Raw genomic sequence first — 576,716 nt, 5'->3', positions numbered from 1 at the left:
CTGCACCAAACAAGGACAAGCAAACAGGGCTGGGGGCATGACACAAGTGCTAGAGCACCTACCTAGCAAGCATGAGGCCCTGAGTTCAAATCCCAGTACCGAATATCAAGAACAAAACTCTCCATATGAGGCTAAGCAGACAGGAGCAGAAACAAGTGTGACTCCGGGAGGGTTAGGCCAGGGTGTGAACACTGGGAGCCGACCAGCATGAAACAGGAGTGTGAGAGGAGGGAGCAGATGTAATGACGTTCAGCATGGTAAAACACTTTCTTCCTACACCGAAGTTAAACAGGGGTGTCGTCGTGACATTTCCATATGTACACATATTGTACCCGTTTGGTTCGTCCCCTCCATTATTCTCCCTCTCCCCCCACTCTCCTTCTTGAAATGACTTCTACAGGTTTCAATGTTCTGTATTCATACAAGTATAAAAAGTACCCTCCTTTACCCTCTTCATTTACCCTCCCCCTTCCACTAGTGCCCCCCACGTGACCTGTTTTACATTCCTGTCCTTCATTAAGTGCCTGATCATTGTTCAGTGGGGTTCGCCTTGGTATTTTGTAAACATGTAGTACTCTGATTAGTCAGATCCCCTCCATAACTCTTTTTCTCCCCCTGCTGTGCCGTTCAGCAGTTTTCAATGTGTTTCATCGCATCCAGTTCCTAACAGATGTGACGTACTTCAACATTATTCACTCCCTACCGTTCTTCCCTCCTCTCTTACTGACTCTAACCATACCACTTTCGAAAACATGATTTGATATGTATCTAATAATGCTTGTATCTGTCTCCCACGTACAAGAGAAACCATGTGACCTTTGTCTTTCTAAACCCGGACTTCTTCACTTAACATGATGTTTTCCAGCTCCATCCATTTACCTGGGAATGACAAAATTTCATTCTTCCTTATGGCTGAATAATATATATATATATCACATTTTCTTAATCCATTCGTCAGTTGTGGGCATCTGGGATGTTTCCATTGCTTGACTATTGCAAATAGAATGCTGCAATAAACATGGGTGTGCAAGTGTATTGTATCTTGACTTACATTCCCTTGGGTATGTCCCTAAGAGTGACATTGCTGGGTCCTCTGGCAGTTCTATTTTTGGTTTCTGAGGTGCCTCCATACTGGTTCCATAGTGCTAATTTACATTCCCAATGATGTTCATCATTGGACGGGATTTTAATCTTTCCACTTCTTTCTGCTGTTTTGTTTTTTTTGGTGGTTCTGGGGTTTGAACTCAGGGCCTTGTGCTTGCTAGTGGCACTCTACCACTTGAGCTGCACCCCCCTCAGCCCTTTTTGCTTTAGTTATTTTGGAGGCAGGGTCTCACTTTCATCCCTAGGCCAACCTGGACTATGATCCTCCCGTTTACACTCCTGCCAGCTAGGATGGCAGGTGCACACCACCACACCCAGTTTTTTTTATTGGTTGAGATGAGGTCTTGCTAACTTTTTTCCAGGGCTACCCTTGAACCATGATCCTTCTGATCTTTACCTCCCAAGCATCTAGTGTTACAGGCATGAGTCACTGAGCTTGGCCTCCTCCCACTTCTTAGTCTCTTCTGCCTTCTCAGAGTACACTGTTCACCATCTCCTGGGCTGCACATATAGCTGGCATTTGACACAACCCAGAGAAGGCTCACCTTTGGCCTTTCCAAGGAGATGTCATGTGCCTATGTCTTTCTCCTATTTGTCAGCTCAGTTTTTTCCAGTTCTTTTTTTTTTCTTTCTGTTTTGGTGGGATGGGAGTTTGAACTCAGGACTTTGCATCTGCTAAGCAGGTGCTCTACTGCTGAGCCACACTTCCAGTCCTCCTTTCTAGTTCTTAAAAAGCACATGTATTCAATGAAACCTCACCATGAAAATGTTCCAAGTGGACCACAAAATAGCATATATCCTGAATATCCTGACCATTGAATAGCAAATTGCCTTTGTGGAAATCTTAGTCCTTCCCAGTTCTTTTGCAGTTAAATACTCTTATTTGTTGTCTACATTTCTATTAGTCAGATTTCTATTCCTATAACAAAATAACTGAGATAATTAATTTATAAAGAGAAAAGGTTTGGCTCACAGTTTTGGAGGCTCCAGTCTAAGGTCAGGTGGACTCATCACTGATGGGCAGGCCAGATTGCAATGGCGGGAGCAGATGGTGGAGCAAATTCTTCACCTTATGGCCAAATCAGAAGGAAGAAAGTGGGGCCCCACAATAGCCTAAGGACCTTCCACTTGTCCCTAAAGTTTCCACCACCTCCCAGTAGCACCACCCTGGTGACCAAGCCTTTGACACATGAGGCTTTAGAGGACTTTCAAGATCCAAATACCCAAGAGGTGGAGATTGGGAGGACTTTGGTTGGAAACCAGCCGCCGCAAAAAGCGAGACCACATCTCGACCCATGATGGGGTGCGGTGGCCTAAGCCTTGTCATCCTAGCTACACGGGGAAGCACAAATGGAAGGATCGTGGTCCAGGCCGGTTTGGGCATGAGGCAGACCTCATCTCAAAAATAACCAACACAAAAGGGGCGGGGACATGACTTCATTGGTGGATTTCCTGCCTAGCAAACACAAGGCCCTGAATTCAAACCCTAGTACCTGGGGCTCGAGGAGTGGCTCAAGTGCTAGAGCCCTTGCCTACCAGGCATGAGGCCCTGAGTTTAAGCTCTAGTACCACCAAAATTGAAAAAATGGAGGACTGTTAGCCTGGTTCAGGTGGTAGACTACCTATCTAGCAAGTATGAGGCCCTGAGTTCAAACCCCAGTAGTATCCCCTTAAAAAAAATTTAATAAATCAAATTAAGCCTGTCTTGATATAAACACCTTATTGTTTGTTGTGTCTGGCTTGTCATTTCTGTCCTGTACTGTGCATTTGGCCAAAGAAGTGATTTGTGGGCCTTGACCTGGTGCTTACCCTGAAGAAATCACAGGCTCTCTCTGGTAGGGACATTCTGAATTTTCTAGCACAGTTCTGTAGAAAGTATTCACCCTAATGTCAGGTGATAATGTCACACTATGCATTTGGCTCAGTCCATTTTGCTCTGGTCATTTTGGAAGTGGGTGTCTCACACACTACTTGCCTGGGCTGTTCTTGAACCACGATCTTCCTGATCTCATCCAACTAGCTAAGATTACAGGAGTGATCTTTGTACCCAGTCACAAAGTTTTTATAAGTAATAACAATAAAGACTTGGGCTTCTAAAATTTGAACTTTGTCTAAAGCCACCAGGCCTTGTTTAGCTAGGAAGGTCAATGTCTAAAGTCTCTAGCCTAGTATGGGGGCTGGGTGTATACAGTATTAGTGCACTTGCCTTGCACACACAAAGCTCTGAGTTTGATCCCCAGCACTGAAAAATAAATAAAGTCAACATTATAAATAGCTCATAGTTATAGTCTGTGTGCCAATGTAGTAACTTTTCAGTGATGGATCAGTTAAGAATAAATTTCTCTATAAACAATGAGGAGGTCATTCAATGGCGACTTTCTAGCCTCACAAGTTGAGAGACAGGCTGTCCCTGACTATCATCACAGCTGCTCAGTGTCCTCATCAAGGAGGACACTGCCTGTCCTCTGCCATACTTAGTTACATTGCCTTTGTACTCACACTTGTCATCTTAGGGTCAACGATGGCTGTACCACCTCCAAATTTCATGCTTCCAGGAAGATAAGACAAGGGGTAAAAGAAGGGAGACATGGAAGAAAAGAAATTGCTTCTTTAAAAAAATTTTCCCTCTTGAAATTTCTTGTGCTAAGGCTTTGTCATTTTACCCAGGAAGGGAAGCCTCCCAGTGATTTTCACCTGCTTCTCATTGGTCATCCCCTCCTACAAGCAGACAGGGAGATGGCATTTGCATCCCCCAAAAAAGACAGATGATAGAAAGATAGCTGGGTAGATAGATTAGATGATAGATGGATAGATGATAGATAGAAAGATAGGTGATGATCGATAGATGATAATGATAGATGATAGGCAGATATGAGAATTGGGAGAAATGAGGGTCATTGCCAACCAAGAGCGAACAAATCTACCCCACATTTACATCTGCATATTTCCTGAAATACCATGAGCAACCTATATTACACTAATTCACTTCTGCAGATGTTGAATGATATTTACATAATTCTCGGGGTGAGCCCGTTTCAAAACTTTCCATTATGTGAGATATGAATAGTATCGTCCTCCTTTTATTTGCACGGGTTTTCGTTTGCTCATTTTGGTGCTGGAGATGGAAGTCAAGGCCTCGCACATGCCAAGTACCACCAAGCTGCAATCCCACTTACTTCCAATTTTAGTATCAGTTTATAATCTATTTTAATCAGAGGGAACTAGGAAAATGATTGAAAATATTTCTAATACAAATTCAGGTAATTGGGTGAATAAGGTATATTTTTAGCTACATATTATTTTTTAAGTTAGTTTCTGAAATTTTCTACAGTGGTGGCAAGAATTTCTGTGGCTGGCAAACAGTACCAAAGATAATTTTATTTACATTCCCTCTTTTTTTTTCTTTTTCACTATATCCCAGGCTGGCCTCAAATTGACAATCCCCCTGCCTCAGCCTCCTGAGTGCGGGGATTTTAAGTGTGCGCCATTATGCCTGGCTTGTGTCCTCCATTTTTGGGTGTTTTACATGGATTGGAGTTGGTGCAGTCAAGGATGGGTTTTGTTTGTGTGAGCCTTTTTCACTGAGCGCAGCTTTGTCCCCATCTGGTGGACAGCGCTGACTTTGCAGTGTCAGCAGTCCTCCCGCCTGGCTGTGCATGGGGGTGCACAGGCCTGTGTCTCCCAGGACAAGTCAATCAGAAGAGCTGGAGTAGGAACAGGGTCAGATTTTTGTTGTTACTTTTAAAAAAAGATTTGTGGTCAGTTTTAATGTGCACTTACAGTTAAGAATCAGTAAGAATGGGGATGTAGGTCAGTGGGAGAGCACTTGCCTAGTATTTGAGACGTTGGGTTTCATCCCCAGCACCAGAAAAAAAAAAAAAAAAGCCTAGAGTGCTGGCATGTGCCTGTAATTCCAGCACTCAGGATGCTGAGACAAGAAGCCAGCCTGGGCTACAGAGTGAGTTCAAGACCAGTCTGGGCTATACAGCAAGATCCTGTCTCAAAAACAGTAACAGAAGAAATTCTGAATCAGTTATGAATACTGAACAACCATCCCTGCTAGGAGACTGCCACAAAGTGAAAAGTGATCTATGTTGGTCAATCACACTCTCTTCCAAAGGCCCTAACACACACTTACACACTCACACATGCACAAACACACAGTGCATATACACACTCTCACACACGACTCACACACACGTGCATATACACACTCACACACTCACACACGCACAAACACACAGTGCATATACACACTCTCACACATGCACTCACACACACATGCACACACACACTCACACACATGCATACACACACATGCACACACACGTGCATATACACACTCTCACACATGCACACACACTCACACACATGCATACACACACACTCATGCACAAACACACACGTGCATATACACACTCTCTCACACATGCACTCACACACACATGCACACACACACTCACACACATGCATACACACACTCATGCACAAACACACACGTGCATATACACACTCTCTCACACATGCACTCACACACACATGCACACACACACTCACACACATGCACACACACACACACATGCATACACACACTCACACACTCATGCACAAACACACACGTGCATATACACACTCTCTCACACATGCACTCACACACACGTGCACACACACACTCACACACATGCATACACACACTCATGCACAAACACACACGTGCATATACACACTCTCTCACACATGCACTCACACACACATGCACACACACACTCACACACATGCATACACACACTCACACACTCATGCACAAACACACACGTGCATATACACACTCTCTCACACATGCACTCACACACACGTGCACACACACTCGCACACAGGCACTCACACATGCATACACACATGCACACACCCATACACTCACACATAAGCATACACACATACAGTCACACACATGCATACACACATGCACAAACACACACCCACACACACATGCACTCACACACATACACATACACACACACACACACTCACACACACTCGCTAGGGACTCATCTCTGGCAAAACTGTCAAGCAGGTCCAATCTGATCTTGCTGCCCCTGTGTTTACAGACACCTTTGTACTTCCTCATCAATTCTCTCAGGAACTGATGGAGGCCTGTACTCAGCTAAGAGCACAGAGCCTTCCTCGGAACTGCTTCCCCCCACCTCCCCCCCCTTTCTCCTATTCTTTACACCTTATTTTCTGGGATCTGCCTCCTTCTCAGCTTGTTATATCTTTTTTTACAAAAATTATTAGTGTAAGTTAATTGTACAAAGGGTTTCCATGTGGTATTTCCATACACGCACCTAATGTACTTTGATCAAATTTGCTTCCCTATCTCTCTCTTGCCTCTTTCTTCCCTGGAAGTTTTAGCAAGGATTTATTTTAGCATAACAGTATAAAGTAGGGAGAGGTGGTGGGGACAGAAAATGGGAGTAAAGACTCTACTACTTTCTTAATTCCCCATTCTCCCCCCTACAGTTTTTAGTGGGTTTTATTGTGCTGTTTCCATACACATGTAATGTACTTTGACCATATTCACTCCCGTCACCCTAGCCTTTTCCTCTTCCCTCTCCCACAGTTCCCCAAACAGTCTCCCTTTTGTAATTATGACATATCATTACATTTTTAAGGTCTAGATTCTGCTCAGATTGTTGTCTTTTTAAAAGCTTTTCAAACTAATTTATATTGATAAGGACTCGGTCTTCATCATGATGCATCCATTTTTGGAAGAAAATTTAGAGCTGGTGGAATAGCTCAAGTTGTAGAGTGCCTGCCTAGCAAGCGTGAGGCCCTGAGTTCAAACCCCAGTGCCATTGAAAAAAATACATAAATAAATAAAGAAATAAATAAAATTTAGTTATGACAACTGGAGACCAAGCTGGGCACACTGGCACCACCTATGGTCCCAGGGAGACTGCAGGGGGATGACTCGAGCCTAGTATTTCAAAGCAAGCCAGACAACGAAGTGAGAATTTACCTAAAAGAGAAAGACACCATCTTCTGCTTCTGGCACTGCTCTGCTAGATGGCTCTGAACCCTCTCACTGAAAACAACTAGAAAAGTTGTACAATGATTATCATTAAAAGACTGAAAGGCAATCCCAGATTCTTGGGAGGTAGGCATTGGGAGGATCTCAGCTTGATGTCAGCCTGGGCAAAAAAGTTATCAAGATTCCATCTCAACCAATAAGCCAGGCACAGTAGTGCATAACTATAATCCCAGCTACCTGGGAAAAATAGGTAGGAGGATCATGGTCCAGTGCTGGTCCCAGGGGAAAACTGAGGGACTCTATCAAAAAAATAACTGAAGGAAAAAGGGCTGGGGATGTGGCTCGAGTGCCTGCCTAGAAAGCTCAAGGCTAGTTCCACCAAAAATAGAAAATGAAAAACAAATGCAAATCAACACAACAACTGAATACATGTATTATATTCACCAGAATGGCCAAAATTAAAAAGACTAAGGAGCTAGGAGGGAGGCTGTAGAGAAGGGACTTAGAGACAAGGTCACTGGGGGATGGCCTTGGCTTCTGTTCCTGTGTAACAGGTAAGTTGAGCAGCTGCTCACCATCAGTTACGGCGGCTCAGGGGAGCCAACAGTAACTCCACCCAGTCAACGAGGAGGCTTGTCCATCCACATGCCCCTTGCTCTCCGTGCTCCCATGGGTCTTTGCTCCTTCCTCCTCATCACCATCCTCTCCCCCTCAGCCCCCATGCTGCCCTAGGTCGGCCTCTTGGCACTTCCCCAGGGACTCTTGCTCTCTTAGCAAAGCTCAGCCCCTTCGTTCACCTTGACCATGCAGGGAGTAAGAGGTAGTTGATTCTGAGTCAAATCTGAGTGCACATGGCTGGGGACATGATTCAGATTACCCTGAAGGACATGTTCCACGGCGGAAGGGACAACATGCACGTTTATAGTCACAGAACAAGAGAGTAAGAAGTCAAGGCCTGTACCCCAATCCACTGAGGGCAGCAGGCAGCAACTGGAGCAGGGCCGCAGGTTTCAGATGTTAAATTGTCCTTAGCTTGAGGGTGGAGGAAGCTGGTGGTCACTTTAACAATGCATCCCAAAAGTCCCACCCATCAGTCACAGCGATGTCAGGTCAGATATAGAGGTTGGCAGTCAGCGGCTATCAAGGGAACTAAAGCTAGCCTGAGGTGACCTCCTTGGTAATGTCCCCCGTCCACACTGTTCCACGTGTCCACACCCATGAAGCTCTCACCGTCCATCAGGGCGGGCTCCTCAACACAGACGCACCTCAGTGCACAACCTCCACTGCCTATCATGCTCAGGAAGGTGTACAAAATTCGGAGCTAAAAATGACGGATCTTAGTACAGATCTTACTCCTGGAGAAAGTGGGACCTCCCGCTTCCTAGCAGAAACTTTCCTTGTGCTAACAGTGAAAGAACTAGTTAAAAATGGGTGATGTTTCAAAAGCCAGGTGGCTGAGGCTCATGCTTGTAATCCTATCTACTCAGGAGGCAGAGATCAGGAGGACTGTGGTTTGAAGCCAGCCCTATCTCTTTATTTTTTGGCAGTACCATGCACTGTGATACTGATCCACACATCCAGCTCTTTTTGCTTTATTTTTCAGATAGGGTCTCATGTTTTTGCCAAGGGCCAGCCTCTAATCTTGATCCTCCTACCTATCCCTCCCTGCGGCTGGGATTATAAATATGATCACCACACCCAGTTTATTTGTTTAACTAGGGTCTTGCTAACTTTTTGCCCAGGCTGGCCTTAAACCATGATCCTCCCAATCACTGCTTCCTAAATAACTGGAAACATCACACACCACACTTTATTTTGTGCTCAGGACCTATACCTTGAGCCACTCCACCAGCCCTTTTTTGGGAAGGGTTTTTCCAAGATAGAGTCTTGTGAACTATGATTACTCTTAATTAGTAAAGCTCAAACTTTTCACAAAACCCAGGGAAGACTGGTTTTGTATTTAGCTTTATAAGGCTGGTTATGCGACTGTCTAAAAACTGGGAAAATTCCTTCCCTGTCTTAGAACTGAGCCAGACTCAGCAGTGCTTGGATTTGTGAGGACTAGCCTGTGATAGGTGATTGCAGAGGGTGAGAAGCAACATCTGCTTTATATTTTTGGTCATAACTATTGCCAATTTAATCAGAATTCCCTGTATCTATAATGCTGCCTTTTACTTAGTGAAAGACATTTAGTGTGGTTTATGTACAATAGCAAATAAAGAAGATTTAACATTTCTTACACTTTAGTTAATCTATATGTTCAGATGCTTTTAACAGTCAGCATGATAGATATTACATCTTTTTTTTTGTGGTACTGGGGTTTGAACTCAAGGCCTACACCTTGAGCCACTCCACCAGCCCTTTTTTGTGATGGTTTTCTTCTAGATAGGGTCTTTCGGTCTAGTTGGCTGGGCTGGCTTCGAACCTCAGTCCTCCTGATCTGTGTGTCCTGAGTAGATAAGATTACAGGTGTGAGCCACCAGCTCCCCGCACATTTTACTATTTTTTTCCTGCAGTGCTAGGGATGAACCTAGGGCCTTGTACATGTTAGGCAAGCGCTCTGTCAACTCAGTTACATCCCTAGCCTTGGTTTTTTCTGAGTAGGTAGCTCAAGGTGGGCTTGAACTAGCAATTCTCCTGCTTTTGTCTTCTGAGCGCTAGGATTATAGGCATGTACCATCATCTCTGGTTTAGACTTTCTTTTTGAATTCTTTGCTTTCCAAGTCAGACTGTGTTATAATTCAGTATTGTTTCAGTATTGTTTTAACCAGCTAATTAGAAACACACAATACTGTGGAAGGACTGTATATGTGTGTGATTGGTTTAAAGTAAAAGAGCACAAACTTTAGATAATTAAAAACAAAAATCGCAGATCATGGAGAAAGAGAGAGAGAGAGGAGAGATAGGTATCTTGTAGCTTGAGAGAGAGAAACCAGAATATCCTAGTAGGAAAATGGCCAGGGCATGAAAAGACAACTTACAGCAGCAGCAGGAACACAAATGATCAATAAACATATAAAAATGTCCCAAATCAGAGGTAGTTCAAACACTGTCAGAGAACACAACAAAGAGGTTTGATTTCTATCTAGGTATTGGCAAAAAAGTAAAAAATATATACTATGGAGAAAGAGGGCTCTGTAGTGTTCTACAGATGAGCATGTAAAAGTGGCATAGTTTTCTAAGAAATAAAATTATTCTATTCCTCTCCTACTGAAATATCTGAAATGTGTACCAAGAAGGATCATGGTATATACATATTCATATACATAAATAATAATGAAAATACATAAAAATTAGGAACAGCCTCCATGTGCACAAATAGTCCATTCCTGTTCCTGTTGTCAGGGTATGAGGAAGAGGCAGCAGGCGCCATGACAAGTTGAAAGGGCCAAGAAGTCCCTGAAACAGCCCGAGAAGCTGGCTGTGGACAGGGGAGATGGAGAAGGAAGGCAAGGTTCCTTCCATAATTGACTAAAAAGTAAGGGAGTGTTCAGAAGGTAAAAATGTAAACTCCTAGGCTAAAAAAATTTATGTAAACCCAAATGTTTTTCAGAGTTTCTGTAATGTGGGAAATCTTCAGTAAACAGACATTTTAGCACTTCTTAGTACAGCACACCTGAGTCTGTGGCCAGTGAAAGACCCATCCATCACCTTTCGAGAGCTCTTGCTTAAAGACATGGCCTTAAACATGAGAGATGATGGCTACCTAGCTCTGGTTAGTGCCTCAGAACCTCCACAAACACTTGGGCAGCTGTTAACATTGGGTACATTTGTATCGGGAATTCTAGGCCACAGACTCAACTCCAGGGCTTCCACATGTCAGGTCCAGGAACCTGCTCCAGCACGCCAAGAGACATATGGTGTAAAGGGCAGAGAGAGAGTTACTGCCTGGCACAGGCATGCTGCAGGCAGAGGCACCTCGGCCATCTCTGGAGCACAGGCATGAGCGTTAGGTTTAAATATGGGAAGAATTGGGGCAGGGGGTGAAAGGTATGTGTAACTTGTGTGTGTGTGTGTGTGTGTGTGTGTGTGTGTGTGTGATGCTAGGGATCACACCCACACATAATTACTAAACAGTCCTGATCACAGGTGTGGTCCCGGTGATCGTCCTCTCAGGATGGTCAGGTGACACCTGGTCACCATAAGGAAAGCATTGTTGTCTGGGTGCAGTTCCCACTTTCGTCACAATATCTTATCAATGAGTCCCACTCTTCCCGGATGCCAAGGTGACCGCAGAGAGAAAGGTTCAGAGCAGAGACAGATACAAAATGGAGGCAGGAATGCCAATGTATTTAAAATACAAAAATGTCAGTTATTAGAAATTTGAAGTCTAGATAATTAAAAAGATTGGGCCTCAGACACCCAGGAAGTACATCTCTGAGAAAGTACATTCTACTTGGAAAAACCACATCTACTTTGTTTTTGAAACATTTTATTATTTTTATTTACGTATTTATTTGGCAGTACTGGGGGTTGAACTCAGGGCCCTGTGCTCTGCCACTTGAGCCACAGCCCAGCCCTTTTTGCTTTAGTTATTTTTCAAATAAGGTCTCCTGGGACAAGCTTGGACTGAAATCCTCCAATTTAAGCTTCCCACTTAGCTGGAATGACAGGCACATGCTACCATGACAGGCTTTTTATTGGTTGAGATGGCGGTCTCAGGATTTTTGCTAGGGCTCACCTCAAACTGCGGTCCTCTTGATCTCCACTTCCTGAGTAGCTGAAATTATAGGAGTGAGCCACCTCACCCACCCTTTAATTTTTAAATTTTAATTTTTTTCTTTGTGGTGCTGGAGATTGAACTCAGGGTCTCATGTTTACTAGACAAGTGTTCTATCTCTTGAGCTACTCCTCCATTCCGGTTTTCTTTATTTTTATTTTTCTCATGTGTCAGTACTTTTAATATTGTATACATCAGCTCACAACAAAAAGACAACTATGATAAGATGCAGCCCCTTGATTTTATTTATTTTTAAAGGACAAGAAGGAATGACAGAAAAAACAAAATTTGGAGGGGAGGAAGGAGAAAGGAGAAAGAAGAAGGGGTGAATCTAATTGAGATAAATTGTAAGCACTTATGTGAATGTCACAATGTACCCCTGTATGATATGATATGCTAACAATAAAAAATAAAACGAATGCAAGTTTAACCTGCAAAAAAAAAGCAAAATTAGACAGGAATTATATGTGTCATCGAATATTTTATAATTGGATAAAAGTAAACTTTTGTTGATAATTATATGTGGAGGGTTATGTTATTCTTTGTACTGGTGGGAATTTAAATGTGGTTTTGTAGTGGTAATAAGGAGACCCTACTAAATTTGAAAGTTGTCACTTTTTTTTTCACAGAGAAAGGAAATTAAGAGCTCTCTTAGCTTGTCTGTTTAATTGGTGCTTCAAATCTGGTGTTGACTGCGCCATACCCAGTACATAACATAAGGTTATTTCTGAAGCCTTCATGTGTTTCCTGAAAGCTGACACATTTTTCTCCCCACTTATGGGTATCTTCAAATAGTCTTAAGGGGCTAGAGTACAAACCCTAGTGCCACCAAAAAAAAAAAACAAAAAACCCAAAAAATGATATTGTGAAAGTTGTAAATGGATTTTGGAAAAACATAGAACTCATAAAAGATGTTATGTGTGATGGAGTTGAGGAAATTAATTTACAGGTTTCTGTGGAAACTGAACAGGTGTCAAAGGTACATTGGTGTTATTAAAAAATTACTTTTCTTGGTTCCAATCTACTATACAAAGTAAGTTTGTTTTGCTCTTGTTGGTTTTATTCTGCATTTTTCTTAGATAGCTCTATAACTGCTCTTGTTAGAAGTCTAACAAAATAATCTGGCCGGATGTTTTGCCCACTTGAGATCAGATAGGATTAATTAAATTTAACTATGGACTCCAGGTAGGCTAACCCTAAGAACCACTCCTTCTAAGGTCCTTTGTTGCTGAGATGTAGCTAAAGAGTTTTATTTGTTCGTTTTGTTCTTTTAAAATGGGATCTCCTTACATAGCCAATGCTGGCCCCATACCCACAATCCTGCCTCAGAGTGTTTTGGTACTGACTGATAGCCATCTGTCACTTCCTCTCTAATGTGGGACCTGATCAGACCAACAGGTTCATTCTGAGAAAGACAATCAAAGCCAAATCACGGGCTGTTTGATCAGTGATGTCTTCAGAGAAAATCATGCAAAAATAAGAGGGAAGGCTGTTAGAATCAAAGTGGAGTCACTTGTGTCAGCCCTACAAAAAAAAAAAAAAAAAAGGGCCAGAAGGACAGAATGAGGGTTCTGCTGCATGACTGCCCAACACTAGAGACAAAGGCTCTTCCACCAACCACCTGCACAAGCCAACAGAAGAAGGTGGAGCTATAGCTTTGACGAGGGCTTACTTAGCCTCTGGCCTAAGTGAGTTACTCCGTTTTTGCCTCTCTGGCTCTATTTTTTGCCTCTTCAACTCTCCATCTGAGTCTCTCCCTCCTGCAGTGACCTTAGATTCCTGGAATGACAGGAACATGATCTATGAACATCTTTATGATAAAGGACCAAAGCAATAGTGGTGAGAACTTCTTCAAAACCCCCTGCAGAACCAGAAAGGAGAGAATGACTGGCCGCGGTTACCAGCCTGATCAAGATCTGCTGTGTCTGCTATGTGTGCCTCACCTCCTTCCTTTTCTCCCTTTTCTGTAGCACCTTGAAGATAGACTTGGGGGTCACTGGACCTTTTATTCTGCCTTCTGGATGTGGCCATGTTCGATTAAATCTTTCTCTGCCCTTATCACTATTTGTCTGTAACTGACCTATTGTGATAGGTGGTTGAGCATAGTTGTTGGTCTGTCTCCAGGAGACAGGTAGCATTTCACTGATATCTTCTCCCTTTTGTTTAATTTTTGATGGTATGGGGGTTTGAACTTGGGGCTTCATGCTTGCTAATTGGGCCCTCTACCACTTGAGCCATGCCTTTAGACATTTTTGTACTGATTATTTTTTAGATAGGGTCTCACTTTTTGCCTGGGCTAACCTGGACTGAGATCCTCCTATTTTAAGCTTTCCACCATTGCTGGCACTACAGACAAGTACCATCACGCCCATCTATTGGTTAAGATGGGGTCTTGTGAACTTTTTGGCCAGGCTGGTCTGGAGTCATGATTACAGGTATGAGTCACCATGCCTGTTTCCTCCCTTTTGTGTTCTGCTTTCCAGTTTGTTACTTCTACTTTTAGGATTAAGCCTCTGGTTCCATTTACTTATTTGTTTCAGCTATCATATAAAAACCCAGCTTGTCTCCTTATGTCTAGTTTATACTACTAGGACAGGTGACCTGCAAATGTTTCCCAATAAGTGCTAAACAATTTCATTCCTCAAATCTAGATCTATGCCTGATGCAGCAAGAAGTAACCAGATCAATTCATCATTGCCCCAAATCCCAAAACAAGATGGGGGGCGGGTTGTAACAGGGGCTCCTTTCCCTCTTCCTTCTTCCCTTCTACATCTCTCTAATCCTTCTTGCTGAAGAGGAGCCCTGTCTTAGCTTTTAGATAACTAACCAGAGCCACGGGAGGTTCAAGTTCATTGCCATGATCCAGCTAGAGAAGACATAAGGAGACACACTGGATGATGAAGACGCCAACACATTGCCTTCCTGCTCAGTGCGTCTCCTTTCCCCTCCCCGTAAAAGCCCTTTGTGCTCCCGAGCCCCCAGGATAGACCTTTGAGGAGACACAGCCTGTGTCTTCTTCAGGGCTGGCTTTGAAGAACCTGATTCCTTCCCACCAACTCTTGTCTCCTGGATTTTGATCTCTACGAGCAGTCTGGACCATGGATTCCAGTAGCACAGGTTCTACCAGGAGCGCTTTTTCATGGGTGAGGCATGGACTTACCTCTCCGACTTTACCATACTTATGATGCACCAGGAGAGCTTGTTTGGGATAGTGCTCAGAAACCTGCATTTCCAGCAAATTCTAGGACTTTGATTTTTGTTTTTGGTGGGACTGGGATTTAACTCAAGCCTTTGAGCTTGCTAAGCAGTTCTCAACCACTTGAGCCATTCCACTGCCCCCAGCAAATTCTAAGTGATGCAATGCTGGTTCACCAACCACACTTTGTTTTTTTTTTTTCTTTTTTCTTTTTCATTTTTCTTTTATTATTCATATGTGCATACAAGGCTTGGTTCATTTCTCCCCCCTGCCCCCACCCCCTCCCTTACCACCCACTCCGCCCCCTCCCTCTCCCCCCCTCAATACCCAGCAGAAACTATTTTGCCCTTATTTCTAATTTTGTTGTAGAGAGAGTATAAGCAATAATAGGAAGGAATAAGGGTTTTTGCTGAACCAACCACACTTTGAGTAGCAAAGTTTGCCTGTGAGGCAAACCTTCCCAAACAGTAAGGTTCAGTTAATTGTCATCAATTATCAATAATATTATTAAATTATGAAAATACATCTAAACTTTGCTTTTAAAATATACTAATAAACACTTTCAGGTCATGCCTCTTATTTTGTGGTAATTTCTTTCTCTCTCTCTCCTCTCTCTCTCTCCAGTATCTTGCCATGTAGCTGGCTGACCTGAACTCACTATGTACCCTTGAACTTGAAATACTCCTGAGTGCTGGGATCATAGATGTGTGCCACCACACTTAACTGATAATTTGTTTTTAAAAAATAAGTGTCCTAGTCAGATATGGAGGTTCATACCTGTAATCCCAGCTACTCAAGAGGCAGAGGCAGGAGGATCACTAGTTCAAGGCCAGCAAAGTCAGCAGGACTCTATCTTAAAACCAAAATAAAAACAAAAGGCCTGGAGGCATAGCTTAAGTGGGGGAGTGCCTAAGTGAGGTCCTGGATCCAATCCACAACAGTGTAAAAAAAAAAAAAGTGACATATTGGATAATAATCAACTTAATAAACGTAGCTATGTGCCAGTCGCTATAACACTCCCTTATTTAATCCAGAAGTATCTGCTAGGAAGTGGCAAGACAGCTCGCCTGGCACCTTGGTGGAAAGAAGCCTGTAGCAGTTGGCATCTCCATGGTTTATTATTGCGGCTGGAGAACTTTTTCTATAAAATAAAAACCTGCATTTACTCTCTAGTAAATATGTGCTTTTTCAGGCCAGCAGGTCTCTGTCTCAACTATTCATCTGTGCCATTATAATATGTGTATGCTGGGTTTTTTTTTTTTTTTTAACAGTACTGGAGTTTGAACTCTGGGCCTCACACTTGGCAAGGCAGGTGCTTTACCACTTGAACCATTCCATCAGTCCAAGTCTTTTTTTGTGTGTGTGCTGGATGGGGGTACATTATGGCATTTACAAGAGTTCTTACAATATATCAAGTATCATACTTGAATTCTCCCCCTCCACCATTCTCCTTCATGCCCCTTCCCCTCATTTGAGAAATAGTTTCAACAGGTCTTTTTTTTTTTCCATTTACATTCATCTGTACACAGTATTTGTGCCACATTCACCCTCCTACACCCCTTCCCCTCCTCCTCCCCCCTCTCATTGGTATTAACTCCCCTGACCCAAGTCTGTTTTCTGTTGCTATTGTTATCAGAACCAGTGAGGCTCCAGGAGGGAGGATTCTGCCTGGCCCTTGGGTACTGAGTTCGCATTGTTATCACAAAAAAGAATTTTGGAACACATTAAGGTAAAGACCAAGAAAGTATATTAGCAAAGCAGATTGATGGGACACAGCCGAGACATAGGTGCGGGCGCATCTGATAACAGGCGTAAGGAGTGCCCTAATGTAAGGGGTACCAGTGGTGGAAAAGAAGGTTAGAGTTTGGCTCAAATTCACCTTAGAATGAGTGCTCCCCTCTGTCCTGGGCACTTGGTACATTTACTCACTCTTGTTACACTGTGTTATCAATTTGACGAGAGATTTCAAGGTTGGTCTGCTGATAAAATTTGGGTCATTATGACATAGATGTTTGAGCATCCCGTTAAACAAAGGATGAGTTTTGCCAAATGTTCCCTTTATTATTTATTTATTTATTGTGACACTAGGGTTTGAACTTGGGGCCTTGGGCTTGCTAGACAGGTGCTCTACCACTTGAGCCACACCTCCAGCCAGATGTTCCCTTTAAGACAGGTGTCCATCCTTGAGATAAATATATCCCTTTGCACTTTTTCTGTCAGGGGAGTCATGTTCCCAAGTATAAGTGGTTTGTTTGTTTGTTTATGCTTCTGGGGAGCAAACCCAGGGCCTTGTCCATGCTAGGCAAGTGGTTACCACTGACCCACATCCCAGCCCCATTTTAATTTTTTAATTTTTATTTTTTTATTGTTTTATTATTCATATGTGCATACAAGGCTTGGGTCATTTCTCCCCCCTGCCCCCACCCCCTCCCTTACCACCCACTCTGCCTCCTCCCTCTCCCCCGACCCCCTCAATACCCAGCAGAAACTATTTTGCCCTTATTTCTAATTTTGTTGTAGAGAGAGTATAAGCAACAATAGGAAGGAACAAGTGTTTTTGCTGGTTGAGATAAGGATAGCTATACAGGGAGTTGACTCACATTAATTTCCTGTGCGTGTGTGTTACCTTTTAGGTTAATTCTTTTTGATCTCACCTTTTCTCTAGTTCCTGGTCCCCTTTTCCTGTTGGCCTCAGTTGCTTTTAAGGTATCTGCTTTAGTTTCTCTGCGTTAAGGGCAACAAATGCTAGCTAGTTTTTTAGGTGTCTTACCTATCCTCACCCCTCCCTTGTGTGCTCTCACGTTTATCATGTGCTCATAGTCCAATCCCCTTGTTGTGTTTGCCCTTGATCTAGTGTCCACATATGAGGGAGAACATACGATTTTTGGTCTTTTGGGCCAGGCTAACCTCACTCAGAATGATGTTCTCCAATTCCATCCATTTACCAGCGAATGATAACATTTTGTTCTTCTTCATGGCTGTATAAAATTCCATTGTGTATAGATACCACATTTTCTTAATCCATTCGTCAGTGGTGGGGCATCTTGGCTGTTTCCATAACTTGGCTATTGTGAATGGTGCCGCAATAAACATGGGTGTGCAGGTGCCTCTGGAGTAACCTGTGTCACAGTCTTTTGGGTATATCCCCAAGAGTGGTGTTGCTAGATCAAATGGTAGATTAATGTTTAGATTTTTAAGTAGCCTCCAAATTTTTTTCCAGAGTGGTTGTACTAGTCTACATTCCCACCAGCAGTGTAAGAGGGTTCCTTTTTCCCCGCATCCTCGCCAACACCTGTTGTTCATGGTGTTGCTGATGATGACTATTCTAACAGGGTGAGGTAGAATCTTATCGGTTTTAATTTGCATTTCCTTTGTTGCTAGAGATGGTGAGGATTTTTTCATGTGTTTTTTTGCCATTTGAATTTCTTCTTTTGAGAAAGTTCTGTTTAGTTCACATGCCCATATCTTTATTGGTTCATTAGTTTTGGAAGAATTTAGTTTTTTAAGTTCCCTATATATTCTGGTTATCAGTCCTTTGTCTGATGAGTAGCTGGCAAATATTTTCTCCCACTCTGTGGGTGTTCTCTTCAGTTTAGAGACCATTTCTTTTGATGAACAGAAGCTTTTTAGTTTTATGAGGTCCCATTTATCTATCAGCCCCATTTTAAAAAAAGATATTCTTGCTCAGTTCCCAGAGTGCACTAATTATGTTGGCAAGCAGGCAAGGTCAGAGAGAAAGAGTTATTGTGGGTTTTGTTTTGTTTTTTCTGTTTACTAAATATTGCAGCTTATTGAGGGAATAAATAAGGGTTAAAGAAAAATAAAAAGTGTTCGAGAGCTCTTTATTTATTCATATAATGTTTGTGTCTAAATTCCTGGCTGCTGTTTCCTATGATCTACCTATCCTGCCCAGCTGTCACAGAATACCTGATGCTGGGTACTTTATAACGAAAAGACTTTTATTTAGCTCATACTTTTGGAGGCTGCAAGTTCAAGACTAGGCAGTCCCCTCTGTTCAGCCTCTGGTGGGGTCTTCCAGACCATCACAGCATAGTGGATGGCATCATGGTAGGAGAGTGTGTAAGAGAGAGACAGATGGAGCAAGGGACCAAGGAGGGCCAGGTTCTCTGTATTTATCCACTCCTGTCAGACAGACCTAACTTACTCCCATGGAACAGGCACTAATCTATTCATGAAGCTGGAGACCCAAGACCTAAATGCCCTCTGTTAGAGTGGACAGCCAGAGAGGAAATGCCCAGGACCAGGAGATTCCATCTTCTCTGAGGAGGTGGAATGGTAAAATCCCAGTGTGAGTACTGGACCAACACCGAAGATGATGGCCCTCTAGCCTCCTATGGAACACACGCCCCATATGAGGTCCTTGGCCTAACCGAGGTACAATTTCATGGGACGCAACCATCAATCATTCTGCTGATAAGTTGGTATACAAATTGCACATAAATTACATTTTTTTTTTCCTTTTTGGCAGCACTGGGGTTTGAACTCAGGGCCTCATGCTTGCTAGGCAGGTGCTCTTACTGCTTGAGTTACTCTGCCAGTCCATAAATTATGCTTCTGAATTTAGATCAAAGAGAACCTAATCATGCCAGCTCCATACCATAAAGCCATTAAAAAACAAAATTTCACCTGGGCATGGTGGCTCATCCTGTAAGTTCCAGCACTCAAGAGACTGAGGCAAGAATATGGACAGCTTGGGGCAGTCTGAGCTACACAGCAAGACCTGCCTCAAAAAGAACAAAAATTCAACAAATTTAGCTTCAAGATCTTATTGGCTCAAAAGAAAACCTACAGAATTGGAGAAAATCTTTTCCAGTTATTCATTGGATAAAGGACTAATCTCTAGAATATATAAAGAGCTTGAAAAATTAAACATCAAAAGAACAAGTACTCCAACTAATAAATGGGCAAATGAAGAGTTTTCAAAAGAAGTAGTACAAATGGCTAAAAAATACATGAATAAATGTTCAACAACCTTAGCCATAAAGGAAATGCAAATCAAAACAATACTGATATTCCATCTCACCTCAGTCAAAATGGTTACTAGAAAGAAAGCAAACAACCAAACAACAACAAATGCTGGTGAGGATGGGGTGGAGGGAGAGAGAGGGAGAAAGGGACCTCTATATACTATTGGTGGGAATGTAAATCAGTGAAGCCATTATGGAAATCAGGAAGAGGTTCCTTAAAAAAACCAAGAAGAACCATATGATCTTGCTATACCACCCCTGAGCATGTATCCTAAGGAGTGCAAGTCAACACACAGCCACGACACTTGCACACCCAAGTTCACTGCAGCACCATTCACAAAAGCTAAGCCATGGAATTGGCCTAGGTGCCTATCAACCAATGCATAGATAAAGAAAATATGGCATATATACACAATGGAATATAATTCAGCTGTAAAGAAGAATTATGTCGTTTGCAGGAAAACAGATGAAAGTGGAGATCATGGTCAGTGAACTAAGCCAGACTGGGAAAGACAGATACTGCAATGCTCTCTCATATGTGGAATCTAGGCCTTAAAAACGAGTGAAAGGAATGTAAGACAGGTTCTTTTGGGGCTGGGGACCAGCAGGAGGGGGAAAGGCCAAAAGAGAGGGTGAAGGGGGATGAATATGGTTGAAGTACTTTGTACACATGTAATGAAACCTGTTAAGATTATTTTAAAAGTGGCAAAGGGGAATAAAGAGGGGGTGCATTTGATCAAAGTACATTGTATGCATGTTCGGAAATATCACAACGAAGCCCTTTTGTACAGAGAATATATGCTAATAAAAACGTGAAAGAGGTGGGTGCTGGTGGCTCACGCCTATAATCCTAGCTACTCAGAAGGCAGAGATCAGGAGGATCACAGTTTGAAACCAGCCCAGTAAAATAGTTCACGAGACCCTAACTTGAAAAACCCTTCACAAAAATAGGGCTGGAGGAGTGGCTCAAGGTGAAGGCCCTGAGTTCAAACCCCAATACTGCAAAAAAAAAAAAAAAAAAAAAAAGAAAAAGAAAAAGAAAAAAGTGAGAGAAAGATTTTATTGGCTTTTAGTAGTGATTCAGATATCAGGCAGCATCTCAAAGAAAAGCGCTCCACTGGACGCAGCATAGCCACTGGTTTTTATAAAGTATGTAGAGCCAGGAGCAAGGACACAGAATAATGTAAAAACAGTATACTAATTAGCGTTAGGGTACTGTCCTCGTAAGGGTTAAAGCAGAGGGGTTCAAGCAGGTTGATTGGGCCCCTTTGCGCAAATCTCCTGTCTTTGGGAGAAACTGGTCTATTTGGGAATTTTCTGGCTTTCCTGAAGTTTATGTTATGGCACTTAGAATGAGTGTCTCCAGTGAGGTCTGTTGAATCCTAGTTCAGGAGCTCAGTCCAAAGCAATCATCTCCCATAGAGTTTACATAACAAGCTATTAAAGACAAACAAAGTTGGACATTAAAGTGGTGGCAACAGATTGTTTTCCCTCACTATTGATAATAGTAGGAAGAACTGAGCTTCATTCTAATTTGCAAGGAGGTGACTGGGCATTTTAGTATTCATTTATATTTTTGTTTCTTGAGTCAAGGTCTCATTTTGTTGCCCAGGCTGTCCTCAAACTTGTAATCCTCCCTAGTGCTGTGATTATAGGCCTGTGCCATCAGGTCTGGTGTGATTGAGCATTTCAAAGGAAGAATGAAACCGGGTGTGGTGGCATGCACCTGGAGTCCTAGCTACTTGAGGAGGCTGAGGAAGGAGGACTGCTTGAGCATAGGAGTTCAAGGCCATCCTGGGCAATGTAGTGAGACTTCATCTCTAAATAAATAAATCGATAGGAATTAGAAGCAAGCCAAGACTAAACTGAAACATTGCAAAGGGTTGGTCAGTTTAAATATGATTAACCCACCTGTGCCTGAAGGCCCTTCCTTTCTGATTGCATTTCAGAGGAATGGCTTCTGAGTCCTTGAGGGAGACTCTCCTAAGTTGTAGAAGATACATGAGCATCTTAAAGGGAGGGAAAGGATTCATGATTGTAAGTTCTTTCTAGTGAATGATCTAAGAAAGGGAGGTCAAGGGACTGTCATCAGGTGTTGGCTAGAAGGAGTTATATATATATATAATTTTTTTTTTTTTTACAGCCCTGAGCTTTTCTAGGCTGGAAGTAAAAAAAGGGGCTGAGTTGCCCCAGAAATGAAACCTTATGCTTCTGGAAGCCACATTAAAGTTCCATCAAGTCTCTTAGTGTGAGGATTTGAATAGTGTGGGTGCTGAAGAGTTGCTATAGTTCTCAAAGATCATTTTGTTATTGTTTGTAGTTTTATGTTCTTGGTATACATGAAAGGTATAGCCAGAGAAAATAAAAAGAACCGAAAGACCAAATTGATGGAACTTTTAACTGTGGTCAAAAAGAAATCATTTTTATGGTGTGTACTATTAATAAGACTAGGTATACTAGTTCCAGACGTAGGTTCGAAAAGTCTAGGCAGGCTCTCTACCACTTGAGCCACTCCACCAGCCTCGAAAAGTCTAAATGAAAACTTAGCCAACCTGACCATAAAACAGGTTTAAAAAATGCCTAAATTTCCTTAATGAGTCCATTTTGGGACACAAAGGAGTTTATTAAATTGTATGTGTGAACTTGTCTGAGTTCAGATATTGATTTAAAAAATTGTTGGTCACCAAAAATAAATGAAGGATGTTGAAGAACCAAATTAGGCAGGCTGGTAAATGGGATTTGGCCAAAGCAGTTATATTGCATCCTGTATGGCTTACAAAATATATGGAGGAAGAAAAATCCCATTTTGATTAAAGTGCAGTCAGTGCAATGATAGCTGTGGTGATGGCTGGATGCAGAGATCAAGTAAAGCCTAAAGAGCTTTCTATCTTACTCCAAAGTAGTGATGGCAGGGGTGGTGGGGTGTGGCGGGGAGGGAGTTCCACATTAGGGATCCAGACACTCTGGAGGTTAAGCACAATTTCGCATGGTAGATTAGGGTAACTAGGAAACTTCATTCATTGTTCTTTCTGGCTACAATTGAAGGAGACCCAGTTCAGAGAGCCCATTCAGTACATTGCACTGAGACTACAAAAACTGGCCCAAGTGTACTAAGTGATCAACAAACCTCTTGAAGTCACAGGGGCCAAGCAGAATAGGTCTGCTTAGCATGTACTCCAATAATATGTTCTTGAATTGCTTTGAAGTTGTTCCCTTGATTTAACATTCTTAATGTTTGAATGCTACTGGAAATCAAGAAAATTATAATCAAAAGGGAACCACCAGCCAGGTGCCGGTGGCTCACGCCTATAATCCTAGCTACTTAGGTGGCAGAGATCAGGAGGATTCGAAGCCAGTCCAGGCAAATAGTTCCTTGAAACCCTACTCAAAAACCTTTCACAAAAATAGGGATGGTGGAGTGGCTCAAGATGAAGGCCCTGAGTTCAAGCCCCAGTACTGCAAAAAAAAAAAAAAAAGGGGGGGGAGCAGATATCATGAGGACTTTGGTTTGAAGTCAATCCAGGCAAATAGTTCTTAAAACCCTAGCTTGAAATACCAAACATACACAAAAAAAGGCTGTTGGAGTGGCTCAAGTGGTAGAGTGCCTGCCTAGTAAGCATGAGGCTTTGAGTTCATTCCCCAGTACTACCAACAAAAAGGGAGGGGGGACTCAGAAGCTGGATGCAGTGACTCATGCCTATAATCCCAGCTTCTGAAGACACTCAGGAGGACTGCAGTTTGAGGCCAATCCAGGCAAAAAGTTTGAGAGACTTCATCTTAACTAACAGAAGCTGAGCATGGTCGGCGCCTGTCATTCCAGCTATGAGGGCAACCTGAGTCCAGGCCAGCCCAGGAATAAATGCAAAACCGTATCTCAAAAATAACCAAATCTGAAAAAGATTCTTCTAATTTCAAGGTAAATTTTAAAATTACCTTGTCAATGTCTGCCAATAAAGCCTCCTGGGATTTTGATGGACATTATTTAGAACCTATAAATCATGGGGGAGTGCTATGGTTTGGATATAAAGTGTCCCCCCAAAAGACCCATGTGCTGAAGGCTTGGTCTCCAGTGCACTGTTCAGAGGTTGGGCTTTTGGTAAGTGATTGGATCTCCTGACCTAATGAGTGGATTAATCCATTGATAGATTCATAATGTGATATTATTGGTAGGTGATGGAAGTGAGGAGGTGGGGTCTCATTGGAGGAAGTAGGTCACTGGGGATGTGCCTCTGAGAGATTCCTCCCTCTCTCTGCTTCCTAGACACCATGAGGTAAGCAACTTTGCTCTCCACATGCTACCCCCATGACGCTCTACCCACCACAGCCTAAAAGCAATGGAGGCAGCTGAGCATGGACTGAAACCATGATCCAAAGTAAACCTTTCCTTCCTTAGGTTGTTTATCTCAGGTATTTTGTTACAGCAATGAAAAGTGACTAATACAGGGAACATGGACAACTTAATGATACTGTTGATGAAGTTCAGAGCAGACTACCCCAAAATGGGCACCTTGGCATTTGAGAAAACAGCAGAAGCACAAAGGTCACTCTCACATTTCTCATTCTTCTTCCAAGCAGCAGGTCATAAAATCAGAAAGATTTTTTGACCTTCCCTGGAAGCAGGTCATGACTCACTCAAGAGGTACCCTCCTAGCCAGGTGCTCACACCTGTAATCCTAGCTACTCAGGAGGCAGAGATCAGGAAGATACTGGTTTAAAGCCAGCCCAGGCAAATAGTTCTGGAGACCCTATCTTGAAAAACCATTCACAAAAAACAGGCCTGGTGGAGGGGCTTAAGGTAAAGGCCCTGAGTTCAAACTCCAGTATTGCAAAAACAAACAAACAAACAAACAAAAACAAAAAAAGAGGTACCCTCCTGCTGGAGGTGTGGCTCAAGTGGGAGTGACTGCTTAGCAAGCACAAGGCCCTGAGTTCAAACCCCAATAGCACCCAGAAGTAACCTCCCTATGCCAGGAAGAAAAGAACATCCTTATCTATCTCTGAAGACACAAGGACATAGAAGAATCTAAACAAACAGGTTTTGCTATGTGTCTTTCAGCTTTTTACCATTACATCATACATTTTTATCTGATCATACTGTTCCATGACTACATACTTGTTCCTCAAACCCAGAATAACAAATACATACCTTCACCTGTTTCTTTGGGTCTTTTCTTTATGAGTACTCATGTCATATAAAACTTATGTCAAATAAGTTTGTATGCTTTGTTCTTATTAATCTTTGTTATAGGGGCCTCTGATAAGTTTTTTTCTTTCAAGTTAATAATTATCTATTATCTATCTATCTATCTATCCATCTATCTATCATCTAATTTATTGTACTGGGAATTGAACCCAAAACCTTGTGCATGCAACTCTACCACTGAGCTACATTCCCAGCCCCTCAACAAAGAACTTCTGACACCAGATGTGTGTGGGTTTTTCCACATGTGCCAAGCAGTTCTCCAGTAGACACCAACTGGGTGTCCTGTATTCAGTTCTGACACTTTTAAAGAACACACAGATTAAGGGCTCAGTCCTCCATAAGATGGTCTTCTACTTCAGATGCCAATTACCAACAGTAGGTTGCCAACTATACTTCTGACCAACTGTATCTTGGGGTTCCCACTATCCCCTTCTTGATTTGACAAACTTGCTAGAATGGCTTACTGAACTTGGAGAAGCACTTTTATACTAGCTTATTATAAAGGTATTACAAAGTATACAGACAAACAGCCACATGGAGGGAATCTATAGGGTAGACATGGGGGCATGGGTACAGTTTCCATTCTCTCTCTGGGTATGCCATCCTCCTATCCTATTCTTTTGGGCTTTTATGCAGGCTTCATCACATAAGCATGATTGATTACATCACTGGCCACTGATGGTCAACTCAACCCTCAGCCTCTCTCACCTGTCTGAAGATGAGGGGATTTGGCTCAGAGTTCTAACCCTGTAATCATGTGGCTGGTTCCCCCTACCAATGAGCCCCCATCCTAAGGTTATCTAGGAGCTCACCAAGGATTCCTTGTTAGGTCAAAAGATGCTCCTATCACCCAGGAAATTCCAAGGGATTTAGGAGTTCTGCCTGTGATACTTTTATCAGTCAGGAAATTACAAAGGTCTTAGAAGCTCTGTGTCAGGAACCAGGTCCAAGACCAAATACTAGAACAGATTTCTTAGTACCCCTATGTACAAGAGTTTTAGGAGGTTTACACAGGAACTGGGAGCGGAGATCAAATACATATTTCTTATATTACAATTTCACAGGGCCTCATCTATGCATATATTATCTACATATATACACACGTATATACATACATATACATTCACACACACACATATACAGTGCTGGGGATGAACCCCAGGGCCTTGTGTTTGCTAGGCATCTACCACTGAGCTATACCCCTCAATTCCATTTTGCAATCCATGAATATAATGCACATACACTGTTTCAGGTTCTCTCTTTTAAAAAAGCTTTTGATTTTGTTGTTGTTGTTTTTGTTTTAGGTAGGGTCTTGCTGTGAGGCTTAAGAAAATGGCTATTTGGACAAGAATTTCTCAACAGTGCCTGTGCCAGACTACTTTCATAAGATTAGTGGCAGAGTGGTGGTCCATACAAAGTCAAAGAAGGAACAGTCTACCTATTTTAGGGCCAAGGTCATTTGAGGGAAGAGAGAGCAACCTGTGTTGCTGGTCTCAAACTTATGGCTCAAGTGGTCCTCCTGCCTCAGCCTCCCAGACAGCTGGGGCTACAAGTGCATGTTACTGCACCCAGATAGGTTTCTAAATTTTTCTCAGCAAGTGTGAAGGTTTAAAAACTTGAAAACATGAAAAGTTTTTAAATCTTTTCTTACCCTTAAATACTTCACATTTTGATTTATTGAAACATTTTCATTTTGTTGCCAGTATATCGGCAAAAAATTGATTTGTTAATGTTGACTTGTCTCCTAAAACTTGTTAATTTAGTTATTAGTAGTAGCATTTTTTGTAGAGTCCTAAGGGTTTTCTATGTATGTGTTCATGTTGTTTATAAATAGTTTTATGTCATCCTTTCTACTATGCTTTGTTGCACTGGATAGGACCTCAAATATAAGTTAAAATAGAAGTGGTATTCTTGTATAGAGCTTAAGAGGAAAGTATTCAGTATTTCATCATTAAATGATAACTTGAGCTATGTCATAAATTCCCTTTAGTAGCTTGAGGAAGCTCTCTTCCTTGTTTCATAAACTTTTAAAAATCCTCTATTTATTGAAATAATTCTATGGTATTTTATCCTTCTGTTACTATGGTAAATAATAATAGTAATTGAGTTAGGATGAATTCCCTTCATTTCCTAAAATGTTATATAAAATTGGTATAAGTTGATAGATTTTACCAGTGAAGCCAGCTGGGCCTTGGATTAATTTTCTTCGTGGTATAAGTTTTTTTTATTGTTATTGTTGTTAGGGTGTTTGTTTTTTGAAATAGGGTCTTGCTATATTGTAGTTCAGGCTGGTCTTAAACTCAAGATTCTTTGGCTTCAGCCTCCTAAGTGCTAGGGATTATAGGCACATGCCACCACTCCTGGCTGAAAGACTTTTTTTTTTAAACTTTTTTTTTCTGGTGCTTGGGCTCAAACTCAGGTGCCAGGCATGTTAGGCAAGCTCTTTACCACTGAGCTACACCCAGAGCCCTGTGGGAAGGATTTTAATTATTAATTCAATTTCTTTAAGAGTTAATGTAAAAATCAAATCTTCTGTTTCTCTTCATGTCTGTTTTGATACTTTGTTTCTTTCAAGGAATGTATACATCTCATTTGTATTGTCAACTTTATAGGTATGTAGTTGTTTATAACAAAGATAAAGGAGCAAAAGACTACAAGAACCAGAGTAGCTATGTCTAAGTAGTATAATCATAGGGGAACTTTGACTCTCCTTCAAATTCTTACAAACTTCTTGAAGGATCCTGGATATTCTCTATTACTCTAGAGACAACAGGAAGGGGAGTTTACATGGATTTAAGGCCTTTGCAGGCTGGGAGGTATAAGTCTGGGTTAATCCGAACAGGGAAGGAGATCCTACAGAGTGCTGATAATTTAGCCTAACAAAGTAGAAACAACAGTGGACAGGAGGAGAGAACATAGACTATGGTCTGGTTTTACACTTTCCAAAATAGGCAAAGGTCAGGAGATCAAGTAAGATAGTGCACATGAGGAAAGGAAAATGACATGTAAATTGAAAAGCAACTGCTTCCTATTTGTTTCACAACTGTACTGATGGACTTGAAAGGTATTATTACAAGAGATCACAACGAGCAACGAGACCCAAAGTCTACAGAGCTGAGTGGAGGTTTGAATCTTAAAAAAGTAGAAACCATGATAGCAGCAATGATGGTTACCCACATGTCCTCCCCAAGCCATAAAACCCGGAGTTGGCTCTGGGGTCTCTGAGCGCAATGCTCAATGTATGGCTGGAAACTGAGGAATGGGCAGTTTTTTTTTTTTAAATGCTGGCTACTACATGAGTAGAAAGATTATATTGACAGGAGGTTAGAAGCTAGAGATTGGACAAGATATTTACCTAACCTGCAGCTGGAGATGTGGCAAGAAAATTTAAAGTCTAACTGTAAAGAAGAAAAATACTTTGTTATTTTCTGTACTGCCAAGGACAGCTCTTTCTGGGTTTCAGGTTACTGACAATATTCAGCAACGAGTTCAGTGTCAAATACTGAGGTTCTTGTTCATTTACAAATGTGATCTATTCATAGGAATATGAAATTGAGCCATTTCTATTCAGACATATTTATGTGTTTATGAATATATTTGTTAGAATTGAGCCATTTCTATTCAGACATATTTATGTGTTTATGAATATATTTGTTAGAATTCACTGCTTTCTGCATTAGGAATAATGAAAGCAGGAAATCTTGTCAAATTGGGATGTTGAGAATTAGGTTTAAGGATTTGACACTGTACTATTTCACAAAAACTGCAAAAATAACACAAATGCAAACTCCAGAGTTTAAATTCAGGCAATTTATTTGTAAACAGGACAACCCCTAGGGCTCCACCACACTGGCTGTGTCACATGCTCTCCCTTTCAACTAGTTGGAAAGAAGACTTAAAAAAAAAAAGTCCCCAGTAAGTACTAACTTAGTGTGTTTCACAAATCTCATCTGCTAAGCATCGAGTAACTAGCAGTATCTGGGTAGGCTGTTATTGCTGACGGACTGCAGCTGGGACCCATTTAGATGAATCCATTAGTATGCCTGAGTGACCTAACGGTAGCTCTAGATATAATCTGAAAACCAGAAAATGCTGGAGCACACTGAACAACAGTGCAGGTTCATGGAAGACTAAGTGATTGCTTTCAGATATCTTTAGTGCTTTTCTTCATAAAAATGACACTTTTAAATTTCACTCATTTTTTTATAAAGAGCTAAAAGTTACTTACTCAACAGCATATAATTTTCCATAGAAAATATAGGTGGATTTTTGTTTTTAGTGATGGATTTAAACACTCAGGACTAACTTTAGATTCATCTTGTATATATCTGCAATTTAATGAAAAGCTGCATAGTCTACAAATGCATAAAACCAGAAGGAAGTGAAGACTTCACATACCTTCTGATGGACAAAGACAGGCTTCTCACAATGAGGCTCTTAAAGGTGTGGATAAAAAGACAGTTTACAGCACCACGTTGACCTGATGGTAGAAACGGAGCCCACTGTTGAAAGCAGCCTCCATAGTTGTGACTATATCATTCTTGCCCCAAATTGAGATTATTTGGAAAATGGCAAATGTAAAAACTTAAGATGTGGAAAGACGTAACACTCCAGAAAGAAGTCCTGGCAAATTAAGTCACATGGGGAGGTAAAATGCCATTCTTTACTTTGCCTGAGACAGTGGACAAAAGGACCACTTACTGCTACTGGTGCCTGCATGTGGAAGCACAGCCACAGTTTCTCTTGAAGCAAGTTTTAATAATAAATATTTTAAAACAGCTGTTAAATCTATAGTAACAAGCTCACCTAAAATAGTATCTCATGGAAAAAATAGTTTTAAAAGTCCACTCCAGTCATCATCTGTGTTTGTATGTTTGTATTTATATATTAAAAAAAATAACACTTAAGGCAAGATTAGACTGGAAGCAACAAGGGATTTTAGAGTCTTATGGAGACTTGCTATTTAAGAATGCAAGGTTTTATTTTTTATATCACCAAAAAGTGGCTTTGTATTTGCTGCCTTTTAAATTTCTACAGGGGCAAAATAGTTTGGTTCATACTCTGATTGCAATTTCATCAGAGTAAAAAGTTATGGGTAGCTATAATAGCCGATGTTGGAAAAGCATGTCACACACTCAGTAGGATCTGAAGTTGACACTATTTGTACTTTTTAAGTAAATACAGCAACTTGTTCATGAGAAAAAGTAAAACTGTTGGAGCACTGCAAACCAACTATGAACAATAAAAAATGTCAATTGGGAAAAAAAAAATAAAACCCACAGTAATCCTGAGAAATTCAGTTTGGGACAAAATTGATTAAGGTAAATCTGTATTTCTAGCACTGTAAATAAGGGTATTCTAGGGTTTTCCAGCATTTTACTAGTTGGAATAAAAAATGTTCAAATTTTATAAAAAGATTAAAACCATACCTTATGTAATCAGCAATTCAACTAATAAAAGAAAATTACACTGCTCTGTGTATTATCTGCCAATGTAATGTTCTTCACTGATTTACTAAGACCACTAAGTAGAAAGGAAATTTGAGGATTGACTTTTAAAAAGGGAATACCTTTCTAAATGTTTTGAAGCCTTCTCTATCAACCCAGGAGGCTTTTATAGAAAAGCTAATATTTATTTTCTTTGGACAAGGGACAACTTTACAGAATAGGAAAGAAAGATTCTATCAGAATGTCATTCATCATTTTAAGCAGTTGTATAAGGGAACTTTTTCTTACGAATGAAAAGAAAAAATTTAAAATACTTAGGAGGCATGTATTTAAAAATATTCTATGTCTATAAGATTTTGAAATTTAATTCCTTTGGGTTTTAAATATTTCTACATAATGACATTTGACAACTTTTTTTTTGTTTGTCTCTCTATAGTGAACCAGAAGCTACGAAAGTGGCCAAGATTGTTTTCCCAGCCTGGAAGACTCAGGAATACATCCCCTTGCACTGTTCCATCCATGGGGATCTTCAGAGTTTTGCAGCCATGAAGTTTATATGTGGCTTCACTAGAGGAAATAGTGGCAAACCACGCTTGAACTCAGTCATGTTCTCAATCACTTCAGGCTGCAAAGAAAAGAAGTTTTCTTTTAAAGTTGTGTTTAACTTAAAAATTAGATTGAATCGAATATCAACCTTTTTGGGGGGAGAAGAGAGAAGGTACACCATATTCTGTGATCTGTTGACTTTTCTTCTGGATCAGTAGGGGCAAAGGGTCATGGACTGACTTGTAAACCTATGGTGAGTGGCACTTTGGGCCAGAAGGAAGACTTGGCTTTTATCTGGGCATGTGAGGGGCTGGCTCCCCAGGAGCTGAGCACCAAGGCTTTCAGGGCACCAGAGGCTGGTGAGCCCATGCAGCAAGGGCCTTGTTACAAGTGCCAGTTTCCTCTTCTTGCAGAAAATGCCAATCTTTCCAGATGATTAAAACACAGAGGCACCGTGGAAAGGACTAAGAGGTCTCACTCCAATATTCATTGTTGGCAACAGATGTGGTCAGAGGTGACTCATTGCTCAGTGATTCAGCTGTTCACACAAGAGGCAAGGGCAGACAGAGGCAGAGGCCAAGTGACCAGGCATTCAAGGAGGACCTAAAGTAGAAGCTCAAACACCTGGTGACTTAAAACTTCTAGGTCTCATGTGCCCTTATGAACAAGCTGCTGATACAAAGTCCTCTGGCAGTGCAATCCAACAAAATGTTTCTTACTTGTGGCAAGGCTGGTGCTTGTGATAAGTTTACATCATTTTGACACGGGAATTCTCCAACAACAGGACCTAGAGGAAAATGAAAGTTTTAATGTTTTGCACTTACTCATAACTTACACACAAGAACAACTTTCAAAAAAAAAAATAAGCTAGATTCCGTTAATTGAAAAGCTGCGTCAGGCCCAGGACTTGTACTCTGAGGTTCTCTCAGGCTTTCTGCTCCCAACACCTGATTGCTTCAACTTTCAAAAAAAAAAATAAGCTAGATTCCGTTAATTGAAAAGCTGCGTCAGGCCCAGGACTTGTACTCTGAGGTTCTCTCAGGCTTTCTGCTCCCAACACCTGATTGCTTGTTCTGCCTTTTTATCTGGAGCACCTTCAGTGAGGGTGATGACGTAACTGAGGGCATACAGCCTTGGCCACAGCAGCTTCAGTGCCCAGGTCTGATCTGCCTGGACTCTGAGGCTCCGGCCATCCAGAAGGATGCAGAAGAAACAGCCCAAAAGGCCAGACAAGTTAATGGCCATCGGGCAAACTCTGGTTGGTAAGAGAGGAGACTTAATCAGACTGAACAGATTAAATTGCTTATTCTTCCTCCCCATGTGCAGTGGCTGCATACTGCCTCTCTGCAGAAATCCCACAGTCACCCGTCATATTTTCCTGGGAAGCTACAGCTAGTCTAGCAGCCACCTGGTCTCTCTCCTATACTGCTCCATTTTCCCTCCCCCCATACTCTGGCTTCAAAGAACAGATCCTGTCTTCAGTTCCTTTTGTCTATCCCTTTATTTTCTGGTGCTCTCAAAGGTAAGTGGCTACGGCAAGAAAAAGTTGTCATAGGGCTCAATATGGAGCTAAAACCAGACTTAAAGTCAATATTCAATACTCACAAGAATCCATTTCTCTGGCAAGAACGTGGACAGATACCTTATGTCGCTTAGGTGCATCTACTGCCAACATTTCCTAGGGAGGAAGAGGAACAAGATCATCCTTTTGACCCACCAAGAAATTTAAAATGAGGTTCTCTCTGATGACTATGAAGGATCAGCCATTACATAATTAGATACAGAAAAGATGCTTCCTCCTTTTCTTTCCCTCACATTATTTTATTTCAATTCTACAAAAATTTAAGAAAGTAGGCAAAAATTCTTCTTCTTCTTTTCTTTACAGTGCTGGGAACTGAACCCAGGGCCTTGCACATTCCAGGCAAGTGCTCTACTACTGAGCTCCACTCCCCAGTCCTGGCAAGGGCTTAACCCTATTGTATAGATGAGGAAACCAAGCCTAAGGTGATTTTGCCCAAACTCTCATAGTTAATACATGCCTGTGCTTAAGCACTCAGTGTAGTGCTCACTGAGATGTGATTTGCAGAACTGCCACCTGAGGATCTTTTTAAGTGTTTTTTTTTTGTTTTATTTAAGCTGATGGCTTCATTTATATATTTATTTTTGTAGTACTGGAGTTTGAACTGAGGGCCTCACTCTTGCTAGGCAGGTGATCTACTACTTGAGCCACACCTTCAGACCCTTTATTAAGTTTTTTAAGACAGGGTCTTGCTATGTAGCTCGGGCTAGCCTCAAACTCATGATCCTCTTGCCTCAGCCTCCTGAGTGCTGGGATTAAGGTGTGTACCACCACTCCTGGCTCCTCTAGTGATCTTTAGTATCTCCAGAGATAATGGCCTGCGCTTACTCAGGAGACAATCATATTGCTTTACGAACTTGCTCAAATTCTGCACCAGGGCTCTGCTGGCAAGCTGTGGTTCCTAATCTACCAAATTAAAAAAAAAAAAAAAAAAAGGGAAAGAAAGAAAGGCAGCTAATATTTATTGAGTACTTCCCTGAATCAGGCATTCTCCCATATTAGCTCACTTAATCTGTAAGCTAAACATCACGATGATGCCTATTTTAGCAGCGTGTACTCTAAGACACAGAGAAATGCTAACTTGCATGAGTCATGCAGTTCATAAATGATGGTTGTTCTCTCCATTCCAGCCCGGTCCTGTGCAGCTACAAAGGAAGCTCTGCTGATGCTGCCTAGCGAGCTTGACCATGACTACCCCCATCCTGACAGAAGAGCTCACTCTCCCATGGACCTGCTCTGAGCTATCCAGCCTCCTTCAGGTGTTCAGCTCAGGCTCGCATCCAGTAACATATAATACTTCATCTAAGGACTTCTTATCCAAGTAAAAAGTTTGTTCCCAAAGAACTATCCTCCATCCTTTTTCATCCCCCCCTTCATAGTCCTCGTGTCAGCCTGTATCAGTAGACAGTATCTGTCTTAAGTTTCTAACTGCTCTCCATTTCCTCACTAATTTTCAATAATCCCCACTTTTTCTAAAAATAAACAAACAAACTGCGCCTTCTTGCAAACTGTGGTCTAACGATTATGAGAATCCCGGAGATATTCTGTGTAAAAAAGGGTCCACAGTGAAATCAGCTTAGGAAATGCTCTGTTAATCAATATTAAATAAATGAGGGCTAAAGTTAAAAATACTTTTATTTTTTAAGCCAAAAGAGTCAGTTTTAATTTCTATTTTTATAAAATCAATCAACTATTACTTATACTTTTAAATAAACAATGGAGTTTGTAGAAAAAAAAATTCCTTCATTCCTTCTGGTGACATTACAGTAAGTTACATTAGGATATCATCTTTTATGAACAACCCAAACTAGTAATAAATATCTTAAAATGAGCATCTCAATAAACAAAAAGAGACCATAAGCACCCTCTTTTGTAGGCAATTGAGAAAACCCATCCTCACAAGGCTTAAGTGGTAAATAAACAAACAAAATTTTATTTTGTAACATCAAGAAGGAAAACACATCCTGACTTAAAGCATCAAAATTCCAGGAAAAATAAATGCTACCAAGTGTCAATCACTTTACATGCCTCATTCCATTTATAATTAATCTCTGTTTTCTAGATAACGAAACTGAAACTTTGAAGCTGAAGTAAGTTGGCTGAGGTCACAGAGCTATCAGCTGGCGGTGGAGCTAGGTCTGTATTCGGAGGTTCCACACGTTCCTGTTACTGCCCACAGATAAAAGAACTCAGGAGAAGCTGAGATGTGGTTAGCAACCTGAAGAGAGGAAAGTACTTGAGACAAGTGGAGAGCCCAGAAGCAACATATGTCCTATATCTGATTCTTCGCTCCTTACAACCCTATTAAAGCTCTTTCTTCATGAACACAAAGGCTATTTGAGTTGTATTTCATATCAAAATTTTGCTTTAAAAAGGGCTGGGGGGCCAGGTGCTGATGGCTCATGCTTGTAATCCTAGCTACACAGGAGGCAGAGATCAGGAGGATCGAGGTTTGAAGCCAGCTTGGGCAAACAGTTCTCAAGACCCTATCTCGAAAAAAAAAAAAAAACCCATCATAAAAAAGGGCTGGTGGAGTGGCTCAAGGTGTAGGCCCTGAGTTCAAGCCCCAATACTGCAAACAAACAAACAAAAAGGGCTGGGGTGTGGCTCAAGTGGTAGAGTGCCTGCCTGCCAAGCATGAGGCCCAAGTTCAAACTTCAGCACCCCCCAAAAAAGAACTTTTTTTGGTTGTTTTATATATATTCTAAGGCTACCATTACAAAAAAGTAAGTTTAGATGAGTTGAGGGGAAGATGCCTTCCTCTACACAGGGCAAAAGGAGCCATGAAATAAAGAAAATAACTTGTCCAGCTGTCTGTTTCCACAGCCAAAATGGATCAACTCTCACTGCTTGAAAAGGCACATTCAGGGCTGGGATGTAGTCAGCAGGAGAGCCCTTTCCTAGCATGTGCCAGCCCTGGATTTAATCCCCAGCACCAAAAAAGAAACAAAAACATACATTCAAGAACTGGCTTTTGCTGTCAAAGTCTAAAAAACAGCATTATAGTCTGCCTTTTTTATGGTTAAGGTGTTGCAATTATTTGCATACTTTTCTGAATATACAGAGAACAGCATCCTTGTAGTTTTGCAGAAAATGGGTGGGAGGAAAAGGTAACTTGTGCACAGAGCAAAATAAGCATTTCCCCTATAAAACTGTCAGCACTTTCAGGGCAGGGACTGTTCTTTTCTTTTTACCCCCACCCCCATCTCTCACAACATCAGCATCAATGAATTAAATGAGCATTGAAAACCCTAACAGAGGAGAAAAATGTGATCATGCTTCACTGTGCAACTTATTTCACAAAACCATTCTAGTGAGAACTGCAAGCACTGATTCTTATTCAGGCAGCTGCAATAGTCCGTGGAACAATGACAGTGTGAAGTAGATGACCCCTCTCTAAAGGGGTGTGAGCATGAGGTGGGACTGAGTTCCTGGTCAAACATAGCTCCTAATCACAGGGACAGTCTGGGTGAAATGGCTAGTGCATTAAGGACAACTCTATAGGGCTGCAGTAATCACAGAGTATAATTCTTTCTTGTCTTAAAAACTAGGTGTGAAAGTATTTATACAAAATAGAGATCCAATAAATTACAAAGAATATATGTAACATTTTAAATATGTAAATGCCACTCTATCCCAGCATACATTTTGAATTTCTGAATTTGACATGCTTATTTTATATTATATAGCTACTTAATGCAAATTTTGCTATTCTTACAATGTCATATGGAAGGAAAGATTTAGATGGTGTGAATCTCTTAAAGCTGTGCTGGGAAATCTTTAACATTGGCCCCTCTCTTCTCTCTTGATAAACTGTCTCTGTGAGCACAGGCATTTGAAACTTGTATGATCTCTGAACACAGTTCAAAAGTGAATAATCACTTATTTAAAGCAGTAGCCACAGTGACACCAAAATGGGTGAAGAGAATTTATAGCTGTCAGGGCTGGGAAAATAATCTGAATCTTGACCTCCTTTTTTGATTGTACTAGAGTTTGAACTCAGAGCCTTAAAAGTACTCTACTACTTGAGGCATGTCTCCAGCCCTCTTTTGCTTTAGTTATTTTTCAGACAGAGTTTCACACTTTTTGCCTGGGCTGGACTTGGACTATGATCCTCCTACCTGTGTCTCTCATGTAGCTGGGATTAAAGACATGTTCCACCGTGCCTGACTTATTCTAGAGGTAGGGTCTTATTAACGTTTTTTTCTTTTGCTGGGGCTAGCATTGAATCACAATCCTTCTATCTCCTCAGTCCTCCTACCTTGCCTCCCAAGTAGCTAGGACTGTAGGCATAAGCTACCATGCCTGCCCCTTTCTTTGTTCTTCCTCCCCACCAAACAAGGTTTTTTGTACAATGTGGTGGAGACAGAGAAATAAAGCAAGAGTGAAGTACAGAAACATGGATTTAGAAGCTAGGAAGGGCTGTCACAGTCCTTGAGGTCCAGTGGGAAAGCAAAACAGTACTGGCTTCAACAAGAATTATCTATATATTTTTATATTTTTCCAGTAATAGGTTAAAATGTGTCAAAATATTAAACCCACAAAACACCTTCAGAAAACCAGCCAATATACAACACAGCACATATGTATCAGTCAAAACTAAATAAATAAATTCAACTTACCTTATAGAATTTGATGATATCTTCCTTGGTAAGTGTCTTTAAATATGCAACTTCTATATTATCTGAAAAGGAATTAAACAATAATTTATTAATATTTCTGTATTAAGCAGTCCAAAATACTCCACTAAATAATAACACACTTCACCCCAAGCCTCTCAAGTATCCATACATTTAAGTGGCCATCTGCTTCTATAAAGTAGGCAGGGAATAGGTTTCAAGTAAAAGTGGATGTGGTGTAATAGGCAGGAGCCTGGCTTGGGAATCAGGCCTGCATTCATATCCTGGCTCTCTCCTATGAGCTGATGGGAGCTTGGGTTAATCCAGATAAGACTGCTTCCTTATCTGGAAATTAGGGGAAATAAAAAGCTGCAGTGACAATTAGGAAAATGACATATGATGATGACATGGTGCTAGGCACATGGTAAATGCTCAACAAATGGGGTAGATACTATTATTGTCAATAGTGAATCCAACTAGAAAAATTAAAGGTATGGAAACTGAGGCTCATAAAAGGTGACTGGTCAAGATCTTCAGCTTGTGGTATCAAAATAAGAACACAACTCAGGTGTCCTGACCTCTAATGTTAATCCCTGCTCTAGAGGAAAGGTGAAAAGAAGCTGATAAGTCTGGAGATTTGAGCAAGCACAGCTCTTCCAAATCTGAAAGTGGTGATAAATTTCTAGAGGTTCTTAAAAGTAAAAGTTTGAATTTCTGGGCCTCTAGGCCAGCACTTGTCTCAATGTCTAAGTGCTTCATTTTAATAGTTATGGAAAATAGATACCCATGTACCTGTGCTTACTGTCTCAGGGGTACTTGGAGGGAACAAAAACTGTGAATTAGATCAATAATATCAGATAAAAGTAGATCCAGCTCTTGTTTAAAGGAAGAAAAGGTTTGTAGCAGAAAACTGCTGTTACATTAAATAACATTTCTTTGGAAGTGCCACCGCCACCCACTGCCAAATCAATACTGAAGCTGGAAGTGTGGCTCAGGCGGTAGAGCATCTGTCTACCAAATCAATACTGAAACATCACCTGCAAAATGAACAACATTTTTAAAAACAGCTTCAATGTTCTCAGGCTTTACACTTAAGTGCCATAAATGTTGAGGCTCTATTTTTACCTTACCTCTGTCAAAATTGTATTGCTGGCTGATGATTTCCCCCCAGTATTTAGCACACTCTGCAGACAGTTTCTTTGGTTTGTCTAGTCGACGAATTGCTAATGCTTGAATGTGTTTTTGGAAGGCCTCCTCTGTCATGTCCTCTATGGACTTTTCCATGGTAATTAAAAAAGCTTCCACTCTGCTTTCCAGGTAGTGAGGTGGCTTTTCTGATTGGATGATGAACCGCAAGCCCTGTATGCCATTGGCTCGACGAGGCCCACTGAAGACAATATAGCCTGAAACATAACACCAAACCAGTCAGGATCTTGGCATTTGAGACTAGGGTCACTTTAAATCTTTCATAGTAAATAAGATCTACTTTAGGATTTGATTATTTACTTCTAAAGAAATAAGAAAAATTAAGATAATCTCAGTTCCTAAGAACAGAAGGATTCCCTGAAGAATAGTTAGAAAGTTGGAGTGACTTTTCTTTTCAGAAAGAGTACAACCCTATTCATTATTTAAACTCACATTCATAATTCCTCATTCTGCTAATTTTTTTTTTTGGTGGTTCTGGGGTTTGAGCTCAGGGCCTCACGCTTGCTAGGCAGGTGCTCTTATGGCTAAGTTACTCTGCCAGCCCAGTGTATTAGGTATTTTTTGACATAGGATCTCATAGATTATTTGCCTAGGGTGGCCTTGAACTATGATCCTCCTGATCTCTACCTCCCGAGTAGCTAGGATTAGAAGTAAGCCACCAGCCCCCAACCTGCTAGCTAATCTTTAGTCTACGCTGAAGTTATTCCCATTCCTGTGAAATTCTGTACTCATTTTTATCCCCACCACTGTCCTAGCTCTGTCTGCTTTAACATCTAAGTTCCTTACATGATCCTGGCTCTACAAATGCATTTCTTATTAAGGCAATCCATTTCTGGACCAGCTATATTAAAATTGTGCTCTCATAAGGCTAACTAAAGGTCAACTCCTATTAGCATCTAGTGAGTTCATACCCTAGCCCCCTTCCACACACCTTCTTTCCTTCCTTCCTTCCTTCTTTCTCCCCTCCCATCTCAGACTCCTGTTATTTTATTTTGCTCTTTTCATTTCAAAGCTACTACCATGGTCATTTAGAACTATACAAATGAGGTTTACAAAACATAAAAGACAAAAACACTTACAGTGAGATACATGTGGTGGGGGATTGGCAGGGTGGAGAGTGAGACCCATCCCAGAATGTGCAGGGGGCAGGTATGGTGGCTGTCAGGTGGACCACTTTGAACAAGAGAGTTGGCTGTCTAGCCACAACCCAGAAAAACACACATGGGCAAGTCTCCGGTCATGTCTAGCCTCAGTCTCACCCCAGCTTCCTTTCTGATATAGGGGTACAGGATTGTACTCCAGGCTGGGGGCAAAAGCCTGGCTCCTAGGGGGTCATGGCAGGAGATTGCAGATACAGACTCAGAGGTTCTGGCAGCTTACCAGTCCCCCACTTCTCCTGGGTCACTCCCTGGGGAAATAAGCCTGGGAAGGGTCAGAAGAAAGAGGTACTAGCTTTGTCTCATGGCAGAGATGGAGGAAGAGAGACCTGAAGTCTTTCTAAGGTATAGGCTGTAGCCACTGACTACAGCCTATAGGAGAGGGTTAGTTCAGAGGGCAATAAGTGAGGGCACTGATCTCTCTGATGTTTCCAGTGTGAAAGGCAAGGGGCTCAGCACCTGTCACTGGGCCAACTGAGAAGAGGGTTAAGCAGGAGGGTCTGGAGGAGCCAACCATGTGGAGCAGGTGGCCCTAGTACTCCCAGAGTGAGGCAGGGCAGATGGTCTCAGCACAGGCCTTCAGTACAGGCCTTCAGGACCCAGGAATGACTATCCAAACATCTTGACGTATTTGGGGAGACACATCCAAATCTTTTTTCATTGGTTATCTGCCATTATGGAGGCTTTGAATTTCTTTCCTCATAGATTAAACATGCAAAGACCTCCAAGACTTTTAACAGTGCCAAAAATTCTTCAAATACTTACTGAATACCTTTTATATGTTCCAGGTTTAAGAACAAAGATAAACAAGAGATAATACCTGCCCTCAGGTAACTAACTCAAAGTCTGGTGACTAAGCTTCTCTGAAAGGCTTGCTTCCACCTTGCTACCCATAAGTCTGCCCTCAGCATTCTCTCTTTGGTACCTAAATTATACTTTTCACTGAATGTGTGCAATATTAATATAGTGTCATCTCATTAAGAATTGCTGTAATGTCTGTAAGTGACTGTTTATCTTTTAGATGTGGATTCTATGTATCAAAGTGTTCATAAGTCTCTCTGAATAAACATGCCAGATACACAGTGTCAAGTGGTTGCACATGTGGAAAATGTTTTCTAGGGCAATGGTTGTTAATTAAGGTTTATAGTATCCTGCTATCCCCCATTTCCTTCTCACCGAGCTGCTCCTTGGTGCGCAGGGTGTTGAAGCAAGGCTCAGAGATAATCTGACAGAAAAGCTCGAGAAACATATTCTCTGAGGTGCTTTGCATGTCTGTTTGGTAATATATCTCGATGCCACAGTTATTGTGAACTTCATTCCTCTTCTGATAAACAAACCATCCTCCTAAGAAAAAGAGAGCAACAGGTTAAAAAACACACTTAGTGTTTAATAAAGTCAATGCTAGCTTGCCCACTTTTTTTTTTTTGAGACAAGGTCTCACTCACTATGTAGCCCAGGCTACCCTTGAATTTGTGATCCTCCTGCCTCTGCCTCCCTAGGATTACAAGTGTGCACCACCACACTCAGCTTTATGCTTGTCCCTCAGATGTATAACTTATTGATTGTAAGCTGGCAGTACTAATGAGTTCCCTCTCATTAGTAGAGGGAGGGGAACATGGGCTTTCCACTTCCAGCCTTTTCATACATATTCCAAAATGTTTCCTTCCTCACAGTGCATTTTTTTCTTTTTACACTATAAATGGGGGCCAGGTGCTGGTGGTTCATGCCTGTAATCCCAGCTACTCAGAAGGCAGAGACTGGGAGGATCAAGGTTTGAAGCAAATAGTTCATGAGATCGTATCTCGAAAAAACCCATCACAAAAAAGGGCTAGTGAGTGGCTCAAGGAGTAAGGCCCTGAGTTCGAACCCCAGCAATGCAAAAAACAACAACAACAACAAAACAAAACAAAATTAAAATCCCAAAAAAACTGTAAATGGGATTGGTGGCATGGCTCAAGTGGCAGACTGCCTGCCTAGCAAGTGTGAGAACCCAAATTTAAGCCCTAGTACTGCAAAAACCAAATGAAACAATGACACCACCAACAAAAGCAAACTAAACTAAAATGGAGGATTATTTAAGGCAATCATACTTGTTCAGTTGGGAGGGCTGGTAGAGTGGTGTCAGTGGGAGAGTTCCTGACTGGCAAGTGTGAGGCTCTGTGTTCAAACCCCAGCATCTTCAAAAAACCCGAAAACATACAAAGCATCTGATCAGATGGCTAAATCATGATTTCCAAATACCTAGCATTTTGAGAAAAGGCTGCAAACTGGGGTACTTCTCTCTCTCTCTCTGAACTGGGGTTTGAACTCTGGGCTTTATGCTTGCTAGGCAGGCAGTCTAGCACTTGAGCTATACCCTCAGCCCTTTTTTGCTTTACTTATTTTTCAGAAATGGTCTTATGTTTTTGCTGAGGGCTGGTCTTAGATCATGATCCTCCTACCTATGCTTTCTGTATAGCTGGAATCTGTTACGATGTCTGGTTTATTGGTTGAAAAGGCAGTTACCTGGGCTGGCTTAGAATCTTAATCCTCTTGATCTCTGCCTCCAGAGTAGCTGGGATTACAGGTATGAGCTACCACACCCAGAAACTTTTTCTTTTTGCAATACTGGGGATTGAATTTAGGTCCTAAACTTGCTAAGCAGGTATTCTACCACTTGGGCTACACTCTCATAATCTTCTCCCCCATTTTGGTGTTGAGGACTGAACCCAGGACCTCCTGCATGGTAAGGATGTGATCTACAACTGAGCTAGTTACATCCCCTAGCAGAAGTATGTAATAAAATTACCTGTTTTGTGATGACTGACCATGCAGAGCAGCAGCTAGCTGTGCTCAAGGTATCTCTAAGGATTCAACAAAGATATCCTGAGGTAATAATATAATTGAGTTGTTTTAGTAGTTCCTCAAGTGAGGCAGACAAAGACCCTGGTATTAATGAATGTACATTTTAAGAAGATGGTGATACCTTTTAATCCAAATGCAAGAGTAGAAGTGATGAGTAGCTTTAAAAAGGTTCAGAAAAAGTATGCTGGGAGCTCAGAAGTAGAAGCAATTATTTCTAGCTGGCAGTTACAGAAGTTTAGTGGATGTTATAGTTTGGATCCCTACCTGAAGTACTGGGTATTTAACTCAGGGCCTTGCATATGCTAGGCAAGCAATCTACCACTGAGCTACATCCCTGCTCTACTGTTTGGGTCTTGAATGTCCCCCCATAGGCTTATGTGCTGAAGGCCTAGTCCCCAGTCTGTGGCACTATTTGGAGGTGGTGAAAGCCTTTTGAGGTGGGGGGCCTTGTAAAAGGAAGTTAGGTTACTGGGGGTATGCCCTTGAAGGGGAATACTGGCACCCCAGCTCTTACTCTTCCTCCAACATGTGCTTCCACTATGATGTACTGCTTTGTGATAAGCCTAAAAGTAATCGGCCAACTAACCAAGGATGGAAACCTCCAAGACTGTAAGCCAAAATAAATCTTTCTTCCTTATAGCTCATCTCAGGTATTCTGTCACAAAGATGTAAAGCTGACTAACATATGGAATACAATAGGTGAGGGAGGATGAGTAGGGTACAGATACAGGTCTGTGAGGAAGATGGACACACACACACACACACACACACACACACAGAGGGAATCCTATTTTAGGAGACTAGAACAGTTGTGTGTATGAGGGTGGTGGACACAGAGGATGCATGTATGGGGAACACCAATAGTGAAGTGTGCAAAAAATATCTATCTTATTCTAATATAATTTTTGGTCTAATATACCTCCCATTAAACAGTTGTGAAGGATAGTGAAGCACTGCTTAATGAGTTTTTGTATCAAAAGAAACCACTGTTAATGTAATAGTAACCTAACACTGCAAACCCAATACATAAGTAAAATTAATTCTTTGTTAATTCCTTATAAAAATATACACTTAACTGGGCACTGTTGGCTCACGCCTGCAATCCTAGCTACTTGGGAGGCTGAGATCAGTAGGATTGCAATAGAGACCAGCTTGGTCTCAAGTCTTCAATTTCTAAAACAACCAGAGCAAAATGAGACTGGAGGCATGGCACAAGCTTTAGTGTCTACTTTGCAAGCACAAAGCCTTGAGTTCACACCCCAGATACTCTCCCTCCCAAAATACACACACACACTCACACATACACATAACAAATAAAAGCTACTGTCTGTCTTAATACTATTTCTGTCAAAGATTTCAGTGGGTTTCTGGTGAAATGCTATGATTCTAGTTTCCATTTTTTATAAATAAATTTTATTTCACGCTTTACAATCAGTATCTCTTCAGCTTTGTGATGTTTTTACTTCCTAATTCTCCTATACCCAAGTCTCAGTCAATTCTAGTATCATTCTCTTCAAAATTGTTGCCTATTTCCAATTTCATCTTTTTGGCTCTCATACCAGAGAATTTTCTGGCAGAATTATCTACCTCTAGCCATATTTCTACAAATAACAGAGGCTCCCACAGATCTCTACCATGAAACTATACATTGTCATCCAAATGAATTCAACTCACCTGTAATCACCCACATTATTGTATAAAAAGTAGTCCATTTCCAAAGTTATAATATTCCAACTTACTGTCAGGAAGCTGGACTTCTCTATAACGAACCAGCTGACTTGGAAGGAGAGGTTTGGTATGAGCATATTCAATAAGGGTGTCTTCTACCATCTGCATAATTCCTAATGCAGCCTGCAGGGGGAAATATGTCATAGCCTATTACCAAAAACCACAAGTGCATCTTGTTTGTGAAAATAAAAACAGTATATTGGATAGTCATTACAATATGAAAATATGCTTGTAAAATAAAGTAGCTTAGCTTAATCATAAAAAGGAATTTTAAAATCTTACATTTATTCAATCCTATTTAAATAGATAAAAATTGAATTTGTCAAAGTGGTAGTAGTAAAGAGAAACAGAGACCCAGACAATCATCTACGTGATGGGAAAGAAGGTACTGCCAAAGCTGGATCAGAGGTACTGGTAATGCAAAGTTGGTCCCAAGTGAATGACCTTGACTGCAGACACCTAGGGTCACAGCAAAGGAAAGGAGATGGGCATAAGGCTTTATTATGAGTGAAATTAACCTTGGAAAGCATCTTGTCTCTGCCACTTATTAGCATCTGACCTTGGGTATATTATTTTGGAGGCAGTATAACAGAGTGACAGAGAGTGAGGGCTTTCAAGACAGACTGCCATAAAAATTCTGTAGTGCTCAGCAACTAAGAGATAGCATAGATAAATGGGACCTCATAAAACTAAAAAGTTTCTGTTCATCAAAAGAAATGGTCTCTAAACTGAAGAGAACACCCACAGAGTGGGAGAAAATATTTGCCAGCTACACACAGACAAAGGACTGATAACCAGAATATATAGGGAACTTAAAAAACTAAATTCTCCCAAAACTAATGAACCAATAAAGAAATGGGCAAGTGAACTAAACAGAACTTTCTCAAAAGAAGAAATTCAAATGGCCAAAAAACACATGAAAAAATGCTCACCATCTCTAGCAATAAAGGAAATGCAAATTAAAACCACGCTAAGATTCCACCTAACCCCTGTTAGAATAGCAATCATCAGCAACACCACCAACAACAGGTGTTGGCGAGGATGTGGGGAAAAAGGAACCCTCTTACACCGTTGGTGGGAATGTAGACTAGTACAACCACTCTGGAAAAAAATTTGGAGGCTACTTAAAAAGCTAGACATCGATCTACCATTTGATCCAGTAATACCACTCTTGGGGATATACCCAAAAGACTGTTACTCCAGAGGCACCTGCATACCCATGTTTATTGCAGCACTATTCACAATAGCCAAGTTATGGAAACAGCCAAGATGCCCCACCACTGACGAATGGATTAAGAAAATGTGGTATCTATACACAACGGAATTCTATGCAGCCATGAAGAAGAACGAAATGTTATCATTCGCTGGTAAATGGATGGAATTGGAGAACATCATTTTGAGTGAGGTTAGCCTGGCCCAAAAGACCAAAAATCGTATGTTCTCCCTCATATGTGGACATTAGATCAAGGGCAAACACAACAAGGGGATTGGACTACGAGCACATGACAAAAGCGAGAGCACACAAGGGAGGGGTGAGGATAGGTAAGACACCTAAAAAATTAGCTAGCATTTGTTGCCCTCAATGCAGAGAAACTAAAGCAGATACCTTAAAAGCAACTGAGGCCAATAGGAAAAGGGGAACAGGTACTAGAGAAAAGGTTAGTTAAAGAAAAATTAACCTAGAAGGTAACACCCATGCACAGGAAATCAATGTGAGTCAATGCCCTGTATAGCTATCCTTATCTAACCAGCAAAAACCCTTGTTCCTTCCTATTATTGCTTATACTCTCTCTACAACAAAATTAGAAATAAGGGCAAAATAGTTTCTGCTGGGTATTGAGGGGGGGGAGAGGGAGGGGTTGGAGTGGATGGTAAGGGAGGGGGTGGGGCAGGGCGGAGAAATGAACCAAGCCTTGTATGCACATATGAATAATAAAAGAAAAAGAAAAAAAAAAATTCTGTAGTGCTGCCAGCCAGGCACTGGTGGCTAATGCCTACAATCCTAGCTACTTGGAAGGCTGAGATCAGGAGGACTGAGGTTCAACGTCAGCCCAGGCAAATAGTTCAGGAGATCCCATCTCCAAGATAAGTAGTAGAGTGTCTATAAGTGGAAGTCTGAGTTCAAATCCCAGTCCCACCAAAAAGTATCTCTAGTGCTTTTCATGTGCTAAGTACTCCGCATGTACTATTTAATTCTCATAACTCATGATGTAGGTGCTACTGTAACTCTAATTTTACAGATAAGGAAACAGAGTTAAAATATTTTCATATTTAGCATAAGGAAGGTCAGGATTTGAATGTAGGCTAGCTAATACTGAATTATGTGACTCTGTACAGAGTAAGATAATCATTTTCATTTCTTCCTATCATTGCATGAGCTAGGCACCAGCAGAGGAGGTAGCTCTGACAGTAGGTCCTCAGTTAACCATCATCATCCTGTTCTCCTCTGCTCTCTCCTATCTCCTACAGAGTAGAGAAGGTTAAGTAAACTCTAAGGTGCTTATCACTGTGCTAGTTAACAGTCTTGAGACAGACCAGAGGAAAAAAATCTGATAGTGATACACAAAAGATTGCCAAAACTTTAACTGCTTACCTGCTTTGTAATGTTTCCATGGAGAAGGGCTTCAATGTGCAGCCGTGACAGTAGCTGAGGTATGAAGGCCTTAAGGCGAGGAAGAGTCACGTCTGTAAAGAAGTAAGAAACAGTGAGCTCTACATATAGCTAAAAAACAAAAAACAAAAGCTTTGAGATAATTTGAGACTTACAGAAGACTTACAAAAATACTAGAGTTCCTTTGAACATTAGTTTTCCCTAATGTTAACATCTTTAATGACCAAAATATGATGATCAAACCTAAGAAATTAACACTGACACTTTCTTTTTTCCACAGTGTTGAGGATCAAATCCAGGGCCTACTGCATGATAGACAAGTGCTCTACCACTGAGCTAGGGTTACTGTTGTGCGGACTTTTTTTTTTTTTGGTGGCACTGGGGTTTGAACTCAGGGCTTCACACTTGCTAGACAGGTACTCTACCACTTGAGCCACTCTGCTAGTCCCATTTAACAATTTTTAACTGAACTAAATAGATCTAAAAAGTACCACAGCATGGAAAAAAAAAAAAAAGCCTAAGTGCTGCTTCTGTGTTATAAGATGACTTTCAAGCTCAGCCCATTTTCCCTTTTCTGAAAAGTTCAATATTAAGAAGTTAAGAGCTTGGGTCAGAGCATTTGGTCAACTGCAGAGACCTATGAACAGTAATCATTAACTGTGTGGGTCCAGGTTGAAAACAGCAAATGTGGCTATGCTATCTAAATGCAAAAGCTACTTCAAAGGCCACCTTTGTTTTTATGAAAAAAGTGCGCAGCAGAACATTAAAAAAATTTTGGTTTTTTTGAGACAGGGTCTTGCTATGAGGCTGGGATGGCTTTGAACTCATGATCCTCCTGCCTCAGCTGTTCAAGTGCTGAAATTGGCCACCACTGCAAGTCACAGCTGACTTTCTTAGAACTGTAAGTTATTCAAAAATATGAACAGGAGATAGCAGGATAAATCAAAAGGATCTTGGAAAACATGAATACAGCAGCAGTCTGTATATAGAAAAAGTCTCACCATCTAGGGCTTCTTTCAACTCATCTTTAGTCCAGGCCACTTCAGTCATCAGCAAACGGAGGTAATACATGGCATGCTGGTGAGGCTGTTCAGCCCGGAAATTGTTAAGAGACCGCATATACTACAGTGAAGGGATACAGGGGTTCATCAGTTTTACAAATCTTTTAAAAATCATTCTAAAGATTAGAGTAAACTGCATTTTGTATAAATTATGTGTTACTGGGATGCAGGAGTATTTCTTTCTTTCTCCTCTTGAAACTATATAATTAAAGGGCATGCTTTTTTTATTATCCAGACTGCATCTTTACCCCTTTAAATTATGTGGCATGTTCTCTAAATGTCTTCGTTATGGGCAACTTTTAATCCTCAAAAATGTCCCAGTTTTCACATCTTTTGGCACCCTTAGACACTATACACGTGACCATTCCCAAAGTCTTCATAAGCAAGTAACGTGGATAGATATATATTAGATCTTCAACTGAAAACTGATGGTCGCTTCTTATGGTATATAATGAAGGTCACAATTTATAAAGATAAATATATTTTTATATAAATTTTTTATTGGGATATATTCATTATTCAGGGGGGATTCATAGTGACAATTCCAATCAGACTTATATTGTATATTATTTATACTACCCATACTGTCTCTCCCCCTCCGCCCCCTCCCCAACAATTTATCTTTGAAAGCAGCTATCCATCTCGTACTTCCAATTTTTGGGCCAAACATGGTATGACTTTAAGTCACAGTGTGACAAAGCTATGGCTACAGGGCAGGCCTTACTCTGCTTCAGCACATTTGCCTGAAATGGGAGGTTGAGTTGAAACCTACAAAAAGCCTGACGACCACTCTGTGCTTCTCTTTGAAAGTCAGCATTGCAACTGCATTAGCTCTTAAAGCCCACTGAGAAGGAGGCCAAGTGTCTACCTGAGTCTGCTAGACTTTCTTTTTGAGTAGAGAATAGGTTTCAGCAAAGATAAGATGAGATGACTACAAGATTACGAATGCTTCTTTTGATCCTTTGACCATTATCAAAAATTTTCATAATATGGCAATGTTACTTTATGAATAAAAATCATTATAAAAATGAGTTAGAAAACTTACTGCTTCTTTGATAATTTCGAATCTTTTTTTATCAATCTCAAAGGTAGCCATTTTTTCAGTAATTTTCTTTAGCAAGATTGGCTGCTTGTCATTGTAACCTTTAACTGACAGCTACAGAAAGAGATCAGGGTATTAAAAGTCTAAAAAATACAAAATAACTTCTATCTTAATTAAGCTTAATTTTTTTAATATCCCAAAGCCAGGTATATTAAAACAAAAATGAAATAAGAAATTCAATGAATTTAACTTCTCATAAATGGTTTAACATGGAGGAAGATAACATTAACCATCTTTACATTAACTAAAACCCAAAAGCGCAATTTCACTTTTCTTAAACAAAGTCAACTCACATGATGCCAAACCATGGCAACCCATATTACAACATAAAATTCATGTTCTCATTATATCAAACTTAATTACAGAATGTGTTTAAGTGTTATCTTTTTATTTCTGGTGCTGGGGATTGAACTCAGGGTCTCCAGCATGCTAAGTACATGTTCCACTACTGAGCTACCATTTTAAGCCCCTAAGTTTTATCTTAAAAAAGAACTTCTGATGATGGGTAGGCTTAAAGTTTTTATAGAAGTACTAAGAAGGTAAAAATCACAGGGGACTATTACCTAGCTAACTACTGGACATGTCCCCAAACTGCATATAAATATTTAAAAAATCATCGTTGGAGAAAGCAAGTGGCCCTGTTTTATACTGCATAGCATGTGCAACTCTCATCAGTGTTCCCCAATGAGGACTCAAATCTAACCACATGCTTATTTGATGAGTTCTGCTGATGTTCTAAAGCCACAGGTAAAACAAATGTGTAGGGAGGACATGCTACATATATCATCAGGATTTTGTCTTCAGACCATTTTCTCAAATTGTCTCTGAAAGTCTAATACTTTGAAAACCAGGGAATGGGGGAACAGCTGTTACTGTATTTGCTCATAGTGGCACCACAGGATGCACTGCTCCTAATATGTCTGAAAGTCTGCCCTGTCAAGAATGAAAGACGAGAACCTAAGCAAGTGAAGGTGCTTGGCCATGGAAGTCATGTTATGTATGAACCAGACTGACAACTAGCAGAAAGCCCATTTTATCAGAAATAAAAATGATCTGTTTTTAATGATAATATGCTGCTAAAAGTCAATAATAGCAAAGCCAGAAAATAGATTATTAGTTTTCTATTTAGAGTTAATTCTGGACTCTGAGTTTCAAACCTGTGAACTCTGAGAATAACTATATAGTAAACAAAATCTATCAGAAAACTTAATTTGGAAGGAAGAAAATCTACAGCAAAATAAATAAAATTTAAAAATCCTAAACAACTTGTGAGATTTTTTTTTTTAAAGGAGAAATGTTCTCATTTTAGTTTTTTTAAAATTCGTATTTCCAAGAAAAGTGAAAATGAATGTTTGCCATAAGAGATGTTAATTTGAAACAGATACAATCAAGGTTGGAAACACATCAGAAACACTTCTGAGGATCCAGTTGTAACACATGTAAAATAGTTAATGATGCATGGTACAAAATCAATTATCAGGTATATTTGAACAAAGGAACTTTCTACTACTCTTCACAGAAACAAAAGCTTATATATTAGTAAAATTTAAGCATTACAAGAATAACTATGGATATCTTTTAATTACAGATGGTATTATACTCAAATACATGGAAAGAAAAACATGCTTTTAGAATTAGTATGTTAAGCACCTCAAGTGGAATATGCAAACACGTGTAGCACACATATATGTTCACAAGATGCACTAAGTGTTACAAATCTCTATTAGTGGAACTAAAACTAATTTGAGTTCTTCAATCATTAAAAAGGTGCAAGGAAAAAACCATCAACGTTCTTGCTTAAAAATGCAGAAGTTAATAGTTTTCCCAAGCTCAACATAAAGCTTAAAGGGTGTGGTGCCTTTTCTTTGGTTTGCATTTTACTTACAAGTATTGCATTCATTCCTGATGCAATGCCATAGCTCAAACCTGAGAGGCGTGCTGCATATGTATACTCTTTTAAATCATCCTTCAATAACCTGATAAACAGGTATGTCATGTTGCAATGGAGAGGATCAGCATAAATGTAGCGACTAACAAAAAGAAAAACAAAAGAAATGCTTTGATACCTCAAGCAGTGGCATGATAATGAAGAAACATGACCGAAGAGTATGGATATGCAGCCTCATGATCTGGAATTCTAGGGAAATAGTGTAGGCCAAACTTAGGTTTTACAAAGAGAGAACATCATTCTGATATAGAATGAGTGGGATCTAGCTAAACCTAAATTGGGGTTCAATTTTGTTTGAGGAGAAAAATATGACAATCTGATGAAAGATGTTAAAAAAAAATCAAGGAAAATCTGCATAATATGAATAATATAAAGAACAAAAGTTAACTTAAAAAAATTAAATGAAGAGAAAATATGATTAGCCATAAAGATTTAAAAAAAAGAAATTAAACTCATACCCTCAATCAAAAATGCTTCCAACAAATCAATATAAAAAATGTTGATGAGTGGAAGGCTCTAAGACGTGGGTACTTACATACATCCCATAGATGGTATTTTGGAGGTCATAGCTCAAGTCTGCTAGCTCTGCTGCATATGCATACTCGTTGAGTGAGTCTTTGAGGAGCTCAAGGTATAAATAGGCCATGTTACAGTGCAAAGGGTCCACATAAGCAAATGGGCTGGAAGAAAATGTTGACAGTAAAATAGCTGATTTATTATTTCCCAATGTAATGTGGCCTTTTGAGATGGATCAAGAAATTGAATATTCGTTAATATAATTTCCTGAGGGCATGGTTGAATTCTTGAGTCTGTTTCTTCTTCTTGTGAGGAAAAAAGTCAGATGGCGAAAAAAGAAGTCTGAAGTATTCTATGTGTATGCTGGTGGAAATGAGAGGAAGACAGAGTCACTTATCCCAAATGGTGTGGCAGAACTGACAAGTTAGAAATGCAAGACAGGTAAGAGTAGGAAAGAGCTAACACACATGCCTGTCCTTAGATTAATATAGGTGGAAGCATGTCTGAGAGAGTTGGCAAAGCATTTAAATGCCTTCTCTCTCTCTCTCTCCAAGCAAGCCACATCTTTGGTGAACAGAAATATGGAGAAATTTGGTGCTGTAATTATATGAATTTAAAAGAGAAAAACTGTGAATATACTAGCTTATTCCTGAGCTTTCTCCCAAATCAATAAAGCGAGGGCACTGGGTCAGTAAAACAATCTATAAATTCCATCATAAAACTGCAGCTAGAATACAGAAAAAATATTAAAATATATGAAAAAGACTAACAAAGGAGAAGAAACAATATAGAGGGCAAGAGCTAAATAGGACCAGAGATCAATTAGTCTTCATTTCCCAGATAAGAAAATGAAGAAAACTTCCATTTCCTAGATAGGAAACATAATTTTCCTCAGATGCCCTGGGCTGGCATCAGCAGAGATGGGGTTCTTTTTTTTTTTTATTGTTTTATTATTCAGAGATGGGGTTCAAATGCAAGTCAACCTACTTATTTGACTCTGAGAGCGCTTATCTTTATCAGAATTAAGTAAAACATTGATTTATTCAACAAATATGTATTACATGCTTATTACAGTGCCAGGCTCTTCTCTAGGCACTGAGAAGAAGAAACAAAAAATCAGGCAAAGTCCCTGACCTCTCAGGACGTATAATCTAGGTAGAGGAGAAAAAACATTTAAATTTCATACATCAAGTGGTGATAGTGCAACAGGGAAAAATTAACCTAAGGGGAATAGGGAATTATGAGGCAGGAGAAGCAGGGAAGGAAGACTGGCAGTTTATGTAAGCTAGTTAATCAGGTCACTCCCAGGCTGGTAATGGTGACATCTGGGCCTAAGCCTGAGCTAAGAAAAGAGCAAGCATTGGGGATATCTGGGTTGTGGAGTAGAAAACAAACAGCTAGTGCTGTGGACAAAAGCGGTTGCCTGTTTGGCTTCTCTGGCAGCAAATTAAATTTTTCATTCTATTTGCAGCACAGTAAATACACTACAGTATATAATATAAAATACACTGATATTAAAGCCAACACTTCCATCAAAGCTAATAATAAAGCAAAAATAGTGTTAAATGCTTAGACATTTAGAGAATTAAAATCACAGAGAAAGTTCTACTGTTATCCAAAACAATCTCCAACTAGACTACCTAAATGAATACTCTGCCATTTAATTCTCTTAAAGTATTATATATGCCAAGCATGGTGGTACATACCTGTAATTCCAGCTACTTGGGAGGCTGAGGCTGGAGGATTACAGGTTTGAGGCCTGAATGGCGTATATAACAACTTCAAGGCCAGCCTGGGTAACTTAGTGAGAACCTGTCTCAAAAATAACATAGGGGTGGGGATATAGCTAAGTGACAGAGCCCTTGCCAAGAATACACAAAGCCCCAGGATCAATCCCTAGCACCACAAGTAGTAGTAATAATAATAGTAATAACAAAGTATTATAAATGATGATAGATTGTCTTTTTTAGGCAAGCATTAGATCAGAAACTTAAAAGACATGGTTCATATACACACACACATAAAAAAAGTCATTCAAACAAAAGAGAAGCTATGACAAAGCTCAGCCTCATGGGCAACTGAGTGGGAGTGAAAAGTTAGAAAAGACATGTCTGGGAGTTCAGTCATATGACTCAAACTTATAATGTAATTCCAGTAAGTGTCCTAAAATGCTGCATTCACAGCAGCTGTGCTAGTACACACTGGAGACAGCCTAAACTTAACTTTAAAAAGACAACATGATTGCAGCGGAATACATAAATTCTGGCTCATTCTGATTCAAATATATTATTTATAACCAGATACTATATGCTTAAATATAGTTCACAGGGTTTTAACAACTGTAACTAAGCACACGTAATTAATCCTATTTCTGAAAGATGAAAAGGACACACACACATACAAGCTCTAATAAACTGTATTAAGAAACCAACAGTATTTACCTCTAGGAAGACCAGACCGAGAGAGATTTGGGGGAAGCAAACATTTTCAGTTCTAGAACTGTGCTGGGCAGTTCAGAGAACACAAAAAAGTCAAATAGTCTTTTAAAAGGTAATCTAAAGAAATCCGTAATTATAACAGCAAAATGAAAAAGTGGTAACAAACTGCTCAGAGTATTAAAACTACCACTCAACTGTCAAAAAGTAAAAGCAGTCTTTATCCAATAATAAAGACATAACCTGACAGACCTGGTTTGTTGTTAAAAAAAAAAAAAAACCTAAAAATTTCAGCACAGTTCTAGAAAATATGTACATCTAATATATCAAGCAAAATATCTCAATATATTTGTTGATGGAATATTCTATTCACCTTCTATTTCGAGATTTTTCTTCCTCTTTTTGAAAACAGTTTAAAACACGCCTCACTTTAATATCATGTCTAGTCAACTGAATAACGTGAAACTAATGAAAAAGCTGGTCATTCTATTGAAAATTATTATACGATGATAGGTTTATTTCACAAATAAGACCACCAAATTTTAGAAATATGAATTTGTAAAGTGAACTGGGCATGATGGTACATGCCTGTAATTTCAGCATTCAGGAGGCTGAGGCAAGGGGACCTTGTCTCAAAACAAAAAAACAAAAAACAAAAAAACCAAGAAAAAGAAACAAAATTATAAAGTAAAAGCTCCAGACAACTAAAAGATTGAGAAGAACTTAAGATCATTTTGCAACTACTATCTCTTTTTCAGGGCAAGTTCCAGGAATAACAAACAAACAAACAAACAAAAACACCTCAAAGTATTTATTCTTTCCTTAATGAATCTTCTGGGTAAATCTATAGCCTTTCCAGATTCCAAAGTCCTGAAGGCTAGGAAGGTCTTCCTAATAACTGCTAACATTTTGGTTAAAATGTGTACTTAGGCTGGAGGCATGGCTCAAGTGGCAGAGCACTTGCCTAGCAAGTACAAAGCCCTGAGTTCAAACCCTAGTACCATCAAAACAAAACAAAAACCAACAAAACGAAACCATAAAGCATGTACTCATTAATGCAAAGAAAGACTTCATTCTTACAACACTTCTTTGCAGCAGCTTTTCCCTTGTATAGGAAAAATCTAATTCTTTTTATTTTTAGATAAAGATGGTCTAGGACAAAAAACTTAATAAAAATATAATTGTTGAGTTTTATAAACTTTACAGCTAGATTCACTTTACATACCTGAAAAATTCAAAGTTCAGACAAGCCTTCGGCAAAAAAAACTTATCATCTTGTTTGAACCATAGTTTGCTCATAGCTGTATCCTATGATGGAGAAACAATCTGGTTAGGGAAATACAGGCACATATTCAGAATGTCCAATCAAATCTATCTTCAAGAGGAGAGCAGAGGTAACAGTTGAAAGTTTTGTTCTGAGGCTGCTATCCCATGGCTTCAGAGGGTTATCAAGTAGGTAGCTGAGAGAAGACTGCTGACCCCTGTAGCAGAGAGAAATCAGCCTTCTATATCCCCTGGATTAGGGAGAGGAGGAAGAGACAGATTGGAGAAGCTAACACCAGTTGTCACGTCCTCTACTTTCTGGACACTGGGAGGAAAATAGATACAGGACTCCTTTGGGGGAAGGTATGGCAGCCAGTTTCTAAGGTGGCCTACAACGATCCCTACCTAGTGGGATTCACACTGTCATGTAGCTCTCCCCTCCCAAAATTGGACCAGACAGAGCTGATCTGCCTGACTAACAGAAAATGACAGAAGTTCTGGTATGATAGTTCCAAGATTACAATATAAGACTCTGTCACTTTCATCTTGCTCACTCACTTTTCCTTTTGGATATATCACTTTGGGAGAAGCTACACTGTAGAGAGATCCATGTGTTAAGAACTAAGGCCTGGTAACAACCACATAACTGAACTTGGAAGAGAATCTGCCAGCCCTAGTTGAGCTTTCAGATGGCCAAAGCCCCAGGCCTATAAGCTCGTTAGAGAACTTGAGCAACAACTACCAATTATGCCACTTCTGAATTTCTGACCCTCCGCCACAGGAACTACATGCATAACAAATGTTTGTAGTTTTATTTATTTTTTAATGTTTATGGTTTTCAACTGCTAAGTTTTAGAATAATTTGTTATGTAGCAATAGAAAATTAACACACAAGGATGAACAAATAAGCTACTACCTTGACTCTCACTTCACTCATGTTACACTAAAATTGGTCTTAGATGTTTACTTGAAAGTACCATGAAATTCTGTCAAGAGATATAAGTGGTCTACTGTTGTCCTTACTTTACTCTGAGAAGGCCTATTTAAAACAGACACCAAGGGGTACAGTAGAGTAGCAGAAAGTGTGCTTAGCATGTCCATAGCCCTGGGTTCAATCCCTAGCATTCCTCCTCCCAAAAAAAGGCAGCCAATAAAAAAAATAGGAGAGGTAAACAAACTTTCTCTTTGCATAATCTGATAACTCACTTAAATAATTTTAAAAGATAAATAGGTGTCTCATTAAAATCTAGTTGCTTGAGATAAATTAAATTTCATATTCCTAAACACTGATTCTCTTTTTTTGGCATTACTGGGGTTGAATACAGGAATTCAAGATTGCTAGGCAGGAGCTCTACCGCTTGAGCCACTCCGTCAGACCCTGATTCTTATCTCATTAACTTAATCTGAATGTTACGTCATTTGAAAAAGAGAAAAATGATGAAAGATACTCTTTATTTTGGAATAATTATAAAACGAGTTTTAGTTTATAAGTTTAGAAAAGAGAAAGTGCTGCAGTAATTTGATCCACTTTTCTATACTCTTTACCCACAGAATTAAATAATGACATAAAAAGAACATTCTGAAAAAGAGGGGAAAATGGTCCACTTCTCAATCCCCCCTCCCTTGGACTTATAAACTTCATATGGCCACTGTGTCATAATGAGAATTGTCTTCTTTTTCAGCCTGGGGTTTGAACTCAGGCCTGCATGCTTGTGAGGCAGGTGCTCTACTGCTGAGCCACACCTCCAGTCCCCGAGAATTGTTTTTAAAGGCAGCAATCCAACAGCTTCCCTTAGACAAGCTCTCTTCTACACTTCAGAGATTGTTTCTTATTGCTAACTTTCATGATGCAAGATACACCTACTTCCTTACTGAGTCATTAATGGATACGGAAAAGAGGTGGGGACTTTTTGACAGACTTGTGGTTACAGTGCCGACATTTTTTGTCTTGCGAATAAAACAATTTTCTAGATTCTGCATTGTTTAGTAGTTTTTTTTTTTTTTTTTTTTTGTGCTACTGAGGCTTGAACTCAGGACCTTCACCTTGAGCCACCTCCACCAGCCCAATTTTTTGTGAAGGGTTTTTTGAGATAGGGTCTCACGAACTATTTGCCCAGGCTGGTTTCGAACCGTGATCCTCCTGATCTCTGCTTCCTGAGTAGCTAGAATTACAGGTGTGAGCCATAGGCACCCAGCTTGCTGTAATATTTTTAACTTTCTAATAGTTCTTGTATTTTTTTCTGCATGATTTCTGTTATCTCTTGGATAAGGTTCCCAATCACCTAATAAAGAAATTATCCTGCTAGTTCTACATGTAATAAGTCTGTCACCAAAATTTAAAACCAGATTCTGCCAGGTGTGGTGACACATGCCTGCAGAACCAGCTATTTGGGAGGATGAGGCAGAAGGATTACCTGACTCCATGATTTTGGGTCCATACTAGGCAATATAGCAAGACTCTATCTGAAAACAATAAACAAACAAACAAACAAAAACCACATTACCTTAATAAGAACAGGATATGGTGTTGCATCTTTTTCTAATGATAAAATCTCAAAATTCGTAGGAATGAATTCATTTTTTGTTGGAAGTTTAAATTTCCCATTGAGGTCAGCATTTTGCCATTTCTGGATGAATAATAAAACATGCACACAAAAGCAATTAGAGTGTGATTCAAGAGTTAAAAACTGTGTTTGGTTTAGAGATACAACCCTGGGTTTGAGCCCTAATATACCACTGCAAAAAAAATAAAGAAAGAAAGAATTGTCTTTTTGCTCAATGTCTAAGCAAAAATATGGAGGAAACAAATGTCTGACAGCATCCTTTCCATCACATATAAAGGGGCTACAACCGCAATCTACTGATAGGTTTTCATAAAACTTGACTTTATCTTTCTGGTACAAATGAAGATTTTGAACTTATCTTTTCTTTGTACAGTTCCAAAGTGATCAGCTAAGGATAAGGAGTAATTTGAGAATGCAGAACATAGAGAAGCTGACTGCTACACATGAAGGTCATGTTTGCTCTAGATCTCTAAGAACAAAGAAATAATCTATACAGGGAATATACTACCCCAACTGTTAGGTCATTTACATTAACAGCCATCCTTTTGGTTATGTTACTTCCATGTATGGCCTAAAAATTAAGTTTAAGGAGCATTCTTTCACCTCAGTACTTCTTCTTAAGGACTGACCTGTAGCTCTCCCAGATGACCATAGCCATGTGAACTCTTAAATGAAACAGTAATTTAAGACAAGGTTAAGATTTAATAGGCTGATACAGCTGCAAGTTGGATCTATTCCCTAGGCTGGTTGTAAAAGCTAAGTGGGATAGACCACAAGCCATTAATTTATAAGATTTTTTTTTTTGTAGTGTAGGCAATTGAACCCAGGGCCTTGCACATGCTAGACAAGTGCTCTACCACTGAGCCATACCCTCAGGCCTATTATTATTATTAATATTTTAAGGCAAATGACTGCTTGGATTCAGAAATTTGGTCTCTAGTTGATGTGGTACAGCCTTGTAGATTTTGTAGTTCTATTTTGTCCATGCATTTGTATCTTTTGGCACTTGTAGGGTGGAGATGCTGGCCATAGTATTTAAGCTGAAGCTTAAGTCTGCAGAATGTGAATAAGAAACACTTAGCAAATAACTTCACTGCTGAACTTCCACATAATTTTTCATAAATTTTCCTTCAGGAAAAAGTTATTAAGGTTATTAAGGTCATATTTTGGTAAACAGGGAACTTCTCTTTTGTTACAGGCTTACTTCAGACCCAGATCTAATTCATGAGATGAATTATAGTTTATAAGATGAATTTGTTTACACCTTGCAGGGCTTCTGTGATCTCACTTTGTACTATGAACATGTCAGAGATCCCTAAAGTAGCAGTGATGATTTTCTTTCTTAAATTATTTCTTTTCCCCCCTCCCACTGTAATTACACAAGCACATTTCAAAAGCACTCACTACTTGAGGTTAACTAGAATTTATTAAGAGTAAGATTTTCTGGTATCTTCCCATGAGTAATGGATCCAATCTCAAGGGCACATAGGCAATGAGCACAAAAGCAAGAAAAAAAAAAAAAGTAATTAGTCAAGAGAAACAAGCTAAATTTTGATTGCTAATGAATGTGCTAAAATACTATCTAAATACCTGTTTTGAAACAAGTCTTAATTCTCCTATGTTGACATGCAATATTAGGCATAAAATATAACACTTCTAAAGTCAAGACAGTATGAATCCCAAAGACTACTCCCTGGCAAGGTTCATAGCAACACTGCAAGTAATCTGGAGCCCACCTTTCTTTCATGCAAGCAGGTTTCCTTACTTCTTGTTGCCTTTTGTGGTGACTCTCTTTCTCTGTGTACACTGTACTTTAATACTCTATCTGAAGATGTGAGTCTGTTTTGCAGCCTTGTTGGTCTGGCAGACACAGGAGAAGGTAGCCACAGCTACATTTCTACATGCAAAACCCTAAACTCCGGTTTCCTAGCTCTTTGTTCACTCTTCTCAGGACAGTACAGACAATAATGGGTCACCGCTTTCCACACACTGGGCCCTAAATTAGTGGATGTAGCAAGCTCATGGTCTCACGGTTCCTCAGACATCAGTCTTATTTCCAGATGATTTAATCTTACCTGAATGACTTCATCAGGTATTGCTTCTTGTTTGTACTGAGTTCCATACCACTCTTCTGTGCGATCAGTTTGTCCTTCAAAAGATTTGGAAACTATTGCAACCCTAGAGATAGATGGAAAAAACAAACACAAAAGCCTGTAAACTCTTGATGTATATATACATTTATAAAAAAGAAAAAAAGACAGTGGGTTTAGGTGTAGCTGAAGTGAGAGTGCCTGCCTAGCAAGCATGAGGCCCTGCATTCAAACCCTGGTTACCATCAGAAAAAAATAAACAAATTTATAGAACTGGACTTATGAAAATATAAATAATGTCCAAAAGTGCTGGGACTCATAACCAAGTAAGGGTTGGAGATGTGGCTCAAACGGTGCCTGCCTAGAAAGTGGGAAGCCCTGAGTTCAAACTCCAGGACTGCCAAAAAAAAAAAAAAAAAGAAAAAAAGTCCTAAAAAGAACAAATATCTTTCTTAGAGCCGGTGTAGTGGCTCAAGTTGTCAAAAGACAAGTAAACAAAGGACTTTAAGAGGGCTGGGATGTAGCTCAGCAGTATAGAGCCTGCCTACTGTGCATGAAGCCCTGGGTTTGAGTCTCAGCACCAAGAGGTATGTGTGTATGTGGGGGTGGGGGAAGGTGGGGGGGGGGAGTGGAGCAAAAGAAGCACTTTGTCAGAGGGAGTTTGTAAGCCTTCCCTGTGGAGCAACATCAAGGACACTTCTGTCTCTGCTGCTTTTGAATTATCTAAGTTGGAATCATATTCCCACCAGCAGACTTAACCAAGTCTATTTTGAATTGTGGACCAATTCTAGCCAGTTACCTTAGATGGCTCAGAGTAATGTCAGTACTGTTACTGGTTCTGCTTCCCCCTAATATCCCAATTCAAATAACTAGGTCCATGTCAGTAGTGCTTATTCTCACCTATCTCCCCAGAGGTTTGGTTCTAGCCTCTGAATGTTGCCCTCACAGCTGCTGCACTCAAAATGCCCCTCTGCTAAATACACATCCATTTTTAGAATCACAATCTTTGTTCCAAATCCCTGCCTCTAGTTGGACATCTCCAAACTGCAATGTCTGGCTTTCTGTACTATCTTCTATTTCTTATTCACTGAAGACAGAAATGTTCTAGAAAGTGGAAAGCCCTGAGTTCAAACTCCAGGACTGCCAAAGAAGACAAAAATGTTCTACTTGGCTGACTAGATTTGGTCTTATCACCTGCTTTTGGTAGATATCCTAAGCAATCTGACTTATCTGTTAATATGAGTGATTAATCTTTTAGCTGTAGATGTTCCTGGTTTGGACTACCTGCCACTGACCACTAACAGTTCTAGAAAATACATTAAAACAAGAAATAAGTTCCACAGAATATCAGAGAGAAGAATCAAAGGATTTGCCAGATGAAAGAGTTCTGTTATTATATCCAGAAGAAAGTGATACTTGTTGACAGAGAATCACTTTTTGTTGTGTTTGTTTTTTGAAAGAGGTCTCACTATATAGTCCATGCTAGCCTGGAACTCACTATCCTCCTGCCTCAGCCTCCCTAGTGCTGGGATTACAGGTATGCCTCACTGTACCTATTATCATGAATCCCTTTTGTGAGATATGTGAATAGTATGTGCAGAAATCATGTGTTCACAATAAGGGTGTATGTGTTTCATAAGGACACAGGCATTCAATACATGAAAGAGTCTATTAAGACCCAACTCTCAAAACTGCTTTTGCTCCTGTTTATTTCTCAAAGAATGAATGACATCTCAAGGAGACCTCTGAAAAACACAGTAGATAGTTGGGCGCCAATAGCTCCCACCACTAATCCTAGCTACACAGGAGGCAGAGATCAGGAGGGTCGCAGTTTAAAGCCAGTTTGGGATCTCTCAAGATGGCGGATAGAGGGAGGAAGCAGAAAGCGAGCCTCCTATAGTGAAATCTTGGAGAGACACTGGAGACACACTTTGCAGGCATAATCACTGAGAAAAGGCAAAACTTTGACTCCTCCACACCTCCAGCCTACGCAGAGAATCTCCACTCCACGTTAAACGGAGAAACGAGGAGGGCCCCGGGGCTGCCAGTGGCTGGCACCCACTGGGAAGACGCAGACCAGGTGAGCTTCGCGGTACTGTGGTACTCCCACAGACAAGCCTGGGCCAGAGCAGCATAGTCCCCTGGACAGACTGACCTCCACTGGGGGGGGGGGGGAAGAGAAACTGAGTAATAAGCAATAAGAACAATTAAGACAAGCTGGAAAGAGGGTGGGGCGCCCTGAGCGCTGAAGATTGGGGGAAGGGAATCCTTCCCGGGACTGTAAATAAACAAGCCGGGCTGGCCGGAGAGCCTCTGGCAGGAGCAGGGCTTGTGCTCAGCAACCAGGAGCGGGGAACCTTGTGAGAGTGGCGGAGGGAGAAAAACTCCACAGGAGAGGGGGGAAGACCCACTTCCCACGCGAACTGTAAACAAACATGGCGGCCGGCAGGAGTAGCAGCACCGCCCAGTAAGCAGGAGCAGGAAAGCTTGTGAAAGCGGAGGTGGGACTGCACAGGAGAGGGGGGAAGACCCACCTCCCACATGAACTGTAAATAAACACGCAGGCCTGACAACATGGGGCAGTGTCACCTTTCCCTGTGCTTGGAAAGGGGAAAGCCTGTAGCAGAGGCTCCCACACAGGAGAAATCTGAGTCAACAAAGCCTGTGCGACCAGGTGAGTGCTAAGGTAACCCCAGAGATCTGCATAAACAACGCCTCCAGCAACAGCAGGATGACAGCAGCGGGCAGGCAAGCCACAGCTGCAGATACCATTCTCAGAACTGTCTCCAGACTCTTTTTTTTCTTTTTCTCCCTACCTTTGATGAGAGAACAACGGAATTACACCTGCAAGCTGAAAAACTTACTGAAACTGTATTGCATTTGAACTTGGGACACTTGGTGGGGCTTTTTGTGTGTGTGTGTGTGTGTGTGTGTGTGTGTGTGTGTGTAGTTTTGTTCTACTTTATGCATCCCCTTTGATGAGACAACTACAGAACAACATCTGAGGCACCAACTCCAGGAATGGAGATTGAGATGGACACCCAAATTATTAAGACTGTAACTGCATTGCATATAAACTCGGAAGTTTTTTTTTTTAAATTTTCTATTTTCCATTTTATTTTAATTCATTTTTATATAGAGATATTTCTTTCATTTACTTATTTTTTATTTTTTTTATCTTTGATTTTCAATCCTCTCTCTGTCTCTCTATTGTCTGTTCAGCTTACTGTCGATTAGTACGCTAACACTCCCTGTTTATACCTTTGAAACTTTCTTGTCTGACACCTTGTTCTGCTTTCTCCCTCTTGTCTATATATTTGTTTTCCCCTTTTCTTTAACTTCTTGCTTTCCATCTCAGCTCACCCTTCCATTCTAAATATTACCATTGTTATTATTACAAGCTAGAAAATACTTAATTGCACACAGTACAGGGACAGTAACAACACCAAAGACAATGACGGGAAGACAGAAAAAACAGGGAAACCAGTTTCCCCACAGCAAAAAATTAGTACAGGAACCAGAGGGGAATGAAGAGAACAGAAACTCAGATCCAGACTCCAACAAAATGAAGATAAACTATGCCAAAGGACCCAATGAAGCCCACAAGAATAATTTAAAAGAAGATATACTACAAGTACTCAATGAGAATTTTATAGAGATGATACTGGATAGGGTCAACCAAAATGTACAGGAGACACTCAAGAAATTCCAAGACAACAAAAATAGAGAATTTGAAAAAGCAAAAGAAGAAATAAAGGAAACCATAGAAGCACTGTATAAACACCAAAGTGAAAGAGAGAACACAATGAATAAACGGATAAATGAACTCAAGACAAAAATAGACAACATTAAAGAGGAAAACTGCCAGGATATGGAAAACCTGAGAAAAAAGAACGAAACAGAATTGCAAAACAAAACGGAAGGCCAATCCAGCAGAATAGAACAAACAAAAGACAGAATCTCAGAACTTGAAGATGAAATGGTAATTAAACGAAAAACCGAAGAACTATTAATTAAACAACTCAAGACCTGTGAAAAGAAAATGCAAGAACTCACTGACTCCATCAAAAGACCAAACTTGAGAATCATGGGCATCGAAGAAGGAGAAGAGGTGCAAGCGAAGGGAATGCGTAATATATTCAACAAAATAATAACGGAAAATTTCCCAAATCTAGAGAAAGTATTCCCATACAGATGCAAGAGGCCTCCAGGACACCAAACAGACCAGATCAAAATATAACTACTCCACGACATATCATCATTAAAACAACAAGTTCAGAAACTAAGGAAAGAATATTGAAGGCTGTAAGAGAGAAGAAACAACATACAAAGGTAAACCCATCAAAATCACAGCAGACTTCTCAACAGAAACATTAAAAGCAAGAAGAGCGTGGGGTGAGATCTTCCGGACACTGAATGAAAATAACTTCAACCCCAGGATACTCTACCCAGCAAAGCTATCATTCAAAATAGATGGAGCAATAAAAGTCTTCCATGATAAGCAGAAACTAAAACAATATGTGACCACAAAGCCACCATTACAAAAGATTCTGCAAGGGATCCTGCACACAGAAAGTGACACCCAACTTAACCATGAAAAGGCAGGCAGCACCAAACCACAGGAAAAGAAAAAGCAAGACACTAGAGAGTAACATCAAGTTAGGTACACACAATCAAACCTTCAAACAACTAAGACAACTAAATGGCAGGAATCACCACATACCTATCAGTACTAACGCTTAATGTTAATGGACTTAATTCACCCATCAAAAGACACCGTTTGACAAAATGGATTAAAAAAGAAGATCCAACAATTTGTTGCTTACAGGAGACTCATCTCAATGACAGAAATAAGCATATGCTTAGGATGAAAGGCTGGAAGAAGATTTACCAAGACAATGGCCCCCGAAAACAGGCAGGAGTAGCAATACTTAACTCTGACAAAGTAGATTTCAAACCTACATTGATCAAACGAGATAAAGAAGGACATTCCATACTAATAAAAGGTGAAATAGACCAAAAGGAAATAATAATCATCAATCTGTATGCACCTAATGTCAATGCACCCAATTTCATCAAACATACCCTGAAAGACCTAAAAGCATATATAAACGCCAACACAGTGGTTGTGGGAGACTTTAACACCCCATTATCATCAATAGATAGGTCATCCAAACAAAAAATCAATAAAGAAATCCAAGATCTAAAATATGCAATAGATCAAATGGACCTAGTAGATGTCTACAGAACATTTCATCCAACCTCTACACAATATACATTCTTCTCAGCAGCTCATGGAACCTTCTCCAAAATAGGTCATATCCTAGGGCACAAAGCAAGCCTCAGCAAATATAAGAAAATAGAAATAATACCGTGCATACTATCTGATCACAATGCAGTAAAAGTAGAACTCAACAACAAAAGTAAAGACAAAAAACATGCAAACAGCTGGAAACTAAATAACTCATTACTTAATGAAGAATGGATCATCGATGAAATAAAAGAAGAAATTAAAAAGTTCCTGGAAGTCAATGAAAATGAAAACACAACCTACCGGAACCTATGGGACACAGCTAAGGCAGTCTTGAGAGGAAAGTTTATAGCCATGAGTGCATATATTAAAAAGATTGAAAGATCCCAAATCAATGACCTAATGATACATCTCAAACTCCTAGAAAAACAAGAACAAGCAAATCCCAAAACAAATAGAAGGAGAGAAATAATAAAAATAAGAGCTGAAATCAATGAAATAGAAACCAAAAAAACCATACAAAGAATTAATGAAACAATAAGTTGGTTCTTTGAAAAAATAAACAAGATCGATAGACCCCTGGCAAACCTGACTAAAATGAGGAGAGAAAAAACCCAAATTAGTAGAATTAGGAATGCAAAAGGGGAGATAACAACAAACACCATGGAAGTCCAGGAAATCATCAGAGACTACTTTGAGAACCTATATTCAAATAAATTTGAAAATCTAAAAGAAATGGACAGATTTCTAGATACATATGATCATCCAAAACTGAACCAAGAGGAAATTAATCACCTGAATAGACCTATAACACAAAATGAAATTGAAGCAGCAATCAAGAGTCTCCCCAAAAAGAAAAGTCCAGGACCTGATGGATTCTCTGCTGAATTCTATCAGACCTTTAAAGAAGAACTGATACCAACCCTCCTTAAACTGTTCCATGAAATAGAAAGGGAAGGAAAAATGCGAAACACATTTTATGAAGCCAGTATTACACTTATCCCAAAACCAGGCAAAGACACCTCCAAAAAGGAGAACTATAGGCCAATCTCCTTAATGAACATTGATGCAAAAATCCTCAACAAAATAATGGCAAACCGAATTCAGCAACACATCAAAAAGATTATTCACCACGACCAAGTAGGCTTCATCCCAGGGATGCAGGGGTGGTTCAACATACGAAAATCAATAAACGTAATAAACCACATTAACAGAAGCAAAGACAAAAACCACTTGATCATCTCAATAGATGCAGAAAAGCCTTTGATAAGATCCAACATCATTTCATGATCAAAGCTCTAAGAAAACTAGGAATAGAAGGAAAGTTCCTCAACATTATAAAAGCTATATATGACAAACCTACAGCCAGCATTATACTTAAAGGAGAAAAACTGAAACCATTCCCTCTAAAATCAGGAACCAGACAAGGATGCCCACTATCTCCACTCCTATTCAACATAGTACTGGAATTCCTAGCCAGAGCAATTAGGCAAGAAGGAGGAATAAAAGGAATACAAATAGGTAAAGAAACTGTCAAAATATCCCTATTTGCAGACGACATGATCCTATACCTTAAAGACCAAAAAAACTCTACTTAGAAGCTTCTAGACATCATCAATAGCTATAGCAAGGTAGCAGGATATAAAATCAACATAGAAAAATCATTAGCATTTCTATACACTAACAATGAGCAAACGGAAAAAGAATGTATGAAAACAATTCCATTTACAATAGCCTCAAAAAAAATCAAATACCTAGGTGTAAACCTAACAAAGGATGTGAAAGACCTCTACAAGGAGAACTATACACTTCTGAAGAAAGAGAATGAGGAAGACTATAGAAAGTGGAGAGATCTCCCATGCTCATGGATTGGTAGAATCAACATAGTAAAAATGTCGATACTCCCAAAAGTAATCTACATGTTTAATGCAATTCCCATCAAAATTCCAATGACATTCATTAAAGAGATTGAAAAATCTACTGTCAAATTTATATGGAAACACAAGAGGCCACGAATAGCCAAGGCAATACTCAGTCAAAAGAACAATGCTGGAGGTATCACAATACCTGACTTCAAACTATATTACAAAGCAATAACAATAAAAACAGCACGGTACTGGCACAAAAACAGACATGAAGACCAGTGGAACACAATAGAGGACCCACATATGAAGCCACACAACTATAACCAACTTATCTTTGACAAAGGAGCTAAAAATATACGATGGAGAAATAGCAGCCTCTTCAACAAAAACTGCTGGGAAAACTGGTTAGCAGTCTGCAAAAAACTGAAACTAGATCCATGTATATCACCCTATACCAAAATTAACTCAAAATGGATCAAGGATCTTAATATCAGACCCCAAACTCTTAAGTTGATACAGGAAAGAGTAGGAAATACTCTGGAGTTAGTAGGTATAGGTAAGAACATTCTCAATGAAACCCCAGCAGCACAGCAACTAAGAGATAGCATAGATAAATGGGACCTCATAAAACTAAAAAGCTTCTGTTCATCAAAAGAAATGGTCTCTAAAGTAAAGAGAACACCCACAGAGTGGGAGAAAATATTTGCCAACTATACATCAGACAAAGGACTGATAACCAGAATATATAGGGAACTTAAAAAACTAAATTCTCCCAAAACTAATGAACCAATAAAGAAATGGGCAAGTGAACTAAACAGAACTTTCTCAAAAGAAAAAATTCAAATGGCCAGAAAACACATGAAAAAATGCTCACCATCTCTAGCAATAAAGGAAATGCAAATTAAAACCACGCTAAGATTCCACCTCACCCCTGTTAGAATAGCCATCATCAGCAACAGCACGAACAACAGGTGTTGGCGAGGATGCGGGGAAAAAGGAACCCTCTTACACTGTTGGTGGGAATGTAGACTAGTACAACCACTCTGGAAAAAAATTTGGAGGCTACTTAAAAGCTAGACATCGATCTACCATTTGATCCAGTAATACCACTGCTGGGGATATACCCAAAAGACTGTGACACCTGTTACTCCAGAGGCACCTGTACACCCATGTTTATTGCGGCACTATTCACAATAGCCAAGTTATGGAAACAGCCAAGATGCCCCACCACTGACGAATGGATTAAGAGAATGTGGTATCTATACATAATGGAATTTTATGCAGCCATGAAGAAGAACGAAATGTTATCATTCGCTGGTAAATGGATGGAATTGGAGAACATCATTTTGAGTGAGGTTAGCCTGGCCCAAAAGACCAACAATCGTATGTTCTCCCTCATATGTGGACATTAGATCAAGGGCAAACACAACAATGGGATTAGACTATGAGCACATGATGAAAGCGAGAGCACACAAGGGAGGGGTGAGGATAGGTAAGACACCTAAAAACTAGCTAGCATTTGTTGCCCTTAACGCAGAGAAACTAAAGCAGATACCTTAAAAGCAACTGAGGCCAATAGGAAAAGGGGAACAGGTACTAGAGAAAAGGTTAGATCAAAAAGAATTAACCTAGAAGGTAACACCCACGCACAGGAAATCAATGTGAGTCAATGCCCTGTATAGCTATCCTTATCTCAACCAGCAAAAACCCTTGTCCCTTCCTGTTATTGCTTATACTCTCTCTCTACAACAAAATTAGAAATAAGGGCAAAATAGTTTCTGCTGGGTATTGAGGTAGGGGGGAAAGGGAGGGGGCGGAGTGGGTAGTAAGGGAGTGGGGGCAGGGGGGAGAAATGAACCAAGACTTGTATGCACATATGAATAATAAAAGAAAAAGGAAAAAAAATTAAGCGAGTTTGGGTGAATAGTTCACAAGACCCTATCTCGGAAAAAAAAAAAAAAAACATAACAAAAAAGGGCTGGTGGAGTGGTATAAGATGTAGGTCCTGAGTTCAAACCCCAGTACTGCAAAATAAATAAGTACAGTAGATAGTTAAACAATGGAGCAGAGAGATAGTATTCCTATCTTCTCTTCCATAAGATGACCAATTTTGAAAGAGTTCATTATACAGGTGGCTTTGGTGTTCCTGGATGACAGCCCAGATGTCAGAATAATGAGCAAGAGACTGATTATAATATAAAAGACTGAAACATTCATTTGGCAGTGAACTTTGCCCTCTGAAACAAGAAAACTTTAAACTCAATTCTGAGAGAAAGTAAAAAACCTCAGGGAGCCAAATACTCTGGAGAAGACTGTGTGACACAGAAAGAAACAGACACTGAAGGCTGCCCAGTAATGCTCAGGTTTTAAAAAAGGGATTTAGGTAGTTGTCTACCAAAGTAAGGTATATGGGTAACATTTGAAAGGAAGTAAATATGAAGTAGACAAAACAATTCCTCAGATTAGGCTAACAAAAAGAAATACCTTTGCAGACCAACAGTATTTGTATCATTAAGATATTGAAGGTCTACGGCATGGCTCAAGTGGTAGAGTTAATATTCTAGTTCCACAAAAAAAAAAAAAAAAAAAAAAAAAAAAGAAAGGGAGGAAGGAAGGAAGGAAGGAAAGAAGGAGCCATGTTTGGGCATTGCTCAAGTGATAGAGTACCTGTCTAGCAAGTGCAAGTCCCTGAGATGGAAGCCCCATATTAAAAATAAATAAAGAGAAAAGAAGGAACTCAAAGCTAGGCATGGTGGTTTACACCTGTAATACCAGCACTTGAAAGGGTGAGACAGGATGATTGAGAGTTTGGACTACACAGTACCTCAAAAAACAAAACAAAAATTCAAAACCAAAATATAATAAGCCAGGCACAGATGGCTCATACCTGTAATCCTAGCTACTTAGAAGGCTAAGATCAGGAGGATCGCAATTTACAGCCAGCCCAGGGAAATAGTTTGCAAGACCCCATCTTAACCAATAGCTGGGTGTGGTGGTGAGTGCCTGTCACCCCAGCAGGAAGCATAAAATAGAATCTTGGTCCAGGCAAGCCTGGGCAAAAAGAAGACTCCATCTCTAAAATAACCACAGCAGAAAAGGCTGCTGGTGTGGCTCAAGCATGAAGACCTGAGTTCAAATCCCAGTACTGCCAAAAATAAATAAAAATAAGTAAATAATTGCGGGGTAAAGGAATGACAGTAAAGACAAGTATATGCAATGCCAAAGCCATAGAGAAGTGTATGATGCAGTGTGTTGCTGCAACGAAGAATACTTGTATTACGAGAACAGGAAAACAGCAAGTTACAGCATCAACGTACATTACAGATAACTATAGTACGCAGTTTCGGAAAATTGACACAGCTGTTGTAGCATTTTACATTCTCTGCTACAAATCTAATTATACTAAAATTGTTTTTTATGATGGATTTTTATTAAACATGGGGGTGGGGAGAACTGACATGAGCGTTACAAAGGTGAGAGAAAATGACCTTTTGTTTTCACACTAAGACTTAAAACAGTAAGAAAAGGAAACGGTAAGCTAGAATGAATGCAGACTTCATGTTTGGATTGTAGTTGTACAGGCTGGTAGGACTTACTTGAAAACAATTGTCTCCTGCCTCCAGACATGAAAAGGCAGGATGGTTCCCAAGGAAAGACTTCTCATGAAGCTCGCAAATAATCCCTGAGAGGAAAGGAGGAAGACAGCCAAAGAAGGAGAAGAGGCCTCATAGGTAACTGAGATGAACTGAGAGAATTAGCAGAAAGGGCAAAGACCTGGCAATCAGGATTCGATTCTGGTAAATACCCTGCCTCACTTTATTTGAGATCTTGTCAAAATCACAGTTAAGAGCTAAATACAGCAAGGTCATTTAGCCTCTCTGGGCTTCAGTTTCATTACTTTCTAAATAGAGATTCAAATTAGATGAATACTATTCTTCTGCTAGAAAAATTCTACAATGTATCCAAGTAATTTTTTTTTTTTTTTGGGTGGTGAGGATTAAACCCAGAGTCTTGCACATGCTAAACATGAGCTCTACCACTGAGCTACACTCCCAACTCCTCAGATAAAAATTTTTAAAAATACACATGGAAGAAAAAGCTGTAAAAAGCAAAACAATACAACAACAAAAACTATTGTTGAGACTCAAACTAAAGAATTACAGAAATAACAGAATAGCAGCTGGATTCCAGTAGTTTATGCAGTCAGTAGGATCACGATTCCAGGCCAGTCTGGGCAAAAAAAGCTTGAGAAAACAAAACAAACAAAACAAAACACAACAAAACCAAACAAACAAAACAAAACCCCCTTTTTTTTCAGTGGGGAAAAAAAAAAGGCAGGCACGGTGGTGCATACCTGTCATCTCAGGGACAAAAGGAAGCTTAAAATAGGAGGATCTGGTCCAAGCTGGCCTGTGCAAAAAGTTAGACACTATCTCCAAAATAATCAGAGCAAGAAGGTTGAGATCAAGAGGACAGTGGTTCAAAGCCAGCCCAGGCAAATGGTTCCCAAGATCCCATCTCCAAAATAACCAGAGCAAAATGGACTGCAGATATGGCTTAAGTGGTAAAGTGCCTGCTTTGCAAGCAGTAAGCCCTGAGTTCAAACCCTAGGCTCACCAAAATAAAAAGATGAGGCTTGGGTGAAGTGACAGAATACCTGTATTGTAAGAGTATAAGACCTGAGTTCAAACCCCAGCACCACAAAATAAATAAATAGCAGGAAGGCTTAATTAAGCACTTAATCATTTTTAAAAAGTGTTTCTTGGTTTTAAATTTTTCTTTTTCAGAACTAGGGTTTGAACTCAGGGTTTTTCTTGAGCTTGCTAGCAAGAATTCTACTTGAGTCAAACCCCCCAATCTAAAAACTGTTCCTTAAAGTAAGAAGGAATCAAATAAAGAAAAAGCAAGAAAGATTAGGCTATGCCAGGTGCTATTGGCTCTCACCTGTAATCCTAGCTACTCAGGAGGCAGAGATCAGGAGGATCAAGGTTCAAAGCCAGCCTAGGCAAATAGTTTTGCAAGAACCTATCTCAAAAAACCATTCAAAATAGGACTGATGGAGTGGCTCAAGGTGAAGGCCCTGAGTTGAAGCTAAAAGCTTAGAAAATTCTATCTAGCTTTTTCAAACCCTTACTAGATGGAATTCTGGGAAAAGATAAAGTTCCTACTTGGAAGAAACTCATTATCAATAGAACACATGACTTAAAAAATGTGCTAAGTTGACCTCATGAATAGAGATTGCTCTTCTCTTATTTATGTTGTCTTTTAAATAAACATGAGGGGGTCTTTAAACAAAAAGGTAAACCAAACACAGAAAGAAGGAGTTGAAGCCCAGGATAAGTGAATGAACCAAGTGATTCAAATGAAATCACATCTGAAGCACAGAGAGTCACATTCCCTAATGCTTAGGCAGCTAACAAACAATCCCTGTCTATAATCTAGACATGCTGGAGGCAGAGTACTAGAGATAGGCAAATGCCTAATGGTCAAAAAGGGAAAGGATGGAGCCTGACCATCATAACCAGTGAGTTAAATTACATATCTGCCGTGAATAGTCAAGAATGTAGACTCACGCCTATAATCCTAGCTACTTGGGAGGCAGAGATCAGGAGAATTGGGTTTGACAAAAAGTTCGAGACCTACCTCAATTGCTGGGTGCGGTGGCATAGATTTACCCAGGGAAGTTCAAATAGAAGGATTGTAGTTCAGGCTGGCCTGAGCACGAGAGACCTTACCTCAAAAATAACCAATAAAAAAGGCCCAATGGAATGGCTCCAGCAGGAAAGTGCCTGCCTAGCAAGTTTGAGGCCTTGAGTTCAACCCCCAGTACTGCAACAACAACAACAAAAACTGTAGACTCTTAAGAACATTGGCCCATTCACCTATTCCGGGCTTCAACTCCTTTCTTCTATGTTGGGTCCACCTTTACTGTTTAAAGACCTATGTAATAAATAAGAAAGGAGTCTCATCCATTCTATAGGCAAGTGCCAAACTCAAATATTTAGATAAGAAGATAGGACTTAAGTGGGTTTATTAAAATTCTGTTCATTTGGAAGAAGATATTCTTGGTGACTTAAGCTAGGTTATATTTTTAGGTTTAACATGTTAAAATGGGCACCAAATAATAGCATGGAGGGAGGTGGGTGATGATGATGGAGTGGAACAGGTAACATCTTTGAAAAGAATTTTTCTCTAACAATTAGGAATGGCAAAAATAGAACTGAATAACTTGGTATTTAATGAGCTCCCTACAGTTGGAGGAATTTAAACTGAGGCTGGTAATCACTTAGTTGGGATACTGTATAGACTGGGTTTGGGTTAAGTAACTTCTCAGGGTCCTTTCATTCTGAGGATCTCCCTATCCGGTTGCAAAGTTAAGCTTGTCTCAGTAGGTATTTAAAAAGTAATTGTACCCTTAAGCAACACTAGTCTGGCCTGGCAGCTGGCAATATCATTGCAGGCTGTTCTGCATAATCTGACTTGCTGCAGTTACAATTATAACAATCACAGAATCCAATCCTATATAGGAAAAGCACTTTTTCTTTAAAAGTAAGGGTAAAGAGAAAAAGACAAACTTAACTCTAATTGCTTAAGATACCAAATTTAGAAACATGCAATTTAATCAAAAGCAAAGCATATGCACCAGCAATTTCACTCCTGCAAAGTGTTGCTGGGTCAAATTACTAGCTCTACAATAGTAATAATTACAGTTTAAATCATGCTTTTGCAGGGCAGGGTGGGGTGTAGCTTGGTGCTTAGCATGCAAGAAGCCCGGGATTCAATTCTCAGCATATCCCAAAATATTTTTTTCTTCAAAAATCCCACATGCATATTGGATTTTTTTTTTTTTTTTAAGGAACTGAGGTTTGAACTCAGGACCTACACCTTGAGCCGCTCCACCAGCCTTTTTTTTTGTGTGTGTATGTGAAGGACTTTTTCAGGGTAGAGTCTTGTGAGCTATTTGCCTGGGCTGGCTTTGAATCATGATCCTCCTGATCTCTGCCACCAGTGGTCAGCCTCCACATTGTAAGATATAATCTTTTTGTTTTTTATTTGGGGGAGGGGAACACAGTACTGGGGTTTGAACTCAGGGTCTTGGTGCTTGCTAGGCAGGCGTTCTACCACTCAAGCCATGCCCCCAGCCCTTTTTTGCTTTAGTTATTTTTCAGATAGGGTTCCATGCTTTTGCTCAGGGCCAGCCTTGTACCACAATCCTCTTCGCTCTACCTCTTAAGTAGCTGGGATTACAGAGTGCTCTACCACACACAGCTTAATTTTGAGATAGGGTATTGTTAATTTTTTGCCTGGGCTGGTGTCAAACTGTAGTCTCTGCCTCCTGGTTAGCTGGCATTACAGTTGTGTACCATCATGCCCAGACCTGTTTGTTTTGAACTTTGAGATTTGAGACAGGGTCTTGCTTAATGTAGCCCAGGCTGGCCTCGAACTCCAGATCCTTTTGCCATAGTCTCCCAAGTGCTGGGATTACAGGCACACACAAACATTCCTGAATGATGTAATCTTAAATAACATTAGCTTGTGTATGTAAAACAGCTTTCAACTTTGCTAAATCATTTTGCACAGACAGAAAGATAAAGTACTATCCTCATTTTGCAGATATGTAAGGTTCAAGAAAATTATATGAGAGCCAGTATTTACAACATAAAATAAAGTTAACTTTTCATAAGTCCCCTTTGCAGGACTGTGAACTCAGGTTTTACATTAGTAACTCAATAAACATTGGTTGAAGAAAACAATGATCTAGCCAAAATCTTATGACTAGTAAGCGACAAAACCATAAAACTAGTTACTGAAAAGAACTCTAGTGAATTCTAGTATTGAATTTAAAATTCTTCTTTCCTATGCAAGTGGTTTTGTTTTTAGAAAGGGATTTAGGTTAGTTTTTTCTTCAGAATATATAGCTACATGGAGGAATATACACATATTTAAACTGTTTTACCTGCACAAAATGAGTTACTGTGTATTTTGGGGCTCATGTAAGCAAATGCATACATATCATTTAATAAGCAGAAATTTAAAATCTTGATGAAGTCCAGTTTATCAATGTTTTGTCTTTAATAGTTACTGCTTTTTGGGGGTACTGAGAAATCTTTGCCTAATTCAAGGTTTTAAAGATATTTTCTCATATTTAGGTCTATGAGCTACCTCAAATTAAACTTAGTAGTATGACTGCCTAGTAAGCACAAAGCCCTGAGTTCAACCCCCAGTACCACCACCAAAAAAAATTAAAATTAAACTTCATGAATGGTGTGAGGTAAAGGGCATGTTTCATTTTCTTCATATGGATATGCAGCTGGTAGAAGAACACCACTGTTAAAAATGACTTTCTTACTTTGGCACTGTGACATTATGATATATATAGTTTTTGGTTTTCATCTGTGGTTCCTGGCTCATAACTCCCTCCCAAGGGCAGGCCACAACAACTAGAATTTCACTTCCCCAAGGTAGGTCATAGAAATTCTAATCTTTCCTTGCTTTCTGCATTGGAGCTGGTCATAAAGAAATTCTCTGATCCTCCCTTGTCTGGTATCAGGTCATAAGACCTTCCTCATTGTGGAAGGTCCTACCCCCTACCTTGGAAGTAGGAGTGCTACACTGACAGATCAAGAACAATGCTGAAGCAGACAGGCCTTGCTGGGTTGTCCTCCCTGGGGTACTAGCATTAGAGTCTAACCCTTGTTGTCCAATCACATTTCAACACAGTTATACATGCTTTAATCATGCATATGCAATGACATCTCCATAAATATCATAAATGACAGAACTCAGAGAGCTTCTACAGAGCTGAACACATGGATGTTCCAGGAAGGTGGTGTGCCTAGAAGCTGTGTTCCTTTCCTCAAACCTCACTCTATGCATCTCCTCATCTCATTCCATCAAATTAATTGAACCTGAGGAATGAGTTGTGGGAACACTGATTGATGACCAAAAAGCATAGGTAAAAAAAACTGGGGGGCAAGGGAGGCTTGTGCCTGGCATCAAAAGCAGGGAAACAGGAGGCAATTTTAAGGTCCAAGTTCTCAATCTACAGGAACTGATACTATCTTCAAATAGATTGTGTCAGAACTGAATTGGATCAGGTTAACACTCAGCTGGTATCTGCAACTGCTTGCTTGTTTGATTGTGGGTAGAAATTTCCACACCTTTTGAGATCACACAAGTTTTCTGTTTTGACTGTTGGTGTGTGGAAGGAGAGGAAAAATAAGTTTAATTTTCCCAACACATTTGGTGTCATAACTGGCTGTGGCTCAGGGAAATACGGTTTGGAAAGAGAAAGGATAAAGGGTGGGAGATGAGGAACTTTTGATTCCTAGGTGGCTGTGTGGTACCCATGGTATTCAGCAGTAACTGTCACTAAAGGTAAAAGTTACCAGTGGAGTTCAGAGATGGATCCAACTTCTAAAGAGATGGTCACTGGATGTATACAGAAATACAAAGTTAAAAAAAAAAACAAACCAAAACCAAAATATATAATGCCTTGGTTTTGTTATCTGTAATAGACAAAATCAAAGTAAAAATAGAGCTCTGGGTCAGAGCTTAATCCAAATCGAACTCAGATTTCTGTGATTCTTTGTTTGGTCCATTAACCTCAAAGCTGTTCAAGAGGGGATAGTGATGTGCCTCAACGGTAGAGTGCTCACCTAGCATGTGCAAAACTCTGGGTTTGATCCCCAGCACAAAAAAGAAAAGAAAAAAGAGCTGCTGAAGGGAAAAATAATTCAGAAATAATAAAGTACCTCTAAGACCTTTGGTTACCAAGAAGATAGTTAAGGATGGACAAAACCAAGAAATTATTGAAACCAGTGGGTATAATGTGAAAGAATGGCTTCATTTTGTAGATTGTATCAGCTTCCTGAGCAATCTATTAAAGTGGATTCTGAGAGCAACTAATTCAGGAGCAGCATCTTTGGTTTTCAGTGATACACAGTGGGAAAGCATGTTTGGGTTGATGCAGGACCCACAGCTCACTATGCTGTTTCTTATAGAGTTGCAAACAAGTTTTGTTGCGTTTATCTCAATGTGGAGGGATTTATTAAGTCCCAAAGCAGGTATTATGATGAGGAATCTGTTCTGAAATTACCTGGGGCAATGGTCAGGCAAGTTAATCAAAATAAAGATTAAGAAAAGAGCCAGGATCCCTTGGCTCAATGCCCCTGCTGGGGACCCAAATCCTCCTGCACAGAGTATAAAATGGTCTGGGGGGAAGGGAGAACAGAAGAGATTCCTAGGACTAGAACATAAATATGTAAGGACTAATAAGTTGGAATGCTTACACAGGTTTTATGTAAAGAAGCTGTGTCTCCTTTACTTAAATGTTTTATGAGAATGGATATTATGCATGACTGGGGAAACACTTCCCTTACCTGGTATTTCAGAACAGAAAGCAGGTAAATCCTCGCTTCAAGCAGTATTAATTGGACACACTAAGCTAGTAGGACTGCCTGAAGCTACATGGTATAAAGTAGAAACTGGAGTGCTGGTATGGTCAAATTCCTTGATAGTCATATATGGAGTACAGGCTGAGGCTTAAGGCAAAAGCTAATGAGTACCTCCCAGTGACAATTACTGGAACTTTGGACTGGAAAATTTTCACTTGAGGGGTATTTACTACTTTGCTATGGGACATTATTTCATTTGGACTAGCTCAATAAATAAGGACATAAGACAATCTTGAAACCTGAAATACAATGTATTGAGTGATGTAAGAGAAATAGTCTAATGGAAGTGATAGAGCTGAGAAGAGTTCCATAATAAAAGTGGAATCATGTTGTTTGAAGAATGCAAGGAGATACAAGTAGAGAGCCCTTTTCTTTGGGACTGACTCTGAAACTGACTCTCCTGACTCTTGGACAGTGCCCTATAAATAATTCTCAACTGACAAAGCTGTTTGGTGTTTGGATGACAGTTTCAAGGTGAATGAAGAACACTCTACTTGGAAGAATGCCACTCTGATTGAAAAAGGCAAAAACAGATCAGCTCAGTGGGTTGGATCGCATGCTAAAGAGTTAAACAGTGGTAAAATCCCATGTTTGGGTTTTTACTACTTATGAGCAATAGCTAAAGGTCTGGACATAAGGTCAGACAGAAAGGTAACAGAAGCCTTGCTTATTAAAAGGATGTCTGCATGGGATACAACCTGTGGAAATGTTATGGGTGAATTAAAGTAAGACATGGTAATGCCAAAAAATAAATTCATTTCCAAGTTCAGAAGACAATTGAATCAGCAAACAGATACTCCTGAGTGCTCACTTAGGGTGGCCAATGGGGTTCATGACACGAATGGACATTAGGGATACTGCAGCAATGCATAGATGGCATGTTCCTCTTGCACTCCTGAGGCACATAATGCCAAAAGGGCTGTTCTGCCACCAAAGGAGACCAGGACTGCCAATGCCTGTATGGCACATTCTCTGATAGGAAGGCCTTGAATATAACTAGTAAGTGAGAATGATGCTGGCAGGGGGCTACAAATGGGTCTTGACAGCAATAAACATGGACTCTGGACTAAGCTTTGATTATGCAGTGACAGATGAAAATACTCAGAGTGTTACAGAAGAACCAGAACAGGAAATACTGTAACAATTTAGAGGTCCAAATTTCATTTCTTCAGACTAAGAAACACACTGTACAGACCATAATGTCCAACTAAAACAGATATAACCTTCTCAAGAGTAGTAGTTTGATAGAAAATTGGAATGGGTAGTTGAAAGATTGGTTGTCTAAGATGGGAGGAACTACAGGCCTGAAAGGCTGGCTTTCATGCCTTCCCATGTGTGTACTCAGAAATGTCACCTGCTAATAGATACTCCTGCATTTTTCTAGTATATTTGAGGAACAGGGGGTGGGGAAAATGTTGGTATGATTACACATTTTTTGCCAAGAGAAGTACAAGTGGAGTACACTGGTGTAATGACTTTTTAAAAAATTTCTCCCATCACCTTAATCCCCCCATTTGGCTTGTGATACAGTGATCATGGGAGTAGGGCTACAACTGCAAATGCCAGAAGCAGGGATGATTCGTAAGCAAGAAACTGTTACTATACCTTTAAACTTTTACATCCTAATTCATGAAGGCCTGATGGGGTGGAATTATGCCTTTACCTTATTTAGGAAAGTTAGGGCTAACGGTAAATGCCATCAAGTTGTCAAGTGGTCTGGATGGCTCACTGCTTCTCTACCTATGTAACATTCTCTGTCTGATTGGGAATGGACTAAAGGAGAGGCACATGCTAGACTAGTATTGCTGCCAGCAATCTGGACCAGTCTCATGGCTAAACCTAATGTCCCTTCCAAAGGTGGAAAAAGTGAAGGTGTAAATGAAGTGGAGGAAAAGAAGTTGAGGATTACGGAATTAATAAATGGGTTGTGAACAGAGGGAAAAACAATATTACATTAACACCTCAAATAAGGCTCAGAGCAAGAGATGATTTTGCCTCATATACCAGATGTACTACATCTCTTATACCATATGACTGAAAGGGTGAATGAATATGTCTGCCAAGACCACTTTTGCTTTTGGAACCCAACAAGATAGAATGGAAGCCTGCAAACCTGAGTGACCTTGCCCTGGAGACATATCCATACAGTATGATGATGGAATAAATTTATTAATGATTGTGATGGGATTTCAACAATGTGGCAGTAACTTTTGATGTTTATATTAAAAGAATCTGTATGAAAACCAGAAGATGACAAAACACTTTTCTCCCCTAATTTAATTGTGTTGGTGCCTTTGCCAAAGATCAATGGATGAATGGATTAAAAAATTTGGTAAATTTATACAATGGATTATTATGCAGCCTTAGAAAGGAAAGGAATCCCACCACATGGTACAACAAAGATGGATTTGAGGACATTATTATGAATGAAATAAGCCAGGCACAAAAGGACAAATATTCTATGGATTCCGCTATGAAGTATCTAAAAGTAATGACATTTGGGCTTAAGGTGTGGCTCAAGGGATAGAGCCTGCCTAGCAAATTTGAGGCTCTAAAATCAAAGCCAGTACCACCAATACAAAACAAAAAGAAAAGAATGAAAAAGAAAGAGGGCTGGAGGTGTGGTTGAAGTGGTAGAACACTTGCCTAGTAAGCAGGAGGCCCTGAGTTCCCCCGTACTGAAAAAATAAATAAATAAAGTAGTTATAGTCATAGAAACAAAAGGTATAATAGTAATTACCATGGGAAGAGAAGAAAGAAGTTGTTATTTAATGAGTATAGAGTTTTAGTTCGGCAGGATGAAAACATTCTTGAGATCTGTTTGACAGCAATGTGATGTTAACACTATTGAACTGTGCACTTAAAAACAGTAAAGAGGTAAATTTTAGATTCTGTGTGGTTTTTTTTAAACCATAATCAAAAAAATCAATTAAGCCAGGCACAGGTGGCTCATGCCTGTAATCAGGAGGCTCACAGTTCAAACCCAACCAGGGCAAATAGTTCGTGAGACCCAATCTCAAAAAAAAAACTGATCACAGAAAAGGGCTGGTGGAGTGTGGCTCAAGGTGTAGGCCCCAAGTTCAAACCCCAGTCCACAAAAAATAAAGTAAAAATAAATCATATAGGTGTGGAACTATTTCTGGACTCTTCAGTTCCAATGACATAACTTGTTTGTCCATCCTCCTGCTGATACTGTATTGTCTTAATTAGCGTAGCTTTATATTAAGTCCTCAAATCGAGTAGTTTATGTCTTCCAACTTTTTTTTTTTCAGGGTTTTAGCTAATCTAAAACCTTTTATACCCATATAAATTTTGGGATCAGCTTAACCATTTCTTAAAAAAAAAAGTTTATCAGGATTCTGTTGTGATTACAGTCTATGAATCAGATTGGAGAGAACTGACATTTTAGCATCAAGTTTCCTAATCTATGAAAGTATGTTCTCCATTTAGTTAGGTCTTTAATTTCTTTGGCACTGTTTTGTAGGGCTTTTTGTTTTTGTTGTTGTTTTGAGACAAGGTCTCACTATGACCCCAGGCTGGCCTGGGACTCATAAATGTCCTGCCTCTGCCTTCTGAATGTTGGGACTACAGACATATGCCATCATGCCCAGTAATTTTTTAGCTTTTGTTCAGAGGTCTTGCTTAGCTTTGATTAATTCACTCCTAATTATTTTTATGCTTTTGTTGCTATCATAAACATTTATTTCAGCCAGCCACTGTGGCTCACATCTATAGTCCTAGCTATTCAGGAGGCAGATATGAGGAGGATCCCAGTTTGAAGCCAGACTAGGCAAATAATTCACAAGACCCTATCTTGAAAATACCCAACAGAAAATAGGGCTGGCAGAGTGGCTCAAGTGGTAAGAGAGCCTGTGCCTGCCTAGCAAGTGCGATGCTCTAAGTTCAAGCCCCAGTGCAGCCAAAAAAAAAAAAAAAAAAAAAAACCATACACACACACATATGTATGTTGCTTTTAATTTTCCCATTTTCTGTTGGTATATTCAGAAATGTACTTCATTTTGGTATATTGATTTCATAACCTATGATTGTGCTTATATCACTTTTTATTTTTCATTTTTTTTCTTCTGTGCTGTATCATTTAAAACCATTAAATTATATAGACTATATCTCCCATCCCCATTTATGTTACTTCAGATGTAACCAAGTTGGGTTATATAAGTATTTAATTTTCAACTTTCTTGGTAGTTCACTGACCAGAAAAAGAAAGAATTACTGATTTTTCTTTTCCTTCATATTTAAATAAATTATCTAGAGCTGAAAAAGAGCACTGCTGTTAAAGTAGAATGACTAGCTCACCAGTCTTTAGCTTTTGGTAACTCCTAGTTTCTGAATAGGATTTTTTCCATCTCATGATCAATTCTTGAGTAATTAGGAATTAGGCAACAAATACGGGCTTAAAATATTGGCAATAAGACTTTAAAGGGAGACATATTATAACCTATTAAGATACATGAAACCAGAGGTTTAATTTTCATACAATTTCATAAATTATTTTCATTGGGAAATATTTCTAAATTTTGACCCTTACCTTTTAAACTATAAAACCAAGGCATCTTATTACAACTAAGAAGTTCTAAAAGTTTGATAATTATCTGTATGCATGCAAACACTATCATTAAATGAAATACTTAATTAAATCCTAGCTCCAGGCAGACAGTGTCAGAGTTGCACTGAATTAGAGGAGTCCCAGCTAGTGTACATTGCTCCAGTGTTCCTTGCTTGGTGAGTGAGGGAAAAACTCCCACTCACCTGGTGCACAAAACATGTTGTTGAGTGGGAGTACAAGAGAGGCTGAATTTGAATAAATGATAGAGCTACTTTTTTTTTTAAGAACTGGGGTTGGAACTCAGAGCCTCACACTTGCTTGACATTATCATTATTTGAGCCATGCTCTCAGTCCCTGAATTTGAATTTGGCTGCTTTTCTTTTATGTCATCTCTCTCACTCGACTTTAGCTACAGGTAGGATGAATAAAGAGTGGTAGGTCTAGATAAAAAGACTGATCACAAAAAAAAAAAAGACTGATCATGTATTGACTGTTGAAGCTTGGTGTTAGTTCATTATACTATCTTCTACTCTTACAATCATATTTGATAAAAATAATTTGAAAGCATTTAGTCACAACTTCAAATTTTCAGATTCTAATCATGACTGAAAATTTAGAACATAACAGTAAAATCTGTAGGTGACTCACCGGACATTTTCTGGTCTGAGTTTATCGAGAACCATCTCGATTAAGTCACGTCTAAATTCTTCCAGTAAATACTCAGCTGCGAGTACTTCTTTTAGGGGATAATACTTTGAAAAAGGAAAATACAAATAAATAAGAGTTGCAAGGCTACTACAAGGCTTAATTTATTAAAGCAAACAGATCACTACTATATTACATCTATTATTTTATGTATCTCTTCCCTTTAATTACATTTTATTCCATTGGAAAACTCCCTCCTCCCATTGGAAAACCTTCCAAAGCCCCGAATATTCTTTCCTCTCCTACCACATCTTTTTTATTTTTATTTTTTGGCGGTACTTGGGTTCGAACTTAAGGCTTCATGCACATTAGGTAAATGTTCTTCCACTGATCCCCATCCCCATCCCTACCTACCACATCTTTAAGTAGCTCCATACCGTGTGATGATTCTGTCAAGTACACTGTTAATCTCCAAAGGACTTACATTATAGAGAGCAAAATCAGATTTCTTTCGAGGAAAAAAATATTTCTGGCTAAAAACTGAGCACTTGTTAATGAAGAAAATCTACAATGAAATGCTGACACCTACAGGATTTTTAGTATAAAGAACAAACTTTTTTTTTTTTTCATGTTCTTTGGAGTTTGAACGCAGGGCCACAAGCACTCTACAACTTGTGCCATACCCCCAGCCCTGGTTTTTTGAGTCAGGCTCTCACTATATAGCCCGGGCTAACCTTGAACTCACTATGTGGCCAAGGCTGGCATCAAACTTGCAATTGTCCTGCCTCAGCCTCCCAAGTGCTGGGATTACAGATGTGTAGCACCATGCCTAGAATCATATATTTAGGGGATGGGGCAATACTGGGGTTTGAACTTGGGCTTCACACTTGCTAGGCAGGCACTCTACCACCTGAGCCATGCCTATAGCCCAAATATTTAGGTTTTTTCATTCTTTTTATGTTGTTGTTTTTACTTTTTTTTTTGGCAATACTAGGATTTGAACTCAGGGCTTCACTTACTAGGCAAGGAGCTCTACCACTGGAGTCCCACCTCCAGCCCCATACATTTTTAAAGAAGAATTTCTATGAATGAAACCACAAAGTTGTGGGAAGAAATGGATTACATTTTTGGCTAATGTTGGAAAATGATGCAGAAGATACGTTTTAGTAAAAGCAACTTCTAAAATACTGAGACTGACTGATTCACTCAATAAAAATGTAATGAACTGTTCTACGTGCTGTGGATACAATGGCATATAACACAGAAACCCCTGTCCTCCAAGCAGCATATATTCTAATTTGAAAGGAGGCAGACAATAAACAAACAAATGCTATAATTTTACCTAGCAATAGATACTATGAAGAAAATAAGAAAGGAGCAGAGGGAAGAACATTATTTTAGACTAGGAGGCTGGGGAAGGTCTTTCTATGAAGACATACGAGTGATGATCCAAGTGGTAAGGAAAACGTAGCCATGGAAAAATCAAATGGAAGAATGTTCTACATACAGAAAACAGCAAATATAAAGGCCCTAAAAGGAAAGAGTACACTTAATGCTTGATAATGCAAGAGCCAGCACAGCTGGAGAGGAATGGGGATGGGAGAGATGGCCCGGGCAGTGCTATGGAATATGGTCACACATCTCAGAGTCTGGGCCATGCAGACCAAGGAAACATTTTGGGTTTTGTGCCAACTCTGATGGCAAACCATCAAAGGACTTTAAACCCAGGAGTAAAACAATCTGCTTTTTCAAACAGTCACTGAGGCTGAAACAAAATAAACTATACTGAGTAGCAAGGCGGGAAACAGGGATCTAGGTAAGGCATTTTGGTGTAGTCAAGTAAGATACGACAGCAACTCAGACTAGACCAGTAACAGGAAATGGAGAAACAGGTGACCAAAAGCTTTTAGAAGTAACACTTGACACATGGTATAAGTGAAAAATGTTTAAAGCCAGTAATAAAAATGCCTGTGTAATGCGAACATGTCATCAAAGTTTGCCCAGTTGCTATAAAGTTTTATATTATGCACTGTCAATTTTTATCATTTAAGAGGTGTTTATAGTAACATCTGCTGGATCTGAAATATTCTACATACCAATGCAGTATAAACAGTAACAGAGCAACTTACATGCAATATTCCTGCAATCTTAGATGTGTAGCCTCGTGGCCTCTCTTTATCTTTAAACCTAAAAGCAACAGCATTCAAGTCCTAAAATAGAAAGTTAACCCAATTAGACATAAGTCAACTATTACTTACTACATGTTTTTAATGTTTCATTTGAGCTATAAACTTTCTACTCCAAATTTAACTTCACCACACCTTCTGAAAAAAATGGCTATGCCTGATTTAGGGGAACATACAGTTCATGGAAAGAAAATTTTCTAAAGTGTGTAAAACTCAACTCATCAACCAAGGCTTAAAATCAAAGCAAAATAGGTAAATAATTTTTAATGAAAATATATAAAAATACAGAATATGATTCTATAGCCTAAATTATCAAAATAATTAGTCAAAGAATTAAGAAAAATTGTGTAAAAGAACCTTGTGAGATCCAACAATTCCAGAGATGATGATTTTGGTGACCTGTTCAAGAACTGCAGCCAGAAGTTACTGTCATAATTTCCACAGGCAGAGATTATACCTTTAAATTTTTGCCTAGTTAAAGAAGTTATTTCTCAACCTAAAATACATTTCAGAATCTTGTCAGGTCTTAAATACTTATGTATTTCTTTAAACCCTTTGAAAAGAAGTCTTTAAAAATTTGAAATACAAATACTTTATGTTTCATATGTTTTTCCATACATACATATAATAATAAAATCACTTTTAAGAATACAATTATAGCTGGGCATGGTGGCAACACCTGTCATCCCAGCACTTGGGAGGCTGAAGTAGGAGGATTGCAAGTTTAAGGCCAGCTACATAGGAAGTCTCAAAAAACCAAAAAAAAAAAAAAAAAAAAAAAAAAAGACCACAATAATACACAAAACAATTCACTGTTTCTTTGAGAGTTCACTATAGATTTTTATTACCAGATCTGTAAATGACAGACTTCATGCAACTTCAGGCAGGGAGTAAGATAAGCTCTAAAAAAATGTCAGCTTAACAAACTGTTGGTTTTCTTCTAAGAGATAGAAAAGCAATCCACTTTCTTCCTTTTCCCTCCTAAAAAAAGGCTACATGATACTTTGAACCTTTAATTGTGCCCCAAGTGGCAAGCAGACTAGTACAACTAAGCCTTGACTAATACTAGTATGCATTGCAAAATTTTAGACTTTAGGAAAAAAAAAAACAAAAAAACCAACCCTTTAAAAGTTTACCTGGGCCTTAATTAAATTAATTCACATATATTTGATTTTGAAAAATAGATTCCTTAAGAAAAATTTTGGTGAAACAAAAGTACCTTGCACTCTTGGAAAACCCATTCTTGAGGTCCTTCTGCACGTAACTTCTGAATGTATTGAAACATGTGCAAAATTATATCTTCAACATGTACTGGAAAAAAGGGGCACACTTAAAAACCATTCAGTCCTTGAATCCTTCGAAGCAGTGAACTCACTCCTAAGGCAAAGTCAGGTAAGTGGAAGACGGTCCCTCTTAGAAAATGGAGTCCTCATCTCCCTGAGTCTGGTTTTAGATGTCCCACACACGATCCTCTGGGCTCAGGGATATGTGACAGAGGAGTACTGGGCAGTAAATGAGCAAATGAAAAGCCAAGTACACATTTTACAAGTGCAACATAATGATCAGTTATTAAGGGGGAAATCATCCACAAAACAAAGGCCAAGTTACACATGAAAAATACAATGCATAAGGTATATGAATTAAGGTGTTCATAGCTTTTCAACACAAAACAGACCCACAGCATAAAGAAATTAAAAAAATCACATGAAGTCAATTTTTATTCAAAAGCAAAAAGTTCAATCAATACTTACACAATCCTTCCTCAGTTAAATCCACATTAATGATAAAAAACATAAAACCTCGGGCTCCTTCCTTCTGTCCACCAACCAGGGTATTTACCCAGCCTGTAACATTTGCAGAAGATCAACATGATTATATGTGTGGCTTCTTTTGTAAACTACTTGCCCAGTCTGGCCTTGAACCAAGATCCACACGATATTAGCCTCCCTAGTAGCAAGATTATGGGTGTGAACCACTGGTGCCCAGCAACAAGAGATTTTTAAAAATTCATACTATATGTCCTAAAAGACTAAAATGGTCCTCTTGTGGGGAAAAAAAAAAACAACCAAAAACTCCTCAGTTCAGGAAAGCAGTTTCAGACTAAATGATTTTATGGGGTTGAAGCTTTCCTAAAAACTCCTCAAATCATTTCTCAAGAAGGATAGAGTACTGTGCTTAAATGTTACCTAAAAGTAAAGACTAAGAGCTAGAGGCTTTGGAAATTATCTACTGTCTAGAACTCACACCTTTCCTATTTGATGGATCAGAGCAGGCAGATAAATAATAGACACTTAGTCAGGTGCTGGTGGCTCATGCCTGTAATCCCAGCTACTCAGGAGGCAGAGATCAGGAGGATCGCAGTTTGAAGCCAGCCCAGTCAAATAGTTCGTGAGACCATATGTTGAAAATACCCATCACAAGAAGTGCTGGCAGACTGGCTCAAGGTGAAGGCCCTGAGTTCAAGCCCTAGTACTACAAAAAAAAAAAAAAAAAAAGTATGTACTGACATTTCATAGAGATGGTAAAGAATATCCATGGTGGGCTTTTACTTTTTAACATCTTTCTCATTTAAAGTAGCAAGAAGAATTGCTCAATGGTAAAGTGCTTGCCTGGCTACCATGCACAAGACTTGGTTTCCATCCTGACGTGTGTGATGGCATCTTTTGAAATGCCTGAACTTCACAGCTCAATACTGAAGGGTAAAACTAATTGTGAAATTAAAACAAAACAAAACAAAACAAACAAACCTCAAAACAAAAACCAAAAGCACATTAATCATCACCACTTTACTCATAAACCCTAAACAATACCATCTAAAAATGTTCCTTCACAGGAAAATAGCAGAAACTGAAAGCCAGAGTGGGTTATCACACTCAGAAGGCCCTGTCCAAGACACTTACCCTTAGATTTAAGTTCTGATAACAGACTTCCAGGACCTTCATGGCCAATCAGATGACCGAGATAATGACCAGGATTTGATTTGTAGTATTTCTGAAGGTCGGGTATGGGAAATGTCACATAAAGATTCCTAATATCCTTAATGGGCACTACTTTATAAAGTTTCTGGGGAAAGACAAATTATAAAGATTTACTACATACAACTCTTATTGAATAAAATATTCATAAAATACAAAGAATACTGATTATAGTGAATTAGTTGCTAGACCACAGAGAACCGATCACAAAGAAATAAATGAATCAGGTTTTCTTGTAGTGGAATCTTATTATGGCGAGTAAGTGATCCATGTTTGGGCCCCTGGATACTGAAGCTAATTTTGGATGCTTGCTCCTGGCACTAACAACAGCTTCAATAGTCTGCCAAGGCTACAGCTACCAAATATTTCTCGCAGTCAAAGATCAGAACATATTGGGGTTTTTGTGTGTGTGTGATAAATGTTCCTAATACACCTGGAATTCACTTGATTTGATTATCCTAACAAATATGTCCACAAACAAAAGAAAAAAATACCATAAATATATGCACTTACTTTAAGATGTTCTTCTTGGAAAGGGTGTTCAGGAAATTCTGGCAATGGGACATTTTTATTCTCTACTTCAGAAAATAACTTTACTATCAGGTTAGTCAAGTCATCTAAGGATTCTACAAGAAAACAGAAAAGAGGTACTGAAAACAGTACATACCTAACCATAACACAAAGTAGGTAATACTTCAGTCTTTAGGATTGCCTCAAATGTCTCAGGGTTTTAAAGGAAAGCCTGCACCCGATAAAGATGAAACACTCATTTAAATCCTACAGTGTCTAGACAATTTCTAAAGCTACTAAGCAATAATGATAATGACTATCTCAACATAGCCACTTCTTGACAGTGTAAAAATTTTAAATTATCGAGCCTTATTCACAATATTGACATAGTTTCAAGAATATTAGCTTGTAAGAAATTTTAAACAAACATAAGAAACAATAACAGAACATTTAGTTGCATTTGGAAAAATGACAATAATTCTCAATAAGTGTATTTTACCAAAATATTAGCAGAGAGATTATAACATTCAACTTATACTTAGTCTAAAGCCATTTCTAAAATTCTACTTTTGGAAATACAACAACAAGTGGGCTGTTGTGGGCTGGCAGAGTGGCTCAAGAAGCCCTGAGTTCAACCCCCTGTAGTACCAAAAGACAGAGTGGTACAAAAGACACAGTGGTCATAGGATGAGATAAATAACCTTCTTTTCACTTTATACCTTTCTGTGTGGGATAAATTTTTCCCACGTGCACATGTTAATAATAATTAGTAGTACTGGTGAACTCAGGACTGTGCACATGCTAAGCAGGCACTCTACCACTGAATTATAACCCCAACCACCCCATGTATTACTAAAAGCAGAGCAAAAATACCTAAACTTCTTATAAACTAGACATTCACCTGACTCTCTCTTCAACAACAGGCTATTTATATACAGTCATTACTTGCTACTGTTTTTCCATGAATTCTCTAGAGAGCACTTTATTACCATTTGAGAACTACCTTCTGTATCTGACTTATGAATGTGCGTATTTGTACTTTATTAACAAAATGTATCTATTTCTACTTCATTTTTTGACATGTATAATATGCTCTAAAATGTCCCACAAAGTCAAATATAAGGCAAGATCAGAGATTGATTGTTTTATGACACATAAACTCAGGAATGGAGGGAATATGTCTGAAACAAGAGACGTCAAGAAACCAGGGATAGTGGCACACATCTGTAATCCCAGCAGTCAGGAGTCTGAGGCAGGAGGATTTCAAGTTCTAGGCCATCCTGGGCCTAGAAGCCACTCTGGGCTGGCTTTGAACCACAATCCTCTTGATCTCTGCCTCCTGATTAGCTAGGATTACAGGTGTGAGCCACTGGTGCATGGCCTGACTGGGTTTTAAATATTAAGTGATAGGTAACATTCTGGGTCTATCTACTTTTAGCTAGCACATAGTATTATAAAGGATGTTCCTCTACAGGCATGAGGTGCCACCTCCATTTTACAAATGTGAAAAATCAGCCATTGAGAGAACAGAAGTAACACTGTTAGTTCATAGCCACAGGGCTAATTGAGGTAGGTAGTACATTTGGAATTCAAAGCCAGGCTTTTGGGCTGTTTGAGTTCTTAACTGCTACACCTCATCATTAAACTTCTAGCATGTTTTTGTTTTTTTTTTTATGAGACTGGGGTCTGAAGTCAAGGCTTCAATTGCAAAGCAGGTGCCACACCTCTAGTCCATTTTGCTCTGGTTACTTTGGAAATAGGGTCTCACGAACTATTTGCCCAGGCTGGGCTCAAACTGCAATTCTGTTGATCTCAGCCTCCCAAGTAGCTAGGATTACAGGTGTGAGCCACTGTGCCCAGTAGTTCCATTTTGTCTTATACCTACACTGTGTATGACTGCTAGAATCTGCAATAAGCCCCCAAATGGGGTGCTGAGTGTTTTTGTAGAGTACACTTGTTTTCTATTAAAAATGTTGAGTATTTTATCATGTTATTCAAATACTGAAATAAAACTGTATGTATTTACCAAGTACTTATGGTGTGCCAAGTACCAACTTAGATTCTAGAGGTAAAGCAGGGAACAAAAATCAATCTCTGTTCTCAAGTAATTTATATTTTGATATGGTGGAAAACAAAAACAAATATCTCAGGTATAGTAAATGTTATAATGAAAAATAAGGCTAGAAGGATAGCTAGGAGGCAGCTAGGAGGAGAGAAAGCAAGAGACAGGATGTTATTTTTCCGTGAGATGCTCTATTTTACAGTTATAAAATCAATATTGAACCAATCTTCTCCTCATAAAACATTTAGATTATTTTTAGCCTCACCAATACATACTATACTGATAGAAGCATTCTTTTATATCATCTGTTTGAACTCAATTGTTTCCTTACACTCTGAAGTAAACATGTTTTGTTGGTTTTTTTGAGAGGGTCTTACTATGTAGCCCAGACTGACCTTGAGCTTAAAAGCCTCTTAACTCAGCCTCTTGAGTGCCAAGATCCTGGCTTTCATATACTTTTATTAAAGGGCGATTTTTTGGGCACTGTGGCTTACGTCTTTAATTTCAGCTACTTAGGAGGTGGAGATTGGAAGGATCACAGTTCAAGGCTAGCCTGGGCAAAAGTTTAGTGAGACTCCATCTCAACTAACAAGCCAGGCACGGTGGTGTATATCTATAATTCAAGACATGTGGGAAGCACAGGTAGGAGGATTGTGGTCTGAAGTCAGTGAGAGACCTTATCTGAAAAATAAAGCAAAAAGGGCTGGAGGCATGGCTCCAGTGGCAAAGTGCTTGTCTAGCAAGTACGTGACCCTGAGATCAAACTCGAATACTATGGAAAAATAATATATTTTCATGAGTTAGTTTACTTTTTTTTTTTTTTTTTTTTTGTGGCAGTACTGGGCCCTGAACTCATGGCCTGCACCTTGTGCCACTCTGCCAGCCCTTTTTTGTAATGAGCTTTTTCGAGATAGGGTCTTGAGAACTATTTGGCTGGGCTGGCTTCAAACTGAAATTCTGATCTCTGCCTTCTGAGTAGCTAGGATTATGGGCATGAATCACCTCTGTTGTTTACAAATAGTTTCTCCAGTTTATTATCATCTGCTTTTTGTTTGTAGTTTTCTGCAGTGTTATGTCAAATTTGTCAACCTTACTGCGGCTTTCTTTCCATCATTTAAATGCTTAGGACAGCTTCCATTTAAAAACATCTAAGCTTTTTATGGAACACAGTAAGTTAAAAATGAAATTCTCACCTACATACTCTTCAAGTAGGTCATGTGCAAAGCACTTAGAGCAGATAAATAGCTGTATCTTATATCCTTCTTCTAATACTTTGCAAAAAGTCAAAAATGGGAATAAAAACTTCTATCAGTCAATTGTATGAAAAATTTAGACTTCTTACCTCGACCTAGAACACAAATAGCCATTAAATTGGATGAATAATAAGTAGAATGGAATTTCAGTAGCTCCTGTCTTACATCAATGCCTTCTTGGTTGGGACGAGTCTCCAGAGTGTATTTGTTACCTAAAAGGAAAGAAAAAGCAGTTCTTAGAAAAAGCAAAATTTGTCAACTATTTGTTTTTCTTTGTTTTGTTTGAGACAGGGGCACACTATGCAACCCAGGCTAGCCTAGAACTCAGGATCCTCCCACCTCTGCCTGCCGAACTAAGGATTACAGGTGTGTGCCACCATCCCCAGCACCAAATTTTGTGGACTTTAAAGATTTGTTAATTATGACTTACACTGCTAAAAGGTGAACTTAAAGTTCAAACCAATATATACAATAATTAGTCAAATGTTTGAACCAAAGGTGGATAAGGAGATATACTAGTTTGTATAATACAAATTAGTAAAATTTTAAACTAGCATTTTCCATAAGGAACTAAAAATGTTTTATAAAAATTATGCTTGCACTGAGCATGGTGGTACACCCTATAATCCCAGCACTGAGGGAGGACAAAAGTTCAAGGTCAAGGCCAGCTTGGATTGCAAAGCAAGATCCTATCTCAAAAAAAAAAGGCAGGTGGGGGTGGCTTCTTAAAATCCCTATGAGAGCTTGGCACCAGTGACTCACATCTATAATCCTAGCTACTTGGGAGGCTGAAATCAGGGGGATCAAGGTTCAAGGCCAGCTTGGGCAAATACTTTGTGAGACACCCCTCTGCATCTACAAAAATAACCAGACCAAAATGGACTGGAGGTGTGACTCAAGCAGTAGAGTGCCTGCTTTGCAAGTACAAAGCCCTGAGTTCAAACCCCAGTCCCACCAAAACAAAACAAACCAAAAAAACCCAAGAATTAAAAAACCCCTAAATCCCTCTGAGATAAGTATCTCTACACTCCAGTCACACTTAGTTTAATTTTCAATTCCCTATGTGTTCCATAATGAATTGAACAGAGTCACTGAGGGACCTTTTCGGAATTTGCCAAGTTACATGGAAAGAAGAAATCTACTATTTTTAGCTGAAATATTAAATTTCTGATGTATACACTCATGGATTTGATCTAGATGGATAAAGTTAGGCTATCATACTATTTTTATAAGTCTCAAGTACCACTATAAGCACTCCTATACAATTTAATTAATTCAATTAGGATAAAATAATATATGTCAAAAACAAACAGTGAAACTCTCTAAATACTACTTTTTTAATAAAAAGCTTGCAAATTAGGGACTGGGAGATGAAATTCCCATTATGATTATTTTTCCAAAATGGTATCGTGACTGGAGATACCCTAAGATCCTGGTAGAATAACTTTACTGTTCTTACTATAAATTTTTTTGGTAGTACTGGGGTTTGAACTCAGGGCCTTGAGCTTGCAAGGCAGGTGCTGTATCACTTGAGCCACTCCACCAGCCCTGTAACTTTATTATTTGTTCTGCTTGCATGACTAAATGGGATTGTCATTCTTCTACAGAGAAAAAACTAGTAGAACATGTATTTTATGTGGATTATTTATTTTTTGTTTCTACAATGGCTGATGAACTGGCATTAGAATATCCCTCTTCAGCCGGGTGCTGGTGGCTCACACCTGTAATTCTAGCTACTCAGGAGACAGAGATCAGGAAGATTGATGTTCAAAGCCAGCCAAGGCAAATAATTCGAGAGATTCTATTTTGAAAAATCCCAATGCAAAAAAGGGCTGGTGGAATGGCTCAAGGTGTAGGCCCTGAGTTCAAACCCTAATACTGCAAAAACAAAAACAAAACTCTGGGAGCATGGGTGGTAGACAACTTCTAGAAGTTGTGAATGCGTATGATTGCATTCTGAGTAGAAAAAGGCAAGTGAGCCCTTTAGTGAAGATCTGTCTTCACTTGATCTTTTGATTCAGGCATTCTAGGACATAAATCTCCACTCAGTTTTATGTAACACTTCTGAGCTACTGGCTGGATCTAAGAATGCCATCTGGGGGCTTTCTGTAGATATCCAACTTAGTGAAAGAGGGATATTCTTTTTTTTTTTTTTTTTTTGCAGTACTAGGGTTTGAACTCAGGGGCTGCACTTTGAACAACTCTACTAGTCCTTTTTTGTGATGGGTTTTTTCGAGATAGGGTCTCTTGAACTATTTGCCTAGGGCTGGCTTCAAACCTCGATCCTCCTGATCTCTGCCTCCTAAGTAGGATTACAGGCATGAGCCACTGGTGCCTGGCTAGCTCCATGCTCTTAATTAGTCCTTCCCTTTCTTACTAAAGATCCAGTTCAATTCCAGATCTGCTCCACTCAAAGACCTGAGATATTAGCTCATTTTGCCTGAGGGATTCAGGTACTCTTAAAAATACCCAGAATGCCAATTCCTCAGGGGAGTAAAAAAAGGCAGGAAAGTTTTTGCTGGAGGAATGGTTTACCGTATTTTTTAAAACCTCAGTTACAAAGGGACTTATCTTTAGAGCTTCCTTAGTCCTTTACAGTGCCAAGCTCAGATTCCTACAAAAAGTAAACTAAGACTGACATATTGTGACACCAAAATTTGGAGAAATTAATTTTATTTCAAAAGTCTGTGTGAATATAAAATATGTGACACTGCTAGATCAAAATTAGGTTTAGTCTAAATGTGATCTGATTTGCCCATTCCTAATCTGATCAATGTCCCAATTTTAAAAATTCAAAGCTTATGAAACTCTCTACTTAGAACTTAAAATTCTTTCAAGTTGACCAGCTTCTGGCTTAACTTTAATGTTTCTGAATATCTTCGCTTTAGAATTTTTACTCTTTAGGTCACTTTTAAAACACAGAGATAAAACACACTAAGACATGGCTAGATTAAAATGAGCCTTGGCACTATTCACAATAGCCAAGTTATGGAAACAGCCAAGATGCCCCACCACTGACGAATGGATTAAGAAAATGTGGTATCTATACACAATGGAATTTTATGCAGCCATGAAGAAGAACGAAATGTGATCATTCGCTGGTAAATGGATGGAATTGGAGAACATCATTCTGAGTGAGGTTAGCCTGGCCCAAAAGACCAAAAATCGTATGTTCTCCCTCATATGTGGACATTAGATCAAGGGCAAACACAACAAGGGGATTGGACTATGAGCACATGATAAAAGCCAGAGCACACAAGGAAGGGGTGAGGATAGGTAAGACACCTAAAAAACTAGCTAGCATTTGTTGCTCTTAACGCAGAGAAACTAAAGCAGATACCTTAAAGCAACTGAGGCCAATAGGAAAAGGGGAACAGGTACTAGAGAAAAGGTAAGTTAAAGAAGAATTAACCTAGAAGGTAACACCCATGCACAGGAAATCAATGTGAGTCAATGCCCTGTATAGCTATCCTTATCTCAACCAGCAAAACCCCTTGTTCCTTCCTATTATTGCTTATACTCTCTCTACAACAAAATTAGAAATAAGGGCAAAATAGTTTCTGCTGGGTATTGAGTGGGGGAGGGGGAGGGGGAGGAGTGGATGGTAAGGGAGGGGGTGGGGGCAGGGGGGAGAAATGAACCAAGCCTTGTATGCACATATGAATAATAAAAGAAAAATGAAAAAATAAAATAAAATGAGCCTTGGGCTGGTGGAGTGGCTCAAATGGTAAAGTGCCTGCCTAGCAAGCATAAGACCCGGAGTGCAAATCCCAGTACCACCAAAAAATAAAACATAAAAATAAAATGAGCCAAATAGGGCTAGGTTTTTTGTTTTTGTTTTGGTAGTATTGGGATTTGAACTCAGGGCTTCATGGTTACAATGCAAGTGCTCTACCACTTCAACCACACCTATCCATTTTGTTCTGGTTATTTTTGGAGACTGGGGGGGGGTTGTGAACTATTTGCCCAGACTGGCCTCAAATTACCAACCTCTTAATCTCAGCCTCCGAAATAGCTAGTACCATAGGTGTAAGCCACCAGTGACCAGCATAGGGCTGGTTTTGTAGTTTAGTGTGAGCCTAGCATTTGTGAGACCCTGGGCTTGATTCTCAGCATAGCAATCTTAAAAAAAAAAAAAAAGAGCCAAAGGACCACAGTAGAATATTATACAGTAAAGATAATGAATAATCCGTTTCCTCTAAGTAGTGGTGTAGATAACCTCAAACCTTCAGGGTGAACAAGAGAAGCAGGACACATGAGCATACACTATATAATTTCATTTATATAAAGCATTAAAAATAGGACAATCTCATTGGGGTTATTATAAATCTGAACAGAGGCCAACCTTGGGTGGATGAATAGAGTACAAAGGATACAAAGAGTACTAGTGAGGTAATACTCCATTTTTGACTGGGATGGTTCTCAGATGTCCTCACTTTTTGAAAACTCAATGAGGCATACATAAAGAGTAGTAGTGTATTCATTCAATGGGTTCTTAAAATAGTAGCAAAAGTAAAAAATAACAATGTGTGGGTTGGGAGCATGGCTCAAGTGGTAGAGCATTTGCCTAGCAAGCATAAGGCCCTAAGATCAAAAACCAGTACCACCAAAAAAAAAGTCACAAATATTTTTCTGTATATTTATTATACTTCAACAACAACAAAAATGAAAAAAGAGAAAGCCATTGTCAACAGCAGCCTGACTTGCCTAAGTGCAAAAAAATCTAGTGAAAATTCTTGGTCCTTCCTATTATTGCTTATACTCTCTCTTCAACAAAACTAGAGATAAGGGCAAAATAGTTTCTGCCTGGTAGCAAGGGGATGAGAGGGGTATGGGAGGGGTTGGGGGGAAGGGGGGAGAAATGACCCAAACATTGTATGCACATATGAATATAATAAAAAAAGAAAAAAGAAAAAAAAATTTAAAAAATTAAAATTTAAGAAATCTAATGATACTAGATCCTTGGCCAAATTGCTAGAGAGAGGATGTACCACCTTCAGTCAGAAAAACAGTCTTAGGAATCATATATTCCTTTCCTTCGCTGCCAAGATGATATAGGGAAACTGGTTGATTTGGTAATACAGCCCAGAATGGCAGTTCTGTGTCCTGAAAAGCTCCTGAATTTAGAAAAAGAGGCATGCCTCAAGTGGCAGAGTGCGCTTGCCTAGAAAGAGGAACAGGTTCTCCACTACAGGGTAGTCAGCTTTCAGGACATGACAGAGAAAATGGATACTGGGTACACATAAGTCAGCGTCAGGCTTACTATTAAGATCATTAACCCTTTCGCAACAAATACTTTGGATGATTTTACTAAAACAGGAAGGCTGGCTGAGTTTTAGTTTCACAATTCTAAATTTTGGTAGAAATTCTAAAAAACAGATGAGGAAAAGAAAGAAAAGGCAAGAGACAATGCATAAAATTCCAAAACCAATCCTTAAATTACCAAGCAGATTGTGTGACCATCAGTGCCATGAACCCTGACAGAGAGACACACAGGAACCAGCACTAGCTTTGATGCTAATAGAGTATCATTTTATTCAGGGGCAGCCATTTTCTGGATGCATGACCTTGAACAAGATACTTTAATTCTCTTAGGCTTAATCTCCTAACTTGACATTAGTAGGCACACACCAAATAAGAAAAAAAAATACATGTAAAAACTGTGTTAAGACTAATATTTAACAATCAACAAATGACAAACAAATTTAGTCTGATAGTTCCAGTTGCTGTTTAAAATACAGGAAAATGAGAAGTCAGACACTGCTCAAGGGAAGGCATATTGAATCTGAATGAATGTCCCTACTACATAGCAATTTTACTTCTAGACACATGCACCCAGAGAACTGTGTAAAAGGGAACATGAGCAAGAATGCTCACGGCATTAATGGAACACGGTTCTACTAATAAGAAAGCAGATAAGCACTGGCACATTCACTCCATGAATTTTTCAAATAGCAATAAAACCATAATAATTAGCGAGGAGCTCAATAATGTGGACAACACATAGAATTGAATAAAAAGTACAAGTGTGAGAAATTATACGCGATGAAATGTAATTTAAGAAAAACCTAAAAACATAAAATTGTAAGCATTGGGATCATAATCACCAAACCTAAGACCACGGTTATTGCTCAGGAGCAGGAGGAAAACGCAACTGGAGAAGAACCGCAGATGCTCAAACTACTGACAATGCTACTTCTGTAAGCAGAGTGACAAGAATCACCTGGCAAATGCCCGCTTATCTCTCTCTCTGTATGACAACTATACCACTTAGTATTTGAAAAAAATACTGAAGTGTTTTATATAATACTTGATATATAGCAGGAAATAGGCAATGTACAGCAGCCACTGCTGTTAGAATTACAATTGTAGGAGGGACTTCTGACTTCTAAGTGTATCACTAGACAGTGTTTTTCCCAAGGGGGAAAAATAGACACTGTTGCTACAACGGTGGAGAAGAAAGCTGAGTAAATGGTCCAGATGACTGTCCCCCACCTACAAGTCCACATGTGGCAAACAATGTGAATACGGCTGGGATGACAAATACCAGTTTAGTCTCTAGATACATCCTGTTCTAAATTGGTGCTAATTCGGCTGGGTCATTTATCTCAAATTAAAATGCTGCCACTGAAATCTTGAATCCTATCTTTTGGCTCTGTTGCTATTAGAGCAAGCTCCAGCAATGGACTGAGAAAATCAGGTTGCTGACCCATGATAACCCCTCCTGGGAAAAAAGCACCGCCTTGGCATTTGGGACATTCAGAGATTCTTGTTCTGACTCCATCATGTACTAATTAAGTAACTTTGGAAAATTCTCCAAATATCTCAAGGGGCCATTTATTTTACCTGTAAAATAGGATACTGTGGATACATGCCCAGAGGTTAAGAGCAAGGGCTCAACCCATAACTCCTTCATTTCCTAGCTGTGAAACTCAGACAAATTCCTTAATCTTTCTAAGGCAGTTACTTATTCATAAACAGGAATAATAAAACAATTAACTCACAGGATTGCTGCTAAGGTTTGGCACAGAATTTGTTAGAAAGCTTGAGAAATGAGAGTTGGGGAGGTAGCTCATGGGTAGCGCTTTTGCCTATAATGTGCAAGGCCCTAGGTTTGATCCTTAGCACCAAAAAACAACACATAAAGAAATGTGACTATAAAGAGAATTTTGTAAACTGCAAATTCCAGTAAATGATAATATATATTTTCATTGCAAAATCTATTTTAAATTCTGTTTAAAACAAACAAACAAACAAAAAACCCTATAAGCTTAGCACTAATGTATACAAATGATGATTATCAAGAAAATAAAATTTACTTCACTGGAAAATTCTGAGGCTAGCAATATACTTCTTGTACTTTTGGAAGGAAATGAGTTTGATGTTCTGTCTTAGAAACTAGAAGAGTCTCCAAGTACATTTGTAGTAAGGTTCTCAGAGACAGGTCATCTTGACAGCAGCTATAACCACATAATCTAAAATGTTCTCCAAAAATCTGAAATTTTATTAAAAGTTAGGTTACTATCAGTTACAGTTAGTTGGAATTATTATAGCCTTTTAATTTTTAAAAGTCTTTTCTTCTTACTATGGCACTTAAATAGGATTACAGGTAGAAGCCACCAGCACCCAGCTCATATGTTCTTTCTTTTTTGGTGGGGAGGGGAGCAGTGCTGGGGTTTGACTCAGAGCCTTGTGCTTACTAGGCAAGTGTTCTACCACTTGAACTATCCTCCATCAGCCCTTTTTTTGCTTTAGTTATTTTTCAGGTAGGGTCTTGAGTTTTTGCCTAGGCCTGGCCTCGAAACGAGACCACCTATAAGGCCTCCCATTTAGCTGCGGTCATAGACACATGCCACCAGGCCTGGCTTACTAATTGATGTGGGATCTCAAAAACTTTTAGGCAGCCAAGTTCATATTTTCAAACATATCTGTAACCTGAGAAATGGAGAGGGCCTCTATTGCAAAAAATTGAATGTCAGTTTGTACTTCTAAACTCACAACGTATCTTCACATTTGTATTATTTATATCATCTACTCAGTTTGACTCAGACATCTCATAACTACTTAATATTACCTTGCTCTTTGCTGACTAACTGCCTTGTCTTGTCAGGTTATAAAAACAAAAATAGCCTCAAACTCCACTTGTGCACATATGGCCATGCAATGAATATCTCTTTACCTATCACTCCTGAAACAGTCCTTGAGGACATTTTAATATTGTTCCTTACTTGTGATATCCCTCACCTTCCTCACTAGATTTCTGAAAGATCTGTAGCTGTTTCCTGATTATTCTGATTATAATTTATCGCTGCTGGTGAAGTTATTTAAAAGAAATCAGTTCCCTCCTTAAACTGTTCCACGAAATAGAAAGGGAAGGAAAACAGCCAAACACATTTTATGAAGCCAGTATTACACTTATCCCAAAACCAGGCAAAGACACCTCCAAAAAGGAGAACTATAGGCCAATCTCCTTAATGAACATTGCTGCAAAAATTCTCAACAAAATAATGGCCAACCAAATTCAACAACACATCAAAAAGATTATTCACCACAACCAAGGAGGCTTCATCCTAGGAATACAGGAGTGGTTCAACATATGAAAATCAATAAACGTAATAAACCACATTAACAGAAGCAAAGACAAAAACCACTTGATCATCTCAATAGATGCAGAAAAAGCCTTTGATAAGATCCAACACCATTTCATGATAAAAGTGCTAAGAAAACTAGGAATAGAAGGAAAGTACCTCAACATTATAAAAGCTATATATGACAAACCTACAGCCAGCATTATACTTAAAGGAGAAAAACTGAAACCATTCCCTTTAAAATCAGGAACCAGACAAGGATGCCCACTATCCCCACTCCTATTCAACATAGTACTGGAATTCCTAGCCCGAGCAATTAGGCAAGAAGAAGGAATAAAAGGAATACGAATAGGTAAAGAAACTGTCAAAATATCCCCCATTTGCAGATGACATGATCCTATACCTTAAAGACCCAAAAAACTCTACTCAGAAGCTTCTAGACATCATCAATATCTACAGCAAGGTAGCAGGATATAAAATCAACATAGAAAAATCATTAGCATTTCTATACACTAACAATGAGCAAACGGAAAAAGAATGTATGAAAACAATTCCATTTACAATAGCCTCAAACAAAATCAAATACCTAGGTGTAAACCTAACAAAAGATGTGAATGACCTCTACAAAAAAAACTATAAACTTCTGAAGAAAGAGATTGAGGAAGACTATAGAAAGTAGAGCGATCTCCCATGCTCATGGATTGGTAGAATCAACATAGTAAAAATGTTTATACTCCCACAAGTAATCTACATGTTTAATGCAATTCCCATCAAAATTCCAATGACATTCATTAAAGAGACTGAAAAATCTACTGTCAAATTTATATGGAAACACAAGAGGCCACGAACAGCCAAGGCAATATTCAGTCAAAAGAACAATGCTGGAGGTATCACAAATACCTGACTTCAAACTATATTACAAAGCAATAATGATAAAAACAGCATGGTACTGGCACAAAAACAGACATGAAGACCAGTGGAACAGAACAGAGGACCCAGATATGAAGCCACACAACTATAACCAACTTGTCTTTGACAAAGAGCTAAAAATATACGATGGAGAAATAGCAGCCTCTTCATCAAAAACTGCTGGGAAAACTGGTTAGCGGTCTGCAAAAAACTGAAACTAGACTCATGTACATCACCCTATACCAATATTACCCAAAATGGATCAAGGATCTTAATATCGGACCCCAAACTCTAAAGTTGATACAGGAAAGAATAGGAAATACTCTGGAGTTAGTAGGTATAGGTAAGAACTTTCTCAACGAAACCCCAGCAGCACAGCAACTAAGAGATAGCATAGATAAATGGGACCTCATAAAGCTAAAAAGCTTCTGTTCATCAAAAGAAATGGTCTCTAAACTGAAGAGAACACCCACAGAGTGGGAGAAAATATTTGCCAACTATACATCAAAGGACTGATAACCAGAATATACAGGGGACTTAAAAAACTAAATTCTCCCAAAACTAATGAACCAATAAAGAAATGGGCAAGTGAACTAAATAGAAGTTTCTCAAAAGAAGAAATTCAAATGGCCAAAAAACACATGAAAAAATGCTCACCATCTCTAGCAATAGAGGAAATGCGAATTAAAACCACACTAAGATTCCACCTCACCCCTGTTAGAATAGCCATCATCAGCAACAGCACGAACAACAGGTGTTGGCGAGGATGCGGGGAAAAAGGAACCCTCTTACACTGTTGGTGGGAATGTAAACTAGTACAACCACTCTGGAAAAAAATTTGGAGGCTACTTAAAAAGCTAAACATTGATCTACCATTCGATCCAGGAATACCACTCTTGGGGATATACCCAAAAGACTGTGACACAGGTTACTCCAGAGGCACCTGCACACACCCATGTTTATTGCAGCACTATTCACAAGAGCCAAGTTATGGAAACAGCCAAGATGCCCCACCACTGACGAATGGATTAAGAAAATGTGGTACCTGTACACAATGGAATTTTATGCAGCCATGAAGAAGAACGAAATGTGATCATTCGCTGGTAAATGGATGGAATTGGAGAACATCATTCTGAGTGAGGTTAGCCTGGCTCAAAAAACCAAAAATCGTATGTTCTCCCTCATATGTGGACATTAGATCAAGGGCAAACACAACAAGGGGATTGGACTATGAGCACATGATAAAAGCGAGAGCACACAAGGGAGGGGTGAGGATAGGTAAGACGCCTAAAAAACTAGCTAGCATTTGTTGCCCTTAACGCAGAGAAACTAAAGCAGATACCTTAAAGCAACTGAGGCCAATAGGAAAAGGGGAACAGGTACTAGAGAAAAGGTTAGATCAAAAAGAATTAACCTAGAAGGTAACACCCACGCATAGGAAATCAATGTGAGTCAATGCCCTGTATAGCTATCCTTATCTCAACCAGCAAAAACCCTTGTTCCTTCCTATTATTGCTTATACTCTCTCTATAACAAAATTAGAAATAAGGGCAAAATAGTTTCTGCTGGGTATTGAGGGGGGGGAGAGGGAGGGGGCGGAGTGGGTGGTAAGGGAGGGGGTGGGGGCAGGGGGGAGAAATGAACCAAGCCTTGTATGCACATATGAATAATAAAAATAAAAAAATAAAATAAAAAAAAAAAGAAATCAGTTCCCACTACATGCAGTAGTACAGGCCTATAATCCCAGCTACTAGGGAGTTGGAGGCAGGAGGACTGCAAGTTCAAGGCCATTCTGGGCAAATGTAGTGAGACCGTGTCTCAAAAATAATATTAAAAAAACTAAAATAAAAAATAAAGTTAAAAGGGCTAGGGGTATAGCTCAAGTGGTAGAACACTTACCTGACATGTACGAGGCCTTGAGTTCAATCCTCAGCACAGCGAAAAATTAAAAATAAACAGATAAACTTCCAAAGAGGAGTTCCAACATTTTCTGCATAATAGCAGCATTGTTGGTATAAAGAATGAACCTACCGTATAGGTAAGAACTTTTTCAACGAAACCCCAGCAGCACAGCAACTAAGAGATAGCATAGATAAATGGGACCTCATAAAGCTAAAAAGCTTCTGTTCATCAAAAGAAATGGTCTCTAAACTGAAGAGAACACCCACAGAGTGGGAGAAAATATTTGCCAACTATACATCAAAGGACTGATAACCAGAATATACAGGGGACTTAAAAAACTAAATTCTCCCAAAACTAATGAACCAATAAAGAAATGGGCAAGTGAACTAAACAGAAGTTTCTCAAAAGAAGAAATTCAAGTGGCCAAAAAACACATGAAAAAATGCTCACCATCTCTAGCAATAGAGGAAATGCGAATTAAAACCACACTAAGATTCCACCTCACCCCTGTTAGAATAGCCATCATCAGCAACAGCACGAACAACAGGTGTTGGCGAGGATGCGGGGAAAAAGGAACCCTCTTACACTGTTGGTGGGAATGTAAACTAGTACAACCACTCTGGAAAAAAATTTGGAGGCTACTTAAAAAGCTAAACATTGATCTACCATTCGATCCAGGAATACCACTCTTGGGGATATACCCAAAAGACTGTGACACAGGTTACTCCAGAGGCACCTGCACACACCCATGTTTATTGCAGCACTATTCACAAGAGCCAAGTTATGGAAACAGCCAAGATGCCCCACCACTGACGAATGGATTAAGAAAATGTGGTACCTGTACACAATGGAATTTTATGCAGCCATGAAGAAGAACGAAATGTTATCATTTGCTGGTAAATGGATGGAATTGGAGAACATCATTCTGAGTGAGGTTAGCCTGGCCCAAAAGACCAAAAATCGTATGTTCTCCCTCATATGTGGACATTAGATCAAGGGCAAACACAACAAGGGGATTGGACTTTGAGCACATGATAAAAGCGAGAGCACACAAGGGAGGGGTGAGGATAGGTAAGATACCTAAAAAACTAGCTAGCATTTGTTGCCCTTAACGCAGAGAAACTAAAGCAGATACCTTAAAGCAACTGAGGCCAATAGGAAAAGGGGACCAGGAGCTAGAGAAAAGGTTAGATCAAAAAGAATTAACCTAGAAGGTAACACCCACGCATAGGAGGGGGTGGGGGCAGGGGGGAGAAATGACCCAAGCCTTGTATGCACATATGAATAATAAAAGAAAAAAAAAAAAATGAACCTACCAAAGGGACTACTTTTCAGGCTCGGCATGTACCACCCATAGATCTGTCCCATGGCGGATACTGTGCATTTAGGGGAGCAGAATCGGATGTGTTGGGGGCAGAAGGATTCAAGGTCTGAAATGAGCCTGAAAAAGGCACTTCCAGCTGGGTGTGATGGCACACACTTATAATCCCAGAATTCTGGAGGTTAAGGGAGGAGGATTTTAGAATTCTCAAAAACAAAAACAAAAGGGCTGGTGGTATGGCTCAAGGTGTAGGCAAAAAAAAAAAAAAAAGTAGACTTCAAAATTTAAAAACCCACTACCCTCTCCCTGGAAATGTTGGCTGATACCTCTCACAACTGTAACTGCTCTGCTCCTTAGACCCTATTTGAGTGGGATGCAAGCAAGAATGGGATATTACAAAACTTATTTCAAATTGCAAAATAAAATACTGTGCAAAGAGGCATGGGTTTAAATGAGGTCAAGAGAGCTGATGTGTGAAGCTGCTGTTGACAAACCTGTCCCAAATTTGCTGAAGGGGTGTTTGGGATTCCCTGTAGCTTTTTCCAACTGAAAGAGTCTCCAGGCATCGTTCATCACATTCTTTTCATGCTCTGAATCAACTGCATTCACTTCTCTGTCTTTACAACTTGGATCAAACAAGGGGCACAGGAAAAACTGTGCAAACCTAAGGATGTAAAACATAACAAACAACTTGAAAATTGTCATTTTAAAAGACTGGCCTTTGAAATACCTTTGAAACTTATTAGGAAATATGAACTGTGTATAATCAGAAAAAAGTATCATGGCTACTAGGAAAAAGGAATATAAAGTAAGTTCTAAGTAACAGAAGAAAACATAATATTGGACATATGTAAATTCAGAGGAGCTAATATAATGCAGTTAAATCATTAGTGGAAATACAAATAGACTAATATAAAAAAATCAAGGAGCCAGGAGCTGCAGAAAGACTCAAGTGGTACAGCACCTGCATAGCAAGAGTAGGTCCCTGAGTTCAAACTCCAGTACGCCAAAACCAAAAAAAAAAAAAAACAAACTTTAAGCCAGGCACCGATGGCTCACACTTGTAATCCTAGCTACTCAGGAGCAGAGATCAGGAGGATTGTAGTTTGAGGCCAGTCCAGGCAAATAGTTTGGAAAACCCTATCTGGAGAAAACCCTTCACAAAAAAGAACTAGTGGAGTATAAGCCCTGAGTTCAAGCCAATACCACACACACACACACACACACACACACACACACACACACACACACACACAAAATGTCAAGGAATCTTATGGAGACAGCAACAGTCTAAGATTTGCAATTTGGCATGTCTGGGAAAAAAAAAAAAAAGAAAGAGAAAAAAACCCAACAAATCTGTTTTACGTGGCTAATTCTCTAAACAAAAAAAGGGAAGAGGAAGGTAGTAGTTTTTAATTAAAAAAACGCATAAACTTAGTTTTTGGTGCAATTTCACTAATACTCAGGTACCTCAGGACAAACAAATTAAGTGACCTATTTTTAAAAGGCATGACTTGAATTATGTTTTTCCTTCTTATGGAGAAAAACAGACTTTAATCATTGAAAAAATGTATTGAAAATTCTGAGATATGACACATTAGTTTGACTAAGCCATGATTATGGACTTTTATGCAATAAAAAAGGTAAATGATCTATGAACTTTCAATAAGCAGTGTTTCAATAAATAACATGGTATAATGTAGCTAATGTTAGTAACCAATATGCCTTTTTTGAGGCTATTCTTTAATAACAGTACCAAAGTTTAACTAAAAAACCCTTAATCAATAGATTAACTCATCCATAGCCACAAACTTTTTTTTTTTTTTTTTTTAGTGGCACTGGGGTTTGAATTTAGGGCCTCACACTTGCTAGGCAGTGCTCTTACCACTTTGAGCCATTCCACCAGCCCTAGTAACAATTTAAGTCATAATTTCATGTAGTAATTCTCTCTCTCTCTGTTTGGTCTGTGTGTGGTATTAGAGATTGAACCAAGTGTTAGGCAAGTGTTCTATCACTTGAGCCACACCCCCAGTCCTTTTGTTTGTATTTTGTTTTTGAAATAAGTTCTCTCTCCCTAACTTTGACCAGGCTAGTCACAAACTCCTGATTCTCCTGCCTCTTACTCCTGAGTAGTTGGAATTATAGGTGTGTACCACCATGCCTGATTTAAGATCTTATCTTATAAGATCAAGACCCAGAATTGAGACAAAGTCAAGAGCAAAAGTGCTGAACAAGACTGCAATACAGTAGACTTAAGAGACTGCTGACTCTATTAACATCGCAGCCACTACGCTTCTGTCTCGCTGTCAAGGAGGCTGCTGTCATTACCTGATATTTATTTTAGGTACATAAATGAATATGATACTGTGCTAAGTACTTTACACATACCACTCCACAAGAAACCCCATCTATCTAGAGTCTATAATCAGAGATGTGTGAAACAGACATTTATAGACACATAACCGTGGGTGGCAGAGTGGCTTAAGTGGTCGAATGCTTGCCTAGCAAGTGTGAGGCCCTGAGTTCAAGTCCCAGTACCATCACCACCAAAAAAAAAAAAAAAAAAGAAACGAAATTGGCCTAATGGAGCTTGCTTCAGAAAATCCCCAAGACTGAAATATCAGGTCAAAACATTCTCTATCCACTAAGCATCCTTGAGAAGTGAGGAACTAAAGGAGAATAGAACATCAAAGGTCAAGCATTCTGGAATAGGAAGTGTGTTTGAAAAGAGATCCATGACACTGTCACATCATGTTCTTTATCATGTACTTTAGATGCACACAGTATGCAGTTAGAATGGGAAGGGCTGGAAAAGTTTGTAAGATAGTATGTTTAAAGTCATGCCAGTGTCTCCTTTACCACAAAGTAAGCAGGTGGCATCACTCATTATATTTTTATTTTTTATAAAACATAGGGGGTAAACTGGTTAAAGTATCCTTTTTTATCTTTTGGCACAGGATTTAAACTTAGGGTCCCAAGCATTACTCTTACTGCTTGAGGCACTCTATCAGTCCTTCTTGTGATTTTTTTTTTTTTTTCAGATAAGGTTTATTTGCCTAGGGCTAGCTTCAAACTGTGATCCTCCTGATCTCTGCTTCCTGAGGAGCTAAGATTACAGGGGTGAGCAACCGACACCTGACTAAGATATCTTTAGTCAAACTATAAAGTTATGATACACTCTATCACTAAGTTATAACTTATTACTAGTTATTATTTTTATTAATGTGATTAAGGGCACAAAGTTGGATAATACACAGGGCACTCAGCATTACCTGTCAAGGGCGCCTTCTAGATGTTCATGAGAAACATCAAAATAGTAATTGGTATGCTCCCCACTGGTAAAAGCATTTGAACTTCCTGCATGCTCACTTAGAAACTGGCTATATTCATTTTCTTTAGGATATTTCTTTGTTCCCAAAAAAAGCATATGTTCACAAAAATGACTCAAGCCAGCAATATTTGGAGGATCTGATAATGAACCTGAAAGAGAAAACACATATGTAAATAAGCATTACGTCAAAAGTTAGTAACTATAGATGAATTATGATAGTTTGGAATTCTTTTTAGCATGAAACTACCACCACACAATCAGAGAAAGCATATGCTGCTCTAACATGTTATTATTTAGAAGGTAAACAAGTAGTCAGAAGACCTGGATTGTAGCCCCTCCTCTTGACATTACTTAGTCTGTGTCACTAGGCAGATTACTTAACCTCTTTGGACATTAGTTTCCTCACACTAGAGCCAGAACTTTCTTACCACTGTTTATTGCAGGAGACCATAAGGCACAGCTGTGAAACTGTAAGCACAGCACTTTATTTTGTCTCACTCACTTCTTCTACATGTACCTATCTCAAAGGGTCCTGTCAATACAAATTAGACACTTGCCAAGCACTATGCATTAAAGCAGGCAAACATTATCTGTTCAATATTACTTTACTTCCTCAATTCTAAAATGCTATTAAGTTAACTAAAAGTTGGGTTTTGTTTTTTGTTTTTTTATGTGGTACTGGAGTTTGAATTCAGGGCCCGCTCACTCCTTGAGCCACTCCACCAGCCCTTTTTTGTGATTGTTGTTTTCAAGATGGGGTCTCTTGAACTGTTTTCGCAGACTGGCTTCGAACCTTGATCCTCCTGATCTCTGCCTCTTGAGTAGCTAGGATTACAGGCATAAGCCACTGGTGCCCGGCAACTAAAAGCTTTTATTAAAAAACAACAACAACAACAAGAAACCACCACCAACAAAAGACCTGTATGTATACATACATAAGAAGCAATCTGATAAAAGCAATATTAAATAGGGATGGAAGAATTTCCTTACTGCAGGGTCACCTTATGTAGGAACCTAACAAGATGTTCTTAGTAAATATAAGATTATTTTGACTTAGACAATTGTAGTTTACCAATATATGAATAAGGGGTCCAGTACAAAAGAAGCTATTAAAAAATAAATCAAATAGTGCACACTGAAGTGGTGTTTATTCACACTCATATGGAGAGCTCTACTGAATGTCAACATTAGATCAATGAACTGAGCAGAGATTAATTCACAGTTTTAAGTTGTACCTATGTGAACATCAAGTGCTGCTGACGACTTGTCCGTGGTAGGGTCACTGACGAGAAGCACTTTGATACCATTGGCCAGTTCTAGTCCACGATATTCTCGCTTATCTTCAGGAGATTTGATAATGTGGTTTTCTATTCTCTTAATAGCTGGATTATTCATTTTGCAATAAATCCCTTTTTGGAAACTGAAAAGAAAAAGATTAATTGCTGCATTGTGACTATTTTTTTTTTTAAAGGACAAGGAATAACATCAAGCAGGATGGTAGGGGTGAATCTAACCAATGTAAAATGTAAGGCTATTCAGAAATGTCACAATGAATCCCCCCTGTACAATTAATGTATGCTAATAAAAATGAAAAAAAAATTCTTGGCCAGGAGTGATGGTATCAATCTACAATCCCAGCACTTGACAGGCTAAGGCAGGAGTACTTCCACTTGATGAGAGCCTGGAATACACAGAGATTAAGAGCAGCCTGGGCTAAAACGTGAGACCTTGTCTCAATTAACACGAACAGGGACCAGGAGGGTGGTTCCAGCAGTAGCGGCCCTGAGTTTAATCCCCAGTGCTGCCAAAACAAGCAAACAGAAACAAAAACCAAATAAACCAGTGAGGACAGTTTTAGGGAAAAAAAAAGAACAAAAAACCTGGAGGAAACTTTTGCTGTTGCTGCTGATGGGGCAACACACTAAGCATGTGCTCTACCATTGAGCAGTACCTACAGCCCTGAAGGAAAGTTTTTTTGTCTTTTAAGAGGAAACTTTTTATAGTCTATTTACAGGGCATAGTCATTCATCTCCTTCCTCTTAGCCTCATTCTTTCAGATAAAGTTAATATTATTGTTTTTGTATCTAGAAGAGCACAGAGATGCAGATTTGACACAGGGTGGGCCGGGCCATGAGGTGGTCAGTGTGCTGACCAAGAATAAAGTTTTCAAATACCAATAACTATTTCATACACATTCCAAAGTATCTGCTAGAGTATGCAAGGTAAAAGGTTGTGTAAGAATTTTTTCTGGGTCAGCTAAAACACTGCTCAACCTGATATTCCAAGATAAGGCAGAGAGACTGGTGGAGTGGCTCAAGTGGAAGAGTGCCTGCCTAGCAAGCATGAGGCCCTGAGTTCAAATCCCAGTGCTGCCAACAAAACAAAAACAAAAACAAAGATAAGGCAGTTCTAGAGCTCATAGGTCTTATATGCACATGTTCAGAACATAAGGAATAACCCCCATAAGGAACAATCCTGTGCAATATAAAACCAGAGATATGGAAGTCTTATGAAAGCAGCAAAAGGACATAAAATAAACAAATTAAAAAGTTGGAAGGACATCAAGTAATTTTTATAATCTGTTGAACAGCCAGCCAAATGCCAGAGCAGGAGCAGTCTGCCAATCTTAACAGAGATGTTAGATAAATTTTCTCACAAAGGGCTTCCTCTAATGGTTATTGAACCACCCCCCAGACTTGTTTTTGAAATGTTTTTTTTTTTTCAAGATAGGGTCTTTTGAATTATTTGCCCAGGGCTGGCTTCAAATCTCATCCTCCTGATATCTGCCTCCTGAGTTGCTAGGATTACAGGTGTGAACCACTGTTGCCTGGCTGCTGCTTTCTTCCCTAGGAAGCCTACAAACACATCGATGGGAAAGGACTACCAATACATAGAATCCCCTAAAGGTGGCTGGCGTAAGTACAGGGAAGGAATCTTTCCAGTCTGGGGTATGTGTTTTTTGAGCGTAGGGTAGATGTTACTTTTGTCTATACTGTGGACAACATAAGACACAAAAAAAGTGAACTTATTAATCAGGTAATGCCAAGAACGTATCTGAAACTACAGAGGAAGAATGAACCTGTGTTAGTACATTGGCTTCTTACCTAGAAGACAAAAGAAGTGGATTTGACTGTCCTTAAAAGACTAATAACCAGGGCTGGGGATGTAGCTCAGTGGTGGAGCACTTGCCTAGTGTGCATGAGGCTCTTGGGGAAGAAGGGAAACTGACAGCCAGATTTAAAGGCAAATCAGAGAAAGCATAAATAGACATATGGATTGGGGGGGGGTGTTGCTTTTTTTTTTTAATTTTTTATTGTTGTGCTGGAGGTACATTGTGGCATTTACAAAATTTCTTATATCAAATATATCAGAGTTGAATTTATTCCCTCCATCATTCTCCTTTATCCCCTCTCCTCTGGTATATGATTATTTTGGACAAAATATTGTGTTAAAAATCTCAAGAGATTAAGAGAGAGAAAAATCTAGGTTGATTTTAATAGATACCTTCCTCTTGGAAATTATTTATAATTACTGTCTAATCTGAATAACATTTGGTAAACCAAACAGGTTTATTTCTCTTAAGATTGTCCCTTATATCTTCTTTTGAAAGATGACATTTGTAATTTTAAAGATCAGTACTGTAGGCCATACTGGTTTTTAAAGATCACATAATGCTAGCGCTAATCTTGTCCTATTTATAGTAAAAATAATTTCTTGAAAAACAAAGCATAAAATACAATACTGACATTTTTGGGATCACCACTGGAAATTCAAAAGCAATTTTGGAAGTGAAAAGCTTTTATTAACAACTATTTTACCACACATGATGGTGCATACCTATAATCCCAGCACTCCGGAGGCTAAAACAGGAAGATCATGAGTTCAAGGCCAGTCTGGGGTAGATAGTGGGCTCCAGGCCAGCAGCATAAGCCACATAATGAGACCGTCTCAAAGAACAACAACAAAATAAACAAACAAAAAAACCTCATAACTATTTTCTACTTTATTTAAGACACCTAGGCTCAGTGACATAGAGACAGGAAAACACCTGAGTGCAAAATCTAAAAAGCGGTGCCTTGTGGCTACAAAAATAAATAAATAAATTCTCAGAATGACAGAAAGTGATCTATTTAAGACTCCAAAGAAAGGCACAAGTTATGGCTAACTTACTTCTCCAAACACAATCTTTTTAGAATGCAGCAAATTCTTCAGTACATTGTTTCAAATACCTCGAGTTTAATATCAATTACTGATTTATTTATATTTACTAATTTTAGGTGGCACTGGGATTTGAACTCAGGGCCTCATGCTTTCTGGGCAGACGCTCTTACCACTTGAGCTATTCTACCAGCTAAACTACTATTTTAAAAAGTGAGTTCTAAGCCAGGCATTGTGGTGCTCACTGTAATCCTAACAACTAGGAGGAAGGCTGGAGGATCCCATCTGGGTACAAAGAAGTTCGAGGTCTGCCTGGGGCTACCTACCAAGACCCTGTATCCAAAAAAACAAAACAAACATAAGTTGAGTTCCAATGTGGAAGCAATATAATAGTAAATAAGCCATAAGGCATCTTCTATTAAAACCCCAGCCAGGCTGGGCACTAGTGGCTCACTTCTATAATCCTAGCTACTCGGGAGGGAGAGATCAGGAGGATTGCAGTTTGAAGCCAGTTTGAGCCCCTATCTCAAAAAAGCCCATCACTTAAAACAAACAAACAAACAAACAAACAAAAGAACATCACTAAAAGACCCATCACTAGCAGAGTGATCACCTGCCTAGTCAAGTGCAAGGCCCTGAGTTCAAACTCCAGTGCAAACAATCCCCAAAAAACAACAAGGAGAGCAGGAGATATGGTTCAAGCAGCAGACTGTCCGTCTAGCAAGCAGGAAGGAAGCCCTAAGTACAAATTTTAGTACTACAAAAAAAAAAAAATTAAGAGGACAGCATTAGAAGGTAGCAATAAGATACTCAGTGTACAGCCCTGAAAATGCGTGTATCTGCCCCCAGCAAGGCTCTCTAGAGAGAAAAGAGGGGCTGGGCTTCTAGGGAAGGGTTCCACTGGGTAGAAGCAAATAGGGAAACCAAAGGTTATAGATGATTAAAATGTGACGGTATGGTGATGATGATACTTGAAAACTTCTAAGTGTTAACTGTTGTAAGAAGATGAAATACAGTATAAACTGGTAGCATAAACTGTTTTATTCTGTGGGTGGTTAAAAACTCATTATATAAAGATAAGCCACCTTTTTTTTTTTTTTTTATTATTCATATGTGCATACAAGGCTTGGGTCATTTCTCCCCTCTGCCCCCACCCAAAGATAAGCCACCAGGCTACATGTACTTTTTACAGGAATTCAATTTTCCTTGATCATGTTTTATTTTTCTCATACAAAAAAATATTTAAATTGTAATTGTAAAACAGACAGTGAGACTCCTGTAGACAGACTAGCACAAGATTGAGAGCTCCTGCCCCAATAAGAACCATTTATAAATGATCACAGTTCATCAGTCACTGATTTAACTTATTTGGACATTAAAACTGTACCTGATTAATATCCCTGGTATGGCTAAGAGTAAAGAGATAAAATTTATTCTGAATGTTACATGTACAAATTAGTCTCACTACTTTTAGACAATTGTAGACAAGATTAAGAATGGCTACATTCTAAACTGACAATGCTCTCAAACCAAGTATCATGACTCCTTGAGGAAGTAAAAGCCAAAACAAACAGTAGTAACATTTTTTAGCAAGACCTCCTCCCAGTAATCTATATTCACTCTGGTCTAGTTTTACCTACAGCCTGTCTATCAACACCTCCTACAGATTTGATACTTACCTTCTGGAGAACTGAAGGAAATGACTGGGAACTCCTCTGATGATGAAGAACTTGCCTATCTGTGTACTTACATTTATACTCAGGAGATCACATGTCCATCTATCTCGACTTCCTCATTAGCATAAGCCTTCAGAGTAATTTATTGCAAATGTTCTCCAATAAGCAAGCATTCTGACAATTTAGATGACAACCAAGTGCTAAGTCAAATGCTTTCCCAAACATTTGATATTTTTAACTTGTCAAAGTCAAAATTTTAGGAGCAATAAATTATTTTCAGTTTTTAGGCATATTATCATACATTGGAAATTCCATAAGGTACAGAATAGTCAGTTTTTAGCATTCTGATAAACTGAAGAGATATTGAGTAATTACAACATATTTTGTTCAGAAGTTAAAACAATGACTACATGCACAGAAAGTAAAGGCTAGAAGAGCCATTATATATTATCTACTCGGACTCTACAGTTCAGGGACCAGCAGCCAGATACTGAATTTTAATGAGATCTCTAGGTGGGCTAGCCTCCTCATCTTACCTATAAGGAAATAAGCTCAAGGAGCTTAAATCACTTGCCCAAAATCATTCCACATAAGTTACAATAATAACTCAATGTCTCTCCTTTGTTCAGTTTCACCCCCCCCCCACTCCCCATATTAAACAAACATTTAAGAAGGCCTATTAAGGTCCAGGCCACTGCACCATGCACACTGTATAAAGCCGGGTATTCCAGGGATCTCTTCGGAAGGAACGCAGACTAGGAACAAGCAGAGAGGAAAACAACTTATCTTTTAAGTTGGTGACAAAGTTGTCCTGGGGGCACTATGGGAGTTATGAAAGCAAGGTACCTAACCCTGTCTAAACAGGGGAGAGAGGAAAAAGGAGGTGAGTAGAAGCATGTCAAATAAAAGGTAAGGGACAAAGTAGAAGTAGATACCTAAGCAAGGCCTGCTAATGAAAAAAAACGCAAGAAGAATACAGTGGAAAATTGAGAGGCTTGATATTAAAGGAACTATACCAAAACCTACACTAAGTCATGAACTAGTGCCAGGCGCTGGTGGCTCACACCTGTAATCCTAGCTACTCAGGAGGCAGAGATCAGGAGGCAAAACCCTTGGTCCTTCCTATTATTGCTTATACTCTCTCTTCAACAAAACTAGAGATAAGGGCAAAATAGTTTCTGCCTGGTAGCGAGGGGTTGGGGGGGTATGGGGGGGGTGGTGGTTAGGGAGGGGGCAGGGGGAAGGGGGGAGAAATGACCCAAACAATGTATGCACATATGAATAAAAAAGAAAAAAAGAAAGAAAGAAAGAAACCTTGGCCATGTGCCACTGGCTCACACCTGTAAACCTAGCTCTCAGGAGGCAGAGATCAGGAGGATCGTGGTTCAAAGCCAGCCTAGGCAAATAGTCCTTGATACCCTATTTTGAAAAACCCATCACAAAAAAAGGGCTAGTGGAGTGGCTCAAGGTGTAGGCCCTAGTTCAAGCCCCAGTACTGCAAAACAAAACAAAACACCTTAAATGAATTAGGGTGGTTGCAATTTAAATGAATCCTATAGAAATATCAAACTTTGGCAAATTTTTAGTTCTGGTGCATGCTTATGAATGGCTGTGACTTTTAAAAGTGACAGATTTAACATGAAATATTTAAAAAAATTTTTAAGTGTTCAGTATTTTAATTTTTTTTTACATATTCACTGAATTTTATAATCATCACCACTATATAATTTTAGAACATTTCCATCACTCCCCTAAAAAAAAAAAAAAGACACTTTCTTCTCCCTGAAGAATCTGAGACCCTGGACACAGCTATGTATCATCACAGACCACCTTCAGCACTGCCCTATAGACTTGAGCACACTCTTAAGAAGCAGCAAGGTGCTCTGCTTCATTTAAAGCTCCACCTGACTACATTGAGTCCTTTACTCTGCCCATGTGAAGGGTGAATATTTAATTATTTCCAGAGCTACAGGTGGTCTTCATTTTCTCACCTTGATTCCATCCCCCCTCCTTAGTTTTAGGGAAAAGCAGCCAAACAGGCACTGGTTCTTTCTGGGCCTGTGACCAGAGGCCTCTTATTATAGTGGTCCTTCTTCCCCTTATTCTCCTGCTGCCTTCAGCTGGCCCGTCCCATAGCTGAGTATCATCAGTATTGGGGATGAAGGAGCTATGGTTGCGAACCTCTGGTGTGCAAATCAAAAATAGAAATTAAAGAGAGTTTTTCAAGACTAACCTGGAGAGAGATGTTTGGTACTTAAAAATCGGGCTGTGTTTAATCAGTGGGGAAAACTATAAATTGCAGTCTGATCATGGTATTGTCTAAACAGCTCTTTGAATTTGTAAATGACATGTGGCAGAGTATTTTTCGCTCTATGTTTGGAGGCTGAGCTCATCCCTCATGTGATCAGCTGTGGCTCTGTAGCTTCATCTTCCACCCAGCTGTTAAAAGACACTTTATAAAGGTTTAAACAAATAGCTGAACACCCACTTTATATTACTTGCCATAGTTGTAACTTTTTCCATACTTAACAACAGAGGGTTTCTTACAGGTGTAGTGTGAAGACAAGGGTCTTTCACAAGTACCCTTCTGCATAGTCTTTATTACAAAATGTGAGATGGATGTCACTGTACAAAACCAATCCTAATGATCACTCTGGTTTAAAAGAGTGTACTATACTTTATAAACTGGTCATTTATTCTTCCTATTTTCCCTAAGTGGTGATTGGCAACAGCTATGATGGTCATCCTCATCAAGCACATGAGAAACAAAAGCTCAGTGATTAAGTGACTTGCCCGACTGCATTCAGTCACAGTTGATTTGTGGCCAAGCTGGAATTATAGAGAAAGAGGAAGCATGGGAAGTGGGAAAGGGAGGAGCACAAGGTGGTATTTAAGGCTTTCTTCTCTTGCTTCTAGGTGCCACCATCACAGTTCTTCCCTGACCCTATTCTCCTTCCTTACAATACTAAGTAACAAAAAGCAAAAATTAAAGTAGGTCCAAACAATGCTCCAAGGAAAGTGAAGGTTTTCATTCATTCCCCACATAAAACAAAGATAAGTAGTCAAAGAAGTCTGGAAGAACACTTCAAATCTACCACAGGAGTCCCTAAGCTGAACCTATCTCACTATACATTGCCCATAAAAAGGAATACGTATGATAGGATTAAATGTGTAATAGCTGGGGCTGGGAGGAGCAGGGGGAATATTGAGATTGCATAGAAATAGTTCGTGTGTGAAAGGGAACATGAAAATAGTTACTTCAGTAAACATGGTGGGTTTACTGATGACTTTATTTTCCAACATATACATTAAACCACATGATCAGAAAAAAGGAGAAAAATCATAATCACCATAGTAGATGCAGAAAAAGCACTTAATTACATTAAACGAATAGTGACTTTAAAAGAGAAAAATTCCTTCATCTGAAAGAGTATCTACAAAACAATGGAATTATGATACTTGATGGTGAAACAAGATAAAACCTCCAACCCCATGAGCAGGATGCCACTTCTATTCACCATTGTACTGGTAGTTCTAACCAAAGAGCAAGGAAAGAAACAAAACAAGTAAAGATGGGAAGGAGGGAGAAAAACATGACTCACAGGCAACATGCTTGTATATATGCAAAAATCTTAAGAATCTATGGACAACTTCCATTTCTGCACAGTATGATTATGGTAGGTCAGGACAAATTGATGTAGCTTTGACAACTAGAAAAGGCCACGATGAATAACAAACAAAATCCTGTTTTTATTGATGTTGGAAGGTGTGGAAGCACTGACTGATAAGCTGACTGACTGGATGAGCTGGAATGCTAGAGAAGAGAGCCCTCTGAGCTCAGGGATATCATTAAGGCTTTGATGTGACAGATTAAAGCTCCAAGAAGTCCCAAATTTCCAGCAAGTCTTCCCCAGAGACTTTCTAGGGTACTGTTGCAAATCTACCAGAATGACTAAAATGAAAAAGATGGCGCATATTAAGTGTTAGAGAAGTTATAAGGCAACTCAACCTCATACACTGCTACAGAAATGAAAATTGATAGTTTCAAAAATTGTACTATATAATAATGTAACTTATTCTAATATTAGATATATATACATAATAAATGCATTTATATGTTCAAAGAAACATTATTCATAATAGCCCAAGCTAGAAAAGATCAAATGTCTATCAACAGTAAAAAAGATAAATAAATTGTGGTATAATCTCATAATGGACTACATATAGCAATGAAGGTAAAACAAAGCACAACAATAAGGATGAATCGCACTAATATAAGGTTGAGTAAAAAGTAGACACAAAAGAGTAAATCCAATATCCTTGTATTTATATGAAGTACAAATATAAGAACAAGTAACAGAAACTATGCCTTTATGCCAGTATGGTCATTATGCTTGTGGTAGGAGCAATGATTAGAAGGTCATGTGCTAATAATCATGCAGGTGTATTCAGTTTGTGAAAATGCATTAAGCTGTATACCTAATTATATTTCAGTAAAAAGTTCTTTAAAACAGTTTTAAGATATTATAAAACAGTAAAATAAAAGGAAAGAGAGATAAATAAATTACTGAAATTACAAATCTCAATGACTGGAAGTTACTGTGGAGTTAATACCACTTGAAGAGTGGGAAGTAGTTGATTTGGCCAACAGGTTCTACTCCAAGAAGGTTAAGAAATATTAGTCCAATTAATGTGGTCATTATCTAGGCCTTATTGGGTGTGTCCTGAGATAATTATTTCTGTTTATCCTATCTTGCCACAAGAAATGAGGCCCAAATAAGAACAGCATAACTCAACTAAGTTAATAAAGTATGCTAAATATTTTAACTCAAATTCTTACTCATAATGGCTTGAAAATTAGTTTTTTTTAATTGCTTAAGATCCAGTTAAAATTATAAATAAAACATGATGCTCCCAGAAATCAACTGAAAATGGCAAGCATTAAATGTAATAGAAACAGAAGCAAAATGCTTAAACTTTGAATAAATTCTTTCCTTAATTATTTTCAACATTTATATTAAAAAAAATCCAGAATTTGAATTACATTTTTTTTTTTTTGTGGGACTGGGGTTTGAACTCAGGGCTTCACACTCACAAAGCAGGTGCTGTACCACTTAAGACACATCTCCAGACCATTTTGTCATTTTGCTCTGGTTATTTTGGAGACTGGGGGAGGGGGGGCGGGCGTCTCAAGAACTGTTTGCCTGGGCTGGCCTCGAACCAGGATACTCCCAATTTCAGCATCCCAAGTAGCTAGGATACAGGTGTGATGCATGACACCCAGCCATATTCATTACTTTTAAAAAACAAAACAAAAAGAATACCATGTAAAGTTAATATTTCTTCAAATTCAGATTTAATATTTACACATAGGCTGTCTTCCTTATAGATAGAACCCAGAGCAACAAAGGCAGTTTAAGGACCACTGTCATGATTTCTAAAGATTAATTTCGATCACTTTTGTAACTAATTCTCTCAAGAGAGCCCTCCAAGGAAAGCAAATCATTTATACTCATATTCCATACAGAGGGGTGTATTTCTACTTGAGGGCTCATTTGCACCCATCTGTATACTTCTGACAGAAGACAACCTGACCACTTCAAATAATGCTGGTCCAGAAAATCTGATCTGTACTCTGCTTTAGTGTGAGTCTTCAAGCCTACACTGATCCAATAGCCACTTTTAGTCTAAGGTTAGTAATTATATTTCATGCTTAACCTCTTTGTTTCTCAGATCCTGAATCCTACTGGACTAATCTGGACTTTTTAATCTCATCTCATTTTATTAATCAAATGTTAGGTAAGATTTTCACATAGGTCCATTATATTGATAGCACTTCTTCTGTAAAGTAGTCTAACTAAACTTTACCAAGGTATAGTGCTTGGGACATAGTAGTCACACACAAGTGGATGTCTCGCTGGTAGAATGGCCCTAGTGGTAGAGTGCCTACCTAGCAAGCATGAGAGGCCTGGTTCAAACCCCAGTACCACCAAAAAAAAAAAAAAAAAAAAATCACAAGTAGCAACCTTATCATCATCACCATCATCAGTGATGATGTCCTATGGGGGTGAGACAGAAATGGGCCATCTCAATAACCACCATGTTATTACTAGCATTTTTAACACACACTCATGCAAATTCCTGTTGGATGCTGTCATCTTTACAAGTCAAAAACATTCATTGGGCCAGCTGGTAATAATATGGTACTTTGTAAGACTATGAGAAAAACAGATAATTAATTATCCCTGTATAATTGCTATTGGTGAGGCAATGTTTATTGTCAATAGTTCTCAATAGGTGACAATTTTACTCCCTTTCCCAGGGGATATTAGGCAATGTCTGGAGACATTTTTGATTATCACAAATGAACAGTGCTACTGACATGTGGTAAGCACAGGCCAGAGATGCTCATAAGCATCCTATAACGTACATGGTAGTCCCTACAACAAAAATTATCTGGCCCAAAATATCAATAATATTAAAGATGAAAAACCCTAGTTTATAGTTCTGACTTTATCACCAAAAATAATGGATAAGAATCACTATAGCCAATTCTATTCACCTAAACTAAGAAGCCCAAGAAGCAGCCTCATCAAAATGTAGGAAGTTAGGCTGGAGAACTGGCTCAAGGGAGTGCCTGCCTAGCAAGCCTGGATTCAAACCCCAGCACTGCCAGAGAGAGAGAGGGAAAGATAGAAGAATCTATAATTTCCTAGTTATCTATCTGAATCAAAACCAGAAAAGACTTAAATGAAGAGAAGAGGGGAAACTGATAATTAAGGAAAGAGAGAGGAGAGGTTTGCAGGAATCTTGTCCTTTTTTTTTTTTTCCCCCCCCGCCGTCTGGGGTTTGAACCCAGGACCTACACCTTGAGCCACTCCACCAGCCCTTTGATATGATGAGTTTTTTTGAGATAGGGTCTTGCAAACTATTTGCCTGGGCTGGCTTCCAACCACAGTCCTCCTGATCTCTGCCTCCTGAGGAGCTAGGATTACAGGCGTGAGCCACCAGCACCCAGCAAGAAGCTTGTCCTCGAGTAAGCAATCTAGTGCACAAATAAAGGGGTCAACCTTAGAAAGAAGCATAGACATGACACTGACCCTTACAGAATGCTCAATCAGTATCTCCCACAGCATATACACTTTTTAAAGGATTATAGCTTTAATGAACATATTAGAAAGTTTCCACAAAAAACCTCACAAAAGTTATATGGTTAGAGCCATACAGGCATTAAACAGAACTAGGATTCATATCCAAGTCTTTACACACCAAAGCTCCATGCTCTTAACTGCCTCATTAAATTAAACATTTCTTATGTACAGAGACTAAAACTCTATGAAAGGATATTCACAAAAATGTTGAGGGTGGTTACCTATGTATAATATACTGCTGGGTGATCTTTATTCTCTGTATTTTTCTGTATAGCACAGAATTTTTGAAAAGATAAACTTGGTAGACTTAGTGTACCAGGTTCTGCTTACTAAATCTATAAGCCCAAAATGAACTTGCTTTTGTTAATTTGTGTTGTTTACATCACAACATAAAAGGGCTAATTAATAGAAAAAAATCTGGATTCCATTTGCATTCACTATTGCTACAAACAGCTTGATTACTTTAAGAAACTAGTTTTTTGGCTCATCCAAAAGATTTTTAAAAACGGTTTGTGAAGTGGACAAAAGCTTAAGCAGGCAATGGACAAAACCCACAACCTAATTCTAGAACTTACTTCTTTACACAATTGCTGATCTAATGTGGTTTGGCCCAATGTCGCTGTCAATTTTAGGCTCTAGTTTGTTTTCTTTGTACATACATGATAATAATCTCTGGTAATTTAGAAAGTAACAACCTAAATATATTCATTCATATTCTTTCTCTGTCTCAATAATAGCTAGGAAAACACTGACAAACTTAAGTAGGGGAGTTGCTTTACCTGACATTAAAGCATACTACAGCTAAGCATGCACAAGGCCTTGGGTTTGAGCTCCAGAAAAAGAAAACAACTACAAAGAAAGAAAACTCAAAATCTGAGAAGACCTGTAATGAAAACAGAACAGACCTAAAACATAAAAAAACAAAAAACATCAATAGAAAAAACCTAGAAAGTACAGAATTAGACCCAAATACATGTGGAAATTCAGTATTTAACAAAGATGGCATCTCAACTCACTGTAAAAGATGGACTTTTCACTTGAGTAGCCACGGAGGGGCAGGGGGAGAATGGAAACTAGATCTATATCTAATAACATTCACAAAAATAAATTCCTAGATAAGAGAACAAAATGTAAAAAAATAGCAAATGTAAAATGTGAACTATCCAAGTACTGAAAGAAAAGGTGCTTGGATACCTTTTTAACTTCGGTTTAGGGAAAGGTTAACCCTGACTCAAAGAATGCAGGTTATGGACCAAAGACCTAAACAAAAAGAACTAAGACTATAGAACTATAAGAAGAAAACATATGGCAAAAGCCATATTTGCTATTGCCATATTTGGCAATGATATCCTTGAGTATGACACTAAAAGCCCACATAAGAAAAGAAAAAATAAATCAGACTGGATCAAAATCAAAATGTTCTGTGCATCAAGGCCTGAGGGTATAGCTAAGTGGTAGAGCAGTTGTCTAGCATATATAAAGCCTTCAGTTCAATCCCCAGCAACACAAAAACAAAAAATTTTTTGTGCATCAAAGGACACAATCAATAAAGTAAAAAGGCAACCTGTGGAGTGGGAAAAAATCTTTGTAAATTATTTATCTGATAAGAAGAAAATGTCCAAAACTTCTATAATAAAAGAACAACAAGGAAACAAAGAATGGTTTATCAAAGGTTTTCCTCAGAATACTATTTTAATCCCTCCACCCCTTATCCCAGGACCATCAAGCAAAGAGTTCATAGTCCTGGGTGTTTGAAGCATTTGTTTTATTTTTGCTTCATTTTATAATTATCCATATTAAAGAAACAAAATTAATCTGTTAGTTGTGAAGTTTTTTTTTTTAAAGAGCCCAGGAAGGAAATACAAATTACCTAGATGCCAACATCCTGAGATAAACACATTCTTAATGTAACTCCTTCTAGAAATTGTATCTATACATAAATACTTTTCCTACATAAATGGTTACAAATTTAAGATAACAAATGATACACAAGGTGGAGTCCCCATTCATCATTTCACCTGTTTTGCAGTCACCAACCAGCATACCTTCAGGAAAAAGGCAAGATACTAATGTTTTAAGGATGCCCATCTCCTCCTTCATCACTATGGTTTGAACTCAGGGCTTTTATGCTTGGTAGGCATGTGCTGTACCACTTGAGCCACTCCTCCAGCCCATTTTTACTTTTCGTGATGGCTTTTTTTGAGACAGGGTCTCGAACTATTTGCCCAGGGCTTTGAACCATGATCCTCCTGATCTCTGCCTCCAGAGAAGCTAGGATTACAGGTATAAGCCATTGGTGCCTGGCCAGTGTTTTTTAAATGAAGGATACAAAGGCCCAGTATAGCAGTTCAAACCTGTAATCCTAGCTACTCAAGAGGCTGAGATCAGAAGGACGGAGGTTCAAGGCTAACCTGGGCTAAAAGTTCACAGAATTTCATCTTGACCAACAGCTGTGCATGGTGACACACGTCTCTTATCTCCAGCTATGAAGCACAATAGAAGGATCTTGATCCAGGCTGGCCCAGGTAAAGCAAGATTCCTTCTCAAAAATAACTAACACAAAAAAGGCTGGAGGCATAGCTCAAGTGGTAGAATGCCTGCCTAGCAAGTGTGAAGCCCTGAGTTCAACCCCTAGTACCACTAAGGGGAAAAAAATACAAGTTTTAAAATATCCACATTTCTTAGGGGATTCTTTTCCTTTGATGGCCCAACACAGTAGTTAAAGCCTGACTAGAGTAAGGAGGTGTAAAGAGAAACTTGCAAGAGAACAGCCCCGAGTGCCAAAGCTAAAACAGAACAAACAGAGCAATCATTCATCAGGAAGCCTGGCATAAGGTGGCAGAGCCTGAGGAGCAACTTTGAAGACAAGGGGTGGCAGCAATGGTGAGAATTAGTCACATTTAGAAGGGATATATTAAATAACTATTATGTATTAAGGATAATGAAAACCAGGATCCTCACTATCAGAGAAAAGAGTTATAAATAAGGAAAAAACAAAAGCTAAAATTAATCTTGCAGTTTTGGACTATCTATGTGAATCTGTGGTTCTCAGTATACAGGCAGATACAGAAATATAGATATAAATACATCTATGTGTATATATCCATATTCATATTCATATATACACAAATGTGTATACATCTGTACATGAATAAACATACACAGACATATATCCGTACATGCATATAAAATGCCTATTTATTTGCACATGTATTTCCTAACTCTGTCCATTGTCTACTCAGAGGGCTTGGCCGTGGTTCTCCATCTTCCCTAAGCAGCAATAAGTACACCTATTACCAAGAACTTGGTTTCTAAATTTTATTCTCCACTAAAAGCCAACCATGGCTCCTTGAGAAATAGTTGATTCCAGGACTAGGGCAGGGAAAGTACAAGCTGAGCCAAGAACATTTGTTAGGCCAAGAAACAACAAAGTGCTAAGAGAATGATAGCTGCTAGACAGATATAGGAGTCAGCATGAAAGGGCTCTCAATGCCTGTATTTGGAACAATTTGAGCACTAGATTAAATAATGATAGCAATGAATTAAATTCTAATGTCAAATAGGACATTCATAACTTTATACTGATAAATAAAATGAATAAATTAATCGTTTAATGGGAAAAATTACATTTAAATAGTCTTGGTCAGTCCCTGGTGGCTTACACCTATAAAACTAGCTACTTAGAAGGCAGAGATTGGGCGGATTGCGGTTGGAAGCCAGCCCAGGCAAATAGTTCCATGAGACCCTATCTTGAAAAAAAACCATCACAAAAAAGGGCTGGTGGAGTGGCTCAAGGTGCAGGCCCTGTACAAAACAGGGCTGACAGAGTAGCTCAAGTGACAGAGTGCCTACCTAGCAAGTGGGAGACCCTGAGTTCAAGCCCCAGTACCACCAAAAAAACCAACACTACTTTTAAAAGTACTTTCTCAGAAGACACTCTACCACTTGAACCATGCCCCCAGTCCTTTAGTTTTTAGTTTGTTTTTCAGATAGGGTCTTAACGCTAATCTATAAAAGCAATCCTCCTACCTCTGTCTCTGGAGTAGCTGGGATTACAGGTACGCACCACCATGCCCAGGTTTTTGAGACAGGGTCTCACTAACTTTTGCCCAGGTTGGCCTTGAACCATGATCCGCCCGTCTCTTCCTTCTAATGTCTTCTAATTTTAAAATTCAAAATAAAATTATATATTTTATGAGGTACAATGTGATATTTTGATATATGTATATTACTGTGGAAAGATTAAATCAAGCTAATTAATGTATCTCTCACCTCACATACTTACCATTTTTTGTGGTGAAAACATTTGAATTTTACTTTTTTTAGCAATTTCAAAATATATATGATTCATCATTCTGAGCAATAACCTCAAAAACTCATTTCTCAGTTAGGGATATAGTTCAGTAATAGAGTATTTGCCTAGCAGATATAAGACACTGGGTTTGATCCCAAGCACTAAAAAATAAATAAATAAATAAATAAAAATAAATAAGTCTTTAAAAGCCTTGGCCCCTTGCAAGTGCAAAGTCTTAAATTCAAACTTCAGTCCTACAAGGAATGAATGAATGAATGAATGAATGAATAAATGCCTAGACCTTTCTTACAACCTCTTGCTTTTCCTTCCTCTTCAACAAAACGAATGTGGATCCAGCTTCTCCCCAAAGCCTGCCAAGCCCTGAAGCATAAGATTCTAGGGACTCTTCACCAAGCCTGAAATTTATAGGCCTGAAGAAATTATGCATCCTTGTAAACGTCATGGCATCTGCTCAAGTGCCCCACTCAGACTGCCTCTCCTCATCTTTCCTCATTGATCTGCCTATTCAGAATAACCTTGATTCTTCTACTTGTCCCAAAGTAAAACCACTTGGTTCTGTATAGAGAGCACAGTGAAAAGATAATAAGCAGATCAAGAAATAAAATAAAAACCGTGATCTCTCAGTGATCTACAATTTCAGAGACAGAAATATCTCTGCCTCCTGCAAAATCATGAACTTTCCAAAATCCTGAACCTTAACTACAAATAAGTTAAGACTTGATTTTATATTATTTAGCCATAAAGAAGAATGAAATTACGTCATTTGCAGTTAAATGCATGGAAGTAGAGAACATCATCTTAACTAAAGTAAGCCAGGTTCAGAAAGACAAAGGCCTCATGTTTTCCCTCATGTATGGAATATAGGTTCAAAAGACAAATGTATGCACAAATAAAAACGTAATCATATATATGCATATGTATGTATAACGTGTTTATAATAGTGGAACTGTTTGAGGAAACTAGGGGGAGGAGGGAAAGGAAAAAAGAGTGACAGAGAGTGAATAATATTGAAATATATTGCATCTGTATAGAAAGAAGGCAAAACAAAATGCACTGAAAGCTGCTGAATAAAAGAGGGTGGGGGGAAGAGTAAGGAAGCGTAAGAGAGGGTGTTAGACTGATTAAACTATAGTATATTCACAGGTAAAATACTATAGCAAAACCCCTTTGAACAATGAATATACACTTAAATAATAAAAGACAGAATGTAAAAAACAGGTCCAGTTAGGGAGAGTATACTAGTGGAAAGGTAAATGGAGAGGGCAAAGGAGGGTAAATATTGTCCAAATACTTTATATACTTGTATGAAGACAGAACATCAAAAATGGTTGAAATCATTTTAAGTAGGGAGAAAGGGGAGGAGGGAGAATGATGGTGAGGATGAACCTAATCCAGGTACACTGTAAACATACATGGAAAATGTCACAAGGAAAGCCCCCCTATACAACAAATATATGTTAATAAAAATGTTACAGAAAAAAAAGAAAAAGACTTCATTCTACAACCAGAGAATTCAATGCAAGAGGTAGCAGAAAAACAACTGGCCAAAGAATAGCAACAATATGACTTGGGACTCAGCATCAACAGAATACCTGGGCCTGAACCCTTCCTATCACCACAGATACCTGGTGAACACTTCAGGAAGTCTAATACAGAGCACCCAGACCTGCAATAACCCAACTGGAGCAACCAGACCTGTTGTACTAAACCCCAGAACAGCCAGGCCTGGAACAATCCACTCTAGAACTGTCAAGAGGAATTTCTGTCACCCCAGGTCTAGCTGCAGCAAAATTCTGCCAATGATTTGAAGAACATCTTGGAAACTGCTGAGGAAAATTATAATGTAATAAAATAAACTACCAAGTATTTTAGTACCATGAATTTACTCTCAAATTATTCCATGAACATACAGCCTAAAGATGTATATCCAATTTCATCTAAGCATTGGGATTACATCCTTTCTTGCATGATTTTTCCTATTTTAGAGCTATGCATCTGCTTTGGTATCATGGTTTTCAATGTACCTATGGTGATGATTTGTGTGGAGAGAGGTTTTGCTTAAAGTCTAAAGAGGTTTCAAAAGCATTAGTTGGAGCTGGTATGGTGATGCATGTCTGTAATGCCAGCATTCACAAGGCTGGGCAGAAGTATCTCCAGTTGGAGGCCAGCATGGGCTATACAGAGAGTTTGAATTCATATTCATATTCATTCATATTTTCTATAATGGGGGCGCTTTACTTATTTTCATAAAAAACTCAATTGTTTAAGGTAAAGAGCTAAGCTACAAGCTTTACTAATTTCCTCTGCCCTTCTTCTGTCTTATTACAACTCATAATTTGTTTACGACTTAATATTTATAGAAAGACATCTACTGCTTTAACTATGTATCGAACTCTAGATAATCTTTTTATATTTATTTATTTATTTTTGTGGTACTGGGGTTTGAACTCAGGGTCTCATGCTTGCTAGGAAGGTATTCTACCACTTGAACCATCAGCCCTGGCTAGACAGTCTTATCTATTCAGTCTCTAGGAATGGCATCATCCTAGTATCAGTGTTACTTAACTGCCTTACTTATTTGACCTCACTGACCAAAGACCCTAATGTAATCATATGGCTCTGAACAGTTCTAAAAGGAATGTTGTTTTAACTGTATAGCTAACTGGCCAGTCTTGTCTATTCAGCCTCTAGGAATGGTATCAGCCTATTTCTTATCTGCTTTACTTATTTGACTCACTGACCCTAACTAGTCACTGACCACACATTAGATGACCACAATGTAGCCATCTTTTTCTGAATGGTTCCTTTGGTCCTCCCTACTTTGTTATATTGTACCTATCATCTTCTTGGCTTAGTGTACACTAATTTGTTCTTTTCCATGTTCTTCTTGTCGGGCATCTCTAGAGATGCTTCAAAGATTAAGTGACTTGTTACTCCTTTTATGCATGCTGACCTAGCTCAGGGTAACAGCTCTACCTACTTTCCTAGCAGCAAACCTAACATGCTCTTCCACACTCACCCACCCTCAACCCTTCCTCTTTACCTGGGTTCCAGCCCCCTGGGGAGTCTGGAGGCATGGTTCAAGTGGTAAAGAACCTGCCTAGCAAGCATGTGACTGAGTTCAAACCCCAGTACCAATCCCCCAAAAAAGGATGAACAAGAACAAAATGTAATTTAATTACATTTGGCTTAGCAGTTAACAATGTTTATAAAGTCATAAGATAAATACCAAATTCTGCTATATGCTATATCTGTGATTTTTGTAAGATGGAATAAGAGAGAAGGATAAGGATAAAAACAAATCAGATAATTCCTAAAATTAAGAAATCAAGAAATAATCATATAGCATATTATTTAGAAATGTATCTAAGCGCTGGGGGAATGACAGCACTTGCAAGCACAAGGTCCTGGGTTCAATCCCCAATACTGAAAAAAATCATTTTTATGACTAGGGCTCTTTACTTCTGAAAACCCATGTCCTTCAACAAATGCATTCAACAAATATTTAGTGGATTCCTACTATGTGTTAAGCACTAGTGTGCCAGGGATACCATTATAAGGGACCCTTGTTCCTTCAGAGGTCCTGGTTCAACTATAACTCCACATGTTCTAAAATATAGTACCTTATAAAGTTAGACAAAGAATAATTGTGTGAAATGAGCCAGGACCCAAACTCCCTATTGGACTCTGGTAGCATTCCTAAAAATCTAACACTTTGATTACTAGTAAAACAGCATAGAGAAAAATGGCAGAACTTAGAATTAGAAAGGTCCTTTCTCCAAATGAAGAAACTGAGGCCTAGAGTGGTAAACTTACCTTTTCTAATTCCTTATAAGTAATCATCTCTTCTAAATCAAGACCAATCTCGAACAAATTTTTTTTTTTCCTAATGCTACCTTCTTTATCTCTACCCTCACTACCTCTCCACTCTTTCCAAGCCTTCCCTTAGGCTTTGTTCTCTGCTACTAGCTTCTTCCTTTCAGCCACAGACACCACAGTTCCTATTTTCCTTGTGTTTTTGCTCAAGCCTGCTTTTCCCTGGCTAGCATTGAGTTTCTCCAAATTCAATGCCACATTTTTCCCCCCAAATTCACTTTGTTAGGGCCCTAAGAAATTTGGCTTCTATTCCCTACTGGTTGTTTGCTTATTACCATTGTAACTACCTATTGTCTTTTCTCAAAACCCTATCCTTAAAACCTCTTTGGCTGAACACATGACGATTCCACTTCTGATAAGACTTTATGCCTTTCTAACTCACAATCTCTCCCACCTTCTTTTCCTCCATGTCTCTAAATGTTAGCACTGATAAGGGTTGGGGGTACTCTCCAACTCCACATAAATATTTTCTGCACATCCATGCATATCCATGTCTTGAACTCTACACCCAGTCTAAGAAATGAGCTCACTCTTTCTTACTGAGGTATCATATTTCAAATGGCTCCTGCAAATCTTCCCTTAGCTATCCAGCAACTGCTTTGGACTCAATAGCACCAAGTCATCATTTACCATGTATATTCTTTCCAAAACTACCTTGCTATTCTGACTTCCCCATCTCTACAGAAATGTCAAGTTACCTCAAAGGAAGTGGATGCAATCTCCTGAGGTTCTTGAGTGAGCCCAAATGATTTTATATTTGGCTAAGTCTCTACTATGTATCTTTGAGCAAGTTAACCACTTTGAGCTTCAATTTCCTTATCTGAAAAGATTAACAACACAACTTTTGTAGACTTCTTGTGACAATTAAACAAAAACCTATGGAAAGCTCCTAATACATTATACATTCAATAAATATTAGCTTCTAAACTTTTTATGGTCAATATTATGAACAGCAGCAAGAACCTTACAGCTAAATCTACTTTGTCCTCATCAAAGGTCAGTCTTGTTCTAGGATCTGGATCCATTTCTTAGGATCTCTGCTTAGGAACACTTAACAGAAGAAATTTTAAAAACTCCAGTAGGGCTGGAGGTATGGCTCAAGCAGTATAACACCTGTCTATCAAGCACAGAGACTTCAGTTCAAACCCCAGTCCAGAAAAGCAAAAAAGAAAAGAAATCACAAAGAAACCCCAGTAGTAGCAGCTCAGGACCTGCCAACCTAATTCTGATCTTTTAACTGAATTCAACCCCTGAGCTACCAAGCTACCAATCTACGAATTAGACAGTGATTTTGGTTTCCTTTGTGAGTGGCTATGGACTGCTCAGTCTTATCTGTTGTTTTAGGAGCCTCATGTCATCCAACTTCTTGAAGGCTACAGCCAACTCTAAAGTGCCTACAAGACTGTGCCACTATGCACCACAGTTGCCTGATCAACATGTTCTTTTGTTGGCATGCCTTTGGAAAACCAGCCACATGGCTAGAATGGTATCTTACCTGGCTGGACTTCTCATAGTCTTCAGCTGAATCGCCCCATGTCTCCTCTACCGTGGTAGCCTCTCCTAGTCTAGGTTCCTATCAACACAAATCTCAAAGTCTCTCAATCTCAAAACCTTAGGTTCCATCCTCCCATGCCCAATCAGTCAATACAGCCAAGTGAATCTTCTTTCAAACTTACTGACACTCACCTTGTCATTTGCACTTATTGTTTTGTTGTTGTTGTTGTATTTTGAGATATGGTCTCACTATGCTGCCCACAATAGCCTAAAATTTCTGGGCTCAAGCAATCCTCCTGCTCAGTGTTCTGAGTTGCTGGGAATACAGGTATGTACCTCTGTACCTGGCTCAATTGTACTACTTCTTATCCTCCATCAATCTCTGCCTGCATTTCAAACTGTTTCTAAAAACTAGCCAGCTTAATCATTCAGAAACACAGCTTTCATATGTCACGCTATTTCGTAAAAAATATCTGAGGCTCTTTACTTCCTATAAAGACTCATTAATTATACTGTGATTTTTTCTAATACTGAGCCTTTTCTAATACCACTCCTATCTGTAATATTCTCAGCTCCTCCTTCCGCCCATTCATCCAATTTTCATAATTCCTTCAAAGACACCTGCTCAAATACTATGTTCTCAGTGAAACCTTACTGATCTCACAGGGAGAGGAGCATTCTGAGTAGAAGGTACATAGTGTGAATGATCTGAGACAAAAGTAAGTCAAGTATGGAGATCACTGTGACTGGGATGGAAAAAGAGATTATTTTGGAAACAAAACCAGAGAGGTAGGGACAGGTCAGATCTTATTAGATCTTCTGGATATTATAAAGACTTTGTTTTTAAAACTGAACAAAAGGTTCAACTCCAAGGTTTTAAGCTTTCCATAATAAATATATGAAATTATTTGGATTTCAAAATCAGACTTCAAGTGGTGACAAGAATATGCTTTATGTAGAGAGGAATGTGCAAAAGCAAGGAAACTGATTAAAAGGTTATTAATCTGGGTAAAAGAAAGTAATATAGACCAGGGTAGTGGCAGTGAGAAGGGGTCAGAATTGAGATGTACCTATTGACTGAATGAGGGCTACAAGAACAAGAAAGAAGTCAAGAATGACTCCAGCCGGGCATCAGTGGCTCACGCCTGTAATCCTAGCTACTGAGGAGGCAGAGATCAGGAGGATCTCAGTTCGAAGCCAGCCCTGGCAAATAGTTCACAAGATCCTATCTCGAAAATACCCATCACAAAAAAGTGCTGGTGGAGTGGCTCAAGATGTAGGCCCTGAGTTCAAAATCCAGTACGGAAAAAAAAAAAAAAAGAATGACTCCAAGTTATTAGCTTAAAGTTGAAGAATAATCAAAATGGGAGGGGGTAAGAACTGAAGGACCAGCTTTTAGAGGAGGGGCTGTGGTACAGCATTGCTTAGCATGTACCAGGCACTGAGTTCAATCTCCAGCAAAAAAAAAAAAAAAAAGATATGGAAACAGATTTTGGACATGATAACTTTACAACATATATTGAACATCCAAGAGAAAATGTTGAGGAGGAAGTTTTATACCTAAATGTGAAATGCATGAAGAAGTCTGGGTATAGCCACATATTTGGGAGTCATCAGGAGTATCAATCAGACCTACTTCACATAATTTCTAGGATGACGTCCATAAAGAACAAAATAACATCATCTGAAGGAAAATGGTTAGAACTGGAGATCATTATGTTAAAAAAAAATAAGTCAGACTGAAAAAGACAAACATTTCATGTTTTTCCTCATATGCAGAATCTAGATTTAAAAAAAGACATGAAAGTAGGAGAACTACTGGGTGGAGGAGGAGACAAGAAAGGGTAATGAAGGGGGTGAATATGATTAAAGTAGTAGTATGCATGTATGAAAATGTTGTAAATCTGTTATTTCACACAATTAATAAAAAATTAAATTAAAACAAAAGAATTTCTGTGGTGATGGATAGTTGTAGATGTGTCCTTAAATATGGCTAGGGTAACTGAAGAACTGAATTGTTAATTTTAGTTAATTTAAATGGATAACATGCTGTTATTGGGTACACATTGGAGAAAGCATAGACAGAATTTAAGGCAATATAATTGGATGGGAACCCTAAATGAGTGAGTGCAGGTAGAGAAGATGACTGAAGACTAAGTTTGGAGGCAGGTCAATAACATGGATTAATTGGGAAAGGAAACAAAATACAAAACTAATCTCCGTCAAAAGAATAGAAAATGATTAATGGTATATTAGAATATAACTGCCATTCAGCAATGAACGCATATCTATATGAATGGGTCTCAAAAAAATATTACATGAAAAAAAGCAACTCAGTGAAGAAAATTTCTATAAAAGTCAAAAGTAGACAAAACTAACCAAAATACTATCTAAGAATTCAGATGTAATTAAGCTATAAAGAAAACTAAAGAAATTATCCAACTCCCATACAACAATAATAATAATTATAAAGAAATTATTCAAAAGTAGGATAACATTACTTCTACAGTAGAGGGAACAGTTTGCAACTGGGAGGTCAGTACAGAGGGTTTCCAAATTACTGGCAGTGTTCTATTTCCTAAACTAGATGGTGGAAAATACAAGTGTTTATTTTGTTATTCTCCTTGTCCAACATATTAAATAATTAAAAGACTAAAAAAATGAGAGGCAGTATATGGCTAAATGTCAAATAGATACTTCAAAATCACCTTAAAATTACAATGTTCAGAAAAGGGAAAGATCTGTGTTACCTGTATAAAAAGAAGAAAGGACCTAGCTCCTCAGGAGGTAGAGATCAGGAAGATCTCGGTTCAAAGCCAGCCCAAACAGTTCATGAGATCCTATCTCAAAAAAACCCATCACAAAAAAGGGCAAAAAAAGAAGAAAGGATACAGTCTTATAAAGAGAAGGATGGCTGGTAGAGTGGCTCAAGCAGTAACAGTGCCTACCTTGCAAGCATTAGGCCCTGAGTTCAAACTCCAGTGCCACCATAAATAAATAAGTAAATAAATGAATAAATTTGTTGACATGAGATGTCAATGAAGACGATTATGGCCTGAATTAGGATAGTGACTGAGGATCAAAATTATTCCAAGAAACTTTAAAAGTCCTTAGAACCAAAGGCTCACGAGGGTTTGGTCTCGAGAATAAGTAGTAAAGGAAAAAGATTCAAAGACTAATCTTCAAGCCAATCTAAGAAAATGACACCATCTTGAGTGGAGCTAGGGGGGAATCAGAAGAGAAAAACTGACTTTAAAGGAAGACCATTATGTTATATGATAAATTTGTACTGAGTGTCAGGTAAAATGTGATACTTTCCTTTCAGAGAGGGCAACTTCTGAGTCCTAATTTCTGTTTTATATGATAGTTATACTTTTTTTTTTTTTTTGGTGGCACTGAGGTTTGAACTCAGGCACTCTACCACTTGAGCCACTCTGCCAGCCCTTTTCTTATGTTGTGTATTTTCGAGATAGGGTCTCACAAACTATTAGCCAGCCTGGCTTGAATCTTATTCCCATGATCTCTGCCTCCCAAGTAACTAGGATTACAGGTGTGAGCCACTGGCACCCAGCTTAGGTATACTTTTAATAGACAAAAAGAGAAATTATATAGTTCTTTGGGGAGAATAAAGCTTTTAACTCTATAAGAATATTTTGTTGGGTACAGGTAGCTCCCAACTGTAATCCTAGCTACCTGAGAGGCTAAAATCAAGAGGATCATTTTTCAAGATCAGTCTAGGCAAAAAAGTTTGGGGGAACTCCATCTCAACCAAAAAGTCTGGGTATGGTCTGTCATCTCAGCTACAATGGAAAGCATAACATAGGAGGATGGTCCAAGCTGTCCTGACAAAAAGCAAAATCCTATCTCCAAAATAACCAGAGAAACCAAACATCAGTGGCTTACACCTGCAATCCTAGCTACTTGGGAGGCTGAGATCAGGAGGATTGAGATTTTAGGCCAATCTGGGCAAACAGTTTGTGAGACCTCATCTCCAAAATAACAAAGCACAATGTACGATGGTGTGGCTTAAGTGGTAGAGTGTCTGCTTTGCAAGCACAAAGTCCTGAATTCAAACTCCAGTTTCACTAAAAAAAAAAAAAAAAAAAAAAAAGAATTTTTTGAGTCTTGCTTTTAAAAGAATAGTGCTATGACAAATATACTGAACTACCTTTCAAAATAAATTCAAAGAAGCAACAAAACACGGAAGTGGATATATTTAGTAAAATGTTAGAGGCAAAGGAATATGACTATTCACCATTTATGATTAAAAGCTCCTTGAGGGCTGGGCTCTGGTGGTTCACACCTGTAATCCTAGCTACTCAGGAGGCAGAGATCAAGAGGATTGCTGTTCAAAGTCAGCCCAGGCAAATAGTTCGAGAGACCCTACCTCAAAAAAAACCATCACAAAAAGGGTCTGGCAGAGTGGCTCAAGGTGTAGGCCCTGAGTTCAAATCTTACTATGGCAAAAAAAAAAAAGTTTCTTGAGGACAGAATTCATGACTGTCTCTGCCTCACAGTGCTGAACACAGTGGAGTATTACTACAAATAATGGCTAAATGAACAGAGAACTGTGAGGGCACACTCAAGGCCTGACTCAACGTTCCAAATCCAACAGACCTACTACAGGATATATCCCTATTGAAGGAGAGTGCTCTAGCCTTGTCACTCTGGCTGAAAGGGAGGCTGGTCCTCTGGGTACCTGTTCAGGAAACCTAAAATATTAATAGAAAAACAGAAAGGAAACCAATTTTTATAAAAACTGAATTTTTCCTTTCCCCACCAACTCTGATTTCCTAGGTAGGTACGCAAAATGTAACTTTTTCCTGTTTGAGCTAATGCTATTTACTGTGCGTTGACTGACATTTAACAAACAGCTGTCTGGCACAAGAGCCTATTATAACCTGTTATCATACCACTTCTGCTAGTTTTGAGCATTCATTTCCTGGTCTAATCTTTTTTGTTTTCTTCAAGACAAGGTCTTACTATGAAACCCAGGGTGGCCTTAAACTTTTAATTCTTCTGCCTCTGCCTCCAAAGTGCTAGGATTACAGATGTACTTGACCACACCTGGCCTGGTCTAACCTCTTGAGAAAGAGATGTATAAGATCAGTTAATTAAAAAAACAGCCCTTTGTTTAGCTCTGTTGGATAAATTGGGGCTTCGTGGAATTATCTATTAGGGGACCTGGAATTAATAGGCCAATCTCCAGCAACAACTTGGGATAGCTGGGTATCAGTCATCTCACTTTGCAGGTGGCCCTACTTTGCATTTCTGTATTCCATAGGCTTAGAAAACAGTAATATACTGAGACCAACCATTAAGATATTCAGGCTTTTAGCTGGGTGTTGGTGGCTTACGTCTGTAATCCTAGTTACTTGGGAGGCAGAGATCAGGAGAATCGCTGCTCGAAGCCAGCATGGGCGAATAGTTCTCCAGACCCTCCCTCAAAAAAAACCCATCACAAAAAAGGGCTGGTGGAGTGGCTGAAGGTATAGGCCCTGAGTTCAAACCCCAGGACAGCCAAAAAAAAACTTCTTACTATGTACTGTAGGATTAAGTTCCTTAATAATTTGAGTATGTGGAAGCTTCAAATGTTAGTATTTTCCTTTCTAAAACTATTCCCTATTCCTTTTGATTGAAACTGAATTCCTTAATAGCCTCGGTCCCTCATTTTTAAGGTTTAGCTTTCCACATTATGCTTGAATCTTCCTTATTTCCCTCTCTGAGAACCTTATCTTGAAGCTCTACTTGGTCAACCTATACTCTGCGGTGAGAGAAAACCAGAGAAAAATCTGTAAGTCCAGCACAGAAAGCACTTATACAAAACTTAAGAGATGCTACCTTTAAAAGTACAAATTCTGAGGGCTGGTGTAGTGGCTTAAGTGGTACAGCGCCTTCCTAAAACTACAAATTCTGTATGCTGAAACAAAGCCTCATCAATCAGCAATGAATTTAGAATAAAAGAAGGCATTCCGATGGGAAAGTGGAAAGAAGGCACCCCACCTGTGCTCACCACACCCACTTTCTCTAGGTTCCCAGGGATTTTTTTTTGCAAGGTGTACTGGGAAATAGAGGAAAAACAAGTTCCACGGATTGCTTACTTGCATTAGCCACTCTTAGTATCATTGCTGCCTTCATACTCCAAGCAGTAAAGACCAAGTCCCAACAGGTAGGTTTCTCTGCTTCTGATCTCTCTCTTCTCCCTTACATCCAGTACACAGTCATCAAATTTCCTAAACTGTCAGTTACATTAGATCACCCCAGCTCAAAACTTTTTTTCTTTCTTCTTTAAAAATTTTTTGGTCTAAGCGGAGTGGCTCAAGTGGTAAAAGCGCCTGCCTAGCAATCCTGAGGTCCTGAGTCCAAATCCCAGGGGCGCCAAAAAAAAACAAAAAACAAAAAACAAAACGTGTGCACGGCTGTAATCCTTGCTACTCTCCTGTAATCCTAGTTACTGTGAGGCAGAGATCAGGAGGATCAGGGTTTGAAGCCAGCCCAGGGAAAAAGACTCTACCTCAAAATACCCAACACAAGACAAGAGCTGGTGGAGTGGCTCAAGTGGTAGAGCACCTGCCTAGCAAGTGTGAGTACCTGAATTCAAACCCCGGTACCGCCAGAAAAAAAAAAACAAAACGTAAATTTTTAAATTTTTTGAGTTTTTTTTGAGACAGAAGCTCACTATGTATTTCAGGCTGGGCTGGAATTTGTGACACTTCCTGTCTCAGCCTCCCAAGTACTGGGATTACATATGTGCACCAGCAGGTTCAGCCGCCCCAGCTCAGAACTCTTAATGACACCCCATGTAATATCCACTGTTCAACTATTTAATTGAGGTAAACATAACAACAAAAATTCACGGCTCAGCCTAGCATTATCTTACTTTTATGATACAGGATTTGCGTTCTAATTCCCCCAAAGAAGGTCCCCGAAGTGTCAATTAAACTAATCTGTTAATGTCATCCCAACACAAACTACCTGCAACACCTAGGCTGGATTACATTCACACCTGCCCAGGCTCTACCACTTCAGCCATTCCTTCAAAGGCCAGCCTAGGCCCCCTAGGCTGTGTCTGCCTCTACTGTGCCCGTCCTGTCCATAATGAGACTCTTGTCAAACTCTTCCTTTTCAGCCGGCTATATGAAACGACTCCAAGTCGGAGTTCTTTGGAAGGCAGATCACCCACAGCGCCCATCAAAGAGCCCTGTACTTAGTAGGCCCGAAATATTACTGATTACAACCAGGAGAGGCTCAAATGATGATCTAAGTAGGGCAAGACAACACTGCCTACCTATTTTTATTCACAGTGAAGAGGGTATTAAGCGTTCACCACGAGATTGACAATTTCTAGTGTACACAGAGCAGCAGCGAAGCGGAGGGTGCACGCCACCGGAGGCAAAAAAACCCGCGTCCTAATCCTGCTTTACCCCAATCTCTGCACTTGTGGGGACACACACAACGTCTCTGGGCCTCGGTTGTTTCAGGTGATAAGGATCCCAGGGTGTCTTTGGTCCCCGGATTGTGCCCCGGCGGGAAGCCCTCAGTACCAAGGAGGAGGGCAAACTTTTCCAGTTCCCAGCGCCGGCACTTCCCGGAGGCTGGACACTTGGTCACCGCAGGAGGGGGCGGGCTGAGCAGCGGTCTCGGGACCGCCGGACCCCTTTATTCCCTGGTGGTGAAGGGCGTCCGCCCTAGCTGCCTGCCCTCAGGCAGTCCGACCGGGCGGCGCGGCGTGGCTCGGGGAGCGGGCCGGGGTGACTCGGCCCGACCCGCGCCCCTGCACTTGTGGCACACGCTCGCGTCCCCGGGCCACCGTCCCCATCCGCCTCACCGGCCCAAGGGACGCCCTCCGCGCCGGGCCGGGCCCCTCGTTCCTGCCCGCCGAGCCGCCCTTCCGGCCGGGCCCAGGCGCCCCAGGCCGGCGGGACTGGCAGCATGAGGGGCGGCGGCGGCTTCAAGTGCTGAATCACCACTTTGCAAACCGAGAGCCAAGCCTCCGTGACCCGCGGCCCACACTGGCCGGGCGCTCGGTGCGCTTACCCGCAGAGACACTCCGGGGGCGGCAGGCGGGCGCCGAGGGCAGAGCTGAAGGAGCTAGGCAGCGCGGGGTGCAGCAGCCACGCCAGCCGGTACCGCATACCCCAGCGCAGCTTCTGGGATCAGGCGAACGCTTCCTTCCAGCGCGGGGAGCCGGCCGGCACACTGCGCATGCTCAGTCCGCCGCGCCGCGCCGCGCCGCCTCCGGGCAGCGGCGGGAGGCTTCCTCGCCGGGTTTTACCAGGAGCCGGACCGGGCAGGGGTGACCGCGGCCCGGGCCTGAGCTGACTGGCAGGTGGGACGGGGTTCTGGGCCCGAGCTCCGAGGCCCGGCAGCCAGTGTTTCGCAGGCAGGGAGGTTGCCAGCCGGGTGACCCCGCATGCACTGGTGAGGGCGGCGGTGTATCTCCAATACGGTGAGGGCACCTGGGCCGTGTCCTGAAGCACCCCTTGGGCTGGGGCACCCGGCCTTGCAGGTGTTGTAACAAAATCCTCGGGAGCGGTGGCCTCCGAAAACCCAGCGGCGGCGGGCGCGGGGCCCGCGGGCTCCCCCTCGAGCGCGGAGGGAACCGCGCGGGGATGGGGCGTGGGGGGACTCAGACCACTGAAGACCCACGAGAGGGCGGGCCGGGAGCCGTCCTGGGGAACCTGGCAGTTCCTCAACAAGGAGATGGAGGTGGGTCAGGCCGACGGCACACCAAGCTTTTGTGGCATTCGTATCCCGAATAGGAAACCACTACTCGGTCAGTCTATTTCAGTCATTAAGATGTGACTTTGGCCGGCCTGGGTGACGCGCGCCTGTAATCCTAGCTACTCAGAAGGCAGGGATCAGGAGGATGGCGGTTGGAAACCAGTGTTCACAAGACCCTATCTAGGAAAAAACCCATCACAAAAAAAGGGCTGGTGGAGTGGCTCAAGGTGTAGGCCCTGAGTTCAAATTCCAGTACCACCAAAAAAACCCCCAAAACAACAACAAAAAACTCACATGACTTTTTTCCCTGGTGGTTGCGTGGTGCTTTGCATCTATTTTACAGGGGAGGGCATTGTTTTTTAGGAAGAGTGAGTGCAGTTAGGGGTAGTGATTCCCCATCTTAAGTACTTTTATGTGTCTGATGGGGTGTGTGGAAGACTGCAGCCAAACACAGGGCTCCGAATCCCAGTATTTGCTGCAAATGGGAATTCAGTAAGAAGATTCCTTAAGTTTGTGCTTCAACAGATACCCAGGGACCTTTTTTTTTTTTTTTTTAACAATGCACTCATATGACTAAAGGCTAACCTTTGGATGCAAAGAGGTAAAAACTATTGCACTTCGTAGTGGTGACTACACACACGCACATGGTTTAAGAACCTTTAAATTATTAGTAATCTCAATGCAAACTAGGCAATCATCTCGAAGCAGTTCCTTAGAGAGTGCTGGTTCAGACTCTGAATACATTCATGCTTACCTAATGGAATATGTAAATGGGTTAGGTTCTGAAACATGTACAGTATAGGGTACTTCTTTAAAAAGTAGCCAGGTGCCAGTGGCTCACACCTGTAATCCTAGCTACTCAGGAGGCAGAGATCAGGAGGATCTCAGTTCAAAGCCAGCCAAGCAAATAGTTCAAAACATTCTATCTCAAAAAACCCCTTCACAAAAATGGGGCTGGTGGAGTGATTCAAGGTGTAGGGCCTGAGTTTAAATATCAATAGGGCAAAAAAAAAAAAATTGCAACAAATAGCTCAAGAATTGGAGACTCAGGACTCTCTTCTGAGATGTCTAGGCTATTTGTTAGAAACGTTTATATAAAAATGCTTCCAAACAAAAATAAATATTTTTTAAAGTGCTTCCAAAAAGCTGGAGATGTAGCTCAGTGGTAGAGCACTAGCCTACTTAACTATGTGCAAGGTCCTGGGTTTGGTCCCCAGAGGAGAAACTGCCTTCCTCTCTTAAGACTCTTAGTCTGGGGTATGTCCAGGTGAGGGGCCCTGAAGTTTAAACTTAGTAAGTTTCATGCTAACTCTGCTTCTGGTGGGAATGGATGTACCGAATAAGAAAAGTTAATATTGTCTTAATAAACAGGACATGGATAGAAAGAAACCAACAATTTGGGGGACCTACTATATACTTGGCATTGAACATGTAGCCTTCATTAATTATCACTCCACCCCAGAAAAGGATATTCACCACTTACCAAAGATGGGGAAGCTGTAGCAAGAGAGGTTAAATAATTTGCCAACAATTGTCCACAAACAGTAGAGTTGTAATTTGAATCCAGTACTGATTCCAAAATCTGTGATTCTTTCATTTATGTGTTGACTAGATAAGTATTTATTGAGTACACTTAGAAGGTACTAAGTGTGAGACATTAAAAGTGGAAAGGAGGATGAAGCAATGGACTACAAAGACAAATTTCACGCTGGGCGCCGGTGGCTCACACCTGTAATCCTAGCTACTCAGGAGGCAGAGATCAGGAGGATCGAGGTTTGAAGCCAGCCTGGGCAAATAGTTTGCGACACCCTATCTCAAAAATGTTGGTCACAAAAAGGATTGGCAGAGTGGCTCAAGGTGAAGGCCCTGAGTTCAAACCCCAGTATCACAAATAAATAAATAAATAATCTTCCTGATTGACAGAAAGATAATTCAGGTACGGTCATCTACCCCTGCTGGAAGGTTATGCAGTATATTAGGTAGCGTGCAGTGTGTTATGTGATACTTAGTAACAGTAAAATGAAAAAGGAAAGAAAGTAGATTTCGCTATAGACCTGAGTCAGGAGTTCTAATGAATTGGTTAGAAGAAAAATAAAAAGGAAGCTCAGAGGCAACGACAGACTAGCATTTATTTACAAATAGGCAAAATTCGGAAAAAGGAATGTCTTTTGAACTATTCTATCCTATTGTCTTGTTATATATTAAAACTAAAACCTGAGCTGCCACCAGTGGCTCATGCCTGTAATCCCAGGTCCTTGCAAGGCTGAGATTGGGAGAATTGTACTTTGAGGCCAGCTGGGGCAAAAAGTTCATGAGATCCCATCTCAGCCAATAGCTAGCTGGGCATGGTGGTGCATGTTTGTCATTCCAGTTACACTAGGAAGCACAAATAGGAGGATGGTGGTCCAGGCCAGCCAGGGCAGAAAGTAAAATCCTCAGAAATAACCAGTGGAAAAAGGGTTTTCAGAGTGGCTCAAGTGGTAGAGCACCTGCCTAGCAAGCATGAAGCTTTGAGTTCAACTCCCAGTACTGGAGAAAAAAAAAAAAAAACGAACCTGAATTCTAAATCTACTAGTTCAAAATTCTGTACAATAGCTAAAGAGAAAGAATAACTGAGAAATCAATAATGACTGAAAAAAATTTTTGAGACAGGGTCTCACTGTATTGGAATTCACAATCGTGCTGAGTTCCAGAGTGCTGGGATTACAGTTGTATACTGCTACACACAGCTAAAGTTAGCTTTAATTATTCAATAAATATTTGCTGAGCAGAGGATGAATAACTCTAAGACAAAGAATTTGGAATAAAAAAGGCTCTGCCATATAGGTTTTACTGAAATGGAAGACAGTTCCCAAGGAAAGGGGGCAATCCCAGTTACCTTTCTAGCTTCCATCAAGTCTTCTGGATGCTTAAAATACGTAGTAAAGAAATGCATAGGACTGGAGGCGTGGCTCAAGTCCCGCTTTGCAGGCGCAAGGCCCTGAGTTCAAACCCCAGTACCACCAAAAAAGAAATGAGTGTAGCCAACATTGGCCTCAAACTCAGGACCCCACTGCCTCAACCTTCCAACCATGCCTGGCTCTGTTCCAAGACAGTCTTTTTTTTGGTACTGGAATTTGACGAGATCGGGTGAGTTCAGAGTGGTATGGTTGTAGACTTGGTACTGGAATTTGAACTCAGGGCCTCATGCTTGCAAGGCAGGCACTCTACCACTTGAATCACTCTGCCAGCCTTTTTGTGTTGGTTCTTAAGATCTGTTTTGGCGGGGGTGGGGGGAGGAGATGGCCCAAATAATGTATAACACATGTAGTAAGTGTAAAGCACCATAAAATAAAAAAAAAGGAAAAAAAAAGATCTATTTCTTTCTCTTCTTTTTTTAAACTTTTTTTTATTGTTTTATTATTCATATGTGCATACACTTGGTAACACTTCTTACTGTTGCACTGGGGATACATTGTGACATTTACAAAATTTCTTACAATATATCATAGTTGAATTCACCTCCTCCATCATTCTCCTTTACCCCACTCCCTGTGTTGTATTTTTGAGATAGGGTCTCAAGAACTATTTGCCCTGGGCTGGCTTCAAACTGTGATCCTCCTGATCTCTGCCTCCAGAGTAGCTAGGATTATAGGCGTGAGCCACGGGTGCCCAGCATGCAAGACAATCTTGAAGAATCTGAAACATTTATATTATGTTAGGGTAAGAATTTTTGTTATAGTTATTGAGACAATATGATATTGGAAGACAAATAATCCATAGAAAATGGTTTAGTAAACTGGATATGGTGGCTCACACTTGTAATGCTAGACATGTGAGGCAGAGACCAGGAGAATCATAGTTCAAGGCCAGCCTGGACAAAATGTTCACAAGACCTTATCTCCACCAATAAAGGCTGGGCATGGTGGTACATGCCTGTTATTCCAGTTACAAGGGAAGTATAAAATAGGAGGATCATGGTCCAGGCTAGCTTGGGCTAACTCAAGACTTTACCCCCAAAACAACTAAAGCTAAAAGGGCTGGGGACATAGCTCAAGGCCCTGAGTTCGAACCTCAGTACTGCCAAAAAAGAATACAGAAAATTGTTTAGTAGTATTCTTTAAAGCTGTACTTTAATATAGTTATGCATATGCTATTTTGCAATTCCACTTCTACCTATAAACTCAACAGAAGTATAAACATCTATACATGAAAATACATGTATTAGAATGTTTATAGCAACAAAATTACTAATAGTCTAAACCAGAAACAATCTAAATGTCTATTAACAGTAAAATACATAGGGAAAAAAACCTATGGAATATGCATGAAATACTGTACAATAATGAAAATAAAAAATTACCTGCAGCAATATGAACCTCTCAAAGATGGTCAATTAAATTGTGCCTGATGACTTGCTTACTTTTTTGTTTGCAATACTTCAATAAAATCTCCCAAACCAACTAGGCACCAGTGGCTCACTCCTGTAATCCTAGCTACTCAGAAGGCAGAAATCAGGAGGATTACAGTTTGAAGCTAGCTCTGGGCAAATAGACCTTATTTCGAAAAAACCTATCACAAAAAAGGGCTGGTGGGGAGTGGCTCAGGTGGTAGACTGCCTGCCTAGCAAGCATGAGGCCCTGAGTTCAAACATCAGCACTACCAAAAAAAAGAAAAAAAGAAATCCTCCCAAAGCAGCCAGGCACAGGGGCACATGGGTGCAATCCAGCACTCTACCTGGAGATTGGAGGCAAGAGTATCATGAATTCAAAGAAACCCTGAATTCATGGCAACATAATGAGACCCTCCCTCAAAACCAAAAGCTCAGGGCTTGGGGTGGGCCTCAAATGGAAGAGCACCTGCTTAGCAAGTGCGAGGCCTTGTGTTCAAGCCCCAGTACTGCAAAACACAAAAGACTCAAACCAGATAGTCTTCAAAAATATAAAACAGTAAAAAAGATATTAACCACATGAAATGTTTGGTTCTTATTGGGACAATCAGAAAAGTAGGTATATGGAGCAGATAATTGATATTAAATTATGTTAAATTTGTAGGTATGTTAGAGGTTGTGGCTTTTTTTTTAGAGAGTCCTTTGAGATATATCCTGAAATATTAAGAGATGAAATAATAGAATGTGTGATATTCATTTCAGAATAATCAGTGGAGGAAGAGAGGATAGGAGAAAATATGGACAAAACAACGTTGGCCAGGAACAATCATTATAAAAGCTGGAAAATGGATACTGTTCTCTCTGCTGTTGTATATGTTTGAATTTTCTATAACAAAAAGTTTGAAATGCATATTAGTTTTAAGTCTAAAGTAATATTTTAGTATATGTGCTACAAAAGGGAGCAAAAGTCTACAGTAATAAAATACCTAAAAGCAACATGAATTCTTAAAATGATTATAGACAAGTCATTTTTTGGAACACAGGGCCTTGCACATGCTATGCAAGCATAAGCTTGCCTATCAGTAAGCTGTATCCCAGTCAATGATTTATTAATTATAAATTAAGAGTTTTCCTAAATGATGCATACTTGCTTAAAGTTTCTATCGATACTACTTGAAATATTAATATAGAAATCAGTAATTCATATTTTCCACAGTTAAGACTACTTTTTTTTCGGTACTGCAGTTTGAGCCCTTTTTTGTGACAGGTTTTTTCGAGATAGGGTCTCATGAATTATTTTTCCTAGGCTGCTTTGGACCACAATCTTTCTGATTTCTACCTCCTGAGTAGCTAGGATTAAAAGTGTGAGCCACCGGTGCCTGGCAAGACTACTTTTTTTGAGACAGTTTCTTACCTATGTAGCACAGGCTGGCCCTGAACTTGTGATACTTTTGTCTCAGCCTCTTGAATACTCGGATTATAGGCATGAACCACCACACCTGGCTCTTTTTTTCTATTTGCTTATTCTGTTTTGTTTTTTTCACACTTGGCTCTATTTTTTAAGAATTGCAAGATTTTAGCTGGATGCCTGTAATACCACCTACTCAAGTGGTGGAGATCAGGAGGATGTCGGTTCGAACCCAGCCTGGGCAAATAGTTTGCAAGACCCTATTTCAAAAATACCTATCACAAAAAGGGCTAATGGGGTGGCTCAAAGTGTAGGCCCTGAATTCAAGCCCTGGTACCACACACAGACAAAAAAATTGCAAGATTTTATTTCTTTAAAAGTCTCTAAAGCAACACTGAGAATCACACTTGGCTCTTTTTTTTTGCAGTACCAGGGCTTGAACTCAGGGCCTATACCTTGAGCCACTCCACCAGACCTTTTCGTGTTAGGTATTTTCGAAATAGGGTCTTGTGAACTATTTGCCCAGGCTGGCTTTGAACCATGATCCTCTTGATCTCTGCCTCCTGAGTAGCTAGGATTACAGGCATGAGTCACCTGCTCCCGGCTCACACTTGGCTCTTAATACCACTCTTTCGGGGGTTTTTTGGTGGGACTGAGGTTTGAACTCAGGACTTCAAGCTTGCAAAGCAGATACTATGCACATACCTCCAGTCCATTTTGCTCTGGTTATTTTGGAGATAGGGTCTCATGAACCATTTGTCTGGGCTGGCCTTGAACCACAATGCTCCTGATCTCAGCCTCCCAAGTAGCTAGGATTATAGGTATTAAACACTGCACTCAGCTTAAGACCACTCTTATCTGTCCAACAAATATTATGGGTATAGGCCTTGTTTTCAATGTTGAGCATACACCAGAGAAAAGAGCAATCAGGTTTCTAGTCTTACAGATTTAAACTGAGAAAAACAAGTAAACTAACACATAGTTTCATAATGTGATTAAAATAATATTAAGGTAACTAGGGTGGGATTTCCGTTGTCCAGCTTCACCCAAGTTTCAGTTCTGGGACTTTCCATCCTTCTGCTCCTCAGGGTGGAAGGAGACCAGGCTCTCCTTAGCATGTTTCCATCTGGAAGGAAGTATATGCCACAGTCTATTTAGGTGAGAACTCAACAATGTTTCAGAGCACTGGACAGGCAGCTGTCAATGGAGAGCTGGCTTTTGTGGCCCTTCTCATGGACTGACTCTAACATCAGGGCCCTTTTCCAGAGCCTCTTCTCTTCCCCTTTTTTCTCTTCTCAGCTTCTGACCTCCATATACTTCTTCCCTTTATATTCCTTTCTTTCCATCCAAAGTCCCAGCCAGAAGTTTCTCACCGAATGGTTAAAAGTTGGGGAGAGGAGGTCATCTGCTTCTCCTTCTTCACTGTCCTGTTTGGGGCTCCTCTCCTGCTGTTCCCTTAAGAGCCTACTTTGAAAGTTACAAACACAGAATGCTGTTTGTTCTGTTTACAGTCCCGTAAGGACCTAATTCCCTTCTGGTCTCTAGGAAAAGATACTGAAGTTTGGCAAAGAATTAAAAGCATGAGAGTAAAATTTCAACATCTTCTTTTGCTGTGCTGAGAAAGAGTAAAAGGAGAGAGTGGCTGGGGAGTTGTCTCTGAAGAAGTCACATTTCCATTGTGGTCTGAAAGGTAAAAAGGTGATCATGAGAACAGTGGGGAAAACATTCATGGGAAATAGCAATCACAAGGGCTTGGGATAGGATACAGTCTGGCATGTTCCAGGGACTCACAGGAGGCAGGGAACTGAACTAGCTAGAATCCTTTGTCTTTCTTTCCCAGTTAACCTTTGCTGTTGAGATTCTATTAGAAAATTAAAAACAGTGACCAAAATCTGGATTTGGGGAAACTCTACATTTAAGCATCTTTACACTGTTCTTGTAAGTTTATGAAGTTTGTGAACTGTGCTTTTTCCTTAGTTTATAAGTACATGCAGACGGACTTGCTGTTGTTCTCTTCAGTATTCATACTCCCAGATACACAGTAACAGAACCTAACACAATTCTAGCCACTCATGGCTAAAGTCAAGTATGTTATCTTCAGCTAGTCACTAAGGAACTGCATAGGTCCTGCGCAAAAACCTTAAAGGATCATACAAATAGAAATGATGTTTATGAAGAATTTTTAAGGTCTTGGAAGAACGCTTAAGTTAATTCAGGATGCAAAACTATATAGTCAATTCTGATCTCACTTATTTTAAATATACATATAGACAGTTGGAAGAAATATATCAAAATATTGAATAGTGGTAATTGCTGGGAAGTGGAAATCGAGTATTTACACATAGGCATTCCAGAAAGAAAAGAAAAAATGAGTGAAATGTTCAATGAATAATTCAAAACCATTTCCCAGAATTGACAGAAATGAGGTACAGGCTGAAAGGATTCTCTAAATGCTTAGTACAATGTATGGAAGTAGATGCACACAAAGCATTTAATTAAAACTTCTAGTCCAGTCACTAAAGTTAAATGCTCAACTATGAATAGACATAACAGCCTAAATGCAGATTATCAATTTAATAAAAAAATTATAATTTGGGGTATATGACACAGAGAAAGTGGAGAGGATGGTAAACATTGGAACGAAATCTTCATCTACCATGTGAACAAATAAAGCTAACATTCATCAACCAAAGATAATAGCATTATACAAATTTCTTACAAAAACAGGAATGTATTACCACCCTGGAAAAAAATTTGGAGGCTACTTAAAAAGCTAAACATTGATCTACTATTTGATCCAGCAATACGACTCTTGGGGATATACCCAAAAGACTGTTACTCCAGAGGCACCTGCACATCCATGTTTATTGCAGCACTATTCACAATAGCCAAGTTATGGAAACAGCCAAGATGCCCCACTACTGACAAATGGATCAAGAAAATGTGGTATCTATACACAATGGAATTTTATGCAGCCATGAAGAACGAAATGTTATCATTCGCTGGTAAATGGATGGAATTGGAGAACATCATTCTGAGTGAGGTTAGCCTGGCCCAAAAGACCAAAAATCGTATGTTCTCCCTCATATGCGGACATTAGATCAAGGGCAAACACAACAAGGTGATTGGACTTTGCTCACATGATAAAAGCGAGAGCACACAAGTGATATATGAGGATAGGTAAGACACCTAAAAAACTAGATAGCATTTGTTGCCCTCAATGCAGAGAAACTAAAGCAGACACCTTAAAAGCAACGGAGGCCAATAGGAGAAGGGGACCAGGAACTAGAGAAAAGGTTAGATCAAAAAGAATTAAAATAGAAAGTAACATACATGCACAGGAAATTAATGTGAGTCAACTCCCTGTATAGCTATCCTTATCTCAACTAGCAAAAACTCTTGTTCCTTCCTATTATTGCTTATACTCGCTCTACAACAAAATTAGAGATAAGGGCAAAATAGTTTCTGCCGGGTATGGAGGGGGTGGGGGGGAGAGGGAAGGGGGGGTAAGGGAGGGAGTGGGGGCAGGGGGGAGAAATGACCCAAGCATTGTATGCACATATGAATAATAAAACAATAAAAAAATGTATTAATACTAGAATAAACAGCTAAAAGAATTAATCTGGACTTGAGCTCTTAAGGCATTTGGGGAGGATAAGACATAATTTTTTGTTGTTTTAACAAGCCTTTAGAACTATTCAACTTATTTTTAACTTGTCCATGTTTTAAGAAAAATAAAAATCTTGAGCCATTCATTGTGGCACATACGTGTAATCCCAGCACTTGAGAGGCAGAGGCAGGAGGATCAAAAGTTTAAGGCCAGCTTGAACTTTGTCTTGAAGAGTAGAGTGCCTGCTTTGCAAGTGTGAAGCCCTGTGTTCAAACCCCAGTCCCACCAAAAAAAAAAAAAAAAAACCACCAAAGAACAGGAAAAATTACAGTAAAGAACACAGGGTCTCTCATGAAACTTATATTCTATGGAGGGAAGGAAGACAACACAAAGACAATGTAACTATAGATTGTGATGTTATGAAGGAAATAAATGGTGCTGAGACAGAAAATTATAAAACCAGGGTTGGGGCATGGCTTAAGTGGTAGAGCACTGACATAGCAAACATGAGGCCCTGAGTTCAAACCCCAGCACTGTCCCTCCACCCAAATATATATACATCCATATATACACACATATATAAAAAATACATTAATAACAAAAAGAAAATTATAAAAACAAATATGTTTTAGATAAGGTGGTCAGAGGAAGGGTCCTTCCTTCCTTTCTTCCTTCTTCCCTTCTGCCTTCCCGCCCTCCCTTCGTACAGGGTCTCCCTATGAAGCTATATAGTACACCCCAGCCTCAAACTCACTGTGTATCCAAGGCTGAACCTGTTATCCTTCTGCCTCAGCCGTTTCAGTGCTAGGTTTACAGGTGTGCACCACCACCATAGCTAGAAAAATCCTTTTTAAAGAAAGTTGACATCTGAAGGATGAGAATGGGTAAGCCATGCAAAGAGCCTACCGAAGAGAGTTCAAGGCAAAGGTCTGGCCACATAAGGTAAAGTGTAAAAGCTCTGGAGTTGATGGTATACAGCAAGGCCAGATTGTGAGGGGCTGAAACAGTGTGGCCAGGAGTTTGGATCTAATTCAAGTACAATGTGAAACTAGTATAAGATTAAAAGGCAGATGAAGGGCACAATCTGATTTGTTTTTGAAAGGATTCTTACCTTGCAGGTGGGGAAGGAGAAAAGAGTACAAGGGAATCTTGTTAAGGAAGTTGATATCTTTATGAGATAAAAGCCTTGGGCCAGACTGCAGTAAACATGGAGGAGCCAAAGTTTCTGGGTGCTGTCCAGTTGAGAAAGATTAGGGTAGAGGTAAAGGAATGAAGATCTCTGGTTTGTATATATTCACTTTGTGATGCTAGTGAGCATCTGAAGTAATTCATTGGTGGACAGCTGGCTATGCATAGTGCAGGAGACCAGGGATGTGACCGGTAGATAGATGATGGGGTTTTTTGTTGTTTGTTTTTGGTGGGACCGGGGATTTCAACTCAAGAGCTTCAGCTTGCAAAGCAGGTGCCCTACCACTTGAGCCACACCTCCAGTCAATTTTGCTATGGTTATCTGGGACACTGGGGCTCGGGAACTAGGTGCCTGGGCTGGCCTCAAATCGCGATCCTCCCTATCTCAGCCTCCCAAGTAGGCAGGATTACAGGCGTGAGCCACCGGCTCCGGGATACATGTCGGTGATTCTAAAGTGGAGGAATACAGCAAGGACATGAGAGCTTTCCACTGCATCTGGTCATAATTTAAGAGGCTAAAACATTTATGTTCCTGTGGGATTAAGCGCGGCACAGAAGCCCACTCCAGGAACCAACTACAGCGTGGACGCTGATTCTGTAGGTCCCGGGCTCAGGCCCCACTCCCTAAGTGATGGAGTTGCCCTAGGCAGAGTCTGGACGACCGTGGAGCGTCCCCGAAGGGCCGGCGGAACGCGGCGAGTGCGGCACGCACGGCACGCTGGGATTTGTAGGCCGGGGGCGCGATGGCGTAAGCCCCTCTTAAAGCCGCAGGGTGCCGCACGCTGAGGACGCTGCTCCGCAAAGCCGCCTTCCTGAAAACGTAAATCCCACCTAACATTCGTGCTCAGAATCAGTAGCTCTGACTTTCCATCAAACGAAGGATAAATTCTGAATCCTTCACATAACATTCCATGTCTGCTTCACTAGATTTAATTCCTTACCTCTTAAACGCTTCCTATTCGATACTATTCAACACTATTCTGGACGCCGCCTCCGAGAAGGTGGCTTGCTTCGGATCTCTCCTGTGCGTCCATGCCACTCTTTTCTAACAAACGGTCGTTATTTCCATTTTGCAGACTGGGCAGGGGGGTGGTGTGAATAGCAACGTTGTGTAACTACAGCAAAACCACAGTAAAGGACCACACTCCACCGCCTCTCCCTCGCGGCGACCACCTACGCTCGGGCGTTTGCTTTTCCGCGAGCCACGCCCCGAGGGCGGAGCTCCGATGGCAACACCGCATCCCAAGATTCCTTGCGCGTCAGCGCTGCTATTGGCTTGGCAACTGCGCTCATTTTTCAAATTGAGGCGCTCGTCCGTCTTTGCTCGGTTTCCGGGCAGAGACCAGATTGGAGGTTCGGTGGCCCAGGCTGGTTCCGGACAGTAGCCACGGCCAGAGTCTCAGGTGGAGAGTAGGGACGCCGAGCTACACGCGTCGACGCTCCTGGCCGCGCAGGAGCGACTGCTTCTGCAGGCAGGCGCCCACAGAGCCCATATTTTTTTTGGCGGGGACAGTCATGGCGTCCCAACCAAACTCCTCAGCGAAGAAGAAAGAGGAGAAAGGGAAGAACATCCAGGTGGTGGTGAGATGCAGGTAGGGAGAGGATTCGCAGCGCCGGGCTCTGCCGCCGGGCTCCCTCTTTCGCGGCCCGGGAGGAGGGATTTGTTTGCTAAGGGGATCAACGCTGTCTGGGTCTCGGTTACCCGTGGAACCGTGGATAAGAATGGTAACAGTTGCCGTGAGAGGTAATTTAGGGTCTGTTAGTGAGGAGAAGGAAGGATGTTTGTATCAGAGGCTAGAGTTAAAGCTGCTGTTCACAAGGAGAATTTGGTCTTTTTATTTATTTATTTTTTGGTGGGATTGGGTTCGAACTCAGGACTTCATGCTTGCAAAGCAGAGGCTCTCTACCACTTGAGCCACACCTCCAGTGCTGATCATCATTCTTTACTGAAAATTGCTTTTTTTTTTTTTGCAGACTGGGGCTTGAACTTACGGCCTAAACCTTGAGCCATTCCACCAGCCCTTTTTTGTGATTTGGTTTTTTTTCCGAGATAGGGTCTCCGAACTATTTGCCCTGGTTGGCTTCGAACCGCGATCCTCCTGATCGCTGCCTCTTGGGTAGCTAGGGTTACAGTGAGCCACGGGCGCCCGGCTATGTTTTCTTCTTACTGGTTTTTTTTTTTTTTTTTTTTAAACTAATGTCGACAAAGATTGGGGTGTCACTTTTAGATGCTACTCCCTACAATTTGTCAATTTGGAAATAAGGCTGCATACTTTGCAGAAGATTTAGTGCTTGGGGTTTCATCTCCATCACCTCAAAGTAATCAATCCCTAGTTCTAGTTCTCTTTAACTCTTCTAGATGTGCTATCTTATTCACCTCTGCTAAACACATGAACATTCCTGAATTTTAACATAGGGCATTCATGAAGAACAAAACTAGTTATTGTAGGTATCTGCTGCAAGTTGATTTCTCTTCATCTGTCTTTGTTCATAGACCAAAGGACAGAATTTTCGGGAGGAATGTGTGTGTGAGGGGGGGGTGTTCAGCTCTTCTCTGATTTCCAAGTAACTTCTCAGATTTTTTTTTTTTTTTTTTATTGAACCCAGTACCTATAGGCAAGTGGCTCTCATTGGAGCCACACATCCAGGATCCCCACTAATATATTTATTTAAAGTTTTGGGTTCTCCCTATCTTGTCCAGCCTGGCTACCAGCTCGTGGGCTCCAGTGAGCTTTCTGCCTCTGTCTTCCCAGTAGCTAGGAATACTGGTGCTTGTTACCCCACACCCTACTTCTCAATTTAAAAATGAGCTAGTAGAGGAAGAACATATTTGTTGAAACTGCTGCTTAATTAGTGATTGATTTGTTCAACTTTTTAGGGGTTCTCCACAGTATATTAGTGTATTTGTACTTTGTGTGTCTGTTTTTGTTGCTGTTAAAAGTTGCAATAGCAACTGCAAATCCAAAGTATTCTAAAATTAAAAGGCTATTTTTAAAAAGCCTGCATCAACAAACTTTTTAGGTTTTATGACTTGAAGTATATATATCAAAGGTGATGACCAGGTTTTTAAACTAGGTGCCAGAGAGGAAATTTGGTGGTATATTCATCTAGCCAGCAACACCAGCTGCACTCTGGGGCTTTTGTTTTATTAATACTTTTTTTTTGTGGTACTGAAAGTTGAACTCAGGTCCTTGCTCTTGCTAAGCAGGCCCTCTGCCACTTGATTTTAGAGATAGGGTCCGCTTCATGCTAGATTGCCATCCTCCTAGGTGTAGCTGGGATGCAGATACACATCACTGTGACTGGCCATTGGTCGAGATGGGGGTCTCCTGTACTTTTTGCCCCTGCTGGCCTCCAGAGTAGCTAGGAATCAGTACAGTAGGTCAATAGTTACTTATTTTGAAGATTCCTTCCTCCCTTCCTCCCTTTCCTCCCTTCTTTTGTCCCCTCCCTTCCTCCTTCCTTTTTTCTTTTTCTTTTTTTTTTTTTTTGCAGTACTGGAGCTTGAACTCAGGGCCTTTACCTTGAGCCACTCCACCAGTCCTATTTTTGTGAAGGTTTTTTTTGAGATAGGGTCTTGTGAACTTTTTGCCTGGGCTGGCTTCGAGCCACTGTCCTCCTGATCTCTGCCTTCTGAGTAGCTAGGATTACAGAGCCACGTGTGCCCGGCTCTCTCTTTCTTTCTTTTTGTGGTACTGGGTTTTGAACTCTGGGCCTCACATTTGCTAGGCAGGCACTCTACCACTTGAGTGGAGCCTTCGCTTTTTAAAAAATTTTTGACAGTACTAGGGTTTGAATTTAGGGCCTCAGTGCTTGCTAGGCAGGCACTCTACCACTTGAGCCATGGCCTCAGTCCTTTTTTGTTTTGGTTATTTTTCAGATAGGGTCTCACGTTTTTGTCAGAGGCTGGCCTTGGACCAGGATCCTCCTGCCTGTGGCTTCCTGGGTAGCTGCAATGACTGGTGCAAGCCACTGTGGGCATATTGATTAAGATGGGAGTCTTGCTAACTTTTTACTCTTTCTGGCCTCCGACAGAGATCCTCCCCATCTCCACTCCCCCAGTAGCTGGGATCACAGGTGTGGTCCACATCTGGCCATGAAGGTTTCTTTTTAATCGACAGCACAGTCAACAAATTCAAGTTTTTAAGTTATTTTACTTGTTTAATAAAGCTAGGTAATATTACAATTTCTGTGTGCTTTTATTTCCTTTGATTTGTTTCATTTTGTTTCCTACAAAATATTCCAGGTTTATATGAAGTTATAAGTGATGCTGTAACAAACATTTGAGTATCCACACTCAGATTAAGAAAAAAACCCAATCACTATAGGTGGAGGGTCCTGTTTACCCCCTTCCCATCTCCCCAGTTCTTTCTCTACCCATAGTTAACCTGTATCTTGAACTTGGTGTTTATTGCACTCACACTTTAAGCCCTGCCTTAAATTGTAGGGTTCTTTTCATTATCACCAACGAAAAGTGCTTAGGTTGTATAGTTTTGTTTGTTTTTTCTGGTTAGAATATCAAATAGCCTTCCTGGTGTAAGTCTGTCATTAAGCTCTAGTAAACAACATAAGAGGCTCTCAGGACTTGGCAAACCTTGTCTGTAAAGGGCCTAAAGAAACACTTATTTAAATACTGTAGGCTTTGCAGGACACATGTAGCTTCTGTCCCATATTCTCTAGCTTGATTTTTGAACAACTTTTTTTCTTTTATTTTTTATTGTTGTGGTGGGGGTACATTGTGGCATTTACAGAAGTTCTTATAATAAATCATACTTGAATTTACCCCTTCCATCATTCTCCTTTATCCCCCATAACCATTCCTGGAATAGTTTCAACAGGTCTCATTTTTCCATTTGCATATATGTGTACACAATATTAACACCATATTCATCTTCCTACACCCTTTACCCACACTCTCTTTCCCCGCACTGGTACTCCTCCTCCCCAGACAGGACTTGTTCTCCGTTTTTTGTAAAAAAAAATAAAGATGACATTTTTTGTTTGTTTAAATAGCTATACAGGGAGTTTCCTTGTTGACATTTCCATGTGTATATGTATTATAACCTGAATTGGTTCAATTCCTCCATTTTTCTCCTTTCTACCTTAGTCCCCTTCTTATGGTAATTCAACAGGTTTAAAAATTCTATATCCATTCTTGTACTGAAGTACATCAACCATATTCACCTTCTTAACTTCCTTTTACCCTCCCCCTCTCACATGTGACCTCCCCTTAGCATGACCTGTTTTTCATAACATTGCTTTATTTGTATTAGGTCTATATTCCACATGTGAAAGAAAACATGCGGTCTTTGGTTTTCTGAACCTGGCTAACTTCACTTTAAGATGATGTTCTCCAGTTCCATCTATTCACCTGCAAATGACAAAATTTCACTCTTCTTTGTGGCTGAATAAAATTCCATTATGTATAAATATCACATTTACTTAATCCATTCATCAGTAGTGGGGCATCTTGGCTGCTTCCATAGCTTAGCTATTGTGAATAATGCTGCAATAACATGTTTGTGGAAGGGCCTTTATTGTAAGCTGACTTACATTCCTGTGGTTATATCCCTGGGAATGGTATTGCTGGATCAAATGGCAGTTCTATTTTTAGTTTTTTTAGGCTCTTCCATACTGCTTTCCATAGTGGTTATACTAATTTGCATTCCCCACCAACACTGTGTGAGGTTGAATGACTCTTTGGTTTGTTTGTAGTACTGGGGTTTGAACTCAGGGCCTACACCTTGAGCCACTCCACCAACCCTCTTTTGTGTTGGATTTTTTGCGAGATAGGTTCTAGCAAACTAGTTGCCTGGGCTGGCTTCAAACTTCAGTCTCTGATCTCTGACTAGGATTACAGCTGTGAGCCACCGGTGCCTGACTGAACAACTCTTTAAAACTGTAAAAATCTTAGATGTTTGGTAGGGCAAGGACCAGATTTGACCTACAGTTTGAAGTTTATAGATCCTTCCTTATGTGATCTAGCTACAGACTCTTTCTGATGGTCCTTCCAATAACACCCTTCCCTTATTTATTCCTGGTTTTAAAAATACTCATAATAAAGTACACACATTATAAAACTTACCATCTTTACTTTTTTTTTTTTTTTTTTTTTTTTTTGAGACAGGGTCTCACTATGTAGCCATGCAGTCCTCTTGCCTCAGTGTCTGGAGTGTTGGAATGACAGGCACCATCTTAAGCATTTATTTGATTTTGGTTTGGTTTTGTTTTGCAGTACTGGGGTTTGAACTCAGAGCTTACATCTCAAGTCGCTCCACCAGCCCTTTTTTGTGAAGGGTTTTTTTGAGATAGAGTCTCAAAATTATTTGCCTGGGCTGTCTTCAAACTGCAATCCTCCTGATCTCTGCCTCCTGAGTAGCCAGGATTATAGGCGTAAGCCACTGATGCCCAGCTATTTATTTTGTTTTTTTGAGACAAGTTGTCACTGTGTAAGCCAGGTTGGCCCCCAGCTCGAAGTCTTTCTACCTCCACCTCCTGGGATTACAGGTGTGTACCACCATGCTCACCTCATTTTAACTTTTTTTTTTTTAGTGGGACTGGGGTTTGAACTCAGGACTTTGTGCTTGCAAAGTGAATGCTCTCCAATTAAGCCACACAGTTTTGCTGTGGTTATTTTGGAGATGGGGGTCTTGTGAACTCTTTGCCTGGGTTGGCCTCAAGCCATAATTCTCCTGATCTTCACCTCCCCAAGTAGCTAGGATTATAGAAATGAGCCACCAGTGCCTGGCTCATCTTAACTATTTTTAAATGTTCAGTTGAATACATTCATAATATTTGCAGCTGTAACCACCATCCATCTCCATAACTTTTCATCTTGAAAAACTGAAACTCTATACCCACTGGACATTAATACCTCATTTCCCTCTTCCCTAGTCCCTAACAACCACCACTGTACTATTTTTCTCTGATTTTGACTGCTCTAAGTACCTCATATAAGTGGAATCACATTATAGTATTTATCTTTTCTTGACTGGCTTATCACTTAGTATAATGTAGCATATGTCACAGTTTTCATTTTTTAGGTTGCATGGTATTCCATTTTATGGGTGTAGTACATTTTGTTTATCCATTTATCTATTGATGGACACTTTGCTGTTTCTGTATTTTATCTGCTGTGAATAATACTTCTAGGAACATGATTTGAGATCCCGTTTTCAATTCTTTTGAGTATTTACCAGAGTTGAAATTACTAGATCATATGATAATTCTATTGTTAGCAATTTTGGGGAACTAACATACGATTTTCCACAGTGGTTATACCAACACTGTACAAGTGTTCCAATTTCTCCAGATCCTCACCAGCACTTGTTATTTTCTGGTTTTTGGATAGGAGACATCCTAATAAGTGTGAGGTGGTATTTCATTATAGTTTTCCCCCAGTTCTGGGATTGAACCCAGAGCCTCACATGCTAGGCAAGAGCTCTACCACTGAGCTGTATCTCCAGCCTGCCATTATAGTTTTGGTGTCTTTAATGATATTAAGCATGTAGAAATGTCTACTTATGTTCTTTGCTCCACAGGCCCCTCCCCAGGATTGAATCTCAGGATTCATGCATGCAAAATGCTCTACCCCTGAGCTACACTCCAGCCCTTGCCAATTTCTAAGTTGGATTTTGTTGCTATTTTGGTTCAGTTTTAGGCATTCTCTATATATTCTGAATGTTAATTTCTTTGAATGTGTGTGTAGTACTGGGGTTTGAACTCAGGGCCTATACCTTGAGTCACTCCTCCAGCCCTTTTTTATGAAGAATTTTTTTCCAGATAGGGTCTCATGAACGAACTATTTGCTTGGGCTGGCTTCAAACTGAGACCCTTCTGATCTCTGCATCCTGAGCAGGGATGAGCCACCAGCACCCGGCTGATAATGTCTTTTGATGCACACAAACTTTAAGCTTTTATAAAGTCCAATTTGTCTACTTTTTTGTTATTGTTTCCTGTACATTTGGTGTCACAGCCAAAAAATTATTTCTGAACTCAATGTTTTAAAACTTTTGCCCTCATTTGTTCAGTGTTTTAAAGGGTTTTGAATTTTGTCAAATACTTTTTTCTGCATCAATTGACAAAATCCCGTGGGTTGTTTCTTTCATCATGTCATATAGTACATTGGTCATTTTTTGTATGTTGAGTCATCTTTGCATTCTAGGAATAAATCCCACTTGTTCTATGTATAATTTTTTTTAAATATACTATTGAGTTTAGTTTGCTGGTATTTTATTGTGCATTTTCCAATCTACATTCATAAGGGAGAGTCATCTATAGTTTTCATGTGGTGCCTTTGGTTTTGATAATGGTAATACAAGCATCATAGAATGGGTTATGAAGTATTCTCTCTTCAATTTTTAAAGTTTGAGAATTAGTATTCTTTTTGAAATATTTGGTGGAATCCATCTTTGAAATCACAAGGTCAAGGTCCCTTTGTTGGCTTTCTTTTCCTTCTTCCCCTCCTTCCGTCTCCTTCTTCTCTCTGGGTTTTGGATTAAATTCAGAATCTTGAGCATTTTAGGCAGGCAAGAATGCCGAAAAGGAGCCAATCCCCAAACCCTGTCAGGAGTTTTGACTATTAAGTCAACCTTCCTGCCAGTTATAGTTCTATTCCCTTTTTCTATTTCCTTGTGATTTGGCCTTGGCAGGTTTTGTATTTCTAAGAATTTGTCTGACTATGTTATATATTATTGGTGTACAACACTCTTTTAATTGTTTCTATTTCTGTAAAGTCAGTTGTAATGTCCCTATTTTCATTTCTAATTTTAATAACTTGTCTTTTTTTTTTTCTTAGTACATTTAGCTAAAGGATTGTTAATTTTGTTGATCTTTTTAAAGAACCAACTTTTGGTTTTATTGATTTTTTTTTTTTTCCTCTTCTAGTTTATCTTTAATCTTTATTTTTTTCCTTCCTCTGGTTTTGGGATTAATTTGTTCTTTTTATGGTTTCTTAAGTTATAAAGTTCAAAGTGTTGATAAGATAAGAGAACTTTCTTGTTTTTAATACAGGATTTATATATACTGCTTAGCATTTAGCACTGGGTTCCCTCTACCCTACTGGTTTTGGATGCTGTGTTTTCATTTATCTCTTAAGTATTTTCTAATTTCCCCTTTGATTTCTCTTTTGAGTCCTGATCACTTAAGCACATACACATTTTAAAAATGCACCTACTGTGCTCTTTCTCAGGGCCCTGCAATATCACCTGCTGGCTTTAAAATATCACTCCTGTAATCCCAGCTACTCAAAGAGGCAGAGATCAGGAGGATTGCAGTTCAAGGCCAGTCTCTTTGTTGAGACCCTATCTCAACAAACAGGCCAGGTGTGGTGGTACACATCACACCCAGCTAGGCGGAGACCCTATCTGAAAAGTCAACTAACTGCATAAAGGGCTGGGAGTGTGGGCCAAGGGAGAATCACTTGCCTTATAAGCAGAGGCCCTTACTTCAATCTCCTGTACCAAAGAAAGAAAAGACAGGAAGGAAGGAAGGGAGGGAGGGAGGGAGCAAGGAAGGAAGAAAGAGAGGGAGGCAGGGAAGGATGGAAGAAAAAGATTAAAAAAAGAAAAAAGAATAGTAGAAATAGAATTCTGAAAAATAAGCTAGGCATTTTTTACATCTTAAATTATGTTAGCATCTATTCTAAAAAAACTGCTATAATTGTAATACATTACATATCTTTGAAAAGTTTTAAAAATTTTTTAGGAACTGAGACCCCTATAATTTTGCTGTCTGCTTTAGCAGTGTCATCTAGTCCTCATTTAATATACATCACCAACAGTGTGGTCACAGCTTCACATTTCACTCTTTTCTTGACCATTGTAGCTAATGAAAGTGTCACTGATAACCTGTTAACTAAAAGTTCTTGAATAACTTTTTGTATTTGTTTTTATAGACCATTTAACCTGGCAGAGCGGAAGACTAATTCCCATTCAGTAGTAGAATGTGATCATGCTCGGAAAGAAGTGAGTGTACGAACTGGAGGGCTGGCAGACAAGAGCTCCAGGAAAACGTACACTTTTGATATGGTATTTACGTTCTTCAATTATCCCCGATGTAAAATTATCCTTTCTGTGTATTTCTCTTGGAAAGTGATGTACACTTACAATTTCAGTTGTCTCTTTGAGTTCTCAGATGGTTTCCTAGTAGGCAAAATTATTAAAATAAGTAATTGTTTTTTTTGGTGGGATTGTGATTTAAATTGAGGGCTTCATGCTTGCAAAGCAGGTGCTGTACTGCTTGAGCCAAACCTCCAGTCCTAAAATGAGAAATTTTGAGTTTGCTTTCTTTAAGAAATCTTTTTTTTTTTAATAGGTTTTTGGAGCATCTACTAAACAAATTGATGTTTATCGAAGTGTTGTTTGTCCGATTCTGGATGAAGTTATTATGGGCTACAATTGCACTGTCTTTGCGTAAGCAAAACACTGTTTTCAAGTTGATGAAAAAGTTTAAGTGTATGTATTTGTTGTTGATTTTCTACTTTTGTTAATCTTGACAGATATGGCCAAACTGGCACTGGGAAAACCTTTACAATGGAAGGTGAAAGGTCACCTAATGAAGCGTATACCTGGGAGGAGGTATTTATTGTTTATAACATACTTTTTCTCTGATGTGGCAAAAATTTAGCTGACCAAAACTTGGTTACAGGTGACTGTCTTGAAATATAAAAGATTAGAGAACCCATGTCAAATAAGAATTTAGGGTAAACGCTAAAATTGTAAAACTGAAGTAAATGGTATGACTCCTGTTTAAGAAAAATACTCTCATTGGATGATACAAGATAACGTATAGCACCATTAAGTGATAAAAGAGAGGGCTACTGCAGACAGTACAGTTTGAGCATAATTCAGTGATTTCCCCCTCATCAGGGGGTATGTTCCAAGACCCAGAGCGGATACTTAAAAACAGTTGATAGTGCTAAGCCCTGTATATACTATGTGTTTTCCTAGGTATATCCCATGATGATGCCTAATTTATAAATTTGGCACAGTAAGAGATTGCCAACAATAATGAAATAAAATTATATAACAAAATACTGAAATAAAAGTTATGCGAACATGGGTTTTCCTCTGTGTGTCTCTCCAAATATTTTATCATGCTTTTACTTTGTCACTTGAAGGAAGCAATTTATAGCTTCTCTTTGGTATATCGGAATTGCCAGATCACTATTATTGTGCTTTAGGGCCATTATTGAGTAAAGTAAGAGTTACTTGAACTGCCATATGAAGACAGTTGATCTGATAACCAATAGGGCTATGGAGAGTGGCCAACAGGTGGGCAGCATATATTGTGTGAATACATGACAAAGGGATGATTCATGTCCCTGGCTGAATGGTGCAAGATTTCATCATGGTACTCAGGATGGCACATAATTTCCCATTTGATATTTTTAGACTGTTGATTTTAGTAACCCAGACTGTTTAATCGCTTGACTTTTCTAACATCAGGTTAAGGTTTTGTTGTTATTTTTTAATTTGCTTTGGCATATAGTTGTCCTACAATATCCACGGTGGTAGGGGAGGGAGGTTGGTTCTAGGACACACATACATGCACACCAAAATCTGGAGATGCTCAAGAGCCTTTTATCTAATGGCACAGTATATGCATATAACCTAGGTGCATCCTCCCATATACCTTAAATCTTCTCTAGATTACCTGTAATACCTAGTACAATGTAAATGCTATGTAAATAGTCGTTACACTTCATTATTTAGGGAATGGTGACAAGAGAAAAAGTCTGTACATATTGAATACAGATAAAATATTTTTAAAAATATTTTCTTTTTATAATTGGTAGAATGCAGAACCAGTGGACATAGAAAGCTAACTGTACTTAGGTTATATGCTGTAATTGGCTGTGTAGTACATAGATAGTGGTAATCCCAGCTACTTGGGTGGCTAAAGCAGGCAGATCACAAGTTCAAGGCCCATCTGGGCAATTTAGTGAGAACTTGTATCAAAATAAAAAATATAGAAAAAGGGCTGGGAGTCTAGCTCAGTGGGAGAATACTTACTTAGCATTCATGACATTTATTTATTTATTTTCAGCGTTTCATAATACTGAAAATAAATAAATGTACTATAAATGAGGCTCTATTATGTTTTAACTGCTGTAGTGAATAGCATTCTTTCTTTATTTTAATCTTTATTAATACTGTAATTTCAGGATCCTTTGGCTGGTATAATTCCACGTACTCTTCATCAGATTTTTGAGAAACTTACTGATAGTGGTACTGAATTTTCAGTCAAAGTATCTCTGTTGGAAATCTATAACGAAGAACTTTTTGATCTCCTTAATCCATCTTCTGATGTTTCTGAGAGACTACAGATGTTTGATGATCCTCGTAACAAGGTAACTGTCTTTGAGAATGATATGTTTCCAAATTTTAATGTGTGAGCCTTTTTAGACGTCACTGTACTTTAATAAAACAAAGCAATCTAATGGATGTTCTTTTAATATTTGGCCAGAGGGGAGTGATAATCAAAGGTTTAGAAGAAATTACAGTACACAATAAGGATGAAGTCTATCAAATTTTGGAGAAGGGAGCAGCAAAAAGGACAACTGCAGCAACTTTGATGAATGCGTACTCTAGGTAAAAAGCCACAATTTCTTCCCCAGCTCCATTTCGTTTTTTTTTTTTTTTTTTTGGCTGTACTGGGGTTTGAACTCTGGGACTCATGCTTCGTTGCCAGGTGCTCCTCCACTTGAGCTACCATGCTAGCCCTCCATTTTCTTTTTAATAAATATCAGGAACTTAGGGAAAGTCAAATTAGGGTTGGTGAAGGTGATTAGGTAATTTTTTTTTAAAAAATATACTTATGAAATTTTAAAATAATATGAAAAGTCCAAAGAAGAAATTAACCAATTCTCCACCATCAATGGCAATAATATAATGATATTCCCATTAATACAAAAAAGGGAAAATGTCAGCCAGGTGCTGGTGGCTCACGGCTGTAATCCTAGCTACTCAGGAGGCAGAGATCAGGAGGATCACGTTTTGAAGCCAGCCCAGGCAAATAGTTTGTGAGACCTATCTCAAAAAAAAAATCCATCACAAAAAAGGGCTGGTGGAGTGGCTCAAGGTGTAGGCTCTGAGTTCAAGCCCCAATACTGAAAAAAAAAAAAAAAAAGAAAAATGTCTTTGGTCATCTATATAATTTTTGTTTTCCTCAGATTAAAGCTGAAGTCAGTACTTAGCATAAGGCATACTTTTTCTCATGGCCAGCATGAGCAGGTCCCTTGACCTGACTGGGAGTGACTGGGGATTGAGAAAAAAGACACAAAGACAGACATAGAGAAAAGCTGGGGCCGGGTGCATCCAATACTCCTGATGAGAGATGCTGGCGACATCCTCTGCTTCGAAGCACATTTATTTATACAGCACATATGGAAAAGTGGGGTGAAATGCAGGTTGAGTTCTCATGGGTTCACTTGTGTAGGCTGCAGGAACAGCACAGCTGTGGTATGTTGTTATTTAGTACAGACTATCCTGACTAGGTCAGCAGGTCCTGTTTTTCTTGTAAGGCAGCCTTGCTGAACCTTGCCTCCCCTTACTAGGTCCCTGCCTATCAGCCAAGAGGCCCTTTGACAGAGCCATGCTCGTGTCAAGGCTACTTGCACTGCCTCAGTCTCCCCTCTTGCAAGGCAGCCTTGCTGAACCTTGCTCACTTTGGGGCTGTGCCTTCTCAGCACAAAGGGCCTTGACATGACCATGCTCATGTCAAAGTTTCTTCTCAGTCTATTTAGTTACTGGTCTCCCACACTTTTGAACACTTTCTAGTCTAATGGGCATATCTTGTACTGTTTTAGTAATCATTCTATTTACTGTTGCTGCTGTTCAAGAGGGGGAGTGACTTTTCAAAGCAGAGGAGCGTAGGTGACACCACACAGGGAGTGGGTAATCTGATAGCTTGCCTGGTGCTATTGAGTTTTTGGTAATAACCTGTTCCAAGTGGTTCTTATATAGAGAAGGATGGTTAGAGAGCCATCTGCTCTGACACACTGGGCAAATGTCCTGACCCCACTCCAAATCCACCTTTCAGAGGTGCCTGAAAATTCTTTTTGGGTATTTTTGGGTAGCTTCTTATTGTAGCTTTCCCTGCAGGCAGCAAATCCAAGAAATCAAAAACCTAAGCATTGTTCTATCTGCTGTCTGTCTTCCAAAATTTTGTTGATATTTCCTGACTGAAAATTTCTTTCTTTACCCTTGTAGATTTAGGTCTTTCCTGTTCTCAATATTTTACAGAAAGCAAGTAATGTTTTACATTGTAACGAAGGGACAATTTGATCTTGTTTTCTAGTCGTTCCCACTCAGTTTTTTCTGTTACAATACATATGAAAGAGACCACAATTGATGGAGAAGAGCTTGTTAAAATTGGAAAGTTGAACTTGGTAAGCATTCACCTCAATACCACTGTTTTATTCTTGACTACCTCATAGAGCACCTTGAAGTTTTGTACTTATACACAATGGTTTTGCAGTTACTTGGTTATTAGCTTTGTACTGAGAGAAGAAATTTGTTGTAGAAAATTTATTTTGCTGTCTACTTAACACACTACATACAATATAAGAGTGAAACTCTTTGAATCTACATCTAATGTATTGACTTTTTATTTTTAAAATTAAAGGTTGATCTTGCAGGAAGTGAAAACATTGGCCGTTCTGGAGCTGTTGATAAGAGGGCGCGGGAAGCTGGAAATATCAATCAATCCCTGTTGACTTTGGGAAGGGTCATTACTGCTCTTGTGGAAAGAACACCTCACGTTCCTTATCGAGAGTCTAAACTAACTAGAATCCTCCAAGATTCTCTTGGGGGTCGTACAAAAACATCTATAATTGCAACAATTTCTCCTGCATCTTCCAATCTTGAGGTAGGCTTTTTGAGAGGGAGCTGCAAGTGTAGGCATTATAATTCTTTTTTTAGCTCTCACATATTTTAAAAGTTGGTTTACTGGCTTCATGCACTTTGGATTATAGTATAAAACAATCTGGACATTGCTTATGGACATATCCTGGGGGATACCGGAATTTTTAACCTATGGAATGACTTTTCCACACATTTTCAAGAGATAATTGCTGTGGGTCGTTAGTGGTGGTTGGTGTATAGTTCATTGAGAACTTAGAATAGGTGAAGTGAGCGCCTGTGCTACAGAGGCTACTAAGAGAGTGTTGGACAATGGGATTGGACTATGAGCACATGATAAAAGCGAGAGCACACAAGGGAGGGGTGAGGATAGGTAAGACACCTAAAAAACTAGCTAGCATTTGTTGCCCTTAATGCAGAGAAACTAAAGCAGATACCTTAAAGCAACTGAGGCCAATAGGAAAAGGGGACCAGGTACTAGAGAAAAGGTTAGATCAAAAAGAATTAACCTAGAAGGTAACACCCACGCACAGGAAATCAATGTGAGTCAATGCCCTGTATAGCTATCTTTATCTCAACCAGCAAAACCCCTTGTTCCTTCCTATTATTGCTTATACTCTCTCTACAACAAAATTAGAGATAAGGGCAAAATAGTTTCTGCTGGGTATTGAGGGGGGGAGCGGGAGGGGGTGGAGTGGGTGGTAAGGGAGGGGGTGGGGGCAGGGGGGAGAAATAAACCAAGCCTTGTATGCACATATGAATAATAAAAGAAAAATGAAAAAAAAAAAAAAAAAGAGAGTGTTGGAGATGAGGTTCAATGTGTGGGAACAGGGAAAACCAAGAGAAGCAACAAAGATGGTAAAGTCTGCTCTCACCACTATCATCTGCTTTAAATGCTACTAGAAAAGTTCTTATAAGGTGTGCCAACTCCCCTTTCATTTAAAGAAGATACCATAAAATTCACCCATGTTAAATATACCAATTGAATAATTTCAGTGTATTCACACAATTGTGCAGCCTCATCAAAATCTTAACTTTAGAACATTTTTTTATCCCAGAATTGTTACCTGTTAATTATCATTTTCATCTACCCCACTTCCAGCCCTAGGCTACCACTAAGTATACCACTTTTGTATTTATATAAGTATACCACTTTTTATATTTATAGATTTGCCTTTCTGAGCATTTCATGTAAGTACACAATATGTGGTTTATGTGCTTTTTTATTTTTTGAGAAAGGGTCTTGCTAGGTAGCTCAGGCTGGCTCAGGCTTACACTCCTGCCTCAGCATCCTGAGTGCTAGGATGCCGTCCAGTCTTTTGTGACTAGCTTTTTTTGCTTAGCACAATGTTTTCAAGGTTCATCCTTGTTGTACCATGTATCAAGACTTTGAGTGAACAGTATTTAATTATGTGAACATAGGACATTTTGCTTACTCATCAGTATAAAACTAGTCTGCAGGCAAAAATTATTTAGGTCAAAATATCATAAGAGTAAAACCTTGAAATTGAAGAAGAGGGTAAAGATTTAGCCGGGGATGTAGCTTAGTGGTAGAGTGTTTGCCTAGCATGTGTGAGGCCTTGAGTTCCATCCCCCGCACTGGGAAAAAAAATTACTGAAAAAATATAAACTGAACAGAAGTTGTTAAAAAGGAAGCATAAAAAGGTTTGTATAATAATCTTAGTGAATAGATTTTTAAATTAAATATACCATAGATTATTACTTGTTAGTTATAATAGTACATTCTGGGTGACAAGTGCATTATCCTCATGTCTTCAGTAATTGACCTTTCCTTTTTGTGACAGGAAACTCTGAGTACACTGGAATATGCTCATAGAGCAAAGAACATATTGAATAAGCCCGAAGTTAATCAGAAACTCACTAAAAAAGCTCTTATTAAGGTAATTGTGAATTTTTGTGGAGTAATGTAATCTTGTTTGACACGTGAATTTAAGGAACAGAACTAAATCAGTATTAAAAAAGATTTGTTAAATTGACTATGATAGACTTTTTTTTTTTTTTTTGTAGTGGTGATGGTGCTGCTACTGGGGGTTGAACTCAGGGTCTTGTGTCTGCCAGGCAAGCACTCTACCACTGAGATTCATCCCTGTGCGACAGGCATTTTTTGTTACTGTTTTTGAGATGGGGTTTCATGGGCTCAGCAAAAGGTGTATTTTCCCTTCCAGTCATTATTCTTTGTGTGTGTTTTGCTGGGATCAAACCCAGGGCATTGAACATGCTAAGCAAACACTTCCACTGAGCTCTGCTCTCAACCCCTGTGGCCTTGTGGTAGGCATTTTGTCTAGTGATTTAAACTAAATGCTTGATATGTTAAGATGTTTTTTTCTAATGCTCATGTGTTTACCAGCTTTATAACTCGGTTGGTATCCTTGGCAAAATTTGCGTTTATTTAATTATAAATTCTGTTTATTTGCATCTTTGAGTTGTAATTTACATACCAAAACATTTGCTTATTGTAAGCATTTACTCATTTATGCAGTGATTTCTAGTACATTTACAGAGTTCTTCAACATACCACAATCTAGTTTTAGAAAAAAATTTTGTTTTTCTTTTTGTTGGGACTGGAGTTTGAACTCAGGACTTTAAGCTTGCAAAGCAGGCTCTCTATTAATTGAGCCACACCTCCAATCCATTTTTGCTTTGGTTATTTTGCAGGTGGGATCTCAAGAACTATTTGCAACGTTAGAGGTTGGCCTCTAACCGTGATCCTCCTGATTTTTGCTTCCCAAGTAGCTAGGATTGACCACTGGTGCCTAGCTTTAGTTTTAGAAACTTTTGATCATCATAGCTTCCCTTTGCTCCCTTTTAGTCAGGGGCCTTTTTTGCTTTTAGTTATTTTTCAGGTAGGGTCTTGAGTTTTTGCCTGGGCTGGCCTCAGTGTATAGTTGGGATCACGGGCTCAAGCCACCCTGCCCAGATTTTTGATGGAGATTGGGTTTCTCCCTTTTTGTTCTGACTGATCTTCAACCAGGATCCTCCTAACCTCTGCTTTCCCAGCCTCCCTAGTAGCTGGAATTAGAAGTATGAGCCATCAAACCCAACTCACTGATCTGCTTTCTGCTCATAGATTTGTGTTTCTTTTATATTTCCTATAAATAGAATAAATAGAACCATAATATTTGGCCTTTTGCACCTAGCTTTTTTTTTTGGTAATGGGATTTGAAGTCAGGGCTTACACCTTGAGCCACTCTACCAGCCCTTTTTTATGATGGGTTTTTTCCACATAAGGTCTCACAGAACTTTTGTTTGGGCTGGCTTCGAACCATGATCTTCCTGATATCTGCCTCCCATGTAGCTGGGATTACAGGAGTGAGCCACCTGACTGTACCTAACTTTTTTATTTAAACATTTGAGGTTTAATTTATGTTAACTTTTATCAATAGTTTGTTTCTTTTTGTTGCTGAATAATATTTACATTACATGAATAATATTATATTTTGTTTATACATTCACCAGTCAATGGACATTTGGATCATTTCTGCAAATGTCATAAGGATCCTTCTGATAACAATTTCCTCCTTGTCACCCCTTAACCTCCCCTCCCTAATCATTGTTAACCACTAATCTGTTCTCTATAGAACAGATATAGAGTCTTGTCATTTCAAAAGTGTTAAAGAAGGGAATTGTATAGCATGTAAACTTTTGGGACGGCATTCTTCTAGTTTACATAATTCTCTGGAGACTCACCTAATTTGTCATGTGTATCAATAGGCCTTTTTAGTACTGAGTAATAGTTTATGGTATATAAGTGATGTGTAACCATGCACCGGTTGAATTCAGTTTTTTGCTATTACAAATGATACTGTTATTAACATTAATTTATAGGCACTTATGTAAGCACAGATTTTCATTTCTTTGGGGTAATTGAGAGTCCATTTTCTGGGTTGTATGTAATTGAACATTTCATTTTTTAAGGAACTGCCAAATGCCGTTAGAGTGACTGTTCAGTTTTTCATTTCGACTAGCAACGTGTTTCTCTACATCCATACAGCATTTGGTGTTGTAACTACTTTTTATTTTAGCTATTCTGATATGTGTGATAGGTGTTAAGTATCTCACTGTGGGTGAGCTTACATTTCTCTACTTAGTGTTGTTAAGCATTTTTTCATGTGCTTATTTGATGTTTGTTTATACTGCTTGGTGAAATGTCTGTCTATGTCTTCAGACTCATTTTCTAATTGGATTTTTCTTTTATTCTTGTGATTTGAGACTTCTCAATATATTCTCTATACTACTACTTTGCTGCATACAAAGGTTTGCAAATATTTTCTCCCCACCTGTAGTATGTCTTCTCATCGTCTTCACACAGGCTTTTTCAGAGTGAACGTTTTTCATTTCATTTTCAAAGTGAACGTTGTCCACTTTGTCAATTTTCCACATATTTGTGTGGGTCAACTTCTGAGGTCTCTGTTTTGTTCTGTTGACTTATTCATCTGTCCCTCTGCCAGTATGCCCAGTTTTAATGACTAGCTATGTAATAACTCTTGTAACTGGAAAGACAGTTTAAGAGGAAGTTTATTTTGAGTATATTTAAAGGAGATTTGAAGACTATTCAAAGATGCTTCTGAACAAATTGATACTAAGAGTAGAACTGTAACTTTTTATCATACTTTTTTATGTTTGAAAAAATAAAAAGCTAACTTTGTTTTATTTGTTGCATATGCTCCCCAAGCTGAATGAAAAAAAAAAAAAAGTACTAAATTGACATCTGCAACATTCCTCTTTTGTAGGAGTATACAGAAGAGATAGAACGTCTGAAACGAGATCTTGCTGCAGCCCGGGAGAAAAATGGAGTGTATATTTCTGAGGAAAATTTTAGGTAAGCATTTGGTTATGGAGTTAATTTCCAAGAATAAAGCTTCTGATTTTATTTTTTTGAGGCAGGGTCTCATTATGTAGCCCAGGCTGGCCTGGAACTCATGAATTTCCTCCCTCAGCCTTCCAAGTGCTAGGTTTACAGACATGTGCCACCATGCCTGTAATAAGCATTTTCTCTTTGCAGATTGAAATAAAATTCACTTATATAGCAATTTGTAAAATATATTTAGTACTTATAAATGCTTCTTTTTTGTGTTGATCGGGTTTGAACTCAGGACTTACACCTTGAGCCAGTCAGTGAGCCCTTTTTGGTGATGGACTTTTTCAAGACTGTTTTGCCCAGGTTGGCTTCGAACCACAATCCTATTGATCTCTGCCTCCTGAGTAGCTAGGATTACAGCATGAGCCACCAGCGCTCCACCTCTCTTTTGGTTTTGACATTAAGAAGTTATCAAAGCTGGGCATGGTGAGGTGCATCTATAATCCCAGCACTCAGGAGGATAAAGTAATAGGACCCCAAGTTTGAGGCCAGCCTGGGCCAGGCCTGTCTGGACAGCAGGAAAACCTTACCCTGTCATTCCAGCTACTGGGAGGTAAAGATTGGGAGGGTTAAGATTTTAGGCCAGCCTGGGCAAAGAAGTTAGTAAAATCTCCACCTCAACAAATATGCTGAGTGCAGTGGTTTAAGTTTATAAACCAATCTAAGTGGGAGGTATACATAGGAGGACAGCAATCTAGGGCCAAACCCATGGGAAAAGTGAGACCTTACTCACATAAAATAAAGCAAACAGAATGCTCGGGGTGTGGCTCAGGGCTAAAAGGCCTGCTTAGCAAGTATAAACCCCAGCACCTAAAAATAAAAGTAGTTACCAAACACTTTTTAGAAAATCTTTCATGGAACTTTTGTATTTGTAATTATTGATTCATGTGAGATTGCAAGAAGAGACAGAGCTGTCTATGTACCGTTCACCCAGTTTTCTGCTTGGAGACTACTCTGGCTGCTGCTATTCAATTAGAGTGGGTGTAGAGTTGAGGATCCCACTGTTCACTATGTAGATTTTCACTCAAATGCCTGTTTGCAGATCCTAATTACTCCTGCTCAATTGAGTATGTGGTGAGAAGGAAACTTGAACTTCTCAGGTATTTACTGTGGACTAGCGACTCTCAAAAATGAGGGAAGGTTGCCCTCTAGTGGGAATTCAGCAATATGCTGACACTTTTTAGGGGCTGGTTATCACTGGCAGGAGTACTGCTGGCATCTAGTGGCCAGAGAGCAGCCATATTACTAAGCATTCTAAAATGCATAGGCTGTCCCCACAACAAAGAAGTGTCTGGTACAAAATGTCTGTTCTGCCCAGGCAATATGTGGTGCCATGACAGTGATTGTTATATTAGGAGGATGTCCTGTGCAGGTGTGTGTGTGTTGGGGGGTAGGAAGGAATGTGGATATTGCTCTATGTATATACCTTAATTCAGTCTTCCCAGTGTTTTTAGCACTTAACTCACCCCTTCCTCTTGTAATGCCTCATGAATGACTTCAAGTCTTAGCATTTAGCATTTAGAGGGAAGGGGACAACTTTATAATCTGATTACAGACACTTAGATTGTATCCCTTTATTCTACGTTAAGTGAGATGGAGTTCTCTGTAAGCTTTCTAGCTCAAAAAGCATATTTTTATTGTGCTAGAGATTGAATGCAGTCTCCTGCATGCAAGGCAAGCAGCTACCACTGCTGTCCTCCCTCCACCCTTACCTATTCAAATTCAATAGACACACCCTTTCCCCTCAGACAGAGATTCTCTCTTGCAGAATGGAGGGTTTTTTGGGTTTTTTTTTTATGCCCATTTAGAAACAAACTTGGAAAACATTGCTCTTTGCAATTTGCATTTATTGCTTATCAACATTTAGGTACTATTATGATGGTGATAAGGGTGGAGACTTGTTTGTGTAATGCCATATTTGTGTTATCTTGTAACATTTTGTAGGATTTAGAAAAAATATTAACTGTTAAATTCATATTAAACTTTATTTTAGAGCCATGAATGGAAAATTAACTGTTCAAGAAGAACAGATTGTTGAATTGGTTGAAAAAATTGGTGCTCTTGAGGAGGAGCTAAGTAGGGTAAGCATTCAAAACAGTATTCAATGTTGTTTGAAAAGCAAATATTAAAAGAAAATTGTAGAATGTGAAGGACCAGATATTTTTTCTCTTAAAAGGTATTTTTTCATATTAACTCTTATACAGAAAGTAAGTTATAATTTTATTGTCATCAATGATAATGAAAAAGCTTTGACGCTGTAATTTAATACATTACCAGAAAGTATACTTTCTGGTATACTGTATTTCAGGTGCTGCTTAATAACTGGATGTGCTCTGAGAAAGGTGTTAAGTGATGCCATCATTGTGCTAACATCATACAGTGTACTTACACAAACCTACAAAGTCTACCACATACTTTGGATATATGATACAGTTTTTAAAATTTTTTTTGTTTTATATTTTAAACTATTGTATTAAAAGCTAGGGCATAGACATACACATCAGCCTGGCCTACACAGAGTCAGATCATCAGCACCACTGCCTCACCTCCATGTCTAACTCACCGGTGCTGTCCTCTCCTTTGATAACATGCCTCTGCCTCCTATAGGGCCTGCCTACGGCTGTTTCACAGTTAACTTTTTGTGGTTTGTTTTGATGGGACTGGGGTTTGAACTCAGGGCTTCATGCTTGCAAAGCAGGTGCTCTACCACTTGAGCCACACCTCCTGTCCATTTTGCTGTGGTTATTTTGGAGATAGCGGTCTCACACATCTTTGCCTGAAGGATCATACCTTGATCCTTCTGATCTCAGCCTCCCTAGTAGCTAGGATTATAGGTGTGAGCCACCAATATCTGGCTTTTTTTTTTTTTAAAGTAGGGGTACACTCTAAGGATTAAAAAGTATAATATTGTAAATATATAAGCCAATGGCATAGTCTTTATTATCATTGTCAAGTATTGTAGTCTGTACGTAATTTCTGGGTTACATTTTTATACAGCTGGCATCACAGTGGGCGTGATCACGTCACATCAGCACAAGCACATGACAAACGCATTGTCCTACCACTTTATGACAGCGGTGCCATCCCTAGTAACTTGGTACAGTTCTAACATGGGAACAATTTTTGTTCTCCTAATATTAGTTCTAGCCAGGTGTCTTACCAACCACTTCAGCATTTTTTTTAATTCTTTAAAAAAAAATTTTATTGTATAGGTTACAGAGTTGTTTATGGATCATAAGAATGAACTTGACCAGTGTAAATCTGACCTGCAAAATAAGACACAAGAACTTGAAACCACTCAGAAACATCTGCAAGAAACTAAAATACAGCTTGTTAAAGAAGAGTATGTCTCTTCAGCTTTGGAAAGTACTGAGGAGAAACTTCATGATGTTGCCAGCAAGGTTTGTCTTTTGTTATGTTTTACAGTTAGATTAAAGAAATGAAGGATGGGTAGAAGTAACTTTATTTGCTTAAGCATTAATTGTCAGATTTTACTTACTCACCCCGAATGATATTTCTGTCTATTTAAATAACACTGTTTTACTATTCCATCCATGTTTTTCTTACTAGTCATGATGACCTGAGAAAAACTACTCTTGGAGTTTTGAAAATAGAGCATGATTTTATATTTTGTGGACATTTAGAATAATGGTGCTGTGATGCTTTTTCTTTATGGTAATGATTGAAAGTAAATAGTCATTGAGAATGTAGTACCTTCTAATGGTACTGAAAGCATTAAATTTTTTAGTAGGTATACTTTTGAGGAGATGGTAAAGCATAATAGGAAAAACTTTTGTGAGCAAGCATAATTACTGAAATGAACTTGCAAAATCTGTTTTCCTTGTATAGATGGCCAGGACAGAGGAATAAATATTCCTGGGCATCTGAGTAATTAATAAGATGGAGGAATTTTTTTTTTTTTTTTTTTTGATACATTGTCTAAAATTTACTGGTTCTCCTGAGGAGAACATATTTTTGTTAGTTTTTCGTTTATCTTATTAACCTTAATTATTTTTGTCTTTTTTTGTTTTAATTTTTTAAATTTTTATATAGCTGCTCAACACAGTTAAAGAAACTACAAAAGATGTATCTGGTCTCCATTCCAAACTGGACCGCAAGAAGGTAATTGACCAACACAATGCAGAAGCTCAGGATATTTTTGGCAAAAACCTGCATAGTCTGTTTAATAATATGGAAGAACTAATTAAGGATGGCAGCTCAAAACAGAAGGCTATACTAGAAGTTCACAAGACCTTATTTGGTAAGTTCAGGCATTTCTAGTTATTCTAATCTTTTTTTCTTTTGAGGGGTGGCATTAGGGGTTGAGACAGGGTCTTGCAGTAGCCAAGGCTGGCCTCAAATACACAATCCTGCCTCCTTCCAAATGCTGGGATTGCATTTATGAACCATGATGACTGGCTAATTATTTTAGTCTTTATATGCTTCTTGTTAAGCTAATTTCACAATTAAACTGATACTGTAAAAAAAAAAAACCTCAGGCTGGGTGTGGTGACACTTGCCTGCTATCCCACCTACTCAAAAGGCAGGAGGATCACAAGTTTGAAGCCAGGTTGGGCAACTTAGTGGAAATGCTTTCTCAAAATAAAAAAGTGCTGGAGATAAAGTTTAGTGGTAGAGTGCTTACTTAGGGAGCCCTGAGTTTAATCCCCAGTAATATTAAAAAAACCTCTCAGGTGACAGTGTCACTAATATCCTTCCAGTGCACATGCTATCTGTTAAGCTTAGAGATTAATGCTTTTATTTTATTGCCTTGGTACCAAAACAAATCTTAGCAGTCCTCCCCACATTTTCTATAAAATAGTTTTGTTTGTTTTGCGACACTGGGATTTGACCTCACATTTGCCAGGCAGGCACTCTTACTGCTTGAGCCACTCTACCAGCCCTTTGGGTTGCAGACTATTTGCCTGGGCTGGCTTTGAGCCACGATCTTCCTGATCTCTGCCTTCTGAGTAGGTGGGATTATAGGAGGTGATCCACCTGCACCTGGCTCTATAAAATAATTTGTTTATTAAGTAAGCATATATTCATTAGAAATAAAGGCCCCCTTTATCACTGACCCTGGGTCATTCGTTATAGGTATTGCTGTTAAATTTTTTGTTCTTGTTCTAGAATTCTATTCTGTAACTTTCTTTTCTTTCACCAGTGCATATGTTGAAGGTTTGCTATATTGTCAGAATATATGTGTTTATCATTGTTTTTAACCATTTTATTTTTACCTTCTTTTAGAAAGAAAACTTTTCTGTTTTGGTAGTACTGGCATGAGGAACTCAGCTCTTCAGGGTTTCTAGGCAGGCGCTCTACCACTTGAGCCCTTCCTCCAGCCCCCTCCCCCCCATACACACCTTTATTTTGTTGGGGGGGGGGGGGGCTTGAACTCTAGGCCTTTGTCCTGAGCCAGTCCACCAGCCCTGTTTTTGAGAAGGGTTTTTCGAGATAGGGTCTTGAGAACTGTTTGCCTGGACTGGCTTCAAACCATGATCCTCCTGATCTCTGCCTCCTGAGTAGCTAGGTTTACATGTGTGAGCCACTGGCACCCAGCTTTCCTTAGTCCTTTTTGCTTTGGTTGTTTTGGAGATGGGATCTCACTTTTTGCCCAGGCCAGCAACTACCATTATTCTCCTAGTTATTCCTGCCATAGGTAAGATGACAGTCACACAGTACCACACCACATTTTTTTTGCCTGGGCTGGCCTGGAACCTTGATCTTCACAATTTCAGCCTTTCAAATAGCTAGGATTACAGGTGTGAGTCACCAGTGCCCAGCTAGAAAGAAACTTCTTAAGTATTTACTTATTATAAAAATATCTTCTTATTTCACTCAGTTTTATCCAACCCCCCCAAAAAAAGTCCTCATCATAACTAAAATTTGGAAGATTCAGAAATGTAAAAATTAGACTAGATTCTAGTTACTCAACCAACCACTATAAATTTTGTTCTTGATTTCTAATTTTCTTCTATAAGCTCTTTACCTACTTGTAATATTCTGTATTATTTTCAGAGATTAATTTTCAAGTATTCTAATTCTTAGTTTATGTAAGTTGTACTTAAAAAGTCTAGTTACTTACAGATATGTCAAGGTTTTACAGAAAAGTATAGAATATGTACCAACTGTATTTTAAATCTTGTTTATGTAATGAGCCAATTCTTTTAAGCTTGTTTGTAGCAAATTGCATGAGGATATGATTCTGCCAATCTGTTTAAAATGGCTCTAACTATATTTAAATGCATATTCATGCCAAAGTTTTATCTTACTCTTTTTTCTTTTTGTTATAGGTAATCTGATGTCTTCCAGTGTCTCTGCTCTAGACACTGTTACTACAACAGCACTTGAATCTCTCGCATCTGTTCCAGAAAATGTGTTGGCTCGTGTTTCTCAGATTTCTAATATGATATTAGAAGAACAGTCATTAGCAGCACAAAGTAAAACTGTCCTGCAAAAACTGATTGTTAGTAACTCTCTTAAAATACTTTCAAAGGGTTACATTTGCTAAGTCATCAAAAACAGTGTTAATAACTGCTCTTAAGCTTTGCTAGACACAGTAACAGACATCACTATGAGAGAATATGTTTATATATATTTTAAAGACAAATCTCTCTACTATTTTGTTTTGCTTTGTTTTTTTCTCTCCCAGAAAGACTGGCCTCCAGATATATACAACTACTTTCAATCTTTTTTCACTTATAGTTGATATGGTTAAGAGTAGGAGTAAATAAACCTAATATCTAAAGAGTAGCTTTAGTGCCAAGGAATTCAGGGGACCCATGACTCATTTGTTGGTCTAGAAATTGTTAAGTCACCATTATTCCAATTGTCCTGGAATAGTCATGATACAGTAACCCAGCCAGAGGGGATAATGGGTAGTTAATTTTAAAACTACATAAATATGTGATAGTAATGCCATTGTGTGGTGATAATGGTAATATGTAATAGTAACGTAGGGAAAATAAGAAGTAGAATTCTAGGAGCATAAATGTAACAGTTCTTAGAGTTAGATCTGTGTGGACAAGCCCCACTGGGTCTTAACTCTAAAGCATTTCTCCACAGTTGTATAGAAGTCACTACTTATTTTACCTTCTTTGTGCAGGCTCTTTGCTTTCCTTTTGGAGGTTAATAGCATTTGTTTAACATGTTTTAATTAAATACTACAAATATTGGCTGACCCTCTTTCTAGATTCAGTACTTACATGATACTGCTTGATGTTTCTTCAGTCATCTCAATTTCACAAAATTAAAACATTCTGTCATTACTAACTTTTCAGAAATTGATTCACTTACTAAAACAATAGTCTTATTTATTCATGTCTTCCTACATAGCAAGTGAAAAACACTGCTTGGATCAAAAGAAAACATGACTGCTGCTCCCATAGAATTAGATGAAATTATTATGATAGTTCTTCGTTCCAAAAAAAATACCTACAGTCTTTTAAGTATTTGCTAATTTATTTCTGTTATAAATCCTGTATTATTTATTTCTGTTTTCTGTACCCTAGTGAAAAAGAGTTTAGGTCAGGAATTTTTTTTTAATTTTATAAGATTTACCAATCCACAGTCCATTTTCAATTTAGTATATAGCTGACTAGAATTGGCACATGTTCTGTACAATATACTGTAAGTCATGAGGTCTTCACAGTAATACCTCCAGCCAAAGCATACTCTTTTTGTTTGTTTTGAACTTGAGACTTCATTCTTGCAAAATAGGTGCTCTACCACTTGAGCCACACCTTCAGTCCATTTTGCTCTGGTTATCTTGAAGGTGAGGGTCTTGCTAACTATTTACCTGGGTTGGCCTCAAACCAAACAAAGATCCTTCTGAACTCAGCCTTATAAGTAGCTAGGATTCAGGTATGAGACACCAGCGCCCAGCACAAAACCTATTCTTTTTTTTCTTTTTGGCGGCACCAGGGCCTGAACCCAGGGCTTACACTTTGAGACACTCCATCAGCACTTTTTGTGTTAGGTATTTTCAAGATAGGGTTTCTCAAACGATTTTGCTGGGCTGGCTTTGAACCGCAATCCTCCTGTTCTCTGCCTCCTGAGTAGCTAGGATTATAGGCATGAGCCACTGGGGGTCCGGCAAAGCCTACTCTTGATGAGTGTTTGAACTCAACCTTTTTGGACAGTAACCTAAATTTGCTTGGAAGTTATTTTGTTAAAATGTACCTATGCTGAGGATCAAACCAGAGTGTTGAAATCTTAATTGATTGTCATTTCCTCTTGTTTTGAATTCTTCTGACTTTTGTTTCATTAGACTGCTAAGAATTTACTGTACACTAAACGAACATTGTCTTAATTACTGGAGGCAGGACTAAATGATTTATGCTGAATATAAACTCTAGATGTGCAACTATCTCTGTAGGTTATAAAGAACAGGGAAGGTTAATTTAGAATTTGAATGTGCTTCTTTCCTTGCTGAAGTCATTAATATAGTTTAACCAGCCAGGTTTATGGAAATTAAAATATTCTTTTTAAAGATCTGTTTGTTTATTTTGGAAACCAGAATGAACTTACATCTGGCCTTCTAAGTTCTCTGGAAACAATTTTATCCCCCACTGTGGTGTCCATACTGAAAGTCAATAGACAGCTGCAACATATTTTTAAGACTTCATGGATGATAGCTGAAAAGGTAACAAATGTTTTGTTCTTAATCTCTTAAAATTATTGTGTTGTTTAAGAAAGATACTAATTTTTTTTTCTTCAAAGATAGAAGATCAGAAAAAAGAAATAGATGACTTTCTGAGTATATTGTGCAACCATCTAAATGAACTACGAGAAAATACAGTGTCTTCCTTGGTTGAATCACAAAACCTTTGTGAAAGCTTAAGTGAAGACTTGAAGACAGTAAAGAAAACCCACTCACAGGTATCTTGTTTGGCTGACATGGGAGTATAAAAATTGTAAAATATGGCTTAGTAATCTATGTCACATATCCGAATGTTGTACAACTAATTTAGAGTCCTGAAAATACCACAACCACTGTTGCTGATAACAGTAATTAATATGATTAAGAATGCTTCTTTTGACCAGTTAGTATTTTAGAATTTGCTGAATGTAGAACCCTATCCTGAAGCACATTAGGACTAACAAACACTCTTCCTCATACCAAGGTAAGAGGTGAGTGAGAAACACACCTTTAGAGGAAAATGGTTATAACATTTAACATGACCCTCATGTTATTTTCTTCTAAGATGACATGGATACTTAGTGTCTTTGATAAACTAAATCCTATTTTTTCTTATTACTTCTGTATCATTGATAACAGACGCTTAAATTCTAGTGAGCTAGTATAATTATTAGCTTCTATCACTTGATTGTAAATGTAATCCATGACTTAATCTTCCTCTGTGCAAACCATTCCTCAGTATATAAGGCTTCAAACCAAAGCAAAGCTTTCAAACCATCATGCATAATAGCAGATAGATGGAAGACAGCATCTGTTATTCTAGACTAGAGTAATAATAAACACTTAAAATTTTACCAAATGACCTATTACAATAGGATGGCATTCTTTTGTCAATAAAACTGTAAGATTTTTGTGAGAGCCAGGTGCTGGTGGCTCAAACCTCTAATCCTACCTATTAGCTACTTAGGAGGTAGAGATCAGGAGGATGGCAATTCGAAGCCAGGCACAGGCACAGTTCACAAGCCCCTATCTCAAAAATACCCAACATAAAACAGGACTGGAGAAATGGTTCAAGTGGTAGAACACCTGCCTAACAAGTGTTCAAACCCCAGTACTGCCAAAAAAATAAAAATAAGATTTTGTGAGGAAAAAATTCTTTCTTTTTGGAAAGTGAGGGAGAAGGAATTCATATTCATGTCTGAGAAAGGAAAGAGAGAAACACATTCAAAGTTTTTAGGTATGAAGTAAAACAACTTTAAGAATATTAGTCTCCCTAATCGATAAGCATGAAATTTTTCAGAGAGGATTAACATCAGCAACTAGTAAAAATAACAGTTATCATTTATTGAGTAACTGGTGTGTTTTTTCTTCCCACCAGTGTAGGTACAGATTCTAGGACTTGCCCAGTTTTCTAATGAAGAAACTGAGACCCTCCGAGCTTTAACAGTATTTAGTTCATCTTACAGATAGTCATAGTGTACGGATTGTTTTAGCTGAAAGGCATCCATTTGTGAGTGCCTCTTCTATAAGTTTCTTGGCAATTTGAAATTGGAGCAATTTCTTATAACTCTGTGTAGAGTATTTGCCTTAAACCTGTCATATGTATGTATGCACATATGTAAATGCTGATCAGCTTTTCATAAATTAGCTGTTTTGAAATCCTTCAAATTGGTAGGCAGCACTTTAAAAAAATAAAATAAAAAACTTGATCCAAGTATCAAACATGAGTGGCTTGATTTCTCTGGCTTTAAGGAAGCAAATCAACTCAGCGAGCTATTTCTAGAATTTGAAGTGAGCAGTAATAAAACAATTGCATGAGTTTTGTACGCATATGTACATGCTGATAAATCTAATAGCAGCTACATATTACCACTACTTTGAGACTAGTAAAATACTGATACACATTTTTTCATAATCAGAATGTTAGGTATGTATTGTGAGCTGATGTGTTGTTCAGAGATGTTGGCAAAGCAACGGACTGAACAGTGAATAAAAGTCCTGGATACATTGGATACATTGGATACATTGAGCTCTTTTGCTCTTTAGTGTGGCCCCTTTATTTTGCCATGTAGCATGTTGTGTGCCTACAAGGACTTTTTCTTTTTTTATGGCATTACTGGTATTTGAACTCAGGGCTTAGTGCTTGCCAGACAGGTGTTCTACCACTTGAACCATGCCTCTAGCCCTTTTTGCTCTGATTATTTTAGAGATAGGGTCCTGCTTTCTGCCCAGGCCAGCCTGGCTATAATCCTATTTAGGCTTCCTTCTGTGGCTGTGATAGCAGGCACATACCACCATGCCCAGCTTTTTTCTGTTGAGATTGGATCTTTACAAACTTTTTGCCCAGGCTGACCTCAAACCTTGATCCTCCTGATCTCAGCCTGCTAAGATTACTAGCATGAACGGTGCCTGGCTAAGAACTTGTGTTTAAAGATATCAAGTATGAGCAAAAATAAGAATTTATGTTTTATTTATATGACCCAACTTGATTCTGTAAAATTTTTTAGCTCTAGTTATTGCTGTTTTTGGATTACTTGAACCATTAGCTTATCGGCATTAATTCCCCCCCAGCAGTATTATCAGTTAGAAAGAAACTGTGTCTATCTGTCAAAATGGTTCTCAGACAGAATGTACATTTGATTGGTTTGAAGTACAATGAAAGTAATTTGTTACTAATAATTCAAACAGTAAGTTTGCTAGTTATTTACTTTCTAAAAAAAATTCCTATAATAGTATCCTGTTAGTATCACTTTCATGTATGAAGGAGAAGTATAATTAAGGGTCTTTTGTCAAGAAGTTGTATAATTCTCTCCTGCGGGAGAATACCTCATGTCTTTGGTTACATACAGAAAAATGTTCAAGTGCTATCATTTCACATCTTTACCCCTTCCCACATTTTTCTTACAGGAACTTTCCCAGTTAATCAATCTTTGGGCAGACAGGTTCTGTGCTCTGGAGGAAAAGTGTGAAAACATCCAGAAACCACTTAGTTGTGCTCAAGAAGATACGAAGCAGTAAGTTACTCTTGAAGTTTTTAACCATTTCTGTAAGTCTAAAGTTATTTCAGAAGAAAAAGTTTCAAATTATATAAATCTTGTATGCATACAACCAAATTTCTTGTTTAACATTTTATTGTGTGTTTATATTTATATATGCATCTCTATATATTTGTGCACATAAATATTTTTCTTCTTTTTTTCTTTTGAGCTCGAGTCTCGCTGTGTAGACAAAGGTGGCCCTCAAACTGCCTCCTAAGTGCTAGGATTACAGTCTGACTTACGTATTTTTCTATATTATATTTGTCCTTCCTTTTCAGGTAGTGAGAAATCTAGCTCTCATCCACAATATAGTTTCTTATTTCTTAAATTTTAGAATGTACATAAAGACCTTGGAATCTACGTCACTGATGAGAAATACACTTACTAAGTAGAGCAGGGTTTGGCAAACTGTCTGGTGGGCTGGATACCTATAATTTAAGTAATTTTATTGAGGGATAAGAAAGAGCAACAGGGGGAGATTTTAATCAGAGTGTATTATATGCATGTCTGGAAATATCAAACGAAATTGCTTTGTGCAATTAATATACACTAATAATAATGAGTAAATAAGCAATTTTATTAGACACAGCCATCCCTTTTTGTGTACATGCTGCCTTTATCTTATTGACATAACTTTCTTATGCTTCCTTTTAGTTTTTCTAGGATTCACAACATATACTTTTTAATAATTTGAATACATCAAATAATCTGCTGTTTCATGTATAATAAAAGGACTGTTTAAGCTGGTGGGGAATGCCTATAATCCTGGCTGCTTGGGAGACTGAGATCGGGAGGCTCGATGTTTGAGGCCAGCAAATATTTCACGAGACCCCATCTCCAACATAGCTAGAGCAAATAGAGATTATCATTTCCTCTTCTCATGTCTCTATCATTGTTTTCCTTTTGTACTTTGCCACTTGAGCTATGCCTTTAGCCTTTTTTTTGCTGTAGTTATTTTTTGCGTAGGGTCTTGGATTTTTCCCACAATCCTACCTATTCCTTCCATGTGGCTGAAATTACAGTATGTACCATCACACTTGGCTTGTTGGTTGAAATGTCTCTCACTAACTTTTTGCTTGGGCTGGCCTCAAACTGCTATCCTCCTGATCTCCACGTTGCAAGGCTAGGATTACAGATATGTACCACAATGCCTGGCCTTCCTAGGTTCTTTTTAATATGACTACTTAGAAAATTTTAGATCACACATGGGGAATAGAGCTGCTCTAGAATTCTGTTGCTTATCCTTACACTTCATTTCTGTCATCTGTTCTCAACCCTGTTGGTGATACTGTTCAACATACTCTGTTCCATTTTGAACTCTTCGTAGATTTTGAATCTAAAAATTATTTCTTTACTTTTTATTCCTAGTGTCTTGACTGGTGTAGTTCTAGCCCCTGCAGTATAGCTTTTGAGGGGACAATAGAGTAGGATTGAAGTGGGAGGTCTATGGAAGTGTTTTCCCGCTTTCCTGCCATTTATTGTCTACTGCACTATTTGTCAGTATGTCCAGGGACTCTTATCAGAATCACCCAGCAATCTAGTGATGTATGTTCCCTGAAAATAACTGCCTTTGACATTTTTGTCATAGATTGTAGTCACTCTTCTTCCCAGTAGGTTGGGAGTTACTTGAGGCAATACATTTATATCGATAGTCTCCAGTTTAACACTTAATTTAGCTCCATTTTTTAGACATTTCCACTTAACTTTGTTTTCAACATCTTTGCTTTCTCTATTGGCTTACTCGTGTAGTATGTAGAGGATAACTTTCATTCCCAAGGGTCAGCTCTGTTCCTGTGAGATGTCTTTGAATGCTATTGTAGAGTAACTTACTGAGAAGAGTAATGTATCAGTGAATTTTAAGTGTATATTCTGATATTAGTTTCATATCAAGTTTACATTATATTATACAACATGTATAACTGTTTGCTGGTGCTGGGGATTGAATCCGGGGCCTTGCACATGCTAGGCAAACACTTTCCCACCAGGCTATATCTCCAGCCCGTTATAGTTGATTTTTAAAATAACATTTATAGCCAGGCTCTGTGGCTCATGCCTGTAATCCTAACTATTCAGGAGGCAGAGATCAGGAGAATCACGGTTTGAAGCCAGCCTTGGCAAATAGTTTGTGAGACCCTATCTTGAAAAAACCCATCACAAAAAGGGCTGGTGGAGTGGCTTAAGGTATAAATCCTGCATTCAAATCCCAGTATCGCAGAAAAAAAAAAAAAGATTAAAAAAAATTTATAATGTTAATAGTATATTTTATGTCACAGGTAAGGGAGAGTGCTTAGTAACAGTGATTGGCCAATTTAGAGACTAGAGCAGAAGCTATGAGAGGTTCCCTTGATGAACACAATCTAGTAAAAGGAACAAAAGTAGAGAATTTCATTTTAATGCCTGTATAGTTCTATAAAGAATATAGAGACGAACACCATATCTAAGAAGGCCGGGAAGGTAAGGTCACTCAAAGTCAGCTGGAAAATACAGGGATCAAAAATCCCCTCTTGGCTTAGAAGACTGGTTATGAGTGTGGCTCTGGAGCCGCACGGCCTGCACCAAGTCTGCCACTTGAGCACTGAGTGTCCTGGGAAGGTGTGCATCCTTTGAATTTTAGTTTCCCAGTTCAACAGTGTTATTCTCTTTTCCTACAGGAAATCTAAAGATATAATCGACAAAACAATTTTCCACAGTACAAAAATGTTTGCTGTTTCTGATGGCTTGGCACAAGAACTCAGAAATTTTAACCAAGAAGGCACCAAACTGGTTCAAGACTCTATGAAATACTGTAATACCCTCAACAGTAACCTGGAAACTGTATCTCAAGAGACGGAACAGAGATTTAAGTCTCTGAATTTGAGCACAGCTTGTTTTTCTGAACAGTGGACGTCTTGCTTAAATAAAAGGGAAGAGGAACTTCAGAACTTATTGGAGGTAATGACTTTGTACTTGGAACCTACTTTAGGGAAAGTAGCTATAATCAGGAAATTAGGTGTTCTTCACTTAGAATTGGTTTCAACACACATTTTTTAAGATATGGGTGAGTTAAACATTTAAGTACAGTACTTCATATGCTTACATGTGCTTTTTCATGCCTTGGATAGATATATGTTAATTACATATGATTTCTGATCTGCATCCTTGGTTTTGAGATGTTCATTTCTTTGGGGAGGGGCACTCTTCTCTTGACATATAATATATTCCATTTATATTACTTTTCTCCAGGTACTTTAAATTTTCTTTAAGTATTTAAGGTAATGTTCTGGTGGCTCAAAGGATATATAAGTTTGTGGGTTTGCTTAAACATAACATTTGGCATTTCATTTTTCCTTTCTGTACAAAAAAAGGAATTTTTACTACATTAGAAAGTAAGTACAAAGAATTGAAGTGTTTTTAAGCTATCTAAGCAGCCTGGAGAGAAATTAGGGAAGTAGCTAATTTCAGATTTGAGGCAAAAAAAAATGTGCAAGATTACAAAAGAGTGCTTGCTATACCAGAAAGTAAGGAAACAAAGATTCCTGAAGTTGGGTCAAAAGGACTCAGTAGCTTACCTGATATCACTGTTCCTGCTCACAGGGGCTATAATTTTAGCATCAAAAAGAACAGTGGTAGCTGGGTGAGACTGGGTATGCCTTTAATCCTAGCACGCAGGAGACTGAGGCAGGATTTTGAGTTCAAGGCCAGCCTAGGCCACATAGTAACATCCTGTCTTCCCAAAAAAGACAAATTGAATAGACAAAATAAAAAGAATAATGGCTACACATAGATTAAAACATACCAAATATATATGTATATATATATATATATTTATTATTATTTTTTTTAACCAGTTGTCTTTTTTCTTTATTCATATGTGCATACAATGTTTGGGTCATTTCTCCCCCCTTTCCCCACCCCCTCCCTTACACCCCCTCCCCCTCCCTCTCACCCCACCCCTTCGATACCCGGCAGAAACTATTTTGCCCTTATTTCTAATTTTGCTGTAGAGAGAGTATAAGCAATAATAGGAAGGACCAAGGGTTTTTGCTAGTTGAGCTAAGGATAGCTATACAGGGAGTTGACTCCCATTGATTTCCTGTGCATGTGTGTTACCTTCTAGGTTAATTCTTCTCGAACTAACCTTTTCTCTGGTTCCTGGTCCCCTTCTCCTATTGGCCTCCGTTGCTTTAAGGTATCTGCTTTAGTTTCTCTGTGTTGAGGGCAACAAATGCTAGCTAATTTTTTAGGTGTCTTACCTATCCTCACCCCTCCCTTGTGTGCTCTCGCTTTTATCATGTGCTCATAGTCCAATCCCATTGTTGTGTTTGCCCTTGATCTAATGTCCACATATGAGGGAGAACATACGATTTTTGGTCTTTTGGGCCAGGCTAACCTCACTCAGGATGATGTTCTCCAATTCCATCCATTTACCAGCGAATGATAGCATTTCATTCTTCTTCATGGTTGCATAAAATTCCATTGTGTATAAATACCACATTTTCTTGATCCATTCGTCAGTAGTGGGGCATCTTGGCTGTTTCTGTAAGTTGGCTATTGTGAATAGTGCTGCAATAAACATGGGTGTGCAAGTGCCTCTGGAGTAACCTGTGTCACAGTCTCTTGGGTATATCCCCAAGAGTGGTATTGCTGGATCAAATGGTAGATCGATGTCTAGCTTTTTAAGTAGCCTCCAATTTTTTTTCCAGAGTGGTTGTACTAGTTTACATTCCCACCAGCAGTGTAAGAGGGTTCCTTTTTCCTCGAATCCTCACCAACACCTGTTGTTAGTGGTGTTGCTATTCTAACAGGGGTGGCTGTTATTCTAACAGGGGTGAAGTGGAATCTTAGTGTGGTTTTAATTTGCATTTCCTTTATTGCTAGAGAAGGTATGCATTTTTTCATGTGTTTTTTGGCCATTTGAATTTCTTCTTTTGAGAAATTTCTGTTTAGTTCACTTGACCATTTCTTTATTGGTTCATTAATTTTGGGAGAATTTAGTTTTTTAAGTTCCCTATATATTCTGGTTATCAGTCCTTTGTCTGATATGTAGCTGGAAAATATTTTCTCCCACTCTGTGGGTGTTCTCTTCAGTTTAGAGACCATTTCTTTTGTTGAGAAGAAGCTTTTTAGTTTTATGAAGTCCCACTTGTCTATGCTATCTCTTAGTTGCTGTGCTGCTGGGGTTCCATTGAGAAAATTCTTACCTATACCTATTAATTCCAGAGTTTTTCCTACTCTTTCCTATATCAACTTTAGAGTTTGGGGTCTGAAATTAAGATCCTTGACCATTTTGAGTTAATATTGGTATAGGGTGATATACATGGATCTAGTTTTAGTTTTTTGCAGAGTGCTAACCAGTTTTCCCAGCAGTTTTTGTTGAAGAGGCTGTTTTTTGCCATCATATATTTCTAGCACTTTTGTCAAAGACAAGTTAGTTATAGTTGTGTGGCTTCATATCTGGGTCCTCTATTCTGTTCCACTGGTCTTCATGTCTGTTTTTGTGCCAGTACCATGCTGTTTTTATTGTTACTGCTTTGTAATATAGTTTGAAGTCGGGTATCGTGATACCTCCTGCATTGTTCTTTTGACTGAGTATTGCCTTGGCTATCCGTGGCCTCTTGTATTTTCATATAAATTTAATGGTAGATTTTTCAATGTCTTTAATGAATGTCATTGGAATTTTGATGAGAATTGCATTAAACATGTAGATTACTTTTGGGAGTATCGACATTTTTACTATGTTGATTCTACCAATCCATGAACATGGGAGATCTCTCCACTTTCTATAGTCTTCCTCATTCTCTTTCTTCAGAAGTGTATAGTTTTCCTTGTAGAGGTTGTTCACATCCTTTGGTAGGTTTACACGTAGGTATTTGATTTTTTTTGAGGCTAGTGTAAATGGAATTGTAAAACATACCAAATATATTAAAACTCATGGATTCATGAAAATTTCAGGGGTCTTTAGATAATGCTAGGGAAAAACAATCTACCATTCATGTGTCTTTGAACTGTATCGTGGGAATTAATGAAGAAGAGTATTTTATAGAATCTTAGCTAATACAATTAGAGAATCACTGTTTTACAATGCCTGATGAAATAACTCGTGGCCATTAATGATTGCTTGAACTATTTGCTTAGAACCTTAAGGGGACCTTTGTAATTAATAGGATAACCATACTTAAACCCACTAATTAAATTTTTTTGTGTGTGATACCAGGGCTTGAACTCAGGCCCTCTTGTTTACTAGGTAGATGCTCTGCCACTTGAGCCACTCTGCCAGGCCCAACTGATTAATCTTAGCCTGAGAGATACAGTCAGGTATTAGGTACTTTCAATGCTACCTGTAAGATATTCTTACCAAAAACATAAACCTGAATTTGATCGGATCAGTTTATAGGAAATACAGGGGAGAAAAGAACATATGAAAAATACAACATAGAGATGCAATTGACATTACCCAGAATTTGAGACATTTGTAAAGACCTATTTTCTAACCAATTAAAATTTTTCAAGGAAAAAAATGAGGAAGGATAACTTACAGATCAAAAGAAACTTAAGACTAGAGAATGTAAGTCCTAGTTGCCTGCGACAGTCCTTGCTCACATCTCTCATATTAATTATTAAGAATGGATTCTTTTGCTTCAGTTTGGATGATAAACTATGCAGTCACTAAAGATACAGCAACATCTAGTGATGAATTCTGGTTCAACAAACCAATTGTGGAAAGCACTTGAGCCATTTGGTGAAATTTAAACACTGACTATAGACATTTGATATGAAGAAATAAATGTCAATTTTTTTAGATGTGATAGTGGTCTTAAAATGCTCTAACTCTCAGATATGTATGCTGAAGTAAATGGATGAGATGATGTAGGATTTGCCTCAAAATCATCCTGAGTGTAGAAAGAGTAGGTAACATATTTTGCTTTATCTATACCCCATATGTGGTAAATGTTGAGGTGTGGTGATGAATACAAGGGACTTAATTATCCTGTTCTCTACTTTCATTTATTTGTTTATTTATTTATTTATTTATGGTACTGGGACTTGAACTCAGGACCTACATCTTGAGCCACTCTACCAGCCCTTTTTGTGATGGTTATTTTCGAGATAGGGTCTCAAGAACTGTTTGCCCAGGCTGGCTTCAAACCACCATCTTCCTGATCTCTTCCTCCTGAGTACCAAGGATTTCAGGTGTGAATCACCAGTGCCCAGCTTTGTTCTCTACTTTTGTATGTATTTTAAAACTTGTAGTATATAAGTTTAAAGATAAGAGAAAGCACTATATTGAATAAAGCAACTTTAGTTTTAGTAATGAAAGCTTATTTGCATCATTTACAGAGCATAAATCAATGTTGTAAGACTTCATGTTCTGAGATCACCGACAAGTTAAGTGAACATAAAGCAGCTGTCATGAACCAGCATAACACTTTCCTTGGTCAGATAGCTACTGACGAAGAAAAATTGATGGCACCAAGTCTAGAACTTGACGAAGCTGTAAAGCTTGGTTTGACTAAGCTTAATTGCTTTCTGCAACAGGATCTGAAACTGGACATCCCAACAGGTACTGTAAAATGGTAGCACAGCTGTCTAACAAACTTGAGGGTCTGGGTTCAAACCCCAGTATAGCCCAAAAGAAAAAGAAGCAATTATAAAAGGAGTTTGTGGTAAAGAATATTGTTTTTTTTCCCAAGAGATTTTTAAGATATTTTGTTCACCTATCATGAAATTAGGAATGTAAATATCAAGTGAAAGCTAAGTGCCTTTGTAAATTATGACATGAACTCATTAGAAAGAGGAGTAACTGTTTCGTATTTAACCAGCACACCAAACTTATAGTGAAATGATTACTCCTGCCAAAGTAATCATGTTGGTAAAACTGTACTTATTCCAATAATTCTGCCATTTCTCAGAATATCCAAAATTCCTTTTAGAGGCTAAGATATTTCTTTTGTCCATCCTCAGAAATGGACTCTTAAGAATGGTTAGGTGTAGTTAAGATCAGTTGTCAAATTAGAACATATTATTAGTTGTAAGCAGTATGTGCCTGGCGGGCTGTGAGACTGATTCTCACACGTGGCAATCATCATGTTTTTGAAGACAAGATTTAAAAAATCTTATTTATTTCTCAAACCTCAATTTTTCCCACTTACCTGATATCTGCTAAAGGTACTACACCACAGAGGAAAAGTTACTTATACCCAACAATACTTGTGAGAACTGAACCACGTGAACAGCTGCTTGAACAGTTGGAAAAGAAACAGCCTAACTTATTAATGATGCTAAGCTGTTCAGAAAACAACAAAGAGACCAACCAGGTAAAGCTGAAAGCATCATAATTTTAGAACTCTCCCATAGACTCTTGAAATGGTCAATTTTCACGTGTAGAATGTTATTCTTTACCCGTCAGTCCTACCCTGTCTGTTAAAATAGTTACCTGATCCTTAAGCCTCTTTTTTTTTAAAATCCTATTCATTTTTAAATTAGTAGATCAGTAGATAAGACTAGCCAGGATTTAAACTCATTTATTATATGTCAAACAGTTTAACTGTACATGTATGGTAACTTAGTTCTTTCAATAGCCCTACGAGATGAATGCTGGTACTCTGCCCACCTTAGAGATGAGGAAACTAGGAATTACTTTGTCCCAGATCACAAAGATGAAACTGCAATTAGAACATACGCAATCAAGTCTATAATTTGTGATCTTATAGTTAACAGAAATTTTAGAAAAGTTGGGAAATTAGAAGAAATAGAAAGTAAACTGTAATCCCATTATCCTGAGATTTTCATTTTTAACATTTTAGAATAGGAAATTCTACTCTACAAAAAACAAGAGCTATTTTTATTATTTTGTAGACTTTCTACTAATTTGTTGAGGTTTGACTTTTATATAATGCACATTGTATGGTGTTCAAAGAAGAAAACTGCCTTTACTTTTGTGGTGATATTTAAGTCTTGGATGTGATCACCCATCCAGCTTCTTATTTTAGGACACAGATGAAGAACAGGCAGTTCTGGGGCAGTACATTGAAGAACCTTTAAGTGAAGAGCCACCTGGAGATACCAGGGTGGAGTGCTCTTCAAGTGGCGGGGTTCCATTTTTCCAGGTACCTGCTTATGTCATTTCAGATAACCCGTCTTCATCTACCATAGTCAGACATTTACTGTTTGGCATAAAGACATTGCTCTTAGTTGATGATGAGGTACTTGCCTGTAATCCCAGACTCAGGAGGCTGAGGCAGGAGGATCAACAGTTTGAGGCCAGCCTGTGTTTCATAGTGTGATCCTTTCTCTCAAAAAAAAAAAAACCCTAAAGCATTGCTTTGGGTGTAGAACAACAGTTTTCATTCCTTTGGGACTTTTGGGGTGGCTTATTACTTTTATGATTTAATTTATTTACATAGTCTGATTGAAAAGAGAGGTTTTCTGTAGGATAAAGGTAAAGTTTTACTTGATCTATATCCTTGGCTGATAATCTTTGCTATTATTTTGGTCCCTTTCTGCTTCCTACATATTCAGAATGGTTAGAGCAGTCATTCCTGTCTCTCTCCTACCTTTGACCTCGAAGTCCTGGTGCCTGTCTTTGCCTATCAGACTTTGAAGGCCAAGGGGTTTAAAAGACTGAGGACTGGAAGCCTCTTACATTCTATTAGTGATTTATTCCACCTGAGACTCTTCTCTTTTTAACTGTTCCCATTTCCTAAGCTCCTTGCCTCTGTAATCCTAAGCAATTAAATTCTGTGACCTCTCTGTTTTAATACTTTTAGAAACACAGCACTACAAACTGCCTGACATCTTTCCCTCTTCTTAAGATACAAGAACAGACACAGTAGTGATTTCCTTAGGCAGGACGTTCATATCTTCATTTTACAGTTGAAGTGTTGCTTCTTTGTAATTTGAACTCAGGGCCTCACGCTTGCTAGGAAGGTGCTCTATCACTTGAGTTACTCTGACGCTGCAGTGCTCTTCTGATATGTATGCTTTTCTTGTATTTGACTTATCCTATCCCATCTATCCTTCCACACCCATCCTCTTTCCCCATACCTCACTCCATACTCTCCCCACCCCTTAACCTTTTTGCCCAGGCTGGCCTTGCACTCTTCCTGCCTCTGCCTCCCAAGTAGCTGGGATTGCTGGGATTATGGGTCCTCACCACCATGCTGTCTTACATCTCCTAAAGGTCGAAAGACTCTCCATTCCCTTTAAACCATTCAAAGTTTAATTCAGAGTCTTTGAAATTCCTGTCTGCCTCAGGACAGTTTCACCGCCAGATTCTTCTGACTTTTTGCTTTTTTAAATTTTTTTCGTGGTAGTTGGGGTTGAATTCAGGACCTCACACTTGGCTAGGCAGATGCCCCACCACTTAAGCCACTCTGCCAGCCCTTTTTGTGTTGGTTATTTTTGAGATAAGGCCTTGTTTTTATGCCCAGGCCAGTCTGGACCGCAGTCATCCTGTTTGTGCTTCCCCAGTAACTGTGTGCTTAGCCATTGGTTGAGATGGGGGTCTTTCAAACTTTTTACTTGAACCAAGATCCTCCTGATACCCGCCTCCCAGTAACTAGTATTATAGGTTTGAGCTACTCTGCTCTGCCACTTTTGTGTGTGTGTGTGTGTTTGGTGGGGTGGTACTGAGGGTCAAACCCAGGGGCTCACACATGCTAGCCAAGCACTCTGGCTTCTACCACATACACCCAGCCCTAGTCTTTATTGTTGAAAAACTGTAAATACCTTTCTTTCACTTATTCATCCCTCTCCTCTATCTTGTAAAGTTAGGAAATCAGGGAAAGATAGGAGAGTCCTAGTGACCACTTAATCAGAAATCTTTTTTTTTTTTAATAGTATTGAGGTTTGAACTCAGGGCCTTACACTTGCTAAGCAGGTGCTCTACCACTTGAGCCACTCTGCCAGCCCTTTTTGGTGTTGGGTATTTTTGATATAGGGTCTCTCCCCCTCCCCACCCCTGGGCTGGCCTTGAACTGTAAGCCTCCTGATCTCTGCCTCCTTAGTAGCTAAGATTATAATTGTGAGCAACTAGCACCTGGCATTTTAAAGGTAGGCTTCCTTTCAGCCATGCTGGGGAATTTGATGGATTTGGAACTTAGATGGTGTAGGGAGTTTCTCTGGCTCTAAATGTTTTTGCTTTTGTTTTTTTTCAAATACTGGGGTGGAACTCAGGGCCTTGTGCTTGCTAGGCCAGTGTTCTACCAGTGAGGTTCAGCATAAGTATATTGGGTTAACCTGCCCAGTAAGTAATTTATATCTTCTTCTGGTGAAAGTACTGTGTTTTCCTTTGAAAAACTTCTCTCTTGTCAACTTACATGGCTTGAATAGACTGACCTCATCCTTCAGTCAGGGAAGAATGGGGAAGTTAGTTGTGATCCAGACCTGGCCAATCAGTTTATTTCATTCCCCATAGCCACAGTGGCTGATAACTGAGAGCTAATACTGGAACTTTGGCTGCAACTATTGGAAAAGCAGCATTTTTTTTTCCCCCACCAGGGTTCCTAAGCTATAAAGATACAAATCTAGCAGAATCACTCCCTGTTGAAAACTAGTGCCCTTCAGTAAAATTTGTAATTATGTCTTAAAAAATAATGCAGAAAATTAAGACCTGCCCCACCCCTTCCCTTACTGGTAAAGTGAAGAAGGCATTCACATGTACTTGCCAAAAAAAGCTGTTGGCTCAAATTTGTGCCGAACATTTCTGACGTTTTTCCATGCTTAAACATTCTTGCCTATAACCAAGGGCACTTTGAAAATAAATATAGCTAAAGTATATTAAATGTTACATTATGTTGACTTGATTTCTTCCTTTAAATCCACAGCATAAAAAATCACATGGAAAAGACAAAGAAAACAGAGGCATTAACCCAGCAGAGCGGTCTAAGGTGGAGGATGCCGCAGAGCACTCTGCCACACGGAGCAGGTTGCCGCTGAGAGCCCAGATAAACCTTTAGTTAGCTTGAGTGGCAGGATGATTTCTAAGAACAATCAAAAATAAAACAAAACGGCAGAACTTAAGCTTTGTTGTACAGATTAAAGAGGAGTATATCAAGGCAGTATAGTAAATGTAGTTGAATTCAATTTCTGTCTATTTTCTGGTCATCCCTACAGTTCACTATGTATTAAGTTGGATTCCATTTGGAATTTGCATTGAGTAAATATGTTTCTAGCTTTTCATATAAAGTAGCCTTCTATAACAAATGAAAAATATTTTTCTTGTATATTACTACTAAACATTGAGTTATGGGAACTACATTATTCTAGGCTTGGGCTTACATAAGTAAATACCACAAAATACTTGGCCTTGGAAAGGATCACCTCATTTATTCTCTTGGTGTGACTTATGTATATTTTCTTGCCTCATCCCTAGATTTTTCTGTATGCCCTCTCCTCAACTCACTCTCTGCTTTTTGTTTGTCAACATACCATTTCTAGAGCTATAAAATGGTCTCCTTTCTTATTATGAGAGCCAGGATTTTACCCAGAAATCTTAAACACGGTTCAGCACTTACCTCTAAAAATCATTGTCAGTTATAAACATAACCCTGGAAGTAATCTTCCTTCAGTATTTTTAATTTGTTTTTGCCAATATGAAAGTATTTCATTACTTCACGAGGCCTAACACATTAGCCCACACAGTTCTCCAAAAGCCAACGTCCACAATATAAAGTGCTGTTATGGGAGACCTGCTAGATCTCTGATTCACGGCTTTGTGGCCACTCCAACGCCTTTGTCTTTTGGAGATGGTCACAACCATGTAAGGACTTTTTAAACTACCAATTATGACTATAGCTTATATTCTTTTGTTTGCCTGATGAACCTCCTGTTGTTCTTTGTATATAATAAAATACATATATGTACATTTTTCCTCGTTGAACTCTTAACCCTTAAAAGGACCCTGGCATTTTTGATCTGACAACTGTATTTCTGGATTTTGAGATGTTTCAACATGAAGAACCAGAGCACCTAAAAGGAATACATGCAAAGAATAAATATTATGCCTCATGAAGCTTAGTGTGTCAATTTTAGAGGGATTTGAGGGTTTTTTTAATTGTTGTTTTGTTGTTTTTGAGACAGGATCTTGCTATGAAACCCAGGATGGCTTCAAGCCATAATCCTCCTGCCTTATCCTCCCAAGTGCTGAGATTCCAGGTTTGTACCATCATACCGGGCAAAAATATGCTGCTTCGAGAAAGTTTACCTTGTAGAAGTATTAATTATTTTAATATAAATAATGGATATAATTTTCTATGCAAATAGATCTCAGCAAAAGCTGCAGATAATATAATATTGGTAACACTGGTTTCTTCACTAACTTGCTTGACTCATAATTTCTTATCTGGGAAATTATATTTTTAGAGTAGAACAAACTGCATCAAAACTCCTAAAATGAACTTTTACCCAGGTACTACCAAAGAAGAAAGGCCCTGCTAGACATGACAGCAGTTGCCGTCCAAGGAGCAACACCTTGGGTGTAAGATTGGTGAGAAACAGATACCCCACCTCGTAACCTGTTGTACATTTTCTCATTCCTTAACTGTTTAAAAGTTATCTGGGAGTGCTAATTAAATTCATTTAACTGCCTGACAGCACAAATGAACCTCAAAACATTTTCACATCCAGAACCATAAATGAGCTCTACAAACTTTAATGTATAATGTCAGGCACTTGAAACAACCAGGGCGGCATCCACAATAACAGCAGAGTGGCAGGTGTGGTAGCATACACCTGTAATCCCAGTGTAACCCCAGCATTCACTAGCACAAGGCAGGAGCGCCATGAAATCAAGCCAGCAGGGCTGCATAGTGAAACACTCTCCAAAAAAAAGGACAGAGTAGGTAACTTCAAAGGCACTTACTCCTTCACAGAAACATTGAGAAGTTGAGCAAAAACAACTGGAGGTAAAGGTTTACAGCCACTAAACACATGCTTGATCAAGAAAAACAGTAGGAAAGCTTGCGGTGGTCTTGGTCTCTCCCATTCTCCTCCCAGCTCAAAGGCTTTGTAGCAGTCCTGAAGATGGGCTCCACTTTCTCAGCCTGGGGTCCCGGTGGTCCTGGTTCCTAAGGAGCAGAGGCTTGGTTCTTAGAACAGTGTTTGTTCTAACCTGGGGATGATGCAAGCCATTGTTTTTGGGAAAATGGTGAGCATTTCTAGAAAAACTGAAGGCAGTGGAACCCATTGCCACCTGAGGTACTCTTTATGGTTAAGGTAAACAAAGCTTGAACCATGGCATACCTCTAGCCCTTTTTTGCTTTAGTTATTTTTCAGATAGGGACTTGGGCTTTTTGCCCAGGGTGGCCTCGGACCAGTATCCTCTTATTTCTGCCCCTCAAATAGCTGGCTGTACAGGCATGAACCACTGTGCCTGGTGTACCAGAGTTTGAACTATGGGCCTTGTGCTTGCTATACAGGTGTTCTGTGGCACTTGAGCCATGCCTTAGCCCTTTCTTGATTCAGTAGCTTTTTTAGGTAGGGGCTCATAGTTTTGCCCTGGGCAGGCCTCAGACCACTAGCTTCCTACCTATGGCCTCCCAAGTAGCTAGGGTTACAGATGTGCGCCACCTTGCCCAACTTGTTTGAGGAGATAGAGTCTCACCAACTTCTCCCTAGGCAGACTTCAAACTGTGATCCTCCGGATCTCCCACCTCCTGACTAGCTGGGATTACAGGTATGAGATACCATGTTCCATCTGGAAGATGTCTTTAATGCATAGTATATTCAGCAAACTCAATTTTAAAATTATAAGTCAGGCACTGGTGGCTCACGCCTGTAATCCCAGCTACTCAGGAGGTAGAGATCAGGAGGATCACGGTTCGAAGTCAGCCTGGGCAAATAGTTCCATGAGACCCTGTCTTACAAAACCCTTCACAAAAATAGCTGGTGGAGTGGCTCAAGGTTAAGGCCCTGAGTTCAAGCCCCAGTATTGTAAAAACAAAATTATTTAATAAAGCTAAGCAATTTCCCTCCTAGGTATCTACCCAGAAAATAAAACATGCATCCACACAAAAATTTGTACACAAATGCTCACAGAGGAGCTATTCACAACAGCCTACTGATATGAACAACCCAAATACCTGCTCAGCCAGCTGAGCCATGATCCAAAATAAATCTTTCCTCCCTTAAGTTATTATCTTGGGTATTTTGTTGCAGTGATGAAGGTGACTAATAGTCTAACATACATTTAATTGGAGTCTGGCTAGGAAAGAATGCAACTGAAGCGCCATATATTAGCTCAGGCTGCTGTAACCAAATACCCTGGGATGGGCGGCTTAAACAAATTACCTGTGGAGACTGTGAGTTAAAGTTAGGTGCCAGTGTGGTTAGGTTCTGGTGAGGACAGATGGCACCTTCTCACTGTGATCTTAAAATGACTTGGTAGAAAGTGGAGGGAAGCCAGAAGCCAGTGGCTCATGCCTGTAATCCTAGCTACTCAGGAGGAGGAGATCAGGAGGATCGCAGTTTGAAACTAGCCCGGGAAAATAGTTTGAAAAAACCATAACAAAAATGGGCTGGTGGAGTGGCATGAGTTCAAACCCTAGTATGGCAAAAAAAAAAAAAAAAAAAAAGCTCTGGTATCTCCTTATAAGGACACTTGGCCTCCAGCCCTTATGGCTTGTACAGCAGGCCTCCTTACAAGGCCATGGCAACAAATACATTGGTGTTTCAACATGTAAATTTGGGGGGTGGGGGAGAGCATACAATTCAGTGTACAGCACTGTATATAAACCCTAAGAAGGATAAATATAAAGCCACACCTCATAGACAAACTGCTAAAAACCAAAGATTTATTTTTAAGTATCAAAACCAACGATTACTTTCATAGAAATACCAATTAAGCTGACAGCTTACTTCGCAACAGAAAAAGAAAGTACAATGGAATGGATAGCTTCAAAGAACTAGGGAAAGGCTGGGGTCAGGCTCAAGTGGTAGAGCACTTGTCTAGCAAGAGCAAGGCCCTGAGTTCAAACCCCAATACCACCAAAAACCACAAACAGAAGAAAAACAAAACTGTAGGGTCAGGGATGTAGCTCAGTGGTACAGCGTGTGCTTAGCACATACGTGCGATGCCTTTGCCTATGCATCTGGGGTTCAGTCCCAGCACCAAAACGAATGAATTACAAACAAAAACCTACAGAACTGAGAGGTGTGAGTCAGTGGGGATGGTGGAATCAAGTCCTCTGAAAGCCACTCCTTAACAGCAATGAGCACTTTGAGATCCCTTGTCAGTATCAAGTATTTCAGCATTCTGGAAATTAACCGAGGGCTAAAACAATCCAGCACTTACTCTTCCTTTGTAAGGTTTTATCTCAGTAAGAATGATGAGCTTTGTGCAGGTTTTGGTTTGTTTGGGGTTTTGGCTATTTGGTTTGGTTGGTTGTTTTAGCAGTGCTGGGCTCTAGCTCAGGGCTTTGCACATGCTAGACAAGCACTCTATCACTGTGCTATAGTCCTAGCCCAGCTTGTGGTATTTTAACTTGCCCTCCTCCTAACTCCTCAATTGCCTTGAAAACCTGAAGTCCCACCAGTTGTAAGTGAAAGCCAGTAGCCTAGTGGACCCTGGCTAGAGCACACTGGATTAGGAGCTGTCCTAATACAGCTTAGAGAACTGTCATTATTTGGCCTGTCTGGCAATCTTCTGGAAACTTCCTTTCACCAGACTTGCCTTTATTTGATCTGACTCAGACCTTGCTCATTGAGAATGGCATTTTCCCTGGGGACATTTGTTAAAAATAATCGGGAGAAATGGTAATGTTGCAGCTGCCTGAGGCAGGGATAATGGGCAAACAGTCCGCTGACCAAAATAACATTAAAAGAAAAGCTGGGAAATGAGCTGTCCATGGAAGGCTTTCAAAACTGCTGGTATATTCACAGGAGTCTAGAAGGCCAGACACAAGCACAGGCCTATGTGCATGCCCACACCTGTGCCCAGGAAAGACCTGGGAAGGTCTGTGTTCTCACAGCTGGCTGACCGTGAGGAACTGAAAAAAACATGGTGAAGGCTAAGAATTTTTTTTTTTGTAGTACTGCAGTTTGAACTTGGGGCCTACACCTGGAGCCACTCCACTAGCCCTTTTTTGTGATGGGTTTTTTTTGAGATAGGGTCTCGCAAAGTATTTGCCCTGGCTGGCTTTGAACTGTGATCCTCCTGATCTCTGCCTCCTAAGTAGCTAGGATTACAGGTGTGAGCTACCGGTGCCCTGCTAAGCTAGAATCGTAAATTGCTCACCTCAGTGTTGAAAGTTGTTTTCTAACACACGTTCACTAAGCTACTCAATGGTGTCACTGGATTTGGGCTGTCTAATCCTTTGCTGACCCCTAAGCATCTGAGCAGAGCGCTTGGGTGGCCACATATGACAAACAGATTTAACAGATTATTCTTTTGTAAGTGACTAAATAAGCAACATTGACAGTAAGTCCTGGAGGGAGGAATTTGATTTCCAGAGTTGCCAAATTTTATGATTAGAAATGTCCACTTTTTTTTTAATAAAAAAATCAAGAAATAAGCAAAGAATGAAGCCTGACCCTGGTACAAGAATAAAGAAATTTACAGAAACTATCCTTGAGGAAACCAGTATGTTAGACTTACTAGACAAAGAATTTAAACTAGGGCTTGTGGTATAGTTCAGTGGTAAAATTACTTGCCTAGGATGTGTGAGGCCCTGAGTTCAATCCTTAGCACTGCCCCAGAAAAGACAAAGTTTATATCAACTATTTTATTTTTTTTTCAGCAGTGGTAGGGTTTGAACTCAAGGCTTCATGCTTGCTAGGTGTTCTACCACTTGAGTCACACGTCCAGTTCTATAAAATCAGCTATTTTAAATGCATTCGAAGAGCTAAAGGAAATCATGATTTTCTTTAATCAAGGAAAGTATCAGAGCAATGTGTCAACAAATAGAGAACATCAGTAAGGAAATAAAAATGATAAAGAACCAAAGAGAAATTCTGAATTTGAAAATTACACTAAGTAAAATGAAAAATTCACTAGACAGCTCAAGAGCAGATGTGACCAAGCAAAACAAGGATTCACCAAAAAAAAAAAAAGGATTCACCAAACTTGAAGACTGATCAATTGAGATGATCTAATTTGAGGAGCAAAAATAATGAAGACTGAAGAAAAATGTGCAGAGCATCAGAGACCTGCAGAACATCAACAAATGTGACCCACATTCACTGTGTGAATACACAGTGGGAGTCCTGGAAGAAGAGAAACGGACAGAGAGATTATTTGAAGAAACAATTGATGAAAACTTTATAAATTTGCTGAAAAAGCTGGGCGCCGGTGTCTCATGCCTATATTCCTAACTACTTGGGAGACTGATACCTGGAGGATTGCAGTTAGAGATCGCCACAGGCAAACAGTTCATGAGACCCCCATCTCAACCAGTAGCTGGGCACAGTGGCTGCACCTGTCCTCCCAAGCTATGCTGGAGTCTGAGACCTGGAGGATTGCAGTTCCAGGCCAGCCCAGTCAAAAAAGTTTGTGAGACCCCCATCTCAATGGAAAAAAGCTGTTTGTGGTGGTTCACACCTGTCATCTGAACTACAGCAGAAAGCATTAAATAGGAGGATCCTGGTTCAGGCCAGCCTGGGGAAAAAGCAAGACCCCTATTTCCTTTTTTTGTGTGTTTTTATTTTTTATTTATTTTATTTTATTTTATTATTCATATGTGCATACAAGACTTGGGTCATTTCTCCCCCCTGCCCCCACCCCCTTCCTTACCACCCACTCCGCCCCTTCTCTCTCCCCCCCACCCCCTCAGTACCCAGCATAAACTATTTTGCCCTTATTTCTAATTTTGCTGTAGAGAGAGTATAAGCAATAATAGGAAGGAACAAGGGTTTTGCTAGTTGAGATAAGGATAGCTATACAGGGAGTTGACTCACATTAATTTCCTGTGCGTGTGTGTTACCTTCTACGTTAATTCTTTTTGATCTACCCTTTTCTCTAATTCCTGGTCCCCTTTTCCTATTGGCCTCAGTTGCTTTTAAGGTATCTGCTTTAGTTTCTCTGCGTTAAGGGCAACAAATGCTAGCTAATTTTTTAGGTGTCTTACCTATCCTCACCCCTCCCTTGTGTGCTCTCGCTTTTATCATGTGCTCAAAGTCCAATACCATTGTTGTGTTTGCCCTTGATCTAGTGTCCACATATGAGGGAGAACATACGATTTTTGGTCTTTTGGGCCAGGCTAACCTCACTCGGAATGATGTTCTCCAATTCCATCCATTTACCAGCGAATGATAACATTTCGTTCTTCTTCATGGCTACATAAAATTCCATTGTGTATAGATACCACATTTTCTTGATCCATTCATCAGTAGTGGGGCATCTTGGCTGTTTCCATAACTTGGCTATTGTGACTAGTGCTGCAATAAACATGGGTGTGCAGGTGCCTCTGGAGTAACCTGTGTCACAGTCTTTTGGGTATATCCCCAAGAGTGGTATTGCTGGATCAAATGGTAGATCAATGCCTAGCTTTTTAAGTAGCCTCCAAATTTTTTTCCAGAGTGGTTGTACTAGTTTACACTCCCACCAGCAGTGTAAGAGGGTTCCTTTTTCCCCCGCATCCTCGCCAACACCTGTTGGTGGTGGTGGTGCTAATGATGGCTATTCTAACAGAGGTGAGGTGGAATCTTAGCGTGGTTTTAATTTTCATTTCCTTTATTGCTAGAGATGGTGAGCATTTTTTCATGTGTTTTTTGGCCATTTGAATTTCTTCTTTTGAGAAATTTCTGTTTAGTTCACTTGCCCATTTCTTTATTGGTTCATTAGTTTTGGGAGAATTTAGTTTTTTAAGTTCCCTATATATTCTGGTTATCAGTCCTTTGTCTGATGTATAGTTGGCAAATATTTTCTCCCACTCTGTGGGTGTTCTCTTCAGTTTAGAGACCATTTCTTTTGATGAACAGAAGCTTTTTAGCTTTATGAGGTCCCATTTATCTATGCTATCTCTTAGTTGCTGTGCTGCTGGGGTTTCGTTGAGAATGTTCTTACCTATACCTACTAACTCCAGAGTATTTCCTACTCTTTCCTGTATCATCTTTAGAGTTTGGGGTCCGATATTAAGATCCTTGACCATTTTGAGTTAATATTGGTATAGGGTGATATACATGGATCTAGTTTCAGTTTTTTGCAGACTGCTAACCAGTTTTCCCAGCAGTTTTTGTTGAAGAGGCTGCTATTTCTCCATCGTATATTTTTAGCTCCTTTGTCAAAGACAAGATGGTTATAGTTGTGTGGCTTCATATCTGGGTCCTCTATTCTGTTCCACTGGTCTTCATGTCTGTTTTTGTGCCAGTACCATGCTGTTTTTATTGTTACTGCTTTGTAATATAGTTTGAAGTCAGGTATTTGTGATACCTCCAGCATTGTTCTTTTGACTGAGTATTGCCTTGGCTATTCGTGGCCTCTTGTGTTTCCATATAAATTTCATGGTAGATTTTTCGATCTCTTTAATGAATGTCATTGGAATTTTGATGGGAATTGCATTAAACATGTAGATTACTTTTGGGAGTATCGACATTTTTACTATGTTGATTCTACCAATCCATGAGCATGGGAGATCTCTCCACTTTCTATAGTCTTCCTCAATCTCTTTCTTCAGAAGTGTATAGTTTTCCTTGTAGAGGTCTTTCACATCTTTTGTTAGGTTTACACCTAGGTATTTGATTTTTTTTTGAGGCTATTGTAAATGGAATTGTTTTCATACATTCTTTTTCAGTTTGCTCATTGTTAGTGTATAGAAATGCTAATGATTTTTCTATGTTGATTTTATATCCTGCTACCTTGCTATAGCTATTGATGATGTCCAGAAGCTTCTGAGTAGAGTTTTTTTGGTCTTTAAGGTATAGGATCATGTCATCTGCAAATAGGGATATTTTGACAGTTTCTTTACCTATTTGTGTTCCTTTTATTCCTTCTTCTTGCCTAATTGCTCTGGCTAGGAATTCCAGTACTATGTTGAATAGGAGTGGAGATAGCGGGCATCCTTGTCTGGTTCCTGATTTTAGAGGGAATGGTTTCAGTTTTTCTCCATTAAGTATAATGCTGGCTGTGGTTTGTCATATATAGCTTTTATAATGTTGAGGTACTTTCCTTCTATTCCTAGTTTTCTTAGAGCTTTTATCATGAAATGGTGTTGGATCTTATCAAAGGCTTTTTCTGCATCTATTGAGATGATCAAGTGGTTTTTGTCTTTGCTTCTGTTAATGTGGTTTATTACATTTATTGATTTTCATATGTTGAACCACCCCTGCATCCCTGGGATGAAGCCTACTTGGTTGTGGTGAATAATCTTTTTGATGTGTTGCTGAATTTGGTTTGCCATTATTTTGTTGAGGATTTTTGCATCAATGTTCATTAAGGAGATTGGCCTATAGTTCTCCTTTTTGGAGGTGTCTGCCTGGTTTTGGGATAAGTGTAATACTGGCTTCATAAAATGTGTTTGGCAGTTTTCCTTCCCTTTCTATTTCATGGAACAGTTTAAGGAGGGTTGGTATCAGTTCTTCTTTAAAGGTCTGATAGAATTCAGCAGAGAATCCATCAGGTCCTGGACTTTTCTTTTTGGGGAGACTCTTGATTGCTGCTTCAATTTCATTTTGTGTTGTACATCTATTCAGGTGATTAATTTCCTCTTGGTTCAGTTTTGGATGATCATATGTGTCTAGAAATCTGTCCATTTCTTTAAGATTTTCAAATTTATTTGAATATAGGTTCTCGAAGTAGTCTCTGATGATTTCCTGGATTTCCATGGTGTTTGTTGTTATCTCCCCTTTTGCATTCCTGATTCTACTAATTTGGGTTTTTTCTCTCCTCATTTTAGTCAGGTTTGCCAGGGGTCTATCGATCTTGTTTATTTTTTCAAAGAACCAACTTATTGTTTCATTAATTCTTTGTATGTTTTTTTTTGGTTTCTATTTCATTGACTTCAGCTCTTATTTTTATTATTTCTCTCCCTTCTATTTGTTTTGGGATTTGCTTGTTCTTGTTTTTCTAGGAGTTTGAGATGTATCCTTAGGTCATTGATTTGGATTCTTTCAGTCTTTTTAATATATGCACTCGTGGCTATAAACTTTCCTCTCAGGACTGCCTTAGCTGTGTCCCATAGGTTCCGGTAGGTTGTGTTTTCATTTTCATTGACTTCCAGGAACTTTTTAATTTCCTCTTTTATTTCATCGATGATCCATTCTTCATTAAGTAATAAGTTATTTAGTTTCCAGCTGTTTGCATGTTTTTTGTCTTATTTTTGTTGTTGAGTTCTAGTTTTACTGCATTGTGATCAGATAGTATGCAAGGAATAATTTCTATTTTCTTATATTTGCTGAGGCTTGCTTTGTGTCCTAGGATATGATCTATTTTGGAGAAGGTTCCATGAGCTGCTGAGAAGAATGTATATTGTGTAGAGGTTGGATGAAATGTTCTGTAGACATCAACTAGGTCCATTTGATCTATTGTATGTTTTAGATCTTGGATTTCTTTATTGATTTTTTGTTTGGATGACCTATCTATTGATGATAATGGGGTGTTAAAGTCTCCCACAACCACTGTGTTGGCGTTAATATATGCTTTTAGGTCTTTCAGGGTATGTTTGATGAAATTGGGTGCGTTGACATTGGGTGCATACAGGTTGATGATCATTATTTCCTTTTGGTCTATTTCCCCTTTTATTAGTATGGAATGTCCTTCTTTATCTCATTTGATCAATGTAGGTTTGAAGTCTACTTTGTCAGAGATAAGTATTGCTACTCCTGCCTGTTTTCGGGGGTCATTGAATTGGTAAATCTTCTTCCAGCCTTTCATCCTAAGCCTATGCTTATTTCTGTTGGTGAGATGGGTCTCCTGTAAGCAACAAATTGCTGGATCTTCCCTTTTAATCCATTTCATCAAGCGGTGCCTTTTGATGGGTGAATTAAGTCTGTTAACATTAAGTGTTAGTACCGATAGGTATGTGGTGATTCCTGTCATTTAGTTGTCTTAGTTGTTTGAAGGTTTGATTGTGTGTACCTAAGTTGGGGTTACTCGCTACTGTTTTGCTTTTTCTTCTCTTGTAGTTTGGTGCTGCCTGTCTTTTCATGGTTAAGTTGGGTTTCACTTTCTGTGTGCAGAATCCCTTGAAGAATCTTTTGTAGTGGTGGCTTTGTGGTCACATTGTTTTAGTTTCTGCTTATCATGGAAGACTTTTATTGCTCCATCTATTTTGAATGATAGTTTTGCTGGGTAGAGTATCCTGGGGTTGAAGTTATTTTCATTCAGTGCCCAGAAGATCTCTCCCCAAGCTCTTCTTGCTTTTAATGTTTCTGTTGAGAAGTCTGCTGTGATTTTGATGGGTTTACCTTTGTATGTTACTTGTTTTTTCACTCTTACAGCCTTCAATATTCCTTTCCCTAGTTTCTGAACTTGTTGTTTTAATGATGATATGTCGTGGGGTAGTTCTATTTTGATCTGGTCTGTTTGGTGTCCTGGAGGCCTCTTGCATCTGTATGGGAATATCTTTCTCTAGATTTGGGAAATTTTCCATTATTATTTTGTTGAATATATTACACATTCCCTTTGCTTGCACCTCTTCTCCTTCTTCAATGTCCATGATTCTCAAGTTTGGTCTTTTGATGGAGTTGGTGAGTTCTTGCATTTTCTTCTCACAGGTCTTGAGTTGTTTAATTAACAGTTCTTCGGTTTTTCCTTTAATTACCATTTCATCTTCAAGTTCTGAGATTCTGTCTTCTGTTTGTTCTATTCTGCTGGATTGGCCTTCCGTTTTGTTTTGCAGTTCTGTTTCGTTCTTTTTTCTGAGGTTTTCCATATCCTGAGTGGTTTCCTCTTTAATGTTGTCTATTTTTGTCCTGAGTTCATTTATCTGTTTATTCATCGTGTTCTCTCTTTCACTTTGGTATTTATACAGTGCTTCTATGGTTTCCTTTATTTCTTCTTTTGCTTTTTCAAATTCTCTATGTTTTCTTGGAATTTCTTAAGTGTCTCTTGTACATTTTGGTTGACCCTATCCAGTATCATCTCTATAAAATTCTCATTGAGTATCTGTAGTATGTCTTCTTTTAAATTATTCTTGTGGGCTTCATTGGGTCCTTTGGCATAATTTATCTTCATTTTGTTGGAGTCTGGATCTGAGTATCTGTTTTCTTCATTCCCCTCTGGTTCCTGTACTAATTTTTTGCTGTGGAAGACCCCTATTTCCAAAATAAAAGGAGCATAAAGGGCTAGAGGCATGGCTCAAGTGGTAGAGTGTCTGCCTAAAAAGCATGAGACCCTGAGTTCGAACCCAGTACTGCTAAAAGAAAATGCGAATTATAACCCTCTAAGCAAAAGGAAATGACTCTCTGGTATGCTGGAAAATATCTATTTAATACAAAAGTGAGTAGCAATGGAAGACAGAAGGTAGAAGAGACATTAAGGTATATATAAAACAGCAAATGGCACACATAAATCCTTCCTTAATAGAAATGACATAGAATAGGTTAAACCAGTCAAAAGTCAGAGATTGGCAGAATGACCCAACTATATGCTGCTTACATGCAATGCATTTTAAATTCAGACACACTGTGTCAAAAACAAACAAAAAAAGGATTAGAAAAGCTATACAGCACATACAGACACCAAGAGTCCTAGAGTGGATATTCTAAAATTCTCCAAAATGGATTTTAAGATGAAAATTGTTACTAGATTTGAAGAAGGCCTTTTTTTTTTTTTTTTTTTTTGTGAAACTGGGGTTTGAACTCAGAGCTTTATGCTTGCAAAGAAGGTGCTTGACTGCTTGAGGCACACCTGCAGTCCATTTTGCTTTGGTTATTTTGGAGATGAGGTCTTGTGAACTATTTGCCCTGGCTGTGCTTGAATCCATGACCCTCCTGATCTCAGCCTCCCAAGTAGCTGGGATTACAGACATGAGCCACTGGCTCCTTGCTTTTTTTTTTTTTTTTTTGGTGGCATTGGGGTTTGAATTCAGGGCCTCACTCTTGCTAGGCAGGCTCTCTTATTGCTATAGGCACTCCACAATCCCTTTTTATGTGATGGATTTTTTTGAGATAGGGTCTCATGAACTATTTGCCTGGGGTGCTTCGAACATTGATCCTCCTGGTCTCTGCCTCCTGAGTAGCTAGGATTACAGGCGTGAGCACTGGTGCCTGACAGCTTGTCACTTTGAATAATAGGACCAACTTGGCAGCAGAATAAGAAAGAAATAAAAGACACAAATAATACTGTAAGTTAATTGGACCTAGCAGATATTTATAGAACATTTCACCTAACAGCACAGTAAGCATTTTCTCAAGTGGTCATGGAACATTTCCAAGACAGACCATATGTTAGACCACAAAGAATGCCTCAGTAAATTTAAAGGGACTGAAATCATACAAAGCATGTTCTGAGCTATAGAGTGAGACACTATCTACAAAAACATCAGCAAACAAAACTCGAAAAAGAAGGGCAAACTAAACTCCAAACTCTAAACTCAAATTCAAAGATAATAAGGATCAGGGTGGCTCATGCCTGTAATTCGAGCCACTTGGGAGGTTGAGATTGGGAGATCATGGTTCAAGGCAAGCCCAGGCAAATAGTTCACGAGATACCATCCCCAAAATAACCAGGGCAGAATGGACTGGAGGAGTGGCTCACATGTTAGAGTCCCTGCTTTGCAAGTATGAGGCCATGAGTTCAAGGGCCCACCAAAAAAGAAAAAAAGATTAGAGTGGAGATAGATGTCACAGAGAATAAAAAACAATTCATAAATCCAAACTGCTGAAAACTGACATCATAGAACTCTATAGCTAATAAACATTTTTCCCAGAATGATAGGGAATGAGAGGGCAGTTTATGTGTCTTAAGAAAATTTATCTTGTCATCACCAAACTGGCATTAGAGGAAATACTGATGGGTGTTCTTCAAGCAAAAAGAAAATGATACTAAATTGTACCTCAAAGAGTGGGAAAGAATGAAGAGCAGTGAAAAGTGTAAATGCATTGGAAAAGACAAAGGAATCACTAGATTCATATATAGATTATATATAATAATCATAATTTTGTATTATAATTATAATAATTGTATATAATTTATATTATATAGATTCATATATTGTATTTTTTTCTATATAAATATAATTATATATAATCTATATTATATAGATTCATATATATTATATGTATACTTTGTATTTTCTCTAGGTCCTTGCACATGTTAGGCAAATACTCTACCACTGAGCTACATCCCAGCCCAGTAACAATATTTTGTACGGTCTAAAATTTGAACAAAAGTTAAAATCCTCAAGAATAACCCATAAGATGGACAGAGGGAAAGAGGACTTAAAGAGTTTTGAGATCGTTTGATTGTCGGTGGAGATGGTAAAGGATCTAATTTAGATTAGACTTTGGCAAGTAAAGAATAAAGAAAATATTAGACTTTGATAAGTTATTTTAATTATCTTGGGGCAACCATTAAGAGAATCCAAAACTAACAAATTATTGCAGAGAGGAAATGGAATTATATAAAGAATTCAAGGGGGTGGGGGGAGAGGGAGGGGGTGGGGGTAGGGGGGAGCAATGACCCAAACAATGTATGCACATGTGAATAAACAAATAAAAATAAATTTAAAAAAGAAAACAAAAACAGGAAAAAAGGAGGAAAAGGGAACACAGAAGAAGTAGGACAAGTACAAAGAAATTTTAAAAGGGTAGATTTGAAATAAAGTATGTCTAATTATGGTAAATGTAAGTGGTAAAATAATTCAAGTTAAAAAACCAAAGATTTCCACGAGCCTATAATCCTAGCTACTTGGGAGGCAGAGATCAGGAGGATTGTGATTTGAGGCCAGCTGGGCAAATAGTTCTCAAAACCCCAACTCCAAAATAACAAGAGAAAAACGGACTGGAGATGTGACTCAAGCGGTAGGGTGCCTGCTTTGCAAGCAAGAAGCCTGAGTTCAAACTCCAGTCCCACAAAAATAACAAACAAAACCCCCCAAAGATTATAAAAGTAGATAAAGTGAAACTCAACTAAATATTGCCTACACACTTCTGGGTGTCTGTGAGCCCAGAGAAGATGATACAAACTGAAGTAGGAAGGGCCTGGCCTGAATCTGTAAGGCACCATCCCATAGGCTGGGGGCCTGGCCTGAACAAAAGTGGAGAAGGAGGAAGTCCCCTCCTCCCCAGCACCTGTGAGCTCCACTCCTCTTCAACAGGGAGCATCGATGGCTACAGCTTCTACAAGCCTCTGTGCACACCGATTCCAGCTTCTTCAGCTTTTCAGTGTGGACTCCCACTAGCAACTCTCCTTAGAGCTTCCAGGCCTTCAGCCTCAGACCTGGGCTGCATCATTGGCCCTTCTTTTCCTGAGGCACCTGGCTTCTTGGACTGAGCAGCTACTGGTTTCCCTGGCTCTGTAGCCCACAAATGGCCACTGTGGGACTGTCCTGCCTCTGATCGTCTAAGCCAATCTAATAAATCCCTGTATATTCAGATATCGATAAGCTCTTTTCCTCTAGAGAACCCTCATGCAAAAAGCCATCTTCTACAAAGGTCCCGAAAGCTCTATCCAAGGTAGAGTTGAAAGTAAGAAGGAGGATATAACAAACCTGTATTTGCAAACAACCAATGACATCAAAACATCTAAAGCAAAACTTGAAAGGATTAAAAGGGGAAATAAAAATTCAGACTAAGAAAACTTGATACCCTTGTTTTACTAATGGCATCCCCAATGGTCCTTGTCTCTTTCAGCTGTCTATTTTATTTATTTGCTATGGCGGTGCTGTGTTCAAACTCAGGACCTGGCACTTGCTAGGCCAGCGCGCTACTATTTGAGCCACCCTCCCCCCCAGCCCTCAACTGTCTCCTTACCATACCATACCTCCTTACCCTTAGCAGCCAAAAGTCTTTCCTTGTCTTTATGGTTAACTTCTATGCCTTTCAAGTATGCTGTTCCATGGGTATTTGGAAATCCCTAAGAAAATAGGCATTTGATCCAACAGCCTGCGAAGTCTAACCTAACCTTCTCCCTATTCAAACAATTTTGTTTGGAAGGAAACAAAACCTTCATGCCATGCCTTGGTTTAGCAAATCAGCTGATGAGGTAAGTGGTTTTATTCAGCAGGAGCATCAGTGGCAAGTCTCACTTGGGACATTTTTCCCTAAGAGCTTATTGTTACTCTCTCACTGGATTATAGTCCACTTGGGTGGATAACTCAAAAGCAAGACAGTTCAAACAAAATCAATTCACTCTTCTATAATCACTCTGATGGTTTGTTTCTATTTTTGTTTTGTGTGAGACATAGTCTCACATGAGTTTCAGACTGCCCTGAAATTTATGATCCTCTGCCTCTGCCTCCTGAGTGCTGGCTGGGATTACAGGTGTGTATTACCCTGCCTAGCTTACTCTGCTGGTTCTTTTTATCAATGGGGTTACACTATGATTTCACAAACCTAATCCTTAAATGTTCTATTTAGTTTTTCTTCCTCCCTCCCTCCTTTCCTTCCTTCCCTCCTTCTCTTCTTTTCTTTCTCTTTTTTTTCCAGTACAGTGAGTGACACTCAAGGCCTGGGTTTGCTAGGCAGGCAGTCTACCACTTGAGTCACTCCACCAGCCTTTTTTGCATTGGTTATTTTTGAGATAGGGTCACACTTTATTCCTGGGCTGTCTTGGACAGCAATGCTCTTATTTGTGCTTCCCTGCTATAGCTGGGATGACAGGTATGTACCACCATGCCCAGTCATTGGTTGAGATGGGGTCTCTTGAACTTTTTCCTGGGATGGCCATGAAGGGTGATCCTCCTGATCTCAGCCTTCCAAATAGCTGGGATTACAGGCTTGAGCCACCACACTTGGCTTGAATTTTCTATAAAGACAAATAATGAGCTACTTCATATCCTTTGTATGAAAAAAATATGGCATTTAGAATGAACTATTAGGGCTGGTGGAATGACTCAAGTGGTAAGAGAGCCTGCTTATCAAGTATGAGGTCTTGAGTTTAAATCCCAGTTCCACAAATTAAAAAAGCAGTGAAATGAACTATTAGAGAGCTGAAGCGCTGTGCTTCATAACATGTGTGAAATAACTTGCGGTACAGTTACTATGCTTTTTCACATGAAAAGTGGTCAAGGCCCCTGTGCACATGAAGGATGTGCCCATGTTTACTGCAGCACTCTTCACTCTGCCAAGTTACGGAGTCAGCCCAGGTGCCCGCCAGCAGGCAAATGAATAAAGAAAATGTGGTATATTTACACAATGGAGTTTTATTCGGCCATAAAGAAGAATGAAATTTTGTCATTCGCAGGAAAATGGATGGACCTGAGATCATGATGTTAAGTGAGATAAATGAGACTCACAAAGACAAGTATTACCTGTTTGTCTTCTCATATGTGGACTCTAGATTTCAAAAAGACACGAAAACCTTTGTAAATGCCACAACGTACCCCCCCAGCACAATAACAATAAAAAATGACATGTAAGTGGAAGGAGGACTGTTTGGGAAAAAGACCGGTTGACGGGGACAAACGAGAGGGTAATGGGTACGAATGCGATCAAAGTATGTTACAGATGTGTGACCACGTCACGGCAAAACCCATTATTCTGTACAATTAATAAATGCTAATAAAGGAAAAAAGGTATAAATCAAATTTATTGGAATAATTTTGCATAAGCGACTGTATTTACATATGTATGTACTTACTGGCCTGACTATAATAGGCTACGTGTACTTGTAGGTACATTTAGCTTTGATAAAGGAACTTTGCTGTTTTGTTTTTCCTTTTTCTTTTGTGGAGACTTCATATTTTTCACTTTATTATCCAAGATGACCCAGAAATGGGTGCTCACACAGGGAGTAAGGTGTGGGCTTCATACGTGTACTTGTCTCTTGCACACGTTACCATTGCTAAGCCAACAGCCAAGGGTCTAGAACACGGGAAGCTTTGCCATGTATTAGCTAACCTCTCTGGACCACTTCCTCACCTGAAAAATGGAATTATTATCTATCTGCTGGGCTCTCAAAATATAGCAAAACATTCTGAGGCTTAAAATCTTGGAGTATACTAAGGTTGAAAATAATGAGCCTACTCACTTTTGGCTAGTCCCCTGTTGACCCAAGGCTGGAACTCCATCCTCCTCTTTACCGCACAGTCACATGAAAGAGAAGGACCTCACAAACCCTGTCCCCATAACTCGAGCCATTCACGTTTAGGAGAGGCTGCTTTTCCTCCTGACCCTGGTCATCTTCATTGCTCCTTTTGCTGCCACCACAGCAAGGTCACAGCAATTGCCACGGTTATTGTTGTTCCTGTCCATAAATCTTGTCCTCATTCCTTCTGAGAATCCCTCCTTATTCTGCTCCATGGATGTTCACCTGACCACCCAGAGAAACAGAATGGGCTCTTTCTCCCTAGAAACCCAGCAAGCCTCTTGGATTCAGGTTTGGGGTTTTAATCCATATACTCCTCCCCTTCCTCCTAGCAGCAGTGGGGTGATAGTGCCAATTTAATGCCAGGAATGGTGCTGAGTGCTGGGGAAGACGGGTGACTAACACACAGACCCCCAACTCTTCAGGACCCTTTAGTCCAACAGTGGCCCCTCCAGCCTTGGGGACTGTTGCCTATTTCTCTAAATTCAGTCCCCAAATCAACCTGGGCACTCACCTGCTTCTTTCCTCTTTTAAGCTACTTTCACTTCAACCATTCATCCCTTTCTTCCCTCTGCTTTCCTCCTTCGTCTCAAACCTGGCTCTTCCCTTTTTAGCCTGAGTGACTGGGTAATTGATTGTACCGACAATTGAGAAAGAACCCAGGTGGAATCTATTGGAACCATCTTTCTACACCACCAAAAACTTAGGGAAGTACACACCGGACCCTGTTGTCCATTTGTGTTTTCCCTTCAACATAAGTCATGCACTACAGTATTTTTGCATAATTTATGAAGTAAAAAATATCAATCAACCAAAAAATCTTTTCCCTTTCGACTTAGGAGAAGGAAAGATGGGCTGAACTAGGTTACTGCAGCTATTATTCTGTCACCAGGCAAAATTTATTCTACGACCCTCGAGAAAGAGGAAGTTGAGAACTTACTGGATCTGGCATAGTGCTAAAAAAACTTAAAAGGCAGTAGTACATTTATCAGTACTTTTTCTTTTTTCTTTTTCAGTGGTACTAAGATTTGAACTCAAGGACTCATGCTTCCTAGGCACTCTACTACTTGAGCCACACCCCCAGCCAAAAGGTGGTAGTATATTTTAATTCTATAAACATATGATACAGGATGATTAATAGTCTTCTTTTTAGGATAAGATGGGCCAAACAAAATGATTAAAAAAACTAAAAACAATAAACAACCCACAGGCTAAGAAAAAGTAAACGCCTTGCTCAAGGTCTAACTTTGGAGCAACATTACTTTCCATACCCATGAATATGTTTTATATATTCAAGAAGCCTAAATGTTTTGGGAGCCAGGAGCTCATGTCTGTAATCCTAGAAAATCAGGAGGATTGTGATTTGAAGCCAGCCCCAGGTGTCTTGAAAATACCCAACACAAAAAAGTGCTGGTGGAGTGGCTCAAGTGGTAGGGCTCCTGCCTACCAAGTGTGAGGCTCTGAGTTCAATCTCCAGTACTGCCCCCCCAAAAAAGAAAGAAGTGCAGATTAGAAGTAAAAGATTAGAATGCTGTCCATGGTATCTAGTTCATGGCTACACTAAACACAGAACCTTGAGTGTCAAGTTCATTGCATTTCCAGCTCTTGAATCTTCATGTGGTGTGTCCATTAGAACTAAATTCATTACCATAGCAACGCAAATAAGCAATCATGAGTGTGTGTTCGAGACACTACCAACACTATCATAACATATCATAACTATTATAGACTCCTTTTTTTTTTTGTTCTTTTTATTATATCATAGACTCCTTAAGGGCATGAACCTTGTCCTGGTGAATCTCTAACTGGAAAACCTCCCTGTGAGGAAAGATTTCCAGAATCCAGACGATGCACGATAATTTCAAGCACTATTTGCTCGAGCAATGCCCTATTACCATAAAAGAATTAGGAGAGCCCAGGGTCTGGTATGGTAGCTCATCCCTATAATCCTAGCTACTTGAGAGGTGGAGATTGGGAGGAACATGGTCCAACACTGGCTGGGCAAAAATGTGAGACCCTATCTCAACCAATGGCTGGGCCTGGTGGTGTGTGCCTATCATCCCAGCTATGGCAAAGGAAAACACAAATAGGAAGATTGCCATCCAGGCCAGCCCAAACATAAAATGTGACCCTACCTCAAAAATAACCATCACAAGGCTAGGCACCGGTAGCTCACACCTAAGAGTGGAATTACATATTCCACCGGTGTTATGGTAACTCCATGTTTGACCTTTATAGGAACCACCAGAATGTCTTCCAAAGCAGCTGTTTCAGCATCACTGACGAAATAGGAAGGCTCCAAATCACCACATCCCCACCAATACTTGTTTTTTTCTGTTTTAATTGTTGAACCTCTCTTAGTGTGAAGTGGCATCTCATTGTGGTTTTGATTTGCATTTCCCTGATGATTAATGATGGTGAGCACCTTTTCATGTCTTAATGGCCATTTATACATGTTCTTTGGAGAAATGTTTATTCAAATTTTGGGCCCACTTTAAAAATTAGGTGCTTTTATTATTGAAGTCTTTGTCGCTTTTTAAATTGGACAGATAAACACGATAAACTCTACCCGAAACTCCATGGTCAGTAAATTCACCCCACTGCAGCACTGTGCAATGTGCACTGTGGTATGAAAAGCGTGAAGAGAATGTGAGTGAAGAGATGTCACCAGGACTCAAGTCCTTATGTTTCAGGTTCTGATTCCACTCAGAACATGGACGAAACATTTCTCTTTGCTCAAATTGGCATCTTTTAAGCTACAAAAGCACTAAATTCTAATTAGATTTTGTCAAATATTAAATAAGGTATAAAATGATTTGATATGTGATTTAGTAAATTACTATCATTCTAACAGTTGAAGATAATAAAACTTATGTAAAAATGAATAGGATCAAGTTACCATAACAAAACCCATTGATGCTTTCAAGCTATAGCTAATTTGAAATTTTACTCTGTATTTAATTATTGAAAACAAGTTGCAAAAAGTTTACCTAAGAACCTACTTGATAAAGTAAAGGTGAGAACTACCTTTTTCTTCTTATAAAATTTGGTCTCTTGCACAATAGCAATGACTAAAATAAATGGTGCCAAATTTTTGGAGAGAGTCTTGTTTAATTCAGTATATAATTAAAATCTCATGTAGCTTTATTGGTTTTAGTATCCAGCAGAGCAAAAATATTGAAACTCCAAGAGATTTTGAATTAAATAGCTACAACAGTTTTGTTTTATTAGTTCTGACTGTGTGAAAAAAATCATAAGGACAACTTTGGAAAAATCTAGTTCTTTTAGAGCCCCAAATGACTTTTAAAACAATAAAACAAACTATAAAACCTACACAAGTGATATTAAAAATTATGTAGTTCAATAAATGTGACATTCACAAATGTGGTTGTAATTTTTTTAACTATAGCAAAGTGAACATGGATCTGATGATTGGATTTAAAAAAGGTAGTGTTATATAGCTTAACAAAATTAAGTGCTTCAATTTGCTGGTGAGGATTATGTAGCTAAATTGGAATGTTATACCAACGCCTTCTAAATTCTCCATCTATTTCCCAGGGTCTGTGGCTGCATCACAGAAAGGAATGATACTTTCTTTAGTAGTGATTATTTAATAATCCTGTATCAGTGATTACTTCCCTAGCACTTTAATTCTTATTTTTGGAAGGCTTGTAGATGTTGATCTTTTTGGGTAGTGGCTGCATCAAGCATAGAATAAACTAGTACATAAACCCATGCCATGATTGAAGACAGAGAAGGAAGGCTGGCTAGAGATTTCTGTGATCTGGAGTAATCATCCCACTTTCTAGTTAGGTGGAAGGGGCAAGACAAGGAGAAAAACAAAAGAAGGGAAAACATCTTGTGAGAAAAAATAATTAGTGATCGGCTTAATTCACTGAAGTTCCAATCTTTGAAGACTCAAATACAACTTCTGAACTTCAGATAATCCTGTCCTGTGTAGGTTCCAGAGCCTGATCTTTTAGAAATACAGAACACACCAAATTCTCTGTTAGACCATGTGATGAGGATGACAACTGGTGGGGTTGGCAAACACCAGAGGTGACCCAGACAGTGACCAACAATCCTGCAAAAACCCTCCACGGAAGGTTTCCAGGGGCCAGGCACTAGTGAAATTCTATGAAGACCTAATAAATAATTTTAAAAACCTGACCTTTGAAAAATGAGGTGGTGCTTTCATTTTTTAACATAAAAACTCCATATTGATTTTTCCAAGTTTTATATCAAAAACTTTCAAGCCTACAGAGAAGCTGAAATTATAGTATAACACACACCGGCATCCTCTTTACCTAAACTACAGATAATTTTCTATAGGTGGTTTAATTCTCTTTATTTACACATGTGCATATGTGTACATTCACATGGCTTATGTACATATCTATATATAAGCATGTGCACATGTGTATACTGAAGTCGTTGGAAGTTGAAGATATCAGGATCTAAATACTTCATGCACCTCCCAAGAATAAGGACATTTTCAAATATAATTCACAACACCAGTATCACACCTAATACAACACTAATTTGGCTGTCTGTTATCTACATGCAATTTATATTTATTGCCCCTGTTGTTCTCCAAAGTGTCTTTTGCAGTTTTTTTCGAAACCCAGAATCCAATCAATTGGGATGATCTATGAGACCTTGTGAAAATTCTCATTTTCTACCTGTCACCCAGTAGTAGTTGTGTTAATGAAGATTCTTTCTTGACTATTTTCTAACTTTATCAAAATTTCTACATTTGTTAGTTGGCATTCTTCCAGTTTTGTCATCCACCACCTCTCATCTGAATATCACAATGGACTCATGAGTTGTTATATTCAATGCATTATCACTTACAGTGTAGTTTTTGAAGCTTAAATCATTCCGACTTTGGCCAATGGAAGCCCTTAAAAAACACCGCGTTTTCTTACCATGGTTTCTGGCACAAGATATCTTTGAGCTCACCTTCTACCTTTCCTGCCCAGCTCTTCAAGGACCTATTTTTTTTTTTTTTGTGAACAAGCCACACGTGCAACATGCTTTGGTTCTGCAAATATTTTAAAGGTAGACATTCCTCCCTTCAACCTCATTCATCTTTTCATGGGTAGCCAATATTACTTCTTGTTATCCTTCCAGAGTTTGTTTATATGACAGAGGAAACAGATACATATTCTAACCAGTCCCTAAGGTTTAACTCGAATGGTACACATTATACTCGCTGGATCTGTCTGTGCTTGTAGCTCTGGTCTGTCATTAGATTTTGAAAGATGCCTTTGACTCCATCCGCAGTTAGGAAGCTTTAGGCCAAGTCCCAAGTGTTTCCGATGAGAAAAGCCCAGCGTGATGCATTGACCAAAGCTGCATTAGCTAACAACATTCACAGGCTGTTCTCTGGAACTGGAATGGTCTTCTCTGACAGCTTAGGCTTACTGTCACTCATTCATCTTTCACAGTCATCTCCTTGGGGAAACCTTACCCTTTCTCAATGTGTGTCTCTCCTCCCTCCCGCAACTAGGAGCCGTCCCCTTTTTATAATGTTTACGATTGTTTTCCACTTCTCCTCCTTAGCACATGTATGTTACGGTATTAAATTTGTTTCCTGTATTAGTGAGGACAGGGACTACATCTGTCTCGTTAACTGCTGGCACACAGTAGTTTATTCAACAAAAGCGTGAGAAGTGAAACTTGAACCTAGGCTCTACAGCTTCCAAGCTCTCCTCTTCCTATTTCGGTCCGGTTGCAGGTGGAGAAATAGTTCCAAGATTTAATTTTTTTTTTAAACCTCAATAGAAAAAGCCGGGAAGTTTTTCTATTAATAGAGGATCATAGCAGAAACTGCTCACCGCGAGGTGTGACGACCGCAGGAGGGCGTCAATCAAGAAAATGCCCCTTTGCCCCAGAGGCGAGTGGAGCTGCTCAGGGACGAGGCCACACCGAGCAGCCCCACAGTTTCGATAGAAAACACATGCACCACGGAGGAACCGAGTTGCGCGCAACTGCGACCCCGAGGGCCGAGTGTGTGTGGGGGGGTGGGGGGGACATGGAACAGCCCCGATTGCATCGAAGACCGCATGGCCTCCGCCCAGCGCCGCAAGACCTAGCATCCCAGGGAAGTGGCCGAGTCCGGGGCTCCCAAATGAAACGGGCTGCAGCAGCCCAGAGTCCCGAGCACCTAAAGTCTAGTCCTCCGTACCCCGTTGGGATGCAGCTGAAGTTCGGGGTACATTGTCCTTGGAGCAGCAGAAGACACCCCGCACTCTCTCCAGCTATGGGCTCGGGAGGCGCCCCGGGCAATGGCCAGTGTCACCGTTATTCCACGGCGAGCGCACCGATCGGACAAGGATCTCGGGCCTGCCAAGGTGCGGCCCTGCCAGCGGCTTCCTCACCCACCCGCCGGGTCCCGCTGCCCCTCGCGGGGGCCAGCAGTTGCCACCCTGGGCCGAGACGAGGGCTGGGGCTGCGGTCGCTTGGGTCCGCGCTCCTGGCAGCTGCTTTGGTCGCGCCTCTCCCGACGGACGCTGTCGGGCTTTCCTAGAGGGCGTCCCGAGCGAGGTGCTGGAGCCCGGAGTGGCGACAGCGGCGGCCGGGAACCCGACGCAGGGTCCCTGAAGGCTGGGAGCCAGCGCTTCTCGGGGGCGGAGAACTCGGCCGGCGGGGGCGGGCCAGGGGTAGGGGCGGGAGGTGACTTCAAGGGCCCCGCGCCATTGGCCGCAGGGCCCGGAGGCAGGAAGGGGCCAGCGAGCGCGGCCCCACCCCGCGGCCGGAGGAGCCTATCGCCGGGGGCGCAGAGCGCGGATAAATATAGCGCCGCGGCGCGGGCGGCCAGCTCTCCGAGGGGCCGGAGCGCAGCGCAGCCATGCAGTACCCGCACCCCGGGCCCGCTGCGGCGCCGCTGTACGCGCCCACGCCGCTGCTGCAGCCCGCGCACCCGACGCCCTTCTACATCGAGGACATCCTGGGCCGCGGGCCCGCCGCACCCACGCCCACCCCCACGCTGCCGTCTCCCAACTCCTCCTTCACTAGCCTCGTGTCCTCCTACCGGACCCCCGTGTACGAGCCCACGCCGATCCACCCCGCCTTCTCGCACCACTCGGCTGCCGCGCTGGCCGCCGCCTACGGCCCCGGTGGCTTCGGAGGCCCTCTGTACCCTTTCCCGCGGACAGTGAACGACTACACGCACGCCTTGCTCCGCCACGACCCCTTGGGTAAGGGGGCCGGGTCACTGTGGGGCCAAGCCGGGGCGACAGCGAGGAAGGCGCCACCCGGCAGGTGGCAGCGCCCGGGAGGCGGCGGGGGCGGAGGGGTGAGGCAATAGAAAGTTGTGGCAAAAGCTATTGAAAAGCGGCTCTCGGGCGCGCGCGGGCCCCGGGGGCGCGCAGCCGGCGCTGACCGCACTGTGACTCAGATTGGTTTTCCTGCACCTTGCGAGGCGTCGGGGCGCGCGGACCAGGGAGAGACCTCCGACGCCGCCGCTGGGGCTGGTGGCGGAGGGCAGCCCCAGCCACGCGTGTCGCCCCGGGGTGAGGGCCCCGTAGCGAGAGGGACGGGGAAGAGGGTGTCGCGGCGCCCCCCGCCGGCCCCGGCCCGGGCCCCAGCCGGGGTGGTTAGGGGCTGGATTTGGTTCAAGAAGCTCGGGCAGTGAAAGAGCCTGACCCTTTCCGTTCATACAGGAAATCTTGAGTTCTCGATAGGAGTAAATCTGGTTTCAGAAGCTGTTAAGTGTTTTCCTGGCTGCATGAAGCAGACCCTTCCCCCGGAGTAGTGCACGCTGCTGATTATTTTATCGACATCCTCAATACAGACAAATTCAGGAAACACTCGACTTCTGATAGCCGGGATCCGTTTTTCTGATATTGTTCATTTCCTCTGTGTGGGATGTGACTTTATGGCAGCTAAAATAACCAGTTGCTTCCTTTTTTTTTTTTTTTTTTGAGGCTGTTTTGCACCAGTCTGAAGCCTGACGCAAGCAAAATCTCGAGAGAGAGAAACACACACACACACACACACAAATGCCAGTTTTCAAAGTGTTTAGGCGCAGGCCTGCAGACGCACCGACGGACGGACGGACGGACTGACCGTCCCTTTTTGGAGAAGGAAGATTTAGACCCCGGGCGCCAGTTTGGAAGAGTAGTACCGACATACCGGACACATAGGATTTTCGGGGCTTGTCCCTTTAGTGTGCGACCTAAGAAATAACTCACCACTAGTTGGGTTCCTGGTGGCCCTTTGACGCCTTTGGGGTCAGAAGCCCTTAGGTTAGATAAGGAAATGGGCAGCTTCGCCCGGGTCCCCAGAGCTTTAAGTCAACTGTCTTATTGGCAGCTTCAGTAGAGACCGTGGAAACAATTAACATGTTAATTATTTTACATTAATTAATTATGGCTCAGCCTCTGGCTCAGTCCTCCTCCCTCCCTTGGGATACGCGTGTTATCGTTTTGTTTTTGGAAGGCTTATCCTTGCATTTTAAAATTCCAGCCTCCCGGGGCTGGTGCCACGGTCCCGACGTGGCCCTATTCCCCGGTGGGGCCAGATCGGGGACTGGATGGGGACCCTCAGCTGTGTTGGGGCGGACGTTTTTTGCCGAGCGCGCCCTGGCTTTCCTTGGGTTACTGCTGGGACCGCACAGGAGGAAGCACAGCGCTTTTTGAGATCGACCAACAGGAAACACATTGACGGAAATGTTGCCATAGCCCACGGGGTGGCTTTAACCGGCCGCCCCTGCGGGCCCGGTGTGAAATCAGAGGAGGCCGCGGCGTCCCGGGGCCGGGATTGGAAGCGCCACGCGGGGCGAACGCGGGCGCCAGCCCCAGCCCTCAGTGCAGTGAGGCCGTGGGTAGTGTGACAGCCCCGCTCCCCAAAACGCACGCTGGAAAGGGTGGCTCGCCACGTTGTTCATCAATTCGAGGGCAACTGGTGATCCGGGTCATGGTGTTTTAAGCCCCGCCTGCAGTGGGCATTCTTTTGAGGATTTGTACCTAGCTGTAGGTGTGATGGTTGGGTGTCCGTGGCAGAGTGTACCGGGTGCTTCGTGCATATGCATCTCAACTCTGTGATTTTTGTGTGTGTGTTTTGTGTGTGTGTATTGGTAAGAACGCGTTGAGCCCATGTGCCAGCCCCATTGTTGTCACCCCCCAGGCTAGGCAGGTCTGGGGGATGCCTAGGCTGCTCCAGGGCCATTGCTAACGACTGGCTGTTCTTGCCAGCAGGCAAACCCCTGCTCTGGAGCCCCTTCCTGCAGCGGCCTCTGCATAAAAGGAAAGGAGGCCAGGTGAGGTTCTCCAACGACCAGACCATCGAGCTGGAGAAGAAGTTCGAGACCCAGAAATACCTCTCCCCGCCTGAGCGGAAGCGTCTGGCCAAGATGTTGCAGCTCAGCGAGAGACAAGTAAGCTATCCCCGGCCGCCTCCCAGGGCTGGCTTCTGCCGCAGGGGTCCCCAGGCCCAAGAGAAATGGGAAGCCACCGTGAGCACTGGCACGTTCCAAAGCTGCCCAACCCCTGGAGGGCTGGTCTGTCCGCAGTCCCAATCTGCCTCTCTCCTCCTTCCCAGAACCCTCGGGATTTGGGGCTCTTCGAAAATATTCTTTCTTTCCTTGTAGGTGAAAACCTGGTTTCAGAATCGGAGGGCTAAATGGAGAAGACTAAAACAGGTATTGACATGGTTCTGTTGCTATGGAAATAAATATTTGTATCATGTTATCTCAATGCAAGGCCTGTTATGAGTTGTATGCAAAAGTCATTTGAGAGACTATTTAACCTCTTCACCTTGATTAAAAAGGCAAATAGTCCTGCTGAAATTCAGGATGAGTTGCTCAGGTGGCAATAATGCTAAAAGCACCTAATGCAGTTCCTATATCAATTATGCTTGGGTTTTCACACACTAGCTAGTAAAACTCCTGGCTAATTGTTTTATAAACCCCATATGTTGTTTATCTAATTAACGCAGGAAAGATAAAGTAATTGTCAGTAAATGACTTAAGCAGTTATCTTTGGGAGAAAATTGTTTCTTTTATTTACACAGCCACAATAAAACCAGGCAGAACTCAAGGGTAAATATAAAGACACAAACACCTTTAAGTCCTGTTTGCACTGTTTTTTAGAAGAATTAAATATCAAAGCGTTTAAAAATTATTTTCCATCTAATGCCAGCTCTTAAAGTGAATATTAAAACATTGAAGACGATATCCAAGCCCGTTTGAAAAGTAGCTTAAACTTCCTGACAGTCTGTCTTCCAATGACCTTGTTATGCAATAAAAAGTGATAAACAGTAAAGGCTAATTCAGTTTTTAAAGAAGCTCTATTGACTTAAAGCGAAAGATTTGTTTTTGCGGTCCTAATCTGGAGTTTCCACAGCCACCTGAGAAATGCTGAATTGTTCTTTTGCCAATGTATATATGAACTTTTCATAACAAATACAATATTTTGAAACAGTAATCCCAGTAAGGAAATTTAATGTGGATTTTTAAATTTACTGATCATTACTTTTTCATTAAAAACAAGATGATATCCCAAAGAATATTTTGAAGCATACAATTCCTGGAATTTAATTAACCTAACATGATTTTAAATATTCACAGATTTCCTCAGTCTCTGACTTTGTACATCTATTTGTACATAGTTTGCAAACCTGGTGAATATGTTAGTTTCCTTTCTTTTTTTTTAAGAACTTAGCAGTATATCATAAATATTTCTATGTAATGTTTATATCCATTTTAGAGACAGAATTAAAAATCCACTGATTTATTTAGTTCTTGTTCAAAGGTTTGACTCTAGTTTACCAGTGACTTTTAAAAATAGTGGTTTCTATGTAATACTGGAATTTTTTTCAGAAATTTGCCCTAGATTTTAAGCAAATCATATCCTCCCTTCTCAGTTCTGCAATTTTTATTTGCTATGATTTTGTAGCTTGCTATGTATTTATGTATGTAGATGTTCATTAATTTACTGCAGAAAATGAATGAAAAGGGTTCAATCTAATATTTTTGAAACTTTCTTCTTAAGTCACCATTTAATTTTTTTTTTGTTATTTTGGTGCTGTGGATGAATCGAGGGCCTGTGTATAACATTAACATTCTTAAAAAAATGTTTAGAAGACCCTGTTAATTAAAAAGGTTTAAACAAAGGATGAAGATAGTGTGCATTTGAGATGACCTGAGGTTTGTTTTTTCCCCTACACTTTTAAGAATCTTGAGACCATGGGTCTGGACTGGTGGTAAGTGATCAATTGCTATAATACATTTACACTTATAATCACAACTGGTTCTTATGTGGCAAGAGTATAATCTTTCTCTGATGTGACATAACTTTTTGCTTCTTTCAAACGGAGAATCGCAAGTGTGTATTTTTTGAATAAAAAGATTATAGCTGAAAACACTTCATAAACTAAAAACTAAAATGATAGTGGCAGGAGGAAAAGACATTTTAGTTTAGAACTGTTACTTCTCCCTATTTTCTGATCCTAGCAATCTCTATTTTCATTTCCTTCATTCAGGAGAACCCTCAAAGCAGCAATAAAAAGGATGAACTGGAAAATTTGGACAATCCCTGTGACCAGGGGCAAGACTTGCCCAGTGAACAGAATCAAGGTGCTTCCCTGGATAGTTCTCAGTGCTCACCATCCCCGGCCTCCCAGGAAGACCTTGACTCAGAGATTTCAGAGGATTCTGACCAGGAAGTGGACATTGAGGGTGATAAAGGCTATTTTAATGCTGGATGATGATCACTGGTGTGTTCAGAAAACTGGACATGGGAATAACATTTTGCCACAGAAGAACTGGAAAACTATGTGAAAAACGGAAATCAACTTTCTCATGTTCTAGAAACTCAAACTATTTTGGTGCACTGGCTAATTAACGAACCTTAATTTTGATTTAACAAATGGTGTATATAATGTTTGTGGGTTATTTTGATAAAGTGACTAAATTCACCCCCATTTTTTAGAAAAGTAAATTGTTTTTTATTTATAAAAGAAGTAATTTTGAACTTGTTAAAAATTTAAGTTATAACTTTAAAGGTTTTAAAGTCATTTTTGAATTAGTTTTTTTATAATTTGTCTTTACATTCTACATAATGGAAAACCAAAAGAGCACCCCAAATCCAGAGGTGCACTTTGGAAAAGGGACCTGTATTTCAGATGGCATTGGAATACTTTAAAAGGAGCATTTTTTACTTATATAGGCTTTTCTTACATTGCTGCCTTAAACCCCAAACCATTTCGGAATTCTTTTTGTGAGAAAGAGAGCTGATAAGATCCTTAAATGCTTGTTTTGCACTGTCACTTAGTACCTTTTTGACCAAGTCGTTAAGAGGGACAGGACAGTACAGTCCTGCAGGCATAGAAACTGACTGTGACTAAAATCATTCAAGATAAAGTCTAGGTAGGTTGTAGATAGTGTAGTGTGTAGTGTGTTTTATATCAGTGTCTATAACGTGTATATAGAATTGTTCACTGTAAAAAAAATGGCCAATTTTTTTTTTTTTAATGAATGGCTGTCTATAAAATAAATCCGTCCGGGGAACGACTGACCTCGTGGGACATCTCATTCTTTGGTTAAAAAACTTACACACACCTTTCCAACTTGCCCCTGGGGTGCGGCGCTGGGGCAATCTGGGGCGCTCAGCTGGCCGGGGGCCGGCCGGAGAGGGCCGCTGAAACGTGAGCTTGGGCCTTTCTTGGGGTGCTTTCTGGGGAGCTGGGTGTGCTGCGCGTCTGCCCCGGGCCCCTCTCCGGGCAGGTTGCGCCCAGGGCGCAGGCGGTGGCAAGACCCCGGCCGTGCCGCAAGCCCCATCGATTCGCGCGACTGCCGGGCTGGCCCCGGCTGTCCTTGACCGAGTGAGTCAACACTGCGTCATCCCCGGCCGAGGCTCAGGAGCCGGCTCTGCGGCGGGGCCCGCCCGAGGGGTAATCGGGGGACGGGGAGCGCTAAGGCGGCGGGTCTCACCTGCCCGCTGCGGAATCCCCCCCCCCACCCGCGGGGCTGGTTGAAGGTCATTGTCGGCCCCTCCCTTGAGCTCGGATTTGGCAGGTCAAGGTGGGAACCGTAATTTGCATTTCTCCAAGTACTCAGGTGATGCCAGAACTGCTGGAAAGAGAACCACGGTGCTCCAAGGGTGGAAGACGCAGGTGGGACGCCTCACCTGCTTCCCTCGGGGAACTCCTACCACCGTTGAGTTAGGGATGGGGGCTGGGAGAGGAAAAAAGAAAACAGAGGTACCAGGGTGGTGGGAGTGAGACCTGAGGCTGAGTAGAGGAGGGTGCAGAGTCCAGGAGGGGTCATTGTTGTATGGAAAGTCCTGAGGTGGAGGCGGCGGGCTGAGGTTTCTGATATCCCGGTATTGCTTGTCTGCATCCTGCTACCTGCCTAGCAGAGCCATCAGGTCCCTGCTATTCCAGGAATAGGTGAGGGGGAGGCCTCCAGGGAGTCCTCTAGCCCTCGCGTGGGTGAGGGCCTTTGGCAAAAATGATCCTATCCCTAGCCTGGCTGAGGAGGGCTGTGGCTCCCCACACATGGGCACACAGGTGGAGACAGTAAAAAAAGTCATTGGTCTTAGGTAGCTATCATATCCTGCCTCCTTAGGTTCCAAGAAGGCCACAGAATTGCAGGTGAATTAGGTTTCTGAGAAAAGACTGAGTACTTGATCCTTAAGCAGAGATGTGTGCAGAGGAGTGGAAATTTGAAGACATGTGTTGGAGTTTTAGTTCTTGGCCTCAGTTCTCTTACGTATAGAACAAAGATGGTGTGATTGTTGCACATGACCCCTTGCAAGCCCCCAGTTCTCAACTCAGTCCATGCTCGTTTCCCCCCACTCCTCAATGCTGGAGCCCAAGTAGCCATCCAGTGGGAGAGTTTTCCTTCCCATCGCTGCAAGCTCCAGACCCTGCCTAACAGGTTACATCAAGGTTTCAAAGGTCATGATCAGTCTCATCTGAAAATGGACTGTCTATCTGAGTCCTGGGGAATGGGAGGCCTGTGGACCTAATACTGAATTAAAGTAATCCTGAAATCTGTGTGTGTTTCACTTCTAGAGATAACCTCTGGTTAATGTTTATTCTCGGGAGTAACTGTATCATGACTATTAAGCCGAGAAATACCCAGCTTATGTATTGATTGGCACTAGAACACGTGGGGGTGCAGTCTTGGTTTGAAGTAGACAATTCCCTGAAACCAGGCTGATTTCTGACTTAAAGCTGCCTTACTTCCGTTCAGGTTGCTTGTGTTCTGGCCCAAACGCGTCCTTAAGAGCCCAGGGCATGTTAACTGGAGGAGGTAAGTAGTTTCAGGCCACAGGTTGGCGTTAAGGTTTGTAAAGTGCCCCATTCCAGGCTGCCAATGAATATTTACAAGTTCTTCCTACAATCCAGGCATTTTTTTTTCATTTGTTTATCTTTTGGCTATTTCATGTTGAAGCAGCATGTATGACCTTTACAGCACAACTCCTGTCTTGTTTTTAACTCTTTTTATCAGGAGATTCAACTTGAAAACTGTTATCATTTAGCAGAAAGACAAACAGAAAAGCACATTTTTGTAAGCAAAACGTTAATGATTGGAAGAATTGCCCTAATTTCACCATGACAGTGGTGATTAATCCCCTGGGTCGTGTACTTATACTTTAAGTTATTCAACTTGTTGCTCTTTGATTTTCAGAAACCTTTCTAACTTAATAGGATATTGATTTTGCCAGCTGATGTACTTTGACTCTTTAAACAACATCACTTTTAGGGATGACTAGCCTGTTGTGGACTATTTTATTTAGAGAACTGTTGCATAAGGTCTCTTTTTCTTACTTTTTATGGTTTTCTCAGGGTGAAAGCTGATAAGACATCTTGTGGGAAAAGAGGAAACCATCTCTGATAGTGAAAGTACCTATTCTCTTTCAACATTTCTGACAAGTTTTTTTGTTTGTGGTTTTACGACTGTGAATATTCCTCTAGTTACTGAGCGCATGGCAGGTATTCAAGAAAATGAATATTCGGACTTGGGGGGAAATGTACTTTGGTAGGGATAGAATGCACCAAAATTTCCATTCCAGTTATTTTGACTTGTGGAAGATGACATAAACACAAAAACTCGCCCTTTGATTTCTCTTTAAAATCTAATAACTATTCTGTAGATCTGTGATTGGAGGTGTTATTTATGTGACTACCCCATAACATGGGACAGACAACTAAACATCCCCCAGGATGCTTCTAAAAGGTTAGTTGCTTATCCTGTAGTCAAAATAATCACATATTGTCCAGACATTTACTTTTCATCCCACTGGGTTTTATGAAATCCCAGCTGGACTCTGTGATTAATTTTGCCCCTTGATGCATTTTTGGTATTGTTGTTAAATTCAAATGAGAAGCACTTTGCAGATTCCTCCCACCCACGAAAGTATCTGAGCTCCAAGTCTACAAAACAGCAGCTGCCCCTGCAGATGCTGCTGTAGGAAACTGTCCTTGGAATCATACCAGCATGGATGGAAGCAGGGAGGGCAGTAAGACGGAAGGAGTCCCCTGCACCTGTCTTACTGGTTGGGGAGTCTAAGGAAACACAAATTCTGGGCCTCTGTGCCTCCGTTCCTAAAGTGGTGAGCAGTGCACCTGAGAAGAGACATCACCCAGTGGGTGCCAACTGTTGGAAAAGCCAGAAAGCCCCAGTGAGTCTGTTCTTTTGAGACAGCTCTTTGATTCGCAGTGGCAGGCGGGGAAACCTCTTCTGAAGTCGGATGTACACAAATCTCTACAGACAATGGAGAGAGCTGTGGGAAGGAGACCTTGGAGCTGGCAAAGGCATTTCCTGTCTGCGGAGAATCTTGACTTTTGAAGCAAACGATCGCTTTCCTGTGAAGCTACTTTATAAAAAAGAAAAGAAAGTCATTGCCAATTCTGGGAGTTTTTTAAAAAATAGTCTTTACATTTATTCATATGTGTATACATTGTTTGGGCCACTTTTCTTCCCTCCTCTCTGCCCCCCTTCACTTCCAGGCAGAACCTGTTCCGCCCTCTTGTTCTCCAATTTTGTTGAAAAGAAAACACAAGAGACAATAAGAAAGGCATAGCATTTTTGCTAGTTTGAGATAAAGATAGCTATACAGAGAGATTCCTAGTGTTGCTTACATGCAGTTGTGTATTGCAACCCACATTGGTTCATCTCTACCAGACCTCTTCACTACTTCCTGGTCCCCTTCCCATAGTGGCCTCTGTGGGGCAGGTTTCTAGATGAAAGCCAATGGGGCTGCCTCCCACTTTAAACAGTTGGTTTAATGCGTATTTTCTAAGCGCTCATTAGAAACCTTTTTAATTCGAAAGGAGAGTTTGGTGTTACTGAAAAATTACATTTTTTGAAGACATCTCAGATGAACAAGTACAGGAAAGAGTTAACAGTAAAGGTTCCCTCTCCATACTCATAAACACTGCAGGAAGAGAGGCCTACTTTGTCTCAAACTTGTTTATATTTTTCTTTATAGTTTAATTATGCCCTTCCAGCCTTTCTCTCCTCTCCACTAGTCTTTCTTCTTTTTGTTCTTTCCTTTCCTCCTTTTGCCCTCTCGTCTCAGAATTCTTCATCCTCGTTCAGTTTATTTCTCCATTAATAATAGAAAATAATTAATCTCAATTCTTTAAATGTCAGCTTTCAGCTGAGATGACAATCTTGTTTGAAGGAGGTGTGACTGGAATTCTAATACACTAAGGCTCTTTAGCATTTGTGGGAACTAAGATAAGCAATATAAAGACATTACTAGAAGAGTAATGACACCAAGTTATCTTTAAGGTCCCTGCAGTAGGTGTTATTGGGGTATAACCCATAGACTAGGTGGTCTTTTTTTGTTTGTTTTTTTCATTGTTATATATCTCCAGTCTGACACATAATAGGCACTAAGTAATTATTAAATGAATGAATGACTATATATTAGGTACTTTCTTTGTATTAAAAGTTATGTAAGTTCCTTACATGCTTTATGTCATTTAATCCTCACAACAACCCTAGAGGTACATACTGTTATCCACTCCATTTTCTAGATAAGGAAACCGTCAAAGAGAAATTAAGCCAAAGACGTCAATTACTGAACTAGTCAATACTGTTATGGGAACATATTCATTTGATCTGTCACATCTTTGAAAAGGTATAAAGTCAGATCTTATTCTAACTATAAGAAGATTGTGGAGGTTTTTTGTTCATCTTGTTCAGTATTTTGCCTTAAATCTAGCATTAAATCTGGAAGGGATTACAATACAACGTGAGGGGTTGGAAATTCTTGTGCGTGTAGCAGATTATTCTGCCATGCTGGGATGCTACTTCCTGCTCCTTTTCTGGGGAAATAAGTGTTATAAAATACTTTGTATCTTTCAAAACATTTAAATATGTCTACCTGTGGTCTGTGTTGTTTGATATTCCCATGACATGAACTGTTTCATATCATATTTCTTTTCTCTGACCCACTGGTGACTGTATCACAGAGGACTCTGAACATACAGCCGTGCAGTGGCTCACAATGGTGTCGCCAGCCTCTAGCATCATGTTTGGCATGCAGTAAGCTTTTAGTAGCTATTATACAATAGAATGAAAGTGAAAGCTGCGTGAGAGGCATTGACCTCCCTCCCCAGCCTTGTTCTCTCATTGTATTTCCTAATCCTTGGCCACAAGAAAACATGGCTCCAGGAACATAGCACAAATGCTCGCTTGCCAGTTGTGGTTATTAGTGCTGAAGAGAGAGCGCCAGGCTTGGGCTGCCTCAACTAGCATCGAAAGGAGATGTTCCCTCCTCCTTTTCACCAGCATGCATTCTAAGAGGAAGTGCTTCTGTGGTTTTTATTGGCCATTGCTCCTTTCAGACTGGGCAATTGCATTCATTGTGCAACTCACACTTCTCAATTTTGATCAAAATTGATTTGGTTTATTAAAAAAAATAACAATTTACTGAAAAATGACCCCATTTGGGGTAGCCTGTTATTATTATTACTGTTCTTATCAGCATTGTCCACTTAGCAAGTGGCAGCAGGAAACCCAATGTTGGAAAGCAATTTCTCCAAGTGTTTCATAAGTTGGGAAGAACAGTGCTTCACATGTCATTTTCAGACTTGTTGCTGTCCTTAGCTGCTTATGGAATCTGCATTACGACAGACTTTCCATTAATTGTAAATTAGATTGGACTAATTCAGTAAATGTTTAAAAAATGTCCCCTGAGTGAAGGTTCAGCTGACCAGAGGAAGTGGTTTCTTAGACACCTGCCTCCCAAATATTGACCTGACGGTACGGAGGTGGAGGGAGTGAGGTAGTTAGGATGATATATGACGCTGTTGATTAGTTAATTGAAGGTAAAATTTTTAGCCTCACCAAGCAATTACCTGATCTCATTAAGGTCTTTAAAATCGCCTAAATACCATTTTTGCCTGAGGCACATGCTGCTTGTTTAGCTGTTATTTCAGGCATTAAGAAATTCACCATGCTAATCCTGACAAGGAAATTTCTGTCTGCAATCCCTGGTACATATGTTATTCAGTGTTATTTATCCTTCTCAATACCCAGCCTACAACATATTTACATTTGCATCACGTTTTACTTTTCCAGAAGTTTTTTAAACTACCATGTTTACAAAATGAAAACTTAAAAAAAATTGTTTATACATTTATTTATATGTGTATACATTGTTTGGGCCATCTCTCCTCCTTGCCCCCTGTCCCCTTTGCTTCCAGGTAGAACCTGTTCTGCCCTCTTCTCCAATTTTGTTGAAGAGAAAATATAAGAAATAATAAGAAAGACATAGCATTTTTGCTAGCTTGAGATAAAGATAGCTGTACAGAGAGATTCCTAGCTTTGCTTCCATGCACAAGTGTGTTACAACCCGAATTGGTTCATCTCTACCTGACCTCTTCACTACTTCCCGGTCACCTTCCCATATTGACCTCTGTCGTTTTAAGGTTACTGTATTAGCTCCTCTGCAGTGGGGACATCAAACACTTTCAAGTTTTGGGTTTCCTCCCTTTCCCTATTCTTCCTGTATGTGTTCTCCCCTTAGCGTGTGACCCAAGTCTAATAACATTACTGCATTTGTTTTAGGTTTAAAGACCACATATGAGGGAGAACATATGATTTTTGGCCTTCTGAGCCTGGCTAACTCCACTTAAGATGATGTTCTCCAGTTCTATCCATTTACTTGCGAATGATAATATTTTGTTCTTCTTCATGGCTGAGTAAAATTCCATTGTGTATAAATACCACATTTTCTTAATCCATTCATCAGTAGTGGGGCATCTTGGCTGTGTCCACAGCTTGGCTATTATGAATAGTGCTACAGTAAACATGGGTGTGCAGGTGCCTCTGGAGTAACCTGAGTTGCATTCCTTTGGGTATATCCCCAGGAGTGGGATTGCTGGATCATATGGCAGATCTATGTTTAGATTTTTAAGAAGCTTCCATATTGTTTCCCAAAGTGGTTGTACTAGCTTCCATTTCCACCAGCAGTGTATGAGGGGTTCCTTCCCGTTCTGCTCCACCCCCACCCCGCTCCCAGCCTTGCCAACAGTTGTTGTTGGTGTTGTTGGTGGTGTTTTTGATGATGGCTGTTCTAACAGGAGAGAGGTGGAATCTTAGTGTGGTTTTGATTTGCATTTTCTTGATGGCCTGGGATGGTGAGCATTTTTAAATTTTTTTTTTTTGCCATTTTCCTCCTTGAAAAAATCCTGTTTAGTTCAGTTGCCCACTTTATTGGTTCACTGAGTTTGGGGGAGTTTAGTTTTCTCAGCTCCCTGTATATTCTGGTTATCAGTCCTTTGTCTGATGGATAGCCAGCAAATATTTTATCCCACTCTGTGGGTGGTCTCTTCAGTTTAGAGACCATTTCTTTTGTTGTGCAGAAGCTTTTTAATTTCATGTAGTCCCATTTGTCAATCCTTTCCCTTAGTTGCTGGGCTGCTGGAGTTCTACTGAGGAATTCTTTACCTATACCTGTTGCTTCCAGAGTATTCTCTGCTCTTTCCTGTACTAACTTCAGAGTTTTGGATCTGATATTAAGGTCCTTATCCACTTTGAGTTGATACTAGAGCAGGGTGAAAGACATGGATCTAGTTTCAGTTTTCTGCAGGCGGATAACCACTTTTCCCAGCAACATTTGTTGAAAAAGCTGTCTTTTCTCCATTGTATGTTTTTGGCACCTTTGTCAAAAATCAGGTGGGCATAACTGTGGATTCATATCTGGGTTTTCTATTCTGTTGCACTGGTCTTCATGTCTGTTTTTGTGCCAGTACCATGCTGTTTTTATTGCTATTGCTTTGTAATATAGTTTGAAGTCCGGTATTGTGATACCTCCAGCATTGTTGTTTTTGCTGAATATTGCCTTGGCTATGTGTGGTCTCTTGAGTTTCCAAATGAAATTTAGGGTAGATTTTTCAATCTCTGTGATGAATGTCTTTGGGATTTTCATGGGAATTGCATTAAACATGTAGATTGCTTTTGGTAATATAGCCATTTTTACTATGTTGATTCTACCAATCCACGAGCACAGGAGATCTTTCCACCTTCTGTAGTCTTCCTCGATCTCTTTCTTCAGGGGTTTGTAGTTCTCTTTGTAGAGGTCATTCACACCCTTTGTTAAGTTTACTTGTAAGTGTTTGATTTTCTTGAGGCTATTGTAAATGGAATTGTTTTCCTATATTCTTTCTCAATTTGTTCATTGTTGGTGTATAGAAAGGCTACTGATTTTTGTAAGCTGATTTTGTATCCTGCTACATTGCTGTAGCTGTTTATGGTGTCTAGCAGTTTTTGGGTAGAGTTTTTTTGGGTCTTTAAGATATTGGATCATGTCCTTTCCAAATGGGAATATTTTGATAGTTTCTTTACCTATTTGTGTTCCTTTTATTTCTTCTTGCTTAATTGCCCTGGCTAAGAATTCTAGGACTATGTCGAATAGGAGTGAGGAGAGTGGGCATCCTTGTCTCGTTCCTGATTTTAGGGGAATGGTTTCAGTTTTTCTCCATTAAGTATAACGCTGGCTGTAGGTTTGTCATATATAGCCTTTATAATGTTGAGGTACTTTCCTTCTATTCCTAGTTTTCTTAGAGTTTTTATCATGAAATGGTGTTGAATCTTATCGAAGACTTTTTCTGCATCTATTGAGATATCAAGTGGTTTTTGTCTTTGCTTCTGTTAATGTGCTGTATTACATTTATAGATTTGCATATGTTTATCCCTGGGATGAAGCCGATTTGGTCATGGTGAATGATCTTTCTGATATGTTGTTGGATTTGGTTTGCCATTACAAAATGTGAACTTTTAACAAATGAAATTGTTTTTAAAATGTGAGTTTGTTGATTTTGTTTTAATTAACTTAAATTAACTAATTTGATCTTGAGACAAGGTCTGGCTGTGCAGACTAGGCTGGCTTCCAACTTGAGATCCTCTTGCCTTAGCCTCCCAAGTTATTTATTTATTTACTTTTGTCAGTATGGGGTTTGAACTCAGGGTTTCTCCATTGCTAGCTAGGCATGCTAAGTCATGCCTCCATTCATACAGTTCTTTTTATTTATTTATTTATTTTGCAGTACTGGTGTTTGAACTCAGGGCCTACACCTCGAGCCACTCTGCCAGCCCTTTTTTGTGTTGGGCTTTTTCGAGATAGGGTCTCATGAACTATTTGCCCTGGGCTGGCTTCAAACTGTGATCCTCCTGATCTCTGCCTCCTGAGTAGCTAGGATTATAGGCATGAGCCACTGGCGCCCGGCCCATAGTTCTTATTTTTAAGGAAGCTTTTTATTGGTGTAAAACACACCAAAAATTTCACAACTCATAGGTGTACAGCTCACAAACTGAATATACCATGTAGTTGAAATTCATGTCATAAAATAGATCAGTCTCATGTTCTTAGAAGCCCCTTTTGGCTCCCTCTAAGTCACTCCTCAGAGGACTGCTCAGGAGACTCCACTATTCTAATTCCAAATGGTGTAGATTCATTTGCTGAATTTTGAACTTTATTAAAATTGAATTACACAATATTTTCTCCTTTATCTCCTATTTCTTTAGTTTTTGTTGTTGATAAAATTCATCCATGTTATTGTGTGATGTTCATGCTTACTTCAGGCTTTTTTTGTGATAGTGGGTTTTGAACTCAGGGTCTACACCTTGAACCATTCTACTATCCCTTTTTTGTGATTTTTTTTTTTTTTCAATATAAGGTCTTGTGAACTATTTGCCCAGTGCTGGCTTAGAACCATGATCCTCCTGATTTTTGTCTCCTGAGTAGCTAGGATTACAGTGCTGGGGATCGAACTCAGGGCCTCAAGCATACCAGTCAGGTGCTCTACCATTGACTCCTGTCCCCATCCCACCCCAGTTCCCTCATGCTATTTTAAACACTTTAAGCATAAAAACTGTACCATTTACAAGTAGTCAACGCTGTTCAGATTTTCTAACCAGATGCTTAGTTTTCAAAAGGCCTGATCCACGCATTACTCACAACTTCTAGGTTCACAGAAAGGCAGAAAGACCAGGCCTAATCCAGGCTGTCAAGACTCAAATCATTGCAGCCCTGCTCTTACCAGGTTATCAGGAGGGCAGGAAATACCAGTAACTAAGCTGCTACTTGCTGTTTCTCATCCTGGTGGGTTAAATTGGAAAAAACAAACTTTTTTTCCAGTTTTCTTATAGTTCCTTTCTTTCTTTCTTTTTTTTTTTTTTTTAACATTTTTATTAGGATATATTCATTGTACAGAGGGATTCATTGTATCAATTCTGAATAGAGATGTCATTTTTCTGTTTTATATATGTGTATGAAGCCCATCAGCCATATTCCCTCATGTTCATCTCCTCCATTCACCACTTCCCCAAAAAAAGACACTTTATAAGACAACTTTTCTCATGGTTATTACCAATAATTGTTCATGATAAGAAAACTAAGTAAGCAGTCAACTGAGCAGAAAAAGAATTTTTTTTTTTTTTGCTGGTACTGGGGCTTGAACTCAGGGCCTCATACTTGCTAGGTGGGCATGCTACTACTTGAGCCACTCCTCCCGTCCTTTTTTGTTTGGATATTTTCAAGATAGGGTCTCATGAACTATTTGCCTTAGATGGCTTTGAACTGAGATCCTCCTGATCTCTGCCTCCTAAGTAGCCAGGGTTATATGCATGAGCCATGGGTGCCTGGCTCGAAATTACTTTGATTTTGGGGCTGGGAATGTGGCTCAGTGGTAGAATATGCTCACCCAGTGGGTGGGAGCCTCTGAATTCAATCCCTAGCACTGCCAAATAAAAACAGAAATAAGTAAAAGATTTAATTCCGGACACAGGTTTCTCTGTAGTTATAGTATTTTAACTTGGTAGTTTGAGGAATTTATTTTAGCATTTCATTCTACTTTTATTTTCTGGTCACTTTGCAATTTATAATTATAAAATAGCTGTAGGGAAGTGGGCTGGATTTTCTTCAGGGGCTCGATGTTAAGCAGTTTCGTGACTTTGGATATGTCACTTACCCTCTCTGAGTTTATTTTCTCACCCTAAAATAAGTGACTTAGACAAGGTCGACTTTTTTTTTTCAAATGTGAGCTAGATGTACTATTTGTCTATTTATATCTATCTGTCTAAAAATTATTTTAATGTTTTACTTTTCTTAAAAATTGTCTGGTTCTGAAAGCCATACAACCTCCACATGAAAGATTCGGGGAATGAGGGAAAGTGTGTAGAAGGAACAACAATCATCCTTAACCCCACCACATGACCTCTGTGGACATGTTTATACATAGGGTACTTTCACATTTTGACTATGTTTATCTTAAAATTATTTTTGAATAGATAAAAAATATTAAATGCAAGCAGTACAAAAAGCACTATAATAAGCCAGGCACCGGTGTATCCTAGCTACTCAGGAGCAGTGATCAGGAGGATAGAGGTTCGAAGCCAGCCTGAGCAAATAGTTCACAAGACCGTATCTCGAAAAACCCATCACAAAAGAGGGCTGGTGGAGTGGCTCAAGGTGCAGGCCCTGAGTTCAATCCCCAGTACCGCAAAAAAAAACCAAAAGTCTCTTTTTTTTTTCTCTCTGTCTCTCTTAGCTTGTTGGGTGTGAATCCTAACTGATTTCATGTACATTTAGGTTATTTGCAGCTGTTTCCTATTACAAGTAATGCTACAATAAATATCTTGTATATATCTCATTTCTGTTCTGACATATCTAGGGCAAATTCTTAGAAATAAAACTAAGGTACGTGCATTTTTATTTTGTTTTGTTTTGTTGAGACAGTGTCTCACTATGTAGCCCAAGCTGGGCCTCCTGCGTCAGCCTCCCTAGTGCTGGGATTATAGGTACGATCCACCACACCTGGCAGCTGTGTGCTTTCTTTCTCTAGGTAGATATTGTTGAAACACTTTCTAAATTTTATCATAATCAAAATAATACTGTGGCCATGCAATTTTGTCTCTTGTTTAAAATTTTTAAATATTTTATGTAAATATAAATATTTTCTTTTAAAGACGTTTGAATGGTTACATAAAGTATTCTTATACAGTGATGTCATAGTTTCTTAATTGTTTTGTTGGATTTTTAGACTTTTTTTTTTTTTTGCAGTGCTTGGGATCCAACTCAGGGCCTCCTTCACAGAAGGCAAGTGCTCTACCACTAAACTACATCCCAGCCCAAGATTGTATTGTTGTTACAGAATCTTCTAGAATGAGCATTACAGCCTCCATGTCAGTCGAAGTCCTTTAAGAGTACATTAATAGGAAATAATTCACTGAGCCAAAGAGATGAATACCTGATAAACGTTGTGAAGTTATTTATTGGGAAAGTCCTATTACTTTATCCCAATGGAGAGCAAGGCTTACTTTGCCTTGCCTTCACCAGTGGGAAATGCTACTTTTCTAATCTGTCATAGTTATAGGAAAAGAATGATATACTTGTTTTATATTCTACATCTTTTTATTATAGCCAGAGTTGAATTGTGTTACATACTTTTTCTTCTTTAGCACATTGGCTTTCATGTCTAAGTTCTTTTCTTATGAATTTATTTGTACTCCTTTTGTTAGTGATTATGATCTTTTTGTTATCAAATTTTTCCAGACTGTTTTATATCTATTAAAAATGTGTTTATACTTGTAATGTAGAAAAACTGAATATAACAATGTGCCCTTTGTGAGTTTTTTCCCATTTTCCTTAAGGTTAGAAAGACTCTAACCTTAAGAAGGCAAATAAATATCTGCATTTAAGAAACAAAACCAAAAATCTTCCCCTAACATACTCTCTTTTCCCTCCCCTCCCCACTTTCCATTTCCTGCTTGATGTACTTGGAGTTTATTTTGCTCCACAGTACAGTGAGGAGTTAATTTTTTTCCCCTAGAATATCTAACCAGTTGTTCCATTCCTTCCATAATCATTCCTTTTTTGGCCCTTTTCCTATGTTAAATGTCTGAAAACACCTTGGTTTCTGGATTAATTACAATGTTCTCCCATTGGTTTCTGTAATGCCTTTATCTCTGGCTGGGCTAGGACTAGAATTTACTTTCTGCAGCATAAGAATGGGAGCTTCTGTTTCCTCTCACACGTGAACAGCCTCCTCCTTCTTCTAAGGTGTGGATAGCTTTTAGACAATAGCTAAACATTCTCCCGTATCTAGATCTTCCTGGTCTGGACTCTTGCACTATAGCGGAAAGGACCATCGGATCAAGGAAAAGCGTCAAACTTCATAAGCTTTTCACATGTCAGGAACCAAGTCCTCTGACATACAGGAGCAGGTCTTGCCCTCCGGTCCATTTATATTTCAAATTAAGCTATTTCAGGGTTGTATTAGAAAAAGCCTTAGATTAAAAATATAGCTAACATTTACCGAAGGCTTAAATTTTTCCATTTTTTTTGAAATCTGTATTAATGTCTTAAGAGTTTATTTCTCCTATAATTAATACTTATTAGTTTTTAAAAAATTTATTGAGGTGCATTTACATGACATAACGCTAGCCATTTTAGAGTGAACAATTCCGCGGCACTTAGAACATTTCAAACGCTGAACAAACAAAACATCAAAACATTTCCATCACTCCAAAATAAAACCCATTGAGCAATCACTTTCCATTTTGTGTCACCTCTAACCCTTGGCCAACCACCACTCTCTTCTCTCTCTTTGAGACAGAGTCTCGTTATGTAGTTCAGGCTAGCCTTGAACTTGCTATCCGCTTGCCTCTACAGCTAGGCCTGACTGCTTTCTGTCTTTATGAATTTACCTATCCTGGCTGTTTTGCATAAACAGAATAATCCAGTATGTGATCTTTTGTGTCTTGTTCCTAATACATTTGCATAATGTTTCAAGGTTCATCCAAGTTGGATCATACACCAGCATTTGATTCCTTTTGAAAGCTGGATAATATTCTATCGTATGATTATATCGAAGTTTGTTTATCCATCCCTCAGTTGATAGACATTTTGGTTGTTTCTATCTTTTGGCTATTGTGAAGAGTGATGCTATGAACATGTGTGAACAAATATTGATCTTCAGTATCTTTTTTCAATTATGTTGGGTATAGATTGAGGAGTGGAATTTCGAGCTCATATGGTAATTCTCCATGCAATGTTTTGAGGAACTTCCAAATGGTTTTCCACTGTGGCTCCACTGTTTCACATTCCTACCCACAATGCACAGGAATTCTAATTTCTCCATCTTCATCAACATTTATTTTCCATTTGTCAGTGAATAGCTGTCCTCATGGGTGACATCTCATTGTGGTTTTGATTTTCATTTCCCTAATGACTAGTAATAATTGAAGTTAAAAATATTATTCTTTCTCCATTGAATGGTCTTGGCACCCTTTAGAGATCATTTGGTGATAGATATATGGATTTATTTCAGGACTTCAGTTCTAGTTCATTGGCCCATATGCCTATCCTTTTGCTAATGTCACACTTTCGGCTACCGTAGCTTTGTAATAAGCTTTGAAATTGGGAAACATGAGTCTTCTTTGTTCTTCATTTTCAAGATTCTTTTGGCTGAGGGCTTATCATATGCCAGACATCAATGTAAACCTTAGCAAGCATTACCTTATATAATTTGTGATTAATTACATATGTAATTGTGTAACTATAATTCTATAATTTGTTTGATGAGTTATATAACAGAATTATGCAATTTGGTCCTGAATTATATAATTCTGTAATGTAGATACTAACATCTGAACTTGTCAGGTTAAACAATTTGTCCAGGGTTACAGATTTGGTAGTAGGTCTTGCATTAAAGCCAAGGTTATCTAACTCCCAAGCCCACTTTGTTAAGAATTAGAGATACTGTCTCAGTCAAAGAGGAGGGACCACTGGAGCTTGATAATGTTGTTTACTTTAGGTTGCAAAAGGTCAGGTAAACAAAAAGATCGAAAATCTATTTGTTCTAGTGAACATTTCTTAATTGGTAATCCACCAGCAGATAAATACACCAAAAGTCATTTTGCTTTTCATACTGAAGACTTCATTTTGGGAGGTTTGTGACTGCTCAGACAGTTTTGCATCCTCCTCTGCCTTCCTCTTTTTTGTGATCTTATTTTTTCAGATGGATGTTTTGAGGTTATTATCTATTTTGAGAAAATTACATAAATCTGATTTATTATCACAACAACTCAAAAGTGGTTTCTGTGGAAGTCCTCCATGTTGTCGATGCTGTGGGTTCTTGTCAGTCTCCTTCAGTGGAGGGGAAATGACCGATTGTGGGGATTCTTAGTAGTGTGCTCTGAGTCAAACTGCTGTCAAAAGTCTCAGCCTCTTCAGTTGCATCAAAGCAAGTATACAAAGGAAGATTTTATCATCATAAGTATACATAACAGTAAAAGCAAATACACCATTTCTTGCCTTGCAAGTATGAAGCCCTAAATTCAAACTCCAGTACTGCTCCCCCACAGAAAAAAATCAAAAGAAAGTACACAATCCAGGTGTGGTGGCATCAACCTGTAATCCCAGCACTTGGAAAGTGGGAGCAAGAGGATTGTGAGTTTGAGGCCAGCTGGGCTACCTAATAAGACCCTGTCTCAAAAAAGAAAAAAAGCAAATACATGATGCATATTATTCCAGCCAGCTGTTTTTGTATCTTTGGTGTTCTTTCTAGTTGCTTACGCATAATTTGCATAGTAAAATTTACTCTTTGCTAAACTGTTCTGTGAGTTGTGAGAAGTACCCAGGATTGTGTAACCACCAGTGCACTCAGAATCCAGAATGGTTCCAGAGCCCAAGAAATTCCCTCCCCTTTTTTCTGCACATTTGTAGCCAGCCTCTCTCCTCAGCCCAATCCCTGGTCACCACTCATTTTTTCTCACTCCCTGTATTTTTACTTTTGTCAGAATAACTCTAACATATATAATATGTCTACATATAATAATAAAATATGAAGCATTTTGAGTATTTTTTTCACTTTGCACGATGCATTTGAGATTTACCTGTTTTTGAGGTATTGGGGTTTGAACTCAAGGCCTTGCTCTTGTTAGGCAGTTACTCTACCACTTGAGCCACCCCACCAGCCCTCATCTGTGTTCTTAAGATTCTTGGCAGTTACCTTTTTTGCTGAGTATATTTCACAGTATGAGTATACCATAGTTGTTTATCCATTACCACTTGAAGGACGCTTGGATCATTTCCAATTCTGATTACAAATAAAGCTGCTACAGATGGTTTATGTAAGGGTTTTTGTGTGAGCATATGCTTTCATGTCTCTTAGGAAGATATCTAGGAGTAGATTCTTGATGCAGGTTTAACAACATAAGAAACTGTCAAACATTTTCAGTTTCCTAGAGCTGCCACAAATTACCACAAACTTGGTGGTTTAAAACAACAGACTGTGTTACTTCACAGTTCTGCAGACTAGAAGTCAGAAACCAACGCACTGATATAGCCATTCTCCCTTGAAGGCTTTAGGGTAGAGTCCTTCCTCGCCTTTCTGAACTTTCTGATAGTTCCTGGAGATCCTTAGCCCTCCTTGGCTTGCTCCAATCTCTGCCTCAGCCTTCACACGGCCTCTCTCTTGTGTGCCTCTTTGTGTCCTCTGGTCTTCTCCTGCTCCTCTTTCTCTGCTTCTTCTCCTCTTTCTTCTGACAGGGCCTTGCTATGTAGCCCAGGCTGGCCTCAAACTCACAATCCTCTTGCCTTAGTTTCCTGAGAGCTGGAATTAACTGGTGTGTGCCACCATGCCCAGCTTCCTCTTTTTATTTATTTATTTTCTTTTAATGACACCAGTCATTGCTTTAGGACCCATCCTAATCTTGTATGACCTTATCTTAACTAATTATATCTCTAAAGAGTCTTCTTCCAAATAAGACCACATTTGGAGGTTTAGGGTGAGCATAATTTTGGGAGACACTATTCAACCCACTGCAGTGGCTGTACCATGTTCATCCCACCAGCTGTGTGGGAAACTTCCAGTTGCTCCCAGTCCTCACAAACACTTGTTATTGTTGGGTTTTTAATTTTGTTTTTAAAGCTATTTTAATAGGTGATTAGTCTCATCTCATTGTAGTTTGTGAATGCATTTCTGTAATAACTAATAGTATTACGCATCTTTCCATATACTTATTTTCCATTTGTGTATTTTTTGGTGAAGTATAGGTACAAATTTGCCCACTTTAAGAAAAATTTGTTTTCTTTTTATTGAGTTTTGAAAGTTCTTTATATATTCTGGGTATAAATCCTTTGTCAGATCGAAACATGATTTACAAATATTTTCTCCCAGCCCATGGCTAGTCTCTTCATTCTCTTAACACACTTTTTTTGTAGAACAGAAGTTTCTTTTTTTTTTGGCAGTACTAGGGCTTGAGCTCAGGGCCTCATGCTTGCTAGGCAGGTGCTACACCACTTGAGCCACTTCACCAGCCCTTTTTTGTGATGAACTTTTTTGGAGATAGGGTCTCGTGAACTATTTGCATGGGCTGGCTTTGAAACTCGATCCTCCTGATCTCTGCCTCTGAGTAGTTAGAATAACAGGTAGTTAGAATGACAGTACCCAGCTAGAACAGAGTTTTTTAATTTTGATGAAATTCAATTTATTAATTTTTTCTTTTATGGGCACGTTTTGGATGTTGTATCAGAATTCTTTGCCTAATCCAAGTCACAAATATTTTCTTTTGATGTGGTTTTGAAATAGTAAAGATTGAATTTGTTCAAATAACAAGTTGGTTTGGAAGAAAAATCTTGGGCTCATTCAATATTGGGAAGAGATTTCAGTTAAATTATTCATTGGTCCAGGGAGTCAATGTCTTCAGGGCTCCATCATCTCTCAGCTCTTCCTTCTTCCACACACAGAGGCTTCCATCTCAAGCAGGCTCTCCTGTCACGGCCAGCAACTTCAGGGACAGAGGTTTCATGAAAAGCGTCAGGACTTTCTGTCATTGGACTGCCTTGGTGTGTGTGCTCCTTCGTCCCTGAACTGACCACTGTTCCTCAGAGATGGAATATGATCGCTGGGGGGAGGGGCAGGAGCTGGTCACATTCCCAGTCCTAATGTTCGGTATGGAAAAGTGGTCCCACTACGGTCACATGCATTGGGACTGAATCAGTGGCTTCCTAGGAGAAAACTAGGGAGCTGTCAGCAGAAGAGAAAGTGAATGCTTATCAGGTAAAAACAACTGATTTCTACCCCAAACAGGAAAGTGCCTTTTATAACTGCTATTTTTATAGCTGCTATTTATCAGTTTCCACCAGCAGCAACCTTTTAGTATTAGCTTTCCATGGGTGAAATGCTCTGCCAAGTGTCTTCCATGACAATCAACTGGAGAAGATCTGTTAAGTCTCATCCTTCATTTACACGGGGAAGCTAAGACATGGGCCCTGGATCCCAGGCCGGATCTTCTGACCTCATTGCTCACCCCAGTAAGCATCTTGCTATCTGGTTATTTCTCCCCAGTGTCCCATCCAGCCACTCCACTATCCTCTTCTCCCTTCACTTGACTCTTTCATTGACATAGATAAGCTCATGATGGTGGTGGGGGGGTGGATTTCCAACACTCCATCCCTTCCCCTAATGTCTCCTATTAAGTTCTAGATCCAGAGCACTTGCCCTGCCCCCTCTCCCATTTCAAATGAGCACTGTTTTAATTGATAGAGGATCTTCAGTCCAACATGGTCTCCAGTCCCTCACCCAGAAGCATTTGATCATGGTTTACATCAGAGTTGAGCCATAGGCACATTGTGTTTTATGCTGTTCCCCCAAGAGCAGACAAGCACCCTTGTCCTCATACGGGGCTTGGAGCACGAATGGGCTTCTCCCAGTATGGCTGCCCCATCCTTAAGCCTCCGCGGTGGTGCAGGCTGTACCACACAGGAAGGGCTCTCAGCTCTACTGTCCAGCTTCCAATCTTCCTCATAGGCAGCCAGGAATGGCCAAGAGGAAAAGGAGAGCACCCAGACGGGGATTCCTCCTGGGTCTGGACACTGGGGATTCTAAACTGACTCACTAGTTCATTATCATCCTGTAGGACTTTATTTTTTTCTTGTCCAATTTTATGGTAGTTCGAGTCTTCCTACTTTCTTCCAAAAGAAAAACAGTTGATGTGCTGTGTCTCTCCTTTGAAGGGCTTGTCATTCTTTGGAATTCAGTTTTCTTGGTTGCTTTGCAGCTCAATTCTCTGATGGGCTAAAAAAAGGATGGTGGTTTTGTAGACTAACTCTTTCTTTCTTTCTTTCTTTCTTTCTCTTTCTCTCTTTCTTTCTTTCTTTCTTCCTTCCTTCCTTCCTTCCTTTCTTTTTTTTCTTTCCTTCCTTCCTTCCTTCCTTTCTGTGGTACTGGGGTTTGAACTCAGGGCCCTGCACCTCCAGCCACTCCACCAGCCCTTTTTTGTGAAGGGTTTTTTCTAGATAGGGTCTCACAAACTTTGTGCCCAGGCTGGCTTCAAACCATGATCTTCTGATTTCTGCCTCCTGAGTATCTAGGATTATAGGCATGAGCCACCAGCACCCGGCTCCATCGTTTCTTTGTTGTTAATATGGGAGCAACATTCCCTTGTGGCTTTCTACATCCTAAACAGAAGTAGAACCTCCTACTTTCAAAGCTATGGAAAATAGTAACTGCTAGAAATATGCTAGCCTAAGACAGGTATGGTAGTACATGCCTGTAGTCCCAGCTCTCCAGGGGGCTGAGGCAGAGGGATGGCTTGAGCCTAGGAGTTGAGCTAGTGCAGCAACATAACAAGACCCAGTCTCTTAATAAAAAGTGAAATAGACTAACCTCAGGGAGTGTGGGATGTGGGAAAGAAAGGCTTCTGGGGTTAAATAAGCTTGAGTAATCTTATTCTCTTTGGGACACTTATGTGGCACATTAACATAAGTTATGTTAAGCTATGCTGTGCTCTGAGAAGTGCTGCAGAATACAGAAATATATTTAACTTTGTTTGACAAAGTGTCTCTAAAATTTGTTTGATTATAGAATCCATTGTTTATTTCTTTTAGAATTACTTTGGTGAAAAGTCTTGGAAATTGAGGCTTACATGGTGACATTTTAGTCTCTGACACTGAAATAGAGAGCAAGGATGCCTCAGATAGTACTAGAGTCTTTGGGGGGAATTCTAGAACCAAAAGCCCATCCTGAAGATTGGGTACTGGGTGGTACAAGGCTACTCTCGCATTTGCCTTGGTCAGTAGTCAGCGTTCAGTCTTGTATGTCATGACTTCAGAAAGGATGCCCTGGATGAGTGAAATGGAAAGAAGATAAAACAGAAAGTCAAAAGAAAATGCCCATTGGTCCTCCCCTCTGACATGACTGTCCTCACTCTGTAGCAATAAGAAATCTCTCTGTGGCCTCTGTGTTTATGTGACTTGCTCTGATAGACAGAGTCACCAACTGTGCTGTTGGAGGCAGAGAGGCGCAAACCCTGAATATTCTATGCTGTGTAGTTGGGATGGATGGGAAGCTATTTTATGGACCTCATTGTAGGTAGAAATGATTCCTCAGTCTCTTACTAAAAATCTTTAACTTCTGGTCCCCAGTCTGTCCTATGGATTTAAGAGTGGTTTGTTGGTCCCTGACCTCCACTCCTCAGTCACATTGTCATCTCTTGAAGTAGCCTTGACATCTGCTATTTCCAGATCCTTGACTCCCTATCATTTTTCCTCTTGGGACCCACCTTCCTTCCTTCCTTTGAACAATTAACCTTCATTCTGAATTCAGGTGGATTTGCTAATTGGTAATCGTCAGTAAGCACCAGGGCTGGGATGGAACCCACTTCTAGAAAAATTACCTTAGCCTGCTTCCTGATACCAAACTGAATCTCTTTTCATTTACGCATCATTTAATTTTTATTACTTCTAAGTAGTGAAATATACTTCAGAATTTCTTCCCAGTCATTTGGATATAAAACAACATCTGAGTCAAGATTTAAGATTATAAAAAATAAATAAAAGTTCTCATCTTTTAATGGGGGAAAGTTTCATCTTATTAGTTTTGGTGGTGGCAAAAAATTATATTCTATTTTTAAAATGATTCCTTTTACTCTAAGGTCTTTAGTCCTTTTTTATTCCTTAGGTACTTCAGGCAAATTGTGACCATAAAAATGATGGTTATGGAAGCTAATAGCTTTTTCAGAAGGATACTAACCTAATTATCCTAGGAATATCAACTATGAATCAAGAAACATATCGGGACTTAATTGTTCATTACACAGAAATGATATAGTCCCCATTTCTACCGTGTCTTCTGTCTCTCTATCTGGAAGGGTATTTAACTAAGCAATCAGAGTTATTAACTATGCACTGCTAGGCAAGTATGGCCAAATGGGCCCTGTGCTAACACAGCAGCGCCCAGGAAAGGCGCCTAGCACTTAGCCCGCACCTTCTGATGTGTTTGCGGATACATTTGCAATTTCATCTACAGTTTTCAACGTTAAGCATTAATCTGAAACAGGCACTGAAGCATCAATAAAGTCTACATTTCGCCCCTTTTAATGAAAATGCTAGATATAGATTTAATACAAAACTAAACATTTGGCTCAATATGTTCTACTCCAGTAAATAGCCAGTGTTTGTCAGCTTTTTAAAAAACCGGGGTTTAATGCCTCATTTCACACAGTTGTCTTAGGGACAGATAGAAAGCTGATAAACAATCCATTTGTTCTCTTCCAGGAGCTCCTAAGCCACGCTCTGGAGTTGAGCCTCAGTGCTTATTTCCTTTACAAATCATCTTGTGAGTTTAAGTGGCTTGGTGGCTTGAATATTTGCTGGAGTGCCTCTGTGGGAGAGCCTTCTCAGAGGAATCCAGACTAAGCTTTGCAGTATGGTGGCCCCAGAGCAATAGGTTCTCAAATGACTCTAGGAACTCCAAAGGGCACAGAGCATCTGCAAGCCCCTCTAGTGTGCTATTAGAGATGCCCTATCCTTGCAATGGCATGAGAGTTCCCTGTAACTGCCCCTCCACCTGGCCCCCTTTAGAAATGGGGGCCCAGAGAGGAAGTTGCACAGCCAGTAAGTGATGGACCCTGGGTTTGAGCCCAGTTACTATTCCATACTGCCCTTCCCCTAGCTCTACCACTAGTGCATTATTTGTCATTCAAGGAGGTTGCAATGCCACCTCCTCCAGGAAGACATTGCTGATTGCCTGCCCACTAACCATCACCTGTCCCTCATGTGGGTTTTTTTGCACTTTATGCCTCAAATGTAGTCCTCCAGGTTCTGCCTTTTAATATAGAAGTCAAATACCCGTTGGACTCCTGACTCCCCCTAAAAGGAAGAGCTGTCTATTAAACCCTTCATATCTGCTGCAGGATTTTCCCTAGCAAAAACACTTAATAAGTGTTCATTGAAATCTTTGTAGAGTAAATAGTTTTCAATATCACAAATACTACTTCCAGAATTATGAAGCATACTACAGTCCAGGGGGCGGGCCTGGGTTTGAATCCTAGCTGTGTGGCCTTAGGAGAGTGATGGTGCCTCTCTGGGTTTCAGGTCCTTGTCGTCTACAGTGGGAATACTGACAGTAGCTACTTCAAACGTTGTTGCAAAAGTCCAACGGCAGAGGCAAGTATGGCGCTTCTAAGGATCCTGCTATGCGGAAATGTCCAATGAACATTGGCTCTCACTCTCCTGAAAACACTGGACGCTTTACAGCATGGGCAAGAAACCCTGTGGCACTTGCTGTCCTACCATACTAACAACCTTTTAAAAGGGATGTTTTAATTAATAGCTGAGCTGAGCTGACAAAACTCAAGGCCCATTTATAGTGACCGATCGCATAAGATCATGGGAAAAGAAATGATTTAGGAAAACCCAGGACCAGGTATTGGCAAATCCTGGGCCTACCACGCGCCTGGAGGCCACGGTCTACTCCTCAGTTCTAGTTCTGGGTACGGCAGATTTTTTTTTTTTTTTGGTGGGGAAGAGAAGTTTCTAGGTAATATGAATCCTGCTCTCTGAAAATAACTTTCCGAATACTTGTGTGCCCACTGACACAAGTGTCCTGTTTTCCAAACCTACCCCGTCCATATGTACTAGAGAGTTAATTTGGTAACACCAGTGGGCCATTCTTTCCCTTATTCTGGATAAGTAACCAACTAACTAATTAATCTACTTGCTAAGTTAACATTATTTGACTCAAGGTAACCCCCTCCACATTTCTTTGAGCCTGAATCTTCTCAGAGACACATAGGGTTTGAAATATGTATACTTCCTCTCCAAAGTAAGGGCATTAATTCTATTTTTGAGCCTCATTTTTTTCATCCATAAAATGAACAAGTGCCCTCTCGGTCCCTTCTCTGGCTAACCTTTCGTGACTCTGCCTCCCTGGGATGCTGTGAAGTTAGTTCAATAAGATTGACCAGCTGCTGTAGATTTCCTGACTCAGTGACGCTGGATGCTAGCTGAAGAGTTGATTTCCTCTCAGGGCTGGCTGGTGATGACTGTTTCTCCTCTGCCTCCTGGCTTTGTCTCTTATCCCTCTAGATAAGAAGCAGGAGGTAAGATGGTCCTGAAGTCTGAATTTTCTTAAACAGACAGCCATCTTCCAGTACCCTTTCCCTGACACAGCACTCTTGTTCTCATTGAAGGCTGTGACAGGTCGGTATAAGTGAAACTACTCAAGCAGCCCACTATGAAGGGAGGAGAAGGGCAGGAGGTCTCTAGGCCGAGACACTTTGGCTCCAGCCAGCTGGAAAAGTCAACAGCCTTGGACAGAGGCCCCTAAGCCTGGTGTGTCCCCTCAGCCCTTGGAGAAGTCGTGTTAGGTGTAGCTTGTGGGCTGGCACTAAGAACACTGACTCAAGTGACCATTTTACTGGTTTTCTTTTGTGCCAGTTGCAATCATATTCGGACTCAGAAATGGGGGTGATAACCACAAATTCTTTGTAGTAAAATGTAAAATTGAGAGGTGTTCTTCTGACTTGTGTTTTTCAACGTTGTTTTGACTGTTCTGGTCACTGCATTTCCATGTGAGATCGGCTTGTCTCTTGGGTCCTGGAGGTGTAAGGTTGAGGGGCCACTGGTGATGACTTTGCCAGTAGAGTCCCTGGGCAATGCGGGGCATCCCACAATAAGAGACAGAGAACTATGTGTCAGTATCTTATTTTTTTAACGAACTCCCAGGTGGCTCTTGGGTGCAGCTAGGCTTGGGGAATCCCCTTGTCGCATGTGATGGGATGACAGAAGAGACAGGAGGAGAGTAGTTGGTGAAGCACGTCTGTTCCACCCAAGCTAAGTGGGGTATAGCGCCTCAGCTCTTTTTAGCTGTGCCCACGGCTGAATTTTAACATCTCCAAGACTGTCATCTCACCTCTAAAATGGGAGTTACAGTTATGACCCCCAGTGTTGATGAAGAGGTCAGGACAGTGCCTGCAAAGCCCTCAGCAGAGGGTCTGCTGCAGAGTGAATACTGAGTGAATGTTACTTATTGCCATTGTCACTGTCATTAACATTGTTGTGACTTCTAACGAAGCATGGAGGCTCTGTGACTAATGAGTGGAGAAATAGCCCTATTCCAAAGAGTCTTGATGGGAGGAGGCCAGTCCATCTTATTCTGGCTTTAGAAAAGGAAAACATAAACAAAAGAAAAAAGAAAGAGTAATCACACTTTGGGCGGGGCCTGGGATTCTGAACAGGCAGAGGGAGGTGCAGACCCACAGCAGGAGAACTGTGCGCCCAGCACCGAGCTGGAGGCAGGACAGCTGGATGTGGGTGTGGCTCCATGTGGGTGCCACACTGTGGGTGAGTCACTTGACCACGTCCAGCCTTCGATATTTTCCTCACTTGCAGGGTGTCTTAGTCAGTTTGGGTTGCTCTGATACAGCATAGCCTGAGGTCCCTGTAATCCATACTTAAACATCAAACATGTCTTTCCCACAGTTCTAGAGACAAGAAAGTCCAAGATCAGGGTGCTGGCAGATCCAATGGGCGGTGAAGACCCACTTTCTGGTTCATAGATGGCTGTCTTGCATGTGGCAGAGAGGGAACAGAAGGAAAGCTCTCTCAGGTCTCTTTATAAGAGCATACGAGCATTAGTTCCACCCTTATGATCTAATCACCTCCCACAGGCCCCACGTCCTGATGTCATCACAGTGGGGGTTGGGATTTCAGCCTGTGAATGATGTTCAGTCCACAACAGTGGGGCATCCACGGACCATATCTAAGATGTTGTTCCTGAGACAATTTGACCCAAAGCCACTGTGGACCACACTTCTAACACCGTTCACAGACGACTCATGAAATTAGGCTTAAAAAGGTTACTAGTAGTCAACTGGTTGTTAGAATATTCCTTTAATTTCCTGTATGTTTGAAATATTTAAGAACAAAAACAAACTAAGCTATCATTTATAAGTAGCAGCTCATTGGTTCATGTTAATCCCTGTTGTCATGACCCTGATCAAAATGGGGAAGCAGGCCCGATGCCCTTCAGGCTCTGCGCTCTTCCCTTTGAGGTCTCCTCTCTCCATCCTCAATTCTTCAGTCCTCTAAAACCCCCTTCCTCACGGGGCTCATTTTCCAAGGCCCCCAATCTCACTGTGTTACTAGTATGACCCAAAATAGTAACAGCTCATGGTGGCTTAGTTTTAATTCTTAGTTCTCCACAAAACCCAGCTGGCATACATATCAGATGTGCACCTTGGAGTGTGGACTCCTTCGGGGGTGGGGGGAAGATTGTACACTGTACACTGCACCCAAACTCTACCAGGTATGAAGTAGCTCCCTTGTAGGGAAAAAGTCAGCCCTTCCTCCAGGTTAGGATTTTTTGCTTTTGTGTGGAACAGTTCTGAGTGGGGTCCAAACAACCGCTCAATTCAGGCATCTCTGTGTGTGTGTGTGTGTGTGTGTTCTGCCAATATGTTGCGTGGAAAAAAAAAAGTGATGGGATGGCTTTCCATAAGCAAAATAGCCAGTAAACTGACAGGAATTTTCATTTATTAACCTTAGACAAGGAGACCTTTTGCTAACTTGCTTTTTCACATCACATGTATAGACACAAGGGGGATTTTTCCTTTTGTGATATCTAACCTGCTATCTAATCTTTCTCTTCTATCACGGCCCTTCCAATGGACCTTGATTTCCTCCGTGAATGAGTTCTCTCCTAGCAGGCCTCTTTCTGAGACACCTGCAGAGCCACTCAAATTTCAGGCACTCCCGCCACTCTCCCTTCCTCAGGGAGATCCTTTCCAATTATCTCTGTCATTCTTCCTTTCATTTAATCAGTTTTCTTTATATCAAATAAATTCATCATTTTTTTTTTGTGGTACTGAGGTTTGAACTCAAGGCCTACACCTCTACACCTTGAACCACTCCACCAGTCCTTTTTGTGATGATTTTTTTTCAAGACATGGTGTCACAATCTATTTGCCTGGGCTGGTTTTGAACCACGATCCTCCTGATCTCTGCCTCCTGAGTAGCTAGGATTACAAGCATGAGCCACCAGTGCCAGGCAAATAAAATCATCTTTAAAGAGAACTTACATAATCACCATAAGTATAAAACCAGTATTACTCACCATACATAGGAAGTAGCCATAAAAAATACAATGAAAACAAAACAGTGTTCCTAGATTCTAGCTGGACTCCCTGTTAAGCAGAGTCTAGACTAGGCGTGGTGGTTATGTCTATAGTCTCAGCTGTTTGGGAGACTGAGGCAGGAGAATTATTTGTGTGTAGGAGTTTGAGAGCAACAAAGGGAGACTGAAGAGAGAAAGAGAGAGAGAGAGAGAGAGAGAGAGAGAATATCTCAAAGTAAGATCTGCTTCTCTTTATTCTAAAAAGTAGCAAGTGCTAAACTTTAAAACATATTAACACCAAACTCAAATTTCCTAATGCCTACCACAAGTAGTGCATGCCACTCCTTGACGCTCTGGACCCTTGTAGAGGGTTTTCCAATCAGACTTCCCAAATCTCTCCTGCCTTACCTCCAACACCCAAGCCACCTGCTCCCTTTTCATCTCTGGCTTCTTGCATTCTCTCCCAGGGGTCTTCCACAAGTCTGTGAGCTTCTGTACCTCACCTCACCTGCCATATCTCTGCATCAGTTTTCTTTCAGATCTCATTTCAGATGCAAATTTTGTGAGCATTCTTCCTAACCCCAGTCTCCAAAGTCTTTCTTCACCTACAATTCAGAGACTACAAGAATACTAGCTCCACAGGCCAGTATTAAAATAATCCAAAGGCGAGAAAGTGCCTTGTGCAATGGCCATCATAAGTGCTCAATAAGCAGTAACAACTGTTGTAAGCTATTAAGTCATCAAATATGACCCCAGTGCCAGCTCCTTCCAAACACACAGTTCTTAAACCACCCCAGCCTTTGGTACCCACTTTCATTGGCTCTTACAAATGCCAACAAACTCTATTTCTCTACTGAAATTCCTGGTCAGTGATGGTTGATTGTTTGGAATGTCATTTGTGTTTGCTTTGTACATCTCAGACCTGAATTAGCTATCAAATCAAGTAGTTCCAAAAGGGAGTGTGATTAGAGACCATATGCTAATATCCCCCACCTGAGACACCCTTGGCTTCATTATACCACCTTCGTTTTTCTCCCTTAGTGAACATGAGAAGGGCAGTTTCTAAGAAGGGATGTGGCCTTGTGCCCTCAAGGGCATGAAGCCTGAGGCGACACACTCATATGGTAAGCTCAGTTCCTTTAGGTCAGCCCTTCTTGCTTTACACACTCCTCCTCCTATGAAAGCAGGCCTGGTATAGTTGGACAGTAAAGGGAGGTAAATAGTCTTTTAATCTAATCTATAGGTTTAACACAGCGTAGTGTTGTTAGGTGACCAGGTTCAACTACCTGTAGTCACATTCCTCAGTGGCTCGATTGGTGAAATGCATTAACAAAAACTCTTTCTGCTTAATTGTGATGATAAGTTTTATTTATTTATTTGCAGTGTGCTACAAGCTTTTAAAATTTAATCTGCTTGGACAGCAGCCCATTGGGGTGAAGTGCCTTGAGTTATCTGAAGAAGCACTGGCAAGGCTGCTGGGCCTGGGGTTTCGTTGTGATATCATGTAATCATTAACACACGTGAACTACTGCTTTCCCTTCTCCCAGGGAGGGAAGTTTGTGCGGTGAGGCCATTGGGTAAGTGAGCGTGAGCCCTGGCAGTAGTGACAGGAAGACAGGATGGCACTACTAGTGGGCTCCCAGAACATTCTTTATTGCCAGATAAAAGTGTTTGAAAACATTAAAAAGAACTTCAGTGATTACTCATCTAAAGGCCAGGAAGGCAAGGATTCACTTCTTTCAAAAAATGGCCATGTTGAGCCAGGGATGTAGCTAGCTCAGTGGCAGAGCACAAGGCCCTGGACTCCTTCCTTAGCACCACACACAGACACAAAGAGGTGGGAATCTTTAGATCAGGGTTTCTCAGCACTGCTGGCCTTTGGGCTGGATAGTTCTTTGTTCTATCTAGGACATTTATCCTCTGCCTAGCAGATGCTAGTACCCCGTTTCCCCACCCACTTGTGATAACCAAGATCTTTAGCCATTGCCAGATGTGTCTTGGGGAACCTAACTGCTTCCAACTGAGAGCCACTATCCTAGATGGACAGTTCTAAATCTCAAATAACTCACATGGTCCTCTGCTCATCCCCTCCCTTCGCATGGCTTTGGACACAAGCATTGGGCTCTTCGAAGGACCCCTTCCTCACTGACTGCTCCTTCACCCACCCACCCTGTTCATGGAGAAGCCTGTGGTTTGTACTGTCCCCTCCTCTTCTCTCTCTTCCTCTTCTTCCCACTTTGCACACATGGAAACCACTTAATTACACTTTACCAATTAACCAGGAAATTCCTTCTCCCTTATGTTTGTGACACCTCAGAAAAAAATCCAGATCCAATTCCCCAAATCATCCACAAATAAAATGAACCTTTTTTTCTTAGCTGAGGTCTCACTATGATGTCCAAAGTTGGGCTTGAAATCCTGGGCTCAAGCCAGCCTCATCCCTCCTCCTCCAAGTAGCTGGGACTAAAGAGGTGTACCACTGTGCCCAGAAAAAAGAAACAAATATTCTTTAATTAAAAACAGACCTCTCTAAATGAGAGAAATGTACATTTGAGAGTGGAGAGGCAGCAGGAAGGAGTGGCAGACTTACTGCAATTAAAAATAGCTCGGATCCACGCAGGACCACACGCATTATCTCACTGACTTCACACTGTCCTCATTTTTCAGATGAGGACACAGAGGTTAAATGAAGTGGAGTAACTCGTTCAAATTCGCAGAGCTGAAGTAGCAGCGTGAGGATTAGAACCCAGGCAACTTGACCCTGGGGCAGATATTCAACGTCTGTTCCTATAGCTCCAGTGCTGAAGGGGTAGAGGACCACCGAATGACGTCGGGACCAAGAAAAGGAGTAACTTTTCAGGAGCTGTAAGAAGGCCTCAGCTGAACTCTAGAGGCCCGCTGTCAGTGCGTGGTCTATGCAAATCTTCAAGTAAATGCGGTCCCGTTTCTGTTTCCATCTGCTGTAGTGAAACTGCCTCTGCTTAGCGGTGTGGAGTATTGCTCTCCCAGTTTAGAAAGTGAGTCTCTAAAGGCAACTGAAGTGAAGAATATGGTTCAAGAGGGGCCCAGCGGGCAGGTGCTGGGGACTGCGGTGGAGGCAGGGAATGCAGAGCTGGCATTCAAGAAAAAAGTTGAACCTTTGATCCTTGAGGGACCGGGAGGAAAGTGCTCTGACACAGGTCCAACCACTTGGCAATACCTACCCCATAAAAATTTTCTAAACCCTGTTTTTGACTTATTTTGTATATCTCATGCAAAAGCACAAAACTATAGTTTCCTATTTCTTGGTGGCAAAATGGCAAGCAAATATTGAAAAGGATGAGTCCACACCCTTCTCAACAACAAAAATAAACATGTTTGCTGGAGAAAAATCAGAACAAGAACAAAATGTAACCCCCCCAGTCCCACCACATAGCGAAGTCCACTGTTCACGTTATGAATTACATTCCTGCAGGTCAGGAAGAAAACCTTCACACAAACTGTAAGCAAATGATAGGTTGAGCAAGACAAGGGAACGGCAAGGCCAAGGGGAAGGTCACCCAGTCAGCCCTTTTGTATCAGCTGCCCTCTGACTGCTTTAGGAAATCTTACATATTTTGATCACTTTCTGTTTGTTTGCAGTGAGTTTTTTGTTTGTTTCTTTGGTGGTGCTGGGGTTTGAACTCAGGGCCTCGCACCTCACACTAGCTAGGCACTCTTTCAGCCCTAGGAAGCCTTACATATTTTGCAGTAAGCAGGATGTCAGTTCCTAAAGAGGAGGTCGCTCCTTCACCATCGACCTTGGCATCTCTGCTTCTTTTTCTAACCCTTGCCTTGGAGTGGAGCGAACCTCTCCATGGCCTTCAAAGTCCTGCATCCACCCTAGAAAATCCCTCCAGGAACCAGCTGCCCTGGCAAGTCACGCACACTCTCCTGGCTTCTGTCACGGGTAGTGCTTCAAGTGTTGTGGCCTTAACTCCTTTCAAAACTCCACTGTTCTTTCTGGAAACCGCCCTTCTTGAGCCTTCTGAAAGCTGTGCCTGGGAAGGCCTAAGAGGAGGTGAAGTCAAAGATGACTGGGAAACTTTTGTTTGGGCTGAAATCTGTTATCAGCCCGTCTTCCCCTGTGCTGCTGTATATACAACCTAATGCTGTGTGTGTGTGTGTGTGTGTGTGTGAGGTGTGGCTTAGATATTTTTTCCTGTGAGAGAGAGGATTGTTTTTCTCTTACGATGATTTGCTTATTTGTTTTTAATAGAAAATTCATCATCAGTACAAAACAGCATGTAAGGGAAGAAGGAGGCCCTGGCTCTGTTGTCACAAACATCCTGTTTGAGAAAAGTCCTAAGAAATTTGGCATTTAGAAGGACCTCAGCCCAAAAGGGGCCTTACCTGCTCTCTCAAATAGCCTTGCTCCATCTGGCTGCACAGTGAAGGGCTCTCCTCAGCTGACAGTGACTCCTGTGATCTGGTTCCCTCAGGCCTTGGATCTACAGACAGCTACTCAACTGTGTAAGTGGGCCCAGAGCACAGACCAGAGTCAGAGCAAGAGAAGCAGAGGGCAGGGTGAGGTGGCTCTTACCTGTAATCCCAGCTACTCAGGAAGTTGAAATCAGGAGGACTGAGGTTCAGATAAGCCTGGACAGAAAGTTAGCGAGATTCCCTCTCATCTCAACAGGCAAACTGAATATGCTGCCACACACTTTTCCTGCTACTCAGGAGGCAGGCGCAGGAGGATCGTAGTCTGAGAACAGCCATAGTCAAAGAGTACAAAGCCCTGCCAAAAAAATCGAAAAGGGGTAGGGCCATGGCTAAAGTGGGACAGTGCCTACCCAGCAAGCACAAGGCCCTGAGTTCAAACCCCAGGACCACCACTACCACCAGGGAGAGGGAGCGGGAGGGAGAGAGAGAGAGAGAAAGAGAAAGAGAAAGAGAGAGAGAGGTGAGGTGGAGACTGTTGGTCCTGGCTGAGAAGAAGCTGTTGGCATGGCCTAAGGGACATCCCCACTAAGAGAACCCCTGCTGCCCTTCGGCAGGGGTTAATAATACCTCCACTTTGGCGGAGAACAAGAAAGCTCAGGTACTGGTGGCCACACATGGCCTGTCCCATCATGCTGCTTGTCTTCCTGCTTGCCCTGTGTTGTAAGATGGGGCTCCCTACTGTATCATCGAGATACACCTGCCCACAGGAAGACGTGCACCACCCTGCACAGGTTAGCTTGGAAGAGAAGATGCTCTGCCTAAGCTGGTGGAAGCTATGGAGACCCATGACTGTGACAGCTACAGTGAGATCTGCTGTACTAGGAAGGGTTAAAATCTGTGGCTCACATTGTCACACCAGAAAAGGTGAAGGCTAAAGAACTTGCCACTAGGCTGGGTGCTGGTGGCTCACGCCTGTAACGCTAGCTATTCAGGAGGCAGAGATCAGGAGGATTGCGGTTCAAAGCCAACCTGGGCAAATAGTTTGTGAGACCCTATCTCAATAAAAGCCTTCACAAAAAAGGGCTGGAAGAATGGCTACAGGTATAGACCTTGAGTTCAAGTAAGTCTGCCTTCAGCCTCTCTCTCTCCTGGTTCTAACCCTCAGAGGAGTCACTGCTACTCACATCTCGTGTATCCTTGTAGAGTTTCCACACAGATCCAAACATGCCCCCTTCAATCTGTTCTATGTGACCATGCAACAGTTTCTTAAAGTGGACTTCTGGGTTTGTTATTCCTTTTTTGAGGCTTCCTGACACATAAAGTTCTGAACTCTGACAAAGCCTCTGAAGCTCTGCCCAGCTCTCTGGCCTCCTCTTGAGTCATCTTTGTCTTTGTGCTGTGCTCCAGCCACATTGGTCTTCTCTCCATTCCTGCCTCAGAACCTTTGCACATCATGGCCAACCACATGGGTGCCCTCTCCCCCTTTCTGTATCCAGCTCAGCCTCTTAGGTGTTTGCTTTTGTGTCACTTCTCAGAGGGATCTTCCTGACTTTCTTCTCTAAGCAGTGTTCTTCACTGTCACTGTAGCCAGATCACTTCTGGAGCATTCTCTGTAACTTGCATTGTGTGATATGTATTTTGCATGATTACATGTCTAATGTCCGTCTTCCAACTGGACTACAAGCTCCTTGAGGGTAGGGACTTCAGCATCGCCCTGTGATAGCAAACAAAGTCCCGGCATACAGTGTTTAATAAATATTTGTTCAGAGACTGGATGAAGACTTGGTTGGATATTTGGTTGGTTTGGAGGGAATTGCGGATTTCAGCTTTATAACTTAAAAAGCTAGGGTCCAAGCATGGTGATTCATATCTGTAATGCCAGCTACTAGGGAGGCGAAGGTAGCGGGATTTCAGGCCAAGGCTGGTCCCAGAAAAAGCGTGAGACCCTATCTGAGAAACTAAAAAAACCCAAAAGGACTGGAGGTGTGGCTCAAATGGTAGAGCACTTGCCTAGCAAGGTAGAGGCCCTGAGTTCAATCCCCAGCACCACCAAAATAAATAAACAAATAAACTTATGAAAAGTTACAAATGTACATACAAGCAGAGAAAACAACGCAGTGAGCTTCTATAAGTTCACCCCTGGAATCATCAGTAGTTAAGGTTTTGCCACACTTGTGTGATGTTTTTATTTTATTTACAAGTTTGCTAGACTTTTGCGGGCACAGAAACATCACCTCCCATTTATTGAGTGTCTACTCTGGGCCAGAAACTGTGCTAAACGTTTCTTAGAAATATTGTCACTGCGTCCTACCTAGAGCCTGTAAGGAGGCCATCCTGAGCCCCATTGTAGACATGAGGACAAGGAGACAGTTAATTACTGTGCACCGTTTCAGCTTCGTGGGCGGAAATCTTGGACTTCAAAGTTCGTGCTCTTAACTCCCAAACGCTGCTCACTGTAGATTTTATCAAATGCAATTCTCTCCCACCGCTCTCTCTATTCCGTATCTATGTATTTTGTATTTTTTAAATAATTTTTAATGTTTTTCTTTCTTTCTTTGTTTTGAGACAGCATCTCACTATGTAGCCCAGGCTGATCTGGAACTTGTGATCCTCCTGCCTTGGCCTCCCGAGTGCTGGGATTATAGGTGTGTATCACCAAGCCTGGCCACGATTTTTTTGTTAAACACTTGAAGCATTTTTGTTGTGTGTAAGTTGTAAAGTAAAACAAACTGCTCTTGGACTATGAAAGGAGAGCAGCAATTAGCTTAATTATCCCCCTGTTTAAAAATCAACTCAGCAGTAAGTATTATATGTGTGGTGCTGGGGTTTGAACTCCAGGCTTCATGCTTGCTAGGTGCACTAGCATTTGAGCCACTCTGCCTGCCCTTTTTTGTGTTGGGTATTTTTGAGATAGGGTCTCTTGAACTGTTTGCCTGGGATGGCTTTGAACTGCCATCCTCCTGATCTCTGACTTCTGAGTGGCCAGGATTACAGGTGTGAGCCCCCGGCACCTGGCCAGCAGCAAGTATTTAGTGAAACTTTTGTGTGTGTGGTGCTGGGGCTTGAACCCAGGGCCTCACACATGCTAGGCAAGCTCTCCATTTCAGCCTCATTGAACACTTTTTAATTTATCAAGCACCATGTGAAGATCTGCGGGAAACAACCATGAACCAAGTAAGTACTGACCCACTGTTGAAGATGAAAGTCCAGTAAGGTCCTCCAGCATTAGCTGAGATCGTATGTGATTGAATCCATCCGATGTGAACACACTCTTGGCTTTGGGTGACCCTGTGGCTGTAGAAGGAGGGCAGTGAGGTGGAGCAGGGCTTGAAACAGTCAGCTCCACTCTTCAGAGCTTTCTCCTCTGGCCTTCTCCTCTCTGCCTGTTTCAGGATGCCTCTGGAGCAAAGCTGCTTTCATCTCTGATTGGACAGAGGGAAAAAAGTTCCGTAATTCAAAATTACTCTGACAGCCTAGCAGGGCTGCTGTGTTCACATGGGTGGCTATCACTGCACAGTAACAACTGGAGAGCTGGCCCAAGCTGAAATCCAGCCCAGGCTCCACGTGCACAGTTGGGCTCTGGAACCCTGAGGAAGGGGCTTCCCCCACGTGCCCTCCCACTGTGGCCATGGATCATGGGCTACAAAAGCATGGCACGAGCTGCAAGCGTCCTAAGGTTTTGATGGCAGTAAGAATGGAAGCATTGGCTCATGGCAGGTCAAAGCACAGACTTTCTAGGGTACATATTGTGACTCGAGAAGCATCCTGTCCGTGTGTACATGGAAAGCATGGGAATGGGTACCAATTTCTAGGTGGTTTATTTCTTAGACTTCATTTCTAGAGTTAACTTTCAATCACTTATCGCAGTGATGAAGGAGATACTAACACCTGCATAGCCCTCTAGGAACACACCAGAAGTTTTCCATGGGAAACACATCTGCTGCTTTCCTTTTTGTGTCTATGTCTGGTAGTATTGCTGAGCTTTCGTTTAGTGAGCCCAGATCTGTGGATGAGGGTTTTACTTAATCCTCTTCCTATACAGTAGGCATTACCAGCTCACTTTTACTCACTGGCAGTTAAGTATCCCAAGGTCATATAGCAAAGGAGTGCTGAAGTAGGGCTTGAACCCTTGCCTGTTTGACTCTGAAGCCCTCAAAGGTTACCTTGTACACATCTGTTTTGGGAGTTGAGATCTGTTCAGTTAGCTCTGTATCATGACCTGGGTACCCACAACACAGATGTCAGCCTACTATTCAAGTATTTCCAACCGGTTATGCTCCCAGCACCCAGGAGGCTGAGGCAGGAGGATTATGAGTTGAGGTCAGCCTGTCTCAAAAAAACAAAAGCAAAACAACAACAATAGCAAAACAAGGCCCAGGGATGTTGCTCAGTGGTAGAGCACTTGCTTAGCAGGCAAAGGGTCCCGAGTTTGCTCCCCAGCACTACAACAACAACAACAGCAAAAAGGAAGAAAGAAAGAAAAAAGAAAACAGAAAGAAGAAGGTATGTGCAGTCTCCTCCGAATTGGAATCATTCTCAGCTCTTCTCCCTTAAACACCCACAGCCTTCGTAGTACATACCTGATAGGCAGTAATTTTCCTTGGGCTGGGCACCTAAGGATGACTCCTTCCTGTTAGTAAGTCTCAATTCACACTTATGTCACAAGCCCCAGACCAGCCATGGCCTTTTATCTCTGACAACTTCACTGCTTAGCAGAAGCACTGACAGAAGATTATATATTTTAAAATCTCATAAGGGTCTTTTTCTTTGACAATCTCCTCACAGCTGTCACAGAGAGGGCAATAATCCATGCCCTAGTGACTTGGGGGGCAGAGTAGGAGGATTGCAGTTGGAGGCTGGCCCCCAGTTGGAGGCCGGCCCCTGGGGGCGGTGGGAGGCAGCATGAGACTGTAACTGAAAAATAACTAAAAAGAGATGGAGGCATGGTTCAAGTGGAAGTGCTTAGCAAGAGTGAGGCCCTCGGTTCAAATTCTCAGTACAGCCAAAAAAAAAAAAAAAATTAAAATTAAAAAAGAGGATAATCCAAAAAAGACTAAAATGAGAAAATTGTTTGTAATAGCATTTGGAGGGAGCCGGATGGCTGAAACTTCAGTTCAACATGAAGACTGTAATTTTGTGGAAATTGGGGAGAGGAGGTGGTGGCTTGGAGTCATGGTTTAGATTTAAAGGTCCCCCAAAGGCCCATATGCTGGTCTAGCCTGTGACACTATTGGGAAGTGCTGGAACCTTTAAGAGATGGGGCCTGAAGGAAGGAAGTTAGGTCATGAGGGTGACCACAATATACTGCTTTGCCACAGGCAGAATGACAACGGGGCTAAGTGACCTTGGACTGAAACTTCTGAAACTGTGAGTCAAAATAAAACTTTCTTCTGAATACTTTGTTTACCTCAAGTATTTTGTCACAGTGATGGAAAGCTAACATACTCTAAGAGATTGTTTTCATGGTTCTAAGATCACTAGTATAGCCAGGAGTTCACTAGTTCACTTCTATTATTATTATTATTATTATTATTATTTTGCTTTGGGTTTAAGTGAAACAATTGGTTTGCAACTGTTGACCAGTATGGTGTCTTACTTCACTTCCTTTTTTTTGTGGTAGTGGGGTTTGAACTCAGGACCTTGCACTTATTAGGCAGGTGCTCTACCACTTGAACCATTCCCCAGCTCAAAGAGCTTTAGTTCTTTTTTGAACAAGCTCTCAGGTTTTTACCTGGTCTAACCTGGACTACAGCCCTCCTGTTTATGCTTCACCCATAGCTGGGCTGTACGTGCACCTCTACACCCAGCTTTTTTTTTTTTTTTAATTGGCTGAGATGGGGATCTCTTGAAGTTTTTGACCAGGCTTTCCCTGACAAATCTCTGCCTCCTGAGTAGCTAGGATTACAGGTGGGAGCCACTGCACCTGGCTTTAGTTCACTTTGTAACCTAAGGAGGTTTTTGTAAGACAAAGCCCCTCACTTCATGATATTCGCATTTATGCTTTTCTAGTTTAAGCATTTTATAGACCTTCTTTCATTTCATCCTCACAAACATACTGTGTGTTTTACAGGTGACTGTAACTTACAAAGTTGCAGTTACATAGGATTACTAAGTCTAGTGATCTAATGTACAACAATACAATGTTGTATTGTGTACTGGTATTTGTCCAAAAGGTAGATTTTAGGTTTTCTCACCACACACACACACACACACACACACACACACACACACACACACACACACACGCTGGCCGGGTGGTAGAGCACAAACCCCAATACCACCACCACAGCAAAAAGCCAGGCAGCATGGCTCCAGGTTGGCTCTCTCTGCTGTTTGATGTCCCTCTGTGCTCTTTCAGGGCACTGAGCGTGCTCGTGCCATTCAGATCTCATCTCTAGGTTGCTAGGCAGCTAGGCTTCTTCCCCACTTTTGTTTCTAAGATGAGGGCTCTTCCCTAAATATCTCTGGCCTCCACCTCACCTTCACAGTTCCCCTGCGGAGATGAAGATGGAGTGGCCACCAGAGTGGGAGGGGAAGGGTACTAGTCGTTGTCCTCTCACTACACCTTTTGTTCTGTCTCTCCAGGGACTCGGCTTCCTGCTGGGTGGGGAGGGGGAGGCCTTCACTGCTCGGTGCTCCAGAGTCTGTAGGTCTGCCTAACTTGGGTTTGGGTTTGGTATGAGGAGGCTCTTGGTCCCATGTAAGCCACAGTCTTCAAATCAACTTAACAAAGGGGATATCTGCCTATGTGAACTAGGACTGAGGAGAGAGTTCTGTATCCACCACATGCTCCTCTAAGAGCTGTTAAAAGAAATAAGAAATACGATAAGAAACAAGATACCGTGTGAATTTAAGAGTCTTGATCTTTATTCCCAGGGTAACTAGTTCATCAATCAAACTGAGGAAGGGGGACATAGCTTGGTCCCATGATTGTTTAACTCCTGTAAAAATCAGGAGTTACTAACTCCTGTGAAAGAAGATTTATTATCCCTGTGTTCATTCATAAGGAAATTCTTCAGTCATAAGAAAACATAAAGCCCACAGCCAGGCTTTGTTCCCGGAGGCTCAGAGAAGTCATAGGAATTGCTCAAGGCTGTATAGGTCAGTGGATGAACTCAGGGATTTGCACCCAGGTCTGACCAATGACATGAGTGAGACTTTCTTCGGGGAAGACAGGAGAGCAGTGACAAACTGATAACAAGTCCATACTGAACCCTGACCTTGCTACTGTGAAATTTAATACCACTCAGTACTTTGTGATACATTATCTCATTAAATTCTTGTATCACCCTTATAAAGTAGATAGTTGTCCTTGCTACAGAGTCTGAGGCTCAATGATGTTAAGTCATTTTTCAAAGGACACACAGTAAGTGACAGTAATCCAGACCTTCTCATTCCAAACCTTTAGAGGTGACCAGGACTGCCTGTGTTTCCTGTGGCTTACAAAGGTAGCTGGGAGAGACAGCCTCTGAGATGACATCAGAGGTCTAGAATCGTACATTACCAAGTGCAGACAGGCCTGGGGGCTGTGTGTGCAGGTGCTGAGGAGTGGGGAGGGAGGCCAGGGGAGACATCTATGGGAGAAAGGGTTGTGGAGCAGAGTAAAGTGACCAACATGGAGGAGATTCATCCAGGCATCAAGGAGAGGAATTCAGCCAGGTTCCAGCTGACACATGCTTGATGATAACAAAGAAAAAGAACATGGCAAGTTTGAGAATCAGAAATAATTCTGATTGGAATGGTGTGACTTTGGATGTGGGAAGTCAGCTGTAACAAACAAACAAAACAACCCTAGCAGCAACAGCACCCATCCCTTGTGAAATGGGGGAACTGCCCTAGAGAGCAGATAGGCTCCATCCAGGTCAATGGTGTTTTTTGTTTCTTCCCAGTACTGTGGTTAAACACAGTGCTTCTTGGCGGGGTTGTTGCACTTGAGCCACCCTCCTGCCCTCTTTCCTCTGGTTATTTTGGAAATAGGATCTCACTTCTTGCCCAGGCCTCTCTGGACTGTGTCCTCCTATTTTATGCTTTGTGCTGTAGCTGGCATGAAAGGCGTGCACCACTGTGCCTAACTTTTTTTCATTGAGATAGGGTCTCACAAACTGTGCCTGGGCTGCCTTGGAACTGCGATCCTCCCAATCTTAGCTTCCTACATAGCTTGGGAAGACAGGCATATGCCACTGCACCCAGCTACTGTTGAGATGGGGATCTTGCAAAGTTTTTGCCCAGCTGGCCTTGAGCCATGATCCTTCCAATCTCAGCCTCCTAAGTAGCTAGGATTCCCTCTTTCCTTCCTTTCTTTCCTTCCTTTCTCCCTCCTTCCTTTCCTCCCTTCCTCCCTCCACCTTCCCTTTTTCAACAAATTTTGTTGAGCAGCTCTGTGCTACCTATGTGCTGGAGCAGCATAGTCCTTATTTGTACTCTCAAATAATTGCCTATTTAATATATAATTATGTAATAATCTACATAAAAGGAAGGAAATACAGGGAACACTGAGGACTTGAAGAGGAGTGACCAGACCTGGTCTGGGGAGGCTTTACCGATGAGCTGAGGTCTGAGACTAGAAAGGTGAACAGAAATGTATTAGGCAAAGGCAGTAGGTGTAGTGAAAAGAAGAAACAGCGTTTGTAAAGGCTTTTAAAATCTTTCTAAGAAACTGAAAGTAGTCCCCTGTGACTGAAACATTGAGAGTAAAGAAGTAGCATAAAGCTGGGTGCTGGTGGCTCATGCTTGTAATCCTAGCTGCTCAGAACGCAGAGATCATGAGGATTGTGGTGCGAAGCCAGCCCAGACAAGTAGTTCTTGAGACCCTATCTTGAAAATACCTAACATAAAAAGGGCTGATGGAGTGCCTCAAAGTGTGGGTCCTGAGTTCAAGCCCCAGTACCTCAAAAAAACAAAAAAGAGAAGTGGCACAAAATCAGGTGGAAGAGACAAATAGGGACCAGATGACACTGGGCCCTATGGTCAGTTTATAATCAAGTTTATGCCTTTATCCTAAAAACAATGGAAAGTTGCCTCTCAACTTGTAGAGGTGACCTGGCCAGATTTGAGTTTAAAAAGCCAAATGCTGTTCTAATTATATGGATGAGTGGATTATGGATATGAGGTTAGAGCTGATGTGAAGAGCCAAGTTGGGATACACAGCAGATGATAGCTTCTATTGAGAGCATGACTGTGGAGATCGAGGGAAGTCATGGGGTTTGAATGCTATTTAGAAGGTAAAATCTACAGGATCAGGTGATGGATTAGACGCAGAGCGTGATGGGTGGGTGGGACAGCTCAAGGAGGGCTGACTCCTAGATCCTGGTTTGCAGAGTTGGGTGGCTGTTTGGTGGTGGAGATGGCAATTACTGTGAAAGGAAAACTTTCCTACTGAACACAGTGAGTGTGGGAAGACTGGAGCCATCTCTGTGGTGAACCACATAGACAGGTGGGGAGAGTGGAGGTCTGGTGTTCAGAGGGGAGGCCTGGGCTTGAGGCATCAGTACACAGCAGTCGTAGGTCAGAGCTCATTTAGGCAGGGAAGATAATGGAAAAAGAAGTGACTTAGGAAGCTGATTCAAGATGAAAACCTTCAAGAAGTTTGTGGGCTTGGGAGAGATGAGGGGCTATGTACCTATGTGATTATTGTATAGTCACAAAAGGACTTATCTTCTACCAATACCATGATTAAGGCATTCAGAGGACAGAAACACTGTGCCAACTTAAGGGACTAGTAACAGTTTCATGAAACAAATTTAAGACCATCTTTGCTGTGTAGCAAGAATAAAAAGAGGTAGGCGAAGGGAAGGATGGGCTTCTAAGCTGAGAGAATGACTAGACAAAGGATTTGAAGGCTGAAAGGCAAGCCAATTAGCAGAACTTCAGGCTTTTCAGTTTGTCTAGAGATGGAGTGTAAGTAGGGGATTGATGAAAAGGTGAGTTGCAGCTAGATTGAGGAGAGCTATGAATGCTGGGCCTGTAGGAGTGGGGACCTCCCCAAGGTTTGTGGGAGAAGGTGGAGAGGAGTGGTGTGACTGAAGAAGACCTCTCAGGTTTTTCATGTGGAGTTCACTGAAGAGGACAGATAGTGGAGATGGAGAGACCAGGTAGGAGGCTGGAGTGGAGTAACTTAGAGATTGTTTGAATGCAATGACTGAATCCATTCAGCTAGCTAGCTTAAGTAAAAGGAGATTTATTTAACCTCATGGAATACAATCCAGAAGTCTGCTGGCCTACGGGAAATGGACAGTTAGTTGTCAGGCTATCTCTGTGCCTCTGTCTCCCAGGGGATACATGCATGATCTCTTGTCTTTGCTTCTCTTTGTTCTATGCTCTCTGTACACCAAACCAACTTTCCCCATAAGATTCTTGGCTTCTGCTTTCTATTCACTATGATTTATTTTTTTGGGGGGGGGTGTTGGGTTGTCATGGCACCCACTCTCACCTGAATCTACTTGGTCTTACATCTCCAGAGTCTACCAGCACTTGCCAGTCTCTCTGCTGATCACAGCATAAACACGTGCTGTAGCACTGGGTGGCAAAGTGACTCCAAACTGATACTCCAGTCACAACCAGTACAATAGTATGCCATGTTTCCTTCCTGCATTCTTTGTTGGTGGATTTGTGTGGATTTGCTGGGCACTGGGCATGATTTTACTCACATTATTTCTACATTTGTGCAATAACAGTTTATTGTCTGTTGCCAGATGAGTCTGTCTTGTCTATATCGTCTATTGCAGTATAACAAATTACTGCAAAACTTGGTGGCTTAAAACAACACTAAACACTTATTATCTCCATTTCTGTGGGTTGGGAATCTGGGAGTAGCTTGCCTGGGTGGCTGTGGCTTGGGGGTCCCTCATGAAGTTGAAATCAGAATGTTGGCTGGGGCTGTAGTTATCTGAAGGCTTGACCGAAGCTCGAGGACCCACTGGGCAGAGAATCATCACATGGGTCTGTCATAGAGCTGCTTGAATGTCCTTCCTACATGTTACTACATCAGTTACCATGTAGAAGTCATCCAACAGACACAGGTGGAAGACACTGTGTCTTTCATGACCTACTGTCAGAAGTCAAATGCCATCACTATTGTCACGTTCTGTTTGTTACAAGTGAGTTATTAAATCTAGCTCACACTCAAGGGAAGGGGAATTAGGGTCTATTGTGTTAAGAGAGGATTATAAAATAATTTATATATGTAATTTAAAACCACACAACCATTCTAACTTTAGTACCTGATACACTATTAGGTGCTTAACAGTTTATAAAAGGAATGATCATTCTTTCTCCTCAATTTGGATTTGCTAGCACAGAGACAGTGGCATAAGAGGCAAGGAGCCACATCAATGAGCTTCTTTCAGCTGTAGTGCCCTTCTGATATGTTGCTCCATCAGGAAATGGCTGGGCCATTTTGGGATGTTGCCATGCATACAAAGTATGAGCTGTTAGGCTTCCTTCAGGTGTTGGTGTAAAACTTGAGAGGCAGTGTCAGGTTCATAAGAGTTGATGTTTGCTAGAGAATTGGAATTCTACATGTATATTTACAATATGAACCTCTAACAATGATTATTTTGAGGAACAGCTACTTTATGTATCTCTGTAGACTTGGGATCACTTGATCAAGTAAATTTAGATCAGAGTAGGTGCCATAGCACATAACCCATAGTAAAGGGACAGAAGAATGGGTTCTTTCATATAGTTCTCTAAATTCCCAGCATTCCTAGAGAGAAGAAAGCAGGTGTTAGGAGCAGGAGCCATGGAGGTGTGTCACTCAGTTCTCCCTGCAAGAAAGAACTTAACAATCAACCGGGAAGGGTACAACTGGAATCCACCCTAGCTTTTCCATGAGGCTGTACTCTTTCTGGGCAGGCCCCAGCTAAAGACCTTGCACTGTGAACATAGGCCTGGCCATGTCTGCCTAATGTAGTACTCCTTGAACAAGCAATCTTTGCTTCAAAGTTCCTCGGTGAGAGGATCTCTGCAGTCTCAGAATTCAAGACCAGCCTGGGAACAGAGCAAGACTCTGTCCAAAAAAAAAAAAAAAAAAAAAGAGAGAGAGAGGGTTGGAGTTGTGGCTCAAGTGATATAGTGTCTGCTTTGCTTTACCAGAGTCATTTTTTCTGTTCCCTGCTTAACCACTTGAGAACATTCGATTTTGTTTGTCATAGTGATGTCACATCTGTCTTGTTTTCTAGGGCTGCAGTAACTGGAGGATGGGAGCTGGAGACTGATGTGACAGTCAGGTTGGTTTCTTGGCTTGTCCAAGCCTCACCTTGACCTCTGCCTTATCTCATGACATTCTCCTTGAGTACATGCCTGTCTCAATTTCTCCTTTTAATCAGGACACTAGTGATCTTGGATTGGCCACCCCTCCATATCTTCATCTTACATGGCGGACATCTTCATCAACCCAATTTCCACATAAGCTCCCATTTTGAGGTTAGAACCTCAGCATACAGATTTAAAGAAGACATAAATTCAACTAATAATATCTTCTAAACATTGCTTTCCTTGAACCCTGTCTCAGCCTCTCCAGAGAAATTTCACCCAAGCTATGTTAACTACCACCTTCAAAGACTTTTCTCTGGCCCAGTCCTGAGTTCTGGAGGGACAGATCCAGTTACCAGTGCTCATATTAGAATAGTCACAGGTCACTTTATATGTATAGTGTCCAAACTGAATAGCTGTCACTTCTCCAAAGTGTTGGTCTCAGACTGGTTCCTCCTGCCTGCCCTGGAAATTACCCTGGAAGTGCTAGCTTATTGGTCTCCACTCCGGACCCCACTCCCTTCTGGTCATGGAGTCCTGCTCATCCTACCTCTTCAATAGCTCACACATGTCTCTTTTTCTCTGCTGTCACTTCCTTATTTACATCCCTTTTAACCTGAGGGTTTTTGTTTGTTTGTTTGCTTTTGTTTTTAGACAGGGTCTCTCTATATAGCCCAAGTTGGTCTTGAACTCGAGCTTCTCCTGTCTTAGCATCTTGAGTCTTGGGATTGCAGGCACGCTCCCCTGCACCTGGCTATCTTGAATATTATGACTAATAATGACAATAAATAATAAGAATTTACTGGGTACTTAATGAGTGCCAGGCCCTTACATGAAGTGTTTTCTAGTCTTCAATACTCTTTGTAGGTCTAAATGTGTAGACCCTCCAAATTCAATTGATCAAGAAAAATATAAACTTTTCTTTTTTTTTCCATAATTCAACTTAATGATTGTTTCGAACTTTCCATCTGATGGCAGAAGACATAATCTCAGATAATAATGCAGAGTAAACAACTAATTCCTGAACTGATTTGTCATTTATTCTTTTTTTTCTTTTTGTAGTACTGGGGTTGGAATTCAGGACTTTGTAAATGATAGGTAAACACTCAACCACTGAGCTATATCCCTAGCCATTCATTTGCTATTTCTTCATAACAACGATACTAGTAGTAATAATATCGAGGCCAAAAATATTAGCATAGTACTGTAATATGTGAGTGTATAAAATATGGGAGCATTTGGGCCAAATAGCTACTTATGGACCTTTAGATCATTCACTATCACAAAATCTTCATGACACATCTCTGCATAAATGTGTCAGTATAATTGTATACCCCCAAATGAAAATCCTGGATCAAGGGGTAAGTGTGTTTTAAATTTTGATACCTATTGCCAAATTGTCTTCTGAAGAGCTTGTACCAATTTATATTCTCACAAATAGCATATGAAAATGTGTTTCCCCTCTGATACCCCAACTGTGGGTATCATCAAACTTCTCATTATTCCCCATATTTTTTCTCAATTTTATTTCTGTAATTATGAGTTAATAAATTTTTCATTCTACACTGTTTTTTAACCCACTCAATGTAATATAAGTATCTTTTCATTTTTCAATTTAAAATTTTTAAATATGTACCATGTCGGATATACTTTTAGGAATTTAGTTTCTAGTTACAGATCTAAAAGACCACGTTAGAGAGAATCTTTTTTTGTAATAAGAATAGGATGTTTGTGACTAAGAAATTGTAAGTGCACCCTCTATCTTAGAATAACTACATAACAGGCCAGTACTACCCCCCAAAGAAATATAATGTAGACCATAAATGGATGTCACATATGTAATTTTAGATTTTCCAGTAGCCAACCTCAGCATCATGGAAAAAATTTTTTCTAGTAGCCACATTAACAAGTGAGAAGAAACAGGTTAATTTAATTCAATGATGTATTTTAAACACAATATATGTAAAATAGCATCACTTTAATATAAAATTAGTAATGAGAGTTTTCCCCTTCTTTCTTCCTTCTTTTTCTTCCTTTTTGTTCTGTCCTCTAAATCCAGTGTATATTTTACACTTAGAGCACATCTCAATTTGCTAGCTGTACGTGGCTAGTGGCTACTGTGTTAGATGACTCAGGTAAGTGCTGGTAAAGAAAGCTATTGTGGACTAGTGGAGTGGTTCAAGTGGTAGAGCACCTGCCTAGCAAGTGTGAGGCACTGAGTTCAAAGCTCAGTACTGCCAAAAATGAAACAAAAATTGGCTATTGTGTAGAAGTCATAATTAATGCCTAGTAGCTTAAAATGGTACATGACAACTTGCCTAGTTTATTGAGGCAAAGTTCAGAGGAGGTACTCAGTCAAGGTTTGCTTTTCTAATTGAGTTATTTTTATTTTTTCAATTGAATGTTCATACTTGTTTTATATAGATATGGTCAAAATACCACATTGTAGCAATGAATCATTTTGTTAGCCATAAAACAAAAAACAATTCATATGTTTTACTTTATTTCTCAGAAATGAGAGATGTTTTAAGAATGTGTTTTCATAAGATTTGCCAATTTTTTTACATTGCACAATAGATTTTTTTTTTTCCCTCTTCCTTTTGGAGAATTGTTGGGTTGATAAAGCTTTTTAACCTCAGTAAGAACAGATGCGTTGACATAGTTTGGGAAGGCAAAAACAGTGTGACTTGAAGAAAAGCCCTCAGGGAAATGTCAGTCTCCCAAGGATGTTTGAAAGCTAGGTAGAGGAAGTTTCTAGTCTCCAACGGATGTTGTGAATTAAGAGCCAGCAAGAGCTTGAGGAAACCGACAGTCCTCCAATGTCACAAGGCAATACTAGAACCCGAGTCCCTACATTGTCATTTCTCAAGAGGATTTTCAGTTAAATTTGTTGCTCAAAATTTGTCCCCATGATTTGTTCTTTTTTGGGGGGGAGGGGTGTAAATGGAGTTTATTAAAAGTTAGGAAGGAAGGTATAAAAGGGAGCATGGTGGGGCCCAGTGGAATCTGGAGACCAAGAGAGTATGTTTCTCTTCCCCAGGTGCATTTAAAACTTACACTAGCCCATGGAAGGAGGAACCAGGTGACTCCCATCCAATAATCAATGTGTGGGGAGAGGCCTGGGTGATTCCTGGGCCAGGTGAGGGTGGCCCCTGAGCCAGAGCATGGTCAACCTGAAATGAAATATTTTTGTATGAGTCCCAAACATTCCCTAATTTTAGCCTACCTCATTTTCCCCAAGAGACAAGATTTCAAAAAAATATTTTTGAGTTGCTGAGGGGCTAGAGTTCTCTTCTCTTCTGAATTTGCTTTGAGCTGACAAGGAGCAGCAGAACCTACCTACAAGGGGAAGTTGTCTCTCCTGCTTCTTTCTCTTGGGACTCATTTGGACCAAAGTGTGTGAATTACTACCTAGCACAGTCAGGGTTCCTTGAGGAGGTCTAGGTTGTTTATGGAGATCTTGTTTGTCTGTAGAGATCAATAGCCCTGCTGCCTCATGAGTTGAGTCCTAAAGGCTCTTATTCTATCACTTGTGGTCAGTTTTTACCTCAGGCCACGGAGTTATAGTCAGCTTATAATCTTGAGAAGAATGGGGGAACAAGTACATTTTCCCTAGGGAGTAGCAAGATGGCGCTGGACACGTGGTGGCTTTATCATAATGGCAGCATTTTCTGTGAACACTTTGTCTCTCCAAAGGGTCTCCTCTCTCCTGGCTGGTTTTGCCACATATTGGCAGTTGCAGTGGAGTCTGTGGTTAGAAGACTTCCAAATTCTTTGTGTCCCATGTGGAAGAATCCATGACAGGACACGTGGCTGTAAATCCCACGATTTGTTCTTTAGGGAAATGTCAATCCCATTTAGTCCTATCTAGTTTAATGCTCCAGTACTCACTAACTTGGGGAAGGAAAGAGAAGCATTCTAGGAGTTATGTAAGTGATTTGTAATATGATGTGAGAAGCCCTGTTCATTAAGAAGCTATCTTCATTCAAATATGGAGACACAAATGCATCAGAAAGAGAAATGCAGAAGACAAGCTGGAAAAGCCCTGTGCCCATCTATTCAGTCCACTCCATCCACCTTACAAATTAGAAAACAGACCCAGACAGGTGAGAGAATTGTTTAATGTCAGATGGTCTAGAATTCAGACTTTCTGCTGCCTGCACCAAGAGTCCTTTTTAGAAAGCATTATGATCAACATTTACCAAGCACTTGCTAAGTGCTAGGCTCTAGGGCCAATACTTTTCATAAATGTCATCAATTCGCAAATCCTTGAAATTGAAAGTATTTTAAATTTAATAGAAAAAAGTCACTCTTCTTTAACAATTTTTCTCCTTTGCTTTCTTAAACAGAAGTTGCTGATGTACAAGTCTTTCTTCATGTCCAGATTCAAAATCTACAAAGGGCTCCTAGGTATCCACCACTGGGCTGCATTTTGAAAGCTAAAAAACACTAACTTATTCACAAGAAGAGCCTAATGCTCTCTCCACCTGCACCCATCATGCTCCTCTTTGTATTCCTCTTCCCTAACTTTTAATAAAGTTTCTTTACATCCATGTGTCCTACCATAGATTCTTCCATGCAGGACACCATACACCAACAACAGTGTGGTGAAGCCAGCCAGGAGAAATGACCCTGTGGAGAGACCATGTTGTCACAGAAAATGCTGCCACCATGATGGAGCCACCACGTGTCCAGCACCATCTTGCCACACCCTAGGGATAGGAAACATCTGGGTGATGCAAGCTTGCCATCCTCTAGGAAAATTATAATGAGCTTGTGATTAAATTTAATTGTAATTTAATTCTCTAAATTAACATGGTTTTACTACATTAATCTGTTAAGGATTGGACAAAGACTAGGATATTTGTTTTAAAAATCTGTTATAAGCAATTTAAGAATCTAGCTGACTAATCTTCTAAAAATGACAAGAAAATAATTTAAGAGTGCACTCTAAATTAATGTAATTGTTTTGTGTCATTGTGTTTTCTGTGTATGTGTTTGTTTCCTATTAATTGCAGCCACTGAATTTTTACTTTTTGAGATCACACATCTCAAATGCTTGTATTTGACATTTTTTGGCATATCTAGGTCAAAACATCTCTCTGTCTGTATGTAGACATCTTTAAGATGGTTCCTAAACTACTTTTATAAAGTAAATATGTAAAGCCATTGTTTAAAAGGTTATCTAAAGTTCTAATCCTGTCCAGGTCTAACTATCCTCTGCCTTAGGACTAAAGAAAATTTATGGACAATAATCTGTTTCGTTCTATCATGAGTATAATTTATATTTAACTCTTTTATAATTTGGTTTATTGACCCATGTGTTCTTATAGATTGCTATTATAAAAATGATAGTCTAATTAAAAAAAAAGACCCCAATGTTTCTATCAAGATTACAAAGTAGTTTGGAAAGTACAGCGTCCCACTCAGTTTGTTCTCTAATTGCTTCTTCCTTCTCTGCTTTCTTTCTTTCCTTCCTTTTCCCTCTTCTCCCTCTCTGTGTCTTCCTCCCTCCCTTCCTGTTTTAGAAAAATGAGGTATCAAGGGCAGATTCTGTTGAGACTCCATTTTTTTAAATTTGTCTTGGACATGCAGAATGTTAGAAATGCAAGGTCCCTGGGCATCATCGGAGGGGAAGAGGAGGCCCAGAGAGGTAAAGGATTTTGCCTGAAGTCCACTGAACGAGGTCAGAAAGCCACCAGAAGCAAGAGTCCACTCAGCACCAAGTGGAAAAATATCTGAGTGGCAAAGGCAAGGCCCTTTTGGGTTTGGAGCTGTCATCCTTCTTAAATCATTTTGTTCAATGTCAAACCAGCAAGTTCTTCAGCTGTACTTGAGGAAGCCTCAGAAGGAAAAGCAAATCTCTAGTCATCCTCAGCCCTTGAGAGACCATGGAGCTAACAGCCAGGTAGCCGGGGGGTTGCACAGAGCTGGTCCTCAGAGATGCGAGGTGTCTGGATTTGGAAAGACAGAAAGAAGAAACAAGATTTGTGTTAATCTGTTTCTTAAAACTCTTTAGGGCACTTGGTTGTAGAATTAAGACCCAACACATTAAGAAGACTCAAAGGGGCAAACTTGAACCTGGGTTTGCACTTTGAAGCTCAGATTTCTAGGCCCTTGGTCCTCATTGACAGGTTGGGGAGGTTCTCAAGACTGGGACATTTACTTTCTCATCACAATGATGTCAACAAAAAAATCCCAGAAGCAAAATATGGAAGCTCAATAAATAAGCAGAGAGCTAGCCTAGGAGGTAAGTTATGGACCACAGATCACTTGTACCTAGATGCAGGTTCTGAGCTCTGGGTCCTAACCTGAGAAGGGACCTTTCCTGTGCGTGTGTGTTACCTTCTAGGTTAATTCTTTTTGATCTAACCTTTTCTCTAGTTCCTGGTCCCCTTCTCCTATTGGCCTCAGTTGCTTTTAAGGTATCTGCTTTAGTTTCTCTGTGTTGAGGGCAACAAATGCTAGCTAATTTTTTAGGCGTCTTACCTATCCTCACCCCTCCCTTGTGGGCTCTCGCTTTTATCATGTGCTCAAAGTCCAATCCCCTTGTTGTGTTTGCCCTTGATCTAATGTCCGCATATGAGGGAGAACATACGATTGTTGGTCTTTTGGGCCAGGCTAACCTCACTCAGAATGATGTTCTGCAATTCCATCCATTTACCAGCGAATGATAACATTTCGTTCTTCTTCATGGCTGCATAAAATTCCATTGTGTATAGATACCACATTTTCTTAATCCATTTGTCAGTGGTGGGGCATCTTGGCTGTTTCCATAACTTGGCTATTGTGAATAGTGCCGCAATAAACATGGGTGTGCAGGTGCCTCTGGAGTAACCTGTGTCACAGTCTTTTGGGTATATCCCCAAGAGTGGTATTGCTGGATCAAATGGTAGATTAATGTTTAGATTTTTAAGTAGCCTCCAAATTTTTTTCCAGAGTGGTTGTACTAGTTTACATTCCCACCAACAGTGTAAGAGGGTTCCTTTTTCCCCACATCCTCGCCAACACCTGTTGTTGGTGGTGTTGCTGATGATGGCTATTCTAACAGAGGCGAGGTGAAATCTTAGCGTGGTTTTAATTTGCATTTCCTTTCCAATTGTTTATTTTTAATAAACAATTTTTTCTCATCCTACTTTGAAACTTATCTGAACTGACTTGGGCTTAATGGAATACCTTTGATGCCCCAAATTACTTATAAGAATTTTTCTTCCGTTTTCCCAAAGAATGTTAAGGCTGCTGCATTTTTCTTGTGATCCTTCCCTAGAGAACAATCTAGAAGCCAAACACCAGTAGAGGTCAGCAGTATTGGAATGTTCCCCATGCTCAGAACAAAGCCCACCTCCTACACAAGGCCCTACAACGGCCCTATAAGATCTGTTCCTTTGGTCTAGCCTGGTAACCACACCTATGCTCTCTTCATTTCACTGATTCTGGATACACAGGCTTCCCTGGTAGGCACAAACTCTTTCTCACTCAGAACCTTCCTACAGACAGTTCTCTCTTCCCTCACTCTTGCTCAACTCAATGATCCAGGCCTACACATCACATCATTGTGAGGGCCACCTCATCTAAATAAAAATTGAGCTCACTGTATTTTCTCGGCATACTGGATATAATTTGAGGTCATACATATATTTGTGAGTTTATTTTAATATTTGCCTACCTAAAAAATAATAATATTTGCCTCCCATAATTAGGCTAGAAAGTCCTTGAATTCAGGGAGTATCTCTTTTTTTGTTCACTACTGTATTTCTTTAGCACATAGTAGGCCCTCAACAAAGACTTCCTGAATTAGTGAATGAATGAATGAATGCATTCACAGAAAATTCTCAACACCCTCTGTTCTCACTGGTTGTTTTATATTATTATTATTATTATTATTTTGAGACAGGATCTTTCTGTGTAGTTCAGGCTGACCTGGAACTTGTGATCCTCCTGTTGCAGCCTCCTCAGTACTGGATTCAGTGTGAGTTACCATGTCTGGCTTTTATTGGTTATGTACATATGACACAACCTACACAAATGCTTAGTGACAGTGTCCCTTTGTCCCTATTTTGGCATTGTGGAAACAGCTAGCTATTGGTCCTTAAGTAAGTTGACACTTGTTCCCACGTGTTAGTTGTTGCACTGAATGGGGTCTCTCTAGTAGCCCAAAGAGAATACCACCAAGACAGCCAGTGTGGCCTCAATTCTTTCAATCTGAGCTCTTGTTAAATTTCAGGGAAGTTCTTGTGGTCAAAAAGATACCTGAGATTTAGTTTGAACCATGGTATTGTTAAGAGAGAAAAGCAAGTGAATCTTGAGTGAACTTGCCTATGAATAAAAGTCAGAAGCAAGTTGTGTGTGGAATTTCCACACAGTCACCGAATCATAAGCATTTTTGCTTAGAGGTTACTGGGACCACATGAAAAAGAGATCATTTATTAAGAACAGAATAGTTCCTTTTAAATTCTGTAGCAATCATGCCTCTCTTTTTTTTCTTCCAGTCCATGGAAAGTGTTATCTCAGGCGCTTTGTGCAGGAAGTTGAGTTTATCACTTCCTCACAGTTGTAGTTTGTCTAGGACTTAACTACATGCTATCAGATTACATCAAAATGTAGACCTTTGTGTGTTTAACTCATCAAAGGAGGGGACCCTCAGGACTTCATATCACTTCACTGCATATGTAGTCATGTAGCAAAACAAAGCCTATCTAAACAGGACAGAACTATTTCTGTTGTGTGGCAGCTCTGCTAGCTCGAGCTTGCAGAAATGGTCGGGTTTCAGGTGTCTGCACTGTTTCACTTCTTGTTTTTTATATTTATCTCCTTTTAGAATTGCAGTCATTTGCCTGGCTGTGTGCAAGGAAGGAAAACCCAAAATATTACCTACTACGGAGGAGGCAAGGCCACTGCAGTCCATAGCGTGGATTGAGGGAGTAAAACCTTTACCTCGTCTTTTCTGATTTTCACTTGAGACTTCCTGTCACCGCTGTCAGAGTGTGGGCCTTGGAACCCCAGAATTTGAATCCTTTGTGTCTTTGGCCAAGTTATTTCACCTCTCTGAGCCTTAGTTTTCCTATCTGAAAAGTGGAGGGGATAGTAGCACATGCCTCCTAGCCTTATGATACAGAATAAATGATACATATCAAAAACTGTGTAAAAGTGCTTATAGAAAGTGCTGTCCCTAGGAGGGATAACAATATTTTTTTTTTGGCAGTATGAAGTTTTGAACTCAGGGCCTCATGCTTGCTAGGCAGGTACTGTACAACTTGAGCCAGGCCCCAGTCCTTTTTTTAATGCCTTATTTATTTTTCAGACAGAATCTCATGCTTTTTCCCTCTGGGTATGGCTACTCCTTCTGTGTAGTGGGGATTACAGGTGTGTACCAACACACCTGGCCGATATCAGTATTTTAAAGCCTGACACCCCACAGAGTGGCAGGACCAGTTGGCAGAGTAGCCGAAGTTTCTCAGGCTACACTTCCACCTTTGGGGCCTCGTTGCTATTTTCTTCTCTGTGGAGTTCCCTCTTCTCTGCAGTGGGGCTCGCTGCCAGCCATTGCCTCTACTGGCAGTCACAGGAAGCCAGTGCAACTGTGAAGTAATACTTCTGCCCTGGGCTGGCTCCACCCTGTTGACCAAGTTTTTTTAGATCTGCCTAGCCAACTCCTTTTAATGCCTTGCCTAAAATGGACCTCTCGCGTGGCCCTGCTGTACTGGGAAATGGCTGACCACTCCAGAGGCTTGTGACAATTAGCTTTTTGTGGGATTGCATTGGTGGCCTGAGCTTCTTCTTCCCAGCTCCATATTGAGGGTTTCATCTTGCAGTTACTGTCCAATCCGATGCTCATTTCCTCAAAGCAGATGTCAAAGGAAGAGGGACCAAGCCTGGTTCTATAAAATCCCTTCAAGCCAGTGCAATATAATGAAGCATTCTTTTAAAAAAATTTGCATAGAGGAAGTATGCAAATTTTCACAGCCCTATGACCGGAAAGAAATTGAAGTTACACCTAAAAACCTATATGCTTTAAGAGGGTAATTTTCTTCCTTTTTGAAAATCTGAAACCATTTTAAATAGAAAATTGAAGCAAGCTTCATGCTTTATTGCGTCTTTAGACTGGTTACTCACCAGCTTGCTTTCTTCGCAGCCTCCTCCCATCGCCAGTCCCGTCCCAACTGTTGGAGGGTCACAGTCTGCTGGTACCAACCACATTCACTTAGTGCTGCCAGACCTTGGGTAACAGGGTTCGAAGCCACTGGATTTTCTCTTTGGCCTGGCCCCCAGGATGAGCTCTTTGACTGTCTTTTCAGCTTTTGCCCCTGGATGCCTGTTTCTCAGTCCCTTATTGGCCACAGGACCAATCTCATCACACCCTCAAACTCTGCAGGGGCAACATATTCCCAATGCCAGTCCAGTGTCCTGGACTTCCTCTTGTTTGACAAGAATTGGGACAGTTGCCTGCAAGCCTGTCAGGATAGTTGTGAGTGCTAAGCACAATGACCTGCACTTTCTGTGCACTGAAAAGATTAAAAACCTTTTTTTCCTTACTGTAAAAGCGATATAAATGTGTTTTATTCACACACGTGTGCACACACACACACACACACACACACCAGTCCCCTAAGCACAGAAATACATAAATTTTAAACTTTAAGGCTTTCATATCAACTCTGGGTAATAGTTACTAATTATATACTGTCCCAGATTTATTTTACTACATAGAAAAGTGTTTTACTGTTCTAAAACAACAAACATGAGAAATGGGTTACATGCATACTATTCTGAAGCTTGCATGTGTTTTTGACAGTGTATCTTGGATAGATTAAAATGTCAGTATTCACATCATTGGCCCCATCATTTTGTATAGCTGTAACTGTTCCACACTATAATGTACTGTAATTATAATTTATTTATTCAGTTCTCTACAGTTACCTTTAGACTATGTTAGATATTTTATTTTCCCCTAATTAACAGTGAAGCACTGAATATTCTGTGCAAACATGTTTGTGCTCATGTGTTTAGGTTAAAGGCATGTATATTTAATTATTTTTTTTGGTGGGACTGGGATTTGAACTCATGACTTTGCACTTGCAAAGCAGGTGCTCTACCACTTGAGCCACATTTCCAGTCCATATTTTAAATTTTAATAAGCATTGCTAAGCTGGGTGCTGGTGTACTGGTTTGCAATCCAAAGCCTGAGAGGTCCTGTTTCTTCAAACACTTACCAATTTCGGTATTAGCAAATTTTACATATTTTGTTTTCATTTGTGTTTCCTTTGTTATTACTAAAGTTGAATATTTTTTAAAATGTTTTTGGCTGCTGTATTTCCTCCTCAGTGAGTTTTCTGTTTGTATCCTTCATCCAATTTTTCTGTCAGGCTGTCTTTTTTTTTAGTGACCTGTGTAGCAGTTAGTATGTTTTTGGCTGGAAATACAGAATCCTTGCTAATAGATGGCTTATATTGACTGTTTACTGTGCTCCATAACTGAGTTATGGTGATAGGAAGTGGCTTATGGAACTGTACATGGTTTCCTTTCCTACTATGTTTTACTGGACTTGTCCTCTTATGGTCGAGGCTAGTTCTAGAGTCATCACAGTCCAAACACCTTTCTCCTGGAAAAAACACCCCTAACTCCCAAATTCTCAATCTTTTCTTTTGATCATGTAATAAAACCCTTTGTAGTAACTTCCTTGCTGACATCTCCTGTCCTGTCCTCCCAGGTCCCATTGGTTAGGATTGGGTCATGTGTTTCTTTTCAGGCTGAGATACTCCTGCATCTGCCATTTTCATAGAACTTTTCTCTATTAGTCACCATGCTGTATCCTGAATCAGTTAAAGCAGGCCAATGCAACTTGATTCTAACACAACAAAAAATTTAGGGGCTAAACCCAAAATATGTTGAATTATGTTTCTTTAAAGGGTGAATGCAAGATTTGATTGTAAGTCTCCAAACCTCATTATATTGGCTACTCTGGTCCTAATGCCACCATTTGAGCCCCCCAAGCGGGATAGCTCCATGCCTTTCTCCTCTGGGGAGCAGCTAGTCTGTGCAGCCACTGTTAAGCCAGCTAGGATGAGCTGGAAGAATTTCTAGACCTCCCCAGGTGAGGGAGATTGGTTTCTCAAGCGCCTACAGATGTCTGTAACAATACCTACCTTTTTTGTTTTTGTTTTGTGGTGCTGGGGATGAAACCCAGGGCCTTGTGTGTGCTAGATGAGGGCTTTATCACTGAGCTCCATTCCCCAGCCCAATACCTATTCCCCCCACCTTATTTTTGCTTGACCTCAGGGCCTATACCTTGAGCACTAGCCCTTTTTTGTTAGGTGTTCTTTCCAGAGAGGGTCTCGTGAACTATTTGCCTGGGGTTGACGTTGAACCATGATCCTCCTGATCTCTGCCTCCTGAGTAGCTAGGATTACAGGTGCCCGGCTATACCTACTCTTTTTTTTTTTTAATTTTTTTTTACTCATATGTGCATACAATGTTTGGGTCATGTCTCCCCCCTCCCCCTCCCCCCTCCCTTACCACCCACCCCACCCCCTTCCTCTCCCCCCACCCCCTCCCTTTCCCCCTCATCACCTTGCTACCCGGCAGAAACTATTTTGCCCTTATCTCTAATTTTGTTGAAGAGAGAGTATAAGCAATAATAGGAAGGAACAAGGGTTTTTGCTGGTTGAGATAAGGATAGCTATACAGGGAGTTGACTCACATTGATTTCCTGTGCGTGTGTGTTACCTTCTAGGTTAATTCTTCTTGATCTAACCTTTTTTCTAGTTCCTGGTCCCCTTCTCCTATTGGCCTCAGTTGCTTTTAAGGTATCTGCTTTAGTTTCTCTGCGTTGAGGGCAGCAAATGCTATCTAGTTTTTTAGGTGTCTTATCTATCCTCGTATCTCCCTTGTGTGCTCTCACCTTTATCATGTGAGCAAAGTCCAATCACTTTGTTGTGTTTGCCCTTGATCTAATGTCCACATATAAGGGAGAACATATGATTTTTGGTCTTTTGGGCTAGGCTAACCTCACTCAGAATGATGTTCTCCAATTCCATCCATTTACCAGCGAATGATAATGTTTCATTCTTCTTCATGGCTGCATAAAATTTCATTGTGTATAGATACCACATTTTCTTGATCCATTCGTCAGTAGTGGGGCATCTTGGCTGTTTCCATAACTTGGCTATTGTGAATAGTGCTGCAATAAACATGGGTGTGCAGGTGCCTCTGGAGTAACCTGTGTCACAGTCTTTTGGGTATATCCCCAAGAGTGTATACCTACTCTTTTTGATGGATGCTGAATTTTGGGGCAACGAGAAGCCATAACCCTTTTTATCCCTTTTGGGCTAGGGATGCCCCTTCTCCTTCACAATGGGTGTAGGGAGAATGGGAGATGGCAGCCACAGTGCATTTTTGCTTTACTTATTTCTTGTGAGTCAGTCTGAGGAAAGAGAAATCTGATCTTAGTTACACCTTTGTAACTAGCAAACCATCTTTTAATCAGCCTAAAACACTGCTCAGGTTCATCTTCCTTATTGCCAGAGCTTCAGTAGCATCTTCTGGGTACCAAGGCTCTAGATTTTTAGACAATGGAGGCACAGACATGAATATTTATTGTTCTCTTTTCATTTTTCTTTCTGTTTGGCCTTTGCATCCATTTTTTTTTTGCCTCCAGAGTTCATTTTCTCTGATTTTTTTTTAACAGCATGGGAAATGAAAGGAAGATAGACTGTAGAGTATCAATAACCCAGAGTCTCAACACCACTACTTTCAGTTACTAGTTGTGCGGCTTTGGCCAAGTTTCTTTCCCTTCCTGAGCGTTAACATTCTCCTTTAAGGACTGCCCTTGCAACTACACATCGTATCCACAAAGACAGTATTCATCCAGTGGAAGACACTTGGAAAGCTACTTGCGATTATTATTTCCTGTATGCCTCTGTCTCCCACCAACACTTTTTCTCTCATCACTTTCCATTCATTATTGGGCTTGCATAAGCCATGCATTTATAATCTTTGAAAATAGTGTTTTCCTCTTTTGCCTTCTTGATAGAAGATCATCATTGTGATATATATGCCACCCACCAAAAAATGAATAGCTTCTGCAAAATTTGCCTAAATGTAAATTCATTAGGGAATGACCAAGTCCAGCCACAGTAAGAGCCTGAAGGTATTTTAGAGACAGATGAACTGATCCAGTAAAGATAAGCAATTTGCCTAAACCCCACAGTGGAGGAGATATGAATCTTAAAATTTCTATGCTTTAAGAAAATATATATATATTTTTTTTGTTGTGCCAGGGTTTAAACTCAGGGGCTACACCTTGAGTCACTTCACCAGTTGTTTTTCATGATGGGATTTTTTTGAGATAGGGTCTTTTGAACTATTTGCCCAAGCTGGCTTCCAACCATGATCCTCCTGATCTCTGCCTCCTGAATAGCTAGAATTACAGAATTACAGGTGTGAGCACCAGCACACAGCTCTTCATTCTCTTTAATGACTGTAGAGTGGGTCATCATATGGTTGTAGGTCTATGTGGTTTACTAAACCTGAAGATGCATATCCTCTCTAATTGTCTGCTAAATAGAGTAGTTTGCATCCTGATCTGTGGAGCGTTAAATACTTTGGAATCCCAATATTGGAGAAATAGTAGGAAAGACTTCCATTTCTCTAGGAGCAGCTTGGATACGCTAGGAAATTCATGCATCAGTGAAAGCTAGATAAACTTGAGGCTGTTTCTAATTTTAGATTCTTTGGTTCTTGGGATTAAAACCAAAATCATGGTAATGCTAGGGACATACCAGGACTGATAATTATGAAGAATCCTGGATTTAGTCTTCCTTTTATTAAAGACTAGTTCTGGGTCTTTGGAAAATTACTAACTTCTGAACCTCAGTTTCCTCATTTTTGAAATAAGGTAATGAACTAAAGAGGTCACTGCTGTGATAGACTTCAACTGGGGTACTGCTCAGTTGACCATGATTCTTCCTTCTGCACAAAAAGCTCTGTGCCACGTGCATGGGACCTCAGTAGCCATATTGTGCTATGATATTCTCTCTCAGATCAGTCTACTAGGTTGATCTAGTAGAAACCATTTGCCACAAGCCAAGTGTATCAAAATCCTTCTCTAGATTTTTTGAGTTTGAACCACAGAATGTGTGAACAGTTTCTCTCTTGTGGTAGGAGCCTGTGAGAAGTGAAACTTGGTAGCTATTGGTAACCATGTTATCAGCACAGTGAGGTTCTAATGTGGAAAGGACAGGAATGGGACTGCCTTTCCTGTGGGTTAGTGGGGAAGTTTCACATAAAAAGGAGCAAACTTGCTGGGCACAAGTGGCTCACGTCTGTAATCTTGGTTATTTGGGAAGCTGAGATTGGGAGGATCAAGGTTTGAGACCCACTGGGATGATAGGATGAAACCCCCGTCTTCAAAATAACCAGAGCAAAATGGACTGGAGGTGTGGTTCAAGTGGTAAAGCACCTGCTTTGCAGCTTTACAAATGCCAAGCCCTGAGTTCAAACCCCAGTCCCACAAAAAAAAGGAGCAAACTCTAAAGGCACTATAATACCTTCGATTATAACCTGGAACAGAAAGAAGTGGTCCTGAAAGTATAATAGGCAATTTTATGTGTCAATTTGACTGGGCCAAGAGGTACCAAGATAATTGGCTAAACATTATTCTGGATGTGTCAGTGAGGCTATTTCTGGATGAGAGTAACAATTTGAATTGATAGATGAATAAAACAGTTTGTTCTCCCCCATATGTTGAAGGCTTGAACAGAACAAAAGGCAGAGTAGGGGAGAATTTGCTCTCTCTGTCAGTCTGTCCATCGGCGTGCCCATCTTAGAGCTACAGCATTGGTTTTCTCCTTCTTTCACTCTTGTTCTCAGACTAGAACTGACATCATTGCTGTCCTGGTCGCCAGCTTGCCAGCTGCAGAGCTTGAGGTCTCTCGAGCTCTGTAAACATAAGAACCAATTCTAGTAATAAATCTCTTTGTGCAACAGTGTGTTCTGGTTCTCTGGAGAACTCTGACTAATCCACCAAGGAAAGCCTGTGGTTTAGTTAACAATACTGCTCCCATATTAATTTTCTAGTTTCAACACGGGTGGCGTGGTTACGTGTGTAGGTTGATGGCGATGAGGGAACGCCTGATGAGAACTCTCAAAGCCACCTTTGCCGTAGCTACACCATGTGCCCCAACTTGATGTAGTGAGAAGGCATATCATCCCCACTGTGGCGTTCTTTTTTAAAAAGGCATACCTGAATTTAGTCACGAGGAAATAGCTTTGAAAGAGATTCTGCAAATGATAGATGGTACTTTCCAAAAATGTCAAGGTCCTGAAAGACAAAAGAAAGGCCAAAGACCCCCCAGACTAGGTAAACTTAGGAGATATGAAAACTAAAAGCAAGATATGATTCTGGATTCCATCTGGACTCCCCCAAATCATGAGTGAAGTAATTAGAAACATATGAATAGGTCTGTAGTTTCCTAATAGTATCAGACCTAAATTCCTGGTTTTGGTAAGTGTTCTGTGATCACAAAAGATGTTAAAATTTGTGAAGTTCAGCATATTCATCGTAGTGTTTTTCCCACTTTTAAAAAAAGGCTGAAATTATTTCCAAGTTCAAAAATTTAAAAGCTTACAAAAAGGTGACATCATCAAAACTGTGGCATAGGTAGCTCCAAACACCCTTCCCTCTAAGAAACACTTAAAAAAAATCATAAACAGTCAAGACCAGCTTTGTCAGAACTCTGAAAAATAGTGAGGAAATGAATAAAAAGGCAACTAACTATGGTAGGAAATCTCTGTAGCATGTTTGCTTGTCCCAGGGGTAAGGCAGTTTAGAAGCTAGTACCCTATGTTCCCAGTGCGAGACACTGGCCCTGGATCTGGAGGAAGCAGAGAAAACCTTATTCACAGATTACTGTGTGTCTATTCTAACTTGTTCAGAGGCTTCCTGAAGGACTGTGCAAGCTGCTTGTCTCTGTTTCACCTACCTCAGAACCTTACTCAGGGCAGAAAAGCAGTGAGCATCCATCTGCATACAGTAAAAAACCAAAACCAAAACTACAGTCACCTGGGATAAAAGACTACAGTTGAGATACACCATTGATGGCCTGAAGGAGGGCATGCTGAGGAGAGCTTTCTTCAGGAAATTAAGGTGCCCAAAAGAACTCCTGTGTCCTGGGGAATTTAGAAAGCTACATGCATGCCAAGAAAGACACATGCTCAGAGCCACCCTGAGAAGACCCCACACTTTCGCAAAAGCTATCTCTAAACTTGGTGCAGGCAGCATTTACTGGCTAAGGCAGAGTTGTAAGAATCCTGGCTAAGTGTTGAAAGAGTGGGGCTGGGAACCAGTGGCTCACACCTGTAATCCTAGCTACTTGGGAGGCTGAAATCGGGAGGACTAAGGTTGGAGGTCGGCCCAGAGAAATAGTTCATGAGACCCTATCTCCAAAATAACCAGAGCAAAATGGACTGGAGGTGTAGAGCACCTGCTTTGCAAGTACAAAGCCCTGAGTTCAAACCCCAATCTCACCAAAAAAAAAAAAAAAAAAAAAGAGTAATCCACCACAGCCAATTTGCAAAGATTGGAAAAGATGTTTATTTTTTATTTGATTTGATTTGTTTTAGCTATTGTCATTAAAGAAATCTTTTTCAAAACATTAACTGAACACATCCAATGGCACAGAGACTTCAGTGACCACACACCATCAAGAATGCGAACATAGTTTGGAAAACACTGAGCTTTGAAACCCTGTCTAAATCATAAGCTTACTATGGGAAGATTCTTTTGTGAGGAGATTTATATGATAATAAGGTGTCCTTGTGGAATTTTAGTCTACTGTAATTTGCATGTAATCTATTAAAAACTTAGCTATTTGTCCTTTCCAAAAATAATTTTGATTTAGATGAAATGCAATCTAGATTCAAGTTCTGTATGGGAGAGGGAAGCTGGGCAAGGGGACAGATGGGAGATGAGTGGTTATGAGTTGATAACTGAAGCTGGATGAATTGAAGTATGGGGGCTGATTGCATAGGCCTAATGACAACTGCTCAGTTAATGACTTTTCACCACATTGGCTCTTGGAAAGTTGCACTAATTTTGGACAGTGACTTTTTTGGGCAGCATAATGACTTCTCTCTCCAACACAGTCTAGATAAATTCACCACAAGTAAGTGTTATTTCAATATTATGGCTTCAAGCAAAAACATACTCATCAATTTAGTCAACAGCGATCTAGTTAAAGAATATCACATGGTACAAATTTGAATTGCTTGCCATGTCTGGATGAACCCAAACTGTTTTGCTTTGCACGAATATGTCAAGAAAGAGCTGGCAAGGCAGTGCCATTATTGACTTTTGAGTCTGTTTTTTGCATGTGCTCTATGTTTAACCTTTCTCTTCTTCTTTTCTTTTCCTCTCCAAAGTTTGTTTTCTATACTCTAACTTTATTTTTTTTAAGTGAAGTTTGAGTGCAAGATAACCCAAAGTCTAGAAAACAATGCGTAAAGAAGATCGGCTCTCCTAATAAACAGCCACCCCCACCCCCCTGTACACTTTTCTTATCAGGACTTTCCTTCCTCTTTGGGGTATGCAATGAACTTTCATTATATCATACCTTATGTATAAAAGATGTTTATTTACTTCCCAATTGTTGTTAATTACCTATATTATGGGCTGCATTCTGTCCCTCCCCAAAATTTATAAGTTAAAGGCCTAACTCACAGTACCTCAGAATATAACTAGATTTGGAGATGCAGTCTTTACAGAGGTAATTACATAAAAACAGGTCATTAGGTATAATGTGACTGGAATCCTTGTAAGAGAAAATTTGCACAAAAATATGCACAGAAGGAAAATCACATGAGGACACAGAAGATAGCCACCTATCAGCCTCAGGAGAGGCCTCAGGAGAAACCAACTTGATAACACCTTGATCTTGCACTTCCAGACTTCAGAAATGGAGTAAATATATTTTGTTGTTTAGGCCACTCAGTGTGTGGAACTTCTAAAGTCAGCTCTAGAAAGCTAATACAGTTACCTAAACATGTTGCCCTCATTCAGTTAGAGGAAGCAGTTTTAGGACTGGGCTAAACTCATACGGTGAGGGAGAGTGTGATTTTTCTCTCTCCTTTTGGATAGGCTTGAAATTTTCTATAATAAAAACGTTTTTAAAAGACATTAAAAATATTTGTGGCTAGCTTGCTTTTGAATAGAATATCATCTATCTCTAAGGACCTACTATGATCTGTGAATAGAAGCTATTCACAGAGGTGATATTTAAATAAGGAATAGCAGGTCAACGGGGAAAGTCTATTCCCTTTCTGGTTGGGGACACAATTCCAATGTTGGCTGCCTAGGATTGATAATTTGAGGGGTTTTTTATTGTGTATGTGTGGTACTAGGGCTTGAACTCAGGGCCTACACCTTGAGCCACTCCACCAGCCCTTTTTTGTGATGGGCTTTTTTGAAATAGGGTCTCACAAACTATTTGCCCAGGCTGGCTCTGAACTGTGATCCTCCTGATCTCTGCCTCCTGAGTAGTTAGGATTATAAGTGTGAGGCACTGGTGCCTGGCCAAATAATTTTTTCTTTTTGGCGGTATTGGGTTTGAATTCAGGGTCTCATGCTCGCTAGGCAGGCACTCTATCACCTGAGCCACTCCCCCAGCCCTAACTTGAGTTTTGATCAAAGTTCATCTATGATTAGAAGATTCAGTTGCTTTTGAACTTTGTAACCCACCTGTAAAGATTGATTTCCTACTTAGGGCTCTCAAAAAAGGTATTGTGAGCTGAGCCTAGAGGCACATATCTGCAATCCCAGCACTAAGAGAATTACTAGATTGAAGCAGGCCCTAGCTACATAGCAAGACCTTCTATCAAAAAACAGAAAACACAAGCTTGAAGTTCAAACTCCAGTACCACCAAAAAAAAGGAAAAGAAAATAAAATTAAGGGTTAGAGGTGTGGCTCGATCTGTAGAACACCTGCCCAGCAAATATGAAGTCCTGAGTTCAAACCCCAGTGCCACCTGAAACAAACAAAAAATGTAATGTGGCAAAGTGGTTCAGAGCATTTTTCTGAGAGTTGAACAGACCCGAGTTTGAACCCTATGTACTGTCTGGGTGATTCACTTTGGATGAATTATTTTCTCTAAATTTCCTTTTCTTTACTTGTAAAACAGAGGTAATAGCACCCGTCTTGAGATCTTATGTGTAACATGCCTGGTCGTTACTGTTGTGCTGTCTTAAAGAGACATGGGAATTCAGAATGGCTAAATCTCACTTATGTCCATTTGACACAATCTTGACTCCATATCAAATGTGTCACCTTCTGCGTGTTACCACTACTCTTAAGGAGACTACCTCAGTCAGCATCTTTCTCTTTATTTAATAATTTTAAGCCTCACATGAACCTCAAAAATGAACAGATTTCCACATGCTTAGGGACATAGGAAGAATGGAGGATGATGAAAGTCTACTTACTGTAGAGATTCAAGAGGTAAAAGGTTTATTGATTTATTCAACAATTATTTATTGAGTGTCTAACATATGCCAAATGCTCTTCTATATTCTGGGGATATAGTGGTGGGCAAAACCCAATCTAGGAATGAAAGTTCACTCCTGGGTGGGGGGGTGAGTGCTATGCATCTTGTACATATTACTTATGGAATGTGGGCGGGGTTGCTAAATACATTCAACCCTTCATATTCCTGGGGCCGATCAACTGTACATTGAAAGTATTTGACAAAAGTTGCACCTGTATTAACATAAACAGATCTTTTCTCTTGTTGTTCCCTAAACAATACAGTACAATAACTATTTACATGACACTAACATTGTATTAGGTGTCATAAGTAATCCAGAGATGATTTAAAGTCCAGTTGTCTCTTAGCATTTATGGAAGATGGGTTCCAGATCTGGCGGATACCAAAATCTGTTGATATTCAAATCCCTTGTAGAAAACAGCATAGTATTTACATACAACCTAACATAACCTCCTATATGCTTTATTTTTTATAGATAAATTATTTTTTAATTTATTATTATTGTTGCACTGCAGGTACATTGTGACATTTACCAAAGTTCTTACAATATACTATAGTTGAATTCATCCCCTTCCTGTGTGCTTTAAAACTGGCAGAAAAACATGCAGGCAAAGATAGAATTTAGCTTCTGATTTTTCTGCAGAGAGATGCATAAATGATAGATGATCGATATTTAGAATACTTGAACAACTCCTACGAATGAGTAAAAGACAATGGAAAATTAGAAAATAGACTAAGTATCTATATGAGGGTTTGAAAGAATCAAATCTGGTATCAGAAACAGAATATTAGGGGATAGCATTGGGATCTTGCAGAGGTGGTCCCAGATTTAAGATGGTTCAACTCATAATTTTTCAGTTTTATTGTGGTGCAAAAGCAATATGTATTAAGTAGAAATTGTACTTTGAATTTTGATATTTTTTCCCTAGGCTAGCAATACACTGCATGTCAGTCTCTGGAGCATTGGTCAGTGCAGTGAACTGCTGCCCCTGTTCAGTCAAATGATCCTGAGGAAAATAACCGACAACTCTGTGGTGCGCTGTGTTGCTAAACTAAGGTGTTCAGTAGATTCGATGTATTAAATGTATTTTTCCCCATGCAGTGATAGTGATCACACCTAGGGTCTTGTGTATGTTAGGCAAGCACTCTACCACTGAGCTACATTCCCAGCCCTTAAATGTATTTTTGACTTCTGAAATTTTTAATTTGTAATATGTGTATCAGGACCTAATCCCATTGTAAGCTGAGGTGCATCTCTGCATATTGTTTCATTTCTTTGATAGGGTGGGTGAGGAGTAACCCCATGCTTATTGTTTGGTTATCTATGCTTTTGGTATGCCTGAGAGAAGTCTGGGATGGAATCATGGGGTACATAATACATACTAATTCAGTTATGTGAGCCTATGAGTTCTCGCTCTGGGCCTAGTCTGGTTAACATGGATGTGGACTTGGCTACTGAAAGAATCATAGTAAGTAGTGTAGTCAGGTGGCCTTGTTGACTCACTGTGCTAGTCAGCTATTTGTTACTGTAACAAATACTGAAATAAACCAATTTATAAAGAAAAAAGTTTATTTTGGCTCAGATTTTGGCGGTTCCACTCCATGATCCATTGGACCCATTCTGTTGGGTTTATGGTGGCAGGCATGTCATGATGGGAGCATGGGGCAGAGCACAGCCATTCTCTTCCTGGCTGGGAGCAAAAGAGATTGCAAGAGGAAAAGACAATGGTCCCATAATTTATTCCCTTCAAGGGCATACCCCCAGTGACCTAAAACCTTCCACTAAGCGCCTCCCTGTTGCACCAAGCTGGGGACCAAACCTTTAAAACCTGGGCCTTTGGGGGCCATTCCACATTCAGCTATAGCACCCAGACTCTTCAGATATTGTCAGTTTCTCTCCAAAGGAGCAGATACTGGGGTCATCAATGATAGACCAACATATGGCCAATGTATTAAGTAACCTAGCAAACTATACAAAAGCAATGTAATTTCTTGCAGTTGCAATTGAGTACTAGTTTTTGATGAGATTGTAAATTTCATTGTCCTTTGTATGTTCTAAATCTTGTCCGTAACTGTGAAGTTTGCAGATTTACATAGCTTTTTTTCCATTTATTTTTCTTTTTTAAAAACGACTGTATCATCCAAATTGGATTTCAGCTAAACCCACAAGTGATATATAAGGGAAAATTCTACTGAAAAAGTGGAAATCGGGGTTTGGGGAGGCAGCTCAGTGTTAGAGCATTTGTGTAGCATGTGCAAGGGCTGGGTTCAATCCCAAGCACAGAAAGAAAGTAAGAGAGAAAGGGAGGAAGGAAGGGAGAGGGGCAGGGAGAGAGGGAGGAAGGAAGGAAGTTGGATTAGTTGGGTAAAAAGGAATATGACCAAGCAGCACCATCTTTTGGACACAGAATCAAGTCAAGCCAAGGAGAAGATGAATCTTTTAAGAAATATCAAAATGAGTAAGAATTCACTTTCCAGCTCTAGCAATTAAAAGAAAAAGAAGAAGAGAAGCCTGGGGTGGTAGCACACACCAGTAATTCCAGCACTCAGGAGGCTGAGTCAGGAGGATTGTAAATTCAAGCGCAGCCTGAACAGAAAGAGAAACCCTACCTCAAAAGACAAAGCAACAACCAAAAAGAAAAGAAAAAAAAGAAAGAGACAATGTTATCACAAATAGATAATGCCCTTAAATTTGGTAGGGACAGAGACCTTTAAATATTTTTGTTCATTTTTAAGACTTCTGTCATCTTCTATCATAGAAGAAATATTCTATGATCAGAACACAAGAATAATCTGAAATGGAAAAACAACCAAACAACAAAGACACAGAGAGACATTTGCTAAAGCATCAATTCTTAACTTTTGGTATCATGGTCTACTTACAGAATAGAATGAAAAGTAGCTACCTTTCCCCAGAAAAATGCACCTATATCCCCCCAAATTTTCACACTGTTTCAGGAGTTCACAAAACATCTTGAAAACCAAATTCATAAGCATGCCACCCCCAATGCAGGGATCCATGACCCTAGGTTAAAAATCTGTCTTTTAAGAAAGTAAGTTCAGTGACACTACCAAGGGAGGATGCAATGAAATGTCGCTTGTGGTGCTGTGCACACCCTCAAATAACATTGTGTTGAAAAAGCGAATGTGTGACAACCGTGTAGTTGAGGAGACAGTGCAGGCAGGAGACAATGGTGAGTTTTGTGTCAGATGGACATGGGTTTGAATCCCATCTTGGTGTGTGTGAAGTTATTTAATGTCTTTAAGTCAGCCTCAGTTCCCCCATCAGAACTATCTTGTCAACTTCACGGTGTTGTAAGAATTCAATGAGATTTTATATGTAAGACTTCTAATTCAATGAGATTTTATATGTAAGACTTCTAACTCCAGTGCCTTGTCATACTGTTTTATTAAAAGTGTAAAAAATGATGGCTGTTATTATTGATCAGAATGTTAGAAATTGGTTAGTTTAATTTTCTTGCCCCAAGGAATCTTTTAGTTTTCTTATTTATTAATTTTTATTTATTTATTTAGAGACAGGGGCTTGCATGTAGCCTGGGCTTTCCTGAAACTCTCAATCTCAAGTACTGGGATTATAGGCATGTGCTATGAGGTCCAGCATTTCTTGCTCCAAAGAATTTTTAATCAAAATTCACAAGCTTAAATGAGAACTTGTTTTCCATATGGCCTTGAAGAAAAAAGAAATTGCGCTATTCTAAAATAAGTAACTATGGTCATGTTCTAGGCATCATAACCATATTCCAAGTCTGTCATTCCTTCTCCCTCCACCTTCTCCTCCCTGATCTGGGCTCCTGTCATCTTTCCCTAAGATTCTTGCAGCAACCTCTTGACTGCTTCTCAATGACTTCCCAGTACACTAAGCTCCTTGCCTCATCTGAGTCTTGGCTCTTGCTGGTCCCTCTGCCTGCAATTGTCTTAGGACAGAAAATATTACCCCTTTCATTCAGGTCTCAGCTCAAAGTAGACCCTCTCAGAGTGTTCTTTAAATGTCTCTCAGATCCTGACATTTTATTATGTATTCACTTTATTGTCTGCCTGTCCCTCCATGAAAGCAAGGATGTTTTATTCACTGTTCCATCCCCAGCAGCAAGCACAGAAGCACTCTATCAATATATGCCAATGAAGGAAAAAGAATGACCGAATGAATGTTCAGGAAAGCAAAAAGGGAGAAGTACATATCTGTCTTTGTTTCTGCTTCACATGGCTTTTACTTTCAGGTTAGAACATTCCAGATGATTATTTCTCCAGCTGTGGAGGTAGGGGACTCTCCAAAGAATTTCTGAAGGAGATAGGATGAAACCTGTCAAGGTGGGGTACCTGTAGGCATGACATCTTCCCTTTGGCCTCTTCCTCTGGCCTCTCCACAGGCTTGGGAGCCCCACCTTCTTCCTGATTCCTCCCCAGGGGACCCTCTAAGTATCACTGAACCTAGGGCTGACCTCTCAAAGCTCTTCTCAGTTCCTTGATTTAATGAGAATCTTTAAATCAAGGAACTGAGCCAAGAACAATGTCACTGAACTCCTGTTTCCTGACCTTTTAGAAAACTCAAGGATGTGGGACAAAAAGTTTCACTAGAATTAGCCAGGTTGATTCTGAGCTGCAGCTGCTGTACAATCTGTGTTCTTAGCTGACCAAGTGCTTTTCCTAATAAAGTCAGTATTATGACTCACTATAAGAAGAGGACTAAGGTAGAAAGGAGTAAAATGGCAGGGATGAGCCAACTTCGGATACAATGCATATATATATATATATATATATATAGAGAGAGAGAGAGAGAGAGAGAGAGAGAGAGAGAGAGAGAGAGAGAGATGCCATAATGAAGTTCTCTGTATAGCTATCTTAAAGAAAAATGTACTTTTATTTTCATTTTTTTTCTTCTCAGAAACAGAGGACAGGAATGTAAATCAGGTCCTCTCTGGGGGGAGATACCAGAGAGAGAGAGTGGGAAGAAATAAGGAAAGGTTATAAGAGGGTAAAAATGGTAGAAATATTATGTACTCATGTATGAAAGTAGAAAAATAAGACCTGTTGAAACTATCCCATGAATAGGGGGGGGATACAGAATAAAGGAGAATGATGGAGGCAGTGAATTTAATTAAGATATAAGAATGCTGGTAAATGTCACAATGTATCTCTAGTGCAACAATAATATGATCATAAAAAATTAAAAAAAAAAAAGCAAAACAGGTATCATGTACTTCCTTCTTTCATGAGATTTAAAAATTGGTTGAATTAATCTTTTTTTCCCTGGTATTTTCTTGGGAACCAAAATTAAGCTTACTGGTCACTTCTTTTATTTCTGTTTTATAACATGGTCACCGTGTGGTTCTTTAAAAATCTTTAAATGAATTTGAAGGCAATTTGGAAGAATAAATATTGATAGTAAGTTTGCTATTTATTTGCATAAGGTTATTTAAAAATCTGCAGTAATGTTAATAACTACCATTTATTAAATACTGGCTCAGGTACTGTGCTAAGAGTATTGCATTGATTATGTCACTCAGTCCTATTAATAGTCCTATGATTTAGATTGTATTAAATAACACATATAACGACCCACTTAACCTGCTAAACACATCACATACATTATTATATATTATTTCATTTAATTTTCTTAATCACCCCATGGCAAAAGCAATGTTAGTGTCCCCATTTTACAGATGAATGATCTGAGGCTTAGAGAGGTGTGTGGTCTGCTGTGGCTGTCATAAGAAATAGCACAGACAGCAGAAAAGGATTTTCTCATAGTTCTGGAAGTTAAAAGTTCAGGGTAAAGACGCTGATTGGTTTCTGACAAGGCCTCGTTTACTGCCTTGTAGATGATGGCTTTTCTCATCTTTGGATGGCCTTTCCTCTGTGCCAGGATGGAGAGAGAGAACTCACTGATGTTTCTTCCACTTCTTATACGGGCATCAATACTATCCCACTGGGGCCTTACCTTCAGTGTCATTTAATCCTAATTACTTCCCTACAGGACCTATCTCCAAATACAGTCACATTGAGGGTAAGGAATTCAATGTATGAATTTTGGGGAATGAAATTCAGGGGACTGGGGCCTTGGACATGCTAGGCAAATATTCTACCACTTGTGCTCAGCCCCCAACCCCACAATTCAATCCCTAACAAGATGGCGTATGAGTTACCATCTGCAGTCCTGTCTTCCTGCTAATTTACCTCAATGAATGATAACAGACACATAGAGCTTTCTTTGAAGTTTTCTTATTGTTTCTTAGAGCATGAAGGTTTCTGCAGCTGCTGTACGTTCTGTGTGTCTATCTGGCTGCAGTAGTTGGAATGGAAGTTGAGGTATATATCTAAGAGCCTCTTTGCTGTTCCTCTTGTGTCTGCTCTTGTTGCCCATACTGCCTGGCAACTGGTACCAACCCCAGGTAGCAGGCCCCCCTCTGACCTCACTGTGCCTGTGCCTCTGTACTGCTGGCGTCCTCTCTGGCATGTGGGTCATTTGCTTCTCTTGCTTTCACTCTTCTTTTAATAGCTCTTTTTCTTTTGCCTGTTTCAGGACACTAGAAAGTTTTCTCTTGCCCACCTGCTCTTGTTAACTCAGCACAGGAGAAAGCAGAGCTGTCTCTGCAGCAAAAGTCACGTGCTATTTGGCTCTTGGTTTCCAACATGGTCACAGTCCCTGGGAAACTTGTTTACACACATGTTCTAAATGTCACTTTAGAGGATTTTGATTCATAGGAATCTATCTGTGTTTTATAAGCACCCCAGAGATCATACTTTATAGCCCAGGAACCAATCACCAGTCCATGTCCCTCTGGTCAAGGCAAGTGTGAGGGTAAAGAATAATAAAGGTACACGCTCCTCATGGTTGTCCTTGATTCTTTAGGAATTCTCTGCCCCAGTTCCATGAGTCTGCACAACTACCACTATGCTTGGTTCTGGGGTTCCCCCACCCTCTTGGCTTGGCTATGGACAGATACATGCTCCCTTTAGCATTAGTGCAGTGGTGATGTCTGTTGGTTGCTTTTCTAGACCTTGTTCTGCTGCTAAGAATTAGCTCAAACCAAGTTCTGATTCCACAGACTGAGAAGCCTCACAGAACCTGGCGGTTATGGTCTTGGCCATGGAAGTTGAATGAATGTGAGCTTAATTTCAATTTCTCTCATTAGCATGGCTGTGTGGTTTAGGTCGCACGCTGGATCTCTTTGAACCTCCACTTTTTTTGGGAGGGTAGGCACTGCTGGGAATTGATAGCAAGACCTGTGCGTGCTGGGCAATCACTCTACCAATGAAACACATCCTCAGACCCTGATTCCACTTTCTGACCTTAAAATAGGATGAGGATGTTTGCTGTATCTGCATCAAAGAGCTGGTGAGTGGGAAGGATAAGTTAACAGTTGCACACACATCTTGAAGTTAAGATTGTAACACTGCTGCCGTAGTGGGAATGATGCCTTAGAAATCACAAGATTCGAACACTCTTTTATGTTGAAAGAAGTCCCCCAGATATTTTTTTTCTTAAGTAGTTGGGGGCATGGAGAAGATTGCCTTTATCAGGAACTTAAAAAAAAAAAAGTGTTGAAAACTGCTGTGCTGACCACCTACTATGAAGTCAAGATCAAAGCTGCTCTCTTTCAAATGCAAAAGATGAAGTTAGCTTGTTGGGTTTGTCTCTTCTTCTGTAGGGTGTCTTCTAAGTACTTGCCATTTTGGAAGTGTAACCCTAGATAGTGTTTAAGGCGAGCCCATGTCTACTTAAGAAAGAGAAAGGACCATTGTGGGGTCCATTCTGGAGTGTATTCATTAGTTCCTATGTATAGACCCATTGCCAAGGAGAAAACTGCTCCAAGGAGCTGGTAGCCCTCACACTTGCCAGCTGAGCCTTTTGAGGCTGTGTTGTCTGCTGCTGAGAAGGCCTCAGTTCTCACACTTCAGCAACTGAGCATCTGGGCTCCTGGAGACCCAAGCACAGCACCTCCCCCAGCTAACTCAGACCTAGAATTCCCTCCTCCAGGTGGAACTGCTAAGGGTGCCCTCTGGAGGTTTATTCACTTCTGGTATCCCAGTGTTTGGCCTTTGCCTTTTAAAGGGTGACTAGCTGTACACAGTTGGAATCTACTGTATGTGGTGGGTACAAACCTGGGCCTACAATTAGTACTTTCATTATATACCAGGACTTTGACACAGGACTTTCCTGAGCTCGTGGTGTATAAGGGAAATACTGTGTAGATATCTCACAATAGGGATATCCTCTCTGTGATTGGGGAAGAAACACTCCGTAAAGGGCAGAGCTTTGAGGTATTTTAAAAGAGAGATTAACACTTATTGTAGAAGTGCTAATCACTGATTGAATTAATCAAGGGCCAAACTATAAGGTGTTAACAAGGAAGATTAGAGACCTTGGGTGTGAATATTTGAAACCAGGACTGGAACCTGAGGTTTTCCTAGGTGCACCACAGAAGAAATAACAAATCGACAAGGTGATGACTACTACTCTTCCCAGTAATTTCCTCTTAACAGGGCTCAGGAGTCATGGCAAAAAATATTAAACGTCAGACTAAGCGTGGCTCAAGTGGGAAAGCCCTGTTTCAATCCCTAATACAGGGCGGGGGGGGGGGGGGCGGGAAGAATAAGTGAATGTCAAGTCAAGTGCACATGAAGTGCTTGACTTTTAATATGCACTCAATAAGTGTTAGATATTGTTATCTCTTTGTCTGTTCTGGTCCCCTTGTTTGGAATAATAACTGAGGGTTAGAGAGAAACTTGTTTGTTTTCCTTAAAGAAAAAAACAGCCCTGGCTTGAATACTTTTTTTTAATTAAAGGATAACTTGCTTGCAGGAATGGATAGCTTTTAAATGATGAGTACAAGTTCCACTACTTTTATAATAAAGGACTGGGAGGATATTTCAATTTTACAACATATGCTAAAATTAGTTTTACTTTGTAATCAGAGAACCAAATAAGTCAGGATAGAGAACTTAAAAAATGAAATTAGAACATAGAAGGAAATGGTTGCTTCAAATAGCTATGTCCAAATCACTAAGGCCATATGAAATGGTTTTCTAGGAAATATGTATTTACAGAGAACACAGCAGGAGGGCAGAGGGGAGGAGAGGCAGAGAGGCTCCTGGGGGGATGTCTCTTAGAGAAAGAGGAACTTTGAGAATGAAGTGTTAATTTCAAAAGAATATAATGAAAAAGCCTGAGCAAATCCAGAAGAGGTTAAAAAAAACAAACAGACTCCCTACAATCCAGCAGAAATAGATATATTATATATATTAAGCGATGTTAATGATGAAAAATTATTTTAAAATACCATTGGAGCAAACAAGAGTTGAACGAGTGCCTTTTAATCCTGAATTGAGGGAAAGGAAGGCACTCACCTTTACTGGGCTTTACTAGGACCATTGAAGGTCAGGGAGGGGTAAAAGGATAATTTGCTTTAGGCTTCTAGCCCAAAGAAGATTTCATATTTAGATAATTCCAGACCCAAAGATCTCAGATAAATAATCCACTTTCATCTTCCCCATAACCCTTGAGGTAGGTTATATTATTATGGGGCAAATTGAAGCTCTGTTTGATATTAAAAAAAAAAAATCAGTACATATTTTAACTATAAACCAGTCAAAATGGGCCCAAAGTTATTGAAGCACACACTTAACATTTCTTAGATGGGAAAAATTTGTTTGCTATATAAGTTCAGTAATTTATACACTTATTCAGTTCATTGGTTATGTTTAAAATTTTTATCATCTGAGGCTGGGCATGGTGACACACAACTATAATCCCAACTACTCAGGAGGCAGAGGCAAGAGGATCACAGTCTGAAGTCACCCTGGGCAAAAGCATGAGATCTTACCTGAAAAATAAACTAAAGCAAAAGGGGCTGGGGGTGTTGCTTAGTACTGAAAAAAAAATATATATATCACCTAGACCAACATTGTCTAAGAGACATGTAATATGAACCATTCACCTGTTTAAACTCTCCTAGTAGCCATATTTTAAAAAGCAAAAGAAGCAAGTGAAATTAATTAAGATGTTTTTTCAACATATGATCAAATAATACAAAAACATGTGATACTAAATTATTGAGATTTTTACTTTTTAAATACTAAGTCTTTCAATTCTACTGAGTATTTTTAGACTCTGTCCATTGAAATGCAACGCATCTTAAGTGCTCAGCCCATGTGGATGGGCTCATGGACTCATCCACATTAGACTACAGAGACAGAGACACATCAGGCAACTGGGCTGCCTCATCCCCTGGTAGACAATGAACCAGTGAGGCCAGAGTATAAGAGAACTACCAGAAACAGAATGAGTGAATGATGAGAACCTCCTTTTCTGTTTTTCCAGAAGAAAAGCCATAATTTGATTTGTTGTTGCTCACAGCACCAATACAGATAAAGAAAAAGTCACCTTTGAAGCCTTTGATTTTAATTTCCTCCCCCAAAGTGGTCACTGTTATCAGTGTGGTGTTTCCAGATCTATTTGTATGATTTTATCATACATTGTATATGGATTTATGCATATATATCTCCAGAAATGCATTTTGATGTGTGTTTGTTTTAAAAAATTGGTGAAGTAGTGTATACGTCTTCTAATTAGTTTTTCTCCTTCAACATTATGACTCTGAGAATTCTTGGTGTTGGTAGGGGAAATGTAGCCAGTAGGCAACTGCTAATGTATTTATGAGCAAACAATGAATGAGAGCGCCTCTTTCCGGTGGTGAAAGTAGCATCCTTTCTAGAGACTTGAACGGCATGCCTGCCAGAGACTGGGAAGTTAAGTGAGTTGTTGAACGTGTACAGCTGAGGGCCATTGCTGATGCCTCTCCACTTCCCCTGAGCCAATGTTGAGCTATGTCATTTCCCTAAGCGATGCTCAAAGTCAGTCATCATGAGAATTTTTTGCCAGAAGACACATAGGCTGTTTTTCAAGGGCTTGAAACTGGGTGAAGGACAAATGGAAAGAAAGCAGTTTTCTTGTAGCTCAGGAGAGAGAGAGCCTCTAGAAAGAATAAAGTTGTGATGCCCAATTTGGAAAATTACCAAAGGGATTTTTCACACTCTCACTCCATCCTGATGTCTGCTTTTTTTTTCCCCTTGAGACAGCTTCTCACTATGTAGCCCAGGCTGTCTCAAACTCACAATCCTCCTGCCTCAGCCTCCTGAGTGCTAGGATTACAGGTGTGTGAAACCATTCGGGGCTCCCAGGCCTGCCTTCTTATCTCTTCTCTACTAGTGCCCCATGCTTCAGAGTTGTTTATTATTTTAATTCTTCCTAGGGGAAAGCAATCTGATAATATTAATTTGTATCTGTCCTGTAAGTCAGCTTTGAGTTGCTGTAACAAAATACCTGAGGTAATATATATAAAGAAAAAAGGTTGATTTTCATTCATGGTTCTGGAGATTCCAATTCAACATTGGGTAGCCCCTCTGGAAGGATATCATGGAAGGTTCACATGGTAGGACAAACCACTTACATCATGAGCCAGGAAGCGAAGAGGAAGAGAGGTAGTAAGGGTTCGACAACCCCCTTTGGGGGCATACCTGCAACAATCTAAGGAGCTTCCACTAGACCCCACCTCTAAAGGGAGCTAAACCTTTAACACCTGGGCTTTTGGGAGACACTGTTTGTATTCAAACGTAGCATCCATTAGTGATAGTAATCAGCACTCCTTTAGCCCTCATAAGGAAGGCCTCTACTTTTAAAAAGGTATTGAATTGATGGTTCTCCATCCATCTATAGGCATTCGACAAACATTTAATGAATACCTACCATAGGCCACACACTGGGCTAGGCTCTGGACGTGCAAAGATTCACAAGACCCCCCATGACATCATGAGCAGTACTCCAGGAAGGAAATCAGGACATTCCGGGGTGGCAGGAGAGGAATGTCATAAAATGGAGCCCTTTCAGGGTCTATTCAACAGAGTATTTGAAGATAGCTTTGGTAAAAACTTAGCAAAAAAGACAAAAGTTCATTTAAAGGTACTCTGAAGTAGAACTTACACTCCTTTCCACACTTCCTGCTTTTTGTTTGTTTGTTTGTTTAGTCTGGTTTGCCTTTTGAGACCAGGTCTTGCTGTGTAGCCCCGGCTGGCCTTGAACTCACTATCTTTCTGCCTCAGCTTCCAGGTTCATGCCACTGTGCCTGGCGTGGTCACTAGGGTTTTTTCTTTTCTCCTGCTGCTTGCCCTCTGTGACCCGTCCTGGCCATGGAGGGTTCTTTTGTCTCTTCTTACCCCACAGCACAGATAAGGGACAAATTCTGCCAGTGAGAGGCAGATGGTCCAGAGCCTGTAGCCTACAGCATCCTGTAATGAAATAGCAAGGCTCATTCGTGAGGCAGGGTTCCATGCAAAGCGGGATATGCTTGAGTACACGTCTGGCAACTTCACACCACACACTTAGTAAGACCATGTACAGAATATATTTAATAATGAGCCTCACAATGTGGAGTTATACTCACCTAAAACATTTTGAAATGCATTTTTGCTTCTTCCCCTCCCATGTTGACCAGACACGCCTGGCACCTACCCAAAAAGCATTTTAAATTAGTGAGTCATTAGGCTGTGTAAAAAGAGCTAACCTTGTGTAAAGGTGCCCCTTCCACAAAACAAAAGGCTTTGATGACCATAACTCATTCAAAGTGGAGCTTAAACATTTTAACCAGAACAGTCCCTAATTCAGCAGATTTTATTTATGTTCAGATGTAGTGCTATTGGCAACGACAGGCAATTGGAGAAGCCATAACCTACGACAGCTATTGTGGAGGGCCTTTAGAGTTCCCTATAAATTTCCTCTGGTGACCTCAGTGCCCATGCTGGACCACATGGCCAAATATTTGTATTAGGTGTTCCTGTGTTTAACACACTAATTAAAAAAGATGGAATTCTTTGATTCTATCTCAAATCATTTTACTTCTAATCTCACTCTGGAAAAGACTGCTGGATAAATGGAACTAAGAGTATGCTTTCTGAAAAGAGGCTTTGCTGTGTTGCAATAAATCTGGGGACAGGGGACATTAATGTACTTGGAGTGCTCTTAGCGTGTCTATGGTGAGGCTCATCCTTAGCGTCCTGTTTCAGAGGCCTTTACCTTGCAGGTTATAAATGCTTTCATAAATTACTATAATGGGAAAAGCCTTACCAAAGGAAACATTGAGTTCAAACATAGCTAAATGCACTGGCCAGAAAGGCAGGTTTAAGGACAGGTGGGGAAGCCAAGACACTTTGAGGCATTAACTCAAAAAAAAAACAAACAAAAAAAAAAAAAACTTGCCTTTGGTGAGGCCACACGACTGGCTCTGAAATCTACTCACAGGAAACTAAAATACCATTTGAAATCTCTCCACTGACCCTAAAATAATGCATTTCTCTTCCTTCTTTCTATTTATAATTTAGGGTTGGGTGAGACCTTAGCCCAAAGAGAGGACCACCGGGAAGATAATGACCTGGGGAAATACAAACACATTCCAACTAAGCCTGAGTCCTTAGTAGTGGTAATGGTGGGGATTTAGAATCAACATTTTCCTTCAAAAATACTATTTATAAATCTACTTTAAAATTGCGATAATAATAATAATTACATGTTAATCCATATAGCATAATTTATGAAAAAATAATTATATTTCCCCAAATAGCAAATAATTTACCAAGAATAGTGGTATTGCTTTACGTTTTTTGCAAATCTCTTTAATATCTTGCTTAATAGAGCACAGTTGGATTTAGCATTGAATCTGTTGTGACATCTGTGGTTGGAGTCTGTCCTCATACAGATATGTAGTTTAAAAAAAGAGGATTGTTTTAATAGCATTTTCAGGTACTTGTGATTTTTTTTTTTTTTTTTTTGTATTTTATCAAACCTGGTAAGTAGCAGTTTCTTAAAGAGTTAGTACAGTGTGGAATCTGAAATTATAACATTGACATTTTGGCACTATTACTTAAAATGCATTCTGGAATCTATGTATTTAAAACTTGCTAATTATTGTGATACTTAGTTTGAGATCATAGTTCTAGAACCCCAAATCCAATTCAGCCTTATTTTTACAAGAGGTAAACTGAGGCCCCATAATTGTGTTCTTTTCTTCACAGAGTGCAAAGGCCTTTTATGGCAGTCCTCAGTGACTAACATGGTACAAGAAACAGAATTTGGGGCCCTTACATTCCTCTAAATTCCTCTCTGAATTTCTTGGGTCCAATAGGCCTATTCTAGAGAAGAAAATGGGGAGAAAGACTCTTTATCAACATGGAAAAATTATTCAGGGGCCAAGATATTCAGGGATCTACATAGGAGTCAGAAACCAAACCAGAAAGTAAGCAGGTTCCTTACTAAAGCAGCAACCTTGGTTCTTCACAGAATTTGGGGCTATTTACATGACCACTAAATTAAAACTATGTTTGTCAGCATTTCTTGCAGCCAACATTACTTAGTCTGGCCAGTGGGATATGGGTGGAAGTTCTGTGTGGCAGTCTGGAAGGCTTCCTTCTGAGGCAACTGACGTGTGGCCTTTGCTGTTTCATATTGTCTTTCTCCTGTAGAGAGCTGGATGGAGTTCCATTGTGGGCCAGGATTATCAGGCCTAAGTGTAAGGACCTTAGAATAGCAAGCAGAAGCCTGAATGAATCTGGGACCTGAGGACTTCATGAGGCAGAACCACCATCTCAGTCTGGCCTTATTTCTGGACTGCTACTTGAGAAATAAGTATAATTCCAGCTTGTTCTGTGTTGTTACTGCTTGTGGCCAGTCTAATCTGATATACTTCCTCCTCCTTTTTTCGGTGGTGCTAAGGTTTGAACTCAGGGCCTTAGACTTGCTAGGCGGGGCACTCTACCACTTGAGCCACTCTACCAGCTCTGCTTTATTATTGGGTATTTTGGAGATAGAGCTCGTGAACTATTTGCCCCAGCTGGTTTCCAATCAAGATCCTCCTAATCTCTGCTTCCTGAGTAGTTGGATTTCCAGGTGTGAGCCCTGGCACCTGGCAGGCACTCCCTTTTATATATGAGAAGGCAAAAGCTAGCTGACTCCCTGTAAGTCCCTTGCCAGGCCGCCAGTTGTCCTATGATGTTACTACCTATCAGAACTTCTATAGGGTGGAGCAATGTTGAGGCAGTGGCTCTTCCTAGAGGGTCTTTGGGGAGCCTGCTTCTCCCAGCTGCCCATGAGACAGGGACAGACAGGCTTGCTAGGTGACCTGGGCATGCATTGTGTTCCCTACTAGATGGAGAACAGAAAGGCTGCTCTGCCATATCCTTTTGGCTCTGTCCTCCCTCACCTGGGTGACCTGGGTGGGGGCGGCTTCATTCAGCCTAGAGGATCATGTTAGGAATAAACAGTACTTGTCAATTTGTCTCTGTAGATATGTGTTGATTTCTTATTAGAAGTTTATTTTAACAGCTTGAAATTCATTATCAAATTATTTTATTTTTCAATGGTAATGCTTTAATATTAAATGAGTCACATTTTTCTCCTTTTAATTTTTGGGGTTTTATTTCTTAACTTCAATATTCATATTTCTATGATGCCTCTTTGTTATATTGTCATGATTTTTGAATTAACTTTTGTTAATGGTTCTTTATTCATTTTAATGGTAAGTAGGAAATATGGCTATAGATGTGAAGCCACAGTGTCTTGATCCTCATTCCCTAACTTACTTCATCAAGGGCTGTGTTGCCTGGAGGCTAGGGGATGCAGAAGGGGAGGAGTCTACAGTTTCTCTGGTGGGTCAAAGGTACTGGAACTATGGGACAGATAGTGCATCTTCCTTCTTTCCTTCCTTCCTTCTCTCCTTCCTTCCTTCCTTCCTTCTCTCCTTCCTTCCCTCCCTCCTTCTTTCCTTCCTTCCTTCCCTCCTTCCTTCCTTTCTTCCCTCCTTCCTTCCCTTCTTCCTTCCTTCCTTTCTTCCTTCCTTCCTTCCTTTCTTCCCTCCTTCCTTCTTTCCTTCCTTCCTTCCCTCCTTCCTTCCTTTCTTCCCTCCTTCCTTCCCTCCCTCCTTCTTTCCTTCCTTCCCTTCTTCCTTCCTTTTTCTTTCCTTCCTTTGTTTTTCTTTCTTTCCTTCCTTCCTTCCTTCCCTCCTTCTTTCCCTCCTTCCTTCCTTCCCTCCTTCCTTCTTTCCTTCCTTCCTTCCTTCTTTTTTCTTTCCTTCCTCCCCCCCTTTCTTTCTTTTGTTCTCAGTACACTTTCTTCCTCTTTCAGCCTGATTCCAAATGACTCCACAGTGTTGAACAACTCAGTCCCTTCAGAGGGGCACATATGGGATCGTTCTGGAATTATGAAAAACACATGAGCTTTGAAGCTAGGCAGTCTTGACTTTTAATCCCACATATGAGCTGTGTGATATGAAGTTGGTTAACTTCTTTGAGGCTCAGTTTCCTCTCCTATAACAGTGAAAATAATTCCTACCTGATAGAATTAAATAAGCTGATAATATGAAGTGCCTGACATAAAGTAGGTAATTACAATATGGTAGCTATTGTTATCACCATCATTACTGTTTGAAGTGATAGCAAAACCAGTAAAAGCATTCATACTCTCTCCTCTCTCTTCTCCTGTCTCTCTCCCTCCCCCAGTCCTCCCTCCCCCTCCCCCACCCCTATAGACAGGAGTCTAAAGAGGTTTTGGGTATGTGCTGGGTGGGAAATCCAGGCAGAAGTCTCCAGGGGTGGGCAGGCAGAGATAAGAGGCAGGAACTCAGGTGAGAGGTCAGGGCCAGCGATATAGATTTGGGGGTTATCAGTATGAGGTGGGGGTTGAACTGTGACAACTTTCCAGGTAGAACCAGGCAGAAAATAAAGAAATGAGTTCAATGCCCAAGGCTTGGGATACCCACAATTAAAGACAGGAGAAGGAATAGGAAGCAGTAGATGGCAGAGAAATAAGTATTTTGAGGGGCTGTGAATAGACCAGAATTTAATTTTGAATTTTAATTTAATTTTGAATTAGGGGAGAAAGTTGAAAAAGGTTAGATTGTAGAAAGGTTTGTAATAATAAGAACTGAGAGTAGGCCACTAAATTCGGCAGTCAGGAAGGTAACGGCAGCTTAAATGCTGAGTATCCATCCATCCATCCATCCGTTCATCCATTGGTTTTTCAGCATTCATTAAACAGCTACAGTGGCTCTGTGCTGGGCCTCTGAGAAACACACAGGTTAAAAAAAAGGTATTATCTTGCTACATTGAGCATGTAACAAAACAAAAGTTAAGTCCAATGTTCTGAGACACAGAACAAAGTGGGCACCTCAGGGGAAACCAGGCCTCCCTGGGACAATTATGATGAAGGAATAGAGAATTAGCAAATCAGGAAGAGATTGAAGACATGTCAAAGGCAGGCTGAATGAAGAGAAGGGCTTTTTAACTATAAAAGGGGTAGTGGGGTGGGGGGAAGAAAAGGCAGAGCATTTGGGTTTACTTATTTGACACAAATATCATCTCAAGCTTTTCCTTTTCTCAATGGCTTATAGATGAGAGGCTGTCATGGTAAGTTTATCAATTTTTGGAACTTGATGTGAATTTTTAAAGTTGACATGCATTTCAAGTACATATACTGTGGAAATTAATATCAGTACTACTTGTAGTGATACCAATAATGTTAATATCAGTAGTGTTCTTCATATTAATTTCTCTTTCCTTCTAGGATCCAGAATTTCTCTTAGAACTCTGAGTAAAATGGATCGTCAAGAAATGCACTATTTGGGGCTGGCAGAGTGGCTCAAGTGGTAGAGCGCCTGCCTAGCAAGCGAGTACCTGAGTTCAAATACCAGTACCTGTAAAACAAACAAACAAATAACTATATAAAACAAATCACAGGTGGTTCTTTAGTCAGGCAACGGTGACTCACGCCTGTAATCCTAGCTACTCAGAAGGCAGAGATCAGAAGGATCGTGGTTTGAAGCCTGCCCCAGCAAATAGATTTCAAGACCCTATCTTGATAAATTCCATCACAAAAAAGGGCTGGTGGATTGGCTCAAGGTGTAGGTCCTGAGTTCAAACTCCAGTACTGAAAAAAAAAAAAGAAAGGAAAAGAATCAACTCAAAGTACCCAAACATTAATGATGTAAATTGAACATGATACATCCATAAAGGGGAATGAATTCTGATGCATGCTACAACAGGGATGGACCTTGAAAACCCACTAAATGAAAAAAGCACAAAAAGCTATATATTCCATTTTTACACAGAACGTCCAGAATAGGAAAATCTGTGGGAAAAAAGAAAAGTTGGTGGACTAGGGTTAGAGGTAGGAGTAGAAGGGCACTGGGAGGGGGAAATTAAAAGTGGGTATGGGGTTTTTTTGGGTGGAGAGGTGATGAGAATATTTTAAAAACAATTGTGCTGTTGGCTGCACAACTCTTTGGATACACTAAAATCCACTGAATTGCATTCAAATGGCTGAATTATATGGTATGTGAATTACATCTCAATAAAACAGAAAACAGAATGTGTATCAAATGCTTACCTTGTTGTTGGAGCTGGTAAGTTCTCAAGGTCATGCTTGGTTTGCTCCAGTAATTGGTTGGACATTTGCTTCTTCTCACAGCACCCAGGATTTTCATTAGCTTAAGTGCAGGTTGTTTCACCCCTTGTTAAACACTTGGTGGCCTTGCTTTTCTCCTTTTGAGGTACTTGAGGATTTGGGGGTGGCCTACCTGCTGTTCCTTCTTGCTTGATCTCTGTTTTTGCCTGGTCAAAAACTGTGCCCCCTTTCTTCCCCCCATCACTAAGTCTGTCAAATAACCTTCCTGGTTTCCTTTTTAGCCAACCCCTAATCAATAAACACTTGGTAGGTAACAATCGCTAGGCATTATGGGTGATGCAATAGGTTAATGACTGCCCATAGCTAGCTACAAAGAGTTCTTTGATTGTTGTTGGAGAAACAGCACACTGACAGCAAAACACAACTAAGATGAGAATGCAAGGCTGGTAAATGTCAAGTGTACAATTCTTACCCGGGTGCTGTGAGAGTTTAGAGAAGTGAGACCACTGGTCAGGGAAGTCTTCAAATGAACTGTGGTTCTTAAGAATGGGTGAGCCTTCTATTGAAGAGAAGATAGGGTGGGTGAGTAAAGGCGTACCTGCTTTCTTCCTACTGTACCTTTATTAAGCATGTAAGCTAGAGCAAGATTGAGTCTTGCCCTCTAGGAGCTTATAGATGCGGCGAAGCTGGACACATGAAGAAATTACTAATATTTCATGGATATTGTGGAGCGAGTGAGTTACTTGTATGAGGGAGTTTGTGAAGGAAAGATCACAGAGGAGCTGGGATTTGGACTTGCAGGATGAAGAGGAGTTTTCTCTCAGGAGATGAGGAAACAGGGAACTGAAAATGCAAAAGCCCAGGGGCAGGAAGGTACCTGCTGTGGAGCAGGGGGCAGATGGTCCAGGGGTGATTATAGCTGAGTTGGGAGGTAAGGCTGTTGAGCTGTGTTAGGGCTTCTTGGTAGAGGTTTTGTTTTGTGTCAACCACTGTAGGTTTTATATGGAGACAAAAGCAGTGGAGATCGGGAAGCTTCTCTCAGGCAAAAACTGCCTGATTCTCTTCTGTTTTACTGCTGACTTGTGAACACCAGCCCTCTTCCAAAACTTCCTGCAACAAGGTTCCTTCTTGCATTGACTAAGCTCTGAATGCTGCAAGTTGTGTTCTGGAAACCTTGCCACATAGGTCCACAGCGAAGGCACACTTCCTTTACCTTCTCCCATCTGCCACACATCTTACTTAGGAGAGGGATGGAAGCTTAACCAGCGACTCCCTACAGAGATCACCAATTTCACTATCAAAATAACATTGGTACTATGGATTTTACCTGTGCTCAAACACAGCTATTGTATACTGTTGCACATTTCATTCTGCTTATAGTGTATTTTAAAATATATGTCCAAGTCAGGTATTACAATGCCTGTAATTCCAGTATTTGGGAAGCTGAAGCAGAAGAATCATGAGTTTGAGGCCAGCTTGGGCTACATGGTGAGACCCTCTCTCAAAAAACCAATGACTGGAGATGTAGCTCAGTGGTACAGCACTTACCTAGAGGGCATGCACAAAGTCCTGGGTTCAATCACCAGCACTGCAAAATAAATAAATCAATCAATCAAAAGTAGATCCCAAAACAAATCTTTATAATGTTCCCCAACTAAGTTAGTACACAATCCACAGAATTTTTCTGTGTTCTGCAAATTCAAAATAACTTTCCAAGAAAACGTAAATCCATTGTAGATCATTGCAGGATCAGTGGAAACGCAGGTAACATATTCAAGTGTACAAAGAAGCACTTCAAAACTGATGCTTTTAAAATAATTATGTCTACAACCCACAAGCAAAATGAGACTGTAGTTTCCAAACAGAAGGGCAAGTTTGTTGACTGAATTCATACTCATTTATCATAATCCTCTGTACTGTATTAATATCTTTAACTGACTAGTCAATCATAAAAAAATTAAACCCTCAGTAAATCTTATCAGTACCACAAAAATAAATGGGATTTCTGTTTACAAGGTGTGTTCAGAGTGTTTGATAATGACTGCAGACAGTCAATAAACATTGAGACATTTACATGAGCAGTAGGAGCCTAACTCAACTATCTAATCTTTCAAAAGACAGTCAACACAATGAACTGGAAGCCTAATCCTTTCAAATACTAGAGAGACAGGTTAGTGCTCTAAATAGGACTCGACCCCAAACCCCTCACTACAGAGAGCCATTAAAGCCTTTCTCTTTAACTCACAGAAGGGGGCAGTGGTGGGGGAGGCATTCTGATTTCAGTTCATTCTCTGTTGGCAAAGCTCTTCCTTAGAATCTAAGCTCAATGATTTATAGGCGCTGGGTTTGGGAGGGAAGACAAACATGAATATTGTAGAACTTAACTGCAAAGTAGAAGACGAGCAGCAGTTGACAAATAAAATTTTTAAATGATCCTCTTTTCCCTTTGATTTCAAGAAAGCAAAACACATTCCTTGTTGGATTTGCTCATTATCATCAAATAAGAAAATTCACATTTCTTCAGAACTCTTGTATAGTGAGTACTATCATTGCTGGGAGATTCTTAAAAAGAAACTGGAAAAAAAAAAGACTATTAATTGACCATTGACACCTAATGAAGAGAAAAGTTTAAAATTCTAAGATCCTGGCAAGACTTTTACATAAAGTAAGTTGAAAATACCTGACTTTGGAGTCATCCATTTAGATACTAAAAGAACTGGATATTCTGAGGCGAGAGAGACAGAGAAAGGAGAATTTCAGCACCATTTAGGCAAATGCCATTTGGGTTCTGGTATTTTTCAAGATGTTAGCCAGTAACAAAAAGATGCATGGGCCAGTAAGTGTTAGTTACTGGCTGGAAAAACTCGGCCCAGACAGCCCACTCACTGTGCTTTTCCTGGAGTGTCTAACTTGTGGCTACTTTGACTCTTCTTGTACATGTCTAAGTGCTAGGTTCTTTCTTGTTCCTGGCAGGAGACGTTTGGGGTTATGGCTCCATTGCACACCCAGGGTGAGAGTGGGAATCAGTGTTGTTGGTGGAGCAGCTTTAATGAGCTGCTTCAGTAACATGTGTGGCCTTGCTGTGCAAGTGGATTCACACAACAGACTGCCAGAGCTCTGGTGTTCAGTTCTCCTTAGGTCATAGGAATTAGGGTCTGGTTATCTGGTACTGCCATGTCAGGGAGCCCACTGGCACCCCCACTTTGCCATTGCAGAAAATGGCAAGAAGTGCATGAAAATCCATGATCCAAGAACAGGACTTAATCATGCCACATAGGAGGTCTCTCTCTGTATTGGGGAGAGGGTGGGAGGACCTGGAAGAAGCCCAATTTACTTATTTTGGGTCAGTACTAGGGATCCAACTCATGGCCTCACACTTGCTGGGCAAGCATTGTTTCACTTGAGCCACACCCCCAATGCTTTTGATTTTAGTTTGTTTTCTGATAGGGTCTCACATTTTTGCTTGGGCCAACCTTGGAGCATGATTCTCCTACTTCTGCCTCCCGAGTAGCTGGAATCACAAGTGTGTACCACCTTACCCAGACCTTCCCCCTCCCTCCCTCCTTTTCCTTCCTCCCTTCTTTCTTCCCTTCCTTTCTTTCCTTTTTTCTTTTTTTGCTGGGATTAAACCCAGTGTCTCCCACATCCTAAGCACATGCTTTACCACTGAGCTTGCCACACACCTTGCCCATGGTTCTTCCCTTTTCTTTGGTCAGTCTATGGTGGAGTGCTCCAAGGCTCAGTCTTTAGAGATCTTCTGTTTTCCATCTACACTTACTACTTTGATGATTTCATTCAATCTGAGGGCTTTAAATACTATCTCTATATTGATTACTTACTATATATTGATTACCATCTCTCCATGTTCCAAACTATATGTCCAACTTCCAATTCAAGATCTCCACTTGGATGTCTAATACACACCTGAGCTTCTGTGTTTCCATTCTGGTCCTGAACTTGCTCTTTCCACCGTATCCTCCAAGGAGCTAGGAGGGATGTAGCTCCGTGGGAGAGCACTTGCCTAGCATATGTGAGAATTGGGTTTCATCCCCAGCATCACACACACAACACATACAACACACACACACACACACACACACACACACACACAAAGTATAGGGAGTGGCAATTTCAGTTTTCTAGTTGCTTAAACAAATGAACAAATAAAAGAACTCTTGGTGTCGCCATGGACTCACTTTCCCTCGTATCTCACATTCTAATCCATTAGCACATCCCCTTGGGTCTACCTTGAACATACAGTCAGAATCTGACTGCCTTTCACCATCTCCATTACTACACCCTTGTCCAAACCACCCTGTGGTTGGTCTCTCTGCTTCTGCTATGTCTGTTAAATGGTAGACCTGAGATTTGAACCTAATTACTCTTCCATCTTGGAGGTTTTGGTTTTTGTCTGGGCTCTTCTATCCCTCTGCTTCTTCACCTTTTGTGACTGCAACTGTAGCTACCTCCTCTGTATCTATATTCTTTCCATTCTGCCTTAGATCAAATAAAGACTATCTTTCCCAGCCTTATGCACAGATAGGTGTGAACATATGACTACGTCCAAACCAATGAGATAAGCAGAAATTGCTGGGTGGATCTTCAAGAAAAACTCTTTTTTTTAAATTATATTTTTTATTTATTATTTTTTGTTTTTGTGGTACTGGGGCTTGAACTCAGGGCCTACACCCTGAGCCACTCCAATCCTTTTTCATGATGGATTTTTTTCAAGATAGGGTCTTGAGAACTAATTGCCCAAGCTGGCTTCAAACCATGATCCTTCTGATCTTTGCCCCCTGAGTAGCTAGGATTACAGGTGTTAAGCACTGGTATCTGGCTTAAATTATTTTTTATTTTGTGGGACTGGGATTTGAACTCAGGGCTTCATGTTTTCCAAAGCAGGTACTCTACTGCTTGAGTCACACCTCCTGTCCATTTATCTCTGGTTATTTTGGAGATGGGGTCTTGTGAAATATTTGTCCAAGTTGATTTTGAACCATGATCCTCCCAATCTCATCCTCCTAAGTAGCTAGGACTATAGGCATGAGCCACTGGCCTGGCTCTAGGAAAACTCTTAAAGGAGAGCATACAGCAGGTCTATATCCTTTCTGTACTCTCCCTCCCCCTTCCCACTTTCTGCATGGGCGGACTTTGTGGCTGGGGCTCCAGAAGTAGTTTTCCATCCTGAGACAAACTTGAGGATGGAAACCACTGCTAAAGATAGAAAGTGGAGTGATGGAAGCAGTCTGGGTGCCTGGTGATTTTGTGGAACTGCCACACCAGCCCTGGACTGCCTTTTACGTGAGAGACTTAAGTTAATAATGATTTGTATGAAATATAAAGTATGGCTTATAAAGTAATGAGATTGAGTCCATAAGTTTTAACTAAAGATAAGCTCCATCACTTTAAGGCTTTAACTAAGGTTAAAGCACTTTACCACTCTCAATTCTTCCTACTGAAACATCATCACAGACAGGCTCCTGTAAAACAGGAACACCGAATCTTTTCAAAGATCCATTATCAACTCCACTATAAGAAAAAGAGAAAATGGTTGTTCATGGTATCAGACTTTGACCAATGTGATGTTGATGCCTTATAAATGACTCAAAAGAAAACAACGTATGATTTTGATTTTTTTCTCAAACTTCCAAATTACAAGGACTTGTATTAATTGTGAGCCTTGTTAAGTAGAGAATCAGTTAAAGTGTGGAAAGTTGGTTGTGAGATGCTTTGTTCTGTGCTGGGTCCCTCTTGAGAAGCAGGCCAGGGCTTCTGGACATCATTCATCTCTAAGATGAATTCTGATTGGTGGAAAGACATGTTCCTTCAAGTACTATCCTCAGACTTACTAGTCTGTAAGCAAGTCATTTAAACCCTCAGAGTCTGGCTGGGGTGAGGCTTAAGAGGTGGTGTGCTTACCTAGTATGTATGATGCCTTGGCTCAGGTGCTGTACCGCTTGAGCCACTCCATCAGCTCTTTTTTGTGTTGGTTATTTTCAAGATAGGGTCTCACGAACTATTTGCTTAGATTGGCCTTGAACTGCTATCCTCCTGATCCCTGCCTCCTGAGTAGCTAAGATTGCAGGCATGAGTTACCAGCACCCAGCTTTAAAAAAAAAAAAGTATTTCTTTATCTATAGAATGGAAATAATATAGAAAATAGATATTCCATAGGGTTGTTGAGATGATAAAATTAGGGAACATATACAAAAGGACTTAGTCCATAGTAGTCACTCAATAAATATTTGTTCATTCATTGGCCTGGATAATGTATTACATTTTATAAATGCTTTAGAATTTTTGAAATGCTTTCACATACTGTACAAGTTGTTGTCGAAATACCAAGCACCCATCGACACTTCCTCTAAGAGCTTTTGGATGGTTGTGTTTTAATTGTTTTAGGATGTGGCCAGCTTTTGTGGAGTCGAGCTAGTTGGCTTCATTATTCCCCTGCAACATTTCCTTTGCACTCGTTGATTTCCATGGCTACATGATGATTACTTCCTGAGAAACAAAGGAACACATGTGTTTAGAAGTAAAAAGGAAGCATCCAGATCACCTATTGAACCATAATCCTGCAAAACCTGGTATAAATGGAAACTTTTCTTTTTATCACAGTGTGTTTGAAATGAAAGAATTCACATTAGTCATTCTCTCAGGTATTACTGTACAATACTTGTCTTTGTGAAGGGCCCAGATTATGTCAGGGTTGGTAAACCAAATTTACTCCCAGGAGTTAAAATAGGCTGTTAACAACATCAAAATTTCTGAGTAGGGATCAATCCATAACAGAGACAGTAGGTAATGGGAAATTTGAAGACAAAGAATGGGTGGAGGAAGAAATAATTTAGCAATATAAAACACACCAATTCTGTTTTACTTCATTAATTAATTGAGTACTCCAACAGACATTTATTGAAGGCTTCTAATCATGATGTCCTGTACTAGTGCTTTGAGATAAAACAGTGATTAATAACCAGAGGTAGAAGAATTCCTATTTTAACATTGTAGATAAAGTGTTTAAGTCCTATCTAAATTTTGTCTCATGCAATCTAGGACCTAGAGTGAATATGAGGAGGGGCTTTCTGTGTTGAATCTTGAATGCATAGAAATTTATTTACCATACACAGGTAGAGGACCATGGCAGAGAGAAGTAGTGGGATCCACAAGTGCCCAGAGGTGCCCAGTCCAGAGCTAACGGGTCAGAGTTGGGTGGAGATTGACGGGGAGAGCAAGAGCCGGCTGAGACTACCTGCATTTGGAGGATTTTCACTATTAGTGGGTAGGTGTTCAGTACATGGAGAATGGCTTAAAGAAGGAGGACAGGAAAGTTAACCAGTTCTCTTTTGGGTCTCTTTAATGAAATATGGTATTCTGATGGAGATGGTATATAGCTTGTGGAGAAAGAAATTTAAAGCTTAGGCGAGAAGTGCAATAGAGGATCTAGATTTGGAACTTGTCTGGAAGATGGACACACAGGAGACTAGAGGAAGAAGAAAAGAGAGTTGAGGACAGAATCTTAGGAAACAAATACATTTAAAGAACAAACTGACAAAAAGTAGCATGGGAAGGAAGCTGAGAAGGAGAAGCCAGAGAGATACAAAGGTAAACCATGGTGGGGGGTGGGGGGCAGGGAAGCAGCTTTCCTTTTTCTCCACAGTACGGTCTTTTAGTGGTTGTTGGGGAATGTCAAACCTGAACAGAAACCACCATAGGAACATTTAATCAGACCCTTTTTCTTTTGAGGTTCTGTCCTAGGATATGAGCTCTTTCTAATGTTCATTCTTCTCTTTGCTCCCTGAATAGACTCCAGGAGCCTGGGCAGAACAAATGGGTGGTTACCCGTAGGTTGTATGCAGAATGGAAACTTCTAGGAGTCAAAAGGAATGGAACTGGGCTGTGACCCTCCAGTGGGTCCGGGAGGCAATGTCTCATAGTGGTTATGAGCTCTGAAGGCAAGCAGACTGCATTCAGATCCTTACTCTGAGGTCCAGAAGTGGCTCTCCTAGCACACGTGTGTGCCATCCTCCGTGTAGGTGTCAACCTTTATTCAAGTTGGAATAAGGGAGAAATTCCTCCACTGGCTTCTGGGCTTCATAGAGTCTTAAGTACATAGTTTGTTTTTAAAAGATGCATGAGTAAATTAACAAAACGTACAGAACATTATGGGTCACTGATCTATTCAAGACTTTGACCATTGAGCATCAAAGAAACACCCACCTGTATCCATTTGGAAAAAAAATTCTATTTACTAGCCCAAAAATAAAAATCAGTTCATTTAAAAAGTTATCCTCAATGGTACATAATACTCCATTGTTAGACAATGACTTGATACTGACTAACAGTCCTATGGGGTGGTACTTTTCCTGGCACTGCTCCAAAGACCTTTTTTTCATTAGGACAAACTTACAGGGACAGGACCTTGTCTATCATGAGAAAGGGAAACTTCAGGCATAGAAAAGTACTTAAAGTCACATAGCTAACACATAGCAAAGGTAGCATTTGAACCCAGATACTCCAGCACCAGAGATTCTACTTAGGACTGCTACACTACACAGAAGACTACTTTGTTTGTTGTTGATGATTTTGTTTTGTTTTTTTGCAGCACTGGAGTTTGAACTCAGGGCCTACATTTGAGCCACTCCTCCAATCCTTTTTTTGTGGTGGAGTTTTTCAAGATAGGGTCTCTTGTACTATTTACCCAGGCTGGCTTCCAGCTATGATCCTTCTGTTCTCTGCCTCCTGAGTTGCCAAGATTATAGGCATGAGCCACTGGCACCCAGCTTGTTGATTTTTTTTGAGACAGAGTCTCACTGTGTAGCTCAGGCTGGCCTGGAACTCACTATCCTCCTGCCCTAGCAGGAGGGACTACAGGCATATGCCATCATGCTTGGCTAAGAAGCCTACTTTGATTCTGGTACCTGACTGCATAACTGGACACACTGTGTTCATCATCCAGGAGGAAAGCCATACTGTGCATGTGAAATGAGGCTCTCTCCCCAAGGTGTCTAAGGGATAGGTTCTGGGAGATGTATTTGTGTTGTCAGACAATAAGTATGATAATTATTTATATCAAGAAAAATCATAATCACACAATGATATGATTTCACAATTTACCTTCCCCAGTTTCATGGGCAGTTGACTTCAGTCCCTTGTCACAAACCCTCATTAAAAGTAAGAGAGGTTCAGTGGCTGTGGGTGGGGCCAGAACGTGAGCGAACCGGGATCTTCCAGGAACATGGGGACCCTGTCTATCTTCTGTGGTGCTGCTGAGGAGTTTTCTGAGGAGCTCTGGTGTACACAGCCTGTATCTTCAGTCGGTCTCCAGGGGGCCAAACTTTATCTGAGAAGGATCTAAGAGAAATTTCCAAGGCAGTTGAGCAGAAGAGACTCCGAACCATGAAATGGAAACATTGCTGCTGTCTTCAAACAAATTTGAACCCCAAATGATTACTCACAACCACTCTAAAGAACTCGTTCAATATCTGTTATAACACATATTTTTAAAAAAAAGTTGAGAGCTGGGGGAGTAGCTCAGTAAGAGAGCTTGCTTAGCAGGCACAAGGTTACCTCAGTGGGGAAAAAGGTCAGAAAAAAGATTTCCTGATATTATGTTCAGTGAATGAGGATGTTTTACAATTAGCCAACTCTTATTTAAATATATTTAATATCACTTACAGAAGAATCCCAAACACATAAAAATAAATCAGATTAGGCTTTGTCTTTTGATTAAATGCTTTTTTCACCAAACAGGAAAATACTTATTAACAAAAGTTTCGAGAACAATAAAGTAACTGGAGGTTATTAATATGAAAATATTGTCGATTGTTCCTCCTCTTAGAAATCTCCCTAGACAGCCCACTTCCTGAGAAATGACTCAGCAAAAGCTCCCAAGAAGAGTGCTCATGTTTAGTACAATTGTGTAGGCCAGGGCTTATCTCTTATCTATAAAGTCCCCTTGTGAGTGATGATTCATGTTGCTTTTCAATAATGGCCTTTGAATGCAAAGTATTTCTTAATGTAAACAAATGCCTTCAGTATTTAAAGCAAAACATTTCCGTTCGTTTAGTACAATTTCCTATTTCATGCCTGAACCTGTACTTGTGAGGGAATTGTTTGGTTTCAAAAGAGGGAAAAGAGAATGATTGTTTAAAAGAATGCGAGCTGAAGGAGGGGTGCCTTCACCAGGGGCAGCTGTGAGACCTGCCCGTCAGAGAGGGCAAAGCGTAGTCCATCCTCTCTGGCCCAAAGAAGCTGGTGTCCTGAATTGGGCCTGCAGGTAGATGTCCCTGAGCTCCCGTGGGAGAAAAGGGGACCTTCGGCAGCTTGGTGATAGATCCTGTCTCAAGCCTTTTCTATTCTCAGGTCTGATGAGATCCAAACTAGATAAACGGAGGATGAATGATACATGGAGAAGTTCCTAAAAATGCTGGAAAGCTCTTTAGTGGTTTCTAATGACATTTTACAATTGCCAATTTGAAAAATAAAATGAAAACCTAGAGAGCACCAGCCAGTTTCAGGTCTGTGGGGAAAGATGACCGCTAGGTGGCGCCATGCTCCAGCTCCGTGACAACCGCTGCTGCTCTGCCAGTGCCCTGTTGGCTAGGATGCAGAGGTTTAAGATGAGCACTTGGGAAAAGACCAAATTCACCTAAAAGTTTCCAATGAAAAAAACCCTAACATAGCAAGCAGAAGAGGTGTGGGGATCAAGGATCTTTTTTGGTGAGGCTATTTCTACTACAGTACTGATTTTTATTGAGAATTCAGATTAGCAGACATTGTAGGAGAAGAGTTTTTGAACCATTTCTTAAAGAATTCCCAAATTGTCTGACGGAGTGGCTCAAGTGATAGAGAGCCTGCCTAGCAAGCATAAGGCACTGAGCTCAAATCCCAGGACTGACAAAAAAGAAAGAATCCCCAAATTTGCATGAAGATAAAGAATAATTAGTTATTTAAGACAATTAGCCCCAATGTTCTTTCTTGTCAAGTTAGAGAAACAATTGAGCTGAGCGGTACACTACTCATATTTGCTTTGAGGCATATTGTTTCCACGCCCCTGCTCAAGCCTTCCCTTCCTTCAGCAGCCATTCCTTCAGGACCCACCACACCTCTAACTCAGCCTGGATGCTGTCATGTCATCTCAAGGTGACACTATTATTGTGCCCATGTTACAGACAAGAAAACTTGTTGGGGCTGGGCACCAGTGGCTCACACCTGTAATCCTAGCTACACAGGAGGCAGATACCAGGAGGATTGTGGTTCAAAGCCAGCCTGGGAATATACTTCAAGAGACCCTATCTTGAAAAAAAAAAAAAAAAGGGTTGGTGGAGTGGCTCAAGGTGTAGGCCTGAGTTCAAACCCCAGCAGCACAAAACAAAACAAAAAAAAATTGTTAGGGACAGTTTCTAGATAAAGGAAGCAAATATAAAGGCCATATATGCTATATGAAGGTAGAAAATCACAGTCCATTCCAAGAAGGAGGTGGGTTAGACTAGAATAACATTAAAATACTCACGGAAATGCAATATCCTCGTATGGTTTTATAAACAGAAAAATGTGGTAAGTTCTGTCAGAGATTTAGAATAAATTAAATTTTTTCTTATAACTTTTTTATGTATTTTAATTAACACATAGCATTATACATGTTTACGGGGTACTATGTGGCATTTTGAGAAATTTTATTCTTCTTTGTTATATTTGGGGGGGCAGTACTGGGGTTTGAACTCAGGGCTCAATGCTCTATCACTTCAGCCATATTCCAGCCTGAAAAATTTTATTCTTAAAAAACAGTAGAAATATATATTTAAAAAAAAAACCACAGACCCACTGAAATAACAGAACACTTTTTGGAATGAAATACTACATCCTAAATTTTTTGAAGATTATAGAAAAAAAATAAAATGGTCCTGTGGAATCACCATTTTGGATGGGACAGATTTTTCTTCAAAAAAACTAACTTCCAAATAAGAAATGACATAGCTGTGTCTCGAACATACCAATGTTGTAATTTTAACTCAACTGAACATCACGAAAGGTTTTCTAATGTTGAACTAATACCATAACCATAACAAAAACTTTAACTATCTTATTTTAGACAGCCTTTGTGATATCATGATTTAATATTTATTGGATGTCCATTACTTACAAAGCACCATGCTTCTGTGTCAAGATTATTTATTGAACAAATATTTACTGAGTACCTACTATGCCAGCCATCCTGCTGGCTGCCAGAGGAGCGAAGCAACAGGGGCCCAATTTCTGCTCGTGTCTCTGTCGCCACCCTCATCTCAGGCAAGCATCCCCTGGTTTGCCACCCCAGCCACACTCTCACTTCCCTGGCCATGTACTCTCTCCACACTATGTGTTCTTGTTTCACCAACTTTTTTGCATATGCTTTGGCTGTGAATATCTTCACCACCCTTAATATGCAAATGAAACCCATCCTCCAATTCTGGGGCTGATGACCTATCCTCTGTGGATACTTTCGTTATCTTGTGAGCCCTCTGGTATTAGACCAAAATCATCATCACCACTTCTAGGTATACAGTTCTGGGTGCTAAGTGTATTCACACTGCTTTGTAGCAGATCTCCAGAACTTTTTCACCTTGCAAAACTGAAACTCTATGCCCATTATCTCCGCATATCTTTCTTCCCCAGCCACTGGCAATCACCCTTCTACTGTCTGTTTCTGTGAATTTTACCACTTTAGACACCTCATATAATTAGGATGATGACACAGGATTTGTCTTTTTGTGCCTTCTCATTTTACTAATACAATATCCTCAGTTCTTCCATTATGGCATGTAAAAGGATTACCTACTTTTCAAGGCTGAATAATATTCCATTTAATGTTTCCATCTGTCAATGGGCCCTTGGGTTGCTCTTCAGGGTTTTGTTTTGTTTCATTTTTGATTTTTTGAAACAGGGTATCACTACGTAGTGTGGAATGGCCTCAAAGTGATGATCCTTCTGCCTTAGCCTACCAAGTGTTGGAATTACAGATGTGCTTCGCTACAAAAATGCTTTTTCCTGGCATTTTAATCCTTTCCTGTTTAGCTCTCATTTCTTGCCTTCATGTACTTGTATTTATTTTCTGTGTTTCATCTGTTTTTTCATTTGTTCATCCACCCATCCATCCAACAAATATTTATTTATTTATTAAGAAGCATCTTTATTTTAATTTTTCACAACCCACAGCAAATATCCTATTCAATATCATATGAGAAAGCATCATAATAGTGTCAGTAATTTTATTATTTTTTGGCAGTACTGGGGTTTAGGGCCTTGCGCTTGCTTGGCAGGCACTCTGCCACTTGAGTCACTCACTCCATCAGCTTCCAACAAATATTGATTGAATGTCCCTCTTTGACAGGAATAGGCCTAGGCAAAAAAAAAAAAAAATCACTGTCTTCATTTATCTAAGAGGGGAAACAGATAACAAACAAAACAATGATGTGAAGACAACAATAGGTTCCAAGGGACAAAAATAAGGCGGAGAGTGGGATGGGTGAGGGAGCATGGGATCCAAGTTGAAATGCTGGATTTTGTTTCCATCACAGGCATCACTGAGAAGGTGAGTTTTGAAGGAGGGAGCTAAGTGAATATCAAATGCAAAGCATTTGAGAAAGAGGGAGAGCAGGAGTGTAAGGCGTGGGCTGGAGCACGCCTGACAAAGGGTGAGGGGCAGTGAGGAGGCCAGGGAAACTGAAGTGCAACAAGTAAGGGGGTAGCAGGAGATGAAGTCAGAGAAGTAAAGGGTGGCAGAAGAGACAAGCACGAAGGTGTTGTTGATCGCTCTTTGTTGTTGTTTTGATTTGGTTTTGTTTGTTTTTTGAGACAGGGTCTATGTAGCCTAGACTGGCCTTGAACTTGCAGTCCTCCTGCCTCAGCCTCCCAAGTGCTGATACTACAAGAATGCTTTGCCACATCCAGCACTTTTTAGATCACTCTGAAAGGCAGAATGTGTGTCTGATTCCCAAACATATTGCAAAGGAACGTTCTTGGAAGAAATGATTAATAGTGCAGTGAACACACTCTACATTACTCGGGGGTGGTACTGAGAAAACACATGTTGAGCACAATGTGTTTGGCGCTGTACTATTACTAACGCAGCTAAGTTTGCAGTAGACTTTTAGTAACTGAATCACTCAAGTCACTTGTGGGAAGCTTACTGTCAACAAGCATTGCTCCGTGTCTTCATTCACGGCGTTCTCTGTTTGTAATACCCTTGCCTCTTTCCCTCATTCACTTAGCAAATGTGTACTTGTCTATTATTGTTGCCTGATGTCATACTTTTTTTTTTTTGATACCGGGGTTTGAACTCAGGGCCTTGTGCGTGCTAGGCAGGTGTTCTGCTATTTAAGCTACTCCCAGCCCTTTTTGCTTTAGTTATTTTTCAGATCAAGTCTCACGTTTTTGCTCTGGCTGGCCTCAGGTCGTGATCCTCCTCCTTATACCTCCCTTGTTGCTGGAATTACAGGCATTTGTCTGGCTTGTTTGTCTCCCTAACTTTCTGCCCTGGCTGGTCTTGAACCTTAATCCTCTTGATCTCTGCCTACTGAGTAGCTGGGATTACAGGCTTGAGCCATCACACTCTGCCTGAGCCTTCTTCTAGAGGCTTCCTACCCTTTCCCAAGGACAATTAGGTATCCCTTCTTTGTGCTCCCACAGAAGCAGCCTGTGAAAGTCTCTCATAGCACTTAAATATTCTTTATTAAAATGATCTGATTCCCATAATTGTCTGCCAGTTTCTAAAGAGAAGGAGGAATATTCACATATAACTGTCTCAGGGTAGGTATTTGATATTGAAATAATTAAAACCCTCAGGCTTTAATTCAGATGTGGAGCATCACACTTATTCCTTCCAAGTATTATTGGGTTAGAGTTTCTTTCTTTACACTCTGCATTATCTGCCTTACTCAGATGTCAGAGGTCACTTTCAGTAGTCGTTAAATTCAGAGTTTTGAGACTACTTCTGTTACTTACTAGCTGCTGGGGCTAGGGTGAGTTGTTCAGTTTCTCTCTGCTTCCGATTTTTTTAATGCTATGAAATGAAGCTAATAATAATATCTATCTCTTAAGGAGTTGCATGCTTTAAATAAATTCATATTTTTGAAGTGCTTAGGATAATACATGGCATACATTAACTGCTATGTAGGCACTTGTTAAAAATGTCTATTATGGGCCGGGCGCCCGTGGTTCATGGCTGTAATCCTAGGTACTCAGGAGGCAGAAATCAAGAGGATCATGGGTCAAGGCCAGCCAGGCAAATAGTTTTCAAGACCCTATCTCAAAAATACCTACCATAAACAGGGCTGGCAGAGTGGCTCAAGTGGTAGAGCAACTGCTTAACAAGCATGAGACCCCGTGTTCAAACCCTAGTACTGCCAAAAAAAAAAAAAAGAAAAAAAATTCTATTATCACTGATTAAAATACATTTCCAAAGATTCTAGTCTTCCAGCATCTAGGTGCCTAGAGAAAAAAAATGGTGGGGTGGCACAGTGGAAGACCACTGGGCTGAGTCAGGAGGTTTACATTTTAGTCTCTATTTTTGCTGTCAACAGGAAAACCTTAGGCAGTTAAAAAAATTAAGCAATTTTAGGCTGGGATGGTAACTCAGTGGGAGAGTGCTTGCCTAGCATGTGCACTGGGTTTGATCCCCACCAACAGGAAAAAAAACAAGACAATTGAAAAAAAAAAAAACCTCAACTCCCAATATGTCCTCACATTAAAAAAACTATGATTTTAGAGAATGTGTGTGATTGTGTGTGTATTTATGTTCATGTATGTGTAACAAAGTGACTACTTGGATTGGAGACAAAATAAAGGTAGCTAGGAATGATGAGCACCTGTTGTCTCTGAAGATTGAAACAAAAACAGAGAGGAAAGAAGGAGGAGGTGGAGACTTGTTGAGCCAGCTGGTTCTCTGGACAGTTTCCAGAGGAGATGCTGGCCCCAGAGAACTTGTTTGCTGGCCAGAGAAGATGCCAGGTAGGCAGGAGAGGGCCAGGTGGAACGAAGCTTACCATTTATGGGTATTACAACTTCAAACATTGAGGTTTATAGGGAGGAAGTTGAAAATACCTGTGCATATCTTAGGAGCATTCCTATATTTGAAATTACACTGTTAGTTATATGGTAAGGCAGCTTGTAAGATGTGAAAGGCAGATGACATTTTGTGACATATGGTAAGCTACCTGTAGCATTACCCCTGACCTTTAAAGCTAGAATATGCACCATATACCAAATGGGTCCAGAAAATTACTTGTAAGAGCTAAATATCATTCATGACTCAAGGACTCTCAGAGTTGCTCCTGATTCTTGGGTGTTATCACTTCTTTTTCATGCTTTTCTTTCTTTCTCTCCTTCTTTCTCCCTCCCTCCCTCCTTCCCTTCCTTCCTCTCTTTCTCTGTCTCTCTGTCTCTCAGTCTGTCTCTCTCTCTCTCTCTTTCTTTCTGGTACTGGGGTTTGAATTTTTAAATTCAGGAACTCGCACTTGCTAGGCAGACTCTCTACCACTTGAGCCACACCTCTAGTCCTGGACTTTGTCATTTCTTAATGTTTTATGACTCTGTTAGTGGTTTCAGTTATGACCCAATATATCCCCAAATCTTAATTAAGCAGCATATCATATTCCTAGATATCTGATATGTTAATGCTATTGTATATTGTGTTGCTTTCCTATTTCATTTCCTAATTGTCACTAATATATAGATATGTTTTTGAGTTTTATCTAGATATCTTGCTATATTTACTCATTGTTGGTCTATGTAGATTTTCTGTATAGAGAACCACATATTCTATAAATGTCAATTTTTCTCCTCTTCCTTCTTCTTCCTCTTCTTTTAACCAATCTTTACATCCTTTATTTCTTTATCTTGCCTTATTGCACTAGCCAGTACTTCCAAGACAATTTTGAATAGAGCTAGATTATTGTTTTCCTGAGCCAAGGGGCTAATGTTTGCATTTAGTCACCAAGCATACTAGCATGGGTCTTTTTCATAGACTCTTCTATTCCTAGGTTGCTGAGTTGTTGTTTATGAACCCATCAAAACATAAAGCTGAAGAATTTCTCCCACAGAAAGGTATGAGGTAGGAGAGGGAGGGCAGAAATCAGACTCCAGTAAGACTGAACAGAACTGAACACTGGATGACATTTGCCAGGCTTGGTCACCCCTTTTGGTACCTTCTTTTCCTTTCCAGACACTCCTACCTTGTTTCCAGCTTCTAGATGTTTCCTGTAAACTGTAGATGAGGCACCTGTGCTGGTTAAACCTATAACAGTGGCTGGGATTCTAGTCTTGGTGAGGAAGAAAAGCCAATGACAGATGGACTGTTACTTGAAGAATAAGCTTACTTTAAAAAGAAAAGACAATTTTTATTTCTAGAGGGACTGGGGGTCCTAGCAGACTAATAAGACAGAAGTTCAGTTACAGAGAAGGAAGAAAAAGGCCCAGAAAGAGGCCCCAGGAACTGGATCAGATCAATATTATTTATGGCCTGCTGGAATATCCTGGGTCACCTCAAGTTTTCCCGTCAGCCCTCAGGCTTGATCTTAGGAAGTGGTCAGTTTGAACTGCAGCTGGATGAGAGGCTAAGGGTCAAGTCTGGGAACATTCCAGTCCCACACACCATTCTTTTTTATGGGCATCTTGGAATATGGCTGTTTAAAACTTTTCCATTTCCTCCTTTTCTTTTCCTTATTTGGAGGGATTGCCGTCAGCACGGTGGGCCAGGGGACGTTGTTTTTCTGACTGACTTTTGGGAGCAGAGTCTCTCCTGTTCCTTCAATCTGTGTGGACTTCCGGCAGGAAATGCACTCAAGGAAAGTTCTGAATGAAAGGAAGATGCTGGGTGAGCCAGTGGAAACAGGAAGTTGTTGCCTGTGTCATCTAGAGTGGAGGAAAGTGAGGAGCAGAGAGAAAACTCACTTCACAGAAATGGGAAGAGCAGATGAGAGTGGAATGGGAGAAGAGGGTGTGTGGGGAGAACTCAGGAGCAGAAAGAGGCAACCAAGTCACCAGCTTAGACCTTGATTATTTTGGCTGTGGGTTGACTGGGCCAAAAGAGGATTGTGCAGTAGGCACAGGTCATGCAGTAGCAATAAATCAAAGCTATTTATGAACAGTTATCCTATTCTAAAAGAACTCTATGTAACAATCAGATGAAGGGTATGTGCTTGCTCATTGCATTCTTCTTGTAATTCTTTTGTAGGTTTGAACATTTTCAGAATAGAAATTTGAATTGTGTGGGGAAAAGAATCAATTTTAAGCTATATGCTATTTAGGGCAGGATGGGTTCTCACACACAGGTATATGTTTATGGATATATGAGGTGTTACCTATAGATTTGTTCTCTAGTGATGACCAATGCTTGTGTATAACGAGTATTTATGTATTCTCAAGTTCTGATAAATTCAATCTGAAATTCTCAGATTTTTGCATCATGTGGACCAACATTTCCTCACAAGACAAAAATAACTTTAAAAAGTTATTTTTTATTTATTAAAGGATTTATTAAAGGGACTGGTGCACGTGATTATGGAGATTGAAAAGTCTTATGATAAGCCATGTGTGAACTGGAGATCCAGGGATGCTGGCTATGATGCTCAGTCCAAGTTCAAAGGCCTCAGAAGCAGGGAAGCCTACAGACAGTCTGAGGCTGAAGGCCTGAGAACCTGGGAAGGGAAGAGGGCTGCTGATGCTAGTCTTGGAGTCCAAAGTCAGGGGAGCCTGGAGCTCTGATGTCCAAGACCAGGAGAAGACAGATGTCCCAGCTCCAGGAGAAAGAGTGAATTCATGCTTATGGATCTGAACCCTCAGCTAACTGGATGATGCTGCCCAGATTGGGTGAAGTGGATCTTCATTACTCAGCCCACTGTATTCACATGCTCTTCTCTTCCAGAAACATCATCACAGACCCACCCGGAAATGGTGCTCTCCCAGCTTTCTGGGTACCCCTTAATCTGGTCAAGTTGACACTTAGAACTAATCATCACAATGTCCTATAAATATTTTGTTATGTTTATACATATTATATTAAAAATAACTCTTAATTTGTAGTTTTCACTATCATTCATTCAATGAGCAACATACACACACAAAAATCCTTTACCTTATCTTCAAATATTAGTCAACAATTATTTATTGGCTGTCACCATCATGTAAAGAATTTATGTGTATAAAGTATACACTTTACTGCTCAGTTATGGAGAACACAAACATGGATTAGACAGATATTCTGCTCATAAATATCTTTATGATTTGGTGCAAGTTCAAAACCCTGCATATAAATGACTTTAACAAAGGAGAGAAAGTCATTTTTTGTTGAATCTTCAAGGAGAGCACTAATACTTCATGCTATGGGCCAAATGGTGTTAGACATATTCCTTGCATTTGCTTCACCTGCTGTGGAGGGAAATTAGGCTTAGAACTGAGCAACTGGTGGGGATGAAGTGAAATGCTGCATCAGTTTGCTATCGCTGTATAACCCATCATCCAGTGTGAAAACAGCGATCACTTGTTATAGTTCCTGTGTTTGGTGGTTGGTGGGGGTGTGTCTGATCTAGTCTGGGCCTGGATGGGAAGCTTCCTTTCAGGCTGCTGTGGCAGGATGAGGATGTAAGTGTTGGTGGAGTTGTCTCTACCATCTGACTCTCAGGGAATGTTGCTCTCAGCTGATGGTAAAGATGCAAGAAGACAACAGAAATACATAGGCCTTACAAAGCCTAGATCAGCAACACACATATTGTCACTTCAGCTCATACAGCACTGCCCAGCAGAAGTCACGTGGCTAAACCCAAAGTCATAGTGCAGAGACAAACACTAGGCCCCACAGCGAGGTCCTGGCAAGGGCAGAGATGCATTTGGAGTGACAAACTGATGCAATCGGTGACAAAAACCTTGTCACAAATAGCCTGCTCTGACTATCATATTTTTTATGAGAAAGAACTTCAGTTTTTTTTTTCAGTTATTAAAAATTATGATAAGAACTTAAAAATAATAGTTTCATATGGCAGAATGTCACTATCCATCTCGTTAAATACCACTTTCTTGTTCTAAACTAGGAAACATGAGGTTAAACTCACAGTTAGGGAAGAACGAGTGCAAATGCCCACTTAGTCTTTTAGGCCTACTTGGGACTGGCTGTAAGCCACATTTTCTGTTGATATTTTGGGCCTCTAGATTCTGCACTCTTCCTCTCAGTGGCAACCAGCCCCCGAAAGTCCTGACATCTTTGTACTCTTTCTTTCTCCTCATGAAAGCCTACTTTGCAGGAGCATCTGGCACAACAAATTCACAGTGAGACATGAGTGACTGATAAAGATTAAAATCTAAGTGACTCTAGGCACATTTGCTTTTGAACCTGAGGAAAAAGAATTTATGGCTCCAGAACTGAGAGAAGTCACACAGCAGAGAAATAATGTTCTATAGTGCATTGCATTTTTTTTTCTTACAAGGACAGAGTTTCAGGAATAACCAAGAACATATGTTAACATAATTAACACAGTGAATTATATACTTAGTATAAATGATATAATAGATGCCCACCAAATCAAATGCATATAATGAATTTTTATATTGCGGTAGTTCTAATCCTTAGTTATAGTTACTATCTTTGAGAAACAAGTGAATAAATATAGCAGGCATTAGGCAGGAACTTTCTGAACTGTGTCAAGGTTAATAATAAGTAAAATGTTACAAGGAGAGACTAGAGAGCAACAGCTGTGCAACATTCTTGGAAGCAAGGACCTTGATAGCATGAAGTCAGACAGTGAGCTTGGCTTTGTTGCTTCTTTGGTGAACAGAGAAGCCTTATAACAACCAGAAGGGAAACTCCATTGATTTTATAAATTACAACCATTTTGCATGTAAAATCTGATGTCTGCCGCTGAAAAATCAGGAGCACGTGGAACAATGTTGGAAGAGGACACAGATCAAAACTATGAGAATGTTCTGGCTGAGATTCAGTCATTTGAGCTGCCCATTGAAGCTACTTTAAGGTACGGCATCTTTATATTTTGTTGTTTCTTTAGTGACCATAAGATCACTTTCTCCTAACTTGTATACTTGTCTTTATAACAGAATACAAACTATTTTTGGAAAAGAGTTATAGTTCTGAGTTACTTAGTTTCAGTTTTCTTACCCTTAGAGAAATTACAATGAATAATTAATCCACTCTTTTTGCATTATACTTGTTTCTTAAACCCATTACCATAAGGTTAAAAATGGAAATAACTTTCAAGTTATCAAAAAGGACCCCATACCATCTCCAAATAGATATTCCATCTCCATTTATGTGAGGTTTCAATTGGTTCTCTAAAATATCTTAGTGAAAAACCTCCAGAAAAATTAGATGTTATCAATGAAACCACTTTATATTTGAGTAGAAATGAGTTGTAGGAAAAAATGTATAATGCTTCTATTATATTATTTCTGTTCTCTTGGGTATATTGTGACCTCTCAGACACATATTTTTTATTTCCATATAAGATTTTAAAATCGCTTTTATAGTAAGATGGATATTAATTTGTACAGTTCAAGAACAGGATTAAAACAAAAGACCATGTGTCTTTATCACATTTTTCATGTGTTAAAATTTAATTCTCTGTGGTTGCCTGCCTACATATGACACTTACCAGTGTGGGAAGAAGATGTCAATCATTGAATGCGATAGTGACAATCAATAAATATTTGTTGACTAATATTTGGAGATTAAGTGGAAAGTTTTTTTTTATGTTGCCTCTTCATTTTCAGAAAGGTCCTAGGGCCATGTGGCTTGAAATCCATTACAGCTTAAACCTGAAAATTTCTCCCATGTATTTGAACATTATTTTGCACTACACATAGTTTAAATCTCTTCAAAGGGCTTACGGTAGTGTTGGGGCCCCAGAGAGGTATTGAGTTTTATTGGATGATTTTATCAATATCTAGTTGTAGTTGCAAAATAACTTCAACTCTGTGTTAACTATTCTATATGTCTGCATTCCAATTGAGCATCGCAAATATTCTGTGAAGAAGGGCAGGTAATTTTTACCCCATTCAATAGATAGGAGAAACCAGTGCTTTTTCAAATGGGAAAACCAATGGTTTTGTCTGTATGGACCATATTTTGCACCATCCTAGCCACTATCCTCTATGACTTGTGCATTTGCCTGGTGGCTAGGTCAGAAGTCTGGAGGGAAATGAGGGGGAGTGAAGGGAGCCTACATGCGTTTTAGTTACTGTTCTGCAATTGCTGCTTCAGAGCCCTTGGCCTTCAACATCCATCACTTTCCACCTCTCCCCTGGTATCACAACCCTGACCCAAAGCTACAGATTTCATCCATCCCAGAACTAACCTCTCAGCTAGCCTTGCTCATGCTGGTCCTAACTTCATGTCTTGGTTGTTAGATCTTTTCTGCCCTCTATTCTTAGGACAAGTATCCCCAATACTAATCTTACACCTGGCCTTCCTAAAATCCGGCAACCATAGCATTCTTCCAGCATCACCTTCAAGAGCGGAGACAGCACAGATATGTCTTCCAGATGCTGTTCTGTCACCACTGCCAGTGGGCTCGGAATGTCCCCTCTTAGCTTCCCGACTAGGTTGCTAAACACGGGGCCAGAATCTTTTTTTCCAAGGGCTATTGCTACAACACGTTGATGTTATTTGGGGAATAGAGCGGAGTCACAGAGACCCTAGCAAGCCTTTACGTGGGACAAAAGTTAACAAGATTAGTTTCCTAAATGGTTGCTTTAATCTTTTGACTAGATGAAGACAGCTTAGACTGCCATTTGATGCCTTTGTCACACATGATTATGCATGTCATTGATTTTACAATGTAATTGCTCTGCTTGGAAAATAAAGACAACTGTTTGGTCAGACTAGACTGCTTACTATTTGACAGTATGCCCTGAGCAGTTTTTCCTCCTAGCATGCATGATTCCTTTCTTTGTTTATCTTGCTCAGTGCTATCTAATCTATCTTGCAAGGCCAGCTCAAATGCTTTCTGCTACGAAACCTCTCCTGATTTTCCCACTAGATGGGGAACACTTCATTCATTGGGGGGGGGTGTGTGTGTGTGTGTGTTTTGTTTTATAACCCAAATCTTCCAGGCTAAAGATTTCTGAGGGCACGACCTATGTCTTACTTATTCTTTAGTATCTGCAGAGCTTTCCACAGTGCCTGGTCCATAGTAGCTAGATAAATATTTGTTGAACTAATTCATATGAGCATATGAGTTAATGATGACCTTGGGAGGCATAAGAAAAAAGGCAGTCCAGAGAGAATGTCGTCATTTCAGCAAAGAGGTTCCACTAGGCATGGTGGTGCTCACCTAAAATTCAAACTTGGGATGCGGAGGCAGAAGATTCTGAGTTCAAGACCAGCCTGGGCTACATAACAAGGCTCTGTCTCAAACAAGACAAACCCCCAAGCCAACAAAACAACAAGCAAAGCAAAACAAAACAAAAGAGGTGGAAGTGAGATTACTTTAAAGTTACAAGTCCTAAGGGCAGAGAGGGTAGAAAAGAGGTTTGGCTGGGGTAGATCACCTAACAAGCCCAAAAGGCCCTACTGTCAAGCCCCAGAATGGACAGTGAGGGTAAGTTTAGGACACTGAATCCACTGGGCTGGGAAAACATGAAAGAAGCATTCCCAGGAAGCCCTTGTTCCTGGGAATCGAGGCAGAGAGGATATCTGTGAGTCTACTCATTTTCCCTCACAGGAGAAGGCATTGCTTTAATCAAACATGCTGTACTTTAAAATCCTAAATTTTATCCCTTTCCCTGCCCACCTTGTGTTTCAGGTAGGAATCTGAGGTGTCAGTTAAGGATGACTCAGTTGTTTCACAAAGCATGCAAACTTTTCTGCACACTAACTGCCTCCCTGCCTTCTCCATCATATGCAGGATCAGTCTTCTCGGTCTGGGGCTCTGTGAGTGGATTGCTGGGGTCAGGAGTCATGCTGGCAGGGATTGTCAGTGGCCTATAATCTCTTGCACCCTGTTCAGGCTGTATTCCTTCCACCTCCCAACTTCACACTTGGCTGCTCCCAGAGCAAACTCCCCCAAGATGATTCAGTCTGGCTCCTGCCTGGCTCCCCTAATGGGCCCTTGTGTCAGAACCTTTGGCCTCCTTTTTGGAAGAGTGGATGAGAATCAGATGATGCTGAGGTCCTGTGTTTGTTTTCATTCTATGTGAAATGTTGTATCATTGCCTGTAGTAATAAGTTTGAAGGAGAGAGAGTTTCAGGGGAGAGCTGAGACACTCTGCTTTCCGATGGTTTATCTGTATTGCCGGTGAATCATCCGTTAAAGCCATCTCTGACAGCTCTCCAACTTAATTGGTGAATAAAATTCCAGGGTAGAAAAGTGCAATTTGATGTTAGCAATGCAGCTGGTGATTGGATTTATGAGTAGAGAAAGAAATATAACTAAAGGCCTACTGCCACTCCGGTGTGGTCCTAGCATGGATTAGCATCGGGCATTCAAAATGGGAGGCTGGAACTCACCACCAGGTGAATTCTATTGTTTTTTTCTTTTCTAGTAATTTTGGCCTGGGCATCACTGTTTTCATCATTCTGCAAACACAGGCCAGTTTCCATCGGATGTTCTCATTCTGCTTAGGTTCCTTGATTTTTGCTCTGGACCCTCTGTCTGGCTTAGATACATCTGGTCCCTTGCCAGCCACTCCCTCTACAGGATGTGACTGTCCCTGGGAGGCCTAATACTGCTTAGAGCCATGCTAAAAGAAACTCAGTTGTACGTGTTTTACTAAACCTTACCAACTTCCTTGAATCAAGAAGGTTAATAGGTCTCAACTAGCATATCAATCCTGGTGCTTTGATAATGGTTGTCTGAGGATGATTTTAATAAATTAGTAATGGCAGCTATGGTCTTAGCATAGGACAATAGCAGTGTTTAAAACATTTATTCACTGTATTCACACTAGAACTTCCTGCTGCCAGGCTTCACCCACTAGACCTGGTCCCCATGGATACTGACTCAGAACCGGATGTAGCCTAGAGCTTATTCTGCCTCCTGGGGTCTTGCAGGTGTGCTGTTAGCCCCTTAGAACAGGTCCTGAAAATAGATCTGAATTGATTTGGTTCAGAAGTCACAGCATGTTTTGTTTCTGTAACTGAGCCTAACTGATAAGAAAATCATGGATACATTGCAGGGGACTGCAAAGTTAGTGGGAGGTGGGGGTTGTGCATTCAAAACAGAGCCTGCAGAGGGCTGGGAAAAAATAGGAGGAAAAGGGAATTGTACAGCATGACGTACCAGAAGAAATTTTTGTAATTGTTTTGTGATAACATAATTGTTTCACACTTGTACTCACAGACTCTCTTGGGCTCTTCTCCAAAAGCTGACCATGAAGTTTTACCAGGTTAAGAGCAAACAGGATATTGTATTTCTTTGACTTTAATGTTTTTAGGAATGAAGATAACATGCTTTTAGAAAAGGAAAGAAAACATTGAAAAAAAAACCTAACTGTATACATCATAAAATATTAGGATGACATACTTAAAAAAAAGTTTACTAGTTAAATTCACGTGTAGATATTCCTGAATGCTTTTGCTGTTTATATTTTCAGAAATGTAAGATTTCTACCATATCTTACTCTGTTAAGTAAATTGATAAAGATCAAAGGTGTAGGTTTTAATCTGGACCAGATACTCATTAGTTATTTGATTTTGACTTTTGTTTCTGAAACTGAAATAGAGAGTGTAGTAAAACCTAATTGAAGTGGCCAGTGTATATGAAGTGCTGATGCAATGCCTGTTTGGCATACAGTAAATGCTCAGTAAATACCTAGCTATTACCACTATTGTCTAACTTACATCTGGATTATATATTCCAGGATAATTTAATATGTGTATACTTTACTTTTAATGTGCACTTTAGAGTCTTGAGGTAAACAAGCACTCACAACATCTTGACATTCTGAGCATGTGGGAAATACTAAGTCATGGGACTTTTAAAAAATATTTTGTAGTTTTTAAAAAAAAATTGAGTCAAGAGACAGGTTCAAGAAAATTATAATCAAAAGGGAAACATCAGCCAGCTGCCTATAATCCTAGCTACTCAGGAGGCAGAGATCAGGAGGATTGTGGTTTGAAGCCAGCCCAGGCAAATAGTTTGTGAGACCCTATCTCGAAAAACCCTATCACAAAAAAAGGGCTGGTGGAGTGGCTCGAGGTGTAGGCCCTGAGTTCAAGCCCCAGTTCAGGAAAAAAAAAAACAAAAACCCAAAAACCCAAACAGTTTCTGAGATGAAACTGGGAGTGAAGTTATACCTTAAGGGCACAGAGAAATATTGTAGTCTTCAGCAAGAAGGAGTTTTGCAGGCACACATATTTGTCTATTAAATGTCTAGGTTATTCACTCTTTAGATCCCTTTTTATTTTTTAAAAATTTTTTTAATTTCTAATTGACAATTGACACATAGTAATTGTACTTATTTCTGTAGCACAATGTGATATTTCAATACATGAGTAATGACCTGATCAGAGTAACTGGCATGTCTATCATCACAGACATCATTTTTTGAGTTAATAACATTCAAATTCCTCTCTAAAATTCTTTAAACTTTAAGTTGACAAATAATAGTGTTTTTAGGTATATGTGATGTTTTGATACATGTTTACATTGTAGAATGACAAAATCAAGCTAATCAACATATCAATCTCCTTGAATTATTTTGTGAAGGGAATACTTAAAATCTACCATTTTAGTGATTTTTAAGTAGACATTAAAAATATTTAATTAAAACTTATTTTTTCTGTCTCACTGAAACTTTGTTATCTTTAATCAATGTCTTTCTTTACTCATTCATCTCCTCTTTCCTTCTACTCCCCCATTCTACTCTCTCTTTCTCTAGTATCTCTAGGTAACTTTTATTTATTTTTATCATTGTTATACTCGGGATACATTGTGACATTTACAAAAGTTCTTGCAATATATCATAGTTGAATTCATCCCTTCATCATTGTCCTCCCATTCTACTCTCTACTCCTATGAGTTCAGCTTTTTTAGATTCCACATCAAAGTAAGATCATGTGTTATTTGTCTTTCTGTGTCTACCTAAGAGAAATCTAAATTTTACTTTGGCTGCATTGTATTCAAGGGAGAGACTATCCATTTTACAATCATGTTCACTACTGCTTATATCTAATATTAATGCAATGTCATGACCTCACTTTTTCTCTGATGAGAGTGGTGCAATGTGCTACAGGTTATGGGTATAAAATGGAGTTCAGAGAATCTGTTCAGAAATAAATGCAGCCCAACCATGACTGATGCCTGCTCCATCTACAGCACTGTGGGAAAGCCTGGGGTCCCTGATCAGAGTGGGATATCTAGCTGCCCAACTACTGCTGTAGGGCTGGGTTACAGCTCAGTGGTAGAGCACTTGTCTAGGGTGTGAGCACTTATCTGGGTTCAGTCTCTAACACTGAAACAAGCAAACAAACCAAACCAAACCAAACCAACCAATTATTCCTGTACATTTAACTGCTACCATTAGCTCTTTGGTCTCTATTGCAACAGTAGAATGAACTTTTTCAAATTATTATATTATTGTTGAACTGGGGGTACACTGTGACATTTATAAAGGTTCTTATAATATATCATAGTTGAATTCACCCCTCTCTATCATTCTCCTTTAACCCCTCTCCCCACATTCCTGGAATAGTTTCAACATGCCTCATTTTTCCATTTCCAAACATGAATACATGGATTAAACTTTTAAAAAATTATGTTCAGGAACCAAGTATTTCAAACAAGGAGACAGTTTTATTTATTTAATAGTCAAGTGAATGGATTTTGGAACAGGAAGGAAGGACAGGGTTTCAAATTCTGTCTTTACAACTACTAAAAGAATTATTGAAAGGATTACTTAAATTAAGCATGAAAAATATTTAATGTAATCCATCATTCATAGCAAATGCTCATTCACTCATTCAACCACTATGATGCCCCACTACAATATGGCAAGCACTAATCTAGTTGCTGTTGATACAGCAAGATTAAGACTTGGAGATCCCTTGCTCTCAGAGAGTTTGTATTTTAGGGATGGGAGTTAGAAATACACAAATAAAAAAACAGTAATAAATGCTGTGAAGAATAATAAAAGTATAAGTGAAAGGGAGCCCAGGGTTGTTTTTTTTTTTTACAGAGAGTGGCCAGAACGTAAACATCAGTTATTATTATTCTTTACTGCATTGCATTAGTTACTTTTCTAAACTTGTTTTGTTAAGGGGAGAAGAAGAAAAATAGGACAAGTGAGACAAAAGGGAGAAAGAGCCAACGGCTTAAAGGAAAGCTAATTGGAGAAAGAATGAGGGATAGAGAATGCACTGAATAGGATGATGAATAAAAAACTAACAACTAGGAGAGGGAAAGTAAGAGAAAATAGTTTGTGCTACAAGCTGAGAAGGGAAATATGAAGGGAAGACAGAGAACGGAACTCAGAGAACATGAGTTCTTTAATTGCTAGGTGGCTTTAAAATGTTTAATTTGGGGATTATCAAGATAATAGCGTTTTCAGGACATTATTCTAGGGTTAGGACTGGCAAGATTATATGTAGGGCCCAGTGCAAAATGAAAATGCAGGTTCCTTTTTTCAAAAATTATCAAGAATTATGAGATGTGACTACAGAATATTAAACCAAGGGCAAATGCATAGGTCACACACCCACAAAGCAGCCCTGTTGACATCTGAGCACAGAGCCCCGCACACAGCAAACATTGAATAAAAATTGTTGCTGAATAGATAAACCCAGCAGCTAATTACTTTTGAACTTCTCTGAGGATTGGCCCATCTTTCATGAAAAACTAATTTTATTTGGCTGATTTCAAATTTCCTTGTATTGTTCTCAATGATGGGGTCCAGATCTTTGGAACAGCAGATTCCTGGACATGGTTTTGCAGCTGGAATCTTCCCAGGCTGGGCTGGGCTTTGTTTATCCTCTTGCATATACAGAAGGTGGCCACTTGGGGTCATTGTACCAAAAAAGTGGAAGTTGAAAGGAGCACCCCTGTGACTGGAGTGAGTAGCTGCTTCAAGCCACCTGGGTTAGTTTATGATCGCCATGTAGTTTGCATTTTGTTACAGCTCTTTATATATCAAGGGCTCTTTAAACAACACCTGAATGACATTAGCAAAGTCTTAAGAGCATAAAGATCAGACGTCTGCTATAGGGTTCTCAGGCACAGGAAAGAGAATCTTTTTAGAAATGTACCCTACCACATAGGAAAATACTTTTACAACATTAAACCTAACATGAGAAGCATTTGTATATGAATCACTCAACAAATATTAACTGAGCACTTACTAATGCAAGACACTGGGCTGGGGCCATAAAGATTGAAATTTTGTCATTTGCAGGTAAATTGATGGAACTGGAGAACATCATTTTAAATGAAGTTAGCCAGGTTCAGAAAGCCAGAGACTGCATGTTTTCTCTCATATGTGGAATATAGACCCATTACAAATACAGCAATGTTATGAAAAACAGGTCATGCTAAGGGGAGGTCACTAATGGGAGAGGAAGGGTAAAAGAAGGAAGTTAAGAAGATGAATATGGTTGATATACCTTCTATACAAGAATTAATATAGAATTTTTAAGCCTGTTGAAGTCACCATGAGAAGGGGACTAAGGTAGGAAGGAGAAAAATAGAAGGAATAAACCAATTTGGGTTATTATACATATATACATGGAAATGTCCCAATGAAACACCCTGTATAGCTATCCTAAACAAAGTCTTTTTTTCAAAAGGGGGAACAGGGAGGTAAAACATTTCTTGCCTGGGTGTTGGTACCAGTGGGAGGGCGGGGATATAAGGAAAGGGTGAAGGAGGGTGAATGTAGTGGAAATATTACATACTCATATATGAAACTGGAAAAATGAGACCTGTTGAAACTGTTCCAGAAATGGGGTGGGGGGAATAAAGAAGAATGATGATGGGGTGAATTTAACTATGATATATTGTAAGAACTTTGGTAAATGTCACAATTACCCCCAATACAACAATAACAAGATTAAAAAAAAAAAAGACACTGGGCTCGGGAGTGACACTATCCTTGTGCCTGACTAGGGAGTACTGCCTGAAAGTAGAGATAGTCTCAGCAATTTGCCACCACTATAGAGATAAGTACCCCAAAGGACGAGCCCCCCAAGGACAAGGAAGAGGTGTTTCCTTTACAAGATCCCGTGGGCTCACCAAAGTGGTTGTGTAACCGAGCGTCTAACCCAAAGATAGTTTCCCCTTTCCTCCTCTATAACAGCAGGGAACAAATTTCAGGTGGTTTTCACCTATTGAGCGTTCAGAAATAACGAGGTTCAGGTGCAGGGAACCTAGATGCACAATCACGCCTTCTTATTAACATATAGAAAAAAGAGCATTGATATGTTTGGTTTTTATTTTTATTTTATCAAAGAGGAAGCTAAATGCTTATTCTACATGGTTTACGGACAGATGCCTGCTAACTCTAGTCTCCAATGCTGACGTTGATTAAACTCTGACAAAATATTATACATTTATTCTTTAATCCCCTCGCAATTTGGTGACTCTTAGTGTCCCCAATTCACACTTGAAGAAACCAAGGCTTAACAAGTTAGGCCCCGAGGCCTAACATCTAGTAAGAGATGAGTTGGAATTTGACCTCAAGCAGTTAAAGGCCAGACCAGTCCTGCTGCATTCTACAGCTTTCTGAGGGAGTTTTCCCAAGATAGGTTACTAGTCTGCAGACAAGTGGCTCAAAGTATAAGTTAATGACTAAGAGTTTATTTACAGGTCAAATTCTTACTTTGCTGGCTAGTTTCATACTGGACACACTGCAAATCATGTGAGGACAGGACTCCCAGGCAGCCTGAAGAGACATTTGGGGGGCACCTCTGCAAGTCAATATCCACTGCCCCAAAATAGCTTAGCCTACATGTGAAATCTGCCCAGGTGCCCTTCCACCCTCACCTGCCTCAGCCCAGGCTGATTAAATCATTTATCCCTTGGGTACTTTGTTTATCTGTTTGTTTTGCTGGGTATGCATGTAGCTCAGTGGTAGAATGCTTGCCTAGCTAGCATTGCTAGAGGCCCTGGGTTTGATTCCCAGCAAAACAAACAAACAAACTACAGTTAGTTATTTCAAACATTTAGCTTTAAATTCTTAGCAAAACCCTTCAGGTACTCACAGAACTGTCAGAAGTCAGAGAGGAAATAGTAAAAGCTGTTTCAGAAGGAGTGGTAAGTAGATTTCCTTCCATCTTGACTTGTGGGGGAGACGCTGCTGTACTTACATTGAGGTAATTTCTAAGGGGAGGTGTTGAAATAAGCCTGTGAGAAGAGTGAGTAAGCAGGCTCGGCTTCCCAGAGCAGAGAACTGGGTTTGGATAGGTGATGTCAGGATTTGAGGGAAAGGGAAAAGATCTGAAAAAATCAATGCTCTGGAAAGGAATACTCCAGCAGGAGACAGAAGCTAGCCTGTACTACACGCCCTGCTCTCCTTACCTTACCTTGCTTTACTCTTCAGAGCAATGAATTCTGGGAATGCTTATCCTCTGAGCTAAGATAGTCTGCTGTTTCCTGCAGAGAGAACCAGCTTTTTATTCTCTTTGTAGGAGGAGATAAAATTTATACTTATTCTTTTGTGATTCTTTCAGATTCAGTTTTCAAACAGAATTTTCCCCTCTCAAGAGTTAGCAATTAGGGTGTGCTAACGAGGTAGTAGTGCCTGGAGAGGCAGTCAGCCAAGGAGGTTCAGGTTTTTATTTAATTAAAAAAATGTATATTTTAAATTAAATAACATACATAACAATCTCTACATAAAGAGATTTGGCTTGATCCAAAATAGATTTTTAAATAACCAGAGGAATGGATGAAGTTCTTACATCCTCTGACAAAGTCTCACGTTGAAGTTCTTGGGTGGGTGTCAGGGAATTTTAGGTAACCTTCTCTGTCAGTAGGTTTCTACCACCACACTATAAGATGTTATATTTAGTGTCAATACATAAAGAGTAAGTTTGAAGAAATTAACTTTTTTATAATCCAATATTGTTTTAATTCCTAATTATTTCCTACCTGCTCAGACCTATTTGGAAAGCTCCTTTTTAACTCATCCAGAACTGTTTCCAATGGATTCAAAGCTTCAGCATTGTTTGGCTAAAAACCCCTCAGATTTCTCCCAGTTATGTGTAAAACTCTATGGTGAATTACAGGAAGCTATAAATTAAAAAAAAAAAAAAAAGCCATTTGAATGCAAGGCCCTTAACCTGGTGGGACAAAGCTGCTGGATTTGGGAAGAAGTTTTCTGTTCTTGTGTGTTCTTGAAACACAAGGAAGTAGATTTCCCAGAGAAGGTCTGGATCCCCTGTGTCATCAAGGCAATGGAAACAGGCGGGAGGCTTTGATGACTTCACATTGGTTTGCAGTGGGTTTTCCTGGTGGAATTGGCAGTGGGATGTAGCAGAGATTCCTTGGTCTTCTAAGTCAGCATGCAATAAAGCTCCCTGGGGATCAAGTGTATAAAACAAGGAAGACCCACAAATGGGATCTAGCTCAGGGGAAGCATATGTAAAGGCCTGGGTTCAAGCCTTAGCACTTCAAGGAAACAAACAATAAATAACAACAATCCCCCTCCCCCCCACATGTATAAAAAGGAACCAATTAAACAAATGCAAACTGTGAAAACAGCTGGGTGGAGGGGATAAATATGCTAAATTGAATCTGTGGTCATCAGAGAAGACTGAGATTAGTTGGAGGAATCTTTATGAAGAAAATACATTTGAGTAGAATTTTCCAAGGAGGACAGAGATTCTAGATTAATAGGAAGGAGGGCATTACTAAAGTTTATAGGGCCCTTACAAGTGTGGCAGGCAGGCCTTGCCCATCAAAGATGCTCACATCCTAATCCCTGGAATGGATGAATGGCACATGACAGAAGGGATGGTGCAGATGTGATTAAAGTTAAGGACCTGAGATGGAAAGTTATCCTGGATTAGGTGGTTCTATTCAATCTAATTAACATGGATCTGCAGAACAATGGTCAGAGAGATGTAACATTATTGGATTTGAACATGAAGGAAGGAGGCCACAGGCCTCCTTCTGGATGCTGGAAAAGCAAAGAAAATTCTCCCTTATAGTTGGAAAAGAATGAAGGTGTGCTGACACTTGATTGTAGCCCTGTGAGAACTGTGCAAATTTGAATCCATGGAACTGTAAGGTAATATACTTGAATTGCTGTAAGCTTGTAAATTTGTGATAATTTGTTATAGCAACAAGGAAATTTAATGTAAAATGGGACAGCAATATGAGATAGACACTATTATTATGGTTTTACAGATGGGGAAACTGAGATATGAAGAGATTAGGTTCTTGCCCAGGGTCACACAGCTGTGAAGTAACATCAGTCCAGGAATTCCAGTTTAGGACACCTGTGTTCAGAGGTCATGCTCTGAACTATTAGGCAATTCCACATCCCAGGATTTTTTGTGGGGAGGAAGAAGGAGGCAGGCTTCTAGTAGAGGCTCAGGGAAGGGAATGAGTCACAGGCTGGATGACTCAAAGGAAGCTCAAAGCCCTGTATTAATGGAGACCAGAAAATAGTTGTCCCTCAGGCTAGGTTTGCACCTGATTAACCTTCCTCCATCCCAGCTTTGATCATGACTGACTGGTTTGCCCCACAAACATGGTGTTAAAGAGGACTCCTTCACTGCACCTTTGCTGAAGCCTCTCTTTCCACCTGTCTGCTGCCCACCCCCTTTTGAGAGCTCTAACCCCTCCCTAACCCCACTTTTGGAGGCCCTAGGATTCAAGGACTTTGGTATGAAATTACACATTGCCCTGGGCCTCCTTTGTATCTTTGTCACCATGTGTCTTAAGCTCTCATTCTCATCGTTTACTTTTTCTGACGCTTATAATTTTCTTCCAAGTTGACTGGTCTCTGTGAACTTGCTTTGGGGCAAGGGGACAGGAATCTACTCAGAGTGGTTGTCATGGTCAACTGGAATTTTTATTCTTGCCTAAAATAAATCTTAACGACCACATGCAGGTTGGCTTTTCGAGAGGGCAGCCTTTCCTTTCCCTGGCTCCCCAGTACGCAAAGTACATCAGGCCGTTTTGTTAAAAGTTCCCCAAGCTTTTCTTACAGATCAAGGGTGACTGACGGTGACCTTCTTCATTACTGTGGCACTCCCACAGAGTAGCAGAAGACGAGAATATATGGTACAGCCAAAAGGCCAGTGGACAGATAAATAGGGACAGGTAACGAGGGAGAGCCGGAGGCGACTTGGTTCCCAGCGGTCACCGCCGCGGGCACCACCTTACCCTCTAGCAGGCATCGCAGCCCGGGTTGGTCACGAGCCCGCCAGCCCCACCCTTTGCCCCGCCCCTTTCCCCGCCCCTTGCCCCGCCCGCCGCGCTCGCGCCACCTGTCGCTCGCCCCCGCCGTTCGCGCGGTGCCGCGCCTCGCCGGCTCCTCAGCCTCCAGCCAAGATGGCGGAAAGCAGCGAGGGTCTGGGTACCGTCCCGGAACACGAACGGATCTTGCAGGAGATCGAGAGCACCGACACCGCCTGCGTGGGGCCTACTCTCCGGTAAAAGTCTCATCTTCTCAGAACCTGGGCTCACTCTCGCCCGTTGCTTCTTAGGAGCCGGGCGGGCGCGCGCCGGCCCGACAGGTGGTGCGCGCGGGGGCGGGCGGGGGCGCTCGTGGGTGGCTGGACTCTGGGCTGCGGCCCGCGCGGGGCGGGGCGGGGCGGGGAGGGCGGTTGCACCTGTCAGCGCGGCGATGGCGGTGGGGGCGCGGGGCGAGCCACCTCGGCCTCGCGAGCTGTCACCGCAAAGCCGGTGGGTGTGGCTGCCGCGGTGGCTCTGAACCGCCGGAGCCGCGGCGCCGCCCGCGCACAGCTCGGCCCCAGCCCGGGTCTCAGGACGCGCCTCGGCCTGCTCCCGTCGGGCCCGCGGCGGGCTGACGGTGCAGTAGCTTCGCCGTGCTGGGGCCACAGCCGGCGCGACAGAGGTGCCAAGTCGCGCGCAGCTGGAAACGTGGCGCGCTGGGCTGCTGCGGGCGTGGGAGAATTGAATTGAGCGGGAGACGCCGGTACCCTTTCCCCGCGCGGCCAGGGTGGGCGAGGTGGCGGCGTGGGCTGCAGGGCGGGTTGCATGCCTGTGTGACCGTGCGCCCCTTGGACACAGCAGGCTTTTACTTATTGACAGACATGTCATTCCTTTTTCCGGTTATTTTGAAACGGATCCCTAGCCAGGCTCTTTGAGAGCAATACCAGGTAATGAATATTTCATGTCAGACCGAATGCCTGCTGCCCTCACGGAACGTTAGCCGGGCACCGTACTCATGGCTAGCTTAGGTTAGGCGCACTCTGCACTAGTAAGTTCTATTTAAAGACCTCGTCTTTCGCAGTGACGATAATGACAAATGGTGATTCATGTCGGGAACTTAGCTGATTGTGCCTCATCAGTACTGTTTCTTCAGGGATACCCTTCCTGGACTTGCAGCTCTGTGGTTCCTGGACTTGTGAATGTGGTGTAAAGTGAAATCAGTTCAAGTTATGTGAATGCACCTTGCCCTGAGAGACTGGAGGCCTGGTTTTTCTTTTTAACCCTGTCTCTGATGAATTGTGCCGAAAAGAGCAAAAATCAGCCAGGCGCCAGTGGTTCACATCCGTAATCTTAGCTACTTGGGAGACTGAGATGGGGCAGATCTTGGTTCTAGCCCAGCTGAGGCAAATAGTTCACAAGACCCCCATCTCCAAAATAACCACAGCAAAATGGACTGCAGTGTGACCCAAGCAGTACAGAGACTGCTTTGCAAGTGCGAAGCCCTGAGTTCAAACGTCAGTCTCACAAAAAAAAAAAAAAAAAAAAAAAAGAAAAAAATCTCTGGATCTCTGTTTCCTTACTTGAAGAATGTGGGTGGGGTGGGGTGCGGGACGGGAGAGAATGTGTTTAGGTGCCTAGAAAGCCCAGGACATTAGGGACCTTGCCTATTTGTTCACTGCTATATGGCTAACATTAAGCATGTGGTAGCTGTGTGGTATGTTTTTGTCACATGAACTTCCTGCTATGGTATCGTAACACCGAAGTAGTGCTTTTCCTTAATTTTTCAACATGAATCGTTCTTTTAATTAAACTTTATTTGGAAATTAAAGTAGAAATCAGATTAAAAAGAAGCTTTGTTTTCCACACTGCATCTTGAATCTGATAGTACAGCTTGGGTCTAGTCACTAGTAGTCCATTTTTAAAACAGTATTGATTATGAAGGAGATACTTCATCGTGGAAAATATGCTAGGCATATTCATGAATTAACTTTGAAGAAAATTTGGGATATATTCACGGACTTTTGGGACACTCATAAGTAATGTATTGTGGTGGCATTCTGTGTTCTCCTTGGCTGTTCTCTTTCACACAACACACACACACACATACATACACACACACACACACACACACACACACACACACACGTCATCTCTCATTTACAGGCAGACTCTATATCTACATAGAAGGCACTGCTAACAGTTTTTTCTCTTGAATAGTGTATGCATTGTCCCCCCTCCCTTTTTTTGGTTTCACTAGCTGAAATGCTAATATTCATATTCTCTCTCTCTCTCTCTCTCTCTCTCTCTCTCTCTCTATATATATATATATATATATTATATATATATCTTTCTTTTTTGTGGTACTGTGGTTGAACTCAGGCTATTACATTTTGCAAGGCAGGTGCTCTACCACTTGAGCCACTCCACCAGCCAGATAGCATTCTATTTTTAAAAAGCTTTTATTTTGGAAAAAATTAAATGTTTAAGGCTGAGCATTGTTATTCATGCCTGTAATCCCAGCACCTGTGAGTCCCAGGCAGAAGGATTGTGAGTTCAAGGCCAGCCTGGGCTACATAGTGAGACCCTGTCTCAAAAAAAAAAAAAATTGAATGTTTGAAAGAGTAACATAGTGCAGAGAAGTACTATAAACCACCATCTATTTAGTTTCAGTTCAACCCCTGGTCAGTTGAGCTTGATTTTTCCCCCTATCTTTTCTTTTACCCTCACCCTGGGTTATTTTAAAGCAATTCCAAGATACTGTGTTTATCAATACATATTTCAGTATTAAAATTAATTTTTATTAATTCCTAATTATCTTGTAGCTGGCCTGTCAGCTTATATTATTATTATTACTATTTTATTTAAATTATTTTTCTCAGTGTTAGAATTTAAAAATTTAAAAATCAATAATAGAAAATTTCAGGCTGGCGGAGTGGCTCAAGTGGTACAGCGCCTGCCCTAGCAAGTGTGAGGCCCTGAGTTTACAAAAAACTGCCCAAAAAAATGAGAACTCTCTGGAAAATTCTCAAATATTTGATCACTGAATAACATACTTCTAAATACTCCATATGTATCCTGTATGTCAAAGAAGAAATAAAATGAATAAAGAATAAAATGAAAACAAGTCTGGCATGGTGACATGTGTGCACTTGGGAGGCTAAAGGGCAGGTGGATTTTGAGTTTGAGGCCAACCTGGGCTATGCAGCAAGATCCTGTCTCAAACATCACCACCACCCCCTTGACATATCATTTTTGGGGTGCAGTTGAAGATAAGGAGAAATGTATAGCATTAAACATCTCTACTAGAAAGGAAAGATTTCAGTTGCTAACTTAAGAAACTGGAAAGACTGGTGGAGTGGCTCAATTGGTACAGCACCTACCTAGGAAATGTGAGGCCCTGAGTGCCACAAAAAAAAAAAAAAAAAGATGAAACTGGAAAAAGAAAAGCAAATGAAACCCAGAAGAGTGAAAGAAAGAAGATGATAAAAATTAGAGTGAAATGAAAAATGAAAGATTAGAGTAATGAAAAAGAAAATACAAAACTAGAGAAAATCAGCAATACCAAAGTTCTGGTTCTTTGAGAAAAGTAAAACTGATAAGCCTTTGGGGGTGGGGAGAGAAGATAGAAATTACAATAAGAAGAATGAGATATGTAACATGATTACAGATTCTACAAATATTAAAATAGATAGTAATTATGAACAACTTCATTCCAGTTTTGACAATTTAGCAGAAATGTACAAATTCACTGGACGATAGAAGGAATCAAAGCTCACTTAAAAAGAATAGATGGCTGAATAGCCCTGGTCAATTAAGAACTGGAACTTGCTGTTAAAATCTTTTCCCCAGAAGGAAACTGTAGACCCAGATGGCTGTACTGGTGAATTCTGTAAGATTTAAGGAAGAGTCAATATCCACCCTTCTAGAAAATTGAAGGAGTATTTCTCAACTCATTTTGAGGTCAATCTGACACCCAAACTAATGAAGACTTTACTAGAAAAAAAAAACTACAAACCAGTATTCCTCATAAACACAGATTTAAATACTTTAAACAAAAATTCAGCAAAATAAATCTGTTTGATACATAAAAAGGATATATATATATATATAATATATACAGCATATATAAGTGAGGTTTATTTTGAGAAATGCAGCTTAACATTTTAAAAGTCATAATCAATTCATAGTTTTGCAATATTAAATAAAAAACCTGTATGATCATTTCAATAGATGTAGAGAAATCATGGACAAAATCTGATATTTCTGATTAAAAAAAAATCAGAAACTAGCAGTGGAAATTTCTCAGATTAAAAAATGGTACCTATGAAAAGTGTATAGCTAATATTTTACTTAATGATGTTTTTCCTCTAAAATCAGGAATAAAATAAGGTTATTCTCAACACTGTACTAGAGATCCTGTCCAGTATAATAAGGCCATTAAAAAAAAGTATGTAGTTCAGAAAATGGTCTTTATTTTCGGATAATGTGATCATTGGTATAGAAAATCCTGTGGCATCTACAGGGAAGCTATTAGACCAGAAAAGTGAGTTTAGCAAGTTATAGGATACTAGATCAATATAAAAAACAATGCATTTCTATAGACTAGCAATGAACAATCAGAAATTGAAAGATTTGTATATGAAAACTATAAAACATTACGGATAGACCTACATAAATGAACATATGCTGTATTTCCCAGTTTATCTCAACTTTGTCTATAAGTCAAAGACAATCTCAGTTAAAATCCAAACAGAATAAAAATTTGTAAAGATTAGCAAGCTGATTCTAAAATTCATATGAAAATGTAAAGGATATAGAATAGCCAAACTAACTTGGAAAAAGATGAGCAGAGTTGCAGGACTTAAACTACCTAATCCTCCCTCCCACCCTCCCTCCCCTTTCCTTCCTTCCTTCCTTCCTTCCCTCTTTTCTCCCTCCTTTCTTCCTTCCCTCGCTCCCTCCTTCCTTTCCTGACTGGCTTCAAACTCATTGTCCTCATGCCTTAGCCTTCTGAGTGCTGGAATTCCAGGAATGAACCACCATGCCTGGCTGATATAGTACCTGATTTTAATATTTATTTTAAAGCTACAATAATCAAGGCAGTGTGGTATTAAACATCAAGATAGACAAATAGATCAGGGAAAACTGAATAGATAACCCATAAGTGGATTCACACATGATCATTTGCTTTTCAACAAAGATGAAAAGGCAACTCAGTAGAAAGGGAGTTTTTTTCAGTAATGGTGGTGAACAGTTGGATTTCCATATGCAAAATAATCATCTTTGGTGCATATTTTATACCACATTTAAAAATTAATTCAAAATGGTCCATAGATCTACATGTAAAATGTCAAACTATAAAGCTAGAAAACATAGGAGAAGAATTTTGTGACTTTGGGATAAGCAAAAATTTCTTAGTATTATAAAAGCACAAAACATAAAAGAGGATTGATAAATTGGACTTTGTCAAATTGAGAACATCTAGTCTTCAAAGATATTGTTAGGAAAATGAAAAGACAAGCCACAGACTTGGAGAAAATATTTTCAGATGCAGAATTGCATCTAAAATGTGTAAAAGAAGTCTTCGAGCAAATTATATAATAGACAAAAAAATGTATAAATGATTTGAATAGACACTTCTCAAAAGAAGGAAGGCACACAGAGAGCATAAAACATAGGAAAAGATGCTTAACATTGTTATTTGTTAGAAATGCAAAGTAAAACCACAGTGTTACCCTGCTGCACTACTGGGATGTCTACAATTTAAAAGACTGACTATATGTTGGTGGGAATGAGCAGCAAGTGGTACTCTCAGTCACCTGCTCTAAGAATGTCTCAGATACCATTTATCAGACTGAGGAAGTTCCCTTATATTCTAAGTTTGCTTAGTGTTTTTGTTAGGAGGAGGTGGTGGGTTTTGTTTGATACTTTTTGTGTACTTGAGGTTTTCAGGTGGCTTTTGTCCCTTACACTAGTGGCATGCTGTACTACATTAGTTGCATTGCAGATATAAACCAACCTTTTTTTGTGGGAAAAGTACAATTTAGTCAAAGGGCAATATGCATTATCATTTTTATTCGTCACTGGATTGTTTGTATTTTGCTGAGTATTTTACATGCATATTAGTAAGGGATATTGATCTGTTATTTTCTTGGTTTTTTTGTGTGTGAGTATAATTTCTCATAGAATCAGTTGGTGCTCACTGACTTGAGATGATTATGTAGTTATCCCTCTTCTTTGATGCTATATGTGGTGTACTGCATTGACTTATTTCCCTAACATTAAACTACCCTTGATTTTCTAGGATAAATCCCATTTAGCCAGTATATGACCTTTTTATTGTATTATTGACTTTGGTGTGTTAGTATTTGAGGATTTTTATGCCTGTATTCTTAGAGGATATTAGTCTGTAATTTTCTTTTTTTTTTTTTTTTGATGATGCTTTTATCTAGTTTTCGTATCAAGGTAATGTTTGAGTTTAGTAATTTGATTCTCTGCTTTTTTCCCTTGGTTAACATAGCTATAGGTTTGTCAGATTTGTTGATCATTTTTCAAGAAAATCTTTATAATCTTTACTACTTCTTTTCCCCTACTTGTTTTAGGTCAGTTTTGTTTTTAAATTAGTATCTTAGGCTGGGAGTTGAGTTTACTGATTTGAGATTTTTCTTTCCTTTTTTTTAATGTAAGCTTTTATAGCTATGTAATTTTCCCTCTAAGCATGGCATTAACTTCATCTCAAAAATTTTAATATTGTGTGTTTTTATTTTCATTCATCCCAAAGTATTTTAAATTTCCTTTGTTGTTTATTCTTTTACCCATTGGCTATTAGGAGTGTGTTTAGTTTTGTGTAATTGTGAATCTTCCAAGTGTTCTTCTCTTATTAATTTATAATTTCATTTCATTGAAGTCAGAGATAGTAGTTTGTATGATTTCAGTTAATCCTTTAAAATTTATTGAGGTTTGTCTTAATGACCTAACACGTGCTCTATCCTGGAGAATGTTCCTTATGCACTTGAGAAGAATATACCTGTACCACCTCCACCTGCTGTTGTAAATGTCTGTAAGGTCTAATTAGCTTACAGTGTTTTTCAAGTTTCTTATTTCCTTTGTGGTCTTCTGCCTAGTTCTGTCTGTTATTGAGTAATGAATAGGTTTTGCTTCATGTCTTTTGGCTCTGTTGTTAGGTCCTGATTGACCCTTTTACTATCATAAAATATCCTACTTTGTCTCTAGACTTGTTTTAAAACAAATATTAGTATGTATAGCTATTCTAACTTATGCTCGCTCTTTGCATAATATGACTTTTTTTTAACCTTTAACCTTTAGCCCCTTTTTGTGTTTGAACATAAATTGTGTTTGGAAATAGATAGCACATCATTAGATCTTATTTTTCATCCAGTTTGGCAATATATACACTTCGATTGTATTGCTTAATCCATTCATATTGTTGTTACCATTTATATAGATGGATTTACGTTTGCTGTTTTTGCTTTCTGTGTGTCTCATTTCTTTTGCTTATTTTTTATAATTCCTTCGTATTAGATGAATATTTTCTAGTACGATATTTAATTTGATAACATTTTCAGCACTTTGAAAAAGGTTATGTCTTGGTGGTTGTACTCCAAATAGAATCTACTTTAGATTTGTTCTAACTAAATTCTAGGGAACTGTAGTAATGGTACTTCATAATGACTACTACTGCTTTCCCCTTTTTGTGCTGTTGTTACACATCTTACATCTACATATGTTACATATCTAATAATACTTTAATAGTTATTTTCATAACTTTTTATCTTTTAAAAAAGCTGAGAGAGGAAAAAGAGCAAGTACATGAGTTTGTTATATTAACCTTATTTACTACTTCTGATTCATTTGATGCTGGATATTTAGTTGTCATCTTGTGTCATTTTCTTACTCCAGTACAGCTGTGTTCTCATAAACCTTCCTTTTGCTGCTATAATTATATTATATTTTATATATCTTGTATCTTGTATATAAAAATTATATTTTATTTTGTATATCATATATCCCCATTGCAATTATGTATATACTGTTTTATGTGTTTGCTAGCTATTTATTTATTTAATTTATGAAGTATGAGGGTTTGAGCCAAGGGCCTTGTGCATACTAGGTAAGTATTCTACCACTGAGCTATGCCCCTGAGCTCATATAATTGTTTTTAAATCAATCAAGAGGAAACATACATTTATATTGTGTTTTATAATTACATAGTTACCTTTACTGGTGTTCCTGTGTGTGTGTGTGTGTGTGTGTGTGTTCAAATTGCAACTGGGGCTCACTCTTTCAATCTTGAAGAAATTTCATTAGTATGTTTTGTAAGGCTGATCTGATAGTAACTAATTCTCTGATTTTGTTTATCTAGGGAGGTCATTATTTCACCATTTTTAAAAGAAAATGTTGCTGGATATGATTCTTGGTTGGTGCCCCCCCTTCCTTTTTAAAGCACTTTGAATATGTCATCCTTCTAACCTCCATTGTTCCTGATGAAAAGTCAGCTGTTAATGTTATTGGAATGCTTCTATATGTGATGAATAGTTTTTTGTTTCTTTCAAGATTTTTCTTTTGTTTTTCATTATTTTTACTATTATGTACGTGGATATTGTTTCTTCCGACTTGGAATTTATTGGTCGTGATCTTAGATATATAGATTAATGTTTTTCAGCAAATTTAGGAAAATTTTAATTATTATGCCTTCAGATAGTTTTTCTGCTCCTTTTTCTTCTCTACATTAGTGCTGAATGTTGGTGTGCTTAGTGGTGTTCACACTTCTCTGAGGCTCTGTTCATTTTCTTTATTCTTGTTTTTTCTTTTCGTTGGATTTATATATCAGTCTTTTTGTAAATTTCCTTTTGCCAGTTTACAAATTGGCACCCTCTAATGAATATTTCATTTCTGTTACTGACATTTCAACTTCAGAACTTCATTTGGTTCTTTTTTTTTATGATTCTATCTCTACCAATATTTTCTATTTCATGACAAATTGTCATCATACTATAATATGTTTTTTTAAGCATGATTTGCTTTGATTCTGTGCGCGTAGCTGCTTTGAAGTCTGTTAAATCCAATATCTGGGCTCTCTCACAGGCAGTTTCTGTTATCAGTTTCTTTACTTGTACATGGTCACATGGACTGCAGTATCCTGTTTCTTTGCATGTGTCATACTTTTTATTGCTGTTGAAAACTGGAAAGTTAGATAATATACTGTAGCCTTTCTCTCTCTCTCTCTGTCTCTCTTATTGTGGTGCTGGAGATCAAACCTGGGGCCTCAATGCTTGGCAAGCATTGAGCTACATATCCAGCGCTTTATAGCAACTCTCGATACTGATTCCCATTACTCTTTTGGGCATGTTGTTTGAATGCTTGTCTGGATTATTCTAGTCAAATATATTTGACTAGAATATAACAGTGTGAACAACAGTATAACGTTGTTCTTGCGAGGGTATAATCTTGCCATGTATACTGCCACCCTGGAATGACAACTGTTTTAGCACACCTCTTTTGACCATCTCTTTTCCTGATCTCTCTGTTAAGTTGTCTTGCTGGTACCTTGATGTTAGACTTCAGTAATTGTTGGCTGATTGGTTGGTTGATTTCACAATGTCCTGGGGGCTGTAAGTTATTTAGCATTTTCATCTAGTTAAATTTGGTTCCCTTGCAGTTGTAGGGTTTTTTTTTTTTTCCTTTGTGTAAGTGATTTATTGAGGGAATACCTTCAAATGAAACCTGTAGGAATGAGGAAGACAGGGTAGTGTAGAGGAACCAACAAAGCTGTGGGATCTGATGAAGTCTTCTTTAAATGTAAACCCAGGGAGAATTCTGAGCTTGAATGACATTACGAATTGTCTCATCTTGAGGCAAAGGGGCTGAGCTTTTGCCCTTACCATAGCAATCGCTCATTGGCTGCAGGATGTTGTGTGTGTGTGTGTGTGTGTGTGTGTGTGTGTATGTATTGAGGTGAGGCATAATCTCCAGGCATCACTGTGTGGAGTGCTTCCTGCCCATAGGTCTAGAGACAGGGTATACAGCTGTGAGCCCTTACAGATGGGAGATAAATGTACCACCAGGTAACAGGGATCTAGTATATACCTCAAGCAGCTAGCACACCTCCAACCACATTGTGCTTAATAAATATAAAATGGCATCACTTTTTCATTTATGTATTTATGTATACCTTATTTATTCTTGGTTTAACAATTTTTTATGGTGAATTAAATCCCCTGATCTTCCCAGTCTTGTTTTTTTAAAAAATTATTAATATATACATATGTGTACACACATATGTGTAGAGAAAACATAAAATTTACCATTTTAGTAATTTCTAAATCAAAAGTTGTATGGCATTAAGTCTATTTATGTTCTGCAATTATCACATATTTGCAAATTGGAACTCTTTGCACACTAAACACTAACATTGCAGTCCCCCTTCTCACCAGCTCTTGACAACCATCATTCTACTTTCTATCTCTATGGATATGACTACTTTAGATACCTCATTAAGTAGGATCCTATATTTATCCTTTGTAACTGCTTATTTACTTAGCATAAAGTCCTCAAGGTTCATCAAGTTGTAACACATGTCCTACTTTTCTTCCTTTGAAAGGCTGGATCACATATTTTTGTTCTGTCATTCACCAGTGGACCTTTATGTTTCTTCCACCTTTTGGCTGTTGTGAATAATGGTGCTATGAACATGGGTATACAGATGAGTGAAATGGAAGTTTTTTGTGGCCAGTTTCTCAGGTTTGTTCTAACTAAAGGAGGGCTCTTTTTTACATTTGCTTTCCTTACTTCTCTTTGGTAAACTAGCTGATTTACAGTTTAAGTTGTTCTTGTGGGATAGCAGCCTCTTTTCAATTGCTTGCTACTAAAAATCTTCATTGTTTTTGAGAATGCCCTTATGTTTGAACTTCCTCACTCTGCTCAAAATAAAGTCACTAACTTTGGGAAGAGCTTTGGTGCTTTTTGTACTTCTGCCTTTCCCTCTGGATATAATCTCTCAGTCACTCCTGTAAGAGCTGGATTCATAGACAGTGACCTCCTCTTGTAATGACACCCTTGTTTTTTTAAGAATGGTGTTGGGTGGGGTGGTAATAATCTCTGGGCTTAACTTGCTTCTTACCTTGTGGAGCCTCTGCCCTATGAACAAATTGAAGTGAAGGCCATTAGGACCTTCCTCTTGGGTCTGAGTGGACAAGGGGATATATGTATGTGGGTAGATGGAAGAAGGCCCCATTCTTTGGAGTATACTGACCTTAGTTTTAGCCTCTGCAACACAGAGTTGAAGTGGGAGGAAGAAATGCTGAATGTCTGCCCTTTCTTTGGGAGGAGAAAGAGACATGGATTCTAGCCATATCTACCCAGGTTGGAGCTTCTAGCATGTCAAGTTAGGGGGTGGGTGGGGGAAGGATGTGGTGTGGGTCAAGGGCCACAAATTTTTAGCAAGTGTTCTTATCAAGAGTTTTGTAGATTTTTTTTTTTTTCTTTTTTGGTGATTGCTAGGCAGATGCTCTACTACTTGAGACATGCCACCAACCTTTTTTGCTTTAGTAACTTTTCTCATGGGGTCTTGTGTTTTGTTTTTGCAGGGTGGGGGTCAGCCTGACTGTGATCTTCCTATTTACACTTCTGTTGTAGCTGGGATGACAGGAGTGTGCCACCAAGCCAAGCTTGTATTGATTGAGATGGGATCTCTTGAACTTTTTGCCCAGGCTGGCCTCAAGCCTCAATCCTCCTGATTTCCAACCCCCAAGTGATTGGGATTACAGGCATGGGCCCACTGTGCCTGGCTTAGAGTATACTCCTTCTACTTAAAAAAAAAAAATTAACTGTGAAACAACCTAGGTAGGTCCTTCAGAAAGTGATGAAGGTATTGTTATCAATGGAAGTGATAGCTCCACAAGTGTTACTGACGCTGAAGACTTTCCACTTAGACAAGATGTGGAGGTAAAGAACAGTATTGCTAATTCTGCATAGGCCTAGGCTAGTGTGTGTTTATGTTTTAGTGATTTTTGCTTGTTTGTTTTTTGTTTTGTGGTGCTGGAGATTGAACCCAAGGCCTCTCACATGTTCTACCATTGAGCTATGCTCCCAGCCCTGTGTATTAATTTTTAGCAAAAAAGTTTTAAAAGTACAGAAAAAGAAAGAGAGAAAGAAATTAAAAGTAGGCTATACTATATAGCTCAGGTGTAGTAGGCTATAGCAGCTAGGTTTGAATAAGCATACTCTGCAGTGTTTCACAACCATCCGCAGCACCACAAAAGCAAGGAAGGGAATGAGGAAGATTGGGAGGGAGAGATGGAGGAGAGAAGGAAAGGAAGAAGGAATATATCTCCATCATTAAGCAACATATGACTGTTTATATAATTTTAGGGGGAAGTGTTGGGGTTTGAACTCTGGGCTTTCTACTTGTTAGGCAGATGCTCTACCACTTGAACCATGCCCTACCACTTGAACCATGCCACTGGCCCTAAGCTACATATGACTGACATAATGACTGTATTTTATTTATTTACTTTTGTTACTTTAACCAGGTCTTTTCTTATGTTTCATAAGTGATTTTTTGTTTTGTGTTGTTTTTGGATAAGTAGCCCCTTCCCAAGGTCCATGATTTAAAGACTTTACCTCTAGGGTTGTTCTGTAGGGAAGTAGTGGAACCTTTAAGCGGGGTGGGGGGGGGGCCTACTGGTTGGTCCTTTAGGTCACTGGGGGACTGCCCTTGAAGGTGATTGTAAGAGCCAGCTCTTTCCTCTTCTTTTGCTTCTTGGCTGATGAAATGAGCAGTTTTGCTCTACCATGTGTTCCTACCTTGCCACAGGCCCAAAGCAATGGGGAATCTTCAAGACTGTGAGCCAAAGTAAACCTTTCTCTTTATATTTTAATTATTTCAGGTATTTCCTTATAGTGACATAAAGGTGACTAAACACACACACACACACACACACACACACACACACAAATGATTGAATGCTGGAGATCTTTGTATTTCTCCCTCCTCCCCATCATGAGGGAGATTAAATACAGGGCCTTGTGTAAGTCAGGCTTTGCTTCATCAGTGTGATTGAATTTGTTAATGGATTGAAATACTAATTATTGAAGTATTCCTGCTATCATAGAAGAAATCCCACTTGTTCTTGATGATTTGCTCTTTTAATATATTTTTAAGAATCCATGTGCTTGTATGCTTAAACATTTTAGTAGCATAAATTAATTATACAAAGAGGTTTCATTGTGATATTTACAACATATGTATAAGGTGCTTTAATCAGATTCATCCTATCTATATTATTCTTTCTTAACCACCCTCTTTCTTCTCCCCTCCTTTTTAACTAGTATATTTATGAAGATTTATTTTGTATTGATATTCATAAGTGAGATAGGCAATTAGTCATATTCTTTTAAAAAATTCATTTATTCAAGTTTATCAAATACATTTGAATTGAGTTATACAGTATAATCTTATGATTTTGTAATTTCTTCTATTGTGATAATTATATCGTCCTTGTCCAGTTCTGTATTTGGCTATTTGTAGTTTTACTCCCTCTTGCCCCCAGTCACATTAGCTAGTGGTTTGTATGTTTTGTTGATTTTTTTAAAGCCCGTTTTTGGTTTTACTTCCCACCAATTTTCTGTTATTTCTTTCTGCTTTTGTGTTTAATGAATCCTGTCTCTTCTATTCTTTTTCTAGCTTTTTGTATTTTGTACCTTTCTGTTTTATTGATATAATTATTTAATGCTGTAAAATTTTCTCTGAGTTTGCTTTACATCTATCTACTTTTGCCCTAACTATATTCCATGTATTCTGATATGTTTTTCATATTAATATTTTAAAGAAGTTCTGTTTTATTTTTGTATTTTACCTTTGACTCAATAGTCTTTTAAGTGTGTTTTTTAAAAAATTCTAGTTTTCTTACATTATGTTTATTTATTTCTTCTCTCTCCATCTCTTTCTTTTTTGGTGGTACTGGGGTTTGAACTTAGGGCTTCACACTTGCTGGGCAGGTGTTCTACTCCTGGGGCCAGTCCATCAGCCCTTTTTGCATTGGTTATTTTTGAGATAGGGCCTTGCTTTATGCCCTGGCTGGCCTGGATCACGATCTTCCTATTTGTGCTTCCCTGTGTAGCTGGGATGACAGATGTGTGCCTCTGCAGCCAGCCAATGGTTGAGACATGGTCTTGTGAACTTTTGCCCAAGTTGGCCTCGGACTTTAATTCTCCCGATCTCCACTACCTCAAGAATCTAGGTTTGAGGTATTGTCACTGGTACCTTATGTTATTTTTCACCTGATCTTTGAAAGAGGTTTTTAAAGCCCCCTTTTTTTAATCTATTTCTGTGTCTTCTTAACTCTCCTGTAATGTCTATTTGTTTGAATGTTTGTTGCTGAGTTTTTGGGTGTATAAATATTAACATTACATCTTTGGGAAAAATCAATGTATTTGTAGATTACTTTATTTGTGATTTCTAGCATATAAAGTACATAAATCATAAGTGTAAATCTCAATTAATTTTGTTTTTTTCCACATGGTGAATAATGTTGTTTTTCTTTTTTGCTGAAAAGCCAACCCTTCAGCAAATTTCTCTAAAGGGCTTTGGTAGAGTGTATAGTTCATTTCTTAAGCTGTTTGGCAAAACACAGATTAGATGTGCTCTAGACAGTGTGATATTTTTGTTTAATTTTCTAAAGTCTTCTAGGAAGAAGTGTACATCTGCATCCATTAATCTTAAATGTTAAAACTTTTTGAATTAACATTTATTTTTAAAATTTATTTTAGCAATTGTCCATCCTAGAGAACAAATAAAATTATATGTATTGGATATTTCTATTTCTTATCTTTCACATTTTACCGAAGAGCACAAAGTCAACAGGAAGAGACATCTCTTTGGTCAGGAATGTAAAAACAGGAAGGAGGAAGTCTATTGCAAATCTGTGTTGGCTGATTACAAATTCAGGTTTCAACATAGAGGATGTTCATTAGCAGTTGTGCTCTGCTGTTATCCAGAATAACAGTGAGTTTTAATGTCAGTACCACAGAATGTCAACTCTAGTTATAAGAAATAATGTTAATTAACATACTACCCTAGGTTCTTTCCTATATATGGGTACAGGATACAGTTAGTGAGAACAAATCACAGAAATTGTGCACAGTGGAAAATTCAAGTGAAATTCAACATCAGAAATATAGGGAAAATAATCTGTTTTTTTTGGTCTTTGCTTCTTCTTGATGCTTTGACAGCATAGTGGTGTATAGTGGTTGTATAGTGGTATCCTAGAGTTACTGTTGTAAGAGATATAATACAGGTCTGCCAGAGCCAAGATGGCTACAGATGGCACCTTATCCATATCTGAGTGGGGCTGTGGCAACTGCCCTCTGTACCACCATGGCCTGACATCAAAATGTCAGAGGTTATAGCTATGATGAAAATTTTGACGCTGATATCTCTATGGTCAGTATTTCACCATTAATAACTGCTCAGTTTGGTTACTCATGATGCAAGAAACCTATAGAAGAATCCAATTATGAAGCTTTAAAAGATTCTTCCAGTTCTCTTTGAACCACCAGTTAAGTGAAATCGATCAAGCTCAACTTTATTCATGCCTGATCACATGAGATAGGTACTGGGTGATGCTGTGCCAAATGAAATATTGATTGAAGCAATTCTCAAGAACAAGTTTGCTGTGCAGAAGGCTTTTTCAGTGGTTCTGGAACAAGATAACATGCAGAAGCTGGACATAAGTAAGACAGCAGTATCTACAGGAAAGATAGCAAAAGACGAACTTCAATGTCAACTTGGTGTGATTCCCCCCAAAGTAGTCTCATTCGATTTGTACCAGATTATTATTTTTTTTAAGCTATTGTACTCTTGAAACTTATTTGCATGACACTTAAGCAAATAAAAAACTCTGGGTTCAAGCCACAAAAAAAGAGTTATAATGGAATGCATATCGACAGCAGATGTTCTTCATATAAGTGAAACTATTTAAATTGGCTTTTTCACAATGTCATATTCTTTCCTATGTCTTTATCCATGACTGAATGTTCTCTTCCTTATTTCTCCACCTATTATTACCTATTATTACATTCTCATTGTGTGTCATCTTTCTTCCATGAAATTGTTGCATCTTATAACTTCATATTCTGTATGTATACACCTCATATTTTTTGTATGTGTGAATTCTTGTAAAATGGACTTTTAAAATGCTACACATTATTATTTAGTTGTGTGTGTAAATGTATATTTTAGTGTGTATGTCAATATGTACGTCTTAAATATAGTCTTAAGTGAAATTGTCCCTCAGACTTATGGTTGTCATATATTTGATGAGTTCCTACTGTGTGAAAGAACAGAATAACATGGGATAACAATTCTCATTAAATTCTTTTTGAACTGAATTAATGAAAAACAAAAACCTCTATTATAGAAAAATTATAGAATGAAGAGGAGAAAAAAAAATCACCTTATTCTTATGAGAATAATTGTTATTGATATTAATTCTATTTCTACATATAGTAGGCATGTAGTAAATATTTATTGAATATCAAATGGTTATGCTATTTAATATATGAAGTATTAACATATTAAGTGACTATTGTTAAATAGTTATTGAATGAAATTATGACTACATTGTATATCATTTTTATCCTTTTTTCTCCCCTAAAACTACAGTACCCTTTTTCTGATTATAAGAATACTCAATTCTTTCAAGAAATTTTCAGAGCAAACATATGCATATAAACATCACTTAAAATGGTTATACTGCCAGGTGCCAGTAGCTGACGCTTGCAATCCTAGCTATTTGTTAGGCAGAGATCAAGAGGATCATGGTTCAAAGCCAGCCTGGGCAAGTAGTTTGCAAGACCCTATCTTGAAAAAACCCAATGCAAAAAACAGGGCTGGCAGAGTCGCTTAAAAGATAGAACCCCTGCCTAGCAAGCATGAGGCCCTGAGTTCAAACCCTAGTGCTGCCCCCCAAAACCAAAAAAACTCTAAAAATAGTGAATTAGTAGTTAGTGTGCAAATTTCCAGGTTTTTCCCATGTATGGGCGTGTATGTTTATCCTTTTTGAATTTAATATTGGACAATACCTATTATGCTATTGCAAGTGCTCTATAAGGCTAATTCTTCATGGTTGATTATCATTTCAGAGTGCGTATATCTTAGTTTATTTGATTATGTTGCACATTTAAGTGGTTCTTATTTTTTTGTGGAATTCTATGAACAATTAACCCTATGTTTGTTACCAGAGGTAAAAGTAATCATGTAGGTAATAATAAAGTAATCATCTACGTAATAATTGTAATAGATAACTATTGAATACTTTCTATGTTTTAAACATTTTAAATATATTATTTCATTTAGTCTTCATAAGACTAAATATAAAGTAATATTATTTTACCCATTTGCAGATGAGGAAATTGAGATAGAGGTGGATTAGGTCATTTGCTGCAGGCATTCACAAAGTGGTAGAGCTAAGTGCTGATGTAGGCCATATGACTTCAGAGCCTGTGATCTTTTTTTTTTTCCCTCCTTTAGTACTAGAGATTGAGCCTATGGTTTTGCTTGCTAGGTAAGTGCTCTACCACTTGGCTAAATCCCCAACCCCAGAGCCTACAATTTTAATCACTAAGCTTTGTCTTCTACAGTATCTGATAAAGAAAGCTACATTATCAAAAACATTGTTTAAATTTAACTTAAGCTAGGTGTGGTGGTGCACATGTGTAGTGCACACATGTAATCCTAGCACTAGGAGGCCAAGGCAGGAGAATTGTGAGCTCAAGGCTAGACTGGGCTGCCATAGCAAGACCCTGTCTCAAAAAGTTTTTTTTTAACTTGAAAAAAGAGGGGGTTTACTTAATTGAGGTTGGGAACAGTAAGGAAAGTGAACAGAACTGTACTTAGGGAGGGCAGGTCCTCTATATAGAACCTGCACCAGGACAGAGGAGGCTCACATCTTGAAATAAACTCACAATAAAATGATGCAGGTTCCTTCTTCCTCTGTATTTCACAGACTGGCCTCCACTAGCTTTAGAAAGGCCTGTCTCCAGTTCCTTCCCCCTGGGAGATGGGGAAACTGTTTGATACAAGGAAAATCCTTGACCTTTTACGCTGTCTATGTTCCCTTTTTTATTTCTAAATGGTGGGAGAAAAGAAAACAGTACCATCATTCCTTCCCTTCTCTTTTCATTTATATCTCCATTCATTTATTCCGAATGATATAAAGCACTTATACCTGGGTATGCTGAAGGACTGGGCCTTTATAATTTGGTAGAGCAAACTAATGACATCTGCAGAATAGTTCATTTATTTTTAATTAAAAAAATTTTTGGTCTTGCCTAAACATGAAGGCAGGCAACTAACCTCTGTGTGGTTTATGAGAGGGTATATATATTGTTGATGCCTTAAGCCACTCCACCAGCTTTTTTTTTTTGTGTGTGTGTTGGGTATTTTCTAGATTAGGGTCTATTTGATAGTTCGAGATAGCGAATATTTATTTGCCTGGGCTGGCTTTGAACCGTGATCTTACTGCTTTCTGCCTCCTGGTAGCTAGAATTACAGGTGTGAGCCAACGGTACTGGCTTTAGTGTTCTTTTAATACCTGAGTACCTACAATATGTAAGGCACTATGTAAAATATACAAGCTTATCTGGATTGGGAGTGTGGTTCAAGTGGTAGAACACTTGCCTAGCAAATTTGAGGCCCTCAGTTCAACTCCCAGTACTGCCAAGATAGATAGATAGATAGATAGATAGATAGATAGACAGATAGATAGATAGATTTGTTTATTCTGTGCCATGTTGTTCATACTTGTAGGATCCTGGGATTGAAGAACTTTTATAGCATTTGTAGATCTCTTCTTCTATTTTAATTATTATATTAAAGAAATAGACAATATAAAACACCTTCAAAAAGAGGAACTTTTAATTTGATTTTGATTTCATACTACTTAGGTGTTAATTAGGTTGAACATGAAAGTCACATCATATTTTGACGTAGTAGTAAAAGAAAATAGATTTCTGGGTTTACTTTTTGGTGCAAGGGTGCCCTCTAGTGAACCTATTCCTTTTAAGATTTTCTGATACAATGGAATCATCTCAGCACTTGTGAACTGAATATAGAAATGGAAGACATCTTCAGTTCTTAAGGAACTTAGAAGAGAAAATACACATTAAATAGTTGGAGAATAAATTTGATGTGGTGTACAAATAAAAGATAGTATAATATAGACTTTATATAGAAGAACTATGAAAATTCCCTTTGATTGGAAAGTTAACTGATATCACTATTCATAAAATTATCTTGAAGGAGCTGTCTTGAGGTTAAATTAAGATTAGTATTGAGGCATATGGTTGGAGAAGAGCAACCTGAGGATGCAGAAGATGTTTAGGACAGTAACAAAAGGAAAAAAAAAACAGTGAAAACGGGATTATCCTTGAAAAATTTTTAACTTAATGCTATTTTAGATATTTTATGCAAATGTCCAAATAACTTGAAACCTTTATTTTGGAATTCAGGAAAGACCTAGCTGAAAACTTGTGGTTTGGGGTCTTTTATGTGGTTATAGTCAGCTTCTCTTACTCTAATAACCTGAGATAACATAAAGAGAAAAGGTTTATTGTGGCTTCACAGTTTCAGAAGTTCCAGTCCATGATCAGTTGACCCATTGCTTTTAGGTCCATGGTAAGACAACACATCATGTCAGGAGTGTGTGGTGGAGCAAAACTGGACACAAAAGAGGGATAGAAAAAAGGGTTGGGGGGGGGGTCTTCCTATCCCCTTTCAGGGCACACCCCAAGTGGCTTAAAGACCGTCCATTAGGCCCTACCTCCTAAAGATTCTACCACCTCCCTAGTAGAATGTCCTTGGAAATCAAGCCTCCAACACATGGACCTTTGGGGGACACTTAAGAGCCAAACTATAGCATGCTTGTAGTCAGATATTGGTTGCTGTCAGCTACTTTTTGGGGTTCAAGTTATCTAAAGACTCAACTGAACTAGCTGCAGTTGCTCACTCATATTGCTGGTAGTTGCTGTGGTTGTAATTGGGAGTGTCTCCATGTCAATTTTAGGATAGATTTCATACATGGTAGATAACTTTCCTCAGAATAAGCGTCTAAAGTCCAGGTGGTTGTTGCACGGCCTTTTTTCATCTCTAAGGTTACATAGTATTTATTATTTCTGTCATATTCCATTGGTCAGTATCCTTTTCATATTCAAGGAAGGGATTATAGACCCCATCTCTCAATATAAGATGTGTCAAGGAATTTTGGGCATATGTTATAAACCTGTTTCATTTATTTCCTGCTTTCTTGAGGAATTAGGCTCAATGCAGGTAAGTCTTAATGATTTAAGGAAAAATTATTCTCAGTATTAAAGTTGTCTGTGTACATGCTTGTTTTCTGGACTTGATTTCTAGTTTCTGTTGCATATTTACTTATGTAATACTTATTAAACATCATTGGAAAGAATTGTCCTTTCTCTTTATCTGACTTTTACTACCTTGGAGCTATTGAATTTCTTATTTGCCCTTGGTGAGTATCAGGGAGTTATAGGACAGCTGTTATTCTTGTTTGCTGTATTTGATAAAATAGTTGGAGAAAATGCCAGGAGTACTGGATATAATACTTTTTATATTGATCATCATTTTTTCTTGCTAGTTCATATTGCTAAACAGCTATAGTAGAAATATTTTTTTCCCAAGATTGGGTGGCTGTTTTGAGCAAATCTTTTGTGCATTTAAGATTGAGTGATGGTATCTTTACTTTGTGTTGTTTAGAAGAAACAAATTCCAAATCATGTAATTTTATGATAAAAGGGCCCTTCTCCCAAATGATAACTTATTTGCTACCTTTGAATAATATTTTAGTTCACTGTTTCTTACATGGTTGTTAATGAAATTTTGGATGCCTTAAATATATCTGAAAAGAGTTGCAGTATTTCAAGTCCTGCCTCCTACTCTAACTGTAAGGTGTCAAGTGGATTGTATTGAAGAGACTGTGCCCCTCAAAAATTGGATTAAATTCCCAGCTCACATAGCCAATAAGACAAAAATTTACTAGAAACAAAGTGGTCACTCAAGTAGGAGCAAAGAAGGTATCTCAGTGTAGCTTCTAGTTTCCAGAGTCATCCAGGAGGCACAGAAAACTGCTGATATCTGGCCAAAGCAGTGTCTCACTGGATCTCCGAAGCTTAGTTTTTTGCTGTGTGACTGCCTTCTTTTACTTGAGGCTTGTATGTCCCATTCTGAAAGAGCTTTGACAAGTCATGTGTTTCTGTTTAAAGAAGTGGTTCCTAATCTTGGCTTTAGACCAATTGCTAAATGATTACTTTGTTGCATGGCAATCTTGTGAGTTTACAAATTTACTGATAAACCAAAATTCTGTTTTTGAAATTATTTTAGAGGTGACAGCAAACACTATGTATTGGATAGTATGTTTTTAAATAGCACTTGAAATTTTCTAATCACTTTTTTTTGTAATATTTTAAAACTGTCTTCCTAGCAACATTTAAACATTTTTAGTTTGTCAGAGCTAGTAATCATATGATAGTTAATTGCCTTATTAAATATATTTAATATTCACAAAAGTATATTTTAATAACTAACATTTTACTACTTACCAGTAAGATTGGTAACCAGAATCCCAAAAGAATTCAATATAAATATGAAATTACTAAAGAAGTATTATAAGTAACTTCATTAATGTGAAATATTAAATTTGTACTAGAAATATAGTACTAAGATTGATATGCTAGAAATTAAGCTTAATATGCCATTTGAAGCAGTGGTGAAAAACTATCATAATGCCTACAAACTGGAAGAATAAAGCATGCAAAAAAGAAAATTACAAAAGCAGTTTTTATTGCTAGAAATACATAATTAAGGCTAATATGTCATTTGATGAAGTGGCAAAAAACGTGGTCAGTGTTTGCAAAGATAGAGAATAATATTATAAAGCATACAAAGGAAGTCAGAAGTAACTGATTCAATTCTGTCAGATATAAAAGCGTGAAATTTTGTTTTTGAAAAAGGTTTGTAAGAAAGCTTTGACATTAAAATGTAAAAGCAGTGTCATTAGTGCCTAGAAGTTCCTGAAAAGTATTTTTCCTTCTAGTTTTCAGTATTTGAAAGTCCTTTGTCTTTGTTATTTCTTAAAAACAGTTGATTGACTTAATAAAATTGATAAGAGAGCTTCCAGTGGCCAGCATTTTAATGGCAGCCACTCTAGGTATATCTTTTCACATTACACACTATGCAGCTATAGGCCTTCTGTGCTCTTTTGTGGTTATGCAGCCAGTGTATCCATGCTATAAAAGGACAAAGAATTCTTAGAGAAAAGCCATTTTTATTTTGTATAGAAAAGAAATTACAGTATTCTAATAATTATAGTTAATTTGGGGTAAATTAGGATTAGATACTTTGAGATTATATTAATTTTTCTCCAAGTGTAGACATTTTAGAAAAAAAATTTTTTAGGGAGTTTTGTTGTGTTTTATTTTCTTCCTAGATATTATGATGGAATTCTTTATAATGAAGATACAGTGAAAGAAAAATATAGTGAGAGAAAAATACATTGAAATAGTATAAAGATATTATGTACTTTTTGATTAAAAAATCCTAATATGTTACCAGTGATGAGAGTCCTTTTAATAACTTGTGAATGTTTTTTATTTTTCATTAGAAAGAGAGCTTTTCCTTAGAAAACTAATGCTGTGGAATATGATTACTAAATCATTTATTTTGTTTATAAAATATAACATCTGTCAAAAAAATTAAAGTACTCAGTTCCTTAGTTAAAACATTTGATGATAAAAGCATTAGTTTTCATTAACCAGTTTAACATTTTGGTCTTAATTCTCTTATTTTTATATTTATTTTCTTACCACTAGGTGGAGTCCTATATACATAATTCAAAAAAGGATCTGTGGATGATACTTTTTTTAATTCCATAAGCCTGATATATTCTATGTAATAACTTATATTTCAACACTTTGCTCTGATGTGTAAAGTTTAATAAAATGGAGATAGATTGTGTCTGTACTTAAAAAAAATTTTTAGTTGTGCTTTTGAGTGATCATATTTTTATGCAGTCTCAGTTGCGAAAATCAAAATATGTGAATAAAATACCATAACATAAAGCATTTTTTCCATTCACAAGAAGTTTTAAAGTTATCTCTTCTTTTAAAATTGGTTTTACATCTGTGTTTTTGTTGAGTACCAATAATTCTTGCTGGAAGTAAGGTTTTACTATGCTATGCTTTTGGAAGGAATGACCGAACTATTACATATTAATGTCATTCTCTGTATATGAAGCACTGTACCTCCTTACTGGATCTGGTAATGGAAAATTTACCACGTTTCTAATGTTGAGTTTTGCTAGTTCTGTCATATTTATGTGTGTATTTATTTATAGGTACTTGATTAGATTTTCTAATAGACATTATAAAATCCTGGGGAACATTTTGAAAGAAGAAAACTAGTTTTCATTAAAATTGTATATTGCTAAAAATTTTAGAATGATAGTATATCTGGCACATTAATATACTAGCTGTATATAAATATCAAGCAACTTAGGGTTCAAACAATGAATAGACCTGAACTGAATGGCTTTTCTTTCCTGTCTTACAATTCAAAATTTCAGAGAATAATGATAATCATTCAAAGACCGAAAAAAAAAAAAAAGGAAAAGGAAAAGATTTTTTAGAGATTCTTTAACTGACATCAGACAAATACAGGGCCCTTGGTTTTCTTTACTTCATACTTTGCTCCTCCTTGTTTTGTTGCGTTTCTAACTTAGTACTGCCTACAATTAGCTATGCCTCAGTTCTCAGCTCCTTTTTCTGTCCATTGGTTGATTTCACCTGATAGGTGCAACAGTGCACATTAGGGATTCCCTGTTGAGTCACTCTCAATTGTTGATCTTCAAAGGTGATCCCTTTGGTTGCTGTGCTGGTACTTCCCCTCTGCATTCCATGCTGTTTACCACCATAGCCCACTGAAGAGTCTATGTAACAGGACGGCTAAGCACACCAACTTTAGAATCAGATAGATCTGGGGTTAAATCTTGGCTCTGTTTTCTTTGTGACTTTGGACTTAATGTCTTAATCTTCCCAAACTACATTCATAATTTGGAATTCTAACAGAATTCATTATAAAGTTGTGGTGACTATTTAATGATATAACGCATGTGAAGCACTGAATACACAGTTTGTAATTGTTGCCTTGACTGTCCCCATCATTAAGCCAGAAGCAGCAGTCAAGACTTCTCTCTGTGGCCAATTAAGTCACTGGGGAGTTATTTACTGGGCAAATACATTTTCTCTGCTTTTCTTTATATCCTTCTCCCTTCACTACTCTTCACATATTATCTCTGTAGTTAAATGTAGATCTCATCAGAAAAATAATTGGTAATTCCTGCTTTGCATAGTATACCAAGAAATTCTTGGGATGAGAATTGCTTGCTTTTTCCCCTTCTCCAGTGTTCTGATAGATACATAGCCATCTTTTCTCCTTTCCTACTTCTAATCTGGCCAGTCAGCTACTTACTATTGGATTTATTGGCAAATTTTTAAATTATTTATTTTTTAGTATTTTTATTACTATGAGTAGAAGATTAAATTAATCCTTACTGTAGTGATTAATCCTGTTTTGAGTGCTTGCTTGCTGGCTTTGAGATTTGTGCTACAACTATTAAAATAAGACACTCAGCTCTAGGGAAACCCTCCCCCTCCCCCCCCACTGGAGATTGAACTCAGGTCTTTGTGCTTGTGCTGTACCACTTGAGCCATGTCCCCAATCATTTTTTGCTTAGTTTGTTTTTAATAGGGTCTCATGCTTTTACCCAGGCTTCCCTTGAACCATGAGCCTCCTGTCTTACCTCCCAAGTAGCAGGGATTATAGGAGTGTGTCTATATTTCTGGCCTAGACTAGGAATTTTTCAGGTCCTTACCAGGGCCAGTGTTTTATCATTTATAAGTTTTGATGCTTTCTTGATACTTCAGTACTCTCCTTAAATGAAGTTTGTTTCTGTGGCTTATTTATATGAAATGTTTGGGACCATAAGTGTTTTGGATTTGGGATGTTTTTGGATTTTGGAGTATTTTCATATATATAATGAGATGTTGGGGATGACACCCAAGTGGAAACACAAAATTCATTTATGTTTCATATATACCTTACCTGAAGGTAAATTTTAAAAATAATATTTTAAATGACTTGTGTATGAAACAAAGTTTTATGGTGTGGAATTTTCCACATGGTGCTCACAAACTTTGGGATTTTGGAGCATTTCAGATTTTAGATTTTCAGATTAGGGCTCAACCTGTACTAATTCTTTAATGTTATTTTTTGTTACTGTCATTGGAATTTATGGTCCAAGTCATGGAGTGTGAATAGTCACCCGTTTTTTCTACTGCTGGAGGGTGGGTATTGTGAATTTTCTGATACAGTTTTTGTCCATACTGTAACATCTATGGAATTTACTTGCGAGGCTGCAGTAGATGCTGGCAGATCCTCAGTTATTATACAGCGATAGTTTTCTTTTTGAAACTCTGCAGAGTAAATTGGAAATACATGCCAAAGGATGGACTTTGAGAACTTTCTAAAAGGAAATAGGCTTTGGGAAAGAGGTTCTCTTCTTGGTTATTTGTTGTTATTATTTTTTTAAAGGAGTAACAGGTGTTGTAGAACTCTCCTTTATCAGGATTTTGTAGTGGGGCAGTCCTGAAATATCACTTGCTGATTTTTCTCACAGTTGACACTGTAATAAGTTTAAAAAAAAACAAAAAAACAAAAAGAAGAAGAATGAAGAGCACACTTCTTTTGGTATGTTCTGGCTGTTTTTTCTTTTTTTTTTTTTTTTTTTTTTCCTGTGCTGGAAGTTGAACCTAGGGTCTCACTCATACTACATGAGCATGCCACTGAGCAACACTCCTAACCCCTACTGTTTTAATTATTTTAAGAGCTAGATGAATATCAAACTTTCATTAAAATATGTGTAAAAATCATAGACATGTATATATTAAATATACTTGCTTATAATTATGAAATAAAAAGTGTTATTTATAATACAATAGGGTCAGTGATCTAAACTACTTTTTCGTGGATATCTTTAGGAATAATGTTATTTGCTTAAACAAGAGTTTTTGTTAGTGGTTGTGGTGATACATGACTGTAATCTCAGCACATAGGAGGCTGAGGCAGGAGGATTGTGAGTTTGAGGCTAGCCTAGGGCCTGGGCTATAGAGCAAAACCCTGACACCAAAAAAAAAGTTTTTGTTAATTAGATATGTTTATTGAAGGAAAAGTACCCAGTAGGGATTCTAATAGTGCTTCAGTTAATCAATTACAACCTAGACCATGTTGAGCAAGTCATTTACCATTTCAAATTTGTGAGAAGGAGGCAATGATTCTTTTCTCTTTTGTATAAAAATAAAGGGAACAATAGGTATAAAAAGTTCAAAAGGCCATATACAGACATCAAGTACTAGTGTTGGACAAATCCTTTAGCATGGATAATTAGCTGTATTTATTTGCTACTTGCAGCTAGGACTCAGTTATTCAGCTTCTGCCTCACTCACTTACCAAGAATGTGATTGCCTGTCATGTGCATCCTATGATAGTGACCAGTGTATGTGTATATAGTGAGCACTTACCTTGTGTCAGTTACTGTTCTAAGCACTTTTCATGTTTACTAACTTCTGTGATAGATTTTTTTTTTTGTGGTTCTTGGAATTGCACTCAGGGCCTCTTACTTTCTAGGCAAGTGCTCTTCCTCTTGAGCTGTGAGTTCAAATCCTAGTATGGGAAAACAAAATTAAACTCCTTTGTGTTCTACCATTCTTCCTTCTGGCGACCACTGTTATTTTCACAGCTTCCATAGTTTCTTTTGCTTGTTTATTTTTGATTTTGTGGTACTAGAATTTGAGCCCAGGGCCTTCCACAGGTGAGGCAGGCACTCTACTACTGAATTCTCTCTCCAGCTCCTAAATTTGTTTTGTTACCTTTGATGTATGTCATCACCAAACCCAAGGTCATCTAGATTTTCACCTATGTTATCGTCCAGGAGTTTTTTGTTTTTTTTTTCAGTTTGGTAATTTACTTTTAGGTCAGGGAACCATTTTGAGTTAATTTTTATAAAAATTTCATTATTTTTTTGTATGTAGATTTCTAATTATTCTAGCATCATTTGTTGAAAAGACTGTCTTTTCTCATTGTGTTGTGTTTTGGTCCTTTGTCAAAATTCAGTTAGCTTGGACTGGCAGTATAGCCAAGTGATAGAGCATTTGGTTAATATGCATGAGGCTCTGGGTTTGATTCCTAACATGGAAACAAACAAACAAAAACAAAAACATAGCCAGGCGCTGGTGGCTCACACCTGTAATCCTAGTTACTCAGGAGGCAGAGATCAGGAGGATCACAGTTTGAAGCCAGCCCGGGCAAATAGTTTGAGAGACCCTATCTTGAAAAATATCTAACATGCAAAAGGGCTGGCGGAATGGCTTAAGTGGTAGATCACCTATCTAGCATGCGTTAGGTCCTGAGTTCAAACCCCAGTACCACAAAAAAACAACAAACAAAACAAAGAAATGCAGTTGACAATATTAATGTGGGTATATTTCTGGGCTGTCTATTGATCTATTGCCTGTCATTTCACTATATACTGCCTTGCTTACAATAGCTTTATAGTAAATCTTGAGTTGTCAGTACTCCAACTTTGTTTTTCTTTGTTGTTATGTTGCTATTATAGAGCTTTTCCCTCTTTATAGAATATTAAGGATCACTTTGTTGATATCTATAGAATAACTTGCTGGGATTTGGTTTGAATTGCATTGAATGTATAGATCAAGTTGGGAAGAACTGACATCATTGCAATGTTTTTTCCTATTTGCAAACATGCAATATCTCTTCATTTATTTAGTTATTTGATTCTTTTCATCAGAGTTTTGTAGATTTTGTACTTTTAAAATGATTTATATCTAAGTATTTCATTTTGGGTGATGCTAGTTTAATTTTTTTTTTTTTTTTGGTGTTGCTGATTGAACCTGGGGCTTTGAACATGCTTGGCAAGTGCTTTACCACTGAGCTATATCCCTAGCCCAGTGATATTCTTTTTTTAATTTTTTAAACTTTTTTATTGTTTTATTATTCATATGTGCATACAAGGCTTGGGTCATTTTTCCCCCCTGCCCCCACCCCCTCCCTTACCACCCACTCCGCCCCCTCCCCCCCCAATACCCGGCAGAAACTATTTTGCCCTTATCTCTAATTTTGTTGTAGAGAGAGTATAAGCAATAATAGGAAGGAACAAGGGTTTTTGCTGGTTGAGATAAGGATAGCTATACAGGGAGTTGACTCACATTGATTTCCTGTGTGTGTGTGTTACCTTGTAGGTTAATTCTTTTTGATCTAACCTTTTCTCTAATTCCTGGTCCCCTTTTCCTATTGGCCTCAGTTGCTTTTAAGGTATCTGCTTTAGTTTCTCTGCATTAAGGGCAACAAATGCTAGCTAATTTTTTGGTGTCTTACCTATCCTCACCCCTCCCTTGTGTGCTCTCGCTTTTATCATGTGCTCAAAGTCCAATCCCCTTGTTGTATTTGCCCTTGATCTAATGTCCCATATTGTGATTTTTAACTTCAAATTCCAATTGTTCATTACTGTAGGTACTATTTTTATTGCCATTATATGGTTGAGAAAGTTAATATTTAAAGAAGTCAGTTAAAATTAGAGAACAGGAGGGTAGAACAGATCCTGCCTGGGGGTAGGTTGTTACCAGTGGGAGGGGGGAGGAGGAGTGGAAAGAGCATGGGAGGGTGAATATGGTGCAAATACTGTGTACACATTTATATAAATGGAAAAATGATACCTGTTGAAACTGTTCCAGGAATTGGGGGAGGGGGAATAAAGGAGAATGGTGGAGGGGGTGAATTCAGTATGATATATTTGATGTATTGTAAGAACTTTGGTAAATGCCACAATACCCCCACCCAGCACAACAGTAAAAAAATAAAAAAGGTCAGGTGTGAATAGCTAGTAAGTTCCCTTTCTGATTTCATCCATTCATCATCAATTATTTATTAAGCATCTGCTGTATCATAGATATTGTTCTAGAGCTAGGGATACAACAGGGAACAAACCAGACAAATATTCTCTGTTGTTATGGCCTAGAGATTGAACAGGGAACAAACTATGAAAATTTTGTGACCTTATGTGTTTTATATTCTTTCCAGTGGGGGAAGACAGACAAATACATAAAAGAGTATATTTATTCTACAGTGGTAAGCATAATACAGTAAAAAATTTTTATTTTAGAAAGTAAAAAATAAATATAAAGCAGAGAAGGGAGTGTGTGTGTGTGTGTGTGTGTGTGTGTGTGTGTATGGATTTTAAAGCTACAAGTCAAGATCAAGAGAGTAGCATACATAGAAAGATGTCCAAGATCAGAGTCTCATTCTAGCTGAGCTTTTGAAGAGCCCAAGTTCTTCATAATTGCAACCCTATGTTACCATCTCTAGTATTATAGTAAGTAGTCATTAAGAACAAAAACATGGATGCTGCCCTCAAAAAGCTTATGGTATATTTGGGAAAACAAAATATATGATGTACCCACAAAACACTTAAATTATAATACAAAGTAATATATGATTATATGTCAACTGTAACTGTAAAGAGCTATAAATTTACCTATCCTGAAGATGAGAAGATATACTTGGCATAGAAATGGTTGGCAAAGGTCTGTTGGAAAAAATAGAGCCCATTGTTTGAACCTCAAACAATGGGCAACAGATAGGGTAGAGTGTATTTTGGGAGGTCTCCAGGACCACATTTAGGTTCAAAATTTGTGAGAATGACTGATATGGCATATTCTGATATGGTAGAGCCATTATTCTCATAGCTACTGTCTGTTACAGCGAAGAATACAGATAAAAACTAACAATGGATAAGGCACACCGGGGCAGGGTATACTAGAGTTCTAAGTTATGAGCTTTCAGTTTTCTAGTGGCATTGTGCAGTAAGCACTTCTCCTAGCAATGAAGCATGTCAACACTTCAAACAAATTCTCCATTAGGGAAGCTTCAGTCAAGCCTTGATAGCCAGAGTTTTTATTAGGATATGATATTTAGATTGGACTACCTGCTCATGTACACATGGCTGAGTGTCTGTCTTGATGATCTTAGTTTTCAGCCTCTGGAAAGCTAAAAGCTCCCACCCACCCCTCCCCCCCAATCAAACTATTAAGTTATCAAAGATATTTGTCAGGCAGGAGATTTCAAAGGCTGCACTCCAGGAACCAGGGAGCAGGGTTAGCCTTTTACTATGTAGTGAGTGGGGGAGGGGGTGTCCTCTAGGTGGAAATAGTAGGATCTGAGATATAGTAGGCATGTGTGTGTCATTTTTGGAGAACATTATGGTAGCTACAATATGACCTTGTACTTGAGAGTATGAACTCTGGAGTCAAACTGCCAGGATTCATATTCCAGTTATCACTCTCAAATTGTGGAACTTAAGGCACTTACATAATCTGTAGCTCATTCATAAAACAAGGATAATAATAATAATACCTACTTTATAGGCTTGTTGTGAGGATTAAACAGTATAAATTACTTAGAATGTTCTGATGTTGTAAATGCTACTAGAAATCATGAATTTCTTCATATGTTCTTTAACCATTCATTCACTCAGTGATTCTTTTTTGAGTTTTAGTATGTTAAAGATTTATATTTGGTCTACATCTTGTGAACCTCATACCTTTATTTCCAGATACCTAGTGATATATGTAGAGGGTTTCTGTCTTTTTGTTATTTATTTATTTATTGATGTATTGGGGCTTGAACTCAGGGGCCTTCACTTTGAGCCACTTCAACAGCCCTACTTTTTTTCTGAAGGGTTTTTCAAGATAGGGTCTCATGGAACTATTTGCCCAGGCTGGCTTCAGATCACTATCTTCCTGATCTCTGCCTCCTGAGTAGCTAAGATGACAGGTGTGAGCCACCAGTGCCCAGCGGTTATTTTTGTTTTTATAGTTGCTAATGAATCAAATGTAAGGTAAAAAGTGAAAAAAACTTTGTTCAGATACAAAACTATTTATGCCATCCCACTGAAGATTTTATTTTTTTAGTTCTACTCTACTCATATTAAGCATATCAACGAATCACAAATGACATGAAACAGGAAAAACATAAAGGCTTCCTTTGCTTTTGGAAAATAGCTTGGGAACACAGAACATTCTTTTTAAAAATACAGAAAAGGTTTTTTTTTTTTTTTGTAGTTGCTAATATTCCCTCCTTAGACATTAAGATATATTTCTGTTTGTAACCTTAATACAGCCATATTTTTACTCTTTACAAAAATTGATTCTCTCAGTAAAAACACAGTATTTCATCATACTAATCCATAGTTGCATCACTGAAAGTGTAGCTATACACACCAGTTTCTAACCTCTTAGACATTCTGCACAATAGACTGGAATGAAGAATTGCTCAGAAAAGCAGCACTGCCTCAATTGCAATATGACTTGATACTCAGTGTCCCTGTTTTCCAGAAATAAAAGGTTTTGTGAGCAAAAGCACTGAGTTCCTGAGGTTTTGTCCATCAAGAGACCATTTCAGAGTAGCTTCTGAGCAAACATTTCTTAATAAGTTGATCACAGATTTGATGTCTTCACTTTTCATAATGGCACTGCCAGACACAATCATATCATGTGCCTCTGCACATTTGTGGACAGTGTTAGGAACTATTTCACCATTGACCTCTATATCCAAAGATGGGGACTGGGTCCTCAGCCAGTGAACCTTTGGCATCATATCTTCCATGAATTTCTGCCCTTCAAACCCATGTTCCACTGCCATAACAAGGCCGTAGTATCTATTTGATTAGTTCATTGTGCCAAATACTCAGCTGTAGTTCCTAGTTTGATGGCAAGGCCAACTTTCATCTCATTCTCCCGAATTTTTTTAATCAAAGCCCCTGGGTTCTCAGTAGCCTCAAGATGAAAAATACATTTATTGGCTCCTGCTATGGCCACTGGCCCGGATACCTTACCTGCATGTCAAAGCTGCTCTAGGTGACTTTCGTCTGTAAGGTGACTAAAGATGACATTTGGAACAAAATTCATCTAGGTGCAGATAGTAGGCCCCAAAGTTTGGCATCCTAGACACCTGGCCCCTAAATTGGCCAGGTCACTGTTGAGGTTGAATGGGCCAGTCTTGCAGCCTGATGGTAGCTGCTAGTTTCCTAGAACACACTTAGTAGGTAAAGGTATTGCCCTGATTGGGTATGCAGCACAGGCCCCGCTCCTAGACAGTCTTTAAATATTAACGTGTTAAAAGAAATGACAAGCCTGTGTTTGGGCTAGAGACTGGGATGTCCAGTTTCTAAGTAGGTTCCTTCGTTGTGATAGCAACGAAAGGGTGCATGAGTGATGTTGAGAAACTCAAGAAGAGTTTTGTTCAGAAGTATGCCCAGTGTCACATCGTGGAAAAGGATGGCAAGCACAAGACTGGGCTAAAACTCTGTGGTCTGTTTGGGCAGAAGACAGGTCAAGCTGCCGGATTCTCTTACACAGATGCCAATAAGAACAAAGGCATCACTTGGAGAGAGGATACACTGATGGAAGGAGTATTTGGAGACTCCCAAAAAGTATATCCTGGAACAAAAATTATCTTCATTGGCATTAAGAGGAAGGGAGAAAGCACAGACTGGATAGCTTATCTCAAAAAAAGTATAACAAGTAATAGCTACTGCCTTATTTATTACAAAGCAGAAACATTTCATAGCTTTTTTATCAATTTAATTGATCTCATAACATCAGAATTCAGATCATGAATGGCTTACACAATATTTTTTTTACAGACCTGATTTAAGTGAAATTGACTTGTCATTCAGTGAATACGGTCTTCTTTTAAAGTAATAATTTCAGTTAAGTAAATAACTGTCACTGTTTTCCCTTTCTAAAGATATGATTGAACTTAATTAGTGATGTTCAACTTTTCACAAAGATGGAGAACACCATCTCAAAACCTAGCAAACATTGGTTTTATATTTAGGTTTACATAACTTGTTATGTGAATATGTTTAAATACTGAGAAAATCTCACTGTCTCAAAACCAAGTAAGACTTGTCTATGTTTTAGTTAATCTGCTAAAGGCAATGGTTGAAGATAAAGAAGCAGTGTCTGTATTTTTATTCTTGACTATGCCAATTTAAACAGAATTCCCTGTATTTAAAATCCTGCCTTTTACTTATTGAAAGGCATTTTAGTGTGGTTTATATGTATATCAAATAAAGAATACTTAACACTTCTAAAAAAAAAAAGAAATGATATTTTCACCTAAATTGTTTTTACTAAAGGCAGTACCGTCCGACTCATTTATTTATTTGGAGATTAAATCTTCAGTTGTTGCAAAGAATGAACTTAATGAAGAAAAACTTTTGGTAAGCAGAAAAGTTAAATTTAATGTTCTTATATGCATACAGGTCTGTGTATGATGACCAACCAAATGCACACAAGAAGTTTATGGAAAAGTTAGATGCGTGCATTCGTAATCATGACAAGGAAATTGAAAAGATGTGTAATTTTCATCATCAGGGTTTTGTAGATGCTATTACAGAACTCCTTAAAGTAAGGACCGATGCAGAAAAACTGAAGGTAGGAAAAGTATTAAATTCTGCTTGCCTTTATTCTTATTAAATTATACAACTATTATAGTACCTATGTAAGTCATTATTAAATGTGCTTTTAAAATGTAAGTTAGTGTATGTTTTTGGGAATGCTCTTTATGCTCTATTAGCATAATTGTCATGCTAATGACAGCAGTAATCTCTTTTCTAAAGCAAATAATGCATTGACTTAATAGGATATTCCTTTCTCTGCATGGAATGTATATAATGAAAGTCCAAATTTGTAGTTTAGGAGTTTTTTTTTTCATTAACCGTACAATATTAATGAAAAGCTATCTTCAAGATCATTTAAAAATTTACTGTAAAATGATTTTGTTTTCAAAATTACTTTTCTTAAAAGTGTTAAGAAGTTGAACATCAGTGCATAATTTTCTTCAAGATAGTTGGTGTACATTTTCTGCCATGAAGCAAAAACATTATTTATTAAGACCTAGATTTGTTCAGTTCAAATATAAAATATTTAATTGTTAAGAATTGTCCTATTTGTCTTTCTTTACATTTAAAGTGCTTAGTAGACAGAATCCAAAGGTTATGATTAGAAAATCATTATAGAAAGGATATTCAGATAACAAGAGACCAAATACAGCATCAATGAGGTCACTGAGCATCTTTGTTCAGAAATTAATGAGATTTTTAATAACCCAGAATGTGCTTCCTTACTGTGATGACCTAATGAGTCACTTAATATGTGGGAAAATTTGAGGTTGAGCTTTGCCTGCACCTGCAGCATTAAAATGTTGCTATGGATTGAGATTTCTGTGTTTGATGTTAATCAACCACCCAGTGTTTGCATTCAGCAATGTATGAATGATTAATTACCATAAAATGCAATCACCATTTCCTACAGACAATAAATGGCACATAGACCTCATTAAGTTATCAAAAAGGGACCAATGGTCAATTGGGTCACTGATTTGAATTGTTTGACAGACTTAGAGAAGCAAGTAAAGTTCAAAAATCCTGAGTAAATTTGAGAAGTTTGCCACAGAATCTGTTAAAAAGAACTGTCATAAGTAATTGAAGTTAACAAAAGCCCTTTTCAATCAAAAGTTCAAGTTCAAGCTGTAGAGTTAATTTGAATTTGCATTTCTTTGTTCTAAGTTTCTCATGAAGCATGATCTGATTACAAGGGTGAGCAGTTACATCAGGGCAGTTTTATGCATGTTTGTCTAACTAAGGTGAAATTATTTTTAAGGTGCAAGTTACTGATACCAACCGAAGGTTTCAAGATGCTGGAAAAGAGGTAAGAAAATGACAGATTTTTTTTTGTTTGTGTGTGTGTGTGTGTACTCAATATGTGTATGCTATTTAATTGTTTATTTAAAATTATGAACATATTTTTCTTTCCTAAGATAATAATCCAAACAGAAGATATTATCCGATGTAGAATTCAGCAGAGGAATATTATAACTGTAGTAGAAAAATTGCAGTTATGCCTTCCAGGTGAGTTAAACTTATCTACCTTTTATGATGTTTGTTTCAAATTGTAATTTAATAATACCATATAGTCATTCTTTATTATGGGAATTACAGATTATTTGGTGATTGCTTCCCAACAAAGCCTATGATTGCCTTTCCTGTTCCCACTATTCCCTGAATTTCCATGAATTTGTTATTTTATAAAGCCCCTCTTTGATTACCTGTCACATCAGTTTCCTAGAACAACCTCTGACTTTCCATTTCCTCTCTGCCTGGTTTGCCATTTGTAGCTCCCTGCTTGGCTGCTCCTCTACTCCCCCCACATTTTTTTTTTCCTCAGAATACTTTCCTATGGCAAGAGTGTCTTTTGATTTACATTTTCTCGCTTTTGCCTAATTTGCCTAATTTTTTTTACCTCTAGTTTTCCATTGTTTTCTGTTTGTCACTTAACAGGTTGGTTTTGCTTTGCTCACAATGTCATTTTGCTGATAAGGTAAGAAAACATCAAAGTGCTAGGTCTTTTCTGTTCTTTTTTTTCCTCTTACGGTTTGGAAAGACTTACTCTGTGAGGGTTCAGATATTACTGAGACATCATATAAATTGTGAAGAAGCTAACTAATATTTTCCTTACCTGGACTTAATATAAGTTGGATGCATCTTTTTCAAATGGAAGGAGGTATATATTATTTTCCCCTTAAAATTATAAGCTAAATCCATCTCAGTGTCCAGTTTAACTTAGTTTTTTTAGAAGGAAGGAACCTAAACTCCTATATCCAGAGAAGTAGGATGATTTTTGCAATATTTATGTGTTATAAATTTAGATTAGTTAGAATACAAATTGTTAAAACTACCTGCAGATTGTATCAGCTAAGAAATTATATTGTTTTCTCACTTATGACAATAACTTTCCTTTTTTAGAGTCAATGAAAGTCTACTTAGTTTTTAACTTTGAATAAATAAAATATTTGCTTATTGTTTTAGGTTTCAGGGTTAAGAAACCTACTTCCTTATAATGATGTTTAAAAATATCTCTGTCACCATCAGATTGTAACAGTCATGAAAACAACCTCTAAATTTGAGTGCTTTGTGCTTTATTATTTTGTGTACTGATGAAGTGACAAAGAATTGAATTCAGACTATTCCCTTAGTGGGCTATTTGAAACAGAGAGAAGTAGATGTTACATTTTTGTTATTGTTACTGTCTTTGACTTCAAAACCCCACAACAACTCTGAGTTCATGTAAATATTTTGTGTTGTCACATCCTTTTCTCTGTCCATCCTTTTGTCTTATTATTTACTCATAAAGTTTTGTGTGTGTCAGGCATTCTGGTAGGTATTGGAACTATAAAGTTGAAAATGATATAGTCCCAGCTTTTGAAGGCTAATGTGAATAAAGATAAATAAGTCATCAATTACAGAATTGCCTAACTCTTCCTTGGATTCAGAGGAGTAGGAGGGGATATAAGAATTAACAGCATAAACAATGCATTTTTCTGGTATATTAGTTTTACCTGATTGTTTTTAGAAGAGCAAATTTTATATGGAAATAATATGTAAACAATAAAGTAGATGTGAAATTTACATGAGTCATTGAGATTAAAACAGGTGACTTGAAAGAAAGCTTATGCTTTTAGCATCAGATCTGTGCGAGGTTATGTGTTCACTCTAATGCTTTGGTTGGAAAATGTAAGAAATATTACATTATGATATAAGAGCTATGATGGAGATATGCAGAGGGTCCTGCAAGTCTTTAGAGTTAGGGCTAGCTATAGAGTTAGCCACCATTGAAGGTTTTATAGTTTTCAGATGAGTGAAAACTATCTTCTGAAAACTTGGAGACCCTTGGGAGTAGAAAACCTGGAAAAGAATTTTGTTCATTGCTCTGGTCTGGGAAAATTTGATTTACTTTCAAACCTTAAGCATTCGAAATTCTACTTAGGTTAAATGATAATCTATGTAGTTGCATTAAAGCTTTTTTGATAACTATCAGTTTGCTGAAGTTTATGATAATTTTATTCAATAATTGCATTTCTGGACTTTTGTACAAAGGATGAAATGAACAGAAATGTTTTGCTGAGTTATTTCTACCTTTATCATAATGTAATCTTTTCTGTTAGCATTTGATATTTTTTCTTTGTAGATTTGGTATAAATTTTCTGTATAGTTGATTATAAGATGGTTGTGTTATTTGGTATGCTGATCAAAATCAATAAATCTTACTGTCACTCAGTTTTTTCTCTCAGATAACTAAAGCCCAAACTTCTAATTCCACTTTTGAAAAGAAATAGTAATTTGTGAATAGGGCAATTCTTACTAGGTTAGTATCTCAGTTAAATATATCACATATGCAAGTGTTCCTGGCTCAATATAATATATTAATAAATATAAAATGTTCAATATATAAAATGTTTCATTTACTTGAAGCGTGTAACATTTATTTGGAAATATCAGCCTAACTCAGAAGTATAGAGACGACCAATGAATTTCCAATGTATTATTGCCTGCTTTAACTATTGTGATGTCTCAAAATAGTATTTTTATTTTGAATGCTAAAAAGTTAATATTTTTTAATGCAGTGCTGGAAATGTACAGTAAGCTAAAAGAACAGATGGATGCAAAAAGGTGAGTTTATTTATTTCCTATTGTTTTAAATAAGATTTTTAAAAAAGATTTTTTCATTACAAAAGTATAGCTAAACTTACTATAAAATATAATGAATCATGTGAATTTTGCTTTCTACCTCACACTAACAATTTACTTATCAGAATTATTCAATAAAGCAAACCACGGCCATTTATTATGAATCCTTGTCCTTTATAAAGATATCAAAAATTGATACTATTGGTAAAGAATAAATAGACAACAGGACTCAGAAAATTTTTGTTAAATTACTAACATACTAACACTGCATACAGTCAAGGGCTAAGTACCTACTGTGGAGTGAAAGTAAAGTGTAGGCAGTTTATTTTGGCAATCTGGGCTAGTGTAATTCATAGTCTATTTTATAACACAAACGAATGCATGACAAATGAGAAACAAGCTCAAGTAGGTTATAGGTTGCCATAGGAGCTTTAGATATAATGATGCTTAAAATGCTTTAAGATGAACAATTTTAAAGTAACCACATTTGGACTAGGGAAATAATGATTTTTTTCTTGGTTTATTAATAATTATCACACACATTGTATATAAATTTATAGTCAAAGATTTGTGTATGTCCTGTTTATAGTGCTACATATTGACTTTATTAGGCTTTACCAGTTGGTACTAATAAATAGAATGATTTTTTTCTTTAAATAGATAAGCCAAAAGATAGTCTTTTCTTTTATGTATATACTATGAATATATTTCCTTTTTTCCATATCATAGATATTCATATTTTAAAGATTCAACATGTCTGTTTTTATCAATAATATAATATTTGTATTCATATTTTCCCAGTTATCCCCCAAATGTCTTATATCTTCTTTTCCTCCCTGAAAACATGGGTTGGTATGTGTTTTTTTTTGTCCCTTTTAACCTCAAACAGTCCCCTGCTTTTCATTGTTTTTTGTGAAAAAGTCCAGTCAGTTCTTAGAGTTTAGAGCACTTTGCATTTGTCTAATTGTTTCGTCATGATTAGATTCAGGTTAACCAGTTGGTATGACGTACGTGATATATGTACCTCTCTATATATGACATTTGTAGGCTGTAGGTATTTAACGTCATGAGGCTGTAGTCTATGCTAAATTGGTTAATTTGGTTAAATCTCTCTTGAAAAGGTACATATTTCTCTTGAAATTAATAAATAATCTGTGGAGTGATACTTTGAGTCCTGTTTCTAATAACCTTTCACCCAGTGGTTTTAAGATTCTTGCTCAGTTTTTATATTGGAGCTATAAAATAGTGGCTTTAAAAAATATTAGTTGACTTTTTTAATACAAAGAAGTGCTTTTCCTTTTTATCCCCCTTTGCTTTTTTCTTCTGATTATTGCTGTGAACTTATAGATTTTAAAAAAATATGTCATAGCTTATTATTGTCATTATTCTATTTGATATACAGATTTGGCTAGAGAAACCACTCAAGCCAGTTCCTATGCCCTCATTTTTTTTTGTGTACTTTATTGCTTATTGTACAATAAGATGTTCCTGGTTCTCATTGTGCCTTTTCTTGCCCCATTCTTAGAAACAAGCATTCTCCAAGGTACCAGGACCCCTTTTAGACAGTAATGGTATTTAGAAACAAAGGTCTGTATGCAAAGTGGTCTCAACACACACACCCTCCCTGTCTTTCTTCCTCTCTGCCTCCCTCTTCCTTCTCTCTATCTCTTATGCTCTCCATCTCCCAGAGTTGCCATTGGGAAGTTTGAAGTCTGAAGCCATTCTGATTCCTCATCCCTTGTTATGATGACCTACCTTTTAGAACCTTCTGTTTGTCCTCTTTAATTTCCTTACGATGTACTTTGGTATAGGTCTGTTTACTTCCATTGAGCCATGTTTTATGTCTTTTTTGTTTTTTTTTTTTTGTTGTTGCTGGGATGGAACCCAGGGCCTCGCGCATGCTAGGCAAGCACTGTGCCACTGAGCTACATCCCAGCCCCTGAGCCATGTTTTAACCTGTCCTTTAATCTGATAACGTTCTTAAATGCTAAGAAATTTTTTGATAGAAATTTTTCTTGGAGCACTGATTTAGTTGCATTCCACAATTTAAAAAAAAACAAAAATCATTTTGAGACAAGTTCTCACTGTGTAGCCCAGACTGGCCTTGAATTTGAGAACCTTTTGTCTCAGTCTGCTAAATGCTGGGATTGGCAGATGTATATCACCATGCCTGCTCACAATTTTTTATACATTTTTATTTATCTTTCAGCTTAAAGTTTTTTCTAGTTTTCCATGTGATCTTTAAAAACTCTTAGGATATTTATAAGTATATTGCTTATATTTCTAAATATTTAGAGTAATTTTCTAGATATATTAGTATCTTTTTGATGGTGCTGAATTTTGAACTCAGGGCCTTATGCTTGGTAGGTAGGCAATTTGCCACTTGAGCCACACACCCAGTCCTTTTGTTTTAGTTTATTTTTTAGGTAGGGTCTTGTGCTTTTGTCTGGGGGCTGGCCTTGGACGGTAATCCTCCTATCTCTGCTTCCTGTATAGCTGAGGTTATAGGCTTGTACCATTGTGCCCAATATGACATGCTTTTAAAGACACTTTGCATTGTGTTCACATTCCCTTTAATTTTGTTCCCAAAGGTACTCAGCCTCTAGGCTAGCTGGACTCATAGGGAAGAGGCAGAGACAGTTTTGTGAAAAAGATCTGAGGAACAGAGGTTAGATGGATGGCAAAAGGAGAAAGCCACCTACCAGTTAAAGATCAGCCTTTAGTTTCAAGGTCAGCTTTGGACAGCTGCCCTCTGGCAGAGTTGGGGTTAGAGGGAGTAGCAGTGACAGGACAGAAGTGGAGAGCTCTGCTTCTTTTTCAGATCAAGCAGAGTCTCTGATCCACCATCCTTTGTATACAGGGGGACTCTTCTTTGATGCGTTTCAGCTTATTTTCTACATCATCAGTTGTCTTTTCTGGTTTGGCCACCTCTCTCTGAGCAGTCTCAGTATGGGTCTCTGCCTTCTTGAGTTTCTCAGTAAGAATCTTTTATCTCTTTCTTGTATTTGTCTTGTTTTTGAGAGTACTTTTCTTCAGTAGCACTCAGATACTTCAGGTTCTGGTCCATCAATCTGATCTGCTCATTCATTTCTAGGAACGGGATTCTGCCAACTTAGCCTGTTCCTCTGCAGGTTTCAAGTTTCCTTCAGTAACCACCAGCTTACGAGCCACCTTTTCATACTTCCCTTCTGCCTCTCTGCAGTGTGCCCAGCTTCTTTGAGTTGGATTTTCATCTTTTCTTCATCTTTTGGGGCCCAGTTTTCAATAACTCTCATATCTCTCTCACTCTTAGCAGCAGCTTTTTCTGCTTTTCCAGCTCTTGCAGTGCAGTGGCCAGGTGCCCTGAGCATGGCCCGGCTCCTCTTCAACCAGCTGGATCCTGTGGTTCAAGGAGGCCACCTCAGCTTCAGACCTGTCTGGGTCCTTCCCCCGCTCCAAGCTGGTGGTGCTTGGCCCTCTCTCCTCTGTACCACTGGCTTGCTGAGGCAGGGCCTGGATCTTGCACTTCATTACTTTGGTGGTGGTGATCCGGCAATGGTGCCTACCGAGAGCTTGTCGGTCTTGGGTTCCTGCTTCCCCTGCTCAGAGTTGCAGCCACTTCTCACTTGTTTTTCTTTCTTTTTTTGTACTGAAGGTTTTAAAATATTTTTATTTTTAAATTTAAATTTTTATCGTCTATTTATTAGCTAGCTCTCTTTATTTAGCTTCTTTGTGGCTCCTCTAGAAATTATAGTATGTTTGATCACAGTTTACCTTCTATTAATGAAATAATAATACAATTATATTTGTCCCAATCCTGACTGTTGAACTCTATTGTCATAGGTTTTACTTGTAACATATGCTATAAACTATACAGAAGTACGCACACACACATATGAGTAATAATTAAAGCAGATTCTTTTTACTTGCTAATTTATCCTTTGTTAGTTTTTCCCTTTTTGCAGATCCAGGCTTCTGCCTGGTATTAATTACCTTTAGTATGATAAACATTGTTTAATATTTATTGTAGTTACATGTTTGTTGGAGATAGTTTTCCTGCTTTTGTATGTTTTGAAATGTGTACACAAGTTTTAAGTTTGACTATAATATGAGTAGGTATGTTTCTTTGTAATTACATTACTTGGAATTTGTTTAGTGTATTGGATCTGTAGGTTTATGTCTTTCATCAGTTTTTAGAAATTTTTTTTTACCTTTGTGTCTTCTGCTATTCTGCTCCTTTTTTTCCTTCTCTATGTGGAACTTCCAGTTATATGTATGTTTGATTACTTAGTGTTGTCTCAAATTAATTTTTCTCCTTTACTCTTTTTCACTCTTTTTCTGTGTTTCAATTGGATAATTTTGGACTGTCTTCAAATTTACCAGACGTGTTTCTACTGATCATTGACTTTGTGTCCACTTTTTCCTGTTATTTGCAGGTGTATGTGTTTCAGCTTGCATAATTTCTGTTTACTTGTCTTTATATCCATGGCCCATTTTTTCTTCCATGTCCAGCCTTCTGTTAGACCCTTGAATGAATTCTACATTTCTGATAGTTAAAGCATTTCCATTTGATAGTTTTTTATAATTTGTTTCTGCTAAAATATTCCATATCATGCATACTGATTACCTTTTCTGTCAGATTCTATAACATTTATAATAGTTATTTTAAGTTTCTTATCTGCTATTTCCAACATCTAGGCCCCCCTGTATTGATTTTGTTTTTTAATTATAAGTAAAATTTTCCTGTAGTACACAAAATTATATTTAAATGTAGTAGTGACTGAAATAACCACATCTATGGTAGGGCAAACTGGTGAAGTAGAAATGTCCAAGGGAAGGCACATGAAGTAAGAACAGTGGCAGAATTTGTACCTTATGGGCCAGAGAACCATAAGAGTACTCAAGTGTTCTCTATTTAGTGATGACATAGACATTTTTTTCATTTCTAGGTAAATATAATGTACTATGCTTATCCTAAAACCTTTAAAACATGTTATTACAGTTGAAAGCAAAAGGTGGAGCCTGAGCAGAGAAGCCAACCATATTAGCTTGGAATTGCCCTGAGAGCAGGAATATCTGTTATCTGTAACTTAACATGTAGCCCAGGCTGGCCTCTAGCTCTGCATCCTCCTGCCCTTAGCCTCCTTAGTGCTGGGATTACAGGCATAAGCTAGCATGTCAGGCTACATTATTAGACCTATGTCACCGTTGGCCACCTTAAAATATTTATTGTTCTCATTTTATACTTATGATCCATCTATTCTAAGATTGCTAAAATAGTTTGATGCACCCTTGAACCTCCTCTTCAAAGTTCAGTTGTTCCCTCAGGTGCATCTTGATTGACAGTGCCTGTGGGTATAAGTTAGTCTTACATAGAGTTTAGCACTTGTTTTGGGTTTCTTCTCCAGGAAACTGCACTGAGGGAGACATTGTTATCTCTCATCAACAGGATTTGGATGTGCCATGGGGAGTGCAGGGACCTGGGTCTTCTGGCACACAAACGTTATTTGAAGTGTCTCATATTTATAAAGATAGACATCTTGTCAGAGATTTAACATATGTGCTATTACTTATAAAATATAAAAAATCAGACTTAAAATTCCCACAGAAAGGACATTATTACATTATAATAGCAGATTTACAAATGATGTAATAATCTGTTTTTAAATATTTTTATTTATAAGAAATTCCATTCTATATTGTTAAACAGGGCTATGATCATGCATAATTGGAAATGTATTTACATTACTAGATGGAAATGTGATCAGACATTAATGAGGCAGTTATTGCATGTTAGCATCAGATTATGGGTGAGGTTTTTTTTTTTGCCTTATAGTTTTATTTTCCCAATGGTTGTGATTACTATCATCAGTTTTTAAAAGTAGCAGCATGCATACCAAGTGAGAAATTGGTAATGCACAATTGGCTTGCATGTAGAAATAGATAAAGCTTAGGTGATTTATAGGTAAATTTTATAGAAGATCAAGATCTAGTCTCAGACTTCTGCTCTCTGCGTAAGATTATAAACTTTCTGTGTATCTTAGCTTGGGTTTCCTTAAAAACAGAGTCAGAGATATAATCATATGTTTTACTACTTTTAGGAATATAATCTTAGGGAAGCTCAGAAGCTGAGTTGAAGAAAAGGGAAATGAGACAGGGAACTTGGGAGAGCAATATGAGGGTGAGTTATTGAGTTAGCTGTTGCTTGATATTGATCAATTTCAAATGCCCTTTGAAAGGTTGTATGAATTATTATAAATGCAGGACATTCCATCCAAGAAGAGGAAGGGATAATTTATCTTCTGTATTCTTTTCTTATTGATTGAGTTCACCCCTGACATTAACTCCCTGCATTCCTGGGTTATGTATGTATGATACTATTAGGAAGGGTTTTTGATTTCTTTCTTTTTTTTTTTTTTAACGTAAACTTAGATATTTTATTATAAACTTTATATCAACATTTTTATATTACAAACAATACAAAACTAAAATATTTTAAATAAAATAATATTTTCAAATGTCTTGCCAATCATAATGGCCTCATATTATCCTTGGTTGATGCAAGTCCATATTTCAAATAGTCTTCTTGAAATTTCTGAAATTTGGGGGCCAACTGTTCTTTTTAATTGAAGTATATTGTGCAAAGGGGTTTCATTATAATATTTCCATAATGAATATATAATGTACTTTGATGAAATTCATCTCTGTTTCTGTCTTGATCTCCCTTCTCCTCCTTTTTAAACAATTTTAATGGGTTTCATTATCCTATTTTCATATGTGTAAAAAAAGTACTTCAGTCATATTCATGGAAGTCCCAGAATAGAAGGTGAGAGGTGAGCAACATGAAAGGAGGTACAGTTGTGCTATGAAGTCAGTTGACTGTGCCTGTGGTATATTGAAAAAAAAAAAGAAAGAAAGAAAGAAAAGAAAGAATGATAATACTTTTCATTTAGCATCCATCACTTGAGTTCAAACACATTATACATGTCACCAGGAATTTTCAGAAATTGTGCCTGTTGTAGAAAGAATGCTTTTTTATACCTAGTTCAAATTAAATCAGGAAATAGGCTGGGATCACATAGTGTGGTTTGACTACTGTGGGTCACAGTGTTCTGCATTGCTCTGAACTGTTTTACTTCATCTAAATTTTTAATATCTTAGGCATTACAAAATCATCATAATCATCTCCTCATACTGTCATCTAAGTTTCTCTCTCACTCTCTCTCTGTCTCCCTTCTTCCCTCCTTTTCCTCTTCTCCCTTCTCTTCTCCTTTCCTTTCTCAGTTTGTTTGTTTATTTATTTTTTAGACAGAGTTTCCTTATGTAGCCCAGGCAGGCCTGGAACTCAGTTTGTAGCCCAGGCTGGTTTTGAAGTCATGATTTTCCTTCCTCCACATCCCGAGTGCTGGGATTACAGGTGTGTGGCCACCATCCCTGGCCTATTTTTAATATTATCTGATACAACAAGAAGGTATAGAATACTATTTGTTCAGTTTTTAAAATTACCTGCTCTCAAATGGTTATGGTGATAAAAGTTATTATAGAAAACTGAAAAGTCTCAATTAGTTTTGGCATCTTGACCAAATTATATTCTTCATGGTTCATTTTTCTCATCTATAGAATGTTAATTGTAATGTCTGCTATAGAAGTATACCTCATAGAAGTCTAAAAGAAAAATAAATTACTTATGAAAGTATACATAAAAAATAAATTACTTATGAAAGTATACATAAGTTTCTGTAGGGCAAAGCTGTGCATTTCACATTGTGCTTTATAAATAGTAAGCGTTCAGAAAATACTTGTTGAATTAAAAAATCACTACCAGTGGTTTTCCACTTAATATTTCCAATTACCCTAAAAACCAGTGTCAAATTTTTCAAAAAAAAGTTAAATAAACTTTACATTATTTGGAATTAAATCTGTGCTGCATTTTTTTGATGTAATAGTGTGTCATTAATATTATGGTGAGAGAGATAGTATGAAATTATATATCAAATTGCTATTACAATTCAGAAATTATATATACACTAAGATACTATAATGACTATGATTATGCTCTTGATGTTACAGATTTAGATGAAGTTAAATAAGGAAGTTTATGTTAGTATAAGCCATGAATTTTTAGCCTGCAACTTGTATGTAGTGTATATTCTGTGCTTATTAAATAGAAATAAATATTAATTTTACTCATTTTGACTCTTACTGTTATTACCCCCAACTTTTATTTATTTATTTATTTATTTTGCAGTGCTAGCGATCAAACCCAGGGCCTTACCCATGGTAGGCAAGTGCTCTGCCACTGAACTCCACCCTGACCCCTATTACACCATTTTCATAGGAGTATTAGACTGACTAATGATTTGGATTCACTTGTAAAATTTAATGTGATAAGAACTTTCATAGAATTTTTTTTTAATGTCTCACAGGTATTATTCTGCCCTAAAAACTATGGAGCTATTAGAGAATGTGTACTTCCCCCGGGTTAGTCAGTACCGCTTTTGTCAGCTAATGATAGAAAATCTTCCTAAACTTCGTGAAGATATTAAGGAAATCTCCATGTCTGATCTCAAAGACTTTTTGGAAAGCATTCGAAAACATTCTGACAAAATAGGTGAAACAGCAATGAAACAGGTGAGAGTAAACTTAATGTTATTTAATAATTTAAGACATAAATATATCCAAGGTTTACTTCTTTAGCTTACATTAAATGCTTACTTTTGTTTAGTTTTACCCTTTTTAAAACAAATCTTTACTGGTTCTTGTTTTGAGTGGATTTTGTCAGTGTTTGTTGGACTCATAGCTGTTCATTTTCTAAGTAGTCAGTCTAACTTGAATTCTTTAGTTTCTCAATAGCTGAACTCTAAGCATTAGCAGTCTTGTATACTTATGTGGTGTTACATTAACTTTTGCCAGCAGCCAAATTATGCTCAGGTCCTAGATTGTTCCTTTTAAAAACAAATTTCAGTCAGGCATGGTGGCTCATGCCTGTAATCCCAGCTATGTGGGAGGTGGAGATTAAAAGGATTGATGTTTGAGGCCAGCTTGGACAAAAAGTTAGTGAGACCTCATCTCAACAAACAAGTTGAGTATAATGGTACATGTCTGTTATCCCAGCATAAATAGGAGGATCCTGGTCTGAGCTGGCCTGGGGATAAAAGCAAGACAATATCTAAAAAAAAAATAATGAAAGTAAAAAGTGCTGGGGGTGTGGCTCAAGTGGTAGAGCACCTGTTGGAAGTACTAGGCTCTGAGATCAACCCCAGTACAGATAAAAAAAAAATTTTAAAACTAAGTTTGAATTAAAAACTCCTATAGTTCAATAATAAAAAGACAAACAATGGGAAAGTGTTCAACAGTTAGGAAGTTAATATACCTACCTTTTGAGTTGACAGCTCCACTCCTAGTTATTTATCAGTGAGAAATGAAAACATGACATCATGATGTTCACAGTGGCTTTTGTTCCCAATTGACTGTCAAAAGAGGAATGGATACACTAATTGTGGCATATTCATACAGCAGAATAGTACTTAGCTATAAAAAGGACTAAATTACTGATAACGCAGCAATGCATATGAATCTCACAGATACTTTTTTTTTTTCCCCCACTACTGGGGTTTTGAACTTAGGGCCTTACTCTTGGTAGAGAGGTGCTCTAACAATTGAGCCATACTGCAAGCCCCTTTTGGTTTTAGTTGTTTTTCAGAGGTCTCATATTTTTTGCTTAGGATCAGCCTCAGACTATGTTCCTCCTATCTAAGCCTCCCACATGGCTAGGATTACAGATGTGAACCATCATGTCCAACCAGTTTGTCAGGATGGGTGTCCACTAACTTTTTGTCAGAGCTGCCCTCAAACTGCATTTCCCTGATCTCCACCTTCCAACTAGCTGGGCTTATTAAGTGTGTGCCACCATGCCTGGCTGAATCTCACAGATATATTTAGTCACAGAAGTCAAACATAAAAGGTATAAACTAAACCAGGTAGTTCTAAACTAGGCAAAACATTAAAAGAAGAAGGAAAAAAAAAAACAGAATGTAGGTGACCATAAACTTACTTAGATGGGAAAATTTCTGGAAAAGGAAGTGAGGGGAGATGGAAATGTTTTATAAAAGTGTATTTGGGATAATTGCACCCCAATGATCTGTATATTTCAATTTATATGAATTTTATTGTGAAGAGGACTGTAAAAAAAAAAAGGTGGGGGGAGTATGTTTGTAATGAGCGTGTAAATGTATACATGAACCTAGTAGAAACATGAGCCCCTGACTTCAGTCCCCAGTACTGCAAAAGAATAAAAAAATGGGTAGACAAAGCAGAATGTAAAAATATTTAGTTGTTGAAGGTAATGATGGATGCATGGGGGTTCATTATTCTAATCTGTTTACCTTGAAATTTCCTAAGATAAAGTTTTAATTTTTTTAATTAACTTATTTGTTTTGTAGTAGTGGGGGTTGAACCCAGGGCCTCACACATGCTAGAAAGCATTCTATCACTTTAACTACACCCCTGGCCCAAAAACTCAAATTTTTGAAGTTCAAGTAAAATTCCCAGGCGTTAGCTGTTAAACCTCTAATACTTACTTTGTATAAATAAAATCATGTTCGACATGGTATCTAATGCCTAGCTTTCCCCTAGTGCTGTATGAAGTGTTATACACTACTTTAGAGTAGCTTATTTTACTTTTCTAGTTAAAGAAATTTTTTTGTAACAGATCATTGTCAAGTCAGAGGACATTAAAATTCAGTATATGAGCAGAGCTCCCTATTTTAACCTTTAAAGAATTATGTACAAATCAGATAATCTGTATTATACTTCTGATTGTTTCAGCATTGCACAGTTGTATATTGTTTACTATTTTTTTATTGAGTTCACATAACAAAATTAATTTAATTTAATTTTTTTTGAGATAGGGTTTCACTATATAGCACAAGCTGGTCTTGAACTCATGATCCGCCTACCTCAGGATCCCAAGTGATGGGATTACAGGTGGTACCCCTACACCTGACTTCAAAATTAACTATTTTAAAATAAACAGTCCATCTATGATTAGTCGAAATGTGCAACCATCGTTTCTATCTAGCTTCAAAACATTTTCATTACCCTCAAAGGAAGCCCCATACCCATGTAGAAGCTGCTTCTCATTTCTTCCTGCTCTCAGCCTCTGGCAGTCAGCAATTTGTGTTATGTCTTTAGATATTTGCCTTTTCTGTGTATTACATGTAAATGGAACCATAAAATATGTGACCTTTTGCTCTCCATGTTAATTTGTTGTGTTTAATAGTTTGTTTACTTTGAAGATGTATTGATTTTGAAAATTGTTTTCCAGGATTAATTTACTTTAATAAAATTAGAACTATCTACAATAATATAGGATTTGTGTTGTACAATAATGTTTTTTGAATTTGCTTCAGTTGTTTTCAGCTTTAGTTAACTATTGCTTGTCTGCAGGTAGGCTATAAAAGATTAAATTTTCAAATAATTATTATTATGGAGTTTGAATTTAGGATCTCATAGTTGCTAAACAAATGTTCTACTACTTGAGCTTTTTGTGTTTTTTGAGATAGAGTCTCATATGTTTTTGCCTGGGCCTGCTTCGGACCATGATCCTCTTACCTTTGTGTCCTTAGTAGCTGGGATTACAATTATGTGTCACCATGCCTGGGGTTTTGAAACAGAGACTTGCTGACTTTTTTGCCTTGGCTGGCCTGAAGCTGTGATCATCCTGTCGCCAACTCCAGAGTAGCGCTATTTATTTGTTTATTTATTTATTTGGTGGTATTTGGGTTTGAACTCAGGGCTTTGCACTTGCTAGGTAGGTGCTCCACTTGAGTCACTCCTCTAGCACTTTTTTTTTTTTTTTTTAACTTTAGTTATTTTTCAGATAGGGTCTTGTGTTTTTGCCTAGATCAGCCTAGATGCCTAGATCTCAGTACTCCTATTCATGTCTGGCATAACTGAGATGACAGGTGCACACCACCATGCATGGTTTGTTTGTTTGGTTTTTTTTTTTTTGGTTGAGATGGGGGCGGGTCCTGCTAAATTTTTGTCCATGCTGGCCTTGTACTGTGACCCTCTTAATCTCTGCTTCCCAATTAGCCGGGATTATAGGTGTAAGCCATCTCTCCCAGTTTCGAGTTATTTTTAGAAGTATCTTTTGTTCAGCTTAGTGTTAAAAACTTGATTGATTTAAAAAAAACCCAAAAACCTTTATTTGCTGCAGATGAACAAAAACTACAAAAAAAAAAAATTTAAGCCAAAAATGGGATTAAGGTTATTTCTGGGTGACAGTGTAGAAGCAGAAACAATAGAATTGTAGGACAGTGGGTTAGAGTTCCAGCCTCAGATTAGTAGCCTGGAAAAAGTAGAGACTACGAAGTAAGAGAATGAGATTCAAAACCACAGTTCTAGCAGTGCTGAATCTAGAAAACAGGAGTATCCCAGGAACTTTTTAAAAAAATTATTATTGCTGTGCTGGGGGTACATTATTGCATTTACAGAAGTTCTTACAATATATCAAATACATTTGAATGCACCCCCTCCACCATTCTCCTTTATCCTCCCTCCCCTCATTCAAAGTTTTTTTTTTTTTTTTTTTTTTGGTGGTACTGGGGTTTGAACTCAGGATCTTGACCTTGATAGACAAGTGCTCTACTATGTCAGCCTCCCAGGAACTTTTATAGGTTAGGAAAGCCTCATGTTTAAAGGGAAATTTGCAACCTTAAATTTACAAATTAGCAAAGGAAGGATGAAATCAATGAATTAAGTAATCATTTCAAGAAGTTAAAGAAACAGAAAATTAAACTAAAAAAAAAAAAGAAGGAAATAATCAAAATAAGAGCAGACATCAACATAATAGAAGAGAAAAAACAATAGGGATATGAACGAGGCCAAAAGTTGGTTCTTAATGTTTTAAAATAAAATTGATAACCCCCTGTGAGACTATTTGAAAAGGAAGAGAGAAGGCACAAATCATGAATAAAAAGGAGTATATTGCTACAGATCCTACATCTACATTAAGAAGATAAGAAAATACTATGAACAAAATTTTTTAGACCCACATATATGGCGGCATATATCTGTAATCTCAGCACTCAGGAGCTGTGGCAGGAGAAGCTCGAATTTGAGGCCAGCCTAAGCTACATAGTAAGTTTCAAGCCAGCTTGAAATACATAGCAAGACATTGTCTCAAAAAAACCAAACCAAAACAAAATTGCACCAACTTTGACTATAATAAATATTAAAATAATCTAAAGTTTTCTCTTTCCCAAAATAGGCACAACAGCAGAAGATCTTCAGTGTTGCTCTGCAGAAGCAAAATAATGTGAAATTTGGGAAGAATATGTATATAAATCATGATAGAATTCCAGAAGAAAAGAATGAAATTGTATTAAAATATGTACTTGAGGAAGAGGATGAGAATGAAGAGGAGGTAATGGGGTTTTTCCTTTCTTTCTTACTGGATACATTTTTAATTTTGGGTTATAAAGTACATCTCTGTCACTCTTAGTCTTCCCCTTTGCAAACTGGATTTATGGCAATCATATTGTAATGGACAATGGAATCATTTGAACACTAAACTACATAACTGACAGACAAATTGGATACATTGCAGATTATATTTGTAAACCATAGATAGTTGAAGCTAGTCATTTCCCCATAATTACCACTGAAATGTAAATCTATTGCTTTTATAGTAATTACTCATATTTGAATTATCTATGGCAAATTTTTTATTTCACAATGTCTTGATCCTGCCATTTGGCCTAATTCTGGATAGCCTACCAATTTTTTTTCTGTTGATGCTGAGATACTGCAAAATAATTCTATTATGATTATGGCTAAATTTTTTAATTCTTAAAAATAATCCTAAAAGGTCTAGAAACCTTAAAATTACTTTGTTATCTTTTATATCCAAATTCATTCTTTCATCCTATTACTTTTTAAAATTCCACAAAGTTTTCTATTGAGTCTACCATTTTTCTCCTCCTCCTTCTTTTGATTGTTTTTTGTTTGTTTGTTCTGAGACAGTATCTTGCTGTGTAGCTCAGACTGGCCTCGAACTCTCATTCCTCCTGCCTCCGTCTCCCAAGTGCTGGGGTTACAGATGTGTGACACCACTTAAGTAACACCTGGCTGTCTTCTTGGAATTCCTTTCAAATTTAGTATCATAGGGAGCCTACTTATTCCTGATTACTTGTAAGTTTTGCCTTGTCAATGAGGTTTGAAATTCTTTTTCTAATGACCTAATTGGGCATAGTAAGAACTTTTAATTAAGCTATGTGAATGTGTGTTCATGGCCTCCTCTGTGAGTGGTACAACAACTGAATGTTCACTGTGTACATTTTTGCTGTATGTCAGAGGATGTGACTATACACACATGTATGTGAAATGTTTAGATGTATGTATGCATATTTATATATGTGATTTTATATATAATATATATGTATACACAAATACACACACATATGAAATGAATGTATATTATTGTCCTGAATATAAGCAATATAATTCAGCCTTAGACAGCTGAATGTCTTCCTAATATGGATAGTGTGTCTTGAAATTAAGTATTTTTAAAATCTACACTTTTGTTCTTAATATTCAGAGGATTTCTACATTCTTGATGTTTAGAATGGTAAAAATAAACCATCCTTACCTCAGTTTCCCTCTCTGTTCTATTTTGCATGTCTTTAATTGTTGGGAATTTAACCATCAAGCCTTAACCCTAAATCCATGCTCTTAGAGTAAGTTGGTTGTTTTCCAGTTCTTTTGGTTTTCTTTTACAAGTAGTACATTTTGTTTCCATATTTTTCCTAATAAATAACAGCATAAGAACAATAATTTAAATCCATTCTGAGGATTCCTAAGAGTAGAAATGTGTTCCCTTCAGAAAGGTTAATGAATTTCTCAAGTTTGAAGAACTTCAAACTATATTTAATCAATTCTAAGCTTCATTTTTTTCACATTATAATATAATGGGAATAATTTTCACACTCTGTATTCCATAAGTCAGTATACATCTTAAAATTTATGATGTCGTAGTTTCAAGTGGCTGTTTTTTTTTTCTTTTTTAATGGTCTATAAAGTAATAGTGATGCTGTCTTTCATTTGAAGCAATAATGGTAAATCATTTGACTTAGCTGTTTAAGAGGAGAAGCTTTGTCTATAGCTAAGTCATAAATCCATGCATCATTTTTAACAAAGTAAAAATGAAGTATCTACTTAACCATAACAATTTTCTGGTAATTTCCCAAGTATATGAAGATATACTTTATAATCTAAAATAGTCAGCAGTGATAATAAATATATAAAGAATAAACTACTGAAAATACACAGATGAAATAAAATGGGTATTGTGTTTATATTGTACACTTTCTATGGGAGAATTACATAAATGTTATACAAAATTCATGAATCTCTTCTATCTTTAACTTTATATTATTCGACAGCAGATTGATATTTTGACTGCTTTTTTTTTAATGCCTTTTTTTTTTAGGTCTTAACTGTTCAGGATCTTGTTGATTTTTCCCCTGTTTACCGATGTTTGCACATTTATTCTGTTTTGGTAAGTATATTTTGATGATTTTGACCTTGTGTAGTCCTAGGCTAATGTGTACACTTATGGCTAAGTTTTTTTTCTGAAAAAAAAAAGGTTTAAAAAGTAAAATAAAAGAATTTAAGAATAGGTTATACCACATACCTAGGTGTATAGTAGGCTGTATAATCTAGATTTATGTAAGTACACCCTGTGATGTTCATAACAAATTTATTGTCTTTTTCAGAATATATCCCTATTATTAAGTGATTCATGACTGTATTTATATTTCTCCATTGTCTTTGTGCTAATATTGTATCACAGTTACTTGCAGATATTTCATTTCTACATCTTTACTTCATACTGTATCATTCTTGTTTTGATTAACTTGTCAGTTATCTTTTTTAAAATAATTGCTTTATTAAGATATAATTCAGGGAGGATGGAAGATGGCAGATTAGGGACACTCAGAACTTCCTGCATCTCAGTAAATCTTAAACAAAACATTTGATGTGCAGATAACCACATAGAAACAAGGAGTATGAAAAAGCAAGGCAGTATGACTCTTTAGTAACCAAATCCATAGATACTGAAATGCTTGAAGTGCTGGACAAAAATTTAAAAGTCTAGTTTTAGAAATGATCTTAAAGAGGATTCAAATAAATAGATGAATGAAGCAAGTGAGTCAGCTCAAGACCCAGATGAGAATGTCAGTAAAATGGATTAAAAGTTCAGCAAGAAAATTGAAATTCTTTAAAAAACTGGAAATGTTGGAAATGAAAAATGTCAATAAATCAAGTAGAAAACACAGTAGAAAGTATCACCAGTAGTCTAGCTCAAGCAGAAGAAAGTATCAGAGAAAGAGTATCAGAGATTGAAGACAAGGTTGTGGAAATACTATATTCAGACAGTAAGAATAAAAAAAAAAAGCAAGAATGATCACAACTTTCAAGAACTCTGACATGTGATTAAGAGACTATACCTAAGAGTCTACTGAGTAGAAGAACCTGAGGTATAATCTAAAGGCATAGAAAACCTGTTCACTGAAATTACAGCAGAAAAAATGTCCAAATCTTTAGAACCTCACATAGACATTACCAGAAAAATACGTCTCCACATTATGTTGTAGTTAAAATGTCAGGAGTACAGAACAAAAAAAAAAATACTGAAAGATACAAGAGAAAAATGTCAACCTACTTATAAAGGCAAACTCATCAGAATTACATCAGACCTCTCTGTAGAAACTCTGAAAGCCAGGAAAGCATGAAATGATGTATTCCAAGCCCTGAGAGTAAATAATTACTGAACAAGATTACTTTGTCCAGCAAAGTTACCCTTTTACAAATCACTGGGACATGAGAAACTTCCAATATAAGCATGAACTATAGCCATTCATAACCACTGAGCCAGCATTGCAGAAGACACCTGAAGGAATTGAATACACAGATGAGGAAGAAAGACAGTCACAAAAGCTCAGAAAAGAATAAATTTCATGAGAGGAATAGGTGAAAAAATGAGGATTAGAAAAGAATCAAGCATGTTAAACTCAGAAAACTAGCAAATTCCTAAGATGAATAAGGGAGAGAGAAAAAAATATATAGTACTTAAACCAACCAGGAAAAAAACCAAAGCAAACAAAACAAAAAACCCCAAAATTTTAAAAGTCAGCAAATACCTCCCACTAATAACCATAAATGTAAATGTTCTTAATTGTAAAATTATATGTAGACAGTTCTAACAGACTTAGAATAAAGTTAAGGAGATAGATCTCTGCTGTGCATTATGTTAGCCACTAGCTATGTGTGGCCATTTAAATTTAAATTAATTAAAAGTAAGCAAATAAAGTATCTCAGTCCTATTAGCCACATTTCAAATGTTCAACTGCCACATGTTACTAGTGGTTACCATATTAGACAGCAAACATAGAAACTCCATCATCATAAAACGTTCCGCTGGATAAAACTGAGTTAGACTAATAATCAGGAAGTTACAGCCCCATATAAGTGCTTTGATAGGTTGTTGTAGTATAATAGAAAATAGCATGCCTTTGGAATTAGACAAAGCTTTCCAAAGGAAGTGACATCTATGGGAAGTCCAGAAGGATGAGTAACAAATCATAAGTAGATAGGGAACTGGAAAGCATGCTTTAGAAATAGCCTACACAAAAGGCTGGAATGAAAACAGAATAGTGTATTGGATATACTGGGAGACAGGGTATAGCAAGAGGTGGAAGAAGAAGCCAGTTCACATAGGGCAATGGTTCAGAAATTTAGGCTTGACAGTTAATTTATTTAGTTTCCTTCACTGACAGCCATATTTTCATTTGGTCAGTCAAAAATCTACAAAGCTTAAGTGATGAACTGGGCAAATGTCAAATTGTTGGGCCTTAACTTTATTTTTCTCAGTGATCATGATAGCAAGTACATTTACTAAGTTTGAGCTATAATGCCTTTTCTTTACATTCAATCTGAAATGCCATTCAGCATTTATATTCCAGTTAGGAAATTTAAAATGACTGTTTGATGGTAAAGAACTTGTACACCATAAACAGCTTCAGCAAGGTGGCAGGATACAAAATCAACTTACAAAAATCATTAGCTTTTCTATACACCAACAACAAACAAATTGAGAAAGAATATATGGAAACAGTTCCATTTACAACAGTCTCAAAAAAAAAAATCAAATACCTAGGAGTAAACTTATCAAAGGATGTGAATGACTTCTACAAGGAGAACTACAAACCCCCGAAGAAAGAGATCAAGGAAGACTGCAGAAGGTGGCGAGATCTCCTGTGCTCATGGATTGGTAGAATCAACATAGTAAAAATGGGTATACTACCAAAAACAATCTAATGTTTGATGCAATTCCCATCAAAATCCCAATGACATTTATCACAGAGATAGAAAAATCTACCCTAAAATTCATTTGGAAACACAAGAGACCACGAATAGCCAAGGCAATACTCAGCAAAAAGAGCAATGCTGGAGGTGTCACAATACTCGACTTCAAACTATATTACAAAGCAATAGCAATAAAAACAGCATAGTACTGGCACAAAAACAGACATGAAGACCAGTGGAATAGAATAGAGGATCCGGATATGAATCCATACAGCTATGCCCACCTTATTTTTGACAAAGGTGCCAAAAACATACGATGGAGAAAAGACAACCTCTTCAGCAAATGTTGCTGGGAAAAGTGGTTATCTGCCTGCAGAAAACTGAAACTAGATCCATGTTTATCACTCTGTACTAGTATCAACTCAAAATGGATCAAGGACCTTAATATCAGATCCAAAACTCTGAAGTTAGAACAGGAAAGAGTAGGGAATACTCTGGAATCAATAGGTATAGGCAAGGACTTCTTCAATAGAACCCCAGCAGCTCAGCAACTAAGAGAAAGAATGGACAAATGGTACTTCATAAAATAAAAAAACTTCTGCACAGCAAAAGAAATGGTCTCTAAACTGAAGAGACCACCCACAGAGTGGGAGAAAATATTTACCAGCTGTACATCAGACAAAAGACTGATAACCAGAATATATAGGGAGTTCAAAAAACTAAACTCCCCCAAAATTAATGAACCAATAAAGAAATGGGTAGGTACATGAAAGCAATAGTAGGAATCTTTCTGTATAGCTATCCTTAACCAGCAAAAATGCTTTGTTTTTCTTATTATGCATATGTCCTTTCTTCAACAAAATCAGTGATAAGGGCCGAATGGGGCCTGCCTGAAACTGAGGAGGGGAGGAGGGAAAGGGTGGGGGAGGGGAGCAGGGTAGAGAAATGACCCAATGTATGCACATGTGAATTAATAAACAAGAAAAAAAATTAAAAAAAAAAAGAAATGGGCAACTGAACTAAACAGAACCTTTTCAAAAGAAGAAATTCAGGTGGCCAAAAAACACATGAAAAAATGCCCACCATCTCTGGTCATAAAGGATATACAAATCAAAACCACACTAAGATTCCACCTCACTCCTGTTAGAATAGCTATCATCAAAAATGCCACCAACAACAGGTGTTGGTGAGGATGTGGGGAAAAAGGAACCCTCATACACTGCTGGTGGGAATGCAAGCTAGTGCAACCACTCTGGAAAACAGTATGGAGGCTTCTTAAAAAACTAAACATAGATCTGCCATATGATCCAGAAATTCCACTCCTGGGGATATACCCAAAGGAATTTGACACAGGTTACTCCAGAGGCACTTGCACACCCATGTTTATTGCGGCACTATTCACAATAGCCAACTTATGGAAACAGCCAAGATGCCCCACCACTGACGAATGGATCAAGAAAATGTGGTATTTATACACAATGGAATTTTATGCAGCCATGAAGAAGAACAAAATGTTATCATTCTCAGGTAAATGGATGGAATTGGAGAACATCATTCTGAGTGAGGTTAGCCTGGTCCAAAAGACCAAAAATCGTATGTTCTCCCTCATATGTGGACATTACATCAAGGGCAAACACAACAAGGGGATTGGACTTTGATCACATGATAAAGCGAGAGCACACAAGGGAGGTATGAGGATCGTTAAGACACCCAAAAAACTAGATAGCATTTGTTGCCCTCAATGCAGAGAAACTAAAGCAGATACTTTAAAGCAACTGAGGCCAATAGGAGAAGGGGACCAGGAACTAGAGAAAAGGTTAGTTCAAGAAGAATTAATTTAGAAGGTAACACACATGCACAGGAAATCAATGGGAGTCAACTCCCTGTATAGCTATCCTTATCTCAACTAGCAAAAACCCTTGTTCCTTCCTATTATTGCTTATACTCTCTCTTCAACAAAATTAGAGATAAGGGCAGAATAGTTTCTGCTGGGTAGTGAGAGGTAAGGGTGGGGAAGGGAGGGAGTGGGTGGTAGGGGTGGGGGAAAGGGGGGGAGAAATGGCCCAAACATTGTACGCACATATGAATAAAATAACAATTAAAAAATAAATAAATAAATACATAAAGATCAACTAGCACTTGTGGCATATTTCCCTGTCTGAGAAGTTCTTTCTACTGAATAAAATAAAAATTAAAAGAAAAAAAATTCTTTCTACTACACTATTTTTTATTTATTATCGAGTAACACTCTTATTTATTTACTTACTTACATTGGTGGTACTGGGGTTTGAACTCAGGGCCTCACATTTTCTAGGCAAGGGCTCTACAGATTGAGCTACTCTGCCAGCCCTGTTTTGTGCTGGGTATTTTAGAGGTAGGGTCTAATGAACCATTTGCCCGGTCTCGCTTTGAACCATGATCCTCTTGACCTCTGCCTTCTGAGTAGTTGGGCATGAGACACTGATGCCTAGTTAGTTTTATTTTTCTGAATTCATAAAAAATAAATCATGGGCTGGCAGAGTGGCTCAAGTAGTAGAGCACCTTCCTAGCAAGCATGAAGTGTTTATACACAATGGAGTTTTACTCAACCATGAAGAAGAATGAAATCTTATCATTTGCAAGTAAATGGATGAAACTGGAGAACATCATTCTGAGCTAGGTTAGCCAGGCTCAGAAGGCCAAAAATTGTATGTTCTCCCTCCTATGCAGACTTTAGATCTAGGGCAAATACAGCAATGTTGTTGGACTTGGGTCACACACTAAGGGGAGAGCACATACAGGAGGTACGCGGATAGGTAGGAAACCCGGCCAAAAATTGTATGTTCTCCCTCCTATGCAGACTTTAGATCTAGGGCAAATACAGCAATGTTGTTGGACTTGGGTCACACACTAAGGGGAGAGCACATACAGGAGGTACGCGGATAGGTAGGAAACCCAAAACATGAAAGTGTTTGATGTCCCCACTGCAGAGGAGGTAATACAGTAACCTTAAAGTTGCAGAGGTCAATATGGGAAGGTGACCAGGAAGTAGTGAAGAGGTCAGGTAGAGATGAATCATGTAATACACTTGTGCATGGAAGCAATGCTAGAAATCTCTCTATAGCTATCCTTATCTCAACTAGCAAAACTGCTATGTCTTTCTTATTATTGCTTATTCTTCTCTTCAACAAAATTGGAGAAAAGGGCAGAACAAGTTCTGCTTGGAAGTGAGGAGGGTGTGAGGGGGAGAGGAGGGAGCGGGAGGGGGTTGGGGGGGGGGAGAAATGACCCAAACAATGTATGCACATACGAATAAATGAATAAAGAAAAAAAAGAATAAGAAAAAAAAAGAGCTCTATATGTATGTGTGTGTGTGTGTATTGTGTGCTCATGCACACATTTTTTTATTATTCTGGCTTTATTTTAGGGTGATGAAGAAACATTTGAAAATTATTACAGAAAACAAAGAAAAAAACAAGCAAGACTAGTATTGCAACCTCAGTCAAATATGGTACGTATGTGAAAATTTTGAATTAGTTATGTTGTTTCTTTTTATTCTTGTACCTTGGTTTAATTTCTTCAAAGCATGCATTCATTTGGCTACAAATATTTAGTGAACACCTACCATTTCTAATAGTTGGTTTAGGTGCCATGGGTACAACAGTAAGCAAAACTGATTAAGTCCCTTCTCTTGTGAGCTTACATTCTTTTAGGAAAATAGACAGTAAATTTTAGAAAGATAAATATATAAAATGTTAAGAATGATGATTAGTTTTTAACAGTATAGTAAAGTATGTACCTTGATTAATGGTTACATCTGGAAAAAAAAAAAACAAAACTAAAGATGTTAGACTTTTTTCCTTACGATTTTAGATTTTTGAAACGTACTGAAGATCTGGCAGAAAAGTATAATCAGGACAAAAACTAAGTAAATAAACTTTCCTAGATGTTTATTGTGGTGACAGTTATGTGACTAGATGTGTTTATTTTGACTCATAGAAACTGCACATGAAAAAGTGAATTTTTTTGAATGCAATTTATACCTCAGTACAGCTGGCTATAAAACAAATGAGCAAAACAGGAAAATCTAAATGAAGGCAGAAACCCATATAGGTATAATGAGGCTCTGAATGTAACTTTTATCTTAGGAGCATCTATTGAGAGAGAAAGCACAAGTTTTGAGGACTTGGAGTCCAGAGGGGTTAACCTAGAGTCCACTTAAAGTAGATAGATGTTCAGTAAGAGAGCCTCTCCCTTACAAAGATGAAGCTCCAAAGAATTTAAAGCCTCATTATTAGGATGGCCTAGATAAACCATTTAAAAACCGTTCAATTCTCTCTCACAAGTACTGTACCGAAAGTTAGCTACCTCTAATCTTGGTACTGAGTGAACAGAGAAAAAAGGTCTCTCTGAGAATTCATAACAAGCAGTTTGTTACATGTGTTGCAACCCAAATTCATTGTGCTTAGTCAAAGTATATCAAACTGGAAATTTAGCTTAAAGTGAGTCCATGCTGATTGTGTCTTCAAGTGCTTGGCAAAAGCAAAGCAAATAGTGATCTCTGCACCTTCATCCCAGAGTTAAAGAGTATTCATAAAGTTTCAAGGAAATTAGCAAATTATAGTCAAAAGTAATATTGAAATATTAATAACAGAAATAGGTCCTAAACAACTTTATAGTTCAGTCATTTATGAAATAGTGATAACACTATTTAATATATTTAAAGAAATAAAAGGCAAGATTGCTAATATAATGAGGAACAGAAACTACAAAAAATGACCGAACAAGATGTGAAGAAAAATCAGGTATAGTATCTAGAAATTACAAATTGATCGAGGACTGGGAAAGTAGCTCAGTGGTAGAGCACATAAGTAGAATGTAGAAGGCCTGGGTGCAATGCCCAGCACACACACACACACACACACACACACACACACACACACACACACAATGCGTATAATTATATATCCGAAACTGAATAGGTTTAACAGTTGATGGATTTTCTTTGTTGATAAGAAGATATTATCTAGAATTCATCATCAAGATACAAAATTTAAAAAATAACAGAAGAGAAGACATACCATGAGGTCTAACATGTCTAGTTGGAGTTTCAGAAAGAGAACAGAGCAAATGGAACAGAAGAATATGATAGTATATGGCTGAAAAGAAACAGTTAAGCTCAAGGAATCCCAAATAGGTTAAATGGAAAGAAACACTCTCAGAAGCCCTATAATGAAATTGCAGAACACTAGTGATAAAGAGAAAATAGAAGACATGAAAAACATTTTTAGGTATTTTGATCTAATTGACATTTATTGAATATTCTGCCCAAATAGAATGCATATCCTTTTAGGTACACGTAGAAGATTCACCAAGACAGTTCATATTCTGGACCATAAAGTAGGTATCAATGAACATAAAGCTCTTAAAGTCATAAAAATCCTGTGCTCTGACCAGAAGATATGAAATGATCCATATGTTAAAAAAATGAATATTGACTCTTAGTTCATTCAGTAATTCAAGAAATAGATTATGAACCTAAATGTATGAGTTAAAATTATAACTTGGAAAAAGAAAATAACAAAGGGTAAAATATTTGTGACCTTGGTTTAGGCAGTATTTCCTTAGGTGACATACATAAAGCATGAACATAAGAGAAAAAAACTGAGTAATTGAATAGTGAAATGAAAAACTTCCACTCTTTATTTTTTTTGTGGTACTATGGTTTGCATACAGGGCTTTGTGCTTGCAGGGCAGATGCTCTACCACTTGAGCCACGCCTCTAGCCCAAAAAGAAAGGCTTACCTGACTGAGAGTCAGACTACCAGAAAGTGTCAACACTTCTACTCTTTAAAAAGTGTGTCAAGAAAATGAAAAGGGACTGGGTGCAGTGAAGTGTATCTCTCATCTCAAGCTATGTGGGAGGCTGAGATTGGGAGAATTGTGGTTCCAGGCCTTCTCAGGCAAAAAAGTTTGTAAGACCCCATCTCAGTGGAGAAAAGCTGGAAGTGGTGGTGCATGCCTATCATCCCAGCAAGCCTAAAATGGGAGGATTATGGTCCAGGCTGGCCTGGGCAAAAAGTGAGACCCTATCTCCAAACTGACAAGAGCAAAAAGGGCTGGAGGCATTTTTGAAATGGTAGAGTGCCTGCCTAGCAAGTACAAAGCCCTGACTTCAAACCTAGTACCACCATAAAAAAGGTAAGAAAAAAATAAATGAAAAGGTAAGAACACACTTGGAGAAAATATTTCTTTTCTTTTTTTTTTTATTTTATTATTCATATGTGCATACAAGGCTTGGGTCATTTCTCCCCCCTGCCCCCACCCCCTCCCTTACCACCCACTCTGCCCCCTCCCTCTCCCCCCCACCCTGTCAATACCCAGCAGAAACTATTTTGCCCTTATCTCTAATTTTGTTGAAGAGAGAGTATAAGCAATAATAGGAAGGAACAAGTGTTCCTGGCTGAGATAAGGATAGCTATACAGGGAGTTGACTCACATTAATTTCCTGTGCGTGTGTTACCTTGTAGGTTAATTCTTTTTGATCTAACCTTTTCTCTAGTTCCTGGTCCCCTTCTCCTATTGGCCTCAGTTGCTTTTAAGGTATCTGCTTTAATTTCTCTGCATTAAGGGCAACAAATGCTAGCTAATTTTTTAGGTGTCTTACCTATCCTCATCCCTACCTTGTATGCTCTTGCTTTTATCATGTGCTCAAAGTCCAATCCCCTTGTTGTGTTTGCCCTTGATCTAATGTCCACATTTGAGAGAGAACATACGATTTTTGGTCTTTTGGGCCAGGCTAACCTCATTGGAGAAAATATTTCAAAACTCACATCTAACAAAGTACTTGTACATCCAGAATTTATAAAGAACTTGTATAATTGAACAATTAAAGACAAGCCAACTTTTAAAATGGACATATAAATGTTCACAGATGAGCTACTGTGTCATTTCTCATGAGTAAATCTAGGAGGACTGCAAGATTGTATGGTAATTCATTATTGCAAATTATCAACCTTTACCTACCAAAAGTGTAAGCAAGTTCCAGCTGCTCCACAGCTTTACCAGCACTTGGTCAATTTTTTTAATTTTCAGCATTATAGTAAGTGTGTAGCAGTAATTCACTGTGGTTTTGTTTATGTTTACCTGATGAAAAGTTATACTGAACATCTTTTTATGTGCTAATTTACTGTCTGTATATCTTTGATATTTTTTTTGTTTAAATTATGTATCAGTAAACTTGACTGTAGAAATGAAGCTTAATAGGGGCTGGAGATGTAGCTCAGTGGTAGTGTGCTTGTCTAGCATGCATGTGGCCCTGGTTTTGATTCCCAGCACCATAAAACAAAAACAAAACAATAATAACAACAAAACCACCAAAAAAAATTGATCTTAAAAGTAGATTATTTTCAAATAAACAAGACAATGAAATATCTTAAGTGCTGAAAGAAGATTAATGATCAACCCAGGCTTCAATATCCAGTGAAAGAAGGGCAGACAAACATTTTTCAGACAAAGAGGAATGGAAATTGCCACCAAAGCATCTTTATTAAAGAATTTCCAAAGGAAAGGGTAAAAGGAAAGAATACTAAATGGCAGATGCAGAAAAGAATAATCGGCAAAACATAATAAAAACTAAATAGTGATGTTAGTTTGATTACTTAAGGATGTGATTTTTTTAGAGTGACTACTAAAAATATAGAAACCAAGTATATTCTTTTGTGTGATAGAGAAAAAAACCTAGAATGATGAAAATAAAATATGTGTGTAAGTATTTGCAACATTGATTTTAAATATTTAAAGCAAAATTGTATCAGCTATAAAGAGAAATGGAAAAATTCATATGCATAGTGGATTTTTAAACATCTGGCTATCTTGTTATCTAAGTAGACAAAATGCCAGTTAGAATATAAAATATGCTTAATCAGCTTGATCAAATGGAACATGGAGAATCCTGTTTCAACAACTGTAAAAGCACACTCTTCCAGTGCTCATGAAATATTACATAGCTTTTGATTACATACTGTTATAGATAGCAAGTATCAGAAAATATCAAACATTTGATATTGTATAAACTATATTTTGTGATCATAGTATTTTTAAGCTAAAATATTAACAATTCTCCCCCAAAATTACTGAAAGAAACCCAGATGTTTGAAAAATTGATCACATTTATGAAACATGCAAAATATTCCATTTGAACTTAATTGAAATATGAAGTATTTTTTTGCCTTTTGTTATAATTATAAACAGCCAATTGTAGGATCATTTTTGTTATGAATGATATGAAAAGGCAAGGTTTGGGGCAGAAGATAAAATGTCTGATTGCTGTTTGAAAAGTATCTTTCTGACGGCTGTATGAGAATAGATTGTAGGGCAAGCTTGGAAGCTGGGGAGAGGTAGGAGGGTAATCTGTTGAACCAAGGGAGAGGTGATAGTAGCTTCAAATAGTTTGTTGAGAAGGGGTTCTGAAGTCTTGTTTACTTTTTAACTTGTTTATTTCAAATGTTCCTTTCATCAGGATAAGTACTTATTATATTTACACATGTATCCCTGGTACCTAAGTGTGTAGCATGTAGTAGGCTCTCAATAAGTATTTATTAATGAAGTTGTAGTGACTTGGAAATTTTATGTTACTGGTATTTATTGGTTTAAATTGATTTTTATTTTTCATTTAAAGCATGAAACAGTTGATGGCTATAGAAGATATTTCACTCAGATTGTAGGGTATGTATCTAATATGGAAGCAACTATTACTAATTTTATACTATGTTAAATGTCAGAAGTAATTATTTTCTGTTTGGGATTTTTAAAATACATGCTCTGTTGGAATTACCGTTTTAGGTTCTTTGTGGTGGAAGATCACATTTTACATGTGACTCAAGGATTAGTAACCAGAGCATACACTGATGAACTTTGGAACATGGCCCTCTCAAAGATAATTGCGGTCCTCAGAGCTCATTCAGTAAGTCAGATAATTTATATTACTAAAATTTTAATTCAGTTACTTCAAGAACTTCTGAGCTGCATAATGTCAAAGGAAACTATACCGCCATCATTCTGAATTTTATGGTAATTGCTCAGATTTGGAAGTAGTAATGTCAGGCTTTTGTCTGGGTATAGCAGACTGTGATTCTGTGCTGGCTGGGGCTTCCCAAGACACTTTATTCCAGCATTATAGAAAATGAAGAATCAAGCTGGTCTCATTAGTCTCAACTGACCTCTTCATTAGATCACTGAAAAGCACCGTGAAGAAAGGGTTTTTAATTATCATTCCAAAATCTTTGTTTCCAAACTAAACTCCACCATTAAAACTCAATAAAACATTTTCTTCAGCATTTATAATTCGCAGAAAATACTACAGTTATTACTTTATTACTTTTTTAGTTTATTATTCTCTAAAATTTACAGTTTTCAAATTTTGAACTCACTTGAAATAATGAACCTTTATGTAATGAGATTTTTTTAATGGATTAAAATTAAATGGTCAGATGTCTTCCTAATGCCTTTTGTGGGAATAATAAACATGTTAAAATTATAAAAATTATTGAAATTAATAATTGGTGAATGTGGGTTTTCCTTAGGACAGTTTTAGTAGTTTCCCTTCAATAAAATACCCTATATTAAAATGTTTGTAGTCTGTTATAAATAACTTCATAGATGGTAATAGAGATTTAAAATATGTTGAAGAGTATTGTTAGCTTTTATAATACATAGATTATAAATGCACTATATTTTTACTCATTGGGAATGTAAGTTCTTGTTATATTATCTAATAAACTAAACCTTTTTCCAACATATTAATAAACTGTAATGCTTTCTTTTTTTGTTTTTTTTTTGGTGTTGGGTGATTTAACCCAGGGCCTCACACACACTAGGAAGTGCTATACCACTGAACTTCAGCCTTGGTGCAAGAATACTACATTTTATCACAGTTTATATTCAGACCAGCTCTAATTATATGAGGTTATGGCATCTATCCTGCAAACTCCATGACATTAAATATGAAGTCATAGCATATTAAATATGTCACATTCAAAATCATATTAAAAGGACAGTAAATTTCAATGTCCCTTTGAAATTAATAATTTTCACTTGATTAATTACTAAGAAATATTTAAAATAATCTTATATTGGAAAAAGTAATATTGTATCTTTTATGAGCTGAAGAATCAATAAATGAATAAAAAGTGAAAATATATGGTCTGTATAAAGCATACCAAGTAACTAGTTTCTTAAAAACTTTTAGAAATGTAAGCATCATTGTTTTGATCAAAGTTTATTGTGTGCAAGTTTAGGAAAATTTTTTTTTTGTACAATATACTTCAGACATGTCATGTTATGATCTCTCCCTAAAAGTTTATACTGAATAGTGGAAGCCAGCCTTGGATCTAACTAATAACCAAGATGTTAATTTTATTCTAAGTATGCCAGATTAAAAGAAAAAATTTTGAGTTCTTATTTCTTAATTTTTAAATGAATGACTTGTCTTGTATTTTGTTTTGTTTGTGTTTCCATCCTCATACCCACTGGTCCCCTTTCCCTCAGTCTTACTGCACGGATCCTGATCTTGTTCTGGAGCTGAAGAATCTCATTGTAATTTTTGCAGATACTTTACAGGTAGGTGATAACCTAACATTAAGTTAATGGTTATTTGGAGTACTTAGAGGCATACAAAATACAGACCATGCTCATGTGTTCTAGTAAGCGTGGTAGTAAGTTAGTAGTAGTAGTAAATATTTACTTATGTAATTATATTCCCCTATTATCTAGGACTGCTTATGCCACCTCCTTCCCAATTATGAAGCTTGGACAGAGCTCAGGAAATACTACCATCTTTTAAAATACTGGCCATTCTGTTAGAATAAAGTATTTTTGCTACTGAAAAAAAACCAAAAAAAAGAAGAAGGTCAGTTGTGGTAGTACATGCCTTGAATCCCAGCATTCAGAAGGCTGAGGCAGCACAATCTTGAGTTTGAGGTCGGCCTGGGCTTCATAGCAATATCCTGTCTGGGGAGGCGGGGAACAGAACACATAGTATAGTTAAAAGAATATAAACTAGAAACTAGAAGATGTAAATTCTGCCTTAGAGCAGTGAGCATAGGCTCTGAAATCACATAGTTCCTGAGTTTCATTTCCACCCATGCTATCTACTAGTTGTATGCCTACAAGTTCTTTAAGCCTCAGATACTCATTTGTGAACATGGGTTTATTAATTACTAGTTTTCAGAAATGTTTTGAGTTTTAAATGTAGTATCTTACATGAAACTATATAATTTTAAAGGTGTGTTTATTTATTTCCTTCCTAATTTCAGGTTTGCCATGTGTTCTATGAGTGAGAAAATCACTTTCCTCTTGACTTTTGATTTTTCTTTTTGAAAAACAGGATTAAGACTAAATTACCTCAAAATTCAATGCTTTGTGATTTTCAGTATGAAAGTTTAAGATGTCTTACTAGTTCTTCCTTAATCACAAATAATAGAGAATTGATTGCATCTTGTTTTCATACTAAATTTATGTGTCACCCTTCAAACTCCCAAGATGGAAGCCAGATCCAGGGAGATTCTGCCCCATAAGTGAAGTGAGTTTACAGGGATTTGTCCACACTCTAACATGGTAGGGATAAAAGGTATGATCTGAGACTATGGAACAGGCCATGCTTTTGGCTCTAGTACTGGTTCATTTTAGTGTCAACTTGACTAGGTGATGATGCCCACTGTTTGGTCAAACACTAGTGTAGAGGTTGCTGTGGTGGTACTTTGCATATGTGATTAATATTAACAGTCAATTGATTTTAAATAAAGCAGAGTATACTCTATAATAACGTAGGTGGGTCTCATCCAATCAGTGCAAGGACTTAAAAGCAAATACTAATGTTTCCCAGAAAAGGAATTCTACCTTAAGAGATTCTGCCTGGATAATGACCAATGAAACTGAATGGTTATATGATGCTGTGCTGAAAGAATTGTATATGTAGTCAATAATATATTTTCCTCATAAAATAAAGGGTTTACAGAGTAGCAGAAATTAAAGCTTATCTAATTGAAAGGAAAGAAGGAAGGAAAGAAGGAGGGAGGGATGGAGGGAGAGAGGGAGGGAGAGAGGGAGGAAGGGAAGAGGGAGGGAGAGAGGGAGGTAGGGAAGAGGGAGGGAAGGAAAGTTCTGCCCAAATTTCCAGCCCATGTCTATGCCTGACAAATATTTAGAGGCACTAGTAAGTGCCTTATCTCTTTGAAGACTGTTACAAGCAGTTCTTGGACTGGCGCTTTGAGAACAGCTGAATATTTGATACGGTTCCAAGGAACTTTGCAGAGAATCAGAAGTTAAAGACAATTTGATTTCAGGCAATGATGGCATTGTAAAAGCAACAGTTATGTAATCCTTGCAAGGATACCTTTCTAATCTGTTTTGTTTTTGAGACAGAGTCTCACTGTGTAGCCCAGGGTGGCCATGAAGTTTTGATCCTCCTGCTTCTATCTCCAAGTGCTGGGATTGCAGGTGTGTGCCACCATGCCCAGCCCTTCTAATCTTACTGCTTTAAAGGAAGATTGAGGAAGATACCAGTCCTTTTACTTATTCAAAATTCTACAGTATTTTAATTTTACTGAAAATTGACATATTCATTATTTGGTTGATTTATACTATATTAATGCTGACTTTTTAACTTTAATTATTAATCGAAGAATGGTGATATCTTCACAAAAATTAACTAAAGAATGTTGCATAAATTTTAGTTTTTAAATTGGTACTTTTCCTCTTTAAGGAAATTTTGCCTTTTAAAGTAATATGTTTTATCATTTAAAACAAAGCTGACTATACAATAATGTCAAAAGTAGCACTAGCACATTTATAGTTCTGTTTACTACCTGTTAGGCAAGTCAAAAGTAAATGTTTATTGTTTTTATTCATTAACACTTTTTGAGTACTCATTACCTGCTAGCAGTTAGTTGACACTGCTAGAGACATAAAATCAAAAGGGCAGTAGGGACATAAAAATCCTTGACTTCAAGGAGTTTACAGTTTGGTTGTAAACACAGTATTTAAGAAAATAGTATAATATGCAGTACGTTAAAGAGCCACATGAGTCCTACTTTTGATTTTAGGACTTGGGGAAAAGTTGAATTATGAGCTGGGTTTTGAAGGGTGAGTTACACAAATGCTTAAGAAGGAGAGGGCATTAATGGAAGAGAAAACAGCAAGTATAAATTATGGACAGATGTATGTGAGGCATATGTGAGACTGGTTGAGCTGTTCTGATGGTATTACAAAATGTAATGGGTGTGAGCAAAGAAGCCCAATAGTGGTAATGAAATTGATAAAAGTAGTTTGACCTAGATTGGGGCAGGTTTTGTAGCTTTTTAAAAAAACTGTGCTGAGTGGGGGTACATTGTGGCATTTACAAAAGTTCTTACAGTGTATCAAATATATCATACTTGAATACACTCCCTCTATAGCTCCTTTCCCTTCTTCCTTTCGGCACCCTCCAGTGCTGAAAACAGATATTACACAAGAGACAGAAAATCTTGACAAGGCAATTTCTCTTGATCAGGAAGGTGCAAGCATGTGCCCACTCCAGCTAAGCAAGTATGCAAGCACAAAACGGCTGACAGTGGCTCCTCCTTATATCCCTGATGCAGTTGTACCTGCCCCTCACCTGGGATTTGTCCAGGTCAAAGGTTCACAATCTCACTTGATTGGCTAAAAGGCTTGGGGGATGGGTTAGGGCATACAGTTGGTGGGCAATGGAGTCCTACAGGAATCTGGAAGAAGAGCAAGGACCCTTTAAACATGCAAGTCACCTAAGATGGCAAACTGAGGAATTTTTAAGTAATCTAAGAGGGTAACAAATACTTTGATGGAAAAGCTCATTTTTCTTACACCCCCATTCCTGGAATAGTTTCAACAAGTATCATTTTTGCATTTATATACATTTGTGCACAGTATTTGTATCGTATTCCCCCTCTGACACCCTTTCCCTGCCACCTCCCACCTCCCAATGGTGTCCGCATCCCCCACCCCCCCCAACCTGGGCAGGACCTGTTCATACTTTTGTAGCTTTTAACCAAGGCAGTGATTTGCACTTCTGCATGGTAATTTTGAGAGTCTGGGCAATGTGTTCAGTTGAAAGAAACAGGTGGTTGGGATTTCAGTTCACGGACATCTTTTAATGGTTTAGACAAGAGATGTTTAGAACCTAAAATAAAGGATTATGTACTCACACTAGAATCAAGGGTTCCTACAGAAGGAGGTAGAATTAAAAACAAAGATGAAGAGATAAACCTTGGAGAATATAGGAGACAATTTTGTGAGGTGAGAGAAAATGTCTGGCTCTGATATGAGTAGGATTTCAATGAGCTTAGAGTTGGAAAAGAATAAAGTTTGATGGAAAGATTTTCCTTATAGGACAAAGTTAGTTTTAAATTGAAGGTGCAGTAGGAAGCTGGCATATTTCAGACAGATTTTGTTTCCTTTTCTTCTATCTTATTTAGGTACATAGGGAGATCACCAATCTTGAACTTTTTCTTCCATCTTGACTTCTAATACTTTTTAAGGCTAAGACTATAATCCTTAATGAAAAGAGAGAGAAGAAATCTAGTAGAAAATTAAAGAGATACTTTTCCTTATGCTTTGAGGATCATATATTGTGATCTAGTAATTTCTTTTGAATGGTTCTTTAGTATTCCCAATATTTAAAATTAAATTTTACACTTGATTTATCTGGTTTTATTTTGTTTTGGTTTTATTTTACACTTGATTTATCTGGTTTTATTTTGTTTTAGGGGTATGGTTTTCCAGTGAACCGACTTTTTGACCTTTTATTTGAAATAAGAGATCAGTACAATGAAACACTGCTTAAGAAATGGGCTGGAGTTTTCAGGTGAGTCTAAGCCATTGTGCCTTAATGTATTGAATAAAAAAAGCCAAGTAATTGATTTTTGCCTCTAGCAATGAAAATGTGAATTAATTTTTGTTGCAATAAAACACAGAAAGTTTGCCATTTTAGCCATTTTTAAGTGTTAGGTAGTTTAGTGGCATTACAGCATTCACATTGCTGTTATCATTGACACCAGCCATCTCCAGACAGAAAGGCTATACCCACTTAACAGTGATGCCCACTTCCTCCTTCCTCTAGCCCCAGGCAATCTCTATGCTGTTTTTGTCTCTAAAATTCTACTTACATGAGGCTCTAGGTACCTCATGTAAGTAGAATCATACAGTAGTTGTTCTTTTTGTGTGTGGATCATTTCACTTAGCATAATGACATCAAGGCTTATTTATGTTATAGTATGTGTCAGAATCTCATTCCTTTTTAAGGCTGAAAAATATTCCTATGCATTTACCACACTTGTTTCTCCATCCATTTGTTGATGGACATTTAAATTGTTTCTGTTAGTTATAAGAATTGTTGTTATGAACATGAGTGTACCTGTATTTTTTTGAGTATTTGCTTTCAAATGTTTTTGAGTTTATATTTAGAAGTGGAATGGTGGTATATGGTAAATATATCTTCCTTTTTTTGGCTGTACTGGGACTTGAACTTACGGCCTATACCTTAAGCCACTCCACCAGCCTTTTTTGTGATAAGTTTTTTCGAGATAGAATCTCACGGACTATTCAAACTGCAACCCTCCTGATCTCTGCCTCCTGAGTAGCTAGGATTACAGGTGTGACCCACCAGTACCCGGCTTATATCTTCCATTTTTTGAGCAACTGTCATACTTTTGATGATAGTGTTTGTACCATTTATAATCAATTTTTAATTATACTGAATTTATTTCTAACATCTGTAATTTTCTACTAAATGATTAGATACTAATAAGGCTGTAAGTATCCAAAGGTATTTTACATTAGAGACACAAATTTATAGCTTTTAAAATTGGTTTGGGGAAAGTGCTGTTTATAAAATGTAGGTAGACTAAAAATCTTAAAGACTCTGAAAAGTCTTTTTCTGTAACTACTTGACTGAGGGCATGGACTAAAGTTTTTTTTTTTTTTTTTCCGTTTATTCATATGTGCATTCAATGTTTGGGCCGTTACTCCCCACTACCCTCCCACCCCCTCCATCTTCTCCCCTATCCCCTTGCTTCCAGGCAGAAACTATTCTGCCCTTATCTCTAATTTTGTTGAAGAGAGAGTATAAACAATAATAAGAAAGACAAAGCATTTTTGCTAGTTGAGATAAGGATAGCTATACAGGGCGATTGCTAGCCTTGCTTCTGTGTACAAATGTGTTACATTCTAAGTTGATTCTTCTCAAACTGACTTTGTGTCTAGTTTCTGATCCCCTTCTCCTATTGACCTCTGTCGCTTTAAAGTTTCTGCATTAGTTCCTCTGCATTGAGGACATCAAATACTACCATGTTTTTTGGGTTTCTTACTTATCCTCATACCTCCCGTGTGTGCTTTCTCCTTATCATGTGACCAAAGTCCAATCACATTGCCGTATTTGCCCTAGTCTAAAGTCCACAAATGAGGGAGAACATACGATTTTTGGTCTTTTGAGCCTGGCTAACCTTGCTCAGATTGATGTTCTCCAGTTCCGTCCATTTACTTTCAAATGATAAGATTTCATTCTTCAGGGCTGAGTAGAATTCCACTGTGTATAAATACCACATTTTCTTAATCTGTTCGTCAGTAGTGGGGCATCTTGGCTGTTTCCATAAGTTGGCTATTGTGAATAGCGCTGCAATAAACATGGGTGTGCAAGTGCCTCTGGAGTAACCTGTGTCAAATTTCTTTGGGTATATCCCCAGGAGTGGGATTTCTGGATCATATGGCAGATCTATGTTTAGTGTTTTAAGAAGCCTCCATATTGTTTTCCAGAGTGGTTGCACTAGCTTGCATTCCCACCAGCAGTGTATGAGGGTTCCTTTTTCCCCACATCCTCGCCAATACCTGTTGTTGGTGGCATTTTTGATGATGGCTATTCTAATAGGGGTGAGGTGGAATCTTAGTGTGGTTTTGATTTGCATTTCCTTTGTGGCCAGAGATGGTGAGCATTTTTTCATGTGTTTTTTTGGCCACCTGAATTTCTTCTTTTGAAAAGGCTCTGTTTAGTTCAATTGCCCATTTCTTTATTGGTTCATTAATTTTGGGAAAGTTTAGTTTTTTGAGTTCCCTATATATTCTGGTTATCAGTCCTTTGTCTGATGTGTAGCTGGCAAATATTTTCTCCCACTCTCTGGGTGGTCTCTTCAGTTTAGAGACCATTTCTTTTGTCGAGCAGAGGCTTTTTAGTTTTATGAAGTCCATTTATCTATGCTATCTCTTAGTTGCTGTGCTGCTGGAGTTCCATTGAGAAAGTTCTTGCCTATACCTATTAATTCCAGAGTATTTCCTACTCTTTCCTGTACCAACTTTGGAGTTTGGGGTCTGATATTAAGATCCTTGATCCTTTGAGTTACTATTGGTATAGGGTGATATACATGGATCTAGTTTCAGTTTTTTGCAGACTGCTAACCAGTTTTCCCAGCAGTTTTTGTTGAAGAGGCTGTCTTTTCTCCATCGTATATATTTAGCGCCTTTGTCAAAGACAAGTTAGTTATAGTTGTGTGGCTTCATATCTGGGTCCTCTGTTGTGTTCCACTGTTCTTCATGTCTGTTTTTGTGCCAGTACCATGCTGTTTTTTATTGTTATTGCTTTGTAATATAGTTTGAAAGTTGGGTATTGTGATACCTGCAGCGTTGTTCTTTTGACTGAGTATTGCCTTGGCTATTCGTGGCCTCTTGGGTTTGCATATAAATTTAACGGTAGGTTTTTCAGTTTCTTTAATGAATGTCATTGGAATTTTGATGGGAATTGCATTAAACATGTAGATTACTTTTGGGAGTATAAACATTTTTACCAAGTTGATTCTACCAATCCATGAGCATGGGAGATCTCTCCACTTTTTCTAGTCTTCCTCAATCTCTTTCTTCAGAAGTTTATAGTTTTCCTTGTAGAGGTTGCTCACATCCTTTGTTAAGTTTACACCTAGGTATTTGATTTTTTTTTTTGAGGCTATTGTAAATGGAATTGTTTTTGTATATTCTCAGTTTGTTCATTATTAGTGTATAGAAAAGCTAATGATTTTTGTAAGTTGATTTTATATCCTGCTACCTTGCTGTAGCTGTTGATGATGTCTAGGAGTTTTTGGGTAGAGTTTTTTGGGTCTTTAAGGTGGAGTAAAGTTTTTTTAGTATTTATGAGACTTTACTTTCCCTTGAAAAAAGAAATCTGTCTCCTTTTAATTATTAAAAGCTTTCCTCCTCTCCCCTCTTTCTTTTTTGCTTTCTCTGTCTCCTTCCCTTCTACCCTTTCCCATTCTTCCTCTGTCTCTTTCTCTTTTCAGAAAAAAATGTCAGGCTTGAGATCTTACATCTAGGTTACCCAAGATATGATAGAAATGAAGTGTCAATAATATTTGATGATGTTAAAATAAACATGTTAAATGATTTAATATGAGTTTAACACTTATCCCCAAAGTTTTCAAAACTATGGAGGTTAACCTTCTGAGTTCTGTAGTAAAAATCTTTTTAAATCTTAAAATTAAATTTAAAAATTTAATTTTATCTTAAAATTAATTTAAGATAAAATTAATTTTATCTTAAAATTAATTAATTTATCTTTAATTTAATCTTCTTAAATTTAAAAAGATTAAAAATCTTTTTAAATGACCAAGTGAATGGGAAGACACAATTAAAAAAAAAAAAAGACTAAGTGGCTTGCAAGGCAATACACTTACCTTAGAACCAATTAAAGAAACCCTTATTTGAGCTTACTGTATTAGCATTCTTTAGGAGTGTTATTTGTTAGGGTGCTGTGCCAAATGGATAATTGACAATACTAATGCATCATGTACAACTGTCATTAGTTTTTTTATATTAAGGTTTTTCGTTTTTTTGGTGGTACTGGGGTTTGAACTCAGGGCCTGGTGCTTGTTTGCTAGACTAGCCCTTCTGTTGCCAGCGGGGTGGAATCTGTGATCAGAAGACTTCCAAATTCTTTGTGTCCCTTGGAGAGGAATCCATGGCAGGACACATGGGTGTAAATGGAGTTTATTAAAAGTTAGGGAAGGGAAATACAAAGGGGAGCTTGGTGTGGTCCAAGTGGAATCTGGAAGCCAAGAGTGGGCTTCTCTTCTCCAGGTGATTTTAAAACCTACACTAACCTATGGAAAAGGAGGAGCCAAGTGATTCCCATCCAATAATTGATGAGTGGGAAGGGGCCAGAGAATGGTTATTCTAAAATGCAATACTCTTCTATGAGTCCCAAACTTTCCCTAACTCTAGCCTGCCTCACTTCCACTATTTGACCCATGCCTCCAGTCCTTTTTGCTTTAGATTATTTTTCAGATAGAGTCTTGCATTTTGCCTGGGCTGGCCTTTGTGTGATCCTCTTATCTACACCTCCTGTGTAACTGGGCTTACAAGCATGTACCACCATACTCAGCTTGTTTATTGAGTTGGTATCTTCCTTACATTTTGCCCAGGTAGGCCTCAAACTGTGATCTTCTAGATTTCAGCTTCCTGAGTACCTGGGATTATAGGCATGAGCTATCATGCACAGCCCCTATATTAAGTATTTTAGAAATACAGATAGTGCTTATTGATTAAGGCAGTAATCTATGATGTATATCCTATGATAGGATGTGATGTATATTTGTACATATAAAATGTTACAGAATTGGTGGTATTTATTCATTTAAGTCTTTATTATAATAAGTGTGCTGAGCAAGCTAATTTCTCTTACTTGTCTTAAGATTTCTCGCATTAAAATTGTACCACAAGATTGGGGAGCCATAGAGTATTTTTTCTCTCTGGGTAGCTATCGCATTCATTCTAATAGACGTAGAGTTGGCTTTATTCTCCATAAGAAGAGCAGAGGAGAACAAATGCTGTCGTGTCAATTGTAATACATAATCTTCAAATACTTTTTAAAATTATTAGGAAAGGAATATACTTTCAGTAAACTGAAGGTGGTTGTCTTTAGGGTGAGAATGATAATATTAGCCTTTGATGTTTTTTATTGAGATTGCCCTTGAGAAATTCCTATCCACAGATCTAGCCCATAGGACTGAGATTAGGAGGCTAGAGGAGGTTTACAGAATTATAGTGTACAAATGATTACAAATGATTATTGGGTCCACCTGACTCCTAGGGTATGATTTACAGTCCTGGATCTTTGTTTTAAGTTCAAGATCTATTGTTTTAGGTATTGTTTGTTGTCAACTCACCTTGGTTTTGAGTAAAGTCTGTTACTAAGCTTTAGGTGGGGTGGGAGAGTTGGGTAGGTTAATTACAATGTTTTCTCTCAAAGTCATTGTGATCTCTTCCTTCCATGGTCATCACTTATGTTTGCATGCTATCTAACATTTTTTTCCCCTGCAAGGAGGAGCTCTTGAAGAATCTACCATTTTAGGTTCCCTTTGCATATCTTCATTGCTGATGGCTAACTGCTATTCCTCAAGAACTTGAGACCCTGAAATCTTTTAAGGAATGGGAAGTTGAAGTCAGTCTTTGGCTATTTTCTGCTGGTATGGGGCATAAGCCTAGGTCAGGAGTCTCTTGCCCTTGCTCTGTTTCGATGGGGACAGCTGTGATCCCAGGTCATGGATGATACAGGGGGACCCCTGTAGGAGGGAGTGTGTCCTTTGGAGATCATAATCAGTGGCAAGTTGTGTTTGAACCAGAGGAGGAGTAATGCTCATAATTTAGTAGAATCAGCTCTTGAGCTGTATCATTTGTAGTTTTATAGCCTGGAGAAGAGAGGAAACAATCTTGTTTAAAACATTCCTATTAGGAGAAGGAGCATTTGGGCTTTTCCTGGAGCTATAGGAATTGCAGTGATAGAAAGGCCAGGGTGCCAGTCCCTGTCAGTTAGAAAGTAGACATGCATGGACATCAGGTAATCATGCTTGTGAACCATTTCTTTATAACCTTTCAGCTTTCGTTATTTTCGGAAAATGGGTATAAAAGACTCCATTTGGAATCTGATAATTTCCTTACTTCTCTAAGCAGTTTTTTCTGAACTGTTTGGTCCCTCATTGCTGGAATAAGCTTTGTCTTGGCAGGTCTTTCCTCCTTGTTGGCATGAGATGTCCTGGTTGGTCTGATCTAATACCACATTGGAGGGGAGCAACAGACAGGTCAGATGAAAGTCAGTGCCAATAAGACCTTTTATGGCCAAGTTTAAGTAACAAAGAGGTTTAGAAGAAGTGGCTCTTAGGCTAAATTTACTTGGAGTCCATTAAGTTTTTCTTGTTACAATTAGATACACATGGACATAAGCCTTCACGGGGCTAGTGTCATTAACAATTTTAGTTTAAGGGGCACCAGGTTGGTAAAGTGTTTTTTAAGCATTGCATCCTACAAGGCTTGTAGAAGGTAGCCATTTACAACACCTTGACATAAACAGACACTCAAATGAACTTAGAGTTAGTAATGACTTAGTTTTCTAAGTAGTCAAAGGCCTTTTCAGTGGAAAACACAAGCAATTATCTTGATAAAATAGAAATCTTTCCTTTAAGATTTAAGTTTCTTTTACATGTTTTTAAGAGCAGAAAAATACTCTTAAAAGATAGTCTTGTTGTAGATAGAAAAAATGAGTGTTACTTCTATTTCAGTGTATTAAGTTTCAACTTTAGAATATCATTAGACATGAACTTTTCATAAATTCCATCTTCTATATACTTCTTAAGACCTGTTCATACCCTTTGCAACTTTTTCTGAGCCGTCTGATTTTTGTCCTATCCTGTTTTCCATCTTAGAACAATCCTTTACGATAGACTTTACTCTAAACTCCTTTCACATCCAAGAGCATTTTCTTTTCCTTATAACTTTCTTTTCTAAAAATATATCCTCATACCTTCCAAAAATGCAGTTTTCATAAAACTTTTGAACTTAAACCAACTTGTTTCTTTTCTCAATAAAATACTCTTAGTAATCTTATACTCTAATGAAAACCCAGAAACAAAGCCGTCTTCAGCTGATTCTCTATATAACAATTATAAAATCACACTTTTTTAAAGACTCATATTTTTAAAAGAGTTAACTCTGAAGTATAGTTAGAGGCCAGACATTTTGATCTGACAGTTTGTAAGTTGGCCATGCCACATTATGAAGTATGTAGCCCAGGGGTGAGTCTGCTTTGCTTATCCCTGACCTGTATCTGCAAGTATTTTACAGGTAGTGAATTGACAATCTTAACAGTTAAATGTGAGAAAAAGAAAAGTTTTCACCAATACTAAATAAAACTTGGCTGCTTCCATGATAGAATTTATAATCTGACTAATATTGTACTTTTTTTTTTTTTGATGATACTGGAGTTTGAACTCAGGGCTTCATGCTTGCTAGGTAGGTACTGTACCACTTGAGCCATGCCTCCAACCATGTACTTTGTTTATCCATGTGTAGTTCTCTCTTATATTGTGAGCACCAGTGTTTTATTTATTTTTATACAGTTTGTGTATACTTATGTATCCATGTGTAGTTCTCTCTTATATTGCGAGCACCAGTGTTTTATTTATTTTTATACAGTTTGTGTATACTTATGTATCCATGTGTAGTTCTCTCTTATATTGCGAGCACCAGTGTTTTATTTATTTTTATACAGTTTGTGTATACTTATGCTTTTTTTTTAATTGAAAAATATGAAGTGGTATAGTTACATAAATTTATGGAATACATGTTTTAATATAGCTGTACATTATGGATGACTAAGTCAAACTAACATACTCATCATCTGTCATACTTTTTTATTTCAGGGTTTTTATTGATGTGTTTTGGTATTGTTAAAATAAAAGGGCAAGAAAAAAGTTGGTAGTTTTATTTAGTGATAATAAGTTCATTAGCCATCCAAAGATGACCTCTTTCTAATAACGTAAACATCACATAGCGCACTAAAGGACAAAAATGTATTGAATAAAGTGAATTAATTGATAACATAGCCCTGTGGAAGAAAATTATAGCACTAGCAGCATTGACCTGTTTTTTCTCATTGGAGGGAACATCTGCAAACTGTAATTAACAGTTTTCTTTTGTTTCTCTATTTCTTTTATCACCACTAAATCACTATATTTAGGGAACAAATCCACAAACTATGGCATACTTTTTGTACTGCAAATGTTTAAAATCTCACTTAGAAATTTTGAAATGTTACATTATTGACATATTTTTATTTCTTCTGTCTGTTACTTTGTAGACTTTAGTCAGCATCTCCCCTGACTTCTTGACTCACACTTTAGTAACTGCCATTCTACTCTGCTTCTATGAGTTTGACTTTTTAAAGATTCTGCGTGTAAGATCAAGAAGTATTTGTCTTTCCATGCCTGGCATATTTCACTTAGTATGATGTCCTCAGGGTTCATCTATGTTGTTGCAAATGGTAGAATTTTCATCATTTTTAAGGATAAATAGTATTCTATTATATGTTTTATATATATATATATATATATATGTATGTATGTATGTATATTTACTTATCAGTTCATCCATTGATGGAAACTAAAGTTGATTCCATGTATGACTGTTGTGAATAATGCTGTAGTAAAAATGAGCATGCAGATATCTCTTTCATATACTGGTTTCATTTCCTTTGGATATGTACCCAGTAGTGGAATTGTTAATGGTAATGGTGTAGTCTCTAGTCAGAAGATTTCCAAGTTCTTTGTGTCTCACATGGAAGAATCCATGGCAGGACACATTAGTGTAAGTGGAGTTTATTAAAAGTGAGGGAAGGGAATTACAAAAGGGGTCATGCTGGGAAAGTTAGGGAAGGGAATTTCAAGAGGAGGCATGGTGGGACTGGGTGGAAGCTGGAAGCAGCTTTCTCTTTTCCAGGTACTTTTAAAACTTATGCTAAACTATGGGAAAGGAAGAGCCTGGAGATTTCCAACCAATAATCAATGAGTGGGGAGGGGTGGTCCCTGGGCCAGGTGAAGGTAATTTTAGTTGTCCCTGAACTAGGGTGTGAATAACCTACACACATTTGCAATTGAAAAGAAGGCTAAGAGGAAGAGAGGAATGTTCAATCTGAAATACAACATTAAGTCATGTATTTTCTCAATCCTAAACTTTCCCTAATCCTAGCCTGCCTCAGAGTTTCTAGATTATGTAGTTGTTCTATTTCCAGTTTTCGCCATATTGTTCCTCTGTACCACTTTCTATAATGACTGTACTAATTTATGGTTCCACCAACAGTGTGCAAGGATTTCCTTTCTCCAGATCCTTGCTAACACTTAACTTTTCTTTAATGATAACCATTCTAATAAGTGTGGGATGATAATTTCATTGTGTTTTCAATTTATATCCCAATGATGATTAGTGTATTGGGGTCCGAGGTTGACCACCGTTCAGAGGAACAAAAGACACTCACAATAATGTAAGCCACAAAGCGAGGTTTATTTCCAGCTAGTTCGGGTCTGGGTATCCGCCCGATGCAGCAGGTTTCAACGAGGACCCCGAATGCAAAGTTCAGGCTGCTTTTATATTTTTTAAACATTAGTCATGGTCACACAGCAATTTTTATGGCCCCTGGGGTCACATATTTCTGATATCACCCACATCCTGGTGGTGGGGCAAGATTACTTGAAGATTACTTATCAGGAACTTGATAAACACCAGGTGTCTTAACTCATTGACTCACATACCGTTCTAGCAAGATTAACCAGAAACAGTCCCTGTTCCCAGAAACCGTCCCACCTCCCTTTATTCCAGTAAGTGACGGCTTGGGTCATGTTAGTCATGGCCAGTTTCAGGTTGAGTGGGCTGCAAGCCTCAAAGGTACCCTAACATTCCCCCCTTTAGTTGTTCATAATGAGGAATCATGCTCATCTAGGTGACAAGCGTAAACATTCTCAGGGCTAGGTAACTTTTCATATTTCTGTCTCAGGACCATTAGTTGGACTGTACTAATTCGATCTTTCACGAAGGTCACTAGCTTATTCAGAATACAAGGACCAAAGGTTAAGATAAGCAATAGTATGACTAGAGGGCCCACCAGGGTAGAGACCAAGGTAGTGAACCAGGGGGACCTATTGAACCAAGCTTCGAACCAATTTTCTTGGGCTTCCCTTTCTCATTTCCTTTTTGCCAGTCCTTCCCTCACTTTAGCCATAGAATCCCTAACTACCCCTGAATGGTCAGCATAAAAACAACATTCCTCTCCTAGGGCTGCACATAGTCCCCCCTGCTGGAGGAACAATAAGTCTAGGCCCCGTCGGTTCTGAAGCATTACCTCAGATAGAGAGGTAAGGGATTTTTCCAGGTGACTAATGGAGGCTTCTATCTTCTCTATATCCTCGTCTATGGCTGCACGCAGCGAGGACATCCCTTTATGTTGAGTAGCCAGGGAGGCTATGCCGGTTCCTGCCCCAGCCACTCCTCGGCTAAGTAGGGTAGCAATGGTTAATGCAGAAATAGGCTCTCTCTTCTTTCTCTCACCTGTTCCTGTATTCCAGTATGAATATAGGCTCTCCTCAGAATGATAGATGATGCGGGGCAGCACAGTCACTAGGACACAGAATTTTTTTAGAGCTGTTAAAGACATTAGTTGATAGGCAAGGGGTAAGCCTGGACTGTGAGCATACCCACCATCCATTGCCTTTTGGAATTACCCACTTAATACCATCACCCCAGGTGGGATTGTTATCTATAGTAGCACATAGGTCCTGTTTTTCTGCCGGCACCTTCCCTAAGCAGGTTCCTTGGCTGCTCACTTGTTGTATGGTCAGACCTCTCTTACGGTCTCCCCAGGAACATTGAGTGGGGTTTTCACTAGTCGAGACATTGTAGGTGACATTTAGCCCTATTGCCTCATAGAATGGGGGCCTCACATCACAGCACAGCCAGCAGGAGGTAGTCATATTAAGGTTGGTGTGGTTCAATGTTAGGAATGCAGCATTTACCAAATTCCAGAGGGGGTCTGTGGACCCGGTCATGAGACTGGGCTTCACCAAGGGAGGGCCGGTGCCTAATGGTCCTGGAGTTTTAATACTAGCCTTTGTGTGAGGCCGGGTAGGGAATGGGGTTGTGTGAGGTCAGAGAGGCGGCTCTACATAGGGCAGCTTGAGTACTTTGTTGGGGCCTACAGTTTTGGACAGTGGCCCCATGGGCTCAACTTTTAATCTGATTGCTACGGCTGAGCCAGAATGTCCACCATATTTATAAAACACAAGTCCCCACACCTTGCCTTGTATCCACCCGGGGATGTCCTCTTTGCCACTGTCAGCGAAGGTGACCTTGATTCTATCTGTATCTGTGGGCTGGCATTCATGGGTGGGTAACGGAATTCTGCGTCCCCAGGGTACCCCATTTACAAAGGCAAATTTGACTAGGTCCGGTTTTGATATCCCCCACTTCCATTCACCATCGTTGGATGTGACACATGCCCATGACTTACAGAAGGAGTATTGTATCCCCCCACAGTCCTTGTTCTTTTTGTGGCTGGGGCAAGCATAAAACCATAACGTCGGGCTGACTCCGGGGCAGTAGACTTGTAGGCAGGATTGATGTCTCTGAAGCAGAATTGAAGCTCCGGCCACCAAGTTCCTATGGGGGCAGTGCGAGCAGTCTCGTTAAGGGTGGTATGAGTCTCCCCGTCGGTGAGTATCCAGGTTTGCTTATAGGGCTGGTGAGGGTTGGTTTCTGCGAGGCTCCTGCTCTGGGCATTGAGCAAGATCAGAGCGACCAGCCAACCCATCCGTGGCTGCTCTTGAAGACTCTGCATGTTTCCGGGGTCGCAAAAGCTTCAGCTTCAATGGGTTATCTGGGTGCCACCGTGCTGTCCACTCTCTAGCGTCTTTCTGTTCTTGCTGACTGGCTTGACACACGTGGGAGTGATGGACCCAAGGCCCGACGCCGTCAACCTTAAGAGCAGTGGGGGTAACCAGAGACCAGAGTGCAGGCTCTGTGCCTCTTTACCCATACCCAATCCCCTGGGATGGTGCCATGTTCTGGGTTCGATGTGTCCTTTGTCTTATACAAGGTGTGCACTATGGGCCAGATTTCACGTTGGACCTCCTGTAGGGCTTTTAAGCTGGCCAAGTAATTTGGGGCCGTACTGGGGTCTTGGTCTGGTAGGGTTCGGACAACAATGGGGGGCGGAGCCCCGTATAGAATTTCAAAAGGTGTTAATCCATGTACATATGGTGAGTTTTGAACCCGGAAGATGGCATAGGGTAGGAGGGCTACCCAGTCTCTGCCAGTCTCGATGGCTAATTTAGATAAGGTCTCCTTCAGGGTCCGATTCATTCTTTCTACCTGCCCTGAGCTCTGGGGGTTATATTCACAATGTAGTTTCCAATTAGTCCCCACTGCCCGGACCAGCCCTTGTAAGACATTACTGATGAAAGCCGGACTGTTATCAGAGCCTAGAGTTTCGGGGATGCCATGTCTGGGTATGATTTCCTCCAGCAAAACCTTAGCTACAACCGGGGCAGTCTCTTGTTTTGTAGGAAAGGCTTCTACCCAGCCTGAGAAGGTGTCTACCAGAACCAACAAATACTTATACCCATACCTTCCCGGCTTCACTTCAGTAAAATCCACTTCCCAGCTCCATCCCGGCACCCTCCCCTGTACCCGTGTACCTGTATGTAGGAGTCCCTTTTTGCTGGGTTTCATAGCCTGGCACCCGGCACATTGGTCCACAATCTTTTGAACCTGGGTTGTTTGGTGTGGGAACCGGAGGCAGGCCGACTCGAGGAGGGCGAGTAGTTTTTTCTTGCCTAAATGGTTGGCTTGATGTAAATTGGAGAGGAGAAACAGTCCTAACTTTCCAGGAAGGATCAGCCGCCCTTCGATATCATGATACCAGCCTTGCTGATTGGGCTCCGGGCATCGGTGATCTTGGATCCACTGTTTGTCTACCAGGGTGTATTCGGGTCGCGGTGGCAAGCATGGAAGCTCGGGCATGGGTAAGGTCAGCGCTAGGGTCGTGGCGGCCAAAGCAGCATTTTGGGCCGCTTCGTCCTCACGCCAGTTCCCTGTAGCTTCTGGAGTCTGGGCAGATTGGTGACCAGGAACATGTACTACCACAACAACTTGGGGCTTCTGCACCGCAGTCAATAGTCTCTGGATCTCCGGGAGGTTATGTAGCTCCTTTCCTTCCACTGTAATGAAACCCCTTTCCTGGTAGATGGTGCCATGTACATGGACGGTGCCGAAAGCGTAATGGCTGTCGGTATAAACAGTCACTTGTTTTCCCTCAGCCCACTCGAGTGCCTCTGCCAACGTGATCAATTCGTCCTTCTGGGCTGAGGTCCCTAGGGGCAGCGGGGCACTCCAAATTATGTTCCCACCTTGGTCCACCACCACTGTGCCTGCCTTATGCACCCCATCTGATGAAGCTACTCCCATCTGTATACCATACCAGCTCACTGTTGGGTAGGGCTGAGTCCTGGAGATCAGGGCGCACTTGGGTGATTTCAGCTATGATCTCCTGACAGTCATGTAGAGGGGCTTCCAGGTCCGGATTTGGCAGCAAGGTGGCCGGGTTCAGAGAGACTGGTTCGGAGAAGAGGATGCGGGGAGCATCCAGCAAGAGCCCTTGGTAATGAGTCAGTCGGACATTGGTCATCCATTTACCTGGAGGGTGCTTTAGGACCCCCTCTACTGCATGGGGGGTTACCACCTTCAGATACTGCCCAAAAGTGAGCTTATCTGCTTCCTTTACCATTAGGGCAACTGCGGCTATGATCCGCAGGCATGGGGGCAGCCCACTGCAGCTGGGTCTAACCTTTTGGATAGATAAGCAACTGGACGCTTCCAGGGCCCTAGGTGCTGCATTAGTACCCCTTTCTCTATCCCCTTCCTTTCATCTACAAAGAGGGTGAAGGGCTTTAGAGGGTCTGGCAGCTCTGGGGCTGGGGCTCTCAGGAGGGCGGTCTTGAGCTCCTCAAAGGCCTTTTGTTGATCTGGCCCCCAGGCCCAAGGGCCTTGTCCTTAGTTGCCTCGTATTAAGGGTTTTGCCAGTTTAGCATACCCCAGTATCCACAGCTGGCAGTAGCCTGCTATCCCCAGGAACTTGCGGACTTCTCGAGCCGAGGTGGGGATGGGGAGTCTGAGAATAGTTTCTTTCATAGCATTCGTTAACCATCTGGTTCCCTCTTTTAGTTCATACCCCAGGTAGGTGACTGTTTGTCTACAAATTTGAGCCTTCTTTGCACTGGCCTGATAGCCCAACTTCCCCAGCTCCTGTAGGAGGTCTCCAATGGCTTGCCGGCACTCAGCTTCAGATGCAGCTGCCAGAAGCAAGTCATCTACATACTGCAAAAGTGTGACAGAACTGTGGCTCTGGCGATATGAGTCCAGATCCTGATTAAGAGCCTCATTGAACAGAGTAGGGTAGTTTTTGAAACCTTGTTGAAGTCTCCATGTTAGCTGTCCAGGGGTTCCTGTATTTTCATCATGCCATTCAAAGGCAAAAATGTGTTGACTGTTGGGTGCCAGGGCTATGCTAAAAAAAGCATCTTTCAAGTCCAAAGTAGTATACCAAACATGAGAGGGGGACAGATGGCTCAGCAAGGTATAGGGGTTGGGGACTGTGGGGTGGATGTCCTCGACCCTCTTGTTTACCTCCCTTAAATCTTGGACTGGCCTATAGTCTTTTCCCCCGGGTTTCTTAACGGGGAGGAGTGGAGTGTTCCAAGCAGAATGGCAGGGCCGTAATATTCCGGCCTCCAGGAGACGGTTAATGTGAGGGACAATCCCCTTCCGTGCCTCGGAAGACATGGGATACTGATGGACTCGGATGGGCTGAGCTGAAGCCTTGATCTCTACTATTACCGGGGCTTGATGTTCTGCCAGCCCCACACCTGCTATTTCTGCCCAAGCCTGGGGGTAGGTTTGAATCCAATAAGCCATTTCAGGGGACCACTCAATAGGTTTCAGGGGAGGGTCCCGCAAGGAGAACAAGTGATGTTCATCCTTGAGAGACATGGTCAAGACTTGGAGGGGCTGTCCTTGTCCATCTGTCACTTTGATACCATCTGGCTCAAAGTGAATGTGGGCCCTCACCTTAGTTAGCAGATCGCGTCCCAGAAGGGGGGCAGGGCACTCAGGAATGACCAGAAAGGAATGGGTCACCTGATGTCCGCCCAAATCCACCTGACACTTGCTAGTCCATTGATATGCCTTGGACCCAGTGGCTCCCTGTATGAGACTAATTTTCTGGGACAGTGGCTCAGTAGGTTTATTAAGGAGTGAATATTGGGCCTCTGTGTCCACCATGCATCTCACGGGCTTCCCCTCCACATATATGGTTACCCAAGACTCGGGGAGGGGATCTGAGTCCCATCCCCTCTAGTCACTGTCCATTCTGGCTAACAGGACCCAGGCGTCATTATTGGGCCTGCTATTTGGTCCCGGGTGACCCTGGAGTTTGGGACATTCCTTCTTCCAGTGTCCATATTCCTTACAATAGGCACATTGTTCCTGGTCTAGCCTGGGCCGATCTCTTTGGGGACATGAGGGGCCGGTCCGTCCAGAGCTCGGTCCAGCCAGACCCTGGACTCCTGCTAGCAATATCTTAGCCATCTCCTTTTGCTGTTTCTTGTTGTCCTTATTCTGGTGTTCCCTGTCCTCCTTCCGAATCCTTTCTTGTAGTTCCTGATTCTCCTTCCTGATTCTATCCTCTCGTTCTTCTGGGGTTTCTCGGGTGTTAAAAACCCTTTTGGCTACTTTCATCAGATCCTGGATAGTCATTTCCCCAAGTCCTTCCTGCTTATATAGTTTCTTCCTGATATCTGGGGCAGCCTGATTTATGAAGGACATTATCACGGCTGACTGATTCACCTCTGCTAGTGGGTCTAGGGGGGTATACTGTCTGTATGCATTGTAAAGACGCTCAAGGAACGCGGCCGGGCTTTCATTTTCCCCCTGCATTATTGCCTTTACCTTAGCCAAATTGGTAGGTTGGCGAGCTGCCACCTGGAGGCCTGCCATAAGAGTCTGGCGGTAGACCCAGAGACGCTCCCTACCTTCTGCATCCCCATAGTCCCAGTCAGGTCTGTTCAAAGGAAAACGATCATCAATCAGGTTCGGCAGGGTGGTCGGTCGTCCATTGTCGCCGGGGACATTCTTTCTGGCTTCAGTGAGAATCCGCTCCCGTTCCTTGGTGGTGAATAGAGTCTTAAGGAGCTGCTGACAGTCATCCCATGTGGGACTGTGAGTATGCAAAATGGACTCGAACAGATCAGTCAGGACTCTAGGGTCCTCAGAAAAAGGAGGATTCTGGGCTTTCCAGTTATACAGGTCACTACTTGAAAAAGGCCAATACTGACAGGTGCGTCCCCCATTGGGACCAGCACCACCCAGGGCCCTCACTGTGAGGATGGGGACCCCGGTGGAAGTGGAGGAGGGCTCCTCCTCTGGGGTTTCCTCTCGCTGCCTATGGGGCCTGAGTCCCCTTGCCAGAGACCGGGGCAGGGGGTGCAGACAGGGAAGCTGACGAGTGGGGAGGCTCAGGGGGGACAGCTGCCTCTGGCTGGAGCGGCGCGGCAGTGGCATATGGTGGGGGATTTACTTCAAAATCTAAGTCTATCAAGGATGGATGGAGAATCGGTTCTTCCTGTAGAATAAGCTTTTTAGGGAATGGGGGTAACAGGAATGGGGGTGTTCCCTGACATGGCCAGTAATGATAGGCTGGTCTGCAGGTGACTCATGGATAAATGGCTGCAGCCACGAGGAGGGTCCTCTACAAAAGTCTGCCACATAAGGATATAGGGATATTGATCAGGGTGGCCATGAAGACCGGGTCTATTTATGACATCTTGGACCTTCTTAATCGTGTCCAAGGAGAAGGTACCTTGAGGAGGCCAGCCTACATTGAAGGTTGGCCATTCTGCTGAACAAAGGGTGTTAAACTTACGTTTCTTAATTTCCACGCCATACTTTTGTCCCTTAGCATGGATTTCTGAAAAATGACTCAGAAAGAGGGTCTTAGGAGTTACCTGAGCCTGTCCCATGATGATCAGGAGAGAGGGACAGAGGAGACAACAAAGAACAAGAGCGACAATTCCAGCAGACAAACAAATTCGCACAGGACTCTCTAACATGCACAAGTACTGGCGGTCAACCAGACTACTCTCACAGACGTAATTCCATTCACACCAGATTCAGGATCCTTACCCAAAGACCACCCAAATGGCGTCCACTGAGGACGTCGGCGCAGTTCCTGACCGTCGGGATGTCTCCCACGACTTCCAATAGTGGAGCCTCCAGGGCTGTAACCCCTTCCTTCCACTCAACGAGAATTCCCAACCAAATTCAGACGGGGACCCCAGGTCCCTCCAAACGGAGGTGGCCAATCCTCCTTGCGCGGTCTTTCTCAACTAAACCTCGGTATCAGAGGCCGTTTGTTCCTCTCATGGAGGGGCCAAAATCTTGGTGGAACCTCCAGATGTTGGGGTCTGAGGTCGACCACCCCTCAGAGGAACAAAAGACACTCACGATAATGTAAGCTGCAAAGCGAGGTTTATTTCCAGCTAGCTGGAGTCCAGGTATCCGTCCGACACAGCAGGTTTCAACGAGGACCCCAAATACAAAGTTCAGGCTGCTTTTATATTTTTTAAACATTAGTCATGGTCACACAGCAATTTTTATGGCCCCTGGGGTCACATATTTCTGATATCACCCACATCCTGGTGGTGGGGCAAGATTACTTAAAGATTACTTATCAGGAACTTGATAAACACCAGGTGTCTTAACTCATTGACTCACATACCGTTCTAGCAAGATTAACCAGAAACAGTCCCTGTTCCCAGAAACCGTTCCACCTCCCTTTGTTCCAGTAGTGGCAGCTTGGGTCATGTTAGTCATGGCTGGTTTCAGGCTGAGTGGGCTGAAAGCCTCAAATTACCCTAACAGTGATGTTGAGCATTTTTCATATACTTGTCATTTGTGTGTCTTATTTTGAGAAATGTCTATTCGTATTCTTGATCTATTTTTAATCTGGTGATTTACTTTCTTGCTGTTGCATTGTTTGAGTTTCTTATATATTTGTTATATTAACTCCTTATCTGATATACCAGATGTATCTTAGCAAGTATTTTTATCACCATCTGTAAGTTGTCTCTTCAGTCTCTCAGTTGTTTCCTGTGCTGTGAAGAAGCTTTTTATTTTAATGTAGCTCCTTTTATCTACTTTTGCTTCTGCTGCTGTGTTTTAGGGGTTTTATAAAAAGAAAAAAATCTTTGCCCAGGCCATGTTGTAGAGCTATTTTTATAATTTGCTATTGCCTAGCCCTTTTATAGTGTTTTTGCATACAATAGGAACTTCTTAGATGTTTATAGAATTTGATTCTGTAAACAGATCTTTTTAAGACTTCATTGCCATTTTCAGATTATAAATGTCCCATTTATTAAATTATCTCTTTTTTTGCATAGTAATTAATTCCCTGACATTTGTATAAAGGAATAGTTTATAGTCTTCTAATAATTTTTTTCCCTTGTAGCTTGCCTTTTAAATTTTTGTTTTATTTTTAAACACTATTTAGAATGAACTGGAATAATGGAAGATCCTCACAATATTTTATGTGAACAGAGCCTTATTTTAATTATTTTGTGGGTCACCATTATATAAACCCATGTCTTCATTTCTAGTGTCTCATCAAGACCTCAGAATAAATTTTATCAACTGATACCAGCCCTACCCAAACCATATTTTTCTTTTGTATTCCTTTCCTCAGAAAATGGCTCTGATGAGGTGAGGTATTTATAAGTTGTTCTTTTACCCTGTCTAGAAACCACTGATTAACCATGATTTCCCAATATCAGTTACTATTAGGTCCTCTATAACCTATTTCTTATTTATGCTACTTTCTTTCTGCCTCCTCTACTATAGCTTTTATTCACATTCTCATCACCTTTTATTTACATTATTCTTCAAACAAATTTTCAATTTGTTTTCCAAAAAAAGAAAACCTTTCTATGACATTCTCTTTGGTAGATTCTTTTAATGCCTGCAGAATAAAATCCATGGGCCTTAGTTTGTCCACCTACCCAGCCTCATCTTTCACCACATCTCCCATCAACTTTATACTCAAGTAATACTGCACTGCCTGTGGTTTTACACTTTCCAAGACTCAGGCTTTTTCACTCCATATACCTTTGCACCAGTATTTTCTGTGCAAAGTGCTTTTTTCCCATATTCTTACAGAAAGTTTCTTTTTATCTTTTAGTACCCTACAGAGTCCATAGTTTCTCTGTAAAACTTTCTTCGAGATATTCCTATAAACTCTATAAACTCCTTCATCCTGTTTATGAACCTTATACCTTTCTTATTGTATGTATAACACAGCATTATAAACATTTTAATCTGTTTGCATGTCTGTCCTTCCTGTTTGGCTCAGAAACAGATACCTTGTTTTTATCTTCATAAGGCAGGGAGTTTTCATCACAGAGTCTAGCGTATAATAGGTGTCAATAAATATTAGTCAGACTGAATTATTGATTAAAATAAATTGATGATTAGACAGCAGATGCCTTAAGATAGACTGGGTTATGCTGCAGCAATAAAAATCCCCAAAATCTCAGTGGATGAAGATACTTTATTTCTCACTCACACAGTAGTCTATAGTGGTTTTAGTAATCAGAGGTCCAAGGTACTTGCGTTTGTGATTGTATCTTCTCAACATGCTGTGTCTGTTGTTACCTTGGAAGGGAGGGTCGTTACACAGTTGGCTTAATAAAAGCAACACATATCACTTCCACTCACAGCCCAGTGGCCCAAATGAGTCATGTGGCTCTGCCTAACTACAAGAAGATGATGTAGAGCATGTGAATATGTGATAAGTAGTAAATGTCTTTGCCTCAGTAACTGTAAAATGTCTTTTTTAATCATAATATTACGAGAGACTAAATAAATAAAACATATTGTTTTAATCTTTAAGAACTTATAGTCTACTTGGGAAGAGAGAAGACATAAGACAAACAACTTAAAAATTGTCTGTAGAAATCTGATCATGTTTTAGTTAGTGATAATGAGTATGTTCATTTGAGAAATGTTCTAGAATAGAATATTAAGTGTAAAGTACTGAGAGGATGTAAAACTAGGTAGAAGAAAGAGGAGATTGAACATGAATTTTGAGGGACAAGGCTTACTTGATACTGAAGTTTAGAATTCTGGGTAACTAGTGTTTTTCTTGTTTAGATCCTTAATTGACAAATAAAATGCTTTTGTAGGAGTTGGGTTTTTAAACATACTGTTTTATAACATTCTAATGATACATTTTGTAATAAGTTTTCAATTCTCCTTTCTTAACAGGGACATTTTTGAAGAAGATAATTATAGCCCCATCCCTATTGTCAGTGAAGAAGAATATAAAATAGTCATCAGTAAATTTCCCTTTCAAGATCCAGACCTTGAAAAGGTACAAACTACTTTTTAATATGAAGATTTTTGTAAAAACAAATTCATAATCTATTTTGCTGCATAAAATTAGCCTGACATGGTAAGGAAGAATGACTTCTTTGAGGGCAATTTTTTGTTACGTTATTTGAGAAAATTAACTATATTTTAACTTTTAAAGATTATGCTGTTGTTATTACTAATACTATTTTTGATGAATTTAAGAAGGGACTTTCCTAGGGATACTAGAAGTAGTTATGCCAAATGTTAGGTGGATTCCAGTGCAAGTGTTACTAATGTTGGGTAGAATCCAAATTAGATATATGAAATACTGAGTAGATGATAGGAATAAGAATATATTCTACGGAAAGAAAGGAGTATTTCTTTGAAATATACATCACTGTGGAGGATCTTATTTTGTGGCTTTTAAAAAGAAGTATATTTCTATAAAAAAGTTATCTTGGTTAAATAGGATGTATGAAGGCAGTAGCTACCTGAAGATTTCTTCTAGAAATAGGAATATGTATCTTTAGTGAAGATATCTGAACAAAGACAAGGTAGAGAAAGAAAATAGACCAGTGTGGAAGTTTGACTGGGATGCACAATGAGTGCACATACATGTGCATACATACACATATACATAATCATGTACAATTGCACATATCCAATATCACTGGGTAGGACAGATCTCATAAGAAAAGAATATCATAGTTACTGTAACAATCACTTTTTAAATTCTCTTTATTCTTATTTTTTCTCCTTTTCTTTATTTTTCAACTCTTTATAATTTAGCCCTTTTCTATATTTTTATTCCTTCAGAATAAATATGACTGAATTGAGTGAATTGTGGCTATAAATTTTGTATGTTTTTATGTATAAACTAAGCATATTATGAATAATAATCACTAAATACACAACCAAGTGATTAAATGCATAGCTTTCAGATAGATTATTACTAATGTTGCCATTGCATATACCTTCTAGCTATGTTTTAATGCACAAAACAGCTGCAATGATTATTCTAATTGTATATTTTTGAAACCCCAATCAGTGTTGTCCCTGTTAAGAAACATTACCAGAATATTCTCCATCTCATGGCTTGGTTTTGTTTTGTTCTAATTATTGGTCAGGACTTTGTTGAGGCAATAGCATCTGTATCAAGAGCACTGTACCAGACTGGATTCACATGTTAGCTCTGCTTTTGGCTTACTATGGCCAAGTGACTTACTCTATTGGAGCATTTGTGCTTCATTTGTCAAATGAGGAGATTGAATTAATATTTATAATGTCCTTTCCAGTTATGCTAAACTATACTAAATAGATTTGTAGTCTAAAGGAGTTTAACTTCACTTGTGGGGAGTTCCCAATATCTATAGTATCTTTTAGGATTCAGCTCCTAATTTAGGGTTTATACTCACTAGTCAGTCTCATTTTCTGCAGGCAGAAAGGCTATAATCCTGTAATATAAAGTAAAAGGTTGATGAAATACAGGAGATGAGGTTTGAGAAATGTAATTAGAGAGGTAGAAAGGGACAGGTCATTACACCCTTATGAGAGAGGTTGGTAGCCTGAACAGGGGCTGTGATCATGGATTGTGACTTAGGAGATATTTAAGATATTGAAATAACAGGAATTGGTGATTGCATGTGAGGCATAAGGAAGATAAGGGGTCAACTGTAATAATTAAGTTCTGCCTTAGATGGTGGCAACACTCACTATGACGGGAGATACAAGAAGAACAGGTTTAGAAGAAAAAGATGGTGTCTTCACTTTGGGACCTATGTGTCTGAAATGGTATATAGCCAAATGGAGGTGTTCAGTGGATAGTCAGATACAAGCATTTGGACTTCAAGAGTAAGATTTGATCTGGAGTTGTAGATTTGGGAGATATTGGTATTTGCATGGTGATTGAAGTCATGAGAATATCTGAGATCATCCTATGAGTGTTTATAGAGGAAGAAAAGAAGATTTAGTGTAAAATCCTAAGACCAAACAATTATTAAAGGATGGGTAAGTGAAGAGAAATAGAGCAGGTAGAAAAATAGAAGGAAAGGCATTGTGGGGCGGGATACCAAGGAGAGAAAAATTTAAGAAAGCAGGAGGGTCAGAGACTTCAGAAAAGTCAGGTGACATGAAAAACTGGAAGGCCCCACTGAATTTAACAACTAGGAAGTCATTTGGTGACCATGGTGAGCGTACTCTCACTAATGTAACAAGATTGCAATGAATGTCAAGATAGAAGTGTAGATTAGACTTCATAAAGTATAAATGAGGGACTTTTGGGCCAAAATCTTAGAGGAATTTTACTTTTTGGAGACTAATTTTTAAGCAGATATTGACGAGTAAACAAGTTTAGCTAAGAAGTACACTGTGAACCATTGGATCCATACCACTATTTGATAATATAGTGATCAGAAAGCTGCCGTAAGATATATTCTAGGAATTATAGAATAAACTAGATGTCTCCTGGAATTGGCATGAAGCCAATTGAAGCTAAGTGAAGAGAGTCTTAGAATTTTATTCAATAACTGAGCCAGGAAACTTGCCTCTAACTTTCATTGGCAATTCTGACTCTTGTTACTATTAGATACAAAGAAGCTGATAGGTAGGCATCTCCAGCACCATGCTCATCATCAGAACATAAAGAGGTACTGATGATACGTGCTGTCTCTGCTTGATACACATCTAGTAATATGACTTAAGCATAGGGTTAAATTGCTACACATTTTTTTCTGAAATAATCTGTATTTCTTCAAAGTATGAAAAATAATATAGAAACATAATAATAGATTTTTTTTTCTTTCAAGTAGACAGGATCTCACTGTAGCTCAGGCTGGCCTCAAAACTCACTGTGTAGTAGGCTGACTTTGAACTCACAATCCTCCTGCCTTTACCTCCGAGTGCTGGCCTTATAGGCATTTACCACCATACCTGCAACAATAGAATTTTTGATGCAGTTATTTACTACTGATTCAAATGTGAAGTTGACTTGGTTTTTGCAGTTTTAGGTGATTGGAATGTCTTTTTCTAAAATTTCAAAAACAATTTTATTTTTCTATAGCAATCTTTCCCAAAGAAATTCCCCATGTCTCAATCAGTGCCTCATATTTACATTCAAGTTAAAGAATTTATATATGCCAGCCTTAAGTTTTCGGAGTCACTACACCGGAGGTAAGCTTACTAATAAGAAATATGTCTTTATCATAATTGTTTTTGTGAACCAATAATATGTTATTTTCATACCATGACTTTTTAATGAATTACTATTCATATTTCAGTCACTTTTATGGTTGCAATAAATCTAATACTGTTTTTTTTTTCTGGTACTGGGTCTGGAACTCAGGGCCTCACGCTTGCTAGACAGGTTCTTTACCACTTGAGCCACTCCGTCACCCAAAATAATACTGTATTTTTAAACTTTTTATTATGTAAGTCTTAAAATGTACTTAAAAGTAGAGATAACTTGATAGGAAACTTCGATGATCTCAGCAACTATATTAAACAGTAATGTTTTTTCCATATAGTCTTTTTTTTTTTTTTTTTTTGGATGGTACTGGAGTTTGAACTCAGGGCTTCACACTTGCTAGGCACATGCTCTAATGCTTGAGCCCTTGCCTCCAGCCCTTTTTGCTCTGGTTATTTTTTTAACTAGGGTCTCACTTTTTTACCAGGCCAGTCTGGATGGCAGTCTCCTATTTTAAGCTTCCGACTGTAACTGGGATGACAGGCATGCACCACCACACCCAGCTTTTTTCTGTTGAGATGGGGTCTTGGGGATTTTTGCCTGGTCTAGCATGGAACCTTGATTCTCCCAATCTCATCCTCCCAAGTAGCTAGGATTACAGGCATGAGCTGCTGGCGCCCAACTATCATATATTCTTTGTTGATTTTTTACTGAAGTATTTGAAAGCAAGTTCTGGAAATAGGGGACCTTTTACCCTTGAATAGTGAATGTTTTTAAAGAAAATGAAGTGTCACTATTTAACTTCACTTAAAAAATAACAGTATTAGCTGGGTGCTGGTGGCTCATGCCTGTAATCCTAGCTACTCAGAAGGCAAGAGGATTGTGATTTGAAGCCAGCCTGGGCAAATAGTTCGTGAGACCATATCGAAAAAGTCCAATACACCAAAGGACTGTTAGAGTGGTTTAAGGTATAGGCCCTGAGTTCAAGCTCCAGTACTGCAAAAAAAACCCCGCCGCTATTGCATATCTGTTTTCTAGTACGTATTACTATTCTCTTGATTGTCCTTAGAAATCATTTTACAGTTAGTACACTTCAGTCACAGTCCTAATCTGTATCACCACTGTCCTCTTTCTACCTCTTGCATTTTGACTTGTTGAAAATCTGATATTTTTTTTTCAGATAGGCTTAAGGTGAGTATTATGAAATATCCTCATTGTTTTTAGAAGCACATACTGAAGTATTCAAGGGTTAAAGATTATTATTTCCAAAATTTGTTTTCAAATACTTGAGCAAATGCTGGCGGTGTTGAACATAAGGAATGGTCAGTTAATAGTAGCAGAACACATTAATGTCATTTATATTCCTAATTATTAGTTTATTATTATTAATGTTATTTATGCTACATCTTGTTCCAGCTGCATAGGTGGGTCCTGCATTACAGTCATGGTATATTTCTGATGTGAACACTCTCTGGAAAACAGAGTGGTGATGCTGGCTTTCATAATACCTTTTCTTTGAAATTCATTCTTCTGCATTTGTATGCTGACTAGCAGGAAATTTTCTTCTTCATTGGAAAACTACTGAATTTTAAATAACAAGTAGGCATGAAGGCAGTTCAGATATTGCAATTACTTTTCAAGTGGAAAAAGTGTAGGTAATAACAGTTTGTAATACATGATTTTATTGTATAGATGGCATTATTATTTTAGATTTAAATAAGGTACAAGTGGAAGAAGAAATATGCATTCTGCAGGATAAAGGAGAATTTGATTTCAGGTCTTACATTGTTCTTCCCTTATGAATAGGGATCATTAAAAGATTCTAATTCATAATTCCTGTGTATGAATGGGTGAAGAAAGGAAGGCAGCTGTCTGGCATCTGCTTTGTCACATGTCCCCATAACCCAGTGGTTCTTAAAGTGTAGTGTCCAGACCAGTAGCATTAGCATCATAGGGGAAGTCTTTAGAAGTTCTGAATTAGGAACTCAGATGATGAGGCCCAGAGTTTTACCAACTTCTCTGGGTGAGAAATTTAAGAATTATTGCTTAAGCTTCATAATATTCCACCAGTCAATTTTATCAAAGACTCTAAAGACATTATCTTTAAATACTAGAAGTAAGGTATTCTCTGTAGTATACAACATTAAACACTCAATCTAGCCTTTGAAAACAATGAATACAAATGAGTGTTAACTGAAATGGAATAACATAAAATGACTCTGCAGTGGATATAGGCTTCTGTAGTGGATATATCTGAGGCCATAAATTGGTTGAAAACCACCAATAATTCATGCCTGTTCTGATTCTTATTTGACATTCTATTCTGATCTAAAACAGAAGCAGTATAATAATGCAGTATTTCAAAACATAAGCTTTAGATTTTGACAGAACTTAGTTTGATTCTTGATTCTAGCACTCACTGGCTAAGTAGGACCTTGGAGAGGTTATCTAATTTCCGTAAATTAGAGTTTCCTCACATTTAAAATGAGGAAGTAATTTTAGGGTGATTGTAAGAATGAAATGAGGTAATGCATGTACATAATGTACTCCCTGTAGTGCCTTGGAAATGGTAGACTTGTGGGTCTTGGGAGAGGACGAGATCCTGCAATATCAGATGTGAGACTCCAGCTTAGTATGTTTATATTTTATTTTGAAAGCATTTTGGGGAACTGTTGAAGAATGTTTAGGGAATTATGTGAGTAAAGTTATAATTTAGAAAGTTTACTCTGGCCTCAGTGTGGATGATAGATTGGAGGAGGATTTAAAAAAAAAAGATATGTTGAGGAGGTCAAGGTGATTCAAGAAAGAGATGAAAAATGACTAAAATAGTTGGGATCAGTGGTGACAAGGAGGAAGGAACATGTACAAGAATGTTTAGGAGCCTGAAACTGAAGTACTTGCAAATAAGGGATGGAGAACAATTGACTTACATTTGGGTGGACTTGAATTTGCTTACATACTCACAAAAAATGGAAATTTCGGTTATAGTTAGTTACCTTTGAAAAATCATGGATGCATTCATGTACTATTTTGAGGTAAATAAATGCAAATAAAAGGAAAAAGAAAGTCCTTTTTTTGGCATTTATCCTACAACCAGGCTTAAGTGGAATATATTACATTCTTTTTGTGCATGTTGTGCTGGGGATCAAACCCAAAGCCTTGTGCATGTCAAGCCCATGCTCTGCCACTGAACTTCCCCCCAGCCCTGAGATTGATCCCTGAATCTATAACATCACATTTCCCTTTTTCTTTCCCTTTAAATGTAAATTACTTTAGTACTTTCTAAATTGGTAGTGTGTATAATTTGAATTTTTTAACAAGTACTTCTTATTATCTAATCTAAATGCTAATTCTTGAAACACAGGAACTCATACTTGATTAAAATATTAAACTTGCAGAAAGTATAGAAATTTAGCATTTTGGGAGTTAAGTTTTATTTATACAGGAAAGACAGTGGCTCTAATTATTACTGACTTTTTTACTGCATTTATAACATCAAGGGTAAAAGTCATCAATCATTTTACTATATATACTTTTCCAGAAACCCTCTTTAATGTTGACTAAACTAGAATCAAACCTAGAGCATCAGTTCTGACTATATATAAACACCTACATTCTAAATGTGTGCTAATGCTGTAATGGAAAAGGCTGCCAGTTTTTTCCTTCTATCTTTGATAAAAATATCTGTAATTTTTGTTCAATTTCAAGTAGTTCTAATAAACTATTATTATCTATTCAATGGAGCATTTATGTTGATACTTTAAAAAGTTATGCTTTACTGAATATACTGAGTATTTGAGTTTTATTAATGAAAGGAATAAAGAATTCACAATATGGAGACATAGACAACAGTTAATTAAAAGACAGGTAAATTTAAATTTACTATAGATTATCAGTTTTCTGATAGGTATTTTTATTTTAAAATCTGCATGTACAGCCTAAAGGCGAATTATTCAAGTTGGTATTTTTTTTTGACATTAAAGAGTTATGGAAAAATCACTTTCTGCATTTATAAAACTCCTTATTTTATTGTGTATAAACATATTTTGGAGGTAAGATTTTTAGAACCAGAAGATACTTCAGAGCTTTTGAAACATAAGTATGAATGTTTAGATTTCTTTGTTTTTTTTGAGACAGTCTCGATATGTAGCCCAGACTGACCCCAAACTTACAATCTTCCTGACTCAGCCTTCCAAGTCCTGGGATTACAGGCATGGCCCACCGTAGCTGGCTTAGATTTCTTTTTATGTATGAACAAGAGCAAGGCCAGAGAATGAAATTACTTCATGCAGAGACTTCAAAGTCTCATAATTGCTTGCTTGCAGAGGAAGAATCTAGACTCTAATGTGATCATTAAGAAATTTTCAGTCTTCATAAGAAGTTAAGCTATAAAATATTAGATTTATTATGTATTAAATTTTAATTATTGCGAAATACTAATTAAGAATTAAGATGAGTACAAATTATAGGCTCAAAAGGCAAGGAGTTAAGAGAAAAGTTGCTCAATTGGGATTAAAAATCTCATGGGGACAATACTGGTCATTGTCAGGTAAATCTTGCTGGCATAAATAGGACACAGGTGTTGGTAGATTTTCTTTCTCTGCTTTTACTTAGGAAGAAAAAGTATGCATTGACTTAGTATTTAAATGAGTACGGGACATTAAGGTTAACTTTTCATCTGAGAGAGATACTATCCAGGGGTCTTTAAAACACAAACCGGGTGTGTCAGAAAAGAATCAGAGGAGCTGGCAACCACTTTTCTTTCATTAGGGTGAGTAAATGGCTTGCCCTAGGGCCACTATTGGTAAGATTTGAAAGAGTTTTCTGTTAGTGTTTGATATCAAGTAACCCTGAAGCCCTATGGTGGTATGCCCATTTCCTGGGAAATGTTAATTCTAGACAGAAAAAGAGAAGAAGAAGAAATATTCTCCTTGGGTTTGCTGGAATTACGGTTAGCAGGAATAGTAGAGTGTCTACATTGGAGCCTGGAGGTATAAATCAGTGGGAGAATCTTAAGCTTAGCATGTGCAAGGATCCCCAGCACCCCCAAAAAGGGTACTTGCATTAAAATGGGAGAACATTAGAGTAGTAAGAGAAGTGTTTGTACTTCATCAGCTCTTGCTGTATTTCCATTTAAAATAAATATTTAAAAAATAAATATAATTTAGTAAATATTTGTGCCTCATAGATTTTTAAGATTATTATTTTAATAAAAAAAGAGTAAAAGGGTGCTACAATTTTAGCCTATATTTAGAAGTTTTAAACTTGGAATGATTTTGTTCTTCTCTGCTACAATCTCTAATTTGGCACTGTCTAGAGAAACTTTTGATAGTCATACCTGAAGGGAGGAGTACTATTGGACTAGTAGGTTGGGATCAGGATTGCTACTAAATAACCCAATAGTGCACAGAACAACCTCTACAACAAAGAATTATCCCCAGCCTAAACTGTCAGTAGTGCTGACATTGAGAATTCATGATCTAAGAACAGCCTGTTTGAATAATGGGGCCATATCCAAGAAATCATTATTTACTTAAGTTGAAGGCCTAGTTCTTAGAAGAAAAGGAATAAGCTTTTTAGTGCTCATTCAGCGATCTTTAGGATGTTAACAAGCATCATAGGTTTTTGTACCAAATTAAAATTAGCTTAAGGTAATTTATGTCATTAAATATCTTTTAAAAGTTAGGAAAAAAATCTCAATGGAGATTGATAGGTTAGTTATATTAAATTGAATCTGATCATTAACTATATCTAGAAAGAACTTGTATCAATTGGTATTTTTAGTAAATTTTAGCTATCATTATATATGAAGTATCTTGCAAGATGACTGTCCTGCATTGGAGTCATAATTTAGGAATAGTTTAATCTTGGTACTAAGTACCTCATAGTTTTTCTGAAGTGATTGATTTGATACATTAAAATATACCATAAATGAACATTCTACTTTGTGGAAAATGTCCCTTTTATGAAATTAAATTGAAGTTTATGTTTTAATAAATGTGAATTACTGTAATTTAAAGATATAAAAGAATGACTTGGAACAAATTAGTACATTGTGTTAAATTACTTACAATGTTAACTGTACCCTTTGAAAGCATAATCATGGCAACCTTTGTTTTTAGCTCAACAGAAATAGATGATATGCTTAGGAAATCAACAAATTTGCTGCTGACCAGAACTTTGAGTAGCTGTCTACTGAACCTTATTAGAAAACCTCATATGGGTTTGGCAGAGGTAGGTTAAGAAGAAACATGCTGCCAAATGTCTTATGTGAAAAAATTATTATAACTTATTTCTGAATATAATCCTATAAAACTAGCTTTATATTTTAAATTTATTAATATAAACAGTTTTTTCGGTGATGCTGGGGGTTGAACTTAGAGCCTCACGCTTGCTAGGCAGGTGCTCTATTACTTGAGCATCTTAGCCAGCCCTTTTTACGTTGGTTATTTTTGGGATACAGTCTTGCTTTATGCCAGAGCTAGCCTGGGCTGCAATTTTCCTCCTTGTGCTTCCTGTGTAACTGGGATGACAGGTTTGTACCATCATGCCCAGCTTTGTTGGTTGAGATGGGAATCTCAATAACTTTTTGCCCAGTCTGATCTTGAACTGCAGTCTTCCTGATCTGTACCACCCAGCTATCTAGGATTACAGGCTTGAGCTACCATGCCTGGCCTATAAGCAGGTTTTTAAAATATAAAAAGCATTAGTGGAAAAACCAAGAAATGTGAGGGAAAAGGGTTTACATGGGGAAAAGAAGATAGTTGAAGATATAAGGATGTATGTTTTGAGTTCAGATTGCCGGACTTTACATGGATAGTCATTTTTTACTTGCTACATATATAAGATTTGAAAAGTACTATGAAAAGTTATTTTTTAAATAATTACTCTAGACTCTGGGTATATAGATATATTTTTAAACAACATTGGCATTTATAAGCAGTGTTTGCAGCAGACTTTTGAAGTCAGATAATTATTTATACTCTGTATTGCTATTATGGAGAAATGGTATAGTTGCTAAAAGTAATAATGCCTGTTTTAAAAAATAGAGTGGTTTTGTATATGTGTGACCTGTATTTCATCAGACATATTTCATGTTTTCTAGCTTGTGCAAATCATCATAAACACAACACACCTGGAACAGGCTTGTAAATACCTTGAGGACTTTATAACTAACATTACAAATATTTCTCAAGAAACTGTTCATACCACAAGACTTTATGGACTTTCTACTTTTAAGGTATGTAGAAATCTGACCAAAAGTTTTCATTAGAAAATTTGAAAAAGACTAAAGATAATTTTTATTATATGCATGATTCTATTACATTCCTAAGCACTGCGAATTAGAAATAATCCTTGCCTAAAATAAGCAGATAAATGTCAGTTACTTTTTGGTATTTTTAAACATCTTATTAAAATGAAGAAAAATATCTAATGATATACTATAATGTGTTACATTTTATTCATGTTTTGACAACAAATGGTAGTGCTAAATCAGACTAACTGACTTTCCATGAATGTTTCATAGTTCAATAATTTTATGTTTGCTTGCAAGTCAAAAATATGAGAAGAATTAAGTAAGTGAGATCTGCTTTCTGTCCTTTATTTGCTCTGATCTGAAGAAAAATAAATTTTATTCCATGTCATCAAAGTCTTCCTTTTTCTGGATGAAAAGATTTCTGTTTGTGTAGTACATTGGAATGTACTGAGAGATTAATTATAGTTGTTTTAAGCAGACTGCAAGATAAAATAATTTTATGTTTATTTTATAAGCTATTTTCTTATTTTATTGATTGGGAGTCATATAAATGAGACACTGGTTGTGTTAGTTATCTTTTTGTTGCTGTGAGAAACAGTCCAAGGTTGTGTGGCCCCATTGCTTTGTACCTGAGATGAGGCCACACATTATGGCAGAGAGTGTGTGGTGGAGCCCAGCTGCTCACTCATGGCAACCAGGACAGAGAGAGCAGAGACTTCTTCTATTTTGGGGTGGAGAGGGACTCTAGGCTATAGAATGGTACTTCCCACCTTTAGGGATGGTCTTCACCCCTCAGTTTCTGTCCCATATGCCCATTTTCTCTGGAATTCCCCCTTATAAACACACCCAGAATTGTGCTTTACTAGTGTCCTGGGCTCAACTTAATCAAGGTGTCAATCACACTGGTATATTCTAGTAATGTAAATCTCCTTGCATTGAGTATTTCATTAAACTAATAATAAAGCACTTTCTGACCTCTTATCTGTAAAATGAGTTTGCTAGTTAAGCCCCATAGCTATTTCTAAAAGTTTTCTATTAAAAGGAATTCTCATCTTCCTATTCTATATTATAAATTACTCAACTTCCTAAATTTATGTTATAAAAATTCACATTTTAAAAATTCAGTTACTTGTATTTAGAAATAACTGGTTTAATGTTAACACTTAAACTTTGAAAGTGTGAAGTCTAGAAACAACCTTGGGTTTTTAAAATTATCTGCCTACCCACAAATCTTATGCTCCTCTGATGACTCTTGAGCTCATGTGTCATCCTGACAACAAAAGACACAAATGCAGACTGATACCTGAGTCAGTGGACTTACAAAATTAGTTATTAAAACTGAGAGAGAAGCCTGAAAAGGTAGGCATTCATTCAGTAATATAGTAGAATGATTAAAGGTTGTATATACTCTGCAGTTAGGCTGTCATGTGACGTGGGCAAGTTTTTAAACATTAATGATTATAAATTTCTCATTTATAAAATTGGATTAACAGTTTAACCTCGTGTGAGGTTATTATGAGAATTAGAGGAACTAGCCCAGAGTGACTCACTGTAAATCAGTTATATGTTGAGCATTCAATTAGACCCCAAATACACAAATAGCTATGCCTTCTCTCAAGAAGCTTGTAGGAGAAAAAAAACTACAAAAGACCCTTAACAGTATCATGTATGTGCCATAAGTAGGAAGAGACTGAAGTTTTGAACCCTTATTTATCCAAGGACAAGTTGATCCTTAGCTTTTATATTAGATTTTTTATAGTCTCTCTACTAACATCCATGTATGAGTAATACATACATGATAAGAAGGGAATTTGCTAAGAATTAGCATTATAAGCATATTTAACTATTAACATTAAATTTTACCTGCTAATTCAGTACTCTGATTAAAATATGAGTTACCTAGACATCTGTTCCTAGGGATCTTCAAGCAATTTTTGTTATTAGTTCTTAATCAGTGAAACAAAAATACTGGTACATGATATTCTTAGATTAGGGGATTCTGGAACTGTCATTCTCAAAGTCTGCATGTTGAAGAGAATGCTTGGAAATGTTAGCGCTGAACCATCACTCCGGACTTGTAGATACTTAATTGAAATCATAGCTGGCATCTCATACTTCTTCGTGAGTTTACTTAGAAATCAAGGATCAAATTCTATCGTATAAATGGCAAAGCATCCTTCATTGCCACACCTGCCTAGCAAGTGTGAGGCCCTGAGTTCAAACCCTAAGTACAGACAAACAAACAAACAAACAAAAACCGGCAGAAACTCATTGCCTGTGCCGATATCTTCAAATGCTTTCCTGTAGCAGTTTCAAAATTTCAGATCTTACATTATGATCTTTGATCTGTTTTAAATTGATTTTTGTACAAGATAAGAGATAGACATGTAGTTTCAGTGTTCTACATGTGGATGTCCAGTTTTCCCAACACCATTTGTTGAAGAGACTGTCTTTTCTCCCACATATATTTTTGACATCTTTGTTAAAAATCTTCTAGCTATAACTGTGTGGATTTACTTCTGGGTCCATCAGCCTGTATGTGTCTGGTTTTGTGCCAGTACCATGCTGGTTTTATTACTATGGCTTTGTAGTACAATTTGAAGTCAAGTATTGTGATACCACCAGTATTGCCCTTTTTCCTCAGATTGCTTTGGGTATTTGGGTTCTTTGATGCTTCTGTATGAATTTTATGATTGACTTATCTATTCATGTGAACAATAACATTGGTATTTTATGGAGATTGCGCTGAATCTGTAGATTGCTTTCTGTAGTATATCCATTTTCACATTGTTAAGTATGGCAATCCATGAACATGGAAGGTCTTCAGTTTCTTTATTCAGTGTTTTATAGTTTTCATTGTTTAGGTGTTTTACATTCCTTTTTTTTTTTTTTTTTTTTGGTGGTACTGGGGCTTGAATTCAGGGCCTTCACCTTGAGCCACTCCACCAGCCCATTTTTTTTTTTTTTTTTTTTTTTTGCGATAGGGTTTCTCAAGATAGGATTTTGGGAACTGTTCGCCCAGGCTGGCTTCGAATTTCGATCCTCCTGATCTCTGCTCATTGTGTAGCTAGGATTACAGGCCTGAGCCACTGGCACTTGGCCTCACATTCTTAATTACCTTTATTTCTAGGCATTTTATTTTTGAGGGCTTTTTTTGGGGGGGGAGGATTATTTTCCTGATTTCTTTCTTAACCTGTTAATTATTGGTATGTAGAAAAGCTACTGATTCTTGTATGTTGATATTGTGTCCTGCTACTTAGTTGAAAGTGTTTATCAGATCTCAGAATTTTTTGGTGGAATATATATAGCTTTAAGAAATTTGATTTTTTAAATTGCCTCCTCTTCCTGTCCATTTCATTATCATAAGCCTTCTCTCATCATAACTAAACATTAAGTCTTGTTACATAGTATTCCCTGTTTTCCTCTGTGTTTAGCATCAGTAGTAAGATTAGATAATACGCTGGATGCTACATGTAGTCTAACTAAAATTTAGAAATTTCTGGATGAAAATCATGGCTTATTGGCACATTGTTTCTTGAATTACAATAGGAAAAAATTAGCTAAAGAGGACACTTGTTGTGACAGTTCCAATCTCATCTCCTCCTTAGATTTTTAAGGCCTGTAAAAGATCATAGAAGTGTTCCTCTTGCTCTCAATGAATAAAACTATATGTAACCTTTTCTTCCCCCTTAAATGTTCAATAAAATTTCTTAATAAGATACTTATAGGCTCAGTGCTATTAACAGAAAACTGACAAGAAAACCAAGTCCAACTTTCTTAAACAGTGGGGTTGAGTATGATGCTATTTGGGAGGCTGAGTCAAAAGGATCATTTGAGCCCAGGAAATGAAGTCAGCCTGTGCAACAGAGCAAGACCTTGTCTTTTTAAAAAAAATTTCCAATAATAGAAATGTTATTGGCCACTGTAACTAAAATATCCAGGGATAGGGCTGATTTCAGATGAGGCTAAACCCTGCTGCTCAGGAGATAATAACAAGTACTGAGTCAGTCCATCTTTTAACTCTTTCAGATGAGTTTTGGCTCATTTTCAGATTCTACATGGTGGCCCAGTAGTTCTAGGCTCTCTCCTGCTAGCAAAATGGCTGACTAGTCATAGAAAGTTTACATCTTCATGCCCTAACTGCTGTAGAGTTCCCTGTGTGTAAGAGGATGGGAATTGCTAATTCACTTTAAATCATCAGAATCTATCCTTAGAGCTAGATATAGGTTCAGTATTGCCCAAAGCACATAGGTGTGAATGGGAACAGGATGAGTTTTTAAAATGTTTTTGGGGACTATTCCTAGAAGGAAAAATGGATAATCAACAGAAAATCATAGATGTTTACTAATATGTTTAACTGTCTACTGGATATTATTTAAAACCCACATGTTTATGGTCAGGAGGTACAAGTGGAGTTTGTGTGTGTGCTTGTTAAATAAGTTCCTCAGGTGGTTTTGTTGTACACCTATGGTTAGAACCACTATGATATCATTTAATTTCTATGCATTAAAATAAAGGTCTCAAATTATGCTAGTTTTGTTTCTACCTCCAGAGGGCACTATTTTTTAACAAGCAAAGGAAGAATCAGTTACTTTGCTTATAAGCTGAATCTTTACATTTTATTTAGAATTAGTTAATATGTTCCTGACCTGGTGAGGTATAAAGAATGTAACCACATCATACAAGATCAAGGGCATATATGCTTTCTAATGATTATATTTGTCTGGATTGTAAAATAAATATAACTCCTTGAGAAAGTTTCAAGTACTGTCTTTTTTTTTTTCTTTTTCATTTTTCTTTTATTATTCATATGTGCATACAAGGCTTGGTTCATTTCTCCCCCCTGCCCCTACCCCCTCCCTTACCACCCACTCCACCCCCTCCCGCTCCCACCCCTCAATACCCAGCAGAAACTATTTTGCCCTTATCTCTAATTTTGTTGTAGAGAGAGTATCAGCAATAATAGGAAGGAACAAGGGGTTTTGCTGGTTGAGATAAGGATAGCTATACAGGGCATTGACTCACATTGATTTCCTGTGCGTGGGTGTTACCTTCTAGGTTAATTCTTTTTGATCTAACCTTTTCTCTAGTTCCTGGTCCCCTTTTCCTATTGGCCTCAGTTGCTTTAAGGTATCTGCTTTAGTTTCTCTGCATTAAGGGCAACAAATGCTAGCTAGTTTTTTAGGTGTCTTACCTATCCTCACCCCTCCCTTGTGTGCTCTCGCTTTTATCATGTGCTCATAGTCCAATCCCCTTGTTGTGTTTGCCCTTGATCTAATGTCCACATATGAGGGAGAGCATACGATTTTTGGTCTTTTGAGCCAGGCTAACCTCACTCAGAATGATGTTCTCCAATTCCATCCATTTACCAGCGAATGATAACATTTCGTTCTTCTTCATGGCTGCATAAAATTCCATTGTGTATAGATACCACATTTTCTTAATCCATTCGTCAGTGCTGGGGCATCTTGGCTGTTCCCATAACTTGGCTATTGTGAATAGTGCCGCAATAAACATGGATGTGCAGGTGCCTCTGGAGTAACAGTCTTTTGGGTATATCCCCAAGAGTGGTATTGCTGGATCAAATGGTAGATCGATGTCCAGCTTTTTAAGTAGCCTCCAAATTTTTTTCCAGAGTGGTTGTACTAGTCTACATTCCCACCAACAGTGTAAGAGGGTTCCTTTTTCCCTGCATCCTCGCCAACACCTGTTGGTGGTGGTGTTGCTGATGATGGCTATTCTAACAGGGGTGAGGTGGAATCTTAGTGTGGTTTTAATTTGCATTTCCTCTATTGCTAGAGATGGTGAGCATTTTTTCATGTGTTTTCTGGCCATTTGAATTTCTTCTTTTGAGAAAGTTCTGTTTAGTTCACTTGCCCATTTCTTTATTGGTTCATTAGTTTTGGGAGAATTTAGTTTTTTAAGTTCCCTGTATATTCTGGTTATCAGTCCTTTGTCTGATGTATAGTTGGCAAATATTTTCTCCCACTCTGTGGGTGTTCTCTTCAGTTTAGAGACCATTTCTTTTGATGATCAAGTACTGTCTTTAGAACATGTTTCTCCTCAGAACTGCTGTCTAGAATTTCTCTTGAAACAGCTACTCAATTCCTGTCTTGACTTAGATTTCAAGCGCTACTAAACATCTTAAAATATACCCCTCCCTCAATTTAAGAAAAATCTTCAGAAAAGTTTGTCTTAACTTAGACAGTTTATGGAGAAAGTAGAACTGGCTCTTAGTATTGTCCTCAAAAAATTCTTGATAGCAACAATAAAAGCAATCATAATTTTTATATGTTCCCCTTCATTTTTGGTTAGGTCCCTTAAAAAAAAAAGTGTATTCTGGATCACTTCATCACTGACCATGAAGTCCAAAAATAAAATACAGTTAATTACTTCATTTGGCTATAATGTGAATTATTTTAATCATCATCATGTTTATAATTTTTCTTCCTTCAATTTTTCTTTCCTTTGTTATTTCAAAATTTCTAGATATTTGGTCCCTTGCATTCCCTAAATTGGGTTAATATTTTAATTGTCCCATATTGCTTTTTAAAAAGTCCAGAAAAATGTGAACTAATATCTTCTTAGTTTATTAAACTATATAATAAAGAGTATTAAGAAATATAACATTGATTTTAAAGCTGGATTTAAATTAGACTCTTAAAAGAATAGTCATTTTTGTAAAGATAAAAAAATTAATCAGGTATTTCAATTCTATGAGTTTGGAGGAGAGAAATCTCTTGAACTGGGTTTTTAATTTTTATTTATTTATTTATTTATTTGGTGCTGGGGACCAAACTCAGGGCCTTGCACTTGCCAGGCAAGCGCTCTTCCACTGAGCTAAATCCCCAACCCTGAACTGGGTTTTTTAATTGTTAGGGTCTGGGGTGTAGCTCAGTCATAGAGTGCTTGCCTAGTTTGCTCAAAGATAAGGGTTCAGTTCCTAGCACTGTAAGCATTTGCTATCTTACTTACCTCTCTCTAATGTAGTTAGGAAGGTTAAAGAGAAGTACATATTACTGCAGTGACTAATACATATTAAATATGACCCCTTTGTTCAGTTACTGTTGTTTCAACTTTCAAATAAATGATTCTGCAGATGTTCAGTACATATTTTTTCCTCCTTTGCATGCAAAATAACTTCAGTAAGTTAACTCAGGTAATTTGGTATAACCACCATGCTATGAGGAAACTGGGCTATATGGAGAAGTTACCCATCCCAGGTACCAGATACATGAGTGAAGGACCGACCCCTCCAGATGATTCCAGTCCCCAGCATTGAGTATGCTTTTCAGCCTTCAAGTCATCCCAGTGGAGGTCCCAGATATTCAAAGTCATCCCCATTGTTCTCTGAACTGTAGAGCCCATAAACATGATATTTTAAGCCACTTAGTTTATTACTCCAACAATAGTAACTAGAACAACTGACATAAATACTTCTTTCTAGGTTCCTATTTTTCCATATCATCAGATAGATTCAGGTCCATGAAACCTTGTTTCCAGCCCACATGATCCCTTCTTTGTGCTGTACATGTATTCAATACTATTTTATTCCTTTATTTATTCATTCCAAGATAATTTTGTAAGTGGAACTTTTCTGTCCCAACTACATTATAATGTTTCAAAACATTCATTTAACAAGTACTCATCTACTGCCTCTATGTGCCAAGTACTGTTCTAGCTGCTGGGGATACATCCAGGGGCAAAGACAGATACAAACTTCCAGTCTTAATGGGGCTTACATATTGGTGGATGTTTTTTTTACTGTATAGTGGCTGATATGGTATTACTGATAAACATTGATGTTTAGCTTCTCAATATTAAGACTTCTCTGGATTTGAAATTAAAACTCTGATTTTGATGGAGAGAGACTGATAGCTTAAGTTTCTGTAACTATTTTGAGTCAGAATTTATTTTGCTACTGCCATATTTATTTGTGCTTCCTTTCAATTTCAGTTAATACTATTATCATTATCTTTTTTTTGATATTTGCAATACTTTTATTTATCCATCAAAGACCTTGTATCTAGATTGCATAAAGAATTCTTTTTTTTTTATTATTATTCATATGTGCATACAAGGCTTGGGTCATTTCTCCCCTATTATCATTATCTTATTTTAAATTCCTGTTTTATCCAAAGTAGTGTTGATTTTACTTTTTTCTATCATTGAGGAGGAGCACTGTTGGAAGTTTTTATTACTTATGTCAAATTTGTATTAGACCTCTGAGTAGGTAAAGAAAAACCTTTCCTGGAATTCCTACTGTGAAGGCAAGCATGCAGATGAATGAATGTCTACCAGTTGGTTTTCCTCAGCCCAGGTTGGCAGTGAGTAGTAAATGGTTAGTTAGAAAAGTGGGAGAGTCAAAAAAGCATTGCAGTGTGAAGATGGCACATTTTGAACATTCATGTTTACCTTTTTGTGTTCTATCCTTTTGAAAAAATTTTAAGGTACACAAAGCAAAATACCTAGTAAGGATTCCTGATTATATTTTTGAAGTTTCAACCCAAATGGCATTGCTTCTGCAAAACTTTTTCTAACATACCAAATAAGAACTAATTATTTCCTCTTTTGTTTACTCAGGATGCTTTGTAAAACTTCTAATATAGCATTAGTCATGTTTTGTTATATTCCATATATATATATATCCATCCTAAACTTGGAGGAATTCTTAAGGTTAGGGACTGTCTTACTCATTTCAGTGTCTGTACAGTGGTCTTATTCATAGATGTGATATAACTTGTATGTCAGGTTAAAGTGCATACTAGGTCTTCTTCTTAGGGTAATAGTCTAAATAGGTATCAGTTTTCCCAGAAATACTACTTTGCTACCCAAATCAAATTAAATCCAGTTTTCATGCTCTACTGGTGAGTGACAAGTTGTCTACCCTCCTTAAGGTGGTACAAAAAAGGACTGGTGGAGTAACTCAAGTGGTAGAGCACCTGCCTAGCAAGTGTGAGGCTCTGTACCACCTCCTCCCCAAAAGAAAAAGAAAGGGAAGGAAGGAAAGAAGGAAGGTAGGAAGGTAGGTAGGTACAAAGAATCATGGAGACTTGCGTAGCTAAAAAAATTTGACAGAAAGGCAGAGATCTTTTTGGTTTTAACTTCCAAGATGCTCCCTGTTCAAGATCATGTGATTCCCTTGCATGAGGATCTTTTGCCTTGGTTCCAAAGGCCACTTTGCCTAGTCCTCCCGTGTCTCTAATGCCATTCTGTCAGAGTGCTGCAGCCTGAGTGAGTGAGAGCACCCCACCTCTGCTTTATTTTTGAGATTTTTAATGTGGAATTCAGGTTAATAATTTGAGGACCTTCTTTTATAATATAGACATGTGTAGCTATAAATATCCCTCAAAGCATTGTTGTAGTTACATCCTGTGAGTTTGGCACTATGGTTTTATTTTTGGTTGTTTCATAGTATTTTCTAATTTTGATCATATTTCTTTGTTCCGTTGGTTATTTATAAGTCTATTGTTTATTTTCCAAATATCTTTCTCTTATTTAAGTCTGATTTTATTACATTGTTGTTAGAGACCATACTTGGTATGCCTTCAGTCCTTTTAAGACTTGTTTTATGTCTGTCCATGTTAGGACAGTTCAGGAGTGTGTCTCAGTTGAGAATAATGTGTGATTTGCTGTTGTTGAGGGAATGTCCTTTAAAGATGTGTGTTAGATCTAGTTAAGTCTTCAGTTTCTTCCACCTGTTCAAATCTGCTGTTAAAGCTTTCTAGTGATTTGTCTTTTTATTTAACTTATTGTACTTTTTAACAATTTCTGTTTATATTCTCTACCTGGTGAGACATTTTTCTAATCTTTTTTTAGTTCTTTAGGTATGATTTCCATTTGTTCTTGGAACACATTTTAAATAGCTTATTTGAACTTTTTGTCTTTTAAGTCTAGCATCTGGGGTTCTTCATGGACTATTTTTATTGATTGTTTTTTTTCCTGTGTAAGGGTCATACTTTCTTGTTTATTTGCATAACTTGTAATTTTTGTTGGTAATTGGACATTTAAAATAATATAACATGCACATTTGGAGATCAGATTCTCTCTCATCCCTAGGGTTTGATTTTCCTCCTGTTTGTTATTTATTTTGTGACTTGGCTGAACTAAATCTGTAAGGTCTATATTCCTTGTCATGTGTGGCTTGGTTTGCCTAATGATCAGATATGATTAGTCACAAATTTCCTTAAAAGCCTGGAACCATTAAGTTCCCCAGTCTTTGCCAAAGGTCTCTGTGTGATACTGGGATATGGCTTAAATCCTGAGGTGGGAAGTTAACAATTCTGTTTTAGCTTTCAGTTATCTTGCACAGAGCTTCAAGGTTAGTCATAAATGAGAGCTCAGAGCCTTCTCAGGTCTTATGTGAGCAGGCATGTAGTCCCACACATGCACATGACCTTCTAGATTCCCAGGAATATGTCAGAGCTTTTCAAAGATGTCTGTGGACATCCCATTTTCCAATTTTTTTCTTGTGAAAATTTGGTTAACCTGTTCTTTGTCCCAACTAGCATCTCAGATATCCTCCTTGATAAAAATTGCCTCTAGTTGTTTTTGACAAATGCCCTTAGGGAAAGGTATTTTGCCCCTGGACAAGCCCTAATTCTGGTCAAATAAAGACATCTCTGCAAGTGGGACTGAGGTCTTCCAAGAAACCACCAAATAGGTCAAGCATGATAATTCTCTGGGAATGTAGCTTTGAAGGCGCTCCAATTCTATTCTCCTACCTTTGGTGACTGGTGGGCTGCTGGGTTTTATTACAGTTGCGACATCCTCATTTTCAAGGGTACTATGGAGAGAATTTGGAAATAGGGCAGAGTAAAATGGCATAAAGCTCATATTCTTATGATTCAGCTGTTTGTCTTGAATAAATGTTGCCTGGGTTACTGTAAGTTTTGGATAAATTTTCAGAACAGGAAAATTCAGGTTTAACAATTTTTGATAGTTTTCTTGGAGAAGAGAATGCTTGGGGATCTTCACTGTGCTATTTTTGCTGATGTCATGCACATCATTTCTTTTTTCTTTAGAGAAGTGCATTATCAGCTCCATGCCTGCCACCTCTTAAATTCATAGCACCAGCAACTGTAGTTGGTCCTCTGTGTCCAAGGATTCCACATTTGTGGATTCAGCCAACCTCAGATCAAAAATATTTCAGAAAAAATTGTGTCTGTACTGTACATGTACAGACATTTTTTCTTGTCATTGTTCCCTAAACAATATAACAATAGTTTATATAGCATTTACTTTCTATTATAAGTCATCTGGAGATGATTTAAAATATTTAGGAGGATGTATATAAGTTATGCAAATACTATACCATTTTATATAAGAGACTTGAGCATCTTTGGAATTTGGTATCTGTTGGGGGAGGGACTTCTGGAACCAACCCCCTATGGATCTAGAAGGACTCTATTCCATTTTTTCTGAGATAGTCCAACTTACTTTCCTCAGTGAGTCAGTGAGTAGGTGTGGTCTTTTGCATTCTTGACAACTTCTGTTTTCTCCTGTCTGTGTTTCCTAAGGGACTTCTATAGTTGTGAGAACAAGTCAGGAATTAATATCTCGTAAAGTATTCCATCATTTAAAGACACAAAAAAAGATACTGCATCTAGAAAGAAAGAAGAAAAGACGTGATATCCAGTTGAATAAACAGAATAATGCAAACAACAACAGTTTTCCTGGATTTTGAATAAATAACAAAATATTAAGCCAAAAATATATAAAACAAAATATAGAATTTTAAGAAAACTTGCTTTATTTTCTGTTTCTTTTGTTATTTTGTCCCTGTCAGGATGCTCGACATGCAGCAGAAGGAGAAATATATACCAAACTTAATCAAAAAATTGATGAATTTGTTCAGCTTGCTGATTATGATTGGACAATGTCTGAGCCAGATGGAAGAGCTAGTGGTTATTTAATGGATCTTATTAATTTTTTGAGAAGCATCTTTCAGGTGTTTACTCATTTGCCGGTAAGTATGAACAATTTCAAAAATTTCTACAGATTTGCTTACTAAAGCATATTTTAGAGTTTATTTTAATTTGAGGTTTACTTATTTAAAACGACTTCCTAGTTTGCATAGTTCCTTTCCTATTATTGTAAATCAGTTTATAAAAAATCATAACTTAGCTAGTTGTTTGAGGTTTTAATATGTTTTACTGGTTTATCAAAGTAACTGCAGTTGTCTTCCTAACAAAACCAAGACAAAAGACTGAACTTTAGTAGAGTTAAATAGAAGTAAGCTCTAATAGTTTTCATGAAAGTCAATATAATCAATGGCTTTTCTAATTGAAAAGGGCTAAGAAACTATTGAGTATTTTTTAGCCAAGACATAAAAAGTAAAACAGGAGCACTGTTCTATCTTGGCACATAATCATAGTGCCAGGTACATATTTAATTCATCCACATCTTCAACTTTGTTGCCAATCTCTCTCTCTCTCTCTCTCACACACACACACACACACACACACACACACACACACACACAGTACGGCAAGGACATTTGGGTAAGAATAGGCTGGTGCATTGGATTCTTCAGATTAGAACTGGCAGAGACCAAAGAATGAGATGTACATGCTGCTGTTTGAGTATATCCAGAAGTAATACAACTATTGTTAAAAAAAGAATGGGGTAGCTTTTATAAAATAAAATAGGGAGGAATTTTATCAGACTTTTTAATCTTCTGTTATAAGATATAGCTGAACATGAAAATAAACTAATCTACAGCCTAAACAACTGCTACCCTCTCCCTTGTTTGGAATGAAAAAAAGAAAGTTATTTTCCTCACTCTTTACTCTTTCCTCATTAGAGTTGCTCCAAAAAGCTGATTAAAATAGTTGAGGGGAGGAGTTTAAATATATACATACACACACATAGATACACATATATGTGTGTGCGTGTGTGTGTATATATATATATTTACGTATGTATAAATATGTTAATGAGATTTACTCATGGATCTTGGTTAGGGAACTTCTAAAAGCTTATGGAGGGATGGTATTGTATTCCTAACTGCTGTCCTTAAATTATAAAAGGAAATCTTTTTTTTTTTTTTTTTTCATTTTACTTTTATTATTCATATGTGCATACAAGGCTTGGTTTATTTCTCCCCCCTGCCCCCACCCCCTCCCTTACCACCCACTCCACCCCCTCCCGCTCCCCCCTCAATACCCAGCAGAAACTATTTTGCCCTTATCTCTAATTTTGTTGTAGAGAGAGTATAAGCAATAATAGGAAGGAACAAGGGGTTTTGCTGGTTGAGATAAGGATAGCTATACAGGGCATTGACTCACATTGATTTCCTGTGCGTGGGTGTTACCTTCTAGGTTAATTCTTTTTGATCTAACCTTTTCTCTAGTTCCTGGTCCCCTTTTCCTATTGGCCTCAGTTGCTTTAAGGTATCTGCTTTAGTTTCTCTGCATTAAGGGCAACAAATGCTAGCTAGTTTTTTAGGTGTCTTACCTATCCTCACCCCTCCCTTGTGTGCTCTCGCTTTTATCATGTGCTCATAGTCCAATCCCCTTGTTGTGTTTGCCCTTGATCTAATGTCCACATATGAGGGAGAACATACGATTTTTGGTCTTTTGAGCCAGGCTAACCTCACTCAGAATGATGTTCTCCAATTCCATCCATTTACCAGCGAATGATAACATTTCGTTCTTCTTCATGGCTGCATAAAATTCCATTGTGTATAGATACCACATTTTCTTAATCCATTCGTCAGTGCTGGGGCATCTTGGCTGTTTCCATAACTTGGCTATTGTGAATAGTGCCGCAATAAACATGGATGTGCAGGTGCCTCTGGAGTAACAGTCTTTTGGGTATATCCCCAAGAGTGGTATTGCTGGATCAAATGGTAGATCGATGTCCAGCTTTTTAAGTAGCCTCCAAATTTTTTTCCAGAGTGGTTGTACTAGTCTACATTCCCACCAACAGTGTAAGAGGGTTCCTTTTTCCCTGCATCCTCGCCAACACCTGTTGGTGGTGGTGTTGCTGATGATGGCTATTCTAACAGGGGTGAGGTGGAATCTTAGTGTGGTTTTAATTTGCATTTCCTTTATTGCTAGAGATGGTGAGCATTTTTTCATGTGTTTTCTGGCCATTTGAATTTCTTCTTTTGAGAAAGTTCTGTTTAGTTCACATGCCCATTTCTTTATTGGTTCATTAGTTTTGGGAGAATTTAGTTTTTTAAGTTCCCTGTATATTCTGGTTATCAGTCCTTTGTCTGATGTATAATTGGCAAATATTTTCTCCCACTCTGTGGGTGTTCTCTTCAGTTTAGAGACCATTTCTTTTGATGAACAGAAGCTTTTTAGTTTTATGAGGTCCCATTTATCTATGCTATCTCTTAGTTGCTGTGCTGCTGGGGTTTCATTGAGAAAGTTCTTACCTATACCTACTAACTCCAGAGTATTTCCTACTCTTTCTTGTATCAACTTAAGAGTTTGGGGTCTGATATTAAGATCCTTGATCCATTTTGAGTTAATCTTGGTATAGGGTGATATACATGGATCTAGTTTCAGTTTTTTGCAGACTGCTAACCAGTTTTCCCAGCAGTTTTTGTTGAAGAGGCTGCTATTTCTCCATCGTATATTTTTAGCTCCTTTGTCAAAGATAAGTTGCTTATAGTTGTGTGGCTTCATATCTGGATCCTCTATTCTGTTCCACTGGTCTTCATGTCTGTTTTTGTGCCAGTACCATGCTGTTTTTATTATTATTGCTTTGTAATATAGTTTGAAGTCAGGTATTGTGATACCTCCTGCATTGTTCTTTTGACTGAGTATTGCCTTGGCTATTCGTGGCCTCTTGTGTTTCCATATAAATTTAACAGTAGATTTTTCAATCTCTTTGATGAATGTCATTGGAATTTTGATGGGAATTGCATTAAACATGTAGATTACTTTTGGGAGTATAGACATTTTTACTATGTTGATTCTACCAATCCATGAGCATGGGAGATCTCTCCACTTTCTATAGTCTTCCTCAATCTCTTTCTTCAGAAGTGTATAGTTTTCCTTGTAGAGGTCTTTCACATCTTTTGTTAGGTTTACACCTAGGTATTTGATTTTTTTTGAGGCTATTGTAAATGGAATTGTTTTCATACATTCTTTTTCCGTTTGCTCATTGTTAGTGTATAGAAATGCTAATGATTTTTCTATGTTGATTTTATATCCTGCTACCTTGCTATAGCTATTGATGATGTCTAGAAGCTTCTGAGTAGAGTTTTTTGGGTCTTTAAGGTATAGGATCATGTCGTCTGCAAATAGGGATATTTTGACAGTTTCTTTACCTATTTGTATTCCTTTTATTCCTTCTTCTTGCCTAATTGCTCTGGCTAGGAATTCCAGTACTATGTTGAATAGGAGTGGAGATAGTGGGCATCCTTGTCTGGTTCCTGATTTTAGAGGGAACGGTTTTAATTTTTCTCCGTTAAGTATAATGCTGGCTGTAGGTTTGTCATATATAGCTTTTATAATGTTGAGGAACTTTCCTTCTATTCCTAGTTTTCTTAGAGCTTTTATCATGAAATGATGTTGGATCTTATCAAAGGCTTTTTCTGCATCTATTGAGATGATCAAGTGGTTTTTGTCTTTGCTTCTGTTAATGTGGTTTATTACGTTTATTGATTTTCGTATGTTGAACCACCCCTGCATCCCTGGGATGAAGCCTACCTGGTCGTGGTGAATAATCTTTTTGATGTGTTGCTGAATTCGGTTTGCCATTATTTTGTTGAGGATTTTTGCATCAATGTTCATTAAGGAGATTGGCCTATAGTTCTCCTTTTTGGAGGTGTCTTTGCCTGGTTTTGGGATAAGTGTAATAGTGGCTTCATAAAATGTGTTTGGCAGTTTTCCTTCCCTTTCTATTTCATGGAACAGTTTAAGGAGGGTTGGTATCAGTTCTTCTTTAAAGGTCTGATAGAATTCAGCAGAGAATCCATCAGGTCCTGGACTTTTCTTTTTGGGGAGACTCTTGATTGCTGCTTCAATTTCATTTTGTGTTATAGGTCTATTCAGGTGATTAATTTCCTCTTGGTTCAGTTTTGGATGATCATATGTATCTAGAAATCTGTCCATTTCTTTTAGATTTTCAAATTTATTTGAATATAGGTTCTCAAAGTAGTCTCTGATGATTTCCTGGACTTCCATGGTGTTTGTTGTTATCTCCCCTTTTGCATTCCTGATTCTACTAATTTGGGTTTTTTCTCTCCTCATTTTAGTCAGGTTTGCCAGGGGTCTATCGATCTTGTTTATTTTTTCAAAGAACCAACTTTTTGTTTCATTAATTCTTTGTATGGTTTTTTTGGTTTCTATTTCGTTGATTTCAGCTCTTATTTTTATTATTTCTCTCCTTCTATTTGTTTTGGGATTTGCTTGTTCTTGTTTTTCTAGGAGTTTGAGATGTATCATTAGGTCATTGATTTGGGATCTTTCAATCTTTTTAATATATGCACTCATGGCTATAAACTTTCCTCTCAAGACTGCCTTAGCTGTGTCCCATAGGTTCCGGTAGGTTGTGTTTTCATTTTCATTGACTTCTAGGAACTTTTTAATTTCCTCTTTTATTGCATCGATGATCCATTCTTCATTAAGTAATGAGTTATTTAGTTTCCAGCTGTTTGCATGTTTTTTGTCTTTACTTTTGTTGTTGAGTTCTACTTTTACTGCATTGTGGTCAGATAGTATGCATGGTATTATTTCTATTTTCTTATATTTGCTGAGGCTTGCTTTGTGCCCTAGGATATGATCTATTTTGGAGAAGGTTCCATGGGCTGCTGAGAAGAATGTATATTGTGTAGAGGTTGGATGAAATGTTCTGTAGACATCTACTAGGTCCACTTGATCTATTGCATATTTTAGATCTTGGATTTCTTTATTGAGTTTTTGTTTGGATGACCTATCTATTGATGATAATGGAGTGTTAAAGTCTCCCACAACCACTGTGTTGGCGTTTATATATGCTTTTAGGTCTTTCAGGGCATGTTTGATGAAATTGGGTGCGTTGATGTTGGGTGCGTACAGATTGATGATTATTATTTCCTTTTGGTCTATTTCCCCTTTTATTAGTATGGAATGTCCTTCTTTATCTCGTTTGATCAATGTAGGTTTGAAGTCTACTTTGTCAGAGATAAGTATTGCTACTCCTGCTTGTTTTCGGGGGCCATTGGCTTGGTAAATCTTCTTCCAGCCTTTCATCCTAAGCATATGCTTATTTCTGTCGGTGAGATGAGTCTCCTGTAAGCAACAAATTGTTGGATCTTCTTTTTTAATCCATTTTGTCAAACGGTGTCTTTTGATGGGTGAATTAAGTCCATTAACATTAAGTGTTAGTACTGATAGGTATGTGGTGATTCCTGCCATTTAGTTATCTTAGTTGTTTGAAGGTTTGATTGTGTGTACCTAACTTGATGTTACTCTCTACTGTCTTGCTTTTTCTTATCCTGTGGTTTGGTGCTGCCTGCCTTTTCATGGTTAAGTTGGGTGTCACTTTCTGTGTGCAGGATCCCTTGCAGAATCTTTTGTAATGGTGGCTTTGTGGTCACATATTGTTTTAGTTTCTGCTTATCATGGAAGACTTTTATTGCTCCATCTATTTTGAATGATAGCTTTGCTGGGTAGAGTATCCTGGGGTTGAAGTTATTTTCATTCAGTGCCCGGAAGATCTCACCCCACGCTCTTCTTGCTTTTAATGTTTCTGTTGAGAAGTCTGCTGTGATTTTGATGGGTTTACCTTTGTATGTTACTTGTTTTTTCTCTCTTGCAGCCTTCAATATTCTTTCCTTAGTTTCTGAACTTGTTGTTTTAATGATGATATGTCGTGGAGTAGTTCTATTTTGATCTGGTCTGTTTGGTGTCCTGGAGGCCTCTTGCATTTGTATGGGAATATCTTTCTCTAGATTTGGGAAATTTTCCGTTATTATTTTGTTGAATATATTACGCATTCCCTTCGCTTGCACCTCTTCTCCTTCTTCGATGCCCATGATTCTCAAGTTTGGTCTTTTGATGGAGTTGGTGAGTTCTTGCATTTTCTTTTCACAGGTCTTGAGTTGTTTAACTAATAGTTCTTCGGTTTTTCCTTTAATTGCCATTTCATCTTCAAGTTCTGAGATTCTGTCTTCTGTTTGTTCTATTCTGCTGGATTGGCCTTCCGTTTTGTTTTGCAGTTCTGTTTCGTTCTTTTTTCTGAGGTTTTCCATTTCCTGGCTGTTTTCTTCTTTATTGTTGTCTATTTTTGTCCTGAGTTCATTTATCCATTTATTCATTGTGTTCTCTCTTTCACTTTGGTGTTTATACAGTGCTTCTATGGTTTCCTTTATTTCTTCTTTTGCTTTTTCAAATTCTCTATTTTTATTGTCTTGGAATTTCTTGAGTGTCTCCTGTACATTTTGGTTGACCCTATCCAGTATCATCTCTATAAAATTCTCATTGAGTACTTGTAGTATGTCTTCTTTTAAATTATTCTTGTAGGCTTCATTGGGTCCTTTGGCATAGTTTATCTTCATTTTGTTGGAGTCTGGCTCTGAGTTTCTGTTCTCTTCATTCCCCTCTGGTTCCTGTACTAATTTTTTGCTGTGGGGAAACTGGTTTCCTTGTTTTTTCTGTCTTCCTGTCATTGTCCTTGGTGTTGTTACTGTCCCTGTACTGTGTGTAATTAAGTATTTTCTAGCTTGTAATAATAACAATGGTAATATTGAGAATGGAAGAGTGAGCTGAGATGGAAAGCAAGAAGTTAAAGAAAAGGGGAAAACAAATATACAGACAAGAGGGAGAAAGCAGAACAAGGTATCAGACAAGAGAGTTTCAAAGGTATAAACAGGGAGTGTTAGTGTACTAATCAACAGTAAGCTGGTCCGCGTCTTCCCAAGCCGTATGGGCGCCGGCCACTGGCGGCCCGGGGGCCTCCTCGGTTCTCCGTTTAACGTGAAGTGGAGATTCTCTGCGCCGGCTGGAGATGTGGAGGAGTCAAAGTTATGAAAGGAAATCTTTTTTAAATGTCCTAGAGAAATATAATAGCTTTCTGTTAACCTTTTACATGTAAAAAAAGAGTGGATTGTTCTACTGACATTTATAGATACAAAATAAATAAATAAAAATAAAAAGGAAAGCTGTAAATATATTTTTATAACAGCTAATTTCTAAAGAAATTTTTTTCATGTAGTATACACTAAACAATTGCCAATTAATTTGAATTCACCTTATCAGTATTTATCTCCATGCTTCTAGCCAAAAGCAATCTGCATATGCATGCAGACATACACATAATTGGGTTTTTATGTTGTAATATCTGCCTCAAAAGTTGGTGTGAGGTGATAGATAAGAATTTTATGCATAAATGTAGTGTGTTAGAAATGGTTGGGGTAAATGCCTCACAGTGGAAGACTGGTCCTGGAGATAAAGCCCATAGTCTCATAAGATTCTTTAATGACATTGAATGGAACAGATTCCTGGTCTAACTATAGCACTCATCTGGTCTGTTATAACAGTCATGATTTTAGGTGAGTCTTTATATTCAACTTTCAATTTTTATGTCATGTAACATGGGTTTTTCCATAAAGAAAAAACATTTTTATATAGTGTAGACCAACAAATTGAACAATAAGTATAGGACTTGACCAAATAAAAAGAGAATAATTGTTCACAGCTAAGAGAAGAGAAAAATGTACCTACATCAGTATATTCTTATTCAATCATGAACTGAAAGCAATTTCTAAGCAAAAATATAAGTATTGGCTATGATAAAGTTTAATTATAGTTGATAGAGCAATTATATTATAGCTTAGATTATTAATTCTCTGAAATGCTGAAGTTTGTTAAAATATTCAACCAGATTGTTGTATTTCAAGCAAGGAACAGAGACAAAGAATTAATTCTTTTTCTAAGCAAAATACAGCATTATATGAGCTACCATTTTTATGTAAATGTTTAAAGGTGGAAATGATTTCTTAGTTTCATTTTACTCTTTGACCAGGTAGAGAGAGGGATCAGTTCTTCTTTAACTCTAAAAGAAACTTCAGAAGATGTGTGTGTGTGTGTGTGTGTGTGTGTGTGAGCGTGTGTATGTATATATATATTTAATTGCCACCAGTCCCATTCTCTCAGCTGAAGGAGAGCTGGTTATCTCACTTATAGACAGGAAGGGTTTTGTGGGTGTAGTTTTGGTTACATGCCCTATCTTTAGTGTGGCAGGGTTCAGGGATAATGGGGTGAGTTGGAGTTAACGGAGGCTATGAAACCAAGGGCTTCTCTTTTAAACAGTGCAAGAATTGGCCAATATTATAAAAATTGTACATGGAAATAGTTTCTGGGATAAAGTTAGCTCTCTCATCTCCCCCTGCTCAACTCTGAAAGGACCTACGTTTGAACATTTTCAACTTAAAAACTCCACCCTAATCTTTATTGAATAGTTTTTATCATCCCCATCACTGTTGCAAAAGGATGCTTTCTAAATCAAAGATTGTCACAATATGCAGTTGCAGATCACACTGCCCAGTGAAAGTTCCATTCAGTTGAGAAAATTTATAATTTATCTAGTAAGATTTTGTTCTCTGCTTACAGGATATGAGACCAATAGAAGTTAGTGGATAATTATGATTTTGATGGCACCCAGGGGCAGAGCTCTTTGTCATTTTCATGGATATGGCAGCAAATAGAAAACCATAGGATTTGGAGAACTACCAATAATGCCCACCTTATGTCTTGTTTCCATGGTTAGATAAGTGAGAGAATTAGTATATTACTTGTTTTTCTTAGAGCCAGTGCAAGCCCCAGTGCAAGCCTATGCAAGAGATGGAAAAGTAAAGAGCTTCCTTGTCTCCAGATTAAATCACCTATTCATCTACATTTCCTTGTGCTCTACCAGAGATACTAGGTTCTCTTCTGGCCATAGGAATTAATAGCAAGCAAAATAGTATTTTTAGCAATCATAATTACTTCTTCACTACCTAAAATATTAAACTGACCTGCTAAATATATTATCTATCACAAGAGAACTTTTCTTTTTATGACTCAAATAGAGCTAAACCCATTCACCTTTTATTGTTCCTCAGGGCCTGGGTATTGAGGTATGGAGTTCTAGAGTTGAAAAGACCTATGTGTGAACCCTAGATTTATAATTCTTCCCTTCTGCAGAATGGGTGTAATGCATTTATCCATAGAACTATCACAGACTGTATTAAAAGGCGTGTTGAAAAGTTACCTGACAGGATGCTTGGTGTAAAGTAGGTACTACTAATAATAAATGTTAGTTTTGTCTTCTCCATTCCTTTGTTACAGTTTTAAGGCCCTTATGGTATTAGTTTCATTATAGTGTGTTTTCAGCTTGATATTATTTGTTTTCAACATTATGCCTTTGTATTATATAGCCATTTTTGAGAGGTCTTTGTTAATTTTGGAAGATATTAATTATAAAGCATATTTGTTTAATTATTATACCTTAAGTTGCAGTGTTTACAATAGCAGTGATTAATAGTCAGATACCAGCTACTGCCAATGATGGGCTGATGTGTGAAATAAAAATTATTTTATCTCTAAATCAGTACCTTTGGAAATCAGCAGTTTTTAACACTTCAAATATGTAAGCAAACCCCCTCTCTTTAATAATTTTTCCTGAAAATTAGAAAATACAGCTAAGTGTAGAGAATAGAACAAAATTTGCCTTTATCTTGTTGGAGGATAATTAGTATTTTTTAATGTATTTGGCAAGTTATCTTTTCCTATATATTTATGACCTGTATTTTAAGCCTAATTTATAAGCAAGTTTGCTTTTTTGTAAGATTTGAGATCAGTCAGAAAATTTAAAGCCAGGAGAATTTTTAAAAGCATTAAACATTCACTTATCATTTACATGAATATAAATAGAATAAATTTGTGAGCAGTTTGAACATCTAATGTTACTACCAATGAAACTCAGTAACATTTTACTATGAACTTAATGCCTCAGGACCCCAGCACTGGTCTGTTTCTGGAAAGATCAGCTAACATTTCCTTCATTCATAAATGCTAATCATGTGTGTGCTTCACACACACATACTTTATTGATTTCTAACCACTAGGGATGCATGTAAATGTTAATGAGTTTTTAGGTTCTTCACATGTGTTTATTCACAAAAAGGACCTGATTTATCCAAATGTCTGTACTAACATGATTATCTTTTATAGAAAAATAGATGACTTTTAGCCACAATGTCATCTTATCTGCTTCTCTGCTTACTCTAGATGTGTTAAATTCAAGACAAATCTTGCTTCTATGTGAATTTTAAATATCAAAACTGTTTTCTACCCCTCTTCTCCAAAAGATCTTTTCTTTTTGTTTCCAAATGTGCTTAACTTTTGGTTTTCTGCATTACTGAAAGTGACATGGTAGACAATTTTAAAAAAGTGATTGTTTTGCATTTAGTTCTCTAATTGGGTTGATTTCAAGAAAATCTCTGGTAATAGGTATATCTCATTTTAGAGAATAGATACCTGAAAAACTGTTCACAAGAAGAACATTTATTAATGGGATTTTTTCTAATCAATATCTTTTAAGATTAGAAGATACCTTCCTACTAAGAGAAAGTGGCCTCAAGATCATACTGGGAAGTCTGCATTGAGCCCCTCTTTCCAACTGAGCATTCAGTAATACACACTGGGAGCCATGGAAGGAATTGTTAGACCAGAGCAAATAGTTGTTAAAAATTTACTAGCACACCATTAAATACAGTAGAACTTTTAAAATTACACTGTCAAAGAAAAACAATTTACTTTTGGGGGTGGCAGTACTGAGGTTTGAACTCAGGGCCTCGTACTTGCTAGGAAGGTGCTCTATTACTTGAGCCACTCTGCCAGCCCATGATTTATTTTTTATGAATTCAGAAAAATAAAACTAATTAGACATCAGTGTCTCATGCCCAACTACTCAGAAGGCAGAGGTCAAGAGGATCATGGTTCAAAGCGAGCCCGGGCAAATGGTTCATTAGACCCTATCTCTAAAATACCCAGCACAAAACAGGGCTGGCAGAGTAGCTCAATCCGTAGAGCCCTTGCCTAGAAAATGTGAGACCCTGAGTTCAAACCCCAGTACCACCAATGTAAGTAAGTAAATAAATAAGAGTGTTACTCAGTAATAAATAAAAAATAGTGTAGTAGAAAGAATTTTTTTTCTTTTAATTTTTATTTTATTCAGTAGAAAGAACTCAGGGAAATATGCCACAAGTGCTAGTTGATCTTTATGTATTTATTTATTTATTTTTTAATTGTTATTTTATTCATATGTGTGTACAATGTTTGGGTCATTTCTCCCCCCCTTTCCCCCACCCCTACCACCCACTCCCTCCCTTCCCCACCCTTACCTCTCACTACCCAGCAGAAACTATTCTGCCCTTATCTCTAATTTTGTTGAAGAGAGAGTATAAGCAATAATAGGAAGGAACAAGGGTTTTTGCTAGTTGAGATAAGGATAGCTATACAGGGAGTTGACTCACATTGATTTCCTGTGTATGTGTGTTACCTTCTAAGTTAATTCTTCTTGAACTAACCTTTTCTCTAGTTCCTGGTCCCCTTCTCCTATTGGCCTCAGTTGCTTTGAAGTATCTGCTTTAGTTTCTCTGCATTGAGGGCAACAAATGCTATCTAGTTTTTTGGGTGTCTTAACGATCCTCATACCTCCCTTGTGTGCTCTCGCTTTATTATGTGATCAAAGTCCAATCCCCTTGTTGTGTTTGCCCTTGATGTAATGTCCAAATATGAGGGAGAACATACGATTTTTGGTCTTTTGGACCAGGCTAACCTCACTCAGAATGATATTCTCCAATTCCATCCATTTACCTGAGAATGATAACATTTTGTTCTTCTTCATGGCTGCATAAAATTCCATTGTGTATAAATACCACATTTTCTTGATCCATTCGTCAGTGGTGGGGCATCTTGGCTGTTTCCATAAGTTGGCTATTGTGAATAGTGCTACAATAAACATGGGTGTGCAGGTGCCTCTGGAGTAACCTGTGTCACAGTCTTTTGGGTATATCCCGAAGAGTGGTATTGCTGGATCATATGGTAGATCAATGTTTAGATTTTTAAGTAGCCTCCAAATTTTTTTCCAGAGTGGTTGCACTAGCTTGCATTCCCACCAGCAGTGTATGAGGGTTCTTTTTTCCCTGCATCCTCGCCACACCTGTTGTTAGTGGAGTTGCTAATGATGGCTATTCTAACAGGGGTGAGGTGGAATCTTAGTGTGGTTTTAATTTGCATTTCCTTTATTGCTAGAGATGGTGAGCATTTTTTCATGTGTGTTTTGACCATTTGAATTTCTTCTTTTGAGAAAGTTCTGTTTAGTTCACTTGCCCATTTCTTTATTGGTTCATTAATTTTGGGAGAATTTAGTTTTTTGAGTTCCCTATATATTCGATTATCAGTCCTTTGTCTGATGAGTAGCTGGCAAATATTTTCTCCCACTCTGTGGGTGTTCTCTTCAGTTTAGAGACCATTTCTTTGGTTGAGCAGAAGCTTTTTAGTTTTATGAAGTCCCATTTATCTATGCTATCTCTTAGTTGCTGTGCTGCTGGGGTTCCATTGAGAAAGTTCTTGCCTACACCTATTAATTCCAGAGTATTTCCTACTCTTTCCTGTACCAACTTTAGAGTTTGGGGTCTGATATTAAGATCCTTGATCCTTTAAGTTACTATTGGTATAGGGTGATATACATGGATCTAGTTTCAGTTTTTTGCAGACTGCTAACCAGTTTTCCCAGCAGTTTTTGTTGAAGAGGCTGTCTTTTCGTCATCATATATTTTCAGCGCCTTTGTCAAAGACAAGATGGTTATAGTTGTGTGGCTTCATATCTGGGTCCTCTATTGTGTTCCACTGTTCTTCATGTCTGTTTTTGTGCCAGTACCATGCTGTTTTTATTGTTATTGCTTTGTAATATAGTTTGAAGTCGGGTATCGTGATACCTGCAGCGTTGTTCCTTTGACTGAGTATTGCCTTGGCTATTCGCGGTCTCTTGTGTTTGCATATAAATTTAATGGTAGATTTTTCAATCTCTTTAATGACTGTCATTGGAATTTTGATGGGAATTGCATTAAACATGTAGATTACTTTTGGGAGTATAGACATTTTTACTATGTTGATTCTACCAATCCATGAACATGGGAGATCTCTCCACTTTCTCTAGTCTTCCTCAATCTCTTTCTTCAGGAGTTTATAGTTTTCCTTGTAGAGGTTGTTCACATCCTTTGTTAAGTTTACACCTAGGTTTTTTTTTTTTTTGAGGCTATTGTAAATGGAATTGTTTTCATATATTCTCAGTTTGTTCGTTATTAGTGTATAGAAAAGCTAATGATTTTTGTAAGTTGATTTTATATCCTGCCACCTTGCTGTAGCTGTTGATGATGTCTAGGAGTTTTTGGGTAGAGTTTTTTGGGTCTTTAAGGTATAGGATCATGTTGTCTGCAAATAGGGATATTTTGACAGTTTCTTTACCTATTTGTATTCCTTTTATTCCTTCTTCTTGCCTAATTGCCCTGGCTAGGAATTCCAGTATTATGTTGAATAGGAGTGGAGATAGTGGGCATCCTTGTCTAGTTCCTGATTTTAGAGGGAATGGTTTCAGTTTTCTCCATTAAGTATAATGCTGGCTGTAGGTTTGTCATATATAGCTTTTATAATGTTGAGGTACTTTCCTTCTATTCCTAGTTTTCTTAGAGCCTTTATCATGAAATGGTGTTGGATCTTATCAAAGGCTTTTTCTGCATCTATTGAGATGATCAAGTGGTTTTTGTCTTTGGTTCTGTTAATGTGGTTTATTACATTTATTGATTTTCATATGTTGAACCACCCCTGCATTCCTGGGATGAAGCCTACTTGGTCGTGGTGAATAATCTTTTTGATGTGTTGTTGAAGTCGGTTTGCCATTATTTTGTTGAGGATTTTTGCATCCATATTCATTAAGGAGATTGGCCTATAGTTCTCCTTTTTGGAGGTGTCTTTGCCTGGTTTTGGGATAAGTGTAATAGTGGCTTCATAAAATGTGTTAGGCAGTTTTCCTTTCCTTTCTATTTCGTGGAACAGTTTAAGGAGGGTTGGTATCAGTTCTTCTTTAAAGGTCTGATAGAATTCAGCTTAGATTCCATCAGGTCCTGGACTTTTCTTTTTGGGGAGATTCTTGATTACTGATTCAATTTCATTTTGTGTTATAGATCTATTCAGGTGATTAATATCCTCTTGGTTCAGTTTTGGATGATCATATGTATCTAGAAATCTGTCCATTTCTTTAAGATTTTCGAATTTATTTGAATATAGGTTCTTGAAGTAGTCTCTGATGATTTCCTGGACTTCCATGGTGTTTGTTGTTATCTCCCCGTTTGCATTCCTGATTCTACTAATTTGGGTTTTTTCTGTCCTCATTTTAGTCAGGTTTTCCAGGGGTCTGTCGATCTTGTTTATTTTTTCAAAGAACCAACTTTTTGTTTCATTAATTCTTTGTATGGTTTTTTTGGTTTCTATTTCATTGATTTCAGCTCTTATTTTTATTATTTCTCTCCTTCTATTTATTTTGGGATTTGCTTGTGCCTTTGCTGTGTCCCATAGGTTCCGGTAGGTTGTGTTTTCATTTTCATTGCCTTCCAGGAACTTTTTAATTTCCTCTTTTATTTCATCAATGACCCATGTTCATTAAGCAATGAGTTACTCAGTTTCCAGCTGTTTGCATGTTTTTTGTCTTTATTTTTGTTGTTGAGTTCTAGTTTTATTGCATTGTGATCAGATAGACTGCATGGTATAATTTCTGTTTTCTTATATTTGCTGAGACTTGCTTTGTGCCCTAGGATATGATCTATTTTGGAGAAGGTTCCATGGGCTGCTGAGAAGAATGTATATTGTGTAGAAGTTGGATGAAATGTTCTGTAGACATCAACTAGGTCCATTAGATCTATGGTATATTTTAGATCTAGGATTTCTTTACTGATTTTTTGTTTGGATGACCTATCTGTTGATGATAATGGGGTGTTAAAGTCTCCCATGACCACTGTGTTGGAGTTAATATATGCTTTTAGTTAACATACCTTCAGGGTATGTTTGATGAAATTGGGTGTGTTGATATTGGGTGCATATAGGTTGATAATTGTTATTTCCTTTTGGTCTATTTCCCTTTTTATTAGTATGGAATGTTCTTCTTTATCTTGTTTGATCAACGTAGGTTTGAAGTCTACTTTGTCAGAGATAAGTATTGCTACTCCTGCCTGTTTTCGGGGGCCATTGGCTTGGTAAATCTTCTTCCAGCCTTTCGTCCTAAGTGTATGCTTATTTCTGTCAGTGAGATGGGTCTCCTGTAAGCAACAAATTGTTGGGTCTTCCTTTTTAATCCATTTCATCAAATGGTGCCTTTTGATGGGGGAATTAAGTCCATTAATATTAAGTGTTAGTACTGATAGGTATGTGGTGATTCCTGTCATTTAGTTGTCTTAGTTGTTTGAAGGTTTGATTTTGTGTACCTAGATCGAGGTTACTCTCTACTTTCTTGCTTTTTCTTTTCCTGTAGTTTGGTGCTGCCTGCCCTTTCATGGTTATGTTGGGTTTCACTTTCTGTGTGCAGAATCCCTTGGAGAATCTTTTGTAGTGGTGGCTTTGTGGTCACATACTGTTTTAGTTTCTGCTGATCATGGAAGACTTTTATTGCTCCATCTATTTTGAATGATAGTTTTGCTGGGTAGAATATCCTGGGGTTGAAGTTATTTTCATTCAGTGCCCAGAAGATCTCACCCCAAGCTCTTCTTGCTTTTAATGTTTCTGTTGAGAAGTCTGCTGTGATTTTGATGGGTTTACCTTTGTATGTTATTTGTTTTTTCTCTTTTACAGCCTTAAGTATTCTTTCTCGGGTCTCTGTACTTGTTTTAATGATAATATACCGTGGGTTAGTTCTATTTTGGTCTGGTCTGTTTGGTGTTCTGGAGGCCTCTTGCATCTGTATAGGAATAGATTTCTCTAGATTTGGGAAATTTTCTGTTATTATTTTGTTGAATATATTTTGCATTCCCTTTGCTTGCACCTCTTCTCTTTCTTCAATGCCCATGATTCTCAGGTTTGGTCTTTTGATGGAGTCGGTGAGTTCTTGCATTTTCTTTTCACAGGTCTTGAGTTGTTTAACTAATAGTTCTTCGGTTTTTCCTTTAATTGCCATTTCATCTTCAAGTTCTGAGATTCTGTCTTCTGTTTGTTCTATTCTGCTGGATTGGCCTTCCGTTTTGTTTTGCAGTTCTGTTTCGTTCTTTTTTCTGAGGTTTTCCATATCTTGGGTCATTTCCTCTTTAATGTTGTCTGTTTTTGTCCTGAGTTCATTTATCTCTTTATTAATCATGTTCATTGTTTTACTTTGGTGTTTATACAGTGCTTCTGTGGTTTCTTTTATTTCTTCTTGTGCTTTCTCAAATTCTCTATTTTTGTTGTCTTGGAATTTCTTGAGTGTCTCCTGTACATTTTGGTTGACCTTATCCAGTATCATCTCTATAAAATTCTCATTGATTACCTTAGGATTTCTTCTTTTAGATTATTCTTGTGGGCTTCATTGGGTTCTTTGGCATAGTTTATCTTCATTTTGGTGGAGTCTGGATCTGAGTATCTGTTTTCTTCATTCTCTCTGGTTCCTGTACTAACTTTTTGCTGTGGTGAAACTGGTTTTCCTGTTTTTTCTGTCTTCCCATCCTTGCCCTTGGTGTTGTTATTGTCCGTGTACTGTGTGCAATTAAGTATTTTCTAACTTGTAATAATAAGAATGGTGATATTTAGAATGGAAAGATGGGAGGAGAGGGAAAGCAAAGAAGGTAAAGAAAAAGGGAAAAACCAATAACAAACACATAAAAAAAACAAAAACACACTAAAAGTTTCAAGGATATAAACAGGGAGAGATAGTGTACCAATCAACAGTAAGCTAAACAGGCATTAGAGAGACAGAGAGGATTTAAAAAAAAATCTCCAAGTTCAAATGCAATAAAGTTTCAGACTTAATAATTTTGATGTTAGTCCCTCAGCCTCCAATCCTGGAGATGGTGTCTCAGAGGTAGTTCTATTGTCGTCTCCTCAATGGGGAAAAAACCAAAAAAAAAAAAAAAAAAAAAAAACCCAAGAAAACCAAAACCAAAACACCACAAATTGTCCCAAGTTCAAATGCAATACAGTTTCAGTAAGTTTTTCAGCATGCAGGTGTAGTTCCGTTGTTGTCTCATCAAAGGAAGAGAGAAAAAAAAAGAGTCTGGAGACAGCTTTGTGAATGTCTATCTGAGGCTGCGGCTAACCTGCCTGCTGCTGTCAGCCTGCTGTTGCTGGAGGCTTTATTGATTGCAGATCTCAGGAGTGAGCTTAACATTCACCCAGCCCCTGAGGCTTTGATTATTTAGAGTTCTCCTGGGCGCGACCACCCCTATTGCAAGCTTTCCCCTTTCCAAGCACACTTGGGGAGGTGACACTACACCCGCTTTCTCAGGCTTGTGTGTTTATTTAGAGTTCAGGTGGGAAATGGGCCTTCCCCCCTCTCCTGTGGAGTTTTCCTCCCACCGCCACTTTTATAAGCTTTCCTGCTCCAAGGTTGCTGGGTGGGTGCCGCCACTCCTGCCTTCTCCGGCTGGCTTGTTTATTTACGGTTCTGTGAGGGATTGCCCCTCCACCCCTCTCTGGCGCTCAGGGTGCCCCAACCTCTTTGCTACGTGTCTTTTTTGTTGTTGTTGCTTATTATTCAGTTTTTTTTTCTTTTTTCCCTGGCTGGGGTTCAGTCTGTCCAGGGGGCTATGCTGATCTGGCCGAGGGTTATCTGTGGGAGTACTGTGTGCCACTTAGCTCACCTGGTGGTCTGCATCTTCCCAAGTGGTCTGGGAGATGGCGTCTGGTGGCGTGGGAGCCCTCCTGGTTTCTCTGTTTAATGTGAAGTGGAGATGCTATGCACGGGCTGGGGGTGTGGAGGAGTCAAAGTTTTGCCTCTTCTCGGTGGTTTTTCCTGTAAGGTGTGTCTCCAGCGTCTCTCCAAGATTTTACTTTAGAAAACATGCTTTCTGCTTCCTCCCTCTAGTCGCCATCTTGGAATCCTCCGCTAGTTGATCTTTAAATGCAATTCAATGTTTACGTCCCTTGTCTTTCTAGATCCCTTTTTTATGTATTTTTTTTATTATTTCAAGGTACTTTATTTTCAAAACAGGTCATGCTTGCTCATAAGCTAAGAGGCACTCTTGAGTAACATGTTGGAAAAGTGAATAAAAATCCATGTAAAACAAATATTCAAGTAGTTTCCATAAGAACACAGATAAGTGTGACCCCATCTCCTAGCCTTCTGATATTGCTGAAATGTCTTACAAAGACATTTCAAAACTAGCAGTAATTAAGCTAAATGCTTCCTCCCAAATCCCTTAACTCAAGCCACACTTGCGATCAACAGCTACAAAACTGTGTCTACACATTATACTAGCAGAAACATAGGCTGCTGGGTGATGCTGTATCCTGCTTTCCTGAGCAAACGAAATGGGCAGAGTGATGATATATTGCTCCTCCACTTTGGCTGGGAAGTCATGGTTCTGCATTTGTTCCATGAGTTGCCACATTTGTCATGATATCACATAATAGATAGTTGACCTCTGGAATCCATTGAAAATAGAAGTGGCAACAACAGTATATGTGCCCATGTTTTTAAAGAGCATCCAATCACCCACGTGCACTTCAGGCAAGTCCCAGCACTCAATAATCTGATCGAGTCCATCACACGTTGGTCCCCATGTGCTAGGTGATCCCCAGATGCTTCTCATCTTGCTTAGGTCTCTTCTGCAGCAGGGGCTTTACATGTGTGTGATCATAAAGGATGCAATTAACTGATCCATATAGTCCACCATTCATGTAAGACATAAAGATTTTCTTATTCAATTCATCCTCATCATCAGAGCCACTCTTCTCCTTCAATATGATCTTTTTGGCAGTGATATTAACTGCAAGTGTGAAAGCTGATGCAACATAATATCTGCCTTGCTCAGCTATGATTCTCACTCCAGGGTCTGATGGAAAGTACTTGTCCAGTGCTGGGCTAATCACACTGGTGATCTCTTCAAATTTAAACTTCACCTTCTCAGATCCAGGAAAGCCACCACCAATATCAAGCAGGTTCATGATGAAACCAACCTTGGCCCCCATGTTAAAGACACAGAGGGCATCAGAGATTGCCTGCACAAAGGTTTCAGGATTGGTACAGCCACTCCCCACATGGAAGCTGATACCAATGACATCAGTATTTAGCTCTTTTGCTGTTCCAAAAGAAGTCTGCTGGTTTTGAGTATGGCACCAAATTTAACTCTGAGGTGACAGATTGCTTTGGAATCATCCGTGGCAATCTGCAAAATCAGTTTTGCCTTTGGATGTGCTCTGGCAACTTTCATCAACTCCACTTTATCCATGCTCCATTACTGGCAGCATACTTAATTTGAGACACTTGTTTACAAGGATTTGCATAGATAAACTTCTCGAGAGGCCCCCTGAGATTCTGCATCAACTGCGTTTCAGTCATATCCTGTCCCAATGGCAGCAAGGGTGTCCACTGTGGCTCTGGGTCTGTGACATTCTATTAAGGCATCCTTATCATTGGAAGAAGAAACTTCATTAATTTTTTGGTCCAGAATGTCCTTGGCAGTAAAGCCTCCATCAAGGATGTAGCAGTCAAACTCTTCATTACTGAAGTTGTTCATGGTTTCTTGATGTACCTCTTAAATGCAACAAGCTCCAAACAAGCAGGGTGAAGAGATTCACTCACGAGTCTTAGCAATATGGTTCTTAGGATGAATCTCAGAGTGCCTGTGCACCATCGGCTGGCCTCATAGACATGCTGCCCTAGCCGGAGGAGCACTTGGCCGCCTACTGCTATGCCAGCCACACCTTACAGCTGCTTTGCTCCTCCCTGCCAGAGGTGGTGCCAGGTTGCTGTCTGTGGAGGCAGGAGCAGAGACCTTTCTAGATCCCTTTTGTTTCCCTTTAAGGGTCTTTTCCTTGACTTGTTTGCATTAGGTTGTTAGGGTTTTATTGATGTGTTAGTTTAGTATCCTTTGTAAATTCTTATTTATTTATTGGTGGGACTGGGATTTGAACTCAGGACTTCACCCTTGCAAAGCAGGGGCTCCACAACTTGAGTCATGCCTCCAATCCATTTTGCTGTGATTATTTTTGGAGATGGGGGGGTCTCAGCTATTTGTCCAGGCTTACCTGGAATAGTGATGCTTCTGATCTCAGCCTCAGGTACCGAGGATTACAGGCGCCAGGCTTTCTAAATTTTTTATGTATAGGGGTACAGCCTCTTTCCCTTCTAAATGTACCTATATGGTGGGACTGAAATTTTAATTTGCATTTAAAAAAATTCAATTAATGATTTTAAAACATATCATGCTATCTTTAATTGAGACATATGTATTCAATAATAAATAAAAATATTTATTTATCCAGAAATGGATAGTATCAACTTTTAAAAACATCTCCTGAAGAATTTTTTCTCAAACAGCACTATATTGAAATTTTGGAGATTTAGTTCAAGGCCTGATTGATATAATTAATCAGCATTACAAAAGCAAACAAATAATTTAAATTGTAGATTAATTTGCTGATGTCTATTTTATTTCATAAAGCTGAAGATAAAGGTTATCTTGTTTTAATTCTTATTTTCTTTCTCATTACATGTAGAATGTAATGAGTCAAGTAGCCCAGAAGAGTTGAAGGTGGAAAATAGTTACTTTCCTTGCCCTTTTTCCATGACCACTGCCAGACTACCATTTTTTACCTTTTTTTTTTTTTAATACGTTTGTGCTGGGCATGCATTGTGGCATTTACAAGAGTTCTTACAAATATCATACTTGAATTGACCCCCTCCACCATTCTCCTTTATCCATCCTCCCCCATTTCCTGGAATAGTTTCCACAGGATCATTTTTTCACTTATATACATGTATACACAGTATTTGCACTATATTCATCCTCCCACACCCTTTCCCCACATCCTCTCCCCTCCCACTGGTATCAACCCCCCCACCCCAGGCAGGACCTATTCTATCTTCCTGTTTTCTGATTTTGTAAAAGAAAAAAAAAGACATTTTGTTTAAGATAGCTACACAGGGAGTTTCCTTGTGACATTTCCATGTATATACGTATTATAACCCATTTGTTTTTGTTTCTTCTGGTAGTTATCTTAATTTTAGGAGGGAGGAGAGGGAGGAAAGAAGGGAGGAAGGAAGGGAAAGAGGAAGGGAGGGGAGAGAAAGAAAAAAGAGAAGAGGAGAGGAGACTTTGTAGTGATTTCTTCCTATCAATGCTGAGGCATGTGTTAGCAACCTCTCCTTTTCCTTTTTTTTGTACTGGGAATTGAAGTCAGGGCCTAGCAAGCACTCTGTTTCTTAATAGACGCTCTTTTGTTTTTGTATTGTTTCTAAAATAAGATATTCCTGACTTTGCCCATCTGACCTCAACTCCAGATCCTTCTGTCTCTGCCTCCCAATTAGCTGGAATTACAGGTATGTAACAGTTTGTCTGGTTCTCTCGTTGATTTAATTTTTTATTTATTATTTCTTTATATAAAATAGATGTGCTTCTATTTCTTATTCTTTCTTCTTTAATCATGATCTTAATTCTCTTATATGTAACATAAAAGTATTAGCCTCCCTATTTTTTGTTCCATCAGTTCTTCCATTTAGTACTTTTGACAGCTATAATTTTACTTTGAAGTTATAAATATTTACATTCTGTATATTAGACCTGATTTGCGCCTTGCCCTGGTTTGGGTTTCCAAGCTGAATATCAGTAAATGGTACTTTGTTATGTTGTATCAATATTGTTCACTTTAGGTAAGGTTTAGTATGCTAGGATTTTTTTTTCCTTATGTTTTTTGGGTCCAGTGCCTTAAACTGTGGTCACTTAAAGGAGAATATTTGTAGTATCATGGCCAAAATGATTCTTTTTTAAAATTACACTCCATATTTCTGAAATTATACCAGATCAATTGGCTTCATAAATAAAACACTTGTCTTTATTGATAAGTGAATATTGTGCCTTGATCAAATCAAATGTTTCTAACTTCCTTTCCATCAATTGGGTGAAAATCCCTTCCAGAGGTCTTTGTCTCTAATCTGTACCAGTTTTCTTTGGCGTTGCCCCATAGTTCTTATCCTGGGATTTTCCTTTCCTGCTCTCCTGGACTGGGAACTGTTTCCTACAATTAGTGCGGCTTTTTTGTTTGTTTCTTATTGCTTTACTGGCTGGTTCTACTGAATTGTCTCAGAACTGTCTCAATAAGTCAGTAGCTTTCAAAGGGAAGTACTCTTTTAAGTCCTTGCATATCAGAAAATGACTTCTGTCCTCACATTTGATTAGTAGTTTGGTGATATATAATTCTAGGTTGAGTAGCTTTTTTCTCTTTTAACTTTCATTTGCAGGCCTCTATTGTCTTCTGGTATCCAGGTTATTAGGATCTATTTCTAAATCGTTACTAGTAAGAAATATGGTATGGGAATGTATGGAGGTGTTAACCTTTATTTCATTCATTTAATTCTTCTTAACTCAGTGACCCCTTACTAAACATTAGTGTCCTTATCCAGGGCAGGGAAATTCCTGTGTGTTCGCATGTGTGTGTGTGTGTGTGTGTGTGTGTGTGCGCGTGTGCACATGTCTGTCTTTCTATATTTTTTGATAATTTTGTTCCTCCCATTTTTCCATTCTCTTTTTCCTCAACTTTCATTAAATAAATGTTGAGAGTCCCTAGACCTGTTTGTCATTATATCCTTTCATTTCCTATCTCTGTCTTTTTTTGTTTCATCTTTGGGAGATCATCTTAATTTTATTTTTTAGTCATTCTAAAGCATATTTTATTAATTCTGTTTTGAATTTCTAAGAAATCATTTGTTTTTGTGTTTCTTTTTCATATAATACCCTTCTCTTTTTTAAAAAATGGTTGTATTAAGTTTTCCTTAATATAGAGTTTTTTTAAAGTTTTTTTTTTGTTTCATGGGTTATTGTATTATTATGGAATAGGTTTTTAATTTCTTTATTTGTACATACCTTTCTTTAGTGTGCCCTTTTCCACAGGATGATAATCCTTGTTTTTCTGTTTGCTTATACCTCTTTTTTTGGCAGTACTGGAGTTTGAACTGAGGGCCTCACTCACACTTGCTAGGCAGGCACTTTACCACTCGAGCCACTCCACTAGTCCTTTTTTGTGTTGGGTATTTTCAAGAAGTATTTGCCCAGGCTGGCCTGGAACCTCGATCCTCCTGATCTTTGCCTCCTAAGTAGCTAGGATTACAGATGTGTGCTACCCTATTTTTTTGGTAGACCTTTTCCCTGGAATGGGAGTCTGACTTGGAATATTTACATATACTTCTTGGGCATTTTGAGCAGGTGTGAAGCTAGTCATGAGATCATGATCTCCTTTTTTCAGAGCCAACTTCCTGGCTCTGTACAGTTGCAGTGTCTCACATTTGGGGTTAAACTCAGGGCCTCACTCTTGCTAGGCAGGTGCTCTACTACTTGAGCCATGCCTCCAGTCTCCTAAAACAACTTATTCTTTTTTACAGTTCTATACTTTTTGTTGCACAGTATGTGAGGATGGTGGGAAGCAAATATACTTAGTTTACTATCTTGATACAGAGCAACCTGTTTCCTTCTCTTGCAGGTTCCTGTACATAGATTGTGTGTTCCTAAGCATCATTCTTTCAGATACATATCAAGTGTCAGCTTAAATGTAGATTCACTCATTTTGACCCCTTATTTCTTCTCTCAGCCCTGCACTATTCCCTTTGTTTTTTTGGCTTGCACTTTTTTTTGAGTTAAGTATATGGGTACAAATGGACTTTCATTTGACTGAAAACTATAAAGGAGAACTTAAATAGTTAAGAGTAGAATCATTGACTTTAATTACCCTTTCTTTTATGTGACCAAAAGAATTGCATTAAAAATACAAGGATTACATTCTTTTTGATTGTGGCATGGGCAGCTTAGAATTCATTTTAGTATTTATTGAATGAAACCATACTATATGTATATATATCCTTACAAGTTAGTTTTTCTTATTTGAATTTTAATTTTTAATGTATAAAAGGTAATGGATAAATTTATCTGATTTTGTAAATTATATAAGATTGGTATAATGTGAACTATTGTGAAAGTATCATATAACTTATTATTTACATAGCAAGTATATGTTGAATTTTGTTGACTGTTATCAACAAGGTTACCAAATTTTAACTGAGTTTTGTCTTGACTTTGTGACCTTCATAAATCTCCCAAGACATATTTACATATACTTTGAAAACTTGTGGAAAAATTGTTGAATAAATATGATGGTGGGATAGTTATATTAATGAAAACTAAATTTATGTTATGTTAAATGTAGGAAGGACTTAGTGATTATCTAGAATCAAGTCCAGTTTTCTAGAAGAATTATTTGCTTAGCTAACACAACTGTCAGCCCACTACTGATAAGGGCAAATTTGGTTGATCAGCCTGGCTGCTTGAGTTTCTGATTGTGGTCTCTCTTTTACTCAGTGTATATTTGGTAAATAGGACAACATCCCATAGTATGGAGTAGAACTTCAGCCTAGTCTATATCATAAGTTCATCTTCCACAAATAAATAAATTTTGAGTTTCATTGACCTGATACAAGGTTAAATCCATGTTTCTGGGTAAATATCTTTTTCTAAAAATTTTCTATGGTGCTTAAATATTATATATTTTATCATTGAATTTTGAAAAATAAATTAGGTAATTAAGTCTTTAAGGATATTTCAATCTCATTAATCCTTGTTATTTTAAGAAATTGGTATCTAATTCTTAATATTTAAAAAAATAAGCCAGTGAATTATAATATGTATAGGACTTCAGCATGGGCTTATATGCATTTAAATTGAGGCCAGTGATTTGGTTTTTACTTTGGCTACTACCCACTCTTTAGGAAAGAAAATACATTTAAATAATTAGCTATAAGATAATTTAGCAAGCTGTCTTTCTTTAATATATTGACGCTAAATTAACAGATTATATGAGAATATAGTAACATCCTTTCTAAGCACCTTCAGAGTCATATTCTCTACAATTTTCTGTTATTTGTGAAGAAATAGACATTTTATTTCTTTCTAAATTTATAGTTTATTAGAAACATAAGTTTGAAGGTAATATTAGTTGTTTTGGTGAAACAGTCAAGATTCCCTAGGATTTGATTGTGGAATTAATGGGAATGTGCATGTATGGAGAGTGCCTTATTTTTGTGCAGATTCTATTTGTTTGTTTGGCAGTACTGGGGATTGATCTCAGGGCTATTGGCTTTCTAGGCAGGTGATCTACCTGTCACACCCACCCTACCTTCTACCCCCCCGCCCCCAGGGCCTAGGAGTGCCAGTACTTTTTGAAACCAGTGTCTGGTCTTTCCTCATCTGTAAAATGTGTTAATGAGAGTATCTGCTCCATAGGTTTCTGTGACAGTTAAATGAAATAGTATGCATAAAGTGTTTAGAAAAGTGAGTTAAGTATATGGGTGCAAATGGGCTTTCATTTGACTGAAAGTGCCAGAAAAGTGCCTGACATGCAATAGAGTCTCAAAAATATTAGTTATTACTACTCACTTCTAAGATTATTTGTGCTTCACTCAATGTTCTTTCTCTACAGTCCTATCCGAGGCTCCACTTGTAGAAATTTAGCCCAATGTGATTGATGTACCAGTGATTCATGACTGTAAATTTTCTTTCTCACCCCAGTTAAATATTGCTCTCCTCAATTGACTTAGCTCTTAATCTCTTTAAACAACTTTGGCATATTTTTCTCTTGACAGCTAGAATAAGAACTGATAAATATTTTCTCAATGTATAAATATGAAAAATTCTGCTTAGGGGAAAAAACAATTTCATCTAGCATTTAAAATGTAAATGTTCCCAACCTATATCCTCCCTTTTCTATTTATTCCTGTTACTGAAGTTCAAATTTTGATTATTATAGTTATGTTCTAATTGGCCTCTACCAACAATCTCTCCTTATTGCAGTCCATCCTACCTACCAATGCCATATTATTCTTAATTAACTACAGTTAAATCTTATTTCCCTATTCAACTTCCAACTTCAACTTTTGATTACCTATTGAATTAAATAAAAAATTCTGCAGACTAGCAAAAATATTAGCCTCTTTCTTGATACGTTTCTAAGCATTATTCTACTTGTGCATCCAAACTGCCATATTTGTTATGTCCTGGAATTATCTTGGATTTTTATACCATGACCTCATTTATAACAGTAGAAATCATTAATCTCTCCCCAAAGTGATTTCTAATACTACCTCTTCCATAAAGCTTTTGCTGGTGCCTTTTAACCATATGAAAATACTTTGTCCCTTTTATTTTCCTATTTAAATTTTGTCTAATATTCTTGTTGTTTGTAGACTTGTCTTCTTTCCCCTGTTAGGATTTAATCCCCTTATGTCAAGAACTATATCTATTCATCTTTGTATCTTCTGTAGCACCTAAGGCAATGTGTTGTACAGAGTAAGGGCTTGATAAGTATTTTTTACGCAAGTGGGAGAGAAATTGTAAAGACATGGACTACATAAAAATAATTTAGTATACCACCCCCCAAAACAGTTTTTGAATCTAGGAATATATTTATCAAAGATGATATCAGTACTGATTAAAAATACTGGTTGTTTACTCAATTTTTGCACAACTTCATGAAAGAATAATACAATAATTAAAACTACAACTCTCTAGGTTTGACTATAAATTCAATGGCAATTGGACAATATAAAAGACCCTCTTGCTCCAAAATAACCATTGCAATTTCCCAGCACTAAGGACAAATACTTTGTTCACTATTAAAGAGACAAACTTTTAGGGTTTCACTTGGCCTTTTTACTCATTTAACTTAGTAATCACTAGTTGGAAGAAGTAGTTGTAGTAATGGAAGGTCTTTTAAAAGCAAATGTTAAGAGTTTTAGTAGGAAACCAGTGGATTAGAATAGAACTCAAGACTTGACCTATAAGCAGCAGGTAAGAGGGATATAAATGGAAATAACTAAAGTAGACTCTTCTCTGTCTATAAATTAAGTGTGTTTGTGTATTTCCTGGATTAGTGTGCATACATACATGTACGTATGCATACTTAGGTATCTTATAACTTCACCCTTTAAGAGAACTAGAGATGGAATTGACTAGATCATTTCATGGTCCAGGGCTTATGAGCAAAATACCATCTTTGAAGGGGAAGATCCAGTACTAAAAACAGATGAAAGTGTAGCATCTGGCAGTTTTATTACCAAATAGCAACAAAGAAACTATGTTTGAAAGTTACTTGAGTTTATAGGAGTACTAAAGTTCTAGGAATTCAAATGTTCTTTTTTAATCTGTATGCCATGCTAAGGGGGAAAAAAAAAAAAGAAGAGGAAGATACTGTTTTCCCTTGAGTTAAGGGGAAAAGGCTGAAATGAGAGAAGAAAAAAGGAACTAAAAATTGTGGGTAGAGATTGTTTTAAGTTGAAATTGCCTTTTATTGTGAGCAGGAAAGGACAGCAAAAAGGAGATCAGGTACATGATAAGTAAAGAAAGGAAATGGTAGAAGAAGATTTTAGAGTCAGAAATTTCTTGTGAAAGCCAAGATCTGATGATGCAAAGAACATCTGTCTTTTTTTCTTCCTTGTATGGAGAGAACAATAATGGAAAAAGGCAAGCATAGAGCTTAGAGCTAATGAGAGGGAGAACAGCTTTGGTTTGTTCGTATTTACAGGATGCTTGCAGGTCAGGTAGAGATAGCAGAAAATGCAACAGGCTGAGATGTTGATATATACTTATATTTTAGAAAAACTTACACAAAGTACTGTAATTCAAAAAGTTAAGAGATTAGGCTTTGCACAGTCCCATCAAAGGAGCATGTTCAGACTAATATTTCACATGGAGAAGTTCAGACTGTGGGAAACCACCTTTTAATCACTTCCTTTTCTTTCATCCAGGAGGCTTTAGGCATTGTAGGAAATCTGTTGTGTTGTTTTAATTCTTTCTGTCTTTTATGGAAATCAATGTGGTAGACAGTAGCATTGAGATTGAAAGCCTCTGTTGATTCTTTGGAAGCAAGAGGGGAGCAATTGGCAAAGATCTGCTGTAGATGTCTGTAAAGATTTATTTTTCACTCAGAGCATTGTTAATTTTCATGTTAAAGGTTATTCCTAGGGAAAAAAAAAGAGTAAGTAGTTATACCTTTATCACTCCCAACTCTTTTTAATATTTTTTGTTTTGTTTCTGTACTGGTGTTTGAATCCAGGGCCTGGAGCTTGCTAGGCAGGTGCTCTACCACTTGAGCCATGTCCCCATCCCACCCACTCTTTATGGCTTTGTTTTGTTTTAATAAATACCTTTCTTCTTTTGATGCATTTCTCTTACCTTAAAATCCTATCCTAGATTTTTCCTCAACTTACAGGAACTTTAACAGTATCAATACTAACCTTATTCTCACAATCATGGGCCTAGAAGAGTAAAATTATTTGTCCAGAAAGCCCTTTTCCTTCAGGATGAGCATATCCCAAAACTTTGAGAATCCCCAAATTTGAGGATTCTGCTATGCCATATAATTTCTTTCAGAAAATGCTACAAATTGTAATTGAGAAACATAAATGTTAGTGGGAATTGCTTCATCTATGTCAACTAACAGAAGACACCAAAGCTACATTGAGTTGGGGAAATTGCACCTACTCTTTGAATGATTATCCCCTTGTCATACCCATTTCACAGAACATGCCATTCAAATGCATGCTTCAGCAAGTGAAGCCCTATTATTTGTACTGGACTCCCAGAATTACTCTCTAAAGATTGAAACTTAAATGTGAATCCTTGAATGACAGAGGCCTGCTCTGTGCTGTGTTTTAAATTACGGTTATGTTTATAGCATAGTCACTACATATATTAAGAGAGAGCCAGTTGGCTTGGGTGACATTTTCCAATTTAGTAATGATCATGTGGAAATCATCTCTATGGTCTAATCTACTAGTGATTTTGGCAATTTCTTTGGAAATTTGAAGTTATACTAGGAGTATAAAATATTAAATTTTCTTTATTATATAGTCCTGATACTCTAAGCTGGATGCATATATAAAGAATAAGGATGTAAGAGCTGGGGGTGTGGCTCAAGAGATAGAATGCCTTCTTAGCAAGAGGCTTTGAGTTCAAAACCCCAGTATTGCCAAAAGGAATAAAAATGTAGCTCATACAGCTATCACAGAGTTGTTGCTTTAATAATGGCTTCTAGTGTGCTTCAGTTTTCCAAGTTGAATTCTGTAGATTGGCTATACTACTCAAAGTCAACCACAGGGAAAATTAACTTCACCTTTAAGTTCTCTTGCTTTTTTTTGCATTTGCCAAGTGAGAAGAGTTATATGGCCTTAATATTGAATCACTTCTCTAATAATCACTTCTCAATCATCAGTAGTATAGGTGCAGAGGCATTTCTTCAAAACCTTGACCTTTCTAGACTTCTGTTGCTCTGCTTATCCTTGCATTCTCTTTTTGCCTGTTAAACTTAGGGTGAGCTTGAAGATACCATGGACTACATGACAACAGCAATGATACCTACCAGGAAACTAAAAATGTATATACTCCATGTCCTCTAACTCCATGTTCAAAGATTGTTTTTCTTAACAAATAAATAGATAAATAAATAAATAAATAAATAAATAAATAAATAAAACTGCCAAAGTTTGAATGATTGAGATAAAGAAGTTTTGAGGGAAGTAGAAATGTGCCATATATTATAGGTAGTCCTGAAGTTTCCTTGCTTTAGGAAAAATTTTTGTTTCAACTTCAAGATAATCATATTGTATTTATTCATTCATTCTCATCCATTTCTCCCCCCACTCCACCCCAGAGAAAACATTTACGTTACTGTCTCATGTGTCACATCCTTGTGATTGAAAATTGTTAGAAACAGAAAAAAAAATGCCTAAGAAGGGAGAATGTGGATGTGTAGCTGATTATGGGGATTGTGGTTAACAGATCTGGTAGCCATTTCTTTCAGGGATAGGAATAGCTATTTGAGGACAGAAAACAAGTATAAGAGAAAAATAGAAATGAAGAAAAGGTATTTAGAGTGAGTATATTTTGATAGACCTATGAAATTTTTGGCCAAACCTCAAAAATCTGTCTTCAAGTTAGTATTAAGGTTATTATTAAAACTCACTAAAGGAATTCATCTTGATATTTAAACCTTTATAACTCATCTATTCATATTGGGAATTTGAGTCATTTCAGTGCTATATAGAGTGTTCAGTTAGAAAACATTAAACTTATCTTACTAGGTAAAGGTATCCCTGTGCATTTGTGAAATTGTCTTGAAAATATTTTCATGTTCTATTCTAAAGTTGTAGCTTTTCTGATACAATAACATTTTGACATCTAAACAAGATGTGTCATATAGTAAAACTTTAGATTAGTGGTTCTTATATATAATAGACATGGAAGAATAATAGTTTTCTTGAACTAAAATGTCTGCTTTTAAACTATATATTCATATAGTTTATATTTCAGTCAACAATTTTTATTTCTAATTTTATTGTTTACTCTTATTTGGTGAAAGACTTCATTCTTTCAGTCTGTATCTGCTAATAAGTTATACATTGTGACTCCTTAGGAGACTGACCAATTCATCAAAATGCTTCCCTTCCTCTTTTCCCTCTGAAGAGACTATTTCACAGTCTCATAACTGAAATTTGTGTACCACACTGAGAGGCAATGGGTTTGTATAAAATAGCAATTTACCCTTTAATTTAAATAACTTTAAAAAGCAGGATCAGAATTAATATGTTCACTTCCCAATGTTAGGTTTAACATAATATTCAAATTGAGTATGACTTTCCATTTTTTTCCTGACAAGGAAACCTTTTAAAACAAAACATGTTATCAATTTAAAGAATAATACATGCACAATATATTTATAGCTATGTATTTCTTACAATGTTCATTTTGCAAAGTTGTTATTTTATGGGGATATAAATAAAGGAAAATGGACCCTTCTGGGATCATTAAGGAAAAATAGACCAATACAGAAAGAATAGTCATGATTTCAAGAGCACACTTTTGCATCAGACATACTTGAGAGAATGAAAGCAGCTTGAAAAATGCTTTCAAATAAATATGGGTGAAATCAAACTTTTTAAAAATTAGATATTTAAAATAAGAGAATGGTAATCTTTAAAATAAGAGAATTAAAATTTAAGCTGCCAAAATAGTTTTTGAGCATTGAACATTTCTCCCACTATTGTATTAGAATAGATCTATGAAAACATTGCTGGAAAGCAAAATAATTTGAGCCATAATATTAGTAAAATGTGTTACATTTTTATTACCATGCTATTTTATAATATTTCAAAAGGAAACAGTGTCTTTAGCCTAATCTATAATAGTAAATTTTTTTGGAAATTTGGTGTGACATATAAACAGATGCTTTTTTTTTTTTAATTCCTTTTAGACTGAGGTTGCTGGTTAGTGGTTTATTGTTCCTGTGATTGGCATTAAAAGCCTTATTTCACAGCTTGCAGTGAGGGGCTATTGGGTAAAGAGTGGCTATGTTCCACAAACTAAATTCAAAAAGTGTCAATCAAAGTTTCACATAGGTTACTTAGAGAATGAGTTTTCTTACTGACTTCACCAAATGTCACCTCATGCTGTCTTTGATTGGCAGAGCCTGGCAGGGAGGATGGATGAATCTGTCACCGGCTAGTTAATTGTGTTGCTGGTCTCAGTCTGACATCAGGTCTTTGACTCTTAAATGCCTCAATACAAAACAAATTAGCAGATTGTAGTCATATTTCTCATTCTATATGCTTTGACTTTGTTGAATGCAGTCCATAAATCATATTGACTGACACACAAGTAAATGATGAAAGCTGCTTTTGAGACATGAATCTAGAAAGCAGTGCTGTGAAGGTGCCATGGAAGGATGCATATGGTTGACCCTTTGGGAATTTCCTAGGAGCCAAATGTCTCTTTACCACAATTGTTCTTAGAAGAAAAGCTTTTGGGTAATGCAAAAAGGATCTAATATGTCAGCAGATTCTCTTTTACAAGTTCCTTTGAAATATAAGAAGTTTGTCTAAGGGTTTTCTCTCTTTGCAAGTTGTTTTTCAGCAAAATGTTAAAGCAGGGCAAAAAGTTAGTTATCTTTAAAAGTTTAGCAGGTGTTTTTTGAATTTTGTGCTATTAAAAAGAAAATGTTAATAATTGTTGCAATTAATTTTTCAGATGAAGGGAGGAGAAATGTTTGGGTGCTTAAAATTTATTAAATGTGCAATGTTTTCTGTCACTTAATTATTTTGGCTTTGTTATGTTAAAAATGTATCTCATGAGAGGTCTAGTTTTTAAAGATGGTTTTTAAAGTACTTAGATTATTTTTCTTTTAGGAAATGATACATTATTAAGAGCATCAATAATGATACCAATAATATTCTTCAGATAGGGCTATTTGTTAATAGCAAAATGTGCTAAGGACCACAGGCATTTGAAATAAATTACAGATACACTTTTTGGGTGTACAAACTTTGGACACATTAAATTTGTCCTATGTGACATTTAAGAATGGTTTTTTACATTCTGCAGGCAGATATTAGACATTTAAAAATAGCATATAGTCTTACAGAATATAACTTAAAAATTTAAGTATCTAAATGTTTGATAGCATTAACTTAAATTTTGGTGTATAAAAAGGAAGAAGTTACTTCATTTGAAAAATTTATAAAATAGCATGTATTTAAAAGTTCTATCTTTGAAAACAGTAAGTCTATAATATGCTTAACCAAAAGAAATGTAATATTAGCATTTTATTGTTACATATATTATTTAGATAAAAGAGCTATGTTCGTGTATGTATTTACATTTTTCTACAAGATTTATGGACTAGACTCACCTGTGCTCGTCATTGTTTTTAAAAAGCTCCAGTGCTATTGCTGTATAGTTATTTATAGTTTTTGAACCCATGTTACCTTTTAAGTTTCTTTAAAACAACATCACTTGTATTTTGCAGTGTGTGTGTGTGTGTTTATGAAATGAATTTAATAATTTTTGGCAATTAATTCGCTTTTGCAATTAGTACATTTTAGTAGCAACGTAAATAGGACATGGAACTGATTTGATGGAGAAGTACATTAAACTAAAATGCACTAGCTGTTCCATTAAATCAAAATGGCATTTCCGTGAAGTATTTGCAAGCCTATTACATTGTAATTAAATGATGTGCCATTGATTTCTTCTTTTTATGCTTTTATTCCCCCTCCAATTCATATTGGTATTATTCTGCTTGGGGACTGGAGCTGCATGCCTCCCAGTCTAATTCCTCATGGGTTTAGGGGATCTTGAAGCATGCTGGGTTTTCATTGTTTGCTACATTCCTTTTTGGCAGTTCATCAGTATCTGTCAAATTTATTGTTTTCATTGGCTTTTATCTCTAAAGTTTTTGATTGAGAAATTAACATTCCATTTCAGATGTTTAATTTTCCTCTGTGCATAGTGTCTAATGCTAAAGACACATTTGTAAAAGTTGCTTGGTTCTAGTCTGATTTTTAGTGTGTAATTAAGAACATATATTTTAATAAATGTTATGAAAATATATGTTCTTTATTACCTTTCAAATCAACTCTACATAAATGTTTTTGTACTAGTAAATTACAGCATTTATGTTTGGGAGATACTTTTCGTGGCTTTGTAGCTTTACTGGTCTTTGTGGTGAGTAGGAAAAAACATAAGTAAATGGAAATAAGGCAAAACATGGGATGTCGTCCAAGAGTCATTTCTAACCATGTCCATAGACCTTTGAGTCCTACTATGGGAATCAGCCCATCATCAAATCACATAATTATTATTGAAGGTAGCCAATGTAGGAGCAATATTATACTAGAAAATTTTACCTAAAAGACTTTTAATATTTTATCTTAAACTTCAAATACAAAGCCTGATTAGAAAAATAATTTATAGTAAAAGTGATATAGTATTGTGATTCAGCTGTGTAATCTAGAGGCTAAGCATTTAAAAATTTTTTATTTTTAAGAAAACAAAGCTATCAGTGAAAGTTGATATTTAAGTAATGTTGTATATCATAGGGAAAGAAAACCATAAGTGTTTATAGTTTACTTAACTACATATTTCTAAATTACCATATTTCTAAATTTCTAAAACTAAATATAGCAAGAATTTGATTGAATACAGATGGACTTGAAGTCATGTAGGTGATAAGATTTCACTCCTCGTCCCTCACCAGTGATTGAAGCTATGCCACATACTAACATTTTGAGTAGAAGTTAAAGACTTATAACTCAAAGTATATTTTGACCTTTAGGTACAGTTTAAATAGTAATTGTAAATTAAATTACACTTTAAGTTATTAACTTCCTTTATTCTGTCTTAAATGTATAAAGGAGAGCTTAGAAAGCATTATATGGATAAAATATTTTGTCAATATGGCAGTAATTTTATGTCATAAATATGTTATGCATCATATCATATCAGATTAAGGGTTTTTGAGGCAGGATCTTTCTATGTAGCCCAGGCTGGCCTCAAACTCATGATTTTCCTGCCTTCACCTCCCAGGGGCTGGGATTACAGGCATGTACCATGTAAATGTAATATTTTTAATGTGCATTTTAAAAACTATTTGCGGTATTTCAAGAGATCTGTAATAATTGTGTTTTTAAAACTTGTATTTTAATTTTCTTTTGGGCAGTTGAAGCTTTAATAATACTATATCTGAGAAAGATGAGCTTTAATTCCTATGATACGAAGGCATAGCCACTCAGAATACAAAAACAGAAAAGCCAGTAATCACTATCGTATTAACAAAAAGAATGCCAGCTATATAATTTTTGTAGTATTTTATGGTGTTTTTTCTGTGCTTGCTTATTTGGTTTTTTTTTTTTTTTTTTTTTTTTGGTTTGGTTGTTTTGAACAGGGGAAAGTTGCCCAGACAGCTTGCATGTCAGCCTGCCAGCATCTGTCAACATCCTTAATGCAGATGCTACTGGACAGTGAGTTAAAACAGATAAGCATGGGAGCTGTGCAGCAATTTAACTTAGATGTCATTCAGTGTGAATGTAAGTACTATATTGGTTAACTTTCATGAATTTCTAGGACTCTGTATTTAAGTTATATGAAAAAAATCATATGCAGTAGGATAGCTCAAAAAGGGGGAGAAGACCTTATTGAACTAAACTTTGAGCAGCCTTAAGAATAGGACCACTTCTTTACAGGAAGAGAAAAATATCTCAGCTCACATTCAAGGCTTCTAGAGAGAGACACTAAAGTGGTAATCCAGATTGGGATAATTTTAAAAAATGATACAGTTTCCCCATTATTTCTTACTTTGGTCATTCTTGCCTTCTTGCAAGAAATGATTACTTTTTCTGAGTAACGTTTAGATACCTGGTAAAAGGATAATCTTAATCTTACGCTGCATACCAAATGAAGCTTCTCAGTTTTTGTTTTTCTTTCCCAAAGATTTCTCAAGCCTTGGTAGTCGTCATTATTTTTCACTTTATTTTGTTTAGGTAACATGAGTTGCATATTCCATAATATCCACACACTAGCTAACCCCTTTCAAAGCTGGATGTGTTAATTCGATTATTTGTGTTACTAGCCTTCTTATAAGTGCTCCTGAATATGGATTTGTCAGCCCTTAAATTATAACTCTTAACTACAGAACATGAGTACACAAGAAATTTTCAAGCAGTGCTTTCAAATGAATTGTCTGGTTGACAATTGGTCAGGCACCTGTGTTGACAAATTGAAAAGCAGTGGGCACAAGAAGGATTATAATATATTTGAGGAAAAATTTGCAATAATATATTCTTTGTAAAAGATATTTAAAAATTAAATGTACCAACAGTCAATTGAAGCAGGAGTAACACTGTTTTTCTCTAACAAATGTCAAATATCTGTGTGTCCATTGTATATAATGTGTCCTTTTAGGAAAAAAATAAAATTCATTCTTTTTTCCTAGAAAGTGATTCTAATTTTTTCTAACCAAGAAACTTATCTTTCTCAAAATAAAACTTACCATTTATGAATACTTATTTTGTATTTATAAAAATATTTTCTGCCAAAATCATTTTTAACAAGTTTCTAAGCTTATACCAATTGTTATTTTTATTCCAGAAATAATTTGAAACTTCTTTCTTTTATCTTTTTCTTTCTCTTTCTTCCTTCCCTCCTGCCTTCCCGCCCTCATTTCTCTCTCCCTCCTCCCTTCTTCGTCCCTCCCTCCTCCCTCCTTCCTTCCTTCCATGCTAGGAATTAAAACCCAAGTCCTGGTGCACAAGCTCTACTGCTGAGCTGCACCCCAGCTTAAACTGGTTTTTTTTTTTTCTTTTATTATTCATATGTGCATACAAGGCTTGGTTCATTTCTCCCCCCTGCCCCCACCCCCTCCCTTACCACCCACTCCGCCCCTCCCTCTCTCCCCCCTCAATACCCAGCAGAAACTATTTTGCCCTTATTTCTAATTTTGTTGTAGAGAGAGTATAAGCAATAATAGGAAGGAACAAGGGTTTTTGCTGGTTGAGATAAGGATAGCTATACAGGGCATTGACTCACATTGATTTCCTGTGCGTGGGTGTTAAACTGGTTCTTAAAGTTTGTTTTAAAAGTTGTCTTATGAGATCATTCAAGTTTTAAAAAGTTGTCTTATAAGATAATTCAAGTATGGCATTGATTACATAAATATTTTATATGAATATTGTTTGAGGCAATTTTGCATCATTACACCTTTAATGTAGCTTCAGAATAATTGTTGGCATTTGGTTGTTTCTTCTCTGTTAGATTTATTGCCCAATGATAGAAACTGCTGCTTGTTTTGGCAGCTTTAGGTGTTCTCAGTCTTCTGTCTGTTCTCTTACTTTTCCGTGAAGGGCTAGCTTAACTATACTTAGAGAAAGGCACATAATACCCTCAACTCTGTGCCTCACTATCCTGCCATAGGATGGTTTCCACTTTCAGTCAATCCTTTAGGTACAGTTAATGAAGGCTCTTTTTAAAGTGCTGACATCACTTTCAGCGATATATAATATGCATATATATATGTGTGTGCGTGTGTATATATATAATGTAAAAATGAAATAATTTTCTCTAACAAATATGTTAAGAAAAATTTTTAAATAAGTCTTCATCCTATTTTAAACATTTTTTAAATCTAGAAGAAAGTGGTTTTAAAATATGAGTTAATTTTCAGTATTAACATAGTAAGGTAAGCATGCTTTCTGTATATTGAGACAAGGAAAGGAGAATAAAGGGAGACAAAAGGAAATTGGCTAGTTAGGAGGAAGACTAGAATGCTTAGTAAATTTGTGATGAAAAGGAGTCTGGGTACCATGGAAATCAACTAGGATATGGAGGAGAATATAAACAGGTAGCTTAGATGAAGAATCCTAGAAATTAAAGGATCATTGTGGTCTGTCCCCTCCGCCCCTACACCGCACACCACACACACTTGTAATAATACACACACTCCACTCATATACTCCTCCACTCTGAAGTCATCTCTAAAATAACTGCTGTGTAGTTGTTTAGGTGTTCCTTGAACACCCAATTTGGGGGATTAACTTCTCTTCAGAAAATATTTCTATATGATACATTTCCTATGATAACCTATCAATAGATTACATTGAGCTGAAACTACTTTCTTTCTGAACTTCATTTAGTGAACCTACCTTATTGCATAGTCACCACTAGTTTATGTTGTGACTTCTTGCAAATCAGTAAAGGTGTTCTCACCAAAAGGAAAAAAGCAAAAGAGCTGTTTTCTTTATATGCACTAGAGAAAGTTTACCCTTTTCCCAGCTGGACTCAACTCCTACATGGCACATGACTTGTCAAGTAAACTGTACACTAAATTTTAGCTCTTTCCCTCCTCTCCTCTCCTCAGTTGTCACCTGTGTATGGGAAGCAGCCTGACAACTATTTGTGATATTTCTGCTTAGGGTCATACAGAAGAAAGCAAACCTCACCTATAAGACAATTACACTGAAAACTTCTCTTATATATGCTGAATCTTCTACAAACTGGTTTAATAATAATCTGCTCAGTGTCAATGTCTGATACCCAAATGTAGGGAAACCAGTATAATATGTAGTTGGGCTATCAAATACATTGTTCTATACTCTGTACTTTTATTAATAAAGCCCAAAGTGTTAAGACATTTTTGGTGGTCAGAAAATATACTCTCAAATAATGGAAACTAAAGTGTTCTAAAATCTGTTATTTCCTCCACACCTTTTTTTGTGATCGCTAAGTTTTGTTTTCCTAATCTTATATTTGCATGATTGGTTTTTCGTTTAGGATTTTAAGATAATCCCTAATATTATTTATTTGTTTAATTAATTTTGTGGTACTAGGGCTTGAAGTCAGGCCCTACACCTTGAGCTTTTTTTTTTTTTTTTTGGATAGGTTTTTTTGAGATAGTGTCTCATGGACTATTTGCCCAGGCTGGCTTCAAACTGCAATCCTCCTGATCTCCGCTTCCTGAGTAGCTAGGATCTCAGGCATGAGCCGCTGACGTTCAGCTCCTAATTATATTTTTAAGATTTGTCCTGTAACTAGCCAATTGAGATGTTTTTATATCACAAGCTAGTATCATCTATAGATTTGTAATCATGTTTGCGTTGGCAGAATGTTGATGAAACCTGTTATTAATATCCTGATATGCAGTATATTGGTGGCCCTGAAAACATGGTTCCTCTTAGCAAGCATGAGGCCCTGAGTTCAAACAAAATAAAACAACAAAACAGAAAGCATGGTCCCTAGGTAAGTAGCAATAGCATCACCTGGGAACTTGTTAGAAATGAAGATTCCTAGATCCCAGTTGCTGTTTGGGGACCCCAGAGGCTTAGCAATTTGTTTGATTAGATCCTTTGGAGCATGATAAAACTTGAGAACCACTACATTACATGGACCCCCCCCTAGATCCATTATTCAGAATCGTATGAGTGTCTTGAGATTTTTTAACCAGACTCCCTTAATTAAATCCCCTAATAGAATATAACTCATAGGTTAGTGTTTCACTCAAAGTTATAAGTAACCTTATCAGATGCCTTGGTAGCACATGGAGGAGCTAATTCAACCAATGAATTTTCCTCACCTACCAGTCTAATTACCCTTTCAAAAAAGAAAATAATGCTACTCTGATTCTTCACAAATCAGGCTGATTTGGCTCAAGTGGTAAGAGCGCCTGCCTAGCAAGAAGGAGGCCCTGAGTTCAAACCCCAGTACCGCCAAAAAAAAAATTCTATGAAGTCATTATTGTAATAGTCTGTGATTAGTTCTAAGATCAACATAAAATCTTACTAGTCTGTGTCATGCTAGAAAGATATCCAGAGTCCTAGCAAATCAGATAATAGGGATCAGGTACTAAGATTGCAGACTGAACCACCAAAGATCCTGGACACTTAAGTCAAAGAATTTACACTATAGGAGGTGAGTTCAATATCAAGTATGAAATATAACCATCACAAAAGGCCTTTATACATGCTCCTAAGGAGTATGAATTGTCATTTATTGCTAACTACAGGTTCCAGTGGTCTGGCCTCTGTCTACCTCTGCTCTCTTTCATTCTCTGCCATGCTTTCTTACCATTTTCCCTATCGATGCACTATTTTGACAGGCTAACCTTGTTATTCCTCAAGTAAATCACAATTCTTCTTTATCCAAAGGCTGTACATGCTATTCTTTTTCTTATAATGCTCTTCCTCTAGGCCTTCATGGCTTGCTACCTCAGGACCTTTGGTTCATTGAGCTTCACCAAGGTTCACAGAATGACTAGAAATTTCCATTTTAATAAAAAACCAAAATAACAACAGAAACCCCTCACTTTTCCTTTTCTTTAAAGACAGTTTACCCCCATGCATTTCTCCTCTTCAATATAGTTAAGTTTCTTAGATATTCACAGAAAAGTTGAGAAAGAATCATTGAGGACTTTGCTTCTGTCTCAGAATTGAACTGGCTTGGGTCAATATCTGTGCCTATAACCAAAGGAAAATTAATACAGTGAGTTGAGTGTTTTTTAAATTTGGTTTAATCAGAAAGCAAAATGCTTAGTTTTCCTGACTTCCTGACATGTGCTCAGACTATATGAAGACTGATTTGAAAGCACTTAAAAAAAAAAAACAAAAAAAAACCCTCCAGGCCAGATCTGGTGTTTCATACTTATAACCTCAGCACTTAAGAAGCAAAAGCAGGAGGATCTTGAGGTTGAGGCCAGCCCGAGCTACATAGAGAGACCATGTATCAAAAAACAAAACACAAACCAAAAGTTCCATATAAGTTCACATAATTCTATATTCCTGAACTCAGATATTTTTATAAAGTTTGACCCACCATGGGTTAAAAAAGAAGCAAAGAGAAAGATCCAAAGAAAAATGACAGAATGGGGGAGGGGACATAATCACACAAAGAGACATTAAAGAAATCATGACTGTTTAGTTCAGAACAGATAAAGGGTCTTTATACACAGATACAAATACATGAAGAATTTTTCTTAAGGGAATAATGATCAGTTATGTTTACATCATGGAGTTTAACTCCTTGATTTGTAGTACAGCAGTACCAGCTGGCTTTAACTTTTTGATAACAAAGGTAGAACTCTAGAAGAGACAAAATATATTATGGAGACTCTTAGATTTATTAAATTTATTTATTCAACAAATAAACATTTACGGAACTTTTACTATGAGCGGAGCAATATGCAGGTTATCTGAAATTTCAGATCTTCTTTGTTTAATTAAACTATCTATCCTTGTCCTGGATGATTAAATCTCTTCTCTCTTCCCCCTTCTTCTTCTTCCTCCCTCTTCATTTCCTTGCCCTTAACCATGGGATGTATTCTCTAGGTTTTTTTCGTTGTGTGATTCTCTGATTCTAACCATCTTAATCACATCAAATTTACTCAATTCACTAATTTTTATATTTTCTCCTTCAAAATGTCTGCAATCCATCCTTTTCCTTCATTCCCAGTTTCCAAGGTCAAGCTCACTTTATCTTCCACATGAAAAATCTTAAGAGTCTTTTAGTAGGTTTTCTAGTCTCTACATGACACTAAAGTTGATTTTCTTTGACATACATTTCATCAAGTCATGGTCCTGATTTTAAACTTCAGTAAATTCCCCATTATAGAATAAAGTCCCAACATTCAAAAGTCTAACTTTGGGCTAGGGGTGTAGCTCAGTGGTAGAGCACCTTTGTAGTACTTGTGAAGCCTTAGGTTCAGTCCCCAGCACATGCGCGTGCGCACACACACACACACACACACACACACACAAAGATCTAACTTTTCTCAGCCATTTTTTAAAAAATAATTCCATCAGGCATCTTACAGTAAAGCCACGGAAGGTTGCGTAGAGATTCCCAAAGGACACTCTCATACAGTCCTTTTGCCTATGCCATTCCCTCTTCTTAGAAAGCCTCTCCCTAATATCTTGGTCCCATTCCTGACTTTGCCTAACTTGAGCAAGTTGCCATGGAAAAATTGAGGCCTCATATTTTCCCATAAAATATGGACTTTGGAATTTATAATTTCTAAGATACATTCTAGTTCTGTGATCCAGAGTCAGTAAAAATTTAAGGCAATGGAGATGGTGAGACTTTGAGGTCATATCTTAATTAATTTCTTTGTATCTATTTGCTTGATATTTGGGGAAAATAGTGGTAAACAAACAGAATAGGCTCTTACCCTCTTGGGGTTGGAACTGTTGAGGAGACAGTCATTAAATAAGCACTATAAATTGTTGAATTCTATTAAAGTACATGATACTTTGATAAAGTATAAGCGTCAGACATAATTTAGATATAAAGTTTCATAGACTGAAAAATATGAGATAGGATAAATACATGAATGTTAGTGGATACTTTTGGTTAACTTGATCATACCCATAAATCAGTATAACTTAATGTTTGGAGAAAGTCAGAAAAAATAAGACAGCATACTTAGGAATTACAAAGATAGTCCCCTGTGAAAGCTGCACTGAACACTTGATCCTATTACAGATTCTGTATAAATTCAAGATAAATTTCTTCTTGGTTGGATGTGCATATGCCAAGCTTGGCATAGACAGATGCTGTAAATCTGTATATCTGCTTTGTTTTGGATTTATTAAATGGCTTCTACGTATTGGGCCCCAATATAGGTTTCTCACAGATATAACCATGTAGAAAAAAATGTGATGTCCTTTACCAAGTTTTACAAAGTTGTCTCAGAAAACCTTTATATCACTAACAAAATATAGAATATTTCCAAAGCATCAGGGAACCAAATTCCATTCCATATTTGAAGTATACAGAATAGGTATGGAATGTGCTTTTTCATGTATCCTACAGAAATATCTAGTAAGGTGATCATCTCCTTAGGGTTTAACAACTCAAATCCATAGGTGTTAGAAGAGCTCCAGATTAAAAAGTTCTGGTACTTGTTTTGGGTGTGAGGGTTAGTTTTTGCTTTCTTTGTTTTTGTACTAGGGATTGAACAGGAGACCTTGTGCATGCAGGCAAATGCTTCTCCACTGAGCAATATCCTTAGCCCTTAATATTTTTTATTTTGAGGCAGGGTCTCACTTAATTGTACAGGCTGGTGTCAAACTGATTCTCCTGCCTCAGCCTCTGGAGTAGCTAGGATTATAAGTGTGTTCTACCATGCCTGGATTGGTACCTATTTTAATGGTGAGTTATCAAGGTCAGTTTCCAATTGTGAAGACTTTGGTCTTTCTTCATTTTGGATAAAGGCTTAATCTACCTCCAACAACAACAACAACAAAAAACCTATCACCAACAAAAATGTAAATCCTTTTTTGTAGATTCTTTTGTGGTCATGACCTCAGGACCTCCAGTTTCACCCTTGAAAAAGATCCATGTACATGTGGTTGGTATGGTGAGAATATTTGTGTCATATTTAAAGTAAACTTGTAGATATTTGGGTTTGAACACAAGGCTTGATACTTGCTAAGCAGGTCAGGTGCTCTACCCTTGAACTACACCTCCAGCCTTTTTTGCTCTGTTTATTTTGGAGATAGGGTCTTGCTTTTGGCCTATGTTGGCCTGGATCCTCATATTTTAAGCTTTCTGTCATTGCTAGGATGACAGGAGGCTGCCATCATGCCCGTCTATTGGTTGAGATGGGGTCTTGTGAACTCCCTGCCCTGGCTAACCTAGAACAATGATCCTCCTGATCTTAGCCTCCCAAGTAACTAGAATTACTTACAGTCATGAGCCCCCAGCCTCCAGCTCTTCTTAGTTTTAATAAACACCTAAATTACTTTATTGAGGGTACTTTGCTGATGTTTAATTCCAAGAAAAGGAAAGGACTCTATACTACTGTATATAAAAATGGGATGATAAATGCCCTAAAAGCTTGCATCCCACTGCTGCCAGGCACATGTAACTGAATATATAAATAAGTGAAAGAGCCAAGAATTCTGGCTCCTGATTCCTGGGCATGAGACTTTCTGCACCACCAGGAAAACCACTAGATGGCACCCTTAGTCATCCCTTCCAAATCACACATGTGGTCCATACAAGATACTTTGCTTAGCTAAAATTCTAGTTCCAATTAGCTATTTTTAAATCTTCAGATATAGCAAGAAATGTAAGTATGGGGAATCTCTTCAATATCTAAACTTTTGGTATTCATATTCAATCATTTATTTAGTTACAAATTATTCTATTTTATATGTATGTGTCTTTGTTATCTACAAGGTCTTGAGACTTTAGCCTAGCCTCCTCACTTTCAATCTTTTGTCAGACTTCTGATCTAGTCACTCTTATGACTCAGTAAGCACTCTTTCCCTCATTCTCTTTCCCCCTGACAATTCTGTCTACCCTGTGTAGATGTTTTCTATATCTACACTGTAATTAATCCATATTATCTACCTTATAATAAAGTTAATTTTCTGCCTAGGACAGATTTTTCAAGGACTTTTCCCTCTGCAGTTTATCTCAGAGTAAGTTTCACATTTTTGTGTTTTTGGAATAAATACTTAGGGTCTGATTTCTTAACAGTCTTCCTCTCCTGTCCTCCACCCTCCCATACCAAACCCAGTACATCTTTATATAGGTCGTGAGAGCAAGACTAGCTTTAGAAAAAAAAAATGTAATATATATGAATAACTTGTGCTTTTGCCTATAGACAGTATTTTTTTATTCTTTTAAAACTTTATAGATTGCCAATTTAGAAGATATCTTTTTGTTATAATTATAGCCCACATAGCCTGTGTTACTTTTTGTTATTAATTTCATCTGCATTGATTCAGAATGGGTCTCGTTCCCAGTTTGGTTTATGTAGCAGAACTATATCAATTATCATAGATGTTCCCAATAAAATCAAACATCTCCATCTCTAATCTTATTTTTTAAAGTATTTAAAAATACTCCTTTATTGTTACTAAATTCCATAATATGTCAAAACATAAAGGAAATGAATTTATCATGAACTTATTTTGTTTTTAAAAAGAAAATGGTCAAAAAAATAAATTAAATAATTTTTTTAAAAACTCACAAAAAATAACCCAATAAATATTTGCTGGTGGAGTGGTTCAAGTGGTAGAGTGCCTGCCTAGTAAGTGTGAGGCCTTGAGTTCAAACCTCAGTAGTGCCAGAAAAGAAAAACCTTATGAAAAGAGAATAGTTAAATTGGAGGCAGCAAAGATGTAGAAAGCAACAAATATTTAGAATTACCTTCTTAAAAATTTTTTAAAACTTAGAAGTGAAATTAAACTTTTTTTTTGGAACACTGGGATGAATATATGTCTTTTTAAAAATAACCTTTAAAGATATCTCTAAGTAACAAAGTGATACCATAATATGTAAGTAGGCTTTATTTTTAAAATTAAATGATTGCCCAAGAGAGAGATCAGGGCAACCCCCAAATATGACAAATCACATACAAAATGAGAGTCTGAATGAGCCAAGAAGAAATTTGAAGAGTACTTCAGGGAGTTTCAAAAATTAGTCATCAGTTCTTTAAAAACTTAAAATCTACCTCAAGAGACAATAATCATGAGACAATATTAGTATAATTAATTTATATTACTATGTATTCATTCATTTAGCACACATTTGTTGAAAATGTTTCCTACTCACCAGGCACAGCATAAATCTAAAGGTAAAAGAAACTTCTGCTTTCTAGGAGCTTCTTATTTAGTGCAAGAACTCACAATTTAGTTTTTTTGAGGAATGCATTAGGAATATTCTCACCCATTCTCAATTCTGATATAAATACACTAAGTATGCATAGAATGTTCTATGTAAACTTCAATTAAGTAAAATAAATCCTAGCTACTTAGGAGGCAGAGATCAGGAGAATCACAGTTTGATTCCAACCTGTGCTAAAAAAAAAATTAACCAAAATAAACCTAAAAATTCTGTTCAGCAGTTACAGAACATTTCCACTATTGCAGAAGGTTCTGTTGGATAGTACCATTTTACATCTAATCAATAAGCTACATTATATATTAAGTATCAAGACGGAATGGCATTTGTTCAGTTTCTTTTTATTTAAAAAACTTTCATAGGAAAAAAAGAAAAACCTTTCATTGAATATTGATTATTGAGGTGATAGGGATTAGAAATGAAAGTACAGTCCCAATCCTCAGGGAGTTCATGGTCTGATGGGAAGATCCAGACAGGTAAACAATTATAAGGCAGCAAAATGAGTGCTGTTGTTAGGCTAGACACAGGAATGAGAACAGAGGAAAGATCCAGCCCAATCAAAGGGATAATGGAGGTCTTCCTATGAAGGGTGATGATTGAATTGTAGGATAAGTTAGTTAGCCAGCTGGAAAAGAGGAAGGATGCACTAGGCAGAAGGATCAAAGGCATAATGGAAAGAGACTTGGTATATGCAAAGAATTGTTTACCTAACTGGGTCTCCGATCAGACCATGGAAAGAGTTTGAGGTACTCCTGGGAAAGTGGTAATAGATGAAGATAGAGAGGTAGGCAAAGGCATATTGTAAAGGACTTTAGACTTGTTTTATTGTGAATATGATAGTGAACCATTAAAGGATATTAAACTTTGAAGTCCTCAAATCACATTTACATCTTACATAGGAGACCAGATGAAGTGTGTTTTAGTGATTCAAGTAAGAAATGATGATAGTTTAAACTAAGGTAGAGAAAGATTTAGACTCGAGATATTTTAGAAAGTAGAAACAATAGAATTGATTACATTTGAGTTCTAAAGTAAAAGAAAAGAACCTACTGATCAAACTGAATAGCATATTATTATAAATGTTCTCTTTGCCAGATAATCCCCCAATTGCTAAATTGCCTCCTATTCCTAAAAAAAAAAATAGAGAAAAAAAATAAACTGAAAGTTATAAACTAGTTAGTTTCTTCTGTCTTGGTTAAATTTGTTTGAGAAATGAGATAAAGGATGAGAGGTTGGGTACTTAATCAGATTCTGGATCAATGGATTGCATGCCAGGAGGCCTGAATTAGCTGTGTGATCTGGGCAAGTTACTTTACTTTAAATTTTTCTACCCTATAAAATGAAGAACTAGGCATCTTTTAAATTGAGTCCTTAGGAGGCTGTTGGTGATATTTCATAGAGACTCTCTCTTAGTTGCAAGGTTTTATGATCCACCATTTACATGCCCTGGTCACTAAAATAAAGGAGCTAAGGCAGGAGGATCTTGACTTTGAGGCCAGACTGAGCTACATAGTGAGATCCTGTCTTTAAAAGAAAAAAAAAGAAAGAAAAGAAATCTTCTAAATTAAGTACATAATAACTGAAAATATAACTTAAATTGAGCTGCTTTTTTGTGCTTGATAGATAAAATGATTCTGTCAATATTATAGGAAGTCTTTATTTATATGTGTATATGGTGATGGTAGAAGCGGAGCTAACATTTACAGTCTTGGTTTAAGACTAGGGATTCATGCTAAACTGTTACTTAGAGACAGTAGCCTGATACTGTGGTTAAAAAGAGCCAACAAAATTCTGGGTGGTCTTAGAGAGAGGCATTTTAAAAATTAGAAAACCCTTACTTTTAACAGGCTATTATAATTTTGCTTATCATTCTTTAATTAAGATCTGATGGAATTAGAGACACTCAGCTCAATTGTTTGTGATCTAGTTCATTGTATGAAACAGCAGTGATAGGAATAAATTTTACTAACTACTGAAAAGTGTGGCTAGATTTGCTCAGTAAATTCTGGTTTTCTGGTAATAGGGACCCTGAGAAAGGTGAGTTTAGTTATCTAGTGAACAACTTAATACATAAGAGAGACCCAAGAAGTGGGGAGGGGAGTAGAATGGGGTGCTGCCTCTTGGTTACTCATATTCAAAAGGTGCATAAACTCAGGGATATAGAAAACTCACTAACCAGCCAGTTCTGTAGCATGTGTCTGTAATTCCATGTATTCCAGAGGTTCAGGCAAAAAGATCACTTGCCAAAAGTTCGAGGCCACCCTGGTCAATATAGCAAGACCCCATCTCAAAAACTAATTTTAGAGACCCTTGTTCATGCCATACTTGCTTTTACTTTACACATAATTCTAGTAATGGATTAGCTGAGGTACCAGCTCAAAAAGGTGAAAAATAACATACTAATAAGAGAGATGAGGGAGAGAGCAAGAGTAAGAATCTGTATTAAAACTGCAAGAGAAGGGCTGGCAGAGTGGCTCAAGTGGTAGAACACCTACCTAGCAAGCACAAGGCTGAGTTCAAGCTCCAGTGCCACAAAAGAGAGAGAGAAAAAAAACAAAAACCAAAAAAACCTGCAAGAGAAATGGCAGAAAAAATTTTTTAGAGCTAGACACAAGAACATAAACAGCACAGTATTCTGAGTTCTTTACTGTAAAGGGAAATAGTTAATACAATAGCAGTCCCTGACAATTTTGTATAGAGCAAAAAGTGTTATTAGGAAGCTAGGAGTGTATTCAATGGTAGTAGCACTTGTCTGGTTTCAATCCCCAGCAGACAGAGAGAGATATTTTTTAATGGTGATCCAGAAGAGTTATGAAGAATTTCAGTAATATTTAGTATACTCAAATAATAAAAGACAAAGAAAGTATTATAACACATAATTCCATAAAAATACTAATTAAGATTTTTGTTACTTAAAGCAAAAATTATCTTAAAAATAACTGCAACAAGAAAAACGTATTTTGAATTCCTTATTCCCCAAAGATGCCAGATAAATTAAGATATGCTAAATTTTCATTTCTTTTTAATTTACTGATTGTGAGCCTTCCTAAACTACATTTAATACAGAATTTACTAAACTTAATTATTTTTGTTATTCTGAGAACTATATAGGCCGAACTTTTGAATGGCTTCTGACATACTAGTTGAATTAAATTCACAAATGGAAAATCTGTGATGTTCTCTAAGAAAAGTAGGATATTAATGAGGAGGCAGGATGTATACAGGCATTCTAATCAGAGAAGCTTTCATGTAAAAATAGCACAGTCATCTACGAAATGGAAGTCTTTTAGCTTTAGAATAACTAATACTGTTGGAATTGTCTTTAAACAAGCTTTATTAGTAGTATTGAGATTCTTAAAGCACAAAAATTATTTTAAGAATCTTTTGAATTTTTAAAATCTTGTCATAATATCCTTTAGTTGTAAAGGAACAGTATTCCCTTATGAAAAAAAATTCGAAGACATTCTTGAGTCATGCTGATTTTGCTACTTAGAACATTTTACCTGTTTGCATGTAAAGCTGACTTTCTACTTCGGTGTCTGCTCTTTTATTGTCATTGGCTAGAGGTGAGATTCTTATGGAGCATACTATATAACAAAGCAGACTGAAATATGTTGACAAGCATGGAATTGATAGTTCAAAAATGCTTCTATATAATCGTTCACCTAAGGCTAAAGAGAGTCAGAAAACTTTACTTTGATTGAAGTATATTACTACTTTTGAAATTCATGTAGGATAACCTTCTAAATTTATTGTGATTAAAGATTGCAGTGAGTCAATGGCAGATTAAAAGTTTAAAATTATTAAAATATTTGTGTTATCAGTGTGGGTAGTATTCCCAGTAGTAGAAATTGGAGGTTATAAATAGTCTTCATTTGAAATGGTTGTGTGTAAATATAATACATTTGTAATGAGTAGAAATGTAGTAGTTAAACTCATATTATATCTTACAGTCATGTTCTAATTTCCTTTTATTTAAAATTTTTTTAATAGTGTTTGCCAGCTCTGAGCCTGTGCCAGGATTCCAAGGGGATACCCTGCAGCTAGCATTCATTGACCTCAGACAAGTAAGATGTAATAATGTACTTTTCATTTACTGCCTTCTCTTGTGTTTTTAAGTGCTACAGGAATGCTTGTTTGCCTTGAAACAAACTGACTTTTGTCCAAACTGGCCTTAATGGTAATTCTTCTGTCTCTACCTCCCAAGTAGTTGGGATTGAAAAATGCTTTCTTGTAACTTTGTATTTGACACTTCTCTCTTAACCTGTATCTATTCAGTATCTCAACTCTATAGACATTTTCAAATGAATTTTTTTTTCCCCACTACTAGGGTTTGAGCTCAGGGCCTTGCACTTGTTAAGCAAGCACTCTTCCACTTGAGCCACACCCCCATCCCTTTTTGCTTTTATTTTTCAAATAGTCTCAAGATTATGCCAAAGCTGGCCTAGACTACGATCCTTCTATTTATATTTCCCCCATAGCTGGGATAGCAGGCATGCATCACCATGTTCACTTTTATTGATTGAGATGGGGTCTTTCAAACTTTGGTCTAGGCTGGCCTCCAGCTGAACCTCCATCCTCCTAATCTCCACCCTCTGTAAGTAGCTACCATTATGGGTGTGAGCCACCAAGCCAACTCTCACTATGAATATTTAATTTGGTCATACCTGCAAAGCACATGACTAAATAATTACCATAAAAACTTTGGTTTAGTGACCTGAGGTTTGTTGTTTCTTATTTTCTGCTGATAGTAACAAATGTGAAATCTTTTTCTCTCTTCTATTCATTTTTTAACTCTGACATTTCTACTCTGCTCTATTGTCATAGTCTTTATTTTCTTCCCTTTTTCCATCTTATGTTTTTTCTTACTCCTTCCTTCCTCTTCTCGTTTTTCTTTCTTAATACTAGGACTAAGGAGCTTAATAAATTTTAGTTGGGGTGTCACAAAGGTGTGAGGGATGAACCCAGTTAGAAGGCTGAGAGTGCTAGATTGACAGGAAGAGCGACTATTGCTCTTGGCAAGAATTATATGGAGCCTGGCGCTGGTGGCTCACACCTGTACTCCCTACTCAGGAGGTGGAAATCAGGAGGATTGTGGTTCAAAGCCAACCCAGGCAAATAGTTTGTGAGACCCTATCTCAAAAACACCCAACACAAAAAAAGGCTGGTAAAGTGGGTCAAGGTGTAGGCCCTGAGTTCAAACCCCAGTACCAAAAAAGAAAAAAAGAATCATATGAGACTGAATTATAACAAAGCCACTGTGGTACCAGGCTATTAATAGTGCTGGTTCCCTTTGGGGGATGGAGATAGGTAGAGGTGAGGCTCCACCATTGGTACAAGCAGACTTTATTGCAGTGATGTTTGCAGCAGGACCAATATCAGCAGTTAAGGGACTCTGATGTATGATCATTATTTTGAGGGGAGACATGTGGTTGAAATAGATATAAAAGTAATATAACAAATAGTTTTTCAGCTTTACAGAGTTTGAAAATCATTTAGAAAAACAAAACACCCACAGACTGCCTAGGAATCCTTATAAGACAATGAGTCATGTAGAAATAAGTGGTATATCTTCAAGTCAGGTTTAGAAGGAAGCTGAGAATTTTCTGTTACCAAATTATGTCTATATGGCACTGAACATATTTGTTTCTGTTTTCAATCAGTGCTCAGATATTATGCCAAATAAGAAACACTCTCCTGGATGACCTGGATCCATAAATGATTAGCCTTGCTAAGTTGAGGAAAGTAGTAGAAATGAAGAGAAAGACTTTTAAGTGAATTTTAAAAATCTATAAAATAAATGTAATTATGAAATCTAGTAGAGGTATAGAGAATTACTAAAATAAAAGATTTTTATGACTAGTTATGTAAATATTAAACAATTCTGAAGTATGGTAGTAAATATGCAGTGGAAGAAACTAATAGCTAGGTAATTTTGGTAAACTTATTTATTATGTATTAATTTTTCTAGTCTTAAAAGGGACTTTAAACAATGTTATCTGATTATTGTGTTAAAATTTAATAATACCATGTTTTTTACTTTTATATCCTAAAATGGGGAGATAATTACCATTAGCTGCAAGATCATCCTGACCAGTAGCTTACAAATGTAATGATTTCCGTAGCCCAGACTTAATACATCAAAAAGGGTAGTTATTTTTCATCTATGTTTGTTTTTTAAATTAATTTATATACATTTACATGATGAAATGCCAAGTATGAAAAGTGGCCAAAAAACATAACTGTTCTTGAAAATGAAACCTCACATGAAGTGATAAAAGTTTTTTGTATCAGATGATAGTGATTTTTTTAAATAAGGATGCCTTAAAGTTTTTATAGTGCTTTTATGTTTCTGACTTTGTAAAGATATTTTATAGACAGTATTTTTTTTATTATTTATTCGCTTATTCATATGCGTATACATTGTTTGGGCCATTTTAGGCAGTATTTTTATACCTACATGAAGTAGTATATCACCAAACATAAAGGAATGTTAACACCTTTATTTACATTTCAGTTGAGTTTCTGCACTTTTCCTTTTTTTTTTTTGTAGTCTGTGATCCATTTCTGTCTTAATAGGGTGGCTGACAGTTCTTTTCAAGTATACTTAGAAAGGCAAAAGAGCTCTTTTCATAGTACTTATAAGAGGTCATGCTTCTGTTTTTTAGTTTAAATTTGATACTGCTTCATGAATTGCTGGGTATGAAAGATTAGGAAGTAGGTCCAGTGGTCAAATTTTACCTGCCCACCCGGACTTTGCCCCAAGGTCAAACTCCTGATATTTGCTGTACTGAATAGAAGAGTTGATGACAAGTATGAACTGATACAAGAGGAAAGTTAGAGCCATATCAAAGCTAAAGGCAAGAGAATTGGGACTCAATAAGAGACTGTAGCTAAAAGATGGATCATCAGGATTGCCCTCCACTAAAGAAAAGGAAATAGCTGACCTGTGAGTGAAAAGACTTTATCATCCTGCCAGTCACATAACTTGCTAATGGAAGCCAGTTATCTCAACAACATCTTAAGGCTTAGTGCCCTAATAAACAATGTGGAGGATTAGTGGTACTGGTGCTGCATTATGTGAATATGCTGCTTCAATCAATTTAAACATGATTTGTATGTGTAATTTTTTAAAGTAAAACTTACCATCTTCTTATTCCTCCTCAGTTCTGAAATTAACTCACTAAATGTTGGACTTTGATGTACTTAATAATGTCTTGGTTTTTTTTCTTAAATTTTTGTTTTTACAAAGCCCATTAATTTTGTTAAATATCCTTTAAGTGAACTTCAGATGAATATGTTAAGTTCTTTTGACAATATATGAAATCTTTAACATTTTTTAACTAGCTGGTGGCTCAAGCTTGTAACCCTAGCTACTCAAGAGGCTGAGATCAGGAGGATTGCAATTTGAAGCCAGGCTGGGCAAATAGTTCGAAAGATCCCCATTTCAAAAATACCCAACACAAAGAAAGGGCTGGCGGAGTGTCTTGAGCAGTAGGATGCCTGCATAGCAAGTATGAGGCCCAGAGTTCAAACCCTAGTACTACTAAAAAAAACAAAACAAAAACACCAAAAAAAAACTGGAGATGTGGCTCGAATGGTAGAGCACTTGTCTACTAAGTACAAGGCCCTGAGTTCAAACCCCAGTATCACCCAAAAAAAAAAAAAAAAAAAAGCCTATTCTAAGATAATAATTTTTTTATAATATGCAGTATTTAGTAATAATTTTTATAACCCATTTTATTTTCCCCGGGCTGTCTTCAAACTGTGATCCTCCTGATCTCTGCTTCTTGAGTAACTAGGATTACAGGAGTGAATCACTGGTGCATAGCCATAACCCATTCTTAAGATGATAGAAATATTTCACTAAATATCACTGAAAAATAAAGCATAACAGAATTTTCCAGTAGAATTTAGTAGCTTCACTACTAAATCCTAGTTAATTGGTCCTATTTCATTTTGTGATAAATTACTTAGACTGGTCAGATGTTGCTTGATATGACAATGCCTTGATCATCCTTTGGATCATCTGCAGAAGTTAGGCAGGTTGCATGATAAAGCAGCAAGTGGGTTTGTAGCTAGTAAAACAATCTCTTGTCCCAAAGAATGTTGGCTAAGGTATCATTATCACCCCCACAGCGGTCCCAAAGTGTCTTTATAGGACACTGATTTCTAAAGATGAGAAAAGGTTTTTTTGAGCTGGGAATATAGCTAAGTGGTAGAGAGCTTGCTTAGCATGCATGAGGTCTTGTGTTTGATCCCAGCACTACAAAACAAAACAAAACAAAAATCCATGAACAGGTTTCCAATTCAAACAAGTTTAAGAAGCACAAGTAACATTTTATGTTCTAATTCTCTTTCAGAGACTCAATAAGTACGTTAAAATTTTAGGGATACAAATTATACGGTAACCCAGCATTTCCCAAGCTCTTTACATACTTATTTTGGGATGGATTACATGAAGCAGCCTTTGGGAAGTGCTGCTTTAAGGATGGCTCTGGCAGTACTCTGTAGATGTCTATCTCTGACAATTTGAGATCAGCATATTTTTAAACTAATGACTTGAGTAAAAACGTGAATTACATGTATAGACTACATTAAGCTAGGAGAGTTTCCTAATTTGACAGAAGACAGAATCAAAAATAGGCTTGAGTGACGAGTCAAAGCCAACAAAGTTAAATTTAGTAAAGAAAGCATTAAGTGCTATATTTAACTTTTAAGTTAAAAATTAAAAAATAGAGAATGCAGGAAATTTGACTCAAAGGAAAAGATCTGGTAGTTTTAGGTAACCTCCACATGAATAAATAGTCTGACAAGAATTCTTAGACTACACTTGTGAAAATGTGGTAGTTAGGTCAGATCACAAGGCTTGGGGCTGTAAAGACTGAGACTCAAATACTGCTTGATGACATAGGCACTCACAAATGGGAAGGGACCTAGGAGAGAAGTGCAATGCTAGTGAGGGATCAGGCACTTGTCACATGAAGAGCCTTTTAAAAGCTCTTGGGGCATTTAGTCTAAAGCATTGGAGGTATGCCTTTGTAGAGTAAAATACGTAGTTCTTATTAGCCTAGATACAACTCAAATATATCATTTTCTTCTGCCAAGCATAATCCTAAACCATAAATTGGGGGCTGGCAAAGGGCTCAAGTGGTAGAGTACCTGCCTAACAAGCATGAGGCCCTGAATTCAAATCTCAGTGCCCTCCAAAATTATTTCCCTTATCCCTTCTAGGTTTGGTCCTGTTTTCAAGTATTTGATTTGGGGCAAACTAGAGAAAAAGCACTGATCAGTCCTCTGAAGTATTGCAGAGAATTTGAGACAGAATTTGAATTGTGTAAAATATCTCGTAGAACCCTTCAAATAAGTAAATGTTTTAGTTAAGTATAATATATATTCAGGCTAATCATAAGAGTAGTACTGCTTTTTTTTTCCTTTTTTTTTTTTTTTTTACAAAGTGACTGCATCTCTATAATACCAGATCAAGAAAGACAACTTGACTAGTAGCTTAAAAGAGACCCCCCCGCATGCCACACGCCACACTATGCTTCTTTCCAGTCATGACTCTCCTCCCTCACAAAGGACAACCACTCTTGTGATTTCTAATACCTCATAAGTTAAGCCTGATTCTGAGCTTTGCATACATGAGACCTTATGGTATAACGTTTTCATTCTTCCTTCTTTTGCTTACTATTATGTTTGTGCAATATTTTCATGCTGTTAACTGTATCCGTAGCTGATTCATTCTCTTTGTTATGTAGTTTGCCCTTATACAAATATACCATAATCTGTTTATACATTTTATTATTGGTAGATATGTGAATTGATTCTATACTTGCTATTATAAATAGTGCTCACATGGACATTTTTGGTGGGGGAATACTGGGGTTTTGAACTCAGGGCCTCACACTTGCCAGGCAGGCACTCTACCATTTGAGCCATGCCCTTAGCCCTTTTGTGCTTACTCATTTTTCTGATAGGGTCTTGCATTTTGCCAGCCTTAGACCATGATGCTTCTACCCATGCCTACCACATAGCTAGGTAGCAGGAGTATGCCACCATACCTGGCTTGTTTGTTGAGGTGGCCTCTTGTCAACATTTCTGCCTGGGCTGGCCTTAAACTGCAGTCTTCCAGATCTCCACTTCCCAAGTAGCTGACATAACAGACATGTGCCAGCACTCCTGGCCAAACATGGGTATGTCTTTTGGTGAACATATGCACACATTTCTTTTGAGGCATTTATCCAGAGTAGAATTGCTGAGTCATGAGTGTGTATATATGATCAGTTTTAATAGGTACTGTGAAGCAGTTTCCAAAGCAGTTGTATTAATTTACATTTCAACCATCAGTGTAGAAAAGTTCTAGTTGTTCTCTTTCCTTGTCATCGCTTGGTATTGTCTGTTCTTCCCTTTTAGCTACTCTAGTAGCTATGGAGTAATTTTACACTGTCATTTGAATATACATTTCTGGATGATTAATAAAACTGAACTTCTTTTCATATGCTTGCTGGCCATTTGCATATACTCTTTGGTGAATAATCTATCTAGATTTTTGTCTATTTTGTTTTTGCTGTTGGGTTGTCTACTTCTTACTGATTTATAGATTCTCTTTGTATGTTCTGGATATGAGTATTTTGACATGTGTATTGTAAATAAATATCTTCTCCTGTTGTGTTGCTTGTCTATTTACTCTTCATTGTGTCATTTTATAAAAAAATTTTTTCTTTGCAGTGGGAGAGATTGAACCCAGTGCCTTACACATGCTAGGCAAGTGCTCTGCCACTGAGCAACATCCTCAGCCCCTGATAAAATAATTTTAATGAAATCAAATTTATCATTTTTTTCCTTTGTGGTTATTCCTTTTAATGTCTTGCTTTAGAAATCTTTGCTTGAAGCAGAGGCTTCATAAAGACATGTTCTGCGTTTTCTTCTAAAAAGTTTTATTGTTTTACCATTCATGTTTAGGTCTGTGGCAAATCTAGAAATGATTTCTATGTATAGTGTGTAAGGCTCATGACTCATTTTGTTTCATCTGCCTATTCAATTGACCCAGCACCACTTATTGAAAAAAATTGAATCTCATAGCATTTTAATGTGAAATAACTATAAAACATAACAGTGAAAAATATAAATATAGGTATATCTAATGTAAAAGTAAAATGTTTTCTGTTGTCTTCCATTAAATCTACACCTACATTGCATGGTTCATGCTTTCCCTCATAAGCAAATTATGGTTGTAGTTTTGGGGGGTTCTTTTCATACTAACCTAACTATATCTTACTACATTAAAGATATTTTTTATTATTGTTTTATTATTTATATGTGCATACAAGGCTTGGGTCATTTCTCCCCCCTGCCCCCACCCCCTCCCTTACCATCCACTCCGCCCCCTCCATCTCCCCCATACCCCCTCAATACCCAGCATAAACTATTTTGCCCTTATCTTTAATTTTGTTGAAGAGAGAGTATAGGCAATAATAGGAAAAACAAGTGTTCCTGGTTGAGATAAGGTATTTTTAAAATAAAGAAATCTAGAGTAAGTATTTATAACCAAGTAGATAATATAAAAGAAAGGGAAACTGAACTATAAGCCCATGAGGACAATAATTTGCCTTTTCTTAATTACTGTACATCTGTGGCCTACCATTATTCTTGCCATACGGTTCAGCAATCAATAAACATCAAATAAGTTAATGCATACCTCTTAGCTCTACTTAAAAACATTTTGGGGGCAGAGTTGGGAGTGTTGTTCAGTGGTAGAACAGAAACTTAGCATGCATGAGGCCCTGAGTTCAATCAGCACCAAAAAACAAAACAAAACAAGAAATAGGGTTGTTTTTTTCTGTATAGCAATACTTTATTAAAAGCTGAGTTACAAAGGATGTGAATGACCTCTATAAGGAAAACTATAAACTTCTGAAGAAAAAGATTGAAGAAGACTATAGAAAGTCTCATGGATTGGTAGAATCAACATAGTAAAAATGTCTATGCTCCCAAAAGTAATCTACATGTTTAATGCAATTCCCATCAAAATTCCAATGACAGTCATTAAAGAGACTGAAAAACCTACTGTTAAATTTATATGGAAACACAAGAGGCCATGAATAGCCAAGGCAATACTCAGTCAAAAGAACAACGCTGCAGGTATCACGATACCCAACTTTCAAACTATATTACAAAGTAATAACAATAAAAAACAGAATGGTACTGGCACAAAAACAGACATGAAGAACAGTGGAACACAATAGAGGACCCAGATATGAAGCCACACAACTATAACCAACTTGTCTTTGACAAAGGCGCTGAAAATATATGATGACGAAAAGACAGCCTCTTCAACAAAAACTGCTGGGAAAACTGGTTAGCAGTCTGCAAAAAACTGAAACTAGATCCATGTATATCACCCTATACCAATAGTAACTTAAAGGATCAAGGATCTTAATATCAGACCCCAAACTCTAAAGTTGGTACAGGAAAGAGTAGGAAATACTCTGGAATTAATAGGTATAGGCAAGAACTTTCTCAATGGAACCCCAGCAGCACAGCAACTAAGAGATAGCATAGATAAATGGGACTTCATAAAACTAAAAAGCTTCTGCTCAACCAAAGAAATGGTCTCTAAACTGAAGAGAACACCCACAGAGTGGGAGAAAATATTTGCCAGCTACTCATCAGACAAAGGACTGATAATTGAATATATAGGGAACTCAAAAAACTAAATTCTCCCAAAATTAATGAACCAATAAAGAAATGGGCAAGTGAACTAAACAGAACTTTCTCAAAAGAAGAAATTCAAATGGTCAAAACACACATGAAAAAATGCTCACCATCTCTAGCAATAAAGGAAATGCAAATTAAAACCACACTAAGATTCCACCTCACCCCTGTTAGAATAGCCATCATTAGTAACACCACTAACAACAGGGTGAGGAAGTGGGAAGGAACCCTTTTACACTGCTGGTAGGAATGCAAACTAGTACAACCACTCTGGAAAAAAATTTGGAGGCTTCTTAAAAATCTAAACATAGATCTACCATATGATCCAGCATTACCACTCTTGGGGATATACCCAAAAGAATGTGACACAGATTACTCCAGAAGCACTTGCACACCCATGTTTATTGCAACACTATTCACAATAGCCAACTTATGGAAACAGCCAAGATGCCCCACCACTGACGAATGGATCAAGAAAATGTGGTATTTATACACAATGGAATTTTATGCACCCATGAAAAAGAATGAAATGTTACCATTCACAAGTAAATGGATGGAAATGGAGAACATCATTCTGAGTGAAGTTAGCCTGGCCCAAAAGACCAAAAATCATATGTTCTCCCTCATATGTGGACATTAGATCAAGGGCAAACACAACAAGGGGATTGGACTTTGATCACATGATAAAGCAAGAACATACTTGGGAGGTATGAGGATAGGTAAGACACCCAAAAAACTAGATAGCATTTGTTGCCCTCAATGCGAAGAAACTAATGCAGATACTTTAAAGCAATAGAGGCCAATAGAAGGGAACCAGGAACTAGAGAAAAGGTTAGTTCGAGAAGAATTAATTTAGAAGGTAACACACATGCATAGGAAAGCAATGCAAGTCAACTCCCTGTATAGCTACCCTTATCTCAACTAGCAAAAACCCTTGGTCCTTCCTATTATTGCTTATACTCTCTCTTTAACAAAATTAGAGATAAGGACAAAATAGTTTTTGCCTGATAGTGAGGGTATGGGGGGGGGGGAGAAGGCAGGGTGGGGGGGTAAGGGAGGAGGCAGGGAGAAGGGGGGAGAAATGACCCAACCATTGTATGCATATATGAATAAAAGAAAAAAAAATAAAGTTGCATTCAGAGATCAAAAAAATAAATAAATTAAAGTTGAGTTACTAAAGGTAAGTTAATGTTCCATACAAACAAACATCTTTTAAAACCACTATTTTTTCTATTTTATTTTTGTTGAGAGTATTTCTAAAACTATCTGACTCATTTTTCTGCCTTCTCAAATATAACCTTTCTTGATTTATTCTGGTTGGCCTTAGGAATACTCAAACATTAATAAATGTTATTTCTAAAAACTTTTTGTCCATTTCCCAGAACCAACTGCTTATTCTTTTATGGATAAATAAATATTTTGGACAGGTGAATAATAAAAATTTAGGCATAGACCTTCTATATCTTAGTTAAATTATCAGCAGTGGCTGAATATAAAGCAAAATGTCAAGCAGCATTTTCTAAACTGATGTTTAGAGCAGTGAGCTATGAAGACAGTAAACTACAGTCAATAACTGTGTGAATTTCAGCATGTTATATCCTTTTCTTATAAATTCCTAACTTTATTAGCACACTAAAGGTTTTGGAAAGTCCTAGAACAAAAGTATCTCTCATTTTTTTCGCCAAACATATCTCTTATTTTTTTTCACCAAACGTATTTGCCAAATACTTTGCACAAACAAAAATTTCTTACTGTCCTGCAAAGCAGTGTTCTGTGACACACGGTTTGTAAACAAGCTTATTTAGACTGCTATTAAGATAGTATATGGGTCTCTATAACTATTTGGTTAAAACAGAGTTATAACAGCAAGGAGATAACCTTGTAAGTGGACAGATGAAATGTAAAATATTGAAAGCAAGTAATACAAAACTGATGAAAAATAGGAAGTTTTCAAAAACAATTTGTTGAACTTCCTTTTCTTAAGCGTTCAGATGATTTATGAAGGATGATAATTACTGGAGGATTAATTCTGCTTAGGTGTAGTAAACCAGTCAGTCAGTCATACAGAATAACTTGTTTTTAAGAAGCATGAAATGGTAACACAGGATTGCTTGTGAAGAATGAAAAGATTTAAATGGGAAATTAAAATACCAGCTCATGTACAGTTCAAATCCAAACAGTTGTCAGATTCCTTAGTGAATCATCAAGCTATTGGTATTGAGCCATGTTTTGCCTACTTGCAAAGAAATAAAGATTATATTCATGACTGGGGGTTTTGTCCTTACTAATATACTTAATATATTTTAAATGAGGTAGAAAAAATTTTAAAGATAGATGTTTTGATAAATTGATCAAGATAAGTTCTATATTTTTCTGCTTATTGTAAAAAATGTCTCATAGTATTACAAAGGAAATACAGCTTGAAGGGACTTTTTCAGGATAATTGCACCTTTTCTTAAGACAGTATATCTAATACTTGCCAAAATAAGATTCTTAAAACAAAGCCAGAACTTCCAGAAGGAAAACAGCATTACTATTTAATAAGATTAAAAATATGATGAAAAAAAGTTTTAAATCCTTTAAACTTACAGAAATTTCTTTTCTTTTTTTTTTTTTTTTTTTTTTGTGGTACTGGGGTTTGAACTCAAGGTCTAAACCTTGCACCACTCCACCAGCCCCACCCCACCCTTTTTTTTGTGATGGGGTTTTTCAAGATAGGGTCTTGTGAACTATTTGCCTGGTCTGGCTTTGAACCGTGATCTTCCTTATCTCTGTCTCCTGAGTAGCTAGGATTACAGGCATGAGCCACCAGTGCCCAGCTTATAGAAATTTCTTTGCCCAGTTGGCTTATTTCACACTAGTTAACTTAGCTGTAAGCACAGATGCAAAAATAGAAGGGTGGAGGAGCAAAAGCTACTTTGTTCAGTTGATCTCTTTTACCTGACACCAAGTCCTCTCTGCCAGCTGAAAGAGGAGTTTTACACTTAAATATGTTCCTTTCCTGTCATCACCTCTTGAATCTGACATAGTGGGGTTTGTTTTTTGTGTTTTGAGACAGAGGATCACTATGTAGGCCAGTCTGGCTTTGAATTCACTGTTTAACCCGGGCCTCCAACTCTTGGTCCTCTTGCTTCAGCCTCCCAAGTGCTGGGGTTACAGGCATGTACCAACATGCCCAGCTTTAACAGGTTTTTTTTTTAAGAATATTTTTTAAAAGGTCATTTTGTGGGCTGGAAGTGTGCTCAAGTGATAGAGAACCTACCTAGTAAGTACCACAAAAAAAAAAAATTGTGACCTTACACAAGTATCTTTTTATTAATTGTGGCCAGGGAAGATCCTCTGCCTCCTGGAGAGTTCATGGACTAGTTTGAACATCAAGACAATCATTGTAGTTTGCTGCCATTTGTAGTTTGTTTGGTGTTAAGCATTAAACCCAGCACCTGTCTTCTCTAACCCTGAGCTATACTCCCAAACCCCCACCTTTTTAAATGAACATCCACAACTTGACTTGTTTTTACCCATGTCCTGATTGAACACGATTTCATTTGATTGGAATAAGAGGGTAGGGTGTAGCCGGCGGTGGTGCTTGCCCAGCATGTACAAGGCCCCGGCCCGGTTCCCAGCACTGCAGCCCCCTTTTTCCTGCCCCCTCCAAAATGAGGCAAGAGTATATTCGATGCCATTTTTAGAAAAGAGGCAGCCCATAAAGCTACTCCTCACTTGATACATGCTTTATTGCATATATCATCAGCGTATATGCCATTTCTTTCAAGATAAGTGACAAGTGTGGGCTTCTGGGTATACTACATGAAGAATAAGATGGCTACCTTGCCATTCTTATATTCTACCACTTTGCAGAGAAATCTGTTAGGGGTAATTTTCAGATTTCTATTAATCGTCTTCATCTCCATGGACAAGAATTGTTTACAGTATAGATCACATTGCACAAAGGCCCTGCCATACCTTTAGATCACAGGTTCTGGGAACCATGGGTTGATTTTAGGAGGTTCTTGGGGAATATTGTTTGTGTGTGTATTTTTCCAAGAAGAGAGCTTGATGTTTTCTCTTAAAGACAGAATGTATGACCTAAAAATGGTTAACAAATCACCATTACTCTAGGGAAACTGAAAGCTGTTCAGATTAAGACAGATCACCATGAGCTGCTCCATTTTCAGGTGTTTCTTCGTGGATTTAATAAATGTTGAGCACCTACTGTGGGCACTATTTTTGTGTTGCTTTTGTTGGGGGTTTTTTTTGGCTTTTTTTTGTCAGTTACTGGAAATTAAATTTAGGGCCTCAGGCTGGTTAGGCAAGTGTTCTACCGTGATCCTCTTCCCTCCACCTCCCAAGTTCAAATAGGTTTTTTTGTGTTATTGGTACTGGGGTTTGAACTCAGGACCTTGTACTTACTGTCCAGATGCTCTACCACTTGAACCATGCCCCTAACCCTTTTTTGTTTCAGTTATTTTCCATATAGGGTCTTGCATTTTTTTCCCAGGGTTTGCCTCCTACTTATGGCTGGCCTCCGGAATAGCTGATACACATTCAGTTATCTGTTGAGATGGGATCTTGCCAATTTTTTGTCTGGGCTGGCCTCAAACTGCAATCCTCCCAGTCTCTTTCTCCCAACTCACTGGGATTATAGGTATGAGCCACTGCACCTGGCCTCAAATAGTTTCAAAAAGAACCTCAAATAGCTTTTAGATAGTATGAGAAAAATAAAACAGGTTAATGTGACAGTGACTGGAGGTGAAGTAGGCAACATGGTGGTCAGGAACACCTTTTTAAGGAGGTGACAGTTGAACAGATACCTAGCTGAAATTGAGAGATACTGGGAAATAGCATTTCTGGCAGAGAGAAGAGAGCAAGCTCCGAGTCCTAAAATGTGTCAAGGAACAGAAAGGGTTATGGCTATAATGTAGTGAGCCAGGGAAGAAAGGTACACATGAAATGAGGAAGATTATCAGAGGCAAATTGTGCAGGACCATAAGGGCCTTGTTAAGGAGTTTGGATAGTAAATATGCTGGGAAATATCCAAGGTTTTTAAACAGGTATCACACTCTACTTTGCATTTTGAAAGATTATTCTGTCTGCTGTAAGGAGAATATTGTTTGTTTTGGGTTTTTCTTTTTTTTTGGTGGGACTGGGATTTGAACTCAGGGCTTAGTGCTTGCAAGGCAGGCGCTCTACAACTTGAGCTATACCCCCAGTCCATTTTGCTCTGGTTATTTTGGAGATATGATCTCATGAACTATTTGCCCAGGCTGACCTGGAACTGAGATTCTCGGGATCTCAGCTTCCCAGGTAGATAAGATTACAGGAGTGAGCCACTGGCACTTCTTAAAAGTAATAAGATCAATTAGAAGATCATAACCTAGGCTGTAGATGATTGAGTTAATACTACTTAATCAAAATTAAGTAGTATTAACTTAAAAGTAGTATTCACTTTTTGATGATAAAGTTCACTATTTCACAGTGGTATCAGCATATGTACTTGGAAATTTGTGTTTTCAATATTTCACATAGTTGAATTTCTTTCTGCTGTACAACTGGAATACTGTGAGTTATATGATTAAATGTATTTTCAATCTAGAAAGCACAGGTGTATAGGAAAACATCATCTGCATTTTATGTACTAACTTTATCTTTTCTCCTACTTCCATTTCCTCTTGGCCCTTGGCTCTTCTCAGTTACTAAGCCACGTTTATTTTGCATGTATTTTCGTAAGTTGCCATAAAGCCCTTTTGGAACAATGTAAATAAACAGTTTGTTAGTGGAGTCCTAAAACTGTTGGCAGTAAAAAGCATTATTTATTAATGTATTTTTAAAATTTACTTGTTCATTTATTCATTCATTTTTTAAGCAAATGTTTATTGAGTGCCCCAGATAGGCCAGCAGTGGGGAAACACAAGTGAGTAGTAGATAATAAAATAAGTGCTAGACTCTTTAAGAGATGAGTTAGTTGGCATCAGTGAGCACAAATTTATCTTGACTAAAGGATAGTAACTAGGGACTGGGGGTATGGCTCAAGGGGTAGTGTGCTTGCCTAGCATGAGTGAGGCACTGGGTTCAATCCCCAGTACTGCAAGAAGAGTTAAGGATAGAAAATAAGGAGTATAAAAAGAAAGCCACTGAAATATCTGGAGTGATGTGTTGACAAGAACACTATTGAGACAGTCAAAGACAGGATGGAATTCTACTTCTCTTAATAACTACAGCATGACCTTGGAAAACTGTTTCCTAAACTATTTCAACTATACATTTTAATGGTTTAATGAAATAGTTTGCTTCTGGGAGAGATCTTTTTCCTGGTCTACTTAATCATCATTGCTAAAGTTAGCAACTTGTGTGATACTTGCATTTCAGAAGCCATCAACTGGTTGAGTCTGCATTAATCATCTGTCTGTACTTACCAAATATCATTAGGAAAAGGGCAAATTCAGGTCTACTTATGGTGAAATATAAGGAGCTGACATTTCCTTCCACTTGTACTGCTTGTAAAAAGAAGTAACCTTGGGCACCCCTCCCTCTGTTCTTATTAGTTCCTCACCTGCCTTTTTATACATAATCTGATAGTTACTCTACCAAGGAATTATAAATTTTAGGAAAGAAGTTCTGTTGTACATGGAAAAATAGAACCCTATAACTCTTCAGGACTCAAAATGAACAATGTTGAGTCAGTATTTGACTCAAAATGAACAATGTTGGATTCTGTCTCTAGGGACAAGAATGAGCCTTGGAAGTTATGAAGAAACTGTTTGGCCAGAATTCTTGCCACAGAGACTGGGTGTCTGCCAAGGCTTTACTTTGAAATTTCTATGTTCTGTTTCTAGTCTTAAGGATTCATAACATACAATTCTTTTGCCACTAGTCCAGTTTATTCTTTTATGATGAAGAAGTCACTTTTAAATAACAATTATTTCCACTATAATTAAACAAATCTTCTTTTGTTTGTATTATATTTGTTACCATATTGTATACACACACTGCTTGCTTAAACTTGTCCATATGACTGCTTCACAGGAACCTTCTTTAGAAGTTTTAAAGTCTTTGACTTCTTAAAGTATTAATGGGATTTGCCAAAGTTGTAGTATCCAAATGTTTGACTAGATATAGTAGCAGGACAACAAGCTTGTTCACACAGCTCCTTCAATAAGCATTTTTTCTTTTGACAATTCTAAATTCATTTGAAGTGCCAAAGAATTAAAGGAAGATGTATTTGAGTTTACTCCTGACTATGACAAGACCAGACATCTCACACAGTTTACCTTAAGGTCCAGATATGAGAAAAATATGCTGCCCTTTGGGAGAGCTTAGATTATAAAGGATTAGTCTAAACCTAAATGTCTTTTGCCCTTTTCTTCTTTTTGTTTCAGTGTCATAATTCTGGAAGTATACAATTTACGTGGTTAAATATGTATGTGTGATTTGTGCTCATCTTTCAATTATTAATATAAATTTTAAACATAGGTTTTTACTATTATTTTAAGAATAAAGTAACAGCTGTTTTATAGTGTGTAAAATTACCCTCTAAAATGGTTTTTTGAAGACAAAAACTCAAATAAGACAGATTCTCTCTCTCTCTTTTTCTGTTGGTGCTTGTGATTGAACCAAGGCCCTTGAGTGTATGTTAGACAAGCCCTGTACCACTGTGCTGCTTTCTCATTTTTAAGTAATTACACACACACACACACACACACACACACACACACACACACGAAGCAACAGGTCCCATGTACACTACCCAGTTTTCCCCAGTGGTAGCTTTCTACGTAGCTGTAATACAGTTATCAAAACCAGGAAATTGGCATTATATGCTCATCATCTAAAACAAGCAAATAAGATATAAAGAGAAAACACTCATTTTTTTCCCCTTCAGTCTCTTAGCATAGCTGGTATGTTTCCTTCTAAGTCCTTTGTAATGTACATTCACACATACATAGTGCACACTTAAGAGCATACATGTTTTTTCTTTTTTTGCAGGGGAGTGGGATCATTTATACTATAATTTATATTTTTAAGGTAAACATTTATGATTTTGCATTAATAAATATGGGTCAGCTTCATTTTTTTTTCATTTCTTCTTATTGTTTCATAGTATGCATCATAATTTATTGAACCAAGTCTCCATTTGTTGGGTATTGTGGAGTCTCAAGTTTTTCTACATATAAATAATGCTGCATTTAACATCCTTATACATATATGTTGAGCACTTGGTAAGTATTTTAATAGACCTTTAGAAGTGAAATTATTGGTACTGCCAAGATAACTGCCAAAAAGTATACCAATCAGAATTATTTAAAGATTGGTAGTTAACTTGACAACATAACAGTAAACAAAAGTAACAGATTCATGGAAAAACTTACAGAATGTAAGTGGGGAAAATACAGGCTATTCCTTATAATTTAAGCATTATAATGCTGTGGGAGTTTTGGATTGGTTTGGTTTTTGGTGGGGGCAATAGTGGGGATCAAACCCAAGGCATCACGTGTGCTAAGCAGACACTCTGCCTCTACCACTGAGTCAAATCCCTAGCCCATGGATGAGTTTTGAGGTAAATTTTCAATGTCTCTTCATAGACTGGAAATTATAAGGCACTGCATAAAATAAAGAAGCAATCTCAAATTTAAGTGTTTTTAATTGTCAATATTTTTTAAGTGAAAGGAATAGTCTAAAAATTTTGCAATAGTCTGTCACAGTAAAGGGTAGTGACATCTTGGCCTTTGATTAATTTTGTATATGCATTAACCTAATTATTAAATATTAACTCTGTATTGACATGGTCTAGTAAGTATTCAAATTTGAATAGTTGACACTATCCAACAAGGAACTCTTTCAGAATTTTTTTTTTACTGTCTTTTTTTTTTATTATTCATATGTGCATACAATGACTCTTTCAGAATTACTTCACATTTTTGCCAAGCTTCCCATTATTCATTAATAAATATTTTTTCTAATAATTTTTTTATTGAATAGAAATATATCTCTTTTTTCTTATAGTTTTATTTTGAATTTGGAGAATAGCTATGAGATATTTAAATGTGTGCTTTGTCAGAAAAACAATAATTACTATTACTGTTTCACATCTAATGAATATTATAAACAGAATCACCATTTTCACTGTTTTTTATCTTTGCTATATAAGACAATATTGCCTAGACTGCATCTATATTGTATTTGTCATATCCAATGTGAGTCTTATGACAGAGTTCTAAAAACCATATTTAGCATTCATTTTGAAAGCAGATTGGAGATACATACATTTGTGTGTGTATATATATACATATATATATATATATATATATGTATATATATATATATATATGTATATATACAAGTCAGTGGAAAACTAGTACATATTAAGCCATCCTAGTCCAGTTGTTTGACTCTTATAAACTGAGGAAATCATATTCTAATCCTACTTTACATGTCAACTTCAACAATGCACAGAATCTCTCTGAAACTCATTTTCTCCTTTGGTATCAAGTACAAAAAAGCCTGTACACCACTCAAATCAGATGTTCAAGAGATAAAGCAAACACTAGGAGAATCAAATGAACTTTATGTAAAGAGTTTATCAGGAGCCATTATAGGGGATCTGCCTATATGTGAAAGAACCACAGACTCCAATTTTCTACACACCTTTTCCAGAGGTTGAAATTAGAAGCTTTTTCTTACACATTAATCTCTCTGCTTTTTCTTTCTATTTGTTGTGACTCAGAAAAGACATAATTCTTAATCTTTTGCTTCTCTAAGTGTTCTGTGAAGTAGAATTTAATCCAGTTCAAGAAGCTTTTGTTGAGTACCTTAAAGGAAGGACTATTCCTTCTGTCCTTGAAGGACTCTTCATTTAGTCAGAAGGTAAAAATGGACTCACAAAACCAGGCACATGTACATATACCAAAATTCACACAAAGCCACCTGTCTTTAAATTTAGATGACTAGGAGAACTCAACACTGTTAACACTGTACTAGCACTAGTGAGTGTGTGTGTGTGTGTGTGTGTGTGTGTGTGTAAACCTGTGGAAGAAATCTAGATCCTTTTTTTGTAGGATAATAGTGCCTTTTAAGAGTCAAGTGGATATAGTCATTAGTAAAAATTTCACTAATTATATATCAGAAGACTAAAGTTACTAAAGGGATTTTTTTAATTTGAAAATGAACCTTTTGTAGTATTTTTGCCTAAACGTTTTTAGGTATATATTGCAATGGTTAGTATTAATGTTAAGTGATATTTTGGTTCCTAGAGTGTTTTACAATTTATAGTTCTGTCCTTTTCTTTGACCTGCTTTGTGTTTTCTTTAAATGTCAGAGCATGTGCCAACTACCTTTGATCTGTTAATCTGTGATTTTTATGATCATGAAATCCCTGAGAATTAGAAGGCACTTCAGGAAGTCTAACCACTGGTTCCAAACTCTTCCTCAAACAGGTCGCTTGCTACTGCTTCAAATATCCTGAGATCTCATTGCAGCCTTCACCTGGCTAGACCAAAACATGAATCCCTCATCCTAGTAGATTAAAATGTGTGATTACTCAATGAAATTAAGTATTGTTTTCTTTCTGCTTTTGCATTCCACTCCTTCCTACATTACAATCTTTTTCTTGTTTCATTCCCTTATCTTTTTGGGTAGTTTTTGTCATTTCCTTTCATTTCTGCCTTTCCCATGCTATGCCAGCTGAAAACCCTCATTCTAATGTAAGTGGCGCTACCTATTCAGCTGTTAGGCAGAATGTTTTCTTCACCTCCTCTTTATGAAGTTCTGGGGATACTTCACCTCTAGTGCACATCTCTCACTGGCTGTGCAAACAGGGAGATTGGTGTTCTCTTAGTTCCCCTTTTCTATTCATAGAATAGAAAAACTTTCTCTTGAGGGAAAGTTCCAGCCCTTTGGAGCCTCCTGTCATTCATTTCTTAGCACCTTCAGTCTGTCTGTTACTTTTGCAGTCACACAGATTATCTATATTCACACCCATCTGCATCTCCTTTCCTTCATTCTGAGGTGGTAGCCATTTTAATAAGGCTTTCTCTTTCTCCTATGTCCTTGACCCCACCTTTTCTATGGGACTTTGTTCAGTATGCATCTACTTTTCCTCTGTTGTAGCCTTTACCTAACTACCACAGCCTAAAAATACGTTTCATGTTTTCTCTCCTTTGCACTGAAATCTTTAAGAGAGTACTTTGTCCTTACTTCCTCATCTCTCATTCATTCCTCTACTGTCTGCTTTGCTACATTGAAATAGTATTCACTCATGTCACCAGAGAAGGCCAGTAAACAGTTTTAGCCCTTATTTGACTCGTTCTTTCTGCCACATTTAATAATGTTGATCATGTCCTCTTTAAAACTCTCTTCAAACGCTGTACTCTCTTAACATTATTCCTCTTTCTTCTTTATGTTCTCCATTTCCTACTCCCGAAATGTTAGTGTCCCTGAGGTTTCTAAGGAAGAGCCCTGCTCTCTACACACTATATCTGGGTGAGCTGATCCACTCTCAGCCATTCTCTCTGGCACAAACTGGAGTATGCTTCAGATACACATCCAATTGCTTAGCAGATGTTTCTACTTTGGTATATGTCCCATATCCTCTGTGGCCAAAGTTTTCAACGTGTCTTCTTTCCTCATTCTCAGATCTCGAGAACTTCTTTCTGTGTTCTCTTTTCTAGTTAGTGGATCCTATATCCAGTTAATCACTGTGTCCTAGGGATATTTACTCCTAAATATTTCTCAAACCTATCTTCTTCTCTCCATCTTACCTACCTACCTACCACCTATCCGTCCTTTTCTTTCCATCCCAACTATCTGCCTGTCTGTCTCAGTGTATTGTAAGTTGTCGCAACAATCTCCTAATTATTTTTTCTGCCTTGAGTTTTTTCTCCTCAGATCCATTCTCACAGAACTGTTGGAGTTATCTAAGTGGTGAATCTGCCCATGTCAGCTCCCTTGCTTAGAACCTTTCAGTGACTACCCAAGGTTCTATAATAAGGCATCCACATCCTTCTGTGACCCAGTCCCTGCCCCCTCCCCCAGCCTGTCCTGGGAAGTACTCCCTTACTCATATTTCAGTTTAACTTCACTGAAGTGCTTGACATTCCCAATTAGCACAACTGTTTCTCAGCTTTGTGCCTTTTTTCATGTTGTCCAATCTGCTTAAAACACCTCTCCTTTTCCCTGATTAGCTTAGATTCAGTTTGGGTGCCATGTAAGACAGCTCCTCAGGTCTTTCCACACATACCCCAGCAACACTTAATGTTCTCATAATCTATGCATAGCTCTGTTAGCATGTTAGTGTTAGTTATGATTGTGTGAATAGTTTTCCACTACACTAATGTGCTCCTTGAATCCAAAGACTGCACCATCAGCATAGTGTGAAATAGCATGTAACATGTCATTTTGTCACATATGATCACAGTCCCTTCATTACAGAAGAAAAAGTTGAAACCTAGGTTATAACTTCTTTAAATGGTTAATGGTTAATGTAGATGAAAGTGGCTTGATTTCTTAAAAATTGGGTTGGAAAGGAATTTATAAGGCATAATCATAAATATACTATTGGTGTCTCTATGGCCTTCAGAACAGTGAGAAATAAGTTTCTGTTGTTTATGAAATACTCAATCCGTGATATTTTGTTACAGCAGCTGAATGGACTAAGACAATGTTATAAGAAACATTAACTCTTAAGCATTTTATTATCCATGTGAAATACAATCAGATAAGTAAATATTATCCGTAAAGTATTGATTAGTTGAGAAAATGGAGGACTTGATTTTCACCAACCAAATGGACCCCAGTATCTGATATGCTGAAGCACATAATCAAATATCAGATATTTTAAGTTATCCTTTTAAAAATTTGCTTAATTCATTGTAAGCTGTATTATCCATTAAGTCTTCCCTCAAAATCATTGGATATTCCTCAGATTCTGACCATTAAAAGTTTTACTTTTAATACTTTATGAATTTATTTTCAAACAATATATAAAAACTTAGATAACATCCAACTTTCTTACCTGTTTATCTCTTTCCTTTTCTTTGTTCTCCTCCTAATTATCACCAACAAAACTTTACCTCCTCAGCTGTGTTGAAGGCCAGGCATTGTTTTTATGTCTTACAAAGAAGAGACGCTATGGCTTGAGTTTTTTTCTAATGGCCTATGTGAGATGTTTATGCAAAGTGTCAATGGAAACAATTATCCTAACAGGATGACACAGCCTATTTTACTTAGAAATGTTCTAATTTCCTGTTTAGGTTATGCTGAGGTCAGATGGAGATTTCTTTTTGTACTCCCATAGTGCTGATCCACATTGTACAAGCAGGATAGGACTTAGATCACAGTCCATTTCATTCCAGTGTCTGCATTTATCTTCAAAAGAAAAAAGTCCTTCCCTTCCTGTTTTTATTTAGTTTCTCTTTTAGCATTTTACTGCTGTAATCTGTAGTGATGGTGTGATGTCAATAACTATTTGCCATTAGCTGCTTAACTAAGCTGCATTTTGAAGTTCATGTAGATACCTGCATTAGTCACAATGTTGCAGTGTTGTCACTGTTACCTTGTCTCAGGAACCTGTAACTAACTAAGCACTCAGGTAAGTATCAAGTCCAAAGTAAGCCTTGCCCACATGATGTGAACTTAGTGAATCAACTTCAAAATAGTTTGATAACTACCTCCCCCTCATATTTAAGTATGTCTTGAGGCTATGGAAAGACTACATTTATCTGTTGAAACAGACTAAGCAGCACGTGTCCTGACATGTTTATCGAGCAAATTATTATACCTGACAAAAGATAATTACATATACAATCAGATCTGGAAGTAAATGGATAATTAGGGGTTAATAAATAAGTGCCTTTTAGATTCAAGAAAAGTAAGCTAAATGAATATTTTTAATTATTTGAGTAACAATTATAAAGCTTTTTTTTTTTGGCAGTACTGGGGCTTGAACTCAGGGCCTTCACCTTGAGCCACTCTACCAGCCCTATTTTTGTGAAGGGTTTTTCGAGATAGGGTCTCACAAACTACATGCCCAGGCTGGCTTTGAACCATGCTCCTCCTGATCTCTGCCTCCTGAGTAGCTAGGATTACAGGCGTGAGAAAGAAATGACTGAGGATCCAAGTCCCATTAAATACAAGTACTCTCCTTTTTTTTTTTTTTTCCCTTGGTGTTGTTGGGGGGGTCAAACCCAGGGCCTTGTGCATATCAGGCAAGCACACTACCACTGTGTTATACCCCCAGCCCATAATTCCCTCTCTTTAACAGATCCCCATTTTCCTTAACTCTATCATGCTGAGTATAGAAGTCCAACTCATTTTTCATTCCTCTGGATTTCAGGACAAAGTAGTAAAGGGTCTATACTTTTAGGACACAAATCTGAGACCTTATTTCTATAAAGCAGAAAAGATGATTTATGAGTCTTAAATTCTATTCACCACTCCACCAAAGGGCGGACCTCGTGGAATCCAGGGCTAGACCTGGGGGCCCTACTTGATTTTTCTAGTGTGTGCTAAAGTATCGCCATAGAAATTTATCCTCCTGAGGCAAGTTGGAATTTGATTTAAGTTTTGGTTAATTTAACTTACGTTAAATGACCTAAGTTCCATTTTAAAGAAGGGAATGTGACAAGATGCCTCTGGTTTTTGAAGTATTTTAACTTTAGCTTAGCATTTTCCCCGCAAAGACAGTAGTGAGCATTTATAACTATAATTTTAGAGTAAAACATATAGATAATTTTATTGAACATTAAATTAATCCAGGTGACTGTCTAAGTTTTCATTTGCTTTATGCTAAATCACAGCCATTGCCCATGTGGAGAGTGAGGATTGGTGGAAAATACCCAGAATCGTTCAGATTTTGAAAAAACTAGCCATTCCCTTGTTTTTGTTAGCATTTGCACTATAAAGAAGTACAAAAGAAACCCAAGCCTAGTCCAGCTATTGCACTCAAGTACCTGCCATATTCTGGAGTATAGACACATCAGCATACACACTTTTTCATTGGCTAATCCATATTGTTTTTCTTTGTTGCTCGAGGTCTTCCAAAGTCAATTCACACAGTCAGATTTTATTTCTTCAAAGCTTCTGTGAGGCAAAATGACTCATCAGAGAGAATTGAAAGTCTGGTGAACACCTCACATCATGAGTTTCAGGATTTGATTTCCTTAGTAATGGAAGTCTTTGAGCTTCACTGGGGAAGTTATTACATAACTAACTGTTATATAAGTGTAGCAGATGATGTAATGGATTTGTACAGAAAATTAAATGTATGACCCAGGAATGTTTATTTAACATGTTAAATGGTGGCATCAGTGGCTTACAAAGGTAATCTTGAGAGCAAAACTTCAGTTGTGAAATATTGTAGTAGATACCATAGCACAGATGAAACCTTTAAATAGACTAGTCTGATTTTCAGAATGCTATAAAGCGTTATTAAAAAATGAGAGATATCTTCATTATTAATAATTTATATGTGCCAGGTGCTGGTGGCTCACGTCCTTATCCCTAGCTACTCAGAAGGCGGAGATCAGAAAGATCATGGTTCAAGGCCAGCCTGGGAAAACAGTTTGTGGGACCATATCTCAAAAAATACCTAACACAAAAAAGGGCCGGCAGAGTTGCTCAAGCAGTAGAATACCTGCCTAGCAAGTGTGAGGTCCTGAATACAAACCCCACAACTGCCAATAATAATAATAATTATAATTTACATGTAAATGGCAGCATAGCCATATTTTTATGGAAGACATGAGTTCATTGTAGACTTAGAAAAATACTGTAATTGTGTATACTATGAAAAATACTGTGATAGAACTAGGTAGAAGGCACTATGAGGACACAGAGGAGGAGCAGCTTAATCCAAACGAGGTATTCTGAGCAGGTTTCCTGGGAGAGGAAGGTTTTATGGAATAAGTAAGAATTACATAATTGAAGAAGGAGGGAAGGGGACTCCACACAGGAAAAGAAATGAGCAATATTCTGTGGTTAGCATAGTTTACAAGACAATGGAGACTAGTAGTTCTTTGTTCAGAAGTTTGAATTAGGGCTGTTGAAGTGGCTCAAGTAATAGAGCACCTGCCTAGCAAGCATGACACCCTGAGTTCAAATCCCAGTGCCACCAAAAAGAAAAAAAAATTGAATTATGAGACAGAAGAGGAAGCCAAAAGGTTAACCTGAATAAGGTCCAAGGTAGTTTTGCATGTTATGTTAAGGAAACTGAACTTTATCTTACAGCAATTGAGAAGCCAACAAAGACTTTTTAATGAATTAATTTTTGCGGTGCTGAGATTAACCATCAAAGACTTTAAGCAAACTGAGTGGTGTGATGAAATTTGTATTTGACTTTATCCATGGCTCAGTGTAGAAAGAAGCTGGTAGACTCTGGAGTATTGGAAGAGATTGGCAGCGGGGATAGGCAAGACTAAAAGCCCCAGAGGAAAGGTTACGATGTCTGAATTAGGACAGCAGTAGTGGCAGGGCTGGAAAATAGGAAGTAAGTGAATTTAGGAAATATTTGGGAGGTTAAATTGGCATAATTGGGCAATAATTTAGATACAGGAATTGCAGACAAAGGAGTCAAAGCAGACTGAATCCAGGTTTCTGGCTTGGGTAATTAGGTAAGTGTTACCAACCTATGTGCAGCCTACCTTACTTACCCTATCAGGAAACTGGCTAGGTACTTTTTATGACTGAAGAAAAACAAATCGTGTGTGTGTGTGTGTGTGTGTGTGTGAGAGTGTGTGATAAAAACCTAAATCACATTCACATATTTGAAGTAAATCTGTGGAAACTGTATGAAATGTTCTTTCTTGTATTAGTTGATTATTAGGGCTTTTGTTTTTCAGAAATGAAGAATGAATTAAACTCTTTATAAGAATTTATTAGTATCTTTTTTCTGGATTCATAAAGAGACTTTAGTTAAATACCTATTGTTATTTGGTTTAAATATATAATGTAAATGTTTTGACCTTTATTTGCCAGAAGAATTATTTTAAAACTCAAGAATAGAAGGTGCTACTATTCTTACATTACTAAATAGAGTTCATGACCCTGTTAAAAGTTTCATAACAAATTCTGTTCCTAACTATATATGCATGTGTGTATATATCTGAAAGAAATGAAAACTTATGCTCACAAAAAAAATGTACATAAATGCAACTTATTCAATAGCTAAAAAGAGAAAAATCCCAAATGTTCAGCAGCTGATAATTGGATAAACAAAATGTGGTATATGGAATATTATTCAGCAACAAAAAGAATGAAGTATTACAATATATATGGTAAGCCTTGAAAACATGCTAAGTGAAAAAAGCCAGTTACAAAAGACAATGTTATATGATTCCTTTTTGGGGAGTGACTTCTAATGGATGTGGAGGTTTGGAGAGGAGTGCTCTAGGATTGAGATGGTGTAGAAGCTTGTGAATATACTAAAAGCCATTGATTTGAGAGAATTGTATGGTACATCTCAAAACTGTTTTTAAAAGCTAAAAAAGAGTGGTGTCACTTTAATTACATTAAAGTTCTTAATGTAAAAATAGAGAAAAATTGTGAGATAGCTACCAAAAATAGGAAACTAGTGTAAGTATTGTAAACTGTCATATGTAATAGCTATAAGATGATAAATCCAAAATTAGAAAAATAAGTTTAATAGCGAAGTAGGGGCTAACTAACAAGGAGTTCTTTTCTGAGACTAGGAAGAGAAGGATGGTGAACTGTTGCCACTGTGATATACCTTGTTTGATTTTTAACTGTGTATTATTTTGATAAAATTAATTTTAATAAACAAGTCAACCACATAAACTATACATATGTATCTCTATGCCATTGTAGTCATGAAAGTAATCCAAGTTTCGTAAAATTGGAAGTGTATAAATCAGGTTATATAGATTATACTATTTACCTCTTTTTTCCAAATTCTAAACCTACCCAGTAGTTACCTAAGACCACCAAGCTTAGCTTAACATCAAAATATAATATATCAAGACATATTATAGGGTTGGGGCATGGCTCAAGTGGTAGAACCCCAGCCTGCCAAGTAAGAGGTCCAGAGTTCAAACCCCAGTACCACCAAAAAAATTTTAAAAGTATATATATCTATATTTGAGCTGGGTGCCAGTGGCTCACACCTGTAATCCTAGCTATTCAGGAAGCAGAGATCCAGGAGGATCAAAGCCAGCTTGGGCAAATAGTTCCCTAGACCCTATCTTGAAAAAACCCATCACAAAAAAGGTCTGGTGGAGTGGCTCAAGGTATAGGCCTTGAGTTCAAACCCCAGTACCAAAAAAAAAAAAATACTATTGGCTTAGTATCCAAATTCTACTTCTGCTATGTGCAGTTCCCTTGAGTCAAGTGCCTTTAAACACAAAGCACTCAGAGTTTGCACTTAGAGTTGAAAGGCTGGCAGAGAACAGATTTGGTAAATGGGTATTTGAGGAGGGCAGGCATAGGAACGGTGTATCAGAGAGCCAGAAGGTAACATAAGGACAATTAATGCCTCAAGGCAAGAAAGGGAGTGCCTGGAGGCACAGTATTGTTTTTGCTTCTTTATAGTTTTCTGTGACTGCTGTGTAAGTTTCTCTTGTATGCTGCATGTGAAGTTTTCCAAATGTGCAAAAGCCAGGAGCTTTAAAATCATTTGGAGCTCATCATTTGATCTCACTACCTATTTAGAAAAGGGACTAGTATTACCCTCCAATGTGGCTAATTTAGGAAGACCCTTTTTTCTTGAATTCCCAGTGACTAATTACTCAGGATTTGTTTGAAGGACAAGAATTTCTTCCTTAAAGCTGTATTGGGTTTAGGAGTTGTGTTGTTTAAATCTCTGAAGCACTCTAGGAACCCATGCATCAGCTTTGTTTTTTGGAGGCAAAGGAAAATTGATCTGGTTTACTTTTGGAATCTGCAAAGCAACCCTGAGGTCCCAGGTGGATTTTGTGTTTGGAAAAGGGAACTTGGGGGACTAAGTTTAACCCTGAGCCCCCAGGTCACTGTTCACGTTTACAAAAGCAAACCTGGTATCCCCAATTGCTTTTCTCTTGAGGTTGGCTTAACTTTATTTATCTTCTGTCTTGGGTCACTGCCCATGAGGTGCTTCAAAAGCAAAATCCAAAAGACTCAAAACAAAGAAAGCTAAACCAGATTCAAGGAAAAAGTGACCTGGCATTGTGGATTCATTTTTACAAAGGCAAAAAGCCACTTCAAGAGTTCCATAGAATGATTTTAAGTCTGCCTAGATTCATTGTGTCATTTGCACAAAGTGATCTCAACAGTTCTGAGACCCCAAGTTTTTGGGTGTAGACTGGGAGCCAGCCTGTAGGATGAGAAACTGTCAACAAGCTAAATGGGTTGATACAAATGAATTCCTCAGTGATTCTGAAGTGATTCAACTATTTTGAGCATATAAATGGGACCACCCATGCAACCATTTCTTTCCTTAAGCTGATCTTTTTGTTGCTGGACACACAGGGAGCATAGAGGAAGTGAAACGTATGACTCACTTACAAAGATTGTCATAAATCCATGATGTGTTCAGATTAGTTATGAAGGGTATTTTTGAATCCTTAGTGAAAAAAGTTAGGAGGCTAACTTGAGATAGTCTTATAAATCATTCTGAGATGAAACTGAGGCACATTATTTTGCTATTCATTTTTATATGATCCATACTTTGCTTACTTCCCAAAAGGACTTAACGTGGAATTATTTTACTTGACTATTGGAACAAGCCCATTTATAGAACTTAATACCAATTTTCATTATCATATGCCTGACTTTATCCTTTAATAAGTATTTGTAAAATTGCTTTTGGATAATCTGGTGAGATTTTTGTTTTTGTTCATGTTTGATCTACATCTTTGAACTTCAGGTATATGTGTTAACTAATAAATTCACCTGTTGAGGCCATGTCTTACTGTTTATTTTCAAGACTAAAAGAGATTTTGTGTGATTAATAACAAATGTGTTATTTGCATGCTGCCATCTGAAGGAAGCAAAACTTAAAACAGAGAGGTGAGACTTTCTATAATTGAGGTTTTAATGTTATAAATAGTCCATCCTGTGAAAGCAGGCAGATTGTGAGAGGCAGTCCCCAAGGCATGATGTAGAGTGAAGCTGAGTGTTAGTGGTCCCTGGTGACACCTCATTTTCCTCTGCCCTTCTCGTTCTGATGTTGGGCAATAATTTTTTTTTTTTTTTTTTTTTTGGTGGTACTGGGATTTGAACTTAGGCTCATACTTGCTAGGCAGACACTCTTGCCACTTGAGACACTCCTTCAGCAATCATGTTCATTTTAAGTCATCCAACCAAAGACCAGGAATTGTGCTGCTTGGTCAGACAGGCATGGGTAGCAACCTATGGAAGTGGGTTCAGTTCATAAAATATGGTCTAGTGTAGTATCAGCGTGGGGCACCTTTCACTTCAGTAGAACTGTATTTTTAAACATGGAAAGGAACCTTATAATGGTTGTGGATGAAGGACACTGGTAAACCATTCAGAAATATTAGTCATGCTTTCTCTAGGAAGGTCATTTTACTCAGTTATTAGACCTTGTGCTCTAATAATACCGTGAAGGAATCCATACTCTATCAGTACCCCAGTGAAAACCTGGGAGAGATGATGAAGGAGGGAAGTCAACTGACTGCGTTCATTTGCCACGTTCGCTTGCAGGCCACCATTGGCCTTTTTCTGTCAGCATAAGCTGAAGTCATCTGTAGTATGCTGAGTTTTTGTATGCATGAAGCTTCTGTAAACTTGGAATAATGGTCTGGCATCATCAATCAGTTATTTCTTGAATATCTGAGTGGTTTCACTATGCTGAACACACTTTGAGTTTGCTAAGAGCTTTGTGGCATTTTTTTGTATTTACTCATACTAGCAACATTGTGCATTTGAAAAATCCTTTCACACATAGAAGCTAGAAATCAGAATATGAGATCATCATACTTGCTGACCTCACCTTTCCTTTCTGTCCAAATCCATGTAGCCTTCAGGACATAGACAATGAAATGATGTTCAAGGGTATTCAGAGACAGAGAGTAAAAAGCAAGCAAGCAGTGGTTTCTGTCTTACTTTGTATTAAACAGTTAGTAGCTTCCTCATCTGTTACTAGAGTTTAAATTACTAGGATTTTGTGTGAATAGTTTTTTTTTTAAATAAATTCTTTATGTTAGAATTAAGATATTACTTACTTCCTTGTTAACTGTGTCCCTACTTACAATGTAAGCACCTTGAGGAAAGGACATTGTCTGGTTTCAATACTGTATCTCTGATGCCTAGCATAGTATCTAGCACAATATAGGTGGACCACGATATTTATTGAATGATTAAATGAATTTTATTTACATCTTGGCCCTTTTATCTACATTAGCAATGGATTCCTTAGTCTTTAATGTGCAGTTTAACTATGATGTGTATTTTACAAAGTATTAATGTAAATGTGAAATCATGGATTAGATTTGTCCACATGTGGGCAGGTAGGTTAACTTTTGTAAATCCTGTAATTTCTAGTGATTTACATTTGAGTATCTGCATATGAGAGATTTGTATATGGTGTCTGACCACATGTGAAAATTGTAAGAATAGGGTTTCTTTATCTAGGAGTGTCTTTTTTGTGCTGTAGAAGAACCAATTCTGTATTCACAGTTGGAGTTGGTGTGGGTTTTTAATTCATTAAGTAGCCTCCTTTCCTACCTGTGGGTAGATCAGCCTAAGAGAAAAGAAGCCTTATTTAAAGGCTTCCTCTTCCATATCCCAAAGATCACATTGCTAATGCCTTTTGGAAAGAAAGGGAGATTATAGCCAGTATATTAAGCAGTTACTTTCTGCTGACTACTTACATGCTCACATACACTTGTGCAAACACATAACATGTACCTGAAAGAGGAATCCTTGATAATGAGGCTGTGCTGACAACTGTATGATGGCTGCTCATTACTGAAATTTATTTTAACACATAAACATATAAATGTTATTTTTAACCATAGCATTAACATATGCCCATGATAGAATATTATGAAATGAGAGGCAATAAATTACACATAATCTCACCCTACAAATAGCAACAATTCTTAACATTTTTTTCATATTTTCTTTCAGTCTTTTTTAAGGGGGTATTCTGTGATTAAGAATTTATCATAAAAACCTTCCCAAGTAATTTTAAATTCTATGTAACATTAATTTTAATAAGCATGTGATGTTTATCATACAGGTATACCTCACTATTTAATCAGTCTTTTGATATTGAGATTTGGGCTGTTTTCAGTTTTTTGATAAGCAAATGACATGTTTGAGATTACTGTCTTTGTACATAAATTTTTGTCTGCCTTTATTAGTTTTTCCTGAAATTTCATTCCGATAAGTATGATTACTAAATTGAAGAAATGGTGTTTTATAAGGTTTTTTAAACACATTGCAGAGTCACATTCCAGCAAAGTTATACATTATATTCTCACCATCTGAGTGTATGCAAGTAACTTTCTCTCTTTGCGAGAGAAAAATGTACTTGTTGCCGAAATTACACATAAGTTCCCTTTTCATTTTTAGGCAGTATGTTTTTTACATTGTCTCATTATAGTTTCTGTACCTGTGTATTCACTTTTAGTATGGTCTAGAATGTCATCTTATCAGAAAGTAAATAGGGTGGCTTTTAATAGTTAACATTTCATTATAGCATTTTCTGTCTTTGCAAGAGTCTCTATTAATAGTCGTGAATCAGATGTGAAGAGTCAAACAAGTCCCTTACCTTCCTAAGGAAAAGCTGGATTCTTCTAATATTTCTTTGGGTGGCTTTAATCACCCTAGAAGTTTTATCCATTAGAGTCAGTGGTTCTGCTTGTGTAGCCTGTGAGTAAATACAAATGCTTCCTTCATTTGAAAGCAAAACCAAGAGACCCCTTACTTAAAAAGTAAGTTAAAAAAAAGAAGAAGATATAAAAACTAAAGGAAGTAGCAAGTAAAGCATTTAGCTTTCTGAAACAGTTCAGATGTGGATAGGAAGTTGGTTTTAAATGGCTTAAAGGGGATTAGGGTTTTAAAGTTGGATAAGGAGTTAGGCGCTTTGGTGTAGGCATGGCATTGCTTTTAAAAGATTACTTCCATATTTGACAATGATTCTAACTGGAGTTTATAAAGCAAATAGTCAATTTAAGACACTGCCAAAAACAAGAGGGCTTCTTTTTTTGTTATTGTTGTTTGTTTATACAAAATGATTGCCTAGAGTTAACAGGCTCAATCCAAAGCCCTCCTTTCATAATAATACTGAGGATCTGTCACGAGAGAGAATCCAGCAGAGGTTGTTTAATGCACTTAATTGAGATTATCTGAGTTTTTGGGTTAAATTACTTTAGGAAAGTAAGGGTGCAAACATCTTTGAAAAACAAAGAAAAACCTGTAAGGAAAAAAGGTTCTTTACAAAATCCTTATGTAATTAGTAGCACCAACCCTTATTAATTAAGTACTGACAAAAAAGTGAATAAAGATAAAATCTCTAAACATTAGTTCACATAATTAGCATAATGTAATAATGAAAGGGTTTTCATTATTTCTAATTATATGGAAATGCAATAAAGTTATTAGAAAAGCAACTACTGATAGTTTTGCTAATTTCAAAGAAAAACAATGTAGACTGTTTTGGTATAAAGTATAGTTAATGAAGTTTTAAAGATTAATTTCCTTATTGTGTTCCATCTAAGAAACAATTCATATTAAAATGGACTAAGAATGGCATATACTTAATTTATATATGAGTAAATAATTAAAAGCTGATGTAACGTTTTCCCCATCTTCCTCAGCTCCTTGACCTGTTTATGGTTTGGGATTGGTCTACTTATCTAGCTGATTATGGACAGCCAGCTTCTAAGTACCTTCGTGTGAATCCAAACACAGCCCTTATTCTTTTGGAGAAGTGAGTATATTCTGAAATTTTGTTTGCTGAGCAGTTTTTGTTAGGTTTTTATTCAACAACAAAATGAAGAACTAGATATTTCCATGAAAAGAGAAATATTTAGATGGAGTTTGAAAGCTGATTTCCTTTGTTAAATTTTTTTTGGCTGTACTGGGGTTTAAACTTAGGGCCTCTCACTTGCTAAGAAGGCATTTAACCTCTTGAGCAATGACCTCTTGAGTTCATTTCAATGACCAAAAGATAAGCTTATTTCTTGCCCTTCAGAATTGCTGTTTATATTGATGTGAACAAAACATCTTTCCTATTATATCTTGAATTTTTCAGGTTTAATTGTCCTTATAAATATGTTTACAGAGTGCTAGGGATATAGCTCAGTGGAAGACCACTTGACTAGCATGTACCAGACCCTGGGTTCATCCCCAGCATTGAAAAAAAAAAGTATTGGAGGTATAAGTCAGAACTGGAACCACTTTCCACAAAACAACAAAACAACAACAACAAAACCCCACAGATAGGAACAAATATATCTTATAAAATATGGCCAGGATTTGGAATTTTTGCCACCAGCGTTCTCTAAAACTTGGATTCTTTGCAGGTAGAGAAATATGACTCAGGAAAGTACTGTTGTAAAGCCTGAGGTGGCAGGATGTCCTGGGCGCCTTGTCTTGCTGCACACAGCTGGGGTGTGGCTTTTCCCTCTCAGTATGTGATGGCTTCTCTTCACTCAGTCCTATTTTTGAGTGTCATCATTAAGACTTTCAGTTTTTAAATTAAAATTGTTACTTTGCCACATTGCAAGATATCTGTGAAAGGACATAAAGACCTGTTTAAAATGAATATAAATTTATTTTACAATGTCATGAAACACTACTGCAGCAAAAACATGGCTGTTTTAGAGTTTTAATGCTTTGTTTCTTTTCACCTAGTCTTCCTGTGAATGCAGAGTCCATATAGGATATTTTAGCATACTCTATGGAATGTTAACAGAAAGTAGTATGATATGTGAAAACCTAGATTTACATACTAATGGGAGAATACTATTAGTAGTGCAAAAATGTAAAATAGAGCTGCTAGTTCTTGTGTGGTTTCTATATCTGTACATTTATTAGTACCTGTTCTTTTAAAGTATATCTTTTCAGGTGTAGGTTTAGTGTGAGACAATTCAAAGCATGCCAAAATATCTTGCTTGTGACAGCCTAGCTTTAATTTCCTTTCTTCTAAGCTTCTTCATTCACATATATTTCTAGGATGAAGGATACTAGCAAAAAGAACAATATATTTGCTCAGTTCAGGAAGAATGACCGAGACAAACAGAAGTTGATAGAGACAGTGGTGAAACAGCTGAGAAGTTTGGTGAATGGTATGTCCCAGCACACATAGACTGCACATTGTTTGTACTCGGTAATATCAAATCCATGACTGAGCATTGATCTCTAACAAGCACGGGTCATGATAGAGAATTCAGAATTTGTTTACAGAATTAAAAAATATAGCAGAGAAAACACACTGATGAGGGCTTAAACAAGAAATAGTAACAAGTATCATTTATATGGATTTTTAAATAATTGAATACTATTTTATATATGGAAAACATGACATTAATTTTTTTCAATTTTGGGGGAAAAGGCAAAACTAATATATGAATCAAATAAAAATTGTATATGAAACTGATTGAAAATTTATTTTAAAAACCTATACCTCTACTTATTTCTATTTAAACTTGATGAGCTTCTGTTTTTTCTTCAGTGTATGGTTTTGGAATGCAATCATGTCTGATGGAAGTATTTCATTGTCATTTTTGAACTTTTAGCTTCTATTTTTACCTCAATGTGATTTAAGTAGAGTAAAAAACTTGATTCTGCTGATTCTGAGGGGGAGAAATAATACAAATCTTTAAACCTCCCTGACATCAAACTTAGTGAGAATGTGAGTAATTTGTTGTACTTGGGTGATTTAATTTAATCTTTCAGGATATGAAGAAAAGGGTTTAGTTTCTCTAAAGATGCCATGTTATTCTGCTCATCAGAGTTAATATTTCTATCTCTGTTGCTGGTAGCTGACCCCATTCTAGAAATGTGCTTGCTTTAGTTTTGTTCAAGTTGTAAGAGGCGACGGTGAAGGGGCTAACCACTTCAGGTGCAGCCTCCTAGGCAGACTCGTTCTTTCTACACAGAGGAGCTGTGGCAGGTTGGTGGGTTATGCTATTCAAATACATTTCAGTCACACTATGGGAAAACCAAGTCAGCTGACCGCTGGAAAACCTAAGGCAAATGTGCATTTTCCTTTGTGTAAGTCATGGTGCTTCAAATGGCAGTGTAGATCTGACCCTGACTCCCTGCGTTGCGTTTATGCTGAATACCCATTCCCTTTGCATTTCTGATTTTTGCCTGTAAGACTGTATCTGACTCTGTAAAATAAGTATAAAGAACTATGTTTACATCTCTTGATTTTGTGATGAAATATTAAAAAGTTTGAGCAAGTTGTCAACAATACATTGCTATTTTGTCATGTTAAACTGCTTCCAGTAAAGGAATGGGAGTAGCACCAAAACAAAAAGCCATTTGTTCACCTGACCATCTCTTAAAGCATTTCACATAAAAAAAAATTTCTTGAAAAAGGTGGTGATTCTGCAGGTACAATAAAACCTGGACGTAGGAGAGGACTCCTGAGCCGCCAGCTCTCTTTGAAGGCTGTGGAATGCGGCAGTCCCTTCGCTGCCATACCCAGCCCAACCTTGGGCTGCCTCCCTGCTTTGGCTGAGACATCCCCCACCGCCTGGGGACAGACCCCTGTGATGATCCACGCACCTCACCTAGCACTCCCCCAACGCCCAGGTTGCGCTGTAGGGAGTAGGTGGGGTATGTAGGGGTGGAGGGTATCACAACCCCGGGACGGGACACAAAGCCCAAACCGATGAGAAATTGCCGAGCAGAGCCGGGAGAGAGGGAAAGAAAAAGGGAGAATTCAGTTCTTGAGCCGCGAACCTGTCGCCTGGGGATGTCTGCTTCTCTGGAGCTTTGGGTGAGCATCTCTGTGACGTTTTGGCAGCAGTAAAACTACCATGTCTTGAAGAATCCTTGAAGTGGCAGATCAGAGAACCTGGAGCAGTGTTGGAGAATCTTGGGTCCCAGCTATCCCTTGTGTGTCCTGGGGTGCCAACGCCCAGAAACAGACGGCCCCCCCTCCCCAACTCCAGCCGTTTAACCTTGAAGTGGGGAAGGAAGGAATCTAGAATCTCAGGGTGAGGAATGAGCCAGCAGCTGGGGGATGGGAGGGAAAAAGAGCATTGTAGCGCAAGCCCGTGTCTGCAGCTTGCAGGCTCTGACTCCAAGTCGGGAAGTTCTGGCGCGAATCTGCAGAGTGCGGCCCCCGACTCAGCTGCCACTCCCTACCGCTATCCCCTCACTGATCTGTGAGCGCCACTGACCACAGCCTCCAATCATCACTCTGCGTGGGGCACTTTAAATATGCATAGGCGCGTCATGTCGTGTGAACCGGGATCAGCCCGCAGGGAGGGAGCCTATGTCTTTATAAATGTGTCCAGGGTAGGCGAAGAATGGTTAAACAAGTGGAGGAGGCAGGAGGTGGAGCAGGGGTCTGCAGCCCTGGGGCTTGCAGCTTTAGTTGACAACACCGGTGAGTTGCTTCTCTCTTTACCCTCCCTCGCTGCTTCTGCTCCAGGATCGTGGATCCGAGGAGGCAGGAGTGGCCCGTGGGTCCCAGGCGTCATCGTTCCCAAGGCAGCCGGCACTGGGACAGGCATTTTGTACTGGAATCCAAGCCGGGAAAATGTCCTGAATGTGTTGGCCTCAACGAAGGCATGTTCCTTAAGGGCTCAGGGTCACTCCTGCTTTCCACTGAGCGTGTTTTTAAAGCAGAGGGCTTGTCTGAGGTTCTTAGTTCTTAATCTCGGGCTTGGCCCCCAACCTCCGGGCTCTTTCCGGGACCTAACAGATGAGCTGTGTGTGCTGTTCTTGGGCCCCCTGTACTCGGAGTGACCTAGCCCCGAAGGCTTGTCATGTTTTCCTGGGGTCTAAGCTGCCTGTCGGTGCTGGGGGCGGCGGGCACCGCTCTCCTGTTCGCTGGCCTGCTGCTCAGCCTGGCCCAGCACCTCTGGACCCTCCGCTGGACTCTGAGCCGGGACCGGGCCTCCTCCCTGCCTCTGCCCAAGGGCTCCATGGGCTGGCCCTTCTTCGGTGAAACGCTGCACTGGTTGGTTCAGGTGAGCACATTGTCATTCTCTGCAACCTCATATGGCCCCCTCTCTCTCGGCTCCCAATGCTCCCGGGATTCATAACCTTTCCCGTTACCCTCGCCTTTTGCCTAGCTACTTCCCTCCGTCCCAGGGACCTCACATACAGACTTCTCAGATCAACCTAAACAACGTAGGGATCAACTGAAGGGGACTTAGGCCAGGATTTGAGGAGCCTGGCACCCTATGTCCTGAAAGCAGAGAGTCAGGAAGCCAGGGGCGCTTATGTCCCCATTCTGACCTTAATTTTCTCACCAATGGGTCCAGGAGAATCCACATTCCCATAGCCAGGCCCGCGTGGAACCCTGGGGCAGGAAGTTGTTATGAAGAGGCAGTTGGGAGGCCAGGGCTGGATCCCCAGCTAGGCCCAGAGGCCTAAGCCCTTCAAGCTCCTCCCCACTCGCAGGGCTCGCGCTTCCACAGTTCCCGCCGGGAGCGCTACGGGACAGTGTTCAAGACGCACCTGTTGGGCAGGCCGGTAATCCGCGTGAGCGGTGCAGAGAACGTGCGCACCATCCTGCTGGGCGAGCATCGCCTGGTGCGCAGCCAGTGGCCGCAGAGCGCGCATATCCTGCTAGGTTCGCACACGCTGCTCGGCGCAGTTGGTGAGCCACACCGGCGGCGGCGCAAGGTGAGGGGAAAACCTGGGAAACTTCAAACCCGCGCTCCCTGGCCACCTGCAGTGATTTAGGCCTGGGGCAGGTGTTGGGACACACTGAGCACTCCGCCGAGATCTCTGTCTAGTGAGCAGGTGGCCTTGGGCCAATTGCTTACATTCTCCGGTTTCGAATTATAAAGCCAGGGCAGAGCTAAAAGTTCTTTTATTTCTGATCTTCTGTGACTGTAATACTTGAAGCACTAGAGACTCGGACCTAGTAGTGTTCAGGGAAGACTTAGCGGAGGAGGTGGCCGCTGGAGTATGGATGGATGGGAGGGTCTGGGTACACCATAGCAAAATTAGAGGGAATGGAGAGAGCAAACCCAGCAAGCTTAGGTGAGGGTCGCTTAGAAGACGAGAAAGAGACCGGACTTGGCCTTCTGGCTCCAGATCACCGAGCGGAGGAGGCCAGGCTCCGCCAGCGCTGACACGCGCGCCCACTGCAGGTCCTGGCGCGAGTGTTCAGCCGCACAGCGCTGGAGCGCTACGTGCCGCGCCTGCAGGGGGCGCTGCGGCGTGAGGTGCGCTCCTGGTGCGCGGTCCGCGGACCAGTGGCAGTATACCAGGCAGCCAAGGCGTTCACCTTCCGCATGGCCGCGCGCATCCTACTGGGTCTGCGGCTGGATGAGGCGCGTTGCGCCGAGCTGGCGCGGACCTTCGAGCAGCTGGTGGAGAACCTCTTCTCGCTGCCCTTGGACGTGCCATTCAGCGGCCTGCGTAAGGTACTGCTGCCCCAGCCCCCACTCCTGGGGCCCCATGGCTCGAGGATGGGGTTCGGGGGAGTCTCCCAGACCGAGACAGGATGCCCTCGGCACACCCCGGGGGCCACCTCAGCTGCGAGACTGAGGCGCGGCCAGCGTGGGGAGGGGGCGTTGAGTGATGGGTGCCAGGGCTGCTTCCGATCTGACCTGTTGTGCCACCTGGGGTGGACCACACGCGCTCTCTAGAACGCGCACCAGCCAGTGCGCGGCCTTCTTGAGTGTCGGCCTCAGTGGCGGCGTCCAGCCAGTTTGTCCGTCCCCTCCCCAGAGCGGCACCTCCGGCTGGGTCTCCAGCAGCTTTCCACAGCCATCCATACTTCGCTCGAGGGCCTCGAACACGTCCTGACCCAGCCCGGCCCTGTCCCTCGTCCGAGGGAGGTTGGCGCCGGCTCCCCCGCCCCCCCGCCCGGCGCCCTCTGATTTCCGGATCGCAGAACCGAGGCCTCTTCAGGCTTCGGAGGGAAGGGCGGAGCCTGGAGAGCAGCGTAGAGACCCCATCTGCCTTCCCTCTCCCTGTGCCCCGGGGCTTCTTACTGTGCTGATTCTGGTTTTCAGTCACCTGAATAAAAAGAATAGATATGTATGTGGTGCGTAGATCACCCTCACCTTGGATATACATTTTCTGATTTAATACTGGAAGCCTGCAAAGTGTTATTACAGAGAGTAGGGACAAAGACGGGATGTGAACCCAGTACTTCTGGTTACAAAACTCTAGTGCTCAGTTTCCATTTCTCCCCAGGGGGATGTGTTTGCAGTACTTGCTCCCTGAACTCTAGAGGGGCTTCCCAGCCCTCTTACCTACCCCCTTACAGAGGGTACCTTGTGCCTCACCCAGAGCCTGGGCAATGGGTTGACTCCATCTTGACTGGGCTGTGTGTTAGGGTGGGCACTAAAGCAGGCACTTGACCCCTCTGAGCCTCCGTCCTCCCTCAGGATGAGAGTAACTGTGTGCCTTGCCCAGAGGTGGTTGGTGATGTTTGCAGACAGCAAATTCCTGACCATTTATTGAGCCCTACTATGTGCCAGGCATAGAGCTAAACTGAGACTAGCAGCAGGCTCCAGCCTGTGTTGTTCTGAGAAGGTTTCTACTAGTGGCCAAGCCTGGCCCCCAGCCTTCCTGGCCTACTTGCCTTCTCTCCCTGTGCATCAGGGCATCCGGGCCAGGGACCAGTTGCATCGGCACCTGGAGGAGGCCATTTCAGAGAAGCTTCGGGAAGATCAGGCAGCAGAGCCAGGAGATGCCCTCAACCTGATCATTCACAGCGCTAGGGAGCTGGGCCATGAGCTCTCAGTGCAAGAGCTGAAGGTAGGTGGAGGCCACTGTTTCTCCCCTCTTTTCTTCCCCAGCAGGTCTGGCCACATCCTCTACATCCCTGGCCACATGATATTTGGCACCATTTTGAGACTCAGGCACACCGATCAGGGTAAGAGGAAGAGGAGGCCTAGGTTCTAGTCATGACTCAGCCACACCCACTAGCTTGGTAACCTTGGGCTGGTAGCACCCTTCTAGCTGCTTGGAATTCTAAGCCTATCCTTACAGGTCTGGCCCCCAACAGCTCTGCTCCTCACCCCTCTCATCCTCCTTCTCCTGTGCCTTTGTCTGAGCCTGGGAAGCTCTCCTATTTTTTTCTCACCAATTTGAAGGATCAGACTACATTATCAAGGCCCTTCCTTTTTCTCCTGAAATCAACACTCTCCCTGGGCACCTCATACCTCTGCCTGCCAGTTTTGCTGCTGCAAGCTCTCCTGCAGAATTAGGACTCCTCCCCATTCCCATGTGGACACAAAGCACAGGCAGTGGAAGGAAGAAAGGAGCCCTGGGACGGCCAGAGCTGCTCCTGAGCCCAGAGGAATTGAGAAGTGCAGATCAGGGCAAAGTTAGCAATGGGAAGACCCCAGTCTTCTGTAAGCAGTTCCCATGCTTTGTCTGGACCTCAGTTTCTCCACTTTCCACCAGCCAGCCCCTGGAGCTCAGCCTTGGTTTCATCTCTGTGAATGGGACTAATGATCTCCATTCTGACTCCAGGCTGGAAAGTCGTCAAAGGGTTCAGAAGAGAATGAGCAATGGGCTAGGAGTCTTGGAGATGGGGGGCTGTGACGGTTCTGGGCTGTGAAGGGAAGGGGATGGAAAGAAGTGGATGGTCTCTCTGCCTTGACAAAACTGGGAGGGAGTGATGGCACTCTTCAGTTCTGGCCTGGGCATCAGAGGAAGGCCAGGCTGGCTGAAGAGGATGTTTGGGCTACGGGGTCTCCATCCCAGTCTCCCATTTTGTCCAAGTCAGGTCCTGGAGTTAACCTCCAGCCAGGTCAGTATTGATTTCCACAAATACTATCATGCTCCTCTTCCGTCCCAGATTCTGTGCTGGAACATGAAATGCCTCGAGGTAGAGGAGGAAGGGGACGGTGCACATTTTCTAGGATCACAGAATCAGCATGTAAACACCACCACCGGTTGCCCGGAAGAAAGAAACTGGATGTAGGTAGGGCAGAGGCAGGCCGAGAACTGAGGCCTGGAGGATGTCCTTCCTGGGCAAAGCAGTCCAGGAAGAGATTTAGTGACACTGGGACCAATCCAGTAAGCAAGAAGATGGAGATGATGCCGGTTGCGGTGCGTGGCTGGCGCTGCTCCTGCTGGTGCTCTGTTCCACCGCAGTCATTGTCAGGACGCCCGCGTGCGTTGCGGGAAGCATCCTCGGGAGACCTAGAGCACTAGACTCCCGAGCCTGGCTACTGGGAATGCTAGCCGTAGGGACCTGCGCACCACTCGGAGCCTCAGTTTCCTCCCTGTAAAACAAAAGTAGTGATTGTGGCCTAACAAGTGAGGCACAAGGTGAGAATCCAATGAGCTAATATGCTCAAAGCACTAAGCACACAGAGTAAGTTCCCAGCATTGGCTTTGGGAACTCTCCCAAGGTTTGGCTAGAACCTGACTTTTCTCTTTTTCTACGTGACTTTGCTAAGTGACAGACTTGGGTTTTAACCAATTTCTGGAGCCACGCACAGAGCCGCCATGGTAGCACATCCTGGCTCCCTGGCCTTACCTAGCAAATAGTAAGCTTGGGTCCTTGGCGCTCCACAGTGGGGCCACTACGAAGACTCAGCGCCGCCCGCCCGGGCTGTCTTGCAGGAGTCGGCTGTGGAGCTCCTCTTCGCCGCCTTCTTCACCACGGCCAGCGCCAGCACGTCCCTCATCCTGCTGCTACTGCAGCACCCGGCGACCATCGCCAGGATCCAGCAGGAGCTGGCGGCGCAGGGGCTGGGACGCGCGTGCGGTTGCGCTCCAGGGGCCGCGGGGCCCCGGCCGGATTGCGGCTGCGAGCCTGACCTCAGCCTGGCGGTGCTGGGCCGTCTGCGCTACGTGGATTGCGTAGTGAAGGAGGTGCTGCGCCTCCTACCGCCAGTGTCCGGCGGCTACCGCACAGCGCTGCGCACCTTCGAGCTCGACGTAAGTGCGCTGCGCCCGCCCCGCCGCCGGCCTCCAGCGGCCTGCCGCTGTGACCCGGGGTGGGAGGAGGGTGGGGAGATTAGCTTGGCCAGGTCTCCCCTTCCCTTCCCATCTCTTTGGCATCCTCTGCTTTTCAGCCTGTAAAATGGGCTGACTCTACCCCCCCCCCCGTAGAGGAATGGAAAGCCCGGCTCCTGCCCGAAAGGTTAGGAATTTTGTATATTTCAGCTTTCGTCACTGATCCAGGTAGGTCAACTCTAAATTAGAGCCCAGTTTTAGAATAAAAACGTACTCTTTGCACAGCCAGTGAGTGTGGATGGGGAGCCAGGACAGTACCCCACTCCTCTGGCTTCCTGACAAGATCAAAGACCAACCATTGTTACCTGTCCGGGGCTGCATCCAAGGAAGCACAGCAATTTAAATACAGGGTAGAATCTGTTAATGGTCTCTTCGGGCTGCCCTGAGCTGGCAAGGTTAAGGTCCAGGCCTGACTCCATCTCTGAATGACCTGGGACAGTTCTCTCTTCACTCTGAGCCCAGAGTTTACTCTCTAGAAGGAAGCTGTCTTGGTCTTTGCCAGCTCTTCTACTCTACGTGCGGCCGGTGAAGTGGCAGCATTGGGGATTGGCTCCTTCACACTGACAAATTTGAGGGCGTTTGCCTGAAATGATGTCGTTGCAGTCCCCGGAGCACTAAGCTCAGTGGCTAGGTGGATCCAGACAAAGAGTGTGTACGTGGAGGGAGAGGGGGCTGGGGACCCAGCTCAGTGGTAGAACGTTTGTCTAGCACGTGCAAGGCTCTGGATTCGATCACCAGCATCCTCCCCACCAAAAAAAAAAAAAAAAGAGTGGGCACCACCTTTGCCAGTGAACATCCATGTGCATTGCATTGGGAGAGGAGGGACATTAAAGAGATGGGATTCTGCCCAGGAGGAGCTCCATGCAGAAAGGAAGGGAACCTGAACCCACAGCTTCATTGCAAACGGTGAAGAGTGGTCTCTAGTGCTGGGTGACACCAAAACTTTAGTTGCGGGTGGAGCAGTGATGGGTTAGAATGAGGAGAGTGCCACAGAGAGGAAACAGCCCAGACAAGATGGGTGTTGAAACGTGTTATGGAGGCTGAATCTCAGAAATCACATTTCATTCTTCACAAACTGCTGAAGGACCTTAGGAAACAGGGAAACAAGCAAAGGACCAGGAACGTTCCCTGGGGAGGGTAGGCAGAGGACAGGGAAGAGCTTTGACATCCTCCAGTGGAGAGATGGGGAAAAGGAGGACTAGAGAGCATTCCTCAGCTTATTCCAACATGTGCTGTCCCCTTAGGGAGACTCATAGCAGTAGTGAACCTCCATCCTGAGGGCATTAAATGAGCCCAGCAGTGCAGTGGAGGTGCTGGAAGACATCAAAAAGGAGCATGGGCCGGTGGCTCACGCCTGTTTAAAAAAAAAAAAAAGAGCATGGGGCTGGGGTAGAGCGCTTGCTTGGCATGAGTGAGGCCCTGGGTTTTCCATCCCCAGCAACACACACACCCACATCCACACCTCCCAGAATGGTGGGGGTAGGTAAAGGGAACAGGAAAGCCGCCTCGGAACATTACGAACTCCCCAGTTTCTCATGTGTGTGTACCAGATCTGAACATTATTGTCCAGCGGTGAGTAGGAAAGACAGCAAGTTTTCAATTAAACTCAAAGAAGAGCTTTATAGCTGAATTACTAGTCCCTGTCATATGAGTCGTTGTTCCAGCTCAGGCAGCTGGTAGGTACAGACTACTGGTCTCCAGACCCGATGTCAGAAGAAAGAAAGACAAAGGGAACATAAACAACAGACCCCCATCTACTGAACATTAATATGCACCAGACCCTCTTCCGAATTCTCCCAACAAAGTGAGCATTTTTATTCTCATTGTATCAATTAAGAAACTGAGGCTCAGACAGATCGAATGTCTCTTCCACGCTCACCAGCAAAGGGGCTGAAATAGGAACGCAGGTCTTTCTCCGGGCTTCCGGTTAGTTACGCGTTCCTACCGGCTTTTACAAACCTGTTTGGCGCATCCATCCGGAGTGAAGGGTTGGTTCAGGCCATTGCGGGGTGCTTGGTGATAAACTTGGTTCCCTCGCCTCCTCGCAGGGCTACCAGATTCCCAAAGGCTGGAGTGTGATGTATAGCATTCGGGACACGCACGAGACTGCCGCGGTGTACCATAGTCCGCCCGAGGGCTTCGACCCCGAGCGCTTTGGCGCCGGGCGTGAAGATGCGCAGGGCGCCTCTGGCCGCTTCCATTACATCCCGTTCGGAGGCGGTGCGCGCAGCTGCCTCGGCCAGGAGTTAGCACAAGCTGTGCTGCAGCTGCTAGCTGTGGAGCTAGTGCGCACCGCGCGCTGGGAGCTGGCCACGCCCGCCTTCCCCGCCATGCAGACGGTGCCCATCGTTCACCCGGTGGACGGGCTGCGACTCTTCTTCCACTCGCTCGCGCCCTCGGCCGCGGAGGATGGGCTACACCTCTGATTTGCTGTGGTGCCAAGACTCGGCTTGCCCGGTGGCAGCGGCGCACGCACAGCGCCACCCATCTGCGGCGCCCGGTGCCGCGCGATCACCCAGTCACGGACTCAACAAAAGTTGCGGGAACGCGGCTACGTACAAGCCAGTCACCGCGCCAGAGAAGCGCCCCGGCCAGTGGGAAGGTGACTCCTGCACTCCACACCTTAAAGAAGGAAAGGTCGTGGGCCAAGCCCCTTAAAGACTTCCCAAGATCCCAAAGCAGGAATGGAGAGAACTGATCTGCATCAGATGCTACCCGACTTCATCTCGTCGCAGTCCCATCGGGCGTAGGGATCGAGCGCCCTGGTGTGTTGGAGCGGGTAGGGTATTGCACCTATCGGATGGTCCCAGAGACCCTGCGCATGAGGTGGGACCTGCAACCTTTGCTAGGAAGCCGAACACCAGGGCGTGTCCCTGGCCTTACTTTGGGCCATAAGACACACATTCTAGTGCCTTGGCCATTCTGCCCATTTTGGCGTAAACTCAGAACTGTGGGCGCTTCCAGGGCTCTAACCAGTTCAAACATCACCAGATTCTGCTGGAGACTTCTTAAAAGAAAAATTCCTACTGCAAGAACGCATTTAATCTTCCCATTTATACAGGGGAGAATATGCACACAGAAATGTCTGGTTCATGCGAGGTTGATTGAGACATAATTCCTTCATGGAGAATGAGATCATCAGAGAGGTTTGGAATATTTGTACCCAAAACAGGAAGGCTAAGAAATAACATTCCCTCCAGCAGCTGAGCAAGGAGGCTAGGGCTTAGCTCGGCAGCTGCTCCCTGGTGGAGGGTGAGGAAGGCCCACAAGGACCCACCTGGAAGACCCACCCCAGCATACACCCAGCCCCAGTCCGTGAATTTAACTCCTGACCATGGTCTTGGACGCTGGGCTTCACATTATCTCCACAATAGCTTGCTGCAGAAACGTCTGGGTTTACTGCTTCAGTATCCTCTATTGCAGAGGAGACATTGACCACCAAAGAGACCAGTGACGTCCCGGAAGAGCCAGTAGTAGGCTACATGACTCCTAAGGCCAGTAACCTCTTCCACCCCCCTCCTTCATCACTTATCCCCTCTGCCCCACACTCTGAACCGCTGCCACCTTGACGGCCTTAGCCCTCTTGCCTTTTCACAGTCATCCCTATGGCCTTCCCGATCCAAAGGTGCCCCCCCCCCCCCCCCCCCGCCACACACAGTCAAAGCCAAAAGCCTCCTCCATCACTCCCACAGCCCCGTTCAACCTGCCACCCATTTTCCCACAGGCCTGGGCAGCTGGACAGGACTGGTAAGCCAGAGAAGTTGACACCCAGGCCTGAGCTGACCCCATTGTGAACCAGGAGACCAGTGCCCTCCTGAGCTTATGCTTAAGGTGGCTCCTGGGGTCTGAAGGCAATGGGGGACACAGCAGGCACAGAGTTGGCAGCTCAGGACCTCAGGGGCCCTTCTGAGTGAGGCTGCCGTGACATAGCCCTCATTCGGGGTAATTCATCACCCATGCCTGGTCATAGGTTGGGGGCCAGGCCGAGCTCAGCAGGCGCCAGAGGCAGCAAAGGTGGCAGAATGCAGGCCTCCTCTCAGAGTGCTCTTGAAAACACTGAGGACATTCAGGTCTGTGAGGCACTGGTCTGGGTGCAGAAGCAAAGGACCCTGCTTCAAGGTCGATTCTGATTTGTAGAGAAAAGAGAAATATGGAAGGGGCCTTTCAGAAGCTGGACAGTCAGCCGGCTCCAAGAGACTTGGTTTACCTCTCTGGGGTCTGGAGTAACTGTAAGCTAGTAGGGATGTCTCCAGATTTCCTCTAATTTCCCATGGCTACATCATGTTAGTAATTTCAGCGAACATGTGTGCTCCTGTTTTAGTAGTCCCAAGTTCTCGAGGAAGACCCAGATGTAGTTCTTGCCCTCCTGGACTTTTAATATGCTCATAGGGGGAGTCAGACAATGAATAAACAAGCAAACAAAAAGAGCAAGAATCGTCCAGTGGTTGATAAACTCTGTAAAAAAAATAATAAAACGGGCCCTTAACAGAGTGCCTGGGGCAAAGTTCGGCAGGATGGGTGGGAAAACCTCTTTGAGGAGGAGACATTAGATTTTGGAAGGAACCAATCTGCGGTTTGGGGGGTGGAGGTTGGAGAAGAGCGCCTGGACAGAGTGAACTGCAGGTGTGAAACCCTGAGACCTGAATGAGAGTTGGGGTAAGCAAGAGGGGTCTGAAGCGAGAAGGTGGAGGGGTGTTCGACTGGCTTCCTAGTTACCTGACTTGGTCCCTTTGGTCTTCACCCCTCCACACAAGCAAACAACAATCAAAAAAAAAAAAAAAAAAAACTCACCACCCATCCCTTCGCAATAGGAAGGCTGTTTTGTAAACATTTTGTTTTTCAGCGAATCGACCCTCCAACCCCCACCCTATAAGGCTTGGCGAGGTTCCTAGATCAAAGTTCTTATTGGGCTGATAATTTATTGACCCCCTTCAAGATGTCCTTTAATAATCTTTTCACCCTCACATTTAATCTATTCCTGTGGAACGCCTCCGAGTCTCGATGGGCAAATAGATTAAAAAACAAAAAAGAAAGAAAGCAAGTTTTTTTCTCCCTGTGGCAATTTCCAGCGCGCAGGCCTCGCTCATCTTGTGACCTGGCGCGCGCTGAACTTGGCGGGGTGGCCCCGCAGGGTTCACTCGGATGTCACGGTCCGGCCTGCAGGGGTCACAGGCGGGTCAGGCCTGAGGGTTGGGAATGGGCCCCAGGTCACGCCCCCGCTTGCCGGTTCTGCACACCGGCCGCAGGCGCTCTCCAGCAAGGGGCGGCCCTGGATTTTAGAGAATTACCTCCAGCGCGATTCGCCCTGGTTCCAGCCAGTCCCCAGAAAGCGGGCTCGAATTCTTTAGTCACCAAATAGGAGAAATGATAATAGGAGAGGCTACTGAAACGCTGGACCGATTACCGGCCAAGCGCGGACTCCCGAAGCACGCCTGGTGGCGACCCTGGCTTGGAGTGTTGCCCGGACTGCGTGGGTCCTTACGACTTCCGCAGATTATTTCCTGGTCCCTCTGAGTTTGGGGGCCACCACGGGAGGGCCACGTAAAATTTAACAGCTCTCAGGATCAAAGAGTTTTCCACCTCCTAGGCGTGCGGGCGTGCGTTTCTGAAAGCCAGTGTTCAGTTATGAGCAAACGTACGTCATTCTGTTTCGTTTTCGCCGCCGCTGGTGCGTTCGGCGTTCAGATCCAGGCAGGGACTGGTCCCAAGCGGTGGGAAGCCGCGCGCGCACGTGCGCAAGCCGCAGCACCCGACCCAGGTAGTGGCTGCAGAAGAAGCTGATGGGAGTAGGGCAGAGTCCAGAGAACTCACTCTCCAGAGCGGATTCCCTCCACGCTCCCTTTAGCGGGCGGCAAAGTCTGGGTTTAGGACCAAACACCCCTCTTGCCAGTTGAGGACAGTGGCTTTACACTGGGTGGGAGCTGGGAAAGTGGAGGAAGGTTCCAGAACCCCCACCCCCGCCCCTCCGGGTCACCCTTATAACACATCCTAGCGTGCCTGGAGCTAGGAAGAGGATTTGCAAGCAGAAACCCACTTGGGTAACTCACAAGCGCCCCGAGATGTAAACAGATTAGAAATGGTTGCCTCCATCCTGGAGGAGGAAACATGCCCAAAGTCAGGCAACTACTTGAATGGAACCAAGACTCCAGGGCTTCCTTTCTCTTCTACCTGGGCTAAGGACCCTCTTCCCGGGTTCCCAGGACCACAGGAATTGGGCAGCCTTGGCCGAATCACACAGCTGGGCGTTGACTGTCAGCCGCGGATGAATTGTCCCTAGCTCCGCCGCAAGGGTGTCAGAACTGGGGACCGAACTTGTGTAGGGCTGTACCTGGAGGCTGACTTGAATCCTAAAGAAGGGCCTTCCAAGACTTTGTGAGTGCTGGCTCGCTTGCGGGGGCCGGGAGCTAGGGTTCACGATTCGCCGGTGGCCCTGGGATCTTCCTGGTATCCTAGCAAGAGTCGGAAAGCCTTCGCTTTGCTCCGCGTTTTGGACCCCAGTTACCCTACCTGTAGGGCACCTCCACTGGATGACGACTCCTGAACGCACACCCCCTTGCTTCCCCAGCAGGTGGAAAGAAGCCCACGGCGCCTGTAAATGAAAAGCCACCAAGGAGGCGTTGGGCTTTGGCGGCCCGTCGGGCCTGGCGGGAGGGATTCCAAAGAGACCTCCAGGAAACCCAGGGCTCAGAATTCCCGCTGCTCGGAGCCCCGGCCCGCCCCTAAGCCCGCTTCCTGCTGCCTCGGAGCTCCGCACACCTAGGATGGGGGAGGCGGTACTCTAGCCCCGCACCCCAGGTGGCACGCTCCGAGGAAAGCAGCCACCGCGCCTCCTCTGCCTCCGCGCAGAACAAACGGTTAAAGATTTTGGGCAGCGCCTCGCGGGGGGGAGGAGCTAGGGGCCCAATCCGCAATTAAAGATGAACTTTGGGTGAACTAATTTGACCAAGGTAACGTGGGCAGCAACCTGGGCCGCCTATAAAACGGGCGTGCGGCGGGGTTTGGAGCGCTGGCGGCGGCGGCAGGTGGCGCGGAGGCTGCAGCGTGCCATGGGGCTCCCGGCTCTGCTGGCCAGTGCTCTCTGCACCTTCGTGCTACCGCTGCTGCTCTTCCTGGCTGCGATCAAGCTATGGGACCTGTACTGCGTGAGCAGCCGCGACCGCAGCTGCGCGCTCCCCTTGCCCCCCGGGACTATGGGCTTCCCATTCTTTGGGGAAACGTTGCAGATGGTGTTACAGGTAAGGGAGCTTGGAGCGGGACTGGACGCTTCTCCGGAACCCGGCTCGGCTCTGGGTGGGTGAGTGTCCCCATGAGGGAGGCGACTTCAGCTAAGAGCTGGGCTAGCCCCGTGAGCTACGCGACCCCCCTCCCCCCGCTCCCTCACGCCCTTCTGTCTCCTCCACTTCTCTCTCACAGCGGAGGAAGTTCCTGCAGATGAAGCGCAGGAAATACGGCTTCATCTACAAGACACATCTGTTCGGACGGCCCACCGTGCGGGTGATGGGCGCAGACAACGTGCGGCGCATCTTGCTCGGAGAGCATCGGCTGGTGTCTGTCCACTGGCCCGCGTCGGTGCGCACCATCCTGGGCTCCGGGTGCCTCTCCAACCTGCACGATTCCTCACACAAGCAGCGCAAGAAGGTGAGGGCAGGGTAGCGACGCCTGGGCAGGGAGTGGACCCCGTTCCTTGGAGAGGTTCGGGAGGATAGGCAGTGGGCGCGAGCTAGCGGTGTGAGGTGTGCACCACGACCCTCTCTGAGCTGCAGTTCGGCTCTCCCAGACAGGATGTGCGTTGGGGCTGGGGGGCTGGGGGTGTATGGGCGGAGACCCAGGTCGTGAAGAGGGGAGGATTTTAACCCTCTCTGCCCCTCGGGCTTCAGGTGATAATGCAGGCTTTCAGTCGCGAGGCACTCCAGTGCTACGTGCCAGTGATCGCCGAGGAAGTGGGCAGTTGTCTGGAGCGGTGGCTGAGCTGCGACGAGCGCGGCCTCCTGGTCTACCCCGAGGTGAAGCGCCTCATGTTCCGCATCGCCATGCGCATCCTACTGGGCTGCGAGCCCATGCGGGCGGGCGCTGAGGAGGACGAGCAGCAGCTAGTGGAGGCCTTCGAGGAGATGACCCGCAACCTCTTCTCGCTGCCCATCGACGTGCCCTTCAGCGGGCTCTACCGAGTAAGGGCGGCTTGCGGGGTGCGGACCAGGGGCGCGGAAGCCGGGCGTCTGCTCACCGCCACGCACTCTCTGCGCTTAGGGCATGAAGGCGCGGAACCTCATCCACGCGCGCATAGAGGAGAACATTCGCGCCAAGATCCACGGGCTGCGGGCGGCTGAGCCGGGAGGGGGCTGCAAAGACGCGTTGCAGCTGTTGATTGAGCACTCGTGGGAGCGGGGGGAGCGGCTGGACATGCAGGTGAGTGGCTCCTTCGAAAGGGACACTGCGGCATTTGGTGCCCCGGCTTCCCGAGCGCGGCTCCAGGGAGGGGGACGAGCAGGGGGCGGGGGGCAGAATGGGCATCCTGCCCGGACTCCAGAGTTGGGATCCTGAAGGTTGACACTAGGTCGGGAGGGCCGCGGAAGAGGCTGCGGCGGAACTGGGTCCTCTAATCGCTCCAGGTTTCAAACGGAAAGTTGGAATTTGCAAAATGGTAATAAAGAAACTTTGGCGATTTTAATAAAACCAAGGCTTTCACTCAGGAGGTCTTCAGGAGTGGGACCTTGCCTTCCGGCTCTAGCTGAACTAAGGGGACTTTGCATTTTCTTTAAAGATGTTGCTCCTTGACTTTCTATCAGCAAAAAATTTAACCCTTCTCGTCTTCCCTCTAGATCCCACGGTTCGGTTCTGAGTAATCACTCTATAAAACTGCACGCCGATTTGTAAAAATGTCATCTTACTCCATTCTTAGGCACTAAAACAATCTTCAACTGAACTTCTCTTCGGAGGACACGAAACCACAGCCAGTGCTGCTACATCTCTGATCACTTACCTGGGGCTCTACCCACATGTTCTCCAGAAAGTTCGAGAAGAACTGAAGAGTAAGGTAGGAAGATTCTGGGAATTCCCTAGTAACTTAGGAAATTCTGCTGCTCCCTAACCAACTTCCCAGTAAGGAAAGGTGCTGTCCTCTGAGAATTCTGATAAGTGCTGGACCAAGGGCTGGGCGGGCCAGAATCAGCTTTGGGAATTAAAAAGTCTGGAATCTTGAGCTATGATCCCACTTGAACCTTGTATTACAGCCCCTCCTCACCCTCCTCCGTGTTCTGCAGAATCTTGGAGATTTCCTAACCAGTTCCACTTCTTGGATTTGGGCGTTTAAAGAGCACCAATTGTGTGATCAGTGCAAATACTGATAGGGTGGGCAGTGTTGGGGGCGGGGTGGGGGGGGGGCTTGACTCTTCTACCTGGTGAGCAGCGTTCTCTTGAATTGTAAATCGTGGATTTGGGCTGAGAGGGTGGAGACAAATGGTCACTAGCTGCTATCTCCCCCTCACACTCTCCCATCATGAGGCCCATTGGGTTTAGTCGCCACTTGAGTCCTGTTTACGTCTGGCTGGGCTGATTTTATTGGAGCGCAGAATAACCGTTCACCTCTGTGTGACTGTTTTGATAGGGCTTACTTTGCAAGAGCAATCATGACAACAAGTTGGACATGGAAACTTTGGAACAACTTAAATACACTGGCTGTGTTATTAAGGAGACCCTTCGACTGAATCCCCCCGTTCCAGGAGGGTTTCGGGTTGCTCTAAAAACTTTTGAATTAAATGTAAGTTGAGGTCTCCCCCATACCTCCCCAATCCTGTCCCTTTTGTTGTGGTTTTCAACCTATCCAGGCTTCCCCAAACCTTGGCTTAAATTCTTTATGCTTTTGATAACATTGTTCTGCCTCTGTGGACATAAGTTTCAGTAACCCTGATCAATCTCTCTCTTCTCCCCACCCCCCATTATATCGGTGATTGCCTTTTGTTGCAAGTTAAATCCCAGTTTGTCAGTCCTTGGAACTTCATAATCTTTTGCAGGGTTACCAGATTCCCAAGGGCTGGAATGTTATCTACAGTATCTGTGACACTCACGATGTAGCAGACATCTTCAGGAACAAGGAGGAATTTAATCCGGACCGCTTCATGCTGCCGCACCCAGAGGACGCATCCAGGTTCAGCTTCATTCCGTTCGGAGGAGGCCTTCGGAGCTGTGTAGGCAAAGAGTTCGCAAAAATTCTTCTCAAAATATTTACAGTGGAGCTGGCCAGGCATTGTGACTGGCGGCTCCTAAATGGACCTCCTACAATGAAAACCAGTCCCACTGTGTATCCTGTGGACAACCTCCCTGCGACATTCACCCACTTCCAGGGAGGAATCTGATGGGCCCAGATGCCTGGCCCTCGGACTCCATGTGTACATTTGAGTTTGATATAGTGTTATGTTGACTTTATTATATTTAATTTCCAAATGTGTATTATAATATTTATGTGTCTCTACTATAGTACCAGGGTCTTAAAAATTAAAATAATGAATTTGTGTAATTTCCAAATAAAATAAAATTTGAAAGTGTTTTTCTTGCATTTAAGGTTCCTGTTGGAGAGGAGAGGGGCTGGAGGAGTGGTTCAGGTGGTAGAGCACCTACCTAGCAACATGAGGCCCTGAGTTCAAACCCCAGTACCATCAAAAAAAAAAAGATTCCTGTTAGGGAAAAACCCACTAGCTTAATGTTTGTGTTCAGTATATTTAATGAAATTTCTTAATCTACCTGGGTTCATCTGTACATATCTATTTTCTGTAAGGAAAAAACCTTCCATGTTTTTATTCCTCTCATTATTAGTCTAAGGGTATCTTTGTGAATTCTTCTCAGGTAATTCAGATTCTCAATTTGAAAATTTTATGTAGGTTAATTAATTTTCTTTCTTTCTTTCTTTTTTTGCAGGGCTGGTTATCCAACCCAGGGCTTCACACATGTCCAGCACACTTTCTACCACTGACATTCCCAGATCAATGTTAATTTTAGATGTATTTCTGTTTTTGTGATACTGGGAATTTAACCTAGTGTAATTTTAGTTTATTCATTTGCTTTATTTTAGAGAAAGATAATCCTGAAAGGTAATATATTGGGAACTATCATTCTGGTATAACTCCTTCAGTGTATCTAACATTTAATCAGAGCCAGAACTGTCCTCTGAAGTTAAGGTTGCAGATAAGACAAAACCAGTCACTCCAATTATGGACAGTTCTTGACTAAAATGAGACCAAAAATCACTGGCATGTCTCCTTTGCTTAGAAGTTGCGTATGGAAACAGTGCCGGGAAGGGCAAGTCTCTGGTTTAGATAAGCTGAACCCAGGTTTTCTTTATTCAAAATGAGGCAGGAGGAACAGATTTAAGCAAACTGACAGATAAAGTTTTTATCTATCCCAAGCAATGGGGTATGAGCCTGACATGACTGATAAAATGGCCCGGTCATGACCCTGTGAACCTTGGCTAACCTCCTTCAAAGAGCAGTTTTGTCACATTTCTGACCCTGGCATGGCCACATTCTAAACTGAAGGCCAGACTCTCAATCCAGAAAGGTTAGCCCCGGTGACTTGCTTATGCAAGCACATTTTCCGTTTTGAAATGGTACGGTCTGCTTACTGAACCTCTGATGGCTTCGTAGGTTTTGGACTTTAAAATTTTCATTACAATTTTAGAATTTGGCAATGCCACAGAAACCGGGTGGTCTAAATAGGTGTTTGAACAGGGTTCTGTCTGCAATTAGACTTGCGTGTTCTACCTGACTTTAGTGTTTAGGTAAAACTTGGGTTGTACTTTTTTGTTGGAATCCTCCAATTTTTAGATTGTTTACATAATAACTTATAATGCCTTATAATAACCTTATAAGGCATTTTTAAAATGAGACAGGCTTACATAGTTTCAGCCAAAGCTTTAGAATTCTGTAGTGTGCAAAGATGACCTAGCTTCTTAACATTTGCCCTGGATCTTTCTAGCCAGGAGGAGCTAGCTCGAGGGCATCCTTATTTCAGATAATTTATATGAAGTCGTTTTAAAAGGGAAAAGGGTTTCAGCACTTTCCGTTTTGGAGGTCAGTTAGCCTTTAACACCAGTGTCTGGTGATTTCATGGCTCTGAGTCTCTGTGAGCATACTGTAGTAAGAAATTTGAGCCATTTAAACACATCATTCAACTTTAACAATCCATTTTTTTTTAATCTAAAAAGCTTTGAAGAAAGCACTTCTGGTTTGCCTTTCCCAGAACCTACCTTTAGTTCAATTGAACTGAGCAGTTAGAGTAGTACAGAATTGACCTAAAAAAAAACACATTACAAACTGGGTGCTGGTGCCTCACACCTGCTCTCCTAGCTACTTGGGAAACTGAGATCAGGAGCACTGTAGTTCCAGGTCAGCCTGGGCAAATAGTTCACCAGACCCCGTCTCTGTCAATAGCCAGGTATGGGGGAGCTGCCTGTTATTCCAGTGAAGGCAGGGTGCTTAAAATACAAGGATGGTGGTCTAAGTCAACCTGGGCAAGAGGTGAGACCCCATCTCCAAAATAACCAGAGCAAAAATGGGCCAGGGCATGGCTCAAGTGAGAGAATGCCTGCCTAGCACACGAAGCCCTGAGTTCAAACCCCAGCACTGCCAAAAAAATCCAAACAAACACGACACACACAGTCTCTGATGATGTGCTGTGTGCCTAGCAAAGGCAGGTTGGAAGTGCACCGTGTGAGGTCAATGGGCATCTGTGGGAATAAAAGGAGCCTGGCTCCCACCTAAAAAGCATGTTTTATGGCACAGGTACCTCTGGGTCAGCGTCCAGGTGATGGAAAGCGATGTAGACTTGGCTCCAAGTTGGAAGGAAAGGGGGTAGATGGTAGTGGGAAATGACACTTTGAGCTCCCAGGGGCACAGCACAGTGACAGAGGAACGCTGTGTTCTTTAGGGCTGACAGTGGCCTGCCAAGTGGGCAAGTTGGAGCCCTCTGCCCCGCTTCTACCATGTCCTTTGTGCTTGTCACCTCTGGTGCCCTCTTGTCTTCAGTCAGATGTGTGGTGCCACCCCAAGGTGCACCATCGCGGAGATAGGGATGTGAAAGCGTAGTGCTTCAACATTCTGAAGGATTGTAACCTTTAGGAGCCCAGAGAGGAACTGTGATTTGCCTGAGGCCACACAGGGAGTGATAGAACCAGAAAAAGCCTCGTGATGCCTGGGTTTTTTTTTTTTTTTTTCTGTCTTTCTTTTTTTGTAAACATATAACACCTGCCTGATATCTTTCCAACTTTTTGTAGCCAAAAACCAGACCCAGGGCTCATCATCTCCTAACTTCCCTTCAAGTCTTGTGCCAGCTCCCCTCCCTGCCAAAGTACAAATCAGTTCTTTCCCAGCCCACTAGAGGCGATGGTGAAATGGGAGCTATGCCAAAAAGTGGCTGCTCCCTCCAGACCTCTGATATCCTGGGGCAGCTTCAGTGCTTTCCTACCTTGTCACGCCCAAGAGGTCCACAAGGGGGCGGGCTTCTCCATTCTATCCCAAGCACAGGGCCCAGTGGTTTCCCCACCAGTGTCCATGAAACCCAGTCCACAAACTCTGGCCCTAGGCCACTTTGACCCCAGACCGTGAGAGGCTACAGACCATCCACAGCACAGCAAAGCTGCCTGGCCCAGTTGGAAGGGGGTCACCCTAGGTTGTACTGACCAGGACTGTCTTTCAGTTCCTGAAGCAACCACCAGCCCTTTGTGATCTCTGGTTTCTGGTGTTGCCCACACACTACCATCCAACCTATGCTGCTTTCGCTCTACAGGGAAAATTGCTCTCCGTTTTGAAGAGCGGGGATCTCCATTTTCAAAGAACATTGGCAACTAGTCAGTGTTCAGATGAACTTAGCCAGGTCTAGGAGCCATCCCATAAAAGCACTGTGGGAGGAACAAGGGACATTAGACAGGCTGTGGTAGCTCCTTCAAAGAGGTCACGCTGTTGTAAATGCAGGTTCAAACCCGTTCTGAAGAACAGAACGTGCACTTAGGAAGGTGAGACAGATGGAATGAGGGGTTAGGGCATTTAAGGAGGTGACTAGAGCCCTTTGTGATGAAACAAGTTACCTTGTGAGAAAGCAAGCTCCCATCAATGGAGGCATCCAAACAGAAGCTGGATAGCCAGCCACCACAGGGGTCATGACATGGAGGGTGAAGTTGGGTTAAATGACTCCCCAGTTCTCTTCAAAATTAAATAATTGAAAACCTCTGAAATCTGATTCTGTATAATTCAGTTCCTTACCTTACCTACCTTACTTCAAAATGCAGATGAACTCCAGTCTAGGGGGGGCAAGCCATCCTCTCTTGCTCTTCTAGTGTGTCCAGCAATCCTTGGTGATCATTTTCTCCAACCTTAGGGCCAGATGTGGGTATGGAGCACAGGGGGACCGACATGTGGGGCACTGGGTGCTCCCACTTGCAATTTTTGTGTCTGCTCCAACTTCCCAAGACCTGCCCCTCTGTCCCATGCTGAGCATTCACTCTGCCTGGCCTTTTCCTCGCCCTCCCACAATGCCACGTAGGGACGTTGGACTTTGCCCATCCCTGTGGTCCCTTTTGTCTGCCCCCTGAAAAGCTACTTAAAACCAGAAGGTGTGTCTCATCATCTGAGTCTTGTAAATTTACTCCATTCTTAGACACCTCCCTGTACCCCTTCCTGCCCCCCTCCAATATACTCACACACAATAGGTGTTCTTTGGGAGAAAAAGTTTCTTGGGGCCAATTGACACCATTTACCTTCTATTTCTCCAACTTACATGGTGCCATGTTTGTCTTTGAAAAGTGAAACTTTCATTCTTGGAAAATCTCAGCAGCCACAAGCTTACACGGCTGTGGTTTAACAGCATGTCACATTCCTGAAACCAACGCTCCATGGGTATTTGGCCAAACAAGCTTTCCTTCCTTTGAAGTAGAGTCAACTCCATTTAGAAGCCTGGGACAGGGGTGGAGACTTAGCTCTGGACCACGCGGTAGGTTTTCTGGGTGAGAGTTATCGTGTTGCAAGATTCATAACCACATCTTCTCAGTACAATCACTGTAAGACTTCTCACTACTGCCAAGCCCTCCCTGTCCATTGAGGGCTTAGAAAGCCCTTCTGATGTAGATGCCTCAAGGTTGTCATCTGAAGTCACTAGTATGCTAACTTCAGTTGTGGAAAGAGGACAAGGTGCTTTCTTAGAATTTGACAACACAAATTCATTAAGTGATTGACATAAGTATAGCTGTTCTGTCCAACGTAACAGCGACTTATTTAACGATAGATGAGGGCATTTGGTATTCAGAAATGGAAACTTCATTTAATATCAATTAGTTACAGACCTTCAGAGCTGGAAGGGAGATTGTGGACCTATCATCCAAGCACCTCGAGTTACAGCTGAGAAATCTGAGGTTCAAAGAAGCCTTAGATTACAACAGAGAATGTGCCCAGTGTGTTGTAGGACTTGACCCTCAGTTTTAACAAAAAATCCAGCCTTATTGCTTATTTATATAAGCATCAGGGAAAAAGGCAGGTGAGTAGGTTCTTCAAGACCAAATTATCTCTATGTTCCTGCTCCCCACTATACCTCTGAGAGAGAGGCCCTTGAAGGTACTGTGGGAACTTGGAGTTTTGTGGCCACAAAGAATTTGATGCAAAGCCTGGCAGAAGGCACAGATTGCTGGCATTTCTGGTGAGGCTAGTAGCTGAGCCTGCACATTGGTGAAGTTGGACCCTCAGACATTTTGCATCCTGACTACTGAATAGCTGACATGGTTTCTATCTAGGAGGAAAAGATTTCTCAGGCTTAAGCACAGATTCCCCTGAAGGGCTTGCTGAGGTACTGATTACTGGGGCCAACCCCACATTTTCTGGGTTGATTCAAAAATTTGCATTTCTAGTGAGTTTCCAAGTGATGCTGGTGCTGGTAGGTCCAGGGACTACACTTTGAGTACCACTGGTGAAAAAGTTTGTGATCTGTAAGTCAAGGATCATGGGCTTAGGATGGCTGGCAGGTAATGTTATAGATAATATAATGTAACCTGAGCCAGGTGGCTGGTGTGATGACACGGAGAGCACAGAGACCTACTAAGCTGTGTTCAGCCCAGACCTACCCTTGACCTGTAGGAATGAGGACCTGTGTTTGAAGCTCTTCTAACTATTTCAGGAGGTACTGGGCATAGAAACTCATATGGGAATATCTTTTTTAGATATTGGTAACCATACTTTTAAAATGTGCAGGCAAAATAAAATTTATTTGCAATCTTGCTAATTGTCGATTTACAATTTTTTGGGTTTTTGGTCCTAGGGGAGTTGTTTGAGGGCTCGGTCAAGAATGGTTTAGCTGAGTGGTTCTGTTTCAGAGTCTTTCCTGAGGTTGCAGTTAAGATGTTGGCCACTCATTTGAAGGCTTGACTGGTGCTGGAAGATCTGCTTCCAGGATGGTACACTTACAGGGCTGTGGGCAGGAGGCCTCAGTACTTTACTCTGATTATCTCCATTTGGGCAACTTGGGTATCTCCATGGCTTAGCTGTTGGTCTCTCCAATAGCAAGTGGTCTAAAAACAGGAGCAAGACATAGGCCTCAAAGTCCTTTGACCTAGCCTTAGAAGTCATACTTCCTCATGTCTACAACATCCTAGTGATTACACAGATCAGCTATGACTATTGTAGAAGGAACAACCCAAGGAGGTAAAGATCAGGAGCTGAGAATCTTTAGGGGCCATTTGGTGACTGCTACCACAATGACTTTGCATGGTTGTGTAGATTCTTATCCTGCATTCTCTTTAAAGCACTTTCATCTTATTTCTGGGCAACCCTTGATTTCTTAATATTTTCATTGTCACCCATTCCCCCGGCTGGCATCAAGGAAAGAACATATAGAATGTCCCAGTTAGATGGCATCTAAAGGGTCACCTACTCCAAGGTTTCAAATGGGAGATTTTTGGGTAGAGCCTGAGTGAGTGGATAGTTACATTCTTCTGTTTGCTAAAGTTTCCAGCCACCCAACTTCATTTATGTTACTTTTCAAACCTCTGAGTCATTTGAACATAAACTAATCCAGTCACTAGGACAGGTAACTGTTCTGGTTTGTCCGGGACTCACAGGTTTCCTGGGACTCAGGACTTTCAGGGCTAAACCTTGGACAGTCCTTGGTTTCCACTCAGACAGTGGCTATGGGTTGATCCAGTCCCTCCCAGGCATTTCCTCCATGGACCAGCTGCCTCTGCATCACCTGGTTGCCTGTTAGAGATGCAGCCCCTACCCAAAACGTAATGAATCAATCTGTAGTTTAGCAAGAGTCCCAGGTGAATCTGGTGCACATGAAGGTCTGAGGATCTATGGATGGAAGTAAACTGGACTTGGATTCTGGGGATTTAGGTTTGCTGGCTCTATGGGTAAAATGGATTTAGTAATGCCCCACTTGTGCTATGGTGATTTGACCTTGGCATACACATTTTATTTTTTTTCTTCCTACTTTTCCCCAAAAGGAAAGACATCTTACATTGCATTGTTGGAAGGAACCTAAAAATCCCAACTCTCACCTGGGTTTGAGTAGTGGTTTTCACGAAACACTTTAAATAATTGAAATTTCCCCTTCTTCAAAGAAAACACCAAAACAACACAGATAAGGGGGAGACTGCTGGACATTTAGGTTATTTCCAGTTTCTGATGCTCTAGGCCTTGTGCAGTAACTATGTACAGCCTAATGTACAAGCCAGCGCTTTATTTCTGAAGATTTGGTTCCTGGAAATGAGGTTGCTGCATCAAAGAGAGTGTGACTTTGAAATTATGATGGATATTTTAAAACGTGCTTGTCTAAAGAGGAGTGTTTGGAAAAAAAAATAGTGGTGCATTTATTTTATGAAAAATTATGTAGTCCTAATGGAATGAATACATGGATATCCACTGACCTTGAGAGCTGGCTATGACATAGGTTTACAGGGACATTAGGTTGCAGAAGGACTTAGCTAATTGGGGGAAAAATTGAGGACACTTTGCAAGGAGATTATCCACCCATCCTGAATACATTTATAGGCATCTTTTCTATAAGATTGTAAGGGATGTGTTGATTTTGTAATTAAGAGTTTTAGGGGCTAGCGATATAGATTAATAGTAGAGCACTTGCCTAACATGCGTGAGGCCCTGGGCGGGAAGGGGATTTGTTTCAGGAGAGATTTTTTTTTTTAAGTGGAGGTGCTCTGGTTGGTGTGAATGAGACTCCAGAGATCAGCTGTCAGGCTTTACTTCCAGCCCACCCTTCCTGCCTCTGCCCTCTACCTCCACCACTCCCTCCTTCTACATTGGGAGGCTATATGGCAGTGGCCAGTTGAGAGCAGCTGATTGGCTGAGCCCAGTCACATGCTTACTCTGGCAGCCATTTGTAGGAAAAGTACCTCCTTCTGTCCAAGGGGCCAGTTACCTAAATTAGGAAATGTATGGTAATGCTATTTGTGCCCTAATCAACAACTAAAGTGAAAAAAATCTTACAGCTCTACCCTTTTGAAACCTCTGTGTATTTTGGAAAGCAGTTCTGAGTTAATGAACCTTACCTGTAGCATACTGGGAAAAATAGCCCACATTTTTTGAGTGCTTACTTTAAGTGCTAAATATTTCATGTTGTCTCATTTCATATGCATGATAATATCTATGATGCAGATCTCTCTCTCTCTCTCTCTCTCTCTCTCTCTTTCTCTTTCTCTCTCCCGACCCCTCCCTTTCTCTTCCCCTCCTCTTTTCTTTTCTTTCTCCTTTTCTCTCTTGAGACAGGGTCTCACTATGTTGTCCAGGCTGGTCTTGAACTTGTGAGTTCAGGTGATCCTCCTGCCTCAGCCTCCTGGATAGCTGCCCAATACAGGCATGAGCCTAGTACCCAGCTCAGATTTAATTTTTAATGCTGTTTTACGAACGAAGCTGTTGAAACACATAACAGTTAGGTATCTTGCTCAGAGTTGCACAGCAAATATGCTAGAGGCATGATTTGGACTTAGGCCATCTGAATACAAGGTTCTGTCATTACCCTATACTGTCTCCAGGTTAGCAGTATTTGGAATAGGTGCTGGTTTTAATAATGATTCCTCTTTTCACTGGGCACTGAGTATGTGCCGAGGAATGGCTTTACTGCTGTCCACAAATCAGCTCATTTGATCCTCACACCAACACCAAATACGAATACTGAATCTCAGAGAGATTGGCTACTCACCCAGGGTCACTCTGCAGTAAGGGACAGTCAGGGGCAGACCCTGTGTGTCTCCAGGGCCACACATTCAGTGATACCTCTGTCCCCTTTACTCATCAATGCACAAACATGCTGTCTTTTCTATATTAATCTGGGAGTTGTTCTCTTGGGAGATCTAGAAATTCTGGCAAATATAGTCATTCAACTGAAGTTAAGGGTTTTATTTCAATTTTCTGTTTCATTTTGATACCAAGGCCAATGTCAGCTAAAACAATTTAAATTTAATCTTCCCTCTGTCATTGGTGGTGGTGTTCGCTTGAGAAGAAATCTGAAAAGACAAAGGAGGTGTGTGTGTTGTGTGTGTGGTGTGTGTGTGTGGAGTGTGTGGTATGTATATGTGTGTGTGTGGTGTGTGGAGTGTGTGTGCTGTGTGTGTGGAGTGTGTGGTATGTATATGTGTGTGTGTGGTGTGTGTGTGGAGTATGTGTTGTGTGTGTAGAGTGTGTGTGGTGTGTGGTATGTGTGTGGAGTGTGTGTAGAGTGTGTGTGTGTAGAGTGTGTGTGGTGTGTGTGTGTGGTGTTTAGAGTGTGTGTGGTGTGTATGTGGAGTGTGTGTGTGTGGACTGTGTGTGTTGTGTGTGTATAGAGTGTGCCTGGTGTGTGGTATGTGGGTGGAGTGTGTGGTGTGTGTATAGAGTGGTTGTGTTGTGTGTGTGGAGTGTGTGTTGTGTGTGTGTAGCATGTGTGCAGTATGTGTGTGGTGTGTGGTGTGTGTGTGTGATTGTGGATGGTGCAGTTCTTAATCTCATCATTACAGAGATGATGAGAAAGATTAAGAAAGAGATCGACAGTATTTTCTTGTTAAATTTTTGCACATCTAAAGTATACAGGTAGCTCTTTTGAAGGGTTTCATTTCTAGAGGAAATGTGTTTTTCTAAGTGAAAATTGACTTTATCCTCAATTTGAATTGCAAATCCTTCCACAAGAGTGGGAAGGAAGGCTGGCAAGAATGAAGTCTTTCTACTTTGTTTTATAAAAACTTCCTGAGACAACTTTTTAAAAATCACAACTATTTTTTAAAATTCAGGTATCCTCCTGATCTGAATATTTTAGATAAACCAAAACAATCAGATAATTTTATACAATATCAACTTGGTTTAAGATGGTAAAACAAAAAAGACACTCATTACCTCTGCAGCTGGATTATTGGAAGCAGAAAATTGCAGGGTATGCTATCAAGCTGTGACACTAGAACTCAGATTTGTCTCTGGAGGATAAACCACATGGTGGAGGGGAGGGCTGAGAAGCAGGCAGGACAGATGGAGCCACACACACACACCAGGCCTGGTGACTGGTATTCTGTATGTTGACATGGGTCATCCTCACCTCACCCTTTGCAGTGAACATTCTTATACCCTATTTTCAGTGAACATTCTTATACCCTATTTTCAGTTGACAGTCACTGAAGATCAAGAAGGTAAAGCAACTTAACTCAAGTTCCCAGCTGGTAACTGCTGGTGAGGTTAAACTTGGGAAAGTTCAGGCAAGAGGAAGTGAGGGTGTGATTGGGCATGCCAAGGAGGGGACAGCCGGAAGGTGGATGTCTAGGGTACTATACCAGATCCTCTAGATGGAGAAATGCTGGGGTGGTGGTAAGGAGTCCTCGTTGGGAGCTGGGGTGACTGGGCACAAGGAAAAGTCCCTGGGAAACAGGGGACCAGAAGCAGATGTTAGTTTGGGGGAAGGGATGTCAAGGTTCCCTGTGGGCCAGTGGTGTGGGTGCCCAGGACAGCAGGTGGAATGTTTGCAGGCAAGCCTGCTTCTCTGAGAGCTCACTGGGCTCCTGGAGATAGGTGGGATGGGATAAGTGATGTTAGGAGGTCAGCAGACAAGTGTGTGGAAAGGGAGTGGAGGGCCGGGGTCCTGGGAGAAGGGGAATGAGCTAGAACTGTACTGGCCAGGGCAGATGGGAGGAGGCAGGGATGCCAGGATCACAGAAGCCAAGGGAGGAGGGAGATTTTTGTTACTTTTGTCTTTTTTAAAGCTCTTCAAGAGGTAACTCCAAGGGAAACAGCAGTACTCGATGTGGTTCTGAGAGAGAAGGAAGCTATGAAATTAAGCACACACATGCACGCACACACCCATGCACACACACATAATAACTGGAATTTGAGGAGCCATTCTACCATTGTTAAAACAGACAAGCAAAACTAAGATCTGCTTTATTATCTGTCTTCCCTCCTTTTTTGAATTTTTTGGCAGTCCTAGGGGTTGAGTTCAGGGCCTCACGCTTGCTAGGCAGGTGCTCTACCACTTTGAGCCAAGCCCCCAGCCCTTTTTTGCTTTGGTTATTTTTGAGATAGGGTCTCGCCTTATATCCAGGCTGGCCTGGACTACAATTCTATTTCTGCTTCCTGAGGAGCTGTGATGACAGGCATGAACCTCCACACCCAACTTTTATTGACTGAGATGGGGTTTCATGAACTTTTTGCCCAGACTGGACATGAACTACGATCTTCCTGATCTTTGCTTCCCAAGTAGCTAGGATTACAGGTGTGTGCCACTGGTGCCTGGCTCTGTCTTCCCTCTTAACAAGCATGGCAGTCTTCTTGCTTGAGTGAAAACAGTTCAGTGAGCCAATATTTCACATGAGCCATAGAGAGGCAATGGACCAGCTTAGATGAAGGAAGAGGGGAGAGGAGGTACTTTGTGTAAATTGGGCATGATTATAACCTTCTTTAGAGGAGAAGCCTGAGGCCTCCAATACTCCACAGGTCCTGTCTGGCACTTACTACACATAACAACAGGAAAGCCTGGGAAGTGGGGGTGGGGACAGTTTTCCTTGGCCAGTCACTCTGGACAGGACCTCATGCATCAAAGGCATCCATTTGCCCAGTGTGGCTTCCTCTGCCCACCAGGAAGCAGCAGGAATGTGGAGGCTGGAGTTCTGCCCAAAGCAACTGGCATGAGTTTTTTTGGTAACCATCTTGTAGTGGAGGCTGGAGAAGGGGGTAGGACAGGCTTGGGGGCTTCCAAAAGAGCCTTCCTACTCACACCTCTTGGAAGTTGGTGGCTAGTGTTGGTTATGCAGTAAATATGCCAGCCCAGTGCTGTCACAGGGCTTTTGCACTGATAAACTCACAAATACCCAGTTCACCCACTCCTTCACCACTTTCATGCCTTAACGCAGGTATTACTTTTTTAGGAGGCCTTCCTGGCCACCAGAGTTAAAGTTCTTCCTCCTTTCCTGGGGTTCCCTCTGTCCTTTCCCTGCTCTGCTGTTCTCCAGAGCACTTTAGCTCCATCTATACAGTGTAATTTACTCGTTAATCTTGTTTCTGATCTAAATATAAAGTCCTTGAGGACAGGCATTTATTATTAGCACTGTTACACCCCTGTACCTAGAATACAGTGTCTGGCTCATTACAGGTCTTCAAAAACACACGAGTGATGAGTACACATTTCAGCCAAATGGCATCTCAGCAAGATCGGGAATTCTGGTGGGGATGAGGGCAGGCTCAAGGCTGAGTGGTACAGGAGTCATTGTGAGTTATACACAGGAGAGTCTAGTGCCTCCTCCACTGGCCCAGGAGGACTAAGGATTCACCAATTTGGGCTGAAAGGCAACTGACCATGGAGATAGGCTTAGTCCTCTCTTCCCTGGGTATGTTCTTTATGGAGGCTCAGCTCCTGTTTGAGCTCTCTGGCCCATGGGATGTTGAGAATCCCAGTGAGGTCACAGATAAAGGTGATTTTATAAGCCAGAGAGAGGAGACCCAGGGCAAATGGGGCTGAGGTCTTTGCCTTTCCTTGTGGACATGGCTTGCTGTGGAGTGGGCTGGGGCAGACTGGCTGGGGTGACTTTACGTGGCCTTCCCAATTGGGTTCTCTGAGAAGGCAGAATGGGTCTCTGTTAGAGGATGCCCTTCAGAAGGAGTAGGGTGAACATCCACAAGGTGAGAGAAGGAGGAAATGGAATTTAGAATGAGAATTTGCTGCCCCTGAAGACAGTATGGGCTTTGAATCAGCACTACTGTCTGGATTATTAGTACTTATTCCTGCTTCCAGCTTCAGAGAACAGATGACACCCTCAACTTCAGTACAAGCTCCCTGTGGGCCAGACCTTGGGGAGAAAGGGCAGCAATCGTGGCACGCCACTTAATAGAGCCCAAGGTCTGTTAAACTCAGATTTCTAGGATGGATCCCAAAGGCACTGCCCATTTAAACTACTCCACTCCCTTCCATCTGCACCGATGAGTGCTTTGCTCATTTATGCATTCGTCCACATATTCTCATCTGCCCAGTCTGTTGTGGACAAAATTCTAGGACAGACCCCACAAATTCCAGTGCCCCCCTCCCCCCACTCGAATGTCAGAGGGACTATGATGGGCTGTCAGTCTTGGGATAAGGTTACATGCTATAACAGGAGGGATTTCATAGGCACAGTCAAGGTCCCTAAGCAGTTAAACCTGAATCACTCAAAAGGGAGAGTATCCTCAACAGGCCTGCCCTTCCCAAAGGCAGAGATCTCAGGTTGAGAGTGTGAAAGGCATAAGAACAAGGTCATGTGGCCATGTGAGAGCAGCTGGTAGGAGCTGAGAGAGGTGTCTGGTTGACAACGTGGAGACCTCAGTCCTCCTACAGAAAAGAAGGGCGCTCTGCCAGTCACCTGGATGATGCAGAAAGAGGATTCTAAGCTCCATTTGGGAGCCAGCTGTTGCCTTGATTTCAGCCTTGTGAGACACTGAAGAGATGCCGTACCTGGACTCTGACTTACAGAGTTGTGAGATACCAAATGGATGCTGTTTCAGGCTGCTACATTTTGGTAATTTGTTACGTGGCAATAGACAACCGAGACTTGCATACCTTTATTGCCTACTGTGACACTGGGCTAGGTGCTGGGGGCTGGGGGCAGAGGTAGGGACAGAGTAGACATGGCCCTTACCCTTAAGGAGCTTGTCTCCTGATCACAGGAGCACCATATAACCCAGAGCCTGTACTATCCTGGGTTCAAATTCTGGCTCTGGTTTTTGCTCCCAGTCCAAGGTTGGGCATTTCACATAAACTGGCTATACTTATTTTTCTCATCTGCCAACCAAAGGCCAAGGTAGTACTACAGTGATTTGGAGGTTAAATGGGTAATCTAAGTGATGTGCTTATTCTGTGTCTTCTATACGGCAGGAGTGCCACACACATTAGTTGGCAACAGTTAATGCCCTGGCTTGGGACCCTGGGGACGGGGGGCTAGACTCCAGGCTGTTTGTCCATTTTCAGCATCAACAGGTGAGAGCGATGAGGCTGGGTCTGCCTTGCTCCTGTTCAAACACAACCCCAGGACTGAGATGAGAACTCCTAAGTCCTGAGCACCAGGTCTCTTCTCCCTGCTCCAAGCTGTCGCTCACTGGACTCATAGCAGAGGGAATCAGGGACATTCCACATGCTGTTCTTCATCACTGACAGTGGCAATGATGGAAACAAAGGCACGTCCAGGACCCTTGGGAAGCAGAAGTGGTCTTGTGTCTGCTCCAGGCTCCATTCTGCTCAGTGTCTGGCTCCAGCTCTCCTGCAATGGGGGTGTGTAATTTCTACTGGAAAAGGTTGGGCTACCCCAAACCCCTAATTAATCTAAGTTTTATTATTCATGTGGCAGAATTTAAGCTGCCTCTAATCACTTGGATGAAAAGCACTTTGTATTCCAGGGTGGATGAGGACATAGAAAGTATAATTTGGTTCATTATTTTTGGAGTCCAATCATGGCATTATATATCAAAAGCCTTAAAATTATACATATGCTTTGATTCAAGGATTCCAATCTTAGTTGTTTTCAGTACTGGGGATTGAACCCAGGACCTCAGGCATACTAGGCAAGAACTCTCTACCATTGAACCATATCCCCAGCTCTCCCCTTTTAAAAAGATTTTTATTTTGTGATAGGGTCTCCGGTTGCTTAGACGGGCTTTAAACTTGTGATCCTCCTGCCTCAGCCTCCCACATAGCTGTGATTACAGGCATTCAATCTCACTTTTTGAGTAAATATTTAATTGGAAGGATGTTTATTTGAAGAATGAATTATAGAAAACATTGTAAATAACCCACTTCCCACTGATAGGGGATTGTGGTACATCTGAATGACAGAGTACTAATGGAGTCACTAAGAATGATGCTGGCCAGCACCAGTGGCTCATGCTTGTAATCCTAGCTACTCAGGAGGCAGAGATCAGGAGGATCATGGTTTGAAGCCAGCCTATCTCAAAAAGCCCATCACAAAAAAGGGCTGGTAGAGTGGCTCAAGGTGTAAGCCCTGAGTTCAAGCCCCAGTAAAACAGCAACAATAACAAATGATGCTGAAGGATGGGGCGTGCCTGTAATCTCAGCTACTACTGGGGGTGGGGAGTTGGAGGGAGTTACTGTGAGACTGTCAAAAACAAACTAAAGCAAAGAGAAGTGGGGCATGGTTCACATGGTAGAATGAAGCATGAGGCCCTGAATTCAATCTCCAGTACCGCTCCCTCTACCTGCGCCCCACCCTCCCAAAAAAGACATGGAAGGCTAAGACTCAGAAAAGTACTTGTAAGCTATTTAGTTTCAAAGCAGTAAGGATGAGTCATTCTGATGCTATGAAGGGATCTAGCACTGTAGCTATATACTGTAGTCACTCAGTGAATGACTAAGCACCAGTGGTTATTACTTTAGTTGTTATACAAACAAAATGATAGTCCTAAGAAAACTTAAGGACTTATACAGAGGGAACAGGAGTTGCTTTTTCAAAGAAAAACAAGGAAATAAACTAAGAAAAGCAAACAAAACAAGAAAAGGGTGAGTCACTCAGAGTTCCTAGGTAGGAATCCCAGCCCCACCATCTAATTGCTGAGCAACACTGGACAAGGTATTAATTTGTTTAAGCCTAATTGCTCCATCTATAAATGGGGATCATAATGACTTCATCACTCAGAGTTATCTGAGTGCTTAGCACAGCCCGGTGCACAGCACGCACTTGCTCAGTAGGTGCTGCATTGTGATGACGCCATCCACGGTGACTTTGGAAAGCACATGTAGAACTGGAAAGGAAGAAGTGGAAACAAAATGAAAATAGTTACCTCTGATGATGGGATGGCATGTGGTTTAGTTTCCTTTGTCTTCCAGAATGTTCTACAATAACACAAGCTACTTTGGTAAAAGGGATACATGACCTCTGAGCATAAATTAGGGAGAAGAAAGTGACCTGGAATTACTGAGGCCCTTAGGGAACTTCAAGCCCTGATGGCTCTGCTAGTCCTTGACCAGAGACACCTGAGGCTGGGTCCTCTGGGGAGATGCAGCAGGAGGCAGGTCCTGTCACACTTGCTGTTCACCAGGCTTCTGGCCCGTCCTGCCCTGAAGTGCCCACACTAAAGAGTCCAGACACCCACAGGCCTAGGGACTCAGCTGCTCTCAGGTGAAGCATCTGAGTGCAGGAGACAGGACACTCAGATGTCCGCATCCGCAGCAGGAAGATGTCACTGGAGCCACGTCCATCTTTTCTGTCCTCGGGTCTGATCCATGGCCTAGCTGTTCATTAGCACGTGTGACATACTCTTCAATGCAAACAGAAAGGCTAAGTGAGAACCAAACTGTTTTAATCTCCTAGGAGGGATGTGTGGGGGCAGGTGTCTTTCCTAGAAGTGACAGACAAAGGGGTTGGCCAGGTGAGGGCTTAGGCCTCCGATTTATGCTTCCCTCTGGGATGACAGCATGTGTCATCACACCGTTTTGTGTTTTTTGGTTTTTTTATGTTGTGATGAGGTCTTGCAAACTTTTTTGCTCAGGCTGACCCTGGAAATGTGATCCTCCTGATCTTGGCCTTCCAAGTAGCTAGGATTATCTATCTATCTATCTGTCTATCTATATATTTATCTATCTATCATCTATTTATATTTTTTTGAGATAGGCTCTTACTACATAGCCCATAGCCCAGGATGGTCTTGAAACTCACTATTTAACCTAGTCTGGCCTCAAACTCAAGATCCTCCTGTGTCAGTCTCCTGAGTGCTGGGATTACAGGTCTGAACTATCATGTCCAGTTCCATATATTTTCTTCGTGGAGTAGACTTTCAAATCTTTTGCCCATTTTGGGAGGGAGGCAGAGATTGTTTTCTTTCTTGTTTGTTTTTGAGTTTTGGAAGTTCATTATGTATTCTGGATGCAAATCACTTATGTGACTTGAAAGTTGTGTTACTTTTCTTGTCACTGTGACAAAGTTCCTGAGAGAAGCAACCTAAAAGAGGAAAGATTTATTTTGGCTCATGGTCTCAGAGGGTTCAGTCCATAGTTCTTGGCTTCTAGATTCTAGGCCTGTGGTGAGGGAGAACATCACAGTGGCTGGAGCATGTGGAGAGCTGTTCACCTCCTGGTGGACAGGAAGCAGAGAATAAGGAAATGCCTGGGGACCTGGGTTAACTTTCAAAGGCGTGGCCCCAGGGACCTGCTTCCTCTTCTTAGGCTCCACCTCCAAAAGTTTCCATCATCTCCCAAAGTAGCAACACCAGCTGGGGACCACGTGTTCAACACATGCATTTGTGAGCGACATTTCATATTGAAAACATAACAAAAGGATTTTCTCTTGTTATGTGGCTTGTCTTTGCCTTTCAAACTGTTTTTAATTTTGTGGACATCCAGCTTACAATTTTTCTCTTTAATGGATCATATTTTTGTTGTCACATTTATGAATTTTTTATTTACTTATGTTTTTGGTGCTTGGAATTGAACCCAGGGCCTTCTGCATGCTAGGCAAGTGCTCTACCACTGAGTTACATCCCCAGCCTTTAAATTTTTTTTTGTGGTACTGGGGTTTGAACTCAGGGCCTTCACCTTGAGCTGCTCCACAAGCCCTTTCTTTTGTGAAGGGTTTTTTTGAGATAGGGTCTTATGAACTGTTTGCCCAGGCTGGCTTTGAACTGTAATCCTCCTGATCTCTGCCTCCTGCATAGCTAGGATTACAGGTGTGAGCTATGGATGCCTGGCTCTAAAAATTCATTTTTGCTTTCATCTATTTCTGTGCTTTTTTTTCTGGATTGATTCCTGTGTGTGTGTGTGTGTGTGTGTGTGTGTGTGTGTGTGTGTGTGTTTTCTTTCTTTCTTTTTTTTTTTTGTGGGACTGGGGTTTGAACTCAGGGCTTCATGCTTATAAAGCAGGAACTCTACCACTTGAGCCACATCTCCATTCCATCTTACTCAGGTTATTTTGGAGATGGGGGTCTCATGAACTATTTCCCTAGGTTGATCTTGAGCCATGATCCTCCCAGTCTTAACCTCCCAAGTAGCAAGGCTTATAGGTATGAGCCACTAGCACTTGACAAAATTGATTTCTCATCTAATCTTCATTTTTTTTTCTTTTCTTTCTTTGGATTTCATTTACACTTCTTTTCTTTAATTTCTTAGGGAAGAAGCTGAGGTAATTTATTCAAGACTTTTGCCTTTTATTTTAGTGCTATGAATTCTCTCCTAATGTTGCTTTAGCTGAATCCCACAAATTTGATAAATTCCCTTCAAAATGCTTCCTTTTTGATTTCTCTTTTGAACATAGATTAGTTAGAAGTATATTATAATTAGTTTGAAATACTTGAGCATTTTTCCAATATCTTTCTGTATTGACTTATAATTTAATTCTGTTGTGGTTAGAGAGACTGTTTATTTAATCTGAATTTCCCCAAATTTATGAAACTTGTTTTGTGGCTCACATACATTCTATCTTAGCAAATAAATCCATATTTTATCAGGTGTCATTTTTCCTTTAACATTTCATGTGGTGTGTCATGTAGTGTTGGGATCAATTCGTTTGGCTTTTATTTCCTTCCATCTGATAAAGTCTGTATTTTGCCTTTGTTTTTAAATGATAGTTTCACTAAGTAGAAATTTTATATTATAGCTTTTTTTCCCTTTAGTACTTTAAAGATAATTACTTTTATTGCCTTCTTTTTTGCACTGTTTCTGACAAGAAATCTATTTTTTTACTTATTCTGTTTCTCTGTACTTAATGATTTTATTCTTTTAAGTCTGTTTATTTCTGATTGTTGACAATTTGGTTATGGTGTGCCTTAAAGTACTTTTCTCCAAATTTCTTGGCATTTGTTGAGGTTCTTGATTTGTGGGTTTATACTTTTCATCAAATTTGGACAAATTTCATTCATTATTTATTCAAGCAGTTTTTCCTTTCTCTATTCTTTAGAAACCTCTTGAAGACATCTCATAGATCATCACTGCTCTTTTCGTTCTAATAATCCTCTTTTTTCCTTTGTTCCTTTTGGATCATTTCTGTAGTGTTTATTTACACTCAGTATTTCCTTCTTCTGCCCAGTCTTGTCTGCTATTGATCCCATCCAGAGCAATTTTCATGTCAGACTTGTAATTTGCATTTGTAGAAGTTCAATTTGAGTCCCTCCTCTCTGTCTCTGTCTCTCTCTCCTTTGCTTCTACCTGCCTTTTAAAACACATAATATAGTTATAATAACTAGTAATGTCTGTCTCTGATAATTATGATACCTATGTGAGTTCACGGTTGGTTGGATTGGTAACTTTTGTCCTATTTTGGATCATATTTTCTGGATTTGTGTCTGTGTGTGTTGCTTGCCATTGAACCCAAGGTCTTACACATGCTAGGCAAGCACTCTACAACTGAGTTTATTACATCCCAGCCCATATTTTCTGGATTCTTTCCATACTTGGTAATTTGGTTTTTTGGCTATCAGACATTTTGAGTTTCATCTTGTTTTGTGTTAGATATTTTGTATTTCTGTAGTTATTATTGTATACTCTTACTGTTTTGGTCTTTTTAATCTCTTAGCTGTGTCATCTCAAATCGATGAGTCTGGTGGATTCTAACTCGATGTGCCTGGAAACTTTCAAGATAGTAAGCTGGAGCCATCATAGAGTTCACTTCATTTGTTCTTTATCTGTCAGAGGTCATTATCTTTTGTTGCTGCTGTCAAGTGTCTTGAAATTTTTTGTTTCATATATTTTGTCCATTCTTTTTAGTTGTTTCAGGCCTGGGGGTGAATCCGGTTCTTGTTTCTTTTTCTTCATTGGAAATGAAAGGATTCTTCTCTATTTATTGAGGTGAAATTAAAATAGCACAAAACTAACAACTTTAAAGTGAGCATTTCAGAGGCATTTGGTACATTCACAATGTTGTACAATCACCACCTCTACTTAGTTCTCAAACATTTTCATCACCACAGAAGTCAGCTATTAAGCAGAGGTTCCTTGTTTCCTCATCCCCAAACCATCTCCAATTTGCATTCTGTCTCTCTGGATATTTCATATAAATGTGTGACTGCTGTGTCATGGTTTTTTTACTTGGTATAATACACTACTTTGTAGTGTATATCAGTTCTTTGTTCCTTTTTATTGCCAAGTGAAGTGCCATTATACCACAATTTCTTTATCTTTCATCTTGATGAACGTGCAGGCTGTTTCCACCTTTCAGCTGTTGTGAGAAGTGTAGCTATGAACGTGTGTGTGTGTGTGTGTGTGTGTGTTCCTGTACCTTTCGGTTCTTTTCAGTGCATACCTAGGAGTAGGACTGTTGGGTCACATGATAACTCCATGTTTAACTTTTTGGGGAATAACCACACTGCTGTGCACAGTGGCTGAACTATTTCTCATTTCCATTTTTCTTTGAGACAGGGTCTCATTGTGTTTCTCAAACTGGCCTCAAACTCTTGGGTTCAAGTAATCTTTTTGCTTAAGCCTCCTGAGTAGTTGCAACTACAGGCATGCATCACTATGCCTAGCTCCTCCTCCACTTCCATCCTGTGCTAAGGACCAAAACAAGGGCCTTGTGTATGTTGGCAAGTACTCCACCACTGAGCTACACCTCCAACTCCTCTCTGTTTCTTGGGGTTTTTTTTTTTTTGGTAGCTCATTTTTTAGGTATAATTTACATATCTTAAATGGCATACATTTAAAGCATATAATTCAATTACTTTTGTCAAATAAACACATCTGTGTAGAGAAATACAACATTACATTTTCATCACCTTAGAAAGTTTCTTCCTGTGTATTTGGAGTTAATTCTTCCTTTATTCAGCCATTAATATGTTTTCAATAAATGTACATTAGTTCTTTTTGCTCTAGAACTTCATATACAGAATCATGTAGCATGTACTCCTTGGGATCTGACTTCTTTTTTTTACTTTGGTGGCACTGGAGTTTGAACTGAGGTCCTTACACTTGCTAGGCAGGCACTCTTACCACTTGAGCCACTCCACCAGATCTGACTTCTTTTGATGAACATATGCTGAGTAAAATTCATTCCATCTGGCCTCCAGCCTATTGGATGGTGCCACCCATGCTCAGGGCAGGTCTTCCCCATTTTATTCGCTGATCCACATGCCAATCTTCTCTGGAACCCTCTCACAGTCACACCCAGAAGTATGCCTTACCAATTCTCCAGGCGTCTCTCAATCTGATCAACCCAAATTAACCATCACACAGTGCCACAGGCAGGAGGAACTAGAAAGCAGAAACTGTTCAGTGAGGTTGGAGCAGGCAATACATGTCTGAGAGGCCAGAGATGGAAGTAACAGTCACTGGTCAATATCAGGAGAAGGAGGAAGATGAAGAATCATGTGGAGGGTGCCCTGTCTGGAAAGTTCAGTTGGGGATGTTC

The 576,716-nt window shown here is 39.3% G+C and overlaps 7 protein-coding genes, 4 long non-coding RNA genes and 3 pseudogenes across 23 annotated transcripts; 8 read left to right on the top strand and 6 right to left on the bottom strand.

The window, feature by feature from the left end:
* Nucleotides 1-29,037: 29,037 nt before the first annotated feature.
* Ide (insulin degrading enzyme) lies at nucleotides 29,038-138,659 on the bottom strand. 3 transcript variants are annotated; one of them, XM_074078768.1, is made up of 25 exons: nucleotides 138,488-138,659; nucleotides 109,016-109,200; nucleotides 107,722-107,929; nucleotides 104,944-105,113; nucleotides 91,819-91,941; nucleotides 88,418-88,530; nucleotides 87,830-87,992; nucleotides 86,681-86,773; nucleotides 86,149-86,240; nucleotides 84,873-84,953; nucleotides 82,747-82,850; nucleotides 59,944-60,046; nucleotides 57,809-57,931; nucleotides 55,267-55,349; nucleotides 51,028-51,172; nucleotides 49,086-49,196; nucleotides 47,981-48,101; nucleotides 46,962-47,053; nucleotides 44,380-44,491; nucleotides 40,973-41,140; nucleotides 38,564-38,836; nucleotides 37,437-37,498; nucleotides 32,841-32,913; nucleotides 31,955-32,022; nucleotides 29,038-31,314 (listed from the first exon to the last, which is right to left on the bottom strand). In XM_074078768.1, exons 1-25 carry the CDS (start codon nucleotides 138,583-138,585, stop codon nucleotides 31,219-31,221), a joined length of 3,060 nt encoding a protein of 1,019 aa, XP_073934869.1. In that variant the 5' UTR covers nucleotides 138,586-138,659; the 3' UTR covers nucleotides 29,038-31,218. The 3 variants fall into 3 exon arrangements, with proteins under 3 accessions (XP_073934869.1, XP_073934868.1, XP_073934870.1); XM_074078767.1 differs by lacking the exon at nucleotides 51,028-51,172 and adding an exon at nucleotides 51,626-51,770 and having other exon boundaries at nucleotides 138,488-138,658; XM_074078769.1 differs by lacking the exons at nucleotides 51,028-51,172; nucleotides 138,488-138,659 and adding exons at nucleotides 51,626-51,770; nucleotides 113,618-113,698.
* Nucleotides 31,311-35,410, top strand: LOC141424782 (uncharacterized). Of its 2 annotated transcripts, none has more exons than XR_012449691.1 (3): nucleotides 31,311-31,488; nucleotides 33,945-34,135; nucleotides 34,877-35,410. It is a non-coding gene; the product is annotated as an uncharacterized lncRNA (long non-coding RNA). The 2 variants fall into 2 exon arrangements; XR_012449692.1 differs by lacking the exon at nucleotides 31,311-31,488 and adding an exon at nucleotides 32,200-32,497.
* Nucleotides 138,660-144,219: 5,560 nt separating the features above from the next.
* Nucleotides 144,220-151,074, bottom strand: LOC141424781 (uncharacterized). The gene is made up of 2 exons (XR_012449690.1): nucleotides 150,691-151,074; nucleotides 144,220-146,634 (listed from the first exon to the last, which is right to left on the bottom strand). It is a non-coding gene; the product is annotated as an uncharacterized lncRNA (long non-coding RNA).
* Kif11 (kinesin family member 11) lies at nucleotides 151,019-194,250 on the top strand. Its single transcript, XM_074078766.1, has 22 exons — nucleotides 151,019-151,341; nucleotides 159,645-159,777; nucleotides 160,064-160,161; nucleotides 160,248-160,326; nucleotides 161,916-162,101; nucleotides 162,218-162,342; nucleotides 164,051-164,141; nucleotides 164,378-164,620; nucleotides 166,419-166,514; nucleotides 169,365-169,453; nucleotides 171,486-171,573; nucleotides 172,705-172,893; nucleotides 173,546-173,753; nucleotides 175,786-175,958; nucleotides 178,011-178,136; nucleotides 178,214-178,372; nucleotides 181,041-181,147; nucleotides 183,823-184,102; nucleotides 188,489-188,711; nucleotides 189,317-189,465; nucleotides 190,141-190,257; nucleotides 192,976-194,250. Exons 1-22 carry the CDS (start codon nucleotides 151,265-151,267, stop codon nucleotides 193,105-193,107), a joined length of 3,168 nt encoding a protein of 1,055 aa, XP_073934867.1. The 5' UTR covers nucleotides 151,019-151,264; the 3' UTR covers nucleotides 193,108-194,250.
* Nucleotides 194,251-218,078: 23,828 nt separating this feature from the next.
* Nucleotides 218,079-223,789, top strand: Hhex (hematopoietically expressed homeobox). Of its 2 annotated transcripts, none has more exons than XM_074078765.1 (4): nucleotides 218,079-218,473; nucleotides 220,472-220,653; nucleotides 220,867-220,917; nucleotides 222,759-223,789. In XM_074078765.1, exons 1-4 carry the CDS (start codon nucleotides 218,125-218,127, stop codon nucleotides 222,981-222,983), a joined length of 807 nt encoding a protein of 268 aa, XP_073934866.1. In that variant the 5' UTR covers nucleotides 218,079-218,124; the 3' UTR covers nucleotides 222,984-223,789. The 2 variants fall into 2 exon arrangements, with proteins under 2 accessions (XP_073934866.1, XP_020025778.1); XM_020170189.2 differs by having other exon boundaries at nucleotides 218,080-218,473; nucleotides 220,475-220,653.
* Nucleotides 223,790-224,063: 274 nt separating this feature from the next.
* On the top strand, nucleotides 224,064-273,847 carry LOC109690721 (uncharacterized). The gene is made up of 4 exons (XR_012449494.1): nucleotides 224,064-224,390; nucleotides 225,475-225,534; nucleotides 266,723-266,770; nucleotides 271,145-273,847. It is a non-coding gene; the product is annotated as an uncharacterized lncRNA (long non-coding RNA).
* A 38,274-nt stretch (nucleotides 273,848-312,121) lies between these two features.
* Nucleotides 312,122-337,233, bottom strand: LOC141424780 (uncharacterized). Its single transcript, XR_012449689.1, has 3 exons — nucleotides 336,974-337,233; nucleotides 314,914-315,150; nucleotides 312,122-312,300 (listed from the first exon to the last, which is right to left on the bottom strand). It is a non-coding gene; the product is annotated as an uncharacterized lncRNA (long non-coding RNA).
* Nucleotides 326,581-537,397, top strand: Exoc6 (exocyst complex component 6). Of its 9 annotated transcripts, none has more exons than XM_074078754.1 (23): nucleotides 326,581-326,798; nucleotides 373,604-373,775; nucleotides 375,003-375,050; nucleotides 375,160-375,250; nucleotides 377,803-377,848; nucleotides 386,272-386,476; nucleotides 391,119-391,274; nucleotides 393,339-393,407; nucleotides 399,624-399,707; nucleotides 404,877-404,923; nucleotides 405,041-405,161; nucleotides 406,745-406,816; nucleotides 410,977-411,074; nucleotides 431,438-431,543; nucleotides 434,583-434,692; nucleotides 440,828-440,939; nucleotides 441,811-441,945; nucleotides 453,752-453,931; nucleotides 488,886-489,027; nucleotides 496,768-496,836; nucleotides 503,111-503,184; nucleotides 535,603-535,715; nucleotides 536,963-537,397. In XM_074078754.1, the coding sequence occupies exons 1-23, from the start codon at nucleotides 326,677-326,679 to the stop codon at nucleotides 537,093-537,095; spliced, it is 2,505 nt and encodes an 834-aa protein (XP_073934855.1). In that variant the 5' UTR covers nucleotides 326,581-326,676; the 3' UTR covers nucleotides 537,096-537,397. The 9 variants fall into 9 exon arrangements, with proteins under 9 accessions (XP_073934855.1, XP_073934861.1, XP_073934858.1 ...); XM_074078755.1 differs by lacking the exon at nucleotides 326,581-326,798 and adding an exon at nucleotides 340,214-340,372; XM_020170183.2 differs by lacking the exon at nucleotides 326,581-326,798 and adding an exon at nucleotides 340,742-340,878.
* Nucleotides 368,362-373,590, top strand: LOC109690717 (cytochrome c-like). Its single transcript, XM_074078763.1, has one exon. The coding sequence runs from the start codon at nucleotides 372,542-372,544 to the stop codon at nucleotides 372,950-372,952; it is 411 nt and encodes a 136-aa protein (XP_073934864.1). The 5' UTR covers nucleotides 368,362-372,541; the 3' UTR covers nucleotides 372,953-373,590.
* LOC109690716 (ribulose-phosphate 3-epimerase pseudogene) lies at nucleotides 371,650-372,347 on the bottom strand (annotated as a pseudogene).
* LOC109690712 (uncharacterized) lies at nucleotides 380,684-381,376 on the bottom strand (annotated as a pseudogene).
* On the bottom strand, nucleotides 472,520-473,644 carry LOC109690713 (ornithine decarboxylase pseudogene; annotated as a pseudogene).
* A 144-nt stretch (nucleotides 537,398-537,541) lies between the features above and the next one.
* Cyp26c1 (cytochrome P450 family 26 subfamily C member 1) lies at nucleotides 537,542-548,465 on the top strand. Its single transcript, XM_020170187.2, has 6 exons — nucleotides 537,542-539,937; nucleotides 540,374-540,598; nucleotides 541,072-541,347; nucleotides 542,537-542,692; nucleotides 544,514-544,831; nucleotides 546,958-548,465. Exons 1-6 carry the CDS (start codon nucleotides 539,734-539,736, stop codon nucleotides 547,333-547,335), a joined length of 1,557 nt encoding a protein of 518 aa, XP_020025776.2. The 5' UTR covers nucleotides 537,542-539,733; the 3' UTR covers nucleotides 547,336-548,465.
* A 2,839-nt stretch (nucleotides 548,466-551,304) lies between these two features.
* Nucleotides 551,305-555,441, top strand: Cyp26a1 (cytochrome P450 family 26 subfamily A member 1). The gene is made up of 7 exons (XM_020170188.2): nucleotides 551,305-552,144; nucleotides 552,323-552,547; nucleotides 552,787-553,077; nucleotides 553,157-553,315; nucleotides 553,809-553,943; nucleotides 554,514-554,666; nucleotides 554,920-555,441. Exons 1-7 carry the CDS (start codon nucleotides 551,956-551,958, stop codon nucleotides 555,259-555,261), a joined length of 1,494 nt encoding a protein of 497 aa, XP_020025777.1. The 5' UTR covers nucleotides 551,305-551,955; the 3' UTR covers nucleotides 555,262-555,441.
* Nucleotides 555,442-576,716: the final 21,275 nt, after the last annotated feature.

The sequence above is a fragment of the Castor canadensis genome, chromosome 7, assembly GCF_047511655.1.
Source record: "Castor canadensis chromosome 7, mCasCan1.hap1v2, whole genome shotgun sequence".
In the NCBI taxonomy this organism is placed as follows: Eukaryota; Metazoa; Chordata; class Mammalia; order Rodentia; family Castoridae; genus Castor; species Castor canadensis.
This window is presented reverse-complemented; position numbering and strand designations above follow the sequence as displayed.

Coding starts and splice junctions, on each gene's coding strand:
- Kif11 (XM_074078766.1), top strand. CDS start 151,265: ATGGCGTCCCAACCAAACTCCTCAGCGAAGAAGAAAGAGGAGAAAGGG. Junction 173,754..175,785: donor AGTTCACAAGACCTTATTTG/GTAAGTTCAGGC, acceptor TTTTTGTTATAG/GTAATCTGATGTCTTCCAGT. Junction 178,137..178,213: donor CATGGATGATAGCTGAAAAG/GTAACAAATGTT, acceptor TTTTCTTCAAAG/ATAGAAGATCAGAAAAAAGA.
- Cyp26a1 (XM_020170188.2), top strand. CDS start 551,956: ATGGGGCTCCCGGCTCTGCTGGCCAGTGCTCTCTGCACCTTCGTGCTA. Junction 553,316..553,808: donor GGGAGCGGCTGGACATGCAG/GTGAGTGGCTCC, acceptor CTCCATTCTTAG/GCACTAAAACAATCTTCAAC. Junction 553,944..554,513: donor GAGAAGAACTGAAGAGTAAG/GTAGGAAGATTC, acceptor CTGTTTTGATAG/GGCTTACTTTGCAAGAGCAA.
- Hhex (XM_074078765.1), top strand. CDS start 218,125: ATGCAGTACCCGCACCCCGGGCCCGCTGCGGCGCCGCTGTACGCGCCC. Junction 218,474..220,471: donor GCTCCGCCACGACCCCTTGG/GTAAGGGGGCCG, acceptor TGTTCTTGCCAG/CAGGCAAACCCCTGCTCTGG. Junction 220,918..222,758: donor AATGGAGAAGACTAAAACAG/GTATTGACATGG, acceptor TCCTTCATTCAG/GAGAACCCTCAAAGCAGCAA.
- Cyp26c1 (XM_020170187.2), top strand. CDS start 539,734: ATGTTTTCCTGGGGTCTAAGCTGCCTGTCGGTGCTGGGGGCGGCGGGC. Junction 540,599..541,071: donor CACACCGGCGGCGGCGCAAG/GTGAGGGGAAAA, acceptor CGCCCACTGCAG/GTCCTGGCGCGAGTGTTCAG. Junction 542,693..544,513: donor TCTCAGTGCAAGAGCTGAAG/GTAGGTGGAGGC, acceptor GCTGTCTTGCAG/GAGTCGGCTGTGGAGCTCCT.
- LOC109690717 (XM_074078763.1), top strand. CDS start 372,542: ATGAGTGATGTTGAGAAACTCAAGAAGAGTTTTGTTCAGAAGTATGCC.
- Exoc6 (XM_074078754.1), top strand. CDS start 326,677: ATGTCTGCCGCTGAAAAATCAGGAGCACGTGGAACAATGTTGGAAGAG. Junction 406,817..410,976: donor TTTTTGCAGATACTTTACAG/GTAGGTGATAAC, acceptor ATTTTGTTTTAG/GGGTATGGTTTTCCAGTGAA. Junction 434,693..440,827: donor TCGGAGTCACTACACCGGAG/GTAAGCTTACTA, acceptor CTTTGTTTTTAG/CTCAACAGAAATAGATGATA.
- Ide (XM_074078768.1), bottom strand. CDS start 138,585: ATGCGGTACCGGCTGGCGTGGCTGCTGCACCCCGCGCTGCCTAGCTCC. Junction 49,197..51,027: donor CAGGAATGAATGCAATACTT/GTAAGTAAAATG, acceptor CTCTTTCTGTAG/CTGTCAGTTAAAGGTTACAA. Junction 32,023..32,840: donor TGCCAGAGAAATGGATTCTT/GTGAGTATTGAA, acceptor ATTTTCCTCTAG/GTCCTGTTGTTGGAGAATTC.